The sequence below is a fragment of the Neovison vison genome, chromosome 11 (genome assembly GCF_020171115.1).
Source record: "Neovison vison isolate M4711 chromosome 11, ASM_NN_V1, whole genome shotgun sequence".
Taxonomy (NCBI): Eukaryota; Metazoa; Chordata; class Mammalia; order Carnivora; family Mustelidae; genus Neogale; species Neogale vison.
This window is the reverse complement of record NC_058101.1, coordinates 109,631,738-110,208,453: the sequence shown is the minus strand read 5'-3', so window position 1 is coordinate 110,208,453 and position 576,716 is coordinate 109,631,738. Positions and strand designations below refer to the sequence as shown.

Here is a 576,716-nt window from a genome sequence, read left to right as displayed (position 1 = left end):
CACTGAGGATGGTATTTTAAAACAAGCATAGGTCTTTAAGACCAAAGTCTCAGTGAAATCACACTCAGTGCAAAATAATCAGGTTTTAGGTCAAAATCAAAAATGTATCTGAACAGGATCTCCCTAAGGTACACATGAAGTATAACTAATAAGTGTTATGAAGATATACAGTTATAATTAAGTGAACTACAAATCTGTTTTGTTGCAGTATAGAACACTTTCAGAGATGAAAACCTTATTGGAGTGTGCATGACTGTAAATCATGGACTTAGTAAATCTATAAGGCTGTATTATTATAAGTAGTTATGGATATTACAAGCAAGTCATTTTTCCTTCTGGTTTTTCAGATTTAGGACCTTGTATTCAGAATTGTATACCCATTTGGGACACAGCATTCTGGAATTTTTAACAAGATATAAAATTTCATTTTCACAGAAAGACAGACTCTTTGTAAAGACCACATATCAAGTAAATGAGAAAAGACACATACATGTGTTTGTGGGTGCTTAGAGGGGGGAAAGCAGAAAAGGGAATTGAAAGAAGAAACAACTGGAAAATAATCACCCCATAAAAAGTCAACCACTGTCTCTAGAGTAGTAAATTATAAGTTGAGGGAGCAATTTGAAACAGGAAGTTAGGACAGAATGCATAGTTTTTAGAGTAAAAATATTGTAAAGTTGGAGTAAGGAATTTGAAAGTAATTTTACTGTACGAAGAAATTTTGGAACTATGCTGTACTGTTTTTTTCACATACTTCTAAAAAATGTACTGTAATACTGAGTATAAAATTCCCTATGTATTTAGCCTATAATTATATATCAGAAAAATAGTTTCTTTCCCTTATGGAAGCAAACTTTACACATACATATAATATTGTACATATATATATATATATATATACACAAAATTTTTGTTGAAATCAAACTTTTTTTTAAAGATTTTATTTATTTATTTGATAGAGAGAGATCACAAGTAGACAGAGAGGCAGGCAGAGAGAGAGAGGGAAGCAGGCTCCCTGCTGAGCAGAGAGCCCAATGTGGGACTCGATCCCAGGACCCTGAGATCATGACCTGAGCCGAAGGCAGTGGCTTAACCCACTGAGCCACCCAGGCGCCCCTGAAATCAAACTTTAAAACTTATATTGAGTATTTCTTTTACCTTATTCTGATACTGTAATATTGTATTTTCAGCCTGATTAAAGAAATTGTTTTAAGAAGTCACTGTATTTTTAACTACTTAGTGGAAACAATGAACACATGAAGATGGAATGAAGACTGGGGGAAAGAAAGAAAACATAACTGAAGCAAGTTATCTTTCTTCCCAGCACTGTCCCCAAGTGCAGGCTGGGAAATTTCATAGCTCTTTAGGATCTCCCTGATATTCCCTCTTGCTTGTCACTCACAACGGAATAAAATACATGAGCTATGAATCTGCTTATTTCTGAGCTGAGCTCATTCTCCTCTGAAAAAAAGTATTTCTGGATTCATTCAAAATAGCAATCTATTTGCAGTCACTTTTGTGTGGTGAACTTGGACCTGAATCACAGTCACAAATTTTAGGGTTAAATGGAAACTTTCAAATATTCTAATCAATCTCATTTGTTTTATGTGAAAATTTGGATGGCAGTTCCAATGTAGTATACCATACTACACTGTTTGTTCCCCTTCACCACCAATGTGAGAATGGAGCAAGTTTTAGGAAATCTGAGGCATATGGCCATCTTACTTTGATTATCCTTTGTGCCATTCTTATGACACTTGTAAAAAAAAATTCTTCATATTAAAATTGTATGGTTTGGGCCTTGCAAGAGCACACAATCTTTGTATAACAGTATCAATCAGACTCTGAATTTGTGCTACATATTGGGCTTTGTCCTGGAAACCACAGTGATATGGGCAAGAGGGATGGCCCCTGTTCTAAAGGAGTTTCCTAAGAGAGGGACAGACTTGGCCCAAACAACAATAGAGTGCTTCAAGGATCTCTGACTGCTGTGTAGAGAACAATACAAGTACATTTGTACCTAAAAACTTGACATAAATTATACCAGCTCATTTAGTCTTGGAACACTGTAAACACTTAGTTTCAAAATATACTTTTTCAGTTTTGAAAACCAACACATAACTATATTTATATTTGTTACATCATTTCTCATAAATTTCTATTTGTATCACTTTTCAGATTTCTCTTCTACTCTTCTAGGTGTCAAAAAGCTATTAGTTTGACAAACCACATTACCACATCCATTTCCATTAAGCACAAAACAGTAACTTACAAGATCCAACCCATGATTAAACTACAGTATAAATGTTAACAGCTGAATTAATTTTAACACGCTGCTTTTCCTATTGAACTTTTCTATTGCTACTTCAACAAAAAAGAACATCAACAATGTAGTCTTTATACATTGTTCTGTTATTCAAATAGCTATTACTCATTTATTAAAAATAAAGTGAAAAGTAGAACAAGGCTTTCTGAAACTATATATCAAGGAGCAAGTTTTATAGCTTCAGTATTGCTTACAAATCAATTTCTTAGAGTTGGTCTGCCATTAGTAGCTTTTAAGACTGCCTCGAGCTGTGTCATTCACTGTATTTTGACATATTAATGCACTAATGGTATGTGCAAGCTGACATAACTTCTCTCAAGTTCTATTACAATAATTATCAAGACCTTTCTGTGAGACATGTGAAGTTAAGCAAGGTGACAAAGAGTATGTAAATACTCAAGTATTCCTGGAGCATTCATTTAAAAATGACAGTGAATAATTAAGAAACCATAAAACACCAAGATAAGAACTGTCTGCTGAGAACCTCATCAGAGGAAACAAACCATGAATAAAAGAGAGAGTCACTTAGAAATGGTAGCAGGTACATTTAAGTATTCATTTTCTTTTTATAAAACAAGGTTAAAAGTTACTACATGATAACACAAATCACATTAAAACCCTATGAGTTTATTGGTAGTTTTACTAAATGAGTATACATTTAAGGAGCATGTAATATAGTAAAAATGCAATTGTCTTCAAAAATCATTCACTTTTAGTGGGAAAGTAGACAACATTCTTTCATGGAAAAAAAAGCATTAATATAAATTAGTAAATATGATACACTCAAGAAGAAAAACTTGACTATAGTCAATAAAGTACCTAATAATCGGCCTTTTGTAGTCTCCCTCCTCCCTTTTATCAAATCCCAGGCTAAAAGAACAAAATTCCTCCATATAACCCTCCTGTTATATTACCTCTGTCAAAAATATTAAATGTCTTCCTATTTGTCTTATCACAATAAAACAAAATTTTCACTATCCTGGCTCCTTACCAGTTCTTTCCTGGCAACATTATTTTTTACCTCCAATATGATGCTAATGTTAGGGAATGACATCAAAATCTACTAGAATTGCTTTTCATCCTCACTTTCTTCTTATACTGTGAACGGCCCAGCTATTTGAAGAAATTTGATGCTCCAAGGGATAGCAGAATCAAAACTCAAGACATCAAGTTCTTGACTTTTAAACATTAAAACCAACAAGTAAATAAAAATGATGATTCAGGCTTTAGACAGCAGGACTAAAAATCATGAAGTTCAGAGCTGCTAACACAGAAGAGATGAAATTACAAGTTTGAGATGGAGATATGAAAGAGTTACAACAAGATCTAGAATAGAGGACATGTTGCTCTCCTTCTCTCCTTGTCCTGAAGGTACTAGGTCCAGAAAGTTCCCCGGAAACTCATGTCAGAGTTAAATAGAATTGAAATGGCTCTGTAAAGAGATTGGTGTAGAAAATCCCCACTGATACTCCCAGAATGCCATAAGGTATAAAAGGGCCATCAAATTTCCCCTATTGAGAGAAGAATTTTAAAAAGTAATGATAAAAGAAACCAGCATACCAGTATACACTGCTGGGTCCTTGTGGTCATAATGAAGGATGATGCATGAAAAGTGGGATCAAATGGAGATGCTAACAGCTCCACAAATGCCAGCATATAGAGGTGATCCCAGGCATGGCTATGCTAACTCAGAAGATGATAGCTTAAAACAGAAGGCATCATTAAAGCAAATTTCACTTTGCATCTCTAGCCAGGACTCTACACAGAGTTCTTTTTTTTATGTTGTTTAGCCACTGTATAGTGTATTGTAAGTTTTGGATGGAGTGTTCAATGATTGATTAGTTGCATGTAACACCAAGTGCTCATCATAACACGCACCCTCCTTAGCACCCATCACCCTGTTTCCCCAACCCCCAAACACTCCCCTCAAAACTCTCAGTTTGTTTCCGAAGGCCCATAGCCTCTCATGATTTGTCTCCCTCTCTGACTTCTCCCCTTCCTCTATGGTCCTCCATGCAAGAATATCAGTTCTATCCAGTTCTATCTTACTTTCCATATAACCTTGAGAAGTCACCTAATTTTTCTGTGTCACAGTGTCCTTACCTATAAAATAGAGGTAACAATAGTACTTACATCTCATAGAAATGGTATAAAATTAAATGAATCAATTAATAAATTATATAAGAAGAGCTTAAAATGGTAAAGTGTTTAAGCAATTCTAGCAAAAAAACAAAACAAACAAACAAACAAACAAAAAACAATAGAATCATTATGACATGTCCAGGTAATAAGTAAAAGATAGTTGGATAAAGTAGAATAATTGCATAGAAAGGAAAAGAACCTGAGTATGGAGTATACCAGGTAGGAACTAAGTATAAAAGGACAGAACAATGACATGAGTCTAGATCCCGTGTTCCACATGCAAAAGGGTCTAGTATAAGTAGGTATGTGATCAACATATAAACAAATGGATAGTGGAGACTCAATGAAGGCCTTTTAAAAGATGGATTTATGTATTAGGCTTTAGATTTTGGAAGAGTAATCTTACAAAGTTAGATTGAGGATAAGTGATAAGTTTGAAAGAAGGAAGTATAATAGAATATGCACATATTTTCAAATAAGTTGCCAAGAACATTGAAAAGAATAGTGACACTGAAAATTAAAAGGAATTTATCTTTAGAAATATAAATCACAAAAAAATAAATACAGTAAAAAGATAGTGCTATGAAAATCATTTACCCCCAAATGCTGTAACTTCCATAAACTAAAAAGAAAATGAAAAATGAGAGGAATCTCTTGAACAGCACTTAAGATATTTTTCAATTTTTCTATTTATAGAAGGATTTAAAATAAAATAATAAATTTTACACAATGGACTAGCTTTTTTAAGTTTTTTAATTTTTTTTAAGATTTTATTTATTTATTTGACAGACAGAGATCACAAGTAGGCAGAGAAGTAGGCAGATAGAGAGGAAGGGAAGCAGGCCCCCTGCTGAGCAGAGAGCCTGATGTGGGACTCGATCCCAGGACCCTGAGATCATGACCTGAGCCAAAGGCAGCTGCTTAACCCACTGAGCCACCCAGGCGCCCCACAATGGACTAGCTTTGACCAGTTTCAAAGTTAATAGTAAAATTCCTTATTCTAATCTCTATTTGTGAACTCTGTATGAGTAAGTGTTGAAAGTCAGAAAAATTCAATTCTAAGCATGCATTAATTATCTTACAGGAATTTTAAAAAATGTTGAGATTTTACATTAACATTTAGTTACATGTTATTAAGTTAGACTCCCAAAAATTTCCTGTGTATATATTGGTTACAGAATATTTTCAAGTTCTTGGTTTAGCATTTTAAAGACTGCTACCTAACTCTCCAATACAGTTTTAGCTTTGTGCTCTGGAGAAGAGAGTATTTCAGAAAAAGTGATTACATTTCTACTTCATAGATCTATCATAAATTGTAATTAATCTTTATGGCTACTTATGAGAAATACAAAATTGTTACTTTTTCTTCTAAGAATTTATCTTATACAGAGATTAAAATACAAATAATAAATCAGCCATATTTAAATTTAAAGGGTAAACTTTTATTTGAAATGACAGTTTTTAAAAAAGTTTTTAAGAGTATGTACAAATATGGAATAATAGAAGTAATGAAATTGGTCTTGGTCTGAATAGACAAATAAATGTGGGTCAAATTTTGATTTGTAACAAAGAACATTAGGATTTCTAAAAATTAATTACAGAATTTTGAGATTTATGTTGTCAGAATTTTTTAAACAATATTTCATATGTCATACTTCAATATTTATATTTTGATAAACATATAATTGGTCCACTCTTTGTTACTACTGTGCATTATTAAACAGCATATTGAAAAGAATGAGAATAAATATATCATTCCTCCAGTATTTCCTAACCACTGGGGAGTCTGAAATTGTCTTTTTCATCTCTAAATGATCATTAATTTTTATTTAAAGAAATAATGAATGATTCACCGCAGGACCAACAAATCAACAGGCATGTCAAAGAATTTTAGGGATTAAAAAAACCTGAGAAGTTGGCTAGGCCAATCTACAAATTTAGTTGATTAGAAACCAGCCACATATTTTAGTAACTTGTCCAGTTTCGTTCCGTTACAGACAAAAGTAGGGTTAAAAAAAAGTTTCCAATGCTGTTATGTTACACCACTCAGGATTATTATCCAGAACTGACAAATGAGAAATCAATATTGTGAAATGCACTTTGGACACAAGACACAGGATGAACATGACAGTGAAACTGGCATTAACAATAGCAAGGACCTATTATTTTATATTATTTCAATATCTTTGGAAGGGCTCTTGAAAAATTAAAATTTTATCTTCATCAGAAATATACATATGATCTACTTTGTTCATAAATAATGTATACCAAAGATTGTATTTAAAAATTGAATATTAGCATGCATGCATAACTCGGCTAAAAAGAAATCCATGAGAATGAATTGATGTTCACTTTTTAAAATTTTCCATGTTCAGATTTAATTGGTTATTTTTTTTAAAGTGAGTTAAAATAGAATATTTAATTTAAGAATATCTTATTAAAAATGTTTTTTGGAATACCTACCAATAGTATAAACATGGGAGTTAATTACTTTCTAATGCCTGAACTTTGCTATTTCCTGTAATAAAAAAATATGATTTTGTACATGTTTGGGTCGCTCTGTCAGTTGAGTGTTTGACTTTTGATTTCATCTGGGGGTGTGGTCTTGGGGTTGTAAGGCCTCAAGCATGGAAACTGCTTATATATGTTTTATATATATAAACATATATATATATGTATATATATAAACTTTTTTTTTAATTATTTTTTTTAAAGATTCTATTTATTTATTTGACAGACAGAAGTCACAAGTAGGCGGCAAGGCAGGCAGAGAGAGAGAGGAGGAAGCAGGCTCCCCGCTGAGCAGAGAGCCCGATGCGGGGCTCGATCCCAGAACCCTGGGATCATGACCTGAGCGGAAGGCAGAGGCTTTAACCCACTGAGCCACCCAGGTGTCCCTATATAAACTTTTTTTTAAAAACCTGACACTTCCTACATCTATGGGGGGGTAAAATAGTAAAACCCAGTAATTATGGATACCTAATTAACTGCATAGTGTTTACACAATTAGTTTGATACATTGGACCTATTAAATAATTTGATATTACCACTTAAAGAGGAAGAGTATCAGTGTTAAAACATGTATAGAATAGCTAGTACTATAATTACATTTCCATGTTTTTCTTGCATTGAAAAAAAGAAAATGCTGCTATTTTGGCATGAACATTTTTATTTTGTTTAGTATATAATTATTTTTTTAGGAAATTTCTTTTAAAAGTTTTTCAAACTTTTATAATTGCAAGTAGCTAAACATTTTTCCTAGCCTCCAGTTTTACAATGGAATCTGGTGGGAAATCAAACAGTTGTATAAAAAACTTTGTTAGAATTAATTTTTTCTCTGTGCAGATAGTATTATTTAGTTATTTGAATTCAATATGTTACCATAAAAGCTACTAATATATACTTACTTAAGGGTCACTACTGAGACTTGAATCATTTATAATAATATAAATTTTAATGGGGAAACCTGACAAACCATCCTGCAGATGATATGCAGTCTCTGTCTTCCCTTAAGTAGTATTAGCTCAGAGAAGAGGGATGATTGAAACACACATGGAGATGCTGGTTACTTCTACTACAAAGGATAAAAAAAGATTTAGATTAAAGATTTAAATTTAAATTAGACCACGAGAAATTTTGGTTGTACAGTTGAAGAATAAATGAAATACTGGTCTGGCCTGTAAGAATTTTAAGTTTAAGGATAGCTGTTGACCCATCTCTACTGAATAATTAAAACAATTTTACAATGCAAGACAGAAGTTTGGAAAGAGTAATCATTCATATGTTATTTCAGCTATGATATTACAATGTCAATTTCTTGAAATACCATATCTTCTAATACCACCTAAGATGTTTGTCACATGTGAGTGGAAGAGTTTCCTCCACTATAGTGAAGTAGCTCCTTAAAGAAGCCAGCTAGTCAAACAATTTAAAATGTCATGCCGCTTTAAAGTTACAATCTTAATGTAATGCAAAGCATTTTTATCCACTGTATAAATAGCACATGGTATTTGACATTTACCTATTATTTTATGGCTTCAGATACATAATCTTAAATTTTTAGAAGAAAAAATTTAGCTCAACATTCTAGAAGAGCGAAAAGAATATGCAGGAGCTTTGGTATAAGATAGATTTGGATTGTAGTATAGACTCTACTACTTGCTAGCTGGATAAATGTTTTAAACACTTAGTCTCATGTTCATTATCCATGAAAACAGAGGCCATATCTATTTACTGCCTAGGGTAATTATAAAGATTAAGTAAAATAATAATTATTATACAAAAGCCTAGGAAGTACATGATTGATACTCAATAAATATTTCTCTTAATATACTTCCCATATCTTTCAAGAAGGTGTTACGTAAAATGTAATTGATTATAAGCAAATTAGTAATAGTAAATGGTGAATGGACATCCAAAAAATTATTTATTAGACTTGACAGTCTTCATAGGAATGATTATTTATTAGACAAATGTATAATATTAGGTAACAATATAGTTTACTATGCAATTATTTGATTTTGCACAAGATTCCATTATAAAACTGGAGAGATTGAGAAAATATTGTTTGACATAAGAGAAAAAAAAACTATTGGCCAGCGAGTGTGTCCTTTCCTAGCTAAGGTAATTCTCTTATTTCATCTACCAAGAAATTATGATCATTCATTCAGCACTAGTGACTAGATGTTGACATTACAGTGAAAAACAAATACAGATACAGATCCTGAGGGTATGGAACTTATAATAAAATGAGGGAGACAAACAAGATTAAAAAAATCACATAATAGGTATATAATTAAACTCAGGTAAGACATCTCAGTCTCCAGAGGAAGAATCAACCTGGGTTCAGGGGACAGGGAAGATTTCTGAATGAAGAGGTCTTTGCTGATCCTGCATCCAACAAATTTACAAAGTTTTGGTGGACAGGAGTAGACAGTGGAGATTCCAGGTAAATAGCACAGCACACTAGAAAAGCTGAATATAGTAAAACATGTAAATCTATTTACTTTATGCTGTAAAAGCTAGCAAAATGTGAAACAAAGAAAATTAAGATAAACTTGGCTACAAACTTGAATGTGTCAATTATACCTAGTATCATTTCTCCCTAGTAAAATTATTTCAGTAAATCCCCAAATTTATCACTACCGTTGTGGGATTTTTTGCTTTTTGGTTGCTGGTCTTAATTTTAGAACACTGAGTAAACAGACGTTCACCTTTGTGTAGTGTTATCCAATTTTCTTGAGAGCAAATTTCAAAATTTCTTTGCTGAGTGAGATCCATTTGGTGTTCTGTTGGTGTAATTCTTTTTCCCTGTTTACAGCCGGCTTCTTGTTTAATCTTCATTACTTTATTTTTGTCTTATGTTCACATTAATGATACCTTGCTTCTCACTCACTGTTTTGTTGAAACTCAAAAGATCATTCATTTTTTTTTCCTAAGCATCTTATTTTAATGGGATTCAAAAAAGCCAGTCCATTATCACTTTTTTTTTTTTTTTTTTTTAATGGGAGGACCAACATGTCCCTCATCCAACAGCACCCTTTCTTTGGAGCACTATCTTCTGAGATTCTTCCTAGTAAAGGTAATCTTGTTTCCACTTCTGAGTTTCTTTCTGGAAAAATTTTGTACAACCAATCACTGATCATCTGAACTGAGGCAAGCCAACATCCTGAGAATCAGGAACAGAATCTTCAAACTGAGAATGTTTTTGTTCTTCTTAACTAGAGGCCTGTGTTCATGTCTTCCTTTCTAAGAATTAAACTTCAGTCACTAAAAAGCTGAGTGGAACAGCAAGTTGGCTTTTATATTATAGAGCTGTCTTTATATAGAACATGCACATTATATAAAAATTAACTACAAAAACTTAAAACAAACTATATTTCATCAAGGATCTTTTTATATTTTGTAAAACAACATTTTTGAAATGGTCCATTTCTCCTTAAATTACTAGAGTGGTTTTTTTGAAGATATTATTTATAAAAGGATGAACATTTGAACCGTTGTGCCACTTTGCACTAATTGTACTGTGATATGCTTTAGAAAACCCAACCATAAATATTAACTTCATTTATGTATGTGAAGTATTTATTATCTAATATAATTTACTGCCACTTAAAAACATCTATTTTCACTGTTTTTTTCAAAAATTCCATTTGCAACGAAATTTAAACATTTGAAGTATTCTACGTCAAACGATTATCACTTATATCTACTGGAAGAGTTATAATAGGCATTTAAAAGATGGCAGTTTTCAACAGCCAACTTCTCTATAATTATTTTCTCTTGCAATAGAGTGGGTATTTTTAAGCACAGTTGTCCTAAAAACAATGTATAAATTTTAGTGAGATTAATTATGATTGAAACAAAAATTAATTATAAACCTGATATTTGATTTATGAAAAATATATACAAAACAATAAAACTTCGAAATTTTTGTATGAACATACTTCAATAAAAATAAAATGAATAGCTACCAACTGGTAAGAGACTAGTTCTACTGAAGTAAAGAACCAAAAAAATACCAAACTACTGTTTGCATACATTGGGAAATAGCCAAAATAGTATTTTGATACTTGAGAGATGGCAAAAAAACAAATGTAACCTTCTGAGTGCCTGGCTTTCGATCTCCAGGCATATACTGAACTACAGCATAGGGAAGAAAAATCCAGTTAGAACTTGGCAATGTAGTTAGAGTCTGAGGCAGCTAGAATTTTAGAGTCAGAGAGTTCGAGAGGAGAAAGCTGTGGAGAGTAAAAGCTCCAAAATTCTGCAAAGGGGTTCTCTTGAGTCTTTGTCTAAATAGTAATCTGTGCATAAATGTAGTAGAACTCCATAAACATGGACAAAGAAGAAAAGAAGAATTACTGGGGTGCTATAGCCTGAATAGTTCCCAAAGGTCACAGAGGACTAAGAGAAATTTAAGTTCAGACACAACAGAGTGTAGAGACTTTGTTGAACACCTGGACATTTGGTAGAACATGTGTTGTGCCTCAGTAGTAGGAATAGAAACTTTATTTTTTTTCTTTTATTAACATGTAATGTATTATTTGTTTCAGGGGTACAGGTCTGCAATTCAACAGTCTTATACAATTCACGGAGCTCACCATAGCACATACCCTCCCAATGTCCATCACCCAGCCACCCCATTTCTTCGACCCACCTTCACTCCAGCAAACCTCAGTTATTTCCTGAGATTAAGATTCTCTTATGGTTTGTCTCCCTCTCTGGTTTTGTCTTGTTTCTTTTTTCCTTCCCTTTTCCTATGATCCTCTGTCTTGTTTCTTAAATTCCTCATATCAGTGAGATCATATGATAATTGTCTTTCTCTGATTAACTTATTTTGCTTAGCATAATACCCTCTAGTTCCATCCAGGTCACTGCAAATGGCAAGATACCATTTTTTGGATGGCCGCACAATATTCCACTGTATATATACACCACCTCTTCTTTATCCATTCATCGGTTCATGGACATCTAGGCTCTTTCCATAGTTTGGCTATTGTGGACATTGCTGCTATAAACATCCAAGTGCACAGGCCCCTTCAGATCACTACATTTGTATCTTTAGGGTAAATATCCAGTAGTGCAATTGCTGGGTCATAGGGTAGCTCTATTTTCAACTTTTGGAGGAACCTCCATACAGTTGTCCAGAGTGGCTGCACCAGCTTGCATTCCTGCCAGCAGTGTAGGAGGGTTCCTCTTTCTTCACATCCTCACCAACATCTGTCATTTCCCGACTTGTTAATTTTAGTTTTTCTGACTGGTGTCAGGTGGAATCTCATTGAAGTTTTGATTTGTATTTCTCTGATGCCGGGTGATGTTGAACACTTTTTCATGTGTCTATTGGCCATTTGGATGACTTCTTTGGAGAAATGTCTGTTCATGTCTTTTGCCTATTTCTTGATTGGATTATTTGTTCTTAGGGTGTTGAGTTTGATAAGTTCTTTATAGATTTTGGACACTAGTCCTTTATCTGATATGTCATTTGCAAATATCTTCTACCATTCTGCCAATTGCCTTGTGGTTCTGTTGACTGTTTCCTTTGCTATGTAAGGAATAGTAACTTTAAAGGCTATTCTAACCTAAAAAGGGTTTTAAACAGTCTCAAAAAACAAACAAACAAACAAACAAAAAACCTACCTGATCCACAACTGAATTAACTGCTTGCCAGAATAAACCTCAACAATTCTTTGAAGAAAAACAATAATATCAAGGTATTAAACAACATAAAAGTCAGGATGTTCAATATCCAAACAAAAATTACTATACATGTGAATAAGCAAGAAAATGTGGTCCATCACATAGGGGAAGAAAACAGCCAATAGAAATGGACCTAGAAATGTCTAAGCTGATGAATTTGGCACACAAAGGACATTTATAAAGCTATTATAAGTATGTTGAAGGATTTAAAGAAAATGTAAAGATAATGAGGAGTCCAAAAGAAAGAAAAGTATGACAACATTTAAATAATAAATAGTCAATAGTCAATATTAATAGTCAATGTTCCCATAATTTTATATTAAAATTATAAAATATAAATTGTCAGGTAAAAGAGCTCTAGAAATTATAAGCAATTTCAATGCAAAAATTACTGCAAAAGAAGAGACTGGTGACATTGAAGACAGGGCAATAAAAATTATTCAAATAAAGCCTAAAGAGAAGAAAAAAAAAAAAGAAAAAAAAAGGTCCGGTGACATCTAGAGCAATATCTAGTAGTCTCACATATGGATAAATGTAATCTCAAGTGGAAAAGTAGAGAGGAACATAAAAATATTTGAAAAACAGAAGCTAAAATGTTCCAGTTGTCACAAAATATACATGTTAAGACCTAAAAAGCTCAACAAATCTAAAACAAGATAAACATCAAACATCACCAAAATTCATAGTAGTAATTGTAAACAATATAAGAAAAAATTGAGATCAGATTTTAAAAAGGCATATTGAACACATCAGAACAAAGATAACTGTTAACGTCAAAAAGAAACAATACAGGTTAGAGATCATGAAACTGCATCTTTACGATGTCAGCTACCATAGGTTTCATATCCTTGGGGCAAGCAAGGGGAAAAGACTCCAGAGGAACATAAAGAATGCTTTGGCATGGAGGAAATGCTTTGTATCTTGATTAGAATGGTGGTTACATGTCTACCTATGTCTAATTTATCACACTGTATATTTAAAATGCTTTTCATTATATATAAATTATACCCCAACAAAATTAATTTAAAAATAATAGAGATAACACAGAAATATGTAATTTGGTAAATAGGAAATATATTTCCATTCACAAAAAATTGATATTCTAAGATAATAATAAGCTGAAAAATTAGCTTGTCCTCCCACTAATTATTTTATTTATTCTCTCTATGAATAGTGTTTTGAGTCCCTAACATGCACTTTTCTGACTCTCTATATGATTATCTGTATTGCTAAATTCTATAAGAAAACATGCTCAGTAAGATGGGTAGTTATAAAAAATTCAAACATTTCTTGAACTCTGTCCTACATTTGTTTTCACAATTATAATGTATACCTAAATGTATATCTTTCTTGTGAAAAATGAATTTATTTTCTTATCCATTGTTTAAGTAACAAGCATATCCAATCAAAGCTAATCTAGTATAAAGCACACTTTCTGTATAACAAATAATTTCTATCACTCCTTTAAGGTGTGTTTCATTTCCTCCTACACTAAAATGAGTTCAATTAATCTATACTATATTACAGTATATCTTTTAAGAAGCTTTCTTTCCACTTAGTTTTTTTAATTTGAGGAAAGCACACTTTTATTTTGGTTATGTGCCTGTTTGAAAACAAAGCAGTTTATTTCATTTTCATTTGAATACTGGTTTAAATCATCAAATGGAGAAAAAAATTCTGCTTTGTCTTTTGAAAGAAATAGTAATGATATTAAAATATATAAGAAAAAAAATCTTTAAACTAAAAGGAATACAATGCTGATTTAGTTGGTAGTAAAATAAATAAAATTAGTGCATTTCAAATTCTTTTATAGGCTATATAAAAATTTTAACAATAACTATAGATATGATGAAAATTTAAGAAATCTGACAATACTTAAAAAAATATATCTTTGAGCCATGTCATCATTTTGGCCCACTAAAATCACTGAATATATTTACTTGAGTATATTTCTAGTAGATAAAGTGATTGCAATATTACTATTGGATTAAAATAATACAAAAGCCTATTTAACTACAATGCTAGAATTTTCAGGTCAAAGGTTACATACAGAATTGTTAGAAAATACCTAAATAATATTTCCTAATAAAACTGAATTCTTAATTGTTAGAAAATACCTAAATAATATTTCCTAATAAAACTGAATTCTTAATTTTTTAAAAATTTTTATAAATTCTTTCCTATCCACATATTGAAGGAGTAAAGAATTCATTGAAACAGTTCAATGACTGACTCATTTTCTCCATCCATCAATTAGGGTTCTACATAGAAAATATTCTACACTCCCTATTTGTCTATCTATCTGTCTAACAAAACAAACACACACACACACAGAAAATATTTTCTACATAGAAAATATTCTGCACTCCCTATCTATCTACCAAGACACACACACACACAACACACATGTGCATGTGTATATGTATATATATATATATATATATATATATATATATACACACACACACACACACAAATATAAACTCAAATTGGTGGAAGGAGAAAGTGACTCACTCACTGAACTGTATACTATAAAAATACATATTAAATATATATGTATATGTAATATATATATAATATATACTTGTTCTCATAAATCTTAAGCACTGGTAGAGTGAGAAAGAAAATAAATAAATTAATTAATAAAGTAAATAGGTGAAATAATTATTATAGTAACTAAAGCCAAGAATAAAATATTATAGGGTGACACAATAGAAACTACCTTAGACTGAGTTCAAAGGAGAAGTCTCTCTGAAGAATTCAGAGGTGAGAAGAAACATTAAAGACATGAAAGAGATCAGTATTTAAAGATGGTGATGTAAGGAGTTCCTGAACTTCCCTTCTCCATGGGCATTCTAAATGAATAGCTATACCTAAAGAATTACCTCTGAAAGAAATCCAGAAACTAGATGAATAACTCCTACAGATCAGGTGAATGAGAAAATATGACATTGAAATGGGTAGGAAAGGCTGAGACACATTCTCGCCATAAACCCAATCCACAGTGTAGCACCATACAATTAGGAGGGAACTCCCAACTCCCAGTTTCTGAAGAGTGAAGGGTTTGGACTTCACATCTAGCATCCTAACTTTAAAGATTTTCATTTGAAGAATAGGCCCCTGGGTACCTGGGTGGCTCAGTGGGTTAAGCCTCTGCCTTCGGCTCAGGTCATGATCTCAGGGTCCTGGGATCGAGTCCCACATCGGGCTCCCTGCTCAGTGGGGAGCCTGCTTCCCCCCTTTCTCTGCCTGCCTCTCTGCCTACTTGTGATCACTGTCTGTCAAATAAATAAATCAAATTAAAAAAAAAAAAAGGAAGAATGGACTGAGAGAAAACCAGAGCTATGCTTATTGACAAGGTTTATTTCCTACACAAAATCACTCTCTCAAGAATGGGAGAATTGGTTGTCTCATTTAATACACAGAAACGAACACACAAAAAAATCAAGGACAATGAAGAAACAGAAGAACATATTCCAAACAAAAGAACAAAATAAAACTTCACAAACAGACCTTACTGAAATAGATTCATAGAGAATCAAAATAATCGTCACAAAGATGCTCACCAAGGTCAGAAGAAGACTGCATGAACAAAGTGAGAATTCCAACAAAGAGATATAAAATATTAAAAAGCATCAACAGAAATCATGGAACAAAAGAATTCAATAAGCAAACCTAAAAATTCAATAAAGGGGTTCAAAAGCAGACTAGATGAAGCAGAAAAAAGTATGAACAAACTCAAAAACAGAGCAGGAAAATTCATCCAATCAGAGGAGCAAAAACTAAAAAGAATGAAAAAGAGTGATGGCCTAAGGTACTTCTAGGACACCATCATTATATGTATGATAGGGGTCCCAGAATGAGAAAAGAAAGCAATGGGGAAAAAAGCTTACTCAGAGAAATAATGGCTGAAAACATCCCTAACATGGCGAAAGAAACAGACACCCAGATATTTTTGTATAAACCACAGAAGATTTCTATATGTACATGTATATATATATATATATATATATATATATATATACACACATATATATATATAATTCTCCCAAGAAAATATATGAATGGCTAACATGTACATGAAAAGGTGCTCAAAATCATTAGGGAAATGCAAATCAAAACGACAGTGTGATATTATCTCACACTGGTTAAGATGGCTATCATCAAAAAGATAAAAGCTAAGAAATACTTGTAAGAACGTTGAGAAAAGGGAACACTTGTACACTGTTGATGGAATTATAAATTGGTACAGTCACTACGGAACAGTACGGAGTTTCCTCAAAAAATTAAAAATAGAATTGCCAAATGATCCAGCAATTTCACTTCTGGGAATATACCTAAAGGAAATAAAAATACTATGTGGATGAGATATTTGCACCTCCCTGTTCATAGCAGCATTATTTACAATAGCCAAGACATGGAAACAACCTAAGTAGCCTTCAATGGATGAAAGGATAAAGAAAATGTAGTGTGTATACAAAATGGAATGTTATTCAGCCATGAGAAAGGACGCCATCCTGCCACTCATGAAAACAAAGCTGGACCTTGAGGGCCTGATGCTACGTGAAATAAGACAAATGGAGAAAGACAAATACTGTATGATATCATTTAAACATGGAATCTAAAACAGCTAAACTCCTAGGAACAGGGACTAGAATGGTAGTTACTAAGAGGTAAGGGTGAAGGCAATGGGGATTGACTGAAGAGTACAATCTTACAGTTGTGAGGTGAGTAAATTCTAGGTATTTAATGTGTAGCAGGGTGATTATAGTAATACTGTATTACATACTTGAAAGTTGCTAAGAGAGTAAATCGTAAATGTTTTCACCACAAAAAAGACATCGTAATTATGTGGCATGATGGAGGTGTTAGCTACTGCTACGGTGGTAGTCACTTTGCAATATATAAATGTATCTAATCAATACATTTTACACCTTTCACTCACACAGTGCTTTATGTCAATTGTGTCTCCATAAAATAAGGGGTGGGGAGTGGAGAAAAGTAGGAAAGTTTAAAAAAAAAAAAACATAAAGGAGCCAATGTGCAAAGCTCCTAGTTTAGCATATGGGGGATCAGTAATAGCTAGAAGAAAGCTATTCCAGAGTCATTGTGGCTGAAACAGTAAGTGCAAAAGAGAGTAGCTCAAAATTAGGTAGGAACCAGATTATGTAAAGCCTTGCTAGACATGTTGAGAAGATTGGTGGTTGGTTCAGTGGTAGGACTTGCATATTTACATGATTAGCAGTACTCTTGACACATGTGATCTATTGTCTACATATTAGTTTATGAGAAATACTTCCAAAAGAGACAAAAACTAAAAAATCTTATTTTCCCAATCTCAACAAAATTTGATCTAACAAGCACTCTGCTAAAGAGGTCACCGGAAGTTCAACTTAAAATTAAACATATTTGTAAAATAACTTCCTAAGAAATCTAACTAAGCAAACATACTTCACCGGAAAATAAATTAACAAACAGAACATTATGCATATAAAATTACAAAGATATAATTCCAATGAATTACATTATGAGTATCTCGGAATATGTGATCTCAAAGTTAATGGAATCTACAGAGATATCTATAAAAAGCATACAACTCAGATTCAGATAAACAGTACCACTGAGTAGTAGAGCTTTTCAGATTGTATCTATCTATATATTATGGGATTCACAGATTGAAAGATCAGGATAGGCAGGATAAATAGATTAAGTAATTTTAAAAAGGACAGTAGGAATGCTAGAGTTAATTACCTTCAAACATTCAAAGGACATTCATAAATGTGGAAACACAGCAGCCAGATAAACCACTTAAGAGAACTAGAAAAATTGAGGAGTGAATAGAGACAGCCCGCAGCAAGTAGAGCCATCCAGTAAAATACTAGGAATTAAACAGAGCGGTGAAGTACAACTATCAGGACAGGGGTTGCTGACCTAGACTGATGCTATATTTCATAACCCTCATTTTCCCTTTTGAATCCATGAGTTCATGATGATTTTCATCCAATAAAATAAAAGAATATAGCAAAAATAGAGCAGTATTCCTTGCAAAGTAGCAATATAAAAATAATAGACAACTCTTTAGACTAAAGGAGAACTGAATTTTATGGGCATATTTTTAAAAATTTACATGGCCAAAACCCACATGGGGTTACAGAAAGAAGAATATCTAGTTAAGGAAGGCCCATGTACCCACAAATATATGTCTTAAAACAGAACTCAACACATCCTCACATCTCCAAAATGCAAATCTTCTCTACAAAGCATTAAGAGGCAATGATGCAGTTTTTACTGAATATTTTCATAGAGTTACAAAAGAAAAGGTACACTACCTAGTACAGAGCAATTTAATGATAATTAATGAGATTTCTCCTCTCCTCCAGAAAATCCCTCTTTACTCTCGGCTTCCATCCTCTTTCATTCCACCCTTCTCAGCAGTTTCTAAAAGTTCCTCAGGCTTCAGTCTCTCCTCCCATCTATTTATAGCTCTGTATGTTTTTGGATTTAAGTGATGAACTACTTATCAAAATCCTAATTCTCTTGATGTTGCATCCTCCAAATTATTTTTTAGTATCATTATGATGTGTATGAAAAACTATTGAACACAGAATAACTCTATACTCAAAAATCCTCAGAGTAACTTGTAATTTAGCAAACACCTTATCCTGCTTCATTTTATTTTTTTTTCATTTACAAGCCTAATTATGATATGTATTAATTGTAAGTTCACTTTTTAAAAATATTTAATTATTTTTCATATCAACACATCTCTAGTTAAGTATAGGCATCCACTTAAATTTTTGGTATTAAGTTAAAAGCCACATATTCATTTGGGTTGGTACTATAGGGAAGCAAAATTTGTGACCCCAAAATTATTTTAGGCTGATTATTGCTAAGAAACAGAAGGCAAGGAAAAGCTTTGACATTCCCACTAACTGCCTAAAAAAATTAGACAAAGGACCTGTTTCAGGAAGGAGGATTTACCATAGATAAGTATAGCATAACATAAACTAGCACTGGTGTACAGGGAGGAATTTAGCAAAATCTGTTTGTTAAAATTCTTCTCTATGTTCCACTGTTTCTGTATGGCCCAGCAAACATTTGTTTACCAAACATTTAGTCTTTTTCATTTACACCTTCCTGTGAATTGCTTTCCTTTCTTTTGAAATCCCAGCCTACTACTCACTCCTCCTTGTTCAGGATGAAAATATGCCTCATTTTTTCCTATCTTTAGAATCTCATGTTTATGTGGATTCCCTGTGTGTAGGTAATTAATTTTCTTCTGTTAATGTGTCTCATGTCAATTTAATTCTTAGACCAGTGAAAAGAACTACTGAAGGTAAAGTAAAATACTTCTTCCCCAATAGAACTTTTGAGATAGACAATAAACTACAATATAAGTAGGAATTGTTAATAAATTTACTAACTAAAATGTATGATACATGATTAAAAACACTATGTACATATATTATTTTTACAGAGGGGAAAATGGTCATATATTGTGGAATCATAATCTCAATTTAAAAATTTGTTAATTATAAAGATAATACTTTAAATCTGAGTTTTTCCACAATAAAGGTTAAAACTAAGCTGTTCTAAAAACAAAAACAAACCAAAAAGACCTAAACTGGGGACGCCTGGGTGGCTCAGTTGGTTGAGCAGCTGCCTTCGGCTCGGGTCATGGTCCCGGCGTCCTGGGATCGAGTCCCGCATCGCGCTCCTTGCTCGGCAGGGAGCCTGCTTCTCCCTCTGCCTCTGCCTGCCTCTTTGTCTGCCTGTGCTCGCTCGCTCTCGCTCTCTCTCTCTCTGTCTCTGACCAATAAATAAATAAAATCTTTAAAAAAAAAAAAAAAGACCTAAACTGTTCTAAAAAATATTTATAAGAAAAATAAAGACCAGGGAATTTCCAAGAAGTCAGATTATGAAAACAGGAAATTAGCATGGTTTTTAAAACCCCCAAACATATTAAAGGCTATAAAACACATATACGTGCAACATCTGTCAAAGACTCCTTCCTTAGCCAAAGTTGGGTCAGGTTCCTCTGAGTCACCTTTTTGACCTAGCCCCAACCTTAGGCTCTGTCCTTAGCACTAAGTTCAGTGTTAGCGAGAAAGCTGCTGAGTCATTTTAGTTAAACACCCTACCTTAGTATATTATCACTCTGAAGGCTGATCAAATTCCTCATCCACCACCTTCAATATCTTATCTCTGTACCCTGCTTTCAGCAAGAATCTTCCTGAGTTGGGCTAGGAAACATTTCCCTAGCTATATTTCCTCCTAGTCATTTTCCAACCACTGACCCTTTTCCTTTTCCTTGGCTGTAAATCTCTACTTGTCCTTGATCTGTTGTTCTGTGTGTAACTGAGCTCAATATTTCTCCCCATAAAACCCTTCTGCAATAGTCCCCCTTCAATAAAGTCTTCTTTACCACCTTTAACAATAGTAGTGAATAGTATTTTTTTCTTTAAGACTCTAGAATACAGGAGACATATCTAATCTTAAATCTTTCTAAAAACTATAATGAGAAGTTAAACATAATGCCCTGGATAGCAAATTCTGGCAAGAATCATTTATACAGCATTATAGTTTAGTATCCAGTTAAAAACAAAAACAAAAACAAAAACAGATCACCATAGATATTGCAAGGCCTAGATTGAGGCAAACTGGTAAATACTAGAGAGAAGGGGATTGAGGAGGAAATGAAATCTAAAGCTGGTACTATAAATGACATGTGATTGTTTTCTTATACTGCAGTGTTTCTCAAACTGTGGTCTATAGCATGCTTCTCAAATTTTAATGGGCAAATAACATCTAGAGTTAAAACTTTAGATTTGAACAAAAACACTAATTCAAAAAGCAAAATGCAGCTCTATGTTTTTTGCAGCATTATTAACAATAGCCAAGCCATGGAAGCAACTTAAATGTCTATCAATAGACTAAGCATTCTTAAGCAAGGTGGTCTTTAGCTTCCAGGTGTTTGAGTTCCTTCTGAACTTTTCCTTCTGATTGAGCTCCAGTTTCAATAGATTAATGCATAAGGAAAACATGGTATGTATACACAGTGGAATATTGTGCGGCCAAATACCAAAAACCATGAGATCATGCCATGTGAGACCATACGGATGGACCTAGAAGGTATTATGCTAAATGAAATAAGTCAGACTGAGAAAGACAAATACTATATGATTTCACTCATAAGTAGACTATAAAAGAAAACAAAAAAATGAATAAGCAAACAAAAAGTAGAATTAAACCTGTAAATCACAGGAAACAAACTGATGGCTGTCAGATGAGAGAAAGACGCGGTTTGGGCAAAATGGGTAAAAGGGAGTGAGAGATACTGGCTTCCAGTTATGGAATGAACAAGCCACAGGAATAAAAGGCACAGCATAAGGAATATAGTCAGTGATATTGCAATAGGGATGCATGGGAACAGATAGTAGCTACACTTGAAGTGAACACAGCATAATGTAAAAGCTTGTTCAATCACTATGTTGCACACCTGAAACTAATGTAACATTGAATGCTAACTATATTCCAGAAAAACAAATTTCAGATTCAGATTCAATCTCCTGGGAAAAGATTTTAAAGATTTTATTTATTTATTTATTTATTTATTTATTTATTTATTTATTATTTGAGAGAGAGAGAGAGAGGGCATGCTTGAGCACGAGACCTGCAGAGGGAAAGGGACAAGAGTGGAGTCTAATGGTGGGCTCCATCTCACAGCCCTGGGATTATGACCTGAGCTGAAATCAAGAGGCAGAGGCTCAACTGACTGAGCCACCCAGACACCCCAAATCTGCAGTTCTAACAAATTCTCAGGTGATGCTGATTCTTCTAATTCTTGTATAAGACTTTGAGAAGCAAAGCATAGACACCTGGGAGTCATCCAGTTGTTTTTGTTTGTTTGTTTGTTTGTTTTCTTAAGAGGGTAGTTACCAAACCATGCCAGATTCTGATCAGCAGATCCAAAGGGAGTCATAGAAATCTACATTTTTAATAATACCCCCCAAGTGATTCTCTATGAATTCTAAAATTTGAGAGGCACAAAAAGAGCTGGAAGAGGATTTGGAAATGGGTCTGCTACATATAAACCATAGCTTTCTTTACACTTAGCTCTGAGGTGCTTTACACTTTAAGGATGTCCTTGATGTTAACTTTCACAGGATTATCTTAAGAATAAAAATGTTAAGCAATGATATTGCAAAATGATTTGCTCAGGGCCCTCTAGCCCCCTGGGGATGGCCCTAAGCCATTAAAAACAAGTTAAGTGGTAGAAATTGAGTGGAAATCAGTTCTCCACCCTCAGGAAGCAAAGAGGTTAATTAGCAGGGGTAGTCTTGGATCCAGAGCTGTGTCTCTATTCAATACTTTTGTTAATGATCTGGAAAAGAAGGTGAAGTTTTAAAATTTGCAGAAAAAATTTATTTTAATTTTCTTGAGATTAAGGCAATTGGTTGAATTCCAAATGACCTAACAATAGAAGGTAATTAAGAAACACAAAGGTTGGTAAAATCCATTTAAAATATGTAAAGGCAAAGCACATTTAAAAAATAAATTCAAATTACTCATACACATTGATGAGCTCTGAACTAAATGTAATTTTCTCGGGAATAAGATTTATGTATCTCTTTGTGCAATTCAATGAAGACATTTGTTCACTACCTAGAGGCAATAAAAATGGAATGAGGTATTAAACCATATTAAAAGAGGCCAGAAATAGGACACACATATTATAATACTTCAATTTATGAATCAATAATATCTCTTTATCTTAACTATAGTGCCATAGTAGTCATCTCAGTCACATCATCTTTAGAAGGCTATATGAAAAAAAAAAAAGAAAAGAAAAAACAGAAAGCAATAAGAAACTATTATACTTATAAGGAAAATGAGGTACTCTTTATCATAAAAGATTAAAGGATACATTTAGTTGAGAAAGGGAAAATTAAAAGGATATGTAATAGTATATAAAATAATGAATACTAATGGCAAAACCAATTAAGCACTCTAATTTATCTGTGTTTCCAAAGACCATTTGCTACTAATAGAAAAAATATAATCTAATTATATTAAAAGGTAGACAAATATTATCAATAAAGGGTATATTGGTTCTTAACAATGTCTTTCTATGAAAAATCCATTGTAAAGGGTATTGTATTATCTAGGTAAATAAGATGACAGAAAAATATTAGGACGCATTGTTTAAAAATAATGGATTTTAACTATATCTGCAAGTGATATGCAGTATACTCAATAACATATTTCGTTAAAAGTAGAAAGGTAATTTTTTTTCAACTATTCCTATACTTTGCAGTATAGAAAAGGAAAAAATAATAAAGTGTAAAAAAGACTCCTGTTTCAACCAACAAGCAAGGTGGGTCTAATTATTTGCATTTAGTGATTCTAAAAAACCACTTTTAAAAATTCATGTATTTTAAACTTTAAAACTTTAAAAAATTTTTTAAAAACTTTAAAAAATTCATGTATTAATTCTTAAAATATATTTAAAATTAAATAGATGCCATTGAAAAAAAAAGACCTAAGAGATTATCATCACCCATTCATTAAATAATACCTACTATGTGCCAGGAATTGTGCTATATAAACTGATGAACATGAAGGACTGTCTCTGATTTTTATCAAGAAAACCCTGCAGGCAGTTATACTTCAGTGAGAGAAGTGGTACAAGAGAGGAAGTATATGACTAAATGATGATATAGGAACATACAGAATAGACACATAATCCAAATTTGGGTATCAAATAAAGCTTTCTAGAATACCCGATCTCCAATACGGGGGGCAGAAAGATGTTATTCAAGTGAAAGGCAGCAGGGTTAGCTTGATCAATATTATCAGGTACGTGATAAATTTTTGCAAATGAAAAAAGTTCAATATATCCAAGCTAAAAATGAGGTGGGAAGAGGTTAGTTAGATAAACGAAGGCCTGGTCATGCATGCCATGGTAAGGGTCTGCACTTTATCCTGAGAGAGATGAGAAACTGTTGAGTGTTTTTAAAGCGGTGGAAATACATAATTAAAATTTCACTTTAGAAAATGCTCTAACTGCAGTGTGGAGCACAGATTGGGGGTCAGAGAAGGGGAGAAAGACTGAAACCTCAGAGTTTATACAATTTCTATGGAGTAGATGATTATGGGTAAAGTATTGATACTGAGAAAGAACAGAAGACAAATTAGAGAAATGGTTAGCGGGTAGAGCCAACAAGTGTCTAAGTGACTGAAAGGGGGATGATAGTAGCGAAACTCTTACAAGAGAAAATGATGTATGCGTTTGTTTAGAATTTGAAGACAGTTTTCTTTTCTAAATAGGAAAAACATAGTTCACAGATTTGACAATATCAAAGAAACACAAGATATGTTAGATATTATCTCACCATTCTTTATTTATAATATCTGAGGTTATGCTGTACATAAATATCGACAATTTTCTTGGAAAATAATCATATATTAAAATTTCTTTACTATGGCAGATTATAAAAAGTATTTCAATTTAAAACTTCTCTTTTTGATTGTGAGATTTTACTGCAGTTATAATACATCCACCACTATAATGTTGAATGAGGTACTAGTATAGTATTCTACTTCAGTGCCATATTCTGAAAAACCTCTACTTTTCCTAGAAACAGCATACAAAAGAGTCAGGTTGCTGAATAAGCATATTGAAAAGGGCCATGGCAAGAGGGAATGTAATGTGTTTAAAGAAACTGACAGAGAGTTTGTGTAGATGGAGCATAGATAACATGAGGCTGGAGAAAAGAAAGGCAAGCTGGGAACCACTAGAAGACATTGACTTGGTTAAAAGAGAATTATCACTCTGGACAAATGGGATTTGTGAGCTTATTAGACATCTAGCATACGACTATACTCAGTATATGAATTAGAATGAGATGAGTTCTGATATGGTATTAGGAATAACTTTTGTAAAGATTAGATCAGAACAGATCATCACTGTTTACCAATTTGTGGCCCTGGCATATTAGTTAGCCTGGCTAAGTAATGTCTCTATAAAGTTAGAAAAAGGCACGCATTGCACCATTGTTGTAGGAATTAAATTAAATATATTATTTTATATATTATAAACACCTAAACCTAGTAAAAACTAAAAGTTGAGAATGATGATGTAATTTTTATCTGGCTTGCTCAAATTTAATTTCACTGTGTCTAAGTGGATGAAAGTCACTTTAAAACATCCTGATTTGGGGCACCTGGATGGCTCAGTTGTTAAGCATCTGCCTTGAGCTCAGGTCATGATTCTGGGGTTCTGGGATCAAGTTCTGCATCAGGCTACCTGCTCAGAAGGAAGCCTGCTTCTCCTCTCTCACTCCCCCTGCTTTTGTTCCCTCTTTCACTGTCTCTCTCTCTCTGTGTCAAATAAATAAAGCCTCAAAAATTTTTTTAAATAAATAAATTAAATATCTTGAGTTATTTTTTTCATAAATAGCTTCTGAGCTTGCATTTGGAGTGTGAATATCTAGGTTCAAGTTCTAGCATGTCTCTTATTAGTATATGTAGACATAGTGGGTTGAATTGTGCTCCCTATCCCCTCAAAAAATATATGACCACCCAGAACCTGTGAATGTGACCTCATTTGGGAAAAAGATCTTTCCTGCTATGATTAAATTAAGGGTATTGAGATGAGACCATCCTGGATTAGGGTGAGCACTAAATCCAATGATAAGAGCCCCTACTAGACAAGTCCACATAGAAGCTAGAGGGTTGTGTGAAGAGGAAGACAGACAATGAATTTACACTTTCTGAAGCTACCAGAAGTGAGAAGAGGCCTGGAAGGATTCTGATATTGGGTTCTCAGAGAAAGGATAGCCCTACTGACATCTTGATTTCAGATTTTTGGTCTCTAGAACTATGAAAAGGTAAGTTTCTGTTGTTTTAAGACACCACTATGTGGTGGGTATTATAGAGGGCACGGCTTGCATGGAGCACTGGGTGTGGTGAAAAAATAATGTATAATGTTTTTCTGAAAATAAATAAATTGGAAAAAAAAAAGACACCACTATGTGGCAGTTTATTACAGCAGCTCTTAAGAACTAATAAAGTGCATTTCTGGCTTTGAACAAATGATATAACCTCTATGAACTTCTATTTTCTTCTCAATAAAACAGTAAAATTAGATAAGGTTGTTATGTTGATTAAATTGAAGATGTAAACATAAAAGTATTTTTATTTATTTATTTTTTATTTATTTTTTATTTTTTTATTTTTTTTTCCAATTTATTTATTTTCAGAAAAACAGTATTCATTATTTTTTCACCACACCCAGTGCTCCATGCAAGCTGTGCCCTCTATAATACCCACCACCTGGTACCCCAACCTCCCACCTCCCCGCCACTTCAAACCCCTCAGATTGTTTTTCAGAGTCCATAGTCTCTCATGGTTCATGTGGGTTGCTGGGGGTAGGGGGGTTGGGAGAAGGGGGGTAGGGTTATGGACATTGGGGAGGGTATGTGCTTTTGGGTAAATTAAAAGTATTTTTAAATTATGAAGTACTACTGAGGTTAAAATGCTTATTTTGTTTTCTAATGCGTTGCTGAGGTTTTTAAATAAAGGTTTTATTTTGAAGGATGTTTAAAAAAAGAAGAAGAAAGGAAAAAGAATGGTATATTTAATGTTTATCATCTGGTGGGGGAATGATATCATATGCCTAAGAAATAAGTAAAGAAAAAGAAGAAAGAAACATGAAAAGTTTAATCTTGTAAATAAAACCAGTAGCGTAAGTGGACCAAAAAAGGATACAGAGCAATCAAGATGTCCTTCGATAGGTGAATCCATGAATAAACTGTGGTATCCAGAATAAAGTATCATTCAACACTAAAGAAATGAGCTATTAAGATATGAAAAAAAACATGGAGAAAACTTTAATGCATATTAATGCATAAAAGAATCCAATTTGAAAAGGCTACATACTGTATGATTCCAACTATATGACATTCTGGGAAAGGCAAAACTATGGAGACAACAAAACAATCAGTGGTTGCCAGGGATTAGAGGAAAGAGAGAAATGAATAGTAGAGTACAGAAGATTTTTAGGGCAGTGAAACCACTTATTTTGATATTATAATGATGGATCCTTGCCATTACAAATTAATCCAAGCCTACAGAATGTACAATACCAAGAGTATACCATAAACCCGTAATATAAACTGTGGACTTTGGATCATTATGTTTTGTCAATGTAGGTTCATCCTTGGTAACAAATGTGCCACCCTGGTAGGGATATAGATAATGGGAGAGGCTATGTATGTGTGAGGGCAGGGAACTATATGGGAAATCTCTGTACCTTCTGCCACGTAGTGCTATGAAACTAAAACTTCTCTAAAAAAAATAAAATGTATTAAAAACAGAATGAGCCAAAAAACCTTAAAAAATCATTATAAATTAAAAGAAAAAAAGGCTACAGAGGAGAGTGGCTTATAATATGGAAAAGCCTAGTTTAGGAAAATCTTAATGCTAGTTCTATATTTATTTACCACCACATATGAAATATTATAACACTAACAATTAAATTGCCTATGTTGTTAATGCTACTCACTGTAATGAATAGAGAGAAGAATAATGTATACCTTATGATTTCTAGAATGGAAGTCAGTTCACTTTAAAATTAATAAAAGCTAAATGTTCTATAATTATAGAGTAAAAATAGTGAATGAAGTTATTTTTAAATAGAATCCATTCTGCTGAGCTCTATCTCTTTATGTAACTGGGCTTTCAATTTGCTCACACCATCCACACAACTAAATACAACACTGCCATTTCTGAGAATTTTTCACTTATAATTTCTTTTTAGAATGTGGTTTGATAATCACTTTTGATCAACATCTGTTGTTGATTTTTTCAGTTTGCATTAGAACAAAGCAAATTTCAATCTCTATTGAATATCTCCATAGGAGATCTAAATTCTAGTCTCTGCTCTCTCATTAGTAGCTGTATGACTATAGTTATTAATATGTAAATTATAATTTCAAAATGAGGAGCTCCTACTCATGTACCTAGATAAAATAACACTTATTATTACTACAAAGATTATTTTTCTAGCTATCTTTGACAGCTGTCAAATATGTAGATAATAAGCTCAGGGAAGCATTCAAGCTGTTACAAAGTTTGTTGGGTCCCTCATAGTTACTTGCTTATGGATACTTTCACCACCAATCAGAGACTGAGGTAACTCTTTTCGTGCCCAGTAAATGAATTTAAGAGATGACTAAAACCTTAAAGTCCTAATCAATGTTATATGATATTATCTAGATTCTTAGGATCTCTTAATAACTGGGATGATGAGAGGTTATAAACAATGTAAAATTCAATGCGGATAAATATAAAGAAACATTTTTAAAGAATACAAATAGAACATAATAAATATACAAATTAGTTTAATGTGTGTCAAAAAGATTTGGAGACTGTCTACAAGCTCCATTGGTGCCAAGAATGTAACGGAACTATAAGAAAGAAAATCTAAACTTAGCCCATATTTATAAAAGAAACATATTGTACAGCTAGTATTCAAATCAAAACCAATATCAATTCCATTCTATTTGCATAGTTCAGATATATCAAGGTAAACTGGGGCAAATTACTTCACCTCTTTTGGTTTCAGTTTCTTTATCTATATAATACCCATAATAAAAGCACTTAACACACATAATTATTACAAGAAGTGAACAAATACATAAGAAGCACTTAGATTAATTCTTGCATAGAATTTGAACTAAAAAGTATTTATAAGATAAGGAAACATAATAGCAATTAAAATCATGATGGTTCTAGAAACTGATGAGCCAGTAATTTTCCTAAATCAACTGGTGTTATATACTGTCCCTTCCTTGTTCAGTTTTGGCCAGCTCTGATTTTTACTTCCTGCCTTTCTGTAGACCTATCTTTCTGTGACTGGGTGTCATAACAAAGGAAAAACGACTTCTTAAGTTATCAAAATGTGATTTTTCTGTGACTGAGTTCTTTTTAAAAGAAGCAACCCTATAAAATAAATTTAAGATATAAACTAGAAAACAAAAAATATCTGTTAATATTTGGAATACTCTTACATTTAAAATCCATTTTAAAATCCATGAAAACTATATAAAGAAGCATTGTGCTTTGAGAGATAAACTGTAATATAAAGAAGAAAAATGAAATATATTGAGTTTCAGATATTAATACAAACATTGGTGCATATATGAGAACACACTTTTTTCAAGATCTTAAAAGCATGTTAGCAGTTGCTTTCCATGAAAGTGAAATCATTTTTATTCACTATAACTAATATCTGGACCCTGAGTCTTGTAAAAGGTCAAGCCATGCTATGAGTAATGTTTTAAAGCAAATCAAACCAGACTGATACTCTTAACTCTTAATCACTTTCCATTAGAGTAATAACTTGCAATCATAAGCCTCTTTTCCTTGGAGCCTTTTTCTGAATAATCTACCTCCATTATAGAAGTAGATGACAATGCTCCTCTTTATAGTTCTCAAGTACGTCTCTAATTTTCCCCCATTGTGGAAGCAGTTAATGACTTATTTTCACTTTCTTTATGACATGAATGTTAATAGCAAGGATCTGTGAGATCAGTGAACTAAATCCTAAATGAGTGATTTTGTTGGAAACATTCCAAATCATGGCAGAAAATGAAATTGTTTTTGTTTTTATGACTTTCTGTTGTATTAGGGTATCATGGCCATTTCATTTTTTGTTACTAAATAATATATTGATGCAAATACTTCAGAAAACAATCACCAGAGAAAACAATCACCAGATTAATGTAGATGGAATGATTTGTCCAAGTTATCCCTTTCTCATCATTATCAAATATTACTAAATTTCTTCAGGCGATACTGAGATATAAGATATACAGTTTTATAAATGTAGGTTGTAAACTACTCAAATTGTTAATTCATCCTAGGAGCCCTTTTATTTAAACACCATTGCTACATCACCTCTTTCAATTACAAATCCTCGGTATTTACTTATATTTTGGTAAAAAGGATTCTGGGTATAATTGAAAGAACATTGGACCAAGTATCAGATAGCTGGTTTCATCTCTAATCTGCTGCTCAGGTTCTGTGGTATCTTTGGAAAATCTCTTCAACTCTCTTGAATCTCTCATCTCTATGAGAGGATTTGGTCTCAGCCCAAGTTGCCTTGATCAACAGCAGGCCCCTCTCTGATCAACTGTGGGCCTACACTCCCTCTATTGAATCTGGCCAATTCTCTCTTTGAGTTAGTCCATTTAACACCATTTGCAAACCAAGCCTTATGACATAATATATCATTTTTCTCAGTACTAGCTCCATCTCATCATCCCAATTTTAGGGCTTAGATAATTGAGAACCTGGGGCACGAGACAGTTCATACATTTAAGTCAAACCTCAACTCTGTACTTCCCAATAGTTCTAAGCCTGTATTTAATTTCTTACCCTAGAACAGGTAGTACGGTCCTAGAAATGGGTGGGTGAGATAGAAACCTAACATTAAAGATGGAAGACAACCAAGATAAACTTTTACTCTAAGTAAGTCATTCTTACGTGCCTGGGTCACTCCATCCGCTGTGTCTGTTATCATTCCACAAAGGTCTTTATGGTTCCATATTTTTAAACATAACACACATCTTTTCCTGGGCATTATAAAGCATGATAGAGTCTTATCTTGCTTCAGATTTCAGTATGATTTTTAAAAAGCCCTAAAATTCTTAGGTGCCTCTGAAAAATAGCTACTTTGACTGATTAAAATATATTTATGGCAGCTGGTAGCATCTGCATACATCTGCAGAAATACAGAGATTTTATTTCACAACTATTAGACAAAGCACTCTTCATCTACTAAAAGATAAGCAAGAAAGTGGTCATTAGAGTAAATGGTGAAGTTACTTAGGTTCACATCAGTAATGCATGGAATTAACCATATTTAATGTTATTGGAGAGGAATAAGCCATCTCCCTAATCATAATCATCTTGATCCAATTCCATCCTTCAGAAATTTTAATTTATCTAACTTATAAGAAAATGTGTTAAACAAAGGCACTTCACAATATTAGTGCAATTTGCATCAAATGCACTAGAGAAAATTACCTAATACAATTTTCTAAGCCATTTAGTATCATGAACTTGGCACTAAAAGGAGAAAATTACATTTTATGATTTGTAGGCTGTTGAAAACATCACACACCTGAATTCACACAATCTACATATTTTGTGCAGTTCTCTCAACAAAATACCAAACATTTAATAACCCAGAACACTAACTTGAAGATTTTGCTGTGTTAAACTAAAACAGAAAGATAAGACATCTATCCCTATTTGAGAAACAAACAGTAACTACAAAAACACTGTAGTCATGTCTCTCTTGCTTTTGGAATAAAATTATAGTTCTCTTCTAACTCTAGTTCTCTTCTAACTCTCTCTACAGTTATTTATTTATTTATTTATTTATTTTGCAAAACTAAAAGAAAAAACGTTAAAACAGGAACTGAAAAAATATGTGTGTATATATTTTATTAATGTTCACACTCTATTGAATCAAAGGTTACTGAATAAAAGAACAAAAGAGATAAGATCTTTATATCAATAGAATACATTAAATTCCTTTTTGAAAATACACTCATACTTTAATAGGTTTGTGCCAGTATAAAACAAAATTATATAAACTGGATAAAGTTATTAATTTAAAAAACTAATTTTAAAAAACTAATCTTATAAGGAAGGCCTCCTGATTTGTAATTCCCTAGTCAGCTATTAGAGAGAGGGGTGGGGGGATCAAAATAAATGAAGCACTTGATATTTGGAATTATGATAAACAACATGAGTTTTCAGAACTTATCAAATGAGATGAACAGAGTGGTTATCATTTCTATCTTTTCATCATCTGATGTGGCACATAAAACAGTGACAATAAAACTCAGTAAAGATGATTACTCCTGAGATTCTTCTGATGTCACGGTACTGCAAACAGCAGGATCACATTTCAACTTAGACACACAAAACCTGACTCATCTTGCCAAAGGGAATAGAATATAAAACATCACCTTAACCTCAGCATTAGAAAGAGAAATAAGATGGCAGAGAAGACACAAGGGCAGACACAGATTTCTCAGGCAAGCGAAAGAGCTGCAGGGCCAAACAAATACACACAAGTCATTCCTGAGGTTAACAACGAACATAGGCAGGAAGTATTTTGCAGGGCATTTTGGAGCAAAGGAAGTAAAGACTCTGTAGAAATCAATTTATAAAGACTGTATGTACCTAAAGTGACCTTCGAGCAATTGCATTAGCAAGGACTGAGAATTTCTTGCAAATAGAATAAAGATTCTGAAATAAGAGATATCAACACCAAGGAAGAAAGGCATAGAAACAAGAACAAAGTGACATACACCAAAGAACACTCTAGACTAAAGCAGAATACAGATTACTGCCTAAGTCAAACTAAACCTTTCTTATGTTTTCTTAGCAATGAACAATTGTCACTTTATATTAGAACTTCACAGTATAATTTAGACTGGATATGTATATTTGTGCCTGAGGTTGTCATATGACAAAATCCATACTGTGTCATATGCACTGTCATTCCCTGGTATGAGTACAGGTGACCTCAACAAATATTTATATTCTATTAATTAATAAAGTTGAGAATCATCAACTGATACTAAATTCAAGAGAAAGGATGATGAAAAAAAGAATATTTATGTAGTCTCAAAATATCTCCCTATAAATTACTTATTAATTACAAAAAATAGTATCTATATACTGAAGAAAATAGACAAAACTATAACCAAATGACCTTACTGAGAACAAATAGTCACTCTGTGCCTCTCAGTGTGATGCCCTGAAAAACACACATATCACATACGTAGAATTCTGACTATAAATGCATAATCTGATCTTAATCATGAGGAAATGCTAGAAAAGCCCAAATTGAGAAAAATTCCTCAATTTCTTCAAAAATTTAACTTCTTCAAAAAATCTATTCAAAAAATCGACCACCATGAAACACAAAGCCTATTCCAAATTAAAGACAAGATACACACGACAACTAAATGTCAAACATGATCCTGTATTGGATTCCATATCTCCCAAAAATGTTACAAAGGATATTACTGGGATAGCAGACAAAAATAAGATGTGGGGGCACCTGAGTGTCTCAGTTGGTTAAGCAACTGCCTTTGGCTCAGGTCATGGTTCTGGAGTCCTGGGATCAAGTCCTGCATCAAGCTCCCAACTCCATGGGGAGCTTCTCCTTCTGACCTTCTTTGCTCTCACTCTCTCTCTCTCTAAAATAAATAAATAAAATCTTTAAAAAAAAAAAAAGATGTGGACACAAAACAGATAATCATATCAAAAAATGGGCAGAACACATGAACAGACACTTCTCCAAAGAAGACATACAAATGGCTAACAGACATGTAAAAAAATGTTCATCATCATTAGCCATCAGGGAGATTCAAATCAAAACCACATTGAGATACCATCTTACACCAGTTAAAATGTCCAAAATCAACAAGACAGTAAACAACAGTGCTGGAGAGGATGTAGAGAAAGGGTTGGTGGTGGGGATGCAAGTTGGTGCAGCCACTTTGGAAAACAGTGTGGAGATTCCTTAAGAAATTAAAAATAGAGCTACCCTATAATCCTGCAATTACACTACTGGGTATTTACCCCAAAGATACAGATGTAGTGAAAAGAAGGGCCATCTGAACCCCAATGTCCATAGCAGCAATGGCCACAATCAACAAACTATGGAAAGAACCAAGACGCCCTTCAAATGACAAATGGATAAAGAAGATATGGTCCATATAGACTATGGAGTATTGTGCCTCCATCAGAAAGGATGAATACGCAACTTTTGTATCAACATGGATGGGACTGGAGGAGATTATACTGAGTGAAGTCAAGCAGAGAGAGTCAATTATCATATGGTTTCACTTACTTATGGCGCATAAGGAATAACAAGGAGGACATTAGGAGATGGAGAGGAGAAGTGAGTTGGGGGAAATCAGAGGGGGAGACAAACCATGAGAGACTGTGGACTCTGAGAAACAAATTTAGGGTTTTGGAGGGGTGGGGGTTTTCGGTGAACCTGGTGGTGGGTATTAAGGAGGCCATGTATTGCATGGAACACTGAGTAAGTTGCATAAACAATGAATTTTGGAACACACACATACAAAATTAAATTAAATTAAAAAAATAAGATGTGGGTTATTAACTAGGTAAAGTTATTGTATCTAATTTCTGAATTTGTATTTATCAAAATGTTTAAACTTGATCCTATACTGAGTTCTATAAATAATATCCTTATGCTTTGGAAATTTATACTAAAATTTTAAGGACTAAGGGGAGGCATTATTTACAACTTTGTACTTACAATAGAAAATCCTGTACTACAAAAAAAAAAAAGAAAGAAAATCCTGTACTATTGTTGTAATTTTACTGTAAGTATAGAAATACTTCAAGATAAAATGTTGAAAAATTCATTATGACATTAAAATTATAGAAGAAGCCAAAATCACATACCGACAACATATAATGTACATCTACAGTGGTAGGCTATATTTGAAATGTTATTAAAGCAAATTGAACTATTTTATAATTTTGTTACCAACAGTAATAGTATTACTTATTAAAAGTTTGACATAATAGTACAGGGACAATAATTCCTTACTAATATCAGCTCTGTGTTTTGTTACTACACATATATAAAACAATAAAGGACAGCTTTCACTTGAAGCTGGTGGAGGTGGAAGTATCTTTTGTTTCATTCTACAAGTATATGTATGAGGTTGTCATTAAGTTCTTACATGATTAGTAACTGGCCAAGGTGTACACCCTTCTCAATTCCTGAATTTGACAACCGCTCCACAGTGGTAAGGCAAATTAAGTGGAATAATTCCTTAGGCTGAAGTTTTGTGCACAGGTTGAATACAATCCTTCCTAAATATTTTCAAGATTATTGTCAGATTGTTGTCTTCAATTATTTATTTCTAATACATTTGAATTTACTTCTTTTTTGTACAATCACCTGTCCTCACTTTAGTTTTCACTGCATGCACATTTTCAGTATGACATTTGAATCTATTAGCAGGAGGTTTGTAGAAGGTGTATCATGTAACAAACACCTGCCCTCTTTTTGGTGGGGGAAAAAGAGAAAGGGAAAGCGAGTACACGTGTGCACTGTGGAGGGAGAGCAGTGCTGAGCAGAGGGATGGAACATAGAGACTTCTAAGCAGCCTCCATACCCAGTGTGGAGCCCCACATGGGGCTCAATCTCACAACCCTGAGATCATGACCTGAGACAAAATCAAGAGTTGGACACTTAACCAACTGAGCCACCCACACACCCCAAAATACCTGCCCTCTTAACTCACCAAAGGTAACCCATTTGGTTACATCTTACATGGTTCCCATCAAACTATATTTTCTGCTTGTAACCACTGCTTTTTAGTCATTCCTGTTATTCTTGGTTTGGTAAGATTTTTTTTTCCAAGCTCAGCAAATTTTTTTTGTTTGGTCTGGTTTGGTTTTGTTTTACATGCAACAGCTGTTATATCATGGTCAAACATCTCACATGAGAACAGTTTCCAAAATCTTTTAAATCAAGCCAGGATTTCAAAATATGAGAAGTATTCTAAATTATGTCTTATATGTCTATCTTTATTTTAAAATGGATCTTTGGATATTAACATGAAGAAATGTCACATGTGTGCTAATGATAGTGTCCTTTGGAAGACTGCATGATCCTATGACTATCACAGACAAGTTCAATGATGTCAGAAATTATTTTGAAATAAATATTTGCCCATTTTGTCTTCCAAACAAGTTTGAGACATGGAGTTGAAGCATATTTTGGCTCAATTCCAAAACAGAATCCAAACTTCATTTCTAGAGTATATGGATATGAAAGTTTTGAGAAACTTTTGTTTCTCAAATCAACGTGACAAATGGGAAAACATGGCTAGTGTTAGGGATAGTAATTGTTCATAAATTTTAACTATTATTAATCAGATTCATATGTCAATGAATTTGAAATGAATTTGAAATGAATTCAATCAAATTTTAACAAGTTTTATCCTACTTAGAAGGACGTATCTTTATCACTATAAAATCCTCAGGGTCATTTGTAGTTGTTAAAACAGGAGTCTAGTTTGTTATCTCCCCTCTGCAATGATTCAATAAAAATGCTCCAGACATTTACTAAGCCTAAACACAATGTCAAATCTCAGTCTTCCATGTGGGTGAATTTTAATTTCATTCTTTACTTTTTGAGTTTTTTAATTTCTTATATTTCTGTAAGTCTTCCTAATTTTCACAACAAATTGCTTTTATATTTGGAACAAACCTATACATATTATATAAAATTATTTTGACAAAATACAAACTGTTCTATGTATTTGGAAATAAAAACAATAGCTAATATAATTTTCAAAATATTCTCTACAACTCAATACCATATTCGTTTATCCAGACTACACAAGTATGGTGGCGTAGTCTATTAAGCAGCAGCCTTCAGCTCATGTCATGATCTCAGGGTCCTGAGATCAAGTCCAACATCAGGCTCCCTGCTAAGAGGAAGTCTTTTACCTCTCCCTCTGCTGCTCCCCCTTCTGTCCTCTCGCTTGCACTTGCACACACACACTTGCTTTCTCAAATAAATAAATAAATAAATAAATAAAACTTAAAAAAAAAACTACACAAGTAATCATTAGACCAATATTGGTAATTATATCAGATGCCTGATATCAAATAAAAAATGAGACAGCTTTAAATCCAGGTGTAGGAAATCAGAAGAGGAAAGGAGGAAAAAGGTGCTAATTTTGAAGGCTATTAGGCAGAAACAAGACTTTATTATGGATTTATTAAAGGCACCATAATTACTTTAAAATGTAATTATAAGAAGAAGATTTAAATCAAACAAAACTAAAAGTTCTGAACTTAAAATTGATTGAAATTTTTGTACACTCTATAAAAAAGGCAAAGCAATTTAAAACTTAATGATACTCAGAACTTGAATAAACAATTTTTAAAAGGTACTCAATATTCCCTATGCCCGTACATACTCTTTATTACTTTTTTCATCTACCAAAGGATGAGCTTGGAAGAAATTGTATAGTATTATGAGCTAAATAAACTGTGTTTTAGTTTTAACTCTAACAAGTAAAAAGTAGCAGAATGAGCTGCTCCAGATATGCCAGCAGTATTATTTTGAGCTAAAGGCACTTGGAAAACAACAGGTTCAAGGAGGGCACTCTACCCTCTTCTATTATTCCTAAAAGCAGGAAATAAATCTTCCATGTGAAAGATGTCTTACCAGGAGAAGAAGAACATTCTTATCACCAAAGATGGTGAGTTGAGGCCAAGAGAAAACTGTACAAACTTTGTTAAAATAACCCTTCTCTTGCTTTAGCCTCCCCATATATTTTAGTTAATTTTTCACAATTACTACTCCATGTTCAACTTAAGCACCTAGACCTAACTGCTTTTGGGGTCTTAATTTTTCTGTGATGATTCCCATGTACATGTAAAAAATTTTAAATAAAATTTGTACGTGTTTCTCCTGTTAATCTGTTTTACATCAATCTAATATTTAGGTCTAGATGATGGCCCTAAGAGGATAAAGAAAAAATTTTGCCTCCCCAGTAAAAGTACAGGAAGAAGGTCCCTAACTTACAATGGTTCAACTTAGGACTTTACAGCTTCATGATGAAGCAAAAGTCATATACATTCTGAATTCTGAAAACTAAACTTTGATTTTTATATTCTGCTCATTTCCTGGGCTAGTAATATGTGGTATGATACTTTCTTGTGATGCTGGGCAGTGTCAGAGAACCACAGATCCCATCGGCCATGTGATCATGAGGGTAAAAAACCAACGCACTCACAATCATTCTGTTTTTCACTTTCAGTGTAGTATTCAATAAATTACATGAAATACTCAACATTTTATTATAAAATTAGATTTTGCCCAACTGTGAGCTACTGAAAGTGTTCCAAGCACATTTAACCTAGGCTAGGCTTAAGCTATGATGTTCAGTAGGTTAGGTGTATTTAATGAATTTTTTTAGGTTTATTTATTTATTTGACAGACAGAGATCACAAATAGGCAGAGAGGCAGGCAGGGAGAGAGAAAGGGAAGCAGGCTCCCTGCTGAGCAGAGAGCCCGATGTGGGGCTCGATCCCAGGACCCTGAGATCATGACCTGAGTCGAAGGCAGAGGCTTTAACCCACTGAGCCACCCGGGTGCCCCTTAAATGAATTTTTGACATGATATTTTGACCATGCAGTGGGTTTACTGGGATGTAAACCTATCATAAACTGAAGAATATCCATAAATATTTTTGAGCTTGTCAAACCTTTAAAATCACTAGGCCTCATTTTTTTTCATAAATAAAAGAAGTTAGTATCGAACCATCATTCCCAAATTACTACAAATTTAGTCTCAGTAAACAAAACAATTTATCTTACAGTTCTGTAGGTCCAAAGTCCAACATAGGTCTCACTGGGCTAAAAATAAGGTGTCAGCATGCATATGTTCATTTCTGGAGGCTTTATGGGAAAAACTGTTTCTTTGTATTCTCTAGGTCCTAGAGACTGCCTGTAACCCTTGGCTTGTGACCCCTGCCTCCATCTTCAAAGCCATTAATGTTAAATTTCTCTTTTTCCTTTTCATATAGCTATAGCTGACCAAATCTGGGAAAGTATTTCTGTTTTTAAGAAACCATGTGATTATTGTGGATCCACCCAAATAATTCAGAATAATCTCTCCAGCTCAAGACATTCAACTTTAATTATTTTGCCCTGTAAAGTAATATATTCACAATTTGGGGAGATTAGGACATGGACACTTATGAGGGACCATTATTTTGCCAATCACATGGTATTTCATGGAACTTTGGTTTAGGACCATAATTATTAATCTCTAAGAATGAAGGATTACATGGTCAATAAGCTTCCAAAATTTTCTATTAAAAGTATCAAAGTATGGGTGCCTGGGTAGCTCAGTTGGTGAAGCATCTGCCTTCGGCTCAGGTCATAATCTTGGGGTCCTAGGATGAGCCCCGCATTGGGCTCCCCAGCTTCTCCTTCTCCCTCTCCTGCTTACCCTGCTTGTGCTCTCTCTCCCTGTCAAATAAATATATAAACAAAATCTTGAAAAAAAATTAAAGTATACATTGCTATTTTTAAAATTTTAAAAAGTCTTCAAAGTATTTAATAATTTTTGCTTAATGGTCTTTATATGTATTTTCACACTAATTTGGGAAGATTTTTCTGTATACACCAATAGTGAAGTGCTTACTACAATATCTTAATTGTTTCAGCAAAAATAGTCTATGATATCAGAACTCAACAATAATTATGAATATTCAAAATCATGATGAAAAAAGTGTTAAAAACCCTCAAAAAATGATATGTGTACAACTATAGATACGTGTCAGCTTTGTAGTAATTCATTAGAATTATTAAGATTGTCATAAATATCATGGGTATATCACATCTCCTGTTGATTAGATTAATCCCTCAAATTAGTGTGTCAAAGAAAGAGAGTTTAAAGCAAGCAAGATGACTATATGGGAGCAACAGATCCAGCGTACCTTGGTAGGGCATTCCCTAAGTCTCAACTCTCTTAGGCTCATAGTTGCTTAGTGACCCTGTCTGCAAAGATAAAAACCTGAAAGACAAAAATCTAGCCTAAATCTCATTCCCTCAAAAGTATTTTCTATAAGCAAAACCTCAGACTCTTCTAAAATGTGAATCAAATTCATCATCAGAAAAGCCACATCCTCATCTATGCACCCATATCTCAGCTTCCAGTTTCTCCACATAATAGAAAGCCACATTTCCTTTCATTATCAACAAAGGCTGAAAAAAAAAACAGAACAAGAACCACCCCCCCCAAAAAAAAGAAGAGTTTCTAGTAAGTATTTACTTAACCAGAAAGTCTAATAATGAAAGCAGCCCTTTTTCATACAGCAATGCAAAAATGGAACATATCTATATTGAGCACCTAACTACTGAGGTACAAGATTCCTAGCTATGACATAGTTATGGCCTCCACTAGCTAGGAACTAAACATGAAAAACTTAAGGAAATAGAAGTTGTCAAGATTTAAGGATTTAGAAGTTTCCTACTCATTTAGCATCAAATGAACAGTATCTGTGTCACCAAAGAAATAATATATCCATCTGTTTTAGCCAAGTACTCAGGATTAAGGGAGAAAATGAGAGAATATCTACAATAAATAATTACTATATAATCTTCAAACTGCATCTGTCCTCTAGACAAAAAAGTTATCTACTTCTGCAAAGAACTTTCATGCATTTTTAATAAGTTGATAGTAATGATTGCAAATTATAGGTTTTAAATGGTATTTGATGTGTCCAACATTGCTTTCCTATTGATAGTAAAGTACATTCTAAGATATTCAAGAGTTACATATTACATACATAAATACATACACATGTATACACACTCGGAAAATACAAAATACTACCTATCTGAGTTAAAACACCATTTTTACTAACTATCCTATTTAGGAAAAAAGAAAGAAACAAAACCAACCAAAATATTTTTTTTTCTTTTAGGTACTAAGATATGGCTCTTGGAAATTCAAAATAAAATATTATAATTAAGGTAAAAAAGGTTCAATCCTAGCATGTTAGGACATTTTAGAAAAGCTTGAATCCCAGAATTTGAAATATGTCCAAATAGGAGTTTGAGGGTAAATAAAATGTTTATCTTTCTCTTTTCTTTGAAAGATTTCTGTGCTGCTAAGTAAATTACTTCATTTTATAAGTTCCACTTTTATTTAAACTCCATTTTAAAGTAATTACAAGTTTAAGAAAGGATTAAAGTTGAGTATTTCTGGAAAAACTCAAAATTATGGCCTTTCGTCTACTAAGTAGGAAGTTGGGGCTTAACCGCTGCTGCCTTTATAAAAGAAATAAACTTTTAATTTACTTTAGCTTATCTATTTACTTATATAGATCACTCTTTGGCTATGCTTTCAAGTGTATCACACTAAGGAGATCTATAGTCATTAAACTCGTGCTTTGGTCTTCAATAATGGAGCTTGATTTCCTCCCATTTAATCAGATTTACACAATTTTGTAGACTAATTGGGGTAAACTGCCTAATTAAAAAACCAATTATATTTTATAATTGACCAAGTTTTTTATTGAAACCATTATTCCCTATAATCGTTGTAGATTTACACTTAATGCAGTCATCAGAACTGAGTATTACATATGAATGCTTTATTTATCTACCATCTATTATAAATGTCCAGTCAGTTAGATTGAGCAAATAGATACAGTAAAAAAAGTTTGGATAGACTGCATATTCATGACTTTTATCACTGTAGTAAGCACATTAACTTTTCAGTGGGTGTTTAGTTCACTGGGGTATAACATACTACATGAATAACTGAAGTTAAAATAATACTGTTACACATAGCAAATTATTACCCCATAAAATAATATAAGAATTGTGCAGCAGCTATCAAATGAAGATACTTATTATCTATATCTGGTCTGCAATAAAGTCACAAGACAATATTTACTCATTCATTTTAGAAGTCACATTAGTAGAATCCTTAGGAGACACACAAATGTATTCTATATAGTATAAGCTATAATGATTATCTAATATGATCAATATATATAATTAATGTAATCACTACTGCAGAACAAGCTACAAAGATTACTTGTAGGCCATTACTTAGAATAGATATGTGTACTTATCACTAAAGGAATTTTACAGTATTCTACTTATTTAGTTGGCAGTTTAAGGACAGTCACTGATTCCTTACATAGATAATTAGAAGCCATGAAAAAAAATTTCTGTCTCTTTTCAGTATGTGTTCCTCTGTGCGTCTCTCTGTTTCTGTCTCCCTTTCTCTCACACACATAAACACAGAGTCATTTAAATTCCTTAAGAAGTTCTATTTTAATTACTCATAAATATAAGTGCTTCCAACTTCCAGATAACTACAAACATCCTTAGAGGAAAAACAAAGTTTATGAATGTAACCTTAATCCATATGAGGTGTGAGTTGGGCCAGTTAATACTTTCTTCTCACTTCTTCTTTAGATACACTAGTGGAGAGTCCAATTCATTATGTGAATTATAATTGGATTTTCATGGAGATGTGGTAGTTTTAAATAAGCATCAGAAGATCATTTTCATGCCTACATTGTAAAGTTGCACTTTCCTTAGCATTTTCCTAGGAGAAAATATCATTGTTGTTTTTCAAATCAGAAAAAATAAAATTATAAGCAGTTTTGATTAAAAACTTAATGATTGAAAGTTAAACTTTTCTCATTCTTCATTTTATTTGTTTATTTAGGGCATGATTGCCATGGTGTTTAATTTTTTACTTTTATGTTTCCAGAGCTGTGCCTTCCAACAGTGTAAACATTAGCCACATGTAGCAATTCAAATTTAAATTTAATAAAATTAAAAATTAATTTTCTCAGTCATACTAACTACACTTTGACTGATCAATTAACAGATGACATGGAATATTTCCATTATCTCAGAGAGTTTTTTGTGCAGTGCTGCTCTAGAAGTACCACTAAGAATGAAAGATCATGAGTGTGGGTGATTAACTATCTCTTCTTTTCCTTTTTCTTTTTTTTTTTTCCCATCAGCGCTCTGAAGTGATATAACCAACATTCAAACCAAACCCAGACCTATCTCAGAGTCTTTGTTTTTCCCACTGCATAAGGCATTTGGCAACCAAAGATTCTCTGGTCACCAATACAGTTTCAGCACAATTTTTAAATGTATAGTAGTGACAGACAGTTATATAAAAATTATATTTGGCCCAACTCCCTAGTTATAGAGAACACTGCAGACATTTTTTAAAAAGCCAATCAGGTAACATAAACATAGATTAATTTACACTTAACTAATAAAAATGATAGCTTCATCTGAGTCTGGACTCAGCCTACTTTCAAAAATAATATGGGGGCGCCTGAGTGGCTCAGTGCTTTAAGCCGCTGCCTTTGGCTCAGGTCATGATCTCAGGGTCCTGGAATCGAGTCCCGCATCGGGCTCTCTGCTCAGCAGGGAGCCTGCTTCCCTCTCTCTCTCTCTGCCTGCCTCTCCGTCTACTTGTGATTTCTCTCTGTCAAATAAATAAATAAAATCTTTAAAAAATAATAATAATATGGAATTAATTATGTTATAAAGTCTAAATATCTTGGACTTTACTAAAACACTGTAATTTAACTCATGGATTGGCTAATTAATTTCACTCTTCAGTTGACTGAGTGGAAAATGACAGTTGTAAAACTATGGTCAAAGACAAATTGAAAATGTCTCAGTCAGTTTGGGATGCTGTAACAGAAATACCATAGATTGGGTGCCTTAAACAACAACATGTATTTCTCATAGTTCTGGGGGTTAAGAAGTGTAAGATCAAGGTGTCAGTCTTTTGCTTCATATTGAGAGTCCTTCTCCTGGTTTGCAGAGGAAATACCTTCCTGCTGTATCCCCTGCTTTTAAAAGGGCACTTTTAAAAGGGCACTAACCCCATCATAAGGGGTCTACCCTCATGTCCTAATTACCTTCCAAAGGCCCCATCTCCAAATACCATCAAACTGGGGACTAGGGTTTGAACATATGAATTATGTGAGGGTACACCACATTGTGTATTGCAGGAAACGACAACAGTATGCCCTGTAGGCAGATTTTTGTAATTTTTTTTTTAAAAATCGCTCTAATGTGTTAAAAAAAATTTTCAGAAAATAGGACTATTTTCTAAAATAAGCATATTTGGAGAAAGCCAAAGTGCCAAGGAATTATAAGTGTAATGTGGTTGATCTAATCTGGAATTCTTCACGTTATTTTTCCAATCTAGCCAGGAGTGCCCACTCCCCAGATCTAGGAGACTTTCCATTATCATAATGGGAAGATAACTGCACCATTTATGATTATTTCTTTTTTGGCCTTATTATTGGCCAAAACTACCTGTTTCTGAGTAGAACTTTATACCATAAAGTAATTTGCCTAGGATCTGTATCTACAATCATCACTGACTCCTGAAACCATAACCTCTGCCCCAACCCCGTCTCATATTTCTGCCCCAAGGCTGTCCATTGTGTAGGAAGTCAGACACTGACTTTAGAACCAACACTTTTCCAAATGTTGCCTGAACCAGAAGTTACTAAGGTCTATAGAATGCACATGCACCTACTCAGTACACTTTTCAAATTGTGAGTTGAATCAGTTTAGTGGATTAGAAAATCAATTTAGTGTATAGATAAGCTTGAAAAGTAGTAAATCTCAGAATGTGACGCACAACAATTTTGTTTCAGTTACAGATTTCATGGCAAGTGACATGGAATGAAGACAAAAGTGAACCAATCCAGTAATAGAGATATTGTTTACTATTACAATAAAAATTCTCTTGCTTATACCATTTAACGTTTATCTGCTATTATACTTATCATTGTTTTTTCTCTGTCATTAATTTATGTTCTCATCAACCATCAATAAATTTATTCTGTTAACAAAAATTAAATCTGATTTCTCAAAAAGGAATGTTTTTGATATATTTCAAGAAAGAGTATTCATAGTTGAGTAAAAGATATATCTTAGGATGATAAATTGATTGATAGCACAATTATAATTTTAACTGCTGTACTTACTGAATGCATCCAAATGCCAGTAATAATCCAAAAAGCTGTCCAAATACAAATTCTAGGTTAACTGGATCACTAAGAAACTCTGTAGTATTTACACTGCAGCACAGAGATAAATGAGGTCAGCGCTATGCAACTGCTGTCAGAAACTGGGAGAAAAGGTCTACAAAAGTGACAAATATTATCAAGAATGTGACAATCTCCTGATGCTTATAGACACTATAGTACATTTATCAGTGAAACATCCCTGGGGATATATTTTTTTTGCATAAACATACAATTCTTGACATTACTGATGAAAATTCCCTTGTGTTCTTACTGTGATAATACTTTATTAAGCCTTTATCATTTTCCAATTTATAAGCAAATATAGATTTGATGATCTATGCTATCATGGTTTCTTGCCAAGACTCCAAACAGAGTTACAGGGAATTTCTTCCACGAAAAGAAGAAATTCAGTGTCCTGAATACCAGTTTCATAGTGGCCAGCTATCTGCTCCACCCTATAATCAGTTACACAGTTTTTAAAACAGCAATAGAAGTCTATTAAGGGTCACTCAGAATAAGCTGAAGGAATAATAACTAATATATTATTGGTCAGTTGGCAGGCCCTTTATAATGCTAAAGTACAGTACTAGTCTAGTCATAATGCAAGTATTAACAGAGATTAAGTTGATAATGCTGCTTGTTAAAAAAAAGTAACCCTTCATTTTACAAATTTGCACAATGTTTTGTTTAAGCAAAACAAGCACACCAATTCAAAAAAATGACAACATTTAGCTAAAATGCTCTAAGGCTAGAAAAAGAAATAAATGCCATCCATAATGGAAAGTAATAAATAAAACTTTCTTTATTCACAGAAGGCATTATCATGTACATAGAAAATCTTGTGCAATCCATAAGAAAAGCTACTAGAAATAATAAGTGAGTTTAGTAAAATTGCAGGATACAAGATCAATATACAAAAATCAATTGCCTTTCTACATGTAATGAATAATCAGCAATTAATTTTTTAAATGCCATTCACAAAACCCATGAAATAATTAGGGAAAACTATGACAAAAATGTGCAATATCTGTAAACTATAATGCTTTATAAAGCACTCTTGAGAGAAATTAGAGAAGGCATAAAAATAGTCATATCATGCTCATCAGTTGAAAGAACCAAAATTGTTAAGATGGTAATTCTTCCCAAATAGAACTATAGACTCAATACCACCTGAATCAAAATGGAAGCAGGAATTTAAAAAAAACAAAAACAGAATTGAAAGCTGATTTTAAAATTTACATGGGGTGGAAAATATTTAAAGTAGTGAAAAAATATGGAGAAGTACCTAATTTCAAAATTTATCATAAAGCTACAATAGTTAGGATAGTGTTGCACCAACTACACATAGTCAAATACATCAGAAGAAAAGAATAATGCATAGAATTGTTCAATCACTACATTGTACACTTGAAACTAATATAACACTGTATGTTAATTTTACAGGAACTTAAAACAAAAAGAATTGCTACAGTGAGTCTAGAAACAAACTCACAACTGATTTTGTCAAAGATGAAAAGGCAGTTCCGTGGAGAAAAGAGTCTTTGATACATGGTGCTGGAACAATTGAATAACCATATAAAATGCAATGAACTTCGACTCAAAGCTCACAGCATATTAAAAAAATTAAGTTAAAAAGTGTCTTAAAATAAATGTAAAACCTAAAACCATAAAAGTTCTAGAAGACAACATAGAAGAACATTTTTGTGTACTTGGGTTAAACAAACATTTCTTAGACATGACATCAAAAGTATTGTCTATTAAAAAAATGGGCAAATTAGACTTCAACATAATTAACTTCTTTTTGAATGATATTATTAAGAAATTAAAAAGATAGGACATAGACTGTTAAAAAAAAAACTCACAAAACAGATCTGATAAACTACTTTTATCCAGAATATGTAAGAAACTCTCAAAACTCAATAGTAAAAGTCTTTTTTTCCCTGTGGGCCTGACCTCTCCTCTCCCACCCACTGACACCAGAGTGGTCAGGTAGAACCAGCTAGAATGAACCAACCATGACACATAGACCAGACTGGTTCAGGTCAGACCAGGAAGCCCCTTTGCTGCTGTTGGCCTGAAACTCTTCGCCTTCTGAGACACAGAGGGTAGTGAACATCACTGAGAAGATCAGTTAAGAGCCCCACTAATATTAAGCAACCAGAGGAAGGGTCCTCCTTCACCACCAGACATGAGATACATCTCAGCTAGAGAAAAATACCACAGTAGCTGGAATAGTACCTGTAAGAGAGATTAGCCACTACAAGCAGCCCACCACAGAAAGCCTCTTTGACCCTGTGAGCCTGAGGCTCCCCTTCCTGGCACAACAACTCCACTCTGCCTTTGCACTGCAAACGTACAATACACAACGTACATAAAAAATTACTATGGTTGTGTTTTAATAAAACTTCATTTACAAAAACATGACCAGATTGGCCCATAGACTATAGTTTGCCAACTTCTGCTCTCGGTGATTATATTTAGTCTATCTGGGTGTCTTTAGCTTACAAATACCATAAACATGTTTACTTATAATAAATACACATCCACGTAATTCTTATATGCCTAATATACACATACACACATACACAGTGAAGGAACCCACAAAGAGGTTATGCCTGATTCAACTATAAGATGCAGATGTAATATCACAGAATGATGGAAAAATTGAGAATATTAACGATTATATACCTGAGTGATACAAAACATGCTACTAAAAGATAAGAATTTAGAGGAAAAAACATGATGCTGCTTTATTCTCAGATTTTGAATAAAGAAAGCAGAGAATGAACTGAAAAGCAAATTAATTGCTATCTGGATTTACATTAATGCTCATTAAAAAATAAGCCATTACTATTTTGGGATGAATACAAGACATAACTTATGAAAACTAGGAGGTAAATTTCTTCATTACACAAGTACACTGAATTTGTATCTAGAATATATATTTTAGTTGCATACTTCAGTATCAGAAACATACAGAATAACCCTACAAGCTGTTCACAGAACAGCATTAAAAATAGCTCAAAGATGAAGAAACTGATTTCAATTGAGGAAATGATAAATATGCAACTAACAATTTTATGACAATGAAGAAACTTAAAACTAGAAAGAGAGCTGACCCATTTATTAGAACATTTTAAAAGAATTTAAATGAAATTATAACTTTCATATTTTACAAATCAAATTTCACTGACAAACCTGGGAATTTGGAATTAGGCCAGAAATGCAGAACAGAAGGGGATGCAGAGGATGAAGAGTTGCTACTCCACTTTCTCCAATGTTAATCAGTTTACATAATAATGAAACACAAGTTATATAATCTTATCCCCATGTGAGTCAGCCCATAGGTTGACCTGCTCAATTTTTAAAATAAAAGGAAGGAAAGTTTTAGCAGCTTGGAAAAATTTTGTAGTTATAAATAAATGGAACACTTTTTGGATAACCTGATTCTTCCACAGATCATCACACTTGAAGATGAAAAATGATATGAAATAAGAGATAAGGGGATAAAATTCTGAACAATGTACCTTTTATTTCTTTCAAGCACATGTTGTACCCCAGACTGCCATGGTTCACTGCAACCAAATTGGTTTTCTCTTTTTGTATCAATATCCAAATCATGATTCTCTCAGAAGGCATAAACTAACCTTCCCATTAATCCTGTGAATGTCATCAGTCAGAATGTTGATAGCTAATCCATGTTGCCTTCTCATAAGATGTACACTAATATTTCCAGAGTATAATTTAAGAAATGCTCTAAAATTTGTTTTAGCTAGATGATATATACTTTTACTTTTCAGTAATTCCTTAAATATAGTATTCCTCTGATGAAAAATTTAGACAACGACCAGTGTCTTTAAATTATTTTTTTGTGATTAAATAAAATCTCTAAAACTCAAACATGTGACTTGTATAGAAAGGAAATAACTTAAAATAATTCTTCTAATAAATAAATTGTATTGACAAACTTCAGAAGAAATAATAATCAGAAAGGGCAATAGGAAAAAAATAATCATTCTAATAAGTATAATTAATATTTAAATGATAGCAAAAAATGGATAAAAATTTTAAATTACCATATTGGAACCTGAGAATACAAATTAATTTCAGTAGTTCTTTTTGATTTATTAACTAGGAGAATATATTTATCTACTTCTAAAATCTAACAAATGAAAAAAAAATATTAGAATGCTTGTTTAGAAGATTTGTTTTATTAAAGTTAATTACTTAATAGAATACATGCCAAAATATTTTTATGAGGTTTCAATTCATCAAGCTTGAGCAATTAATTCACACATATAAAGTTTGCTAATTTTATTTTATTTATTTTATTTTTTAAAGATTTTTTTAAAATTTTTTAAAAGATTTTATTTATTCATTTGACAGACAGAGATCACAAGTAGGCAGAGAAGCAGGCAGAGAGAGAGGAGGAAGCAGGCTCCCTGCTGAGCAGAGAGCCTGATGCAGGGCTCGATCCCAGGACCCTGAGATCATTACCTGAGCTGAAAGCAGAGGCTTTAACCCACTGAGCCACCCAGGCGCCCCTATTTTTTAAAGATTTTATTTATTTATTTGATAGAGCACAAGCTGGGGAAGCAGCAGGCAGAGGGAGAGGGAGAAGCAGGCTCCTCACTGAGCAGAGAGCCCGTTGTGGGACTCTATCCCAGGACCCTAAAATCATGACCTAAGCTCAAGGCAGATGCTTAACTGACTGAGCCACCCAGGCACCCCTAAATTTTACTTTTATTGTGAACATAATTGGGAATTTTTAATCAGACCTTTCTCTTTTTGATATCAAAAGTGTATACTAATTGAACAAAGTTAAGAATTAAGTTCAAACAACATAAATTTATTAAATGCTCCCTATCTGCAAGGCACATGCTAGATGTTAGAATATGAACAGGTATAAAATGAAGTCCTTTCTTTAAAAGGCTTATTATAAAATACTATAAGATCAGCATTTGTATGCTGATAGTTACAAGGTAAACTAAAAAAAGCAAATATTTTGAAATTGTTCACATAAATATGGATCTTTAGTAAGATAAATGCCTATTTCACATTTGTGGAGGGGTAAAATAGGATTCATAAAGGAGGTAGCATTTGAATTGGGTTTTGTAGGCTGGACTGCATTTCTATAGAAGGAGATTTATAGCAAGGACACTATGTGAATGAAACAGTATGAGCAAATGACAAACTGATGAAGCAGTGACTAGAAGATATATTCATGCATATAGACACACACACAAGCATGGGGTGTGCATATGCATAGTGGGGGAAAATTCAAAAATTAAGATTGTAGAATTTTCATACCTATCGTTAAAACCCGAGATGAGGAATCTGGACTTAGCTTAAGGAGATTAGAAACTAGGAAGTAATTTTAAACACAATTAACTTGAATATCTGGGTGCATAGATTAGAATGCAGAGATATTTTAGTATATGTGCTGCCGAAGCGAGCACAAGAATGCAGAGATATTTTAAACAAAGATTAATTCGGAGGTTATTAAAATAACCTTAAATAATCAGGATAATGACCTGAACTACATGGTAACAGAAGAAATGTAAAGAATGATGTGAGAAATACGGTTAAATTAGAATCTAGAACACTTAGCAGTCGATTTAGTTGGGGATGGACATGGAGCTGATGAGATGAAGGCAAAATTGTCTAAAGATTTTTGGTGGTATCATTATTCTGTTGTTCTGGGAATTTCAAAAGAGTATGTCTTTGTTTCTTAGCGTGTTTGTTTTTATTTGCTTTTCCTTTCATTGTATGAGGACGTTAGTATGCCTTTTCAATCTGGAGATTCATGTCTTTAAATCAGGGAGAAATTTTCATATTTAGGTAAATTTCTTACCTTATTTTGCTCTGTTCTCGCTTTCTGAAATTCTTGTTAATTACATATTTGGTCTCCCAGATTTCCTTATACTATGTGCTTTTTGTGAATTATTTAAAAGTAAAATTCTTACAAAGATAACTTCTGCGTTTTCTTCTAAAAGCTTTTAAATTGCACTTTTCGAAACAAATAATCTACCTGAAATTAAGTTTCGCACCAGTGTACTGTAAAGATCAATTTCTTCCCTATATAGATGATTAATTTTTCCTGCAACGGTTCTCAAAAAATCCATCTTTCCTCTAATGGTCATCAAGCTACCTCTGTCCTGTATCAAGTTTCATAAGTCCAGAAGTGTATCTTGAGCTATTCTATTCTAATCTATTGATTTGTGCATTCATCCCTACACTGATACTACATTGATTTAATTATTATTGTACTATAAAATCTTATGTGGTATAGAAATTTTCCTGCAATGTTCTTTCTTAGGAGTGTCTTATATATTCTATTCTATATATATGTTATACATATTACATATATTAATAATATATAATATATTCTATTTCACATAATATATATTATATATTCTATTTCAGATACATTTTAAAGAATCTTGTCAAGTTCCTTGAGACATATTTTTTAAAAAGTCATTAAATTTAAAGATCAAGTTGGGAAAATTCAGACTTGAGAAGGTTCCTATTCATGAATATAGTACATTTCTCCATTTATTTAGGTTACTGTAATGACTTTCCATATATTTTTATTTCTACTTCTTTTGTTAGATTGATCTCTACATGTCTCATATTTTATTGCTATTTATGTAGTAACTTATACACAATTTTACTTTTTTTTAAGGTTTTATTTATCTATTTGTCAGAGAGAGAGAGAGAAAGAGCACAAGCAGGCAGAGTGGCAGGCAGAGGCAGAAAGAGAGGCATCCTCCCCCCTGAGCAAGGAGCCCGATGTGGGACTCGATCCCAGGACCCTGGGATCATGACCTGAGTGGAAGGCAGCAGCTTAACTGACTGATCCACCCAGGCATCCCCAATTTTACATTTGGCATATAGAAATGTAATCACTTTTTATATAATGATTTTACAACTGGAGGTAGTCAAAATTTGTTATAAATTTTATTGTTTGCCTATATGTTTTTTGTTATGTTAACATCATTATCAAATAATGCCAGTCATTGACCTTTCTTTTCATTTTATTAATTTTCTATGTATCGATCACTGTTTCCCACATGTTCCATCAAATCCAATACCTAATGACATCAGTTTTCACATTTAAAAATACACCTGATAGCTTTATCATCATAGTTTTTATTCTTTAAAATTCCATCCATCCTCCTGCTCCAACCATTATGAATTATTCCATTACCTATATTTTTTTTTCCTTTTGCAACCATTATGCCCTTAAATAAGAGTGGAAATATGAGACATCCTTGTCTTTTCCCTGAATTTGAATGAAGTGCTTCTAAGATTATAACAGTGAATGTAATGTTTATCTTATGTTTTGAGTAAATACTCTTAATTAGATTAATGAAATTTCCACTATTGTTAGGTTCCTAGCAATTTTTATTGATGGGTAAGACTCTGCACCCAATTCCAATTTGTGGGTTTTTTCCCTAAGCATCCAAGCAATTCTCCAATACCAGCTTTATGCACAAAGGTGTTCAATGCAGTGTTATTATAAGTATCAAATACTGGTAAAAATTTAAATGTTTAACATTAATAGAGGGTAAACTGTAGGTAACAAATCAAATATAATATTGAACAGTATGGCTTGTTTAATAATGTTTAAGCCTATTCAATTGAAAGATAAAAAAAATTTCCTTACATCATGTAGCCATTAAATATGCAGTAGAATATATATTTTTAACATCTATCTCTCCACACACACAAAAATTTTTAAATTTAAAACAGCTGGAAATTTTAATAAGCAATATGCTAACTTTGTTAAAAATGTGAAAAAAGGAAGAGAAGAATATACACTGAAATATTGCACTCCCTGTCTCTGAGTGATAATTTGTTCTTTTTTTCCTGTATTTTTGTCTTCCTGAAAAAATCCATAAGAAGTGAATATTATTTTCTAATTATAAAATAAACTTTTAAAAAAACCAAGTCTTACAGAGTAGTAAGCAAGCCCATTTTATATTTCAGGGTGAAAAGCGGACACATTTTAAGTTCTTATGTGAATCAACATAATTTAATATGTAAATGTTAACTATCATATGTTTCAAATGACCATATTAGTGCCTGGGAAGACATTTTATTAGAAAGCATCTGAAAAAGCTAGCCATTTAAAAGGGTTGATGAGATGACCCTTATCTTTAACACTGTTAAATAAAAAAAGTGAGTTAGTCCACTCTAACAACCACTAATGATGACTGATATGTTATTACAGCATTATTAGATAGAAAAAAAATCATAATTTTATACTGGACTATCCATAACCTATTAAACTTACCATATATTAAAAATGAATCAACTCTTCACAGTGAAATGGCAAATATTTCTTCTGTTATATGTATAACATAGAAAAAACTGGCTTCTAAGAATGCTTAACAAAACTTCAAATATCTTAGCAATGACTTTGAAATTCCATAAATTATCTGACCACAAGAGTGAAAATAAAGTAAAAGAAAATTATTTTTTTTGGTGAATTTTGATTTAGATGTTGGTCAAGAATTTTAGAAAATAGAAAAAATACAAATCTGAAAATAAAGATGAAGAAACTCTGAAAATAAAGACAAAGGAAATTCGAAAACAAAGTACAGGCAATGGGTCTTAAGAAAGCTTACGTTTTTTTGTACGATGAAATAATCATTCCCATTTAATTCTCAGGATAGGAGGTTTACTGTGTTACATTGATCAAAGCAGAACCAAAGTTTTGTTCTATAACCTGGAAAAATTTAAAGCCAGCCATGTGGTTTGCTGTAATGTTTAAAAAGTCTAGAAAGAAGGGATGCTTCTTGACTATTAAAGAATAAGAATTCTAACCTAAGGACATTAGAATGGCTGATTTAAATATCAAAACTTGAATACCAAAACAAACTTCCATGCTCAATATATAAAATATATAGCAGCAGCCAAGTTATTTAAGTGTGACTATAGTATCCATAAATCTCTTTATAGGAGTCCTAGTTACAGATGCTACATAAAAAGTTCTTACACAGCAGATAAATTGGATATCAAGACTTGAAATTTTCATTTTTTAACAGGAATTACTCTACACGAGAGACAAAGAAACAAAATTGACACATAAATGAACAAGCAAGGGACAAATGGGGAAAAAAAGCAACAGGGTCTTGGAATTTTTTTTTTCATTAAACTTCCCCAAAACTCGCACTTCATATTCCCTGAGGTGTTTGAAAAGAAGAATGACATGTGTTTACTCTTTTTATGAGGGCATATACTACATGATCTGAAAAACCAGAGGATAAGTTAGGGAAGATAAGTTGGAGTTTTTCTTCCCTCTTCTTTGTGTGTGTGTGTGTGTGTGTGTGTTTTCCTTCCCTCCTTCTTTACACGTTTTGAATAAGGGAAGGTTAAAATTATAATCTATTCTTTTTGAGCAAGGTTAAAGTTTGATAGCATCTCTACTCAAAAAAAAAAAATGCAAAGTTGAGTAATAGAGGAGTAGATTTGAATGAACTTTGACATAGATACAGAAATAACCTGGTAACACAAAATAGATCCAGAAATTGGTTAATTTAAATATAATAATTATATAATAAGAAAAATGGGGGTGGCTGTTTAACAATGTTTTTGGCATGAGTGTCTACGTATCCCAAAGGTAAAATATATTTATCCCCAACTAAACACACAAAAAATTATCTTCCTATAAAACAAAGATATAACAACTATTTATTCATTTAAAAAATAGGAAAATATTTGTATACCTTTTAAATGAAAGGGCCTTTTTAACAAATATATATGGTATGATTCTGCTTATATAAGGTTAACAAACTGATGAAATTAAACTATATTATTAGGTGATGCATACATATGTTAATTGACTGTAAGGCAAGGAGGTGGGGATGATAAAGGCAGATTGTGGTTAACTCTGGAGGAAGGGGTGTAGGGCTGGGAAGCAGTGCTTGAGTTATGTTCAGGAAAGGCACGTGGGGACTTCTGGGGTCCTTACTGTTGGTTACAGGAGTGTTTCCTTTATAATTATTTGTCAAACTGGACATTTGTATTTTATACCCTTCTGTTGGTGTGCATATTTCACAATAAAATGTTGGAAGGAAGGAAGGAAGGAAGGAGGGAAAGGAGGGAGGGAGGAAGGAAGGGAGGAAGGGAAAGAATAATTATGAGTCTTATGGGACCCAGGGCCCCTCTTCTATGCTCTGCCCCACTGTTTTCAGCTAAGAGCTGCCACAGAGCCTCGAACAGTGGAAGAATGAGTGGGCCAGTTTCTGCGCTGGGCTCCCTGGCAACGTGTAGCTGCCTGGCCATTCTGCACACCCTGCCCTGAGTCTGGGGTGAGGTTCTAAGTCCCTAGTGATGGTGTGCTTTCAGCTATGGGCTTGGATTCCCTTAGCCCCCACCCCCGGGGTCAGTCCCCTGGGGCAGGCCTAATGTGACAGCATCAGACCTCCACTGATAGCTCCCAGATAGGGATTAGCCTGATTCCCCATATCATTCAGTCTCTGCCAACCATCAGTGGCTCCAGAGGCTTGGCTCTCAGCCCAAGCCTAGACAGAGGGGCCGCTGGTCCCATGGTGAGGTGGGGAACTCACACAGAGACCCTTCCTCCCCCTGCCACGTTCCCTGTTGTGGCAGGGGATGCAGAGAGTAAATAACCTCCTAATTCAGAAGCACAGGATCCTGTCCTTAGGGCTCATTGTGGGGACCTCAACTTCTCCATGCAATGTGGGCAAGTCTCAGCCTGGGTCTGGCCACAGCCTATATCCCTGTGTCTTCCCATCAGCCCTTTCCTATGCAAATGTGGATGGGTTGCAGATTATATGGAATAAGCAGGAGTGGGGTGTGCGTGAGGACTAATGAGGGGCTGGAGTATGTGTATAGATGGGGGCTTGCCCTACACAGGAAGCAAGGTGAAGGATAGGGACGTATCCTTGTTACTTGGTTGTGGAAAATCAGACAACTTTGAGGACTTTCTCTGCAAGAAGCGTGATTGGAGGGGCACTGGGTGACTTGGGTGGATTGACAAACAGATTTGAGTGCCTCTCTTGGTGGAAACCTAAAGAGAAACATGAGGCCAGTGAGTGGTGAAAGGGGTCTTCTTAAACAAAAAAGCCCAGGAACTATGAGATAATAGATAACTAGATCCAAATATATAAAATTACAAAATTTATGAATGCAAAGACACCATAAAGAAACAAGGAAGAGTTACTCAAAATGCTGTCTGTTCTGTATCTCTACCATATAATAAGCTTCTTATCATTTGCGTAGTCAAAAACAAAGAATGAAAAAGGGACAAAGATTTCATGTAACTTTGTAGAAGAAGAAATACAAATAGGAAACAAAAAAATACAATACTTCAGAAAAGTGGAAATTAAAGCAAAGAGTTTCCTCTTCTTATTTGATAGGACAAAATTTAAAAATTGATAATATCTAATGCTGGCGTTATTGTAGGAAAACGGGCATTTTCATATATTTTTGGTGGATATATAAATTCACACCACTTGAATGGAAAGTGACTAGCCATTTCTATTGAAATTAAAAATGTGCATACACTCAGCCAATGGCCCCACTTTCAGACACTAATCCATTAAGATTAAACTCTAGCATGCAAATTGGGTGTTCTTGGCACAACCAAAGTCTTTGTTATCATTACCAATAACAAAAATATAAAGGCAATCTGAATGACCCTAAATAAGGAAATGACTGAATATATTGAGACTTATCTATTCTCACATATCTATAGAATACATATATGTTACTAGTATGCAGTTATGAAATATTAAGGGAAAATGTTTGACATATTGTTAGTGAAAAGGTTACAAACTGCATGATTTCAATTACATGAAATTCTGTATAAAAGGCAAAACTATGGAGATCATGGTTGCCAGGGTAACAGGAGGGGAAAGGATGAATAGAGCACAAAGGATTTTTTAGGGCAGTGAAAATACTCTGTATGACATTATAATGATGAATATATGTCGTTATTCATCTATCTAAACCCAGAGAATGAACACCAACATGAGAGAACCCTAATGTAAACTATGGACTTTGGGTGATACGTGTCAGCATAGTGTATCATTGTTAACAAATGTATCACCCTGATTGGGGATGTTGGTAATGAGAAAGAGTGGGGCAGAGGATATATATGAAACCTCTGTATCTTCTGCTCAATATTTCTGTGAACTTAAAACAGCTCTAAAAATTAAATTTTCAAAATTAAATTTTCATAAGCTACATATGGGATGGAAGAAAATATTTTCAAATCATATATCTGATAAGAGATTAATATCTAAACCATATAAAGAATTTCAATAACTCAACAAGAAAAAAAAATGGATTTTTTTTTCAAACCAATGAACTTGAATTTCTCCAAAGACAATATACAAAGACCAACAGGCATATGAAAAGATATTTAGCATTGCTAATCATTAGGGAAATGCACATCAAAACTGAATGACACATGTCATATCCAAAAGGATAGCTATTATTGGGGCACCTGGGTGGCTCAGTTGGTTGAGCAGCTGCCTTCAGCTCAGGTCATGATCCTGGAGTCCCAAGATCGAGTCCCACATCAGGCTCCCAGCTCCAGGGGGAGTCTGCTTCTCTCTCTCTGAACTCCTCACTCATACTCTCTCTCACTGCCTCTCTCTCAAATAAGTAAATAAAATATTTAAAAAAAGAAAGGTGGATAGCTATTATTTTTTTTCCAATTTATTTATTTTCAGAAAAACAGTATTCATTATTTTTTCACCACACCCAGTGCTCCATGCAAGCTGTGCCCTCTATAATACCCACCACCTGGTACCCCAACCTTCCACCACCCCCCCGCCACTTCAAACCCCTCAGATTGTTTTTCAGAGTCCATAGTCTCTCATGGTTCACCTCCCCTTCCAATTTACCCAAAAGCACATACCCTCCCCAATGTCCATAACCCTACCTCCCTTCTCCCAACCGCCCTCCCCCCAGCAACCCACAGTTTGTTTCGTGAGATTAAGAGTCACTTATGGTTTGTCTCCCTCCCTATCCCATCTTGTTTCATGGATTCTTCTCCTACCCACTTAAGCCCCCATGTTGCATCACCACTTCCTCATATTAGGGAGATCATATGATAGTTGTCTTTCTCCGCTTGACTTATTTCGCTAAGCTTGATACGCTCTAGTTCCATCCATGTTGTCGCAAATGGCAAGATTTCATTTCTTTTGATGGCTGCATAGTATTCCATTGTGTATATATACCACCTCTTCTTGATCCATTCATCTGTTGATGGACATCTAGGTTCTTTCCATAGTTTGGCTATTGTGGACATTGCTGCTATAAACATTCGGGTGCACGTGCCCCTTTGGATCACTATGTTTGTATCTTTAGGGTAAATTCCCAGTAGTGCAATTGCTGGGTCATAGGGTAGCTCTATTTTCAACATTTTGAGGAACCTCCATGCTGTTTTCCAGAGTGGTTGCACCAGCTTGCATTCCCACCAACAGTGTAGGAGGGTTCCCCTTTCTCCGCATCCTCGCCAGCATCTGTCATTTCCTGACTTGTTGATTTTAGCCATTCTGACTGGTGTGAGGTGATATCTCATTGTGGTTTTGATTTGTATTTCCCTGATGCCAAGTGATATGGAGCACTTTTTCATGTGTCTGTTGGCCATCTGGATGTCTTCTTTGCAGAAATGTCTGTTCATGTCCTCTGCCCATTTCTTGATTGGATTATTTGTTCTTTGGGTGTTGAGTTTGCTAAGTTCTTTATAGATTTTGGACACTAGTCCTTTATCTGATATGTCGTTTGCAAATATCTTCTCCCATTCTGTCAGTCGTCTTTTGATTTTGTTAACTGTTTCCTTTGCTGTGCAAAAGCTTTTGATCTTGATGAAATCCGAAAAGTTCATTTTTGCCTTTGCTTCCCTTGCCTTTGGCGATGTTCCTAGGAAGATGTTGCTGTGGCTGAGGTCGAAGAGGTTGCTGCCACATAGATCAATGGAACAGAATAGAGAGCCCAGAAATAGACCCTCAACTCTATGGTCAACTAATCTTTGACAAAGCAGGAAAGAATGTCCAATGGAAAAAAGACAGCCTCTTTAATAAATGGTGTTGGGAAAATTGGACAGCCACGTGCAGAAAAATGAAATTGGACCATTTCCTTACACCACACACAAAAATAGACTCAAAATGGATTAAGGACCTCAATGTGAGAAAGGAATTTTCCATCAAAATCCTTGAGGAGAACACAGGATATCTATTATTTAAAAATAGAAAATAACAAGGGTTGATAAGGATATGAAAAATTGGAATATGATGGTATAATCACTATGGAAAACGGTATGATGGTTCCTTAAAAAATTAAAAGCAGAATTACTATATGATCCACTAATTCCACTTCTGGGTATATACCCAAAAGAACTGAAAGCAGGGTCTTGCAGAGACTCATGATTATAGCATACTCGCAATAACCAAAAGGTGTAGGCAACCCAATAGTCCATTAAAGGATAAATGGATAAATAAAATGTGTTATATGTATTCAATGGATTATTATTCAGCCTTAAAAAGGAAACTGTGACACATCCTATAATACAATTACATTTTGAGGATATTATGTAAGTGAATAAACTGATCACACACACAAAAAAAAATTCCATATGAATCCACTTATATGAGGTGCTTAGACTAGTCGAGTCCATAAAGATAGAATATACAATGGTGACTGCCAGGGGCTGAGGTGGGGGGAAATTCTGAGCTGTTTACTGAGTTTTACAAGATGGAAAGAGTTCTGGAGATTGGTTCCACAACAATGTGAATATACTTAATACTAAGGAATTATACACATAAAAATGGCTAAGATGATAAATTTTATGTTGTGTACATATTTTACCACACTAAAAACTTTAAAACTTGATCTTAAAAGATACTATTGATTTCTGAATGCTTTATGTGGGAAAATCTTTGTCATAATAGAAAAGATCCAGTGCTGAAGCTGAGAATCTGGTTATGTTCTTACATTAATTTTTAGACTCAATTTTACACTAATAGTAGCTTCATTTTAAATGGTAATCTAGTAATCCATATTCTGAAAAGATAACTCTATATTTTGCAAGTCCTCTGAGTTTGTGGGAGAAATCTCATCAGAGGAAAATAACGTATCAAAAATCTTTTACAGAACATTCACACTGAACTGATTCGAGGACTCAACAATTAGCATTTAAGAGAATATATGTCTGAACAGATATTTAAATATGTATGATGTACGCACTGGTGATTTACTTAGTTCAACAATTACACTCATTTGCTTCCTATCTTTCATGACACACACAGATATAAATCATCCAGCTCCAACCTATAATATTTCATTACCTTTTTGGATTCTGCTACTGAAAGGACACAGGGATATGAACTTCTACATCAGACACACTTTTTTTAACATAAAAAATCTCCAAAATCACAAAAGTCAACCCAGTGAAATCCAGTATAGTCCTCTGATACACACTTTGCCTGATATTGCTGAAAGCGTTTCAAATAGAACTTAGAATATATATTTGATACACACACTCTCCTTCAATGCAGGTATGTCCATGAAACATTTTAAGAAGTAAATATCAGAACCCCAAAGAGTTTATGTTATGCTAGTTCTGCAAAGCTGCAAAAATACTAATAAGTGGACCTGGGACTAAGACTCAGTTCATGATTCCAAAACCTACATTTTTGTATTGCATAAAATATATTGTCACTTATTGTTAACAATTAAATTAATATTTTGGAACTGAGTTAAGATTCAGAAATATTGTATAGTGGTACTGTTTTTTTCCAGTAAGTTTCTGATGATAATATGAAAATTGAACAACCACATTGTGTGTACGTATAATAGAATCATCAAGATTCTATACTATGGGGCGCCTGGGTGGCTCAGTGGGTTAACGCCTCTGCCTTCAGCTCAGGTCATGATCCCAGGGTCCTGGGATCGAGCCCTGCATCGGGAATCTCTGCTCAGCGGGGAGCCTGCTTCCCCCTCTCTCTCTGCCTGCCTCTCTGCCTACTTGTGATCTCTGTCTGTCAAATAAATAAATAAAATCTTATTTAAAAAAAGATTCTATACTATAATCAGGTATAATATTAATACAAAAACAAAATGAAAGTTCTTTTTTTTTCCAATTTATTTATTTTCAGAAAAACAGTATTAATTATTTTAAAAGAAAGAAAAAAGAAAGACTCCAGTGTAAATTCTTCAATCTCATCTCAAAACATTCCAGTCACTTAAAAAACAACTTCAAAGCTGTGGCAGTTTCATTGCTGTGTTTTATATGTGTCATAAAGCCCTGTGCTATGGAATTTTTAGATCTAATTTTCATTCCTAGATAAGAACTGAAAGACCAATTACTTTCAAGCAGCAGTTCAGCTCTATTCACCTTCTTCAAAATGACTCAAAATGGTCTGAGACGTTCCAGAAGACAGGATGTTCAGGATGTTGATGTCTATTGTAAGATGTTTGCTCATTCCATCGCATGAGGCATTAGGGCATTCTGTGGTTGTGATTTTAGTGCATGACCTTTGACCACATCATGGTATGTGTTCTTTAGAATAGCACTGCTTTCAAGATGGACACTATTCTCTCAATATTGTTAAATACCCTTATTTTCAAGTTAGTTTTGTTTATTTTAGTTCTTAACTGATACCCTTACTGAATATATATGAATGGAAAATGTTAGCACTTAGGATCCCTGCTCTCTATGCTGCATATTTTCTGCAAATCCCAAAATGGGACTCTCTATCAGGGAACTTCTCTGTGCCCCACATAGGGCAAGTATAAAAATATCTTATTGGAAAAAGGTAGAACTCATGATGATATATAGGTCAAGTTCAGAAATTACATACAAATTCTTTGGTTATTTTCTCTTGTAGATGTGCTTCAACAAGAGAGTTGATTAAATGTAATATATGTTTGACTTATCCACTAGCTGATTTTATTTGTAGCAGAGCAATTTTTCTGAAATTTACTCTTTTTGTGAAATATATTCTTGAAATCACCATCTACTATTGTATTATTTATAATATAATATTGAATTCAAATTAATGATTAAATATTGTGACACTTTAAAAATCCTTATACTGCCTTTCACTTCTGAAAATGTTTTTAAGAATTTGCATTTTATTGGATGGTTCCATCCTTTTTTTAATGCTTATAATTCCAGAAATAAAGTTTATAAAGATAGTTTTAAGAGAAATATAACTGTTACACAACTTTCAAAATAAAATGTCAAAAGTAATGACACTTATGGCTAAAGCGAATATTCCAAATAATAATGCAGAACTGCAATTATCTTTCTTCCATATGATAAAATAATAACAACAAAACAAAGGACTAATTATAGCAACAAAAAAGTTAGGGACATCAGTTTTGCTTCCAATTAAAAGGAATTTTCACTGAATAACTTGAGATTTTCAAGGTATTGATTTTGCCCACAATTTGATACACATATTTTTTTTTATTTTTTTAAAGATTTATTTATTTATTTGAGAGAGTGCAGGAGAGCACACTCATGAGCAGGGGGAGAAGCAAAGGGAGAGGGAGAGAGAGAAGAAGACTCCATGCTGAGCACAGAGCCTGATGCAGGGCTCAATCCCATGATCCCAAGATCACAACCTGAACTGAAATCAAGAGTCAGATGCTTAACCCACTGAGCCACCCAGGTGCCCTGATATACATATTTTAAAAATGTGTATCAGCTACTGTGATAGTATCAACACCATCAACAGCATCAAGTAAGATCAGCTATTGTTGCTGCTGCTCCGAAATCCATTACCTCAAAACACTTTACCCTAGCATGTTCCATTCTTTCTTTCTCCCTTCTTTCCTTCCCTGTCTCTACTCTCTCTCTCCTCCTCTCCCTAGCAGTCCAGATGATATAAGGAGGGGCTCTTCCTGACACTATGTTGTAGAAGAATTTGCAAAAATTTGCAAAAATTGATGAAGGATTTGTTCCATGACTCTTAGACTCACCACCCAAATCAAGAAGGTATCACAGAGGGAAAACAGATGGCAAGAGTTGTCACTGTGCTGTGAATTTCTCACGCCACCCATTTGGGAGTGTGTGGGTGGTTAGGGCACATTCCTTTAACAAGTCTAGAAAGGGGGCAGTTAAAAAAAAAAAAAACAAAAACACTCAGGAGGCACCTGGGTGGCTCAGTGTGTTAAGTATCTGTCTTCGGTTCAGGTCATGATCTCAGGGTCCTGGTATTGAGCCCCGCATCAGGCTCCCTACTCAGCTGGGCGTCTACTTCTCCCTCTTTCTCTCCCCATGCCCTGTGCTTACTCTCTCTCTCTCTCTCCAATAAATAAATAAGATCTTTAAGACAAAAAAACTCGGAAATTTTTGAAATGTATTCCCTGAACTAGTTCAACATCTTCTTATGGATATCAGGATTAACTAGACTTTGGGATTGCTAGACTTTGAAGAGATTAGATATACATGAATTTTTATCATAAATCAAGTTTGTGTTAGGGGGAGGAAAACCAGATTGAAGCTGTGTTGAGTCTTGTCCAATAAAGCCAAGAGGACTTCAGCAGAGAGAATCTAAAATGTTACCCAGTGGCTGCAGAAGGAGAGTCAGTGGACTGCCTGGAATAGATAAGTATCTTCCAAGATCAAGAAAATAGAGAGAGCCATCCAGGAGAGAGCTCCTAGATCCCATAGAAATATAAATAAGATTCAGCTTTATCTGTCAGCTTAGAGGGTTTGAAGCCAACTTTCCAGTTCAGGTAAGAATTTTCTAATTTAACCTGTTCTTCTCCATATTTCTATCCCTGGAAAGTTCAAAACCACAACTAGAAGGTAGGGAGAGAAGAAGGAAAGAGAAGCTCAAATCAAAGGAAAACAGATGTCAACCACACAATTACCTCTTTCACAATGTAGGTTCTAGTTGGAGAAATGAAGGAAAAACTGTTGTAACTATGTGAACTTCACAGTTTGGGAATCATAAACAGTATGGGGACACTAATTTCTAATTTGAGAATTGTTTCAGGATAAAGTGACTATAATACAGCATTCTGTCTTTTTTCTAAAGGTAAGCAGAAAAGTCATGAGGCTGCTTCAGTTTTTAACCCAAAGGTAAGGGAATACTGACCCTGACTGAAGTTTAAAGGGATGGTAAAAAGCAAAATCCACACATTGTGCTTACTCAGCATATCAGTTACATGTACATCTTACTTTACCTACTGTCCAGTAAAAATAGGTAGTATTCCTTAATATCATAGATAGAAAATCCCTAGGGTAGTACCTGTTGGGCCTTTCTGAGTCATTTTGGTCATCCCTTAATCAATCACCCTAGCCAAGGTAGTACTCTGACCAGGCATGGTTCAATTTCCCATTTATTCAGGGGGAAAAAAAAAAAAAAAAAAAAAAACTCTGTTGCCATAAGAAAGGTGGAAGAAGTGAAAGACAACAAAAACAGCAAATGTCAATGAGAATAAGTATCATCATAATATCAGGAGTGTGTCAGTGAGTAACTAGATGTTCAAAAGTCCTTTTATAAGCACATGAAAGAAAAGACATTGCTCCTGTGGTCTTCTACATGGCATCTTTCTACTGAAATGTTTCAAATGATTTATAAAAAGGACATTTAATAGAAATACTTATAATCCCCTGCGGTGCATGGGTGGCTCAGTTGATTAAGCATCTGACTCCTGATTTTGGCTCAGGTCGTGATTTTAGGATTATGAGATCAAGCCCCAGGCGGTGCTCTGCACTGAGTGTAGAGGCTCCTTGAGATTCTCTCTTTCCCTCTCCCTTTGCCTACCTTTCACTTGCATGCTCTCCCTTCATCTCTCTAAAAAAAATAAAATAAAGAATTACTTATAATTTCTGTATTTTCTGAAATTAAAATATTCTCAACTATCAGGGGATATCAGAATTTAGGAGATCAAAATTATAATTCAGATTATATCATGTTAGAATTTATATATGAATTAGTCTTATGTATACCCTGAATTAATTTCATAATCAAATGTTTGCCCTTGTCCCTAAGTGAATTTACATTAAAATTCATAAGTAATTTTTTCCCATCTTGATTCATCACTGGAAAATGTCTATGCAATATATATATACACAGTAGGACTTCTTAGAGATCACCAAGAAAATTTCCTTCAAGTGAGAAAAATGATTTCCTGATGACATTCAGGTTAAAAAGTTGGCTAGCTAGGAGATCCTTATTTTTATTTCCTAATTTTCCCACAGAAAGATACTCAAAGTAAGAAAGAAAACAAAGCCACCAAAGCTGTGAGAATCAGGATAAATGGCCAGGCATCTGTCTGAATTCAGAGGGAATTTCTGATAAGTAAAGTTTAGATGGAGCCATTAAGCAAAATTATTTAGGACAAGGTAATGTCCATCAAAACTTAATTCCTATTCTTACCTCAGAGACATGGTACCATCAATGAGTAAAGCAAAAAAAAAAAAAAAATTAGTTTACTGAGTAAGAACAGTTTTCGAAGCAACCCAAAGCCATTCTGTATTGCCTTCCAATACCACACCCAAGACTACAAATCTAATAATCAGATCCCAAGACAAAATTGGACTGGAAATAACAAATCACACCCCAGAAAGAAGTCAGTAACAGAGGGAGATGAAAGCAAGAATAACCATGGGAAAATACATACTCCCTGGGCTACATAGTCTTTATGAGTACTTCAAATGATCCTAAAAGTAATTCTTATAATGACAAAGCTGACCACGCAGTGAAAGTAGGAGTTCCAGTTCAGCATAGCTTACTAAATTAATGACTAAATAGCAACGAGTCTTTGAATTGTAGACCTGGCAGAAAGATTCTAAGGCCAGGTATTAGTGAAGTAGAGCAAGACGGATCAATATATTTGCTGATCTTCAAGTATGGCTCTTTACATTAAATGTTGAACACAAGAACAGTAACATGTCAATTGTACAAAAAAAGGGGAATAATGTAGCTGAGTTGAAGGAATAAAAATGTTCTTCTTAAATACTATGGACTATAGTAAATAAAGGTAAATTTCAGAGATCAGGTGAAATTTTTCTACATTTATAAGATATTATTTATAAATCTATATTAATACATTTTAAAATTTGAATTAAATAGAATATTGTCTAGGGGAAGTTATCAAATTACTAGACAAAATTTTAAAATTCGTGAAGGAATTTTTAAAGCAGTGGGCAAGAAAATCATGGTCCCTGTCCTCTTGGAGTTTGCCATTATGTGTAGAGAGACCATAGATTCAGAGCACAGAAAAAAACAGGAAACTTCAAATTTCTTCACTTATATAACCATGGTATGAAAACCTGATGATAACACACACATACACACAAACACACAGATAAAACTCATCTATAAACTCAGATGCTAAATTAAGAAAGAAAATGTTAGTAAACAATATCTAGGCTTTTATACTAAAAGAATATGCAATAAGCAAATTTGGCTTACTCCAATATTAAAATTTTGATATAACATTTAAAAATATATTAAATAATTAGGTCAAAAGTGGAAAATCATACATTTAGTTAGTCAAGTTACATTAGCAAAATTAAATACCCAAAGCCATATAATTTCTAAATTTCTCTGGAATTTTTAGTAAATAAGGTGTCAAAAAAGTAATAAGGTAAAAACTGAGCATTTCAAACAATAGAGTAGTTCTAACACAGTATACAGTAAAGATTTTCCATCAGGGAGGAAAGAATTTGGCAATAATTAATTATGAAAATATTACTGAGCTATTTATTATCAAAGAGAAAGTTAAATCTACCTCACAACAGAAAGCAAAATAAATTTCAGATGGATTACATTTAAATGTAAAAAATGAATAATAAAAATGGAGGAAAACATAAAAGACTACATATTGAATTTTAGTTTATGTTCTTTGTAAGAACAATAATAGAATGGATGTATAAATACATGTATGAAATAAATACATCATATGTACATCATATACTATAAATCAATGTAAGATATAAATATCAGGTTATGATGAAATTTTTGCAAAATATATGACAGGAAATGGTGTAACATGCTTAATATACTTGAAGGTCCTTAAAAACAAGAAAAGAATAACCATAAGATACCAATTTTAAAACGGTATTAATTCATATCTACACAGTTTACACACAAAAATAAAATTGGCTAATAAATATTTAAGAATATAATCATAATTGTTTATCAAATTTGATAGGCTATAACAGAGGCATTTTTTTTCCTATAAAAATGACAAAGAAAAAGCAAAGTGGAAAACAAAGTGTTCAACTTGAGAATTCTGTGAAATGGAGCAATTCATTCAGTGCTGGATGGAACGTAATTGGTATAACCATTCTAGAAAATAATTTAGAAAATAATAATCTAGAAAATAACTTAAATATTTATAATTTAAAACAATAGTAAATTACTTTGTAAATGTTCAGACTGTTAGCACTATAATTCTCAAATTAAGCCATAATGAGGAAGCAAACAGTTCTGATTCTTTGGTGCCCTCTCTCTTCAGCCAGTGGGTGGGCAAAGACTGAGGGCACAGGTAAGGAAGTTTTTATTGTGTAGTCTAAAAGCAGCATTCCATTGCCTCCTACCTCCTACTGTATTACATTGACCAGATGTCAGTCATGTGGCCACACCTATCTAAAAGGCAGGTTGTGATGTGCCCAGGTGAAGGAGACAAAAATCTAATGGGTTTCAGTTAACACAAATGAATATCTGCCACACCGTCTTTCCCAATTACAGCTAGTCAGAAATAGATGCAACGAGATCTAAATAGATAAAAAACAAATAGTGAGGAAGAAAAACCATGAATTATTAATGGTCAATTGTTTTGTGATACTTATAAGTATATATATTTTTCATGTCCTCAACAGTTTGAAAAATACTGGTTATGTACTTCGTAGACTGTCCTTGAGTATGTGATTGTGTGATGTCGTTCTGATGATTACGCTGAGTTATTGGTTTGGGAGAAAAATAACAAAAAGGTGAAATGACCCGTCTTATCACACCACGTCAGAAAGTACAAGATATTAACTAATAAAACTTACCACTGGAAATACTAACTTTGGTCACTTGGTTAAGCCATACTTTCCATACTATAAAGTTACTGTTTTTTCTCTTTCTATACTTTATTCTTTAAAAGTGAGTCACCAAGTCCAGCCAATATTCAAGTAAGTGTGTGTGTCTTGGGGAGCAGGAGGATAAGGGAATTATATTCCACTTCTTGTGTGTGTGTGTGTGTGTGTGTGTGTAATAATTACATAGATTATTTGAAATTTTTTCTTTAGGGGGTGTCTGGGTGGTTCAGTTGGTTAAGCAACTATCTTCAGCTCAGGTCATGATCTTGGTGTCCTAGAATCGAGTACCCCATCGGGCTCCCTGCTTAGCAGAGAGTCTGCTTCTCCCTCTGACCAACTGCCCTCTCATGCTCTCTCTCTCACTTTCTCTCTCTCAAGTAAATAAATAAAATCTTTAAAATTTTTTAAAAATTTTTCTTTAGGGAATATTTGTCTTTTCTTCCTCCTTTATTCAATCATTAATTTATGTCAGTCTGGATTCATGCATATTAATTTTATACTTTGAGTCATAACCAAATACTATATTATTTATTTTATTGCTCAAATTATTCCAACTTTGGGATACTCCCACCTTTTTGTAATTTCAGCAATTTCTTACTTTCTGGTACTGGTACATAAGGTGTTCTAGACTCACATTGTATTTTCATTGGCCATTAGTAGAATCACTTGCTTTTCTAAGGAGCTCTGGTTTATTTATTGAAAAATGATATTTAGAAACCAAGATCTGGGCCCTGGCCTGACCCCATTTACTACTATAATTAATAAATGCTTAGTGCTGGCAATTATAATGATATCAAATGCAACATCAAAGAGTGAATTAGTGTAAAATGAATGTGTGGGTGTGTATTTATATATGTAAAGGATTAATCTTTGATTTGACAACATGTTGGCAATTCTTTTGGTATAATAAAACTGTCTTATTTACTATTCCTTCTTGCTCATTGCTTTAATCATTGTATCTTTCAAATCCATAACCTTACAATGGTACACAATGTGGAAGATAAAATATTTACTGATATCTCAGTTGCTGTGGCTGGATATTAAGGAAATGTTGGAATAGCTAGTGAGTTATATAATGACACACTTTGTACCATTGAGGTAGCCTCCCCCAAAGATATTTAGCGTCCCTCAGTAGTAACATAAATTCAGCCCATTTTATATGTAGTTTTGCCAGAAGATGATATAAAGATGAGAACTTTTGGAAAACCATAGAGAAATATAAAGGTACCTTAAAAACTCATGCTGATTAAAATACTTATTCAAAAATTCCATATTATTTCCTATATCCTTTTAGTGAAAACAAAAAGAAAAAATAAATTGAGCAATGTAAACTCAATTAGTAAGGAAAGGAAAAGAATCAATACTTTCCTGTCTAACTTTTTATTTCCTCTTCTTACTAAGGTTCTGGGTTTTTTGAAGGTTTTGTTGTTGTTGTTGTTGTTGTTTTAATTCCAGTTAGATAATATACAGTGTAATGTTAGTTTCAGGTGTACAATATAGTGACTCAACAATTCCACACATCACCCTGTGCCCATCACAAGTGCACTGCTTAATCCCCATCACCTATTTTTATAATCCTCTCTTCACAAGGCAAACTAGCGATAGAACTCTAAATATCCATAAAAAATTTTTAGAAATAACGTGATTTTCCCCCTATCTAGCAAAAGTCCTTAGAACCATACTTTTAAATTTTCTTTCCATTATTTGTAACATTTTCTTAGAGACTGGAAAATCATTTTATTTTATTATTGCTTTTGTCTTTTTCTGTATGGTATTATTGATTTGTTTCTACTCCATTTACTCCCGAGCACAGCTGCATAAGGACTGATTGCTTAATTTGTTGTTTGTCAAAAACATCACTAGTGGTGCTATCAGCAAGGCTTGGGGAATAGCATTTGCTAACAGGCTCAACTGTGTGTTACCACTCAATTCCCTTTAAAAAAAAAAAAAAGACTTTTTAAATTTGTAAGATAACAGAAGTTATTTTTTAGAGAATTATTACATAGCAAAAGGTTGACCAGTTTATGTCAATTCATATACCCTCTAAAGACTTATTAAATTATAAAATGAGCAAGAGGTAAGAGTGACTTGTTTGCAGGGAAGAAAGGGTATACTAATTTAAGTGTATGAAGCTTGAAAATGTTATAAAATCAGTTTAAAAATCCTACCAAATTTCCTCAGATTTACCAAAAAACTTTAAATATTATATTAATTTAATATTTTGGTTTATAAAGCTTACTAGACAAATTATTTCATATTCACATTGTAACAGAATGTGAAGGATAGAGAGATTATTTAGATAAAATGTATGCACTATATATGTGTATGTGTGAGTGTACGTAGATACATATATATATTTAACTTAAAAACCATAGAGAAATATTAAGGTATCTTAAAAAGTCATGATAATTAAAATGTCCACTTAGTATTTTACTTTTGGAAAAATTCCAAACATATTCCTTATATCCTTTTTGTGAGATGGATCCCATTCCTTTCTTTACTAAGTGAGGTTGCATTTAACTTAATATATATATATATATTATATGCACAAACATGATATATATACTATATGCACAAACATGATATATATACAATAATACATAATATAATTAGCTTAAACTTAACTCTTCCTTTAGAATGTAAGATTCATTAAGGCAAAATTTTTTGTCCATTTTGTTCAAAGGTGAATTCCCAATACCTGGCATTAAATTGGTATACAAATGTAGAAAGAAGTATTAGTACCCCCACCTCAAAACAAAAATAAAATGCATACTTATTATTAATTGGTTTATGATTTAAGTTCCTGATTTCTGATCTCATATGAAAAACATGAGTTCAGACTGATAATTATTCTTTTTTTTTTAAGATTTTATTTATTCATTTCTCAGAAAGAAAGAGCACAAGATGGGGGAGAGGCAGGCAGAGGGAAAGCAGGCTCCTGCTGAGCAAGGAGCCTGATGTGGGACTCATTCCCGGGACACTGGCATCATTACCTGAGCTGAAGGCAGATGCTTAAGGACTGAGCCACCCAGGGGCCCCAAGAATGATTTATTCTTGTGGCCAAGTACAAGATGAGGAATTAGAATCTGTGATAACTCCATGATACATAAAAGGGATTAGTGTTTGACAGAAATTGCAAGGGTACTTTTCTGGAAGATTCATTTGCATTGCAAACTTTTTATTACATGATGTTTAAGATAATTGGCTTTAATAGGTCAGATGGAGATTATTTAGGGGTAAACAGAGATAATCCTCCCCACCCTAACCAAAATCTCTTTTGCACTTTCTCTCTTTTTCTTTAACTGGAGAACCAGAGGAGATGATGGAGATATGCCCTATTGGTGGGAATAACAAAATACACAGACTGTTCTCTTGCATTCCATGGAAATCCCTTTAAGCTTTAAAGAAAGTGATACACTAGCAAGTTGGCCTGGCAAAGGGGAGTGTGAATTAGATACCAACAGTCGATATAGTAAGGTAGTATTAAGAAAGAGTGCCAGACTAGCAATGAGAGACATGCATTCTGGCAATTGTGAAAATCTGAATTAGACTATGATGATACCAAATCATAGTTGACAAGAATGGTGGTTAGATAGGTCTTTATTATTATTCAGTTTTGTCTAATTAGTATTGCTAAAGTAATTTTTAGTATGAAAATCCAGCCTTGCTTACCAAGCCCAAAGCCCAGATAAGTAAACCCTCTAAGGAACTATAGTAGAAAATATTTTCCGAAGCCTATCTAACACACTCTTCTGCACTGTAATCTTGGTATGCCTCCATCAAGCGTTCAAGTCTAGTTACCCTGGCCCTTGAACCTACACTGGGGTTTGTGATTTACCTTACCAAGAGAATGTGGCAGAAGGGATATTTGGGGATTTCCAAACTAAGGTCATGTGTTTATGGCTTCTCCCTGTATCTCTTGGAACGCTTCTTTTTGGGAGGCTCGCTCTGGAAACCCAACTGCCACCGGGAGAAGCCAGCAACAACTTCCAGTCAGGAGAGTGATCCCTCCTGGGCATACAGTGCAGTCAAGCCCTTAGATGATGCCAGCTCCTTTTCACGTCTTGTTTCATCTCAGTGAGAGACCCCACCTGAGAACGACCTAGCCAAACCCAGCCAACCCACAAAATCATTAGAGATTAAAAAAAAATTTGTTTTAAGCCATTAAACATTTGGGTCCTTCAATAAATAGCAATAGGTAAGACACACAGGAACAGAGTGCTTTTAAGTCATTAAGAATGTAAAATACTTCAGGGTACGAGAAACCTTGAATAAATGAGTGCTTCCAGGGTACCAGCTCGTTCAGAGAACAGCTCAGCCATAAAATTTTAATATCATCCAAATGGGTGACCTGAGTATAAACACATGATTACAGGATGCACTGTGTTTTTCAATAAAATGCTATTTTCTTGTTAATCAAGTGGTTTGCATTCACTACAAGGAGCGTTCTCGCTAAAATCAATTTGAGGACTCGTGCTGTGGTGGCTGTTTTACGTGTATTTCACATTCCCATTTGTTGTTCGGTAAGTGGAAGAGCAGCCATGGCACTCATTACTGGTAAGCTTTTCATTATTGTGAGTTCTTATATGCCATCCACCCACAGAGTGCTGTTATATATATATGTAGCAGTGGGGCCGAAATTTCTACCTTCATATATGAGAGGTAGAGAACATAGCATAATCATTCATTACTAAGTTATTTACAATAATCATTTGAAAAGTGGCATGTAACTTGACACAGGACATAACTAGGGAGCTACCTGTCCTTATTTTCCTATTTCCTCCCTTGATCACAGATGATCCTTCTCACCTGCCCCAAATTGCACATATTCCTTATAGTCGGGATAAAAAAAAGTACTGATTACCTCACTGCTATAACCTTCAAATAGTAATTAATGATGGGATAAGGAAAAAAATGAAAGTGTGTGTGTGTGTGTGTGTGTGCGCCTTTTTTACATGTGTACTTGACCTAAGGATCAAATAGCATCTGATAGTCTCAAAATTCAAATTGGAAAACCATCTCGTTTTGTCTGAGAGGAAATACAGAGAAGCAGGACCTGGATGCCATTCTGAAACCCTATCTAGAGGCTTTAACATTATGGTAACCTGCCAAAGTTCATAAAGTTATACAACCTTAGATATGAGGAAGCCTGCTTATTCGCACATGCCAAGATATATAAAAAGATAATACCAAAAGATATTAGGTAATTAGCAGTACAGGAAAGCAAAAGAGAAATTTGTTATTCATTATAATGCATAGATTGAGGTAAGGTGCTTCTGGTTAAAAGCCACTTTTTCCACATAGGTTCAGAAAAATATTTTCCCTAAGAATTTATTCCTTGTTTACTATTATCCCTAAACATGTAAAAGCTAAAAACTATTCATCCCAAAGGCATGTTATCTTCAATTATCTGTAAAGACCTTGGTAAGTAGCATCTATTTATGAACATTATAAAAGATGCTGTGAAATACTAAAGAAAAAGTAGGACATGTCTCTGACCTCACTAAGATCACATAGCAAATCAAAAGACAAAGCTAGGTTGGCCTAAATGCTAAGGATATAAATGTAAAAAGTTATAGTGCTATGTCCAACTATAGTCTTTTAGATGGGAAATAAGGCTAGTTCCAGTTGCAGGCTTCTGAACGTTGAGGGAGACAATCTGCCGTGGGCCCTGAGGGTTCCTACACACTCTAGGGAAGTGACCCTGTAACCCGATACATCGCATGTGCAGGTCTCACCTGGTCTTCTTCATTTTCTTCATACCAACCTAAAGGGATTAGGTCTTGGGGAAATAATGCAAGGTAGATGATGCTGAGTAGACAAAGAATGCAAGGCCTTGATTACTCTCTACCCAGTCCATTTTCCAAGTTTGTTTGGTTTGGTTTGGTTTTTTACAAGGAGCAATGTTAAGGAGTGACACAGTATCTCTTCCTGAAGAACAGCCTTGCTTCCATTCACTATGAAAGCAAACCAGTGATCTCCCAAGCTCTGGTTTTCTCTCTTGTAACACAGCCCCTGGAGATAAAGACGTCCATCATGGGCCTGCTCTGGCTCCCAAGTATAACTGCCAGATAAAATAGAATGTCCAGTTAAATTTGAATTAAACGATGGATATTTTGTTTCATGTAAGTGTGACTCAAATATTGCATGACACATATGTACAATGAGAAACATATTTAACTAAAATTCAGATTTAATTGGGTATTTTATATTTTTTATTTGCTAAATGTAGCAAGCCTATCTCCACGCTATATGGGGAACATGAAAACCAATGAAAATGAATATGAAGCCCTGGCTACTGCTTTTGCTTTTGCTGGGAGTAATAAAGTCCTTTGTCACTGATACAGGAGTCTCCTGTGTTTTTCCTGCATCCACAGAAGAGTAACAGGCTAACACTGTACTCTGCAAGTCCAGCTCCTGACACAGAGAAGGAGAACTTTGTTTGGATCTGTTTGTTCTATTAGTTTATAGCTAAGCAGAGGAAAGCAGGGGGTGTTCTAGGCAGAGAAATTGCACCAAAACAGAACACTTTTGGAAGAATAAAAATAAAATAAAGTTACATGTTAAAAAATAAAATGACAATTCTCTATAGGTCCCTTGCATTTCTCACATGTTTTTAACAAACTTTTCAAGAATGTTTGTAGAGTTAACAGCTATAAACCAGACTGTATATCCTTCCAGAGCAAAGAGCAAGGCTGTTTATTGTTCAGTGAACTAAAGATAATGTTTCCTTCCTGTGCAAAGTTCAGGCAGGCTTACTACACCTTATATTCAAATTCCCTAAATTTCATATTCCTCTCATGTAATCCTATACACTGTGTGTGCTGGTCTCACCTGGTCGTCTTCATACCAACCTAAAGGAATTGGGTCTTGGGGAAATGATGCAAAAGCTGATTCTCTTGCTACTGCTGTTGCGAGTCAAGAAAAGGTCAATGTCTCAGATGCAGGTGTTTCCTGTCTTCTGCCAGCATCCGTGAACATTAGAAGGCTAACTTGTTAGCTTACAATAGAATAAAATACCAAACCGTTCACAGTTCTTAAGATTACAGAAAATTTTTAAGTTTTGAAGAATTTATACATGATGTGGTATTCACTAGAGGGCAATTCCATGTTTTGGCTTGAGGGCTGACGGGAAGACGATATTTTGATATGATTTCCATCCTCCCTCTCACTCCCAGACCCCTCCCATACACTGTTGCTCTGGGTGGACCAGTGTTACCACACCATTTTCTTCCCAACACACAAAATGCAACCTCCTACACATGCATTTCTTAATTTCTGGGCTAACTATTTCTCCTTCAGAAGCTGATAACCATTCCAAGAAGCCTTTCATGACCCCCTCAAGTTCCCCTCTTTTTTCTTTCTAAGTACTCCAAAAGTGCCTTGTGCTTTTTATATCAGTTTTTATCACAAGATTGTTATTTCCTGTTCACATTCCATTTCACTCACTAGACTTCAAGCTCTGTAAAGGCAGGTTGTAAAGTTGTATTGACAATACTTAGGATGTTAATTGCCATACCAAAAAGTCTTAATAAATATTTATTGAAAGGTATGTTGTAGAAGTTGCAGGAAAATTCCCTTCTTTGTGATATGTGTGGCTGAATTTTCAAAGGAATTGTTTTTGAGCACGAATCTATAATTATGCAGGCTATAAAAACTTATTGAGTGAGAAAAGACAATGCCCCAATGTGTTGGTTTCTCATTTTATTTCCAGAAAGCTTCTCTTTATTTAGTTGGTTCATCATAAGACTTAAAAGATGTCCTTGCTATTCTCAAGAAATACTTGAGAATTCAAATGCAGATATTTTTCCCACTAAAGATGGGGTATAAAATACAGTTATTAGAGTAGTTATGGAGAAATAGGGAAAGGAGTACATTCTAGATCAGCGAAGACAATGAAACATAGTTTCTATGGACTGGACTGTGCCCTCTTCCAATTCATATTTTAAAGCCCTAACACCTAAGACAACTTTATTTGGATATGGAGTCCTTAGGCAGTAACTAAAATTACATGGACATAAGGGTAGGGCCCTAAATCATAGGATTAACATATTTATAAGAGGAAGAAGAGAGATCACTCCCTTTATCCGCATGTGCACATGTGAGGAAAGTGAATGTGAGGACACAGTAAGAAGGTGGCCACCTTCAAAGCAGGAAGACAGCTCTCACCAGAATCTGAATTGGTTGGAACTCTGATTTTGGACTTCTACCACCTAGGACTGTGAGAAATAATTTTCTGTTATAAGTCATGCAATTTGTGGTATTTTGTTATTGTAGCCTGAGCAAACTAATACAATAAGACACCTTAGAAAATGCAGCTCCCTAGCTTTTACTAGGGAAAATGATAGGGACGCCTGGGTGGCTCAGTTGGTTAAGCGGCTGCTTTTGGCTTGGGTCGTGATCCCAGCATCCTAGGATCGAGTCCCACGTTGGGCTCCAGCAGGGAGCCTGCTTCTCCCTCTGCCTCTGCCTACCACTCTGTCTGCCTGTGCTCATTCTCTCTGACAAACGAATAAATAAAATCTTTTTTAAAAAATGATAATATTAGCAGGTGTACTTAAGTGAATTTGGCTATACTAAGTAGGGGTTTTAGGATTAAGATAAAATGATTCCAACTGAGAAGTTCTGTCATTGCATCATTTAGAGGTGAATGCATGCAAGCTATCCAGCCAGATGTGTTTGTTTTTGAGCACAAAACTGTGACTGCCTTTCTAGTCCATCTTGTAGCTAAATGTGGTCCACGTGTTATACTCTCTCAAATGAAAGGTAAGTGGTCAAGATGTGTGCAAAAAGGAGTCTCTGGCTCTGGATTCCTGCTCCCTTCCATCTAGCTGGAATGAAGATGACTAGAGTAATGACCCTCTGTGGCTTCATGGAGCAAGCCTGCAGACTTGCTGACTCTCGATACCCTGCTCCAAAATGTTTCCCACAGATATTCCTGATCCTGGCTGAAAGGGTGATTTTTTTTTCCAATTTATTTATTTTCAGAAAAACAGTATTCATTATTTTTTCACCACACCGAGTGCTCCATGCAAGCTGTGCCCTCTATAATACCCACCACCTGGTACCCCAACCTCCCACCCCCCCGCCACTGCAAACCCCTCAGATTGTTTTTCAGAGTCCATAGTCTCTCATGAAACAAGATGGGATAGGGAGGGAGACAAACCATAAGTGACTCTTAATCTCACGAAACAAACTGTGGGTTGCTGGGGGGAGGGGGGTTGGGAGAAGAGGGGTAGGGTTATGGACATTGGGGAGGGTATGTGCTTTTGGGTAAATTGGAAGGGGAGATGAACCATGAAAGGGTGATTTTTATGATACTTGGAAAGGGACTTCTTTTTTTAAAAGATTTTATTTATTTATTTAAGACAGAGAGAGAGAGAGAGAGAGAGAGAGAGAGCGCACAAGCGCGGGGGCGGGGGTTGCAGAAAGAAAGAGAGAAGCAGACTCCCTGCTGAGCAGGGAGCCCAATGCAGGGCTCCATCCCAGGACCCTGAGATCATGACCTCAGCCAAAGGCAGATGTCCAACCGACTGAGCACTCAGGTGTCCCAAAAACTGACTTCTTATCACCCACATTTACATTCTGAAAGTCTGATGGCAAAGTATCCATAACTGCCGAGAAAAGTTCAACTTCACTTGCAGGGTCTGAGATTAATCATAGGAGCACAGTGGTCATTCTCAAATGCACAATGTATTTGAAATCTCATAAATGCTCTTCTCCCCACTCCATGATGTTTGTCTAGACATGAAATAATGTTTTCAGTTACTATCAGAAAAATTAATAAAAACTTTTTTTCCCAAAAATCTAAGTAAAACGGACCCAGATATGCCATAATGACCCTGGCCCTATCTAGCCCTTTTATTAAACAACAACATGCGCCATGCTCTGTCACACTTTATGCTTGCTATTCCTATCTGAAATATACTCTCTTTATCTATCAGTATCACAAATTCCTACTTATCCTTCAAGGTTCAGAAACGATTACCTCCACCTTGTAGGGAATCTTCCTTAACTCATGTTGCTCTCAGCAAAACAGAATTGGTATCTTCCAAATCTGGGCACTTATCACTGCTTTGTACACACCTCTACCATGTCATAATTTATGCTAGTGAATATAGGCAGGACACGGATGACTCTTTAAAGTTTCATCCCCTTGAGATTCAGTGCACAGCCCTGTTCAATATAGAATTCTAAAAATATGAAAAAATATTTTAGTAAGGCATCTAGTGTGCCAGAATTATTTTTTTAAATGGAATTGGAAAGTAATTTTTCTATGCTAACACATTTATTTATTTATTTATTTTAAAGATTTTTATTTATTATTTGACAGAGAGAGCAAGAAAGCACAAGCAGGGGAAACAGTAGAGGGAGAGGGAAAAGCAGGCTCCCATGATCCCACGATGCTGGGATCATGACCTGAGCCAAAGGCAGATGCTTAGCCATCTGAGCCACCCAGGGGCCCCCATGCTAACCCATTTATTTAAACCATGACACTTAAACTACTTAAGCTAAATTAGAAAGAAAAGTATTGCTATGAGAAGACTTGTGCATTTCTGAAACTCTTAGGTAAGATAGAGTATAGAACATAATCTAAAGTATCTTGAAATATTTTCAGTACAGACATACTGACAGACATTCTGTGATTAGCCAAATATTTACAAAAATAGGTTTCCTCCCTCTTTTATGTTACACAGTAAAATGTTTAAAGGACAGAATTATTTATACATATATCAGTTTTGTTTTCCACAGTGTCTAGTATAGTCAGAGAAACACCATTCTTTGAGAACTCTTCTCTAAGAGATATTGCTCCAGATTTTAGCAGGATTATCAATATGAACCTAGTGAGGTTCAATAAGACATTTAAAAATCTCCTCTTTAAGCTGGATGGTAAATTGCATGCATGGGTCTATTTTTCACCAACCATTTTAGCAACCCTAAAATGAAGCTGTGCCAGGATGAATAACTTAAACTATATAATTCTGGTTGACAAGTCTAGATTTTTGCATTCTCAGTAAGTATTACCAAAACTAAATTTAGTTTATAACAAGGAAAGTCAGATATACACTGAATTTGTGTTTCCTGTTTTTCAATACTAAGACTCTAGTGTTTTATTAAATGTTGGTCCAGGCACTGTGCTCAGCACTTCATATGCATTACTGTATTTCATCTATTCCAAGAAATGTATTCTTCACATTTTAAGATCTCTGAAATACAGATTTATCTTACAACCACTGTTAGACAAACAGGTATCAGGATCCAGTTATGACCGTATGTGCATATGTAAACTTGGCTGTTATTCTCAGTGGCATGTCTGGATAATTAAAATCTCTCAGTCAACAAATCATCAAAGCACCAAAATGAAACTGGTAGTATATTTTGTGTTCCTAGTACATAAAATATTAGTGCATTGTATAGTATTTTCACTAATAGCCAAGTTGCCTCTACATTAAATTTTTGCTGGGGGGGCACCTGGGTTGCTCAGTCAGTAAGCAACCAACTCTTGATTTTTGGCTCAGGTCATGATCGCAGGGGCATGGAATCAAGCCCTGTGTTGGGCTCTGTGCTCAGTGGGAAGTCTGCTCAAGACTCTGTCTCGCTCTCTCTTCCTCTTCCTTTGCCTCTCCCTCTCTCTGTCTCTCTAAACTAAACTTAAAAAAAAAATTTAAATCTTAAAAAAAGAATTTTTTTTTTGCTGAATACCAGAATCTATACTGTATCCTGATAGATACAGTAATCCTAACTGCTCTTCCAAAGTAAAGACTTTGGAAATATTTTGTCTCTAACTAGACATTTATATCTTCAAGTATCATGATATTATCTGATCTTGTTCTCCCACATTTATGCAGGAACATTAATTAAGTACATTAACCATGTATAGCATAGAGTGCAAAGAGATTAAAAAAATAAAATTAGAGTTAGAAGACCATAGCAATAATAGTAATAACAACAATAATAAGCTTCGAAAGCCATCAATAACATGTGCTATTGAAAGAGCCAGATATTTAAAATCCAAATTTTATATAAGAAAGCAAACTACTTTATGAAGGTAGCATCAGTAATAAATCTGAGCAAAGGGCACACACAATCAATGACTCTCATTAATAATGTAAAAAGGAAAGTGTTGGGAGTTGTTTGTTTTGTTTTATCATTTTTGCTATTTGAATATATTGCTGTCAATTGTTGAGATTAAAAAACTCGGTTAAGGGGCACCTGGGTGGCTCAATGGGTTAAAGCCTCTGCCTTCGGCTCAGGTCATAGTCCCAGGGTCCTGGGATCGAGTCCCAAGTCGGGCTCTCTGCTCAGCGGGCAGCCTGCCTCCCCCTCTCTCTCTGCCTGCCTCTCTGCCTACTTGTGATCTCTGTCTGTCAAATAAATAAATAAAATCTTTAAAAAAAATTAAAAAAAAACTGGGTTAAAAAAAAACCCCACATGCTATGGGAAGTTCAACAGATTCCTTGAGAAGAAAAACAAAAATAATAGGAAAAAGTAGCTTTGTTCCAGCACTTAATTGTAAATCTTGAACAAACACATATTCAAGATTTACAATTATGTTATGTTATGAATTTTTACAAGTTTTACAATTATGTTATGTTATGTACATAACATAAGAATGTTAACAACAGAAAAAATTTCCTGAATGACTTAAGCCAATACAGTGAATTCATGAGCACACTAATTTGTACCAAATAGATATTCCATAAATCTTGGTTGAAAGAATGTCTGAAAAAGTAGAACTAAGGTTACAAGAAGCAGTAATCTTGAAAAGAATACAGATACATTTGGATACAAATTCGTCTGTGAGATCTGAGAGTGGTGTCAACATTTTGAAATATGACAGGAGGAACAGAATGAAAGGAATCAGGAGTGCCACATAAACAAGATGGGAATAACCATTAACGTGGCCAAAACGAAAGGAAATTTTGTAAGTGAAATAGAATTTGTAAAAGCACAGAAACTTTGAAAAGCTCTCTGTGGAGCTGATGTACCTATTAATCCACAGGCAATATCAAACTGTTAATCAGACAATGAATCAATCTTTCCTGACATTAACTGTGCTGTTATGAAATGTTAATAATTCTCTACATGTTAAGCACCAGTTGTTAGTCTATAATCCCATATAAATATGCAAACATTTTCCAGACAAAACTAATTCCATTTATCAACCCAAAATAATAATGAAATTCATTGGTTAAGTCCAAAAACAAAAAATGATGGTGCAGCAAGACATGCAAATTTTGCTGCAGAACTACAAAATAATGCTTGGATTCACCAAAGACAGAAAAAGCCCAGAAGAAGCTCTATTTGACCTGATTCATCTTAGAGTTCCTGTTAATCCTGAAATAAAATAATTGGGGTTATTTTACTGTACAACTGTCTGTCTCAAGAGGATATCCGAAGCAGTATTAGTAACCCCATACAACTCCCATTGTGTTAAAGCACGATTAGCTACAGTTTAGTAAGTACAAAGCCATTTCAATTTTTTTAACACCATAAATTACCATACTAGATTTGAAAACTGAATCTACAGCTTAATCCAATGTTGTATTCTGATTTTTCATTGTTAATTATAGAAAATAACTTATCTAGCATCTCTTATTTATGTATGCATATAAATCAGAGTTATATCTTGCTCACACATTTTATTAGAACAGTAATTTGAAATTCAGGTATAAATAACAAACAATTGTCCCTCAGAAAAGGTAAATATTAGCTTTCTTTGTAAAAATAATGGGTTTAAAGTAAAAATATAAAATATAACATTTTTATAAAAATATAAAAATAGTTAAGTGTAAAATAGTTAATAGTTAAGTGTAAAAATGTCACAGTTATGAGAGAATGCTCTATCAGAGGTCTTACTCAAAATCAGAGAGCTAATGATTTCTACTTTATTAATCCTAAAAAATCTTACAAAACAAAATACAAAAATAAACATTATGAAATTGATTTTAAGAAAATCTGGTTTTCGGAGTTAACAGACTACATGATCAGTATGAAAAATTAAACAAGAAAACTTATAAAATTGACTATATTAAAAAAATGAAGGCAGAATATGACAAGCATTTTTTTGTGTGTGTGATCAGGTAAGAGACTGACACTTTGGACTACATTCTCAATTTATTTAAAAAATGTAAAAACTACTCTGAAAATGACAGCAAGATATACACACACATATCTATGTATATATTGTTCTTAAAACCACAGGATTGTTTGCCTTTTTTTAAAAATTGATTTTCTATTACAGGCAGCAAAATAAATCTTATTAAAACATAGCAATCAAAACTAAAGCAGCATTACAGAGTAGTTATTTAATATGATTATTACATTGACATAGAAGGTAGGATAGGATATTATTCAATATAAAATTCATAACAAAGAAATAGGTTTAGAAATATTCAGGTGTCATAAATTGTTTAAATTTCTGATAGAAATTTGATAACACAATGAGGATCCTCAAAGATACTCAAATTTATTTATCAAGTGACCTGGGCAATGCTTATAAGACCTCCTATCAATCCTGATGTTAAATTTAGCTTTTTAGCATTAAAAAACAATGGATTTTATGCAATCAAAAAGTTAGAAAATTGAAAATATACTCTGTGGGGTTTTTTTTACAGCTTTCAAATGATAAAAATTTTAAAAATCTCTATAGTTTGCAGATAATCTTCAGATTAGTTGAAAGTAAGAGAACTCTATATTTGAAAAATTATTTTTAAATTCTAAAAATTCTTATCTATTGAAAATACTGAAGTGATGTAAAGCTAAAAGTTTTTGTACAAAGTTATTGCACACTAACTGCTCTCACGGCCACCATATTAAAGGAACAAAGGCTGAGAATGTCACCTGGTCTAAGAAGAATGTTTTTGCTAGATTGTGCTAGGTTGGTTGAGTTGTCAGCATAAGATAAATGGAGCTGAGCTGTACCATTAACCTGTGACATTTCTGACAGTGCAAGGCTATGTGCTATGAGAAAAGTAGACTATTTTTTCTTTGCTGTTCCTCAATTTATAACAGAAATAAGAAAAGATAGATGAAATGTTTTAATGAAAGACAGAAACATCAGAAAAAGCTTATCTTAAATAGATACTTTCCATTATACGTAAAACCATGTCCCCAAATCAAAATATATTAATAAATATATCACATAAATATATCACATTGTCCAACGAGATAAACATTAGAATAATCCTTATTTTAATCTAGCCACTTAGGAACAACAAAACCCATCTCTCCTTATTGACACCTGAACCTGTACTCCTATCAAAAAAAGTTAATTAAAACAAGTCACCATTTTTATGATAATAAATCCCATTCCATTGTTAAAATCACTATTAAGTCTAAAATGTGCAAGTAATAACAGCATATTTTGTTCTTTAGGTTTACTAAATTTTCACAGCAAGTTTGATATCTTTATTGTTTTGTTTTTTTTTTTAATTTCTGAGCTTCCCATTGGCATGGGGAAAGTAAAATAGATAGATGATGGCCACACTGGAAAGATGAACTACCAAGATATAATAAAGGCTAAATACCAATTAATGTTCATAATAAGAGTAAAAAAATATAATAAAATAATGAATTAGTATTGATATTTACTCATATTTTAAGGGTAAAATAAAATTACCTAATATAACTCAATGCCTTACTTACATGTGTCAATAAAATGACATTTTTATGATCCTGACTCCTTTCTCTGAAATGCAATGCATACACAAAAAATTCAGTTTTCAAGGACAGAATGTTACACATTTATTGACTCATAGAAACCAATCTTTTATAAAGTCATATCATAACTAATAGAAGCCAACAAAAAATGCTGTACTAGTCACCATGCTAAAGAACGACAATATAAAGATGCAGAGATACAGAGCTTATGCACAGTGTGCCCAAGTCTAGGAAGGAAGGTGGAAATAGGATCAATGCCTGTATCAATAATATAGTACTAAAATGCCAGCGTGGTAAGAAGGAATTATCAATTATTCATTCAACAACACTTTATTGGACGTTTACTATACACCAACCACTGCTTTAATTATACCTAAAAGCATATAGATAGATGATAGATAATAGATAGATGATAGATAGGTAGATGGATAAGGCAGATAGAAATACACATACAAATATTTATTCCAAATATTTAAGAAAATATTACTAATGATGTCATAACTTTACAAAGACATAACTCACAATCTTTAAATTATATTGCATACATACAGATTTGTCATATGAAGTGAGGAATTTTTTCTAACAAGTATAGATTTTATTATATTCCTACCTACTAGTAAGTAATTTCTGTGCTCTCTCAGTTCTCAAGACCCAAAACTACTTTTTTTTTATTATAACTTTGAAATTTCAGTTAGAATTTGAAGTGGCAAATTCACCTCCTTAGTCTTTTTATATTACAAACTATTCAGTGATCTCACCCTTTTATATTTCAAGGTTTGTGCTACTATTACTTTTCTAGATTTACCTAGTTATCGCACTGAGAATTTTAATTATGTAATGTCAATGTATGATTTTTTTTTAAGATTTTATTTATTTATTTGACAGATGGAGATCACAAGTAGGCAGAGAGGCAGGCAGAGAGAGATGAGGAAGTAGGCTCCCTGCTGAGCAGAGAGCCCGATACAGGGATCGATCCCAAGGCGGGGTTCCATCCCAGGATCCTGGGATCATGACCTGAGCGGAAGGCAGAGGCTTTAACCCACTGAGCCACCCAGGTGCCCCATCAATGTATGATTTTAAGAATCATCATCAATGTTAAAATTTAGAGACTGCTTATACTCCAACATAGCTATTTCACTTTCTAATTTATATCTGAGGAAAATCATGCTGCTTTTTCCCTATAGGTTCCTCACAATGTGTGATGATATCTGTTTCTTAAAACTTTCTTTTTTTTCCCTTTATTCCCCACCTCCAGTTAACTGAGGCATAAATGGCAAACAAAAATTGTACTTATTTATGGTGCACAACGTGGTGATCAGACACATGAACATTGTGAAATCATTAGCACAAAAAAGCTAATTAACACATCCATTGCCTCACATAGCTTAACTTTTTGTGTGGGTGATAAGTACACTTAAGTTCTACTCTCAGCAAATCGTTAAGTACACAATGCACTATTTCTAACTATAGTCACCATGCTGTACATTAGATCCCCAGAACTTATTCATCTTTGTTTTATTATGATATGTGAGTCACCATTCAGTCCATCATTAGTATTTGATGATACATGGTTTGCGTATAACACTCAGTGCTCCATGCAATCTGTGCCCTCCTTAACACCAAGCACCAAACTCACCCATCTCCCCATACTTCTCCTTTCTAAAACTCTCCATTTGGGGGCGACTGGGTGGCTCAGTGGGTTAAGACTCTGCCTTTGGCTCAGGTCATGATCCCAGGGTCCTGGAATGGAGCCCTGCATAGTCAGGCTCCCTGCTCAGCGGGGTGCCTGCTTCCCCCTTTCTCTCTGCCTGTCTCTCTGCCTACTGTGATCTCTGTCTGTCAAATAAATAAATAAAATCTTTTAAAAATTAAAAAAAAAAAAAACTCTCCATTTGTTTCCCAGTACACTTTGATCAACCTCTCATTTTCTCCACCCTCCAATTCCTGGCAACCACTATTCTACTCTCTGCTTCTGTGAGTCTGACTTTCTTACATTCCACATGTAAGTGAGATTGTTATTTTGTGTTTGACTTATTTTTGCATCATGTTCTCCAGGCTCACCCATGTGGAAAATGGCAGGATTTACTTTTTAAGGCTGAAAATACTCCTCTGTGTGTGTGTGTGTGTGTGTGTGTGTGTGACTTCTTTTTATCTGTTCATTTGTTGACAGACATTTTAGGCTGTTGCCATATCTTACATATTGTGAAAAATGCTGCAATGAACTCAGTGAATGCTACATGAGTATAGAGGTGCCTTTTCAAAATCCTTTTCATTTTCTTTCAATAAGTATCCAGATTGCTGGATCTGTAGTAGTTCTATATTTATTATTACATAATGGCTATACCAATTTACATTCCCACCAAAAATGTACAAGAGTTCTCTTTTCTCTGCATTCTTGCCAGCACTTCTTATATCTTGTCCTTTGATAAAAGCCATCTAACAGATTGTGCGGTGTTATCTTTTTGTGGTTTTCCATCTATCTCTCTGGTGACTGGTGATAATAAGTATGTTAGCCATTTATATGCCTTCTTTGGAAAAATGTCTAATCAAGTCCTTTGCCAATTTTAACTTGGTTTATTTGGTTTTCTGCTATTGCATGGTGAGAATTCCTCATATATTTTGAATATTAACCTCTCATCAGATATTTGGTCCACAAATATTTCTTCCATTCCGTAGGTTACCTTTTCTTTTTGTTGATTGTTTCCTTTGTTGCGTAGAAGCTTCTTAGTTTGATGTAGTCACACTTAATTATTTTTGCTCTTGTTGCTGATGTTTTCAGTGTCATATTGAAAAACTCATGGCTAAGACCAGTGTTAAGAAGCTTTATCCCTGTTTTCTTCCAGGAGTTCTAGTTTCAGCTTTTATATTTAATTCTTTAACTCATTTGAGTTAACTTTTGTTAATGGTATAACATAAGCGTTCAATTTTATTATTTTGCATGTGAATATTGCATTCCCCCAAAAGCATTTATTGAAGAGCCTATCCTATCCTTATTGTGTACTCTTGACCCCTTTGTCAAAGATCAGTTGACTTATGAGGGAGTTTATTTCTGGGATGTCAAATCTGTTCCATTAATCTACGTATCTTTTTCTATGCCAGTACCACTCTGTTTGGTTACTATAGTTTTTTAGTATATTTTGAATTCAGGTAATATGATGCCTGAAGCTTTGCTCCTCTTACTCAAGATTGCTTTGTCTATTTGGAGTCTTTTGTAGCTCCAAACAAATTTTAAGATTGTTTTCTCTGTTTCTATGACAAATGCTATTAGGATTTTGATAGGGAATGCTTTGAATCTGTAGGTCACTTTGGGTCTTATGGGCATTTTAATGATGTTAACTCTTCTGACCCATAAATACATAAATAAATACAAAATACAAAATATCATAAATACAAAAATACAAAATATCTTTCCATCTATATGTGACTTCTTCAATTTCTTTCACCAGTATCTTACAGTTTTCAGTGTACAGATCTTTCACTTCCTTGGTTAAATTTATTACTGAGTGTTTTATTCTTCCTGATGCTACTGCAATGGGATTATTTTCTTAATTTCCTTTTGAAGAGTAAATTGTGAGTGTATAGAAATGCACCTGATTTTTGAATGTTAAGTTTGTATCCTACAACTTTAGCGAATTTATTAGTTCTACAGTTTTTGTGGAGTCTTTTGGGTTCTCTCTGTATAATATCACATCATCTGCAAAGAGAGTCATAGAGTTAAAGCATTTAGCTTTTCAACTGAGTATGATGTTCACTGAAGGCTTGTCATATATGTTCTTTATTATGCTGAGGAGCATTCCTTCTATATCCAGTTTGTGAAGAGTTTTATCATGAAAGTTTGTTGAATTTCATCAAATGTTTTTCCCGTATCGGTTAAGATGATCAAATATAGATCAAATAACGGGGAGAATAAGCAGTAAAAGTTGGGCAGAAATATAGCCAAAAGAATAGTTTAAAAACAAAGTTAAGATTAAATATCAGATTAAGTAGCATGCAGTGCAAGAAGCATTATGAGGTACAAAGGAGCTCGGTTTTATAAAAGAGGTAATCCTATAATAAACATATAAGATGTATATGAAACCTACATCTGTGAACACCTACATCATAAAGAAAATGAAATGCATAAAGTGAATCAACATATTCCCTCTAAAATAGGGAAAGGCAAGAATGTTAGCTCTCACAATTCTATTTAATATTGTGCTGGAGGTGATAGTTAATGTAATAATGGAAGAAAAAAGAAATAAAAGGCATAGTTATGGATTCAAAGTGAGAAGTAATACTTCTTAAGCAAACATTATTATCAATATATAAAAACCTCAGGAATATACACAGCGACTGCTAGAACCAATAAGTTAATTTAGTAAGATTTCTATGTTACCAGAAAGGAATTAAAAATAAAATACTACTACTTCTAATTGACATTAATTATATGGATCAATTTTTCAATATTCACAATGTATCATAGCATGGGTGTTTGTATATACACACGGACATACATGAATACTCATATAGGTTCATTTTCTGTCCATTCTATTGTAGTATTTCTATTATGTATCTAGAAGACAGCATCTTAGAACTAATATGAAGAAAAGACATAGGAAATAAGTTCATCTGATTTTCTAATTCATTATAACTTTTACTACTATCCATTTCATATTATCATGACCATGACTGCAGAATGGGTATATAAGGGGTTTTTTTAAAATCTTGGAACTCGCTTCTTTCTTTTGTATGTTCAAATAAAAAAAAGGGAAAGATTTTGAACACATATATATATCCTACAGTACCATAATAACAAAAGAAACTCACTGACATCAAAATAATTCATCACATTTCCTTATTTCTTATTTTCCTCATAAATCAGCAATGTTTGTTAAATGATGAAATGATGACTAGTACATATTTTTCCCTTTAAATCTTTGGTTATAATTCATTTTCATCATAGTAGGAGTTAATATGACACAGGAAAGTTATAGGTATAGTCTTTTAAAACAAAGCATGATTATGTTCATAAAATAGAAATACATATTCTTCTTTCTGTTTGATATTATTTAGTATTTAACTTAAAGAGATTTTATTTAGTATTTAACTTATTTATGCTATTATCAATAAGCCATAATCCTTTCCAAATTCTTTCCAAATTTCTTTCCAAATTATTTTATTGGCAATACTGATAAATGAACATGATGTGCTTGTGACTTTTACTCAACATAACTCAACATAATTCAACATAAATAGATCCATTGATTTTAAATTGGTATCTGCTTGTAGAATATTTTTAGAAAAATGCAAACTGCAATTTATATAAAAATAAGGATGGGATGCTCTAATCTGATACAATAATTCCTGGTAATTCATACATTGAAAATCTAGAATGCAATATCAAAGTTATAAAAATTAAAAATATATGTAAAAATTAAAAATATATTAATATCTTTAATACCACATATTTTGTGATAAATATATGAATATGTTTATTATTAAGGAAATATTGATAGAATTTATGAAAATAGCATTTGGCAAAGTATATAAGATATAAAATATAATTTTGATATTATTTTGATATTTTGATATACCTGTGATAATTTTTGATCCATAAACAGTATTGTAGCAAAAGACAGAGAAATACTAAATTATTTTGTCGATTTCTCATATCAGAATTGAGGATGTGAAAAATATTTTATGCACATTTTAATGTTAAAATATTCCCTAGAAAAATAAAAAAATATGTAACTGGTTTTCATGGAGATCATTGCAAATCTGAATTGATTTACTGAATGGGATGAAATTATTTTACTTGTGGTCTGTTAATAACAAGGAATATAACCATAGCATTAATTCTCTATTTCTGACCTGCTTAAGTTAAAAATGGAAAAATCAGACAATAAATAAAACATAAGAAAATTAATGTTATGTATGAATCTTTCTTTTTATGATATATATTTGTATCCTGGGTCATACTGTAATAACTTAATTGAAATTTTAGAAAAGAACAGAGTAATCAAAACAAGGGAAGAAGAAATTAAACCTCTGAAAATAGTTCTCAAATAAAATCAAAAGGGCTGAATAACAACAGAACTTTTCAGAATCAAGGCAATATTATCACTACTTTGAAAAATGTCTAGACCAGTGTAGTGATGCATATTTAATGAATGACTCAGTCAAATCATTCATTATGCAACAAAGTTTACTGAATGCTTGTTATATTCCAAAAATACTAGAATGTGATGTCATAGAACTTACAGTCTAGTAGAAATTTTAATGACATAATTTTAAAAGAGGAAGTTTGATTTTAATACATAACCTTTTTTTTTCTTTTTCTTTTTCTTTTTTTTTTTAAGATTTTATTTATTTGACAGAGAGAGATCACAAGTAGGCAGAGAAGAAGGCAGGGGTGGGGGGAAGCAGGCTCCCTGCTGAGCAGAGAGCCCAACGCAGGGCTCCATCCCAGGACCCCGGGATCACAACCCAAGCCAAAGGCAGAGGCTTAACCCACTGAGCCACCCAGGCGCCCCAATACATAACCTTTTAAAAACACTGGAAAACTTATCTCAATTCTCTATTGAGGTTATTTAAATTATTAATAGATAATTTCTTTGGTTCTGCTCTCACATTTTATGAAATAGTTTTATTAAAACTCTTTACATGCATTTTAGACATTAATAGCTTTCTCATGGCATAGCCACATTTTTTAGTCACATACAGTTTCCTGCAGCATATTATCCTCACTTCCACCTAAGTCATTTAAAATAGAGCAATTTTTGAAATAAATTTTGATACTGTCATGGCAATTTTTATCTGAAACCACAAGTACTTATCTGTATAACATAGCATAATAGTAGTGTTGTTATTGATTCTGCATTTTACAAAAGTAATTTCAAAAATATAACCATTTAGCTGTTTTTTTCTTTAATTTACTTTAATGGCTTCTTTGCAAGAACTTTATACATAGTTGTATGGCCACATAACCAGGTATATTTATTAAGTAAACATATAGTTTCTTTGCCTCTTTTCTCTTATGGAACTCTTTCAGTCGACTTCTATGAGTTCACATATCTAGCAGTGATTAAAGTATTAGATTAATGTGTCTTTTCTAAAGGGACTTTATTTCAAGAGTGTTAAAAGTATAAGGGAATCTGAGAAGAATTTCTCCATTTCAAAGATAATTTTGGTAAATTTGATAAAACTCACCTTATTTTCAGACGTATTTGCTTTTCTCACAATACTTGTAGGCTGAAAACTGGGGCACACTAACTGGGAATCTCCAGGAAATGAGATATATTGAATTAACTACAAACATTGTAGAGGAATATCTTTAAAGAGTGTTTTTTGATCTTTTGCAAAGAATTTTAAAATCTGAATATCTAGACTCAAACAAGTATGCCAAAGTTCATGTCCCGTCATCCTATAACTTAAGAGAATGAAATTTAAAGAAGACATAATGTTTATTTGATGTGACCTCTGATCTTTTGCCTTTTTAAAACCTTTGAAATACAACTTTAGTAAAATCTTTCATTTTAATATGGCATGTATATGTATATATTATTTAAGAAAACTACTTGCCTTATATTTTTCTTGACAATAAAATGAGAAAATGTTTTTAATGCTTCTAGAACACACAGAGGGTCAGGATATATTAGTTCCTTCCCCTTTCAAACAAAATAAAACACATATTGTCACAAGAACTCATGAATAAGCATTCTAGCTGTCCTGCATCACTGCTTTTGACAAAAGAATTACCTTTGCTTAGTCCCTAGCCAAGCAAATAAGCACCTTTAAAGAACAAATGGACATTCTGCAAATAATCTTCTCTAATGAACTGTCTGGATGCTCTGCTGCAGGAATGTGTATGATTTTATATGATCTACCTTTTAAAATCCAATTGAGAGAATCAGAAAGAAAGCCAACATCAAATGGTTCTCATCATGAGACATTCTAGGTTAAATGTGACACTTAGGAGGTTAGGGACCACAGGTATAATATGATCTATTTTTCAATTAAGCAGATCTCACTTGGAGGAGGGCACTGATGTACAATATTCTATCACTTGAAGAGCCACCAAAGTGATTTACCAGAACACAATTAACAGATCAGTAATACATTTTTCAGTATTCTAGTTTTCTAAAGCCTCTTCATTTTGAACCTTTGGTCAAGATAGGTAAATTTACTTTGCTTCCATCTTCTCAAGCAGAGATTTATATGTATCAAAGCTTTTTGTCCATGACAACACTAGATTTTGGATGAACTGCTGTCTTTTTTTGTTCCCCACATGTCATGTTCAAAATCAGATAAAGTGTACAAAGTGCATGGCTCAACAGGGTCAGGAAAATTACAAGGAACTGTACTGGTGCTTTTTCTCATATCCTAAAGGTACAATTATGCAACTTCTCCAATAACTTTAAAAACAAGCATTCATCAAATATTATTTTGAGTATAATATGGGGCTTATAAATAAACCGTTGCCTCTTTGAACAATCCAGAAGGACATAAAAGACAGATGGAGAACTGAATGTGGCCTATTGTTTTATATAGCTACGGTTTAAAAAAAAAATCCCCACTCAGAAGAAAAAGCCTCTGCTAGATGGCAGCTGTTGAATAGAGTGAGCAGAAAGCATCTTGCTAGAAAAACAAAGAAACTCGTACAAAAATGTAAATAGCTCAGTTCTATAGTCTTCTTCAGACGAAGGATGTGAAACTCGGGTTTTGAAGACAGAGTTTATGAAATAATGTAAAAAAAACTTCTTATTTTGCTATTGATTTCCAACCAGGCTGCAGCTATCCAAGTTTCAAATACTCTGGAATCCTTAGGCTTCACTAGCTGCATTTTAACCTCTGCCATGTGGCATGTGAATGTGGCTTGTTTAGTTAGTTTTAAGACATAATTAATAGGCATTGTCAGAGACTCTCATTTCTGATCATGGGGGGTTGGCAACACTTTGTTGCTTTCATTCCAGGCTCTGAGAAACTGGCCAGATGCTATGTCCTACTACCAAACTGTTACGTAGAAGACATCCTTTTTAGGACACTTTCAAATCCTTTTTGGCCAACTTCATGACTCCTGCAGAAGTTCAATTAGTTATAGTTTTACTTAATTTACTAGAGGTACATAGAATGCTTAATTTACTAGAGGTACATAGAAGTTTCGTCTAAAACTTCACTGAGGTAAAAAAAAAAAATCTATTACTATAAGTAATTTCCTTTTTTTTTTCTGTTATATTTAGCTTAGTTAGGAGGCAACATGGGATACTGGAAAAAGTGTTTCCATTATAAATAAATCCCCGTCCAAGCCCTGCCACAAACAATTCTTGAGCGCAGGGGTTTATTTCACTCTCCCTGGGTCTCAGTTGCTTCATCTTTGTAATAAGACACTGGGCTGAATGACCTGATCCTTTCTCACTGGAAAATCCATGGTTCTATGGGTCTTCCTATATGTAATCAATCACGAACTTTATGCTGCTTGAAACAGACACTTGCTTGGTCTTCACAAATTAAAATTCATGGTTTGAAGATTTGTGAGAGTCCTTGGAGTTCTATGACAAGTAGCAATTTTTAATTTTGCTGAGAAACAAATTTTATTTGCACACACTGCAAGGCTATATGCAAGAAGGAGTCAGATTTATTATAACAAAATTTAGCCCTCTACCTATCATTTGTATCTCAATAAAGTCTAATGTTATCTTCTTGTTAGCAGTCTAAGTGTGGTTCCAAAAGGATCACTTTGATATATTTTGTCTTGTTCGGTGGCAGGAATTGATAATGTAATAAATTTTATTAGCTTGAAAGAGTAGTCTTCTATATCAAACTCTAATTATACATCAAAATCAACTAAACATAGCTCCATAATGGAAACCAGAACCATAAGGACCTGTGGAAATGTCCTATATACCTCCATAATTTCAATTTATATGAGCATTTCCTAAATTTTCCACCCTAAGCACTCACAGATTCCAAAAGCCTGGATGCTTCATGTAAACCAATATATGCATATAGTGTTAAAAATATATTAATACCAATATATGCATATAGTGTTTAAAATATATTAATTTTTATTCTCTAAATTAACAGAATTATGTACATTATAAAACTGTTTGATAAGTGATAGATAGTATATATGACTAATAAATTCAAAATTATTTGTTGAATTTTAAAAATGTTTGGTGCAATCTTGTTTGATAGTACTATCACTAAGTAATGCTTCTATCTAATGATTCGGTATAGAGAACTACACTAAAAACTTTTCTAATGATTTCTTCCATTTAATTGACAGTTATTAGGTATCTCAAGAATTAGAGAATTTCTCCTCAGACCTATATTGTTTATAGTGCTAATTCTTCCCACAGTTTCTGTTAAATTAGTAGTAAATGTATTTAATTACCTTCTATGCCACGTCTGAGACAATTATAGATTTTTTTCTATTATCAACTAACACATGACAACAATAAATCTGATTCTCATATTTAACAAGATTAAACTGATCTTTCAAGTCAAATGAGAGGTGCCATAAAGTGGTGGTTAAGAGCACAGGCATGTTGCCAGGCTGCTCAAGTTAAAATCTAGCAATGCTGTTTACATTTTTTAATTTTTTTTCAGTGTTCCAAAATGCATTGTTTATGCACCACACCAAATGCTCCATGCCATATATGCTCTCCACAATACCCACCACCAGGCTCACTCAACTCCCACCCTCCAAAACCCTCAGTTTGTCTCTCAGAGTCCACAGTCTCTCATGGTTTGTCTCCCCCTCCAATTTCCCCCAACTCACTTCCTCTCTCCATCTCCAAATGTCCTCTGTGTTATTCCTTATGCGCCACAAGTAAGTGAAACCATATGATAATTGACTCTCTCTGCTTGACTTATTTCACTCAGCATAATCTCCCCCAGTCCCATTCATGTAGATACAAAAGTTGGGTATTCATCTCTTCTGATGGAGGCATAATACTCTATTGTATATATGGACCATATCTTCTTTATCCATTCAACTGTTGAAGGGCATCTTGGTTCTTTCCACAGTTTGGTGACTGTGGCCATTGCTGCCTTGAACATTGGGGTACAGATGGTCCTTCTTTTCACTACATCATATCTTTGGGGTAAATACCCAGTAGTACATGCTGTTTACATTTTTAAAAAGCTCTTAGTGCCTCAGTTTCCTTGCCTATTGAATGAGAAAGACTCAATTATGTTGCCATGGTGTCTGGCCCTAATTTATTGTTAATACTGATAATAATGTGGGGCGCCTGGGTGGCTCAGTGGATTGAGCCGCTGCCTTCGGCTCAGGTCATGATCTCAGGGTCCTGGGATCGAGTCCCGCATCGGGCTCTCTGCTCGGTGGGGAGCCTGCTTCCCTCTCTCTCTCTCTACCTGCCTCTCTGCCTACTTGTGATCTCTATCTGTCAAATAAATAAATAAAATCTTAAAAAAAATACTGATAATAATGCTTATGACTAGCTCTCCTGAAGTGAATTAACTGAGAAGGCTGAACACAAGGATTTGCACTCCTAGCAAATCATATGACGTCCACAGGCTCTGTCCATCTTCTGCTTCATCCTCCTTTGCAAAAATCCCCACTCTGCTAGAGGAGTCAGCAGCCCCTGGTATTTGCCTGAGGCTGGCCCCAATTACTCAGTACTTACCAGCTCTCTCAGTCTCTGTCTTCTTTCTTAAAGTCTTACGGAGTCTAGTCTACTGAAGCACTCTTTGACAATGGCTGGGGTAGGACCCAATGGAGACAGACGGACTTTAAGCATTTGTCCTTCAATATGTTAGCACTGCCTCTAAGGATGCCACCTTTACTTTTTAGTATTTGGTATTTCTGGGCAGAAGGAAACAGGAATAGGTGGGCCAGTTCAAGAACTGCAATAAGTGAAGTGAGTCACCTGGCAGTCTAGCACACTGTCTGGGGCCAGGGTGGTGCTAAATTTTGCATACCTTGTGGTCCTCGTAGCATGGGACATAGGATGGACATGGGATAAAAGTAGACCCTTGGCATGACTAGGTGGGGAACCCGTATTGTTGCTGAAGGGCTGATCTGGTAGTTTGGCCACTGACTAATCACAATAGTTGTGAATCTTAGAGAAGAAGCAACGTCCTAAAGGCTCCTCCCTGTTAAAACTGGCCTGAATTGTTTAGTTTCTGGGGAGTTCTGAAATGGTCCAAAGAGAGAGCTAGAACAGCTGGATGGCAAATGCCCTGGGACAGGGAGGAGTTTGAGATAAAGGTTTTTTATCAACAGATATAGACATATGTCAACGACAGGTTGGGATATAGACATATGTTAACAACAATTGGGAAGGTAAAGGCTTCCCAACGTGTGTAGGTTAAAAATTAGCCCAAGGAAGGAAGGTTAGTTTCTAGCTAGTGGGAGCTGGAAGCAGCAGAGGGAGTCATAGGACTTTGTGTACAGATAAATGGGCTACCAATGTGAGGGGAAGAAGCTTAATGCAGGTATTTCAGTACCTAATTTGAAAGACACTTTTAGTTCTTATCATGAGATGTTAAGGTAACCATTTGAAATTACAAATGATTGTAAAAGCACAGTTCAGTTATATCCCAATGTCATTTGCTTTTTCCAGAGAACCAAGGAAAATAAAATAAACCATGTGTGGTATGTGTATATAAAAGACTTAAAAAGCATGAAATATTCATGTAATTTCCTCCTGAAAATGAAAGTAAAGTTCCAGAGCCCTTAAAACCATTCCAATTTTTAAATTCTGCATATGTGAATAACTTTCTTGTATATGTGTGATTCTTGTTGAACAAGTATAGTTTCCCAATACAGAGCAGAAATTATCATTTAAGTCTCCTTATTTATAAAACAAAATTTTTCTAAATCTAAAAATGTGAAGAAAACTCAATGAAAAAGAATGCATTATTATAAGTGTTCATCATCAGAGTATTAACATGTTAAATTACTATTATAAAATCAATCTTGTGTATAAAAGAGCTCCAAACAATCATGAGGAAAATTTTCATAAATTATGTTGCTATAATTTATATCATTAGGCTACCTGGAACACTTACAGTCATCAATGTAAAATTTGAATTGGATATAGATTCCTAATGATGTACAAAAATGTATGAAAAGAAACATTTAAACATTAGAATGATAATGCATTTTGATCAGATAAATTATATTTTAAATTATGTGGTGAGTTCCTTATTTTCTTACAAACAAAACGAGCACAATTTCCTCCCTTTTATTATTTTATAGCTTAATGCTTGAAAGCAAAGATGATAGGTGATAAAACAGTGAGATATAATTAGAAGAAAATGATAATGCTGCATGAACTAAGAAAGAGTAGCCTGAATTTGAAAAGTAAATAAAGAAATTAAAAACAGGTTGAAGTTACTGAAGGTAATTTTCTGCATTTTGAAAAACATTGGCCATTACATAATATGAAATACATTTGAAGTTTCTTCACTAACTCTTAGTAAGTTCATAGGAAATTATTATTGCCATATCAAAGGACTCACATTTTATGAGTATAGTTATACTAAAAATATCGAACAAAATTTTTGATAAGGCTTATTAATATGAATTGCATTGCCTGATGTGTAATAAAAACAAGCATATAATCTTGAACAGATAAATGGATACTCTGATGGTAATTACTATCACAAATTTACACAAGCTCAAATGAGTTTTTATCTGAAGGCCTTGATATATCATTTATGATAAAAGTTTTATGGGGTTTATGACAAATATTTCCATTTACACATTGTAATGAAGAAAGTGAAGCATAGAAAAGACTTAAAATTGCCAGCATGTCCTTTACCATGTCCCATAAACACATGGATTTATCAGTCTCTTACTGATAGAATTACAGTTAAATAGAAAGAAGAAGAAGATGTAGAGCTTTCCTACTATTCTTTCTTGTAATTATTCTCTAACTTGTAAGGAGAAAAATAAAAATTTGATAAAATTAGAAACAAAATAATGCATGCCTTTTTCCTTACTGAGTTAACTTTGGCATCACCTTTACCTGTCTGACCACTGAAAGATTTAAAAAAAAATAAAGAGAAAAGTACTGGAAATTGGTAATACAGGTTCTTATAGGAAAAAAAAAATTCTATAGTTTCATACTTCTCCATAAGCTAATTATATTAGAATGCATGAAATTTTGTAAATGCTTTCAAATCTCTTAAATTTACATCTTCTATCCAAAAAATCAGATAAATTTCTCTGCCTCATTCTCAGCTGTGTACATTGGGGAGATAATCAGAAATAAAATTAAATTTATGCCTTAGGATAGTAGAAGACTATGGAGAGATAATGCATGTACATACAAAATAATTAAATATAACAGTAGGTATTATTCTATCATTAAAACCTTAATGAATTTATAGACAATAAACAAAGTTTCATAAGAGCATGAGAACTTTAAAAGCAAAAGAAAATTATCAAAGATGTCATCAGCCATAACTAAGTAGAATATTCAACAACTCATTTTATTGATGTTCCTAAGGCTGCCCTTAAACCAAGGGGGACCAAAATCATCATCATCTGCTATAATTTATTGGGTGTTAAGGGAGGACCCAAATGTATTACATTTTTGTCCAAATGTAATACAATGTTACCTCATATACCTTTAGTAGAAGAGCAAAATTTTTCACAGTAAGACTTAAATTTAAATATATAAACAAAAGTGGTGACCTTGATAATATAGTACCTTAAAGTCACAGTGTGTGTGTGTGTGTGTGTGTGTGTGTGTTTTAAAAGCAGATTCACTCCTAAATGGAAGTTTGACTCAAGCATTAGGGAACCACACTCAAGCATAGAATGGGAAAAGAAAACAAAGTGTAAGGATTTAATATTGCTATTTAACAGCATAGCTAAAGGCAAGTTTTGATTTCAAATAATGTAATGTCCCAATGACCAGTACTGGAAGAGGAATTATACATGATCATTATACATGATATGAAAAAAAAAGAAAAAAAAGAAAACTTTGAATGTCCACCTCTCTCATCTTCCATAAAAATTTCAAGTGAGAAACAAAACATTAAGTAATTAAGAGTGCTAAAAAAGCATCGAGTTTGGGTTGGGTTGTTTGTTTTACACTTTGGAGTTAGGTTAAAAAAAAAAAAAAAAAAAGGAAACATAGCTCTAAAGCCAGAGATAACAAAGGAAACAGTTGGATACATCTCATCTCATCTAACAAAAATACAAAACTTCTGAGAAAACACTATTAAAAACCTACAAACTAGGGACCCCTGGGTGGCTCAGTGGGTTAAGCTTCTGACTTCAGCTCAGGTCTTAATCTCAGGGTCCTGGATGGAACCCTGCATTGGGCTCTCTGCTCAGCAGGGAGCCTGCTTCCCTTTCTCTAGAGAGAAAGGGATGCCTCTCTCCCTATTTATGATCTCTCTCTGTCAAATAAATAAATAAAATTTTAAAACCCCACTACAAACTAGAAAAAACCATCTAGAAGCTATGTAACTGACAAAGGCTTATATTAATAATTAAAAAGTCTGTGGCTATTAAGGATAAGTAGAACAACTTTTGTCTGAGAAGAGTGTTCAGTTTATCCCAAGCTGATCTTAAGCATAGAAGCCACGTGTGAGTAAGTTACGTGGGAAGTGCTGGATGCAATGGCACAGGACAGGGAAAGGGAGATAGGGAAGAGAAGACAGTTAGAAAAAGGAACATTATCATAGCAGCTACCACTATGTCTGACTACTGTTTAAAACTACAGGGAAACATGGGGAAACAGTGTAGGACACAGGCTTCACAATTATAAACAGAAGAGGTGAAGGAGGTGGGTTATTTACCAAGAACTCCTACCAGCCATTGATGCAAAGCTGTGTTAAAGAGTGTTAATTCTTTGGCACTCGTAGTTGAGATACTGGAGGTCAGAGTGGCCTCTGTGACTTCGCAGAACTCCCAGAAGGAAGCAGATGCAGATACTGGCAGCTGGGAGTTGGCTGGCACTCACTGAAATGGTTAGTCTCAAGAGAAATAGCAGAGACTATATGGCCTCTGCTACAAGAAGCAAATAGTAGTGACTATATCAGTAAAATGAACTGGTAGTTTACATTAAAAATGCATAAATGTTTGATAGCCATGAGAAAGATCAATTGCATTAGAAATCATGTAATGCAAATTTTAAAATATTTGGGTTTTGTATATTAAAAGTATAGTTTTATGTAAGTCATGTATATAATTTAAATTTATACTATGCTGTATGTCAATTATATCTCAATAAAAATGGAACAAATGTAAAAAAACTAATCTTTTTATTTATTTTTTTAAAGACTTTATTTATTTATTTATTTATTTGAAAGAGAGAGAGAGAGCACAGGCAGGGAGAGAAGCAGGCTGAAGAGGGAGAAGCCAAGGAGGGAGCCTGACATGGGGCTTGATCCCAGGACCCTGAGATCATGACCTGAACAGCCACTTAATTGACTGAGCCACCCAGGTGCCCCCCAAAAATTAATCTTTTTAAAAAATTGATTTTTTTTAAATAATGTGAGAAAAATACTTTCTCATATGTTGGTGGGAAAGCAATTGACAAAAGTTCTATGGAAAATAATTAGCCAATATGTTTGATGTACACTGATCCAGGAGTTCACATCCTGACCATTCTATTTATAAGTGCAAGTCTATCTTCGACACATCAACACATCCTTGCTTTCTTTTTCTCAATAGTACATTATCAGCATCTCATAACTACTTTTTTTTTTACTTATTAATTTATAATTTGTTACCTTCACTAGACTATATGACTCATGAGGGCAGGAGCTTTCATCTGCCTTACTCGTTGTCATCTAGACTTGAGAAGAATGGCTGGCACTTAAGAGATAGCCAATAAAATTTGTTGAATGAATGATTTTCCATAAATATATTATTAGACAACAATAAAAACACTGATCACAAGCACTTTCAAGTGGAGTTTATCTCCATTTTTTTTTTAAAGATTTTTACTTATTTATTTGAGAGAAAGCACAAATGGAGGAGGGAGAGAAGGGCAAAGTGGGAAGGAGAAGCAGACTCCCTGCTAAGCAGGGAACCCAGGGTCATGACCTAAGCCTAAGGCAGATGTTTAACTGACTGAGCCACCCAGGTATGCCCTCAATGTTGTTTTATAATAGTGAAAAAACAGAAATAATATAATGACCATAAGAAGATACTTTTTATGTAATATACACATATAAGGATTAAATATGATAATATGCATCATAAATTTTTAACATGAAAAAATTGGCATTAAACATCATTAAGTTAACAAAGCAGTTTATGAAACAGCATATTTGCAATGACTCAATTTTGGCTAAATATATATATATGTATAGTATAAATCTAATGTAGAGTAATATACAGGAAAGTATCAACTCTGGTTATCTCTGGCTGATAGAATTCAAAAGTTGATTGACTATTTACAGGTGATTTTCAATATTTTCTACCATGCATTTTATATAGTGTGTACTTATAATGAATTATTTGTATGTTTATATAATGAGTTATTATAATGAATCTATTTTTATTGTGAAACATACTGAACCTAGTATACAAAGTCTATAGTGGCTACAGGGTTGCCTCTAATTTTTTCAATGTCATGAATTGACCAAACATCAAACAAACAAATATTTAAAAATGATCAAAACCTTTGTGCATATTATTTTATAATACTAACATGTGAATTCTTTATGTAACCTAGACTTGTATTGTAGAGTTGCAGAGCTGAATGTGAGGACTAAACTAATTTTCTAAGTAAAGCTCTCTAATTGGATATATTTATGTGTATTTTGTAGAAAAAAACACTAAATTAAAGTTTTTTTTTACCTTTTCGAGGATCTGATAGAACAATTAAACCAAAATACAACTTTTTACTTAAGTTAGCGTCTTGATTTTAATGTCAACTTCTTACATTAATATCTTGTTTGCAATATAGAAAATAACATCTCAAGTGAAGAAATTTCCATTTTTGTCTACCAAGATCAAAAATGTGTAAAACCCCTTATAACTATATTTTAATGACACCTAGAGCAACAAACAAGAGATTTAAGGTATTCATTTGAAACAGCTGGCAGAATTATTTATTTCCTACTTCGGTTTTAACAGCGTATCAATCACTGATGTTGCTGTAATACTACAAACTGGTTTTTTAAAAAAGAATAGAAATTATGCTATTTTTCATGTCATGTAGTCTCTTAATATCTCGTCATTTGGGCTTTTTTAAGATTTTATTTATTATTTGAGAGAGAGAGAGATGGTGAGAAAGAGCACAAGTGGGAGGAGAGGGGAAAGAGGGAGAAGCAGGTCCCTGCTCAGCAGGAAGCCCGACTTTGGGCTAGATCCCAGGACCCTGCGATCATGACCTGAGTCAAAGGCACACACTTAACTGACTGAGCCACACAGGTGCCCCTTGTCATGTATTTAAAAAAAATAAGTTAAAAAATATACTTTTAAGCCCAAGTATAGATACAAAGCTAGAACTTAATTTAAGGTACAGACTTTTCTCTAGTTATTAAGTAACAACATTGCTATTTTATATTTTTTAAGTTGACTCACTTGCAGGCAATCACAAAAGATAGATAGATTTATGTCTTAAAATATATTACAAGATCACCTGTCTTTAGGTGGCGGTTGCAGTAACCGTGTATTATAAGTCCTCAGGATAATAGTCTTCTTATCTACAGAACCAGCAAGAAGGGCCTCTCCCTGAAGCCCTGTGTCTTGAAACCCTGTCTATCACAAACCCACAAGATAAATGCATTGAAGAATGGAATGGATGTCCTGGTCACTTGCGATGCAGTGCTCACCACAGGCACACTATAACCCATAATATTACAAATCCACTTTTATGACCAACACCATTTACCCCAGAGAAATATTTCATATCTCTTTTTCTATGTCCTCAAAAATAAAAAGTGACTCCATCCAAACATCATGAAGGTTTGTGGTATGTGCCCCTGTCAACACTGGCCATAGACTCAAGAAAAGGAGCAAACACAGAATGAGATGAAGCTGAAGGGGATTTACCACCTGGGACCATCCTCAAGGTGGATCTAGGGCAATACTACAATTGGAAGCCCACATTTCTTATTCCCAAATATTTTAAAGTTATACATCAGGCTAATAAACTTTTAAATACAATATGTTCTATTATCCTGCTTTAAAAGATATACCTTTATACCATAAAATTAAGAAAAGTATGTGTAAAGCTTATGGTGTTTTATTTTGGAGTTGGCATATGTCAAAGATGGCTGAACTTAATTACTCTGCCTATCAGCATGAAATTATTTCTTCATATTGGCAACTAGGTGGACACTGAATGCTAGAATTGTATAGCTTGATTTTTTTAAGATTTTATTCACGTAGTTATTTATATAGAGAGTGTGCATGCCAGTGGAGAGGGAGGGACAGAATGAGAGAGTGAATCTCAAGCTAACTCTGGGTTGTGCATGGAGCCTGATGTAGGGCTCAGTCTCACGACCTGAGATCATGACCTGAGCCAAAAATCAAGATTCAGAAGTTCAACTGAGTGAGTCACCCAGGCACCCCTCTAGTTTCATTTTAATAAAAATATTTTAAAATGCTTATTTGGACTTCTAAATCATCACATAAAAATTTTAGCTCTATATATCAAGTTTAAAATTTCAACATTTGCTAGTTATGTTGTACTTGCCCTTTAATTTTATTTTTTATTTTATTTATTTTTAAAGATTTTATTTATTTACTTAATTGACAGAAAGAGAGAGAGAGAGAGACAGTGAGAGAGGGACAAGCAGGGGGTGTGGAAGGGGGAGAAGCAGGGAATCCAATGTGGGCTGGATCCCAGGACTCGGGGATTATGACCTGAGCTGAAGACAGACACTTAACAACTGAGCCACCCAGGCACCCCCATGTACTTGTCCATTAATTTAATTTAATTTAATTTTGTTTTTTGCAAAATACATTTTCTTATTGATATAATGCATGTTTATGCTAATGAGTTTTTTAAATTAACATATGATGTATTATTTGTTTCAGGGGTATAGTTCTATGAATAATCAGTCTTACACAATCCACAGCACTCGCCATAGCACACACCCTCCCCAGTGTCCACCACCTAGACACCCTATCCCTCCCACCCCCTTCCCTCCAGCAACCCTCAGTTTGTTTGCTGAGATTAAGAATTTCTTATGGTTTGTCTCCCTCCCTATTCCCATCTTGTTTCATTTTACCCTCCCTTCCCCTCATGCTCCCCCTGCCCTGCCTCTCAAATTCCTCATATCAGAGAGATCATATGACAATTCTTTCTCTGATTGATTTATTTCACTTAGCATAATACCCACTAGTTTCATCCACATTGTTGCAAATGGCAAGATTTCGGGTTTTGATGGCTGCATCGTATTCCATTGTGTGTGTGTGTGTGTGTGTGTGTGTGTGTGTGTATCACATCTTTTTTTTTAAGATTTTTTTTTTATTTATTTGACAGACAGAAATCACAAGTAGGCAGAGAAGCAGGCAGAGAGAGAGAGAGAAAGGAGGAAGCAGGCTCCCTGCTGAGCAGAGAGCCCAATGTGGGGCTCGATCCCAGGACCCTGGGATCATGACCTGAGCCGAAGGCAGAGGCTTAACCCACTGAGCCACCCAGATACCCCTATATCACATCTTCTTGATCTATTCATCAGTCGATGGACATCTAGGCTCTTTCCATAGTTTTTCCCCTTAATTTTAATAAATACTTTAAATATTTATAAGAAAGACAATTATTTGTTAATTTTAATAACTTAAAAATTTTAGGAGAGAAACAGCTTTTTTGAAAATGTAAAAAATAGGGGCACCTGGGTGGCTCAGTGGGTTAAGCCTCTGCCTTCAGCTCAGGTCATGATCCCAGAGTCCTGGGATCAAGACCCACATCGGGCTCTCTGCTCAGCAGGGAGCCTGCTTCCTCCTCTCTCTGCCTGCCTCTGCCTGCTTGTGATTTCTGTCTGTCAAATAAATAAATAAAATCTTAAAAAAAAATGTTAAAAAAAAAGAAAATGTAAAAAATAATTTTAATCATTTTACACTTAAAATTTTGAAAAATTTTTGGTATGCTTTTAATGCAGTTACTATTTATTTTATAATCCTAATTTAAATCATTACTGTCAATAGAACAAAATTATGTAAAAGATATTGACTATAACAACCTAATTAGTAATCCTGCTGAAATGAAAACAAAAAAAATTAGTTTAATGGAATAGGGGTGTAATGATTTTGAATTACATATGTAGTTTATTAGTCATGCGAATTCTATGGGCCAATCATCAGTTCATTCAGATAGGCACAGCAATGAAATGAAGTTCAGTCATCTTTGACATATGCCAACTCCAAAATATAACACCATAAGCTTTATACATTCTTGTCTTAATTTTTCATTTTTATAAAGGTACATCTTTTAAGGCAGGATAATAGGACATATTATATTTAAAAGTTTATTAGCCTGATGTATAACTTTAAAATATTTGGAAATAAGTAATGTGGGCTTCCATTTGTAGTATTACCCTAGGTCCACCTTGAGGATGGTCCTAGGTGGTCCTAGGCTTCATCTCGTTCTGTGTTTGCTCAGAAAGTCAACCTAATTGCTCAGTCACCAACAGATACATTATTTGAGTGGCTTACCCATGGATTTTAGCTTTACCACATTGTTTTATGTAACTGAAAATGGTATTATTCAGTAACAATATCACTTTTTTGTGATATTCCATGAGAACTGAGCTCTAGAAAACTTATAAGGGGATTATTATCTAAAGACACCACTTCAAAAGCAAACTAACTAAAATAATGGAAACCCCATCTATGAACATCAGTTTGTGTTTGTGTACCAGAGCAGAGGCACCGTGTAAACTGCTGCATATCATGGGAGAGATGTGGTTACATCTGCTTATTCATCAGATGTGATTTGCACAAAATGATGAAATTCCATAGGAAGAATATAAATAGTTGATTTTTCCCACTCCGAGATGAATAACTCTATGATGAGGAACAATTCATTCTAAAACGTCCAGATTTTATCACATTTCTCAAACATGCTTTTCAACCATTAAAATGCCAATATTTTGATATGCTGCTGATAAACAACAGAAAATATCTGCTTATAATGTGCTTTGATTGTTGTATAAATACTAAATATGATCTATGCCTGCAACAGTTAAATTTGAGATTTTTTTGGTAAGGAAAAATTTGTATTTCACCCGTTGTTTTCAAGTATATGAATCATTAACAACTTTACAACACTAGCTCCATATATATTAATTTGAACTGAAAAGTACTGTGAGAAGCAAGTTCAAGCAGAATCAGCCATGCGTGTGCCAATATGCCAAAAATAGTATATCATATGTTAGTAAAGACACAGCATGGCCTGGTAAACTGCAGAGAAATAGGGCATAGGTAGAAGGACAAGTACCTGGAAATAGACTCCTAAACCACCTTTCATGGCAGAGTAATTTGTAGAATAATTGTACCAGCTGTTTCATTAAAAGAAAGTTTAGTCTTTTTATAGGGATATGAAATAGTAAAGGTTATCTCAGCAGTGGTTTTATTTCCTGGACAAGGAGAGGGATCCCAACAGAGACTGGGTACCAAGCAAGACTGAGAGAATATAGACATTAACGGGACATGCAGACTGTGTAGAGAACGCTTTTCCTAAGAAATTAAATGTTTTTTAAAAAATCCTAAGACCAGATATTATTGAATAAACATACATCTGTATGGAAATATGTACTACATTTAAATTTTAAAATAACAGGGACTATTGTAGCCAATGGAAGTATTAAGGAATATATACAAGCATACACAAATAAATACATATGCTGCAGAAATTAACATTTAAAAAATATAAATCCTAGAGTTTTCTGCCCCTACTATCCTCTTTTGTTCCATGTGGTCTTCTCCTACTAGACATTCTGTGTCTCTTGGAGAGGAATGAGTCAGTGAAAACACAATGAACTAATAAACACTGGAAAAGATTATGTTTCAATTTCAACTTCAAATATTGATAGATATATCTCTCTGAAGTCCTCAATAACTTTGAAGAGCATGTAAAGTGGTTCTGTGAGCAAAATGTTTGAGAATCATAGCAAGGAACCAGGTTGGTTCCACATCTCCTCTTAGGTAGATCTGAAAAGGGCCTATTAGAGACCTTCCTTCAAAAAATGTAAATTCACTAACCATTTGTCTATGTGTAAGAAACAACAAAATAACATTGATATATGTGTGACATTTAATTATTATTTAGTTTGGACTGAACATCTGCAGGCTTGGAGCTAACCATTCAAGGACAGAATTACAGCTTAATACAAGGATTTTATTATTTCATTTACAAAGGTAGACTTTAGATCCCAATAGAACCAGAGAGGGATCACTACATAAAAAGCAGCGAAGTTGCCTTTTATATGATGACTCTCACATGGCAGTGAGTTCTTATACATTCTCAGGCTTTATGTCAGCTCATGAAGCTTGCTGGAAAGCTTGGGAATGAATGACCTTTTTATTTTTGAAGTAGCAATTTGCGACAATGCTTCATCTGCACAGCAAGAAGAGAAAAAGAAAAGTGCTTTGGCCTACTACCTGTGCCTCACGGGTTTCATGCCAGTTCAGCAATATAGTAATGACTCTCTGGGGCTTCTGAACAGTTTACCTACTGTACTAGACATGCCTCCTTTTTGTTACATAATAAATAGTAAGTCAGGGAAAACCGCCCAAGCTTATCGAAGTTAGTGGCATACCTAAAACAATTGGAAAAGTAAGCTGTAATACACCCATGAATGTTCTGTTAACTCGAGACAGAACATATCTATCATATTCCGACAACAATTCATCATAATATGGTTCTTTTAGGGCTCTGGCCAGTGATTTGGACAGGATCCTCCTATGGGAGAGGAACATTTGTAGATGAGGCTTCATATTATATTGATGGATCTGTTAAATTAGGTTTTGCCTTGTAGCTATTGAGCAATTGAGCTACTGAGATTCCATCCCCTATCCTAACAAGAACTTATGTGTACACCCTAACAAGAACTTATGTGTACTTCATCACATACAACTACCAGAACTAGAATATTGCAACAGTCCTATCGGGTGAAAGAGGATTGTGACACATGGTGTTAGGGATTTCTTAAACACCTCCCAGCATGAATGAAAAACTATATGCTTTATTCATACTTCTCTCATGAAATATATCTACTAAATAATGGCAACATTCCCAGATCTGGGGATATTGCTCTGCAGACAGGACAAGTAATATCTGGTTAAAAGATTTATTGTCTACTTAATCAAGGTCTGGCCTGGTGCCAAGTGTTTTACATGCATTTTCTCATGTGGTCCCCAGAAAAACCTTGTAAGGGGGTTACTGTCAGCACCCCAATTTTATAGAGAGGAAATGGGAGGTTCAAAAAATTAAATAAATTCCCTAAATTACAAAGTTTGTAAAGGGAAGAAGCTGGATTAATTTTTTGGAATTATAATCATTTTGTAGATTTACCAATATACATAATAATTTGTTAGCTATATTCCAACTAATGAGATTTGTTTGGATTAGGGAGCTCACATTTCTGATAAGATCTATGAAGCACATTTGGCCAAGCTACTTAAGATAAAAACATGCATTTGGATGGTTAAGATTGTGCCCTGAAAGTGATATTTATAAAATATCACAAAATATTTCCACTAAGGCAAAAATGACTAAGATGCCAAAATATAGGTAAAATGATAAAAGACGCTGCCTTCGGCTCAGGTCATGATCTCAGGGTCCTGGTATCGAGTCCCGCATCCGGCTCTCTGCTCAGCAGGGAGCCTGCTTCCCTCTCTCTCTCTCTGCCTGCCTCTCTGTCTACTTGTAATCTCTCTCTGTCAAGTAAATAAATAAAATCTTTAAAAAAAAAAAGTTGTAAAATTATAAAAGAAATCCTAGATGAATCCTAGCTAGCACAAATACAGCAATGATTCCATGGTTAATATGGACTTATCCTTGACAGATTAGAAAAACAATTTTTAATAATAGATGGGAGTTTAATGTAGTGAAAGCAAAACAAAACAAAGAGAAATATTGGCTTTAGATTAGATATACCTGGCTTTGCTGCTTATGACCTGTGTAAATTTGGGAAAGTTACCTAACCTCTCTGAGCTAGTTTCCTCATCAATAAAATGAGATCCCAGTAACTGAATGGTATGGTTGCTATTAGGATCAGTGGTTGTATATAAAGGCCACTGTAACATGGTGAGTCTTCCATCATATAATTTTTCTAGAGTGAATTATATAAAAATAATGCATTTGCTCTCTGGAATGGAAAGTTTGTATGCAAGGAAAATTAAAAGCCAGGATTTCAATAATTTGAGAACACTGAATTAGAAGACACAGGGTACCTGCTATCAAATGTTCTTTAAAATGGAGATGAAAGGAGTGAAGGCTACGTTTTCTGCATCACTTACAATCTTAAAAACCTAAAGAGGAAGTGTTATGTATAATATGTACTTTTAAAAAATATATATATATTTTAGTGGGAAAAAAGTTATATATATATATTTTTTAATTTTTTATAAACATATAATATATTTTTATCCCCCGGGGTACAGGTATGTGAATCACCAGGTTTACACACTTCATAGCACTCACCATAGCACATACCCTCCCCAGTGTCCATAACCCCACCCCCCTTCCCCCAACCCCCCTCCCCTCAGCAACCCTCAGTTTGTTTTGTGAGATTAAGAGTCACTTATGGTTTGTCTGCCTCCCAATCCCACCTTGTTTCATTTATTCTTCTCCTACCCCCTTAACCCCCCCTGTTGCATCTCCACTTCCTCATATCAGGGAGATCATATGATAGTTGTCTTTCTCCACTTGACTTATTTCGCCAAGCATGATGCCCTCTAGTTCCATCCACGTTGGCACAAATGGCAAGATTTTATTTCTTTTGATGGCTGCATAGTATTCCATTGTATATATATACCACATCTTCTTGATTCATTCATCTGTTGATGGACATCTAGGTTCTTTCCATAGTTTGGCTATTGTGGACATTGCTGCTATAAACATTTGGGTGCACGTGCCCCTTCGGATCACTACGTTTGTATCTTTAGGGTAAATACCCAGTAGTGTTATTGCTGGGTTATAGGGTAGCTCTATTTTCAACATTTTGAGGAACCTCCATGCTGTTTTCCAGAGTGGTTGCACCAGCTTGCATTCCCACCAACAGTGTAGGAGGGTTCCCCTTTCTCCACATCCTCACCAGCATCTGTCATTTCCTGACTTGTTAATTTTAGCTATTCTGACTGGTGTGAGGTGATATCTCATTGTGGTTTTAATTTGTATTTCCCTGATGCCGAGCGATATGGAGCACTTTTTCATGTGTCTGTTGGCCATCTGGATGTCTTCTTTGCAGAAATGTCTGTTCATGTCCTCTGCCCATTTCTTGATTGGATTATTTGTTCTTTGGGTGTTGAGTTTGCTAAGCTCTTTATAGATTTTGGACACTAGCCCTTTATCTGATATGTTGTTTGCAAATATCTTCTCCCATTCTGTCAGTTGTCTTTTGGTTTTGTTAACTGTTTCCTTTGCTGTGCAAAAGCTTTTGATCTTGATAAAATCCCAATAGTTCATTTTTGCCCTTGCTTCCCTTGCCTTTGGTGATGTTCCTAGGAAGATGTTGCTGCGGCTGAGGTCGAAGAGGTTGCTCCCTGTGTTCTCCTCAAGGATTTTGATGGATTCCTTTCTCACATTGAGGTCCTTCATCCATTTTGAGTCTATTTTCATGTGTGGTGTAAGGAAATGGTCCAATTTCGTTTTTCTGCATGTGGCTGTCCAATTTTCCCAACACCATTTATTGAAGAGGCTGTCTTTTTTCCATTGGACATTCTTTCCTGCTTTGTCAAAGATTAGTTGACCATAGAGTTGAGGGTCTATTTCTGGGCTCTCTATTCTGTTCCATTGATCTATGTGTCTGTTTTTGTGCCAGTACTATGCTGTCTTGATAGTACTTTGTAATAGAGCTTGAAGTCTGGAATTGTGATGCCACCAACTTTGGCTTTCTTTTTCAATATTCCTTTGGCTATTCGAGGTCTTTTCTGGTTCCATATAAATTTTAGGATTATTTGTTCCATTTCTTTGAAAAAGATGGATGGTACTTTGATAGGAATTGCATTAAATGTGTAGATTGCTTTAGGTAGCATAGACGTTTTCACAATATTTATTCTTCCAATACAGGAGCATGGAACATTTTTCCATTTCTTTCTGTCTTCCTCAATTTCTTTAATGAGTACTTTATAGTTTTCTGAGTATAGATTCTGTGCCTCTTTGGTTAGGTTTATTCCTAGGTATCTTATGGTTTTGGGTACAATTGTAAATGGGATTGACTCCTTAATTTCTCTTTCTTCTGTCTTGTTGGTGTAGAGAAATGCAACTGATTTCTGTGCATTGATTTTATATCCTGACACTTTACTGAATTCCTGTACAAGTTCTAGCAGTTTTGGAGTGGAGCCTTTCGGGTTTTCCACATATAGTATCATATCATCTGCGAAGAGTGATAGTTTGACTTCTTCTTTGCCAATTTGGATGCCTTTAATTTCCTTTTGTTGTCTGATTGCTGAGGCTAGGACTTCTAGTACTATGTTGAATAGCAGTGGTGATAATGGACATCCCTGCCTTGTTCCTGACCTTAGCGAAAAGCTTTCAGTTTTTCTCCATTGAGAATGATATTTGCGGTGGGTTTTTCATAGAGGGAAAAGGTTATATTAATGGGGGGTAAAAAAGATCATGGATAAGAAAGGGAACAAAACGAAGTTCTGAATTCTAGACTTATGCTCCAGACTTCATTTTACTAAATCCTACTTTTTTTTTTTTTTGCCATGCTCTACCTAGAAAGAGTTTTGGAAGCAGTGTCCCAGAGTAGGGGAGTAAAAAACCTTGAATTCAAGGTTGATTAAAGAGGTTTCATTCCTGATTAGTTCTGTAATCCCAGATAAATCAATGGATTTTGAGATGATTCTTCTTTAATGAGTGTTTGGACTATTCGCACTAATTCTACAGTCTCTACCAGAAATCAGATCCCAAAACTGTTTACTTCAAATTTAGTAAGTGTCACAAAACAAGCTTCAGTAGGAATTAAGTAAAAGGTGGTTTCTGAAATATCTGAAGGGAATTCCAAAATGTGCTCCACAAACAAATCTTTCATTTAGCATATAGAAGTCAAACCCTCTTATTCATAATAATTTTTAGGTAATTTTAAAATAAAATACAATAAACTATATTAGATTCAAGATAAAATATAAGACAAAACTATTATTGTTAGATCACCTATACAAGTATAAAGTGTGATAAACCAATGAAACTGGAATTTGAATTTATACTATATCTTATAGAATCAGCTTCGTCAGTTTATGTTCATATGCTTAATGCATTTTGGTATAAACAACTAAGTTTCATTAATTTAATTAAAAAATTTTACAGGGCGCCTGGGTGGATCAGTGGATTAAGACCTCTGCCTTTGGCTCAGGTCATGATCTCGGGGTCCTGGGATCAAGCCCCACATGGAGCTCTCTGCTCAGTGGGGACCCTGCTTCCCTCTCTCTCTCTGCCTGCCTCTCTGCCTACTTGTAATCTCTCTCTCTCTGTCAAATAAATAAATAAAATGTTAAAAAAAATAAAAAATAAAAAATAAATAAAAATTTTTACAACTATTTGCTGAGTACCTAAATATACCAGGCACTAAGCTAGCTATAAGAAGGCTATCAGTGAAAAAAAAATGCTATCAAGGATTAAATATTTCATACTTCATGGGGATAGCTATTAATTATACAAACTATGATAAGTACTGCAGAGGAAAATTAAAGCTTCAATGTAAAAAAATAAACATAAAATCTGATTTAGATTGTAAATTTAGGAAGGCTTTTTTTGAGGAAAGGACTTATATTTAATTTGAGAACTATGAATGAGAAGTTGCCAAAAAAAAACCAAAAACAACCTATAGGGAACGTGAAAAGGCTACATACCATTTGATTCCAACCATTTGACATGCTGGAAAAAGCCAAACTCTAGAAACAATAAAAAGATCAATAGTTGACAGGAGTTAGGAGGGAAGGAAGAATCAATAGAGAGACCACAGAGGATTTTTATGGCAGTGAACTACTCTGTACAATACTATAATGGTGGGTACCTGTGATTATAAACTTGTATAAACCTATAGAATGTACAGCACCAGGAGTGAACCCTAATGCAAATTATGGACCCAGGTGATAATGATGTGAACTTAAGTACATCAATTATTAAAAAATGTTCCACTTTGGTGGGGTATGTTGATAATTGGTGAGGCTATACATGTGTGGGGACAGGAGATCTATTGAAAATATACCAAATTTCTGCTCATTTGCTGTGAACCTAAAACTGCTTTAAAAAATAAGGCTTTTAAAAATAGAGGGAAGTGGGCCACCTGTGTGGCTCAGTTGGTTAAGCATCCAACTCTTGATTTGGGCTCAGGTCAGGATTTCAGGGCAGTGAGATGGAGACCCACATCAGGCTCCCTGTTGGACACAGAGCCTGCTTGAGATTCTCTCCCTTTCTCTCCCTTAGACCCTCTTTCCACTCTTTCAAAAAAAAAAAAAAAAAAAGTAACAAGTAGGGGGAGAAGATTCAAGACGTGAAGGACTTTAAAAAAAAAAAAAACACGAAAATTTTAGCAATTTGAAACAGAAGGCCTACATGGTTTCTTCGTCATTCTAAGACATTCTTACCATCGAAGGTAGATATTTCTTAAAAGCTGGTAAAGATGAGTCATGAATAAAACCTAAACTGAATACATAAATAAAAACAAAGTCTAATGCATTAAATGCTCACGTAAAAGCATTATGTTAAAATGTTCTCTATATAGCCATACATGTTGATTCCATAGTACCCTCTACCTAATACTGTTTCAAATTAAATATAATATATATTCATACTGTATATTTTTAAATATGTAAATTATAAGTACTCTCTCTAAAACTCACTCAAACTTTAGCTCAAAAGTTAGGCCCAATGCAATTTAACATCTACTCCAGTTTCTAATACTATGTAACAAATTAATCCCAAATTTGGGGATTTTAAAATAACGTATATTCAATCCCTATATTCAATGGATCCAAAATACAGGTCAGGAATGATTTGTCTCTATTATATCTTAACTAGTTAAATTTGAAGCTGGGGTTCATTTGCACAGTATCATCTAAAATATTTCATTTGCATATCTGGTGCCTGGACAGGAATAACTCAGAAATTAGGACTGTCTACCAGAACACCAATATATTATTCCTCCCTGTGGCTTGACTTCCTCCTACAATGTTGACCTCAAGGTAGTTAAACTTCTTGCACAGAATCTTTGCATTCCAAACACAAATATTCCAGAAAACAAAGTAGAAACTGGATCCCCTTTGACAATTTGACCTCTTTGAAGTAATGCACTGTTGTTTCTGCCATGTTATAATGGCCATAAATGATGTATAAATCCATCAAATTGGGAAAAGCACATAGATGCCACTGTCCAACTGAGTAAATGTCAAAAAATTTGTGGCAATTCTTAGTTTCCTCAACATCTAAAGCACTACTACAATCTTGAAAAAAGTAACCATTACTTCCAGATGTGCTGGTTTTCTTTTTCTCAGGAAACTATTATTTTTCCTGAGGTAATTTAAGCATTTTCACCTCATTTTTCTGTCATCTTTATATGTTCTCTACCTTGATTGGCCTTGGTACCTCTGCTAACTTCCACTACATTCTCACCTAGGGAACTATTGAGTACTTTGATCACTATCCCATCATTTTATAAGTACTAATCTCCTCAACAATCCATTAATACATTTTAATATAATAGTTATTATTTAAGTTATATTTAATAAAGAATATTTAAGTAATATTCTTTAAAGATTTTATTTATTTATTTGACATACAGAGATCACAAGTAGGCAGAGAGGCAGGCAGAGAGAGAGAGGAAGGGAAGCAGGCTCCCTGCCGGGCAGAGAGCCCGATGCAGGGATCAATTCCAGGACCCTGAGATCATGACCTGAGCCAAAGGCAAAGGCTTTAACCCACTGAGTCACCCAGGTGCCCCTAAATAATACTTTAATTATTCTATTGAATTTCTGAATTTCCCACCTGCCCTTTTAACTTCCCCCATCCTTACTCTAGTGGACTTGATAAGATCTGAACCAAGACTGAACTGTCATCTCTCCTTTCCTTCTCTTATGTTCTCATTCACTCTCAGAAAACCAACTACCCCCTTCAAGTCACAATTCTATCTTTCTATAAAGTGCTTCATAGAAATTAAGGTTCTTAATTTATATATATATATATATGCTATTTATATATATACATATGTATGTGTATATATATATATATATATATGAATGAGAAAAATGAATAAATATTTTCCTTTTCAAATATTGGCAATTTAATAGCCACCTAAATTTTCCTAGCAAAACATTGCAATGATTCAAAATATGTGAGAAAATGTAAAACACCATCCCTATTGTGCACATTGCTGTTATGAACACTGGGTATATATGGCCCTTATTTTCACTCATCTGTATCTTTGGGGTAAATGCCCAGTAGTGTAATTGCCAGGTCGTAAGGTAGCTCTATTTTTAATTTTTTGAGGAATCTTCACACTGTTTTCCAAAGTGGCTACACCAACTTGCATTCCCACCAACACTCTACGAGGGTTCCCCCTTTGTCCATATCCTCTGCAACATTTGTTGTTTCCTGCTTTGTTAATCTTTGCCATTCTAACTGGTGTAAGAAGGTATCTCAATGTGGTTTTGATTTGAATTTCCCTGATGGCTAATCAGATAATGAATATTTTTTCCATGTGTTTCCTAGCCATTTGTATGTCTTCATTGGAGAAGAGTCTGTCCATGTCTTCTACTCATTTTTGACTTATCTGTTTTTTAAGTTGAGTTTGAGAAGTTCTCTATAGATCTTGGATATCAGCCCTTTGTCTGTAGTGTCATTTGCAAATATCTTCTCCCATTCCATTTGTTGCCTCTTTGTTTTGGGGACTGTTTCTTTTGCTGTGCAGAAGCTTTTGATCTTGATGAAGTCCCAAAAGTTCATTTTCACTTTTGTTTCCCTTGCCTTTAGAGATGTGTTTTGAAAGAAGTGGCTGTGGCTGATGTCAAAGAGGTTACTGCCTATATTCTCCTCTAGGATTTTGATGGATTCCTGTCTCACATTGAGGTCTTTCATCCATTTTGAGTTTATCTTTGTGTATGGTGTAAGAGAATGGTCAAGTTTCATTCTTCTGTATATAGCTGTCCAATTTCTCCAACACCATTTATTGAAGAGGCTGTATTTTTTTTCCATTGGATATTTTTTCCTGCTTTGTTGAAGATTAGTTGACTATAGAGTTGAGGGTCCATATTTGCACTCTCCACTCTGTATCATTGGTCTAAGAGTCTGTTTTTGTTCCAGTACCATATGATCTTGATGATCACAGCTTTGTAATAAAGCTTGATTGAAATCAGGTAATGTGATGCCCCCAGTTTTGTTTTGTTTTGTTTTGTTTTTTCCCAACATTTCCTTAGCAATTTGGGTTCTTTTCTAGTTTCATAGAAATTATAGGATGGTTTGTTCCAGCACTCTGAAAAATGTTGATGGTATTTTGATCAGGATGGCATTGAAAGTATAGATTCCTCTAGGGCAGCATAAACATTTTAACAATGTTTATTTTAGTAACAATGTCTTATTCAATGTTATTCATGGAATCCATGATCATGAAATGCTTTCCATCATTTTCTGTGGTTTCTTTGAGCATATATATATATATAGAGAGAGAGAGAGAGAGAAAGAGAGAGAGTATATATAACCTCTTTGGTTAGGTTTATTCCAAGGTATCTGATGGTTTTGGGGGCTATTGTAAATGGAATCAATTCTCTAATTTCCCTTTCTACAGTTTCATTGTTAGTGTATAAGAAAGCAACTGGTTTCTGTACATTGATTTTGTATCCTGCCACATTACTGAATTTCTGTAGGAGTTCTAGTCGTTTGGGGTGGAGTCTTTGGGTTTTCCATATAAAGTATCATGTCATCTGTGAAGAGAGAGAGAGTTTGACTTCTTCTTTGCCAATTTGAATACCTTTTATTATTTTTTGGCCATCTGATTGCTGTTGCTAGGACTTCTAGTACTATGTTGAATAATTGTGGTGAGAGTGGGCATCCTTGTCATGTTCCTGATCTCAATGGGAAGGCTCTCAGCTCTTCCCCATGGAGAATGATATCCGCTGTGGGTTTTTGATAGATGATTTTGTGAAGTTGAGGAATGTTCCCTCCATCCCTACACTCTGAAGAATTTTAATCAGGAAAGGATGCTATATTTTGTCAAGTGCTTTTTCTGCATCAATTGAGAGGACCATGTGGTTCTTTTCCTCTTCTCTCATTGATTTGTTCTATCAAATTTGTAAATGCTGAACCACCCCTTGCATCCCAAGGATAAATCCCACCTGGTCATGGTGGATACTCTTTTTAATGTACTGTTGGATCCTATTAGCTAGGATCTTGTTGAGAATCTTGACATCCATATTCCTCAGAGGTATTGGTCTGAAATTCTCTTTTTTGATGGGGTCTTTGCCTGGTTTCGGAATCAGGGTAATGCTGGCTTCATAGAATCTGGAATTTTACCTTCTGTTTCTAATTTTTGAAACAGCTTCAGGAAAACAGGTATTATTTCTTCCTTGAATGTTTGGTAGAATCCCCCAGGGAATCCCTCAGGTCCTGGGCTCTTGTTTTTGGGGAGGTTTTTGATCATTGCTTCAATTTCGTTACTAGATTTTGGTCTATTCAGGTTGTCAATTTCTTCCTGCTTCAGTCTCAGGAGTTTATAGGTTTCCAGGATTGTATCCAGTTCTTCTATGTTGATTAACTTACTGGCATATAGCTGTTGATAATTTATGATGATTATTTCTATTTCCTTGGTGTAGTCATGATTTCTCACCTTTCATTCATACTTTTATTAATTTGGGTCCTTTCTCTTTTCTTTTGGATTAGTCTGGCCAATGGTTTATTAATCTTATTAGTTCTTTCAAAGAACCAGCTTCTAGTTTCATTGATGTGTTCTACTATATTTCTGGTTTCTACCTCATTGATCTCTGCTCTAATCTTAATTATTTCCCTTCTCATGCATGGGGAGGCTTAATTTGTTGTTGATTCTCCAGTTCTTTAAGGTGTAAACAGAGTTTGTGTATTCAGGATTTTTCTATTGTTTTTTGAGTGAGACTTGGATGGCATTTCCCACTTAGGACCACCTTTGTCATATCCCATAGGTTTTGGACTGATGTGTCTTCATTCTCATTGCTTTCCATGAATTGTTTAAGTTCTTTGATTTCCTGGTTGACCCAAACATTCTTGAGCAGGATAGTCTTTAACTTCCAAGTGTTTGAATTCCTTCCAAACTTTTTCTTGTGGTTGAGTTCCAGTTTCAAATCATTGTGGTCTGAGAATATGCAGGGAATAATCTCAGTCTTTTGGTACTGGTTGAGACCTGATTTGTGACCCAGTACATGGGCTATGCTGGAGATTCCATGTGCACTCTATTGCTTTAAGGTAGAATGTTCTGTATATATCTATGAGGTCCATCTGGTCCAATGTGTCATTCAAAGATCTTGTTTCTTTGTTGATTTTCTGTTTAGATGATCTGTCTATTGCTGAGAGTAGCATGCTAAGATCCTCTACAATTAATGTATTCTTATAACTATGCCTCTTTATTTTGATTAGCATTTGGCTGCTTCCATGTTGGGGCCATAAATATTTATAATTGTTAATTCTTGTTGGATAGACCCTTTAAGAATGATGTAATGTCTTGCTATATCTCTGATTACAGTCTTTAGCTTAAAATCTAATTTGTCTGATATGAGAATCACTACCCCAGCTTTCTTTTGAGGCCTGTGGAAAGAGCTGAGATGCCCTTCAATAGACGAATGGATAAAGAAGATGTGGTCCATATATACAATGGAATATTACTCAGCCATCAGAAAGGATGAATACCCAACTTTTGCATCAACATGGATGGGAGTGTAGGAAATTATGCTGAATGAAATAAGTCAAGCAGAGAAAGCCAATTATCATATGGTTTCACTTACTTGTGGAACATAAGGAATAGCATGGAGGACATAAGGAAAAGTGAAGGGGGGGGAATCAAAGGGGGATATGAACCATGAGAGACTATGGACTCCAAGAAACAAACTGAGGGTTTTAGGAGGGGGTGGGGGGATGGGTGAGCCTGGTGGTGGATATTAAGGAGGGCACATATTGCATGGAGCACTGGGTGTTGTATATAAATAATGAATCTTGGAACACTATATTAAAAAACTAATGATGTATTGTGTGGTGACTAACATAACATAATAAAAAAAATTTTTAATCATCCTTAATTTCATAAAGTTAAATCTAAAAATTCTGGAAGAAAATTATGATTCCTCATCTGTTCTATTAATTGCTATAACTGGACAAATGAAGCTTGTGAACCAAGAAGTCTATACCACTTTCCTCAAATAATCAGTGGTTGAAGAAATGTGTTTTAAAATTCCCAGTCCATTTTGCAGACTAAAACCTTACAAAATAATGAAGTGAATTAATAGAAAAGTGATCATGTCCTTGGATTTCAAAGCAATGTCAAATTACTATCAAATTACTATTAAACTTTCTAAACAATTGCTCTCCAATTCTGTTCCCATCTAGTCATGGTCTAGTAATAAGGTTAGTTCACATACCAATATGATTCCTCACACCATGCTTTCAAAACTCGAGTTCTATACAGTCCTATTGTAGAGACTTGTCTAACTGTTGAGCATTCCTTCACAAATAGGTCTTAATACTTGGTACCCAGAATTTCACATCCTAGTTTTTTTTTTAGAAAGTAACCATTTAAAACATGAAAATAATTATCCAGGAATAAATAAATAGCTATCCCACATTCAAATTTCTAAGTATAACTTCAGAAGGCAGTATAACTGAGGAGAAAGTAAATAACGAACAATAAAAGAAAAAAAATTTTAAATTATTACACCTGTAAAAATGAATGAAAGTGCTCTTACAGGATAAGCAATAAGAATAAACTGACAGTAATATTGGAATAATGGATTTTCTTCATTTTCATTTCACAAAATAACTGCTCTGAGGAAAATAGTTTTACTGATTACTTCAATAACATCTAACAATTTTGAGTCCATATGTTTATTTTAGAGACTGATAAAAGCTAATTACAAATTCAAATATATAACATCTTATGTTTAATTTCTTGAACTCCTAAAAGTTCACAGATTACTGATTAAGAATTCCTGATGAATTTTCACATAAATATTTTCTTTGTATAAGTTCAAAAATGATTTAACACTTAAATTCTGAATTATTACTTTGCTTTTAGTAGAATGGTATTTAGATTTTAAATACAAAAAAAAAAAACCACTAATGTGCAAATCTTCAGAAAAGTGAACCTATTATGGTTTACTAACTTTTCATGGTCATATTTTTAGAATGCATTCATATAAATGTACTGTTATTGTAAATAACAGCAAATGTATCATAAATGCATCTCTCTCATAGTACTATGGGGAGGATAAATTGAGTAGGTAGGTAAAGCCTTTACCTTAATACCTACGAATATTTAATACTCAATATATGTTACTCACTATCATAATCATTACTATTACCATGAGTTTGTGCTTGAAGTATAGATCCAGGACTTAAAATCTGAGATAGCATACCAGAGAAAGAAAAAGAAAATCAACAAAAGTTAAGTAAACAAATTTTAAAAATAGAAATCATTACAGATATCAATAAACTATTGTACTTTAAACCATTTGAATCATTAATTCAATTAACAAATGTATCCTTAAATTTTTCATAAAAAGTAGTGTCAAACAATGGTGTCACTATTTTAAATATTAAATTTTATGAGAAAAGTAAACTTTTTCTTACATAGAATGGCTTTCTTTCTCCAACCATTAGAAGTGAATTTTTATAGCTGAATAAAAACTCCAGAAAAGTATATTGAAAAGCTTAAGATGTCTTTAGCTCTAATATAAAAAATAATCACCATTAAGAAAATGTAAATCCTGTCAATGCCAAACAGTTCTGTATTATTGGCCCTTTTCTGGAAGCTATTCATTATATCTGAGTGGTGGTAGTCTTCTTACCCAGGAACCTGCTGATTTCTGGAATGTATCATTTGATACTATTCCAAACAGCAGCCCAAAGAGAAAAACTGAAACAGTAAGAAAATATTTGAAATATGGTAAATTTGTGCTCTTAAAATTTGCCAGTAGGTCCAAAGTTGATAATCAAATCATTATGTTATTACTTAATTTAAATTACCAACAATGTATCTTGCATGTAAAATTTCCTGATGTTATTAAAATAGTATATAAGATACTATAAATAAGTGTAAGTATACTTGATGTGAAGGTAACTAAGTATACATATGGCTTAATATATTTAGGTGAGAAAATAGAAAACAATTGTGTGTATATATATATATAATATATGTATATATAGATATATAACTTACTAAGCATTAGTTTCTAGGAGTTATTTTTCCAACTGTTTTTCATCCTTTATCTCACTAACTCCTCATAAAAACCCTAAAATGTAGCTAAAATTACTATTCCATTTCACAAATAAGAAACCTGCATGTAGCAATCCTAAGTATTGTTTAAAGTCGCTCAGCTACAGCAGTAGAACTAGAATTTAAGCCTGAAGTCTGATTCCAAAACTCATATGCTTTTAAATACTATGTCACCTTCCACAAGGAGAATGAAATTAATGACAATCCAATATGAGCCAGGCATTGTGTATATTTTTTCATTGTTACATATGAAGAAATTCGCAGAGATTAAGTTACTTTTAAGTGTTAAAGTACCAAAATTTTTTCCCTACATTCCAGTGTTTCTCAAAGTATGTTCTATGGACCACCCATATAGAAGTTACCAAATGCTGTTTTAAGATGCTATTTAAAAGTTAGATTCTGGAGCTTTAGCTCCAGAGATAAAGATATGATACATCTGTAGAAAGGCATCTTTAACAAGTTCCCCTGTGAATTGCTCTAGAATTTGTGTTTAAGTATGTATATGTGTGTGTGTTTCTGAGAGTGTTCTAGTTTTTACACTTGGTATCTCCTATGAGAAAATGAGATGTTCACAGAATGGAAAAAAAAAATTAGTCTACAAAACATGCAATGTTAACATGTGACTCTTTTATTGATTCTCATTCAGGACAAAAAATAGATACTTAAATTATATCTCCTGAGGAAATGCCTTTTGACTTCTCTGATGTTAAAATGTCATTAAGCAATATTTACAGAAATGAGAATAACAGGATATCCGAATATTCCTTGGCTTTTTGTTTATAAATCTGAGATCTTGAATTTTAGATATATTTCTGTTCTTCCATTGAAAATCTACCCTTACAATGTTGTTTACAAAAATCAGAAAAGAAGGAAAGCCACTTTATGAATATACAACACTTGGCATTTATTATGTACTTATTACAGGCTTGTAATAAGCCTTGTGAATTAGGTAAATTATTATTTATTTTGTTTTGTTTCTCTCTAAGTTTTATTTAAATTCTAGTTAGTTAACATACAGTATAGTAACAGCACCAAGTGGTAAATTAGGTAAATTATTATCTCCGTTTTATAGATGAGAACCCTAAGGTTCAGAGAGGTTAACTACTATCATCTTGTGATAGAAATAGTAAGTATTAGAGCTGGGATTCAAGTGGAGGGCAATTGATTCCAAAAGCCATGCCCGCTCCATTCTATCATCCCCAGCACAACCACCACCTCCAACATCATGACCATCACTATCTACTACTACCATCCCACTGCCATCACCATAACCACCACCACCGAATCTTTTGCCTCAATCCGTGTTTCTAAGAAAGTCAATTTCCAGAGGACATGTGGAGTGGTGGTATTTGTGATAAGGACAGAGAGTTAAAATTCAAAATACATAGCCCAAATCTACTGAATCAGAATTTTCTATAGTGGAAACTAAAAATTTATACTAACACTTTCCCAGGCAATTCTTATACAAAGTAAAATGAATGACCACTATAATATGCAACAGTGCTTCCATTTATAAAGAAGTATTACAATTATTAAAATAGTTCTACAAACATTTAAAGGCTATAAAAATATAAACAGAAGGGTAAATGAGATGATATTTTAAGTATAGACACAGTTGCTCACCCTTTTGTGTTTTGTGGCATTTGGAATAGTACACAATGACCTAGGACAATTTTCAGGCAAGTACACAGTAAGAATCCAGTATAAAAAACAATTAGGCTTATAAGGAATAAATGATTGCCAAAGTACTGACAGGTTTCCACAATTTAGGAAAATGAAATTAATGCAATATAAATTTACTTTCAAAATTTTGTTATTTGCACCTACAATTAAGGCCTGTTATGAGAGAGTACACTTTGACATGGCACAGAAAAATACTTGTATTAATAGATTTTTAAAAAAAACAACCTTCCATTCCTTACATTTATTTGCATCAATATAACTACATGCCAAACCAAGCATAACATGGGAATTTTGACACTATCATACTTCATACAAGGACATTTCAAGTGAAGAAAATTTGGAAAATGATGGCAGATGTCTACATTTCACCATCCTCTCATTACTCTCCACAGGTCCCCAGATTAGCCACTTGAAACTAATTCATTAATTACTTAATGAATTGTGCACATATGCTCAAAGATACAATGGCAAGACAGTTCACTGTAGCATTTTTTTAAACAAAGGGGAAAAATACGTAAAAACAACCCACTTGTCCCTTACTAAAAGGATAGAATACAGTGGCTTATTCACACAACAGAATGTTATCAGCAATTAGAAGTCATAAACAAAATCTACATACTTTGACATTAATACATCTCAAAAATTTTTGACTTAAAAAAGTCAGCTGCAAACATTTATACATAGTATGAGTCAATTTCTGTACAAAATTAAATATATAAAAGAGCACTATATAATGGATATTTGCGAACTGAATTTAAGAATAAGGAAGAGAGTATCAAGAGAGAAAAGTGAGTAAGGCATTCAAGACAGCGTTTAAAACCAAAGTAAGTAAGAGAGACACAAGATACATGCCATCTTCTGGGAATAGACAGCAATCCTCCATAAAAAATCACCAGGAAATGAGGCTAGAAAGATATACAGTGGCCAAACTATGAAACATTCTTATGGCTTTGCTAAGGAATTTGGACTTTGCCACGTTAGAAATGGAGAGCCAGAAAAGTGAGTTAATAGAAGGATGAAATGATCAGACCTACACTTTAGGAAGATAACTGTGGCTATTAGGTGAAGAGACTGGTAACAGAATTAGGATCCTGTTACAATAATGTAGATGAAAGATAATAAGTGACTCTGAGAAGAGAGAGAATGGCATGAATGTAAGGGTGGTTGTGGAGATCAAATTCACAGGCTGACAAGTTCACAGAACTGAAGAATGAGAAAGGGAGAAAGAAGATTAAAGATAACATCAATATTTCTACTTTGAAATAATGGGTGGGATTTGATGGGGGAAGCAGGGTTTGCATTATCAGAAGATCTTTCAGGAGCCAGTTTCAGTAGAAGACTAGAAATGTATCCAATGTTCACAGGAATTAAAGAATTATAAAAATTAGATTAATGATATAAATTTGAAAATGAAGTTATGCACCTGAGAAGAAAACAGGATAGGACAGAACTTTGGCAAACATCTGTAGATTGACATTTTAGCAACAAGCAAAGGAAGAAAAAACAACATGGAGGACAGAAAGCAAGATCACCTAGACGAAAGGAAACCAGGAGGATGTCTTGATTCAGAAACAAAGGTTAGAAAATGTGTGCTTGCTAAATATAGAAGAGACTTGCTAAATGTCTCTTAAGGATCTCTCTGGACACTTGGATGGCTATCTAAGTAGATTTTTCTTTAAGAAAATATCTCACAAATTCTGATCTAATTAGTCAACAAAATATATATATATGTATGTTGATTCATGAACTCTTAAAGGTCATGAAGATGTCATAGGCTATGGTCTCATATGCAATGTATTCAAAGTTAGGACAAATAATGCTTTATTAAAGATATTGTCTTATAGAATCGGACATTAGAGTATAGTTTGGAGAATAATAAGGAAACCGGAAATGTACTGGCAAAATGGTTTTCTTTCATCACTGATGTTCTAATTTTTACTGTAACTTTTCCTTTAAAAGCTTGTCATTATAATGTTAATGAGGTAATGCACATTACAATGGTTATAGTAAAGCAACTCTACATATGCAGTAGCCAAATTTAATATGAAAAATTTGATTTATTTCCAGTGTGGAGTGCTACTCACTATAGATGATTACTATGAAAAGTACTTTTTTTTTTTTTAAAGATTTTATTTATTTATTTATTTGACAGACAGAGATCACAAATAGTCAGGGAGGCAGGCAGAGAGAGAAGAGGAAGCAGGCTTCCTGCTGTGAGCAGGGAGCCCCATGCTTCATCCCAGGACCCTGGGATCATGACCTGAGCTGAAGACAGAGGCTTTAACCCATTGAGCCACACAGGTGCTCAAAAAGTACATTTTTTAATATTGTTATATTCCTAAAAATTAGAGGGAAAAGGTATCTTTCATAATATTAAAAAACAAACCGTAACCAAGAAAAACAACCTTCATTAAATTGTCAGTAACATTTTTGATGAATAATAAAGTTCTAATCTTAAGGATTCTTCATTTTAGAAAACTTTTAAAATGTATTTATTACAATGACACATATGTTACACCCTTGTGGTTTTCTTACAGGATTTTGTCAATAAATTCCCAGATGGACAATACTGATTAATTAATAACTAATTATAAAATACATCTAAATACATGATTAAAATAAAATCTATTTCCCAGCAGTTCCTGATTCAGTATTTTTCAAACAATTATTAAAAAAAAATCAAGATGATTAGTCATGATTTGTATATTGTTATTTTGTTCAAATATTTAGTTTAAAGACTTCATTCAAATGATCTGTAGAATGTAGTATTTCTTGAAACGGAACTTTGAAACTCTTTCTTAATCTAAAAAGTGCAACCAGAGAAAGTGTGTCAGTAAAACAATGAGCTTTGGACCACAAGGCACTCTTCTGCAACAGATTGAGAGCTCACATTATGCTATTTTCTCTTACTCTGATAAATTTATTCTTGACCTTGCCTATTATTACATAAGAAACCACTGCTGAGAATTGCAGTTAACACAGCTATGAAACTTTAATATCATCTTCCCTTGTTACAAGTGGTGTGATTTTCTGTCATTACCAAGATGGCTTAGATTGAGATATAAAGGCAGATGCACTGACACATTAGATAACCATATACTGTTTAAAGGAGACAGAAGTAGTTTCAAAGGAGGGGAAAGAAGCTTCACAACAGGTCCCATGTCATGTCATCAATTATCGACCTGTCACACTAATGACTAAGGAAATGCAGGGAGCAGTGACAATGGGAACATTCATCTTGTTTTTCCCTGGAAGAGGTGCACCTGTATCCCACTGCACTCTGTCTTCTGCTACCTCCTGCCTCCCCGACTTTTGTTCTCCATGACAGTGAATGTGGTCGTGAGAGTGCTGACTATCTATCATCCTTTCTCCCTGAAAGGCACCTTGACTGCGGTTAATGACTGTAATAAGACCAAACAATAGACACCATACCCCCAAGCTCTTATTTTCAGCTTCTCTGAAAATGGGCTCAAGTGAGACAAAGAAGGATCGAAAAGATTGCTCTGGAAAGGCGACTATTTCTATACCATCTCACTTAATTTAATATCTACCAGGAAATGTGACTAAAAAGCCATGAGACTGAATTTCTTGTGTGCATTATACAAACAGTAGTATATGGTAACTATACACTTTATATACTTACAGATGTAGATATGCAGGCCTTGTATTTATCAGTAACACTTTTTATTCTGAACTGCAGCTTCCCAATACGTCCCAACATTAAAGCAATAATGTTTTTAAACAACAACAGAAATGAAAAAGAGAATCTTCATGACATGGAAAAAGAAAAGCTCTCTCCAGCAGTTAATGCTGCTCCTCCTCCTACCTCTCATTGCCACTTACTTCTACAGCGACCCTCATGCACTGAAAGGTCCTCTCGAATACTTTGTCGCAAAAAACAGTAGGTTGTTGTTATCACCTATAGTGTGGGGTAAGAACCTGAGTCTCAAAGAAGTGAAATTTTTTGCACAACTAGTAATTCTCGTCTCTTTAGATCAGTATTAGGAACAGTAGGGTACATACATAAAAATTAATACAACCTGTTTCTAACAAGTAGGAACATTATATATAATATGGTAAAGGGAGTAAGCAATATAAATGATGTCTACAAATAGCTATGACACAAAGCAGTACTTTAATCAAAGGTTCAAGAGGGGTATAAAGATATATAGAGTAAAAAGAAAAGAATTTTAGTGGTGGATCTCATGAGAACAAAGCTGAGTTTATCTCTTGGAGGCCAGTATGTACTTATATCAACTGGAGCATGAAGAAAGTCGCCTTCTGCATCAGACATAATGGTGTCAGACGTCAAAAAGCTGTAAAATTCATGTTAAAATCCACTGGTGGGGATGGGAAGGAAACTTGTTACAGGGTTCTGTGTGCTGGCGTTTGAATCCAGGAAATCACTGCCTTTTTGAATTTCACTAATTACCTGTATATTTGCAGCAGACTGTGAATGTGAACCTGAGCAAAACCCTATACTATGCACAAATACATCTGAATGTCTGAGAAAAAACTCACACTTGTGATGCTTTTCAGAAATGAGTGGATTAGACTCATTAGGCTTACTGTAAGTGAGCCTGTAGGGGGGAAAAACCCTGGTGCATTCTATCTAAGGAGCACACTCAAGTCATTTACATAGGAAAGTTAGAGGGGAAAAAGCAATTTCACAGTTGATTTTACAAGTGTGGTTGGGTAAAATCAGCTTCCAATGAACAACAGAATTTACGATTTTAAATGAAAAGGCTGGTATTTCAGCATAAACATTTTAACATGTAGTCTTCTATAATGAAAATATATAACTTCACAGTCATAAGTCAACAGCCCTTTAGGACTTTAGAAATAAATGATTCACTATTCCTAGAAAGATTTTTGGCCTTCACAACCAATAGATTTAAAGAAAAATTCAAATTTATGGTAACTAGAAAAAATAAACATATTTAATTTGAATATTTTCGTAGCTGATATATAAATATTCACTAATCTTTTTTTATTTTTTGGTCTACATAGATGTAATGACTTTCTCAGGGCTTGTCTTAAAGTAACCAGAGTATCCCATTCTTTCAAAAGTCTTCATTAAACTGTCAACTGAGGCTTGTAGCCTCCAGCTTCAGTTATATTTTCTATCAGGATTCAGTTAAAGAATATGAGGCTTTATATTGTTTTCTTTTCACATTGGCAGGTCTCGTAACTAAGTATGAAAAGAATTAAAGTGCAAGAACATACATGATTTGTCTATCATATTCTATCTCTTTGTTATAGTGTATAAAACATTTCTGTCATTTTGTAATAAACACACACACACATATGTAGGTGTATATTTTTGCAATTAGTTTATCATCTGAATGAAATTTCTCATTTTGTGTTTGAAATTTAAATTTGCTTGGGATCATAAACTAAAAATGTCAAGTCATTTATCTCAAATTTACTTAATGTCCATCAGAATCTAACATTGGCCCAAAGGGTTAGCATAATTTATGCATATTGTAATATATACTGATTAAATCTTTAAAGTCTAGGTGAAAATAGATCTTTCTGTCTGAAGTTTCTGTTAATTGAGTTAGTCATGGACTTTGATCTCTCCCTTCCAAATTCTTTAATATTTGTCATTTATTACTTTTTCCTTTTGAATGTGAACTAGTCTTTGCAGAAAAGGTCCTATTCCTCTAACCAGACTATAAGTTCTTTGAGGGCAAAGGTGCCATACTTTTTCATACCCCCACTTGCAGATAGGTCATTCATATAACAGAGATAAAGAAATGTTATTTTTAAGAAATGATGATAATGAAAAAAAGAAAAGAAGAGGAACAGAAGGGAAGGGGCAGAAGCAGAAATTTAGGGACTGTACTTTTATTGGGATTTGAAAATTCAAAATGTGATTCATAATATTTAGAAAATGAGAAACTAGAACTCTAGTTGGTTATTTCAGAGAGCTGGTATAATATAGCTGCAAATTGGTCAAAATAGCTCAAACTGCTAAAGCAGTAGTCATATTTTACTTGGGTATGTTTATTCTACATACAATTTTCCAGAGCCCAACTGAGATTTTCACACTTTAAACAGAGTAGCATAATGAAAAGGATGGTGCTGAATCCTCTGCAATTAAACCCTTAAACATGTCCAGAATTTTAGAAGAAGTGAACATTCAATTTCCCCTAACTTTAATTGATCATTTCTCTCTTTTTAATACAGCCCACTTTAAACTACAAACGACTACACTGCTATTAATAACATTATTGCCAGTTTTTTAAAATTAGTTTAAAAGTAGAATTTACTGATTCATCAGTTGCATATAACACCCAGTGCTTATAACATCAAGTGCCCTCCTTAATGCCCATCACCCAGTTGCCCCATCCCCCAACCCACCTTTCTCCAGCAACCCTGTTTGTTTCCCAGAGTTAAGAGTCTCCTATGATTTGCCTTCATCTGTTTTCATCTTATTTTTTTTCCTTCCCTTCCCCTATCCTTCATCTGTATTGTTTCTTAAATTCCACCTATGAGAGAAATCATATGGTATTTGTCTTTCTCTAACTGACTCACTTGGCTTCGCATAATACCCTCTCGTTCCATCCATGTCATTGCAAATGGCAAGATTTCATTCTTTTTGATGGCTGAATCATATTCCATTGTATTATATATACCACATCTCTTTTTAAAATTTATCTATTTATTTTTTCCTCACTATAGTACATACCTTCCCCAATGTCCATCACCCAACCACTCCATTCTTCCCAATCCCCTCCCCTCCAGCAACCTAGTTTGTTTCCTTGAGATTAAGAGTCTCTTCTGGTTTGTCTCCCTCTGGTTTCATCTTGTTTCATTTTTCCCTCCCTTCTCCTATGATCCTCTGTCTTATTTCCCAAATTCCTCATATCAGTGAGATCATATTGATCATATGATAGTTGTCTTCTCTGATTGACTTATTTCACTTAGCATAATATCCTCTAGTTCCATCCATGTCATTGCAAATGGCAAGATTTCGTTTTTTGATGGCTGCATATTATTCCATTGTATATATACACCACATCTTCTTTATCCATTCACCTGTTGAAGGACATTTAGGCTTCTTCCATAGTTTGGCTGTTGTAGACTTTGTTGCTATTAACATTTGGGTGCACATGCCCCTTCAGTTCACTACATTTGTATCTTTAGATATACCACATTTTCTTTATCCATTTATCTGTCAATGCACATCTGGGCTTTTTCCCCTATTTGGGCTATTATATACATTGCTGCTATAAACATTGGGGTGCATTTGGAGAGATTAGCCAAAGCAGGTATCCATTCACTCTTGGATTTAAAACACATATATTTTTCTAATAATTTTAACCTAAATCCTGAAATTAAAATATTACTTAATATAAAATTTTTGAGATATTAATAGTAATAACACATTTAGGAGAAACAGGGTGCAACAGAAGAAATTTTAATTTTACTCTCAGCACTGGCACTAACCATCTAGGGCTCTACTGGTCTGGTACAATCAAAGAAAAGTTTAAAAACTCTGTACTCCTTACCATTAAGAAAGATACACTTCATGGTGGGCCTCTTTGAACTTTGGAGCAACATATAGTACATTTGAATGTGCTTCCCCATATGGCTTATAAGGCTATCTCTTTGAAAGCGCCACGAATAAGAGAAGGCTGTCCAGCTGACACCACAGCAGGAGTTTCTTCTTTGTTTTGTTTAGGTTTGTGTGTATATATATGTATATCCCCTCCTGTTTCCTTCTAAGTACTCCCTCTGGGGTATCTTCTTTAGACTATGGAGGTTGCTAATGTAAAAGACAACATTGAGGGGCACCTGGGTGGCTCAGTGGGTTAAAGCCTCTGCCTTCAGCTCAGGTCATGATCCCAGGACCCTGGGATCTGGTACTCTTCTCAGCAGAGAGCCTGCTTCCTCCTCTCTCTTTGCCTGCCTCTCTGCCTACTTGTGATCTCTGTCTGTCAAATAAATAAATAAAATCTTTAAAAATTTTTAAAAAACTAAAAACTAAAGAAAAAAAAAGATAACATTGATCAGACTTCTTTACAGTGGGGCTCTGGATATAAATTGGGTCCTAGCAATTAGAAGCACACATGTGAGATGGTAGGTATATTGAAGTGGAGGCCATTATTTTGTCCTTAGCTCTGCTTGCAAACACAGTTAATATATGAAGTTTCCTGCTGCAATATTCCAAGGTCCACTCAGTAGCTTTATGTATGTTAGGTGGCAGTTATGGAGTTAGTGCAGCTTACCTACCAACATTCCATATCCTGGTCATTAGTTTTATGGATGTGGAGAGAAATGTATGGAAGCAGTCTCAGCATCTCTGGTGGACCATACCATGGTGGTCTGCAATTACTTCTGGAAACCCAGACTGGAGTTCCCACTGTCAACTTTTCCAAAACATTATTAGCACCTTATTTTCTGTATCAAATTATCTTTTGCCAAAACAAATTTATTTCCTTTTCTACATCTGAACCTGGTATGGTATACAAATATTTTAATGCTAAAACTAATAAAATAAAGAAAATAGACGAAGGAAGGAAGTAAAGAAAAGAAGGAGGGAGGGGCGAGGGGGAAGATAAAATGCACTAGATTAAAAGGCAGTAAAACCCTAGTCCTGGTTTCAGCGCTTAGACTAGCTCATTAGTGTGGCCTTAGACATTCTAAGACCTTAGTGCCTCAACTATAAAATAACAGCATTGAAAGATGTATTCTCAAAAGGTTTCCACAAATTCTAAAATCCCATGCCTTGATAAATTATTAAAGTCTAGTCAGTTGTTGTGTTGCCATAGGATCTTGAATCTTAAAGCAAATGACTTGCTTCCCTTATAACCAGGACAGACAAAAACCTGATTTTTTTAAATTCTCTGATGATTTTTCTCATATCTTAGTAGTTTCATCAGAAAGCAAGAACAGGCAATGTTACTTCGAACAGAGATAATGACTCATATGAACAACTTTCTGATTAGATAGCTATTTCAATTTTAAATTCTTAAATTTAGATTAGTAGTTTTCTAATTTCTAATTTCAAAATTTAAAAGTGTGAAGTAAATTTTTTTCCCTAGAAGTCAATTACTGAAGCATTTTAGTCAATACAAATATTGTCCTAAAGCAATACGCCTCACAGTCTAGCACTATCTGTTCATAAACCATAAAATGTACTTTGCAACTGAAGATTGTTACCTACTTAGTAAAAATGCTTTAAAGGAACTCTAAATGGTTTGATTTATTGAAGAGTTGAGTAGTCTGACGTGACATTTACTGTTTTTTAATATCTCTACCATTTCCTTGCAGATGATGCAGAACCAATTGTAGCTATTATAACAATTTAACTATGAAAAACAAATGATGATTGGGTTGTAATAGCCTGACCAATTTTCTAGAGTTTACAAAGCCAGATTTAATGGTTGTCTTTAATATTTTTGAGTGTGTACCTATAGTCTTCAAAAGATAGTGTGGCAGAGACTGTTAATCGGTTTTAATATCCCAATTTTTAGCTGAGTCCCTCACTGGGGATGTGACCATGCATCTATAAGTATTGGCTATTAACAAATAAAGAGAACTGTTATCTGTAACTTTGCGTCAAATATGGGGGGGGGTACTGGATACTCTTTCCTTTTCCTCCTTCTGCTATCTGGACCTTAAGTATAATATCCTGAATATCTGTCTTGAACCAGAGAGTAAGGACCACATGGCCAAGGGTTGCTAAGTGTGAGTTGGCTGAAGTTTATATTCCTGGTGACTTCATGGAGCTTCTATCTCAGATCTAGATTGCCTATCTCTTACACGGATGAAAACTGTGTTTGCAAGCAGAGCTAAGGACAAAATAATGGCCTCCACTTCACTGTACCTACCATCTCACATGTGTACTTTTAATTGCTAGGACCCAATTTATATCCAGGACCTCACTATAAAGAAGTCTGATCAAGGATCTATGATCATTTTGAGTTACTCCTAACCAACATCGGTATTTTTAAGATTAGGAGGTTCTTTTAGTTCCCATGAAAATTGAACATAGATTTCTTAAAGAATCATGAAAATCAATGTACATATGCCATTATATACTGTTTCTTGGGAAAAACTGTTACTTTTAATTTTTTGTGGATATTATAATTTATGGGCAGATATAATAAGAGAAAAATAGTAAATGGAAATGCAAGATACTACAGAAAGTATATACTTCAACAAAAATATCCGATTCATTTTAATCATACATTTTTAACATATAATTTGGACCTCACACTTAGAGTGAATTACTTTTTCCAATTTTCTAACTGGAACCACTATGAAATCATGCCAATAATAAGCATATAGAGAAAAATTAACAACTGTACACTAAAGATCTGTCTGCTAACAACTATACACTAAAGATCTGTCTACTAACATGAAAAAACTAAAGAAAATCCCCTCGCAAGGAATAAAGTCAACACAGACATTTTAAAATGATTTATATGCAAGTAAAAAAGAATTCAAACTATTTATTTATCATTCAAAATATTTATTAAGAGATTAGGTCATATATTTGAAATGTATTGTTTTTTAATGGTACCTACTAATAATTTTTGTAAGTATAAATAATGAAATCAGCATTTACTGTGTACCAGACAGCATACATACTTTTTCATTACCCTTAAAATATTGTATCAAATAGATACCATTATTATCCACATTTTAAAGATCAATCTGTGGCTTGGTTCTCAAATTCTCTGGATATGAATGAAATAGGGAGAGGGTAGATGAGCCAGTGGGGATCTTGTGTCTGTCTTACCAGAAGGGTGAACTCCTAATGACTACCTACAAAGACCTTAACAATAACAAGATATATACAGTTTTCTGTTTATGCCTTCCTCACCTTCAAGATCATCTTGCACTTAGCAAATAAATAGTAACTGTAATCAAAACTATAAGAGAACATACATTTTATGTATGGCTTTAATGAATTTACCATATAAAATTCCAATTACTTTAAGAATTTGCAAAAATCTATGATTTGTGATTTTGCTTAAACATATAGTTGCATTATTCATTATTAGGATGTTGGCATCTGCATTTCAATTCAAACTGGTTACTCTCTATTTGCCTCTGCACATGCAGTAACATAGTAACTATTATAATTGTATTTCTTGGAGAAATATAGACTCCAAGAGAAACCCATGAATGCTGATGGAAGTAAAGTGACAATGTATAAAACATAATTATTTCTAGCTGAAAATATAATTTTAGATAATATACCAAATGTTGAATTGAGCAATGATTCTGACCTCTTATGTGAATAGGTTCATTTTATATTTTATAGAGAAACAAGAAAAGGAAATTTATTAAAATGTTTCAGGAAATATTCTAGTCAATGCAAAAATAACATTTATGGGAGAAATTATATGCTATGTTAGGAATTAGTGAAGCTTGATTTTATATCCATTTTAGCTGCCCAGAATACAGGAAATTCTGTTTTCTTGAATGAAACGACTGATATCACTAGTTTCTCTGGATATTCCTAAATTGGCATTCTATATTTAGCATTAAATTTTTAGTCTCTTTTCATGGAAAATGGTAGCACATATCCCTTTCTTCTGATTCTAGCGAATTGGAACTGACTGTGCAAGCAGTTCAGCACTTTACAAAAGGCATAACTTTTTTTTTTTTAAATCAAATCAGAAGCCAGACCTTTACTAGTTATCAACTTCATTTTAGAAAATCAATCTATATATTGAAACAGACTTATATGAGAATTATTCAAGAGAGTGTAGGTATGGTAGAGTTGCACTAATATTACTTATTGAATGTATTTGTTTTGTTTACATTCCTATTTAATTTCTTCTGTAATATAACAACACAACTTCATAGTAATCTTCAGCACCTTAATAATTTAGACCAATTTAGCATTTTCAGACAGTGTTTGTTGCACTAATATCATCAACTTTCTAATAGAACCAAGAAATTACTGAGTCAAGAACAAATTGAGTCAAATACTATTGTTCTAAATGACCACTGATAATAAAAGGCTAGTTCACACAATATTATAGAAAATGTTCAGGATCAAATCTACCATATCTTTATAATGTAAATATCTGTCTACTTAATGGGCCTTTTCCTATAGCTTAATGTTAAATGTAGAAAGTTCATTTTACTGCATTTCATAAATTATGTATGCTCTCTACCAGGCATCCAGAAAAGCTGCAACTTCAAAATCTATATCATTTATAAAAGTGGCCACAAGAGTCAAAATTACAATCTCAAAAACTGAATGATTAGTCTACCTCTATTATCACCATGAATTGATGGATGGAATCTATCTTGAGCATAATTTATTCATGAAGAAATATCAAACAATATTTAGATTTTTCTGTTTTGAACTCTGAATTGAATAACTTGAGCATTGGTACTGTTCTTATGCCATTTGATTTTCAATAGATGTTCTGATAATATTTAGAGATACTCTTATACAAAGAAAGCTTGGAAATTTTATAAGATGCTCCTTTCTCATTGTTGAGATTTTATCTAAGGTTCCTTTAAATTTCTTTCAGATTTAAAATTTTTAATACAAACTTCCACAGAACCTAAAAATATTTACAAAAATTAGATCACAAAGACAATTTTGCAATGTTATGTTCCCAGCTTCCTACAATATTCACCTAGAATATTACTAGACAATTGTCCAATACAGATACACTTTTCATAGGCACATAGAAAAATCCACAAATCATATCTTGTTCTCAATTTTTGATCCAAATATTTCCCCTTTACTTTCTCACCTTTAGTAAGGTAATGGTTTTTAATAGTAATACTAACAGTTACTATATACTCAGCATGATTGTAAGTACTTTAAGCATATTAACTCAGTGAATTACAGTTGTAGAATTTAGTAACTACATCAGCAAATCACAGCAAACATAGAGAAAGCATTATTATTATTTCTATCATCATTATCAAATGGGAAAACAGAGGCACAGAAACTTTAACTTGCCTAAAGCCATATAAATTTAGGTAGTGAAATATTCAGATTTGTATTCAGGAATCATAGTTTGAGTCCTTGGTGATAATCATGACTCTGTAAGGTCCTTTAAACTTACAATAAGAGAAAAAAAAAATTCACAAAGTGGCAACAGAAAGTGGCCACAGTAGTGGGGACTGTGGCAAAGTGAAGAAAACAAGATTCATTGACAGGGGCAGCCGCTCAGTAGCTCCAGCCAACTGTTGCCATAAAGAAATGTGTTGGATTAGGATTCCATCTTACCCGACTTACAGGCTAATAACTTAGTCAGTTACTATTTCACCATCCTAACAAAAACAATGAGATTTCAGGGTCAGAAATAAAGATCTTTGCTACTCAAGCATAACAACCAGCATAACCATTGGTATGTTTGTGTCAGTTCTCCTTCCTGGTCACATTTGAATGGGTTTTGGTCCAGATTTAACAGGTGTGGTTTCTAAATGATGCATACAAAACATTATTTACTCTAAAGGAAGCTATTCATTCACTAAAGATCTCTACTTTATACTCTTATAATTGCATAGATTAGTTGACATTTTCCGGAGAATTGTGTCTCATAAAACAATAAATTTCAGACTTATTTGCAATTAGCAACATCGACAGACAGGTTACATCCTGCTATAAAAGCATTCCAAAGATAAGGACTCGGCCACTGGTAAATACCACTAGTGTGACTGCAAGGATATCTATTATTAAAAGCTTATAAGGAGATTTGACTAGAAGGAAAATCTTACGATCATAATTAACAGATGCAGAAAAACCATTTACCAAATTTTAATAACCATTCATGAAAAAAAAACTCTCAACACACTAAGAATAAATAGGAAATTCCTCAACTTGATAAAGAATGTCTACAAAAAAAAAAAAAAAAAGAAAAGAAAAAAAACTACAGCCAACACCATACTTAATGGTGGGAAATTAGATGCTTTTTTCTTAAAATCAGGAATTAGAAATTCATAAATGTCCCCACTCACCACTCTTACTCATTATTGTACTGGAAGTCCTAGCTAATGCAATTTTAAAAAAAAAGAAAAGTAAGTAAAGGCACACTGATTCCCAAGGAAAAAATAACATTGTTTTTGTTAGAGCATAATATAACTGTCTATGTAGAAAATCCAAAAAAATCAACAAAAAATCTGAAAATAGTTAAGTGATTATAGCAAAGTTGCAAGACACAAAATTAGTATACAAAAGTCAATTGTTTTCCTATAAACAAAGGGTGAACAACTGGAATTAAAAATTAAGAACAGAATCCTTTTTATATAAACAGCCCAAAATATGAAATAGGTATTATATGTATAAGATCTGTACAAAGAAAACTATAAAATTCTGATGATAGAAATAAAAAATAATATAAATAAATAAGGAAATATTCCAAGTTAATGAACAGAAAGCCCTGATGTTAATAAAATGTCAATTCTTCCAAAATGATTTATAGATTCAATGCACTCTCAATCAAAATCTCAGAAAGTTATTCTGTGTATATCAAAAAACTGATAAAATTTATATGGAAAGGCAAAAGACAAATAGCATACTGAAGAACAGAATTGTAGGGCTAATACTACCTGACTTCAAGACTTAGTATAATGTTACAATAATCAAGACAATATGATATTGGCAAAAGAACAAATAGATCAATGGACCAGAATACAGAGCCCCCAGATAGACAAATAAAGTCTACTGATCGTTGGCAAGAGTAAAGACATTCCAAATCATAATGAAACAAATGGACAGCAACATGCAAAAAATATATAAATATTTATTATATGTATATAATAAATACATAGTATATAAATATATATCAAAATATATATGTGTATAGAGACAGACAGAGGACTTACAACTTGTACAAAGATTAAATCAAAGTGGATCCCACACTTCAATGAAAAACACAAAACTTAACAACTTCTAGAAGATAATACAGGAGAAAAATCTAAAGTTACCCTGTATTTGGTAATGATTTTAGATACATCAATAGTACAATTCATGAAAAAAACTGGTAAATTGGATTTCTAAAAATTTTAAAATTCTGCTTTGTGAAAGCTCCTGTTGGAGAATGAAAAGACAAGCCAAAGATGGGGGGGAAATATTTGTAAAACACATCTTATAAAAGACTTCTATCCAAAATGTCAAAGAAAACCAACAATTTTTAAAAATTACAAAATCGGCCAAAGATCTGGAGAGATACTTCACAAAGAGATACAGATGGGAAATAAGCATATAAATAAGTACTCAAAATCATGTCATTAGGAAATTGCAAATGCAAACAACAATGCGACACCACTACACACCTATTAGAATAGCTAAAATCCAAAACAATGACAAAACCAAATGCTGACAAGAATGTGGAGCAACAGGAATTCATTCATTGATCATGGGAATAAAAAATAGTACAGCCACTTTAGAAGTCGGTCTGGCAGTTTTTGACAAAGCTAAATATAGTCTTGCCTTATGATCCAGCAATCATACTTTTATTTACCCATATGAGTTGAAACATGTCCACCTAAAATCTACACACAAATGTTTATATCAACTTCATTAATACCTGTGAAAAGAAGCCAAAAAAAAAAGTAACCAATATATCCTTTAATAGGAGAATGGATATACTGTGGAATATCCATGCAATAAAGATGAATTATTATTCAGTGATGAAAATAAATGAGCTATCAAGCTATGGAAAGAAATGGAGAAATCTAACATGTATATTATTAAGAGAAAGAAGCCAGTCTGAAAAGCTACACACTGTGTGACTCCAACTATACAACATATCAAAAAGACAAAACTATGGAGAAAATAAAAAGATCAATGAATGTGAGAGAATCAAAGGAAGAGAGGGAGGGATGAATAGGTATAGCACAGGAATTTTATAAGGCAGTAAAACTATTCTGCACAATATCATAACGGTAGAAGAGGCTATTATGCATTTGCAAAAAAAAAAAAAAAAAAAAAAAACCACAGACATGTATGACATGGCACACTGATGTAAACTGTGGACTTTAGTTAATAATAACATAATCAGTATTGGTCCCTCAGTTATAACATATGTACCACATCTGCAAGATGTTAATAACAGCAAAAACAACAATGTGTGATAGGGGAGAATATATGGGAACTCTCTGAAATTTCAGCACAATTTTTGTGTAAACCTAAACCTGTCCTAAAAAAATAAATCTATTTTTTTAAGAAAAAGAACAACACTCTGGTTGATACCGTGCAAAACATACAAAACTTAAGTATTAGATCAAACCATATGAAATTACCAATATTTAACCATCATTGACTTACAAAATTTACAATTTTATATGGTTCAAACTGAATTATAGATGAAGTAAGATCATGAGGATATTTTGAGAAAAAGAATGGAAGAAAAAAGCATATTATTAATCTCAAGTAACAATAGTCAGTACCTAAGCACTCCTTATAAATACAAATCCACTGAGTGGTCTCATGCTGCAGATACAGTGTCTTTTCTGAAAATCATTAAACTGGATTATTTCAAGTTTTCTTCTCCTGTAATATTTGTGTGTCCTCAAAACAATCTTCTCCTTTATTTATTATCTTTTGCCTTTATCTTATAAAAAACACTGAACTCAAATATCATTGATTTTTGTGTCCTATTCATTTTTTTGCCCCACTCCATAGGATATTAAAAGTTGAGTAGAAGTTTCTCTGGGCAGAGCTGGGCTTATCAACCTAATCTTATGTCCAGGGTGATGTAGCTAGACATTTCAATAGGAAAACCTTGATGTCAGTATTTCTAAGTTGCATTTGTTTTTCATTTTTCTTCACAATTAATCCATTCTTCAGAGAAACATCTTACATTCTCTTGTCTGGAAGTTAGACACCTGGATGCCAACTAAGAATTAAGCTAGGAGAAGTCTGATAGTCTCAAGATGCAGCAAATAGTCACTGACTCCCACCCTCTTTTTTTGTACATAACTCCTCCACTTTTATTTTTGGTGTTGAATCCATTGTTTGCAAAAATATTTTTATTTCTTTGGTGAATTTTAAATCAGAATTTTAAATCACTTATTAGTTAATTAAGAATTGTTTTTCTCCATCAGATGAAACACATCAAGTGGTAAATGCATTGCACTTAGTTTTATAAGTTGATATTTACTTTTTCTCTGAAATTTTTATATGACTTATTTTTCAAATGGAAATTTTTATTTTCTCTCAAATTACAAACTTGACATTTTAATATGCTTTCTAAGTTAAGTCCAGAATAAAGAGAATAAATGAAAGCATATATGCAAAGTCTTAAGATCTGGCCTCTTACTTCTGTCTGCCTATGTGGAATGGGAGAGGAATTTGGGGATGAAACTGCTCTGAAAATATCAATAATGACAAACTCAGAATTGAAAAGGGATCTTCTGAATGATGGATGTTAACTAAACTTATTGTGGTAATGACTTCACAATATATGTAAATCAAACCATCACATTGTACAACTTAAACTTCCACACTGATGTATGTCAATTATTTCTCAATAAAACTGGAAAAGGGGAATTTTTTTTATTTTTCATTATGTTCAGTTAGCCAACATATAGTACATCATAAGTTTTTGTTGTAGTGTTCAATGATTCATTTGTTGCATATAACACCCAGGACTCATCCCAGCACATACCCTCCTGACCAGGTGATAAGAATTTTTGAATATTCTATAGCACATGTTCATCACACACACACAAAAATTTGGCTTATATTCTGAAATTATTTTTTACTAAATCATTGTCTTTTTAATTATACACTTGTATTTTTTAATCCTTCAATTCAATTGTCAACACCTAGAGACTAATCTACTCACGTATCCTTCATAATACCTAGCTTATTTGTACAATATAGATGTTCAATGAAAGAATAAAATTAGCATATTTAAGAATTAAATGAGGTAACATTATAGTACCCTTCAAGTCCCAAAATCTATAATCTAAAAGCAATCTTCATATGATATGCACATAACTATGAGGCTTTTCAAGTTAGTAGTCTACTATTTCTGGGTTTAACTTGTAATCTTTATTCAAATATTAGGATATAATTTGAACAAATATTCATTTAAGACCCAAAGGAAGAAACATTTTAATAAATTCCTAAATGCTACTTTAACTAAGTTATAATAATTATGAACTTTGAAAATCTGCTTGCTTATCTGCTACTTGTACCAAGTTATCAGTAGATTACATAAAATATATTTGGAATTATAAATAGTCATCAAAGATCTTAAATATAATTAAGTTCAATTAGGGCAAGTGCACATCAAAAAATAAATGGAGGAGGAGGAGTTAAGACAGTGGAAGAGTAGGGGGACTCTACGCTTGTTGAACACAGCCAGATAAATATCAACTCATTCTGAATACCCAAGAAATCAGTCTGAGGACTGAGAGAACAAACTGCATAGGTAGAGGGAGAAAAACAGCCAAATTTTGGAAGGTAGGAGCTGCAGAGAATTGATTTGGGAGAGAAAAGAACTGCAGGTGCTTTGGAGGAGAGGGAGCCCTGATCCCAGAGAAAGGAGAAAGACAAAGACAGAGAGAGAGAGGGAGGGAAGGAGTGAGGAAGGAAAGAAGGAAGGAAGGAGAAAGGAAAGGAAAGGAAAAGAAAGGCAGGGAAGGGAATGGAAAGGAGAAAGAAGGAAAGAAAGAAAGAAAGAGAGAGAGAGAGAGAAAGAATTGCATAAGAAAAACTCTTCCCCAAAACCATTATCTGGGAAAAGGAGAGGAGCTGGCTATTGCAAGTTTTTCTAAGCACCAGAGCTCAGAGTGTAAAATTTTAGAAGTCTTCACCATCTCTGGGGTTGTGTCTGGTGGACTTAGTGGTGCACCTGTGAGGAAAGAAAACAGAAGCCTGGGAGCAGACAGCATGGTCTGAGGATCTCCTGGGTTGCATGGTGAGAACTCTTGTTGGAGTACTTTTGGGAGAGGTGGCATGCCTCTTAGGGGGATAAAAGAAAAGACAGGCATCATTGAGTGACCCCATTAATTAGCATAGCTGCAGAGGCATCTGCTGAAGGCACCAACCTGGAAGTCAGCTTTTGGCTGCACCTTACTGTAAACTCTCCCAAGGTTGTGTGATTGCTTTTCTGTGGCAAGACAATAACAGCCACAGTGCAGCAAGACTCCCCTGGAGGATCAGTATTTGTCTGTGCCATGCCCAATCCTAAAATCTGGAGCTTTGAAACCCAGTTTATGCCTGACATAAAACACAGGAGTACTATGCCCCCAGATAGACAGATGGCTCAGACACAGACAAGGTGAAGATAGAGCTCTTACAGAAGACTGGGACACAAAAGAGGAGACTATTTGTTCTTCTGAGAGGGTTTTCTGAACAGTGGCAGATACAAACTCCCCTTGCCAGGGATGACAGTGCAGTGTGATGCCATTTTCCCATAGCTCATCAACATGGACAGACTTCAGTGGGAAACACAGTGCCTCCAGTGGAGGATGGTACTACTTACACTAAGCCCCATTCCACTCCATCCTGCAGGTGGCTCTTTACAAGGGCAAGTCTGTGTGAGAACCAGTGCAACATGCCCTTTTCCCAGAAGAACAGCACAAAGCCCCTACACAATGAAGTCTACTGATCACAGAATGCTGCAAAATTTCAGCTCTAAAAGAGATAGGATCTAGCCTTTTCTATCAAGGAGATCAAAACACACACACATAGATAAAATTTGCCACACACCAGGTCCAAATACTCCATACTGCAAGCAAGAAAATCTGCAGAGGACTGATCTGAGGGAAAGAGCAGCAAAACACAACAGCAGAGTACACACAGCATACACCAAAAAAAAAAAAAAAAAACCTTCCAGAAGCCCCAGTCCCTGGACAGTATATGACTTCTTCTTAATACAGGCATTATTATCAAGAGCAAGAAACATAACAGGTTTTCCTTAGACATAGAGAGAGGTCTGGCAAAAATGCCAAGATAGAGGATTCCACCCCAAAAGAAAGAACTGGAAGAGGTCACAGCCTGGGATCTAATTAAAACAAATACTAGTAATATGTCTGCACCAGAATGTAAAATAACTATCATCAGGATATTAGCAGGCTTGAAAAAAGCATAGAAGAAACCAGAAAAACCCTTGATGCAGAGTTAAAAAGCCTAAAATCTAATTGGGTTGAAATTAAAAAAAAAAAAAAAACTGATTAGATGTACTGACAACAAGGGTGATTGAAGGAGAGGAATGGATCAGTGACCAGGGATAATCAGATGATCATCAGTGATAACCAGAAGATAAAATTATGGAAAATAATGAAGCTGAAAAGAAGAAGGAAAGAAAACTACTAGATCATGAATGTAGACTTGGGGAACTCAGTGACTCCATAAAGCATAATAACATTCATATCATAGGAGTCCCAGAAGAAGAGAGGGGGGGAAAGGGGTAGAAGGTTTATTAGAGTAAATTATAGCTGAAAACTTCCCTAATCTGGGGGAGGAAACAGACATCAAAATCTAAGCGGCACAGAGAGCTCCCAACAAAATAAACAAAAGCCAGCCAACACCAAGACAAATCATAGTCAAATTCACAAAATACACATACAAGGAAAGAATCCTGAAAGCAGCAAGGGGAAAAAATGTCTTTAACTGACAAGGGAAGACAGATCAGGTTTGAGGCAGATCTGTCCACAAAACATTGGCAGGCTAAAGGATAGTGGCATGGTATATTTAACATGCTGAATGGGGAAAATATGCAGCAAAGAATATTTTATCCAGCAAGGTCATCATTCAGAATAGAAGGAGACATAAAGAGTTTCCCAACCAAAAACTAAAGGAGTTCGTGACCACTAAACCAGCCCTGTAAGAAATATTAAAGGGGACTCTTTGAGTGGGAAAGAAAGATCAAAGCAACAAAGACTAGGAAGGACCAAAGAACATCACCAGAAACACCAACCGTAAAGGTAGCCCAAAGACACTAAATTTACATCTATCAATAATCACTCTGAATGTAAAAGGACTAAATGCTCCAATTGAAAGACATAGGGTATCAGAAAGGATTAAAAAAAAAAAACCCATCTATATGCTGCCTTCAAGAGACTCAGTTAAGAAAAAAGGACACTTTCTGGTTGAAAGTGAGAGGATGGAGAACCATCTATCATGGTTCTAAAGGACATCAAAGGAAAGTGAGAGTAGTTATACTACTCATAGTTACACTACTCTCACTTAAATAATACATAAATAAGACACCTACATAAATAAGACAAACCATATTATATAAACCAGAGACTAGAACAAGAGATGAATAAGGCATTATATCAGAAAGAGGTCTATCCATCAAGAAGATTGAATGATTGTAAATATTTATGTCCCCAACTTGGAAGCACCCAAATATATATCTCAAATAAATAGCAAACATAAAGAAACTCATTGATAATAATACAATAACAGTAAGGGATTTTAACACCCAACTTACAACAATGGAGAGATCATCTAAGTAGAAGATCAGCAAGGAAACAATGGCTTTGAAAGACACACTGAACCAGATGGACTTAACAGACATATTCAGGACATTTCATTGTAAAGCAGCAGAAAACACATTCTTTTCGAGTACACATAGGACATTCTCTAAATAGATCACATAATGGGTCAAAATTGACTTCAACAAGGACAAAAGATTTAGCTGATGCAGTGCATATTTTCAGACCACAATACTTTGAAACTTAAAGTCAACTACTTTAACTTTTCTTCAACTACTTTTCTTGTGCATATCTATACACAAGAAAAAATTTGGAAAGACCACAAATACATGGAGGTTAAAGAACATTCTACTAAAGAATGAATGGGCTAACCAGGAAATCAATGAAGAAATTTTAAAAAATAGATGGAAGCAAATGAGAATGAAAGCAAGACAGTCTAGAACCTTTGGGATGCAGCAAAGGCGGTTATAATGGAACATAGACAACAACACAGGCCTACCCTAAGAAGCAAAGCCTAGAAAAGGAACAATATATAAAGCCTAAAGCCAGCAGAAGAACAGAAATAATAAAGGTTAGAGCAGAAATAAATTATACAGAAACAAACAAACAAACAACTCGAATAGACTATATTAACAAAACTAAGAGCTCATTCTTTAAAAGAAAAACCCCTAGCCAGACTGTTCAAAAAGAAAAGAGGAAAGATCCAAGTAAATCAAATCACAAATCAGAGAAAAGAAATAACAACCAACAGCACAGAAATACAATTATAGGAGAACATTATAAAAAACTATCAGCCAACAAATTGGACAACCTAGAAGAAATGGACACTTTTCTAGAAACATATAAAATGAAACTGAAAGAGGAAGAAATAGAAAATTTGAAAAGATCCATAACCAGCAAAGAATTTGAATCACTAATCAAAAAAATGGCTTGCATGGAGCACTGGGTGTGGTGAAAAAATAATGAATACTGTTTTTCTGAAAATAAAAAACTCCCAAAAACCAAAAAGTCAGGACCAGATTGCTTCATAGGTGAATTCTACCAAATATTTAAAGAAAAGTTAATACCTATTCTTCTCAATATATTTTTAAAAAGTAGAAAAGGATAGAAAACTTCCAAATTAATTCTATGAAACCAGCATTACTCTGATACCAAAACTAGATTAAAAACGCCACTAAAAAGGAGAACTACAGGTCAATATCCCTGAGAGACATGGATGCAAAAATTCTCAATAAGATACTAGCAAACCAAATCCAACAGTATATTAAAAGAATTATCCACCATGATCAAGTGGGATTTATTCCTGGGCTGCAGTTCAATATTCACAAATCAATCAACATGTTATAGCACATTAAAAAAAGAAAGGATGGAAACCATATGATCTTCTCAACAGATGAGAAAAAGCATTTGACAAAATACAGTATCCATTCTTGAAAATCCTCAATGAAGTAGGGATGGGGGAACATATCTCAGCATAATAAAGGCCATGTATGAAAGCTAATACTGGGCACCTGGGTGGTTCAATGGGTTAAAGCCTCTGCCTTCAGCTCAGGTCATGATCCCAGGGTCCTGGGATTGAGCCCCACATCAGGCTCTCTGCTCGTTGGGGAGCCTGCTTCCCCCCTCCCTCTCTGTGCCTGCCTCTCAGCCTACTTGTGATCTCTGTCTGTCAAATCAATACCTAGAATCTTTAAAAAAAAAAAAAGAAAGAAAGAAAGCTAATATCATCCTTAATGAGGAAAAACAGAGAGCTTTTCCTCTACAGTCAGGAAGAAGACAGGGATGTCTATTCTGACTATTGTTAATTAGCATAGCACTGGAAGTCCTTGCCTCAGCAATCAGACAACAAAAAGAAGTAAAAGGCATCCAAACTGGCAATAAAGAAGTTAAACTTTTGCTATTTGCGAACTACATAATACTCTATGTAGAAAACCTGAAAGACCCAACCAAAAAAACAGCTAGAAGTAGTTTTTTTTCAGAAAACTCACAGGATATAAAATCAATGTACAGAAATTGGTTGCATATCTATATACCAATAATGAAGCAGCAGAAAAATAAATCAAGGAATCAAACCCATTTACGACTACACCAAACACTGTAAGATACTTAGGAATAAAACTAACGTAGGAGGTAAGAGATCTGTACTCTAAAAACTATAGAATATGTATGAAAGAAATTGAAGAGGACAAAAAGACGTGGAAAAACATTCCATGCTCATGGATTGAAGAACATTGTTAAAATGCCTATACTACCAAAGCTATCTGCATATTTAATGCAATCTCTATCAAAATACCACCAGCCTTTTTCACAGACCTAGAATAAACTATCCTAAAAATTTATATGGAACAACAAAAGACCCCATGTAGCCAAAGCAATCCTGAAAAAGAAAACCAAAGCTGGAAGCTTCATGGTTCAGGACATCAAGACATATTACAAAAACATAGGCATGAAGACAGCATGATATTAGCACAAAAACAGACACACAGATCAATGGAACATTATAGAAAACCTAGAAATGGACCCACAACTATATGGTCAACAATCTTTGACAAAGAAAGAAAAAATATTCAATGGAAAAAAATGTCTCTTCAACAAGTGGATGTTGGGAAAACTGGACAGTGACATATAGAAGAATGAAACTGAATCCACTTTCTTATACCATAGATAAAAATAAATTCAAAATGGATGAAAGACCTGTCAGACAGGAGGAATCCATCAAAATCCTAGAGAACACAAGCAACAACCTCTCTGACCTCAGTCACAGCTACTCCTTACTAGATAAGTCTCTAGAAGTAAGGGAAACAAAAGCAAAAATGAAATACTGTGACTTCATCAAGATAAAAAGGTTCTGCACAGCAAAGGAAATAACTGACAATACTAAAAGGCAATCAATGGAATGGCAGAAGATATCTGCAAATGTCATATCTGATAAAGGGTTAGTATTCAATATCTATAAAGAACCTATCAAACTCAACATGCCAAAAATAAATAATTCAGTTAAGAAATGGGCAGAAGACATGAACAGACATTTCTCCAAAGAGGACATACAGATGGCTAACAGACACATGAAAAGATGCTCAACATCACTCATGACCAGGGAAATACAAATCAAAACTACAATGAGATACAACCTCACACCCGTCAGAAAGGCTAAAATTAACAACACAGGAAACAACAGATGTTGGTGAGGGTGGGTAGAAAAGGGAACCCTCTTATACTGTTGGTGGGAATGCAAACTGGTGCAGCTATTCTGGATAACAGTATGGAGATTCCTCAAAGATTTAAAAAGAGAACTACCCTATGAATCAGCAATTGTACTACTAGGTATTTAGCCAAGGAATGTAAAAATACAGATTCAAAGGAGCACATGCACCCTGATATTTATATCAACATATTAACCACAGCCAAACTATGGAAAAAGCACAAGTGTCCAACAACTGATGAATGGATAAAGAAGATATTGTATAGATAAACAACAGAGTATTACTCAGCCATCAAAAAGAATGAAATCTTGCCATTTGCAAGGACATGGATAGAGCTACAGTATATTATGCTAAATGAAATAAGTGAAATAACTCAGAGAAAGACAAATATCATATGATTTCATTCATATGTGGAATTTAAGAAGCAAAATAGATGAATAAAGAAGAAGGGGGGGGAAAGAGAGAAAAGCAAACCATAAGAGACTCTTAACTATAGAGAACAAACTGATCTTTGATAGAGGGAGGTGAGTGGGGGATGGGCTAAATGGGTGATGGGGATTAAGGGGTACACTTGTGATGAGCACTAGGTGTTATATATAAGTGACGAATCACTAAATTCTACTCCTGAAACTAGTATTACACTGTATGTTAATTAACTAGAATTTAAATAAAAACTTGGAAAAGAGGAGCTACTCTAGGCAAAAATGCATTTTCACTAATTATTTTTAAGGTCATTTACAGATAAAAAGAAGTACTCAATTGGTCAATCAGCAGATATTTTTGAGAGTTTTAAATGTGCAAGTAAAAGAGATAGCTAAAATCACTGGTAATAAAGCTCTGGATTGCATTTAAAAAAAAAAGAAAAGAAACATAAACAGAAAAATGCTATATTTCTAAAATAAAATAATTCAGAGTTCCTTGAAAATGACAATGATGCCAAGGTTTTTAATAAGACAAAATAAAATCTTATGTATGTCTAATGGGTATCAGATTATCTAAAAAAAGCAGACTACATATCTCCCCGATCTTTTGGCAGTTAACTGAAATTATTAAATATATTGAAATGAAGGTAGTAATACTCTTACAAATAAGTGAAAATAGTAAGGACTTAATATTACAGGATAAATTGGAACCACATTTACTAATTTAACAAATAATTATTAAGTATTATACACTAGGAAATCTAATCTAAAATCTTCCATCTCTATTCCACTGAATAGAGATCAAATATCAGATACATATGAATTGTAGAGATTGATGAAAATGAATTTATCAATCTTATCAACTCATCTATTTTCTGCTATGGAAATAAAACATTATTTTAAAGGTTGACTGTTTATTTATCCAGCACTGGAGAATATACTCACAAAAGGAGCTAAATAAATAGCTTTCACATGCAACTGAATAGACTATCTGATGTTGGTTTTACTTTCCTAGTCAACCTTTTAGCCACCCCAAAGGATATAATACAAGATTGAGAGCATAGCATCTGAGGATTTAAAATAAGTGACATGGAATTTTTGTATTCATAAAAAGCTACATTCCCATCTTCCTTCCTCTCATCAAGAAACATAAATATTTTGATCAAATATAAAGCAGTGTGTGTCTCACATAGAAAAAGATGCTATTTAAAACTATCATTTATAGGGGCACCTGGGTGGTTCATTCGGTTAAAGCCTCTGCCTTCGGCTCAGGTCATGATCCCAGGGTCCTGGGATTGAGCCCCGCATTGGGCTCTCTGCTCAGCGGGGAGCCTGCTTTCTCCTCTCTCTCTGCCTGCTTCTCTGCCTACTTGCGATCTTTGTCTGTCAAATAAATAAATAAAATCTTTCAAAAAAAACCTATCATTTATATATGAAAACATACACATTAGAGATTTATTTTTTCTCCCCTCTCATATGTAAATGTTTATTTATTATTGCATGAGAAAATGTTGCAATTATTGAAGGTGGTTTTGATACTTGTGATTTTATATACAAAAACAATTAGTAACTTCCAAACACAAAAGTAAATAGTTTATATGAATAATAAACAGTGCACTTGGTAGAAAAGTTTAGGAAGACTTTTTTTTTTTCCTTTTTAGAACAAAAACTGAAAATCTAGTAATACAAGGCACAGTAACAGACAAGAAAAATTGAAAATTTCTTCTGGTATTATTTTAAGCAAAAAAAAAAAAAATTGTGGGGAGAGAAGACATACATAGTACTGGAATTTTCTCTCCATATGAAATTTTATAGTATTGAAGTTTACAATCTGGATTCTCTTTTTTATTTAGGAATTCTTCGGTTTTAATGAAAATAAGTTAAAATAATATCCGGAAGAAATTTTCAATTTTTCTGTTGTCTTACAATTGGAAATATTTTCTCTAAAACCCTCATTAACATACCAGGGTTTGAGGGGGCTTAAAACTAATTTTACATTTCAAGAACATTTAAATCAATAAAGCAGTTTCTTAAGCAATAGTACTGAATAGCAATTTTTAAATATAGCTTCCAATAATAAAGAATACAAAAAAACATTTTACTTTTACAAGGTGAATACTATCATCCCCCTTTTCCCTTGTAAATTAGAGTGATTGATTTTTTTTTACATTTTACTGACAACAGCCTTTCAGAATGAAATATATTTCAGACTGATGATAATTAAGTTTGAGCTACCATATCAGATTCAACTATAAAGAAATTAATGCTTTCCAGGACACAAAGTGGACTATCTTGTAAGATTTTAAGAGCATTGTTACAGAAAATAGCCAGGAAGTGGCCTGTTCTAGTCCTCAAGGCAAAAATATGAATCTATTTGGGCAAGTCAGAACTATCTAAGATGCACCAAGAATAGTCAATAGGTGGTCCTACTTATATAAAAATCAGAGACTATTCTTGATCCCTGATGTGTAATTAATATACAAATATATGAATGGTCTGTTCCAATGTTCTTAATCAATGTGAGGAAACCAATCATTTAACATCTCTCTCTGTAAAATGTCTGATGAGCAAAGACCTAACACTGAAGGAAGAGATTTTAGGGTACCATAGCTTGTATAAGCAACCCTGGTTAAAAATAGCTGGCACTAGCTTATAAATGTGACTATTAATTTATATGATTCCTTTGATATTTCTTTCTTCCAACTTCTTCTAGAACTAAGAAAAAAAGGTGCTAAGAAAGAAAAAAGAAACATCAAAGAAAATAATTTAACTTGGGACTCTAAAAAACTGTGAGTAGAAGATATATATTTTTGTAGTACCCTCTGTTTTTCAAAAGTAGAGCCATTGAACACCAGCATAAACAAGTCAATATCAGTAGCCTCAGGAATGACTAGGTCAACATCAATGACAGAATGAGTGAAGATAAAACATTACTGCACCAAATGCCAATATCCAGTCAGACTCTAATTAGTGCAGCAAGTCCAAGGGAAGGAACACACTGAGCCTTGAGGGGCATCATCCTTGGAACTAGGTGCTATTAGGAGAAAAAGAGGGCCAGAGGGTGTATTTTTTGGCATTTGTCAATAAATTATTTTTTTGACTGTCAAAGAGAATATGAGACTTATCTCTTTCTTTCTTAAAGAAGAAAATAGTTGATATCTCTAGTGATTTTATTGTTGAGAATTCAAAACAAAGTCTACTTTCCTTCCTAATTTACTGATTCTCCTCTAACAATGATTCTATTCTAATCCACAATTAAACCTCAACTTACAAACAAGATGTTATGGCCTGGTAAACTAATGTTTATATTTTAGGAAAAGATGAAAATAAAAATATTATTTATTATGATAACTAGAGATAAAAACTTGGTAACTATTTATAAAATACCCTTTCCTTGGTTATAAACATTGTTAATTATAAAGAAGTTAAAACTGAAATACTATTTTGAATAAATAAAACTTCTACGTTGCAATCAGAGCAGAGTAGAAAAATACATAACTTTCATTTTGGTAAGAATTTTTCCTGCTTTCATAGATCAAACTCAAATTATGTCTTAAGTAAAAGTACTTTTTGGTAATAAAAATAGTGATGGCTTAGATAATTTTTAGTATATTGAGACATCAAATAATTAAATATATTTCAGAGTAACCCATTAAAATAACACTATTTCAAGTTAAAAATAGATTAAATGGATATGAAACTGGTTTCTTTCCACTCTGTTTTTTATATTGTTGCATTCAAATCATCACCCAATGCCATTGCAAAAATCATGTATTTCACTCATCTTTTAAACTATTGTACTCCATTCTCTACATAAAATATCACATATAACTTTCCCAATTTTATAAACACTTTAGATAGATAATTCTACAAATAATTTGTTTGTAAATCAAATATACATACACAGGAAATTAATGACTTAGTACCTAAAGAGGTTTGCAGTTATGGCAATTAGCATGGCCAGAGGTTGATTCTTTTTTTGACAGCATCACCTCATGTGGAAATGATTCTCTGTTCTTTCTCTGAATTATTAATAGTTAAAGGTATTCTTTTGGTAAAAAGAAGTGATTCTTAAACTTTTTATTTTTGGTGGTGACGGAGGGGAGTTAGTTACCTTTGAGAGTATTAGAGAAACCATCCACAGAAAATTACACAAGTGTATGAGCACACAATATTCTACTTCTTTTAAAGGGTTTATGGACGCCATGAAAAGGATTCATAATATATAATCAGCAAGACAACTTTCTAGGCTGAAACCAATCTTTAAAGTCCAAAGATTTCATCCTTATTCCAATGCAATAACTAGTAACATGATTAACCTGGAATCCTCTCAGGATATCATTAGAATAGACCATACCTCTGACAGGCATCTCAAGGCCTAATATGATAAGCTGAAAATAGATTTCCCAGGAAAGACTTTAACAAGTCTCCTCAAATTTACTAACTTAGGAAGTTCCAAGGAATATCGAGAGCTGTGTAAGCAGAAATGAAAGGAGAAAATCAAACTAAGGATGAAGTCCATGGAGAGTCAGAGAAGTTTTATAGGGAATGACAAATGACAGGTATCTTTTAAGCATTCATTTTGGGGTTTTAAGTAATGTGCCATGACTTTCAGAATTGAAGTGCAAAACTGACTTCTAAAAGCAAAAATTTAAATCACATTTCTGAAGGATATGAAATATTATCCCACAAACTTTGAAACTGAAGTATAAAAGGGTTTTTTTTTAAAGTAGAAGTTTAAAATAAATATAATTTAGAACTACAACCAAATATTTTCTGCAAAGATAATAGGAGCATTTGGAAATAAGCTTAGGAGCTATCTTTCATTCAAATAACTATATAATTTCAGTCAACCCTTAGCATCCTTTATTAGCAATTTATCCAGAAAAAAAGGCAAAAAATAATATTTTAAAATACTAAAAAATTAAAAAATGGGTTTTGCTTAATTTATATCAATATGCTATAGTATAACTCTACTCAGAATCTTTAGTGTCTACACCATAGTTGAAAGAACAAAAACTCTGCATATTGATTAATGTATTTTGTGATCTAACATTTTCTACATGTCTAATGCCATGCCATTCATTTTATATTATAGCAGTTCAGACTTAATAAAATCTTGCCAAGGATATTTTATTCTCTAGTGTCTCTTGGAGTTTGAATATATTGTTCCTTTGGCCTAGAATACGTTCCCTTGGCTTGTCCAAGCAGAAAATTCCCATTATTCTCATATTTCAAATAAAATGCCTTGTGAAGATTGCCTGATTCGGTTGACTTATAGATTCCTACTCCACATTTTGGTACATTTTACTTAATATAATAATTATTTTATTGTAATTAAAATAGTTACATATTTTTCTCTTTAACAGATTGCTACATATTTGAGAACAAAGATTTTTCTTTCTTAATTTTTGGATTCTCAGAGACTACACCAGACTGGGTTCATATCTGTATACTAAAAATAGATGAGGGTAGCCATAAAACAAAAGTAATAATAACAGTAATTACATGTATGGATCCAACTGTTAGTATTGCAAAAAGGAAAATAATAATAAAGTAAAACAAAACACTTTTTGGCACATTTTTTGTACTGTATTTGTAGTAGATTTTTATCCTTCTATCTGAGTTATTAAATGACTGAAGTGAGATTTAGAACAAATTTTCTCTTAATGCAATGAACCTACCTTTTCTCTATAGCTGTGACTTTTTAAAAATTTTATTTATTTGAGAGAGAAAGAATGAGAGAGAGCATGAGAGGGAAGAAGGTCAGAGGGAGAAGCAGACTCCCCATGGAGCTGGGAGCCCGATGCGGGACTCTGTCCCAGGAATCCAGAATTATGACCTGAGCAGAAGGCAGTCGCTTAACCAACTGAGCCACCCAGGCACCCTACAACTGCGACTTTAAATTTTATTTTTAACTTTAGGTCATGGAACTCTTTCTCTAATGTAATTTTATGCAAATGTATAATTTATGATGCATAAAAAATGGAGTCATTCCAGTTGAAGCAGAAAACAGAAGTCTAAGTACTTATATATTTGGAATCCTTTTATCTGTTGTAAAGTGGACTTTTGGAACAAATATAGACACTCCTACACTCTAGAAAATTTTTGATATTTCTGATCTTATACTGCCTATTCCATTTTAGTTACTGTCAAGATTATGTGTAGATAATTTTCTATATTAAAAAATAATTTGGACCATCATATCAAAAGCAGTTATTCTCAACTCTCTTCTATAATATCTACACAGTCTAACCAAAACTTAAGAAATTTCTCATAATAATAAAAGCTTCATTTGTCAGGATCTGAGACAAGTATATATTAATATCAAGCTGAATGGAGCTCATCTGAGATTAATATTGATATCTAACATACATTTTGTCAAGTAATAATGAACAAAATCTAGTGACGTGGAGATATCTTCTCTCCGCAAATCTCATACCTCCTAGTTGAACTTGCAATTATGAGGCTCAAATGGTAAATTCTGAATCTCCCTTCCATTGTACTTATGCTCCTTTTGAGAAGTCCAAAGAACTGTTCTTTATTACATTAGTAAATAAAAATAAAACACCAAAACAAAACAAAACAAAAAATGCACTAAAATATAAGAAGCCTAGGAGTTAGTGAAAACAAAGACAACATTTAATCTAGAACACAACTAATTGTCAGAACCTCTCTTCCCAGCTCAGTGCAGAGCAAGCAGGCTAAAAACCTCAGATCCCAATTTATCCCTGAGGAAGGAAAGAGTTAGTACATCTAATGATTCAGCTTCTCTGGGGACTGCCTGAGGAACTTGCATCTGCCTCATTTATCTCCACACACTGATAGAATCCAGCATACTCTAGATGTCTGTAGGCTGCTAAGAAGAAAGGAAGCACGTTGAACTAGCACAAAGGTTGAGAGGTGTCTTCACAATCTCTGGTTGCACTTATTGGTAAGGGTCTTGCCCTATATGAGGTCAGTAGTAAAGACTGGGAGAGGTAGCTGTTATATTTAACGTACAGGCACCAAAACAGAGAATCAAGGAAAACGAAGAAACAGAAAAACATGTTCCAAGTAAAGGAACAAGATAAACCTCCTTTCCTAATGAAATGGAGATATATGATTTGCCTGTCAGACTATTCAAAATAACCAATGTAAAGATGCTCATCAAGGTTAGAAGAACGCAAGAACGACGTGAGAATTTCAACAAAGAGAAAAATATCAAAAAGTAACAAACAGAAATCATACAGTTAAAGGTAAAATTGAACAGAAAAAATGCATTAGAGGATTTCAATATCATACTAGATCAAGCAGAAGATAGGAATACAAATGCAAAGACAAGTCATTCACAATTATTCAGTCAGAGGAGCAAAAAGAAAAGGGAAAAATAATGAATAAAGCTTAAGGGCCCATGAAATATCTGCAAATGAATCAATAAAGGTCTTATAGGAGTTCCACAAGAAGAAAACAGAGAAGGGACCAGATAAATTTTTCAAAGAAAAAGTGACTAAAAAATAAAAAAAAATTAAAAAAAAAAAGAAAATGGAAATTTCCCAGGAAAAAAAAAAAGTGACTAAAAATGTCCCAATTCTGGGGAAGGAAATGGAGATCAGATTAAGGAAGCCTAAAAGATCTCTCTGAAAAATGGATACAAACATCTGCAAGATATATTATAATCAACTCGCCAGAAGTCAAACACAAAGAGAGAATTTTGAAAGCACTACGAGAAAGGTGACTTGTCACACCTACAAGTGAATCCTCACAAAACTGTCAATGGATTTTTCAGCAGAAACCTTGGAGGACAGAAGGGAGTGGGATGATAAATTCAAAGTGCTGGGAGAAAAAATTACTGGTATTTCAGTGGGGAAAAAAATGGTGATGTAGGAGAACACAGATTCCCTGTTTTCTCACAGAAATCAATGACTGGACAGCTATCCATGAACAAAAACAGCTCTGGGAGACATTTAGAGTCCACCTGGGAAATTTTAACAACACATTATAACCAAAAAAAATGAGAATAATAGCACAAGAAGAGAAAGAAGACAACTCAATTTTGCCTGCTTTTTTCTTCCTCCAAGTGGCATTTTTTAATGCCAAGAAGCAACTTCCCAGCATGAAAGAGTTTCATTCACCAACAAGATAAGAATAGAGTGAGTGATCATCTTCTCCAGCCTGTTAGGGGTACTGTGGGAAAGTCCTGCTTTGGTTTCACCCTACCCAGACCAACAAAACTAAGACATCTAGAGCTGGCTAGAAACAAGAAAGAAAAAGTCTATTAGTAGCATACACACATCATAAGCAATTGCAGTTCACAGAGACCTACTCTGCAGACAAATTCAGCAGATTTCACCACTGATGACAAAGCCTAAGTCCAGCACACCTGCTGCAGACCCCAGTAGATTTCATTAGCTTTCCCCTTAACAGGTATTTGAATTCACTGATGCCAGCCACATGAGCCACTTCCTTCAGTCCCCCAACCATCCCTGCCAGAATCTGGGACAAACTAGTATTCATCCAAGGTATCTGTGACTGGACAAGTGTAAGATACCAGCCACTTGAGTTCCTCTCTGCCTATGTCAGACCCTAGGGGCCATGACCATAGCCAGCTTTGGCTTCTGCAGCTATACAAGATAAAACAGCTAAAATAATTAATAAAGTGGCATTAGTTAAGTCCTTACCTATCATAGACATAGAGTAGCTAGATGGATTAAAAAAAAAAAAAACCACAACTGTATGGGTATTTCAGGTTTAAGAATACACATAGATTGAAAGTAAAGGGACAGAAAAAGATATTCTATGCAAGTAGGAAATAAGAGAGCAAGGATAAATATACTTATATCATAAAAAAAATAGACTTAAAGTCAAAAATTGTAAAAGCATACAAAGGAAGTCATTATATAATCACAATGTGGCAAATTCGTCAAGAGGATATAACAATTGTAAATATATATGCACCCAAAAACAGAGTACCTAAATGTATTAAACAAACCCTAACAGACCTACAGGGAGAAACAGACAATATGGTAAGAGTAGAGAATTTCAATCATCACTTTCAAAATTGGATAGATTATCCAGATACAAAATTAATAAGAAAACATTGGATTTGAACTACGCCTTGGACCAGAAGGACCTAATGGACACATATGGAATAGTCTATGCAATAGCAAAAAAATACATTCTTCTCAAGTTCACAAGAAGTAGTTTCCAAGATAGATTGTGTTAGGTCACAAAACAAGCCTTAGCAAATGTAAGGAGATTGAAATATAACAAATATATTTTCCAACCCCAATGGTATGAAATTAGAAATCAATAAAAGGGAAAAAACAATAAATTCACAAATATGTAGAAATTAAACAACACACTCTTGAACAACAAATGGATCAAAGAAGAAATCAAATGAGAAGCCAAAAATATTTTGAAACAAATGAAAATGGAAACAAAACATACCAAAATTTATGAGAGGTAGTAAAAGCAGTTCTGAGAGGAAAGTTTATAGCATTAAATGCTTACATTAAGAAAAAACAAAAAAGGGGGTGCTTGGGTGGCTCAGTAGTTAAGTGTTTGCCTTCAGCTCAGGTGATGATTCCAGGGTCCAGAGATCAAGCCCCACCTCAAGCCCCACATCAGGCTCCCTGCTCGGAGGGTAGCCTGCTTCTCCTTCTCCCACTACCCCTGCTTGTGTTCCTTCTCTCACCGTGTCTCTCTCTGTCAAATAAATAAACAAAATCTTTAAAAAAAAATCACAAATTAAAAAAAAAAAAACAATTTTACATCTTATGGAACTAGAAAAAGAACAAATTAAGTCCAAAGTTAGCAGAAAGAAGGAGACAAAGATCAGGACATAAATACATGAAATACAGACCAGAAAAAAATACAAAAGATGAATGAAACAAAAAATCTGCCTTTTTTTTTTTTTAAAGATAAAGGAAGAAATAAAATTGACAGACCAGGGACACCTGGGTGGCTCAGTTAAGCATTTGCCTTCAACTAAGTCATGATCTTGGAGTTCCAGGATCACCTGCATCAGTCTTCTCAGTAGGGAGTCTGTTTCTCCTTCTGCCCCTTCCCTGTTCATGCTCTTTCTCTCACTCTCTCTTTCAAATAAATAGATAAAATATTTTAAAAAAGAAAGAAAGAAAGAAAGAAAATTGACAGGCTTTAGCTAGACTAACGAAAAAAGAGAAGACAAATTCATCATCAAAGAGGAGCCATTACAACTGACACCACAGAAACAGAAAGGATCATAAGAAATTACTATGAACAATTATACACCAAGAAATTGAATGACCTAGAAGAAATAGATAAATTCCTAAAACATACAACCTACCAACACTAAATTATGAAAAAAAAAACAGAAAATCTGAACAGACCCACAACTAGAAAGAAGATTAAATCAGTAATCAAAAACATCCCAACAAAGAAAAGCCCAGGACCAGATAGATGGTTTCACTGGTAGATTCTACTTATATTTTAAAGAATCAGTGCCAGTCATTCTCAAATTCTCCCAAACATTTGATGAGCAGATAATACTCTCAAGCTCATTTTATAAGGCCAGCATTTCCCTGATAGCAAAGCTAGATCAGGATACTACAAGAATAGAAAATTATAGGCCATTAATACCTGATGATGCAAATTTCTCAACAAAATACTACCACACTGAATTCAAAAGCACCTTGAAAGGATCTTATATCATGATCAAGTGAGATTTATTTCTGGGATGCAAGGATGGTTCAACATATACAAATCAATAAATGTGATATAACACATTAACAGAATAAAAGATAAAAATCATATGATTATCTCAATATATGCAAAAAAATTTAACAAAATCCAGCATCATTTTATGATAAAAACCCTCAGCAAATTGGATATAGAATGAACATAACTCAGTATAATAAAGATCATATATGACAAGCTCACAGCTAAAACCATATTCAGTAGTGAAAAGCTAAAAGATTTTTTGCTAAAACAAGATGAAGATAAAAAGTGCTAACTCTACCCATGCCTATTTAATGTGGCACTAGAAGTCCTATTAAGAGCAGTTAGGCAAGAAAAAGGAATAAATATCATCCAGATTAGAAAAAAAGAAGTGAAATTATCTGCTTGCAGATGACATAATCTTATATATAGATAATCCTAAAGGTACCACAAGTTGTTAGAAATAATAAATGAATTCAGTGAAGTTACAGGATACAAAATGAACACAAAAAAATTAGTTACATTATATACACTAACAACAAACTATCCAAAAATATTTTTTAAATGATCCCATTTTTAATAGCATCCAAAACAAACAAACAAAAAAAATACTTAGGGACATGTAACCAAGGAAGTTAAAGATCTGTACACTGAAAATTATAAGACAATGATGAGAAAACTTGAAGACACAAAAAAAAATAGCAAGATATCCTATGTTTGTGAGCTAGAAAAATCAATAATTTTAAAATGTGCATACTGCCTAAATTGATATTCAATGCAATCCCTATCGAAATCCCAAAGGCATTTTTCACAGAAATAAAAAAAGTCAAAATTTGTATGGAACCACAAAAGACCTGAAGCAGCCAAAGCAATCCTGAGAAAGAACAATAAAGCTACAGGTATCACACTTTCTAATCTCAAAATATATTACAAGGCTATAGTAATCAAAACAGTATGGTACTAGCCTAAAAAGAGACATATATACAAAGACAACAGAATTGAGAGCCCAGAAATTAACTTTTGCAATGTATGATCAACTAATCCTTGATAAGGATACTAAGAATGAACAATAGGTAAAGGATAGTCTCTTCTAATAAATGGTTTTAGGAAAACTGGATAGCCACCTGCAAAAGAATAAAATTGCAGCCTTAATATAATACTCACCAAAAAAACTGAATTAAAGACTTAAATCTAACAACTAAAACCATGAAATTCCTAAAACATAGGAAAGAAGTTCTTTGACATTAGTCTTTGCAATGATTCTTTTAGATATGACACCAAGTATAACTAAAATAAACCAGCAGGACTACATCAAACTGAAGAGCACAGTAAAAGGAAAATAAAAAGAAAAGTCGACCAATAAAAAGGACGAAAATAAGTGCAAACCATCTATCTGATAAGGGGTAATATGAAAAATATATGAGGAACTCATACAACTCAGCAGAAGAAAAAAAACTAAAAAAAAAAAAATGGGCAGAGGACCTGAATAAATATTTTTCCAAAGAAGATATACAAACGGTCAACAGGTACATGAAAAAGTGCTTAACATCATTCATCGTCAGGGAAATCAAGTCAAAAACACAATGAGATGTCACATCATATCTGTTAGAATGGATAACATCAAAAAAACAAGAGATAACAAATGTTGGTAAGGATGTAGATAAAAGGTAACTATTGTCCACTGTTGGTGGGAATATAAATTGGTACAGTCACTATAAAAAACAGTACAGAAATTCCTCAAAAATTAAAAATATAACTACCATAATCAGCAATTCCCAGAATATATTCTGGGAATATATCTGAAGGAAAGGAGTTATTGTCTTGAAGAGACATCTGCACTTTCCTGTCACTCTACCATTATTCACGGTAGAAAAGATAGAGGACAACCTAAGTATCCATCAATGGACGAATGGATAAAGAAGTTGTGGTGTGTGTGCATAACAATGGAACATTATCCCACCATTTAAAAAAAAAAAAAAGAAGGCTATCTTGCCATTTGTGACAACATAGATGGATCTTGAAAGCATTAAACTAAGTGAAATAGATTAGACAGAGAAAAATAAATACTGTATGTTTATACTTGTATGTAAAAGCTGTACTGGTTAGGATATAGTAAAATGGTGCTTGCCAGGGATTAAGAAATAGAAGAAGTTGAAAGAAGTTAGGTAAAAGGTATATACCTTCTATTAGAAAATGAATAAATTCTGGAGATCTTATATACTGCATGGTGACTATAGTTAACAATACTAAATATTATTACTTCAACAGGTCTTACTTAACCTTTAAGAGTAGGTATTAACTGTTAACACCATACACACAAAAAATGGTAACTATGCAAGGTGATGGTATCATTTATTACCACCTCATTGTGGCAATAATTTATAATACATATACATATGTCAGTTATATCTCAAAGAGTAGAAAAAATTATATTCAAAAAAAACTTGTATTATTAAACTTCAATTAATTTCAGTAGAATTTGCTTTTTTAAAAAGATGTGTATTTAAATTTTTCTGTATATTTAAATGAGGATTTTTAAAAGTTAAATTCATTGAAATTTCTTCTATCTAGTTTTTAAAATATTCTTATACAATAACTGTCAATTTTAAATTCCAGAAAATAATGTAGTGCCTCATGTTTAAACCTTAAAAAGCTGGCATTTAGTGAGAAGACTTACTCAACAAGAGAATGTGAATAAGTCAGTAAAACCTGCTGTTATTTTAAAAGGACATATACATATTCTTCTCACTGTGAACTAAGTAAGTAAATGTTTATTCATAGGTAAAGATTAGTGACTTAATCCTGGGATGAAAGTCCTACCACTAACGATTGTGTTGATTTATACTATAAGCATTTATTAATATGTTACTATATGCCAGATTCTGTGGTTGAAGACCTAGTAATATAAAAGTAAATAAGTCTTGCTCTCATGTAGCTCAGAAACCACTACTGGGAGTTCTTGACTGAAGCCATAGGTGAGCTTTTGTAGATAAATAAACTATCTAAAATTGTATACACGAGGTTTTGTTATGAGCATACATGCAATGTTTTCTTCCTAAGTAAAGAGTCTCTAGGTTTCATTGTATCTTCAAAAGGGTCAGCAATAGTTAACCAATAAATATCAACAACTAGAAGGAGCAAAAGAGACAAACAGATTAGCCTGTAATTGAAAGATTGTGTGAATAACAATCCAATGGCAAGTCTGACCCCTCCCCCCTACACACACACACCGAAAAAGAAAAAAAAAGGAAAACACTAATTCTGCCTGGGAAACTCAAAAGATTATTCACACAAGAATAAAAATGGCAAGTAAAATTTGCATATGTGGCTGTATAACTTGAAAGAGCTATTGTTACAGATATTATTATAAGTACCACCCACATTAAATAAGCTGGATCCAGTATGAATATGTGACACTGAAAGCCTGTAACAAATAATGGCACAAGTCCTACACATTTAACCACTTTTTAAATAGAACATAATATTGTAGTCTTAAAACAATGTTCTAAATTTCTAGAATCATCTTTTTCTGGAAAAAAAAAGTATAATATTTAAGGCAAATATGTTCTCAAGAGTTACCAACTTAAATTAAACTTACTAAAGTCAATAGAGAAAAAAAAGTATTGAATTAAAAAATAAGAGCAAGTTACAATAAAAAGACCTAGTGATTTATTGGCCTATCAGATTAAAAATAACTTTTTCCTATAAAAAGGAAAATCTTTCAGGAAAATTACCTGTTCAAAAAAGTTTTCAAATATTAAAGAAAACATAGTGTTGGAAGGCAAAAAATATTACTCACTTCTAAACAGGAAAGTTACCTTGCAGTGCAGTACATATATAGGACATAATGGTTTGAAATTTCAGGCACTATCTGAATAAACATCATTATCAACCCTTATTGTTTTCCTTTGACATAGAAAATAATTTGCTGTAGTAAATGACTATGAGGAAGTATAAATATAATTCATAAAATCTTATGAAGGAAAAAGAATGTCTTTAAATATTAGAAAAACTAGAAAATATACCTTCTATGATAAATATATAACAAAATAAAAGGATAACATTAGATTTACTGATATTATTATTTTTAAATACCATTAAAATTGGGTTTTTAAAAATATTTTATTTATTTATTTGACAGAGAGAGAGAGATCAAAAGTAGCAGAGAGGCAGGCAGAGAGAGAGGGGGAAGCAGGCTCCCTGCTGACCAGAGAGCCCAATGCAGGTCTCCATCCCAGGACCCTGAGATCATGACCTGAGCTGAAGGCAGAGGCTTAACCCACTGAGCCACCCAGGTGCCCCATAAAATTAGTTTTAAAAAAGTATGGGAGAAGGGTTCAGCTAATGATTTAATATGATAATTTGATCAGACTATGAACAGCCATACCACCAACTTATGAAGACTAATAGCTTACTGATCAAGACTTGCTTCAAGATACTCCCCCACTGTGCCCAGTGACTCAAAGTAAACAAGTCACAGACTTTGCCCAATCCCAACCAATTCCCCATTTGTAAGACCTGTTTTACATCACACACCCCAGTTCCTAAAACATCATAAGTCCTTTGACTTGCACCTTCTGAAATACTATTAAGACTATATAGCAGATTCTCCCTTTCTGAAGTAAATAAAATTTGCATTGCTTAATCAGTAGGAATTAGCAGTGCTCTTTTCGGGGAATCAACAGCCCACAAGTAAAATAACAACTCTTTCATCATTCATTTTATTTTCTTTTTCTTTTTTTCCTGATGTTATATTATGAATTTGCATTGACAGAATGCCAAATAAGTTTTTAGGTTATGACATTTTAAATAAGCAGAAAACCATACATTCAAGAAAAATGAACTTGTCATTAGCTAACCCAAAAAACTATATTCACTGTGATTTGCACTGAGTATTAATTCTTAAATTACTTATAATGCTATGAGTCATTATAAAATATTATAATGGGAATTATACAGTAGAGTGGGAATGTGAGACCTATTCATTCTAGATGAGGAATAAAAGGCCAATTGTGAACACAATTTTTAAAACCTGCAGATTAACTTAAGCCTCCTTATAATCAGAAGGCCAGAGCTTAAAAGAGTCCTTTATTTATTATGAATCTAAACTACAGCATCTATACTTATTAAAAGAATAAAAGATCAATACGTGATTTCACTAGACCAACACACTATCTTCTGAGCCTTGCATTAAATCCATGATTGCAATAATACTTAAAAAATTTCCATTTGTGTATCTAAACAACAAAGTTTTTAAAGTTGCAAGGATGTAAAATACATATATACATATAGATATGTGTGTATATATATATATATATATAAATGCTGTTGTGGACATTTATAGATAAAGTAATAAATTAAATAATTCAAAAATCAATCTTTTTAAAAAATGTCAGAATGTATCCAAAAATGCCTTTTTGGGGAACTTGGGTGGCTCAGTCAGTTAAGTGTTCAGACACTTGATTTTGGCCCAGGTCATGATCTCAGGATCATTAGATCAAGCCCCACTTCATGCTCATACAGCGTATGGAGCCTGCTTAAGATTCTCTCTCTCTCCCTCTCCCTCTGCCCCTCCTCCCAGCTCATGCTATCTCTTACTAAATAAGTAAATAAATAAATATTTTTTTAAAAATGACTTCCACAGCCAAAAGAGTTTGATTAGTCAAATATGAATAAAACATATGAAAAGGACTTTAATGTAAACATTTTCAGTACTTTCTGGATATTATTCTATTCTTTTGCTACTGATAAAAGAGATATTAGTAACAAACCTCGTATGTCGCTGGACCAGGAGTTATCTCTTTGGAATCTTTAAAACGCTTTGATGCTTTAACAAATAAGGGTATGGAGCAAGATTTCCTTAAAACGGGATCATATGTTGCAGGCCCTAAAAGAAAACAAATGTAGAAAATAATAAATTATGTTAAAGTTATTGATTTGGGTCACATTATTGTTCTTAGATCTGTGCTCTTAATGTATAATTTTCGCATCAAACAATCTTGGACCCATTTTTTTTTGAATGCTTAAAATCATTCAGGTTAAGGCTTTGAAATATAATAAGCACAAAAGTGACATTTGCCCATCTAATAATTAAATGTAATATAGAAGTATTTTTCCAAAAAAAAAAGTACCTCCCCCAAGATACATATACATCATGAGAAAAGACACCAAGTCTTTTATTTCCTAAAAAGGCTTTCATATATTCAACAAAGATGTAGTACTTGAAATGTATCTGTAAATATAAATAAGACTTAAAGAAGCAAAAAAGTAGTTTAGCAGCATTCTAGGTGTTAAACATGATAAAAGCCAAGGTAAAAAGATGGAATTCATGGAATGATTGGATTTAATGAACATACGGGTTGAATGGAATAGGGCCTAATCCTAAATAAGGTTTTTGTATTAGAGGCAGTAGGTTTCAAATTGTCTTCTAAAGTGTCCCAGAATTCTGCAGAAGAGCCCAGGGAACAAAGTAAAGGAAAAGCCCTAGACGTAGAAGGAGCCTGAATTATTTTCATTCAAAACGGCTTTAGATTTACTCTTCTTTGTTTGGGACCTATATACACTTTTTTTAAACTAAATTTGTCTAATAATTTTTTTTAAAGCTTTTGGAGGGGCATCTGGGTGGCTCAGTCAGTTAAGATCCAACTCTTGGTTTCGGCTCAGGTTATGATCTCATGGGTCTGGGATGGAATCCAGCAAGGGCAGCTAGTCTGCTTGAGATTCTCTCCCTCTGCCCCTCCCTGACTCTTCACACCTGTGAGCTCTCTCTCTCTCAAATAAATAAATCTTTAAAAATAAATAAAAAACAAAAAAAGCTTTTGGAAACTACTTCCACAGGTAGTGGGTAGCTCCTGAAGGTTTTAGACTAAAGGAGATTCACGAAGGAAGAGGTAGTTTATGAAATAAACTTTGGCAGTACATTATAGGATGGGATGACTTGATCATTTATTTTAGGGACACTATAAGGAGTTTACTAACATTGGCAAGGAAAAAGAAGAGCAACTCAGAATATTTTCTAAGAGATGCAGTAAATATTTAATATGTATAGTGACTGGAAGAAGATAAAAATGAATAATGGCCACTAAAAGGGCAATACTGTGACAAAAATAAGAAAATATATAAGAGATATCATTGAAGAGGAACATAATGTGTTTGATTTTGAACCAGTTATGTCTGAAAAGATGGCAGAATACCCAAATAGAAATGTTCAGAAGACAAGTGGAAATACATAAATGAAGCTCATGAGAAAGCTGTCCTAGAGAAAAGGAAAGGAGTTGTTCACATAGGAGTAATAGCTGAGGTTTCTTTAAGCCAAAGAGTGTGGACAGAGAAAATTGAATAACTGATGACTGAAACTTGGAGGAGCTGCATATAGGAAGGGAGGGGAACAGTCAAAGAAGGAAATTATCTAGTGAGTAGAATATGGAGTAATACATCATAGAGAGAAAATAGGGAGAGGGTTTTTTTTTTTCTCCATTCACTTGTTAACCAATACTTATCGAATATCTGTCACTTGCCCAGGCTGTATTTCCAGAGAATGCTTAGAGGTCTTACTATATGTTGTTGCAAGAAGAGACTTCACAGACAAGTCACTCTGGAGCATGTGGAACAGTGATGATGAATGAAACTAAATTAGAGGGCATCAAAGAGACAGTGTGGGGAGAGGAAGGAATAACATGAGCACAGAATATTGACAATGGACATAAACAGTGAAATTAGTAGATATAAAGATGTTAGCAGAATACAAAAGTAATGCCTCCATCTCCCTATTATACATGCAATTAAAAACTACCACTTTGAAGAACAGATCCTTGCAGATGTTTTCAAAACTAAAATATATTAGAATTGATAAATTCACATGAAACATTTTTTAGACTTTAACTTCATTAACATCAGACACTTCAAAATTTACAATAAAAGATGACATTTGGCTCTAGTTCAATCCTTCTAACATCAAATCAATTAAGAAGATAGATATCCAAAATTATAAAGCCTTTGTGAGAAGCTGCTACGAACTGAACTTCAGTTTGTGCTCCCCCCACCAAATTCATATATTAAAACCCTAATCACCAATGTGATAGTATTTCAAGATGAGGCCTTTAGACAGTAATTAGGGGTGGGGGCACCTGGGTGGCTCAGTCCATTAAGACAGCTGCCTTTGTCTCACACCATGATTCCAGGGTCCTGGGACCGACTCTGCATCAGGCTCCCTGCTCAGTGGGGAGCCTGCTTCTCCCTCTGTCCCTCCCCTCTCTCTTCTCTCTCTGGTTCTCTCTCAAATAAATAAATAAAATCTTTAAAAAAAAAAAAAGGTATTTAGGTCATAAGAATAGAGCTCCTCATGATGGGATTACTGCCCTTACAAAAAGAGACACGAGAGAATTTATTTCCATTCTCTGTCTCTGCTGTGTATACAGATGTCTATCGGCAAGCCGGGAGGAAGACCCTCACTAAATCAAATTTCACTTTGGGCATCTTGACTTTGGATTTCCCAGACTCCCAGACTGTGAGAAATAAACTTATACTATTTAAGCTATCCAGTCTATAGCATTTTTGTTATAGCAGTCAGAATGGACTAAGAAGCTCAGTGTTTTAATCTTCAAAAAGGAATCTTGTAGCAGATGCCATCTTGCATGAATGACTTTGGAATAATGTAATTCCTATTCATAATGCAGAGAAACAATGTACATATACAACATAATATCTTTACAAATATATATACAAACTAAACTACACATCGGAAAATATATCAGTTACTTCAGTATGCAGAAAGAACACAAACTTATCAACAGGAAATAGGTACAATTAAAATTGTAACTTTAACCATAAAGATGTATAAAGGTTAATGCAACAAATAAGACTATTAACCAAACACTATTGTATCAGTAAACTTCATTTTCAACCCTAAAATGAAATACAGGAAATACAGTCTATTTCCTGTCCTTACTATGATGCTACAGCAATTGATAAATATTTACCTTCATGATTATAACTCATTAAAAGAAAAGAAAATATTCAAGTGTAGTTTTAGTAGCTTTCTTTCTGTTGGAATTCCTTTGAGGAGTATTAAGTAAAGCAAAACTCTCAGTATGCATCTTGTTGCATTTTAGCTCTTAGTTTGCTTTAAGCTACAGAGAATTAAAAAAAAAAGTCTATTGTACTTGATCTTAAAATATATTTCCAATTACCTGTGTTACTGCTTTATATAATACAGGTCAAAGATTTACATTGCTTCACCAGTTGTGATTCACAGATAGATTATACAGAAATTATCTTCTATTTATTTACTAAAACCCTACATTTTAATCACAGGTCATAGAAGAAGAAAACTTCTCATTCCAAACCAAACACCTATGGAAAATTCTGCCTGAATCATGACTATTATATAATGGAATTCAAGAGCAGGTAATCTTATAGTTACATATTTTCCAGCCTTATGCCAACCAACTCTCTATGAAATGTCAACTGATGCTCTAGGGCAAATATGGAAGAAAACAGGAACAATTTTTAATTTAAAATAAAAATCATTTTGGTACATTAGAGGGGACTCAAAAATAATACCTCTATAAATAAAGTTACAAAATCTCAGATTAAAAAATGTCTATCTTCATAACAAGTCTAAATTTATAAATTATGTGAAATCATGTGAAAAAGAATGAAAACTACTGAAAAGTATCTCCTGTGTAAGCATATCTCTAGGAATTAAAAGGCATCTAGAAAATTGTTCACTAAAATGGACCACATGGCTTTAAAATGTCATTTAGAGAGTTGAGTTTTTATGGAACACATTTTGTCATGCTGATTTTATATATCCTTCAGCTCTAAAATGAAATAATAGCTAAGACAAAAGATTAGTACACAAGGAACTATTATCATCAATGTCAAAACCACATTTTGGTTTAATGCTCTTTTCCTGCTTCTAAGATGTGAGGTAATGAAATGGCATTTCAGATTATGACCAAACAACTCTTGTCTATTAAATTGAGATGTTAGATGATGAGAAAAAACAGACAAGAGTCTCAATGATGCATAAACTTTTAACCAAAATTCCACATATGTTTTACCATCCTGTTAAACTTTCTGTTCAAAAACAAAATGGGGATTACATGTTTTAAGAACTAAGGTCTTAAATACTTGAGACTGACATCTTAAAATTCTATAGAGTATCTAAGAATTATTGTCCACACAGTCCCTAAGACATGGTCTATTATAATGTACTCCAACCTAAGCAGACTGAGAACTGCATCAATTGAAGTCTGCCTAAATCATCCACCAGTTAAAACATGTGTTCCAAGCATTGGGTAAGGAATAGGGCCTGCATTATTGTGATGTGGAAATACAAAATCAAATAGATTTCGTTTGACTATAATATATATCTTCAGACAGCAATGTCTGCTTATCCATGTACTTCTAAATACATTCTTACGAAATTCTTACCAAAATGTGCATCCATAAGCCCTATCAAATGAAGTCTTTGAACTGATCCTGCTCTGATAAGTACATTATACAAATTTAAATGACTTTCATTAATCTTGTAAATTGAGGTATAATATACTTTGTGTATGAATTTCAGAACCAACTAGAAGGAAAGATGACCAGCTTTCACCTACTACTACTTTAAGTAGGTAGTATATAAATATCTAACACATGAGTGAGTTTTATTGATGAATGAACAAAGTTATCAAAGTTATCATATAACCAATGAAATATGAAGTTGTTTTCAAGGTAAATAAAATACCGCACAACTGGCCTGGCAGAGTAGTAAATTTTCCTTTCATAACTGAATTTTGATGTTTTCTTTAAAGATTTTGAGAGAGAGACAGTGAGAGAGAGCATGAGTGAGAAGGTCAGAGAGAGAAGCAGACTCCCCGTGGAGCTGGGAGCCCAATGTGGGACTCAATCCCAGGACTCCAGGATCATGACCTGAGCCGAAGGCAGTCGTCCAAACAACTGAGCCACCCAGGCGTCCCTGAATTTTGATTTTTATATCCTGCTGTTCCTACTTAAACATTTGGAGCTAGAATGCCAAGAAAATTAGCTAAGCAAAAAACTAGAGTAAGTCTCAGCATATATTCCAAGTCCTCTTATATCCCCATCATTATTTTAACATTTAATTAAAGGTGAATTAGTAAGGTATTCCCTCTAAGACTAGCACATCTCTTTGAATATTATATGTAAAAATCGTGGTAATGCTGTATCTTTGTAAAGTACATCAGGTCATAGATTAAGTGATTAGAGTTCTTTAAATATAAACACCAAATTTACTTTGAACATCTGATTAATATTAAGGAAGCTAAACTTTTTTTTTTTTTCAGCAAAATTTTTAAAAATTTTTTTCAGTGTTTTAAAATTCATTGTTTATGGACCACACCAGTGCTCATGCAATACATGCCCTCCTTAATACCCACCACCAGGCTCACCAAACACCCTACCCCCTACCCCTCCAAAACCCTCAGTTTTTTTCTCAGAGTCCACAGTCTCTCATGGTTTGTCTCCCCCTTCAATTTCCCCCAACTCACTTATCCTCTCCATCTCCCAATGTCCTCCATGTTATTCCTTATGTGCTACAAGTAAGTGAAACCATATGATAATTGACTCTCTCTTCTTGACTTATTTCACTCAGCATAATATCTCTTCCAGTCCCATCCATGTTGATACAAAAGTTGGGTATTCATCCTTTCTGATGGAGGCATAGTACTCCATTGTATATATGGACCATATCTTCTTTATCCATTCATCTGTTGAAGGGTATCTTGGTTCTTTCCACAGTTTGGCGACTGTGGCCATAGCAGCTATGAACATTGGGGTACAGATGGTCCTTCTTTTCACTACATCTGTATCTTTGGGATAAATACCTAGTAGTGTAATTGCAGGGTCATAGGGTAGCTGTATTTTTAATTTCTTTTTTTTTTTAATTTATTTGACAGATAGAGATCACAAGCAGGCAGAGAGACAGGCGGTGGGGGGGGGGGCAGGCTCTCCGCTGAGCAGAGAGCCCGACGTGGGGCTCGATCCCAAGATCCTGGGATCATGAGCCGAGCCAAAGGCAGAAGCTTTAACCCAATGAGCCACCCAGGCGCCCCTGTATTTTTAATTTTTTAAGGAATCTCCACACTGTTATCCAAAGTGGCTGCACCAATTTGCATTCCCACCAACACTATAAGAGAGTTCCCCTTTCTCACATCTTCTCCAACACTTGTTGTTTACTGTCTTATTGATTTGGGTCATTATAACTGGTATAAGATAGTGTCTCAATGTGGTTTTGATTTGAATCTCCTTGATGGCTAATGATGATGAACATTTTTTCATGTGTCTGTTAGCCATTTTTATGTCTTCTTTGGACAAGTGTCTGCTCATGTCTTCTGCCCATTTCTTGACATGATTATCTGTTTTTTGTGTGTTGAGTTTGTGAATTGCTAAGGAAATGTTGAAAAAGAAAAACAAAACTGGGGACATCACATTGCCTGATTTCAAGCTTTACTACAAAGCTGTGATCACCAGGACAGCATAGTACTGGCACAAAAACAGACACATAGACCAGTGGAACAGAGTAGAAAGCCCAGACATGGACCCTCAATTCTGGTCAAATAATCTTCGACAAAGCAGGAAAAAATATACAGTGGAAAAAAGACAGTCTATTCAATAAATGGTGCTGGGAAAATTGGACAGCCATATATAGAAAAATGAAACTCAACCATTTTCTTACACAATACACAAAGATAAACTCAAAATGGATAAAAGACCTCAACATGAGGCAGGAATCTATCAAAATCCTAGAGGAGAACATAGGCAGTAACCTCTTCAACATCAGCCACAGCAACTTATTTCAAGACATGTCCCCAAAGGCAAAGGAAACAAAAGCGAAAATAAACTTTGGGGACTTCATCAAGATTAAAACTTTCTGCACAGCAAAGGAAATAGTCAACAAAACAAAGAGGCAACCCACGGAATGGAAGAAGATACTCACAAATGACACCACAGACAAGGGGCTGATATCCAAGATCTATAAAGAACTCCTCAAACTAAAAAAAAAAACAAAAAAAAAGAACTCCTCAAACTCAACACATGCAAGCTAAATTCTTTAAGAAAGATATAGAAAATAAATGATTTTTTTAAAATGTTGAAATGGCTAATTTTACCACTTTAAAATGTAACTATTTGCCTTTTTTTTTTAATTTACTAAAAATTGTTAGGCTCCTAAGTGTGTTTGGATTGGAATTTTTCTCCAACTAGCTCTGCTATAATAAAGCTAGACTCACAGAGTTTAGAGTTTTCTGGAAGAAGAGCCTACATGATCAATATAGTGATGAGCCAATTAAACAAAGGTTAAGGTGTTTATTTGCAACTTAAATGAATAAATTTCTGTATCTTAAAACAAACATTTTATAGATTAAGAAAAGATAAAATGGTTTTCATGCTTTGGTGTGCAAATGCTTTATCTACATTCATCAGAGATTAAGCGAAAGTGAGGTTAACCATTGAACATCTTAGAAAGCTTCTTGCTCCTCTTCAGTAAACTTAAATCTACTTCTAGATTTAAATCTAGACAAGAATTTTTTCCTTCACCTTATAGGTTCTCTGCTCACTCTGCTCCTGTGATCTTGTAATATAAATATTCTCTAACTCTGTTGCCATAGCTTTATGGAATAATAGCAGACTACTAGGAGAATTCAGCAGAATTCTTTCCTCGCAAGCCTTCCAGTCAACTACTACTAGTTAATTTTAACCAAGACAAATATAACTGTTTATATTAACAATGTGTATTTCCAAATAGTAAATGGTTTCCTCATCCAGCTTTAATACTCAGGATAAGCAAGGCCTATTCACTGCCCTTCCATAACTGCAGACATGTTTCTCTTCTGGCCTCTGGCTGAACTTGTTTTATGGCTTGAAACATCAAGACTAAAAAACAAAGAAGGTCATATTCAGCACCATATAATTTAAATTAATCTTTCCCAAAGTGTAGTGCATGGACTATAGCCATCAGAATCACCCAGATTAGTGTCGATTATAGATTCCTTGGATTCATGCCAAAATAATAAATAATATTATCTGAAAGTGGAACCGAGAAAACAAAATTTTAACAAATCCCATTGCTTTAGACCCCTAAACTACAATTTAATATGTAGCAATTAGCGAATGTATCTAAACATCAATTTTTTTCCTCACATGATCTTAAGAATTAGTTATCCAAAGGAGAAAACCTGAAATTATGGATGAGACTATCATTTCTCCAAAATATATCTGAATCTCTTATGTCTCAGAAACTGCTTATGGTAGAGCTTCCATCAATGCCTACTTGAGCTGAACTGAGCCAAACTAAAGAAAGAAGCATCTGTTTTTGAGTCAACTAGAATCTACTCCTGTGACCTTAAATATTTTAATTCTTTTCTTTTCATTTTACTTTCTTCCCAGTAATTGTCTATGCAAAAATGGATACCTTAAGGTCTTTTTTCTATTTACAATGTGAAAATCATGTTTAGATGCTATATCACATAAATGTCTGTCAATACATTTAGAATAATTGTTGCCTATGCAATTAGTAGAAGACTGGCAGTGTTAAGATAGGAAAGAGACTTACTTTTGAATGTATATCTTTTAACACATTATGAATTCTGTTATGGCCATGTCACACTATTTCAATTTTAGGCCAAATGTGCAAAACTTATTTCATGATCATGGAAGATGAAATTTTGTGAAGTATAAGTATATCCACATCTCTATTTTATTTCTATTATTTTCCAGAATAAATAGTTTTTTAAAGATTTTATTTACATATTTATTTGAGAGAGAATGAAAGTGAGAGAGAGAGAGATTGAAAGAATGAGTAGGGGGAGAGGCAGAGAGAGAAGCAGACTCCCTGCAGAGCAGGGGGCCAAACATGGGACTTGTTCCAAGGACCCTGGGATCATGACCAAAGCCAAAACCAAGAGCTGGATGCTTAATCTACTGAGCCACCCAGGCACCCCCAAGAAAAAACTTGAACCAAATTTAAATTCAAGATTTCTGTATACTAGCCATGTGACTTCCATAAATTCTCTAAAACTTAAGTTTTCGTTTCCTCCTATGTAAAAGAAATCTTCCTCAAAGCCACACAATGAGTACGGACACATCATTCAACCGCTTTAAACCCTTGGAACCTCTCTCAAAAAAGGAAAATAAAACCATTTAAATTTTACGAGAAACTGAGCTAATAGATAAGCTGTGACTGACTCTATGATTTTAACAACTCTTTCTACTTCATACTGTCTTCTTAATCTTTAGTTCTCTCAAGCATTTTCCAAAAATGTCAAATTTGCCAAACAAATATCATCGTAGTTAAATGAGAATGTTATGCTTTCACCTGAATATAACTTCTCTCTAAAAGGTGAATAAAGTCTAGAAGATGGGATAAATTGAGGTCCATATGATAAATTTAGGGATTTTGTTCCTTGATTATTAATTCATTAGCATATCATAAGGATATAATTTTGATTTTACACCTATACTTTTAAATTTGTAAGTACACATTTAAGGAAAACAAAAATACAGTAATTCTAAAAATCAAATTGTCTTCAAATCTCCATACTGTCACATCACTAGCTGTCAAGGATGCCACATCCTGCTACTTTTTAAACCTTTTATAAATAAAATTTTTTTTAAAAAATCAAGAGTTAAATGCTGTTTTCCTAGAAACCAAACAACCCTAAGTCCCATCTTTTGGTGAAGGCTGCCTCTCTGTGGCAGAATATAATGTGTCATATTCTCTGAAGCACTTGTTCTCTTATTTTTTTTAAACTGGTAGAAAAGACCTGTATAATATTTTTAAAGATATAGATTTAAATACAGTATCTTTACTATTTCTTTCAGAATATCATTGGCTTCAGGTTTGGAAAGGTCATGGATCCTGAGGAACTGCCTCACTTACGTAGGCAAGCTATAATAAGGGATGAAAATAGGATTTAGGCAAGTAATAGAAATCAAGTAAAAGAAAATTGCTCAAGTAGAATGGTCATGTTTACTGTCTTTTTTGAAAGCTTAAGTCATTATTCACTTTACACTGAGTGACCTCTGCCGGTCAGAAAGACACAATTATTAATAGATATTGAACCTACCAGAAAGCAGTTGTTATCTTAATTTCCTGAAGGAATTACTTAAAAATACCAAGTGTACCATAAGATGATGCCTCTTACTCACTTAAAGAACCATGATACAGAAACATATGCTATTTCAAACACTGGAAGTCAAGAAGCTAAATATCAAGTGGATATCTTTTAAAAGCACTGATTTAATTGTTCTTTCTTTACTAATGTCTACATGAGTTGTAATGAAAGTAGGCTTAAAAGGCCTTCCTATTATATTTAGGAAGGACATTCGTTCCATAATGATTTTTTTTTGAGGACTTGGTACTTTTAACCAAATGATAACTGAAAAATTAGCATCTGTACATTTTTTGATTGAAAGGAGCAAAATACCTCTCAATCACAAGCATGCAACTTGTTATATTTCAAAAACAAAGGATTTATTTAATTAAGCAATATTGTCACAGAAGTGGCATTTACCTTATCTAGAATGGAACATACTCCCTCATCAGAAACAGTAAAAATTAATTAGAAGATACCCAGAGGGCCACAGTAAACATTTCAATAACCAATATCAAGCTGCTTTATTGTTTTCATTTGAGCCATAGGTATACCAAAAAGCATCACTGAGAAAACTGCAGATTCTTTTTTTATTGTTTTTACTAGAGGTCTAAACCTTTGAAATGAAGTATACCAATAAAAATACCAAAGAAAGTTGCCTGCAAAAATTTTTGGTCAAGAAAATTATTATAATTCCTCATTGCTAATTATTGCAATATCCTCTTCCCCTCGTCTTCTTTTTTAATCTGTTTAACAACGTCCAGAGGGAGAAAAAGAAACATATTTGGTCTCTGCTTCTGCAAATACTGAAATCTATTTATATGCAAATAAGCTATCCATTATTAGTATGAGAAGAGACTTGTGCATAAAGGGAGAAATAAATTATCACTAGAAACCATTAATGAAATCTATTTCAAAACATAACATTTTATAAGAGCCCTCATTCATGTAATATTTGTTTAAGCCTTGAGGGGAAATATTGAGTTCTACACTTAGATGAAACCTGATACTACATTATTTCCCATGCCAATTTGTTTTGTAAAATGCGTTTATTCTTTCCTTAGAAATGACTTGATAATTGTAACTCCAATGAGTCTTTTTAAGAGAACTTTATCATTGAATTCAGAGTCCTATGTTTTTGTCATATAATTATCAGAATTTGTAGGGAAGTTTATTTTTGCTCTGTTACAATAATTGTTATTCCCTGAGGTTTAAAAACATTAACATTCATTTTTATAATCTTATAGTAGTAACATAAAAATAAATGAGTTTTAAGAAGAAGGAATATGAGTCTTTCTGGAATAAGTTGAATTTCTATAGAGAAGAATAAAATAAGCAATAATCAATGCAGACCACAAAATAATTTCATATGCTTTGACCATTTTCTCTTTGGGTTTCTTGTTTTGTTTATTTTTTACATAAACTTCCGTGTGTTTATCAATTTCTTCAAAAACTCCCAACTGGAATGTTAAGTGGTATTACATTGATCGATTAAAATAGGGAAAACTGGTAATCTTCTTACATAAAACCATCCCATTCAAGAGCCTAGAATTAGTTCCTCGTTTATTCAGACCATTATCTCTGTCCGTTATTAGAATTCAAAAATTCTCTTTATGGAAAACTTTTGTCTTCTTACTTAATTCCTAGGAACTCTACTCCTTTTGGGAGTTGAACTTATTTTTATTATTTTTTATATATGATCACTGCTAGTATAGAGAAACATTACAGATTTTGTATATCATTATTATATCTAAGAAGTATGCTAAAATTTCTTAATAGTTTTAGTAGATCCTGGATTTTCCAAAAGTTATTTTGCTATATGATGCTATAATCTAAAATTAAAGATAATTTTATCTCTTTTAATTAAAAATCTTTGTATTTCTTTTATCTTCTCAGTTATTCTGTCCTTAGGTATTGGTATAAACCATCTACTTTGTTAGGAAAGCACAGTAGTAGTGGGTATCCTTGTCTTCCTTCCTTTAAAAATAACATTTACTGTGGGTTTTAAGTGTATAAGCTTTATCAAGTTATAGAACTTACTTGTTTTGATGGTTTTCTGAGTTTTTGTTTTTTAAGCACAAATAAGTAAATTTAACTAAGGTATTATTTCTATAGTTCTTTATTGAAGTACTTTATTAGTTTTTTTAAAAAGATTTTATTTACTTATTTATTTGAGAGAGAGAGAGAGAGAGAACACAAGCAGGGGGAAGGCCAGAGGGAGAGGGAGAAGAAGAAGACTCCCCATTGAGCAGGGAGCCCAATGTGGGGCTTGATCCCCAACCCAGAATCATGACCTGAGCCAAAGGCGGACACTTAACTCACTGAGCTACCCAGGCACCCCATAAAGTATTTTTTTAAATGGCACAGTACAGAAAAATGGAAACCGCCTAGAATGTACTGCTACCAAAACTCTTCTTATCTCTGGCCTTTCTGATTTACCCTTGCTATTAGATAACTAAGCAGTTTAAGATGCAGTGTTCAGCCCATCTCCCTCTACCATGTCTCATGCTTGCATTTAATAGAAAAGAGCACATGGAAGGTCCTCTTGAGAAAGGGAAGTAAGCTGTTCTATTTATTCAACATAAAAGTAAAGCCCACTATTCAACATATCGTTGCCTTCAACAAGGAAGACAAAAATTTCATCAGAAATGTTGTTAAAAGAGAGAAGAGTACTACTTATGTTGGTGCATCCAAAGACTACTCAAAATAGTCTTTTTATTTTTTTTTAAATGTATGGACAGCAAGTTCACCTGGCTTATGACAGGAGCTAGCAGCATGAAAGACAAAGACCAAAATAAATTTTAAAACTGACCCTAGAGAAGAAAGAGATTCTTTAGGGAAAAAATATAACTTTAAAAACTAAATAAGTAGTATAAAATACATTTATAATAATTATGGCATCTATAAAAACAAAAATCAATCAGAGAAACAAATGTATTCTAAGAGCACATAACTGTTAGTATAGAAAACTTATTGAGATGAGAAAAATAGCCAAAGGGGGGAAAAAAACAGCCAAATATAGAGCAAAAGAGAAAGAGAGAATATGATAGAAAAGTAAAGAAACATTTTAAAAAAATCTGGTAGGTCTAAATCCAGAGTTTCCAGAAAGAGAAAATAGAAAATATCAGAGATTTAAAAAAAAAAAAAAACCTAAATGTTTCAACAGAAAGGAAGACAGAAGGCAAGTCCTCCTACAAAAGAAAAAAAAAAATTCAAAATTCTAGCTTACTTTATTTGCATCAGCAAAACAAGATATTAGGAGACAATGAAGCAAAATAGGACAATGTATGAAAAAATTAAAGGTGTTTTGAAATATAGAGTCCTGCATGAATGTCCAGGACTAATATGCACCAGTTTTATAAGAAAACAAATGCATGCATAAAGGAGATCAACAGAGCTAAAACAAAGAGGGCCACAGATTTAAAAAAAAAAAAGTGTGATTGCCACTTTGGATAAAATAATAACTAACACAAGAAAAAGGAAAGATAATTTATATGATTCCACTTGTATGAGGTACCTACAGTAGTCAAGTTTCATAGAGAAAGAAAGTAAAATGATGGTTGCCTGGAGCTGGAAGGGAAGCCGTTGTTTCATGCAGGGAGCTTTAAGTGTTGCAAGATGGAAAGAGTTGTGTGGATGGATGGTGGTGACGGCTGCACAACAGTATAAATGCACTTAATACCACTGAACTGTATACTTAAAAATGGTGACAACTGTAAACTTATGTTATGTGTATTTCACCACGATGTTTAAAAAGATAATTTCAGACAACTATATAAGGAAGCTACAGTATCAATATAAAGCTAATCAAAATGTGGAAAAATTTAAACAACTAATAGAATGTAAGAGACTCCATGTGACTTTTATGAGAAGAATATGCTAGTTTGAGAAGCCTAAAGATCATGGCATTGGAACCACAGAAAGAAAATTAATCCTTGCATTTCACTTGTTTCACCATTGAGTAATTTAAAAAGTAGAGAGAGATGGGCAGAACACTGCAAAGATAAATGAACAGGGAACAGACAAGAAGAGTTTGGGAAGCAGGGCATTCTAAGGTGTTTTCACTTTTGTGTACTGTAGTGTTTAAAAAGTACTTTAATAGAGAGCTGAAGAATTAATATCTTAATTAAATTTTTCTATTTGTGCTTAGAAAACAAAACTTAGAAGACTATCAGTACAAGTAAATTCTTTAACTTGATAGAGATTATAAACCTAAAAGTTTGTCTCTGGTAAAGGGAAAGAATGAGTCAAAAGTCCATTTGCTTTTCTCTAAGCTTTTCTATATAACTTTGCTACCATGTGCATGTATTATACATATCAAGTGTGTATACACATACACATACTTTCTGCAGCTTTTGTTTCTAGAACTATGTTTTTCAGAGTAGAAACAAAATTCTGAAAATAAGGAAAATACATTTCAGACTGAAATGTCTGAGCCTTTATATTTAAAATTCACCAAGTCATCAGAAGGAAAAGATACATATGAAAAATACATAATTGCCTACATCTTGGTTTCTACAGTAAAAAAAAAAAAAAAAAACAATTAAAGGTCAAATTTTATAAATAAAGACATTAGGCAGATATTATGTATATGTGTTTATATCTTCACATAATAATGATGTGTCTATCTCATGGTTCTATATTAGCTTTCTTTTTACCCTTTTAAAATATTTGTGTTCCTTATTAAGTCATTTAGAAATCTAAATAAAATGTCTCCTATATGTGTGATTGTCTGTAACTAATTTTCAAGCATGGGTTTTATTATGTTTCAATGAAAAACTGATATGTTTGCTAAATGAACAGGCTAAAGTCAGGCAAAGATGACAATGCTTATTGTATCTTTCATTAGACTTGCAAAGAACTAAAACTCTTTTCTAAGTATCAGGAAAATATTCTCCAGGTTTTTTCTGCAGAATTAAAGTTTTCACAGAATTTACTTGTTATCACACATATAAAGTATTCCTTGGTCAAATAAGTTTGAAGTACGTTGGACTGAACAAAGTTAAAACACTTTTTTTATTGCAGGTCATGACAGAGCTTGTAATATTCTAATTCATGCATAATAAAAGATCAACACATTGTATTTTCCATCATATATGTTTGCTCAGGCCCTCCATTTTCTTTTCACAATTTTCTTATAGAGCTAATGTTTGCAAAACATACTTAGAAAAATTTTAATTTCTAGGATGCCACCTTGGTTACCCAATTTCTAGCATCATTTTCAATGTACTAATTCTGAAATTGTAATTTAAATCTTAGCTATAGTGTTGGTTAAAAGCACAAATGAAAAAAGAGACAAAATTATAGTAAAGACATTTTTCTATTTTCATTAAAAATTCAAAGTAAATTATAGTTAAATATCTCACATTTAAAAGCCATTTATATCTCTTTAGTTTTAGATATTATGGAACTGTGTTCCTCAGTTTGCATAATCAGTCATCTTCAACAATGCATAGTATTATCCAGCCAGACAATAACTTCATCAATTTCAGAATGAAGTATCTTCAGATAACCACAGAGTATGAACCAAAGAATTCTATCAATAGTGAATGGTATTCTCTGTAATTGGCAACAGCTGTAAGAAACTTATTCATTTATATTCTCTTCAATCTCTCTAATAAGAAAAAAATCTAAGAAAGATAGTAGCTGCAGTCTATTTGAAATTTGTACCCTGGAATTATTATATGGAATAGCAAAGTCAAATATCAATACTGAGAAAAATGAGCTACTTTGAGGTCAAGAAATTAATTTATTTATAAGTATTATATAAATATATAAATATAATATAAATATATTATTTATATAAATAAAAATCAATATAAATGTAATAAATATAAATAAATATTGGTTTAAAAATGGCCTTCCAGTCCATCAATAATATTTTTAACTTTAATTAGTATTTTTTAAATATCATAGGAAGAAAAAAAACAACTCACTGAAATAGGAGGTCAAAATTATTTGCTTTAGGTTCAAGAAATCTATGTGTAGAAGTAATCTTCCAAGTTGTTATTATCTTCACAATTTATTTATGCTATTATCTTGACAATTTCCTCTCATATATAGCCAGAATAATTTATTCATGATCCTCTCAGAGCAAAATTCAGGATCTAATATTGGTGAAAGGCTTACCTGGCTCAGGAAACGGAATCACTTTAAAAGCTGAGCATACCTGTTGAAGCAGCCACCCAAAACTGAGGGGGGGGGGAGTTGGGGGGGGACGCTGCATGAGAGAAAAGCTCAGTTGGAGTTAAAGAATCTGTTTGACCAAATTAAGCAAATCTCTCAGCAGACCCTATGGAAAGCAATTAGTTGGGCTACAGAAAAATATCCAAAATACAACCAAGCAAAGAAAAAATATCTTATCCCCATAAATATCTTCTGGAGAACTTATTAAAGAAACCTGTTGAGGGTGTGAGTGTGTGTTTGTGTGTCTGTGTGAGGGAAAAAGAAAAAAAGAAGACAGAATACAGAATTCTTAGGCCCAACTGAGGAAAGAGAAAACAGTGCATAACTTTAGATCTTAAAATCCTCATCTCATTTCTAAGGACCTGTGCCTTTAACTAATTTCTGGAAAGAAAGCACCTGTTATCAAGAGTCAGAGGAAGATCTGATGGATGCTGGTAGACAATGGGGAAGAATATATGACTTGGATTACTTTTCAAAGTTGGAAAATAGAATATAACTTGTGTCACTATAGTTCCTTTTATTTTGATGAAGCTACCAGGATGGGTGATTCAGCTGGAACTTTAGTATTAGATTAATTTTGGCAACAATTACTGAAATAGAAATGTGTCAGAAACTGATATTAGATATGTTCTGTGTGATAATAATGTAAATTTACAAACTATGACTTTGGGCGGGGTGGGGGAGGAGGGGAATCCTTTTCTGGCTTATATAACCAGGAGCTTGAAACACTGAACAAGGTGTGTGGATGAACTGGAACTAGCTCACAGATGCAAGACTCAAAACCAGACTGCATCCAACATCATAAACCCTCTTAAGGAGTAGAGCAGAGAAGAAATTTAGGTAAATAGGAAAATATACTAAAGAATGCAAAAAAAATACTAAAAATAATAAAGAAACCAGACAAGTCTGATAAGATTTATCACAAATGTCCAGAAACATATCCTTCATACAGTCAATTTGTTTTAAAGTAGCTTTTTGTTTCAGACATGAAACTGAAAAAGAAATAGTAAGAAAAGCTATCCTTTTTTTTTTTTTTTTGGTAAAAGTAGAGGATTGCTTTGTTTCTTTTTAAGGTATCCATTACAGAGAATCAAGAGCTAAAAACTAGGGGCGCCTGGGTGGCTCAGTGGGTTAAGCCACTGCCTTCGGCTCAGGTCATGATCTCAGGGTCCTGGGATCGAGTCCTGCATCGGGCTCTCTGCTCAGCAGGGAGCCTGCTTCCCTCTCTCTCTCTGCCTGCCTCTCCTACTACTTGTGATTTCTCTCTGTCAAATAAATAAATAAAATCTAAAAAAAAAAAAAAAAGAGCTAAAAACTACATTTCGGTTGCATTATGAACAATAATGTTCTTTTAGATTGATGTTGCCCAAATGTTATTTATTATCCTCTACTTAGAATTGTGCAATTACACAAAGTGGTTATTTTTGAGATCAGATGAAATACATCAAATTCCAAGCTTTAGAGAAATTTTACGTCTTAAACATTGTCTTCTTTACACTGACTTCATCTTATTTACACAACCAAGGAAATCTACATTTTAAACTATTATTTTGAGAGACTATGATAAACTAAAGATACGATCATTTGTTTCCAAACTACTCAGAGCTTGAATCACCTACTAAAAGTTGATCTTTCATTTTATATTGCGGAACACAAATCTGTAGAAACCAAAGTTAAGGAAGATTCTCGTTATCTTAAATCTTCTGTTCAATAAAGTCCTAATTCATTTAGCATTTTGGTGTTACATGAGATACAAAGAGGAAAAATAAAAAGTCCTCCCTCAAGGAAATACCAGTAGAGTGGAAAAAGGAAATGGGACAAATGCACATATGCCTATACCATAAGATAGAATAAGATTAGTACTATTAGTTCTACGGGGCTCTAAAAGAGAGAAATTTCATCTGGTTGGCAGAATCAGAAAAGATTTTGTAAAAGAGGACATTTGAGATAGGCCTAGAGAATGAGTAGAATTTTGTTGAACAGGTAAAAACTATTTCCAGGTGAAGAAAACAATATACGCAACTTCTTTATATAGCAGATGATGAGACACAGTTTGGAAACTGAATAGTGTAATTCCAATAGATGATACATAGAAGAACACAAGGAGGGGGAGGGGGGAATGGAGAAGATTAGAATGGAAAGTTTGCAGCCATAATATGTAAGTTGAAGTCTCTGCACTTATATAACAGTCAACAGTTAGCCATGAAATATTGGTGAGCTTGGTTATGATAGGACCAGGACTGTGTTTCAGAAGACCCTTGAACCACTCATCTTCCCATATATATAAGAATGATGAAAATTACTTCTTAAATAGTATTCTTTTTTTTTCTACAACATTATTTCCTATACAGTATACTAAACAACTTATCTATTCTACTCAGAATATATAACAGGTACTATTCCAAACAGTTTAGAATAAGCCCCTAGGTAATTACCGTGTAGCCTTATCTTGATATCAAATAGCTCCTTAATTGTTGGAGGATAGGGGAGTGGAGTAGAGAAAAGCAATATTATCTCCTTATTCATATATATTAAATTTCCACAAATATTTTTAATTTTATTGGACATTTACCAAAATAGTTCATTTTTAAATTTTAATAATAGTTTTGCTTGTTTCAGCTGATTATTACTATATTCAGAAAATTAAATAAAATTTTAAGGTTCAAATGGAAGACTCGTAAATTTCTTTTGCTACTTTACCATCTGTTTTTCACATAAAAGAGCAACATAATGCTTTTAAAAGTGTTACTCCAATTACCAATGAAATTTCTATTTTTCTTAATGCCAAGTTGATACTTCCAGAAATAGTTCCTTATAAAGTCACCTATTTACTTAATCTAAAACAAGCTACCAAGCAATGGTTTAAGAACAGGTTTAAGAAATGTACCTACAATATGGTATAATTTATACACTTAATATTGACACTTCAAAACTAGGGCCTATGCCAGAACTGCTTTCAGTCAAATTTAAATCATCCTTACCTGATCTTTCAGAGCCCTCTGCATAAAAATAAGAATAGAATTGTATACAAAAGTGTCCTCAATTGGTCCAATACACCAAATTCACATCAATAAAGAACAATTATGGTATATTTAATTTTATTCCTTTTTAAATCTATCTATAAAATTATGTGTTAATCTCCGTACAAAAGATATTTTTAAAAACTAAAGATATTTTTTTCTTCTTAGTTTTCCCTTTAGTCAATTTATTTCATGAAATCATCTCATATATTCCCAAAGCCAATAAACTATGCTACAATTATGAATATCATAGCTTGATATATCTCATTAAACACTTTTACCATGAAAAATTTTTAGTAAAATTTACATCATCATAAATAAAATGTCAGAAAAGCTGTTACCTTTACAGTCATGGGAAAACAATGAATTCTATTAGAACTTAGCAAAAACTTGAATGAATAAAATGTTTTATGCAGGTTTATATGGAACCATATTGTTCAGTGAACCTAGATTAAAAGCAGCTATGAAAACTTGGGAAAACTTCATACCATATGCACATATGATTTTATCTTTACAAAATATTTCTGAGTCAATTAAATAGCAGCTAGAGTAACATAATGAAGGTTCTCAAAATTACATTGCAATTCAATACTTGTTTGAAAAATAAAGAGTTAATCTTAACATCTGGATTTCTAATCCTCTATAGAAAATGTAGTATGAGAAGATGATAGTCATTTGATATAATTTAACTTTTGGGTTTCTGTACCTCATCTTTTTCTCTAGAAGTTCTTGGATATTCCAGTTGTCCATATCTACATAATGTTTTAACCTTTACATCAGGTTTAGTTTTCTTTATAAAGATGGTCATATGATAATGACTAATGAAGTGTGACTAAACAAAAAGCTTTGAAACAGATATACTCATGAGAATTTCAGACCGGACCAAAAATTTATTGTTGAGCTTTCAATATATTGTTACAATGTATACACATAAAACCATACCAATTTGTATCTTTGGCTCACTAAATTAAGGGCCACCATAAAATAAGTTTGAAAGCAATGCTATAATAACTTGTTTGAAATGATATTCATACTTTAATCCATAGATTTTAAAGCTAAAAGTACTAAAAAATTATTTGTTTCAGGCTTTACCTAAAGGAATTCCTTCTGAAATATACTTGCAGTGTGATTATCCAACTTCTCCAGCAAGTTCTCATTGGTAGAAACAGAAGGAACAAAACTTTATCCACAAAGAAAACTACTGGGAAATGTCTTCTCCCATTCTGTTGGTTGCTGGGGGAGTGGGAACGGCAGGGGGTGGGGGTTGGGTAGGGTGGCTGGCTAATGGACAATGGGGAGGGTATGTGCTATGGTGAGTGCTGTGAATTGTATAAGACTGATGAATCACAGACCTGTACCCTTGAAGCAAATAATATACCATATGTTAATTTAAAAATAATAATAATGAAAAGAAAACTACTGGGAAGTAGCTTTATTTCAGCCTATAGCACATACAAAAGACCAAAGTCCTGGTTCATGTTTGTGCCAGGTTTTAGCAGATAGTGGATAACAAGTAAGATAAAATCACACCCAAATCTAGTCAGCTAAATTATAAAGATATCAATGACTAGTAGAGGGATAAAAGAAAGGTTTTAAAGAGCTTAAACAAATTATACTTACAGCATTAGTCTCATCCTTTTTTAACTACTGTTTACCTAGTATGGCACAGGGCACAGTAGACTCAACCCTTTGCAACCTTCTAAGATATCTCACAAATTATCACAGTAATAGAGAACTCATAAGCTCCGAAAATACCCTATTTCATTTTCTGTTTACTGTGTCTACTGGAAAGTTTTATCACTGTTATTTCTAAACATCTGCTTACCTCTAACTATATGAGATTGCCTGATCCTGAGACACCCATAAAACTGTATTTACCAACATGCTTTGGGCACTTGTGTATGCCAACCATTACACTAAGAACCTTTGTCAATTAGGAATGATTTTGTCCACAAGTAACAGAAAAACTCATCTAGTGGCTTAAACAAATGTGTAATTACTTCTTTCACATAATAAGGAGTCTTAAGGCAAATGGCTTCTAGGAATGGTTCAACTGCTCAACAAGAGCAGAGTAGGTGTGCAAATGATTCAATCAGCTGTTCTCTCACGCTGGTGAGAGACCTGCCACAACTTAGTTCTCACATCTGTCTCTAATTTCATCCCTCCCTTCTCTTCCCCTCACTCATTTCAGTCATAACTGACTTCTTTATTTGGCACATTCCCAGGCCAGGGTCTCCACACTGGCTGCTCCCTCTACTGGAATGCATACTCTTTGTTTATATATATATATTTTTTTTTTAATTTTTAATTTAAAAGCTACTTTAATGTCTTCACCATTATATGTTTATTAAAAAGTTAAAAAAAACTTTTAAAGAAAAAAGCTACTTTAAAACAAATTGAGTGTATGAAGGATATGTCTCTGGACATTTGTGATAAATCTTATGAGTCTTGTATGGTGTCTTTAGTATTTTTCCTGTGGCCTTTTACCTAAATTCCTTCTCTGCTCTACTCTTTAAGAGGGTTTATGATGTTTTTAATTTTTATTTTTTTTTATGTTTCTCTTCCCAGCAAGTTCCATGAAATAAGTGCTTCTTATATGTTTTATACACTGATATGTCCCCTGTACCTAGAACAGTGTCTGTCTCACAGTAGACAGTCAACAAATATATGTTAAATACATGAATAAATTTATTTTTAAGTTGGTAAAAATGGGGGAAAGATAGGATGGACAACCTCTCCGTCTTTGTATAAAAGCCAAAAACTTTTACAGAAATACCCTCAAAAAACAGGTTTTGTTGTCCAAACAGGATTACATAATCAACCATAGCTGAAAGAAAGGTTGGAAAAGAGAGTGGTTAGCTTTCCCAGACTTCAGAGTGGACAGAGAAAAAGATAAGGGCGGTGGGGGTGGGAGCGGGAATGAAGTGGGATGTTAGCCAACCAACAGTCTCTCATGCACTGTAATACACTCAAGCTAAGCTTTAAACTTCATAGTAGGTACTTTTATTATATCCATTTACTGAATGAGTAAATCAAAAGATTATTAAGCAACTTGCTCGAGGTCCCACAGCTATGAAGAGTGGCAATACGGTGTTCTAATCCATGCTGCCAAATCCTCACCCCCGTGTTATTTCAAGTTTTTATTTAAATTCTGATTAGTTAACATAATAGTGTAATACAGTTGCAGGAGTAGAATTCAGTGATTTATCACTTACATATAATATCCATTGCTTATCACAAGTGCCTTCTTAATACCCATTACCCATTTAGTCCACCATCCGCCCACCTCCCCTCTAGCAACCCTGTTTGTTCTCTATAGTTAAAAGTCTTTTATGGTTTGCCTTAAAATCTTTTTTCCTCCTTTCCCCTGTGTTTCATCTGTTTTGTTTCTTAAATTCCACTTATGAGTGAAATCACATGGTAATTTTTTTCCTCTTACTTTTATCACTTAGTATAATATACTCTAACTCCATCCATGCTGTTGTAAATGGCAATATTGCACTCTTTTGATGGCTGAATAATAGTCCATTGTGAATATATGCCACATCTTTTTTAAAAAATTATTTATTTATTTATTTGACAGAGAGAGGTCACAAGTAGGCAGAGAGGCCGGCAGAGAGAGAGAAGAGGAAGCAGGCTCCCCGCGGAGAGAGAGCCTGATGCAGGGCTCAGATCCCAAGACCCTGGGATCATGACCTGAGCTGAAGGCAGAGGCTTAACCAGCTGAGCCACTCAGGTGCCCTATACCATATCTTTTTTATCCATTCATCAGTCGATGTATACTTGGGCTCTTTCTACAGTTCAGCTATTGTTGATAATGCTGAATCACTCAATATAAACATCAGGGTGCATGTATCCCTTCGTCAGTATTTTTTTTTATCCTCTTGGTAAATAGTGTAACTGCTGGGTCACAGGGTAGTTTTATTTTTAACTTTCTGAGGAATTTCCATACTGTTTTCCAGAGTACCTGCACCAGTTTCCCTATCTACCAAGTGTTAAGAGGGTTTCCCCTTCTCCTGCATCCTCGTAGGAAAACATTTGTGGTTTCCTGAATTGTTAGTTTTAGCCATTCTTTAAAAAAAAAAAAAAATTTTTTTTTTTTATTTAGTTAGTTGACAGAGAGAGAGATCACAAGTAGGCAGAGATCAGGCAGAGAGAGAGGGGGAAGCAGGCGCCCTGGGACCCTGATGTGGGGCTGGATCCCAGGACCCCAAGATCATGACCTGAACCTAAGGCAGACACTTAACCATCTGAGCCATCCAGGCACCCCAGTTTTAGCCATCCTGACAGGTGTGAGATGAGATCTCATTGAAGTCTTAATTTGCTTTTCCCTGACAATAAGTGATGTTGAGCATATTTTCATGTGTCTGTTGACCATCTGGATTGGATTTCTTCTTTGGAAAAACATCTATTCATGTCTTTTGCCCATTTCTTAACTGGACTACCTGTTTTTTGGGTGTTGAGCTGGATACATTCTTTATGGATTTTGGATACTAACTCTTTATCAGATATGACATTTGCAAATATCTTCTACCATTCCATTCGTTGCCTTTTAGTTTTGTTGATTGTTTACTTTGTTGTGCAGAAGTTTTTATCTTGATGAAGTCCCAATAGTTCATTTTTGTTTCTGTTTCCCTCGCCTCTGGAGACATGTCCAGTAATAAGTTGCTATGGCCAATGTTTTCAAAGAGGTTGCTGCTTGTGTTCTCCTCTAGAATTTCAATGGTTTACCATTTCACATTTATGTCTTTAATTCCCACATTTGTTCAATGTCATATAAGGGCATGACGTTTGGAGCTGCCACAGCTTCTTGCTACCATGAAGTACAAGATTTTTGAGATTCCTAGATCGGAAAGAAGGGAAGCACCTGCATCCTTGATTCTTGTTGTTTAATTATCTGAAACTGGAAGCACAAACCTAGAGTATTACTATTATGGGGGGAAGATAAATTCTCAATAAATATGAAATGTTAAAATAAATCTCATAGCTTTAATGTGAATGCTATTATTTGGCCATTGTTCATACAATTCAATGAGAAGGAAAGTTATAAAAGTGCACTAAGGAGATCAGATATTAGAGTTATATGTTAGAAAGAACAGAAAGGTTGGTGCATTGAAAGAAAATTGAATTGCTTAGTGATTTATAATTCTAACAGAAGCTTTCCTAATTTGTGAAAATTCTCATTATAAAAATCAGAGAACAAAAAGAAGGGATGGGGAAGGACATATTGTTTTCCTGATCACATAGATCAAGGGTCAACAAGCTTTTTTTTGTAAAGGGCTTGAGATTAATTAATGATCTCTGTTGCAGCTGGTCAACTCAGCCATTGCAACACAAAAGCAGCCATAGACAATTTGTAAACAAATGAGCATGACTGTGTTCCAAAAATACTTTTATTTATGTAAACTGAGATTTCAATTTCATATAATTTGGCACTAAATGGTGTTCTTCTTTTGACTTTTTTTATCTTTTTCAAATATCTAAAAATGCAAAATAACTTTAAGCTCATGGCCATACAAAAATAGCTAGATTTCATTTGTAGACCTTAATTTGCCAAGCCTGAAATAAGAAAAAAGAATTCTTGTAGTCTAACTTGTTTCTACTCCCACACTAACACAAAGCAAGTCTAATTCCATATATCCCCTATTTAGTTCTCCATGGAAGTATTTTATATTAAGGAGGGCATGTGATGTGATGTGATGCACACTGAGTGTCATATACAACTGATAAATTATTGCACACTATCTGAAACTAATGATGAACTATATGTTGGCTAATTGAATTTAAATTAAAAAAAGGAAGAAGAAGTAGTTCCCAGTCAGCTGCCAGAAGGTTGCTTCCAAGGAACTTCAAATCAATTTGTACATCAAACAATATCTATGAATAGAAAAGTAAAATGATTCATATAATCACATTAAAAAATCAAGGATGTTCCATAATGCTTACCACTACTAATTTTTTCCTGCTTTACTCAAACCTAAAAATTTGGAAGGTTTAGGCCATAATAAAACTGAAGAGATAAGCACTTTGCCCTTAATGAATTTATTTATTATATTTGTTACAGAATACAAATCCCACTATTTCTTCTTATTCAATAACACTACATAACTGGCTCCTATTCACCCATTATTCATCATTTTATTATGTGTCTTTTGCAAACTAACTTATTAGTAGAAATACCTATGTCAAAGGAGTAATAGCAATATCATAAGACTTTACCCCTTAAATTTATATAAATGTATTTTATTATTTCACTAATGTAAAGGTAAGCCAATGTAAAAAACCTTTAGGGTTTTTTTAGGGTGATTTATTTTAGGGTGATTTATTTTAAATAGCATGACCATACATCTCAGCCTAGAACAGGGTCAGATTAGCACAGTGCCAGATTAGTACCTATGTCCTTTGTGTAATTATTCACAGTGCCCTATTTCATTAGGAAAAGTATATCCATGTGGAAAATAAATTATATGGTTTCTACAACTTTAGGAAACACACAAGCCTATTTTTGTAGTCTATATTTGATAATTCTATTTTCAAAAGTTCTCGGAAGAGGTCTAATTCTGATGTTTATTCCTGCTCCAAAAGTGATATTTATTTGTATTTCCCTACAAATCAAAACCACAATGAGATATCACCTCACACCAGTCAGAATGGCTAAAATCAACAAGTCAGGAAATGACAGATGCTGGCGAGGATGCGGAGAAAGGGGAACCCTCCTACACTGTTGGTGGGAATGCAAGCTGGTGCAACCACTCTGGAAAACAGCATGGAGGTTCCTCAAAATGTTGAAAATAGAACTGCCCTATGACCCAGCAATTGCACTACTGGGAATTTACCCTAAAGATACAAACGTAGTGATCCAAAGGGGCACGTGCACCCGAATGTTTATAGCAGCAATGTCCACAGTAGCCAAACTATGGAAAGAACCTAGATGTCCATCAACAGATGAATGGATCAAGAAGATGTGGTATATATACACAATGGAATACTATGCAGCCATCAAAAGAAACAAAATCTTGCCATTTGCGACAACATGGATGGAACTAGAGCGTATCATGCTTAGCGAAATAAGTCAAGCAGAGAAAGACAACTATCATATGATCTCCCTGATATGAGGGAGTGGTGATGCAACATGGGGGCTTAAGTGGGTAGGAGAAGAATCCATGAAACAAGATGGGATAGGGAGGGAGACAAACCATAAGTGACTCTTAATCTCACGAAACAAACTGTGGGTTGCTGGGGGGAGGGGGGTTGGGAGAAGGGGGGTAGGGTTATGGACATTGGGGAGGGTATGTGCTTTTGGGTAAATTGGAAGGGGAGATGAACCATGAGAGACTATGGACTCTGAAAAACAATCTGAGGGGTTTGAAGTGGCGGGGGGGTGGGAGGTTGGGGTACCAGGTGGTGGGTATTATAGAGGGCACAGCTTGCATGGAGCACTGGGTGTGGTGAAAAAATAATGAATACTGTTTTTCTGAAAATAAATAAATTGGAAAAAAAAAAAAGTGATATTTATTTGTGCAATTTTTAATTATGGATTGTGAACTCTTGTTCACCAGGGTTTATTTCTGAGAATCTTGTGAAGACTAGGATGGAGATTTTTTGCTTCTCGCAACCACTCTATGGATGGTACCACCGTAAGACTACTTTTTATGTGTTACTATCTCAGGTTAAAATCTTCCAAAATCATGAAAGTAGTGGAATGCAATTGCTAAACTTGAGTTCAGATTTATGATTATGAATTCTCAAGGAAAAACTTTTTAAATTCAGGCCAAAGTAAAATGTTTTCTTTTTTAATATTTTATTTATTTATTTATTAGAGAAAGAGAGCATAAGCCAGAGGGGAGGGGCAGACAGAGAGGAAGAAGCAGAATCCCCTCTGAGCAGGAAGCCCCAGGATCATGACCTGAGCCAAAGACAGACCCTTAATCAACTGAGCCACCCATGTGTCCCAACAAAATGCTTTCTTACAGGTTTTTTGTTTGTTTTGCTGATGTATTCAATATTTTTTTCCTAGTCCATCCTTCAGCTGATACTGTAGCCCTTAGAAAATTCTGGCTTTTGGGCACCTGGGTGGCTCAGTCCATTAAGCATCTGCCTTTGGCTCAGGTCGAGATCTTAGAGTTCTGGGATTGAGCCCTGCATTGTTCTCTGCTCAGTGGGGAGAGGGCTTCCCCCTTTCCTTCTGCCCTTCTCCCCATCTTGTTCTCTCACTCTCTTCTCTCAAATAAATAAAATCTTTTAAAAAGAAGAAAGAAAAATCCTGGCTTTGTTAATAGGTGTAAGTTTCTACTCACTAGTTCTGAACCTAAATCCTTTCTTTATGTGGTTATCAAAATGCTAACTCCCCACCTTCTACAAGGCAGTCAAAGCATTAATAATAACTGCTTACTACTCAAGAGATGCTATCTCTTGAAATCTCTTGAGTTCTTGAAGCTCAGAACTACATTTTAAATCATGTTTGCAATATCTTAGCCAGTATTTTACAGTGTGAGGATTTTTAAAACATCTAATTTTCCATATTCCCAGAAATCAAACAGAATGGCAAGTGGGGAATAATAAAACTAGCAAAGGATAAGTTGAAGATATTGTAAGAAAATTAAAAAGTAAACACAGTAAATGGGGGAGAGATTTTCAAGAAAGACCTGATCAGTCAAATGAGCAACACGAGAAAGATTAATATAAGAAAAAGAACATCAGCTTTATATAAAAGATTGCTAGAAACTTAAAATTGTAAGTTCAGAGCAGTATTTCAGGAGGTGACACCTGAAAAATATAAACCTTATTATTTGAAGAAATTAGCTGAAAATAGAGACACAGAGTAGCCTAAGTTAGGAGATCCTTCATTACTGAAATTATTATACAGATTAAATAATTTTTGTAAATTCTAAGCATGGTGTTCTATAGACACCAAATAATAACTGTTACTTTCTCTAGTCCTTTCCCTTCTTCCATGAGAAAATTATACTGATACTGCAAGATGCTGTAAGGCAAGAACTTTATATACTATACAAGAACTTTATATACTAAAAGATAGAATTCTTGGATATAAACTACCATGCAGGAAAGGGTTAACTCAGCAGGCCTTAGTTGCTTAAACCTGCACATTTCCAAGAAACACCTGTCTTATGTGAATCACCCCAAATAAAAACTCTGGACACCAACACTCAGGTGAGTTTCCTTGGCTGGCCATGTTTTTTCACATGCTGTCACACCCGATTGGGGGGGAAATTAGGTGATTCCATGCAATTCCACTGGGGTAGGATACCTGAAACCTTGTGCTTAGTTTCTCCTGGGTTCCATCTCATGTACCTTTGCCTTTGCTGACTTTATTCTGTATCATTTCATTGTGAAAAAGAGCAATTGTGTGTATAAAGTTTTTCTGATTCTTGGGAGTTCTTCTAGTGAGTCATCAACACTCTGAATGATCTCAAGGATCTTGAACAAAATTACAAAATAGTTTCATATGTTTCCTAAAGTTATGATGACCATGCAGCTCATTTTCCAAATGGATATACTTTTCAGAGTGAAACAAGGCACTATTAACAATTACATACAATGCAAGATGAAGGATGAGGGTCAAATCAAGCACACTTTTAAAAAGATTTTATTTATTATTTGTGAGAGAGAGAGAGTATGTATACAGGAGCAGGGGGAGGGGCAGACAGAGAGGAAAAAGCAAACTTCCCACTGAGCAGGGAGCGCCACCAGATCTTGATCCCAGGATCCTAGGATCATGACCTGAGCCTAAGGCAGACGCCTAAGTGACTGAACTACCTAGGTGCCCCAAGCACATTTCCATTAAGAACTTTTTAACATAGTGAAAACATAGAAAAAAATTCAGTAGGGAATTAGATATCTTGTGGGAAGGGTCAAAACTTTGAATAGCTACTGTGAGGAGTATTTATTGAGTCATATAAACTCAACTGAAATGCCTAATAGCAGTCAAGACTTAATTGTATTTATGAGCATCAGTTTGGAGAGGGTTACACATGCCCAGTAAAAGGGAAATTTATTCCAGAGATCCTCTTTGGTTTAAAAAAAAAAGAAAAGAAAAGAAAACATCACAATTACTAAATGCTGACAATTGCCCTCAGATTTTCTTTCAGATATCTATGTGTGCATTTTGCATCTTCCCATGCTAGGTCCCTAACACCTTACCAATAATACTTCAGTACTCCAGAAGTCCAAAAATTCTAATCTAAAATCAAAACTCTTTTATTATTTGTTTTTAATTTAAAAAGTAGGGCATGCTCTCACTATATTTACAAAGTAAAAACTACATAAAATAATGGATAAATCACTTCTTATACACAACCCCTTTTTATTTTGTTGCATTTATTTCCATTCTTTTTAAAGTAAATAATATTCATCAACATACATTGTTCTGTTTTTTTAATAAGATCATATTCTACAGAAATTTTTATATACACTTTTTCTTTAATAATATTTTACTAAAAGCATCTTATCAGCAGATCCTATATGCTTTAAAAGTATATCCTTTAAATGACTTTATCATATTCCATCATAATGGAATCATCAATCCCTTCATTTTACAGATGAGAAATCCGAAGCTTTGAGAGGTTAAATGACTTCTCCAAAGTCACAAAGGTAGTTGCATTAGATTTAGGATGAAAAAAATAATTTCTCCAGATTTGTTTAATATTTTCTGACTTCACTTTAATCTGTCCAACACAGTGTTGCTCATTTAATCTTCCTGAAATATCGACTTGAGTCATATCAATCCCTGCTTTACAGCATTGGCTCCCAACTCCATAGGCAAAAACATCAAAACTCTCACCCTAGTTTCAAGACCATTTAAAATCTAGCTTTATACTACCTTCCATACTATCCCAAACCACTTTATCTTAATCATGTGCTCAAATTTAGCGTATAATTTCACCCTAGAATATAGCATGCCAGTCACAGAATCCAAGACTTATGAACCCTTTTTCCCTCACCAAGAATTAATTTTCTTTTTTTGCATATATCCAAATACTAAAATCCTTAAAGACTCTATTCAAATCCTGTATCCTTCACAAAATCTTTTAAAACCACTCTAATTTACTCTAATTTTTTAGTCCTCTAAATTATTTTTATTTGAATAGTAGAGTGTCTTCCTATTAGATGTAAATTATCTCAATTATTCATTGGGATGTCAATCACCCTGGAAATGCTGAAGAAAAATACTCAACGATACTGACTGGACTCATTTTAAATTCATGAATGCAAACTTCAGATGGATTCCTTTTTTCAAAAAGTTGTATTGTAGTAAAGTATAGATAGCATAATATTAATAATTTTAACCATTCAGAAGCACAATTCAGTATCACTAAATACATTCACAATTTTGTATAACCACCACCACTATATATGCCCAGAACTTTTCAACATTCCCAACAAAACTCTGTATCCATTAATCATTTTCCTCTCCCCTATTCCCCCAACTCTAGTAATCTCTATTCTATTTTTTATGAACTTGGATATTCTAAGTACCTCACATAAGTGAAATTGTATAGTATTTGTCTCTCTGTGTCTGGCAAATTTTTTATAAAGCATAGTGTTTTCAAGGTCCATTCATGTTGTTCCACACATCAAAATTTCAGTCCATTTTGTGGCTGAATAGTATTTCATTGTATATTGTAACACATTCCGTTTATTCATCTGTTGATGGACACTTGAGTTGTTTCTACACTTTTGGTTGTGAACATTGGTGTACAAATATCTGTTCATATCTCTATATTCAATTCTTCTGGATATACACCTAAGAGTGAAATTGCTGAGTCATACATTAGTTTTATGTTTAATCATTTGAAAACCACCAGACCAACCTGTTTTCCATAGCCACTGCACCATTTTATATTCTTACCATTTGATACACAGGGTTTTAATTTCTGTACATCTTTGTCAACACTTGTTATTTGATGTTTTTTAGATTATATCCATGCTAGAAAGTATGAAGTGGTATTTCATCATGATTTTGATTTTCATTTCCCTAGAACAAATGATGTTGAGCATCTTTTCCTATGCTTATTGGCCATTTATATGTCTATATTGGAAAAATATCTATTTAAGAACTTTGCCCATTTTTAAAAAGATTTTATTTATTTTTGGAAAGAGAGACAGAGTTGGGGAGGGGGTGGTAGGGGGTGGAGGCAGGGACAGGAGAATGAGAATCCCAAACAGACTCTGCACTGAGCGCTGAGCCTGACACAGGGCTCAATCTCACAACCTTGAGATCATGACCTGAGCTGAAATCAAGAGTTGGATGCTCAGTTGACTGCACCATCCAGGCACCCCAAGAACTTTGCCATTTTTAAAACTGGCTTATTTACTTTTTGTTATGGTTGAGTCTTAAAATTATATATAAAAATAAATGATTTGCAAATTTATATATATATATATGATTTGCAAATATTTTTATGATTTGCATATATATATGATTTGCAAATATTTTCTTCCATTCAGTAGGCTTTCTTTTATTATATTAATAATATCCTTTGATGTGCAAAAGTTTTCATGTTTTTAAAAGATATTATTTATTTATTTATTTATTTGAGAGAGAGACAGCGAGAGAGAGAGAGAGCATGAGTGAGTAGGGAGCAGAAGGTGAGGAAGAAGGAGAAACTGACTTTCCACTGAGCAGGGAGGCCAACACAGAGCTCAATCCCAGGACCCTGAGATCATGATCTGAGCCAAAGGCAGACCCCTAACCGACTGAGCCACCAGGTACCCCCAAATTTCTTAATTTTTAATGAAGTCCATCTATCTTTTTGTTGTTGTTATCTGTGCGTTTGGTGCCATATCCATGACATTATCAAATCTTATATTGTGAAGATTTTTCTTAATATTTTCTTCTAAAAGTTGTGTAAAGCTTTAGCTCTTCTTTAATCTATTGTGAATTTTGTATATAGCATAAGGTAAGGTTCCAGCTTCATTCCTTTGCATGTGGATGTAATGTCCAGTTTTCCTAGCACTGTTTCTTGCAAACACTGTCTTTCTCCCATTGAATGGTCTAGGCACTATTGTTGAAAATTAGTCAATATGGGGAGAATTTATTTGTGGGCTCTCTGTTTTGCTGGTCTAAGTGTCTGTCCACATGCCGGGACCATACTACTTTAAAACTGTAGCTTTGTTATAAGTTTTAAAATGAAGATATTAATCTTTCAATATTATTCTTTTTCAAGGTTGTTTTGGCTATTTGGGTCCCCTTGCAATTCCTTCTGAATTGGGAAGTGACTTTACCTTTTCTGCAAAAGAAGCCGTTAGGATTTTGATACAGATTGTGATAAGTCTGTGGATCATTTTTAGTAGCACTGACATCTTAACAGTGTTAAACCTTCCTATTCATAAACACAGGTGAAAGTTTAAGGTTTTCTCAGGTTTCTTCTGAGCCAGAATCTTTCCCCAGGAATGACCAGTGACCTACTAAATCCCCTATATGGGTGGCTATTTTTGACTATCCAAAAGATAACCAGGTACTGTCCTTTTAAATATCCTGGAAGCTGCTCTAGCCAACAGAGATTAAAACAACTGTGACTTGCCTTTTGAACCAAAATGATCAGAAACACCAATATGCAATCAGAACACAGAGCCCAATATTGGAAATACAAGGTCCTTATTGCCCACCCTGGCTCCAGTAAGCCAAACCAGAAATATGGGTTGTCATTTCCACAGCTGCCTGCCATGGAGCAAAGCAGAGGTTTGGGTAGTCATTACGTGGGAGGCTGAAATGGGCAGATAATAACAACTCACCAGCTAAACTTTCCATTAGGTGGTGCAATGTTCAAATAGACTCCAGAGCTCCAAAAAATGCACTTTCGTTTGTGCCAGTACAATTGTTTTCCAGGCGGAGAGACGAACTCCTGGCACTTTCTACTCCACTATCTTCCCTGACTACACTCCCCATCAGATGGGTTCTTAATCCCCAAGTTTATGTACCTACTCCAACCTCTTTCCCAATCCCCAGACTCAGGTATACAATTCCTACTCCAAGCGACTTTTAATACTGCACTCAGTCATACTATTTCTATCTGATCTATGTGTAGTCTCCCACTCCTAAATGACTGTTTCACAACTTCTCTCTTTTCAGTCACTCAATAAATCTTTGCTGTCTGCCATTTACAGTACTTTCTATATCCCACTGGGAAAATAAGGCAATCAGAAATTTCCACTGACCCCCATTACTATCTGCCCAATTACCAGCATCCTGTATATACATCCTATTTTCCTCTGTTATCATAGATCCAAACTGTTAGGGAGGTCAAATTTAAAAATATTTTAAAAAAGGAGGGGAGGTTAAAGGTTTCTGCTTATCTTCAAACTTCAACAATGTTTTTTTTTGTGGCAAATTCTGGGAAAAGGGTATACTCTTTTACTTCTATTATTTATATTTATCTAATAAATACTTAACAAATATGAGTCTTTACTCCATATAACAATTTTTAAATTTTTTGAAGATTTGTTTTAGAGAAAGAGAGAGCATGTGCACTCAAATTGGGGGAGAGGCAGAGGGAGAGAATCTTCAAGAAGACCCCCCCACTGAGCACAGAGTCCCATGAGGGGCTTGATCCCACAACCCATGAGATCATGAACTGGGCCAAAACCAGGTGCTTAAATGACGAGCCACCCAGGTGCTCCTATAAATATTTAAAATTTAATAGAGAATGGTACACCATGTCTATCAGTAATTCAAGAATGCCCTCTAATAATATACTTCTAACTGCAATCAGTTTAATGTATAAAACCCTATAATACATCCTATCTGAATTACTGGTTTATGGAAAGCAGCATAATATTTCAAAGGGAGAAAATTGTGCTCATACTGCATACTCTAGTATTCTTTTCTATTGTAAAAATTTATCAACTCTACAAATCTACAAACTTCACAAATCTACAAATCAAGCTCTACAATCGAGTCATCTTTCTTACTCTGACATAAGCCTACTTTCCATAAATATACTGCCTTTTCTTTTCCCTAGTATTATAAACTGTGTACTTCCTTAAAAAAATAAATATACTTTATATTCCCTTTCTTTCTCATCATCTTTATTGTGTATGTTTACAAAATATTTGGCTTTTAAGAGTAAACTGGTACTGCATATGTACCTAAATTTGACCAATACTTTCTCAAACAATGACATCAGCTAAAACTTTATATTAATTCACACTTACTGGGCTCCCTGAGTATACTGCAGACTGGTCAAAAGCTCTAAGTTTGTATTCTTAGAAAACGATTCTCCATGAAAGATGTCTGAAATCCATCTGTTTTTATAGGTTCCTATCCCTATTGCAGGACATGTTCTTTGGCTTTAAATGTTATAAAGTCCTTAGATAAAAGGCTTAGGAAACAGAGTCTGGTGAGAGATGCTCTACAGATGTAAAATAAATATTCATGACACCTGGTGTAGAATTCACAGGACCAGTAAAAGACTTTGACCATGACAAGAGTTTGTCCTTCAAACTTGTGGTTCCTACTGGACAAACCAACATTGCCTGACTATATTTATGATTTTTCTAATCATATTTTTTTTCTCTCTCTCCTCTTCACTTTCTCCTCTCTCTGTTTTTTTTTTTAATTAAAAAAACTCTCTCTCCTCCTCTTTCCCCACAAGAATTATTTCAAATCTTCCCACTTGTTGAAAGACTTGAATGAATTACATGATGTCATGTTCTGCTTTGGCATACTGTGATGTTTTAAATTAAGAAATCATTAGATAAACAAAATTATAAAAAGTGCAAGAGAAGTATTCCCTTCTGCATTCTTTATAGATTGTTCCAGTTCCCTGCACCTTTCAGAAAATGATTTTGCCTTATATTTTGAGGAGAAATTCTTTCTTAGAAAGAATTCCTGAAATTCCTTGTGCCCTCCACTCAGTCCAAGAAGCATAGGAGCATTTCCACTATTTCTGTTTTCTTCCTGTTAATTTCAGTACAATAAAACTGATAGACCATCATAAAAAAGTTAAAAACATGTTTTTAAATTTACACATATATGGTTACATTTTGATGTGCTTATCATATTGCCCCTCAGTTCTAATATCCTCTTTAGGTAGATGCACTCCTCTTTGTTCTTGTCGGGGGCTAGAAAATAATAAAAACATCAATTATAACCCAAACCAGTAATCTGTAAGAGCTACTATAAAAACGTACCCTACCATTTCAAAGCCACTGGACTTTCCTCTAAGAAGTGAAAACAAATGAAAGATGTGAGAACATGACTTTATAGATATTCCCTTATTTACACTGACTACAGCCATTTCACATGTAGTATCCATAAAGTTGAATACTTGATACAGGCTATTTTATTTATAATTCAAATCCATCTCTTCATTATCTCATACTTTCATCTTTTCTTCATTAAAAAAAAAAAAACCTTTGAAAACTCCCTGACCTCCCCCTAAAATGAAGTTAATTATATCACAAGCAGCTCTTCTCCTAATTAAGCTTACTCGAACCACAAATGCATTTTCCTATTATCACTAACACTAGGATAAGGTCCTCTGGTTGACACTTGGGTGAATGTTCTGCTCCATAAGATTGACTCCCAAGTATAATATGGGTTTAACTTAGGTTTGTGGTTACAAGAAAGTTAACCCTTTGCAAAGTAAGTTCTTCTGGAAATATTCTTTGTGATAGTCAACACCTTCCAGAAGTCAGTGAATTAACACTTTCTATTTTTACTCCTCAACTTGATAGATTGATGATAGAGAGATAAATAGATAGATAGGTCCCTAACACAAAACAATAGATGTCCTTCTGATTAGTATTAATAATACATACACTGAGAATAAACCTTCCATTAGCTCAAAAATATCAAATTTCCAAACTAATGTATTCATGCATTATTAGTGGTCAGTGAGTTAGTTCATCCTGTCTCACTGGAGTGTGCTTTTCTTGCCATTTTCTTGTACGTATTTAACAGGGGTGTAGATAGAGGTTAATATGTTTAATAAGTTATGAGATTAACTGCTACATCATTGGTTTTATACCAGCTCAATATACCATATAAAATTAAGAGCAAGAAACTTAGTTTCTCTGGTAACTTCAATGAAGAAAAAAAAAAAGTACAAGTTGTGGTAAATGTTGCTAAATGAGATAAATGATAAATATTTAAATAATTTTAATTAAAGTTATTACAGTCATTATTTCCATATGTTACTTGTTGGTATCAATTTGGACTTCAGGGTTTTGGAATTACTGGTCTTCCATCTTTTTAATGAGAAGTAAAATGATTTATTAAAATGTATAGCATATATTTCAGGGAAGAATGGTTTTAGTTTATCAAAGCATCTTAGAAAGCCATTTGTGTGAGAATAGGTGGCACTGGAGGGCAACCTGCAAGGAGAGCAAAAAAAAAAGGAGGGGGGGATAAAAGACTATGAGAAAATGAAAGGTATTTGGTTTTATTTTGCTCTGGCATTCTAGACAGGCAACAGATGAAGAACCCAATAAATTAAGGAGAAAAGGAAATCACAGATAGAAAAACAGAATTTAGCAAGATGGCAGAAAATTGGGAACAATATACCTACAAAGAACATTGTAAAAGATTTAGGAAAAATGGATGTTATATTTACACTTAAACTATTTGTTGATGAGAAACACAAAATACACTGGACATTGAAAGAGATATTTTATTAAGGCTATTGCAAAGAGGATGTCATAATGAAAAATGTCACAAAGAAAAGGAAGGGGGCCTGTAATTTTATGGCTTAGCCATAGGTAAACTAGAGTCATTTAAGTCATTTACTAGTCCTCAGAGAGTCATGAGAAAGGATGGAGATTAATCTTTTATCAGAGGATATGAGGGTGGGGTGGTCCTTTGCCATTAGCCTTTACCCAGAACACAAAAGCATGGAGGATTTCTTAATCTTCACTGCTTTCTCAAAATAATAGGGCCAAGAAAGAAAGAGGAAAAAAGTTCAAAATTGTCACTATTCTCTGAAATAGTCATCCATTTTTACCATCTACCTTTAGTAAAGTCTACTGTATATTGTGCTTTTCTTTCAAGGAACGAAAGAGTTGAATTTTATTTTAGATTAATGGAATAGAGGTATGAAAAGAAGAATACAGATAGTGAGATGTAAAGTGGTGGGCAATGATTAAGTGGAAAAAGGAAATTAAAACGAGGTGGTGAAAAGGAAGTCATCAAGAATCTTCAGCACTACTACATGGTCAGGGAGTAAGAGTTGTATTTTTAATGCATATAAATAAGATTGGAGGATTTACTGATTCCCCAGTAGTTAATATCTGGGCTATTCAAATAAAACCAGAAAGATCAGGTGCCCATAATGAAATATAAAAATATTTAATATTGCTGCAAAATGCTTTTTTACTGAAGTGTCAGGAACTTGTTTTCTGGAGTTTCAGATAAGATCTAAAGATGTACCACAAGAAGGGATGCTGTATTCCTCTATCTATCCAAGTAATAAGCCAGAGAGTTTTGGGAGATGCCAGATATTCCAGGGATTATAGATATTTGAACTATTGCAAGAGCCTCCTAACTTGTCAGTTGGCTTCCACTGTTCTTTTCAATCCATTCTCAACACTCAAGTATGAATCTGATGTATTATTTCCCTATTTAACAGCTTCTGATGGCATACCAAGATTGTTAATGATTTAACTCAACATAGTTCTATTCTCAAGTTCTGCCAATCTTACCATCACCAGCCGCATTATATTACTTTCTTTCATGTTCATCTATTGGTTGTCATATATCTAAACATAACTGATTATTTCTAAGTCTTTGTTTCCAATGTATTCTATTAGAGAACTTAACATGATAAAAGTTTTAGCTACTAAAGTCCAGACCATAATAAAAGTTCAAGGATGGAACTAAGGTTTGGGTGTTATGTACCCACACCATACTCTATATCCTGCCCAGACATTAACTCTATATGGGTGTTCAATAAATGTTTTTTAAATTAATGACCAAGGTGCTATAAATTTCTCTACTCTGGTAAGTAAATCAGCCAAGCAAGTCCATGTCTAAATATATGTCTTATTTTGGAGGTGGTGAATTTTAAGTGGTACACATGGCAAAATATAATGACGTTTCAAGGATGATAGAGAGAGGACATAAGCTTGAAACAGTGGGTTGAACTTATACAGTCTTCAAGTTTTCTTACCACCTGTAAGTCAACAATTTTATGGTTAATAAGTTAAGAGTAAAAGTAAAAGAGATTCAGAAAGAAAATACAGTGCTAAATAAGTAAAGATGGTCATATTGGAAGAGAAAATACTCAGACCCAGGCCCTCACTGTCTCTGTATATGCCTCATTTGCAAGAGTCAGTGTATTAGTTTCCTATTACTATTATAACAAACTATCACAAATATAGTGGTTTAAAATAATACAAATTTATTATCTTAAAGCTCTGGAGATCAGAAACTAAACTGGGTCTCACTGGTCTAAAACAAAGGTGTGTGCAAAGTTAGCTGCATTCCTTTCTGGAGGCAGAAGGAGAGAACACATTCTTTTGCCTTTTCTATCTTCTTGAGGTCATCCACATTCCTTGGCCCACCACCTCTTCAATCTTCAAAGTTAGCAGTGGCAGGTTAAGTCTTTCTCATAAAATATCATTCTGACTCTGTTTTCTTCTTTCACTTCTAAGGACGCTTCTGATTACACTGAAAAATCCACAATAATCTCCTTATCTCAAAATCAGTTGGTTCGCAACCTTTATCTTAATTATTCTTGCCATATATTATGGGTTGGATTGTGTCCCCCAAAAGATGTGCTGAGGTTTCAACTCCTAATACCTCACAACATGACCTTATTTGGAAATAGGGTTGTTGCAGATTACTTAAAATGAGCTTGTTTTGGAGCACTGTGGGTTCTTAATCCAATATGACTGGTGTTCTTATAAATAAAAGAAGACACACACAGGAGGAAAATGGCCATGTGATGATACAGGCAGAGATCAGAGTGATGCATCCACAAACAAAGGAATGCTAAGTACTGCCAGCAAAAAAGAAAGAAGCTAGAAGAGGCAATGAAGGATTCACTTCTACAGGTTTCAAATGGAGCATGGCCCCCTGCTGACACCTTCAGAGGAACATCTTGTCTCCAACGCTGTGGAACAATTTCTATTGTCTTAAGCTATCCAGTTTGGGGTGATTTGTTATGGAAGCCCTAGCTAACTAATACACAATGTAACAGAATATATACATAGGTTCTGAGAATTAGAACATGGATATATTCATGGGGCCATTATTCTGCCTACCACAATCAAAGAGGAAATGATTTTTTAAAAGAAGAGGAAATATCTGTCCTCTAATTGAGAAGAAATAAGATAAATCTCTTTTGGGAAGAATGGAAATGGTCATCCTTTTTTTCCTATTTTACACAGTATCCTGAAGGCTTTTATCTACTTGGAACTTCTATTAAGAATTACAGATGACTAAATTATTTAAAAAAAAAAGAATTACAGATCACTTAGCAGCAATTTTCACCACTGCTTTTTCTACAGATTTTAATACTAAGTGAATTAAGTGCTTACCAAATATATATGGCTACTTTAAGTTCAGTGTAGGAAAACATACTATTTAAATAAAAAATGAGTAGCCCAAATATAGACTGGTCAATATGACAGAGCCTAAACAGACTGGGGGGAAAAATCTGTACCTTTCAGTGTCCTTCAGTTTTATAAAAAGGATAAAAAGTTTCTGCTGTACATTTTTAGAGGTTATTTTTTTTAACTTTACTATATAGTGGTAAGAACAATTAACATGATATTAACTCTATTAACAATTTTTTTAAGTGTTTATTATTGTTGAATCCAAGAACAATGTTGTATAGCAGATCCCTACAATTTATTCATCTTACGCAACTGAAATTTTATGCCACTGATTAGTATTTTCCCATTTTCCCTCCCCCTCCCCCGTCCCTGGAAACCACCATTCCATGCTGATCCTATGAATTTGGCTATTTGAGACACTTACATAAATGAGAACATTCAGTACCTGTCTTTCTGTGATGGCTTATTTCACTTTGTATAATGCCATCAAGTTTCATCCACATTCTCCTACATTGCAGAATTTATTTCTTAAGGCTATTTAAGAAATAGCATTTCCATTGTATGCATGACCACATTTTCATTACCTATTCCTCTGTCATTGGACATTTAGTTTGATTCCACATCTTGGTTATTTTGAATAGTTATGCAATAAGCTTGGAAGGGCTAATATCCCTTCAAGATTCTGATTTCAAATTTTTTAGATAATTACTTAGAAGTGGAATTACTGGATCAGAGGGTAGTTCTATTTTTAATTACTTAAGGAATCTTCATATTATTTTCAACAGCAGTTGCACCATTTTGTGTTTCCACCAACAGTGTACAAGAGTTCTAATTTTGCCACATCCTCACCAACATTTGATGTCTTTGTTTTTTTCAATAATAGCCATCCTGACAGGTGTGAGTTGGTACCTCATTATGGTTTTGATTTGCATTTCTTTGATGATTTGATATGCTAAACACTTTTTCATATTCCAGTTGGCCATTTACATGTCTTCTGTGAGGCAATATCTATTCAAGTCCTTAGCTCATTTTTAATCAGGCCATTTATTCATTTATCTATTTACGCTATTGAGTTGTAAGAACTCCTTATATATTATAGACTAATATCTTATTAGATACATGCTTTGCAAATATTTCCCCCTATTCTGTAGGTTGACTTTTCACTCTTTGCTATGCAGAAGCTTTGGAGATTTTAAAGACATTTAAATCTCTATTCAGTATGGCCAGTATCTAACAACCCTTTTTAGGGTTACAAGATTTCATTCTTTTTTAAAATCTTTAAATATATAAATACATATTTATATTGGAAATTTATATATTTCCAAAGATCTTTTAAGCTTACAAAAGCAAAATGACTCATCTTGCATTTTTCCATTCAGTCAGATTTATCTTTCTACTTAGTAGAGTAGGACTAACACATTTGCCTTTTGGGATAAGGAACATTCTCTGCTGTTTCTTAGTGACCAATCTTTTTAGGAACATCAGGTTCAGACCTATTCTGCCCATATAACTGGAGGCTGATATCAGGGGGGACAGGAGCATGTGAATGGGGACAGGTAAAAGAATGAGAGCTTTTGGCCTGATAGGAAACTTTCTCCTTAGAAAAGGAATTTCTTTTGCCTTACAGATCTGCACACCATTAACAGATATGAACACTTAATTCAATCGCGAGGCACATGTAACTAAAATGACTGAGTGGGGGGGAAGTATGGGGAGAAAACCTTATATTACAATAGCAATGAAAAGAAAATCAAAGGTACTCTCTCTTATTTGAAAAATATTTTACATTAAATATAAGACCAAATAGGGGCGCCTGGGTGGCTCAGTGGGTTAAGCCGCTGCCTTCGGCTCAGGTCATGATCTCAGGATCCTGGGATCGAGTCCCGCATCGGGCTCTCTGCTCAGCAGGGAGCCTGCTTCCTCCTCTCTCTCTCTGCCTGCCTCTCTGTCTACTTGTGATCTCTCTCTGTCAAATAAATAAATAAAATCTTTAAAAAAAAAATATAAGACCAAATATATATATTTGAAGTATTCCAAAGTGAAAACAAAAAGTACCCCAAGACAAAAAATCAAAAAACAAAAACAAAAACAGAGCAAGTCATTCAAGATCTCTTCAATTTCTTGTGTAATATTTTCATTTCCTTAGCTAACATTGTTAGATTTGAAAAGATATTATTCCTAAAATCATATGGCTAAAGAGAATAATGCATTCTAGCTTTTGCATGAATGTTAATAATTTCTTTTCTCTCATATTCAAAGCATCCTGATTAAATCTTTCTAATGTTCTCTCAATCCTGATTCTCAGAGGACCTAACTATAAATATAATAATCTATGTAATATTTTCAAAAAGAAAAACTGGAAAAAAACTTAATACTAAAAATTATTAGAGCCCTCTATCCCAAGAATGAAATAAAGACTGGCATGTAGTTTCCTATATACTGTTAGTTACTTGTATAGCATATAGGTGGTAAGTGGTAAATTTAAACATGTTGCTTTAAATTACCTGAATCTTGGATTTTAAAAAGCAAGATACTAATACTAGACTACAATTATTTTTTTATTTTACTTTATTTATTTTTTTTCAGAGTTCCCAAGAGTCATTGTTTATGTACTGCAGGCTACAATTCTTTAAAACAAAGAATGATTGAAATCCAAAGGCAAGGATTTTAAGATAAAGTTTTCAAGTATATTTAAATGTCAATTAATTCTACATATTCCTATTTCTGGGTATCAGGCAAAAGCTTAATGAGATGGCATGTAACTAAGGACAAATAGGGAACCTATAAATAGGCTGACCAAATGTCCCAGTTTGACTAGGGCAGTCTTACCTTATGGCTATTGTCTGAACTTTTTAAATTAAACCCCTTAAATCACAGGATATAAAATCAATGTACAGAAATCTGTTCCATTTTTATACACTAATAATGAACTGGCAGAAAAAGAAATCAAGAAAAAAATCCCATTTATAATTGCACCAAAAATAGTAAAATACCTAGGAATAAAATTAAAGATATGAAAGACTTGTAGTCTAAAAACTATAAAACACTGATGAAAGAAATTGAAGATGACTCAAATGGAAAGATATTCTATGCTTATAGATTGTAAGAACAAATTTTGTTAAAATGCCTATACGATCCAAAGCAATCTACACATTTAATGCAATCTTTATCAAAATACCATCAGCATTCTTCACAGAATTAGAAAAAACAATCCTAAAATTTGTATGGAACCACAAAGACCCAGAATAGCCAAAGAAATCTTGAAAAAGAAAAACAAAACTGGAAGTATCTCAATGCCAGACTTCAAGATACATTACAAAGCTGTAGGAATAAAAATAGTAAGGTACTGGCATAAAAGATCAATGGAATAGGGTAGAAAGTCCATAAATAAACCCATAATTATATGGTTAATTAATCTTCAATAAAGAAGGCAGGAATATGCAATGGGAAAAACAGAGACTCTTCAACAGACAGAGTTGAGAAAACTGGACAGCTACATGCAAAAGAATGACACTGGAATACTTTCTTACACCATACTCAAAAATAAACTCAAAATAGATAAAGGACTGGGGCACCTGGGTTGCTTTTGTTCAGGTCCTGCCTTCAGTTCAGGTCATGATCCTGGGGTCCTGGGACGAGCCCTGAATTGGGCTCCCTGCTCAGAAGGGAATCTGCTTTTCCCTCTCTCTCTACCCTTCTCCTCCTGCTCAAGCTCTGTCTCTCACTTTCTCTCTTTCTCAAATAAATAAAATCTTTTAAAAATGGATTAAGGACCTAACTATAAGACCTGAAACCATAAATACCCTAGAAAAGAACACTGGCGGGAATGTCTCTGGCATCACCACAGCAATGTTTTTCTAGATATATATCTTAAGGGAAACAAAAGCAAAAATCAACTATTGGGACTATATCAAAATAAGAAGCTTCTGCATAGCAAAGGAAACAAACAACAAAACTAAAAGACAATCTACTAAATGTGAAAAGACATTTGCAAATGGCATATTTGATTAAGTGTTAGTGCCCAAAGTATATAAGGAACTTGCTGCCTCCTGATGGTGCACAGGAGAAGAATGAGGCACAAACAAGTCAGCAGTAAGAGAATGGGAGCAGGGGGTGACTACTGCTCCAGTTCTCTTGCAGCTGACTTGTTTGTGCCTCATTCTTCTCCCACGCACCAACAGGAGGTGGCAAGTGGCGCCTGAACAGGGACACGAGAGATGAGAAATGAAATAGGAGAAGAAGCCCCAACATGAGTTTTGCATGGCCCTGCCTTTTTCCCTCTGGTGAGCTGTGGGTGCTTATCACAAGGTATGGTGATCTAAAGCGCACAGTCGAATATCGCTCTTGGGTATGTATATTTGTTGAGATGGCTCCTAAGGCGGGAGGAGCAAGAGTCAGCAAGGGCCAACTTTTGGAGCTTTTAAAAGTAATATATGTTTATAAAAAATTAAAAAAAAGAAACCATACACATCATGATGACTCTGATATCTATAATTTTTGTTATTTCTAGACAGATTCTTATTTTAAGTCTTCTGTCTAATCAATATCCTAATAAAGCCTTTTTGACATATCAAAAAAAAAAAGTAATTAAAGAACATTGCTCCTGGTTCCCTACATTAGGGACTTCAGATTTACAGACATGGGAAAGAGTAGGTCATGATTTAAAACTCTTGCATGCTAAAGGAAAGTTAATTCCGATTACAATATGGCCTACTTGGAGCCTTATTCTCTCCATTTTGGAGCCTTTACAAACCCCTGATTCAGACTAATGAATGTTCAGGAGAAACGAAAGAGGAGGAACCTGAATATGCTATTCTGGAGGGAAAAGAAATTACTAAAGTGGTTGTAAAGGAATATATAAAGGAGGAATCTCTGCCCCATCTCTCCTCCAATAACAAAGCAAAAGGTGAGAACAATTGTTGCTGCACCATCACCATCAGCTCCACCATCCTGTAAGAATGTAATAAAAAGGATGAAAAATCTATGCTATCAGCCATTCAAAAAGGCTTCATTGAAGCAAAGCAAGCAGGAGACCCAGATGCCTTACATTTTAATTTCCCAGTCACTATTAGAGAACATGTTGCTCCAGAATGAGATTCTAACAACCCTAATGGTATCTATGAGGCCATACATGAGCCATTTCCCTTCAAATTACTGAAGGAGTTAAAATAAGCAGTGCAAAATTATGGAGTTAATTCTCCATTTACAATAGGAATCATTCAAGGTATCGCAGAAGGCAATCAACTTATTCCGATTGATTGGTCATTATTAGCAAAAACAGTTCTATCTTCGAATGAGTTTTTACGATTTAAAGCATGGTGGCAAGATCATACAGAAACAGCAGCTGCCCATAACAGAGCTAATAATGGTCCTATTCCCATGGAGCTGCTCATGGGCATTGAGCCATGGGCCCTAGTGCAAGATCAGGTACAAATGGATGATCAAGCTATTGAGCAGCTCCAGCATTGTTGTTTGAGAGCCTGGGAAAGAATAAAATCCTAAGGAGAGAGCTGCTCTTCTTTCCAAAAGGTGGTACAGGGTCCAAAAGAACACTAATACTGATTTTATTGTGAGATTACAGGAGGCTACTAAAAGTTCAACCTAGAGATCCTTTTTTGTTGTTGTTGTTGTTGTTGTTGTTAATGCATTTTATTTTTTTTTATTTTTTATTTTTTATAAACATATATTTTTATCCCCAGGGGTACAGGTCTGTGAATCGCCAGGTTTACACACTTCACAGCACTCACCAAAGCACATACCCTCCCCAATGTCCATAACCCCACCCCCCTTCTCCCAACCCCCCTCCTCCAAGCAACCCTCAGTTTGTTTTGTGAGATTAAGAGTCACTTATGGTTTGGCTCCCTCCCAATCCCTTCTTGTTTCATTTATTCTTAAGCCCCCATGTTGCATCAACCTAGAGATCCTTTATATAGTTCCAGCAAAGAAGATACTAAAAGATCTATATGATCACTCTCTGTTCTTGTTGAATTTATGCAAATAATTAGGTCAAGTTTGTTAAAACTGGACTTGTTTTTCAAATAAATTAGTCCTGACTTGGCTATCTTTGGAAAGGGGGCTATTTTAGAGAGAAAAATTATTTAAACAACACCCACCTTTGTGGATGTTAGATTCTAGATCTGATTGTCTTTAAATGTTTGTAGTTTACCTAAGCTAGACAACTTAAGGTAAATGTCAAAGAAATTACCACACACAGAGACACTTCTTTACTGTCATCATCAGATTCAGTTGCCTCCATCTTTTGTAACTCCCCTATACACTACCCAACTGACCTATGTTGACCCTAATAGGTAGGGACAATTCTACACCCCTGTTCAGCAGGAAGAAGTTACAGAAGATGAGACCTTCCACCTTCAACAACCTTAAAGTTTGAAGAGTCAAAAATTGTTCAGGAGGAATAATAAGGGAACAAAAGACAAAGCCTGTTATTATAGTGCTACCTCAAAAATCTACTACAGGTCTATCTACTACAGGCCTCTCAGTACAGAAATCAAAACTAATGACAGCTATTACATTATTTCAAGATGTTTCTTTCGCATTTAATCTGTTATCTGATTCTCTATATACAGTGTATGTTTTACAGCATATCAAAACTGCTATTTCCACATCTGATATCTCCCTCCACTCATTATTTCATCATTTACAATCCCTCATTCATCAGCATTCTATTGGCATCCCATATAATCCCCAAGGACAAAAAACAGTAGAGCAGGCTAATCAAATATTAAAACTACAGCTTAATAAATAAAAAGGGGGGAATACAAGGTCCTCCTCAAGAAATATTAGCACTTTTACTTGCTCTTAATTTTTTGAATCATGATGATAAAAACACTGTAGCAGTAGAAAGACATTTCACTACACATAAACAGGACAAAGTATACCCTCCAATCTGGTGGAGAAATTTCACTTCTAATCAACGGCTCCCTGGTAGTTTGGTTACCTGGGGAAAAGGATATGCCTGTGTATTGCCCGATGAGGCCACCGAGCACTCTGGGTACCCTCTCGTTTTACAAAGGTCTGTAATGAGCAAGAGGAAAAGATTTAGATTTGAACCAGTTGCACCAATCATCAGCTTCGAGGGTCTCACATTGAAGAGCACCTGAGTCACGATGTCTGGGACAGACCAAGCAAAGATTCCAATTTGGGACCAGATAAAGAAGCTGACCAAGAAAGCAGAGGAAGTTCTGGAGAATAAACAGTTCCTTTCACCCCTACAAACATGGTGGTAACTATGATGGCCCTCATCACGGTAGCCGTAAGTCTTCTGGGATGTTATGCACAAATAACTTTACTAATCCTTCTCTGCTCCATCCAGTAGAATGGGGAGAAGATGTAATACCAATTTATTTTAATGCCCCAAAATGGGTACCTGGAATAATGGATCACAGATTGCCATTATTGCCTCAAGAGGAAGGCACAAATATTAATTCTACATTAGGATATCAAAAGGATATTAGGATATGTATCAGCAATCATTCCAGTTGTCTTATCCCTAATGATCAAAGATGGTTAGTGGACTTTCCTACTAATAGAAGTCTGACTAAAATTCAGTTATGTTTACTTTCCACTAAAGGATTCTAAGCCAATGAATATTGGGGTCCTAGCTATAGCACAGCAGCACCCCCTATTCCCAAATGCAAAATGACACAGATATGGTCCAATGAGGGAATTCACCCTTTACAGGAGGATTGTCGAGATTCTTACCCCAATGTCTTATTAATGATTTCTATGGAATTGTATGGAACTGGTCCCCTAAGGGGATGGCAGCCACCAATTGCACTGGGAGACCCTGATCCTCTCATCGAAATTTAAAATGGCAAGTTTTTGGCCACCTCATCATACCACAGACCTTAGCTTGGGGAAATTCACTTCTGGTCTGGCATGGGCAAGGACTTTCGGTGCCATACCCTTTTGCTGATTTTCATAAGAGACAAAAGAATTTATGGAAAGTCACTGCCGCTTTAGCACCTTTGAATTTGGAGTGGCTCGTACATTTATCAGTCCAACTATTATGCATTCTCCTTTTTCCTGATGAGAGAAAAATGGGTAAGAGTGTGTGTTAGAGATTCCTATGTCTTTATTATTGGAAAAACAACTGCACAAACTATACAATTTGTCCAAAAGTGGCATGAGAATGCTAGCAAAGCTAGGAATCAACAAACAATCATAGATCAAAAATTAAATGAGGGAATCTCTGATTTAGAATCAGTCATAATATATGTAGAAGATGATCTCCAAAATATAAAACTTAGGCTTCATTTTTTATGTGATTGGAATGTTTCTTCCTTCTGTGTTACTCCCTATGCCTATAATGAATCAAAAATATCATGGAACAAAATTCACTGACATATTACCAATCACTATGGCAATAATCTAACTTTAGATATTAAACAGCTTCAAGATACTATTCAAAGCATTACTCACTCATCACTACAATTAGTTCCAGGAGTGAGTTTTGCACAAAAGATTAATGATATTCTGTCTAATCCAAAGTTCTTTACTTGGATCAAACAAACTGGTCCTGGCATTATAGGTGGAATGATACTTCTTTTTATTATTATAATCTTTTTATGCTTAGTCCTCAAATGCATGCAAAAATCCTTCCGACGACTGGTGGATCAAGAAATTGTGAAATCGATTTTCCTGCTTCTGCACAAACAAAAAAGGGGGAAATGTAACCATCCCTCAGAACAACACACTGCTTAAAATATAACCTATGAGAAATTATACTAGTTACCAAGCATGCTTAGATATAGCTTTAAGAAAAACATGTACTGGCAACAGGCCTCTGGGGGAGAGGACAATAGACATTCTTAAAGCTGAGCAGCTGGGAATGCCTGGCCCACTCAGGGCAAAACATGGCCTGCTTCATTTTTCTGTTATCTCCCCTTACCCAGAGGGCATCAGCAGTTAGTCAGACAATCTTTTCGTTTGAGCTTGCTCACTGTAGGTCACGTACTACGTGACCAGACATGTTTTGCCTTTCTTCTTACTTATGCACAAGGTTCATGGTCAATGTGTAATCTACTCCTGCTTTGTTGATTATTACTCACTTTCTAATAAATATGAGACTGAGGAGTTGTTTGGGGTGATAGTCTTTTCTACTGCCGCATCCTGCCCCCATTCTTCTGCAGCTGACTTATTTGTGCCTCATTCTTCTCCCGTGTGCCATCAGGAGGCAGCAGAACTGATTCAACTCAACAGCCAATTAACAAATATCCAAGTAAAAAATGGGCAGAATCTATGAATAGATATTTTCCAAAGAAGACATACATATGGCCAACAGGCACATGAAAAGACACTCAACATCACTCATCATCAGGGAAATACATTTCAAAACTACAATGAGATTATCATCTCACACCTATCAGAATGGCTAAAGTAAAAAACCCAAGACAAAAGTGTTGGCAAGGATGTGGAGAAAAAGGAAACCTCATGTACTGTTTGTTGGTGGGAATGCAAACTGGTACAGGCACTATAAAAAGCAGTATGAAGGCTTTTCAAAAACTTAAAACCAAAATTACCATGTAATTGAGTAATTCCACTATTGGGTATTTACCCAAAGAAGACAAAAACACTAATTTACAAAGATATATGTACCCCTATGTTTACTGCAGCATTATTTACAATAGCCAAACTATGACAGCAAACTGAGTGTCTATCAATAGATGAATGGATAAAGAAGATGTGGTGTATATATACAATGGAACATTATTTAGCCATAAAAAAGGATGTAATCCTGCCATTTACAATGACTTGGATAGATATATAGAGTATATGCCAAGCAAAATAAGCCAGAGAAAGACAAATACTATATGATTTAACTCATATGTAGAATTTGAGAAAGAAAACAAATGAGGAAAGGGAAAAATAGAGAGACAAACCAAAAAAATGAATCTTAACTATAGAGAACAGAGTTACCAGAGGAGACGCGAGTAGGTGGATGGATGAAATAGGTGATGAGGATAAAACAGTGCTCTTGTTAGGATGAGCACCAAGTAATATACAGAATTGTTGAATTGCTGTATTATACACCTGAAACTAATATAACAAATATTATGTATATGTTAATTACATTAGAATTAAAATTTTAAAACTACAAAATAAAAATAAAGTATTCCATGTAGATACATACCCAAAAAAAAAAGGAAGAAAGAAAGAAAGAAAAAAAGAGAGCCCCTTTCACTCTCAAAGGACTTTCACATAGTCACTCTATCTGAAAGAATTATATCAAAATAGCTAAGCCTGAAGTTACTTTCTAAAGTTATGCCTTCTAAAAATGTTTAAGTTACATTTATAATTTAAAAAATAAAAAATATGTACATTAGATGAGCACATTATTTACATCACGTAACTTATTGATAATATATCAGAAGTAAGGGGTAGTAGAGCCTTCCCTGATAAGTTGGCTCCAACTCTAAGCTATCTTTCTTATCTCTGCTTGGGATATTTCAGTTAATTGGAAATGACAAGAAAAGGTTAAAAATAAGAGGAATAAAAATCCAAATTGTAGGGGAGCCTGAGTGACACATCCCACTCTTGGTTTTGGCTCAGGTTGTGATCTCAAGGTCGTGAGATCAAGTCCCAAGCCAGGCTCTACATTCAGTGTGGAGAATGCTTTAAACTCATTCTCCTTCTTCGTCTGCCCTTATTCTCCACTTTCTTTCTCTAGAACAAATAAATAAGTAAATTTAAAAAGATAAAAAAGAACCCCAAACAGTAATGCACCTAAATGTTTGGAAATCCAAATTTGAGAAATTCAAGTCTGCTCGTTTGAATGTAGTATAGCACAAGAAAGTGAGGCAACTTGAAATGTAGATTATGGGAACATTACTGGATTTATGAGGAAATATAAAGAATGAGAGAGTTGGAGGAGGAAATGGTTTAAAGTGATTCCATTTTTTTTTCTAATTGGAAGAGGGCAAATTTGATAAACAATAATTAGAGCTCTTCAGTTTGCTAACCTGTGGAACAGTGAGCCACAAATACAGCCTATCTAGGCTTTATTAAGGTATTTAAATAATGTCTTTCATTGAATCAACACACAAAAAGATTTTTTTTAATCTGAATATATTTACTTCACATTTGGCTACTCAATATACTATACTATACCTCTCATAAAAATCAACCCAGACAAAAGCATATTATTCCAGCCAATTACGTAGACAACATCAGGTTACATTTAACATTCAGCCCTCACTCTGACCTCAGTTACTGTTGTTTGTTTGTTTGTATATTTTTAATGCCCTTAGGAATGAATATTTCTTTAGGATCATTTGATCTTTGCATTTATGGTTTATTGAATTCGGCCTCAAAATTCATTTCAGGGTCTTATTTCCCCTAACAGATATTTCTAGCATTCTAGAGAGAGGCACTCCCTCTTCAACCTCCAGGCCCATGGAGTGAATCAAGATCAACCCAACCAGGACGGGGAATGTGCTCCACAGGATATTATGCAAATGTCACTGGTCAAGTATCAATATCAATCAGTGTGGCTATTTCTGTTGATTTTTCTTGAAACTGTGTTCAGTTTCAACATGTTGAACAGTTGCAAGAAAAATCAACAGAAATATCTTTATCTTAGATAATGATATGGAAGTCACATTTTTCATTGCATAGTAATTCCCTACTCTCCCTTTCAGCCACACTTCCTTTTCAGTTTTGTTTTTTTTTTTTAAGATTTTATTTATTTATTTGTCAGAGAGAGAGCAAGCATGTGCAAGCACAAGCAAGGGGAGAGGCAGGCAGAGAGAGAAGCAGGCTCCCTGATGAGCAAGGAGTCCAATACAGGACTCAATCCCAGGACCTTGGGATCATGACCTGAGCCAAAGGCAGACGCTTCATCGATTGAGTCACTCAGGCATCCCCCCCCCCTTTTTTTTTCAGTTCTTTGTATGTGCTATGCTCAGAGTCATTCACAGAACATAGTGATATGTTATGTAGACAACAGATTACCCTGGAATATCTGCCTGGAATAACCTTCAAACTCAACTTCCACAACATATTGCAAACATACACCCAGAGTAAATTTTATAGACCTCAGCTCAATAGGCACTTCCCTGGCAGCGGCCCTAATCTGAACACTGGAACAGACCTGCTCTTTATATACCCTCACAGTACCCTTCACTTTGTATTATTTACTTTGGTTTGCAATTATAAAATATTTGTATAATAGCTGATGACTTCCCCCATCCAGGCTATTAGACACACTAGGCTGTATGAATTTTGCATACTACTACATCTGCCATATTCAGCACAGTAGCCTAGTACAGAGCAAATACACTCTATATGATTGGGTTTTTCATAGATTAAAGGATACAAAGCTGGAAAGATAGAGAATATGTTAGAGGAGAGAATTGGTGCCCAAAATAATCTTGGCAAACTTGAAAGGTAAGCTACAGCCAGACCAAGAGGTGCTAGACGATAAGAGATAAATGATAAATTTAAATATATCACCTATCCTCCAATACTAAGACTATGCAGGGCCTAGTCACAGTCTCCAAATTAGTTTTGTTATTTTAAGTGCTGATACTCTGTTGTTATCATTCTCAGATTTCATCCTATGCTTGTGTTGAATTGAATTAGCACAGAGAATAGAGCTGACATGTAATTACATGGTACATAGCCCAGGATTTTTTTAGAATAGTCATGAGGACTAGCCATGATCAATAAATAACAGAAATCTATTCAATATGATTGCTAAATAGATGTTACAATTATTTGTACTGAATTAACAACATAAAATCTGAACAAGAACACTAAGACTATTCATACCTGCTCAGAACACTCCTGGTATACCATCTAATCTTGGGAACTTCACTTTAAATAACATAGTGAGAAAGACAGGACATGTTGACACTGTTCAGGATTGTATTATTGCTCTTTTTTAAATTTTATTAACATACAATGTATTATTTGCTTCAGGGGTACAGGTCTGTGAATCATCAGTCTTACACAATCCACAGCACTCACCATAGCACCATACCCTCCCCAATGTCCATATATATAATCCCTCCTCTCCGCTCCCAACACTGCTGGTGGTAATGCTAGCTGGTGCAGCCACTCTGGAAAACAGTATGGAAGGAGGTTCCTCAAAAAGTTGAAAACAGAGGTACCCTACGGCCCAGTAATCACTCTATTGAGTGTATTATTGTTCTTAATTGTTTGCTGTCTTTCCTGTAAGAGGCTTGTAGATCACTACCCTTCACTATGTGACTTAGAGTACATCCCAGTGAAAGATTTAAATTTTCCTATCCCACTTGAATTACATTTGGATGTGTGACTCACTTTAGCTTAAAAAAAAAAAACTCAAAGTAAACTATTTCTGTAAAATATGAATAAAAGCAAATTTTACACCTTTTCCTCTGTTAAAAGATTGACATAACTTAGAGGCTGCTCCTTCCTCCAAAGTTCTAAAATAAAGATATATGAAGAACTCCAGCAAATTCACAGTTGACCTATTTATTATATGAGCAAGTAATAAACATTTATTGTTGTAACCACTAAAATTATAATAGAGTTGTCTGTAACCACAGCAAAGCCTAGAGAAAGTTAACTAATAGTATCAGGCAATTTGAATAATTAAAAAATTTGAGACCATTTCATATTAGACATAGTTGAAGTCCAGATGAATGGATAAGGAAGATGTGGTCCATATACACTATGGAGTATTATGCCTCCATCAGAAAGGATGAATACCCAACTTTTGTAGCAACATGGACAGGACTGGAAGAGATTATGCTGAGGGAAATAAGTCAAGCAGAGAGAGTCAATTATCATATGGTTTCACTTATTTGTGGAACATAACAAATAGCATGGAGGACAAGGGGTGTTAGAGAGGAGAAGGGAGTTGGGGTAAATTGGAAGGGGAGGTGAACCACGAGAGACTATGGACTCTGAAAAACAATCTGAGGGGTTTGAAGTGGCGGGGCAGGTGGGAAGTTGGGGTACCAGGTGGTGGGTATTATAGAGGGCACGGTTTGCATGGAGCACTGGGTGTGGTGAAAAAATAATGAATACTGTTTTTCTAAAAATAAATAAATTGGAAAAAAAAAAGAAATAGTTGAAGTCAGTGAGATGTTCCATTTATTGAAGAAAACAAATATAGAGGGACCCTGTAGCCCTCTAGATATTTAATGGGTGGTCAAATATGAGAGTAGCAGAACTGGCCTAAGTACTCTTACTGGGTGAAATTAGGACCAAAAACTGGGAGCTTTACAGAAATCCATTTCAGCTCGGTACTATAATTTGCTACTTGCATAGGTGGTTAAAAATGAAATTTGCAGTTTTAGAATGCTTGTAAAGTTCCCCAATATTGGCAAGTTCAAGTAGCTCAATACATTTCATTGGGATATTTTAAAAGGATTCAAATACTGTTGGCTTCATAGATTATATAGCCTCTTTATAAAATGAAATCCAAAATTTATAACAAAATACAGCAAACTTGAACCCCCTTTTTTCTCCAAAGACTCATTGTCCATTATATGTTGGCTTTCTTCTCATTCTGTTCTTGTTTAATCATTATAAACACTAATTGGTAAAGAAAGAACGATTTCTTTTAAATAAGTCATATGCTTCCAAAATTAACAGTCTAAGATAGGGTATAGCAGTCAAATATGAGAAAGTAATACCATTCACAAAGATTTAGATTAAATACTTAAAATAAAGTAATCAAATTTTAAATTAAAATAGGAAATCACAAATACAAAATTGCTTGTGTTCTGTTCCTAAATATTATTCAAAAATAAAAGTCTTAGTAATGAATACACAGAAATTTGTAAAATGTTGTCCACTTTCTCTATGTAGAATATGATTTCTACTTCATTTATGAGTCTATGGTGTATTTATAAGCATTGCTATGACAACTAATAGGACATTTGATGATTTTAATTTTCCCACCAAATATAGAATTTGTTGAATTAAAAAATTTAACATCAAAATGAACCAACAGTTATTTAAAAAATTAATGAATTACATCTTCAGAAGATTGTTCATGCTTACTTTTATAAGAAAAATAATTATCAAATAAGTTCTCTTTTAGTACTTATTTTTGTCATACAAATAAAGTCAATGCCATCTTAAATAATTAACATGTTAAATTATGGCTGCCAACATCTGTTTCTTCTATCTCTTCTAATTAGTTCTTACATATTTAATTTTAGTTATCATAGGCCGATGTTCAAATTTATCACACATTGTAATTTTTTCAAATAGGTACTACACAGTCACTTAATATTGATTAAATTTCAATAATAAATTCAAAATAACTATAAAATCAGTATCTTAACAATATGAAAAATATCTCACTATCACATCTGAAAATTCAAAATATTCAACATGAGTAACTGTAACACATTTTAGACACAAAATTTTCTTTTGGCCTCAGATTTAGAAGCTCAGTGATTTTTAAGGCTTAGAGGGCAAATGAAACTGAGCTGTTGATAATTTGAGACAGAGACTTTAAAATGTTTAGTCCATTACCTATTATGTTTGTCTTTTTCTTCTATTAAAATTTTAACTAAAGGGGCACCTGGGAAGCTCAGCTGTTACACATCTGCCTTTGGCTCAGGTCATGGTCCCAGGGTACTGGGGTGGAGCCCACATCAGGCTCCCTGCTCTACCAAGAGCCTGCTTCTCCCTTTCCCACTCTCCCTACTTGTGTTCCCTCTCTTGCGGTCTCTCTCACTCTCTGTCTCTGTCAAATAAATAAATAAATAAATAGATAGATCTTTTAAAAAATAATAATAAAATAAAATAACATTTTGACTAAAAACCAAGTACAATGCATTCCTTTCATCAGTTTGTCCATTTTCTAACCTATAAAAAAAATACACAAAGGAGGCAATGAACCAGGCAAAATTTGGTTTCATTTTCCCTTTTTCTAGTTATTTAAGTTTTATCTATTCTCAATGATTCATTTGGAAGAAAAAACATTTTAGAAGATTCTGACTGTCTCTGACAAACATGACATCATGTTTCAATAATAAAGTATAACTTCTATTAGAGTTTGAATTTCACAGTACTTGCTATACTTAATTACAAAAGGAAATAAATCTTAGAGAATTTGTTTCCTTGTACTTTGTTATTCACATTTAACATTTATAAAATTGCAATTTTTGAAGCACTTTTCCCAAAGAAAAAAAATCTCCTTTGTTTATAAAATTAGGAGCTTGAGGGGCACCTGGATGGCTCAGTGTGTTAAGCCTCTGCCTTCAGCTCAGGTCACTATCTCAGGGTCCTAGGATTGAGCCCTGCATCAGGCTCTCTGCTCAGCAGGCAGGGAGCCTGCCTACCCCTCTCTCTCTGCCTGCTTCTATGCCTGCCTCTCTGCCTACTTGTGATCTTTCTCTCTCTCTCTGTCAAATAAATAAATAAAATCTTTAAAAAAATAAAATTAGGATCTGGCTTTATATAATATGTAATTTTTTCATATTATAATATATCTTGATTTGGCCTTTTCCTCGAAAACTGGCATTATAGAGAAAACAAAAAATGATTGAAACTTAAGAGGTTAAGAAAGAGTCAGGTAGTAAGAGAAAATCAGAAATAATGAAGGGAAAAAAACAGAAGCAACCTTTTGATTCCAGGCACATACAAATGACTTGCTAAAACAATGACAATTTTAAAGACACAATGCAAACAATGGCTTGAAATAGGTGGGTATGCACAGTGCATGCATGGAAATTATGCATAGGTTTTGATTACAAATAAGCTTGAATTAAAATCCTGTCTCCACCATTTAGTACTATTTGTTTATTATTATTACTATCATTATTATCATTATTATTAAGCTGTTTATTATTAGGGGAAAATAATTTAATTTTTTTGTGCTCCAGCTTTCTTCTGTAAAGTGGATTTGCTACTATACCATAAAATTAATACTGAGGCTTGAATAAACTATTATAGGAAACCAATCTATTCATTAATTATTTCATTGGTTCACTTGTTCAGCAAATAGTTACTGAACATCTACTACATGCCAGCCACCATTTTAGATGGTAGGGTATGGCAGTGAACTAACTAGATAAATTGTTGCCATTACAGAGTTGATGTTCTGAGGTAGCAAATTGATAATAAGCAATGAATATGTAAACATTAAATTTGTGACATGAAAAAAGTATCACAGATGAAATAAGATGAGGTAAAAGGAACTGTGAGTACTGAGCATAGGGTTGTCAAAGAAGACTTTATTTGTAAGTTGAGATCTGAACAGAGACTAGAAGGAGGTGAAGAAGTGAGCCATGTGAATGTTGGGAGGAAGAACATTATAGAATGAAGCTCACTTGGTAAGTTTAAAAAAAAAAAAAAACAACAACTTGCTATGTGCCTAGACCACAAGTGAGCAAGGGAGAAAGAAGATGAGTTCAGAGAGGCACAGGGGAGCTAGACTCCAAAGGTCCTCAGGGCCATGATAAGGACTTTTTTTGTTTTTTAAAGATTTGTTTATTCATTTGAGAGAGAGAGAGAGAACACAAGCAGGAGTGGCAGAGGAAGAGGGAGACAGAATTTCAAGCAGACACTGTGCTGAACGCAGAGCCCAACACAGGCTCGATTGCACCACCATGAGACCAAAGCCAAAACCAAGAGTCAGATGCTCAAGAGACTGTCTTCTGGTACCCCAAGGACTTTGCTTTTTATTCTAATTAACACTGGAAGCTATTAGAGATTATTAACAGAGGAGTAATAAGAGAGTAGACTGCATGGGCAAGAGAAGAAGCAAGAAGACTAGTTAGGAAATTCCTGCAAATGTTAGTTCCATCAATTCCTGGCCCAAAATAGCTGCTTGGACCAAAGTGTTAGCATTAAAGATGAAAAGGTGTTGGAATCTGGATATATTTTGAAGATGGAGCCTATAAAATTTGCTGATGGACTGGATTTGGAATTGAGAACATGAGAAGAATCAAAGTTCTAATCTAAGAAACATGAAAATAGAACTGTCATTCTTGAGATTGGGAGGGCAGTTAAAAATCAGGGTGCAGGAGATAAGGGTTGGGATGGATCAGGCATTTGGTTTGGGGCAACATTATTTTTTTGTTGTGTTTTAATTTGTTTTTGAGGGGGTCTGTTAACCATCCATGTAGAAATGTTTCATAGGCACTTAGATATATAAGTTTAGATGTAGTTCAGGAGAGAAATGTTGAATGTTAACAGTAGGAGTGCCCTAAAATTTGGCTTTAGGTTTTGGTTTAGAGTTAAATTCTGTTATTCAACTTTGGAAAGAAGTGAATATATTGCATGTGGGCATTATTTGTGGTACTTGTGATCATGGCTATTACCATCAGATCCTGCTAGTATCATAGCTATTATGGAAACAAAATATGTTGTACTGATGTCAGACTGTTTGGGAGTGATTGAAAGCTCACAGTGGTTTAAACAGAGAAAGTTTAATATAAAGAATTATTAACTATGATAAAAGAGTTATAAGTAGGATATAAGAAAACTCTGTATTTTGCCCTAGGGCTAAATGAGAATGCCCAAGGAAGGACAAATATGGAAAGGGGGCCCTCCTTCCTCAGGTTGAGTTTCAAACTTTTTTGAAACCTACTGGGTGACAAACAAGTTTTCCGGTTTTTGCAGCCCAGAGCTGGTCTGCAGTTGGTGAGAAATCAAGAAGCATCCCTCTGAAGAGAAGGAGGGGACAGCAAAAAAGGTACAGGTGGGATAAAAGTGAATATAGCAGGCATGTGTGCATGCAGAGGGAATCAGGTTTCTGAAGCAGCTGAAGGCTTGAAGCACACAGTGTGTATGTGAGCCATGTCAGGCAGCAGGCAGACATGCAGAAGTAGAGATGGGTGCAGACTAACCACAGCCAAAGGACTGAGCACATGGATACGCAAGAGAACAGGAGCCCTGGTACAGCAGGAGGCCTGGAGCACACCGTGTCCATATAAGGGAGTCCATGGCACAAGGACCATGGGAAACAAACCTTGGGCATTATAGCAAGTAGGAAGAAGGGTGACAGTGTGAGCAAGAGAACTTAAGAGTGTGGTATGCACGCTGAGAGGGTTACAGAAAAGTAATCACCAGGGCAAGGGCTGCAAGGTTGCAGTAGGTCTGTGCATTCTAGATAGATGCCTATATAATTCTAGATGCACCATATAATCATATGGCTTTCCTCCCATACTGCTGACTCAGCATACAGTGGCCAGAAAGAGCCAGAGAGCCCCTCTGCCCTTTAGTGTCCCTTCAGGACCCTCCACTGAGGATGTTCAGCATCATATTCAATGAAAAGGAGACATGTCTAAAGGAATTAGAGTCTATCCATTTGCCACACCATGTGTTACAGAGTGAGTTTGAGGCTGAGGCAATAAATTGATACATGTTATTAAGATTTATTATTAATATCTGAATAGTCACTCTCAAATATAGGCAAGCATTCCAAAAATAACTTTAAGTAAAATTCCCTATATGTATTAAATGTTCAAATTCTATCATTCTGTTGTAATTGTATGTTTATTGCTGCAAGAGGAAATGATTGTTCAATTTGTAATGTTATATATAAAACAACTGTTAATAATTCTCAACTATTTAAATAAATAGTGAATAGACAGAGCCAACATCCCTCTTACCGAGAGCTTGCCAGGCACATAACTTTAGGAAAAATATCTTCCTATTTAACAGTAAATACTTATAGAAATTTAAATAAATCATCAAAAAAGAGCACTTGAATATTAACATAAAGTTAATTTTTTGTCAATTTTTGGATATATTGGCTCCACACATTAAATAAAACAAACCTTTCAGCATATATTTATTTTACAGTCATTTAATTTTACTTAGGACATAAACTGAAAGAAAAAATTCTACTTGGGAATTCTCAAATTCACTGAAAACCCAGAAGAAATATGAATTTTATCTCTTTCCACAAAAAAAGAATCAGCAAGACTATCATTAGAGTGTTGACTCAACACTAGTGAGTAACTCAGCTCCTTCCCATCTTCATCTCCCACCAGACATGGAACCTATCTTTTCACCTCAAAGTCACATATTGTTCTGGGGGGAAAAAATGGCCACCAGAGCTCTGAGGGGAGAAGATAAAATGGAAGAGGTAAAGAGCATCATCTGTCTGTCTCCACTTGAAGCCGTCTTCCCACATGTTCCACACAATGATGTCCAAACTTAGACAATGGTTATACCTAGCTGGAATGGACTACTAGGTTTGTAGTCTTTTATCTAGATACATTAGAGCTCTGGATTGAATTAGATTCCAAGCAATACTGACATGTAACTAATCTATCCTATTTACCATCTTATAATAGAAAGGTTGATAAATAGAAAGAATATAAAGCATATGACAGAGAGAAAAAATGGAAGAATTATTCAGAACAAAAAGAGAAAAATAAATACAGTCCTTGGAGAACAGCACTTTGGTATAAAGAGACATTGACAGAGATGAAAGGAAGAAGACAGGATAAAAACAAAAGGCAATCATTTATTTGCTTGTTATTAATATCCACTATTTTAATAAAATTAAATAGATCAATCAAATATAAAAAGATGATCTCTGAAAATCTCCAAAAGATAATAAGCATTCTTTGTTATTGCTGTTATTTTTCAGTCTAGTGGGATTTGGAGAGGCAACAAAGTGAGACTAAAAAAGCCCTGGAGTACCGGCCAAAAAATCCTAGAATATGGTGCTGGTTCTCCAATTTATTAATTTTCAGAATAGTAAGAGAATAATGTCCAATCTATGCTGCCCACCTCACAAGTTTATTTTAAGAATTAAAAGGGCTTTTTTTCCAGAGCTTTGAAAACTATTAAGTACTGTTACAAATAAAAGGTTAGCTCATTATACTTAATCACCATCATTATCCAAGAACTCAGTAAATGGAGGCTAGAGAATCATCACAATGCACTTCACACTGGAGAACTGATCCAGGAACATCTTCACAGAAGTGCAGAAATAAATGTTGCCATTTAGTCGAAGAGCAAGTACTGTTGACCCTTCAGTTTACAGTTAAATTGCAACTGCCTATACAGGTTTGTCAGTTTTCTCCCTGTTAATGTTTAGCCAAAATTATACTACAAAATAGTCTCTTCTTTTAAATCAAACTGAAAGGTCCCAGTTGGATCCTACTTAAAAAAAAAAAAACCCACGAGCAATTTAATCATGTCTGTTGGTAGCAAAAAATGGAGTAAAAAAATCCCAGTTCCTATCAGGGATCTCCCACATGGACCCTGCTGTTAGCCAAACAGTGCTTTTCCTGGTCCTGCACAAGGTTTTCCCACCCATGTTGCTACACCAGGTGATATAAATTCTAGGGACCACAGAAAGGATTATAAAATCAATAAAGTTTTCAGTTTTTACTTTCCACATGTAAAAGCTACTCCTTGACTGGTTTTACAATCAAATGTAAAATGTATTGTTAACCCCTATTTTCTTCTTTAACTTGTTAAAAAGATGTTAGTTAACTTCTCTACCTACCTTTCATTATTTTAGACTAAATACTACTGACCCTAACACTTGCTTTAATTAGAATAGAAATGATCTCTCTTCAGTTGTTATTCATAGTGGATTAATATTCTCCTTTATTTCTCATATTGTGCCTCTGATATTCAACCTCAATCTATTGATTTTCTGCCTTTAGAAGTTATCAGCCAAATAGGAGGATTATGGCCTCTCTATGGCCTATCCTTATTTGTAAAATGAAAATTTAATTGCATAAAATAGCTTGGGTAATTTTCTGTGTCAGAAATTCCATTTTTTACTAAAGGACTATCTGCTACTTTTCTGAACAAAATTTTCTTGATTCACTATTAAAGTGTCTCTACCAATTATGTACAATAATAACATTTCAATACTGGGAGATTTAAATAATGATGTTTATGTTGCTATAGGAATGTTGTAATATTGATTAGAAAAAATCATTAGAGAAATTAAGACATCTAAATGCTTGCCAATAAAGTTTTAATTCATCATCACTGAATATTTTTCTGTCCCATATAAGCCAACTATAAATAATTTAATATATTGAATCAGTAGGAATATAGCAGAATCTTGTCTCTGCACTTTCTTCTTGTCTTATGATTCAATGAGTTATGTTACTTAACATTTATTATGATGTTATAAAGAAAAAAATCTAAAAAATAACATAGGAAATAATGTTTTCTATAGTTCAAGTAATTTGGACTTACATAATCAATTGGCAGTTATTAAAGAGAACTAAACAATGAGTTAACACATAATCTATAAATGTACCCTTCTTGGTTACTTCATGAATATACTTATTTAACTATATTTCCTTAAAGAAAAAATTGATTATATATCTTTTATATTAATTATATCTATATCCATAATATAGCTGCTGAGAAAAACAAAATATGTATATACTAACATATACATACATATATATATATATATATATTTTTTTTTTCCCTCCAGAAGTCCATAGTGGAGAGACATGTCATTAGACTAAATATTAAGAAACCTAGATTTCAGTCTTGCCTCTGTCTCTCATCAGCTATATAATGGTTGAACATCTCTTAACTCTTGTGTTTTCACATTCCTGATTCATAAACAGAGATTGCATCAGATGATATACAAAGTCCTGTCTACCTTAAAGATTCTACAATTCCATGAAATATAATTTTAGGATATGTCCAAAGCCTTTACCCTGCATAGATAAATTTCACAAGAATCAGCTCTCTTTTTCTTTCACTTGGATCAAAGGTGACTAAAACTGATAAAAGCAATTTGTTCAATTCTTCATGACAAGGCATTCCATCAACTCTGACCTAGTTGGCTATCAAATACAACTACAGATTTAAGAGTTCACCAGTTACATTCTTAACTATCGTGAAGTGCACATGAATGAAAATTTTGCTATAGTTCATTCCACCACATCTCTGTTTACCATTTTAATCCTAATAATATATGAGCCATAAATATTATCCTATAGTATATGAACTAATTTTATAAATATTTCTAATAACACATTTGAAGGAAAGCATTCAGCCAACTTTTCTATCACTCATTCCAAAATATGAATGATTAACTTTCTTCTCCTTAGATGCTCATAGTTGACTTTGCTCTGTACCACAGAAAACAACAAAGATAGCTCGATGATGATATTTATAATGTTAATCTTTATAAATAGCAAAGAGAGAGATATACAGGGAAATTGTGTTCTTTATTATGTCATTTCATGCAATCAGTGACAAAAACTACTAAAATAGAAGATAACATTATGATGGAGAATAATGTTATTTTTTAAAACATAAATATCACTGTTAAACAACAAAGGGGAAATGAATAAACCTTATGTGAATTACATCTATAAAATCTGACAAAATTATTCTAATGTGATCTTTTGTATTGCTTCAAAAGGACAATCTTCTATAAAAATGTTTTCCAATGAACTCTGCCTGAGATGTTTTTGAATTTTCTGATCAAAGATTAAAAAAATATTTTGCATGTGAAAAAATAAAGGCACTACAAAGATCTTACATTCTTCTGTAACTGCTCTAGATGACAAAAATGTATATCTTTTCTTTCTTACTTTCTTTTTTGTGTGTGCTGAAACCTGGGACTGAAAAAATATCTATCTTTTAAAATAAATAAGATCAGCATAATTCTACTAGTCTTTAAAGGAGAATTATAATTATTGTGTTAAATCATGTGTTTTTCCAAGAGGTTTTTTTTTACCAATGATAGTTAGATTAAAAACAAAGCTTAACATATATTTGAAAATTGTTCATCTAGAAGTATATAGTACCCTAAACAGAAGGTATTGTGAAAGGCAATTCCAAGTCATTTATTAGAGTATAAAAATTTAACACAGCAGAGTACCATGTAAGTCTATTTCTATGAGAGTTTCTCAAAGTGTACTACTATATAGTACTCTTGCCACCATTAAAAGATTGATGTTAGGTCACTGTGTAAGTTTTTCCAAGCATTTTCCATTTGAAGTTATATCATAATTTCTAATAAATATTCTTTTTTTATGGGTTTGTGGTCATTCAAATGGATTACTGATAACTATAATAAGAAAATGGACCTCTTTTTAAAAGTCTGTGTTCAGATATTATGGTGGTTAAGATATATATGAAGGAGAAAATGGGAGAAAGGCCAAAGTAAAATATATACATCGGGTTTAAGAAAAAATAAAACCCAAGAGCAAGACAAACAACAAAAAGTATTGTCCCCCACAGGGCACCAGACTTCACTTAGGAAGAGAAATGTTTTAGATTAGAAAACTATCTTGACTAACTGCTTGGAGTTGAAAAGATAAAACTCAAGGGACATAACTTTATGAAGAGAGTAAAACACACAGCAAAATCCAATTCAATAAAATTTTCTTAAAGATTTGTCTGTATTCATTAGGGATACTAATGGGTAGTTTTCTTATATCGAAATATATCTAAATGAGTTTGTTATCCAAGATATGCAGACTTCATTGAAAAGATAAATATTACTCACATCTTTTCCATTTTCTAGAACAGTTTCTATGGATCCCTATTTTTTGTTCCTTAAATGTTTGTGCCTGATATTTTCTCATCAGAAGGTTTTTAATTAAGAAATCAATTTCTTTAGTAAACACCAAACTAAACTATTCAGACTTTATCTTTCTTCTTGAGACAATTTTGGCAATTTATGTTTTTAAAAAATTTGTCCCTTTATATTGTCAAATATTCTTAAATATAGTCCCCACACTGTACGTTAGAGTCCCAGAACTTAATCATCTTTTAACTAAAAGTTTATACCCTTTGACCAACTTCTCCCATTTTGCCCACCCCAGGCCCTAACAACCATAATTCTATAATCTGGTTATATTAGTTTGACTTTTTAGGACTTCACATGTAAGTGACATCATATAGTATTTGTCTTCCACTATCTGGCTTATTTCACTTAGCATAATGTCCTCAAGTTTCATCCATGTTGTTGCAAATATCAGGATTTACTTCTTTTTATAGCTGAATAATATTCCATTATATATGTATACCACATTTCCTTTATCCATTCACCTGCCAAAAGACCCTTAGATTGCTTCCATATGTTGGCTATTGTGAATAATGCTGCAATGACATGGAAGTATAAATACCTCTTTGAGACACTAATACCGTATCCTTTAGATTCATATGCAGCAATGAGATTGCCAGATGAAATTTCTTTAGAGACCTCTATACTATTTTTCCATAATGGCTAAATTTATAGTCTGACAAACAGTGAACAGGGCTCTCTTTTCTCTACACCCTTGCCAACATTTGTTACTTCTTGTCATTTTGATAAAACCATCCTAGCAGGTGTGAGGTAGTATCTTGTTAATTTGATTTGCATTTCCCTGTAATTAGTAATGTTGAGCATGTTTTCATGTACCTGTTAGCCATATGTATATCCCCTTTGTAAAAATATCTATTCAGTTTCTTTGCCCATTTTTAAATTGGGTTATTGGGTTTTTGCTATTGAATTGTTCAAGAAAAGTTCCTTATGTGCTTTAATCATTAATCCCTTATCATATATATTGTTCACAAATATTTTCTCCCATTCTGTAGGCTGCCTTTTCATTTTTTTAATTAGTTTTGCTGTGGTGAATGAAGCATTTTAGTTTCACACAGTCCCAACTTATTTTTAGTTTTGTTACCGGTGATTTTGGTGCAAATCCAAAAACTCATCGCCAAGATGAATGTCAAGGAAATTTTTACCTATGTTTTCTTTTAGGATTTTGTAGTTTTAAGTTTTACAATCAAGTCTTTAATCCATTCTGAGTTAATTTTTGTGTATGGTGTAATACAGTGATCCAGATTCATTCTTTGGCACGCAGACATCCAGTTTTCCCAACACCATCTACTGAAGAGAATGTTTTCTCCATTGTGTATTCTTGGCACCCTTGTCATGTGTTAGGCAACTATTTATGTGTGGGCTTATTTCTGGGCCCTCTATTCTGTTCCATTTGGCACTATTGTCTGTTTTTATGCCAGTACCATACACTTTTAATTACTATAGCTTTGTAAGAGCTTGAGACCAGGAAGTGTGATGTTCCAGTTTTGTTCTTTCTCATTTTATTATTTTATTTTATTTTAAAGGGAGAGAGACACAGAGAGAGAGGGAACACAGCAGAGAGAGTGAGAGAGGAAGAAGCAGGGTCCTTGTCAAGCAGGGAGTTCAATGTGGGATTCGAACCCAGAACCCTGGGTTCCTGACCTGAGCCAAAGGCAGATTCTTAACCACTGGGCCACCCAGGGGCCCCTTGTTCTTTCTCAAGATTGCTTTAGCTATTCAGGTTCTTTTGGGGGGGAGGGCAGTTCCAAATGAATTTTAAAATTGTTTTTCTCTATTTCTGTGAAAATGCCATTGAACTTTTTTTTTATTACGTTCAATTAGCCAACATTAATACATCATTAGTTTTTGATGTAGTGGTCAACGGCCATTGAACTTTTGATAGGGGTTGCAATGAATTATAGATCATACTATAATTATATTATCTCCATATTACCCTTGAGTACTATGGACATTTTTACAATATTAATTCTTTGAATCCAGGAGCACATTATATCTTTCCACTTATTTGTGTTCTCTTCAATTTCTTTCATCAATGTCTCCTAGATTTCAGTGTACACATTTTTCATCTCTTAGTTAAATTAATTCCCAAGTATTTTTTTATTATCTATCCTACTATAAATGAGACTGTTTTCTTTATTTCTTCTTTGGATAATCCTTAGTTTAATTTTTTAAAATAGAGTTTTCAGTACTTAGAAGTTCACCACACATCCAACTGTGCACCTCTTCCCACCACAGTCATTGTTTTAAGAAAGGAAGAAAAAGTTACAAACATAACAAATGTAAAGAAATATAAAGGGATGCGGGGATAAAATTCAGGGATAAAAGAGTAAGATTATTTTTCCATATCATTTCAATTTATGTAATATGATGAGATTTTATTTTAAAGTAAAGATTTGCCAATTGTATTAGTTCTCTATTACTGAACAATTTACCACAAATTTGGTGGCTTAAAATAATACAAAAATATTATTTCAGAGTTCTTTAGATCAGAAGTCTGGTGGGCTTGGATTACTTCTTCACTTCTATCTCACAAGGCCAAAATGAAAGTGTCTGCAGAGACGCATTCCTTTCTGAAGCCTTTAGAGGAGAATGTGTTTCAAAAAACGTTCAGATTTTTGCCAGAAATCAGTTGCATAAAGATGCAAGAACACCCATTTCTTGCTGGCTGGTGCGTAGGGGTCATTATCGGCTTCCTGAGCCTGCGTGCATTGCTTCACTCCAAGCCCCCATCCTCCATCTTCAGTGGGAATCCTCAAATTTTAACTTTCCCCTCTTCCTCTTCCATCTGCTGCATCTCTCACTAACTCTTCTGGATTCTTTTTCTGATGTTAAGGCCCAATGTGGCTAGATCAGGCCCATCAGAATTAATAATACAAGATCATCTCCCTAATTTAAGGTCACCTGATGAGCAGCATTTAATTCCATCTATAAAATCCCTTTGACATGTAACATTAACAATATTCACAGGCTTTAGAGATTAAGGCACAGGCATCTTGAAGAGGAGGCAGGGTGGGAAGACATTATTCTGCCTACCAAACCTATAACTTATGAAAATTAGTTGCTCATCATTCATAATATTCTTTAAATATAACAGTCATCCAAATCCTACCAAACTTTTGCATAATCTCTAAGTAATCTGAAGTACAATTTATGCTTATACTCTGAAAAAAGCAAAAAGGACCATTGAAAGTGTGTTTTCATTATTTCTTACTGACATAAGTTCACTTCAATTTGTATTTAATAAAACCTTGTGGTCGAGATATGAGAACCATTCTGAAAAAGTGCAGTGAGATGGAAAACTGTCTTTCTGAACTTTCTCCTACACTTAAAAAAAAAATTCACAGTATAGTTCAAACAGATAGGAATTGTTACAATCTCTGAAAGCATGTACCCTGCAATGAATTTAATTTAATCTTTACAAAATAACTTGACTGGAAAACACAGTTCAGAAGGCCATGCTGAACAATGAATTTCATTTATAGCACAATAAAATGGCAAAGAGTACAACTATTATCTCTACTTCATACACTACACTGATGTTATGATTTTATGTAACTCCGTTTTTCTGCCCAGTACTGAATGCAATTTTGCAGTTGTCAGAGTCAAAAATACTTTAGAATACAAATAATCTCTATGAAATATAGCTTATATCACATTAAATCTCAAATTGATAGTTTTCCTTCTAATTTATGAATATGCAATCTTATTTTTTCTTATTATAGTCAATGAAAAAAGATTAGTTGAACTTCAATGCCTCTATAATTATCAGGATTATGAATCACATAAATAGAACTGTTGTGACATTATCAAGAGAGTAATCATATAAAAAAGTACTTTTGCAAGATGACTTCAATATAGAGCAACCTATACATATTATGGCAAATATACATATTATGATGCACCTTATAAATACTTGTGTGAATTTCTTTTTAAAATATAGACATGTATATCAAATCTACAACTTTGTTTATCAATACTAATCTTTAAAAATGAAACTAAATTCATACTGCATATTTCTAGAAAGATTACTTTGAAATGCATATATCATAAAATTCAACTAGTCTAGAAACATTATAGCAGTAATGAGTAGCTCACAATATAGTAGTCCCTCCTCTCATCTGTGGGGGGTACGTTCCAAGACCCTCAATGGATGCTTGAAACCACAAATAGTACCAAGCCTTAAATAAATCACGTTTTTCCTACACATACATACATATTATAAAGTTTAATTTACAAATCAGGCACAATAAGAGGTTAACAATAATAACTAATAGCAAAATTTAAAAATATACTAAATAAAAGTTAATGTAATCTCTCTCTCTCCCACTCTTTCTTCTCAGAATAAATTAAAGAGAGAGGAAAAATCAATAAACAGACTTTTAACTATAGAGAAAAAAACTGGCAATTACCAGAGGGGAGATTTGTGAGGGGATAGGTTAACTAGATGATGGGGATTAAGGAGGGTACTAGTCTTGATGAGCACCAGGTGATGTGTTTAAGTGCTGAACCACTAAAATATACACCTGAAACTGATATTACATTGTATGCTAACTGGAATTTAAATAAAAACATATATCTGTAATTGTACTGTACTCACCCTAATTCTTCTTGTGATGATGTAAGATGATAAATGTGATGAGATAAAGTAAGGTGAATGATGTGCATCATGACATAACATTAGGTTACTATTGACCTTCTGACTCTATGTCAGAAGGAGGACCATCTGTTTCCTCACGCTCATTGACAGATGGTAACTGAAATCATGGAAAGGGAAAAACCACAGATAGGAGGTGGGGACTACTTTACTATCATAGGAAATAAGAATAGAGTATCAACTCTAAAAATGGTAGGGTTACTAAGTAGCTGGGAATATCTCCTAAACAACAGTAACAATGAATTTAGTGACTGTCAGGTTTAATACGCAAACTTCAGAAATGAGAAGTATATATACAGATCTTCCTTTACTTACCATGTGTTTATATCTTGATCAATCCATCTAAGTTGAAAATATTGTTTAATTTGCAAATGCTTTTTTTTTAAGATTTTATTTATTTATTTGACAGAGAAAAAGATCACAAGCAGGCAGAGAGAGAGGGGGAAGCAGGTCCCCTGCCGAGCAGAGAGCCCGATGTAGGGCTCGATCCCAGGACCCTGAGATCATGACCTGAGCCAAAGGCAGAGGCTTAACTCACTGAGCCACCCAGGCGCCCCACAAATGCTTTTGATAAACCTAGCCCGTGAACATCAAAGCTTAGCCTCACCTCACTGAGCACACCTTAAATGTGCTCAGAACACTTTCATTAGCCTACAGTTGATAAAATCATCTCACACAAAGCTTATTTTATAAAAGTGTTAATTATCTCATGTAATTAATTGAATACTGTAATGAAAGTGAAAAACAGAATGGCCGCATGGGAACAAAATGGTTGTGAGTATATCAGTTGTTTACCCTTGTGATCACATAGCTGACTAGGGTCTGCGGCTGCTACCACTGCCTGGCATCAGGAGAGAGTTTCCTAAGGCATATCCTTAGCTCAGGAAAAGATCAAAATTCAAAATTCAAAATACAGCTTCTATCAAATGTGTGTCATTTTTATACATTGTAAAGTCAAAAACCTTAAGTCTGGCCATCATAAGTGAGGGTTCATCTCTATATACTTTTATGAACATGAAAAATTTCTGAGAGAATGAAAGTAGGTAAGATTGAATACAACTTCAGTCCAGGGTATGCACAGGAAGAGTAATAAGTATGCAGGATAGAACTGGGCGGGGGTGGGGGGCAGGGGCTGACACAAATTGTTATCTGAGGTACCTGAGCAAGAACAATTAAGCACTACCACTCACCTCTCCCAAGAAGCCACATAAGCCTCTGTCTTATGTTCAGCCAGGGACAGATATGGAAAGGTGACTGGAACAGAGAGAATAAGTGGAAAACAGAGACAGAGACATAAGAGAAGTGTCTCAGATGGCTAGTGAAACACAGGACATAAAGAGCAAACATTAAAGTACCCCCATTCATTGTTACATTTTAGTCATATTTTCTTCTTACTGAAAATAGTTCAGAGAGCAAGTCCTAATAAAGCAGCTTTTTCCCCTGACCCTAGTAAAGTATACCAACACAGACTTTCTAGAGTCCAAAAATTGTGTACATGCATTCTGGTTTTCCTAGGAAAGTCTATGCCTATAATTCTCGTGTCCCATTCAATTTAGCATTTATTTTGAAAACAGCAGCCGAATTTGCATGGTGCTTCTTATAAACTCTCTTACAAGGAATCTCAGTTACAAAGATGAGCACAAAAATAAGTACTGACACATATTTAAGGAAAGACAACTCAATTAAAGGGATTTTTTAAATCTCCTAACCCAGGAAACAAAATAAAGGATCATTCAGAATCATAGTTTTAAATCAGAATATTTAATGTCCTAAAACAAGTAAGCTAATACACATAAAATGCTAGAAAATGTGGGATATAATAAAAATAGACATTTATGAAAAATGAAGTAGATATAGAAATCACTTCTCAGATCATAGAACAAAAATATAAATACAAGGTTTGAATAGCAGAATGAAAGCTTTTGCAGATGGGTGAGTTGGAAAATGGGTCAAATTAAACTCCGAGAACTCACAACAAAGACATAAAGAGAAGATACTAAAATAAAAAGTGATCCAGAGGCTAGAAGTTCTAACGCAAGCTAGCAAAAAAAGTAAGTAAAATATAAAGAAGGCTGGAGACAATATGAGAAGAAATGTTACTGGGAGTACCTGAGAATGAGAGTAAAGCATATGAGCTCAGACTGAGAGGGTTTAGATAGATCCAAGCAGAACAAATAAAACAAGCAAGCAAGCAAATAAAACTCTCATATCTATCCAAGCTAATGAAAATTAAAGACAAAAAAAAATCCTGAATGACTGCAACAAAAGGGAAAAAATTACATTGACAAAAGAATGCTCGGTACCAGTATGAGTGAGATACAAGAAGACTAAATATCATGAAAAACAAGATCTCAGAAACACGTAGAGAAGACAGATTACCTAAAAAGACTTGACAATCTGAGGACTGAATCATGAGCAGTGACCATGAAGTCAGTAATATGACTAAAGTGCTAAGGAAATTAGATACCAGATAGAATGATACAGACAGCAAAGCAGTATTACAAGAATAGGGATGACATTAAGACATTTTTATATTTTTTTAAGTTAATTTGTTCAAAATTAAGCCCCTGATGATTTCTCAAAAATCATCACCTCTTAGATTTGTCTCCATCTAAGTTACTGGAAAATCTCCTGTGATAGCTGCTTGGACCTAAACCTCTAAGCCATCTTAGCTTCTCTGTGTTTCACAGCCTACATTAGAACCAATGGCATATCCAATCAGCTTTGCCTTCAAAAAATACCTGGACTGTGACACTTATCACCACTCTGACAGCCAGCACTCTATTCCAAGCCACCATCATCTCTCACTGATACAGCAATAGTTTATTAACTGCTCTTCTCTTGTTCCCCTCCAGTCTATAATGTACAGAGTAAACTTGTTAAAAATCTTATCAATAGTCCATTCAAAACTTTCTAACAGCCTTTATCTCACCATGAAGCATAACCTACCAAGTCATGTATCATATGGATATACATTACGTCTCTGGGCACATCTACTAATCTCCAAATAATTCGTTCGGCAATAGCCTACTTGGCCTACTTGCTGTATCTTGGACCTTGCCAGGCCCTCTTGTAGAATCTGTTCCCTTTGTCTACAGTGCTTTTTCATTAGATAACTTCATGTTCCCTCAGTTCTTTCTGGTCTTGATTCAAAAGTTACCTTCTCAGTAAGACTTCACTTATCCTATCTAAAATTTTATATCACATTATTCTGCTTTATTTTTTCTGTTATAGAATATAGCTATATATTTTATGTTTTATCATGCTTATTGCCTGTTTTCCTCCCTAGAATTTTAGTTCCATGGGAGCAGGGATTTTTGTATACATTATTTTATGCCCAGTAAATAATAGGTATTGACTTGAATGAATAAATGAAAGTATCTATCACTAAAGTTTGTAACTAAAGGAATTTCTAAAAGATACACTTCAAAAAAAAAATGATCCTAGAAGGAATGTCTGAGCTTTAGAAAGGAAATTTTAAAAAATGATAGATATAGGTGAATTTGAATAGCAATTTATTGCAGAAGACAATCTGTAAGGTTAAAGAAAACAAAGCTAAAACATTGTTCAGGAAAACAATGATCTTGATGAAATATAAACATTATTAAGTGCGCATGTAGCAGGGTGCCTGGGTGGCTCAGTGGGTTAAAGCCTCTGCCTTCAGCTCAGGTCATGATCCCAGGGTCCTGAGATCGAGCCTCACATCAGGCTTTCTGCTCAGCAGAGAGCTTCTCTTTCTCTCTCTCTGCCTGCCTCTCTGCCTGTCAAATAAATAAATAAAATCTTAAAAAAAAAGTATGCATATAGCAACACCAAGGTATTTACTATAAAAGCAAAACTAAGAGTATATAGGTTCCATATCAGTTGAGTCATTAAAAAAAAAAGGCAAGAAATACACAAATACAGAAAAGTAGAAAACAACAGAAAATAGAGATTTTGTAACCTGGTTATAAAAACAAAATCCACCTATTCCCAAATATGTTAGTAACAAAGGGGACCCACTAAAACATATAGTCAGAGAATGGTTGAAAGAAAAAGAATAAAGAATGACATGTGAGACAGATTCTAACAACCAAAAGGCTGATGTAGCTAAAACATATTAGTAGAGATAAAGAGGAGCATTATAATATGACAGAACATTCAGTTCAACAGAAGTCTATAGTATGTAGTCACCTATAATGGTATTGATTCAAAAATTTTTAAGTTAAAGTTAAACAGACCATGAGGAGTAATTGTAAAATACATCATTATAGTGGGTTTTTATGACATACCACTCAAAATAATTAATACATTAAACAAGATAGAGAAGAAATGAAAAACTCAATTAATAAATAACCTTGGTCTAGCTGACATCTATAGCATTACATGCAAATATTGACAAATACACATTTATAAGTATAAGAGAAATATTTACTAAAATACTATGTATTAGGCTATAAAACAAGTTTAAAGAGATTTCAAAAACTGGGTAGTATGTAAATAACATTTCTTGACTTACAAAATTTAAAACTTAGTTAATAACTATAAAAATTATATTTTTAATAGTTATAAACTATTTGAAACATTTAGTTATAAACATTTGAAAAATTTAAATATAGTTTTAAATAACATAGGTCAAAGTACATATTATAATGTAAATTAGGATAAGTGTAGAACTGAATGATACCAAAAATACTAAAAGCAAAAGGAAGAGGCAAAAAATAAATAAATGCTATTGCTATAAACCAGTGAGATTTTGAAACTACCTACTTACAAATACAGGAATAATTAATTAAAAACTTTCCAAAACCCTTTTTCTTAAAACCAGAAGGAACAAACAAAATCTGACAACAATGACTGACAAGGAAAATTCAAGAAAGGAATATTGCAGGCTAAGCTCATTCATAAATACATGTGATGTAGAACAATCCTTGAGATAATATTATAGATCTAATTGTGAAAAACAAAGCAACAAAATGTATATGAAATTATTTAAGAACGATGATACAGAAATAATTCTTTTTTTTTAAGATTTTATTTATTTATTTGACAGAGAGAAATCACAAGTAGATGGAGAGGCAGACAGAGAGAGAGAGAGGGAAGCAGGCTCCCTGCTGAGCAGAGAGCCCGATGCGGGACTCGATCCCAGGACCCTGAGATCATGACCTGAGCCGAAGGCAGCGGCTTAACCCACTGAGCCACCCAGGTGCCCCGGAAATAATTCTTAAATGAGATATAAAAGCAGTGACTTTAAGGAAAAGATTAGTAAATTCAATATTAAAATTGAGAAGTTACATTTATTAATAGAAATCACTAAGAAACTGAAAAATGAATCAGAAAGAGATAGTATTTACAGAATGTATAACTACGAAATATAACCATAATATATTAAGAACTACTAATCAATAATAAAAATAACGTAATAGATGAATAGAAAAGAGACACGAAAAAGCACTCTCAATAAAAATCCAAATGACCAAGGAACATATGAAAAAACGTTAAACTTCATTAGTCATTGGGAAAATGGATAATAAGGCCTCAATGAAATGCTCCTAAATCTAAAATGGTTCAAATGAAAAAGACAGACACCACCACACATTAGTGAGATAGTGGAACAAGTGCAACTCTTATACATTACTGGTGGGAATATAAATCACTACATTTACTTAGAAAAACTGTTGGGTAAGATCTAATAAAATGGCACATCCACCAGACACTATGACCCAGAAACTCCAGTTAAGAGAAATGCATATTTATATTCACTATTAACTATTCAATACTCAATATTCAATATTAATAATACTCATGAGAGCACTAAACTGGAAATAACCCAAATTTTCATCCGTAAAGAGTAAGATGGATAAAGAAATTGTGATATCTTCTTTTTGAATATTTATTTTATTTTAGAGAGAAAGACAAGGAATGTGAGAGTCAGGGAGAGGCAGAGGGAGAAGGAAAGAATCTCAAGCACACCCTCTGCTGTGCACAGAGCCTGACTTTGGACTCTATCCCATGATATATGAGACTATGACCTGAGCTGAAACCAAGAGTCAGACACTTGGGGCGCCCGGGTGGCTCAGTGGGTTGAGCCTCTGCCTTCGGCTCGGGTCATGATCTCAGGGTCCTGGGATCGAGCCCTACATTGGGCTCTCTGCTCAGCGGGGAGCCTGCTTCCCTTCCTCTCTCTCTGCCTGCCTTTCTGCCTACTTGTGATCTGTGTCTGCCAATAAATAAATAAATAAAATCTTAAAAAAAAAAAAAGAGTCAGACACTTAACTGACTGAGTCAGCCAGGTGCTCCTGTGACACATTCTTATGTTGAGAATGATTGCCACCTGAAACAACGTTGTTTATAGGCCACAAATTATAAGGTTGAGTGAAAGAAGCCATAAACAAAATACACCTCATTATTCAATTAACGCAAGTTGAAGATAGTGAAAATAAAGCAATGATGATAGAAGCCAGAATAATGGTTAGTGACTAGGACAGAGTTACGGGAGGGGTTAAGGATGCTTATAGTGTTCTGTTTTTTCATCTGATAATAGTTACATGGACAGTTCAATTTATGAAAATGCACTGACATATGAACTAATAATTTATGTACTCTTCTATAATATTTTTAATGTAACAGTTTTTTTATTAGTAGGTAAAGCCACGAGGTTTCACTGGAAATATAAATTTGTTATTTCCATTATTGCTTTGTAATACATTTATAATAAAAATTACATGATATCCAAAATGGGTAGAGATGGACACATTGAAACTATGTTGGTATAATTTAGCTTTATGTATAAAAAATAGACTTTTAAAATATATATTTAATATTGTATCATTTCTTAGAATTCTACATTTCATTACATTTCCTCAAAATGAAAATCACTCTGTGTGAAGAAAAAACTGCACATATAATCTTAAGCTCAGAAATGAAAACTTTTAACAACATGGGAATAATGTTTTAAAGGAATTGTAATATATTCAGGTAACCAATGCTGACTTTTCAAAGTAAGGTACCAAAAAAATCAATTTTTATCACTTGATATCTATTGCAATTGGAGAGCAATGTCAACTCACTGACACACTAATGGGTTTCAAAATATTTCAAAAAGAACAAGGAAATTGTTAAGTGTTTTAATTGAAATGCAGTTGTAGGTATAACAAATTGGATAATATAATCTTTTTGTAAGGCTACCATATAAAAGTCTCATAACATAATAAATTCATAGAATTGTCTACATTTTATGTAACTTTATATAATAATCCTACATTAAACTATTTTAAAACTTTTATTATATTTTCTACTATAAAAAGAGCTGTTTTTCTGTGTTCCAAGTGTCTGAATTCTAATTTAATTTTAGAACAGTTTTGTAGCATTTCCAAAGAGGATTGGCTCTACAAAAGTAGACATAGCTTGCTTGAAAAGAATATTATAGGGGCTTCCATGCCTCAGATCTGATCTCAGGATCCTGGGATCGAGACCTACACCTTGAGTTCCCTGCTCGGTGGGAAGCCTGCTTCTCCTTCTCCCAATCCCCCTGCTTGTGCTCCCTCTCTCACTATGTCTCTTTCTGTCAAATAAATAAACAAAATCTTTTTTAAAAAGAGAGAGAGAAAGGACATTATATCTAACTGAAATATATTTTCATGTGTTCAACTGTAACATTATCCTACATGGAAACAATTAAACCTAAAGTAAGATACTAGGTTTTCTAATTCATGTGTATAAAATTAACAGTTGTAAAATCATAATTTCTGACTACAAAGATTATAGTAATCACATATAAAAAGTAGAACTACTTCAAGACTATAACAATCTTCAGTTTTGCTATCTCCTTCTACTTCCTTAATTTTCCCTTCTTGTTGTTTAGTTAGTAACAGTTTATGCTTTGATTTTCCTAATTTCTATGATTATATTCCCTGTGCTTAGAAGAAACATCCTCTCTCCAACAAACACACACATTTCTACACTTTACACTTTACTACCATTCAACCAGGTCAAGAAAATCTATCTTCCTCCTTCCCATCCCATCTTTCCTTCCTTTCCCCCTAATCCTCTCCCCTTATCCTAATATTAATATCACATTATTTTCAATAAAACTCTTCCATGTTGGAGTGATATATCAAACTAGCACAACCTGTGCCTGGCACATTTAGATTCTTTTCCAACCAACAGTACAGAAACTATGGTGAATATGTAACCAGACCTGAATCTAGAGTAGTAGTTTGGCCAGTGACACAGCTGGGTGTTATTCAGAATTAAAATTACAACAGAATAAAAATAATATTAGCCCTTCCCCCCAATTTCTTTTTTCTTTCTCTCTTAAGATTCACTTCCTCATAGTATATACTGGGGAAGGAAGTATGAAGATTGCCTTATCATTTTTTACATTCTCCACAGCATGGTGGGTCCTTCATCCATCCCAGGCTAATACTATGGGCTGGGGACAGGGAGAGGTAACATGGAGTTACTGTTTGATTATAGAGTTTCAATTATACAAGATGAAATGAATTCTGAGTATGGATTGTGGCAATGGTTGCAGAACACTATGAATGTATTTAATACCACAGAACCATACATTTAACAATGGTTAAGACAATTGGGGTGCCTGGGCAGCACAGTTGGTTAATCCTCAGACTCTTGGTTTCAACTCAGGTCATGATCTCAGGGTTGTGGGATCAAGCCCCACATCTGACTCAGTGCTCCTCATGGAATCTGCTTGAAATTCTCTCTCCCGTCCCATTCTCTCTCCCACGCATGCTCTTTCTCTCTCTCAAATAAATAAATATATATGTTTTAAAAAGGGTTAATGAAGCACCTGGGTGCATCAGTTGGTTAAGCATCAGACTTAGATTAGATTAGATTGAATTCAATCAGATTAGATTGGTTTAGATTCAGGTCATGATCTCAGGTTCCTGAGATTGTGCCCTGGGTCAGGCTCCACACTCAGCACAGAGTCTGCTTCTCTCCTGCTGGCCCTCCCCCTGCTCAGGTGCTCTCTCCCTTTAAAATTAATAAATAAAATCTTAAAAATAAATAAATAAAATTGTTAAAATGGTTAATATGATCAGTTTTATGTTATATGTATTTTACCACACACAAAAAGGAACTTAGAAACCTGTGCATTGACAGAGTTCTGAGCCTTTGGCTCAGGTCATGATCCAGGGTCCTGGAACTGAGTCCCTCAGGCTCGCTGCCCAGTAAGAAGTCTGCTTCTCCCTCTCCTTCTGCTTATGCTCTCTCTCACTCTGCTCTCTGTCTTTCAAATAAACAAATAAAATATTTAAAAAATAAAAAAGTGGAGTTAAATCTCCACTTGGCATCAGTGTCATCCCATTCTTTGCAGCCTTTAACTCTAGAGATTATGCTTCTTTCTCAAGGACTAGGTTCTTGAGGGCATTCTCTCCTAATAAAACAAGTTTCATCAGTAACAAAAATTCAAATAATAATAAAAATCTGACCTGAGGTGAAGACTTCGTGAGTCAAGGATTTTTGTTGTGAGGTTTTGTTTTGTTTTGTTTTGAGGTGTTTTGTTTTGTTTTATGAGGGTGTTGTGGTTGGTTTGATTTTTTAATACAAAGAGAACTGTCTTTGCAACCTCTTTATCTGTTCTTTCCGCTTGCTCAAAATCTTAACATGGTGAAAAGTGTAACAGATTAGTAACAATCAGTACTAAAAGGCACAATTATGTACTTTCTGGCTTATTTTCCCTAAGTTCTTCATATATCGTTAAGTCTTTCTCTTTAATCATAAGAAAGTTTGATACTTGTTGCCTCAAAACATAACTGCATTTGAACCAAGACAATTTCTGAGTTTTATTGATTTCTTTGGCACATTCTTAAATAACATAGTATATGAGCTAATTCACATTAAAGAAACATGCACTGTATGGGGCGACTCAGTGGGTTACTGGGTGACTCAGTGGGTTAAAGCCTCTGCCTTCAGCTCAGGTCATGATCTCAGGATCTTGGGATCGAGCCCCACGTCAGGCTCTCTGCTCAGCGGGGGCCTACTTCCCCTTCCCCCTTTGCCTGCCTCTCTGCCTACCTGTGATCTCTGTCAAATAAATAAATAAAATCTTAAAAAAAAAAAAAAAGAAACATGCACTGTAGTAGAAAATGCTATGATTTTCATCATCAAATTATATTCCATTGACTTCTGTATATTATGTCAAATTGTCATTTGCAGTCATTTTATTTCCAATGTCTTTCTATAATATAGATATTACTGTACTTAGCTTTTTATTTCTTTCCATTGATTTAATTTGAAGAAAATAATGTAATTCAAATGTTTGCCAATCTTGGACTTTCACTCTCAAATAACATCAATTCATCCATTTACCAATAAATTTATATGTGATTTTGCAAACAATTATGACACAGGGGACACTAATAATTGATTTTTATTATAATTATCTGTGGACATTTTTTTCCCTTGCTAGATATAAGATATTTAAGGATAAGGATTGAGTAGTACTCCTTTATTCATAGTAATGCCTAAAACATAGGATGTGCTCAAAAAGTATTTTTTATAAAGAATGAATGAATGAACAAAAAAAATGAAACATTTCAGTCTTATTCCTGTTTACTATTTTCTATCTGTATTAATATAAGCAAATTTTTTCTTTTTAATTACCTGATTTTCTATTTTCTCCCTTTTATAGACAGTGATCATTACCTCATAAGATGGTTGTAATGATCCAGAAATATATGTAAAATGTTTTGAAAACTATAAACTTTCATTCAAATAAAACTCATCATTTTTAATCATTAATTTATCTAAATTGAGCAATTTTCCTCTGTGTGGCAATTATTTACCCAACTCTAATATTCTCTCTCACCTTCTTACATGATATCAGAACATGGATCATCTTATTACATTACTTTATCAAACATTTCTTAGTTTAATATTACTGTTAAAAGCCTTTCTAGTCCTGGACTTAACCTTACTCTTGATTCAACTTCAATTGTAGGCCTGAACACATCTCCAACTTAATAAATTGCATAGAATATCAACTTCTTATTCTTGGACCACATCACCTTTGAGACCTATACTGAAGCCTTGTCTTGCCCACCAGTCTAATTATTCCATATTTTTACTTAGCACTAACTTTATCTGCCTTCATTTGTCTTTCTCTGCTTAGAAATTGTTCTGATTATCTACTGCTACATAAAAATCTACCTCCAATACCAGTGGCTTCAAATAAAAATAATGATTTATTTTGCTCAAAAGTCTGTACTTTAGGCATGACTCAGAAGAGAAGGTTTATCTCAGCAGTACAGGGTGTCAGCTGGGGCAGCCTGACTAAGTACTAAAGGTTCTGCTTCCACTTCCACTTACTTACAAGGCTGGCTAGTCCTTGCAGGATGTTGGCTGGGAGCTAGGCCTGGGAGCCTCATTTCCTCTTCCCGGACCTCTCCCTGGCTGCTTGGTTTGTGCACTGGTAGGATGGCTAGTTTCAAAAGCAGGTATTCAGAGAGGACCATCCAGAAGTGCATGAAGTTTCTACAATTTAGCCTCAAAAGTCACATAGCAACTCTTTTGCCACACTCTACAGAAGCAATACCAAAGGGCCACCAGGGAATTAGAAATAAACTCTAGCACTCAAAAACAGCAGTGTCAATTCTGAACTGTGTGAAGAACATATAGCATGAAATATATAATGGCAAAAACTTTAGAAAACACAATCTTCTATAGTCCATTCTCTTGCCACATTTCATATCTCCCATACATAAAATACAAACCACCCTACTGTGAGAACTCCCAAATTTCACCCCATTGTGGCATTAATTTGAAGTTCAGAATCTTGTCATCGAATTCTGGTTCAGATGGTATCAGACTCCTCTGATTTAGTTCCTCTGTACAACTCTTTGAACACCATTCTTCTCAACCTAAAGGCCTTGAACTAAAGAGACAATTTACTGCCCCACAGATATTCTATAGACTAATGGTAGAACAGACTAAGATAAAGGCTAACAGCACAGCTATTCAAAAGGAGAAAGACAGGAAGAACAGAGCAGTCAGAGTCTCAGGGCATTTCAAATCCACCAGAGTACATGTTGCCAGTTCCGGGATTAGGATCCAGTCCTAATTCCTTGGGAGTTGATCTAATATGTTTCATGACTCCATTTTGTGTGTTTCTGGTTCTGTTCTCTTAAGTCATTTTTTTTTCCATGAAAAGTAGCCTGTGTTTGCAACTAGGTGGTTTTTCAGCCAATTTCCTACCTATAAAAATTTGAAAGTCCAAAGGCCTCCTTTTATTTTATATACTGCAACTAACCCTCTTAGTTCTAGGCTAATGTAATTATTTTTTAAATGTGTGGCCTCTTTGCTTTATCAATTTATAATTCACTCCATTACATAAAGTCATACCCACAAAATGTTTGAGATAAGCTCTCCTCTATATAATGTCTATATAAAATACATATATCATCAATTATTCTGTATACCTTTATAACATTTTCTACTTTCAGCCCATAACTCTACATCAAACATTGATTCTATTATCCTTTATGTTCTAAATACTGTGTACCAATTCTTTCCTACCCGTGCCCCTGCATACTTATTCTCTCCTTCTCAAATGAAGTTTTTCCCATAGTCTTCAAGATTCTTTAGTATTCAAAAAGTGACTAACTCCAAAAACTCAATGTACTATGCATAAGATAATTTTGCCTACAATATATATCTGTTAATAAATATGAAGGGCACTGGGCAGCTCCGTCAGCTAAACCTCTGCCTTCAGCTCAAGTCAGGATCTCAGGGTCCTGGGACTGAGCCCCAAGGCGGGCTCTCTGCTCAGCAATCTCTCTCACTCATAAATAAATAAATAAATAAGGTCACTTGCAAACTATGTATAAATAATAATTTATTTGAAATGTATATAAAGTGCCCAATGAAACAAAATTGAGATTGAAAATAATAAAATTAGTTCATTTTCAATAATAACATTTCCATCATTTTCTTGAGGCAGGGAGGGGCAGAGGGACAGGGAGAAAGAGAATCGCAAGCAGGCCCCATGCTCAGCATGGAACCCAACTCACGTTAGTCAACTGAATGAGCCACCCATCCAGTATTTTTAATAAAGATACAGAATCAACAAATCCTCAAAACTGATCTTTTATCTATTTTTGTGTATACTCAGAATTACCTTGCATTTTAACATCTCAAAAGCATTTCTGTAAGCTATAGAAAAGCAACAACAAAAATTATGTATTTACTGCACTAGATTAACAGTACCCAGCAAAAGGGATAAACTGCATTTTAATGAACTCTATAGCATTTCTGAGGCTATCATATTACAAGCCACTGAGAAAATAGAATAAATAATTAGTTTTTACACTACACTGACTTTTATGTCAAAGGTATTACTTATGTTTATTGAAAAGGTGAACAAAACTACCTGCATGGTATATGTTCAATTAACTTTCAAGATAAAATATATTTGTTTCCTGAAATAAATTCCTGTGGGAATGTGATGCAGAAATCACAATGTTATTTTCATGAAAAATGATCTATACTTTCAACATAAAGTAAGTCTCAATACCTCTTATGTTCGGCCTTCCAATATGGTCTTACATGCCACACACGGTGTGGAATCTTCCATTCATTTAAAAATAAAAATCATGCTTTAAGCTTCAATTGTTTTTCTTCATTTAAAAATCTTAAAATAAGTTTTATTTACTATAAAGCAATGTACATTCATTTAGAGGAAACAAACAAAAGCAAAACAAAATCTTTAACAAACTGAAGGAGGTTACTTATATATTATTTTTCAGTGAGGCCTCTCTGATAACATTCTTTGAAACTAGGGACATGTGGTGGCTCAGTGGATTAAGACTCTGCCTTCGGCTCAGGTCATGATCTCGGGGTCCTGGGATTGAGCGCCATATCGGGCTCTCTGCTCGGCAGGGAGCCTGCTTCCCCCCTCTCTGTGCCTGCCTCTCTGCCTACTTGTGATCTCTTGCTCTGTCAAATAAATAAATAAACAAAATCTTTAAAAAAAAAAAAATTCTTTGAAACTATACTCAACCCACTCTGAACTCCATCTTCCTTCTCTCTCTCATCTTTCTTCATAGCATTTATAACCACCTGGTATTCATTCTTTTTTCTTTCTTCTTTTCTCTCTTTGTTTATTTTTTCTTTGCTTTCATCTATAGATCTATTGATCTATTTCTTCTATTCTATTAAATGTCTCTTATACCTCAAATTAAGCTCTATGAAACAATAATGTTTATATTTTGTTCAAGGCCCTGGAATAGTGGTGAATACAAAAAAGACTCAATGCATATTTATTAAATGACCCTCAGTGCATATTTGTGAAATGATTAATCAAATAAATCTTATCTTATTACCAGGTTTAAATATATATACCATGTTTAAAATTTTCATAGGACTCCATCCATTTGATCTAGGAGAATTAACTAAACCCCATTTTTCTTTCATTTAGTACATTTTTAAACTTTCATTACTAGTGTTCTTTGGTGAACTTCCTTGATACTTAAATTTGGGGTATACCATTAATTATTTCCCTAGGGTAATCCCCAAAATTGGATTTTGGGGTTAAATGGCATATATATTTGAAACATTCTGTCAGCCTGCCCTTGAGAATCACTGATATCAACTTATACTTCCACCACATTGTATGAGACCCCCCAGTTCTCTATACTCGATATTTTCATTCATTTTCTTTTTAAATTTGCTGAGAATTTCCCTCCTCTAAATGTCCAAAAACAGGTCAATATAAGCAATGAAGAAATGTTTAAGACCTTTTCCACTTAGCTAAAATTTTACTTTACCTGAGCTGGATCAATCACAAAATCATTTACACACTTATGAATTAAAACTTGATGCAATAAGAGTAGATTGCTTTATAATGGGATGCACCTCATTTAATAATCTCTTCATTAAATTTTTCTAATGTGTTTTCATTGGTTATACAACATTTAATGGTCTAACCTATACTGATTGCAAATATACTATTTCCCTCTTTAATTTAGACTAATGAAAATGAATTTTATGTTTATATTTATACTATTCATTTATGAATAAAACAAAATTATTTCTATGATGTTAGTAAAAGTTCTAAAACAATTTGAAATAACTATATCAACATAAATGCTGAGTGACTGAATGAATGCTCCATAAATTGATAAATCCCATAAGACTATTACCCATTTACCAACCAAACTCGTAATTCATAATTTATCATTTGCAACCTCATTTCTTAACACTGTAACTACAAATGCAAAATATCCAGTAATCAATTTTAATTTGCCAATTATCCTATTTATGGGTAGAAAGATAACAATATAGATGTTAAGTTCTATAAGACAAAATACTGAATTTTTAGTAATATTATGACTCGAGTAATGAACATGCCTACCATGCTCTATAAATTGATTCCATTTTACAGTTTCATTTATGTGTATATATATATATATATATACACACACATAACAACACAAAATAATTTTATCTGATTTATAAAATATTTGATGTATAACTGAAAAAGGTCCTTCCCATTAGTATTAAGGTAAAATAAAATTACCAATGTTTAAATGACAATAGGATTAAAAATATTTTTTAAAAGTTTTTATTTAAATTCAAGTTATTAACATACAATGTAATACTAGTTTTAGGTGTACAATTTAGTGACTTAACCACACACATCCCCCGTGCTCGTCATGATAGGTGCACTCCTTAATCCTTATCACCTATTTAATCCATCCCCATGCAAACCTCATTTCTTAATTTTCTCTCTGGTAACCAACAATTTGTTTTCTATAGTTAAGAGTCTGTCTCTTGGTTTGCATGTGTCTTTTTTTGATAATTTGTTTCTTAAACTCCACATATGAGTGAAATCATATGGTATTTGCCTTTCTCTAACTGGCTCATTTCACTTTGCATAATACTGTCTATCTCCATACACATCCATTGCAAATGGCAAGATTTTGTTCTTTTTCATAGCTAATATTCCACTGTATGTAAGTATGTATATAGAAATAGGGATAGAGATGATAGATAGATGATAGAGACAGAGATAAGATAGAGATAGAGATAAAGATAGAGATATATCACAGCTTCTACATCCATTTATCAGTCAATGGACATTTGCGCTCTCTCCATAATTTGGCAATTGCAGATAACATTGCTATAAACATCGAGGTGTATGTATACCTTCAAATTAGCATTTTTGTATTCTTTGGGTAAATACCTGGTAATGCAATTGCTGGATTATAAGGTAGTTCTGTTTTTGACTTTTTGTAGAACTTCCGTACTATTTTCCAGAGTGGCTGCATCAGTCTGCATTCCCACTAATAATATAAGAGGGTTCCCCTTTCTCCACATCCTCATCAACATCTGTTGTTTCTTGAAAAAAACACTTCTCTCTTAATTTAATTCTAAGATATGATATGAAAGGCTATTATTCATAGGATAAAAATTGATACAAAGCATATAACCAACAGAACTACTATCCCTGTATCTTTTGATTATATGCCAATGATTTTTTTTTAAATCACAAGACTTATCATATTAAGATAGATGGTATTCCCAGCAAAAGTTAGATGGTATTAAGAATTATAAACAGAAATGGGCTATTCTCATTTTAGAACAGACCATATTACTATGCATAAACTAAAAAGAATCAAGAATTCTTTGTTATATTCATTAATAAAAAACCTAGTTTAAGTAAAAATCAATTAAAAATGAGGAATCTATTTAGAGAGTTGATAATACCACACTTGAATATCTTTTCCTTGATTGGATCAGTGTAAGAGAATTAGGACAAATGGAAGTTAATTTTCAATTACCAGAATGAAGCACGGATCTTAATTGAATTGGCCCTGGTCACCTACTAAATCTATATTCAAGACATGTTTTCAAGATGGTATATCTTAAATAGTAGATTAAATTTAAAAATATGAACAATTCTAATTACTACAATATCTGCATATGTCAGATGAAATCAAATTTTATACATCATAGTATCAGGTAGTACCTTCAAAAATCAATTTTTTTCTGATAAAATTTTATACTTCTAAGGAGCTTCAGAGCTTCTGAAAATGACTTTGAAATATGGTCTTATTAATCTTTAGTATTCTCAAGAGAGCCAAGTGGGTGGCAAATATTTTCTGAATTTTGTAAAATAGAAACTAATATAACCATTAGTGAATTTACTTGCCCTATGTCAAATCCTGAAACAATGAAAAGTCGCAGTGCCAATCCTGTCACCTAACTGAAACTCCTATACCTTCCAACTACAACAATTTTTATGGAACAGAGCAGTAAAGGTAGAGAGAAAAAAAATAATCTTCAGAAAATATGAAGTTCAACATAATTTATTTCAAGAGACCCTTAAGTGGATATTTATTTATTATTTGATTGTGCTTGGTGATGGTGACCATAGTAATATCAGAACTTGAAAGAATTAATTTCCCTGCACCACTTCTGCTTAACAAAGCTAAAACCTGACAAAATCAGCAATGGTACAGTAACTCAAGAGAAGAAAAAGAAAATTTTAAAAAGTTAAATTTTGATGTATAACAGAACTTTAACTGGGCAATATACTTGATTATTGAAAGATAATGAGAAACAAAGTAAGCCTCTATGGATCACAGGCTCTCTGAGTATTCTCATTTGCTGACATGTTTTTCATCAGAAACCCTTGGATGAGTTTCTCCATTTTGTTTCATTTTTTTCTTTTAATACTCTCATAAAGAGCCATTACAACAGTTTGGTTGTTTGGTGGAAATATATTTCAAAATTATTGTTGAAACTATTGTTCCTATTTTCTATCTAGTTTTCCTGTGTGAAATAATACAGTTAACTGATTTAACCTCATTACCAAGGAAAGTTAATGCATTCATTTTTAGTCTAAGAATAGTATTACTAGCAGCTGAACTAATCTCAATTTTAAAAATCAAAATTGTTTTTGGAATTTTATTTCCCCCAAAAAATGTTTATTTTTTTTTACATGGATGTTTTCTTGATTCTTGAGAAAAACTGAAATAATGCCATGAGAATAACATGGTATATGTCTTGAATATGACTTTACAAATCATAGGTTGATTGCCTTTCTCCTCTAACAATTCTAGCATATTAAGAATTTTGGGTTTTTCCCTAATAGAAAATGACTTTACTAACTTTAAGTTAAAACTCACAAGATGGTCTTTGGTAAAATTGAGAGTCCTAAAACTCCAAACAAATCTTATAGTTGAAAAAAAAATCTAAAATATTTCAGGGAATAAGCAGATATCTTTTTTTTATTTTTTATTTATTTTCAGCATAACAGTATTCATTATTTTTGCACCACACCCAGCGCTCCATGCAATCCGTGCCCTCTATAATACCCACCACCTGGTACCCCGACCTCCAAACCCCTGCCCCTTCAAAACCCTCAGATTGTTTTTCAAAGTCCATAGTCTCTCATGGTTCACCTTCCCTTTGGAAGCAGATATCTTTTTTATCCTATATATTTAAAAGAGGCATGGTAAATATAAAGTTATGTTTATGATTGTCTATTTTTACATGGAAACCTTAGTTTTGTTTTGTTTTTTTCTCAAAGCTTTAAAACAACAGTCTGTACTTACCTGGCCCATCAGTCTTTTTCGGCAGGCACCGTGGAGTTGTGCTAAGAAAGGAGGCATGTTTCAGTTTAGCCACAAAAGTACGAGGCGGCATGTATTTATGTTGAACTTGGGACATTTCATATGATTTTTGAACATCATAGCTGCCAGGTGCTGGAATATCCTGAAAAGAATTCCAATGGATGAGCATTAACATGTCTTACATGGAAAATACATAAAACCATGTAGCACAGATGTTCACACTAAGCAATGGCATAAATGGAAAAATATGAAAATTCTCTTAATCAATTAAAAAAAATTAAAAGACTATTCTTAAATTTATACCCTTCTTATAAGACTGTAAATTTGCTTGTCAAAACTTAAGGTAAAATAAACAGAATTATGAAATTTAGGACCATATTTTTAAAAAAAAAACCTTTCATATTATAGATCAAACTTTCATTTTCAAATGTTATAATGAAAATCAAATTTCATACAGGAATGAAAATGATTATTTTCATAAGAAGCAATACTATCACTACTATACTGTTCTATGTGAACACACTTTACTCATTCTAAAAATGAGACTGCTTATTTCATTTTTAATAGATTCCAATTAAGTTGAAAGCCTTTCCCTTTTATCATTTATGGTTGTTTATATGCTCTACAGTTATATTAACATTTTTAATCAACATAAGTCACATGGAAATTAATAACTATAATAATAATTCTAAACTCAATTAAATATAAAATATCATATATTTGTTGCAAAATTAATGCCTATAAACTATTAACTAATTATTTCAATGAAAAACTTTTTAACTCATTTTCCTTAAATTATTTTAAAATATGACATATTCTATGTAACGTATCTATTCATCTCTATTATGTATAAAAAAACAACTTCTCGGGGCGCCTGACTGGCTCAGTGGGTTGGGCCGCTGCCTTCGGCTCAGGTCATGGTCTCAGGGTCCTGGGATCAAGTCCCGCGTCGGGCTCTCTGCTCAGCAAGGAGCCTGCTTCCTCCTCTCTCTCTCTCTATGCCTGCCTCTCTGCCTACTTGTGATCTCTCTCTCTGTCAAATAAATAAATTTAAAAAAAAAAAACAAAAAAAAAAACAACTTCTCGAGTTTCAGTGTTTTTCCAGTAGGCAGGACACTTACATGGCTAATGGTGTAGACTCCAGCTCTAGACTCGGGTTTCAAATATCTGCTCCTTACTTTTTTAGGGACCCTAGGCAAGCCACTTAAACTGTGGGATTCTTACTTTCCTCATTTGTAAGTGGAGAAAATAATAGTATTTATATCATATGTCATAAGGGTTGTTATGAGAAATAAAGGAGTTAAAACAGTAAAATACTTACATTGGTACCTAATTCCATAAAAGCAATAGATAATCTTACTATTCTACAAAAGTTAATTTCAATAAAAAAAATAATAAACAATGAAATTCAGGGTTTGGGCTAATAGGGAAGTATTTTAATGTGTCAAGTAAGTCAAATTTGGATACTGAAAATTCATACTTTTAAAGTCCATCGAGGATCCATACTTTATAAAACATACTTTCTCTTTTTTATCATGTATTTATTTCCTTCAAGCATATGCCAACAACATTATCTTCTATTTCCAAAGAATCATTAAATATGGTATGTCTATTGGGGAGGAGATTCTTATATGAAAACCCACATTTCCGCTTTAAGTTCCATGTCAAAGAGCAAATACCACACTCTGTAAGTCAACTAAAATATGTCAGCAGTTGTTTGCTTGCCAGCATCAACAGAATATTTAGTAAGGCTAGGCTGAAGATAAACAATACCAGTACTAGCTCCAAAGATGACTTCTGGATCTTTTGGGGCTGCTTCTGTGGTGTGTGAAGGCAAAGTGGGAGAGAGTGCCAAAGCACAAAGAAATCTTATGTGCACACAATAGACTCAGAGTGTTTAGGGAAGCTTTGCAAAGCTCTTGATTGTACCTACTATATATTTTAATTTTCTCATCTGAAGCTATCATGGTTATGGCTTCTGTAACACCCTGCCTGGCATCACCACCCATTCCTTTTTCCAGTGTCTAGCCTGTATATGATTGATGGCTTTGGCTGCTGCCATATAGAAACCTCTTTATTATTTTTTTAATGCCTTGAAGCAAAGATAAGAAACTTCATGAGTGATCAGTTTTCTTAAAAAACAGTATGTTCCCACCAAGGAAAATTCATCGAACTGGTTATCATAAATTTCAATAGATTCAATGTGTCCTCTACCAAGTGTAGATATACTACATTTGTTCATGATTGTCTCTTCCTATAGCATATCCATTCTTCTCTGAAAACACATTCCCCACTTTTGTCCTTTTTCAATGCTTCTAAGCTCCTCTTACTCATATTCAATTCTCATTTTATCTAAGAGACTGATATTTCAAGTCAATTTCCTAGACAAATTGTTACTAAGACAAATCTGGAACACTGCTTAAGAGCAATAATTTAAAGAATACCTACAGATGGTACTCTAAACACCATTTCAGGAAAAAACAGTATGTAGGAAAAAAAAGTATGTAGAGATAAGATAATCAAATATCTGTGGGTGATCCTTTATATACATCACAGAAAATAAGAAAGGCACACAGGCACACGATGAGTGGATATGACAGACATTTCTCGTGCTTTTTTTTTTTTATTCTAGTTATTTGTATCCTTTGCCTTTGTTTAGAAAATTTCACATACTTCGCAGCAGATATGAGTCCTGGCACAAAAACTAAAAATGACTAATTCACATCCTCCTGGTTTAGTTTTTTAGCTAGAACATGAATCTAGGTCATAGGCTTAAATGAAGCCTTTGAACTGGTAGCCAGTTTTTCAAAGAAACACAGAGCATTAAAAATTCCATACTTTTGAGGGGCTGGCAGTGCTAGAAGCCATGTCCAGCTTCCAGGGGCAACAAGAGCAAGTAGAAACTGAGGGAAAATGTGATAAAATGCCTGATGAAATAAAAGCTATGCCTCAACGCAAATTAAAGGTAAATCTAAGGTAACCTGATTTCATCTGGAAAATCCAGGCCCTATCAAAAAATGACATAATCATAGAATTAAAATAACTGATATATGTAAAATATTAGAATGGTATCGACGCATAATAAGCACTAGTGTTTCCTTCTACTGACATCATTGTTGTCATTAGCATTATTAATTCTATTAGGTGTGAAACTATGTGTAATCCTCAGTGATATCTTCCTTGCCTGGAGAGATGTCAACTGGCTATTTAAAAGAAAAGCTTCTAGTATTTTAAGCCCTAAACAAACAACAATGAAAAGGAGTTAAGTTGTTGGGAATCACATGAAGACGGTATCTCAGGCAGTTTAAAAAAAAAAAATCACTGGTTTCAACCAACCTCAAAGGAAAACACGTCACCCCGTTTATGTTTTAGAAAAACCATTTCACATACTTTGTGATTTTATTCAATTCTGTCAACCAAGTTGAAGGCCCTACAAAATTTCCCATGCCCAAATACAAGCCTCTTCAAGAAACTTAAACTTGAACGGGGTAGGAAGATAAAGAGTAAAGCTGAATACTTTGAAGGGTGGAACTTGAAGGAAGAAATAAAACAGACCCTCAGGCCTTCAACCCCAAACTCAAAAGGGTGACTCAGAGCCACAAAGGCAGAGTAGAATCTTAAACTTGTGATACTTATCAGGTAAATTATCACTCGAAGGATGAGCCCACAGCAATACACAATGGATCTGACAGCATTTTATATAAGTAAAATGTTAGAAAGCATACTCTGAAAAACAATCTAAGGAGTATGAAGTGGCGGGGGGTTGGGAGGTTGGGGTACCAGGTGGTGGGTATTATAGAGGGCACGGATTGCATGGAGCACTGGGTGTGGTGAAAAAATAATGAATACTGTTTTTCTGAAATAAATAAATTGAAAAAATTTAAAAAAAAAAAAGAAAGTATAATATAATAAATACCACTAACTATGCTTTGGCTAAAATAAATTTTTATTACATTTTTTGCATAAATTGTTCTGGATGTTATTTCACGCCTAAGTATATTCCAGTCTAAAATTTCATTTTAAAATCCCAAATATGGGGCGCCTGGGTGGCTCAGTGGGTTAAGCCGCTGCCTTCGGCTCAGGTCATGATCTCAGGGTCCTGGGATTGAGTCCCGCATCAGGCTCTCTGCTCAGCAGGGAGCCTGCTTCCTCCTCTCTCTCTCTGCCTACTTGTGATCTTTCTCTGTCAAATAAATAAATAAAATCTTAAAAAAAAAATCCCAAATATATAATTATTAAAAAAAATCACTGGAATTTCTTTTATAGTGAAGCTTATCAATTAAGAAGACTTCAATGAAACTTTCAATCAAATATGTATATATATTTGACTAAAGATTTTGATATAGATATAGATAAATAGATATATATAGTAAAAAAAATTACAGGCCATAAGTGTAGTGAAATTTTTCTGAATGTGCTAAAAACTTTGATTAAAGGAATTTATACAATGGAATATTACTCAGGCATCAAAAAGAATGAAATCTTGCCACCCAACAATGTGGATAGAACTAGAGGATATTATGTAAGTGAAATAAGTCAGTCAAAGAAAGACAAATACCATATGATTTCACTCATATATGGAATTTAAGAAACAAAGAAAATAAACATTGGGAGGGGGTAAAAATAAAATAAGATGAAATTGAGAGGGAAGCAAACCATAAGAGATTGAACTATAGAAAACAAACTGAGGGTTGCTGGAGGGGAGATGGGTGGGGGGATGGGGTAACTGGGTGATGGGCTTTGAGGAGGGCACTTGATGTAAGGAGCACTTAGTATTATATGCAACTGATGAATCACTAAATTCTACCTCTAAAACTAATAAAAATAAGATAAAAAATAAAACTTTAACAAAAACAAAACAAGCAATTTACCAATATGCTTATCCAAGTTGCTTAATTTCAGATTTATAGAGAAGAAAGACATTTCAGATGATGATCAAATTATCTGCCTGTCACAAATTATAATTATGAATATGTAGAGTTACCCTTGCCATTTTTCAGCTTTCTTAACATTCATCATCTTGAACACATACACTTTTAAGTATTTAACTTAGGAAAGAATAAGTGTTATTTTAGAACAAAAATATTTTACTACAAATATAAAATTATACTGTTAATTGTAAGTGATAGGCAAAAATAGAAAATATTGATTTTATTGTCCATAATCTCCTGACACACTAGAAAAAACTTTTACCCTAACACTGTCTTATAAAAGGAACCCTAACACTGTCTTATAAAAAACTTTTACCCTAACACTGTCTTATAAAAGCAGGGAGAGGATTAATAGCTCTCTGATGTTTCCTCAGATAAAATTTTATTTGCCTTCTGTATTTGCCTTCTGTTATTTGCTGACATTTTCATTTCATTATCCTCAGACTGCCTTAAAATAAAACCCCTTTATCTTTCCTTCCCCAACTACCTCACCTACCTACAATAATTCCTTATTTAACCAGCTCTGAAAATAGAAAGCTGCATTCACTTTTCTTCACCTTCCTCTCCCATATCTAAAAATCATTAGTTATATCTATTGTAACTTCTCTCACTTTATCCCTTTCTTGTCTTAACTACCAAAACAATCCTGCTATGGGCCCTAAAATATGCCTGACAACTGTACTATCTCTTTAAACTTGAGGTCTTCAATCTTAAACCATCAGCATCACAGTAGCAAAGAAGTTATACTAAAGCACGACCAGCTTCTGCTGGAAAAGTATATTGGTTCCTGAGTGCTATGGAAAAAATTTTCAGAACATTCTCTTTAGCACTAAAATCCTTTTTAAATTTGGAAGTAAGGGCACCTAGGTGGCTCAGTTGGTTAAGCAACAGTCTTCAACTCAGGTCATGATCCTGGAGTCCCAGATCAAGTCCCACATCAGGCTCCCAGCTCCATGGGGAGTCTCCTTCTCCCTCTGACCTTCTCCCCTCTCATGCTCTCTCTCACTCTCTCTCTCAAATGGATAAATAAAATATTTTAAAAGATAAAATAAAATAAATAAATTTGGAGGCAAACTTAACAATTATAAAACCCAGTTCAAGCAGAGCCTCTTCTTCCATTCTAGATCACCGTAGCTACAAATGATATACTTCACTTTTCAATTCTTCTGTTACCTATTGTATAAATACAATTACTTGTATAAATACATAGACATATGTATACGTATATTTATTTGTACAGACACATAAACATATAAATAGTTCATTAAACAAATATATTTATTTGAATATTTATTTCTTTCTTCATCAATATAAGAGCAGGGAGAGGATTAATAGCTCTCTGATGTTTCCTCAGATAAAATTTTATTTGCCTTCTGTATTTGCAGGCAAATTTTTCTTTTATTCCCTCAGTGAAAGAAAGTGGACATTAAGAGTCCAGGAGCATAGGAGCTCCACAATAGCATTGGACATGTAGGCCCTTCCATGCTTTCTCTTGCACCGTTCTTATATTGTAGCCCCCATTCTTATGTTCCCAAGATATGCACCATAGCTCTAGCCATAACATTCTCATTTCAGAAATGGAGGGAAAGAACAAAAGGCCAAAAAAAAAAAAGTGTATAACAAATGAACAACCTTCTCTGAAGAACTTTCCCAATCTGATATCTTTTACTTCCTTTTCATTAATTAAAACTATTCAAATAACTACCCTAAACTATAAAGCAACCTGAAAAAAATTAGTCATTTTAGCTGGGTACATTGTTCTTCAAATAAAATTGGGTTCTGTTAGTAAAGAAGAAAAAGAGACTAGATAGGGCATTGGTAACTAATCATCTCAGTCATAACTTTTCTCTGCCTTTGAGGGTTATAAAATTGTAAAATAATTAACTCACTTCTAGTATATTATCCCGGATATTAGACTATCTCTCTCAAAAGTTATTTTGACCGAAGATTTATGGGCTTTGTTCTCTAACTCTTGCTGAACCTCTGGGTCTCAATTTTCCCTCAATCCATTAGTTCTATCAGGTTTCCAGTGATACACTTTCAGAACATACCACTCTCGGTTTTGCAGTCGTAGTTATACTTGCAATTAAATAAGTCTTCATTTATTGTTTAATATCATCATCCCCATAGGTATGTGCAGTTCTTGAAGGCTAAGAAAGTATTATTTCACTGATCACTGACCTTCAGTGATGACAAGTGCATTCCACACAGTAAGTGATCAATGAATATTTTTTTAAAGATTTTATTTATTTGAGAGAGAGAGAGAGCATAAGCAGAGGGGAGGGGCATAAAGAGAGGAGAAGCAGACTCTCCACTAAGCAGGGAGCCCAATGTAGGGCTTGATTCCTAGACCCTGGAATCATGACCTGAATTGAAGGCACATGCTTAGCCAACTAAGCCACCCAAGAGCCCCATCAATGAATATTTCTTAATCAAAGAGTAAATATATGAGCTAATGAAAGAGTGAATAAATCTATCACTATCTGTCTGCCTTGAAGCCTCCCCTCCCATATTTGGTCTTATGACTGAGCTGCCCCATAACAGTAGGGCTGACACAATGACTTGGAAGTATTTTCAACACCCTTAGTGCTTAAATTTATCTCACATATAAGCAGTTCTGTATTAAATGTGTGCTGGGTAAAGACCGTTCAAGTACTGTTTTCCCTAAAGATGTTCCATTTCTTATAAAAATAGGTGTAATCCCAGCAATGATGTAGAAGTATGGATATGTCCATTCATACTGATCAAGGACTAAGTTTCATAAAATCGTTAGGTAGTTAAATTTGATTAATATTTTATGATGCATTTCCTTCTCTTTGCTATAAAAAAAAGAAGACTTTTACTTTTGATGCTTGAGCTTTTCATGACTACCTTTGACATTGGTTTTATGGAAAAAAATGTATATCTCCGCAGATTAGAGTAAAACCCATGAACAGAAATGGTCTGGGTAACCTTTCTTTTCCTGTAAATGCTAATTATACTAAGGTAGAAGAAAAAAAAACCATGAGATTATTGCCAGTTATAAAAGCTCTAATTGATATGATATCATTTCTTTAGAGTTTTATCAACTCAATACAAATCCAGAAGTTAATTCTGTAAGTTGAATGTGAAAAGAAAGAAAATTAATTTAAGTGATTTTTTAAAAAGAACACAATTATTCCTGGACCCAGCTGAACATATTTGGATAAGGCACTAAAAATTATCTTGATAAGCTTAGAAAACTTAAAAGATGTAAATTTTGAATGTGATTTTTGAGGGATGTGTGAACATGAACAGCAGTGTTGCAAAATTTTTGTTAGCCCTAGAGAAATGTCTACAAGTAAAATTCTAATCAATTTGTTATGTTCAAACTTTAGGAAATCAAATGACCCCTAGTGTCATCTATTATATTCAGTATGGCAAAAATTATCCCTTACATAAAAAGAAGGATCATCTTAAGGTAGTACTCCTGAAATACCACAAAACTCGAAGTCAGAATTGCTGGGTTATATTCACAGCCTTGTTTTTAGTCTCAAGTAGGCCTTGGAGAACCTTACTCACTCATCTAACTCCCTCTCAAAATGATGTATGCTGAAGGTCATGTTCAGAAATATTTAGTGGGTCTCTATGCAGGAGACATGTTTCTCCCTATGAGATTGACAGTGAGATGAATCATAGAACTATTCATATTTGGAATTGGCATCTCCAACAGTAAGTTTTAAGAGAAGGAAGAATGATCCAGGCTTTCTTTCTGTAAGCTATGAACATCCTAGCATCCCATTACCTACATTAAAAAGTAATTACAATTTAAAAAAATCTGTAAGAAATTTAAGGTTCTAATATGAAGCAATAAAAAAAGTGGTACAATTTTAAATAATTGGTAGAGTATGAGAAAATAAATTATTTGATTTAAAAACGTAATTATGATTATATGTAGACAGAGAAGAGTAGAGGAGACGACAGAGAGAAATAAACTACGAAAAGGAGAGGCGAGAAAGCAAGATAATTATGACAAAGGAGGTATGCAATGACAGAAACTGAACATTGTCTACACAGAGAGATAAAGAACTCTGGTAATGTCATCCATACACAAAAATAACTGTTTTCTTTGTTATAGCACATAGTTTATAGATCTCAATAGCAAAAGGTAAATTGTATATTCCAAATGAAGGAAACCAAATTATTCTCCCCTGATGTTCATATAAATACCTTTTCTGATGAATGAAATATATTCTAAGGACACCATCTCATTCCATATTTATAAAGAATTGTTCAAGTTAGTTTATACTTCTTGTCAAATTTAATAGCACATTCTTTAGTGACACTAAATGTTTCTTGATTGAAAAGATAAAGAAACAAAACAAGCAGAATAAAATATTAGATGAAAAGCTTCAATGATCCTATCACTGTTTCCAAAGGTCATATATACATAAATGGTTATAGCCATCTAAAAACATCTAAAATATCTTAAACTTCATGGGGAATCAAGAAAATAATCATCTAAAATAATGCTAATATATCCTTACATTTTCCTTTCTTTTCTTTTGAAAAATTTGGTATATTGTTTCCCTATACTATAAACAAAATGCTACTTACATAATACTGCTTTTAAATGCTACCCTCTTTTAATTTTGGTCTAACAAAAATGTACTGAGTCTTTACTAAACATTGGCACTAGTGTCCATCCTTAGTGAAGATTATAGACTCTACAGCTATGTTGCCTGGGTTCAAGCCCTGGCTCAGCATTTTGCTAATCATATGACCATGGGTAAATCTTATGTCTCAATTTTCTTCATCTGTAAAATAGGAATAATAATAATTCTTACCGGGGCACTGGGTGGCTCAGTGGGTTAAAGCCTCTGCCTTTGGCTCAGGTCATGAGTCCAGGGTCCTGGGATTGAGCCCCACATAGGGCTCTCTGCTCAGTGTGGAGCCTGCTTCCCCCTCCCCCTGCCTGCCTCTCTGCCGACTTGTGATCTCTGTCTATCAAATAAGTAAATAAAATCTTAATAATAATAATAATAATAATTCTTAACTCCTAGGCTTGCTGTTAGGATTAAATGAGTTAATATATGTGCAACACATAGTGCTAGGTACACAGGTGCATGCTATGTAAATTTTAGTTATTATTATACTTCATTATAAATATTGAGTTCCTAATATATCAGATATTTGGAGGATACTCGGTTTTTCCCCAAAGAACTTCTACAAGAACTATTTGAAATTAATATATTTTTCAATGTCAGAAATAAATTAATCTTAGAACATGCAGCTTAAAAAATATCAGTATATCTGTTTCAAATGAAAAAAAGCACAACAACTAACATAAAATTATAACGTGGTCATGGGCTAAATATAATTTAACAAATATCTTTATTAGACATGAAAATAACAAAACTCAGAATAGAGTCCTCTATCATTTACTGAATTTTTAAAGTAAGGTCATGCTTAAAAAAAAAAAAATTCTTTCCCCTCATGCATTTCAGGGAGATGAATCAATTCTTTTTTAAAAAGTATTATTTACTGAACAATTTTAAATGTCTTCATTAGAGTTTGGGAAATTTACATTTCAATATATTAAAGAAAATATAAATTTTCTGGTCCCAGTTTCTGTTTTTGTATACCACGATACTTTCAATACCTTAAAGATACAACCACCCTGAGTAAAGTAAATTTCTGACTTATAAAGATAGTCCATATTAATGCCTGTACAGTAAAAGAGAAAGTCAGTTAAACATACACAAAGGCATGTGAAAAGAAAAAGACAAATGTAAGAGAAGGAAAAAAGAAAGTTCATGGTTTCAGTTTAGAAAAGCACCTAATTCATATCTCTCAAGAAGACACTCCAAATTTGCCAAAGAACTCATAAGAAAAATTTAAAAGGAACACACACACACACACACACACACACGCACACAGAGCAAAATGAAATGAACGAAAAAAGCTAACAAACCCAAAGGGCCAGTATGGATCATCTTAGATGTAATCAGGTATTGTTCTATTTTCTCTTCCCATCACTACACTACATTCTCATTGTAAAAAGTTGAAATACAAAGTAAAAAAGAGGGGCACTTGGGTGGCTCAGTAGTTAAGCATTTGCCTTTGGCTCAGGTCCTAATTCCAAGGTCTTGGGATCAAGCCCTGCATCTGGCTCCCTGCTCTGTGGCATACCTGCTTCTCCCCCTCCCATTCCCCCTGTGTTGCCTCTCTTGCTGTGTCTCTCTCTGTCAAATAAATAAAATCTTCAAAAAAAAAAAAAAAGAGTCTATTATTCTACTCTACTACTTTAATCAGCCTTCACCAGTGAACATTTAAGTCATTTCTACTCTTTCATTGTTATAAACAATGACATAATAAAGGAAAACATATAAATAATATATGGTTATGCACTTTTGGGCAAATACCAAGATAAATTCCTTAAAAACTGAAATGTTAAGGCAAGGGTATATGCAAATTAACTTTTGGTTGAAATTATCAAATAACCTTAGAAAGATTTTAGCAATGTAAACTCCCCCAATATTACACTGGTCCTTGAAAAACATGAGTTGAACAACCCGGGTCCACTTACATACAGAATTTTTTCAATTCAGTATATTGGAAAATGGTAATTTGTAACAATTCAAAAAAAAAACTCACAGATGAATCGCATAGCTTAGAAATATAGAAAAATTTAAGAAAAAGCTAGATGTCATGAATGCATAAAGTACGTGTAGATTTTACCATTTAGTACAATAAAATATATACAAATCTACTATGAAAAGTTAAAATGTATCCAAACATAAAGATAGTACACAGCACCATTTGCAGATGAAAGAAATGAAAGCAAATGTAAAGATGCAGTATTAAATCAAAGTCACATAAAATTAAATGTAGCACATACTGTACTACTGTAGTAATTTCATAGCCACCTTCTGTTCCTATTGCAGTGAGCTCAAGTGTTGTGAATATCCGCCTAAAACATTGTGTGACACTAATTCCTCCACATGAACAGTTTCTCTCTCCAGTAAAATTCATGTCACAGCAAAATGTGATCTCTTGTGGTTCTCACATATTTTTCATGTTTTTTTTTTAAAGATTTTATTTATTTATTTGACAGAGAGAAATCACAAGTAGGCAGAGAGGCAGAGAGAGAGAGAGGAGGAAGCAGGCTCCCTGCCGAGCAGAGGGCCCGATACAGGACTCGATCCCAGGACCCCGAGATCATGACTTGAGCCGAAGGCAGCAGCTTAACCCACTGAGCCACCCAGGCGCCCCTATTTTTCATGTTTAATGTAATACCGTAAACCCTAACCCCAGGGAACCTACACAAAGTGCCTCCAGTAATGCTGGAAGTGCTGCTAAGAAGCAGAGAAAAGCCATTGCATTACAAGACAAAGTTGAATTGCCTGACGTCTACCACAGAATGAGTCTGCAGCCCACCATTTCAAGATAAATGCATCCAAAGTTAAGGGCCAATGTAAACAACAACAAAAAAAGACAGTTTGTGAAGCCACCACTTCAGCTACACCAGCAGATGTAAAAACCTTGTACTTTTTATGAAACGGCTTTTATCTAGTCTTGAAAATGCTGCTTTTATTGTGGATGCAGGATTGCTATAAGAAAGGCATACCTATAGACTCTAATATGATTCAAAGAAAAGTCATTATATGACAACCTAAGCCAAAAGGAAGGTAAAGGAACTAAAGCTGGAGAACTTAATGCCAGCAAAGGAATAGTTCGATGATTTTAGAAAGAGGTTTGGCTTAGAAAATGTCAAGATAACAGGAGAAGCAGCTTCTGCCAACGGAGAGGCAGAGGATGAGTTCCCAGACACCATTAAGAAAATCACTGAATGGAAAGGATATCTGCCTGAATAGGTTTTTAATACAAATGGAAGTGACCTGTTCTGAAAACAAAATGCCAAAGGACATTATTGGTAAGTGAAGCAAGCACCAGGATTTAAGGCAGGAAGAGATAGGCTAACTCTCCTATTTTGTGCCACTGCAGTCAGGTTTATGATCAGGATGGCCCTTATCTATAAAGCTCTTACCCCCAAGCCCTGAAAGAAAGTAAACACCAGCTGCCAGTCTTGTGGTTGTACAACAAGAAAGCTTGGACAAGAGCCCTTTTTCTGGATTGGCTTTATTGATGCTTTATCTCTAAAGTCAGGAAGTACCTTGCTGGTAAGGCATTGCCTTTTTTTCTCCCCTCAAGGTACTTAGGAATTCTTTAATTAGAAAAGAAAGGCAATAGGATTACCTATCAAGTTCTTAAAAGCACCTGAGTTAAATCACTCATATCCCTCTCTTAAAAAGCAAAACAAAACCTTAAATCACATTGCTATTAAAGTTTCAGGAATAAGACCAAGCTATACTAGAGTACAAAAAGCTGAAATTCTGTGCATGAAAATAATTTATTAGACATCTGGTTTATTCAAACATCAGGCCTACTGAAGGTAGAATTAACAGAGCTCATGGGGTAGGGAGGGAGAAAAAATCCATCCAGCACCTGCTTCACTGCAAATTTCCTGGGGACAGAATTCATGAATTCTGCACTACAGTCTCATCCTAAAGCATCCACAGGTGCTTGATATTGATTAACATGAATAGGAGATGAGAAACTTTCTGTACAATTGACTTGGCAAGTAGCATTAGTGATACAACTTGCAGTAATATTCTTAGGCACAAGCAATAGCACTGCCTGCAGTGAGAGTCTTTGATAATCAAAGAAAAGACTGTCACTGAATAGAATCTAACAAATAAGAAGGAAGGAAAATTACATGCACTTTTGCCAATGGACTGCTTTACCTCTCAAGAAAAACGTCACAGTGAGGTCTATGAAATTAAAGCATTAGTTGTTACACTTAACTAGTAATACGTTCTGAAATTATTTTGTGGTATTAAAAATCAGAGAAAAAGAAAACCAATTTAATATAAGTGGAATTTAGGGAAGAAATGCAAGCTTAATATGGAATAGTAGCTGCATTTCTTTGGCTAACTCATTAAAAAATGACAAACATTTCCAGTCAAATTTTATTTAAAAAAAATAAAAAGGCAGCAGATCACCATTACAGTTCAAGAACCTAAGCTAAATATGCACTTGACAATAAAGCACATCTGACTATGGAGTGAAAAAAACCATCAAATGTATCATCTCCAAATAATAAATCATTTCAGCAGGCCTTTGGTTGAATGGGATCATAATGAACCAAAGATTTTATTGCTCTGAAAAAAAGTCTGTATTACAGTAGTATGAATCTTGGGCATTACGTACAAACAGCTGACTTAAGAAGTTCAAAATCTGGTACCAGTGGCTCAGTTGGTTAAGTGTCTGCCTTTGGCTCAGGTCATGATTCCAGGGTCCTGGGATCAAGTCCCACATCAGAGTCCTTGCTCAGCGAGGAGTCTGCTTCTCCCTCTCCCTCTGCCCCCATGCTTTCTCTCTCTCTGTCTCTCACTCACTTGCTCTCCTTCAATAAATAAATGACATCTTTCAAAAAAAAAGAAGTTCAAAATCTAATAAGAAATTTGTGTGTGTATATATCTATATAACTATATATATTATATATATAGTTATATTTGTGTATATATATCTACAAATCTATATGTATATTTTTTATAGATATATATGTGTATGTGTATATATATATATATATATATATATATAAAACAGTGACCCAAGAGCAACTGAGCTATCTCACCTGTTCAGTGAGACATTATTTTAAATCTTCATTCTTTGAAGACAACTAAAAATTACAATTACAATTCCAAGGGCCCACAAACCAAATTTAAAAAACTGTAGAAAGCAGGGATGTCTGGGTGCCTCAATCAGTTAAATGTCTACCTTCGGCTCAGGTCATAACCCAAAAGTCCTGGAATTGAGTCCCATATTGGGTTCCTTGCTCAACAGGAAGCTTGCTTCTCCCTCTGCCTATTTCCCCCTGCTTGTGTGCTCACTCACTCACTCTCTCACTCTTTCTGTGACAAATAAATGAAATCTTTTTTAAAAATGTAGAAAACAATCAAAACTACATTCAAAGACCCCCCCCCTTTTTTAGCTAGATTTAAGCACCCCAAGGGGAAAACAAACACAACCTTTTTTGATATCGGACAATGCCCCATCCAGCCCATGAGGTCTACTTGCTTCCAAACACATTTCTAATTCAGCCTCTACCTTAGGAAGAAGACACAAAAGAAGCAGTGCCAGCAAACAAACTGACATTAGACAATGTGGCAGAAGGGTTCTGATTATTGAAGACTGCTTTTTAATTCACTTATGACATGGACCCTTCTATGATACCAGCACTTAAACTAAAGCAAATGGTGGAAGAAGGACTGATTGCTACCATATAGCAACATTTTTAGAGAAATGAAAAAAGCAAAAAATTCAGACAGAAATTATGGGTATTTCAATAAAGTCACACCAGGAGTGCCTACCTCTCCTTCCACCTCTTCCATTTCTTCTACCTCTGCCACTCCTAAGACAGCAAGGCCAACATGCCTACTTCTTCCTCCTCCTCAACATGAAAATGGTGAGGATTAAGACTTTTATGATGATCTACTTCCACTTAGTGAATAGTAAATAATCATTATGCTGTACAGTCAACAAACTTAGCTGTTGTGCATGTGTGTGTCCTTGTGTGAAAATTGATTAACTGTATAAGAACTGGGTGAAATAAATGTTTTTGTGTCATTATCAGTGGCTAAGTGTTCATCATGTAGAACACCATATACAGGACCTGTATGGAAGTAGATCATTTATCCTTACATAGGCAAAAAGTGAGTGATAGTTAATATACAATTAGTAACATATTAGTTTACTTACTATCTTATAACTTTGCTTTCAAAGAATTATATTACTGTACAGTACGCCTCTCTCATCATTGGAGAAACTGCATTATCAGCCAAACATCACAGGTTAAGTGGCTTTTTAAAAAAGTAACTATGTGGCCAATACTGTATTATGAAAATTATTGTAATACTATATGCCACGAAAATTTTATAATCATTCATTGGTGGCTGTCTGTTTTTGTTTGTATACTTCATAAATCTTAGGGCCCATTTGGGTTGGGACTTCTCTTTTATTTTATCTTTCTTTTTTTCCCTGTCTCTCTCTCTCTCTCTCTCTTTTTTTTCTTTCTTTTTTCTTTCTCTTGGGTAGGGACTCTTGATTGCTCAGAAGTGTTCCAGGGTGCACCTTGCCTGCACCATGGTCGATACATTCAGCTACATCTGTTCAGCCATCTCTCACCAAAATGACTAGGAGGAGGAATGCCCAACAGAAGAAAAATTCAGAGGCTGGGCCTTCTGCAACAGAGCTAATGGCTATGGACATAGACATTTGTCAGAAAGGGAATACAGGCTAACAATTATCCAGGCAATGGCCAGGTGGGAGAAAGCCATGGATGACAAAATGGAATTGATTAGGGCAGAAGTGAAAGCCACCAGAAATGATGTTCACAATGTTCTCAATGAGTTCCAATTTAATCCAAATTCTCTAAAAGCTAGGGTAACTGAGATAAAAAATAGAATTAGTGATCTGGAGGACAAATAGATAGAGAGAAAGGATCAGGAGGAAACCTGGAACAAACAGCTTAGAAGCCAAGAAAACAGTATTAGGGAAATAAATGACACCATGAAACATTCCAACATCAGAATTATTGGAATCCCTGAGGAAGAGGAGAAAGAAAGAAGACTAGAAGATATAGTTGAACAAATTCTCCATGAAAATTTTCCCAATCTTGCGAATGAAACCAGCATTCATGTCCTGAGGCAGAAGGGTCTCCCCCCAAGACTATAGAAACTAGAAAGCCCTCAAGACACCCGATAGTGAGAATGATGAATCATAATTGTAGACAGGACCTCTTGAAAGCAGCTAGGACAAAGAAGCTCCTTACATACTGAGGAAAGCCCATCAGAGTAAAGTCAGACCTGTCCACAGAAACCTGGCAAACCAGAAAGGGCTGGCAAAACATATTCAGGGCACTAAATGAGAAGAACACGCAGCCACGAATACTTTATCCGGCAAGACTGACATTCAAAATGCATGGATAGATAAAGAGTTTCTAAGACCAGCAAGGTTTAAAAGAGTATGTGACCACCAAGCAGACACTGCAGGAAATATTAAGGGGGGGTTCTATAAAAGAGGAAAAAATCCTAAGAATGTCATTGAACAGAAGTATATGGAGACAATCTACAGAAATAAAAGACTTCAAAGGTAACATGATGTCAATAAAAATGTATCTCTCAAAATCATTCTCAATGTGAATGGCCTAAATGCACCCATAAAATGACACAGGGTTGCAGACTGCATAAAACGACGGGACCCATCCATATGTTGTCTATAAGACACCCATTTTGAACCTAAGGATACACCCAGAATGAAAGTGAAGGGATGGAGAAGCATCTTTGATGCCAATGGGCCTCAAAAGAAAGCTGGGATAGTGATTCTCATATCAGATAAATCAGATTTCAAACTAAAGACTGCAGTCAGAGATATAGAAGGACACTATATAATTCTTAAGGAGACTATCCACCAAGAAGATCTAACAATTGTAAATATTTATGCCTCCAATATGGGAGCAGCCAATTACTTAAGAAAACATTAATCAAGATAAAGAGTCATATTGATATGAATACATTAATAGTAGGAGATCTTAACATGTCACTCTCAGTAATAGATAGATCATCCAAGCAGAAAATCAATAAAGAAACAAGAGCAATGAATGACACATTGGACCAGACGGACCTCAAGATATATACAGAACATTCTACGCTAAAACAACAGAACACTCATTCTTCTCAAGTACACATGGAACCTTCTCCAGAATAGACCACATACTGGGTCACAAATCAAGGCTCAACGGATACCAAAAGATTGAGATTATTCCCTGAATATTCTCAGATCACAGTGCTTTTAAACGGGAGCTCAAGCACAAGGAAAAGTTTGGAAGGAACTCAAACCACTGGAAGCTAAAGACCACCTTGCTTAAGAATGCTTGGATCAACCAGGAGATCAAAGAAGAACTTAAACAATTCATGGAAACCAATGAGAATGAAGACACTTCAGCCCAAAACCTATGGGATACAGCAAAGGCGGTCCTAAGGGGGAAATACATAGCCATTCAAGCCTCCCTCAAAAAAATTGACAAATCCAGAATACACCAGCTGTCTCTACACCTTAAAGAACTGGAGAATCAACAACAAATTAAACCATTCCACATACAAGAAGGGAAATAATCAAGATTAGAGCAGAGATCAATGAGATAGAAACTAGAGATACAGTAGAACGTATCAATGAAACTAGAAGCTGGTTTTTTGAAAGAATCAATAAGATCGATAAACCATTGGCCACACTAATCCAAAAGAAAAGAGAGAGGACCCAAATTAATAAAACTATGATGAAATGGGAGAGATCATGACTAACACCAAGGAAACAGAAACAATCATCAGAAATTATTATCAACAGTTATATGCCAATAAGTTAAGCAACCTAGATGAAATGGATGCATTCCTGGAAAACTATAAACTTCCAAAATTGAACCAGGAAGAAACTGACAACCTGAATAGACCGATATCTAGTAACGAGATTGAAGCAGTGATAAAAAAACCTCCCAAAAAACAAGAGCCCAGGACCTGATGGATTCCCTGGGGAATTCTACCAAACTTTCAAAGAAGAAATAACACCCATTCTTCTGAAGCTGTTTCAAAAATTAAGCAGAAGGAAAACTTCCAGACGCTTTTAATGAAGCCAGCATTACCCTGATACCCAAACCAGGCAAAGACCACACCAAAAAGGAGAATTTCAGACCAGTATCACTGATGAATATGAATGCTAAGATTCTCAACAAGATCCTAGCAAACAGGATCCAACAGCACATTAAAAAGATTACCCACCATGACCAGGTGGGATTCATCCCTGGGTTGCAGGGATGGTTCAACATTCGTGAATCAATCAATGTGATAGAACAAATCAATAAGAGAAGAGAGAAGAACCACATGGTACTGTCAATTGATGCAGAAAAAGCATATGACAAAATCCAGCATCTGTTCCTGATTAAAATGTTTCAACGTGTAGGGATAGAGAGAACATTCCTGAACTTCACAAAATCTATCTATGAAAAACCCACAGCAAATATCATCCTCAACAGGAAAAAGCTCACAGCCTTCCTGTTGAAATCAGGAACATGACAAGGATACCCACTCTCATCACTCTTGTTCAACATAATATTAGAAGTCCTAGAAACAGCAATCAGACAACAAAGAGAAATAAAAGGTATCCAAATTGGCAATGAAGAAGTCAAATTCTCTCTCTTCACAGATGATGTGGTACTTTATATGGAAAACCCAAAAGACTCTACCCCAAACTAACTAGAACTCATACAGCAATTCAGTAATGTGGCAGGATACAAAGTCAATGTACAGAAACCAGTTACTTTCTTCTACACTAACAATGAAAACACAGAAAGGGAAAATAGAGAATTGATTCCATTTACTATAGCACCAAGAACCATAAGATACCTGGGAATAAACCTAACCAAAGAGGTAAAGGATCTGTACTCAAGGAACTACAGAACACTCATGAAAGAAATTGAAGAAGACACAAAAAGATGAAACACCATTCCATGCTCATGGATCAGAAGAATAAACATTGTTAAAATGTCTATACTATCTAGAGCAATCTATACTTTCAATGCCATTCCGATCAAAATTCCACCGGTATTTTTCAAAGAGCTGGAGCAAATAATCCTAAAATGTGTATGGAATCAGAAGAGACCCTGAATTGCTAAGGAAATGTTGAAAAAGAAAAACAAAACTGGCGGCATCACGTTACCTGATTCAAGCTTTACTACAAAGCTGTGATCACCAGGACAGCACAGTACTGGCATAAAAACAGACATATAGACCGGTGGAACAGAGTAGAGAGCCCAGATATAGACCCTCAACTCTCTGGTCAAATAATCTTCGACAAAGCAGGAAAAAATATACATTGGAAAAAAGACAGTATATTCAATAAATGTTGCTGGGAAAATTGGACAGCTATATGTAGAATGAAACTCGACCATTCTCTTACATCGTACACAAAGATAAACTCAAAATAGATAAAAGACCTCAACGTGAGACAGGAATCCATCAGAATCATAGAGGAGAACATAGGCAGTAACCTCTTTGACATCAGCCACAGCAACTTCTTTCAAGATCTGTCTCCAAAGTAAAGGAAACAAAAGCACAAATGAACTTTGGGGACTTCATCAAGATCAAAAGCAAACAGTAAACAAAACAAAGAGGCAACCCACAGAATGGGAGAAGATATTTGCAAATCACAGTACAGACAAAAGGCTGATATCCAGGATCTATAAAGAACTTCTCAAACTCAACACACACAAAACAGATAATCATGTCAAAAAATGGGCAGAAGACATGAACAGACACTTCTCCAATGAAGACATACAAATGGCTATCAGACACATGAAAAAATGTTCATCACTAGCCATCAGGGAGATTCAAATCAAAACCATATTGAGATACCACCTTAAACCAGTTAGAATGGCCAAAAGTAGCAAGACAGGAAACAACGTGTGTTGGAGAGGATGAGGAGAAAGGGGAACCCTCTTATCCTGTTGGTGGGAATGCAAGTTGGTGCAGCCACTTTGGAGAACAGTGTGGAGATTCCTTAAGAAATTAAAAATAGAGCTTCCCTATGACCCTGCAATTGCACTACTGGGTATTTACCCCAAAGATACAGATGTAGTGAAAAGAAGGGCCATCTGTACCCCAATGTTCACAGCAGCAATGGCCATGGTCGCCAAACTGTGGAAAGAATCAAGATGCCCTTCAACAGACAAATGGATAAGGAAGATGCGGTCCATATACACTATGGAGTATTATGCCTCCATCAGAAAGGATGAATACCCAACTTTTGTATCAACATGGATGGGACTGGAAGAGATTATGCTGAGTGAAATAAGTCAAGCAGAGAGAGTCAATTATCATATGGTTTCACTTACTTGTGGAGCATAACAAATAACATGGAGGACATGGGGAGATGGAGAAAAGGGAGGTGAGGGAAATTGGGAGGGGGAGATGAACCACGAGAGAGTATGGACTCAGAAAAACAATCTGAGGGCTTTGAAGGGATGGGGGGTGGGAGGTTGGGGGAGCCAGGTGGTGGGTATTATGGAGGGCAGGTATTGCATGGAGCACTGGGTGTGGTGCATAAACAATGAATTCTGTTACACTGAAAAGAAATTAAATTAAAAAAAAAAAAAGAACAACTTTTCACTGTCAGAGTATAAAGGTTACCAGTAGAGAATAGGAGAACTAGTCACAGAACATAGCATTGTATAAAGACCCATCATAAAAGCAAAACATTATAGTCAGGGATAGAGAGAAAATACTCTATTACTCCATTAGTAGTACTTAGTACTATACTTTTCCATTTACTCCAAGGTTCAAAGTACTGAAAAATAAACTTAGGGGGTGGAGGACAATGGCAGGATTTAATCCAGCAGAACTGCCCTAGGTGAAGGCCTACCAGATATTGAAAACTGACCAAAGATATATACAAATGAACTTCAACAGCAGCTGTAGATAAGATGATAAACTATCACTCAACTCAATCGCGAGTAGGGTTAAAAAGCCACAAATAATAAATGTTGACATATATTGGGCATATACTAGGTTTAGATAGTTTTATTGTGATTTGAGCATGTTTAAAATGTATGGCAGCATGTGAATGATAGAACAGGATGACAAATGTGAAAATCTTTGTTGTGCTATCCTCTGTCATTTTCCATATGTTTGAAATATTTTGTAAACCAAAAATTAAAATGGTATATTAAATAAATAACAAGAACTAATATAAATTTCTTTATTTAGCTAGTTTCAAGATGATAAGGGCCTTAAAATCAAAGAGCAAAAACAAAACAACAGAATAAACTGAAAAGAAAAGATCAATAAAAGTGTAAAAAAAATTAAGACTTTTCCATGTAAAGATTATTGCAAAATATTTTAAAGAAAATAATAAATTCCAATTAGTAATTAACTAGTAGTAGTAGTAGTATAGTTCTTATGTGGGTTCTTGTCTGTAATACATGAATATCTCAGAAAGTAGTAAGAAAAGCATACATTTTACAACACAAAATGGAAAAAAGACATGATTGGTTAATTTTCAAATTAAATAAAATTTGCCAATAAATAAAAATCAAGAAATAATTAATAATCAAAATAATAAAAACAGAATATTTACTGAGAATCAGCCAGCAGGGCAACATGGAAAGATCCTGAGCTCTCCTCCTCCCACAAATGCACTAGACATACAGCTATATATGGAGCAATTCCCTCTCATCCTTTAACAAGTTCAGGAAACTAGCTGAGCAACTCCTACACACTGGATGAATGAGAAAATACTCACATCTAAATGGTTAGGAAAGGCTGAAGCACACTCTTCCCATGAACCCCACTCCAAAACAGCACCAATCAGGAGGAAACTCCCAACTCCTAGCTATTTCCTGAGGAATAGGAAGATTTGGAACTCCACATGTAGCAGCCCAAATGTTAAACTCTCACCAGAGCAAAGAGCTCCCAAAACACATAGCTCTAAAATCCAGCAGGCTTGTGCGCACAAGGCCCATAAGACTATACCAAAGAAATTCTTAATGGTGGTTCACTCACCACACCTAACCACCAAAGAGGGAGCAGGCAAAATTGCCCATCTCCCAGTCTTTTCATGAAAGAAGTTTATTGGACTAAGCTTCTAATTAAGTAGGCATTAGGGGCTGGCAGTGATTTTCCCCCAAAAAACAGGGAAGCCAGTGAGTACTGCTCCTGCCTTCTCCCTCCAACCCACTCCCAAGCTGCTAGTATAAATATACTCCCTATGAATGTAAGGGTACAAAACATTATTTTGCATGCTATATTTTGTGATATAACACTAAAAATTGGTGAATTGCTTTTTTAAATTATTGTTTAATATCTCTTCAAAATAGAAATTATATATTCTGAAACTCCTGGCCATTTTATTATCAGATTTCATTATTAAAAATAAAATATGAACTTTAAAAATCTTTGAATATAAGTCTGACTCGAACTAGTATTTAATTGAACTAAAATATTTATAAACCACACATTGGATTTACAGAATATGTTTTCAAAACATTTCTAAAGCCTTCATTTTGGTATACTAATGTGATTTCTTTTCAGAATGAAAGGAAGGTGCTCAATTTTTAATACTCTTAATATCTGCATTCCTCCTTTACTCTTCTCTCCCTTTCTTCCAAGTCAGTAAAAACTATCTTTGTCTTTCCCTTTTAAAGGCAACATATTTAATCTAATAATAAAAAACATATTGTGCTCTGAAAGGCTTTTAGGCCAAACAATATAATATTATCTAAGATCTACAGAAATTTGATTATTTGAGGCAAATTAAATAATGTTTTCATACTAATCATTTTTAATGTATACCATTAAAACATAGACAGTACAAATTCAAGTTGATGTACAGTACTACTTAAAAATGCAAGAAAGCTCTAACTTTCTACCAAACAATAACACAATGTGACATTCTTAAATAGTACCTACAGTGTTGTTAAAAAAAATCTATTAATACACAATATTTCCTACTCTTGATTTTATGAATGTGCTTTAGTCTCTATTTAATTAAGTATGAAAAACTGTCCCTGCTTTGATTTTTTTAAATCAATAAAATTAATACATTTTCTTCTCAGTATCTGCATTTCATTATCACTTCTGCATTTTCAGCACTCTTCTATTGCAAATGGTGTTGGCACATTAATCAGTGATTACATCATCATTTAATAATGTTCCTAAGTATCAAAAATTCTCATCATATAAATGTACAGTGTTTCTACTCATATACGAAATGCAGAAGAAAATCAAATTACATTTTAGACAATCAGAGAAGTATTAAGCATGAATTGGAATCAAAATACATGCTCCTCGTTTTCTCTTTTAAATTTAAAACATTTATTAATTTCAACAGATTAAGTCAAATTATTTCTTAGGGACATCAAGTAAATTTAGTATGAGAAAAGTAAGGGTCTTTTTGTGGACTAATGTATTTATTTTCTAATGCCACAAACTGCCACAAGCCTAGTGGCTTAAAACAATACATTCTTATTAGCTTACAGTTCTGTAGGTCAGGAGTCTGGAGCAGATATGGCTGGATTCTATTCTCAGGGTATCACAAGCCCAACACCAAGCTGTCAGCCAAGCTGAACTCTTAACCTGAAAGGTCAGGGGAAGTATCTAGTACCAAGATGATGCAGTTTGTTAGCAAATTCCAGTGCCTTAGCAAATTCTGAAGTTCCTATTTTCATTCAGGCTATTAGCTGGGAGCTTCTCTCCGTTCCTAAAGACTTCCACTTTCTTTTCATGTGGCTGTGGCTATGTTCAAGCAGCAATGATCTATTCAGTCTTTCTCCAATTCTAATTCCTCAGGCTTCTCCTTCTGCTCCCAGATGGACAGAGTTCTCCACACTTAAGGGCTAATGTGATTACACTGGGTCCACCTAGATAATTCAGAAGAATCTCCCTATTTTAAGGTCAGCTGTGTCATATATCCTAATTTAATCATGGGAGTGATAATTCATCATATTCACAAATTCTAGGGAGCTTTGTGGAGCCCAAGTAAACTAATTATTTAGTGATCCAAAGATAAACACTTTGATGCATTTTTAAACAGATAAGTTTTAGATCTTATAAGTCATTTAAATCGGTATTTTTAAAGCATTTAGATATTATTAAAGATTTATTTAGATTAGGGCTTGAACACAGTGTATGAGATGAATAGAACAGGCAACTCTTGATTAGCAGTTCAGCCCTTTTTTTCATCCAGAATGTCTTATCTATGGCTCTAAATTTATAAAACTCCACTTAGAGGCCAAATTCTTATATTTAATCAGTCCCTGCCACATCAGAAAGCAATTTTGTCATCATCTATAGTAGAAGCATAAACAACGAGAAGTATTGACCTGCTTTCCAACACTAAAAAGATAATTAATGAACATTCAGTAATTTCTTCAGAGGATTTCAGATGAATATCGTTTTTAATTTCTTTTCATATCTAATAATAGTTCAAAACCCTGGAATATTTATCTCTAAGTTGTAGGTCACCCTGCCCACAAACAAGATGACTTTGTTTCACATTAAGGCTCATCACTAACAGAGTCAGGACAAGAATCCAATCTCTCACTTACAGTTCAGTGCTCTATAAACTACATATTCCTTAATAATTTAAAAACCTTCCTCAATCCTTTAAAAGTTCTCTCGTCCAACCAGAAAAAATAATTTCTCCTTATTGTGCAAACTTACATTATCATAGTGATCTATCATCAAATATAAGATCCTCTGTCACATGTTCTCTTATCATTCTGTCATATCCTAGAGGATTAAAACAACTTTCCCCAGAAAACTGACTACTATGTGTGTTCCTGATTAAATGTCTATAGATTAAGGGATATCTAAGTCAAAAGGTATGAAACCATACAATATATATATATATGTTGTGGTTTAGTGTGTGTGTGTATATATATACACGCTCAGTCTACATCTCTAAAAGGAGAAGAGAAAAACACCAAAATTCTAAATGCTGCACCTGCCAAACATACACACACACACACACACACACACATACACACCAGAAGAAAGCTGTAACACAAAATTATAAACCAAATTAAATTTCTACAATAAAGCTTTTGGGGATTAAAAAAAATTCTTGAATACAGTTTAAAAATAACAGAAATTAAGAAAAAATAAAAGTTAATTTGACTTACAGTAAAAAAATTTACATATGTATGTGTATATGTATGTTATGGTCTATGTTATATGATTTATATATGTGTTATGATTTATGTTATATATATGATTTATGGTCTATGTTATATATATATAAAACATATATATGTTATATGGTCTATGTTATATATATATGTGTGTGTGTGTGTGTGTGTGTGTGTGTATATAAAACATATATATGTTATATGGGGCCATCTAAGATATAAGACCAAGCTACAAGGTAACCAGGGAAGAAAAAGTTCACATAAAAATTTCATAAGAAGTATTGGCAAAAATCAAGGAAAATAAAGAATAAGAATATAAGATAAAGAAGTGAAGGGTCAGAGAAAAAGTGGTTTGAAATGGAAGACAGGTAGAGGAGATCCAATGTATGTATAAATCATGTCCCTAAAGATTAAAAAAAAAAATGGAACTACCAAAAATCCAGAAACAGGAAAATTAAAACCACTATATCAAGGAATAGTATTAGTAAGAGTTTAAGACATATAAAAACTGTTGCAAACTGGATGTCTCCAACCATAAAAACTGATAAAAGGCTGAGAGGCATAATGTTATAGGATGCTCATAAACTGACTATGAGGAAGCTGTTTACCTTTACAATGATTGGTATTACAATGTGGATTTCTAGAAGGCTGGAATTGGTTAAAAGTGATCATCTCATACCACTTTTAGGAATATTACTTGTTTCTTTTGATTGTCAGACACATTTACAAGAAATAACCTAAATTAAGTTTTATTTATATTCATAAAATGAGATAGATTTAATTTATTTACATGGCTTAAATGATTTTTTCTACTCAGGGAATTCTTTTTTTTTTTTTTTTAGAATGTGGGTTTGTTTTTATTTTTTAATAAACATATAACATATTTTTATCCCCAGGGGTACAGGTCTGTGAATCACCAGGTTTACACACTTCACAGCACTCACCATAACACATACCCTCCCTAATGTTCATAACTCCACCCTTCTCTCCCAACCCACCTCCCCCCAGCAACCCTCAGTTTGTTTTGTGAGATTAAGAGTCACTTATTGTTTGTCTCCCTCCCGATTCCATCTTGTTTCATTTCTTCTTCCCCTTAACCCCCACATGCTGCATTTCCACTTCCTCATATCAGGGAGATCATATGATAGTTGTCTTTCTCCGATCTACTTACTTCGCTAAGCATGATACTCTCTAGTTCCATCCACGTCGTTGCAAATGGCAAGATTTCATTTCTTTTGATGGCTGCATAGTATTCCATTGTGTATATATACCACCTCTTCTTGATCCATTCATCTGTTGATGGACATCTAGGTTCTTTCCATAGTTTGGCTATTGTAGACATTGCTGCTATAAACATTCGGGTGCACGTGCCCCTTCAGATCACTACATTTGTATCTTTAGAGTAACTACCCAGTGGTGCAATTGCTGGGTCATAGGGTAGTTCTATTTTCAACATTTTGAGGAACCTTCATGCTGTGTTCCAGAGTGGCTGCACCAACTTGCATTCCTACCAACAGTGTAGGAGAGTTCTACTCGGGGAATTCTTAAATACAATCCCTATTCTGCATTTAACAGAACAAACTAATATTTAAGGCAATAATGAAGGACAAAATTTTGTAAGTTAAAAAATCTGTGGCTCAGTTGGTTGGGCAGCTGCCTTCGGCTCAGGTCATGATCCCGGTGTCCTGGGATCGAGTCCCACGTCAGGCTCCTTGCTCTGCAGGGAGCCTGCTTCTCCCTCTCCCTCTCCCTCTGACTCTGCCTGCCACTCTGTCTGCCTGTGCTCACTCTCGCTCTCTCTGACAAATAAGTAAATAAAATCTTTAAAAAAAAAAATCTGTTTGAATATACATATTGAAAGGAACCAATTTCTATGTAAGGAAAACTGAAACTGAAATATTCAATTCCGGAAATGTGCCAATAAATACACTGGAATACAATTTTTTCTAAAATCCTCAAGACCTCTAAGCAAAACAAAACAAAAAACTTACAAAAGCAATAAAATTAGACAGGCTTCAGACTTTTCAAAAATATAACAAGACTTATTTTTTAATTTAAAATAGTACATTATTGGTTTCAGGGGTAGAATTTAGTGATTTATTAGTTGGATATAATACTGCTCATTACATCAAATGCCCTCCTTAATGCCCACTACCCAATTACCCCATCCCTCGCCCATCACTCCTCCAGCAATCCTCTGTTCCCTATTGTCAAGAGTTTCTTATGGTTTGCCTCTATGTTATTATCTTATTTTATTTTTACTTCCCTTTCCCTATGTTCATCCGTTTTGTTTCTTAAATCTACATATAAGTGAAATCATGGTTATTTCATGGTATTTATGGAATTTGTCTTTCTCTGACTGACTTATTTCACTTAACATAATACACTTTGGTTCCATCTATGTCATTATAAATGGCAAGATTTTAATTTTGATGGCTGAGTAATATTCCACTGTGTATCTATATACACAATGGAATACAATGTATGTATATACAAGATGTGGTATGTATGTATGTGTTTACACACCACATCTTTATCCATTCACTCATCTATAGACATCTGCACTCTTTCCATAGTTTGGCTACTGTGGACATTGCTGCTATAAACATTATGGTGCAGGTGTCCCTTCAAATCACTATGTTTGTAACTTTTAGATAAATACCTAGCAGTGCAATTGCTGGATTGGAAAGTAGTTCTATTTTTAACTTTCTGAGGAAACTGCATGATGTTTTCCATAGTGGCTGCACCAGTTTGCATTCCCACCAACAGTATAAGAAGGTACCCCTTTCTTCACATCCTTGCCAACTTCTGTTGTTTCCTGAATTATTACTTTTAGCCATTCTGAGCAGTGTGAGGTAGTATCTTGTGGTTTTGATTTATATATCCCTGATGATGAGTGATGTTGAGCATTTTTACATGTACAGAACTATTATTTTTAATAAACACACATACAAAGAAAATATCAACCAGGAACAATAAACATAGCCAAACCAGCCTTAAAAGTATCAAGACTTTAGGAAAAAGAATTCAAACGCACAGGGATTAAGTTAATACTATACTTATGAGAAACTGATAAGAGTATCATCTAACCAAGATATGACAGGTAAAACTTCAACAAAATGACTTACAAACATACTTCGTATATGTCCTAATAGATTTAAGACTAAAACAAAATAGAAGTAATGTAATTGAATAATGGCAGAAGAAGAGAGAGGAACAAGAAAAAATTTAAAAGTTCTTGATTTTATGTAAGTTATATATCGTAATCAAGGGATGCCATTAAAAACTAACAAACCAGAAAGTAAAAAGACAAATAAGGAAATGGGATTAAGGGAATTTTCAAAAAGCCTAAGTACAAAAGTAACAACTATAGCAAAAATGCAAATATTCCCAAATAAATAAATTGACATCATTAAAGACTAAATGAAAAAAATGTGAAGAAATATGATAAAATGTAATATAATATGTAGTAAAACAAAATATGGTACAGTAGAGACCACATATATTACTCAAAGCAATACTTAATTCACTTACCAAAATAAAATGAGTTTCAAATTGGGTAATAATAACAACCAACCAACAACTATATGCTTTGTACAAACACAAAATATAGTAATTTGTAAAGTCTAAAAAAAATAACAGGATGAATAAAAATAAAGGTATGACAGGCAAAGGTAAATAACAGAAGAGGTTATGATCATAATATCAGATAAATCAGAATTCCAGCCAAAAATATTAAATGTAATGAAGAACACTTTCAATGCCAAAAGACACATTCACTTTGAAGATATAAAATTTATGACTATTCATGCACCAAATAAAATAGCAACTACAATTATAAAACAAAAACTACAAGAGACATGAGAATAAATAGATAAAAGCACACTAATGATAAAAGGCAGTAATACCATGGTCAGTTCAATTCAGTTCAAACATGTTAATTAATTCCCATTTTATTCTATGGGTTATAATTCATTATCATTATTATTTATTTTGATGCTCAAATTTTGCCAGATTTACCCAGTGGGAGCACCTTCAATCTGGCTCCTGTGTCCTCTTGACAGGCTCTAATCACTTTTTTGGTGCATTAACTTTTAACACAGCAAGATATTCCTGCTTCTGCACTGGAATCAGCCATTTCTCTAGGGATCTCTGGAACCTTTAAGTGAGGAATGGTTCTTAGAAACCAAGATCTGAGAACAAAGTGTGACCATTGCTATACGAGCCTATTTAGCAGACAGAGATACATATACGTATACAAATACCTCTAAGTTTATGTCTATAAATGCACAAAAATGATTGGCTCATAATGACACCTTCAATTCCAACTTAAATCTACAGTGTGCATTCTGGTCTCTGTTCCACATTTATAACAATTCTCGAACAGTAAAAAACATAGTTCTCATTATCCTCAATATATTTATTCATTTACTCCTAGATCACATAGAAAGTTTTAAAATTGTTAACCTACACTTCTGTGAAAACCATACCTATTAAATTACAGTTCAGATATTGTATATAGTTGTTTTTGCCTTTAGTCTGAAAGTTTTGCATTCAAAAATTACATGGATTACTAATAATATCTTTTAAATAGCAAGGAAATTAACAACAACAAAAACGCTATTGAACATGAAAGACTTCTTTCATATGTATTCTTTTTAAGGAGTAAAGTTATACAATACAAAGATATCATACTACATAAAAGGAACAGTGTGTCATGTCTCTTCTTTCATTTCAATCAGCTCAAAATTACCTTACTACCAAGATTCTTATATTCTATATCCTTATATCCAATTACCCTACTACAAAGATTCTTATATTCTTATATCCTTATATCCAATTTCTTCTCCCAATGACAAAAATAGAAACAATATGATTCCATTCTAGCACCATGTTTGAATTAGAGACATTTTCAGCTCTAACAAAATTAAACTGCCGGTTACTAACTTAACACATTAATTCTATTACACACATTGAGCCTCTAAGTCTAAAAACAGCCTCGAGCTCTACTAAGTTCACGGTGCCTATGAAAGTTTCTATCACTACAGTATGCCAACAAAATCACAGTAGTAATAATAAGAATAATAATAAACAATTTTTTATAAATTATTTTTCCCTAATTGTACATTTAAAATGAAAAAATGGATGATCAGAAATGTAGATAGTAAAAGGTTTAAATATTAAATAGTCAACCTCTTTCACAGCAAAAAATTTACATCATAAGCAGTAAAAGCAGATATTAAAAGTAAACTCTATTCTCTCATGAATCAAAATGAAAGGATCATCCTAAAACTTTGAACATTAAAATGAAAATTAGTTATTTAAAACTATTGGAAACACTTTACGAAATCCATTATTCCCTGGCGCTACCAATTCATGCAATGATCATCTTAATGACTTCTTTTTATTTGTCATTAATGTGCTGTATATTGTGCTCTATATTATTATGACATATATATAAGTTCATCTTATTCCAAGTAACTTTTTGAAATTTTGTTAATATATACTAGACACACAGTAAACTTCACATATTTAAAGTATACAATTTGATGTTTTGATATGTCGGCTACATGAAACCATCATAACAATCAAGATAATAAATATTTTTTCACTCCTCCAAATTTTTTTGTGTTCTTTTTAAGCCATCCCATTTCCTACCCACTTTTACACATAAACACTGATCTTCTTTCTGCAGCAACACACTAGTTGCCACTTCTAAAGTTTTACATAAAAGAAATCATGTATTATGCAGTATGTTGTTTCTAGCCTTGTTCACTCGACAAAATGATTTTGAGATTCACCATATTTAGTATATCTGTATATCATTTAATTGCTGAGTAATATTCTATTGTATTAGGATAGTTTGTTGTTTACTTACTGGGTGATGAACATTTGGGTTGCTTCCAGTTTGGGGTTAATAACAATGGTTCTGATTAAAAATACTATCATAAAAAAAAATACTATCATAAACATTCACATATCTGCCTTCATTTCTCTTGGTAAACACCTAGGAGTGCAATGTCTGGGCCAAAGGTTCATTTTAAACTTTTGAACTCCTGACGAAACCATCAAACCATGTTCCAAAGTGGTTGTACATGATTCTCTCTTTACATAATAACTGATATTGCAACTACCTCAATCTTTCAATTCTTTGTTTAGATTCTATGTAGTTAACATATACTATACTATTAGTTTCAGGGGCAGAATTTAGTGATTCATCAGTTATATATAACACTCAGTTCTCATTACATCAAGTGCCCTCCTTAATGCCCATCACCCAATTACCCCATCCCCCCACCACCTCCCCTCTAGCAACTCCGTTTGTTCCCTATTGTCAAGTGTTTCTTAGGTTTGTCTCCCTATTTTCATCTTATTTTATTCTTTCTTCCCTTCCCCTATGTTCACCTGTTTTGTTTCTTAAATTCCACATATGAGTGAAATCATATGGTGTTTGTCTTTGACTTACTTCACTTAGCATAATACCCTCTAGTTCCATCCACATCAATGAAAATGTTAAGTATTTATCCTTTCTGATGGCTAATATTCCATTGTATATTTAATCCATTCATTCATTTATAGACATATGGGCTCTTTCCACAGTTTGGCTATGCTGGACATAGCTGCTCTATGTGCCCCTTCAAGTCACTATGTTTGTATCCTTTGGATAAATACCTTTGGATAAATTGCTGGGCTGTAAGGAAGTTCTATTTTTAACTTTTTTGAAGAGCCTCCATACTGTTTTCCAGAGTGGCTGCACCAGCTTGCATTTCCAACAACAGTATAAGAGCTTTCCCCTTCCTCCACATCCTGGCCAACATCTGTCATTTCCTGACTTGCTAGTTTTAACCATTCTGACTGGTATAAGATGGTATCTCACTGTAGTTTTAAAATGTATTTCCCTGATGCTGAGTGATGTTGAAAATTTTTTCATGTGTCTGTTGGCCATCTGGATGTCTTCTTTGGAGAAATTCTATTCATGTCTTCTGCCCATTTCTTGACTGGAGTTTCTGGTTTTGGGGTGTTGAGTTTGATAAGTTCTTTATAGATTTTGGCTGCTAGACCTTTATCTGATAAGACATTTGTAAATTTCTTCTCCCATTCCATAGGCTACCTTTCAGTTTTGTGACTGTTTCCTTTGCTGTGCTAGAGCTTTTTATCTTGAAGTCTTAATCATTTATTTTTGTTTTTGTTTCTTCTGCCTTTAGAGACATGCCTAGCAATAACTTGCTGTAGCCAAGGCCAAAAGGATGCTTGTGTTGTTCTCTAAAATTTTGATGGATTCCCACCTCAAATTTAGCTCTTTCATTCATTATGAGTTTACTTTTATGTATCGTGAAAGAAAGTAGTCCAATTTCATTCTTCTGCATGTGGTATCCAATTTTCCCAACACCATTAGTGGAAAGACTTTTTTCCATTAGCTATTTTTCCCTGCTTTGTCAAAGATTAGTTGACCACAGAGTTGAAGGTCCATTTATGGATTCTCTATTCTGTTCCATTGATCAATAGATCCGGTTTTTGTGCTAGTACCATACTCTCTTGATGATTACAGCTTTGTAATAGAGCTTGAAGTCCAGAATTATGATGCCACAAGCTTTGGTTTTCTTTTTCAACATTACTTTAGCTATTCAGGGTCTTTTTGGTTCCATACAAATTTAAGGATTCTTTGTTCCAGCTCTGTGAAAAATGCTCATGGTATTTTGATAAGGATTGCACTGAATGGATAGGTTGCTTTGGGTAGCATAGACATATTAGTGATATTTGGTCTTCCAGTCTTTGAGCATGAAATGTTTTCCCATTTCTTTGTGTCTTCCTCAATTTCTTCCACAAGTGTTCTATAGTTTATAGAGGACAGATCCTTTACCTCTCTGGTTAGGTTTATCCCTAGGTATCTTATAGTTTGCAGTGCAATTTTAAGTGGGATCTACTCCTTGATTTCTCTTTCTTCTGTCTCATTGTTAGTGTATAGAAATGCAACTAACTTCTGTGCATTGATTTTATATTCTGTCATTTTTCTGAATTCCTGTATCTGTTCTAGCAGTTTTGGGGTAGAGTCTTTGGGTTTTCTACAGAGTATCATGTCATTTGCAGAGTGAAAGTTTGACTTTTTGCCAATTTGGATGCCTTTTATTTCTTTTTGCGTTCTGATTGCTGAAGCTAGGACTTCCAGTACTATGTTGAAAAACAGTAGTGAGAGTGGACAACCCTGTCATCTTCCTGACCTTGAGGGAAAACCTCTGCTTTTCCCTGATGACTATGATATTTGTTATGGGTTTTTCATATATGGCTTTTATGATATTGAGGTACATTCCCTCCATCTATACATGACAGAGAGTTTTTATCAAGAAAGGAAGCTATATTTTTATCAAATGCTTTTATTGATCTACTGAGATCATATGTTCTTATCCTTTCTTTTATTAATGTGTCATAACATTGATTTGAAGATGTTGAACCACCCTTCAAGCCCAGGAAAAAATCCCACATAGTCGTGGTGGATAATCCTACTAATGTACTGTTGAATCCTATTGGCTAGAGTTTTTGCATCCATGTTAATCAGGAATATTGGTCTGTAATTCTTTTTAGTGGGGTCTTTTTTTGGCTTGGGGATCAAGGTAATGCTGGCCTCATAAAATGAGTTTGAAGATTCCTTTCTATTCCTATTTTTTTAAACAGTATCAGAAAAATAGATATTAATTCTTTCAATGTTTGGTAGAATTCTGCTGGGAGGCTATCTGGCCCTGGACTCTTGTTTTTGGGGAGACTTTTTGATTACTGACTCAATTTCTTTGCTGGTTAGGATCTGTCCATGTATCTATTTCTTCCTCTTTCAGTTTTCATAGTCTGTATGTTTCTAGGAATGCATCCATTTATTCCAGATTGCCTAATTTGTTGGCATATAGTTACTCATAATATGTTCTTAAAATTGAATTTCTTTGGTGTTGGTAGTGATATCTCCTTTCATTCATAATTTTATTTATTTGAGTCCTCCTCGCTCGCTCTCTCTCTCGCGTGCGTGCGCTCTCTTTGATAAGTCTGGCCAGGGGTTTATCAATCATTATTTATTTCAAAAAACTAGCTCCGAGTTTCATTGATCTGTTCTACTTTTTTTTTAATTTCTGTATCATTGGTTTCTGCTCTATTCTTTACTTCTCTTCTCTTCTCTTCTCTTTCTGGGTTTAAGTTTTATTTGCTGTCCTTTCTCCAGCTCCTTTAGGTGTAAGGTTAGGTTGTGTATTTGAGACATTCCTTGTTTCTTGAGAAAGGCTGGTATTACTATATACTTCCCTCTTAGGACTGCCTTTGCTGCATCTGAAAGGTTCTGAACTATTCTGTTTTCATTTTCATTTGCTTCTGTGTATTTTTTTAAATTCTTCTTTAATTTTCTGGTTGACCCATTCATTTTTTAATACAATGCTCTTTAACCTCCATGTATTTGTGGTCCTTCCAAATGTTTTCTTGTTATTGACATCAAGTTTTAAACTATTGTGGTCTGAAAATATGCATGGTATAATCTCAGCCTTTTGGTACTGATTGAGACCTGATTTGTGACTCAGTATGTGATCTGTTTGGAGAATGTTCCATGTGCACTTGAGAAGAATGTGTATTTTGCTGCTTTAGGATGAAATTCTATGAATATATCTGCGAAGTCCATCTGGTCCAGTGTGTTTTTCAAAGTCCTTGCTTTCTTGTTGATCTTCTACTTAGATGTCTTGTCTCTTGCTGTGAGTGGGGTGTTAAAGTCTCTTACTATTATTTTATTATTCATTTATTATATTTATTATTATTTTATTTAATTATAATATATTATAATATAATAATATATTATTTATTATTACTATTATTCAAGAGTTTCAGAGTGCCTGGGTGGCTCAGTGGGTTAAGCCTCTGCCTTTGACTCAAGTCATGATCTCAGAGTCCTGGGATCGAGCCCCCCATTGGGCTCTCTGCTCAGCAGGGAGACTGCTTCCCCCACTTTCTCTCCCTGCCTCTCTGCCTACTTGATCTCTCTCTCCCTGTCAAATAAATTTTAAAAGAAAATCTTTAAAAATTTGATAAAAATAATAATCAATGAGTTTCATTAATTTTGTTATTAGTTGGTTTATATATTTGGCTGCTCCCAAGTTAGGGGCATAAATATTTATAATTATTAGATCTTCTAGTTGGATAGACCCTTTTATTATGATATAGTATCCTTCTTCAACTCTTATTACAGTTTTTGGGTTAAAGTCTAGTTTGTCTGGGGCACCTGGGTGGCTCCATAAGTCAAGTGTCTGCCTTTGGCTCAGGTCATTATCACAAGGTCCTGGGATTTAGTCCCACATTGGGCTCCCTGCTCACTGGAGAGCCTGCTTCTCCCTCTTCCTCTGTGATCTCTCTTATTCTCATTTTCTCTCAAATAAATAAATAAGTATATTTTTTAAAAAAATAAAATCAATTTTGTCTGATATAAGGATTCTTACACCAGCTTTCTTTTGATGTCTACTGGCATGATAAATGGTTCTCCCCTCCCTCACTTTCAATCTGGAGGTGTCTTTGTCTCTAAAACTAGTCTTTTGTAAACAGCATACTGATGGGCCTTGTTTTTTAATCCATTATGTTACCCTATGTCTTTTGATTGGAGCATTTAGTCCATTTACAGAGTAATTATTGAAAGATATGAATTTAGTGCCGTTGTATCACCTGTAAAGTTGCTATTCCTGTAGATTGTTTCTGTTCTTCTCTGGTCTTTGCTACTTTTGAGCTCTCTCTCCACCCAAAGTTTCCCCTTTAAAATTTCTTGTGGGGCTGGTTTAGTGCTCACAAATACCTTTAGTTTTAGTTTGTCCTGGAAACTCTTTATCTCTCCTTCTATTCTGAATGACAGCCTTGCTGGATAAAGTATTCTTGGCTTCATATTTTTCCCATTTAACATGTTGAATATATCATGCCAGTCTTTTCTGCCCTGCCAGGTCTATGTCCACAGGTCCACTGCCCCCTTATGTTTCTACTCTTGTAGGTTAAGGACCTCTTGTCCCAAGCTGCTTTCCAGATTTTCTCTTTATCTTTAGAATTTGCAAGCTTTACTATTATATTGCAAGGTGTTGACCTATTTTTGTTGATTTTGAGGGGGGTTCTATGTGCCTCTTGGACTTGAATGCCTGTTTCTCTCTCCAGATTAGGAAAATCCTCAGTTATAATTTGTTCAAGTAAACCTTTTGACCTTCTCTCCTGCTCTTCATCTTCTGGACCCCTATTATCAGGATATTATTTTGCTTTATGGATTCACTGATTTCTCTAACTCTTCTTTCATGGTCCGTAGTTTTCTCTCTCTCCTCTTCAGCTTACTTATTTTTCCATCATTTTATCTTCTATGTCACTGACTTTTCTGCCTCATTCATCCTTGTTTTTATAGCCTCCATTTGGGACTGCATCTCTCTAATAGCATTTTTAATTTTGGCCTGGCTAGATTTTAGTCCTTTTATTTCTATATTTAGAGATTCTCTAATGTTCTCTATGCTTTCTTCAAGCTGAGCCAACTTTATAATCATCTTAAATTCTAGTTCAGACACTTACTTATATCCATATTGATTAAATTCCTAGCAGTGAGTACTACCTCCTGCTCTTTCTTTTGGGGTGAATTTCTCCATCTCATCATTTTGTCCAGAAAAGAAAGGCAGAAAAAAGAAAAACAACAAAAATAAAAACTGCAGTTAGTGTTTCTGGTGAATGCTGTGTACTCTCTGCTATTGGGTTTTGGCTGCTCTTTCCCACTGGTCCTTCCTCTACAAAGTTTGTCCTTGTTTGTAATGGGGAGTGTTTGGATTTTAAGAAAGTGTGCTTTCATTTGTTTGTCAAAATACACCTGTAAGAGAAAAAAGAGAACAAAAACAAACAAAAAACCCTGATCCAAGATAAAAGGAAAAGGAATAAAACTGCAAACAGACAAAAATCTATAAGCCTGATCCAAAAAAAGAAAGAGAGAGAGAGAAAGAAAAAAAGAAAATATATATATATAAAACAAAAAATAGGGGCACCTGGGTGGCTCAGTCAGCTAAGTGTCTGCCTTCAGCTCTGCCCATGATCCCACGGTCCTGAGATCAAGACCTGCATTGGACTCCCTGCTCATCAGGGAGATGGCTTCTACCTCTCCTGCTACCCCCTTCTTGTGGTCTCTGTTCAAATTAAAAAAATTTTTTAAATAAATAAAATAAAAATATAAAGAATAAAGAATAAAAAATAAAAAATAGAAAAAGAACACTAATTTTTTTTTAAAATTAAGAGGAGGTTAAAAAAAAGAAGAAAGAAGGCTGCTCCTATTTCCACTGGAACCTAATGTTTTGGAGCATTCTTTAATCAGTAGAGTTGATAGATGTAGGTGACCTCTGTTGGTTTCTGAAGGAGAGGCCTGCTGGACTGGCTCACAAGCCAAGTTCCCCTTGTAAAGATGTCCATACAAAGCACAGGGGGGCAGGTTTAGTGTAGGGGACTCCAGCCTCCCCTGGAGGTGCTATATTTCTCTCTGAAATCCAGCTGACGGAGAAGGAAGAATATGGATTTACCCTACCGGCTTGTTGCTGGGGAGGGGAACTTCTGGCCACTACTCTTCAGGAAGCCCTCTTAGAAAAGTGAACAATCTCCTGTGTCCCTGGCATTCATCAGTTCCCTGCCCTAACCTATCTGTGCCTGGGCCATTGGCTCACCATGCAGAACCACAGATCTCCTATATTTGAACTCTGGCTAGCGCCTGGGATTCAAAAAACTCCAAGTTTTAAAGGTCCTGGTAAGGTATAGGCCCACTCCTGTCCACCGAGGAGGCTCGCCCACCACCATCCTGTCCCTAAAAAGCAGTCTTACAATGCACAGGCAGAGCCGAGAGTTTATTGTAACACTCCATGAAAAGCTGGAACCAGGTTATCTGCCATTATGGGTAACTCAGTCCTCTACTTCATTCTGTCCTAGAAAAGCAGTCACAGAGGTTTGAATCTATTGCAGCAGATAGCAAAAAGCAGCAGCCAGGTTATCCACAGTCTGCCCATGTCTCTGCTCTCTGCCCAGCTCTGTCTCAGAAAAGCAGCCACAAGGGGTGCATACAGAGGTTTAAGTATATTGTGGCTAACAGCCTAAAGTTAAGAGGTTTTCTGCCCTCTGCACTCACCTCTGACCCTGCTATTGAACACCACTCAGGGGCTCCCAGCTGGCCTTTTGTCCTTGGAGAGTCAAAATGCACTCTCGGAAGGGGAGCCATGGCTCCCTGGGCAGTGCAAGGGAATTCCACACTGGAGCTTATTGTGTGATCCTTATTCACTATATTCCCTATCTCACACTCTCTCCCTCTCCCTGACTTTGCTCAGTGAAACGGTTCGCTCACATTTGCAGTCCCCCAGCTTTCCTCTCCCCCAATTCATAGCTCCCAACCTCACATCTACTACGCTCTCTCCCTCCAACTGTGCAGATGGTTTTCTTAATCCTCAGATCATATTTCTAGTTGTTCAAAATAGTTCAATGTTGATCTAGCTGTGCTTGAAGGATGAGGTAAATTCAGGGACCCCTACTATTCCGCCATCTTAACTCCACCCCTATATATCTTTTTACATACTTTTCTCTAAATGCAAAAAAAATCTCTAAAATACCTGTTTAAGAAAAAAAGATAAGAACCTAGTAATTTCTAAGGAAAAAAATGAAAAAATATGGGACATTCATCATGACATTAAATTATAGGTTTAATGTACATATAAATGGAAAAAAGAACCATCCCAAAAAGTGTATTAAAAACCCGGGGCGCCTGAGTGGTTCAGTGGGCTAAAGTCTCTGCCTTTGGCTCAGGTCATGATCCCAGGGTCCTGGGATCAAGCCCTGCATCGGGCTCTCTGCTCAGCAGGGAGCCTGCTTCCCCCTCTCTCCCTCTGCCTGCCTCTCTGCCTACTGTGATCTCTGTCAAATAAATAAATAAAATCTTAAAAAAAAAAAAAAAAAAAAAAAACCTGTGTGCCTCAGAACTCTTCTGTAAAGTCATTAATTCTACTTTTGGATGAAATTCTTCTAGAGGAAAGTCACAGTTCTCTTTGTATCCCAAATGCTATCACAGTGGTTGGAACATAGCAAGGTCATAATAGTGGTTTATTAGAATAAGAACCATGAACTTAGATGATCTAATATAGGAAAAAATGAGCAGAAATTATAATAGTATGTGAAATATTAAGAACTTAAGGTAAAATATTTCATGTCACAAATGGGCTCTAATATATAATTTTTCATACTACTATTCCCCTGCATTAGGTTTTCTTTTTTTTTTTTTTTTTAAGATTTTATTTGACAGAGAGAGAGAAATCACAAGTAGGCAGAGAGAGAGGGAAGGAAGCAGGATCCCTGCAGAGCAGAGAGCCTGATGCGGGGCTCGATCCCAGGACCTGAGATCATGACCTGAGCCGAAGGCAGAGGCCTTTACCCACTGAGCCACCCAGGCGCCCCTGCATTCGGTTTTCAAATCAACATTGTTTTGCCTCTTTCATTTTACAGTCTTGTAAATATCCAAAAAAAGTTATTAAAATATTCAAGATGTGGCATATCAGAGAGTGACAAATGAAAAAAATAAATAAAACAAAAGACACTTAGAGAAATTACCCTGTATACAAAATAAAGAGAGAAATTACATAAGAATCAAAGTAAAAGTTAACTTCATTAAAAATTTAGCTGGTACACAGTTCATCTATTTCACTGTGGCAAGCCATCAAAATAATTATGATTCCGTGAATGCAATCTAATCTCAGGCGAATGCTAAAAAGTCTGTCTCCCAATTAGCACATTAGTGAGACTTGGCTAATTAAATCAATTGAATTCCAGTAGAAGAAAAGCCCCCTAAGTGTGCACTATGAGACTCATATGAAGAAACAGATGTAATCATGTATTTACAATGCACATTAGGAAATTGTTGGCAAATGTTTAATATGTAATTTTTTTCCTTACACACAGCAAATCAAAGGTCTAGGAAAGGTCTTAAACCCTAGTGAAATGCTCAGATGTGCAAATTCTGATTTTAAAAATCTACTCTGTTAATGCTTCTTTTATCATTTAAGCAATAATTTCTTAAAAGCATATTTCTATAATTGGATGTGGGACCATTAAAAATAGGCAAATTAATTTTCTAAATATAAATGCCATATTAGAAAGTAATTAGAAAGTCCTCAGAGATATTTATCACTAAATTACATGCTGCTTCCTTGGTTTTCCACTGTGTAGGGAAATGTTTTACTTTTCTTTGAACATCTTTTCCATACTAAACATTACATATATTTAAAAATTAATGATACCTTACTGTATGAAAGTCATTTTTAACTTACATGTAATTATTTTCTAAGTTTTAAAAGATTTTTAAGAAAACATAAAATAAAAAATTGTATAAAATCTCATTTTTCTTTTCAATTATTACTAATTAAATAGTATTTCATAAAAATTTTCATTTTATATACATGGGAATTATGAATGTATTTGCTTCCTGCAAAGAGATTCCTATGCTCTCTTAGTCTGGAAATAAACAAGAGAGAGCAGAAAAACTGTGGAGTAGAACACAGCAGCATTTAAATAAAATGTTTCCATAAAAGATCTTCTACATTTTGTAGCAATGGCATCAGATTCATTGAAAACCTTCTATTTCTGTAGCTATGGTTAAAAAGAGAAGGAAAGAAAGAAAAGATGGCAAATGAGAAACTAGTAAGACAGAGAAAGTATGCCCAAACAAATAGCAAATAGCAAAGATGAAAGAGATTCTCTTGAAATATCAGCAAAACTGGCAAGATTTATTTCATCTGTGAGGAGAACAGTATAGGAAATAAAGCCTTTAGAAAAGAATCAGGATTCCTGATTTCTAGTTCAAGGTCTGTTACAATATAACTGGAACATTAAACTCTCCCAATACATCTCTCTCTCTTTTAAAAGTTCAAGAAAATAATTTGATATTGATATTAATAAATGACCAAGAAAAAAATAATAGAAACCTACATGCAAACACACATGCATGCGCAGAAACCTTACACAAAGATATAAAAGAAAAGAAGATGTAGAAAACCATCCTGCAGATAATATGACACTCTCAGAAAGACATGGGTATAAAATAATTAAAAACTGTAACCTAAAAAAAAAAAAAAAAAAAAAAAAAAAAACTGTAACCTAGTATATATTTACCTGGGTAGCTCAAGAAAACAGAGCTATGATAACAATTACAGAAATACAAAGTTTAATGAGAAAATTGGGCCTTATATCGATGTGGGAGCTCTAGTCAGAGAGTTGGAAGGCTCTAGTCAGAGAACTGAGGATATAGTCACTATGGTAGCCCAGAACAGTGGAGTTGGCAAAGAAATCAGCACTCACAGAAAAGTCTGAGAAATCACTGAATCCAGTAACCACAACTATAAAATAGGAATCTGTGGAAAGATCAAAACTACTGCAACTGAGAATCATGACATGACCAAAATAATGACTTCTATTTTATTCTACATTCCAAGTATCATGTGAGATTCTCTATTGTCAAACTCTAATCTGGAGCCATACAGAGAATAGAAAGTATTGGTGGTACTCAGTTGACCACACACAATCCAGAATACCCACAATTTCAAAACAAGCTAAAAATTAAGGAAATGTTAAGATAGTAAATAATGATATGAATTGCATAAATAAAGCAAAAGACCTCAGGAAAGCATAGAAATTAATCAAAAGCTATTTCAGAATTAAAGAATAAATTTGAAGGAATAGGAGAATAAACACCATATATAATGCCTCAAGATGAAAATAAGGTTTATTTTTAAAAAATTAAGCAATGAAGAAAGAAAAGTATCCAAGGAAAAATGACAAAAATATAGAATAGTCAAACATCAATGTACTTATATGAAGAAACAACCAAAGAAGTAGAGGAGAATACACATCAGTGTCTACAATTCAAGAAAATCTTCTAGGAAAAAAATTAAAACTACATATATGAAAAATACAGTACTTATCTGGGGAAACATTTCCAGAGTGGACAAAATCAAAGTGTATTCAAGTAAAATTATGAAATTTTATTTTTTCTTTTTTAAGGTTTAATGTCATTTTAATTTTTTTGTATTATTTTTTTCAGGAGACAGGTCTGTGATTCATCAGTCTTAGTAACACACAGCCCTCACAACATATCCCTCCCCAAATCCATCATACACACACACTCATTCTCTCTCTTTCTCTCTCTCTCACACACACAAACACACACACACACACACACACACACACACACACATATACTTATATCTTAGGTACCCAGGTAAAAAACCAAAGCCCTTTAAGGGAAATGAAAATAAACTTTTATCAGACCTTTCAACAGTTGTGCTTTATGTCAAGAGAAAACAGTAACATATTTAAGACAGTCAAGGAAACAACCTGTGAGTCAAAGATTTTAAATGAAGCCAAAGCAATTGTCAGTATAAAGGTAACATAAAATTTGTTATCAACATGCAAAAACTGAGGGCATAATGCTCCCATGAGCACTTCCTAATGTATCTACTAAAAAATGAGCTTCAAAAAGCCAAAATGATTGGAGAGACATTGACATATGGACAGGTAGGGACTTGTAAATGCGTACTCTTGGAAGAAGGAAGACTAAAAGATAATTTTAGTGGAGCGTTATGCTTCCTTCTTTATTCTCCACATCTAACTACTTAATAAATCTTATTGATCTGATTCTTGGGTCTAATTACTTTTCTCTTCCTTCACTGCCAAGAATGTGGTTTAGGTCACAATCCTCATTTTCTTGGATTAGAGCAATGACCTCTTAGTGTCAGCAGAATTGCTTCCCAAAGATATCCAGGCCCTAATTTGTGCTTCAAAGATACCTAGAATTTGTGAGTATATCACGTTACATAGCAAAAAAAGACTCTGCAGATTTAATTAAGGTTATGTACCTTAAAATAGGGAGATTATCTTGAATTATTGAGTGGGCTCATCTAATAACATTAGAGAACCTTCTCTAGGTAGTGTCAGAAGTCAAAGAGATTTGGAATGCTAGATCTGTTTATGCTGTTTAAATCTGCAACAGCATGCAATATGCTGTTGCAGATATCAAGATGGAGTAGGATACATGAGAAGGAATGTAGCTGGTCTTAAGTAGCTTTGAGAGCCTCTCCTGGCTGATAGTCAGCAAGGAAACAGGGACCTCACCCTACACACCTTCTTGTTGAATTCTCTCAACAACCTGAATGGGCTTGAAACAGATTCTTCCCTAGAACCTCCTTAAAAAAACATGACTCTGCCAACATCCTGATTTGGGCCTTATAAGACTCTAAGCAAAGAACCAGCTGAGATAACCTGCCACTGGACTCTAACCCACAGAAACAGTGCGATCACAAATGGATGCTTGTTCTAAGCTGCAAAATCTGAGGTAGTTTGTTATAGCAGTTAATAGAAAGCTAATACATTTCTTTGTGGGTCATGTTGATTCCTGTGTATCCCACTCCAATTCATTCTCTATGACTGCCAGTGTAATCTTTCTAAAATTTGAATCTATTTTTATCATGCTTCTGCTTAAAACCAACACTTCAACCTCACTGCCTTCTAAATAAAGTTCTAATTCCTGTGCATGGCCATATAAGAACCTTGTTTGATATAGTATCTCTTTACTCTTCCAGCCTATTCACTCACCAGAATCTCTTCACACTCTGCTTTAAATACTCTAAGTTATTTTTGTTCCTAAAAATTGCAAAGCAAAAGAGCCTCAGTACATACTGAACACTACACATAGAAGACCCTCTTTTCATTCAGCTCCCTTAGACTTCAGGACTCAGATTAATATTACTGAACCTCCTCAGTAATATCCAACCCCTCAGGCTGGGTTAAGTAGTCTGCCTATATTTGCTCCTATCAGAGTTCCATCACTATTTATCACAAAATTGCCTATATTTTTCAGTTTTCCTCACTAACCTCCAAGATATGGAGTAGGAGATTTGGTATTTTACTTTTCAAAGTAATTCACATAACGTTTGTCATGGAAAAAAAAAATGGAAGGTAGAATTTTAAAGAATCTACTGATTTGAAATAGATTAGAAGAAGAAATAGATTAGAAATAGATTAGATTAGAAGTTAAAGTAATAAGCAACTATTAAATGGAATCTTAATTTTCCTAGATTAGTGGTATAATTTCTTCTGCCTTTACAAAATTTAAGACTACTGTATTTTTAGTCATTTGAAATTACTTTGAATTTACTCTAAATTTGAATTTACTTCAAAATGCTTTCCCTTAGGAGTATCTCTGAGAAAATATGTACTATTTTTTGGTTAGGCTTTATTGTCTAAGTACAAAAATACCAAATTTGTGATCTACTTCAGTTTTCTCAAAAGAGTAGTCTGCTTCTAGCTAACGTTTTTTCTAAAGCCTTTCAACCCAAAAACCTGTCACAGTGCTCCCAGTGAGTGACCATGGTAACTCCAAATGTTTCCCACCATGACATAGATAAGGTCCACCATGACTGCTATGACAAGACCACTGGAGAGTGATTAATGGGTGAAGGCACTGCAAAAGGGTCTGTAAAAAATGACATCATATTTGAAATCTAGAGTACAATATAGAGTGTTAGCATTCACAAGATTAGTCACACTAAATTTTAAAAATATATATCATTTTCTATAAAAGAAAAGTTATGTTAGCAAGAGATCAAGTTCTTGTGACTCTCTTGAAAGCCAAGACTTTTCAAACACTGTGCTAGTAAAAATATTTGACTCTACATATCATAAAGAAATCCAAAACAGGAATGATAAAAATTAGTTTCAAATTTATATATCATATAAATACCAGATAACAAAATAATATTGCTCTTCCATTCATTGTATTCATGGAGATCAATGAATAAAGACATTGGTATAGGCATATCTCTTTCACGGATTCATTACAGAAAGCCGCAAGTCAAATCATGGAGTTCTGCCTTGAATCTCTCGGAATAATACCATACACTAATATTCACTGAATTGAATATACTGAATTGGGAAGAATGTTACTAAACTGTTAGCTGGCAATTCTAATCCAATATACTGTCACAGAAACAGAAAACAAAGTCACCTTCAAAGGAGAGAACTTTTACTGAAGGCCCATGCCAGTTTCTGATTCACATAAGGAATGTGATATAGATAAGACTAGCTTGTTAGTTGCTATTTGAATTTCTGTCATTTTAGTACTTGTGAAGATAATAGCAGAATTCAAACACTAACTGCTAATTATCATGCTGATTTTCATTAAATTTGGCAAAAGGGTACCCAGCATGGAAACATTAGACTACTTTCAAACCATATGACTGAAAAGATTCTTCTATTTATAGTCATTATATTTAATTTTTATTTTTTAATACTGGCACTAACCAAAGTCTAGATATTTAAAGTCATCCAATGATCCCAGTACAAAATATTTCTTTTCAAATGTTCATGCCTAAACTATAAAAAGATCCTTTCATTAAAAATACTTGAACTTCAAGGTATTACATAAAAAAGAAAATTATAGCTTCATAATATTACAAATAAAAGCTATTTTTAAAGTGCATTAATCACATAAACAAAAGATTATATTGATAACTCAAAAATAATGTCTATAGAAGTGAAATTTCTTAATCTGTATTATACAATAGATCCAAACATCTTCCAAACTACCAAATTCCCATAATTTTCTAATTTATAAGGAATATTGTTTCATCTTTGCTAAGTTTACATATATTGAACTGGTTGAGAGGACTCAGGCAGCAAAACTTAAAAACTACTTGGAAAAAGTTTCCATTAATGCCATTAAACTTAATTCAGATATGAGTTGACATCTGTTAAAACTATTATTCATCTTTCAATTTGTGAGACATTTCATTCTTATGAATAGTCCTAAAAGATTTTCTAAATAAATGTGGAGATTAGTTACCTGATATCCACACTGGTTCCAATAATAGAAAAAACTGACACATAATGTAGACAACCTAAGTTCAAAAAGAGAAAACTGTACTTTATAATCTAAATTATTTAGTTGTAAGTTTACAAAATTATACTTGTAGGATTTGCAAACTTAGCCTCTACCAAGAAAGTAATAAACAGAAGACAGTCATCTAAATAAAAACTTGACCAATTTAAGTAAATGATGATGCCATTTGGCCTGGGAAACATTTCAGTTCCCATCAAGTGCATATCACAGCATCTTGTCTGACATTCTAGCCTGAGAGGTTGTGGGTTCATGGGTAAATTAATAATCTACTTCCCCCACAGACTTTACACAATCCTAACTCAAGTCCTCAGTTCCTAGCTGCAGCACTGGCTCTGGGTCCAAGGCAATGATGGCAAATGTATTTTGACTTTGTTTGGAATTCTTGGACTATATTTTCTCCAAACAAGAGAGCCTAACTGCTAGACAAGATGTTTATGGTTTGTATGTGAATGGTAATCCAGGTCAATCAATGAATTTCAAAGCTATTTCAATTAGTTTGCTGTTACCTTCTTCAACATAGATAGTTTTGTTATTGTCAAAACTAATCTCTAGCTTTAGGGAGAAAGACATCCTTCCCCATGCAATGCCAGCTCTTTTGACCCCTGCAAATATCCTACTTCTGAAACTATAGCCCAAAAGAGATCAAATGCTCCCCTTGGAAATTATAATTATATGACATTGAGGATTCCTTTGCAGCCTTTGTGACATTACTATGAGAGAGGTTGGCATCTACTCAGTACCTGTAATATATGAGATAGACTCAAAAGCTTAGTTTGAACGAAGGCAAATAAAGCTACAAAACCAGGTGATAATAGTGGAAGTCATTCTCGAGAAATATTCAGAACGGAGTTTTTCACTTATTTAATACTGCATACATCTAACTAATATAATCAACAAAACAGCAACACTTCAAAAGACCTAAGGCCACCTGAGGCAGCCAATGAAAGGAGTGGTAGCAACTATGACTGTGTGTTACTGAAAACAATACATTAACTCAAGAAGGTTCTATACAAGTTGCTGCAAATAACAGTAATAATAATAACAATAACAACACAGTATCTTTTTTTGCAGGCTACATTACTTTTAATATAGTATAAGTGTTGTCAATTTCACAATGTTTGTTATTATTACTATTATCATTATTGGCATGGTATCATATTTAAATAACATGACAGATTATCAGATAAAAGTAAGAAAAATCCAGTTTCCAAATTTCTCATTTCAAAAACTCAGATTATATATACTGTGTTCCTTTTCTTGTGGCATGCCTGTAATTTTGCTTTAGGAACAAAACTCAACTAGCAAAACACATACTTTGCTGATCATGATTTGAACATTACAAGATTACAATAGCTAAATAAGTTAGCTAAATAAGTTACACAAGATCACAAATTTCAAAATCCAAGATTCCCAAGATTTGTCATTGTATTATACTGACTATTTTCTTGTCTGTGTCTGTGGACTGATAAAATATGTGAGTCTTCAAGGCTCCTCTGGATCCTAATACAAAGTAACTATAGCTGTTAAAAAGGTAATTGTCTTACATTATAACTATGTGAAAACACAGTCCTTTGGAAGCAGTAAATTTTGCTACATTTTATATTGGTCAGCTTAAAAGAGAGGAATTAAGCTAATCAGGATAACAAGAACTCAGTTCAGAATGCTTTCACACTTTAAATTAAAGAGTAAGTGTAAAAAAAAAAATCTAAGTTAACATTCAATTTCATGAATGTACCCTACCACCTAGAATACAGTATGTATCCTGTTATATATTGTTTTAAATATATAAAATGGTGGAACAATCCATAAAGAGTAGTTTTACACTGTACAGAAAATAGTGCAGTACAATTAGATTTCAAATTACAAATTTTTTCACAATATCTTTTATTCAATTGATTTATATTTCATACAACTTTTACTGCAACTTCTTTCAGCCATAAAACTCGTTTTTTGTGTATTGTCTTTCTTTCCAATATGAAAGGAATATCCAAATATTATAAATGGTAACAAATTAAAACTTTATACTCACTATTATATAATTTCTGTATGGGAAACTGACTTAATATAATAGAACTACTACCACCATAAGTTTTGCTAAAATGAATGAATGAGTGAATGAATGAATATGTTATTAACATGTATTTTAAGGAAACTGGGTCAAATCTTTAAAAATTCTGATTAAAAGCCTTAGCTGCTTAAATTAATAATAATTTGATGAGCATTTTTAACATCAAAATATCCTTTTACTAAGAATATTATAGAAAAAGTACAGAACAGGGGCATAAAATAAAAGATGGATCTTGCTGGAGGAACTTAGAAAAAAGTTACTCAACAGAAGTGAGTGGTAGAAGGAAACAGAATCTTGGGTCAGGGTACTGAAGAAATTCACTGGGAATGTATTTTTTCATGGAGTAAAAAGAATGGAATCACAAAAGTAGAGCTGGTGTTCCAGGTACTAAAACATTCCAATAACTAGTCCTTGACCAAATCAGACTTCTTTCTTCAAAAATAACAATAGGGTACACTGTGAAAAGTCATCATCAAAATGGACAAACAAGACCTTGACCTTGGTGGTTGCAACATTAAGTGTCTTGACAATAAACAGGCTATTTCAGATCCTCAGCTGGGGTATAGGAAAGATGTGACTGGAGTAGCAACATCCTGCAACAGGTGGGGCAGCACTGATAGCAACAGTTCATGTATTTTTTTTAAAACAGACCAGTGCATGCAACCTCTAGGATATTTTGTGAAGCACTGAGAGAGTTATAGCATCAATTGGGGGGAAGGATAGCAATCCCAAAATTTCCCCTCTTTCAATCCTGAGAAATTAGAAAGCCTGTGACTAGTTTATATCTCAAGTCTATCCTAAACTAAGGGCCTACTATAAGATTAATAGGCAAAATTAATTTTTATTTCTAAAGAACATCTTAAAATTATCTAAAACCCAAGTATTGTTTTAAAAAACTCAAATAATTCTCTCATCTCCCTCTGCCCCTCCCCCCACTTGTGCGTGCGCGCGCTCTCTCTCTCAAAAAAAAAATAAAATAAAAAGTAAAAAGCTAAAATAAGATAATTTTGCATCTTCCCACTCTACTCAGTTTTTTTTAAATGATCTCACACAACTCAACTATATTGAAAAAACCGTCAATAATATGTATATTTTCCTGTAAAGTGAGGCAATATTAAAGAAATATAAATTTCTCATTTTAAACAGAGTAGTTTTTAGAGGAACTTGAGTTTTTAAAAAGAATATAATAATAATAAAAATAAAATAAAATAAATATATAAAATAACTTTTAGACACCAGTAATTTTTTAAAATATTTTATTTATTTATTTGATACAGAGAGATCACAAGTAGGCAGAGGCAGGCAGAGAGAGATGGAGAAGCAGACTCCCCTCTGTGCAGAGAGCCTGATGGGCTCGATCCCAGGACCCTGAGACTATGATCTGAGCCAAAGGCATAGGCTTAACTCACTGAGCCACCTAGGCACCCCAACACCAGTAATTTTTTTAATAGCTTGCCTCTATATAGTACAACTCTGATACTTTACACAATTAAGAAAAAACTGAGGAATCAACAAAAAAATATAAAAGGGGATAAAAAAGATTAAAGTAAATTAAATATATTAACCTTAAACACACATAAAACCTGGAGCTAGGCTTAAAATTAGATAGCATAATCTCTTTTTCTTTTTAGAAGAGGATTGAGTCTCCATGGAAGGAAGTATCTGAAACATTTTGAGAAAAACAGGTCTCCCATAGGTAATCAGATAGAGTAAAACAAGGTGGTAAAACAGACATGACTTCAGGGATAGTTTTAGAAAAAGTAAAGAAACCTCATTTACAGGCATTATTCTTTTCTGCTTTCATAATTGCACTGAGGAATAATTGACATATAACTGCACATATTTAAAAAATATAACTTGATAACTTGGACATATGTATACACTCATGAAACCATCATAATAATCAAGATAACAAATATAACCACCACTTGCACAAGTTGTGTTGTGTCCTTTGTAATCCCTGCCTCCTGTCCTTCCTCACGGTCTTCATCTATGGGCAACTACTGATCTACTTTCTGCCATTATAGATTAATTTGCATTTTCTGGAATTTTATATAATGGAATCAAATGATATAAAGAGTACAATACACACTATTTTTTTGTCTGGCTTATTTCACTCAGCATATTATTTTACTCAGCATAAATATTGTACTCACCCATTTTGTTTTATGAATCAATTCATTCCTTCCTACTGCTGAGAAATATTAGATCTGTATTTCTATTTCCACTGTATAAATATACCACAATGTTTTTATCCACTTAAAATTGATAAACATTTGGTTTGCTTACAAGTTTTGATTATTTTAAGTAACAATGATATAAACATTCATGTACAAGTCTTTGTATGGATATATGCTTTCTTTTTTTCTTGGGTAAATATTCAGATAGTAGGCCCTTGGGTGATATGGCAGCTATATGTTAAAATTTTTAATAAACTCCAAAACTTTTTTCCAAAATGGTTTTACAGTTTTGCATTCTGACCATCAGCATATGGATTTCCAGTTTCTCACATCCCCAACACTTGGCATAGTCAATATTTTTTATTTTAGCCAATTTAATAGATGGATAGTCATATCTCACTATGATTTCTCCAGTTAACTCTAATAGTTTTTCAGACACTTAAGCTACCTGATAATAAACCCATTTTTGCTTAAAATAGTTAAAATAGTTAAAGTAGTTTCTTACTGTCAGCAACTGAAGTCTATATAATATATTTTAGATATCAAAAGCATTTATTTGGAGCGTAAGAATAAAAAAGTTAAAGATAGGGGAAACAATGATTTCAAGAGGACAAGAGTCTTTCCTAAAGTAAAAGTAAAAGTGAAGAAGCAAAGATCTAGAAATAAAATCCCAAAGGTCCAAAATATTAGGACCATGAAAGGGAAGTTAAGGATATGAGATAGCCAATGAAAATTTCATTGGGAAATATGTCATCTCTGAAAAGCTAAAGAGGGAAAGTAATGAGAAGGCAAGGATTATAAGTTTATCTCCAACAAAAGAGAAGTGTCTGAAGACAAAGGCGAACACAATCCCAGTGTAAGGTTATAGCAGCAAGACTATCACTAGAGTGGAAATTAGATAAAATAGAAATGATTTATACAATTGGATAAAATGTGGGTAATCTAAATAAATATGAGTAAAATAGATCAGTACAGACAACTGAGAATTCCTGAAAGTTCTGCCTATGTAATTATAAAAGATGAATTACATATTAGGTTTATATTATAAATAAATCCAGTTCTAAATATTATTTGATTTTTAAATTTCCTTTTCATATATCTTGTCTGTAATATATATGATTCACAAATTACCTGCTATAATATTTATGTCATCTTGTCTCAAAAAGGAATGTAAGGTGGGGTAAATTCCTTCATTAAAGTATTATATTATCTTTTTCTCTCAGAACATTCATCCATATACAGTTAATAGAATGTAAAATAAAATGTAGTACAATTGTTCATTGTACGTACATTGTACTACTCTGAAAACAGGCCATTCGAATCAAAGCAACTGCTTCTGGTTCCTAGTTTCAAAAATGGAATAAAATTTATTTTCTAAAATAATTTACTTCCTAAGGTAAGAATTACCTCCTATCTAATTTGGCTATAACTTTGCCTTCTAGGACCTCTTTTCTTATGATCATCAGCAAAGGGTTCAGCATTTCTCTCCTGACTTCATTTACCATAGGACCCCCAGTTAACTGTTCTACCCAAAGTCTTAATCGTACTTTTCAGCTGCCAGCTTACATTAAGTAAGGCTCAGTGTGATCCTCAGTCATCTCTATGCCTACCAGTTTACATTTCTTAATTGAAGTCTTCCTTGATCAGGAAACCAGTTCAGGAAACATGCATAGATTTTCCAGTGTTGGTATTCGCGTTCAGAGGCCTGCGTCACGACAGTACCCATCATCAGCCTGGGGCTAATGAACAAAGGTAGCTCAGAGAAAGAGTAAGAAATAGGGTGCCTGGATGATTCAGTGGGTTAAGCCTCTGCCTTTGGCTCAGGTCATTTTCTCAGGGTCTTGGGATTGAGCCCCACATGGGGCTCTCTGCTTAGCAAGGAACCTGCTTCCCCTCTCTCCCTGCCTGCCTCTCTGCCTACTTGTGATCTCTCTACAAATAAATAAATAAAATCTTTAAAAAAAAAAAAAAAGAGTGAGAAATAGATCTCCAAATTGCCAAATAGAGAAACAAATTAATTTTAAAAAATTATTGCAGTTCAGTCACCAAGAAAAAATTCCAAAAAGTGATAAGAATATTTGATGCCATTTGCACTCCTAATCTTGTTTCTCAATTTTGCCTTTTTTAGTCATCTTGTGAATTTTTTAAAATAAATATAACCATTCTAAAATAAATGTAACCCACTGAGCCTGCGTGTCTCAGTGGGTTAAAGCCTCTGCCTTCGGCTCAGGTCATGATCCCAGGGTCCTGGGATTGAGCCCCACATCGGGTTCTCTGCTCAGTGGGGAGCCTGCTTCCTCCTCTCTCTCTGCCTGCTTCTCTGCCTACTTGTGATCTCCATCTGTCAAGTAAATAAATAAAATCTTAAAAAAAAAAAAGTAACCAAATGCTAAATAAGGAAATCCTACAACTCAAACAGAAAAATAAGAATATACTATTTATTTCAAAAACAGATTAATATTAGACTCAAGGTATAATCCCAAAAGAAAATGCAGTTTTAATATATGGTGAAGCAACTAAAATAAGCCTGATGGTGATGACCCAATAACACCTAAGATGTTGTGCCATTTTGCCAGTAAAATGTGAACGAGGGTTTGTTACTAAAATATCTTTTTGAAAGCAGCTAATTTATGCTTAAAATATGCCAAAGGAAATACAAAAGCAATGTTTATAATGTAGAAAGGAAACATAAAAATTGAGCCTAAGATTACATAATCTTTCAAGAGGGATAGTTACCTTTAAGATAGAATATCCCTCCCTATCAAGTGAAAAGATCTTGGAGCACGTATGTCTGGTTCTGTATTATACTCTATTAACTATCCAAAATGAAACAGGATGTTTTTATAAAGCCATAATTAAATATCTTCTTAGTATGGCTTAGCATATTCTTATCTCATTGCAATGGTTTGCACCATTCCCTTTTTTTCCAATTTTCCTAATAGAATGAACTTAATAGTTGTTAGATTTCTTTAGTAAGTGCTACGCCTAGACTCTGGACATGCTGGGATAGAAGTTCTGTACAGAAGCTTATCATGCTAAGTTTCCTTCCTAAACTTTCTAATGAAATCTCCTTGTCTTGTATATCAGTGAGGTTGTTTTTGTTGCATATAATAGAAAGACAAATAAGCTTAAATATTAGAGCAAATTACTGGCTCATATTACTGAAAAGTCTAGAGCAATGGTTCTCAACCATGTCTGTACTTTAGAATCACCTAGTGAGGCTTTTAAAGAAATATTCTTGCCCAGATCCCAATATTCCCTCTCTCCAGCGATGAGGCTTCAAGTGGTCTTGGGTACTTCATGAGTATATATACATATTTTAACAGGTTCTCAGATAACTCCCAAAGTATGCACACAGTTAACTGTCACTGTTTTAGAAGAAGGGTGGGTTTCAGATGTCATTTAAATAAGATTTCAATTCTATTGCTCTTTGATTCTCTTAGCCCTGTTCTCCTCCATGTGTCAATTCCTTCTGTAACCAGGGTTTCTTCATGATAGAATAATCCAGAAAAAGAGAAAGCTTTTTTCTTCAACCATAGAACATAATTCTAGGCTATTCTCTTGTCCTTCTTAGTGCCTATTGCCACCTGAATCAATCACTGTGGTAATAGTATTACAGGGCACCTGGGTGGCTCAGTGGGTGAAGCCTCTGCCTTTGGCTCAGGTCATGATCTCAGGGTCCTGGGATGGAGTCCCGCATCAGGCTCTCTGCTCAGCAGGGAATCTGCTTCCCTCTTTCTCTCTGCCTGCCTCTCTATCTACTTGTGATTGTTCTCTGTTAAATAAATAAATAAATCTTAAAAAAAGAGAGAGAGAATTATACAAATTATCATAATTAACTCAAGAAACATAAAATTAATACAAAATTTTATGTCTGGAACTAATGAAACCTATAACATTCTAACTGAAGCTAAAGTGTTGATATCCCCCTGTAAATGCCTATGTAACTCAGAACACACATGGAAAACAAGAAAAACCACAAGTAAATAATGTCAAAAATAAACAAGAACAAATGCTGCAGATGCTTGATTTGCAAAAATAATTACAAAACTAGGTAGGGATAATGGAAAGTTTGAAACAAACAAACAAAAACCACCTCTGTGTGATATAGCTATAAAATCAGGACCCGTAATCTGTTCTTAAGTTACAATGGATGGTCACTGAATAGGTACATTTAACTTTATATTTATTCCTATGAAAAAGTCATTAATTTGAGACTTGAATTATAGGACATCTTTAGTAATGCATTCCTCACAATAACTGAATGATTCTATGTTTTCTATTCATGAAAAAATGAGAGTCAAATGCTTTAAATCATAAAATATTTATAGTCTTGAATAAAAATACAAAAAACTATTTTTACTATTATAAAAATCAAAGAAAAATTCACCAAACTATTAACAGCTGTTATTTTATTTTAGATGGTAGACTGTATAAACTTCATTTGTTCTTTCTCTTTTTGTCTTCAAAAATTTCAATTATGTATTACTTTTATAAATAAAAAACAAAAATTTTAACAGACCAATAAATTGTCTCAATTACAGAATTAGTAGAAATACTAAGAGAGAAAAAAAAACTTTTTAAAAATCCTCCACTTCATTCTAAAACTTAAGTATCTAGATTTTTCTTTTCCAAAAATTGAATCACTAAATCATTGTGAATGTTCTGGGTAAATGTCAATGGTAATGGTATTCTAAAGCTTACAATATATGCAAAATGCCAATAACTAATATGCTTTCATATAAGGTAACACTACCACATATGTTTGATTTGCAAAAAGAATTACATAACTAGCTAGGGATAAAAAACCATCATTTATCCCTTGCTGAAAATAATCCCCATGGCAAGGCATTTAGTTTTTCAAGAGATTACCCACTCTGTTATTTAAATTCTTCAATTACTAAGTTGCAAACAACCCAAATGCAATGATAGGATCATTTATTTAACAAAATGCAGAGAAATGGAAATTTTCGAGTTCAGGAAAGTTATGGAGCAAGAGATAGTGAACAAAAGCTGACATTTTTATAATTGAATTGCATTTTTACACATTATTTGTCTAATGGGAAATAAGAGGAAAGGAGAGAATTATTTTTAAATAGATAAGAGTTGAAAATAATCTTAATCAAACTTAATTTTATTTTGATTTTGCAAAAACAGATAACATTAAAAGGAAAACTAAATAAATCCACATTGCAAGTTAAAGATTTTAGAACACCTGTCTTTGTTTTAAACAAGCAGGTATAGAACAAGTAGGTAAAATTTAAGAATATGGAAGAGCTGGCTAACACAATTACAAATTTGAGATGACTGATAAATTTAGATCACTGGACCTAATAACTGCAGAATACACTTTTTTTTGCTCAAGTATATATGCTATATGATAGTCTATAAAACAAATCTCAGTAAATGTCTGCAGGATTTTAATAATATAGATTATATCTCTGACTACAGTGAAAAATTCATAAGTGTTTAGAAATTAAACATTACACTGCTAATACTACACTGGGTATGTGAAAAACTGACATGACTGGAGCCATTTTAAAATGTAGCCAGAGCGCACCTACTGCAGAGAAACTGCCTTACCTTTCTCTGTTGGAACTGGGCCAAAACAACGGGGCAAAACATCAATTGTTATAAGCAACTGCCTGAGAAGTCAGCAGGAGAATGGACATCCTGATTACAGTCCTAATAGTTGTGGACTACATGCAATAGAACGAGCAGGCAGTCCATGTATAATCCAAAGCAGTTTAGCTTCTACAGGTATTAGCTTTAACACCCATTGAAAAATTTTTTTTCATGCTTTCAAATTATGTAATTGCCCCTTTCCTTTTTCTCATAAAAACCACTTGCTTTCACCCTACAAGCCAGAATACTATTTGGGTTTTTTACTGAATTGGTGCTCCCAAAATTCCAATCCCTTAATCCTAAATAAACATCCCTTTGCCTCTCTTTGTGTCTCATTATTTTCAAGTTGACAGGTCAAAGAACAAATTATAATGGAAGTAATAAAATATTTTAAAGTAAATGATAATGAAAATATGATGTATCAAAATGTGTGGAATGTAGCTAACACAGGGCTTAGAGGAAAGTTTATGGAGAAGAATAACCAAAATCAAGTATCTAAGCATCCAATTAAAAATCTAGAAAAACAGTGAATTAAACCTAAATAAAGTGGAAAGGTTTTTTTAAATTAACATATCATGTATTATTTGTTTCAGGGGTACAGGTCTGTGATTCATCAGTCTTATACAATTCACAGCACTCACCATAAAACATACCTTTCCCAATGTCCGTCACCCAGTCACCCCATCCCTTCTACCCCTGCTTCACTCCAGCAACCTTAAGTTGGTTTCCTGAGATTAAGAGTCTCTTATGGTTTGTCTCCCTCTCTGGTTTCATCTTGTTTCATTTTTCCCCTCCCTTTCCCTATGATCCTCTGTCTTGTTTCTCAAATTCCTCGTATCAGGGAGATCATATGATAATTGTCTTTCTCTGATTGACTTATTTCACTCAGCATAATACCCTCTAGTTCCATCCATGTCATTGCAAATAGCAAGATTTCAATTTTTGATGGCTGCATAATATTCTTGTGTGTGTGTGTGTGTGTGTGTGTGTGTGCATGCGCACGCATCACATCTTCTTTATCCATTCATCTGTTGATGGACATCTAGGCTCTTTCCATAGTTTGGCTATTGTGAATATTGCTGCTATAAACATTGGGGTGTACATACTCCTTTGGATCACTACATTTGTATCTTTGGGATAAATACCCAGTAGTGCAATTTCTGGGTCATAGGGTTTGTTTGTTTGTTTGTTTGTTTTTAGACAGAAAGAACAATAAATAGAAAATAGAAAATCAACAAAACCACAAAATGATTATTTGAAAAGATCTATAATACTGATTTTTAAAATCTAGCAAAACCAACCAACAAATATAATAGGAATAAAACTGGCACAAGAAAAAAGATGAAAATTTATCCCTAAATCTACTACAGGAATTTAATCTTTTATTAAAAGTACCCCCAAAACTCTAGTCTCAGATGGTTTCACCAGTGAATTCTAAGAAGCATTTAAGGAAAGATACCAATTCTACACAATTTTCTCCAGAAAAGAAGAAGAGAGGCAACAGTTACCAACTTAATTTATGAGGTAACCATAACCATGATATCAAAGCCTGACAATGAAATTGCTAAAAAGAAAAATTAAAGAACAATCTATCTCATGAATACAGAAGCATAAGTACTAAATAAAATATTAACAAGTGAAGTGCTGTAACATATAAAAAGGAGTTTACACCATGAACAGTTGGGGTTATTCAATATATGCAAAAAATGAATTCATATTCAAAAAAATCAGTCAATGTAACTTAATAAATAAGAGAATGAAGAAGAAAAATCTTAACTATACCCAATAGATGTAAAAAAGTTAATGTTTAATACATATTCTCAAAATAAACTCTTAGTAAAATTGAAATAGAAGAGGACTTCTTTTAATGATAAATATTATTTTTTAATGACTGTTCATATAATGTAATATAGTGAAATATTGAAATGTTCTCCCAGAAACTAAATAAAGATGTTCATTCTCACCAGTTTTATTCAATATTCTGTTGGTGCCAGTGCCAGTACACTGAGATATGATAATCATCTTCATTATCATCGTTATAAAATGCATAGGGATTGCAAAGTCATTCTCCATAGATTAAATGGCTTTGTATGCAAATAATCTAAGTACACCAATATAAACTATTAGAATAAATAAGTAAATTTCTCAAGATCAGTGAATATAAGGTCATATGTAGTATATATTTATAACTAAAACAAATTTTAGAAAATAATTTTTTTAAAAGATACTTACATTTTAGCACTTAAAAAAAATCAAACACAGGAATTTTAGCTCCAATTAAAATGGAGTAAACATAATTCATCTTGCCTCTCCCACTGAATCCATCTAAAAACCCCAGATGGAATGCTTAGAGCAACTAACTAAAAGCTTGAAAATTAAATATGGGGCTTTCAGTTCTAAACAAAATAGAATAAGCATACCCCACCCTAATCCTGCAAATTACAACTAAAATCCTGGATCAAATATAGCTATCAGAAGTCCCTGAAGAGCAGAGAAAATAAAGTAGACGAAGATGCTCAGGATTCAAGGGAAGAGCTGACAGTTAATTCGTTAACCTAAATGGTTTGGTTGGTTTTTTTTGTTTTTTGTTTTCCTTCCTATACATCCTAGGTTAGACACAAAAGTAGCCCACAACCTGGAAATGTCAAATGACACCGTGGGGCGGAGGGGTGTATTGTAGAGAAAAAGAAAGTAAGAAACATCTCAAGAACTTAAGCCTGTTCTGTCTAGCCAAAGAACCAGTTAGAAGAAATTTGTGTAGGACTTTTGACTATACTCTCTTTCTCCACAGAAAACTGCTAAAAAGTCTGCATCCAGCCCCTCCACCAGGTGCCAAGGAGACTGTGGTGCCAAGTCCTAGTAACCATTTCTGTGCTGCACTAATGAAGTGCATTCTCCTGCTCCCCACCTGATGATGCAGACACTGCAGGGCAGACTCTTATCACCCAACTCCACTCTGTACTAAGTGTGACAACAAAAAGGCAGCACCTTACCTCCTTCAAGCTAGAGAGTGGCAGGAGAGAAGTAGATTATAGAAAAGAGGAAGCTGAAGAAAGGAATTATTTAAATATATATATGAAGTACTTGCTATACCCCCAAGTGGCTCATGAATGAAACCAGAATCAAATCAACAAAGTGAAAGCTCTAAGAACTGAAATGTCTTGTGAAATACTGTCCAAGTCTCAAAGTGGCCACTGGGTAGGATACAAACAAGATAGAACAAAATAGTACTGCAAAGATTTTAAATACTAAACTGACATCTAAACTACAGCTCACAAAATGGTCCAGGAGGTGTGCCCTAAACCCAAATAAACTGACTATCTGCCAGAAGTGATTTAAGTAGGAAACAGAATTTCTTCACATAGTACTGAAAATGTCCAGGACACAATCCAACATTACTCATCACATGAAGGAAGGGAAAATCTCAACTCAAATGAGAAAAATAATCAAAAGATGACACCGCCAAAATGAAACAGATGCCGGAATTATCTGACAAGGATCTTAAAGCAGATATCATACAAAAGTACCAATGAGCAATTATAACAATCTTGAAACAAATGGAAAATTAAAAACTCTTAGTAAGAATCTAGCATATACAAAGAAAAACTAAATGACAATTTTAGAAAGGAAAATACAATTAACAATTTTTTAAAATCTCACTGGATGAGCCAAGTGGCCAAATGGAGATACAAAGGAAAGAATCAATCAACTTAAAAATAGATCAATAGAAATTATCCAAATCAGAACAACGAAGAGAAAGTAGATTTCTAAATAAATTTTAAAGAATTAACAGGGCCTTAAGGATCTGTGGGAAAATACCAAAAGGTCTATCATTTGTGTCAGAGACTCAAAAGGAGAGAAGAAAGAGTGCAGGGATATAATATCTATCTATATCTATATCTATATTTATATCTATATATATTTATATTTATATAATTACATATATTTATATTTAAATGAATAATGGCTAAAAATTCCTAAATTTGACAAAGGATATAAACCTGCAGATTCAAGATTAACTCAAACAAGATTAACCTAAGTAAATCTATATCCATATGCATCATAATCAAATTTCTCAAAACCAAAGACAAAAGGAAAAAAAGAAATCCCAAAATCAATCAGAGAAAAATGATAAATTACCTTTGGGGGAACATCAATTCAAATAACTGATTTTTCTCATCTGCAAGGCATCCATCTAATTTTCCTTCTGTTCCTCAAAGATGTCAAGGTTTTTCTGCCACTGGGACTCGTGCTATAAGCTCCTTCTGTCTGGAACAATTTTCCTTAGTCTCTTCTCACCACTGGCTTCTTTTCATTTAGATCTTAACTCAATGCTATTTTATCAGACAAAACTTCTGGGAGTATCAACCTGTCCCATATGTCTGACATTTCTCTCTTTCACAGAACCCTCTATATTTTCAACCTGACTCAACACCAACAGAAAAAAGTCACGTCTTTTTAATTTTTTTTTTTACTTATGGCCTCCTTCCCCCCTCTGCACTGAAATATTATTTCCACGAAGGTAAAGATCTTGTATATCTTGTCCACTTCTATGTTCCTAATACCTAGAACTGCTCATACTAAATCCTCAATAAGTATATGATGAATGAATGAATGAATGAATGAACTGGATAGGGGCTTAAAATTAAACTAATTAGAAAGTAAGGAAGAGCTAACATTGAGTAAATTTTAGTATAAGTTATAGTATATTCTTTTTTTTAAGATTTTATTTATTTATTTGAAAAAGAGAGAGTAAGCCAGAGAGAGCACAACAGGGGAAGTGGCAGAGGGAGAAGCAGCAGCAGGCTCCCCACTAAGAAGGGAGCCCCATAGAGGGCACAATCCCAGGACCTTGAGATCATGATCTGAGCCAAAGGCAGACACTTAACTGAATGAGCCACCTAGGTACCCCAATTACAGTATATTCTAACTCAGTTTTCAACATGCCCTTGTCTCAGAGCTTCAAAAAACATAGATACTTAGGCCCCACCTCACAATAATTAATTCATAATATCTAGGGGTAAGGACTTGACCCTGGAATTTTTTTTTTAAGATTTTATTTATCTATTTGAGAGAGAGACAGTGAGAGAGAGCATGAGCAAGGAGAAGGTCAGAGAGCGAAACAGACTCCCCATGGAGCTGGGAGCCTGATGCGGGACTCGATCCCGGAACTCCGGGATCATGACCTGAGCCAAAGGCAGTCGTCCAACCAACTGAGCCATCCAGGTGTCCCGACACTGGAATTTTTAAAGTTCTCTAGCTGATTCTAAGCTTTCTAAGCCAGGGCTGAGAAACACTGACATTACCTGCTGGCATATAATTCTGGATCTACTAGCAAATGGTGAAAACTAATTATAATAATGATCCAATGATGCAGTTCCAAAGAGGAAAGGGATACCTTTATGATGAAGCTTGAAGGAAATCTTTTAGCAAAATAAACTCACACTAATGTGTGCCTTCTAAGAATATTGACAACACAACAGATATTTTACAATAATGTTAAAAATAACCTCCATCCTAAAGGGAATTTGAGCAATTTAAGCTTCAAAGAACATCCAGATAGGGGCTCCTGGGTGGCTCAGTCGATTAAGATCCGAGTCTTGATTTCAGCTCAAGTCATGATCTCAGGGTCTTGAGATGGAGCCCCAAGTGAGGCTCACGCTGATCCTGGAACCTGCTTAACATTCTCTCGCCCTCCCCCAGACCCCTGCTTACAAGCTTGCAGGTATGCACTCTTTCTCTGTCTGAAAGAAAAAGAAAGAAAGAAAGAAGGAAGGAAGGAAGGAAGGAAGGAAGGAAGGAAATCCAGGTAGTCATGACAAAAACAGGAAATGAAGGAGAATAAATAGCTGCCCTAAGTCTTTTTTTTTTTTCCATCTTTCTCAGTTGACTAAATTAACGTTAAGAGCCAGCTGAAAGTTCACTTCCTTCAAAAACTATCTGCCTAACTTTATCACTTGAGTTGTATTTTATAATACTTACATGCTATTTGTCTGGAATTAGAGCAAATGAAGAAGTTACAAAAATCAATTGGATTTGGCTGCATTAAAATGAAAAATACCAACTAGAAATCCAAGTAGAAACATCACAGAGGCAACTGCACATTTATTTAAGGCCAAAGGAAGGATGGGCTATAGCTATAAGTGACCCACTGTGTCCTTGAATTATAGAACAGCTTCTACTACTTGATGGTATAATAATGGGAGTATAATTTTAAACTCTCAATTAAGATTACAGTGGATGATAATAGGTAATTCCAAGTGTTTACTATACCCAAGCAACATTAACATTGCACCATATACCTACACATGATGGATTAAATAATAAAATCCTCATTCAACATAGGGGCATCATCATATTTCTAAATGTAACAAATATCTCACAGAATCAACGGGTTTCAAATTTTAAAATTTCTAATGCATACATAAAACCCAAATTTTATATACAATTTCATGCTAACTTTGAAATTTCAGAGTTAATATTTTAAATGTAATAGGCAAATTTAAATGAATAAGTTCAAAACAAATTTTAACATTTATAATAATATAATTTTTAGGTTTGGTTATCCTGATTGGTAGTGTTTTTTTAATCAAAAATAACAAAATTATCACAAATCCTGAGAATACTGAAGCTCAAATCAACTATACTTTAGAACAGGTACTAAAAATAAAACCTCCATAATTTATAACAGTATAAGATCTAGATCTATACATGAAAGATAATTCTTTGAAATGATTTATCTAAACTGGATATATATAGTACTTGATATCAATAAGCAAGAAAACCTCCCTCTACAGTTATTTTCACAGTAATAGCTAGCTGAGGGCAAATCCTTATCTCAAGTTAGATGGATAATTTAAAGAAAATAAAAAGGGCATCTGCTAAGAGAAAGAGTTTGACTTCCTCATTGCCAATTTGAATACATTCTATTTCTCTTTGTTGTCTGATTGCTGTTGCTAGGACTTCTAGTACTATGTTGAACAGGAGTGGTGAGTGTGGGCATCCTTGTCATGTTCCTGATTTCAAAGGGAAGGCTATCAGCTTTTCCCCACTGAAAATGATATTTGCTGTGGGTTTTTCATAGACAGATTTTATGAAGTTGAGGAATGTTCTCTCTATCCCCATACTTTGAACCATTACAATCAGGAACAGATGCTATATTTTGTCAAACATTTTTCTGCATCTATTGAGAGGACCATGTGATTCTTCCCTCTTCTCTCATTTATTTGTTCTATCATATTGATTGATTTGTGAATGTTGAACCACCCTTGCAAACCCAGGGATAAATCCCACCTGGTCATGGTAGATAATCTTTTTAATATACTGTTGGATCCTATTAGTTAGGATCTTGTTGAGAATCTTAGCATCCATATTCATCAGGGATATTGGTCTTAAATTCTCCTTTTTAATGGGGTCTTCACCTGGTTTGGGAATCAGGGTAATGCTGGCTTCGTAAAAAGAGTCTGGGAGTTTTCCTTCTGCTTCAATTTTTTGAAACACCTTCAGGAGAATGGGTGTTATTTCTTCTTTGAATGTTTGGTAGAATTCTCCAGGGAATCCATCAGGTCCTGGGAGGTTTTTGATCACTGCCTCAATCTTGTTACTAGACATTGGTCTATTCAGATAGTCAATTTCTTCCTGATTCAGTTTTGGAAGTATATAGGTTTCCAGGACTGCATCCATTTCATCTAGGTTGCTTAACTTATTGGCATATAACTGTTGATAATAATTTCCAATGATTGCTTCTATTTCCTTGGTGTTAGTCATGATCTCTCCCATTTCATTCATAGTTTTATTAATTTGGGTCCTCTCTCTTTTCTTTTGGATTAGTTTGGCCAATGGTTCATCGATCTTATTGATTCTTTCAAAAAACCAGCTCCTAGTTTCATTGATGTGTTCTACTGTATCTCTAGTTTCTATCTCACTGATCTCTGTTCTAATCTTGATTATTTCCCTTCTTGTGTGTGGGGCTGGCTTAATTTGCTGCTGACTCTCCAGTTCTTTAAGGTGTAAAGAAAGCTGGTGTATTCCGGATTTTTCAATTTTTTTTGAGGGAGGCTTGGATGGCTACGTATTTCCCCCTTAGAATCACCTTTGCTGTATCCCGTAGGTGTGTAGAAGAAGGAAACGCGACCATTCTCTTACACCATACACAAAGATAAACTCAAAATGGACAAAAGACCTCAACATGGGAAGGAATCTATCAAAATCCTAAAGGAGAACCAGGCAGAAACCTCTTTGACATCAGCCACTGCAACTTCTTTCAAGATATGTCTCCAAAGGCAAAGGAAACAAAAGTGAAAATGAACTTTTGGGACTTCGTCAAGATCAAAAGCTTCTGCACAGCAAAGGAAATAGTCAACAAAACAAAGAGGCAACCCATGGAATGAGAGAAGATATTTGCAAATGACACTACAGACAAAGCTGATATCTAAGATCTACAAAGAACTCCTCAAACTCAACACCCAAAAGGCAGATAATCACATTAAAAAATGGGCAGAAGACATGAAAAAACACTTCTCCAGTGAAGACATACAGACATGAAAAATGTTCATCACATGAAAAAATGTTCATCATCATTAGCCATTAGGGAGATTCAAATCACAACCACATTGAGATACCATCTTACACCAATTAGAATGACCAAAATTAACAAGACAGTAAACAAGTGTTGAAGAGGATGTGGAGAAAGGGGAACCCTCTTACACTGTTGGTGGGAATTCATTTTGGTGCAGCCACTTTGGAAAACAGTGTGGAGATTCCTTAAGAAATTAAAAATACAGCTATCCTATGACCCTGCAATTGCATTACTAGGTATTTAACCCCAAAAATACAGATGTAGTGAAAAGAAGGACCATCTGTACCCCAATGCTCATAGCAGCAATGGCCACAGTTGCCAAACTGCGGAAAGGATCAAGATGCCCTTCAACAGACAAATGGATAAAGAAGATATGGTCCATATATACTATGGAGTATTATGCCTCCATCAGAAAGGATGAATACCCAACTTTTTTATCAACATGGACAGGACTGGAGAAGATTATGCTGGGTGAAATAAGTCAAGCAGAGAGAGTCCAGTATCATATGGTTTCACTTACTTGTGGAGCATAAGGAATAACACAGAGGACATGGGGAGATGGAGAGAAGTGAGTTGGGGGAAATCAGAGAGGGAGACAAACCATGAGAAACTGTGGACTCTGAGAAACAAACTGAGGGTTTTGGAGGGGAGGGAGGTGGGGTTTGGGTGAGCCTGATGGTGGGTATTATGGAGGGCACATATTGCATGGAACCCTGGGTGTGGTCCACAAACAACGAATTATGGAACATTGAAAAGAAATAAAATAAAATAAAATGGAAAGAAAAAAAAAGAAAGTATAAGTGGGATAAGTTACCAAGAAAATAAAGTGCAAGGTCAGGAATGGATTTTGGAAATAGAATAAATTGAGAAAATCTGAACACACAAAGAACACTGACAAATAAATGACTTTCATATTTTTTTTATTTTTATACAAGCTTGACTTATCATCATGTGGAAATGTTGGGGTTCAGAGTGAATGATCAAAAAATAATTATTGTGGGACGCCTGGGTGGCTCAGTTGGTTAAGCAGCTGCCTTCGGCTCAGGTCATGATCCCAGCGTCCTGGGATCGAGTCCCACATCGGGCTCCTTGCTCAGCAGGGAGCCTGCTTCTCCCTCTGCCTCTGCCTGCCATTCTGTCTGCCTGTGCTCACTCTCTCTCCCTCTCTCTCTCTGACAAATAAATAAAATCTTTAAAAAATAATAATAATAATAATTCTTGAGATATCTTCTGTGCAGAAGGGTAGTTTTATTAAAAGCATGGAGATAGGACCATAGGCATAAAGAGCTGCACTGGGGTTGTCAAGGGGGACTGATTATATATTTTCAGGTTGGGATGGGGTTAGAGATAGCTTCAGTCTCTAAGGAATTTGGAAGCAACGTTTTCAGGATCTTGAGGGAGCTAGCTATTGTTAGGATAAATGTCATTTATTAGTGTCTAATAAAAACTTAGTCATGAGATCTTTCAGTTGTCTATCAGTGGGCCATATGCTTGGAGGATGACTGTCAATAGGTATCTTTTGGGAGGTGGGGAGGGTAGAGATAAAGAAAGATCCCAAAAAAGTTTCTATATGTTAAAGAAAACTTAGAGGATCCTGGAGGTTGGGATAATGTTGAGCTAAGATTGCCTTCTGCCTTTAGCAAAGTAGTAATATCAAGACAGGTAAATTTCTCCAGGAAGGTCACTCTGCCTATCTCAAGGGCTTGTCAATGGGCTCTAAGTTATAAGGACATTTATTTTCTTTTGCCTTTGTTTCCGACATCAATCTTACCCAGCTAAGGAAAATTCAAAACATAACAAAAAAAAGTTTAGATACATGGTAGCATTTGAAAATTATTAAAATAAATTTAATATTTAAAAAGTATGTTCAGGGGAAGCTGGCTGGCTCAGCTGTTAAGGCATGAGACTCTTGGTCTAAGTGTTGTGAGAATTCAAGTCCCATGTTGGGCATGAACCCTACTTTAAAAAAATTTTTTTAAATAATGAAACTTTAAAAATAAAGTAAAAAGTATATTCATATCATGTAAAGATATATCCAACAAGCTATATTGATATAGAGGATAAAAATTACCTCAAACAGCCTTGGATTTCAGAAAATGTAGGCACCAAAACACCACAACTAGACTACATGCAAGTTACAACATAAAAGAAAAATATACTTTCTCAACTTTTTTTTTCAAATTTTATGTAGATAATACCAAGTGTTTCTTTTAGACTATATATCAATCTGACAAGGATTTCATCTCCTTTTTAGGCTCATTAACTATTTCATAATTACATTATTTTTCCTTTGAGGTAAGTACTGCTTATAAGAAAAAAGAGAATCTTCTGTTTTATATTCTTCCTTACATATCAAACTATATGCTGAGAACTTAGTATGTCCCTATATGATACAAAACCAGAAATGATAACAATGAAAACAGAATACCTATTTTCAATAAATAATCTGTGTAAAGTTAAGACAAATAAAAATCAACTTCAAAGCAATGGTCTTAAATGTGTGACAGCAGTCCAAAGTAAAATTAAGATTTTAAAAAGGCGTTCTTGTATAATGATATTCATAAAAGGCTATTGGAAGATTGAGAAAAAATTACAGACCTCTCATTTATTGCCTATCTTTTCTGTCAAAAGTAACTTTCCCACTGACACTAAAAATTCATTTATTGGTTCATAAAAATACATTTCAAAGGACCTGAATGTAATTGTTGGAGATAATCAGGATGTTCCCAATAAAGCTAAATCAGCAACTTCTGATAAATTCTATCTCCCGATATTGAAAGACACTACAGATAAAATAGTGTGCATTATTAAGAACATTTTAATGCATTAAGGAAAACTACACATATCACGAAGTGATGAGGAGTCAATCCTTCCACATACACACACAAAAAGTTGATCACATGCTGATCCACAAAAAAAGTCTTTAAATTTTCAATATATTGAAATACTTGAATATATTCCATTTTTTACATTAGAAGCAAGCTTGAACGAATAGTAATTAGAAAAAAAAGCCAACTTTATAAAAATTAAATAGTACTCTTATAAATAGGTCAAATAAAAAACACAAATAACACTTTAAGCTAAGTGAAAATTTAAAACAATATAAAATGTCAGGAATACAGCTAAGCAGTATATGAAGAAAATTTATTTATCTTAAAAATATATATAATCAAAAAATAGTTAAAAATCACTGAACTACTATTTCAAGACACTAAAAAAAGAAGAATCAAACTGAAGAAAAGCACGAAGAAAAATTATAATCAATGAAATAGAAAATATAAAACAGAGAAAATCAACAAAGTCAAAAGTTTTCTTTAAAAAAGATCATAAATACTGATAAATTTCTAGTAAGACTGATTACAGAGAAAAGGAAGTAAAGAAGGAGGGGTAGGGAAAACACAAATTATCGCTACGCAGGAAAGGAAGGGACCTCACAATAAATTATAGACAAAAAAGACAGGAATATTATGATTAAACAAATGTATTTGCCAATTTGGAAGAAATGGATATATTTCTCTAAAAGTTGAATAAAAGCAGACAAAAGAAGAAATACAAATAGTCTAATACATATTAAAATGTATAAAAATCAGTTTTATTATTATTTAGGCATGTCAGGGTGAACAGATTGAGAGATGACTGCCATTGAAAAAAAAGTTTGTTTAAAATTTATTATACTCACCAATCACAGTGTCATGGAGGGTCACACAGAGAAGTACCAAGATTGGTGGGGAGACAGAAAGGAAAAAATATGGATGAGAGCCTTCACTGTAGTTTCCACAGGAAGAAACAGTGAAGCAGGGTATGCAAGGTCAGGATTGGCTAATTTGAGTACTTTCAGCAGGCTCTACAACACAGTGGGCTGTTCCTTATCTGGTTACCTGTCCTTGGGATGCTTAAAGCTGGAGAACAATGGCCCCTTAGTATGAGAATGCCACAGATTAGGTGGCTGAGGGTGAGCTCTGGATTGGTTCATTTGCATAAGAAAGGCACAGTTGCAGAAGAATCACTTTCTATCTCCAGTAATTGGCTGATTGTGGAAGGGGCAGTCTCTTCAAAGTCAACAAGACCCCAGATGCCAAATAATCAGAAACACATGTTTAATAGATAAGGAAATTGAATCCTTTCTTTAAAACCCTCCCACAAGTAAAATCTCAGGGCTAGAAGGCTTTAACAATGAATCTTTACAAACATTTAAGGAAGAATAAATCAATCTTGCAAAAAATAAATAAACACTTTGAGAGAATAGGAGGAAAAAGAACACTTTACTCTCTTTTAAGGACACAATATAACCTTGACTTCAAAACCTTAAAAAAGTCATTACAAGGAAGGACCCATCATCTGTCTTCCCTGCCAATAATTCTATCACCAATACTGCCCTCCTTGGACTTAGAGAATGGCTTATTTCCTATTACAGTATTCGAGACATTACTACTGATCAAGAAATTTACTTCACAGTAAAAGAAATGTAGCATTGGGCTTGTGCTCACAGAATTCACTAGGTCTAACATACCCTCATCACTTCAAAGCAGCTGATCTAAAAGAACAATAGAAGGGCTTGCTGAAAACTCAATTAAGGTGCCCATTCAAAATGCAGGCTACTAGAATCTGGTTTATCCCAACGTATCTAGCTCAGGAGTTGCCTTCACTATTCTTTGCTCTGATGAAGATGACATCCAACAGCACCTATTGTTGCTGCTTGCATATCAAACCCATTTTCTGAACTAATGAAGTTAAACAATTATATGAAAATGTGTCAACTCACTCTCCAGTGTGCCAGAAATCATTTGCCTAAAATCCTTCATTTTGCATTAATGGGTCTATATTCAGAAAATTTATTTTAATGTGCTCTCCTTCACCAATAGTTGGGTGAATGATATGATACCAACAAGCAAACTAACCAACAAACAAAATAAACTCTAAAAACTATGCAAAAATCAAAACACTTTCTATATATATTCCAGCGAGCAATTATTTTAAAAGATTGAAGGTAATATAGTTTTTAGTCAGAATAACTTTGATTCTTGTGAAATAATTCAGCTGAAACCCATTCCTAATATATTTTTACTAACTTCAGGATCCCAAGGGTTTGATTTGTCTTTTGAGCTCCTGAGACACTAGCACCAATTGAATTATGCCTCCTCTTTAGAGGGCTGAATCCCAGCAACAAAATGTCTCTCCAACCTTACAAACTTCAATAATTCCACCTATTCCCTTTATTCCTCAAGGTCTAAATATGGTGGCACTGACTGCCTGTGTTACTATTTCTAAGATACTTTAGTGTTCCCTCTTTGCCTTTTCAGTTCTCTAATGCACATAATTCCTTATATTATCTGTCTCAAAATAACTAGTGTGGTTCTATGTCCTGGTTAGAGTCTGACTGATATAGGCCCTCTCTACCATTATACCTTTCTCTCTTTTTTTTTCAAGATTTTATTTATTTGAGAGACAGAAAGAGCATGGGGGTCGGGGCAGAGCAGAGAGAGAAGGGAAAGGCAGACTAGCCACGGAGCAGGGAGCCCGACATAGGACTTTACCTCAGGACCCCGAGATCATGACCTGAGCCAAAGGCAGACACTTAACTGAGTCACCCAGGTGCCCCAACCATTGTAACTTTCTATTTGCAGAGGCCACCCAATATGCGGAAGGATAGTGTTACTCTAGCACCCTCCCAGGATCTCAGATATTAAGAGGAATTCATACTTATCATCTCTGGAATTTTTTAACTTCGGTCTCCATTTATCCACCACTACTACCCAGCCCCCAAGCTTACCAGAGTTCACGCACAACATGGGAGAGCATGACACAAGCTTTACACTCAAATATCAATTCTCTTGCTCTGCTAACTTTCTCTGTTCTTATATAAACTTCCAATCCAGGAGAGGTTCTCTCTTCCAGTATAGCAGGAAATTTCTCTTACTCTTCAATTTTCCTATCCTTGTTCCTCTAGTAAGATCCTTATATTTCAGCCATCACCATGAGGAAAACATGCCCCAGCTATCCTGCCGATTCCAAGAGCCACCTCAGCCAAATGGCAGCATAAGGCAGACTTTCCCAAGCAAACTTGCTGTCTGAGGTAAACTTCTCTACCTGAGTTGCAAACCTGCAAGTAATAAATACTTTCTGTTTGACAATACTAAGTTTTGAGTTTATCATTCAGAAATACCTAATTAATACAGAATTTGGATGTTAGTCAACCTCTACTTCTAGAATACTTAAAAGAAAGTGGAAATTAGAAAACACTGTTCATGCTTTTCAAGACTCTATTATAAAGCTATGGACCTCACAATTATTATCTCTGAAATGAGCTTCAAGAAATGTTACCCAAGTCAAAAATTGAATATTTATTCTTTCTGTGTCTTTGCATTCCTGACATAGCATACCACGCAAGAGAGACGGTGCCTCTGGTTGAAGAAGGTGAGTGTCACTTACAAAAAAGTGTTAAAAAGAAAAAGACATTACCATATTTCAATACATGCTCCTCATTAATATTATGAAATGATGAAAAGAGAGTACAGGCTTTGGAATGGAACTGACTTAACTTTGAACAATGATCTTGCCATTTACAATTTTTGTAATTAACTTACTCATAGCTTACTAATAAAATGAATTAAGTGTTATAAATAATAATATACTTATTTCTTACTATGGTCCTATCAGGTTATCCATATTTAATTTACCATTCTTACTTAATATTTGAGGAAACAGATTTAAAGAAGTTGCCTAAACTCAGGCATCTAGGAGGTGGAGTAGAATTTAAAAATCCATTTATTTACGAATCAAAAAGACAATGAGAAAGGCTAAAATCAACAACACAAGAAAAATCAGGTGTTGGAGATATGGAGAAAGAAGATATGGAGAAAAGGGAACCCTCTTACACTGTTGGAGGGAATGCAAACTGGAGCACTCTGGAGAACAGTATGGAGTTTCCTCAGAAAGTTAAAAATAGAACTACCCTATAATCCAGCAATTGTACTACTAGATATTTACCCAATGATTATAAAAATACTAATTCCAAGGGGTACATGCACCCCGTTGTTCATAGCAGCATTATCAATAATAGCCAAATTATGGAAAGAACCCGAATGTCCATCGACTGATCTATGAATAAAGATGAGTATTTATATACAAGGGAATATTACTCAGCCATCAAATAGAATGAAATCTTGCTATTTTCATCAATGTGGATGGAGCTAAAGAGTATTATGCTATGTGAAATAAATCAGTCAGAGAAAGACAAATACCATATGATTTCACTCATATGCAGAATTTAAGAAACAAACACATGAACTATAGGGGTAAAAGAAGGGGGCAAACCAATAAACAAACTCTTAACTATAGGGAACAAAATGACGGTTACTGGAGGGGAGGTGGAAGTGGGGGTAAAAACAGGTTAAACAAATGATGGGGATTAAGGAGAACCCTCATGATCAGCACCAGATATTGTATGTAAGTATTAAATCACTAACTTCTATGCCTGAAATTAATACTGTACTACTGTATATTAACTAGCTGGAATTTAAATAAAAACTTGGGGGAAAAAAAGAAAACAATATTTCTCTGATTCCAAAGCTTTTGCTATTAAACTTAAACCTATTCAGGGATGATATTCAAAATATTTAGCAACACAAATTAATACAAATTAAAATATAAATAAATATGTGTCAATATTTATTTTTAAAATTCCCTTCATTCTCAACTCTCTGTATTATAAGCCTGTTTATCAAGTAATAGGTGTTGTATGCGAACTATTCAATAAATAAGCCTAATAAATTCAAGTCATTTCTTAACTTTTAGAAAATGTTCTTCTAATTTTTTTTATTTTTTTAATGCCAACTGTAATTAAGCAAATGATGCCCCTTTCTGAGCCGTGAAGTGACCTAAAAAAGTATATCAAATTCTTCCAGTTACTTTCTCACTTAATTGATAGTCATTAATTTTTAGTCTCTCAGTAACTAGAGGAATGTTATTAACTTCAATATTGTCCATAATGCAGAATCTTTTATCAGTTTCTGCTAAACAGAAATTGCATTTTAAAAAGGTTCTATTCCTTGCAATAATGTCTGAGATACTCACAGTCTTATCTCTTTTGTTTTAAATCATAAAAATCATTTATTATACTGTCATAGTTATTTTTTGTAACCCTAATTCTTCACTCCAGAGGAAAATAACACAAAAAGGATAAATTCGATTGCTAGACGGCCTCAGTTTGAATTCTGACTTTGTCACTGAAACTTTAAATTCTGTGCCTTGATTTCCTCATTTTTTAAAGATTTATTTATTTATTTATTTACTTGAGAGAGAGAGATACAGACAACATGCACACAAATGGGGGAAGGGGCAGAGAGAGAGAGGGAGAGGGATAATCCTCAAACAGACTCCCTGCTGAGAGCAGAGCCCCATCATGGGGTTCCATCCCAAGACCCTGAGATCATGACCCCAGGCAAAAGAAAAAGCTGGTCACTTAACTTAACCAAATGAGCCACCCAGGTGTTCTCCAGTTTCCTCATTTTTAAAAATGACCATAACTGTAGTATTCAAATGAGCTACTATGCATTTGGAATGGAGCCTGGTACAGAATAAGCACCATATAAGCATTAGCTCTTATTTCTATTAATAAAATTAATTTTGTTAATATGTGTGACAGATGTTTTATGATTTTTAACAATTCACATCATTAAATGAAAATAAAATGTAACAGATTTTCAGGAGTGATTCCCCTAATATACATTCAAAACCAAAGTGTCCAATACCAATAACTTCTCTCAAATCCTCTGGTGGGTAAGAAAGTTAGATTTAGATGCATTTCACTTTTAACCTGCACAGCTTGCCCTTTGGAGTTTTAACTGTATTAATGAATCTTCTTTGAGACTACCCACTGTGGGAGAGCCTGAGGCTTTGTTTTATTCCCTGGAGGCCTTGGAGGCTATAAAAATTAAAATTCAATGTCATTTGGTTCAGCAAAGTTCTTCAGGGTAAAACTGAACTTCAGTGCTCTGCTTGCCACTCTGGGCCTCTCCTTAATTTAGCCTTTAGCCTGTCTTCTCCTAACTTCCTCCTAATTCTTGGAAGCACTCATGAATACATTTGTTTCGATCTAAAATTTTGGTTGTTTGCAGAGAATGGGTCAGTCCAGGTACCAGTAGATCATGCCATTCCAAAAATATACTCATCATTAACTCTTGAGTACTATTTTTATTTTTATTTTAAAATAATATATTCATAGTATAAATAAAAATCAAATCATATATGAGTCTAAAATGAACAGTAGGGGCGCCTGGGTGGCTCAGTGGGTTAAGCCGCTGCCTTCGGCTCAGGTCGTGATCTCAGGGTCCTGGGATCGAGTCCCGCATCAGGCTCTCTGCTCAGCAGGGAGCCTGCTTCCCTCTCTCTCTCTCTCTGTTTGCCTCTCCGTCTACTTGTGATTTCTCTCTGTCAAATAAATAAATAAAATCTTAAAAAATAAAATAAAATAAAATAAAATGAACAGTAAAATTGTCCTCTTTGACCTCTCTCTAGTTCTATTCCCAGAAATAATTTAACATTAATTGGATTTCTTAGAGGGCTTTTTCTTTGTATTTACCATTGCAAACTTAATATAAGGACTTATACTGTGATTTGTCAATATTTGACATCTCTTGACTCAGTGTACTATAAGAAATTTGGCACATTTTACTGCATCCTAACCTATCACTTCTTGTTTTTATTGTTTTACTGATATTAAGTTTTCTAAGATTTATATTTTTATATTATAAATAAGCTCTCTGCAATTTGTATAGCTTGATCTAAAACGATTCAGTATTAAAACAGAAATTCAAATATCATGGTTATTCCTTATCAAATCAAATCGTGTGGCCAGACACATACAGAAGTAAATGAAATTCTGCCACCAAATCCATGACTCCTCAAGAATGACCCATAAATGAGCTAAAAATGGCTTCTTTATTAATTTGTTCTCATTTTACTTCATCCATGAAATGCTCAGTTCCTATTCTTCTCTAGGGGTATATCATCAGTCTCTCATTTCTCTTTTTATATTTTCCTGGAGCATCTTTACATATGGAAATGTAGAAGTACAAAACTTTCTGAGCTCTTGTATGCTAGAAAATTATTCTCTTGACTCATTTAATTGGATTTATATTGGATAAAGGCAGAATTCTATATCCAAATTTATTTCCTCTTGGAAATTCAAGAAAGTGTTATTCCATCATCTCCTAGTTCTGAAATGTTGCTAATGCTTCTGGGAAAGTGTTGGATATCAGTATGTTTCTCATTCCTTTGTAGGTGAACCAGTTGCTTTTCTCTGTGGAAGCTTCAAGGGTATTTTAATTCTAGTCTTCTGAAAATGCAAAACAATGTGAAAGGGATGTATGTCTTTTAAAATTCATCCTCCTTGGTATGTTGTTGAGTTCTTCTAACTAAAGACTTCTGTCTTTATTTAGTTCATGATAATTTAACATTTTTTATATCAAATACTCCTAACTACTATCTTAGCATTCCATTTATGGATGCCTAATAAATAGATGTTTGGCTTGTTTCTAGCCTCCATTTATCATATTTTTAATCTCTTTGTTCTTTTATATTAAACTAATGCTATTCTGTAGCTAAAAAAAAAAATAATTTCATTGGGACCATGTAAAAGGAAGAGAGATGTATGAATATGTCCCATATGAAACCAGATGCCTGAGTTTTTAAATATTTTTATATGAAACATATAAATGTTGAAAATCAAACTATATACCCTTAAAATATAGGAGGTAAATTTTCTAATATTTTTATTTTATGTGAAAATTATAAAATTAATTCCATTATTTCAAAAGTTTGAGATTAATTTTGATCTGGGATCAATAATTTGGTTTTCTCATGCTATATATATTATACACCTATACGTTTGAAGAGTATCTTTTGTGCAGAAGAGTTTCTAAAACCAAAGTATTCTATGTGATTAAACTATTTTGCTTCTTGGGTAAGCAAAGTCCCATCCAATACTTTAAATTGCACGTATTTCATGTCAAAAAAACAATACTAAGAAAGGAGTTTCCAGATCCAGTGAGAGACCAAGTTAAAAAAGAAAAATGTAAATTAAGTAAAAGCAATTGGTAAAATAACTCATCTTTCTTTAGGGCACATCACCATCTTGTTTCACTACAAACATTAAGCACATACATATGCATTCCTATGGGCATCTTCAGAGTCTTGCATTTTTTTTCTAGTAGCTACAATATTACAATAGAAACAACTATAACTCCACTAGATATTCTTTTTTTTTTTTTTTTAAAGATTTTATTTATTTATTTATTTGACAGAGAGAAATCACAAGTAGGCAGAGAGGCAGGCAGAGAGAGAGAGAGGGAAGCAGGCTCCCTGCTGAGCAGAGAGCCCGATGCGGGACTCGATCCCAGGACCCTGAGATCATGACCTGAGCCGAAGGCAGCGGCTTAACCCACTGAGCCACCCAGGCGCCCCCTTCCACTAGATATTCTTATGTTTAAAACCTTTATACTAGTAATAAATTACTTCTGACATACTTCAGAGTGGATCCTAATTTGTACACTGACTCACTTGAGAAACACAACACAACCATAAAATTCCTCAAGATAAGAAAATATCTATTAAAACAATGCATTTTTTTTAAAAAACCACAGTTATTTAACAATTATGAGAATCTCTTACATGTCAAGAACACTGCTGGATGATTTTAACTATCTTTGAATTTATAGCTACAAAAAAAAAAAATCATAGAACCTGGTGCTAATTCTGACCCCATCAAACAATGTCTTAGAAAAAAATAAGATTCAATAAACTGATATGTCAGAAAAAAAAAAAGCCCATTTCTGATGGCTCTCACCAAATTAATTCCTATGATTTCTGAGACATTCACAGCTATATTAATTTCACTAACATTGTATTTATCCTTACTTTAAATTAGTTCTTCCTAATTTTATACCAGTTACTTCACCATGAAAACATCATAAATCAACTCTTGGCATTGTGCATCTATTAAAATTTTATTTCAGCAACCAATGCTACTACTCAAGTTAATGGCTACACTGTAAAACCTGGTTTATGAGCCTGTTTTGATGTTATTAATAATATCTTATTAATTTCTTATTATTAATTTCAGCCCAGTTTCTATAAAAATTCATTCTAACAATACCTACCTGTACATGGAAGTCTAACTTTTTAAGTGTAAATTTCAAATTGATCTTTTAGTAAATTTATTCTTAGTGAATTAAGTGTTCACTTTTAAATGTCATCTTCTTTACTTATCTCAACTTATTCAATATTAGGTATTTATAAAAAATAGAAATTTAGTTAGAAAAATTCATATCAATAGCTTAAAATACAGATTAACGTGAATTAAAGAAAGGCACTCAATGAAGAAACTTAGGTTGCAAGACAGATTCAAACTGAAAAGAAAAAATTTACACTTATGAATAAACTGAGCTGAACATAAAGTAAATCTTTCACTTTATATTCAAAATGATTATGGTTTCCTATATGTCCTAAAAACAAAGATTCTCTAACCCCACAGAAGATCTTCCATATAATAATCTATCACAGAGCAATGCTGGACTTCTTCTTAGCTTCAAGAATCTTATTGAACTTTAAAAACATGGAAGTATTATGCTAGTCAAAGATCTTACAACAGCCCACCAGGTACCTCTCTCAGATCCTAATATACTGTTCATGTTATACAGTCTCCTCTATGATTTCTAGATTTCAAATAAATTTGGCTATAGAGGATTCTTCTTACCATATCTGACAGTTTAGTAGATCTTTGTGTTCTTGACAAGAAAGCAGCATAGCAGTTAGTCAAGTTAGGTAGTTCATCAGAAATTCCACCAATCTGTGAATTCCAAAAAGCATAGGGAAAGAAGGGATAAAAAGAGTATATCATTTATCAATTCAAGTGGCATAGTAAGTGACAAATTTTCAAGAAAGTACATCAATGTTGCTCTATCATTAAATAGAGATAGACATATCCATTAAAAATTTTAAATATAGAAGTAAAAGACTTTAATAGATAATTTCTTTATCTTGACAGATATAGAAGTAAAAAACTTTAAGTCAGTGAGATGTAAAAATGAAAAAAGAGTTAATTATATGGAACTCTAGAAAAGTAGGATGAATCTACATACATTATTAAACACATTAAGAGTGAGTTATTACCTATACTGTGATGTCAGATTCAGACATCAATTTTTGTTGTTTTATAACATATATGAATATAAGATATTTAGCCAATCATACAGTATTATTATATATTATATAGTATTATTTGTTAGTATTCAATTACTAATACATAAAATAAAAACATATTAACAGTAATTATTTAAATTGATTATGTGGAAATCCTTTCATTAATAAATTTTCTAAGCAGAATGATCCACACTCTCTTGAATATTGTAATTCCTTACACACACTGAAGATGTAAATTAATAGGCTACATGAAGCTGGTAATCTAAAATTTTAATTAGCAATTAATTAATCCTTGTGATATACTCTTTCTGATTCATCATATAATTTGGTCATCTGCATTCATTTAATATTTTAAACTCTATAACTAGTAGTAACATTCTTTATGTATACAAAAGAAATAAGAATTTATTTTTCCATTTTTATACACTTCACTCTTTTTATTTCAGAATTTGACATTCATATTTAATAATTCAGAATTCGATACCTAGTAAAATAGATATCTATTTTTCACTTTATGAAGAAAATTAATCTACTAAAATATCCATCCTTCACATACTGTATCTTTGAAACTATATTCCTCTCTATCCTAAATGCTGAAGCTGGTGCTTTTCCACTCTTCTAATATTATTCCTACCTAGTCACTCAAAAAAAAAAAAAAAAAAACCAACCATGTTTTAGCACTTTCAAAAACAGAAAACTCAATCACATCTTGTGAAAGCCTTCAAATATAGAACATCTGAGTCAGCATTATTATTTTGTATGGTTTTATATTTATTGATGCTGCAAAAATAATTTACTTTTCTAATAATTTTATTATCATGTACATGATATTAAAAATTATAACATAGATAAATTCAAAAGCATTTTGCAATTTTTTTTAAAGATTTTATTTATTTATTTGAGAGAGAGAGGGAGGGAGTATAACCACAAGTAGGGGGAAAAGGCAGGGGGAGAGATAGAAACAGACTCTCTGCCTAGCAGGGAGCTGGATGCAGGACCCTTAAATTATGACCTGAGCCAAAGGCAGACACTTAACCATTTGGGCCATCCAGGTACCCATGTCTTGCAATTTTACTGTTTATGGGTAAAAGTTCAGAAAATGAATCAGTCATTGGATGACTTTGGCTTTAGAGGGAATAAGTTTGCAGAAGATCACATTTTTTACCAAAAATAATTTAATTCAGATAAAATATAAGAAAATCTTTTTTTAAAGGCCCCATTCAGTTGTGAATGCTTTTAATGTTGATTAGTCAGTATAGACAAGAGGGGTTATGATTCTAAAGAGGGTAGAACCTCTGAAAGATAAGCTATCACTCTGTAGGTGCTTTCTCCCAGTGGCATTTACTCATAACAGGTAACAGAGAAAGACTTTTGGGTTTTGATCTGGCAGACGTTGCTGTTAAAGAACTGATAAAAAGCTCATTGTGGTCTTATTAAGCCAGAATAGCAAAATCACAGGTTTGAGGAGCCTCAAAACACACGATCTGTTTCCCCATGAAGCTCTTTCCCAGGGTATAAGGGATGGGGTGATGCTAAAAATCTAAGCCAAGGGGCATCTGGGTGGCTCAGTGGGTGAAGCTTCTACCTTCGGTTCAGGTCATGATCCCGGGGTCCTGGAATAGAATCCCACAAAGGGGTACCTGCTTCTCCCTCTCCCTCTGCCTGCAGCTCCCCCAGCTTGTGTGCTTTCTCTCACTCTTTCTCTCTCTCAGCCAAAAAAGAAGTCTAAGCCAAATCACAGGGGCAATAAATACTGAAGTTCAGAATCTGACAGAGACGGTTCTTGAACACATCGGGCTTTGAGCTGAAATCCCTAGAGGACTACACTTAAGAAAATGAACAAATCAGAGGTAAACTATACCTAGAAAAAAATATAATTACTGTAATTCATGATTGGATTAAGGTGATCTCTGACTTTTATCTGCCTTGCAAAGGAAAGTATAAAATCTCTCTAGTAGATCGTGACACCATTTAAGTCTATATTGCGTGCAATATCTGGGATTTTATTAAAAATTATTGGGCATGTTGAAGGATAGACATGCTTGATCAAAACTCAAGAAAAAAAAATAACAGAAAATAACAAACAAACTCATAGGTGATCCAGATATTGGAGTTAGTACATAGAATTTTAAACTAAGTATAATTAATGTGTTCAAGAAAACAGAAGAAAAAAATGAAAAAGGAGAATTAAGAACATGGAGAATTTCTCCTAAGAAGTGAAATTCTTGGAAAGAGTTAAATAGAATTCATTCTAGAACTAAAAAACAGAATATCTGAAATTGAAAACTTGGATCAATGTAATGGTATTTGAAACCCAGTTTAAAAAAAAAAAAAAAAGGATTAGTTAATTGAAAGATATCTTTGAAGGAAATAGCTAAACTGAAGCACAGAGAAAATCCAAGATGGCAGAAGAATAGGAGACCTTAGTATCACCTTGTCTCAGGAATTAAGCTAGATAGCTTAATCATTCAAAACACCTGTGATCAAACAGGGATCTAAGAAAAAAACAGCTGCAACTCTACAAATAGAAAAGCAACCACTTTCTGCAAGGTGGGAGGTGTGGAGAAGTGAATCTGAGGCTATATATGGGAAGATAAACTGTGAGGAAAGGGAGCCTATGGGAGCCAGCTACAGGAAAGTGATATAGCAGTGGAGTGTAAAAATCAGAGTTTTTAGAAGTCTGCTCCACTGAGGAGTGTCCCTGCATGACAGATGGTCAGGTGGCAAAGAGGGGCAGAATCCTAGGTGGGATATTGTGGTCTCAGGATGCTCGGGATCACTGGAAAACCAGGGGTGCCTGAGTATGGTAGGCATCAGAGTAGGGAAGCTGGCTATAATCAATGGTCCCAGGAGGGGGCTCTCAGCTCGGTGTTGCATAAGAACCATGCTATAGTAGGGCAACTGCCTTCTAAGCAGGAGCCCAACAAGCCATAGAACTGGCAAGATGCTTCTTCCTCCTTCAAGAGGAGCAGCTCAGATGCACACTTTGAGCTTGGAGACTCAAAGCAGGGTCACACGCCTGTGATACGAACACTCAGTCACAGGCTGAGTGAGCACAGAGAGCAGATGGAGATGAGGAAGACTAACTGCTTTTTCTTGAGGGTGCCCTGAGGAATGAGACCCAGAGCTTTTGGCTCTGGGGCTGGAGATGGGAAGCCGCCATTTTCATTCTTATCTTCTAAAGCAGCACAGAAAGCCTGCAAAGAACAAAAGCCACATAGAGTAATCCCAAGCTGATTACTTAGCCTGGCTCCTGGCAAGGGCAGTACAATTCCAACCAGGGCAAAGACACTAGAGAATCAGTGCAACAGGCACCTCCCCAGAATATTAGCACAAACATCCAGCCAAGACCAAGTTTATCAATCACTAGAATTGTAAAACTTCAGCACCACAGAAATATAACATAGAGAATTCATAGTTTATTTCCTACAATTCTATAGTCTTTCAATTTTAATTTTTATCTCTTTCCTTTTTCAATTTCTTCTTTTAGCAACTTTTTTAAAATCTTTCTTAACTTTCATTTTTACAGTTACACTGTCTCCTTTCATTTTATTTTTGTATATATATGAGTTTTTCTTTCTTTATGATTTTGGGATGCAGACCAAAATACACCCAGAATGTAGAGTATGACTCTATTTTCTTCACCTTTCTCATCATATTCTCTTATTTTTGTTCAAAGATTTTATTTATTTGACAGAGATCACAAGTAGGCGAAGAGGCAGGTAGAGGGTGAGGGGGAAGCAGGCTTCCTGCCAAGTAGAGAGCCCTATGTGGGGCTCGATCCCAGGACCCTGGGATCATGACTGAGCCGAAGGCAGAGGCTTTAACCCACTGAGCCACCCAGGCGCCCCTTTTAAAATCTTTTTTAATTTTTATCTTTATAGTTACAATCTATCCTTTCAATGTATTTAATTTTATTTCTGCACATATACAAGTTTTTCTTTCCTTACAATTTTGAGATGTAGTTTCTTTTAACAAACCAACGAAAATATACTCAGGCTATAGTGTATTGCTCTGTTCTGTCTACCTGTCAGTTTATACTCCTTTTTTTTTTTTTTTTTGGTCTTTTAATTTTCATTTTTACACTTATATCCCATCCTTTTATTATATTTCATTTTATTTTTGTACATACATAAGTCTTTCTTTCTTTACAATATTGGGATCTAGTTTTCTAACAAACAGACCAAAATACACACAGGATCTAGTGTACTGCTCTATTCCATTCACCTCTCTGATTATAATCTCTCTCTCTCTCTCTTTTTTTTTTTTCTTTAAATTTTGTTGTTGGTGGTGGTGGCGGTTTTTTCCTGGTTTTGGTCCCTTCTGATTTGTTAGTGTATATTTTTCTGGAGTCATGGTTGTCATTTTAGTATTTTGTTCTCTTGTTCATCTACTCTTCTCTGGACACAATGACAAGACATAAAAAGTCACCTCAAAGAAGAATAAGAGGTAGTACTGATTGCCAGGGATATAATCAGTATGGACATAAGTAAGATGTCAGAACTAGAGTTCAGAACAACGATTATAAAGATACTAGCTAGGCTTGAAGAAAACAAAGAGGACACTAGAGAATTCCTTTCTGGAGAAATAAAAGAACTAAAATCTAACCAAGCTGATATCAAAAAGGCTATTAATGAGAGACAATTAAAAAATGGAGACTCTAGCTCCTAGGATAAATGAAGCAGAAGAATTAGTGATATAAAAGACAAAATAATGGAGAATAAAGAGGCTGAGAAAATGAGGGATAAACAAACTGGTTCACAAGGGGAGAATCTGAGAGATAAGTGATACTATAAAGTGAAACAATATTAAAATAATTTGGATCCCTAAAGAAGAGAAAGGGGAAGGGGGAAGGCAGAAGGTATCTAGAAGCAAATTATAGAAGAGAACTGCCCTAATCTGGGAGGGGGAAAATGCATTCAAGTCCAGGAGGCACAGAGAACCCCCCTCAAAATCAATAAAAGTAGGTCAACAGTTCAACATATAATAGTGAAACTAGTAGATCTCAGACACAAAGAGAAAACACTGAAATCGGCTTGGGATGAGAGGTCCCTAAACTACAAGGGTAGAAACATTAGACTGGCAAGAGACCTATCCACAGAGACCTGGCAGGCCAGAGAGATTTGGCATGATATATTCAGAATACTAAGTGAAAAAAATATATACAGTCAAGAATACTTTATTAGGCTAGGATGTCATTAAAATAGAAGGAGAGAAAAAGCTTCCAGGACAAACAGAAACTAAAAGAATTTGTGATCACCAAACCAGCCCTACAAGAAATATTATAAGAGATCCTTTAAGTAAGAGAGAGTCTAAAAGTAATACAGACTAGAAAGGAACAGAGACAATATACAGTAACAGTCACTTTACAGACAAAAAAATGGCACTAAATTCATATCTTTCAGTAGTTACTCTGAATGTAACTGTGTTAAATACCCCAATCAAAAGACACAGGATATCAGATTGGATAAAAAAAGGAAGACCCATAGATATGCTGTCAAGAGATTCATTATAGACCCAAAGACAACTCCAGATTGAAACTGAGGGAGTGGAAAACCATTTATAATCCTAATGGACATCAAAAGAGCTGGGATGGCAATCCTTATATCAGTCAAAATAGATTTTAAACTAAAGACTGTAATAAGAGATGAGGAAGGATACTGTATCATAATTAGCATGGGAGCCACCAATTATATAAGCCAATTAACAACAAAATTAAAGAAACACATTGATAATAATACAATAATGGCAGGGGATTCTAACACCCCACTCACTACAATGGAGAGATCATCTAAGCAGAAGATCAAGGAAACAAGGGCTTTGAATGACACACTAGACCAGATAGACTTTAAAGATTTATTCAGAATAGTCTGTCTTAAAGTAACAGAATACACATTCTTATCGAGTGCACATGGAACATTCTCCAAATAGATCACATACTGGGTCACAAATTGGGTCTCAACCAGTACCAAAAGACTGAGAACATTCCCTGCATATTTTCAGGCCACAGTGTTTTAAAATTAGAACTCAATCACAAGAGGATATTTGGAAAGAACTCAAATACATGGAGGCTAAAGAGCATCCCACTAAAGAATGAATGGGTTAACCAGGAAAATAAAGAATTTTAAAAATCCATGGAAACAAGTGAAAATGAAGCACTAACTGTTCAAAACTTTTGAGATGAGTAAAAGTGGCCATAAGAGGGAAGTATACAGTAATAAAAGTCTCTCTTAAGAAACAAGAAATGTCTCTTTAAAAAAAAAAAAAAAGAAACAAGAAATGTCTCAAATATACAGCCTAACCTTACACCTGAAGGAGCTGGAAAAAAGACAGCAAATAAAGCCTAAACTCAACAAAAGAAGAGAAATAATAAATATTAGAGCAGAAATCAATGAAATAGAAACCAAAAGAACAGTATAACAGATCAACAAAACTAGAAGCTAGCTCTTTGAAAGAATTAATAAGATTCTTTAATCTTATTAAACCCCTTGCCAGACTTATCAACAAGAAAAGAGAAAGGACTCAAATAAACAAAATCATGAATGAAAGAAGAGACATCACAACCAACACCAAAGAAACACAATTTTAAGAATATATTAACCAACAGGACACCTGAGTGGCTCAGTCGGTTAAGCCACTGCTTTCGGCTCAGGCCATGATCTCAGGGTCCTGGGATCGAGTACCGCATCGGGCTCCTTGTTCCACAGGGAGCCTGCTTCTCTCTATGCCTCTGCCGGCCACTCTGCCTGCTTGTGTGCTCCCTCGCTCACGCACTCTCTCTCTCCCTCTGACAAATAAATAAATAAAATCTTTAAAAAATAAAAAATATATATATAATCTATATATATATATATCGATATATATATATATCTCAAAGACACAAAGGATCTATACTCTGAAAACTATAAAACACTCATGAAAGAAATTGTGGAACACAAAAAGAAACGGAAAAGTGTTCCATGCTCATGGATTGGAAGAATAAATATTGCTAAGATGTCTATGCTACCTACAGCAATCTATACATTCAGTGCAGTCCCTATCAAAGTACCATCAATTTTTTTCACAGAGCTGGAACAAATCATCCTAAAATTTGTATAGAACCAGAAAAAAAAACCAAATAGCCAAAGGAATGTTGAAAAAGAAAACCAAAGCTGGTAGCATCACAATTCTAGACTTTGAGCTCTATTACAAAGCTGTAATCATCAAGATAGTATGGCACAAAACAGACACATAGATCAATGGAACAGAATAGAGAATCCATAAATGTACCCTCAACTCTATGGTCAACTAATCTTTGACTAAGCAGGAAAAAATATCCAATGGAAAAAAAGAACAATCTCTTCAATAAGCGGTTTGGGAACAATTGGACAGCCACACACAGAAAAATAAAATTGGGCCACTTTCTCACATCATACATAAAAATGGATGGACTCAAAATGGATGAAAGACCAAATGTGAGACAGGAATCCATCAAAATCCTAGAGGCAGCAACCTCTGTGGCCGCAATTGTAGCAACTTCTTGCTAGACAAAGCTCTAAACTCAAAGGAAACAAAGGTGAAAATAAACTATTGGGACTTCATCAAGATAAAAAGCTTTTGTACGGCAAAGGATTTAGTCAACAAAGCTAAAAGACATCTACAGAATGAGAGATTTTTGCAAATATAATAGCAGATAAAGAGCTAATATCCAAAATCCTTAAAGAACTTATCAAACTCAATACCCAAAAACCAAAAAAATCCAATCAAGAAAGGAATGGGCAGAAGAACAGACATTTCTCCAAGAAGACATCCAAATGGCCAAAAGACACATGAAAAAAATGTTTGACATCAGGGAAATACAAAACAAAACCACAATGAGATACCACCTCACACCAGTAAGAATGCCTAAAATTAACAAATCAGGAAATTATAGATATTAGTGAGGCTGTGGCAAAAGGGAAACCCTCTTACACTGTTGGTGGGAATGCAAGTTGGTACATCCACTCTGGAAAACTGTACAGAGGTTCCTCAAAAAGTTGAAATAGAACTCCTTGCAGCCCAGCAACTGCACTACTACTTATTTATCCACAGGATACAAACATATTGATTTGAAGGTGTACATGCCCTCCAATGTTTATAGCAGCAATGTCCACAATAGCCAAATTATGAAAAGAACCCAGATGTCCACCAAGAGATGAATGGATAAAGAAGATCAGGTGTATATATACAATGGAATATTATCAAGCCATCAGAAAGGATGAATACTTATCATTTACATTGATGTGAATGGAACTAGAGGGTATTATGTTAAGCAAAATAAGTCACAAAGAAAGACAAATACAATATGATTTCACTCATAAGTAGAATTTAAGAAACAAAACAGATGAACACAGAGAGAGGGAAGGAAAACTAAAATAAGATGAAAATAGAAAGGGAAGCAAACCATAAGAAACTCTTGATAATAGAGAATAAACAAATGGTTGCTGGAGGGGAAGAGGGTGGTTGGATGAAATAATTGGATGACAGACATTAAGAAGGGCACATGATGTAATGAGCATTGTGTATTATATAAGACTGCTAAATCACTGACCTCTACTTCTGAAACCAATAATAAATTATCTGTAAATTGAATATAAATAAAAAATAAAATAAACTGAAGCACAAAGAAAAAAAGAGAACATGATACATAGGGATTATAAGAGATGTTTGAGGCATAGTAAATAGATGTAACATATCTATTTATTAGAGTCCCCAAAAGATTAGGAAAGAATGGGACAGAAGAAATATATGAATACATAATAGTAAAAATTATTTAAATCTGGTGAAAGATATCAACCCAGAGGCTCTAAAAACCACAGGCAAATAAATAGAATCACAGAGAACCACAGTTTTGACACATTGAAGAAAAAGACAAAAAAAAAAAAAAAAGTTGCCTTTAGAGGAGAAACAATAACTTAAAAATGTACTTCTCAATGGAAATAACAAAAGGCCTAAAATGATAAAATAACATCCTTGAAGTGCTGAAAAAAAATAACTACGAACCTACAAATCCAATCCCCCAAATTAAAAATGACAAAGACATTTTCGGACAAAACTACAATAATTCATCATCAACAGGCCTTAACCAAAAGAAGAACTACAGGGAGTTTTTAGGCAGAAGAAAAATGATTTGATACAGAAACCCAGAAATGCAAAAAGAAACAAAATACAAAAGAGAAGGTAAATGTTTTGGTAAATATAAAGAAATATTGACTGTAAAAACAATAATATTCAAAGGCTTCATAATATACATAAACTTAAGCTGTATAACAAATATTAACAAAATAGGAGGTACCAAAATGGAACTAAAATATTTTAAGTTCACATACTGAGAAAGTAGTAAAAGGAATCCTTTTTATTAAACTACAAAAACTACAGGATACATATTGTAATTTTGGTGGCCACCACTAAAACACTATAAAACAATACATAACTAAAAATTTTATAGAAATAGATGAAATAGAGTATAAAATACCTTACTAATTCAAAGAATAAGGTGTGGTAAAAAAATGCTAAAACAAAGAAGTCAATAAAATATATGAAATAATATGGTTTCTGTACACACGAATGTATCAGTAATCACACTAAATATAAATGGATTAATACTGCAATTCAACACAGTTTATCAGACTGGATTTTTAAAACTTAGGCATGTTTATTGTATCTCTCACTCTTGATTACAGTTTATTAAATTTTACATAAACTAAGAGTGTGGGTTAAACCTATGGGTAATTTTTAATTATCAACAATAATAACAAAAGTTGTTAAGTTTTTACTATGTACCAGAAGCTATTTAAAGTATTTTACACATATTGACTCATTTAGTGTTCAGAATAATGCTTCAAAGTATGTACTATTATGATCTCCATCTTACCAAGGCACAAAGAGTTTAAATAACTTACACAAAGTCAGTGACAGAGCAAGAAAATATACTCAAGTACTCTGACATCAGAGATCATTCTCATAATCACTATGCTACGCTGTCTCATTATCTTCAGTGGAAAATAAAGATTATAATGAGGGCTTTGTAAAAATTGCTCTCAGGTTATAATTCTAATAATTCTTTTAAATTTAAATGTCTGGTTACTTAGAATAATAAACTTCTTGTACATATTAAACAAAATACAACAAAAAATACTAAAAAGCACTAACGTTCATGATGCATTTCAAATATACTTGTATCATCACTTAAAATGGTGAAGATGGTAAATTTAGTGTTACACTTTTTTTTACTACTTTAGAATATACATACAAATAAAATTAAATTTTGTAAGAATTCATAAAAATCTCACTGTGAAATTTTAATGTTTGTTTAAATAAGGAAAACCTGTATTTATTCCATTTTTCTTTTATGACTACAAATCTTGAGCAACTCCTGGGGATTACAGATAATGATTTACAGCTGTTCTTTCATTACAATGAGATCTATTTCAGCTATATCTGAAGTTTTTAACTAATTTAAAGCACTTGAGTGATAACTTTGGCAGCACATATGCTAAAACTGGAACAACACTGAGAAGATTAGCAGCCTGTGCAAAATTTGCACAAGAGTATTCTTACAGTACCACCATACACATCTTAGGATTTAATTTCCTATAAATCATGTGTGTTCCACCTTTGGGTTGAAAATAATTTTCTCTGATAGGAAGGATAAATCCAATTCAGCATTTCAGTGGCTCTACTATCCCCATTTCATCTACCCCACCCTTACAGAGTTCTTTTTAGCTACTTTTTTTTTTTTTGCCAAACAAAAATTATACAAACTAATTTTAATTTTCTGTAGTATTTTTTACAATAAGTTGTCCTTCACTTTAAGCTTCCTGGAGTACAGTTCTTTGCTTCTCTTTCATATTCATTTATTCACTTACAATTTCCTGAGTGTCTACAATAAGACAGATACTATGTTTCCACTGTTTTGTACATGTTCTTTTATGATTTGACAACTATGTTCAAACTTCCCCAATGTTTAACTTCTATTTATATTCTGCCTATAAAATATCTATCTGGTCTATCTATATTTTTACCCTTACTGTTAGCTACTTTTACTTTTCCATATGTACATTCTTCAAACTTTCTCAAATTCTTTAGGAGTGAGAAAGAATAAATAATAAATATATACACATATATTTCAATGTTCTTTTAAAAATGTCCTCTAAAAAGTTTAATGTGTAGCAAAACTTCATTGTCAAAATTTTACTCATGATTTTATCTTCCTGTCAACCCTTTTAGGCTAGTTTTATTGTTAGAGTCTCTGATCTTAAGAACATTTCTTATTTTCTGCTGATCATTTTGAAATAGGGATTATCTAAGTTCCTTGTATATATCTAGTAATGTCCATAAACTCTTCTTTGACAATTCTAAACTGTAAAATAACATGATCACTATTTACAAAAGATTCTTCCCTTCTATTTCATTAGTTCTCTTTAATCAAAATTAAGCTAAGACCTGAGTTCCTTCCATACCTTTCTCTACCTTTTGTGAAAGTAAACTATCAGTAAATCAAAAACATGTACAACATTCTGCTTTCAATAAACTGAGAAATCCAACAAAATATTTTACTATCTACTCCTATAATTATCATCTTTGATACTCTGTTTTGAGATGCAGAAGTCTAGGAAAACAAAAAAATATATAAAAGATCAACCACTAGGGAAAAGATATAAACTGTCATTCACAGGTGGCATAATTGTGCTTAAGGAAACTTTTTTCAAACTAATTATAAATTAGTAAGAATTAATGATTTAATTTAGCAAGAAGTATGGATTATTGGTAAAGCAAATCTTTAATAAAGTCTATTATATTTCTTTATACCAATAGAAGAAAGCTAAACAATGAAACATTTAAAAGATACCATTAGAACTAAAAAACATGAAAAGACTAAATACCAAGGAATAAATTAATAAAGATGGGTAAGACTTCTACACAAAAACTATAAAACCACAAAAATCATTTAAAGGGATCCTAAATTAACCTCAGAAAATAGTGGAGTAATTTTATTCTATTTTTTTTTTTAGTGGAGTAATTTTTAAAGAAGGTAAATATTTAAAGAAATACATATGAGATTCTCAAAGAAATAAACAAGATTCGCCTTTGAAAAGAAATTACAAACATAGTTATGAACCAAATTAATGTTTATTCTTATGCCATAAATTACCACATACAAATAGTTTCAGTAACAGTATGGCTTGGAGTGCCTGGGTGGCTCAGTCAGTTAAGCATCTGACTCTTAGTTTCAGCTCAGGTCCTGACCTCAGCGTCATGAGACTGAGCCCCATGTTGCGCTCCGCACTCAGTACAGAGTCTGCTTGTCCCTTTCCCTGTGCTCCTTCCTGTGCACCCCCCTCTCTGGGTGTCTCTCTCAAATAAATAAGTAAAATCTTTAAAAATAATAATAATAATAATAATAGTATGGCTTAAAGTAATGAGGTATATACGTCACATGTGATTTTTTTAAGCCCTAAGTCTTGTTATTAGATATAAGGAATATTATATTAATATTAATTGAATTTAAATTTATTTATTTAAATTTATTTAAATTAATATGAATTTAATATTTTATTAAATTACCTGATAATCAGCAGGACCAGGAGAAGTAAAAGCTTCTTCCTGAACCAGGAAGAGAGTCCGAGGAACAGAAGATCCAAATGCACTTTTCTTTTGTTTCATCAAGCAGGTATCGGTAAAGTTGTTGATTATAGTATTGTTTAGGATATTATAAAATCCAGGACCTAAAGCCATGAGGAATATCATAGGTAAGAATAAAGATGCTTTTAATTTTTTTAAACTGAGCAACCTTAAATTGAGTAATTTTTTTAGAAAGAACTCTCATATATTGCTGGCAGGAACATAAAATTGTATATGACATTTGAGAAACAATTTGTCAAATTCTTATGAAGTTAAATACGTACTTAGAATATGACCCAGAAATTCGACTCCTAGGTATTTTCCCAAGAAAAAGGAAAAGCAAAATAAGTCAATCGGAGAAAGACAACTATCATATGCTCTCCCTGATATGAGGAAGTGGAGATGCAACGTGGGGGGTGTGGGGGGTAGGAAAAGAATAAATGAAACAAGATGGGATGAGGAGGGAGACAAACCATAAGAGACTCTTAATCTCACAAAACAAACTGAGGGTTGCTGGAGGGGGAAGGGGATAGGGAGAGGGTGATTGGGTTATGAACACTAGGGAGGGTATGTGCTATGATGAGTGCTGTGAAGTGTGTAAACCTGGTGATTTTCAGACTTGTACCCCTGGGGCTAATAATACATTATATGTTAATAAAAAAGAAAAAAATTATTTATTTATTTATTTATAAAAAAAAGAAAAATGAAAACAATCCAAATGTCCATCAGCTGGTAAATTTTAAAAAAAAAATGCACTATACCCAAGCAATAGAATACTACTCAGCAATAAATAGGAAATATAAATGCAACAATAGGAATCAACCTCAATTTCTTTCATGAGTACTTTATAGTTTTCTGAGTATAGATTCTTAGCCTCTTTGGTTAGGTTTATTCCTAGGTATCTTATGGTTTGGGGTGCAATTGTAAATGGGATTGACTCCTTAATTTCTCTTTCTTCTGTCTTGTTGTTGGTGTAGAGAAATGCAACTGATTTCTGTGCATTGATCTTATATCCTGACACTTTACTGAATTCCTGTATAAGTTCTAGCAGTTTTGGAGTGGAGTCTTTTGGGTTTTCCACATAGAGTATCATATCATCTGCGAAGAGTGATAATTTGACTTCTTCTTTGCCGATTTGGATGCCTTTAATTTCCTTTTGTTGTCTGATTGCTGAGGCTAGGACTTCTAGTACTATGTTGAATAGCAGTGGTGATAATGGACATCCCTGCCGTGTTCCTGACCTTAGTGGAAAAGCTTTCAGTTTTTCTCCATTGAGAATGATATTTGCAGTGGGTTTTTCATAGATGGCTTTGATGATATTGAGGTATGTGCCCTCTATCCCTACACTTTGAAGGGTTTTGATCAGGAAGGGATGCTGTACTTTGTCAAATGCTTTTTCAGCATCTATTGAGAGTATCATATGGTTCTTGTTCTTTCTTTTATTGATGTGTTGTATCACATTGACTGATTTGCGGATGTTGAACCAACCTTGCAGCCCTGGGATAAATCCCACTTGGTCGTGGTGAATAATCCTTTTAATGTACTGTTGAATCCTATTGGCTAGTATTTTGGTGAGAATTTTTGCATCTGTGTTCATCAAGGATATTGGTCTATAGCTCTCTTTTTTGATGGGATCCTTGTCTGGTTTTGGGATCAAGGTGATGCTGGCCTCATAAAATGAGTTTGGGAGTTTTCCTTCCATTTCTATTTTTTGGAACAGTTTCAGGAGAATAGGAATTAGTTCTTCTTTAAATGTTTGGTAGAATTCCCCCGGGAAGCCGTCTGGCCCTGGGCTTTTGTTTGTTTGGAGATTTTTAATGACTGTTTCAATCTCCTTACTGGTTATGGGTCTGTTCAGGCTTTCTATTTCTTCCTGGTTCAATTTTGGTAGTTTATATGTTTCTAGGAATGCATCCATTTCTTCCAGATTGTCAAATTTGTTGGCGTAGAGTTGCTCATAGTATGTTCTTATAATAGTTTGTATTTCTTTGGTGTTAGTTGTGATCTCTCCTCTTTCATTCATGATTTTATTTATTTGGGTCCTTTCTCTTTTCTTTTTGATAAGTCTGGCCAAGGGTTTATCAATTTTATTAATTCTTTCAAAGAACCAGCTCCTAGTTTGGTTGATTTGTTCTATTGTTTTTTTGGTTTCTATTTCATTGATTTCTGCTCTGATCTTTATGATTTCTCTTCTCCTGCTGGGCTTAGGGTTTCTTTCTTGTTCTTTCTCCAGCTCCTTTAGGTGTAGGGTTAGGTTGTGTACCTGAGACCTTTCTTGTTTCTTGAGAAAAGCTTGTACCGCTATATATTTTCCTCTCAGGACTGCCTTTGTTGTGTCCCACAGATTTTGAACCGTTGTATTTTCATTATCATTTGTTTCCATGATTTTTTTCAATTCTTCTTTAATTTCCCGGTTGACCCATTCATTCTTTAGAAGGATGCTCAAAATCAATAAGAATAGGCCCACACCCCGTCACCTAATAGTAAAATTTACAAGCCTTAGTGACAAAGAGAAAATCCTGAAAGCAGCCCGGGAAAAGAAGTCTGTAACATACAATGGTAAAAGTATTAGATTGGCAGCTGACTTATCCACAGAGACCTGGCAGGCCAGAAAGAGCTGGCATGACATTTTCAGAGCACTAAACGAGAAAAACATGCAGCCAAGAATACTATATCCAGCTAGGCTATCATTGAAAATAGAAGGAGAGATTAAAAGCTTCCAGGACAAACAAAAACTGAAAGAATTTGCAAACACCAAACCAGCTCTACAGGAAATACTGAAAGGGGTCCTCTAAGCAAAGAGAGAGCCTAAAAGTGGTAGATCAGAAAGGAACAGAGACAATATACAGTAACCATCACCTTACAGGCAATACAGTGGCATTAAAATCATATCTCTCAATAGTTACCCTGAATGTTAATGGGCTAAATGTCCCAATCAAAAGACACAGGGTATCAGAATGGATAAAAAAACAAAACCCATCTATATGTTGCCTCCAAGAAACTCATTTTAAACCCGAAGACACCTCCAGACTTAAAGTGAGGGGGTGGAAAAGAATTTACCATGCTAATGGACATCAGAAAAAAGCAGGAGTGGCAATCCTTATATCAGATCAATTAGATTTTAAGCCAAAGACTATAATAAGAGATGAGGAAGGACACTATATCATACTCAAAGGGTCTGTCCAACAAGAAGATCTAACAATTTTAAATATCTATGCCCCCAACGTGGGCGCAGCAAACTATATAAACCAATTAATAACAAAATCAAAGAAACACATCAACAATAATACAATAATAGTAGGGGACTTTAACACTCCCCTCACTGAAATGGACAGATCATCCAAGCAAAAGATCAACAGGGAAATAAAGGCCTTAAATGATACACTGGATGAGATGGACATCACAGATATATTCAGAACATTTCATCCCAAAGCAACAGAATACACATTCTTCTCTAGTGCACATGGAACATTCTCCAGAATAGATCACATCCTCGGTCCTAAATCAGGACTCAACCGGTATCAAAAGATTGGGATCATTCCCTGCATATTTTCAGACCACAATGCTCTGAAGCTAGAACTCAACCACAAGAGGAAGTTTGGAAAGAACATAAATACATGGAGACTATAACCTGGAATATTTTCTACAGTGGTAATCTGAATGAATAACAGGTTTTTTTTATTCAAAATCATAAAAACTTTCTACGCCTTTGAAAAAAGTTTTATCAAAACATTAAAATATTTGAAACAAATATTTAGATTTTTGTATCTTTGTATATTTGTACATATGTTTTACAATTCAGTAATATTAAAAAATCAGTTTCAGTGACCAGCAATATCCATAAAATGCAATATATACTTGAAAGAACACTTAATTTAGTTGTACTCATGTTATCAACTAATTCTACTAAATTAGCTCTACACCTAAATAATTATAAAACATAACTTTAATCTCATTTGTTTTTCTGGGCTGCAAGTTCCTTGTCTGAAGATACAGAAATTGAATATATCAGTGTTACTCAAAATGTGGTCTGTGGGCTGTTGCTTGTCCAAGAACAACCCACAAGAAAAAGAGCTTATAATTAAATGTAAATTGACTATTTAGCTAAGCATTTTGTTCCTAGTCTTTCTCCATAAAGGAAGGATTGTGTAGATTTACATTTTGGTACAATCTTCTTTCTCATTGTAGACAGGAAACAAACAGTTGACAAATGGGCACTTTGGTATGGGGCTAAAGGTACTTTAGGTGCTTTCTGGACAAAAGGGATCAAATCATCATACACAATCAAATAGAAGGTTTTTCTATTAAGAAAGAGCTAAGAGCTACCCATTAACTCTTCCCAATTTTCAAATATTCCAGTTCTAATATCTATTTCTCAAAAATCTCTACCAAAAATTATCTTGTGCCAACTCTCCGAAACCTAAATGCTAATATCTTTTTTCTGCAATCTTCAAACATTCCTCCACTTGCAATGTTTAGAAGAGAAGGTAAATAGAAAGTGCAATGAAAACTATTTGGACCACCATTTAAGGTATTTAAAAGACAAGTATCTGAGTTCTGTCTCTCTTCTGGCAGGAGAAGACAACAGAAGACATTACAGCTTAAGTGTTTAAATATAGGGACCTCACTCAAAGTATATACATCACAAGTAGTACCTTGTTAAGCCTCTGATGTGAAAAGCCATCCTAATCATTAATTCACTCACATTAGAGCTTTTTCACATTCATTTTTCTAGTCAGCAACTATAGAAATGCCCAGGAACCCCAGAACTAGAGAGTTTAAGGTCACCTTCTAAAAGTAACCTATAAGTATGTTCTAAAACTGATTGATGGGCCCAATCTATTACTGTACACTAATATCTACACAGAAAAAAAATTGAAGTTCCATTAGGCCATTCTCACTAATTCTTAAATTATGTAAGATTCAGGATTAGCATGGAAGCGTCATCATAATTTAACTGTATCCTTTACAAATAAACTAACCTTTAGGGAATTTGTAATGCTTTATTCATAATACAGTGGACCACAAAACTGAAAACAAGACCCAATTCTAAGGCAACTGGACCAGTCAGTATTCATATTTAGAAATACTTTGGATTTTAGATTCATGAATCTCCAATTCATATTTAGAAATATTTTGGATTTCAGATTCATAGGCTTAGCTGGTGTAGTGCCAGCCACCTACACATGACCTCTTCAGAACTGCAGTCTTAGAATACTCAGACTGCAAAGAGACTCAGGACTCCAAGACCAGCTGTTTCAACAGGCCCAGTTATATACTGTAAAGCTCATGATTTTGCCTAAGAAGTGCTAAAATATCACTTCCACTGCATGTTATTGGTCAGAAAAGACACCAGACTAACCAAGATTGGAATGGAGAAAAACAAGACTCAACTTCTCAATGGCATGAGTGGTAAGTAATTTTGTACCAGTAGAGACTTACCATAACAAATTACCATAACAAAATCTATAGCAATGGTTTGAGATCAGGCAATGGGTCAGAAGCTGGAACAACTCAAGACTTAGAGAAAGAGACATGACAGGACAGTTAGTGATGGCTTAAGGGACAGGAAGAAAATGCTAGTGGAAGCTAGAGAAAAGACAACTTGAATAATGTAATGGCAGAGATTTTAACAAAACTTAATGCTTTAGATCATGAAGAAAATATTGAACAAATAACTAGTTTCTAGCTAAGGAAGTTTTCAGGTTGAATATCCAAAGGGCCAACTGGTTCTTTTTAGCCATGTGTGACAAGGTATGGAAAGAAAAAGATGAGTTCAAACTGTTGTTTTCAAGAATTCATAAGAAATGCAAGAAATCAAAATTTATGGGTTTGAAAGTAAAATTCTTTTTTATCCCATCTCTACAATAGCAAAAAGCTCTCAAGAAATGGCCTGAGATCAAAGACCAAATTCAGGGTATGACTGCAAGACCCTTTGTTAAGACCTCAGAAAGATTTAAGATATCCATGTATAGAATTTTTCAGTTAAAGGAAAGGCTTCCAAGAATTTTAAGGTCATATGTTATAGACCCTCTTGGCTAAAATAATAATGTTCAGAAGAATCTAAGAGTATCAAAACACAGCAGCACCAAAGGTGACCCAAAGGAGACAAGGGTTTCCCCACGAAGTGTATGTGAATGTGGCTTTTGTCCAGTGTATTTGATTTTAAGTCAATATAATAAGGTACTTACAAAGTTTTTAAAAGGGAATTATACGAACTTGGAAAGAAAGAGACAACAACTGCAAAATGAAAAGTGGCTGTAGACGCTCATTTTCTATATGAGAAAGTTCCAACTACAAACACAGCCTACTTCTTAGAGATTTTTTTTCTTGCTTCTTGAGGTAAACCTTTTTTGGTATGTACATCCCTTAGGACCACTCTTGCTATTGGACCACTGTGATTTCATTTTCATTTGTTTCTATGTCTTTTTTTTACTTCTTCTTTGATTTCTTGGTTGACCCATTCAACATTTAGTAGCACGTTGTTTAATCTCTGTGTATTTGTGGTCTTTCCAAATTTTTTCTTGTGGTTAACTTCTAGTTTCATAGTGTTGTGGTCAGAAAATGATTTCAATCTTTTTGTATTTGTTGAGGCCTGTTTTGTGACCTAATATGTGCTCTATTCTGGAGAACCTTCCATGTACACTTGAAAACAATATGTATTCTGCCGTTTTAGGATAGAATGTTCTGAATATATGTTAAGTCACCATCCGGTCCAGAGTAGCATTGAAAGCCACTGTGTCCTTGTTAGTTTCTATTTAGATGACCCATCCATTGATGTCAGTGGGGTATAAAAGTCCCCTAATGTTATTATGTTATTGTCAATTAGTTCCCTTATGTTTGTTATCATTTTATATATTTGGGTGCTCCCATGTTGAGTGCATAAATATTTACAATTATTATATCTTATTGTATCAACTCCTTTATGGTTATATAATGCCCTTCTCTGTCTCTTTCTCAAAGTCTTTATTTTAAAGTCTAGTTTGGGGGCACCTGGGTGGCACATTCAGTTAAGCAACCAACTCCTGGCTTTGGCTTAGGTCATGATCTCAGGGTCGTGAGATCGAGCCCCATGTCGGGCTTCGCAATCAGCGTGGAATCTCCTTGAATTTTTTCTCTCTCCCTCTCCCTTTGCTCCTCCTTTCCATGCTCTTACATTCTCTCTCTCTCAAATGAATAAATAAATATTTAAAGTAAATAAATAAAATAAAGTATAGTTTATCCAACATAAATATTGCTACTCTGGCTTCCTTTTGACATCCATTTGCATGATAGATATTTCTCCAACCCCTCACTTTCAATCTGCCGGTGTCTTTGCTCTAAAGTGAGTTTTTTGTAGGCAGCATATAGATGGATCTTGTTTGTGTCTTGTTTGTTTATTGATTCTGACACCCTGTGGCTTTGACTGGAGCATTTAGTCCATTTATAGTCACAAAGTAATTATTGGTAGATTTGTATTTATTGACATTTTATTACCTGTTTTGTCATTGTTTCTGGATATTTTCTCTTATCATTTATTATCTTTGTCACTTTTGGTTTTCCCTTTGTACCCTTTAATATTTCTTGGTGTAGTGGCCATGATCTCCTTTAGTTTTTGTTTGTTTGGCAAACTCTTTATTTCTCCTATTATGAATGATAGCCTTGCTGGATAAAGTACTATTGGCTGCAAATTTTTCATATTTAGCACTTTGAATATATCACACCACTTCCTTCTGGCTTGACAAGGTTCTATTGAGAAATCTCCAGCTAGCCTTAAAGGTCTTCCCTTGTAAATTAAGAATTTCCTTTGCCTTGCTGCTCTTAAGATTATTTAGCACTATATTTTACAACTGTAATTACCATATGTCTTGGTGTGGACCTGCTTTTGTTGATTTTGATGGGAGTTCTCTGTGCCTCCTGGATCTAGATATCTGTTTTGTTTTTTCAGATTAGGAAAATTTTCTGCTACTATTTCCTAAAATAAATTTTCTACTCCCTTTTCTCTCTCTTCTTCTTCTTCTGGGACTTCTGTAATATAAATGTTATTACATCTGTTGGAGTCACGAACTCCCTAAGCCTACTCTCATGTCCCATAATTCTTACTCTCCTTTTTGTTCAGCTTCATTATTTCCCATTATTTTGTCTTCTAAGTCACTAATTCATTCCTCTGATTCTTCTGGCCTGCTGTTAATTGCATCAACCCATGTCCAGTCTCGTTTTTTGTATTCTTCATCTCTTGATTGATTCTTTCTTAACTCTTTTATCTCTGTGGTAAGGGTCTCCCTAATGTCTTCTATTCTTTTATCAAGCCCTGTGAGTATCATTAGGATTGTTGCTTTAAATTCTCCATCAGGCATGTTACTTCTATCTGTTTTTGCTTAGATCTCTGACCATAGCCTTATCTTGTTCTTTCATTTGGAATAAATTCTTCTGTCTTGGAATTTTGTATAAGTCTCTGCCTTCTTCTCTGTTAGAAAAGCCAGTTATGTCGCCTGCTCCTGAGAGTAATAGCCTAATAAAAAAAGAGGTCATATAGTGCTCAGGGTGTACCACTTCATGAAATGTCTCCAGTTGTGCTGCGTGCACTCTGCTATTGTATTTTGGCTGCTCTAAACTTCAGGCCAGTTGTCTGTAGAGGCTCTCCTTGCCTGCTGTGTTTAGTGTTTGGTCCCTGGACTGAATGTGGTGAGTTTTTAACTAGGTGCACTCTGATCTGCTTGTGAAATGAGATCTGACACCAACTCTGCCAGAATTGAAGCCCTGCAAAACTCTCTGATTAGGAGATATGGTATGGACAGGGGTTTCTGGGGCAAGGGACCTTATCTTCTGTGACTGTGGCAGTCTTGACTGAGAAGGGCAGTCCTGTCAGAACACAGTGGGTGGAACTTGGTGTAAGCAAGTTAGGCAGCCAGAAACATAGTCTATTTCTTACAGAAAGGAAGGATGATTCAAAACATGGAATCAAGATCCCAAAAGGTAGAACAAAGGACCTTGGAAAATCATTCCCAGGGAGCCCACCTGGGCCCTAATCAAGGAAACTACAAAATGTGCCTGGTTAGATTTCATAGTTGTTATAGGATTATGACTATTAAGGACTTCTAGTTTTCTCTTTTCTGAATAGGAGCATTTAGTATGAACATCCTGTAATTCTTCCATTGTTGTGTTTTGGGATGTGTGAGGCAGATAATGTATGTCTTTAGTTCACAACTTGTCTAACAGATAGAAGTCATACTCAAGAAGCTTCCCTAAAGTATCACATCCCAAAATTCTGACCTATAGCAATACAATTCTTAGGTAACAAAATCCTGGACTTCAAGATCACACCATAATTACATGAGACTTTGGAGGTCTGGAGAAAACATGGAGGACAACTGTAAATGTTTTGTGGGCAGAGGGTAGCCTAGAGTAAATTAAAGATGGCCAAAATTCTTTGTTACTCATGTCATTAAGAGATAAAGTGTTATGCTCTTCTGTTCAATATGTAGTGCCCTTAGTAACCTGATTAACAAATGGAATGTGGGATTTCTGACATTAGGAAATAAGGCTTGTAGCATCCTGCCATGTCCTGTAGAGTCCTGAGGTACCAAATTAAAAGATCAGCTACCCTGGGGCAGCAATGCTGAAGCTATGCATGCACACTGAATGACAGCCTTATCTAAGCTCTGCCTTCCAGCCATCCCACAAAATAGTAATATACGAAAGAAAACCTTGTGTTTTTATGCCACTGAGATTGTTATGCAGTAACACATAACTATATGTTAACATTTACATAAGTTATTTTTGTGCTAGATTCTTAATTCTATATACTAAAATATCCAGTGAGAACACTAGAATGTTTTAAAATATCCCCAAAATAAAATTTTAGCAGAAGTGAATTTCATAAGTTAAAATACTGGCAGTGACCACATAGTTGATAAATAAGTTCACTCATAAAAAGAAATTGGGAAATTTATTGGATGAAGGAAAATAATAGAAAATTACCAATAAGATATGTGACATGTTAAATTGAAATCTTTTTTTAAAGTTATACATTATTTTTAATGTATCTGTGTTTAGTGTATGGTCAATACTTTTAAAATGTGACTTAAAATGACAACACAAACCACAGAACAAAAAATATGTACTTTTCGGTAATCCGCCTTAAATATTAAGTTATAAAACTACATGGATTAATTACTAACCTGGCATTTCCTCTGTCCTGGAGTCCTGTGTGAATCGAGCAGCACTTTGACCAAATGGAGTACTTTTCAGTGCTGGTGTTTTCTTCAAGGAATTGAAAGCAGTTCGAGGTTCATTATATGTGCCAGGAGCTGGAGTGATTGACTTGATAGGTACAAATCTCTGGTAAAGAACAGGAAAATATGCCAATGAAAAAGGTACTATATAGTACATTTTGATATTTCATGAGTTAAAAGCTGCTTTCTTAGTTAATAAAACATATGAGGGGTTTTTTTTTGATAGTATATATTTCTTAAAATCATTTTTTTCCAATTTATTTATTTTCAGAAAAACAGTATTCCTTATTTTTTCACCACACCCAGTACTCCATGCAACCCGTGCCCTCTATAATACCCACCACCTGGTACCCCAACCTCCCACACCCCCACCACTTCAAACCCCTCAGATTGTTTTACAGAGTCCATAGTCTCTCATGGTTCACCTCCCCTTCCAATTTACCCAAAAGCACATACCCTCCCCAATGTCCATAACCCTACCCCCCTTCTCCCAACCCCCCTCCCCCCAGCAACCCACAGTTTGTTTCGTGAGATTATGAGTCACTTATGGTTTGTCTCCCTCCCTATCCCATTTGTTTCATGGATTCTTCTCCTACCCACTTATGGAGTTTAATTTATTTCTTAACAGAGTGAAAAATACAGATGAATTAAGATCTTATACCTATCAAAACATAAAATATATAACTTTTAGTAAAATCATATATATATATATATATAAACAGAAATGCATTATGTACTTTACCATGCTAAATAGACATTTTAAAGGGAATTATCTCAAGATGAGATTCTAGATGATAATATATGGACAATCTTCACATTTAAATTATTCTATAAGTTAAGATAATAAATAAAAAACCTATATGATCTAACATGGTTTCTATTTTCTTTTAATTTTTTTAGTTTTATTTTTTCAATGTTCTGTAATTCATTGTTTATGCACCACACCCAGTGTTCCATGCAATATGTGCCCTCCCTAATACCCACCACCAGGCTCACCCATGGTTTCTTTTATGTAATAAAATTAATACAAATTGACAAAGTTCCTTGATATACATATTCAATTAATTCAACAATATCATTAAATATCTTAAGAAAAAAATCTTAGATTCAAGAGATATATAAATCTGGTTAGCTTATAATATTCAATTTATAAACATAATAAATTTATTATAAACTTGTAATATTTAACTTAATGTTAAACATACATATAATAACTCATGAAGTATAGCACTATAATTTTTAATTTTTATTTGGAGTTAATTTCAAATTTACCCAAAAAACTACATGAATAAAAATAATTAAGAAAATATGTATAATATTTACCCAGATTCACCCATTGTTAACATTATGCCATTTGTTTTTTTCATTTGCCCATACTCTCTTTCTCTTTCTTTCAGTATATCCATTCCTTCCTCTCTGTATCTCCCTGTGTGTGTCTCTGGAGACACACACACACACACACACACACACACACAGAAACATGCAGCATATAGATAGAACTATTTAATGAAAAGTTACATATGTCATGGCCCTTTACCTCTTAATACTTTGGTATGTGTTTACTAAAAATATGGATTTTTTTTAACATATCTGAAGCACAGTTATCAACTTCAGTAAATGTATCAACGATATATTTTTATCTAATCAACTATTCATATTCCGAAGTTGCCAGTTGATCTAATAATGCCTCTGTTGCATTTTTCCCCTGCAAGTATATAATTTAGACTCGGTTCAAATATTGCTTTTAGCCTCCTTAATATAGGAACATTTCTACAACCTTTCTTTGTGTTCTGGGACTTTGGAAGAATATAGTACCCCACTTTTGTATAATAAAGCCGTCATTAGTTGGGACTTCTCTCACGATTATATTCAGGTTATGCATTTCTGAGCAGCATACTAAACAGGTGATGTAGCTTTCTTCCTCAAAATTTCATTTCTAGGGATACATGACGTTCTTGAACCTCAGTGGTCATTTTAATTTTATAAAATTGAATATTCCCTCTGCATTTATCAGTAAGCACTCAACATTCTACTGTAAGCGAGAGCCCTCTTCCCCCCCAATTATTCATTTCATCATTTATCTACTTATTTATCCACTTATTTATGTATTTATAGTCCATATGGAAATATGAATACCAGTTTTAACTATTTATAATACCTGTGTTTCTTTTTACCAGTAGGCAGCCCTTTAAGTTGGTTCATATGTCCCTATGATATGCCGTCATCTTTTTTTTTTGTTTGTTCAGGTTCATCTTCCACCTACCATGCTCAGTCCCTGCTTCTTAACATACTTAGCAAGCTGGGATACATATCTATATATCTATATTACCTACACCTATATCTATACACACACACATACATATACATATATATGTATGTATATGCATGTGTATATATGTATTTGTATGTGTATATATATATATATATATATTAGGAATCATGAGTTCACATCAAACCTTCAATTCAAATCTAGACCTTTTCCACCTCCCCCAAGCCATATTTGTATGTACCTTCTTCCAAGTGAAAATGCTGATTCGCAATATTGACTTTTTCTCAGTGTTATACATCTAACATAGTTTCATTATTGCCTCACCCATGCCACTATAATAAGCCAACCCCCAAAAGAGAATTCAGAATTTGTTTGTAATTCTTGCACTCACTATCCCTTCCAACTTCATCCTATTCAAGAATGATGTGTAGTCCAACACTGCGGTTACATGGATTATTCTTTTTCCCCCTTCAATGTGGTTATAAGTATTCACTTGGAATACAATGGTACATTTGTTTCCATTCACTTTCAGTTTTAGGGGTTTTTTAAGCCTTCCCATTCTTATCTATTTATTTTTATTTTTGACTATATGGAACACTGACATGATTCTAAAAGACAAATATGTATTTCAAAAAGTATACTCAAAGACATGACCCTCCCTTCATTTTCCTTCTACACCATGGATGCTGCACCACTAGAGGAAAACAGTCCAAACTTATAACATTTGCTTATTTTCATGGTATGGAAATTATTAGTCACACCACCACGTGTCTAATCTCACACTACCATTATAACATCAACCAACATGCAAAACCATAAAAATTAACAGTTGGTTCCTGCAAGCCAACAGAAATTAACTCCTGCAATATACCAGCACTTCCACTCCATCTCTTTATCATCCCTTGTAGGTAACCAACTTCATTGTTTTCTGGTTTATACTTTATGTGTTTATATAAAAATAAGCAGATATGTGTATGTCTCAGGTATACAATATAAGGGTTGTATAATTCTATATATTACTCAGTGCTCATCATGATAAGTACATTCTTAATCTCCTTTACTTCATCCATCCTCCCACCTATCTCCCCTTTAACAACCACAAGTTTATTCTCTATATGTAAGAGTCTGGGAGGTGGGTGGTAATTGTTTGTCTCTTTTTTTTCCTTATTAGTTCATTTGTTTTGTTTCTTAAATTCGACATACAAATGAACTCATATGGTATTTGTCTTTCTCTGTCTGACTTATTTATCTTAGCATTATAACCTCTATGTCCATTCATGTCATTGCAAATGGCAAGATCTCATTCTTTTTTACAGCTAATATTCCAGTGTAGTGTGCACGCACGTGTGTGTGTGTGCACGTCACTAACTTATCCATTCATCTATTAATGAACACTTGGGTAACCTCCATATCGTGGCTATTGCAAATAGTATTGCAATAGAAACTTCCAAACAGACATTTTCCAAAGACATATAAATGCCCAACAGACACAGGAAAAGATGTTCATCACTAATCATCAGGGAAATGCAAATCAAGATCACAAACTTAAACCTGTCAATTGCTAGAATCAAAAAGACAAGAAATAACATATTGGTGAGGATGTGAAGAAAAAGGAATCCTCATGCACTATTGGTGAGAATGTAAATTGATGAAGCCACTGTGGAAAACAGCATGGAGTTTCCTTGAAAAATTAAAAATAAAATTAGCAATATGATCTAGCAATTCTACTACTGGGTACTTACCTAGGAAAAACAAAACACTAACTTGAAAAGATATATGCACCTTTCTACTTATTGCAGCATCATATGTATGTTTCTGAATTTCTTTTCTTTCTTATACAAAAGAAGTACTGATGCCTAGGCTTGATTCTGGATGAATCTAATCAGTCTCTGGAAAAGAGGAAATAAGGCAACTGAGTATCAAAATGTGTTAAAATTTCAAGGAGTCAAGATGACAGAGGAGTAGCAGACTGAGATGACATCAGGTCGCAAGAGCTCAGCTAGATAGTTATCAAACCATTCCAAACAACTACAAACCCAACAGGAGATCGATGAGAAGAGGAGTAATTCTAGAAACAGAAAATCAACCACTTTCTGAAAGATAGAATGTACAGAGAAGTGAATCCAAAGTGACAGGAAGATAGACCACGGGTGGAGGGACCGGCTCCTAGCAAAAAGTGGAGCAATGGAGCACAAAATTCGAACTTTTCAAAGTCTGCTCCACTGAGGGACATCGCTCCAGAGGCTAAGCAGGGGTGGAGCCCTCGTAGGGACAGTGTGGTCTCAGGTCCCACAGGGTCACTGAAAGATCTGGGGTGTCTGAGTGTAGCAGAGCTCACAGGTATCAGCCGGGAAACCGGCTACAGAGACAGAGCCGAAGAGTGAGTTCTCAGCTAGGGGTTACCTTAAAATGTAATCCGCAGCACAGTCAGACCACTGCTCTTTGAGCAAAGACCCCACAAGCGGCAGATCTGGGGAGACCCACCTCTATCTGCTGGAAGAGCAGAGTGGCTGGATCTGCCAGGTTTGGAGACTCCTAATAGGACTGTGTACCAGAGACAGATATGCTTGGACACAGGCCGGGTTAGCTCGGAGCTTGGCTGGAGACCAGGGAAACAGGAGTCACTGAGAGCTTTTCTCAGAGGGCATACTGAGGAGTGGGGTCCCAAGCTCCCGGCTCCTCTGGGCTGGAGATTGGGAGGCTTCAATTTTCATTCTCATCCTTTAGAGAGCTTCGGAAAGCATTCAAAAAACAAAAGCTCTAAGAGCCAACAAACCTAAGGAGATTACTTAGCCCAGCCCCTGGCAAGGGCAGTGCAATTCCGCCTCGGGCAAAGACATTTGAGAAGCACTACAACAGGCCCCTCCCCCAGAAGATCAGCAAGAACATCCAGCCAAGACCAAGCTCACTGATCAAGGAGAACAGCAGAATTCCAAGGAGGGAAAAGCAAAGCATAGAATTCATGGCTTTATCCCCATGATTCTTTAGTCTTACAAAGTTAATTAAATTTTTTATTTTTTTCTTATTCTAATTTTTTTAACTTTTCCTCTTTCCTCTTTTAACATTTCTTAACTAGTTTATCTTAACAATACCTTGCTTAAAAAAAATCTTTTTAAACCTTCATTATTATAGTCATATGTTATCCTTCATTATATCTAACTTTATTTTTTGTATACATATAGGGTTTTTTCTTCTAGAAACTTTTGGGATACAATTTATTCTAATAGATCAAATTACACCTTAAATCTAGCACAGGGCTTTGTTCTAGTCTCCACCTTGAGCAAATTCTCTCCACTTTCTTTTTCTTTCTTTTTCCAACCACCATACCTTATTAATTCCTTTTTTAGAATTTTTTTTTAATTTTCATCTTTAAAGTCATATTCTATCCATTCATCTTGTTTACCCTTATTTTTGTGTATATATAAATTTTTCTTTCTTTAAAATTTTAGGAGGAAAGAACAAGAGGCAGTACCAAAGGCTAGAGACCTAATCAATATGGACATATGCAATATGTCAAATCTAAAGTTCAGAATGACGATTCCAAAGGTGCTAGCTGGGCTCAAAAAAGGCATGGAAGATATTAGAGAAACCTGTCTGGAGAAATAAAAGCCCTTTCTGGAGAAATGAAAGAACTAAAATCTAACAAAGCTGAAATCAAAAAAGCTATTAATGAGATACAATCAAAAATAGAGACTCTTACTGCTAGGATAAATGAGACAGAAGAGAGAATTAGTGATATAGAAGACCAAATCGTGGAGAATAAAGAAGCTAAGCAAAAGGGAGACAAAGAACTACTTGACCACAAGGGGATAATTCGAAAGATAAGTGGTACCATAAGATGAAACAATATTAGAATAATTGGTATTCCAGAAGAAGAAATAAGAGAGAGGGGGGCAGAAGGTATATTAGAGAGAATTATTGTAGAGAATTTCCCTAATATGGCAAAGGGAACAAGCATCAAAATCCAGGAGGTGCAGAGAACCCTCCTTGAAATCAATAAAAATAGGTCCACACCCTGTCGTCTAATAGTAAAATTTACAAGTCTTAGCGACAAAGAGAAAATCCTGAAAGCAGCCTGGGTCAAGAAGTCTGTAACATACAATGGTAAAATATTAGATTGGCAGCAGATTTATCCACAGAGACCTGGCAGGTCAGAAAGAACTGGCATGATATATTCAGAGCCCTAAATGAGAAAAACATGCAGCCAAGAATACTATATTCAGCTAGGCTATCACTGAAAATAGAAAGAGAGATAAAAATCTTCCAGGACAAAGAAAAACTAAAAGAATTTGTAAACACCAAACCAGCCCTACCAGAAATATTGAAAGGGGTCCTCTAAGCAAAGAGAAAGCCTAAAACTAGTAGACCAGAAAGGAAGAGAGACAATATATGGTAACAGTCACCTTATAGGCAATACAATGGCACTGAATTCATACCTTTCAATAGTTACCCTGACTGTAAATGGCCTAAATGCCACAATCAAAAGACACAGAGTATCAGAATGGATAAAAAAACAAAACCTGTCTACAAGAAAGTCATTTTAGACTCAAAGACACCTCCAGATTTAAAGTGAGGGGGTGGAAAGCAATTTACCATGCTAATGGACATCAAAAGAAAGCTGGGGTTACAATTCTTATATCAGATCAATTAGATTTTAAGCCAAAGGCTATAATAAAAGATATCATACTCAAAGGGTCTGTCCAACAAGAATATCTAACAATTTTCAATATCTATGCGCCTAACATGGGAGCAGCCAACTATATAAACCAATTAATAACAAAATCAAAGAAACACATCAACAATAATACAATAACAGTAGGGGACTTTAACACCCCCTCACTGAAATGGACAGATCATCCAAGCAAAACATCAACAAGAAAATAAAGTCCTTTAATGACACACTGGACCAAATGGACATCACAGATATATTCAGAACACTGCATCCCAAAGCAACAGAATACACATTCTTCTCTAGTGCACATAGAACATTCTCCAGAATAGATCACATCCTGGGTCACAAATCAGGTCTCAACTAGTACCAAAAGATTGGGATCATTCCCTGCATATTATCAAACTACAATGCTCTGAAGCTAGAACTCAATCACAAGAGGAAAGCTGGAAAGAACCCAAATACATGGAGGCTAAAGAGCATCCTACTAAAGAATGAATGGGTCAACCATGAAATTACAGAAGAACTGAAAAAAATCGTGGAAACAAATGATAATGAAAACACAACCATTCGAATCTGTGGGACACAGCAAAGGCAATCCTGAGAGGAAAATATATAGCGATACAAGTCTTTCTCAAGAAACAAGAAAGGTCTCAAATACACAATTTAACCCTACATCTAAAGGATCTGGACAAAGAACAGCAAAGAAAGCCTAAACCCAGCAGGAGAAGAGAAATAATAAATATCAGAGCAGAAATCAATGAAATAGAAATCAAAAAAACAGTAGAACAAATCAATGAAACTAGGAGCTGATTCTTTGAAAGAATAAGATTGATAAACCCCTGGCCAGACTTATCAAAAAGAAAAGAGAAAGGACCCAAATAAATAAAATCATGAATGAAAGAGGAGAGATCACAACCAACACCAAAGAAATACAAGCAATTATAAGAACATATTATGAGCAACTATACGCCAGCAAATTTGACAATCTGGAAGAAATGGATGTATTCCTAGAGACATATAAACTACCAAAACTGAACCAGGAAGATATAGAAAGCCTGAACAGACCTATAACCAGCAAGGAGATTGAAACAGTCATCAAAAATCACCAAACAAACAAGAGCCCATTTAAAGAAGAATTAATTCTTATTTTCCTGAAACTGTGCCAAAAAATAGAAATGGAAGTAAAACTTCCAAACTCATTTTATGAGGCCAGCATCACCTTGATCTCAAAACCAGACAGGGATCCCATCAAAAAAGAGAATTACAGACCAATATCCTTGATGAACACAGATGCGAAAATTCTCACCAAAATACTAGCCAATAGGGTTCAACAGTACATTAAAAGGATTATCCACCATGACCAAGTGGGATTTATTCCAGGGCTGCAAGTTTGGTTCAACATCTGCAAATCAATCAATGTGATACAATACACTAATAAAAGAAAGGAGAAGAACCATATGATACTCTCAACAGATGCTGAAAAAGCATTTGACAAAGTACAGCATCATTTCTTGATCGAAACTCTTCAATATATATATAGAGAATGTAGATACCTCAGTATCATCAAAGCCATCTATGAAAACCCCACAATGAATATCATTCTCAATGGAGAGAAACTGAGAGCTTTTCCATTAAGGTCAGGAGCATGACAGGGATGTCCATTATCACCATTGCTATTCCACATAGTACTAGAAGTCCTAGCCTCAGCAATCAGCCAACAAAAAGAAATTAAAGGCATCCATTTTGGCAAAGAAGAAGTCAAACTATCACTCTTTGCAGATGATATGATACTTTATGTGGAAAACCCAAAAGACTCCATTCCAAATCTGCTAGAACTTGTACAGGAATTCAGTAAAGTGTCGGGATATAAAATCAATGCACAGAAATCAGTTGCATTTCTTTACACCAACAAGACAAAAGAAAGAGAAATTAAGGAGTCAATCTCATTTATAGTTGCACCCAAAACCACAAGATACCTAGGAATAAATGTAACCAAAGAGGCAAAGAATCTATACTCAGAGAACTATAAAGTACTCCTGAAAGAAATTGAGAAAGACACAAAGAAATGGAAAAACGTTCCATGCTCATGGATTGGAAGAACAAATGTTGCGACAATGTCTATGCTACCTAAAGCAATCTACAGATTTAATGCAATCCCAATCAAAATCCCACCCATTTTTTTCAAAGAAATGGAACAAATAATCCTGAAATTTATATGGAACTCGAAAAGACTTTGAATAGCCAGAGAAATGTTGAAAAAGAAAGCCAAAGTTGGTGGCATCAGAATTCCAGACTTCAAGCTCTATTACAAAGCTGTCATCATCAAAACAGTATGGTACTGGCACAAAGACAGACATATAGATCAATGGAACAGAAGAGAGAGCCCGGAAATAGACCCTCAACTCTGTGATCAACTAATCTTCGACAAAGCAGGAAAGAATGTCCAATGGAAAAAAGTCTCTTCAACAAATGGTTCTGGGAAAATTGGACAGCCACATGCAGGAAAATGGGACATTTCCTTATACCACACATGAAAATAGACTCAAAATGGATGAAGGACCTCAATGTGAGAAAGGAATCCATCAAAATCCTTGAGGAGAACACAGGCAGCAACCTCTTTGACCTCAGCCACAGTAATGTCTTCCTAGGAACATCACCAACAGCAAGGGAAGCAAGGGCAAAAATGATTTATTGGGACTTCATCAAGATCTAAAGCTTTTGCACAGCAAAGGAAACAGTCAACAAAACCAAAAGACAACTGACAGAATGGGAGAAGATATTTCCAAATGACATATCAGATAAAGGGCTAGTATCCAAAATCTATAAAGAGCTTAGCAAACTCAACACCCAAAGAACAGATAATCCAATCAAGAAATGGGCAGAGGACATGAACAGACATTTCTGCAAAGAAGACATCCAGATGGCCAACAGACACATGAAAAAGTGCTCCACATCACTTGGCATCAAGGAAATACAAACCAAAACCACAATGAGATACCACCTCACACCAGTCAGAATGGCTAAAATCAGGAAACAACAGATGCTGGCGAGTAGTATGTGGAGAAAGGGGAATCCTCCTGCGCTGTTGGTGGGAATGCAAGCTGGTGCAGCCACTCTGAAAAACATGGGGGCTCCTCAAAAAGTTGAAAGTAGAGCTACCCTATGACCCCGCAACTGCACTACTGGGTATTAACCCTAAAGATATAAATGTAGTGATCTGAAGGGGCACGTGCACCCTAATGTTTATATAGCAGCAATGTCCACAATAGCCAAACTATGGAAAGAACTTAGATGTCCATCAACAGATGAATGGATAAAGCAGATGTGGTATATATGTGTGTGTGTGTGTGTGTGTGTGTGCGTGTATAAATATATATACACGCACACACACACACACACATACACACACAATGGAATTCTATGCAGCCATCAAAAGAAATGAAATCTTGCCATTTGCAACGATGTGGATGGAACTAGAGGGTATTATGCTGAGCGAAATAAGTAATTCAGAGAAAGACAATTATCATATTAACTCCCTGATATGAGGAATTTGAGATAGACATGGGGAGGTTGGGGGTAGGGAAGGAAAAAAGAAACAAGATGGGATTGGGAGGGAGACAAACTGTAAGAGACTCTTAATCTCACAAAACAAACTGAGGGTTGCCAGGGAGGGGGTATGGAGAGGATGGTTGGGTTATGGACATTGGGGAGAGTATGTGCTATGGTGAGTACTGTGAAGTGTGTAAGCCTGATGATTCACAGACCTGTACCCCAGGGACTAATAACACATTATATATTAATTTTAAAAATTTCAATTCCCAAAAAAAATGTGTTAAAATTCCCCAGGTGTTCTTAATACACAGTAAGACTAAGCGCCATTGTTATAAAAGAAATCTTATGTTTTAAAAACTAATAGTTGAAGACCTAAGAAATTCAATGCATTTAGATAAAAAACAAAGGAACTCCTTAACTAAAGTAAATATTTAGAAAAATGTCTATTTCTAGAAATAGAAAATTCTATTCTATTCTAGAAACCAAAAATTATGTTTTCTTCATCATCCCCTTAAACAAAGTTTATATCATATTTTGCATTTCTGAAAATATATTCAAAATTTTGTAACTGATGCCAAATGATATCAAATAAGGTCCATATATTAGAGGAATAGAAACAGCATAAGAACTGAGGGCTCTAGTTATGAAAGTGATATTTTTAAAAAATCAAGGACACACATACACACACACTCAAAATATTCTATTCTCACACATCTGTTTTATAAAATACCTTAAATACTATCAAGTCGCTCAAGGCAGACACCTGGTATTCATTCTTGATTCTTCCCAGTCCCTCAGCACAATGTCTAACCCATTAAAAAGTCATATTAATTATGTCTCCAAAAATATACCTGCAATTCATCTCCTTGTCTCCAAGGAGGTGCCTCTTAAGCACAATGAAACTACAGTAACCTGTAGGCATGTGAAAGTCTATAACCTTCCTGATAACCTAAGATAAATTAAATAACCTAATACCTAAGATAAATTAAACTAATAACCTAAGATAAATTAAAATAATCAGAGCTGAATGTAGTACAGTTGAATAAATACTGCAACTACTTTGATCTAGAGGCTGCCACATTATAAAAGTTTGCTGGTATTAAATTGCCATGGAAATATCTTAGATACCTTCAAGTTGCCTTGGTATATACCCTGGAAAATGTGATACAATTACTGTGAAATATACTCTTGTATCACAAATAAAGACCCTAGTTGCAGTTGTAGATTTGTAGATATGTTCTATCCCCACCCTCCACAGAAAGCCTTCAGAACCTTCTCTGAAAAATATGGATGTCTTTAAAGATTACATGTTAATACTCTACTTATTCATTGGCAGAGTACATTTTAAAACTCAGACTAAATCTCTTATAAGCTAAACTGAATGTTCACATATACAAATGTAAAATGTTTATTAGATGGTTTCAATTCAAATATTCACCTTTGCATGTTACTGTTAATATTATAATCTTATTTCATTTCATTTTACCCATATATTCTGGCAGTATGATTTGCCCCATTCATGTCTGTTTCCAATTTGCTTAAATATCACTTTTCTTTTTATGATCTCCCTAAACACCAGATTTGTTGCTGGCTTCACATTGTTTCTATTATGTTCTATGTATGAAAATGACTATAGAACATTACCTGGGATTGAGAAAGAAAAGCAGGTGATGCATCATTTACACTTGGTATCATACTTTCGGCCTTCTGAAATTGACTTTTAATGTCATATTTTCCAGGCCCTGGTACTCCCTAAATTACAGAAAGAAAAAATACATGTTCTCATTAAGAAAGCATCTATAGTACCTAAGGGAACAGTTCGCTAAATATGTGAACCAAAGCTACAGGGTTTTTAAGCAAATTCCTATATGATATTACCAAAGTACTTCATTAAAAGGAAAGCCAGAACAAACTTCTTAAGAGAAACAAGGAAAAAATTTCTCTTAGCGAAGCTCCCTAGGAACCTGAAAAACACACTACTTGAAACTTTGCTGCCCTCTACTGATAGAGCGCAGACAAGATGGTCTATTTCACATAATGAAACATTACAATGAATAAAAGTGGCTTCTATATTTCTTCTATTTAAATATATACAACCAAATCTTCTCTAAGAAAATATTTCACTGTCTTTTCGAATTTCTCTTAACCAATAGGCTACTTCTTTTCCAACAAAGAAGCTTCAGGATATATTTTATTTCAAATACAAATGTAAAAAAATGGAAAAAAGTAAGACATTAAGTTTTGACCAGATGCTTTACAAGAGATAAAAATTAATTCAGTAAATTCCGAGGTTGACTTTTTTATTATCTTAATTAAACATACCTAACTTTATATGTATAAATATGTATCAAGAATTTAAACACATATATATATTTATCAAACATATACAAGAAGTGCTATTTTAAAATATAACAGAAAGTGTTATATATTAATCATCGAATACTTTAATTACCTTGACAGAGTTCCTTTCATAGTATAAAAAGGTTTCAAATCTTCTGTTTGATATATACCTCCTCTACTTTTCTATAGTTAAAAGAATTATTTCTGAATTTATGAATTACATACTTGGATGTATAATAAAATTCCCTCAGCAAATCCTGTCATCTCTATCATTATTATATGTCCAAAACCAACATTTTCTCTCCACTTTCACAGACACCATGATCTAAGCCTCCATCTTTCACCAGGATCTTTCTGACTGCACCCCACTTCCACCCCTGCCCTCCTTCAGTCCACTGTCAACATGGCAGCTAGTGATGGGTCTGGTTAGACTGCACCACTTGCTTTCTCAAATCCATCCAATGCCTCATAATCTCACTCTGAACAAAATTCAAGGTCCTTAATATGATATGAATTTCACCCCAGACACACTATCACCACTCTAACTAATCTATTACTCTCAGATTTCCACTCACTCTGTTTATCACAAAGATCAGGCATATATCAACCTGAGGACTTTTGCACTCTTTGTCTGGGATGTTCTCCTAAATAGCTCCATAGCTCACTCCTTCTTTTCAGTCATGTCACTACTCAATGTTACCTTCTTAATGAGTCACTTCCAGGCCACCCAATCTAAAATTTAACTGCATCCTCCAAAAACTTCCCACCCTCGTTCCCACCTATTTTTTAACCTTTTCATTTTTTACTATCCAAAATACAATTTTCTGCTATGTTGTAAGGCCCAACAGGCCAGTTATTATTTGTTTTGTTTGCTACTGTTTCTTTAGAGTACAGAGGAATACGTGGAGCATAGTAGGCGTTCAGTAAATATTTGCCCCAAAAAATGGATGAGTGCATGTATGCATGCATTGAATCCTAGATTTTCACTGATCATCTAATGAATTTGGAGATATGTTCCTCTGGGAAATAATGCAGCTCCAAATAAGAACATTAACCACTTGAATAATGGTAAAATATCTTAAAGCCCACATATTTAATTTATATTTAATAATAATAATACTTGGGAAATTTCTGTTTAGGATAAATTTTCATATGTAAGTTTTCATATTAATAGGTTTGATTCTAAAAAGTTATGCAAAGGTCTGTGTTAACTTGTCTCAGATGAGCAAATCTATGCCATTATTTTGTCCCTGGTAGAATATATGCCCTTTGGCTATGGCATGTAAGATTGTTTCTAAATCTATGAACTTACAGTGACTTAGGTTTAGAATTAAAGAAATGTCTACAGAACTCTCTGTTTATAAAAACCTATGAGTTATGAATCAAACACAGAAATATAGAAAGCATAACTTCAAATACATAATATTAATCTATTTTCTTTACAGACATGCTCTATCCATCTTCCCCATATAGACAGGCTTAGTAAAAAATATTCAGCTACTGACAAACCAGGATAACTTTCTACTGTTATAATCAGTAGTATAAGTGGCCATTACTATAGATCACAAGGAAAAGACTGCAAATAATTAGATAAGTGAATCTAGTCTTGGGAAATATTTTGCATTAAAGCAGAAATGAAACCTTAACCTCTTCAATGAGTACTTATTTTTCTTTTTTTACCATTTTTTCAAAAAGTTTCTAATGTTACTGAAGTTTTTTTCACTAAAATAAGATACATCAATACAATTAGTCTTTTGCTTCTAAAAAGTTAAGCTTAGGATTTAATAGCCAGTTAAAATATTTTTTAAAAATAGAAGATAATGACCACTCATGACAAGTCGCCATTTATGACAGCATAAAGTGGGAAGATTTGGAGAAGACCAAACCCTAGGTACAGGCTGAAAATGCTATAACGTTTATCCTGCTTTTTCAAATTGTTATCAACAGACCACCTACATTAGTATCAACCTATTAAAAACACAGCCCCTTCCCCCACAGTGTCTCATTTGAGATCTAGTGGATCAGAATCTTGTTGGGTAGAGGAATCTACACTTTTAACAAGCTTCACAGATGATCCTCATGCATAATAAAGAACAGCTCAGTCCAAAAGAGGTCACTATTACAGCATCTTCTGCTAAACACATGCATACATCCCAAAGAAGAAGGCCTCTGCACTGGAACAGAGGTTAAAGATTACTGGGGAAGGCTGTTTATCTTTTTCATGTGTAACCTAATAAAAATGGGCCACTTGCTTCAAATAAAAACCAGGGTATGGCATTACAGGGGTTAGGGGAACTAGGAGAAGTCACACAGTTTTACCTTCACTCCTCTACCTTGGAGTCAACATCAATGATGATTTTCTTTTTTTTCATTAAAAATATTAAAAGTTTACTATGTGCAAAGCACTGATATATAGTAATAAACATAGGGTCTGCTTTTGAGAAGCTGACACTTTAGTTGTTCTAAACCCAGGCTACACATGATAATCATCTGAAGAACTTACAAAAATAATAATGACTCATTCCAGCCTATTCAAATTAAAGCCAATGGAAATGAGACCCAGATGTCTTGTTGTTGTTGTTGTTGTTGTTGTTGTTGTTGTTGTTTAATCTAATGCTTTTTGGTTGATTCTAAAGTGCAGTCAGGATGGAGACCTAAATCGTTTTAAAAATCACATTGCAAGGCCTCATCCAGATGCAATCACTCCAAAGGTTCTGTAACCACCATTGTTTCCTAGAGTTTCTAAGTCCCCTTCACATAAATAAGGACCATAGTGAGACCAGGTTACCAGGTATTTCTTTCAACTCACATTCTATAATTTTAACTTCTGCAATCATATTTTTAATTTTCCAATTCTCTAAATCTTTATTCATACTTGTATTATGTTCTTGCTTTCCAAGGATATTAATTATAATTTTATTGATAATTCTGTTCTCTTTATTGTCTTTTTTCTTAAAGTTTTATTGATTAGGGGTTTTTTGTTTGTCTTTCTCTGTGTTTCACATTGGAGGATTCCTCAAATGTCTGGTGATCTCTTGCTCCCCATTCAGATTTAAGAGTGATCCACTAAAGGAGTTGGTTGAAAAATCCACATATGGATAGATTCTACTTAAAACGTATTGGACTTCATTATGCTGTGATGGAATCATAACTCAGCCTTTGCATTAGTGGGCCCCAAAACATCAGTTTTTTCTCAAGTCTGGATGACAAATTAGGAAAGTGGGAAAAGTACCTGGAACTCTCTTCTATATATAAACTTTCACTTACACCCTGATTTTTTTCTTGTCTTACTTTTAATTATGAAAAATTAAAAGCATGCAAAAAATAGAGAGAGAATAGGTTAAGAAATTTCCTTATACCCATTACCCAGGGCCAATAATTCTCAACTCATGTCCAAATTTGTTTCCTAATCCTCCCAATTTCCCCAATCCTCACTCCAATGATGTAGAAGCAAATCCAAAATATCATAATTTTATCAATACATACCTCAATCAGCATATATTTCTGAAAAATAAGAGACTCTTTAACATAAACAAAAAAACATTTTTATTATCTTAAAAATCAACAATGATTTGATTCCTTAACTTAGTCAGTTCCAGTTTCTGTGACTACCTCATAAATTTATGTGTACAATAAATATATGTATATATTTTTTATATGTTTATCTGAATCAGAACCCAGTTAAAGCCCATACTTAGCAGGAATCAAGACTCTTATAATCTATAGTTTTCTTCTCCACCACTTTATTTTTTTTATTTCACTTTATTTGATGAAAAAGCTAAGTTATGTACAATTTTTAAGCATTTTCACATCTTGTATTTTCTTGACTAAGTATCTATGTGTCTCCTATCCCTCATACTTCAGTAAGCCAGCTGTTTATATAAGGGCTTGATCAGATTCTAATTCTATTTTTTTCAAGATTACTTCATAGATGGTGCTGTATACTTCCATCAGGAGGCACTTTTAACAGCTGGTTCTTTCTATTCTGCACCATTAGCAGCCATAAATGATTTCTGACTAGGTGCAGCAATTTAGTAGGGGTTCCAAAATGATAACATATTTCTATAATTCCTCCTTATTTATTGCCTGAAATAGTTCTATAATTGAAATGCTTCTATAAAGAGAGACTTCTCTCAATAATTATTTAGTTACCCTAAGGTATAGTTCATATAGGAAAAGGAAGATAAATGCTTGGGTTTTTTTTTTTTCCTTTTATTTATCAGTTTCAAAATACCAAGCAGATTCTTGCATATTCCAATACCAATCAACAGGTCTTCAAAATTCTAATTTTAAACTCATGGATTAAATACACTTGTATTGCTCTTTGATACTGAAATCATCCCATCTTCAGCTAGTGGGAACTTAAGTCTTTTTGACATAATCCCAGTAGTCTTTCATGGTTCCCTTGATTTCTGGTATGACAAGGTGCTTCAGATTCTTCAGATATAATTTCTGCCCCAGACCTGGAATTAGCCATTTATCCAAGGAGCTCTTTTTATCTGGAGTCTAGGAATACCCTCCATTTTTGTTACATTGTCTCATCCCTTTCCTTTCTTATATCAGTGTTCCTAAGTACAGAGACTATCTCATTTGATTTCTCCACCAACAGACCTCACATCTTCTCCAGGAGTGGCAATGAGGAAGTCACCTAGCTATAAGAGATTGTGCTTCCTATCAGGATTATCACCAACCCTGCTGTTTTCAGTCTCACCTGCCACCTCCAAAGTCATTGATATTCTTGGGCTTTTTAAAGGTACTGTAAGGTGACTAGCTTTCTTGTTGGCATCCTTCTCTGAAGGTAGTTACATAACAGCTTTCTCTATTCTACTATTTCACATTTACCCATCAGTTTTCCATATTTGAAAACTGAAGACATCTTTTATCTATGATCATCTCCTCTCCCATTCATTTTGTGTTTGGAGTATTGCACCTTCTTTATCCTTTTACTTACTAGTTTGGTGGGGCTTTGGGAGTGTTATGGTCCTAAGTGTAACTCTCCCAAATTCATATTTTGAAGTCTTAAGCCCCAGTACTTCAGAATATAACTGTATTTGAAGATAAGGTTTTTAAAGATATAATTAAGGTAAAATGAGGTTTTTAGGGTGGTCCATAATTCTGTATGCCTGGTGTCTTCCTAAGAGAAGGAATTTTGAACATAGACATGGGTACGCACAGAGGAAAGGCCATGTAAAGACACAAAATGAAGACAGCCATTTATAAGTCAAGGACAGAGGTCTCAGAAGAAATCACTGCCAACACCTTGATCCCAGACTCCTAGATTCCAGAACAGTGAGAAAATAAATTTCTTCTGTTTATGCCTCTCAGGCTATGGCACTCAGTTGTGACATTCCTAGCAAACTAAGGAGGGAGGAACCTAAGATATAAGCATGGATTCAATCTACCTTGTTCAACAGAAGTCCATCTATCCCATTCAACAAAACCAAAAAATATAAAGTATTTCATGAAGATAGAAATATAGCAGAAAATATAACAATGATACCCACCAGGTCTAAGAGTTATGCTGATGGTAATTTTGAGAAGGAAAAAGCCAGCTTTATACTTCTGACAAATAATAGTTCAATAACACTAACTGAATAGATGGGACTATAAAGATAGACTGATGAATACTACCTATAACTCGTGGCATTTCTACATCTCTCTTTGAAATACAGATGATAGTTTTTGCAAGATCTCTCATATTTGCACAGAACATAAGAGTATGCATATAGTACCTGAAACTATGCCATGGACTTAAACTTATTATTCCAATATAGAACTCAAAACAAAAAATACCAAAACTGACAAAATTATAATAGTTATCAAACAAGGTTTGGTGTAATAAAATCTACAGAGAAGTCTAACATTAAGATTTTGAGATTTTCATTTTCTTCTATACACTTTAGTTTCACATCTAATTTAATTGTTGCTTGTTCTGCCAGTATAATTTTGGAAGTGGCCTCGTTCTAAAGTTTATCCATATATATCCATGCTATAATATTAAGACATTGCACAAAGGGTACATGGGGGGATACAGAGGTACTTAGGTCTTTTTACTAGCATACATCTAGGTATCACAGAAAGATTTTCTTGCAGGTAAGAGGTTTTTCTTAGTCTATAAAGCTCTCACTTCTGCAATCAATACTTTCTTAGGTAGTGCTTTTTGTTCACCCTATCTTTGATCCTTCTCACAAATAAAATGAAAAAACATTAATTCCCTATATTTACTGAGCAACACTATGTGGCAGGCGCTATACTTGATATATTCCTATGTTATCTTTAATCCTTAAAAATCCTGTTAGAAATTATGCTGAGTGAAATAAGTCAAGCAGAGAGAGTCAATTATCATATGGTTTCACTTATTTGTGGAGCATAACAAATAGCATGGAGGACAAGGGGCATTAGAGAGGAGTAGGGAATTTGGGTAAATTGGAAGGGGAGGTGAACCATGAGAGACTATGGACTCTGAAAAACAATCTGAGGGGTTTGAAGTGGCGGGGGGGTGGGAGGTTGGGGTACCAGGTGGTGGGTATTATAGAGGGCACAGCTTGCATGGAGCACTGGGTGTGGTGAAAAAATAATGAATAATGTTTTTCTGAAAATAAATAAATTGGAAAAAAAAAAATCCTGTAAGATGGACGTTATTCAAGTTTGCCCAATAGGGAAAATAAGATCCACAGAGATTCAATAACTTAGCTTTAAACACAACTAGTAGGGGCGCCTGGGTGGCTCAGTGGGTTAAAGCCTCTGCCTTCGGCTCAGGTCATGATTCCAGGATCCTGGGATTGAGCCCCCATCGGGCTCTCTGCTCAGCAGGGAGCCTGCTTCTTCCTCTCTCTCTCTCTGCCTGCTTCTCTGCCTACTTGTGATCTCTGTCTGTCAAATAAATAAATAAAATCTTTAAAAATAATAATAATAATAAAAAATAAACACTATTAGTAGGGGCACAAACTAAACTAAGGTCTGAGAAACTACAAAACTCCTCTTCCCTCCCCCTATCCCAGAAGTATTACAAAAGGTCAATATTGCAGATATTGTGACAAAAATTATTGAAAAAATGTATTAGGCTATTATGGGAACATGCCCTATTTTATATATTTTGGAATGCAGCCAGACTCGTGATTCCAGCTGATATCATATGGATTAGAGAAACTAGGCAACTGAGTCCAGCAAAACCAGAGAATCATTGTACTTGTGAAGACTAATTCCAGTAGGCCTAGAATTAGTATAAGTTGTTTTACTAAAGTATCTACCAGGCACTGATCCCCAGTCAAGGTATGAAACTACTGACTAATAACCTTGCTTTGCAATTATCGCTCCCATGAATTTCAGAATGGTTTGTATTAGCTTATTAGCATCGTGCACTGATAACAAGGACATGGATAATCTGCACCTGGTCTTGGTGAGACTTCTGCAGGGCTTTACTGTTAGTACTGGTTATGTAGCAAAATATCCTATGTGGCCAGCAAAGTAGAAGAAACTGTGGAAAGACTCCATTTGTGCTCCCCGATTCTGAGCTGTTCATGCATTTGTCTGAATTTCCTGATCAAGACATAATGTATAACTAATGCCCTGGGGTGGCCTTAGAGAAGGAATACAATTAGAACTCACTCCTGATCTCTGTGGAACCCATGTAGCCTTTAACTATAAAGGATATTCTTTCTTTAAAGTTTTTGCTATTTGTTGTTGTTATTGTTGTTTTTCTGCAATAAACTTACTTTTAGGAATTTCCTTTTTGATCTGTACTTGAGGAACTACAGAACACTCATGAAAGAAGTTGAAGAAGACACAAAAAGATGAAAGACCATTCCATGCTCATAGATCGGAAGAATAAACACTGTTAAAATGTCTATACTGCCTAGAGCAATCTATACTTTCAATGCCATTCCGATCAAAATTCCACCAGCATTTTTCAAAGGGCTGGAGCAAATAATCCTAAAATTTGTATGGAATCAGAAGAGACCCCGAATAGCTAAGCAAATGTTGAAAAAGAAGAACAAAAGGGGGTATCACGTTGCCTGATTTCAAGCTTTACTACAAAGCTGTGATCACCAAGACGGCATGGTACTGGCAAAAAAAAAAAAAACAGACACATAGACCAGTGGAACAGAGTAGAGAGTCCAGATATGAACCCTCAACTCTCTGGTCAAATAATCTATGACAAAGCAGGAAAAAATATACAGTGGAAAAATAAGTCTCTTTAATAAATGGTGCTGGGAAAATTGGACAGCTATATGTAGAAGAATGAAACTCGACCATTCTCTTACACCATAAACAAAGATAAACACAAAATGGATAAAAGACCTAAATGTGAGACAGGAATCTATCAAAATCCTAGAGGAGAACATAGGCAGTAATCTCTTCGACATCAGCCACAACAACTTCTTTCAAGATATGTCTCCAAAGGCAAAGGAAACAAAAGTGAAAATGAACTTTGGGGACTTCATCAAGATCAAAAGCTTCTGCACAGCAAAGGAAACAGTCGACAAAACAAAGAGGCAACCCATGGAATGGGAGAAGATATTCACAAATGACCCTACAGACAAAGGGCTAATATCCAGGATCTATAAAGAACCCCTCAAACTCAACACACACAAAACAGATAATCATGTCAAAAAATGGGCAGAAGACATGAACAGACACTTCTCCAATGAGGACATACAAATGGCCAACAGACACATGAAAAAATGTTCATCATCACTAGCCATCAGGGAGATTAAAATCAAAACCACATTGAGATACCACCTCACACCAGTTAGAATGGCCAAAATTAACAAGACAGTAAACAACGTTTGTCGGAAAGGATGTAGAGAAAGGGGAACGCTCTTAACCTGTTGGTGGGAATGCACATTGGTAGAGCCGCTTTGGAAAACAGTGTGGAGATTCCTTAAGAAATTAAAAATAGTCTACGGCCATACCACCCTGAACGTGCCCGATCTCGTCTGATCTCGGAAGCTAAGTAGGGTCAGGCCTGGTTAGTACTTGGATGGGAGAAATTAAAAATAGAGCTTCCCTATGACCCTGCAATTGCACTAGTTGGTATTTACCCCAAAGATACAGATGTAGTGAAAAGAAGAGCCATCTGTACCCCAATGTTCATAGCAGCAATGGCCATAGTCGCCAAACTATGGAAAGAACCAAGATGCCCTTCAATGAATGAATGGATAAGGAAGATTTGATCCATATATACTACGGAGTATGATGCCTTCATCAGAAAGGATGAATACCCAACTTTTGTATCAACAAGGATGGGACTGGAGGAGATTTTGCTGAGTGAAAGCGAAGAGAGTCAATTATCATTTGGTTTTGCTTATTTGTGGAGCATAAGGAATAACACGGAGGACATGGGGAGATGGAGACGAGAAGGGAGTTGGGGGAAATTGGAGGGGGAGATGAACCATGAGAGACTGTGGACTCAAAAACAATCTAAGGGTTTTCAAGGGGCAGGGGATGAGAGGTTGTGTGAGCCTGGTGGTGAGTATTATGGAGGAAATGTATTGCATGGGGCCTGGGTGTGGTACATAAACAATGAATTCTGGAACACTGAAAAGAAATTTAAAAAATAAATAAATAAAAATTTAAAAAAAAAAAAGAATTGTCCTTTTGGGCCCTGAGTCGTCTTTGTCAATCCAGCCCTATGTGCCACTTTTAGTGCAATCATGAAAAATAACAAATTGGTTTTTTGGTGTTATATTGTTGCTTTAAGACATTACATTTTAGGGTGATTGGTTATGCAACAAAAGATGACAGAAACAACAACTGAGAATTACTAAGCACCTACTATTTGTCAGGTATTACTTCAATTCAAGACAAAAAAAAAAAAAAAAAACTGTGCCACAAATTACTTCCAAAAGCAACAGAGTTTGAAAGCATATGAGACAGATATTACTGGTTGCTACCACATCCCAATTTCCAATCTCCCTTTCCACCACCTTCTGCCAGAGAAGGGTGCATGTGACAATATCCTGGCTAATGAATATAAGCACTTGTCTGAGAGAGAAAATAGAAGCGAGAGCAGGACTGACAGAAAGACAAGTTCAATTCTGAAATATTAGTTCTGTAGTTGTTATAAAATGTGAAGGTAGAGATGTCATATGGACAGTAATTCATAGAAAACTGGAGTTCAGGGAGTTCAGGGTATAAATACATACTGGAAGCAATCTGTATATTTGAAAATTATCAGTACAAATAGGTGGTACCTAAAGCCATGAAACTAAATGTGGTTTCTGGGAAAATTATATAAAGAAAAATTATATAAAGAAAGGTCTTAGAATATTATGCAAGATTTATGTGATTCTTTTATATATTTTATTATATTATTTTAATTTGATCATATTCTTAATATCATTCATCTTTTTAATGGCCTATATGAATTAATGAATCATTCTAGCCCTAGACTTTATTCTAACAATTTTTCAGTCATATACCATATTCTTCAGCTAATATCTAGACTGAATATTTTGGCAAGACTGGTAGTTATTCTATTTTCCAGAGCTGAATTAATATCTATTCTAATTCCTAAAAAAAAAGATGATACTCAGAATCCTTTTTATAATATAATATAATGTATTAGGAGAAACAATTTATATAATATAAACATAATGAGAAGAATTTATAAGCAACTTAAAGGGAAAGTTTGCGGGGCACCTGGGTGGCTCAGTGGGTTACAGCCTCTGCCTTCAGCTCAGGTCATGATCTCAGGGTCCTGGGATCGAGCCCCGCATCAGGCTCTCTGCTCAGCGGGGGCCTGCTTCCTCCTCTCTCTGCCTGCCTCTCTGCCTACTTGTGATCTCTGTCTCTCAAATGGATGAAATCTTAAAAAAAAAAAAAAAGAAAGAAAGAAAGTTTGCAACTTAAAATATTTTCAGCATGCTTCTATCAACATAATTTTTGCTATTTTTTTATACTTAGCACTGTGTTCTTAATAAAAGGAAAGTGCCTTTTCATTTAAAATTAAAAATAAGTATGCCCTGGATTTAGTTAAATTTTTTTTATTTAGTTAAATTTTTAAGTGACTCATCATAATGACTGATCAGCCAAAGAAATATATATCTTTTACTTGAGAGTGTAGAAAATAACATGTGTCTCTTATGTTCATTTTCATAATTGCAAGACAAATTTTGGTTCATTTAGAAAGTGTAATTCATTCTTTCTGATCTCAGGAAACAAATACCCTGTATAAAGAACTAATTTTAAAGAACTAATTAAATTTAAACAGAACCCAATCAAATTAACATAGCATGGAAAACTCCAACTGAACAAAACAGATTTGAAAAGTAACTCCATGTTAATAAGAGAACTACAAGTGTCATTGGGTCTCAGACACAACAATTCCGTTATATACCACCAAAATTAGAAAATTAAATGACAGGATATGCTTTGTAGGATAAATCATAAACTAGTTAGCTAACCATATGTTCAGTAACAGAAATAGAAAATAAAAGTAGTTTTCCCATGTAAATCTAAACAAGTATATCAGGAGAGGCAGAATTCAAGCCACTAGGTTTGACTGTATATTGTTGCTTTGGAGTAGAGGGTTATTTTATGCAGTCCCAACCATTCCAACATGCAATGATGTAAGGTTGATGAAAAGCTACTTAAATTCCTTAGTATATCTGCTGAAATAACAGTTCATATCAACACTGGTGTTAGCAATGCAGTTCAGTCAAAATACAGTAAATCTGAAGTTACCCTGCCAAGTTCTGAACTAGAATAAATAGGACTAAGTGTGACTATCCTGAAAAATCTTACCACAATGATCAAGAATTATGTAAGAGTTTTGTGCTCAAATATTTTTCGCCAAGAGAAAATATATACAAGTAGTTTATATAGTTTCCCCATAATTACTGTATCTTATATGGTGGATTATCTAGTAGCAGCCAAGATTTATAATATCTGTTTCGGTAAATTAGTGCCAAGTAAATGTTCAGAGTTCATTAACATTTATTACTGTGCAATGCAACATGAACTTCTGAATAGTTACTTAATATGTTTGTATTCTTCCTGTTCTTTGCAAACGCAAATTCTCTTTTTAAAGGAAAAAGAAACAGTAACACTTAATAATACAAAGACAACTGAACACATACAGATAAAATAATGTTAAAAGTTATAAATCTTAAATGAAGCTAAAGGACCCACATAAGATTAACTGATATTACACTGACATGGATGAAGAATTCAAATGTCTACTGGAGCTGGAGTTCCATGGAAAATGGTACACTGGAAATCATTCACCCTTACTCCTGGGGGTAGAATTTAATTAGTTCCAGTTGATTGTTGTTAGGATGCGGTGTTGGTTTCTCGTTTTTGGTTGCTGGGGATCTCTTTTTTGTTTTTTGTTTGTTTGTTTGTTTGTTTGATTTGAGAAAGGCTGAAAATCCTGATTTGTATATGAAATGCTACATGTTACAAATGCTGGCAATTAATTCCATTTTTTATAACTACAAATTGGCCATAATCCACTTGTGGATTAAATTCAACCTACTGACTGCTAGATTCCACACTCTGCTTAGTCTATCTTAATCTAAATATATTAAGAACATATCCCTTTATATGAATTCCTGCATATAACTTGAAATCTCACAAAATCAAAGGTCTAATAAATGAGATGGGGTTTTCCATGCCTTGTGGCAGTATCAGGATAAAATAATAGTGTTCATAATTACAAGTGATTAGCAGAGACTCTATCTTTACACACACGGATGGTTCTGAAACTAAGATTACCTACATCTGAAGTATTATCTCTGAAATGCTGTATAGGAAAGGGCTCAATTACTCATACTTATTTTTGCTGGATTACTTTCATGTGATCAGACCACTGAATCACATCAAAGGCATGGCCTAACACCATGAAGAGACTGTTTTGTCTTCACAATTCTCATTGTTATGAGAGATGATCTAACTTCCTGTTACATTCCCAAACTAGTGAATACAATAAATTAGGAGTTTCCCTTCTTCTGCTCTTCCACTTCTCTAAGAAGTGTATGGATAGATGTTGGTGGCAACCAAAAAATGAAGTGTGAAAAAGTAAGCTCAGTTGAACAGAGTTATAAACCCCCTGACAGAGAAGTTTGTAGATCAAGTCATCAAGTAATGAAAGTACCAGGATAAGAACTTTCTCTGACTCTGTGTGGTGGAATGTCAATATAGATTTCATAGGGATATAAAGGTCAAGATGATGATGGGGAAATTCTAATTCCCTAAATTGAGGATACTTGTGATTATCTCAGAGCACTGAAACAAGGCATTTAATACCCAAGGTGAAGGAGATTCTTTGCCTGTTTATAAAGTTTAATACCGCTTAATGGGTAATCAGTGCACATGAAGATCATCAATTTGGGGTAATTTTTTAAAAATATGTTTCTTAGTCTTCTTGATAACAAGAAACTAACCATAATATTTTTAAATAAAATGTTTTATTTCAATGAGAAGGATAATATTGTTTGCAGTCTTTTACCAAGGCAACATTATAGAACTCAATGGTGGATAGCTTAATTTATCATTTAGGTTACATTTGCCATTGATTTCTCATGCTAGCTTCTACTAAATTAGAAATTTTAAATTCACAATCATAGATCATTGTAAATGTCACCAAGTGTTTAATGGCTGCCAGAAAGTCTGGATATTCATATCAAACACAAATGGCCCAGAAATTATGGAGAGACGGCTCACTGCAGACTACTTTCACCACTCTAATAGATGATAAATTCCAACATTTTACAGCCAAAAGCTGGAAGGTTGGATGTTTCAACTTGGAAGACAACAGTAAATGTATTTCTAATCCACTCTTGTTTTCAGTTCTGGAAATTATTTCTTCATGCTCTGTTGCAGCATTTGGATGTGCTTTATATATTAGTTAAATAATATATCATCAGATTCTTTCTCCAAAAACTAAAAAAGACATTGAGCTGGGAAAAAGTCCAAATGTCAAACTCAAGCTATTTGTATTGCAGTTTCATTGGCTTTAAAATTCAGGAGAAAATATCCTCAATGTTTAAAAGCACAGTATTTTGGTTTGGAAGTGAAGGGCTCGGATCACTCAAGGTACAAAGATATGTTCCTTGAAAAGACCACATGAAACTATAATGGTCTTTACTGGCATTAAATTTATATTTTATTTCAACAATTTATATAATCATCTGTCTCCTCACCAACACTCTTAATTTTAGTGTGATCCAACACACTATTGTGTGTTGTATCCATTACTCATTTTTTCTTTATGCATATTTAAAATACATAGATTCACTGAATGCAATTTGAATATATTCATACTTTTCACTATTTATTTCAAATTTAAAATCAGAAAGCATACTCTTGATTATCAACTCTTTTCTATAAACAAAGCAGAGTATGGAATGCCACTCAGGTGGAATCTCTTAATTTACATAACACTCTTCCATACTGCCAATATGATTGGTGCTATCTACGGCTGATTCCAATGCAAGTTTTCAAGTCCATGTGTGCCATAATATTAAATCATAGAAACATTACTCCCTTTGCTGTCTTTGCTTTCCAAAGACAGATAGAACTAAAATTGTCAAATTCTTTCCCAAATATATATGTAGCACAAATAAGCAAGGATTGATTCATATTCCGCAAATCAGTGGTTTAACACAAGTATGAACCAAAATAACTATCCAAGGTGCTGGCAGGGTTGTCCTGCTTCTGGAAATTCTAGGGAAAGTTTTGTTTGCATCCTTTTCTAGTTTTTAGAGGTTTGTTCATGGCCCCGTATTACTCTAACCTTTGCTTCTGTCATCACATTGCCTTCTCTGACTCTCCTGCATCCCTCTTATAAGGACCCTTGTAATCACATCTGGACTGTCCAGATAATCCAAGATAAACACCTCATCTAAAAATACTGAACAATTATATCTGCAAAGATCTTATACATGTAAGGTAATATATTCACAGGTTCCAGGATTTAGGCATCTTTGGGGGATTAGTTTTTGCCTACCACATACAGCTCATCTATTTGGGCCTCTTTTCTCCCTCAATTATATTTTGCTCAGTAAATTTTGCCTGCCTTTTTAATAATTCAATATATTCAAGCCAGTTTTTTAAATTCACTTTTCTAATTGCCCTTAACTACAGGTTTCACCTAGTCTTAGTGTATTTTCTTAGTAAGATGTATTTTCAGAGCCTTGTACAGATAATTTTAATACTTAAAGATTCCAGTCATTAGAAACATTTTACCTGATTCAGATTTTAAATTTTATAATATTAATTTTATTTAATTTAGCTTGTGCTTCTAAATTTTAATTCTACGGTGTTAAAATCTTTGTATATTTTCATTCCTTCTCAATCATTATGACCTTAAAACTTATTATCCCCCATGTTACAAATGAAAAACCTAAGAAATAGGTTGAATAACTTGCTCCTGCTCACAGCTAGTAAGAAGAGGGGAGTGGGAGGAGTTAAGGCATATTAAACTTTTCAAAGATAAACTTTCAAAAGATATTAATAAATTTATCTTATTTTTATACAAGATATTTTGAACCTTAGGAGTTCCTTATTTCCTTGTAGAGAATAGATGTTACAGAACTGTATTTAACCTATGTCCACTCACTTTTATTTTCTCTCCTTGTTTTGAGTTTAATCTGCTCTTTTTTCTATTTCCTAAAAATGAAGCTGATTTCATTTATTTTACACATTTCCTCTTTCCTAATATAAACATTAATTCTATGTATTACTCACTAAGTACTGTTAGCTCCATCTTACACATCTTGATAAGCTGTGTTTTCATTTTTATTCAGCTCAAAATATTTCCTAATTCCCTCATGATTTCTTGTTTTACCCACAATTTATTTAAAAGTATGTTGTTGGAGCATATGGGTGGCTCAGTGGACCTCTGCCTTCGGCTCAGGTCATGATCTCAGGGTCCTGAGATTGAGCCCCTCATCAGGCTCTCTACTCAGCAGGGAGCCTGCTTCCCCCACTCTCTCTGCCTCCCTGTCTGCCTACTTGTGATCTCTGTCTGTCAAATAAATAAATAAAATCTCTAAAAATAATAATAAATGTATGTTGTTTCCAAATATATGTGAATTTTCCATGTATTTTTTGTGATTCATTTTTTGTTAAATCTGTTGCAATTGAAGAGTATATTTTCTATGATTTCAATTCTTTTAAATATATAAAAACTTGTTCTATTGTCCAGAATATGGTCTGTGTAGATGAATGCACTATGTGCACTTGAAGATATGTGTATTTCTACTGTTTTTAGGTAGTGTGTTCTACAAATCTCTAAGAAATCAAGACAGCTTATAGTGTTGTTCAAGTCTTCTATAAACTCACTAATGTTTTGTTCCCTTATTCTATCAATTATTGAGACCAGAGAAGTATAATATCTAGCTTTAATTATGAGTTATTCTATTTCTCCAGTCTATTCTGCCAGTTTTGGCTTCATGTATTCTGAAACTATTTACACATACATACACATTTAGGATTTATTTTGTGTCCTTGATGACTTTTTTCTTTTTTATTATGAATTGTCCCTCTCTATCTCTGGTAATATTCCTTGTCCTCCAATCCACTTTGTCTGATATAACCATTTTCTATTGGTGTTTGCATAGTATGTCATTTTCCATTCTTCTACTTTTAACCTGTTTATCTATACATTCTAAGTGTGTTTCCTTAGAGATAGCATGGTTGTCTCTTGCTTTTACAACCCATATGACAATCTCTGTATTCTAGCTGAAGTGATTAGACAATTTGGATTTAAAATAATTATTGCTATGTTAGCATTTTGTTGTTAGATGCATAGTTTTTCTAAATTCTCCATTTGTAGCATCTGTCCTTTGGTATTTTTTTCTTATTTCTTGCCTTCTTTTGAATTAATTGAATATTTTTAATGATTGTTTTATCTCCACCACTATATTATTAGCAATTTCCCTTTAACTTCTTTTTAGTGGCTCTCCGAGACATCTTTAACATCACAGTCTAGCTTCAAATCACAGTATGCTATCATAAGTATAGTGAAAGAATTTTCCATCATATTCTTCAATTTTCTTCATTCCTTACTTTGATTTATTGTTATCTCATATTTTCCTTCTATCTATTCATAAACACACAAACATTATTACTAGTTATTCTTTAGACAACCAATTATCTTTTAAAAAGAAAAAAATTTTAGGGGCACCTGGGTGGCTCAGTGGTTAAGCCTCTGCCTTCGACTCAGGTCATAATCTCAGGGTCCTGGGATTGAGCCCCGCATCGGGCTCTCTGCTCAGCAGAGAGCCTGCTTCCCCCCCCCTCTCTCTCTGCCTGCCTCTCTGCCTACTTGTGATCTCTGTCAAGTAAGTAAATAAAATATTTTTTAAAAAAATTTTAAAACATCATTCATATTGATTTATATATTTGCATTTCTGGCACCATAGGTGTCAGTGTCTAAGGAGTTTGGGTGCTTTATTACTTGTATCTTCTGGACAAGCCTGGGTATGGTTGCTTATATGCCATTTGCACTTTATTATACAATATTGCTGCACACTCCAAACCTTTTAGGCCAGTTCATTAGAAAACGCCCAGTTCATGATGGCAAGCTTAGGCTACAGGGTCATCTGATGTGCCATGGTTAGGTATTCACTTTCTATCAAGGCCCAATAGCAAGCCAGAGCTGTTTTTTATAAAGAAAATAGTTATCTGCAGAAGAGGACATAGAAGTGCTCCAAAATCCTAGAGGTATATATATACTCTTATTTTCATATTAGTACTTGCCAGAAGTTTTCTACAGCATTCAAATTTGCAACAGATATTTCAAGTATGAAATATCTGATTCTGAAGCATAAGGCCCAAGTGAAATTCTGAAGCATAAGGCCCAAGTGAAAGAGTGCTTGAAATGCAGCCTGGACTTGATGTAGAACCCTTTCTTGCTCTGGTTAAAACTGGCAGACTTATCCAATCTCGGTAGTTGGACCAAAGTAACACACACAAATGCAATATACATTTCCCTCTAAAATCATAAAGGTGTGCCAAGAGTTGTGCTTCTTTTTCATGGTAGAGATGTGGAAGAAATAGCAATTTGCCCTTCACCTTGGAGGGAATATCTTGACATAATCCAAACCACTAGACCTCCCAGAAAAATCACTGAGAAAGGAGGTCCCTGAAATTTTATGGGGTTTATTTTCTACTGTCTGATATGTATATGTCTTCCTAAGGTATGTCAAGTTCCTGTTAATTCCTGTTCATCAAATCTAGTCAAGCTAATTCTATCAATATAGCAGGCCATGTTGTTTTACTCTAATACAGAAACTATATCTGGGACAGCAGCTGCAATCTGCATCACAACCTGATTAATTTTATGATGATACACAATCATTCCCTAAAATTCATCTGACTTATCCACAAATCAAATTGGATAGTTAACAGAAATGTAATAGATATCATCACTACTCAATCTTTCAAATCCTTTGATGGTGGCTCTAAAGTCTGTAATTCCCTAAGAATTCAATATGGCATCAAGCTTAATACCTCAGCATGGTATAGAAGTTTCAAAGGCTTCCACTTAGCTCTTTCTACTGTAATGGCCCACATTCCATATGTCAGAGAGCCACTATGGGGATATTACCAGTCTCTAAGTGTATCTATTCCAATTATACTTTCAGAAACTGGAGTTATAAACTGGAGTCTTAACTTCAGTTAAGACTTCATCTATCAACTGACCCCCATATTCCCCAGTTTGACTACTAGACCACAGTGGTATTTTAAGCCCCTAAGAATTAGCATCAACTCAAAGCCAGCAACCAGTCTTCCTGACAACTTCCTTTCTCCTAGAACACTCAGGTAACTAGACCCAGATCCCATTCTACAAGGATTGAAGAAGAATTTATAGGATATACATATGGCAAAACTGCTGTGTCCTCAAAAGGAGCTCTAAAGGCACCTACTTCAATTGGCACTGCACCATAATCTTCCACAATTAATAGCTCAATTAACTGTAATGCCACTTTAGAACATGAATTATTAGTACACCACTTCCCACTACAAGGAAATCAACACTGCTCAAGCCTCACAGTATGGCCAAACCAATCTCAAATCTATCTTTGATAGTTATCTTTTGGGACCCCTCCCCTTTGTATCAATTCTGGATTGGTCAGAGGCCAGGTGAGAGAAGCCAAGTTAGTAATTAAACAGGGAATACTTAATATAAAAAATTATTAACAGATAAAAGGTAGTCATCCACTAAATGTAATAAAAGAATACTCTAATTGAAATACAGTAATTGCTAATGTAAGAAGCATTTACAACCTCTAGAACTGAGGGAGGACAAACATGGAAGAAACTAAGACTTTGTAAGAAGGCAACTCTCACAAACTAAGGCTGGATTCTAACCAATTAGACAGGATGTTGCTACAGCAAACTGCAGCGGGTAGGAGAAGTATGCTGCTGTATCAAAGGGCTTGAATAGTTCACAAGAAGTTGCCTACTGGGGCACTGATAGGCCAGCATTTGTCCTCCAGAAAGCATTCCCTGGGGCATGGTGGCCTAAAGCTGATCTTCAGGAAGCTGTCTTTGGGGCAATAGTCTGGCTCTCAGCCTCCTGGGTGCCTGAGAAGCTAGCTGAAATTGAGCACTAGTCCTGAACTGCTGGTAACCATGCCACAGAAGGAAGAAAATGCATATCAGAACCAGGACAACAAGCCTATTCCTCTGCTACTCCTATCTCTATCCCTCCAATACCATGTATTGACAAAATCTAACATTATACCAGCTGGCAAAAGAGAAATGTTTACATGTCCAACTCTAGCATCACAGTGTGGGGCAGAGAAAGGTAGATGTAGAGCTGTGGGACAATAAATAAATAATTGGCACATGGAGACAAGATGGGAAGCCTGACGAATATCGATTATTTTGGAGCTAAACTACTGGGATACAAAGACAAATCATAACACAGTAAGATAATTTCATTCACCATCCTCCTTTCAAGAAATGAAACAGCTTTTTTTTTTCTTAAAGAATTTATTTATTTATTCATTTGACAGAGAGAGAAGTCACAAGTAGGCAGAGAAGCAAACAGAGGGGGAGGGGGGACGCAAGCTCCCTGCAAAGGAGAGAACCCAATGTGGGGCTCAATCCCAGGACCCTGAGATCATGACCTGAGCCAAAGGCAGAGGCTTAACCCACTGAGCCACCCAGGTGCCCCTGCAACAGCTTTTGTCAGAGCCTATGGTACATAGCTAAGCCAAATTAGAAGAAAATGCATAGACTTAAGAACTCATATTAATAAATAGGACACATAATTACAGGTGCAATGTAGGACTGTACAAAATAAAATTTGTAGCCATCTTAGAAATAAACCAAAAATGTACAATAATTTACTATATGATAAAAATAGCATCTAAAAATAGTGAGTAAAAATATATTGATAAATGCTGTTTTGGGGGGTACCTGGGTGGCTCAGTCAGGATTTTATCTGATTTTGGCTCAGGTCATGATCTCAAGGTCCTGGGTTTGAGTCACACCTAGGCTCCATACTCAGTAGGGAGTCTGTTTGTCCCTCTGCCTCTACCCCAACTCACTCATTCTCTCTCTCTCTCTCCCTCCCTCCCTTCCTCTCTCTATTTCATATAAATAAATAAAATCTTTTTAAAAACGTCTGTTGGTCACTCTGGAAAAAGCATGGAGGTTCCTCAAAATGTTGAAAATAGAACTACCCTATGACCCAGCAATTGCACTACTGGGTATTTACCCTAAAGATACAAACGTAGTGATCCAAAGGGGCACGTGCACCCGAGTGTTTATAGCAGCAATGTCCACAACAGCCAAACTATGGAAAGAACCTAGATGTCCAACAACAGATGAATGGATAAAGAAGATGTGGTATATATACACAATGGAATACTATGCAGCCATCAAAAGAAACGAAATCTTGCCATTTGCGACAACATGGATGGAACTAGAGCGTATCATGCTTAGCGAAATAAGTCAAGCGGAGAAAGACAACTATCATATGATCTCCCTGATATGAGGAAGTGGTGATGCAACATGGGGGCTTAAGTGGGTAGGAGAAGAATCCATGAAACAAGATGGGATAGGGAGGGAGACAAACCATAAGTGACTCTTAATCTCACGAAACAAACTGTGGGTTGCTGGGGGGAGGGGGGTTGGGAGAAGGGGGGTAGGGTTATGGACATTGGGGCGGGTATGTGCTTTTGGGTAAATTGGAAGGGGAGGTGAACCATGAGAGACTATGGACTCTGAAAAACAATCTGAGGGGTTTGAAGTGGCGGGGGGGGGGTGGCAGGTTGGGGTACCAGGTGGTGGGTATTATAGAGGGCACGGGTTGCATGGAGCACTGGGTGTGGTGAAAAAATAAGGAATACTGTTTTTCTGAAAATAAATAAATTGGAAAAAAAAAAGTCTGTTGGTATAATCAATGGCCTTTTAGGAAAAAGGTGGATCTTTCCTGTAAATAAATCAAAATGTATTTTTAATAAAACCATAAACGTACTGAAGGAAACCATGCAAAATGTATTTTAGAACAGGAACGTATAGAAGGCATTTTAAATTATGATATAAAACTCAAAAGCCATAAAAAGAAAGAGGGATAAACTTGGCCACAAAAATATCCAAAACTTTTGTACTACAGAAATTATCATAACCAAAGTCTAAAATCAAATAACAAACTGGGAGGTAATATTTATAACTCAATCACAAAAGGGTAAACTTTAGTATATACAAAGTTCCTATAAAACTGTAAAAAAAAAACACCTAATTTTAAATAAACAATACAAAAAATATACAAACAAATCTTAACCCTATGAAAAGCTGCATAATTTTTCATAAGAAAAATGAACTGAGATGCCATTTTCATGTATAAGATTTTAAAAGATCCCAAAATTTAGATACAGACCACTTTACTGGCAACAAGAGAAATAGGATCAATCATATATTTATGGTGAGAGGGTAAACTGGAAATATCTAGCACCATTACAAATGCACATATCCTTTTAAACACCAATTCTAAAGTTAGTAATCATCCTATGGATAGAATTACATAAAAATAGCAAAAGCCTGAAAACAACATGATTTTGTATCAGTATGGAACTGTCAAAGTAAATCATGATACATAAGTATGATGCAATGCTTTATACCTTTTTTAAAGATTTTATTTATTTGACAGAGATCACAAGTAGGCAGAGAGGCAGGCAGAGAGAGAGAGGAAGGGAAGCAGCCTCCCCGCTGAGCAGAGAGCCCAATGTGGGGCTCCATCCCAGGACCTTAAGATCATGACCCAAGCTGAAGGCAGAGGCTTTAATCCACTGAGCCATCCAGGCACCTCTACCTTTTTTAAAAAGGATGTTCTTTAATAAACAGATATGAACATATTTACTTCTGTTAAATTTTTAAGAAAAGCTTCAGAAGAATACCTAGAATCTGCTAGTTCTAATTAGAATAAGCTAATTTCACCTAGAAAATCTGCTAATTTCACCTAGAAAATCTACCATTTTCTGTGAAAACACAAAGTAAAAATGTGTATGTATATTACTAGTATGTGCATAAAATTTTTCGAGAGGTAATGTCAACTAGGGTCACCTGTGTGGCTCAGTCGGCTAAGCCACTGCCTTCAGCTCAGGTCACGATCTCAGGGTCCAGGGATCAAGCCCTGACTTGGGCTCCCAGCTCATCTGGGAGTCTGCTTCTCCCTCTCCCTCTGCTGCTTTTCCTGCTTGTGTTCTCTCTCAAAGGAATAAATAAAACTTATTAAAAAGAAAAAGAAAGAAATAGAGAACGAAAGAGAAAGAAAGAAAGAAAGAAAGAAAGAGACTCTTATGTAATACTAACTTCTAAGTTAGGTATTTTGCAAATAAGGAAATGGAAAAATAAAATATTTTGATTAACCTGTCTCATGTCACATGATCAAGAAAAGGTAGAGATGGAATTTGAACCAGGTCTGTTTGATTTCAAAGTCTACATCCCTTTCATTGCAGTACCCTGCCTCATCTCAACCTGTTTCTTAACCCCTCATCTCACCTCCACTATGACACTGTATGAGAAAGAAACACCTATGTTATATTTTACCTACTTCTCTACTTTGGCAAAGTTACCTGTCTGGTTTAGATTTAGCTAGGAATAATTTTCTTTCCAGAGTTAACTGAAACTGATTTAGTAATCTATGCCAAAGGTTTATAATCATAATTTCCTCTTGCAAAACATATGTAAGCATTTTGAGAGTAGCCTTTTAAATAAAATAAAGTAATTCAAAAGAGTTTTTATTAGATCATCCTTCTTCCTTCATATACCCATATGTAGCTTAAATCACCAGTGATTGCCCATTTTCTCTACTTGGGATTTTTCCAAATCTTCTCAGAGTCTCCATCATTTCCTTCTCAGGGATCCTCTTTTAGCTACTTTAAAATTCATCTAAAGACTTCCTTAAGGAGAAATATCCTAATTTAATCTCACCCAACCATGATTAAGCAATTCTTAGGTTTATAAAGCTTCTATAATAAAAACTGGCTCATTCAGACTTTGGAATAGAAAAGCTTCATTAAAAAGCAGTCTATTGGGATGCCTAGGTGGCTCAGTAGGTTAGCGTCTTCCTTGGGCTCAGGTTGTGATCCCAGGGTCCTAGGATGGAGCAGGGAGCCTGCTTCTCTCTCTCCCACTCCCCCTGCTTGTGTGCTTCCTCTCTCTATCAAATAAATAAATAAATAAATAAATAAAATCTTTTAAAAAAAAAAGTAATGTCAACTAATATAAATGACTTATTTATGGGATGGATGTTGAGAAATAGAAAGAGAAAAGTAGTAGAAAGCAGAACTTTCCCTATGTGAATTTTTAAATATGTACTGATTTTTACCATGTGAAAGGTGTCACTAATTCAAAAATTTTTAAATTTCAATTATTTTTATTAAAAAGTCAGAAGGAAAATGAATAACCTAATGAAACCAAAGTTTGAAAGAAAGGAAATTAGCATCAAGGAAAATATTTGAGATGTTCAAAAATCCAAAAACTGATTCTTTGGAAAATTAATAAAACTGATTTTCAACAAGCTTTTTTTTTTTTAAGATTTTATTAATTCATTTGACAAACAGAGATCACAAGTAGGCAGAAAGGCAGGCAGAGAGAGAGGAAGGGAAGCAGCTCCCTGCTGAGCAGAGAGCCCAATGCGGGGCTCGATCCCAGGACCCGGAGATCATGACCTGAGTCGAAGACAGAGGCTTTAACCCACTGAGCCACCCAGGCGCCCCTTTTAAGAAAAAAGAGTAAGAATAGAAATAAACAACTTTAAGAAGTGTATTTTTTTTTAGCCATAAAAGAATATAGCAAAATTCAAGGCAAAATTTTTACACTTAGCTAAAATGGACAATTTTCTGTAAACTAGCATTAGAAATAATTAACCCAACAATAGAAAGCCTGAATAAATATTCATTAAAGAAATTTGATAAACATACAAAAATCTCCCCTACAAAGAAATCCCTAAGCTCAGATAATTTTATAAATTATTTCTACTAAGATCAAGGAAGAAAAAATTTCCTTTTTCCATGTGTTTTCAATGAGTAGAAAAAAAGGAAAACTTGTAAATCTATCATACCAAAACCAAAATAGGAGAGCACAAGGAAAGCATACAACAATCCCACTATGACACAGAAGTAAACATATCAGTAAAATTTAAAACTAATAATATACAATAAATGCAAGATGTTTTAACATCAGAAAAATCTATCCACATAATCCATGACATTGACTGATTAAAAGAGAAAATTCTTTTGATAATTTTAACACACATAAAAAATCCATGAACTTCAACACTCATTCATAGTCTTTTTTAAAGCTAGCAAAATAAGAGTGCCTGGGTAGCTCAATCAGATATGCAACTGGGATCCTGGGTCCTGGGATCGGGTCTCACACTGAGCTCCCTGCTCAGTGGGGAGTCTGCTTCTCCCTCTCACTCTTCCTCTGTGTGCTCTCTCTCTCAAATAAATAACATCTTTAAAAATAAATAAATTAGAGGTGCCTGGGTGGCTCAGTGGGCAAAAGCCTCTGCCTTCAGCTCAGGTCATGATCCCAGGGTCCTGGGATCGAGCCCTGCATCGGGCTCTCTGCTCAGCGGGGAGGCTGCTTCCCTTCCTCTCTCTCTCTGCCTGCCTCTCTGCCTATTTGTGATCTCTGTCTGTCAAATGAATAAATAAAAAATCTTAAAATAAATAAATAAATTAGTAAAAATAGAGTCTCATGGTTTGTCTCCCTCTCTGATTTCGTCTTATTCTTTCCTCCCTTACCCTATGATCCTGTTTTGTTTTCTAAATTCCACATATGAGTGAAACCATATGATAATTGTCTTTCTCTGATTGACTTATTTTTAAGAATAACCAAAGCCAAATTCCCCATTTTAAATACATAAGTATTTATTAAATTATTCTTTATATTTTGTTTATCACAACCTTGTCTAAAATGTATTGAGACTTTAAAATGTTAATGAAGTGCAAATTAAGCCTGAACTTAAAGGTAAATGTACATGTGATACATAAATAGGACGGATAATGTTTTTCCTCTTGATGAGAAAACTCTGACAGAGATGGTGGAGCCCCTAGAACAGCAGTACTCAATTAAATGTAGCATCAGAATCACCAGAAAAAAGTCTCCAAAAATACACTAGGTAGCCCTCTCCCAACCTCATTAACTCAGAAGCTGGAAATAAAGATTTTTTTTTAATATGGAATTCTAATGAACAGCCCACAATAAGAACTGCACTGGGGAAATGCACAGGGCAAGGAGGCAGAAGGAGTTAAGTCTCAAGGTTGGAAAGGATGAAGCAATGTATTATAATCTGGCCTGATTTCTCTTGGCTTTCTCTTTTAACTCACAGGATAAAAGAAGATAAAATAGGTATAAGATTGTACAGAGGAACTCTAGATTCTTGAAAATAATAAGACTCTATCTTGGATAAGAGTTCATATAATTAAAGATAGCAGTAAAGCAATTAATCCTGACTAAAGAACAAATTTTCTCTTAAACTTGAAAAGAGCAAGTAAAGTTATATGTAGGTTTTTTGATATACGAAGCACAAGAAACAACACACAAATGTTTTGGGTTCTTTTTTCTCTTAAAGAAGAATTCCTGGAAATTTATCTTTGTTAAACAATACTAAATAAGAATTTAATTCATAGAGTAGAAGAATCTCCAATGGACACTGGATTTAAAGTTTTAGAATAGAATGGTCCTAGGTCAAAATATCAGACACTTCATTTACTAGCTATAAAACATTGGCCAAACTTCAGTTTTTCTGGCTTTGAAATAAGGATAATATTAAAAGGAACCAGGGCTCCATTAGGAAATGACTGGATACATATCTTTTAAGGATGAGCTAGGAACATTTTATTATACTAGAAAACAAGAAAGTGATCAAAGACTGCCAGGTTTAAATAAAAAGAGCTCAGGAGCTAACATAAATTAGGTTCCCAACTGCCAAAACTGGAAGATGTAGGACAGTAATAAGAATATCGGTGGAAACACAAATATGTGTAACTCCATGAATTCATAGTGATATTTTCAAAAGATCACTGATCACCACTGGAGAATGCTAATCAACAATGCATTACTTTGAAAAGTGGTAAATAAGAGGAATGAATCAAGGATTTGTCTTGACTTATTTTTTAAAAATCATATTTATTTATTTGTCAGAGAAAGAGAGAGATAGCACAAGCAGGGTGAGCATCAGATAGAGGAAGAAGCAGGCTTCCTGCTGAGTAAGGAGCGCAGTCCAGAACTCAATCCCAGGACCCTGGGATCATGACCTGAGCTGAAGGCAGACATTCAACTGATTGAGCTACCAAGGCATCCCTATCTTGACTTTGTATATGAACTGTAGAAATGTACCAGAGTGTAACCAAATAGTTGTATGTACTTTGACTAAAAAACAAGGTGGAAAATTGTAGAATATAACCATTTTACAACCCCCAATAAATACTCTAGGTCTAGATTATGACCATCAATGGCCACCAATACCACAAAAGGACAGAGAACAGACAACTTCCTGATATCCTCCTGAGGGAAGTACACAATCCCCCCATGAAGTATTCTTGCTGAAAAGATGTAACATTAATCTGATTAAGCCTCTAGATCTAATACTAATTTGCAGAAAGTAAAAAAAACAAAGGAACATATTAAAAGACATCATTGGGAAATACTCAGCAAAGCCAAACTGTGGGAGATTTAAGAGAAAAATAACCTGTTTATTTCAATAAATATAAATATAAAGAGATGGAGAGAAAGCCTATATATTAAAAGAAAGCTAAGAGCCATATCAACCAATTACAAATTTATGAATCTTAGTTGGATTCTTACCCAAAAAAATTTAAAAACATGAGACAACTGGGAAACTTTGAACAAGTGTCAGGTTGAGGATATTAAACTACTTTCATTTTGTAAATATAATGCTTGTGTTTTAGGTAGATTAAAATATATAATATCTAGGATTTACAACACAATAGTTTGAGAGGGAGAATAGAGAGATAAACATGACTATGCCCAGTAAATTACTGAAGCTGGGTGATGAGCACACAGTAACTCATTATCGTAGTCTGTCCACTTTTGAGTATGTTTTAAATTGTTCATATTGCTCTGAGCCAGTTCATAAATTGTTCATATTAAGTCTTTTTAAACTAAAAAATAGATTTATGCCCCCTCCCTCCTTGGCAAGCCTTCCTTACATTTACCAGGCTGCTTGCCAATAGGGAAGTATCCTTCCGCTGAGCTCACTGCAGCCTCCAGCATCCTTGGAGGAGTTAAAGGACAGTGAGTCCAAGGCAGAGCCTGGGTTACTGAAGAAGCTCATCTACAAGCTTTCCATCTTGGGCCAAATCTCCTAAAGGACAGTCATCAAAAAAGTGCTGCTAACGAAACAGAAAAATCCATACTAACATTTTAAAAATGGGGTGGAACATACTTTAAGCCTTGGAAACTAGTATTGTACTATTAAAAAACTGCAAAGGCAACAGTTTCTGATGAGATGAATCTGACAGATGCTCATGTGGTTGAATCCAACACCATATAGAAAGCTCATTTTATGTACAGATAACAGAAAAGAAGAAATGGGAGACTAGACTGAAAGATCAAAAAAACATTCAAAATGGGGAATATTTTGAGCCCATGCAGTACCAAATATATCACTTCTCAGTGATATATAATTGGTATTCTTGTTCACATACTAGGTCAATGTAGTGTAATTTGTGTCAAAATGTTTAATCCATGGTCACATCCCACAGATCAGTAGTTGGCAAAATTTTTCTGTGAAGGGCCAGAGGGATTATATTAGGCATTGTAGACCATATATATAGTCTCTGTTGCATATTCTTTTTTATTTTACAACTTCATAAAAAATATAAAGCCCATTATTAGCCCAAGGGCCCATATAAAAAGAATAGTCCCATAGGCCATGGTTATGTCCATAGACCATAATTCACCAACCCATAAGGATTGTCTTATGAAGTATGTAAGTTTAAAGCCCAAAGTTCAAGCAACCAATAACTGCAAATGGACCACACAGGCACTGACTGGGACAAAGTGCATTAAGAATAAAGATAAAAGGGGCGCCTGGGTGGCTCAGTGGGTTGGGCCACTGCCTCGGCTCGGGTCACAATCTCAGGGTCCTGGGATCGAGTCCCACATCGGGTTCTCTGCTCAGCGGGGGGCCTGCTTCCCTTCCTCTCTCTCTGCCTGCCTCTCTGCCTACTTGTGATCTCTCTCTCTCTCTCTCTCTGTCAAATAAATAAATAAATAATCTTAAAAAAAAATGAAGATAAGATAGCCATGCCTCACCAGTGGCTAGAACAAAACTTCCCTGTAAGTGCCAAGTGTACAATAAGTTGTATAGCATCCTGTAAGGAATGTAGGGGCGCCTGGATGGCTCAGTCAGCTAAGCATCCAACTCTTAAGTTTCAGCTCAGGTCATGATCTCAGGGTTGTGAGATCAAGCCCCACGCTGGGCTCCATGCTCAGTGGACAGTTTGCTGCCCCTCTCCCTCTTCCCCCAACTGCACTCTCTCTAAAATAAAATAAATAAACCTTTTTAAAAAATCATGTAAAGAATCATTACTGACCAAGAATCTCTTGGTCTGTGTGAAGTGTTGGCACCATGTCCTCCTCTTTGCAAAGCCCAATGTAGGTCTTTACCAATTCAAAGAGAAGGACATAAAGGTATTAAATTACTTAGAAGCTTTAAATAACTGATGAACCCTTTTAGGGTCTCTGCCTAATCAACAAAATTCACCACCAAAGGCACCTGGCTAGTCATGTGGAGGAAGTTCGCTAAACTGCCAAAGTTAAAGTTGATTCAATCAAAACTGGAGCACCTGTTGGGGCTACTTTATCATTCCTTGGGAAAAAAATTTTCTGGCACAGAAGAAAACCACCTCTAGATAAAGTGTCTTGGAAGTTACATAGATTGTCATGGAAAAGAAGAAAGGATAGGAGGCTTGATAGTATCAGAGAGGGAGAGAAATTCAAGCTATTATGTATAAATGGGAAACAAATTCACATTTAACCAGCAAAATGGTCTATAAAATCATTCTTTCCCAGAAATTCCTTAAGTAGCAGAGGAAAATCTGATAGAGATTGAGATCCTCTATCCCCCAGGAGTTCTTTTTGGATAGGCATGGAACTTATTGCTTGATATCTCACAATATCTCATGGTAAGAACCTTCTTATTGTCCCTATTTCTTTATCTCTTAATGGGAAAGGAGTTTAAACATAATTGAACTTGTTGGGTCAAAGACTGGGCCACTGATTTTTGTCTTTTGTCCTTTTTTTTTAAATTTTAAAAAATATTATGTATCCATGAATTCTCACACCTCCTTTCTAGCCCCAGTAATAACTAACCACTGTTAACATTTTGATGAAAATTCTTTAGGACCTCAAGCATATACTATTCATAATACAATTTTAAATTAAACGGGTTTTGCTGTTTTAGTAATGCATTTTAAAAATCAGTAATATGTTCTTGACATCAAGCATTCCATTTTAATATATATAGATCTCTATATGTAGTACAATGAAATAAGGCTAACAATTTATACTAATACAGTTATTAGGAGAATTAATAGAGATCAATATTTGGTAACTAGAAAAACTAAATAAGATCACAAATTTAAAATATCTAATGCAGTGACTATCACTTAGCAGACAATGAATTGATGGACACATTATGGAGAAGAATATTCATATCATAAATAAGCATCACCTATTAAAAGAAAGCTAGTAAATTTAGTGACTAAATCCAATCTTTTTCCTTCCTAACCTCAATGAGGGAGAGAACATAGTCTTATTCTCAGAAAAAGATTACTCTAACATATACCTAACCTTTCAAAGCTCCAGAAATACACAAGGACTAATGAAACATCAGTTCTCAAGTTAGTTAGTTGGTGAGTTTTCCTGACAAAAGATGAGGCCAACTTACACTAAACAGTCTCAATTTCTTGTAACAAACTGATAAAAAAGAACTGGGAAAAAAATAATATAGTATGAAAATGCTGGTACATTAGTAGAATTAAAGGACTTATTCTCTGTTAACCTGAAATACATCATCAGGATAGCTGCCAAAAACGTCATTGATTTTGAAGAGAAACAAATGAAAATATTCAACTGGAAACCAGTTCTTAACCGTTCATGAGAATCCATCTGCTTAGTCACACTTCAAGTATCCCCTCTTTAGAGTATAGAAACACAGCATCTCATAACCATTAATATTCTGGTTTCTTTTTTTTTTTTAAGAGATTTTATTTATTTATTTGACAGAAAGTCAGCAAAAGAGGAACACAAGCAGGGGTGTTGGGAAAGGGAAAAGCAGGCTTCCCACTGAGCAGGGAGCCCAACGTGAGGCTCGATCCCAGGACCCTGGGATCATGACCTGAGCCGAAGAAAGACACTTAACAACTGAGCCATGCAGGCACCCCGATATTCTGGTTTTTATGGACCTTTCTAGCAGGAACTTGACTCTACATGAGCCATTAACTAGAGCTACATAAAACTTCTAAGAATCAATCCCTAAGATATTTACAAAAGCAAATACTACAAAATCTAAATTAGCGTAAAATTATAACAAGTCCTCAGTGACTTTTGACTTCTATTGGATATCTGTGTTATAATATACTTTCTCCTCTCATTTCCTTCTACACATCAGTTGAGACAACCAATAATTTCATCTTTGTCCTTCACACAAATTTTATGGATTGTCTCAAGACATAATCATGGAAGTACTGATTGGTTTCTTTAGGCAACATTTTGTGAAAAATACACTGTTCACTTCCCTGGAAGTAAAGATATATAAATCTAAGGTATATGTTTTAGTTTACAAAGTGAGCAGGGTAGGGGCACCTGGGTGGCTCAGTGGGTTAAGCCTCTGCCTTCAGCTCAGGTCATGATCTCAGGGTCCTGGGATCGAACCCCGCATCAGGCTTTCTGCTCAGCGGGGAGCCTGCTTTCCCCCTCCCCCTCTGCCTACCTCTCTTTCTCTCTTTCTCTCTCTGTGCTCTTTCTCTCTCTGTCAAATAAATAAATAAAATCTTTTTTTAAAAAAGTGAGCAAGGGTAGTTATATATATGATTTTTTATGTTTTTAATCTGAAAATTTGTTTGTTGAATGATATGATTTCAACACATAAACTACTGAAGACTTTTTAAGCAGTCCTAAATTTCGTAGTTCAATTTTGAACACTGATCATGATTGTGCACATTTATTTTTGTGATTTAAAATCTCACTATAATTTAATTTCAGACAAAATGTATTATCTACTTGGTTAGTTTATCCTGAAGCCTCTAACTTGTAGCTAAGTACTTTCTCTGATCTCTTTGGGAAATATTCCTTATAAATATACTCCTTATTAAAAAACTAAAGATCACAGTTACAGAATATATTTTTTTTAAAGAGTCTATTTATTTATTTGAGAGAGAGAGAGCAAGGGTGGGGAGGGGGTTGTGGAAAGAGGGAGAAGTAGGCTCTCCACTGTGTAGGGAACCCAACTTGGGGCTCGATCTCAGGACCCTGTGATCATGATGAGCCAAAGGCAGAAGCTTAACTGAGTGAGCCACCTAGGTCCCCCCAAAACATAAATTTTTTAAGATGAAAATAGCTTAGGTTATGTTCCTATTTTTACTTCTTACCATTCCTTCATGATCATTATGTTTTCATAAATTTCATGTAAAACAGCTGATATTCAGCAAGAAATTAAATCAAAATGCATACTCCCATTTGATGGGGTATAAAAAGCACAGGCAGGGGTAACTGGGTGGCTCAGTTGCTTAAGCAGCATACTCTTGATTTTGGCTCAGGTCATGATCTCAGGGTCATGAGATCAAGCTCTGCCTCAGGCTCTATGCTCAGTGCAGAATCTGCTTGAGATTCGTACTCTTCTTCTTCCTTTGCCCCTCCCCCTGATTGCTCACAATCTCTCTCTTACTCTCTCTCTCTCTAAAATAAATAAATAAATTATCTTTTTTTTTAAAGCACAGGTATCACTCATGTAATATTTAATTTTGCACTTCACATTTTAATACAATTTACTCTAAAGAACCAAAATACAAATGAGAAAAGTTGTTCTTCAAAAGGAATACCCTAAACAACCATGAATACAAAAAAAAAAAAAAAAAAGAAGCCTTTGCATTACTACAGTTTGGATTACAATGCTGAGCAAAATTAACCAGCATAAGGGTTTATTTTATTAAAGATCATTAAATGTGATATTCCTAGATGCTTAGAGCCCAAATTCTTTGGTATAATAATTTTGCTAAAATTTTTCACTAATCTTAATAAATCTTACATTAACTATAAGACGAAATTCTTAAAACTAAGATCCACTTTGGAGTCTGTCCAGAAGCTCTTAATTATTGAAAATTTTACCAAAACTATTAACTCTGAAAAGAATTAAAATAATGACAGTTTTGTGTACACCATTAGGTGATTCTCTTGCAATTTCCCTTTGGTGGCATTTTCACAAGGTTTCAATAATGCCATAAATTTAGACATAAGTTTAATAAATATTTTATATAATAACTATGCACAAAATTTCTTATAATAAAAAAAATCCTGGCATCTAGGGCTAGGACAAGGCTAACTAGAGTCTTGTTCCTGGGAGCTATGCTAGGGCAGAGGAAGCTGGGACTGGTCTGGGTCACAATGGGTCTGGGAGAAAACTGTATTATGGAAACCTGAAACAGCCAATGGGAGAACCCTGGAGCCAAGATCAGAGTCTGAAAACACTGTCCAGCTCAGAGTTCATTACATGCAACAAGTTAGGTTAAGTAGTACAGGACTAAGTCTATGAAGGACAAGAGTACAGAGATCATCAAGTGAGAGCTGCAGGCCTACAGTCATGTGGTAACATTTAATGTAGCAAGGGTTATCTGCTATGGCTCTACTTTAGAATATCTAATAGGATCCAGTCATATTCCTCTGGGATGTAAATTTACATGAATGCCCTTATAATCATAACTCCTCTCACCAGATTATTTGGTAAAATTAGTTTCTATAGCACAAAGATTCCAAGGCATCTTGTAGAATATCTCAACTCCCTATCTTTGATCACTCTTTGATTCTTTTAACAAATGTTTACTGTTGATCTACTATATGCCAGGCACCTTCTAAGTGCTGCAGATAAACTTAATAAAATAAAGTGTCTTCTAAACTCCTCCTGGAGTTTAAAATTTAACCAAATATGTAAATATGTAATGCATAATATCATATTTAATGTTGAAAAATGAAAACTGCTACATGGAGGTAGATGATTAGATTGAGTAGTCAAGAGAAGACCTCATTAAAGAAGTGATATTGAAGCAGAAATGTGAATGAAATGAGGGGTAAGCCTGTCAATAGCAAAGGCATTCTAGACAAAAGAAATAATGAATGCAAAAGAACCGAAAACAGTAACCAGCTTGGCATGTTTTAGGAAACTGAGAAAGAATAATAGCATATATAAGAGTAAGTAAGGAGAAAAGTGGCAGAAAATAAAATTGAAGCAGTAGGCTGGGTCTCTATCATTAAAGACCTTATACACTATGATTGAATGTATGAATTTTATTCTTAAATTGGTAGAAATCAATGGAGGGTTTTGAGCAAGGGAAGTACTGAATCTGACTTTATAAAGACATCTCTGAATGATATATATGTAGTATAGATCATGAAAAGAGGTTAAAACTCTTAATTAAGTTTTTTGGTAAAAGAAACTGGCACTATTTAGTGACCGGCTAGATGGACTGAATGGGAAAGACAAGTGGGGCAAATCAAAAATCTTGTTTTGCACATGGGTGATTTGAGATGCCTACCAACCATCCAAGGAGAGATGCTGAATATGAAATTAAATAAAAACATCTACAATATGAAGGGCTTGATATAAAAATTTGCAAATAATCAGCACATAAATGGTATCTAAGGCCATGAAACCAAATGAGATCTTTGCTAAGAAATGTAGAGGTACAGAGGAAGGGCACAATCTAAGCATGCTAAGCATAGAAAGGGAAGAATAGGTATGAATGGATAAAAGAGCTGAAGAAATGGTGATGTGATATACAATCATTACTGTGATCCAGAATGAGCCAGGAAATCTTCTTTAAATTTAAAGTTTGGGGTGCCTGGGTGGCTCAGTGGATTAAAACCTCTGCCTTCGTCTTAGGTCATGATCCCAGGGTCCTGGGATCGAGCCCCGCATTAGGCTCTCTGCTCATCAGGGATCCTGCTTCCCTTCCTCTCTCTCTGCCTGCCTCTCTGCCTACTTGTGATCTGTGTCTGTCAAATAAATAAATAAAATATTTTCAAAAAATAAAAATAATAAATTTAAAGTTTATTTTTAAGTTACAAGGCTGTAAAGTACAACACAGGGAATAAAGTCATATTGTAATGACCTTGAATGGTGGCAAATGGTAACTAGACACCATGGTGATTATTTCATAATGTACATAAATGTTGAATTACTATGTTGTACACCTGAAACTAATTAATATTTTACATCAACTATACTTCAATAAAAATTGTTTTAAATAAGCAAAGCTTATTTTAATTCTGTACCAAAAAAAGAACTTAATTTATGACTGGTAGTGTAACAGGTTCTAGAATATAAAAACAAATTAACTATACCATAGGGTTGTCAGTGGGTACAAATACGTCAGAAGCCAAGCTCTACTCCTCTCGTAACATGATAAGGGTAGACCAACTTTCTTGCAGGCTACATTCCTTGGGTTAAAAAAGACACCTTATTGTACACTGTATCAGGAATGAGAGAACTCTAAATACCTAATGGTCATACCATTGCTTCCAGCTTCCCCAGAATAAGATGACTCTTGTAACTGGTATATTTCTTGCAAAGACTCTAGAAGCCATGGCTATGAAGTTGTTACAAAAGATATTAACTCCAGTGGGGAGGCAAGAGGCTTTTAAGCCACGGAGGATCTTACACCTACATGATGTAATTTTCCTGCACCTGTACAGCTTCTTCAGAAGGCAAATGCTTGATGCTGCCCTGCTACTAAGCTAAGGTTTCTGGCATATATTCTTCTGAGTAGACTGATTTAAAGCATGAAAGTATAGGCTAGACCTCCAGATCTTTGATCCAAGTGTGTCCAAAGAACTATAAGAGAAAAAGGATTGGAAGGTAGAAGAGATGATAGATAAATAGATAGATGATAGATAGATCCATCGATAGATAGAATGAATGGAGAAGAAGCAGGAGATTTTAATGAGATACTGATGCCTGGATAGGGATCTTATTTACCTTCAGTCTTAAAGAAAATTTCTAAACATGTAATAGAAGATGTCTTCTTGTGGGAGCAAATAAAAGTTTGAGGGAATCCAGGTTTGTGCTAAGAGGAAAAACCACTCACTCCCATAGTGGTCCATTAATTACCAGTCAGAAACCCAGCCACCATTGTGCAGTAAGTAATGATGGCTGTTGAACAAATTAAACTCTGGCTAGGAAGTAAAGATGGGCATGTAAGCCTACCACTCTGATGAAGAAAGAAGACATTTCTTTCTGATCAAGAAATGTCAGTGTGTGTTAGCCAGCAAAAACAAGCAGGACTACAGGGTGTCATTACCTGACCAACATAACCTGCTTTGTTATGACTACCAATAAAAATAAAGAAACTTTATAAAGTAACTTCTATAATAACTGAGTATTTTAAAAGCCCAAGCCCAGAGACTAAAGTAAAATCTGCATTTGAGGGGCACCTGGGTGGCTCAGTGGGTTAAGCCTCTGCCTTCGGCTCAGGTCATGATCTCAGAGTCCTGGGATTGAGCCCTGCATCAGGCTCTCTGCTCAGCAGGGAGCCTCCTCCCCCTCCCCCCTTCTGCCTGCCTCTCTGCCTACTTGTGATCTCTCTCTGTCAAATAAATAAATAAAATCTTTTTTTTTTAAAATCTGCATTTAACAGTGATTTCAGACTACATTGATCCCCTGATTTACCAATGGTATTTTTTTAAATATACCATCAAAAATGAAAGAGACATATTTGATAAAAAGGATATTTAAAAAACACTGTACTGTTCAGTTTACTAAACACTGTCATGTCTTTCCCTATTGTAAATGTCCCTGTGATTTACAGCATTAAAAGATATGGTGGGCCCTATAAAACTAATAGGCCAAAATTCTATTCCAATCAATTAATAGATAGTAAACATTAATGTCCCATTCATTGAATAATGAAAATACTGTGGTCATAAAACATGCTGTTTGTCTTTTTCTATGTGACTGTTGTTAACCAAAGGATAGGGAGTAAACATGGGCAAAGGATTAATAAAGTATTTGGCCTTTGCTAGCTGTGTTCCCCTGACAACCTGAAAAGAGAATATGTCTACTGGGTTGCTAGGCAACATTACTTAAAGTAAAATGCCCCCTGATTGGTAAGATACATCTGTACCTGGAGAACTATAAATACCTGACGGGGCACCATAGCTTTGTTTATCACTTTCAGCTGGCATGTTCCTTGTGAGGCTCCTGGAAGCTGTATCTATGAAATAGTTACCACAGATACTGATTCCTGTAGGGTATGAGACTTTCAATCCTGGGAAAATACCATACTCTCCAGACAATGTATCAAATCTTCTTGCATGTGAGCCATAATTCTGTTTAATTACTAAAAGGACTCCTATAGAAGAATTCCTGATGCTTTTTGGTAGAGAAGCTGTGGTTCCTATCACATATCCCTTTAAAAAAGACTGTTCCAAATATGGCTTATACAGTTTTAGGAGTCTGAATGCGTAGTTGAATTAAAGATGTTGAATCAAAGCCCAAGATAGTACCCTGACTGGCCATCAATCTTCAAGAGGTATACAAATAATAGATTTCTACCAGAAAGGTCGAAAAGAGAATTCTCCAAAACTAGGATACAACATAAGGACCTTTGATCTGCTATGTTTGGAGAGGCAATGGAAGGAAATAATAGGCAGTAAAGGCTAAGGCTAAATTTGGCTGAGATAGTGAAGTAAATAAATAATCTTTATTAGGTCACATACTAAAGTACAAGAATAAAATCATAACTCTAATGGAAAAGAAATCTAAGAAAATTCTAATATTATAAATTCTAAGTCTGTTTGATTAGTAACACATCCCATATATGTCTTTATATTTCAAGACATGGCAGAGATACAGCACTACCAAAAGTCTCAGCTTATCACAGTCAGTATTTCAAGAGATTCAGATGAGCTACTGTGGAAGTGCCATGGTATAGCTGAATAGACACCAGCTCCGATTTCACCCACTAAGGACCACAAGTGGCTAGGTTAAACAGTATATGCCACCACCACCACCTCACCTTCACCCCTTTGTTTGCTGAAGACATAGGATAGACTGTGGGGCCACAAAGCTCTCCATAAAGAAGAAATCCCAAATGGAAATGGCTTTGGAAGATATACAATAAAGATCCTTAACTCATCAGATGTGGAATGACTAAAAAGTATACAATATTTAAATGATGGAAAAAACAAACCGTTTATATAACACAGGCTTACTTTCTATCACAGCTGCTACAAGGCATATTCTTCAGAGGCAACTCCAGACTTTAAGCAATACTTTCCCAATAAAGAGCCTAAATCCATATGGAATATTTTATTTAATAGGGAACAGTTCATGAGAAAATTTTATATATGGGAAATTATTATTGGTAATCCTCTATGAAGGACTCTTCCTTAATAAAAAAAAAAAGTTAAATATATCTGCTTTTCTTTTGAATGAATGAAATAAAACTAACGAGCAGAGGTGAATGGGTCTTTTGTTCATGTCTTGAGTAACCAGAATTAAGGTAGAACCTTGCTCCTTCCTTAAAAACTGAGTTAGTCAGTATAAAAATATCCACAGGCATTTAATTTTGATATTTTAAGCAGAGACTTCATATAGGAAAAAAGTTGTCTACTAGTCCTAACAAAGTTACCAATAACATTATAATAAAATACTTCTGAAGGCAGATTTTAAAAAGAAGATAAAGAAAGGAAAAACAAAATCATCATGAAGAAGGATTCAGGGCACCTGGGTGGCTCAGTCATTAAGTGTCTGCCTTCAGCTCAGATCATGATCCTGGGGTTCTGGGATCGAGCCCCACATTGGGCTCCCTGCTCAATGGGGAGCTTGCTTCTCCCTCTCTCACTCCCCCTGCTTGTGTTCCCTTTCTCACTGTCCCTCTCTGTCAAATAAATAAATAAAATCTTTTTTAAAAAAATGGGATTTACATGAGACAGGAAACCATTAAAATCTTAGAGGAGAACATAGGCAGTAACCTCTTTGACATCACAGCAACTTCTAACAAGACGTGTCTCCTGAGGCTAGGGATACAAAAGCACAAATAATCTATTGCGACTTCATCAAAATAAAAAGCTGCTGCACAGCAAAGGAAACAATCAACCAAACTAAAAAGCAACCTATGGAATGGGACAGGATATTTGCAAATGGCGTATCTGATAAAGGGTTAGTATCCTAAATATTTGAAGAACTTATCAAACTCAACACCCAAAAAACAAATAATACAATTAAAAAATGGGCAGAAGATATGAATAGACATTTTTCCAAAGAGATACAGATGGTGAACAGACACATAAAAAGATAATGAACATCACTCATCATCAGGGAAATACAAAGCAAAACTACAATGAGATTATTACCTCACACCTGTCAGAATGGCTAAAATTAACAACACCAGATGGAACACCAGATGTTGCCGAAGATGTGGACAAAGGGAGCCATCTTACACTGTTGGTGGGAATGCAAACTGTTGCAATCACTGTGGAAAATAGTACGGAGGTTCCTCAAAAAGTTAAAAATAGACCCATTCTATGATCCAGCAAATGCACTACTAGGTATTTACCCCAAAAATACAAAGGTACTAATTCAGAGGGATATATTCACCCCAATATTTATAGTATCATCTACAGCAGTTAAATTATGGAAACAGCCCAAATGTACACAAATGATGAATGAATAAAGATGTGGTAGATATATGTATAAACATATATGCATATACACACATACATACACACACACACACACACACACACACAGGAATATTACTCAGCCATAAAAAGAATTAAATCGTGTTATTTGCAACAATGTGGATGGAGCTAGAGAGTATTATACTAAGTGAAATAAGTCAGTAAGAGAAAGACAAATACCATATGATTTCACTCTTATGTGAAATTTAAGAAACAAAACAAATGATCATGAGGGAAAAAAAGAGAAGCAAACCAAGAAACGGACTCTTAACTATAAAGAACTGATGAGGGGAGGTAAGTGGGAGGATGGTTTAAATACGTGATGGGGATTAAGGAGTTCATTTGTGGTGATGAACACTGGGTATTGTATGTAAGTGAAGAATCACTAAATTGTACAGCTGAGACTAATATTACACTGTATGTTAACTAACAGGAATTAAAGGCAAGACACAACATATTTACTAATAATAGCCAAAATGTTAATAATTAGAGGCAAGACACAACATATTTACTAATAATAGCCAAAATAGTTAAAAAGGGGCGGGGGGAGCCTGGGTGACTCAGTCAGTTAAACATCTGCTTTCCACTCAGGTCATGATCCCACAGTCCTGAGATCAAGCCCCCCATGGAACTCCCTGTTCAATGGGGAGTCTGCTTCTCCCTCTCCCACTCACCCTGCTTGTGCTCTCTCTCTGTCAAATAAAATCTTAGGAAATAAATAAACAAATAAATATTAAATTTAACTTAACCTAATTTAATTTAAAAAAATTTTTAAAGTAAGATTCAGAGAAAATATATAATTAGAATCTATAAGGAATTTCCACACGCTGCAAGGCACAGATACAGAACAAACCCAAAAGAAATAAGAGGATGACTTCAATACTTCCCTATTATATCTTCCTTGCAAAAAAAATCACGAGCCAAAAATGTAGGTATCAATTCTACTGAGTCTGTTACTTTTTGAGGAACCTAGAGCAATATTCCATCTCATTTCTTTCCACTTAATTACACATCTCTTTTCCTGTGCATTGAGAGACAAATATCAAAGAATGTAAATTACAGGGATACAGAACGCTATATCCTAAGATGTAAAGGTCCTTCAAGTAAAGATGTTTTAAACTTCATCTCAAATATAGGTGTTAGAAATTGCTATTTGACATGAACTCCATACATTTGTATTGCCAAGAAAACTCTCTTCTTCAGTGTGTAAACCTGGCAATTCACAGATCTGTACCCCTGGGGCTAATTATACATTATATGTTAATAAAAAAATAATAAATTATAAAAAATAAACAAATATAAATAAATAAATAAAAACTCTTCTTCATTCATGGGTAGAATAAAAAGATGCCACTTTACAACTTAAATTTGATAATCAGAGAAATGATTCCAATTTTTTTAAAAACCTGAAATTATTAAGAGATTTAAAAATAACAAATGTATATATCTGTCTAATAAAAAGGCTTATTCTTTCTCTTCACCTATAGGATATACCTAATTGATTCCTTCTAACTTTCCACCAAGTTAACTGATTATAAACCAAACACCAAAAGAGATATGTTTCAATATGGGGGGAAAAATTTTTGCTAGCCATAGAGATGTAGTTTTATCTTCTCCTGCAAATACAATCTCAAATCTCTATAATTGGTGGCACTCCCTGCTGTTGATTCAGCCAGTGAGAAATGTATCTGCTTCAATACAACCTTGAATATTTTTGTCTTGAATTTTACTTTGCAGGAAAAGAATTTTGTTATTCACATTGTATTTTCTACTTCCATTTGTCTGACATATCCTTCTTCATCCTTTCCCTTTTAATCATTATATATATTTGTATATAGGTGTGCCTCTTATAAATAGAATTTTATTTTTCATTATAATCCAGTCTTTGCCTTTCATAGGAGGGCTTAAACCATATAAATGTATTTCCATAATAGAACAAATTTACTGTTATCTATTTCCCATTTGTAATCAATTCAAGTTTGTATCATTTTTTTACTATTTTCACTATTTTATTTATTTATTTATTTATTTATTTATTTGACAGAGAGAGATCACAAGCAGGCAGAGAGGCAGGCAGAGAGAGAGGAGGAAGCAGGCTCCCTGCTGAGCAGAGAGCCTGATGTGGGACTCTATCCCAGGGCTCTGAGATCATGACCTGAGCTGAAGGCAGTGGCTTAATCCACTGAGCCACCCAGGCGCCCCCTATTTTCACTACTTTAAATAAAATCTTTTGACTATACCAGTTATAGTTCTTTAAAAAAATAGAATCAAAAACTACATTATATATGTTTGTTATATACCAAGAAGGCAAAACTTACAAATATCATTATTACATGTGCTTATAAACATTTCTCTAATAATATTACAAAAGTGCTATCATATCCATTCTCTAAAATAACTCTCTTCTCAAAGTTAGCTCTAATAATAATAGAAAGAATATTTATTCTACAATATCTCTGCCCTATATTACCTGTATGAACAATCTACATAGCCCAGAAACTGATCATAAATGTATATAAGAATTTACTATATGATAAATAAACATTGTAAACAATAGATCATTCCAAATGGACTTTTGTTTCAGTTATCCAGCAGCAGAATACTCTTTTCTCCTTATACTTAAACAAGAGACTGTGAAGCTATTTAGTGAAATAGCTATCTTGCCGCTATTGTTTTATCTGTAAACAAAATAAGTATGAAAGAGGTTCTCAGAAGTGAAAGAAAGAAACCAGGTCCTGGTGACATTACTGGAGCCTAAAATAGTACCTGAGACAGATCTACTGTAAAATGTACCAGTGAATTCCCTTGCTATTTAAGTTAAGACAAACTGAGTTCCATTCACTGTGACCTGATAATACCTACCAAGAAAAGTATATATCTACCTGTAAGGAGTATGCAAAACAAACAAATATATATTTGAATAACCCATCCATCAATATAGATAAGACCAAGACTCCTTCATCACCAATCTTTCATTTTGACAACACTCAGCTACTTTGCCTAAATGACTGCCCCAATATCTAGGCAATTATTTGCCTAGATATTGCTACTGAATTACAGTAAGATGCACTCAAAAACATAAATAAATAAATAAATACAGATGCACTCAGAAAACCACTGCTATGACATTGACTTATCGAGCATGTTTAAGTTGTACATTTTTTTATCAGTATGAGTGAATTTACAAATACATGTAACAATGTTTTAATGTGGCTATCTATCTGCAGTTTATAAAGTATTGTACTACAGTATATTTTGTGAGCATATTTTGTGAGAAGTTGATATCTTTCATTATATTTCATGTTTCTACTGGATTATGCTATGACTAAAACATAACTCAACAATTTGATGCCTCAGAGTCTTCAGCTACTTAGATGTAAAACAGTATGCAGTTGAATATATCTACCAAAGCAGGGAAAAGTCTGTTCTATATATCAAAAACAGAGTGTTCATAATAAAATCAAACATCATCTATGTAAATATGTAAATAACTTTAGTGGCTAAAGTGGCTAATTAAGTTCTTCAAAATTACGCAGTTTGGGGGGAAATGTAATCCAACCTGATTCTCACAAAAGGCAAATTGAGTATGAATATATGTATGTCTTAATATGGAAATTATTTGTCAAAATCTAAAGAGAAAGCCATACTTTAAGATTTACTCCCCCTGAAAAAGAGCTTATGTCACATTCCTTTACTTACACTTAAAAAGAAAATATATTTTCGTCTGTAGGAACATTGATAAAATACAGTAGAAATGGCAGGAGATAGATCCCTTTTCTACTGGACCAACTATTAGTGTTACCATTCATGAGTCAGGAAGATGTAATATCATTAGTCACCGTCACGATTAAGTGAATAACAGGGACTCAAAGTGCCTAATTCACTCTCTGCTACCTATAACTATACAAGCAACTGTTTTATTTATTTAGAAGTTTATTATTTCTGACAATATCAGTTATGGTTCTTTTTATTAAATATATAATATATATTCAGAAACATGAAGAAATTACATTCTTCTTTTAACAGTTTAGCATTTACAAGATGTCAGAGGGCTCAAAATTCAAACATGGCCTCATCAATTATAGCAACACATTGAGCAAATGTTTCTTTCTCACCTCTTCTAATTTTAGGACTCTAAAAATCAGTCTAGTTCATGGAGTCAAACATTCTCCTCATACAAAAATACCTAGACAATAGAATAAAATTGTTTATTTGATTATCATACAAAAAGGGATGAGTTGTTTTGTTTTGTTTTGTTTTCAGAAAGCAATTTGAAACTATAGCTCAGACAAGTGCTTCATAAAGCCTGAATTCCACAATGAAAACACTAAAGAAATTACTTTGATCTGTAGTAAACTTATAGCTGAATTATCAGTGCAGCTGCTATATATCTAATTTTAAAGAATTTTTAATCCAATGAGTAACTGAATTAAACACAGTAATTTAGCTATTAAACTTTGAATAGTGTTGTTTTGGAGCAAGAAAGGAAGACAATTTAAAACTGGAGGACAATATCAATATATAAAATAAAATACATTCAAGAACTTATTTTATACCTTGAAAGCACCCATATCCAGATAATGTATTATTTGTACTACATTATTTAGGCACAAAGCTAGAAGAGATGAGGGATAAGGCTCATATATTTTTTAAAGGTTTTCAACAATAAGCACTGAAGCAAAAGAGGTTTCTTGATAAACCCGTATCTTTCAACTTAGTTTTTTAGGTTGAAGCCTCACTAATATTATGCTTTATTGGGTAAGCAGCTGCCTTCGGCTCAGGTCATGATCCCAGGGTCCTGGGATCGAGTCCCACATCGGGCTCCTTGCTCGGCAGGGAGCCTGCTTCTCCCTCTGCCTCTGCCTGCCTCTTTGTCTGCCTGTGTTCGCTCGCTTTCTCTCCCTCTGTCTCTGACAAATAATAAATAAAAAAAAAAAAAAGAAAAAAAAAAAAAAAAAGAATCCTTCTGTTCCTAAGGCCATAATATATATTTTTCTATCAACATCCAAAATCCCCATCTGCCTTTTATTATTGATGTTAGAAGAAAACAAAAGCAGTTTTACAACTTTCACTTCTCTTGACAAAAGTTTTCCTGATTGGGGCATCTGGGTGGCTCATTTGGTTAAGCATCTGCCTTCAGCTCAGGTCATGATCCCAGGGTCCTTGGATCAAGTCCCATATAAGGCTCCTTGCTCAGCTGGGAGCCTGCCTCTCCCTCTCCCTCTGTCTGCCATTCCCCCTGCATGGCTCTCTTTCTCTGTCAAATAAATTCAAAAATTTTAATAAAAAAAAGTGTCTTCCTGATGGTGTGCTCTAAAAGACCTGGATAGTCTAAACTTAATCTTAATTCTACAATAACATGATGATTTTACAAAGTAATTCATAATTTTTTGTACATTTCATTGCATGTATGTATGTCAAGAAACATCTAGGCTGCGCTCCTTTGACTAGTCTCTCTCTGCCCTTGCCACTACAGGGCCTTCGATACTCCTTTTGCCTAGAATGTACTTCCCTCACCCCTCCTAATTTATGCTCTCCCTCAGATCTCACCTCAAACCTTGTTTCTAAAAGGAAGATTTTCTTTCCTGATCCCCATGACTAGGTCAAATTCCTTTATTTATTTAAACTCTGAAAATCCTGAATACTGCTCCTCCCTAGCATTTGTTTCTGTGATGCATTTTGCTACATTGACTCTAAAATCCCTAAGGAGATCTTTTATCCATTTGGATAAAAGACCTCAATGTGAGACAGGAATCTATCAGAATCTTAGAGGAGAACATAGGCAGTAATCTCTTTGATATCAGCCACAGCAACTTCTTTCAAGATACGTCTCCAAAGGCAAAGGAAACAAAAGCGAAAATAAACTTCTGGGACTTCATCAAAATCAAAAGCTTCTGCACAGCAAAGGAAACAGTCAAAAAAACAAAGAGGCAACCCACGGAATGGGAGAAGATATTTGCAAATGACAGTACAGACAAAAGGTTGATATCCAGGATTTATAATGAACTCCTCAAACTCAACCCACACGAAACAGACAAACACACCAAAAAATGGGCAGAAGATATGAACAGACACTTCTCCAATCAAGAAATACAAATGGCTATCAGACACATGAAAAAATGCTCATCATCATTAGCCCTCAGGGAGATTCAAATTAAAACCACATTGAGATATCACCTTACACCAGTTAGAATGGCCAAAATTAACAAAACAGGAAACAACATGTGTTGGAGAGGATGTGGAGAAAGGGGAACCCTCTTACACTGTTGGTGGGAATGCAAGTTGGTGCAGCCTCTTTGGAGAACAGTGTGGAGATTCCTCAAGAAATTAAAAATAGAGCTTCCCTACGACCCTGCAATTGCACTCCTGGGTATTTACCCCAAAGATACAGATGTCGTGAAAAGAAGGGCCATCTGTACCCCAATGTTTATAGCAGCAATGGCCACAGTCGCCAAACTATGGAAAGAACCAAGATGCCCTTCAACGGATGAATGGATAAGGAAGATGTGGTCCATATACACTATGGAGTATTATGCCTCCATCAGAAAGGAAGAATATCCAACTTTTGTAGCAACATGGACGGGACTGGAAGAGATTATGCTGAGTGAAATCAGTCAAGCAGAGAGAGTCAATTATCATATGGTTTCACTCATTTGTGGAGCATAACCAATAGCATGGAGGACAAGGGGCGTTAGAGAGGAGTAGGGAATTTGGGTAAATTGGAAGGGGAGGTGAACCATGAGAGACTATGGACTCTGAAAAACAGTCTGAGGGGTTTGAAGTGGCGGGGGGGGTGGGAGGTTGGGGTACCAGGTGGTGGGTATTATAGAGGGCACAGCTTGCATGGAGCACTGGGTGTGGTGAAAAAATAATGAATACTGTTTTTCTGAAAATAAATAAATTGGGAAAAAAATAAAAGAAAAGAAAAAAAATAAAATAAAATCCCTAAGGAGAGAGACTACACATGCTTTTTTTTTTTAATTTTTACCACAGTTATCTCCAGAGGTTAGCAAAGTACATAGCATATGATAGAAGCTTATTAAATACATATTTAATAAGTTATTAAATGAAGCACAAGATTTGGAAATGGCCATTGATCTGAATGGCTCCTAAGTTTCATGGTAGTATTAAGATGAACCAAAGTCAAGTCATTTTTCCCTTAAATAATGTGTATGTGTTTTCTGGATCCAGACTCCAACAACAACTTCCGAAAATTGTGTGTGGGAGTGTTTAAGTACAGTGACAACCTCTATAGAATATTACATTTCAGAATATGAGCAGGGAGCAAACAGTTGAAAAAAATGTTTTTAAATATTAAAATATATTTATAAAGATTTGAATATTTTTTCATTCTACTGTAATTGGTCATCTATATAAGTGTATCAATCACCATTTTTTAAATACTTGTATTATAATACTTAATAGAATTTAATGTTCTACACATATAAATTTTCTAGATAACTGAAAAGTAATCTTTAAATAATTTTTTTTAAATTTAAGTATTTTTAGTTATTGAATAATTCAGAAACTGATATTTCAATGTTTCTGTCACAACAAATAGCTCTATGAAGTTATAATTCTTGTGTATGTTATTTATAAAGTTTTGCCTTCTCTTTATCTGTCATCATGACCTGCTTCTGTTAGTTTTCCCCTAACCAGTTCTTTTAATTTGCTGGGCTGGGATAAAACAATAAAAGTTTTATGGGTAGATACCTAAACTGAGAACAATACGTTCTAAGGGTCTCTCTTAGCCAAAAACAAACAAACAAACAACCAAAAAAAAAAAAAAAAAACAATGAATTTAGTGGCTACAAACTTGGTGTTTATCAGAACAGAGTCTGTGTTTTAGCTATTGGGAGAATCTCCGTAAATCTCTCACATTTCCACACAAGGAGCTATTAACAATCAGTTGCTCAAATTACCTTTTCAAGATCTGCATAAACAGATAGCTCTGGAAAGATGACTTATGGAGCAAATTTATTTACATTCCCAGATAGTGAACATAGAGACATCCCTCTTCCTAAAGACAGTGAAGGTAATAAAGACAAAAAATGTCTACCTCCCCTTTTTGGGGTAGAATTGCTACATTCCAGGTTAATGAAGATAATCTCTCTCTGAAAGTAAGGAAGGGGCAGTTTTTCCAGCAACTCTCATATAAGATCAAGTCTCCAAGTCAGGGTTTCTCTTCAGACGTTTGGAGGGTAAAGCATCCCCACTAATTGTGTAGGCAGTACTTAGTCCTATTAACTTTACTCTATGAGGACAGATCTGGACCAGAGCCAAGATGTCACCATTGCTAGTACTACAAGTATTAAACTGTCTAAATCCATTTACTTCTTGTCTCCTTGGAAGCCAAATCTATGAAGGAGTACGAAGGCAACCTAGGAGCTTCCACCACACTACTGCTTAGAAACTGCTTGATCACATGACATCAGTTCCACCACTTACTAGTACTGTGATACTGGATAAGCTACTTAATCTCTGTCTCATGTGATCTCATTTTTAAAATGTACATAATAATAATTACTGCAGGAGACTTTTGTGAAGGGAATGCTATATGAAAAGCAGGTAGTTACCATGCCTAAAAAAAATATGGTTACTACTGATATTATTATTAACATTTATTTATTCATTCATTCACTTATTTATATTATGTAAAAAACATTTTATACTTACTTCCAGATTTCTTACTCTGTTCCACAGTTCATACAATTGGGTACAAGGAGTAATAGCATTTTTTCCACTTGAGCTTTCTTATACATTAAAAATAGAACACATTTTAAAATCATTTCTCAAAGGGGAACCCTCCTACACTGTTGATGGGAATGCAAGCTGGTGCAGCCACTCTGGAAAACAGCATGGAGGTTCCTCAGAAAGTAGAAAATAGAGCCATCCTACAACCCAGCAATTGCACTACTGGGTCTTTACCCTAAAGATACAAATGTAGTGATCCAAAGGGGCACGTGTACCCCAATGTTTATAGCAGCAATGTCCATAATAGCCAAACTATGGAAAGAACCTAGATGTCCATCAACAGATGAATGGATAAAGAAGATGAGATATATATATATGATATATATATATATATTTATATATGATATATATAATATTATATATAAAAATAATAAAAATAAAATAAAATATATATATTTATGTATATATATAAAAATATACAATGGAATACTATGCAGCCATCAAAAGAAATGAAATCTTACCATTTGCAACGATGTGGATGGAACTAGAGGGTATTATGCTTAGCGAAATAAGTCAATCAGAGAAAGGCAATTATCATATGATCTCCCTGATATGAGGAAGTTGAGAGGCAGAGTGGGAGGTTTAGGGGGTAGGGAAGGAAAAAATGAGACAAGATGGGATCAGGAGGGAAACAAATCATAAGAAACTCTTAATCTCACAAAACAAACTGCGGGTTGTCAGGGGACGGAGAGGTAGGGAGAGGGTGGTTGGGTTACGGACATGGGGGAAGATATGTGCTATGGTGAGTGCTATGAAGTGTGTAAACCTGGAGATTCTCAGACCTGTACCCCTGGGGCTAATAATATATTATATGTTAATAAAAAAAATTATTTCTCATACCTCTTTGTAGTTCACTCATAGAATCTAAATATGCAGATTCTAATTCAACTTATATTCAACATACATACATGATAGTCACTATGCTAGATTTTTCTTATAGTATCAGTGTATATTTAGTATTCATTCAAAATACTCTAGCAATGTTCCTAACACAGATAACCTTAAAAACAATTTGGATGATACAAAAATAACAACGAAATTAAGAATTAAAAACAAACGTGACAATGCGTAGCTTAAAGTATTCTTCCACTGTTAAAAGCATATCACAAATATATTACAAATATAATTTGGAAGCAGACCAAATAAATCACTGCCTAAAACCGAGAATATCAATTTCTAGAATAGAGGCAAGGAAAGGACTATCAGAATCAATGACAAAGCTCCTCCAAACAACATAAATCCCCTCTCCTCAGGTATATATTCCTTTAGAGGTTTTATTTATTTATTTATTTGACAGACAGAGATTACAAGTAGGCAGAGAGGCAGGCAGAGAGAGAGGAGGAAGCAGGCTCCCTGCTGAGCAGAGAGGCCGATGAAGGGCTCAATCCCAGGACCCTGAGATCATGACCTGAGCTGAAGGCAGAGGCTTTAACCCACTGAGCCACACAGGCACCCCAGGTATATATTCCTTGACACAATTTTGATTTTTATTTTCCAGGTGCTGGGAGATGTGTAGGTATATTCTGATATGCTCTTTTCTCCTACCTCCCACGGAAAATCACTGACCTAAAAGGTAACCTAGAACTGATGCTACTTTGCCTGCTACAACTTTTTAGATTATTTTATTAAAATGTAATTGATGGGAGGAGGGGCAAGATGGCAGAGAAGTAGGAAACACTGTTTCAACCAGTCCCCTTAAATGGGCTAAATATCTTGAGATCGCTCTGAACACCCATAAAATCAGCCTGAGATGTAAGATTATACACTTCTGGATCTCTACAAGGGCAGAAGACGTCAGTGGAAAGGTAACGTGGAGTGGGAATGCTTGGATGGTTATCTGAAGATAAATGGAAAGGAGAGGGAGCGACCAGAAGCAACCCATTGGTTGCTGACATTGGTTGCCAAAGTAATCCCCAATACTAGACTGCCCTGTGATTGGGGACAAGCATTAACTTGGAGACTAGTTAAAAGCACTCAAAAAGAGCAAAAGATCTTAAGGGGAATCAGGCGGTTATGGACACGGGCCTAACCCCACAGTCCCAGGATGGTTACTACCCAAGACCATACATGCCAGAGAGAGCCCAGCGGGGGTCCACTCCGAGGTCCTTGAGCCCGAGGCTTTCCGCTGCTTGCACCACTGCTCCGGCGGGACACACTTCCACCCATGCCTCAGAGAGCCTGATGTGGGCACCCACCTGTGGTCTCTGGGCCTGTAGTCTTCCATGACCTGCGCTGTGGTGGAGTCTGAGTGCACCCAGACCACATCTGAGAGAACCCAGTGCAGTCTCAGTTCAGGATCCCTTGGCCTGCAGTCTTCTGTGACCTGTGCCTCTGCAGGGTACGAGCACACTGGGCATGGGCGTGGACCACAGACAGCAGTCCCAGCAATGGCAGCTACTGCTCGCCCAGACCAGTATCACACGTGATTTTAGCGGCTCAGGTTTGCAGAGACAAGCAGGGGCTTCAGGAGACCACTGAGAAGGTGGCTGGGGGTGCGCACCACATCTGGGAGGCTACAGTGTTCAGCAGAGTTTTTAGAGGGGGAGTCTGTGTATTCTAGACCACCCAGAGGGGAGCAGAGCTTATCTCTGAGGCAGAAGCCTGGGTGCAGACAGTTTGCTTTCCACTTTGCTTCAAAAAGCCACTGAAGAACAAAAAACCTCCAGAGAACAAAAGCTTGAAAAACCACAAATAAGTGGTTGCATAACAAAAAGCATGGAGGACATGGGGAGTTAGAGAGAAGGGGGTTGGGGTAAATTGGAAGGGGAGGTGAAACATGAGAGACTATGGACTCTGAAAAACAATCTGAGGTGTTTGAAGTGGCGGGGGTGGGGGGGTATTATAGAGGGCACGGATTGCATGGAGCACTGGGTGTGGTGAAAAAATAATGATACTATTATGCTGAAAATAAATAAATTTTTAAAAAATTTAAAAATATATATATAAATCTGTTTGAGTAAACTTAAAAAAAAAAAAAAAAAGGCTTGAAAACCCAGTTTCCACAGAGCCAAGCCCCTTGATCAGGACAAGGATGACTCAGCCTGAGCAGGACTGACTGCAAAACAATGCAGCAGGCCCCTCTCCCAGAAGACAAGCCTAAAGAACAAGAGTACAATCACCACAGGGTCCCCATAAAAATGTAAAATCCCAACATCAGAGGAAAACAATATATTAAGCTCCCAGTATTGCCCCCAAAGTTGTATATTTCATAGATATAAGTTTTCCTTATTTTTTTCTTTTTTTTTTAAATTTGTTCTCAGGATTCTTGTTCTTTTAATTTTTTTTAAGCTACTTACCATTAAAACCAGAGGTTCAATACAACATACTGCATAGTAACTGTTTACCTTGAACTTTTTTTATACATAGTCCTGTGTTTCTTTCTCTTTTTTTTTTTTAATACAATCTTCAAGGTAACTCTTTTTCCGTATTCAATACTACCCCTATATCTAAAACAGTTTTAATTTCCCTGTGTCTCTGGAAAGTTGAGTCCTTTAACAAAGATAACAAGATTCACCCAGGAAGATCTGAAATAAACTTCCTCATCCACATAAGGGTTTATTTTTCTGTTCATGTTTCTGTGTATTTGTTCTTGTTTTTATACTATATAAACCTTATTCTTGGGGTTCATTTTGGCTGTGTTTTTCTTTTTTTTTTCTTGTCTTTTACTTTTGTCAGTCTTTTTATTTATTTGTTTTTGTTTATGTACCTTATAAATCTTACTTTTGGGAATCATTTTGGCTGGGTTTTCTTTTTTTTCTTTTTTTCCTCTCTCTTTTTTCTTTTTTCTTTCTTTTTGGTGGTGATTTCTGATTGCTCCAAAACTTCCCAGGGTGCACCTTGTCTAGATCATGGTTGATATATTCAGCTTTATATGCCCTCAACTATCTCTCACCAAAAAGACTAGGAGGAGGAACATCCAAAGGAAAAAAACATTCAGAGACTGTGCCCTCTGCCACAGAACTACTGGATATGGACAGAAACAGTATGTTGGAAAGGGAATTCAGGGTAACAATTACCCAGGCAATGGCTAGGTTGGAGAAGACCATTAGTGGCAACATAGAAACTCTAAGGGTAGAAGTGAGGGCTCATCTGGCAGTACAAAAAATGTTATCAGTGAGATCCAATCTAATCAAAATACTCTAACAGCTAGGGTAAGTGAGGCAGAAGATCGAATTAATGATCTAGAATACAGACTGATAGAAAAGAAGGATCAGGAGGATGCCTGGAACAAACAGCTTAGAAGCCATGAAAACAGAATTAGGGAAGTAAATGACATCTTGAAATGTTCCAACATCAGAATTATTGGGATCCCTGAGGGGGTGGAGAAAGAGAGAAGACTAGAAGATAAAATTGAACAAATTCTGGATGAAAATTTCCCTAGTCTGGGGAAAGAAACAAGTGTTCATGTCCTAGATGCAGAAAGGATACCCCCAAGATGAATAAATCTAGAAAGACCTCCAGACACTTAATAGTGAAATTCACGAATCATAATTTTAGACAAGAGTTCCTAAGGGCAGCTAGGGGAAGAGAATCCTTACATACAGAAGAAGATCCATCAGAATAACGTCAGACCAGTCCACAGAAACCTGGAAAGCCAGAAAGGGCTGGCAAGATATATTCAGAACACAAAATGAGAATAACATGCAGCCAAGAATACTTTATCCAGCAAGGCTGACATTCAAAATGGATAGAGAGATAAAGAGCTTCCAAGACTGGCAAGGTTTGAGTATGTGACCACCTACCTAGCTGGCACTATAAGAAATATTAAGGGGGAGGGGGTGTTTCTATAAGAGAAGGAAGAACCCAAGAGTGACACAGAACAGAAATTTACAGAAACAAGGAAATCTCAGGCAACATGATGTCAATAAAAACTTATCTTTCAATAATCTCTCACAATGTGAATGGCATAAATGCTCCCATAAACTGGCACAGGGTTGCAGACTGGATAAAATGACAGGACCCGTCCATATGTTGCCTACAAGATACCCATTTGGAACCTAAGGATACATCCAGACTGAAAGTGAAGGGATGGAGAACCATCTTTCATGCCAAGAGGCCTCAAAAGAAAGCTGGGGTAGTGATTCTCATATCAGATAAATGAGATTTTAAGCTAAAGACTGTAGTCAGAGATAAAGATGGACACTACATCATTCTTAAAGGGTCTATCCACCAAGAAGATCTAACAATTGTAAATATTTATGTCCCCAATATGTGAGAAGCCAACTACATAAGCCAACTGTTAATCAAAATGAAGAGTCAAATTGATATGAATACATTAATTACAGGGGATCTTAACATGCCACTCTTAGCAACAGACAGATCATCTAAGCAGAAAATCAATAAAGAAACTTTGAATGACACATTTGAATGACATCAATAAAGAGCTTTGAATGACACATTGGACCAGATGGACCTCATAGATATATACAGAACATTCCACCCTAAAACAACAGAATACCCATTCTTCTTGAGCGCACATGAAACCTTCTCCAAAATAGACCACATACTGGGTCACAAATCAGGGCTCAGCCAATACCAAAACACTGAGATTATTCCCTACATATTCTCAGACCACAATGCTTTGAACTGGAACTTAACCACAAGAAAAAGTTTGGAAGGAATACAAACACTTGGAAGCTAAAGACCATCCTACTCAAGAATGTTTGGATCAATCAGGAAATCAAAGAAGAACTTAAACAATTCATGGAAACCGATGAGAATGAAGACACATTGGTCCAAAACCTATGGGATACCACAAAGACAGTCATAAGGGGGAAATACGTAGCCATCCAAGCCTCACCCAAAAGAACTGAAAAACCCCAAATATACCAACTATCTTTACACCTTAAGGAACTGGAAAATCAACAACAAATTAGGCCAACCCCATGCATGAGAAGGGAAATAATTAAGATTAGAGCAGAAATCAATGAGTTAGAAACTAGAGATACAGTAGAACACATCAATGAAACTAGAAGCTGTTCTTTGAAAGTATTAATAAGATCAGTAAACCACTGGCCAGACCTATCCAAAAGAAAAGAGAAAGGACCCAAATTAATAAAATTATGAATGAAAAGGGAGAGATCATGACGAACATCAAGGAAACAATCAGAAATTATTACCAAGAGCTATATGCCTATAAATTAAGCAACCTAGAAGAAATGGATGCATTCCTGGAAAACCTATCAACTTCCAAGACTGAAACAGGAAGAAACTGACAACCTGAATAGACCAACAATGAGACTGCTGAATAACCAGCAACGAGATTGAAGCAGTGATGAAAAACCTCCCAAAAAACAAGAGCCCAGGACCTGAGAGTCTCCTTGGAGAATTCTACCAAATATTCAAAGAAGAAATAACATCTATTCTCCTGAAGCTGTTTCAAAAAGTAGAAACAGAAGGAAAACTTCCAGACTCTTTGTATGAAGAAAGCATTACCCTGATCCCCAAACCAGGCAAAGACTCCACAAAAAGGAGAATTTCAGACCAATATCCCTAATGAATATGAATGCCAAGATTCTCAACAAGATCCTAGCTAATAGGATCCAACAGTACATTAAAAAGATTATCTACCATGACCAGACAGGATGTATCCCTGAGATGCAAGGGTGGTTCAACATTTGCAAGTCAATCAATGTGACAGAACAAATCAATAAGAGAAGAGAAAAGAAACACATGGTCTTCTCAATTGATGCAGAAAAAGCATTTGACAAAATACAGCATCCTTTCATGATTAAAACTCTTCAAACTCTTAAAAGTATAGAGATAGAGGGAACATTCCTCAACTTCATAAAATCCATCTATGAACAAACCCACAATAAATATCATTCTCAATTGGGGAAAAGCTGACAGCCTTCCCTTTGAGATCAGGAACATGACAAGGATGCCTACTCTCACCACTGTTGTTCAACATAGTACTAGAAGTCCTAGCAACAGCAATCAGATGACCAAAAAGTAATAAAAGTTATTCAAATTGGCAAAGAAGAAGTCAAACTCTCTCTCTTTGCAGATGACATGATATTTTATATGGAAAACCCAAAAGACTCCACCCCCAAACTACTAGAACTCATACAGAAATTCAGTAATGTGGCAGGATACAAAATACATAAATCAATTGCTTTCTTATACACTAAACAATGAAAATATAGAAAGGGAAATTAGAGGATCGATTCCATTTACTATAGCATCAAGAACCACAAGATACCTGGGAATAAACCTAACCAAAGAGGTAAAGGATCTATATTCAAGGAACTAGAGAACACTCATGAAAGAAATTGAAGAAGACACAAAAAGATGAAAAAGCATTCCATGCTCATGGATTAGAAGAATAAACATTGTTAAATTATCTGTACCACCCAGAGCAATCTACAATCTCAATGCCATCCCAATCAAAACTCCACTGGCATCTTTCAGAGAGCTGGAACAAACAATCCTAAAATTTGCATGGAGCCAGAAAAAAACCTGAATTGCTAAGGGAATGTTGAAAAAGAAAAACAAAGCTGGGGGCATCACGTTGCCTGATTTCAAGCTTTACTGTAAAACTGTGATCACCAAGACAGCATAGTATCGGCACAAAAACAGACACATAGATAAGTGGAACAAAGTAGAAAGTCCAGATGTGGAACTGCAATTCTATGGTCAAATAATCTTCAACAAAGCAGGAAAAGAATGTTCAGTGGAAAAAGGACAGTCAGTAAATGGTGCTGAGAAAATTGGACAGCTATGTATAGAAGAATGAAACTCAACCACTCTCTTACACCATACACAAAGATAAATTCGAAATGGATAAAAGACCTCAATGTGAGGCAGGAATCTATCAAAATCCTAGAGAAGAACATAGACAGTAACCTCTTCAGCATCGGGCACAGCAACTTCTTTCAAGATATGTCTCCAAAGGCAAAGGAAACAAAAGCAAAAATGAACTTTGGGGACTTCATCAAGATCGAAAGCTTCTGCACAGCAAAGGAAACAGTCAACAAAACAAAGAGGCAACCCACGGAATGGGAGAAGATATTCGCAAATGACACTACAGACAAAGGGCTGATATCCAGGATCTATAAAGAACTCCTCAAACTCAACACCCAAAAGACAGATAATCACGTCAAAAAATGGGCAGAAGTCATGAACAGGCACTTCTCCAATGAAGACATACAAATGGCTAACAGACACATGCAAAAAAGTTCATCATCATTAGCAATCAGGGAAATTCAAATCAAAACCACACCACTACTTACACCAGTTTGGCCAAATTAACAGGACAAGAAACAAGTGTTAGAGAAGATGTGGAAAAAGGGGAACACGCTTACACTGTTGGTGGGAATGCAAGTTGGTGCAGTCACTTTGGAAAAACAGTTTGGATATTCCTTAAGAAATTAAAAATAGAGCTACTCTATGACCCTGCAACTGCACTACTGGGTATTTATCCCGAAGACAGAGATGCAGTCAAAAGAAGAGCCATACGTACCCCAATGTTCATAGCAGCAATGGCCACAACTGCCAAACTGTGAAAAGAGTCAAGATGCCCTTCAAGAGACGAATGGATAAAGAAGATATGGTTCATATATGCAATGGAGTATTATGCCTCCATCAGGAAGGATGAATACCCAACTTCTGTATCAACATGGATGGGACTAGAAGAGATTATACTGAGTGAAATAAGTCAAGGAGAGAAAGTCAATTATCATATGGTTTCACTTGTGGAGCATAAGGAATAACATGGAGACATTGGGAGAAGGAAAGGAAAAGTGAATTGGGGGAAATCAGAGGGGAGAGATGAACCATGAGAGATTGTGGACTCTTAGAAACAAACAGGGTTTTGGCACGTTGCGGGGGATGCGTGAGCCTGGTGGTGGATGGGTACTGTGGACACGTATTGCATGGAGCACTGCGCGTGGTACATAAACAATGAATCTTGGAACACTGAAGAAATAAAATAAAATCTTTTGAAAAATGTAATTGATGATAAGGGTACCTGGGTTGCACAGTCGGTTAAGCCACCAGCTCTTGATTTTCACTCAGGTCATGATCTCAGGGTTGTGAGATCAAGCCCAGCATCAGGATCTGGGCTGGGTATGGAGCCTGCTTAAGACCCTTTCTCTCCCCTCTGCCAGTCCACCCCCCAACACACACACACACACACACACACACACTCTCTCTCTTTCTCTCTCTGTAAAACTTTTTTAAAAATGTAACTGATGATGAAAATATCTTTACTTCACCTTCATTTTTTGTAGGATAATTTCTGTGGTTATAAAATGCTAAGTTGGCAGCTATTTTCCTTTGTAATTTTAAAAATATCATTTCACTATCTCTAACTTCCCATCATCCCTGTAATAATAATCTACAGATTATTCTTGGTCCTTTGAAAGTCCTGTGTCTTTTTCTATGATTCTTTTAAGAACTTCTCTTTTGTATTCAGTTTCCAGCAATTTTAATACAGTGTCTTGATGTGGTTTACTCTGTGTTTATTCTCCCTGAAGTTTGTAGAGATTCTTTAATCCGTAAATTGATGCCTTTTGTCTCTTTAGGAAAACTCTCCTCCAATACCCTTCATGTAAAATAGCTGTCCGTTCTTTTTTTTTCTCTCCTGGGACTCTAATTACACATATGTTTTATATGTCTCTTGCACTCTTTTCTGCATCTTCTATCCTTTATTCCGTTTTTCAGTTTGAATATTTCTACTCAACTGGCCAAGTTTACTAATCCTCTCTTCTGCTCAGGATTAGTAAAACAACAAAAGGGTCTCTTAGTTCTGTTAAACCTACTGATTGAGTTCTTAATTTCATGCATTTTATGTTCAGTACTAAAAATCAAATCTCCATTTGATTTTTTAAATAAATCTGGTTCTCTATTAAATCTCCAGCTCATTCCTTATTCTTGAGCATAATAACCATAACTACTCTGAAGGCTGAAAAGTCAAATATCTTTATCAACTAAAGGGTCTGCTGTCCTCTTAAATTGTTATTGAATGCTTATCATTGTTTACAGGAAAATTTATAAACTGAATGATGTTATCTTCCACTAGAGAGGATTTACTATTCTTGGGTCTCACAGTTAAATAGAGTCAGATCATCTTGGGCCAATCAGGGATTGAGAGATTTTTGATGCTGAGTTTAAATCTTTGGGGAAGCCAATCTATTTCCTATTTGCCCTTATTCTTGAAAATCTGGAGTGTTTACCAGGGCTCTCTTACTACTCCTCCTGAGTATACCTCATCGCTATTTTCTGTCTCCCTTGCACATGAAAATGCCAAAGCTAGGCTACATTTTTAGCTGCCATTTCCTATGTAGATTCTTGGCTTCCTGAATGCACATGTTAGAAACCAACAAATGCCTCAGAAAAAAAAAGCAGCACAGAATGTCAGGATTGCTAAGCTGCAGTTCTCTTTACTCAGTACTCTAGGCTTCTCAAGCCTTGACTACCTTGGTATTCCTAAATTTCAGTTTTTCATTTCCCCAAACTTTGAGACTGTAGAAAGATTTATACCAGCCATTTCTGCTTAGTATCTCAGCCTTTCTTCCTATGCCAGTTACAAATCAAAAGATGCCTTGATGGAAGAAGTTCCAGAAAATGTCAGGTTAACCTCAATGCATTTCTCTTTCTTTCTGTAATCTTTATCCCTTAAGTCCCATCTCCTTTGGTTGTTCTCTGCTGCCTACAGCTATTTAGCAATCATATAATTCATCTAGTCTATAATTGTTCTCAGCAGGATATTTGGGCTGATAACAAGCTACTCCAATATAGCTAGAAACAGAAATCTTCACTGTGCTTTTTAACATACTGAAGTATGTAACTGAATAATATTAAATGAGAAGGAAAAAATGAGTCATGTAATAATAAAATCCAACCTCTATAGTAGGAATATAGTCTGTAGATTATGAAAAGAAGCCCCTTTATTCTTCAGACCATCACATAAAGTTTTATATTTTTCTTGAGAGTTTAACTATAAAGTTTGAAACCCTTGAGAGTACCTGTAAAATCTTCCAGCAAGAAAGACAATACAATTTTAAAAGGTATTAAAGAAGCAAATGAAAGGTAAAGTGTCCAAATAATCCATCATGATAAACTAAAAGAAGAAAAAACTCAAAAAAGAATTTAATCTGTAAGACAGAAGTCTTTTAAATTTTTCTTAAAACTTATACAACCTTAATCTCATAGTTCCTGTTTTCTGGCTCATCTTCTATCACAATTGAAAATATCAATATGTTCATTTCCATATGAACATTTGAGGCAAATTCAAGTGAGAAGATGCTTCTCAAATGTAATTTTTAAAATCTGTAGAGATTTTAGAACCACTGAAACAAATGTTGACATTGACTATGTGTGGTTTTTGACATTAAAAGCAGTTATGGGTATTTCAAAGTTTATGTCTTTGCCTAAGCCTGCCATTTCAAACTAACCAATCCTCATATTTACTGCTGACAATGTAAGGTTCAAAGACATTTGATGTAAAAGTTGCAAATGCCAGTATTATCTCAAAAGGTCACTAAAATTTTAACAGGTATAGTTAAAAAATCTATTCCCATTCCCAATTACAATGTCACTGTGTTTAAAAAAAGGATACAATTGTATTTTATTAACTAAAAATATTTCTATTAAAATCTACATTTACATTAAAACATACAACTTTGTAATATATGTGGTTTAGAATTTTCGCTACTAACCATTTACCAACATGTTAAAGACTCTTTGACCTAGGTATGTATGTATTCATTTATTTATTTATTTATTATTTTTTTTAAAGATTTTATTTATTTATTTGACAGAGAGAAATCACAAGTAGATGGAGAGGCAGGCAGAGAGAGAGAGGGAAGCAGGCTCCCTGCCGAGCAGAGAGCCCGATGCGGGACTCGATCCCAGAACCCTGAGATCATGACCTGAGCCGAAGGCAGCAGCTTAACCCACTGAGCCACCCAGGCGCCCCGACCTAGGTATTTAATCAAGAAACAAAATAATGCTATTTATAACATCAAAGACCCTACAGTTAAGGTTCTTAGTTTGTTCCTGTGACTCCTGGAAAGTCCATGCGCTTTCAGGGAATCCTCAAGATCAAAATTATTTTCATAGTAATCTGTTTTAGTCTCTTGGGCAGTATAGGAAATTACCATAAACTGAGGAAAGCTTAAACAACAGAAATGTATTTCTCACAGTATGGTGTCTGAAGTCCAAGATTTTGTGTATGGCAAAGGTTCACTTCCTAGTTCATAGAAGACTATTTTCTTACTGTGTTTACACTTAGTAGAAGGGATAAAGGAGCTGTCTGTGGTCTCTTTCATAAGGGCATTACATAGGCATAATCCTATGCATGAAGTCTCTACCTTTATATCCTCATCACCTTCTAAAGGTCTCATGTACTATTGCTGAGCATGAATATTGGGGCACCACTGTGAAAAACAGAGGTTCCTTGAAAAATTAAAAACAGAAATACCATACAGTATAGTAATTCTACTGCTGGGTATTTACCCAATAAATAAATAAATAAAATTAAATAAAATACCAATTCAAAAAGATATATGTACCCCTATGTTTATTGCAGCATTATTTACAATAGCCAAGCTATGGAAGAAATCCAAGTATCCATCAATAGATAAGTGGATGAAGAAAATGTGGTGTATGTATATATAAATACACACACACACACACACACACACACACAATGGCATATTACCCAACCATAAAAAAAAATAATAATAATGAAACCTTACCATTTACAACATGGATAGACCTAAAGGGTATTATGCTAAGTGAAATAAGTCAGATAGACAAAGACAAATACCAAATTATTTCACTTATATGTGGACTCTAAAAAACAAAACAAACAAGCAAACAAACACACACATATACATACATACCCACTTGCAAACAAAAACTGTTACACAAATATAGAGTACAAACTGCTGGTTACTAGAAGAGAGGACGGGAGAGTGAACAAATTAGGTAAAGGAGATTACCTTCCAGTTTGTAACTTCTAGCCACAGGGATAAAAAGTACAGCACATGGAATATAGTCAACAATAATTTTGTAATAACTCTATATGGTGACAGATGGTAACAACACTTAGCATGGTAAGCACCAAATAATGTATAGAATTATCAAATCACTATGTATACCTAAAACTAATAATAATATTGTATATCAACTCGACTCCAATATTTTTATATATAAAATATAAGATTATTTATATATATGTATAAGATACTTTATATATTTATATATATGTGCGTATATATATATAGTTGAATATATATATATTTGAAATATATATATATTTCTTTAGAGTTCTCAATCATGTTAAGAGTATAAAGAAGTCCTAAGGCCAAGAAGCTTGAGAACCAGAGCCCCACAATCTAAATGATAAATTAAGAGAGCAAATAATCAAATAAAAAAAGTGTTGCTTTATCTACAGAACTATTTTTTAAAACATCACACAAGACAAAAATAAAAAAAATAATTTTGTATGTTATATTGATAAATCCTCAATGTTGAAGAGTATCAATAAAATACAATAAAACCTAAATCAAAAAGCAAAATTCACCAATATCAAATATTCCTATTCACACAGGATGTTATGGAATGAACTATATCCTGCCAAATCTCATTTGTTGAAAGCCTAATACCCAGTGTGACTATATTCAAAGACAGGGCCTTTAAAGAGGTAATTAAGGTCATAAGAATAGGACCCTGATCCAAGAGGACTGGTGTCCTTATTATAAGAGGAAGAGATACCAGGGATGCACATACACAAAGAAAAGATTCTGTGAGGACACAGCAAGAAGATGAACATCTGTAAGCTAAGCATAGAGCTCTCAGAAGACACCAAACCTGCTAATTCTTGATTTTGGACTTCTAGCCTCTAAAACTATAAAAAAATAAACTTCTGTTGTTTAAGCCATCCATTCTACTTTTTTGTTATGGCACCTCCTGCGAACTAATACACAAGACTAAAACTTTTCATACTATTCTAGTGACCTTCCGGAACTTTTAACTATTTCAATGAGAATCACAATGGCAGAAGAAAGACATTGCCTGAATATACCACAACAGATTCCTAATTCTTTTATTCTCTTTGTTCCCTTCAACACTTGAAACTTAAAATGACAGTTTTCTTGAAATAAATTCTATCTCAGATGCAGAGCTTAAAGGTCATCTCAAATATGACCCTTAAAAATCTTTGTTTCTCTCCCCAGTTATAAAGCAAGTTAATCAATGTGAAGAAGAAAAAAAACCTCATGAAGAAAACACATATTTCTTAACAAAAAGTGGAGCACTGTGTTTCTAAGTATATCCTCATTTGATTCACTAGGCAAAGAATATCTTCTAAGAATTTCCTTCTAAAGGGAGAACTAGCCCACAATTATTATTATTACTATCATTTAGGAGCCCTCATAATAAAAGTCTTTTAGAGACTTACATAAAAGAAACCAAATTCCTCACTAGCTGGCTGTTCAGATTTAGGGAAGAAATTATTTACTAGAATAACTAAGTATTCCAAATCCCCAGCTTCCAGATTTCTAAATAAAGAACACCAGATTTGGGGCACCTGGGTAGCTCAGTGGGTTAAAGCCTCTGCCTTCAGCTCAGGTCATGATCCCAGGGTCCTGGGATCGAGCCCCGCATCGGGCTCTCTGCTCAGCAGGGAGCCTGCTTCCTCCTCTCTCTCTGCCTGTCTCTGCCTGCTTGTGATCTCTGTCTGTCAAATAAATAAATAAAATTAAAAAAAAAAAAAAAAAGAACACCAGATTTAAAATACTGCTTCAGGGGCACCTGGGTGGCTCAGTGGGCTAAAGCCTCTGCCTTCAGCTCAGGTCATGATCCCAGGGTCCTGGGATCGAGCCCCGCATCGGGCTCTGCTCAGCAGGGAGTCTGCTTCCCCCTCTTGCTCTTTGCCTGCCTCTCTGCCTACTTGTGATCTCTGTTAAATAAATAAATAAAATCTTTAAAAGACTGCTTCACAGGATTCTATGGAGAGTAACCATTTCATAAAATAGTTTTCCTGATTCAGTGTTCTAAGTATATACATGTAGCCTGCATTTGCAGTGACCCTGAATGCTCATGAACAAAGGCATCTCAGTAGATAAAAAGAGAATCAGGAGTGCAGAAATAAATGTGCACAGTCAATATCTTTCCATCATTTACACCCAGGATATTACAACAGATGTAATTAATCTCCCCTTACAAAGGTGCTTGCTTCCACTGAAGAAAATACTCTCTTTTAAGATACATTAAGTGCTAAAACTGCATATTTTAAGACTATGAAATTATTTTCCTATTATTTAAATCAGGTAGATCGATTAAATACAAAGATCTTTAAGCTTTTAATACCTTAACTTTGGAATTTAATATCATATGTTATCAAGTATAATTTTATTTGAACTCTATCAGATAAATGGATAGAAATCTTCATGATATAAAAGCATCAATCAATAATAACTATATATATTACATATTATGTTTCTACTGAAGTCTTTCATATACTATTAGTTTCATATAATCTGAATGAAAATTTATCAAGGTATGCCTAATTTACAATTCAACCATACCCTAGCTTTTAAAGATACTCACAATAGATACATTTAAAAATACATTTAAATAATTTCCCTCTCCTCCAAAATAATATTTTTGCATAAACTAGTTACAAATATGAACCAATATGGACAGGTTTTTGGTTAAAAATATCTTACTATATCGCCATTACTCAAAATACTTGGCTCACACCCTATTACGTAAATATGGATATGTGTCCTGTATAGGATGACTTTGCATGTCCTCCAGTTAGGCCCAGAGGGCAATGTTGGCAATAATGACCCATCTGTTCACTACTGGCAACTAGAAAACTTCTAATGAAGACAGATGTGGGTCACCCTGAACAAGCAGGCTGCAGGGTGTTAATGAATCCACCTAATGGTCACTACCTGCCACTCTTCACTGACTGATGACCCAGAAGGGTTAGTTTAAAAATCAAAGATGAGTATTTCACATACTCATTAGTCTTACCAGGTCATTACTTTTACTTCTCTTACATACTCACCCTTTACTACTTTCCTTCATCAGTTCTTAGAAAATACTATTATCTATTGGACCACTTTTTAAAAATAACCTTGCTAGCACTTTCGAGAAATTAATTCTTCCTAAATTTCTCTACTGAATAAATCACAAGATATCAATTTCATATTGTGATACTGCAATGCTATATATGTGAAACAAAAAGTTAGTATTTTCCTATGCCATGAAACTCTTTAGGTAAGTTTATATATAACTTAATCATCAATGTCAATCTTTCTAAAATGTTACTTTGAAAAATATTACTGTCATTGTCTGCTCTGAAATAGAATTATTTCACTCAGATCCCAAAAAGAATATTCACTTATAGAGACCAATCCTGAAATATTTATATACCCATAAAAAATGTATAGAGATGGCATTTCACTTTCTGAAAGGTGCTGTGGGTGAAATTCAAAAATAATAATTTATTCAATTGTTTTTCAAAATAAAATATGTCTTATATTATATCTAAACTCGCAAATAAAATTTAAGACAGCCATTCTATGAAGCCAGTTTACCCTGATACCAAGACCAGATATAGACACCACAAAAAAAGAGAATTACAGGCTAATATCCCTGATGAACACAAATGCAAAAATCCTCAACAAAATACTAGCAACTAAATCCAACAATACATTAAAAAAAATCATTCACCACAATCAAGTAGGATTTACTCCTGGTTGCAAGAGTGGTTCAATATTCAGAAATCAATCAACATGATACCTCACATCAATAAGAGAAAGAATTAAAAACATATGATCAATTCAGTAGATCCAGAAAAACCACTTGACAAAGTACAACATCCATTCATGATAAAAACCTTCAACAAAGTAGGTCTAGAGGGAACTTACCTCGACATTAACAAAGAACTTATAGGAAAAAATCCACAACTAACATCATACTCAATGGGGAAAAATTGAGAGCTTTTCCTCCACAGCCAGGAACAAAACATGAATGTCCACTCTCACCACTTTTATTCAACATAGCACTGGAAATCCTAGCCATAGCAATCAGACAACAAAATGAAATAAAAGGCATTCAAATCAGTAGAGAAGTAAAACTTTCACAATTTGGATGAAAAAATACTTTATATAGAAAACTCTAGGGTGCCTGGGTGGCTCAGTGGGTTAAAGCCTCTGCCTTCAGCTCAGGTCAAGATCCCCTCTGCCTTCGGCTCAGGTAATTATCTCAAGGTCCTGGGATTGAGCCCCATATCAGGCTCTCTGCTCAGCAGGGAGCCTGCTTCCTCCTCTCTCTCTGCCTGCCTCTCTGCCTACTTGTGATCTCTGTCTGTCAAAAAAATAAATAAAATGTTTAAAAAAAAAAAACAATCCCAGGGTCCTGGGATTGAGCCCCATATCAGGCTCTCTGCTCAGCGGGGGGGCCTGCTTCCCTTCTTTCTCTCTCTCTGCCTGCCTCTCTGCCTACTTATGATCTCTGTCTGTCAAATAAATATTTTTTAAAAAAAAGAAAGAAAACTCTAAAAACTCCACCAAAAAATTACTAGACCTAATCAATGAATTCAGTAAAGTTGCAAGATATAAAATCAATATAAATAAATATATAATTTATATAAAATATTATATAAAATATATAAGACAAATATAAAGTTTGTTGTATTTCTATATACTAATGATGAAGCAGCAGAGAAATTAAGAAATAGTCCCATTTACAATTACATCAAAAAATAAGATATCTAGAAAAATTAATCAAAGAGGTAAAAGACTTGTACTCTGAAAAGTATACTGACAAAAGCAATTGAAGATGACACAAAGAAATGTGGATAGGAAGAACAAATATTGTTAAAATGTCTATACTACCCAAAGCAACCTACAGATTTAATGCAATCCCAATCAAAATACAAACGGCATTTTTCACAGAACTAGAATGAACAACCCTAATGTTCCTATGGAAAAGATCACAAAGACCCCAAATAACCAAAGCAACCATGAAAAAAAGACAAAAACAAAAACAATTGGTAGTTTGTATCACAATCCAACTACCAGTTGTAATAAAAAGCTGTAGTAATCAAAACAGTATAGTACTGCGATAAAAGCAGACACAAAGATAAATGAAATAGAAGAGAAACCCCAGAAATAAACCCAAAATTATATGGTCAATTGATCTCTGACAAAGCAGAATAGAATATAAAACGGGAAAAAGTCTCTTCAAAAATGATGTTGGAAAAACTAGACAGCTATTTGCAAAAGAATGAAACTGGACCACTTTCTTACGTCATACACAAAAACAATCTCAAAATGGATGAAAGACCTAAATGTTAGACCTGAAACCATAAAAATCCTACAAGACAACACAGGTAGTAATTGCTCTGACATCAGCCATAGCAACATTTTTCTATATATGTTTCCTGTGGCAAGGGAAACTAAAGCAAAAATAAACTTTGGGGGCTAGATAAAAATAAAAATCTTCCACACAGAGAAGGAAACAATCAACAAAACTAAAAGGAAACCCATGAAATGGGAGAAGATATTTGCAAATGGCATATCTGATAAGGGGTTCATATCCAAAATATATAAAGAACTGATATTCAGGGGCACCTGGGTGGCTCAGTGAGTTATGCCTCTGCCTTTGGCTCAGGTCATGATCTCAGGGTCCTGGGATCAAGCCCCACACCGGGCTCTCTGCTCAGCAGGGAGCCTGCTTCCCCTTCTCTTGCTGCCTACTTGTGATCTCTCTCTCTCTCTCTCTCTCTGTCAAATAAATAAATAAATAAAAGAACTGATATTCAACACCCAAAAACACAAATAATACAATTTTTAAAATGGTCAGAAGACATGAACAGACATTTCTGGAAAGAAGAAATATAGATGGCCAAAAGACATATGAAAAGATGCTCAACATCATATCAGCAGGAAAATGCAAATCAAAACTGCAATGAGATACCCCATCCCACCTATCAGAATGGCTAAAATCAACAGCACAAGAAAGAACAGGTGTTGGTGAGGATGTGGAGATAAAAGAACCCTCATGTACTATTGGTAGGAATACAAACTGGTGCAGCCACCCTGGTAAATAATATGGAGGTTCTCAGAAAGTTAAAAATAGAATCACCCTGTGCTCCACTAATTGCATTACTGGGTATTTACCCAAAAAAAATACGAAAACACTGATTCAAAGGGATACATGCAACTCTACATCTAATCAGCATTATTAACAATAGCTAAATTGTGAAAACAGCCCAAATGTCCATCAACAGATGAATGCATAAAGATGTAGTTTGTGTATATATACATACACAATGGAATACCACTCAGCCATAAAAAAGAATGAAATCTTGCCATTTGCAATGACATGGTTGGAGCTAGAGAGTAAAATACTAAGCAAAATCAGTGAGAGAAAGACAAATTCCATATTATTTCACTCTAATGGGAATTTAAGAAATGAAACAAATAAGGGGAAAAAGAGAGGAAGACAAACCAAGAAACAGACTGTTAACTATAAAGAAGAAACTGATGATTACCAGAGGGAAGATGGATAGAGGGATGGGTGAAATAGGTGAAGGGGATTAAGAGTACACTTATTATGATGAGCACTGAGTAATGTACAGAATAATTATTGAATACCTACATTGTATACCTGAAACTAACATAACTCTGTAGGTTAACTATACTGGAATTAAAATAAAACATATAATTTTTTTAAAAGATTTTATTTATTTATTTGACAGACGGAGATCACAAGTAGGCAAAGAAGCAGGCAGAGAGAGAGAGGAGGAAGCAGGCTCCCCACTGAGCAGAGAGCCCAATGCGGGGCTCGATCCCAGGATCCTGGGATCAGGACCTGCGCCAAAGGCAGAGGCTTTAACCCACTGAGCCACCCAGGCGCCCCAAACATATAATTTTTTTAAAAGGATAAAAGAAAATGACTGTTAAAGATGATCCTCTGATACAAATTCTGAAAATGAACTACAGAAAGAATCAAAAGTGTATGTTCTGGAAACACCATAGGAATGTGAGGTGAAACTGGGTAAAGGAAACTACTATTCTTGCAGCTCTTTTTTAATCTATTTCTATTCTAAAACAAATAAACAATTTTTTAAAAATCTAACACATCCATAACTTGATTCTTAGAAAAATTCTTACATATAAAAAGTAAAGATGTACAAATGAAAAGTGAAAGCATATAACTTTTTTAAATGTACATTTTTATGTAAATAAAACTATGAGAAATATTACTTAATGTAATTGTTAATACTTAAGTTTGAAGGAGTTTACCATTTATAAACATTATTACTATAAGTTTCACTTTCTATATAGATGTTTAAAACAATCTATTGTTGTTTAAGTCACAAATGGACTACTTACTCTTAAAGCAAATGAGTTTACTAGAGTCAGAATCTTTTAGCATGAAAAGGTGTTCATTTTAGGCTGACAAATCTAAAATATTCAGTAAAAAATTAATATAAATTTTTTAAGAAAAAGAATAGGACTATTTAAATAATTTAAAATTGGGCAAAGTCAAAGTATAATTCTAAATATAGCAACAGCATAATCACATTATGAAATACAGCATTTTTATTCATATAAAGGTGGTGATATAGCTATCACAATTACTATGTTTAAAAACAGTATACAAAGATGAATTATACATGGCTGCCTTCTTAACTTACAGAATCTTAGAGTGTTACATCAGAAAAGAAAATACGGATTTCTTCAAAAAGCAACAAGATATGTAACATCTTAAATGCAGCAAGATAATGTTTTCACATGCATTATCTCATTTCTTATATAATCCTGTGAAGTAGGAATTATCATAACTCCCATTTTATAAACAAAAAGGTTCAGAGAAATTAAGTTAAACATCCACACCTAATAACAGATGGAATATAATTTCACATTCATATTTTCTGATTCATAATCCCCAAGGTCTTTTTTTCCCCACACTTCAAAGCTGAAAGCATGGCCTACTTGATTTATACCACAACATGTTTCTTGCTTTACAATAACACATCATTTACCAAGGGTAATGTCTCCAACTAGAACGGATATATGAAACAAAGTCTAAACATCAGACAAAAGCAAAAGATACCTACAAGTAAGCATAAGAAATATCCCACAAGCAAAAAATTCAGATTGTTGGTTTTTGTCACAGCCAAGTACTTGATATCTTCATTCATCTTCTGTTTGTTTATATTTTATTTCCTAACCTAACAATGTTTTAGTGATCTAAACCACATATAATCCTTCAAAAAAGAAAAAGAAAAACGGGAAATTGTAGGCTCTCTACTAACAACCCTTAACAATCACAAATTTAATGGCAGGTTTAGTGTGTGATCTAACTGACATTGTTAAGAGTGTTGTAGGGGCAGAAAGTGTAGTGAGGCATGGTATCAGAAACATTCAAGGCACTTGAAGACCAGAACAAAGGAATAGATCCAAAAGCAATCTCATCTTGCCAAAAGTCTCTTTCTGGTAGAAAATGGTTTTGAATGGCCCACTTAGACTTGTCTTGGCTGTTGCTCTGGATCACCTAGAAGATACCTCCTAATACGAGACACCACAGCCCAATCTCTGCCTTCTTCTCTAACTAGGGTGAGACGTGATGGAATGTGCCCACAATGTCAAAAGTGTACCAGGAATGAAGGTCTATCCTGATGTACGTGGGATTCCTGTTTAACTACAAGTAGGTATTTTGGTTTGTTTCTGCCCTAATATATTTAATGTAATAAACTATTTGATGGATTTACAGATCAGGGAAGTATACTTTCTTGGAGCTGGCAATAGAAAGCTGTTTAATGACAGAGAAGAGTTGCAGAAATTTTCATTTCACTTCTATAATGTCAAAAAAAATTAAAACCTTTTGTTTTCCTAGAATAATGTTCTATTGATGCACAGAAATCCCAAGTCATTATAAACTACATTATTTCTAGATAAATTGGTGAATCTGCAAATTTAGGACTATCTGCAATCTCAAAAGACCCAGGGGATCTTAAATATCTTCCAATTACTGACTGAAGAGGGTAGGATATATCCTGGCCCAGAGATTTTACACACAAGAGTATACACAGATAACAGTGCATGTATAGCAGGCTATCAACACAGGAGGCCCTTTCCAAATGATAAACAAGAGTTGGAAACATTGCATAATACCCTAGTGTTCATGCTTTTTAAAAAGGAGGAGATGAAGTGCAAGTTCAATGGAATGATACATAGTCTAACTTGAAAGAGTGCTACCTAGTCCAGCCCATCTTTAAAACATACAGCCACCAGTGCATAAAAATGGGCCTCAACATGTTCACACTATTCATGATTTCTGTTCTGACGCTGCCTCAACTGCCTCTTACTATGTTTACCAACTTAATATTGACCTTACCAGATTCTGAACTGTTTCCCCTCTTTCCTACTTATAATCTAACCCCACTCTTCAGCCCTGATAATCAGCTAGCTTTGGACTTTCCCTGCCCTCCTTATCTACATTTCAGATGTTGCCTTGGCCACTTTTATGCCTTTACCCTGGTTGTCAAGGCAGCTTTGAGAGCAGGACCATATAAGTGGTTCAAAGTCCTCAGAGCCAGAATATGTATGGAAGTGAATGGTGATCAGCTCAGCATCCTGGCTGCGGAGATAAGATGCTGACATGGAATTAGGGGTTCCAAATTTAAAAACTAAAGGCACTAAAATAAAAACAAAAGAACTACCATACTGATCAAATTCTAAGCACCATGATACTTTTATCTGTGGGGTCAGTTTTTGTTTGTTTGTTTGTTTGTTTTTTGTTTTTTGTTTTTAATATATTTGACAGACAGAGATCATAAGCAGGCAGAGAGAGAGAGAGAGAGGAGGAAGCAGGCTCCCCACAGAGCAGAGAGCCTGATGTGGGGCCCGATCCCAGGATGCTGGGATCATGACCTGAGCCGAAGGCAGAGGCTTTAACCCACTGAGCCACCCAGGCGCCCCTGTGGGGTCAGTTTTGAGTATCAGTATATGCTGAACCTTTCTCTAATAGTGATCCCAGGATTATAACTTCCTCAAAGCCAGAGCATACAGCCTTCTTTGTAGTAGATCATTATCATCCACTGAGTTTCCTTTCCTTGAGATATGCACGCAGCAAGGGAAAATAAGAGATATAAGGTAATAAGTTCTCTTATGAAAACTTGATCAATCTTTCTTCAATAAGAAAAATCTAAAGGAAGACTATCATTTATGAAAATCCCAGAATAAAGCTCTGGAAATAACCATGAGAATTTCTGCAGAGTCTTGACTTAGTTTCACAGGATCTATTATTCTGGCAAGGTATCACATTTTACTAAAAGCTAAAGCTAAATATGTAGCAAAACACTTAATCTTGTCTAGGGGTACAACGTGTGCTCATGGGACATGCCTTGTATTCCCTACATCTTTCCAGCAGAATCAGATTCCTTGTCTGGAAGTCAATGTTTTCAATTCTTGAAAATATTTCAATCTTGAGGATAGCTAGAAATCTGAAAGCTCTTCTAATGCATAACATTAAAATAAGGGAGGTTGACTAGGGATCAAAACTTAGGCTTTATACAGAATCAGAGAATAAACTGATGATGGTCAGATGCAGGAGGATGGGCAAAATGTTTGAAGGGGAGAGGGAGAAACAGGCTTCCAGTATGGAATGAATAAGCCACAGGAATAAAAGGCACAGCATAGGGAATAGTCAGTGAGACTGTATTAGCACTGTTTGGGGATAGATGGTAGCTACAGTTGAGGTGAGTATAGTATAATGCATAAATTTGTGGAATCACTATGCCACACACCTGAAACTCATATAACACCGTATGTCAACTACACTCAAATTTTTAAAAGATATATATATGCATTGGGCTTTATTAACTTAGAACAGGAAGCAAAAAGAAGTTATTCGTTAATTCAGTTCAAGATCTGACAAGCTAGGTCACAGCAAATAGCTTAGTTCAACAGGGGCCATGGTAAGGGTTTAAGTAGCATAGGTACTAAAAGCCACTACCCAGGGAGAAACTCAAGCATTAAGAATTGAGAGGTACTGTCAAATAGGAGGAAAAAGATTATGAGAAAATTATAAAGGCAATTCAGCTATCCTTAACACCATACTTCCCACCCACCAAGGAGGCCACTGGAGCTTAAGGTAAAACCCCTGCAAATACCTTGTACTCTAGTGCCTCAGGAAATTTCTCCAGGTTCTACTTCCTACCCTCCAATTTGAACCCACTTTCTATATTAATGTACACCCACCCCATCACAAGCAATCAAGACAGATTAGTCTCAATTTAGTCTTGCCCTATCTTGTAACTCCTGTAAAGATGGAGTGCCTCCAGATCTCATTTACCTTAGAGGGAAAGTCAGAAAACTGCTACCATAGACCCAGAGCTCCAGCATTTCTAACCTGGAATATTAAAGAAATTTGTACCTGGTCTCCCTTCTGCCCCTCTACCCACTATGAAGGTCCACCCTTACCACTGCCAAACATTTTAAATAACTAATCGAATCATGGATTTATTTTTGCCTATACCATAAAGTGCATAGTCCATAGATCGGCATTACAAAGCCATTCTTCTATCTTCTAATCATACCCTGAATAAATCTACTCCATCTCTACTGCCACAATTACCATAATCTTCCATTCTCGCCCCCTCCATTCTAGAAATGGAGAAATATCCACTCAGTAGAAATATCATGTTACCCACCCCATGTAAACCCTTTATTGCCCTAAACAAAAATCTGAACTTCCTGCCAAGGCTTATAAAGCCCACCTCTCCCTACCTCCCAAATATCATCTTGGTACCATTCATTCTCCTTTCACACTGAACTCCAGCAGCTCCAGCGGCCTTCTTTGAACACTCTCTCATTCTCATCTCAGAAAACCCACACATGAAATAATGATTCCTGAACACTGAAAATTGAAAAATAACAAATCTCTAAAATTTAAATCCTGGTGGAAAGAGAATTTAGAATTAACTGTTACAAAATATTTAAGGATATCAGAATTGCTCCTTTCCAAATCATTGATATAAATATTACATTGATAAAAATTTTCCTTTACTTTAAACAGGCCAAGCAGATCTTTAGTGGGGTTTAATCCTTTTATTCATAGAAATTCTTAGAAAATGTGAAATAAAACCCTATTATAATAAGAAAAATATCCAACATTGACAAATCAAAAAAAATGGTGGGAAAATAATACTGAGAAGAAAATGTTTATAGTATATTTAATTGAAATACCTATCGGATTTTTCAATCATTCATCAAACATTGTGTTACTAAGGACTGTTCCAAGAAGTGGAGATACCATAGTGAACAATAAAAACAAAAATCTTTGCCCTCTCACAGTTTATATTCCGGTAAGGTATATAACATCCAGTTTACATATACTATAATGTAATTTACAAACAATATACCTATTTTAAATATACATTCCAAAGAGTTTTGACAGATTCATTAATTCCATAACCACTAAGCCATAAAGCCATAATCAAGACATAGAAAGTGTTTCTATCACTCTTCCAAAATATCCTTGTACCATTCCCCAAATATCTTTCCATCCTAGGCTATAGACAACATCTAACTTGCCTTCTATTATTATAGACTGGATTTGTTTTTTCTAGAGTTTTATATGAATGGAACTATATAGTATTTTTTTTTAATATCTGGTTTCTTGTGGTCAGAAGAATGTTTCTGAGATTTACCATGAGGTTTTGTGAATGAGTCATTCAATGGGTAGTTCTTCCTGTTGCTAAGTAGCATTACATCACATGAATATCCACCTATTTTCCATTCATTTATTGATAAACATTTGAGTTGTTTCCACCTTGGGGAATATTCATAATAGTGAATAAATCTGCCATAAAAATAAGCGTGTAATTATCTGAACATGTATGTTCAGTTATATTACGTAAATATCTAGACATGAAGTTGCTAAATTTTTTATTTTTTATGTGCTAGGGTATTGAAAAGCAATATATTTTTGTATATTGACCCTGTATTGTGTGCTCTTGCTACACTCACTAGTTCTAGTAGCTTTATTGTAGGCACTCATGATATATAATTTCATTAGATTAAAGAAAAATGGGAAAACAAGAGAATGATTCTGTCCTTGGGTTCATCATGGGTGTTAAAATTACCAAATCAATACAAATGGATCAATCATAATCAATGGTTATCACAATTCTCATATTCCTTTTAAATATATTTTGTTTCAGTATAAAAATGAAAAAAAATACAAAATCATACTGGGGCAAGGGTAAGCAATGTCTTAAGTGAACATAGAAATAAACTCAAAAAATGTCAGAAGTATGTCAATTTGACTGAGTTAAGTTAAATGAATATATATTAGTCAGATACAATCCAAAAGAAAAATTTTACACATACTGTGATTTTAAACTTGTTATATTTTTAGTGTTCTATAAAATAATAAATTATTTATTGAATATTATGTATTTATCACTATAAGGAACACCATAGTAAGCACATCTCCTGTAGTCTTGAAATTAATTCTCATAACAAACTATGAGATAATCCTCATTTTAAAGAAGAGTCTTGAAACAAATAATTTTTTTATAAGCCTACAACTAGCAAATGTTGGAGCAGAACTCAACCTAGGTCTGACTTTCATAAAGTCCATGCTATAGTTTTTCAGTATTTGTCCCTTTAAACCAACAAGAGGCAGAAAAGGCACGTTTTAAAAATACACAATATCAAGGAAAAATTCTGCTTTATATAATATTAAGAAGAAGAATTTAACAAATAAAAAAACTTTTAAAGTCCACAATAAAAGTAATATATTTCAATTCATTTTTAAAAGAACATAATTAAATATAGATCTGCACCACTATCCAAGCTCTCACTTCTTGAATCCAAATATTTAAATAATGACTTGCCAAACACCTTACCCAAAATTCAATATTTAAATAGAAACTTGCTGTATGCAGTCTGCAGGTGCATAGAAGCAAAAACTATGCCCTCACAAATCTGGGCAGAACATTTAGCATGCACCACAGTCTTAGCAGTTGTGCTGATGAGATCACTCCTGGTTTTGTTTCAAGTGCAGTGCATTTCTGCAATGACCTTATCTTCCCACCTCCTCCCACGTCTCCCTTGCTCTCCAGGCTTAGTACTCCACATGACTGAGGATATAATCAACCCAGACAATTTAGATATTTTTGGTATTTATAACACATTATTTTACTGTTTATTGACATTACAGAATAGTTTTTTGTAAAATAAAAAGTTATATGTGATATAGAGTAGAAGCATTATTGACTACACACAAACATACTAATTAAAAATAAATATTTTTTCAGATACAGTCTGAGGGGTCTGAAGTGGCGGGGGGGTGGGAGGTTGGGGTACCAGGTGGTGGGTATTATAGAGGGCACAGCTTGCATGGAGCACTGGGTGTGGTGAAAAAATAATGAATACTGTTTTTCTGAAAATAAATAAATTGGGAAAAAAAAAAAATAAAATAAAAATAAAAATAAATATTTTTAAATTAAGTAACAGGTGTTTTAAATGCTTGCAAAAATCCTTGTGAAATTGGTATATAGATGTTTAAGTGTGTTTTATTTGGGAAACTGATGAAGGATTTTGCATGAACCAGATGTATTATCTTTTGTCCTTAACAGAATGTAAGTTCCTGTCACCTAAAATTTGCTGTTCAGTATGTTTTCAGGAATGGATTAGGTTGATTGATTGATTGGTTGGTTGACAGATTGATTTTACAATTTCAGGTGTTATTTGGTTTTTGGGGTTGGGGGGGATGTGATTTTTTTTAAAGTTTTTATTTAAATTCTAGTTAGTTAACAGAGTTATATTGGTTTCAGGGGTAGAATTTAGTGAATCATCACTTACATATAATACCCACTGCTCATCATAAGTGCCTTTCTTAATACCCATCACCCACTGAGCCCATCCAACACCCAACCACCCTCCAGCAACCCTGTTTGTTCTTTACAGTTGAGTCTTTTATGGTTTGCCTCCCTTTCTTCTTTTCCCCTTTCTCTATGTTTGTATTTTGTTTCTTAAATTCCACATATGAGTGAAATCATAATGTATTTGTTTTTCTCTGACTTATTTCTTAGCATAATACACTCTAGCCCCATCCACATTGTTGCAAATGACAAGATTTCATTCTTTTCTATGGCTGAGTAGTGTTCCATTGTGTGTGTGTATATATAAATATATATATCACCTCTTCTTTATCTATTCATCTGTTGATGGACATTTAGAAATGGATTAGATTTAAACAAAGCAGTTCTATAAAATGAACAACTATCAAAATAAACAACTTGAAAATTTTTCTACATCTTTCTGCTTAATAATGACTACTACAATTTATATGGAATCTGGACATTTCCAGCTTGCATTAAAAGCCTTCCATTACTTCCATCTTCAGGGTTCTCTCAGTACTCACTAAAACAATCTCTCTGGCCACCTAGATTACTCTGCCAGCTACTCAAATGTTATGTTTTCGACTTCAACCCAAAATGTCATTTGCTACCCTCCATCAATCTGCTGCCCAATATTTCCTTTAAGAGCTATCTCAGTGTAATTTTATTCCTTAGTTCAATAATTCTTTTAACCGACCATGTGCTAGGGATTTAAAATCAATAAAACATAATCCCTGACCTCAAGAATGGCATGGTCTGGTGGCAGAAACAAGTAATGCTAATACAGCAATGATAAATGCCATGATTGAGGTATGTGTAAGGTACCAGGAATTGAAACTCAAAGAATGAGTGGAAGTCAGCCACATGAGAAAAAAAAGGGGGGGAATCCCAGGGTAGAGACTAGCTTATGCAGAGGGAGAAAGGCGGGGAATGAGGGGGAAGAATGGTAAGCTCAAGAAACTAAAGATAGTTCATTATGACTAAATTACAGGAAACATCTGTGAAATGTGCATTTGGAGAAGTAGTTTAGGGTCAGATTGTAACAGCTTTGTATGTCATAAGAAGTATTAAAGCCCATTTCATTCAGCATATCCCTCTATTTCACATATACTCTATTTTTTAACCCTCATAGAATTACATCATTCATTCATTCATTCATCAAATGTTAGGGAAGACACCATGTATTTTCTCTAATTGTTTCATATATGTGATTTGTGTCTCCAATTAGAAGGCAAATGAGTTTTTTTTTAAATATCTGAAGTCCTAAGGCAACTAATGTAATGCTAACCATAACTACCCCAAGAAATGCTTCTTAAATTGAATATTAATAACTTAATTATCAGGTTACTTAAAATTATTAACCTAGCTTTTATTTTGGCAATAATCCTAAATTAGCAAAAGATAAATAACAATAATACATGCAGAGAATTACAGTGGCAAGAACTATAAAGTCTGTCCTTTAGAAAAACACAAAACAAAATCTCTAGTTATTCAATAAGAGCTTATCTCTTGCATTTGTTGTAGGTAAGCTTCCTGAAAGACTGAGCAGCCTATACTCACAAAATCCTCTTCTTCACCATCCACCCATTCTTAAATCCACTGTCATCTACTGTCTGCAACCTGCGCCATCAGAGTGTTTTGCTAAAATAACCATTGGTTTCAAAATTCTGCCAGGTTCAGTGGATCCTTTTCGGCTCTTTTCTGTATTTACCTATCCAAAGTATGTAACACAGGTGGCAACTATCCTCCTCTCACTCCTTTGAGATCACTCCTTCCCCATTCTACTCATACGCGGGTTTTTTTATTAATGATTTTTCCTTTTTTTATTTAAATTCAATTAGACAACATATAGTACATCATTAGTTTCAGATGTAGAGTTCAATAATTCATCAGTTGCATATAATACCCAGTGCTCATCCCATCACGTGCCTGCCTTAATGCTCATCACCCAATTACCCCATTCCCCCACCATCCTTGCCTCCAACAACCCTGTTTGTTTATTATAGTTAAGAGTCTCTCATTGGTTTTTCTCCCTCTCTGATGACCTATTAATCATTTTAAATTCTCCATCTTTGTTTCTTAGATTCCCCTTCCTCCACTTATTCATTACATGTTGTCAATCTTCAGGTTCAATCCTCACCCCTTATGGATTATATAACTTAAACCAAAGACTAACTGCTTAAATCTTTAGTTCAGATTTTGCTCAATTTTTTGATTACCTTCATGACATTTCCACCTATATAATAAATAGATAAAATAATGTGATTTCCCAGTACTACACATTACAAACATGTGTGTACAAGCACACGCACTATGGCATGTTTTCTATATTCTCTCCAACTCTCTCTACTATTCATATAGTACTCAAAGTAAGAAATCCAGCAGTCATCCTCAATACTTCTTTCCCACTCATCCTCCCACATCAAACTAACCACCAGATAAAATCAATGTTAACATACAAATATTTGTCATTTTCCCCTCATTTCTACGCTCATTTCACTAGCTTAAAACAGGTATCTACTATGTGAATCACTGTGCATCACTTACGACTTCTTCTCTCCCTTTCCCCACATCCCATACATTTGAATCATAGCTGTCTTATTTTTCTAAAATCACACAGCTGTTTTCTGATTAAAATATTAGTTCATCATCACCTACAGATAAAAATAAAAACTGCTTTCCTCAGATTTTCATGGCTTTGCACATTCTCTTTGCCTACAATGTTCTATTCCATCCAAATAACTACCCAACCTTCAAAACACAGCCCAAACATAATTTGAAATCCTTTCCTTACTTCTGCCATCTTCTAAGAGGAAACAATGAGTTTCTCTTCTGAAGTCCACTGTACCTGATTAGAACATTATTGTGTAATTTTTTACATATTTGTGTTTTCCATCAAAGTGTGAACTCCTTAAAAACCTCTGTAGTGGGGCACCTGGATGGCTCAGTAGGATAAGCCTCTGCCTTCAGCTCAGATCATGATCTCAGGGTCCTGGGATCAAGTCCCGCATAGGGCCCACTCTGCTCGCCAGCTTTCCCCCTCTCTCTGCCTACCTCTCTGCCTACTTGTGATCCCTCTCTCTGTCAAATAAATAAATTAAATGTTTTTAAAAAAAAACCTCTGTAGTATTCGTCATCTTTCTATCCACAACAGGGAGTAAGTATTCAATAAATACCCATTAAATGAACAATAGTAATATGTATCACTTACTGAGTATTAACCAATGTCAGATACTGTGTTAAGCTATATGTATGTGTATATATAATTATACCTCGTTGAATTATCACAATAAACTTTTTGTAGATATTATTCATATTTTGGAAATCTAGAAGAAAAAACATTTAAGCTTAAAGTGGCAAAATAACTTGTCCAAGGTATAAAACTACTATATGATGGAGCAAAAAACTGCGGTGTGATTCTAAAGCCTGAACTTTTCACCACTAAATCATCAATAAATCAAAGAATGCTTTTTTTATTTTATATAGTTCTTAAAATTTTACCACAAATGTGTATGACTTCAGTATATAAAAGTCATTAATATACAAACTATTTTACAATAAGACTTGGAAATATCAAATGCTCTTGTAAACATAATCACTGAGCAATAAATAAATATTTCCAAACCTCTACCTTATCCTTTTCTCACACATAATTTTGTCTGTTTTAATAATTCAACCCTTTCTTCCCATTTTGACACATTTTCTTTTCTCTTTGAAACTCATAATTTAAAAATGTTGAAAGTTTTCTTGGTAAATAAGAAAAGTGAAAAAAAAATTTAAAAAGTGAGCATTCCAACTTTTAGGTACATGATCCATTACAAAAACAACTAATTTGTGTTTGGGGAAGAAAAACACATTTAATTGTGTGCAAGTCTTCCTAAATCTTCGTTTATCCTCAAACTCGAGTTTTTTGAGGCCACCACTAACTGCAATAAATTGCCACGTACTTGTTATAATGGCAACCAATTAGGCAACTTAATAAATATTAAAAACTAGCAATAATAAGTGAAAAGGTAAAATTTTTACATCATAAATAAGGGAACAATCCACCCATAAGAAAAAACCATTAGTAATAATATATTGACAGGCTTCAAAAAAATAATCACAAAAAGCTATGTATTACTTCTACTTCTTATATCCTTCTTATTAATATTTATAAGCATATTTTTACTTACTTGAAACTACACCTTTCTACTCAAGTACTAAAACTACTTGCAATCTACTTACAATTAATAAATTATTTTTAGGCAATCTACTAATCCAGAGAAAAACCTAGCTTATAAGTTACACCTTTAAAATGTAACCTTTAAAATTCTAAAAGTTTTCATAAATCTATATAAATAAATGAAGAGAAATGACAGCTCTATAACTTATTTTGCAACCAGAATTCGAATACATTTTAATATAGCTATTGCTAAGTTATTTCCATTTAGCAGAACTTACAAAAATTAAAATTTCCAATTTAGGTTTGCTCAGAACAAGGCAAATTTTCATATCTTGCCACATAATTTTTTAACATTTCTTATAATGAATAAGGGAAATAAGTAGTTGTTTATGTCCATAAAAATCCAAAATACTGGCGCCACCTAGTGAAATTTTACTCAGTTTTTTAACTGATAAGAAGCTATTATATAGCAACTCCATAAATTTGAACTACCAAATCAAAAAATTTCAACAGGAACTATTGTTAAATGTCTTTGCATATTAAAGACTTCATTAATGTTAAGGAAGATACTAAAAAGAATTTCATTGCCAAAAGCAAGAAAAATTCCTGTGGAAAATACTGAGGTTGAATAAAAGTTAATTTTGTGGTTCTTTAACAGAAGTTCTCAGTAGAGCACCATAATACATTTAAAAGGTGTACTGAAGCAACACTACATATACAACAGAATTAGACATATCTCAAGAATATGATAAATTTTTTAACACTTTCAATTGTTCATTAAAATATTATCTTCATATTATATTTTTTTTGTATCATCAGAAAATGCTTAAATCCAAAGACACTAGAGTGCTTATTTATTTTCCTGCTTAAAATATTCTTCTAAGGCAGTAGGATAAACGTGAGGAAGAAAAAAAACCTAAGAGTTCTTTCTCTAAATTCAAATTTTAAAATAAAACTGCCCATTTTTCAGATCTGTAATCAATTTATTCAAAAAGCATTAATAAATATTATCCTCACTCCACAAACTATAGGTATCAAAAAATAAGCAGAATGAAAGATTCCTATCCTTGAGAAACAATGGTTCATTGGGTATGTAAGATAAACATTTTTTTAAAGATTCCATATATAAGAAATGTTATTCAAATTAACCATAAATCAAAAAAAAGCAAAGCAAATTTGCAGAACTCTTATAAGTCAATAATAAAAAAGATAATCCATTTTTAAAAGGGCAAAGATTCTACCTAGACATTTCTTTGAAGAAAATATGCAAATGGCCAACAAGTATATGAAAAGATAGTCAACATCAGTAGTCTTTAGGGAAATGCAAAGCAAAACCACAATGATATACCACTTCTCACCAGCTAGGATGGCTACAATCAGAAAGATGAACAAGAGCAAGCATTGCAAAGATGTGGAGAAAATGAAACCTCCAATTTTACACCAATGTAAAATAGTGTGGCGGCTTGTAAATAGTTCCACAAAAAGTTAAAACATAAGAACTATGATATTATCCAACAATTCCACTCTCAGGTATACACTCCTGAAAAATGAAAATATACCCACACAAAGACTTCATATTAATGTTCATAGCAGAATTATTTTTATGCTCATTCTTATGCTTTTGTTTAGCATAGTATTAAACTTACTTTTATTCTTAACCAAAAAATATAACTGACCCAAATGTCCATCAACTGATAAAATGGATAAATAAAATGTGGTATATCCATGTAAGAGAATGTTTAGCTATAAAAAATGAAATACTGATACATGCTATATCATGGAAAATATTATGCCAAGTAAAAGAAGCCAATCACAAAAGGACAAATATTGGCAGGATTCCATTTACATCAAATGTCTAGATAGGTAAGTCTAAGAGACAGAAATAGATTAATGATTGCCTACAATTGGGAGGACTAGATTACAATAAGAGTGACTGCTAGTTGGGGTGAGTTAAATACTCTAAAACTGATTGTGGTGATGGTTGTACAACTCTGTGAATACTCTAAACCATTCGATTATGTACTTTAAATGGATGAATTAAGATAGGTGAATTGTATCTCAAAAGAGCTGTTTTTCAAAAATAAACTCCTAAATTCAAAAAGAAATGCATTTCAAAATAAACTCTCAATGACAAGAAAAAAAGTACATGTTGAGAAACAAATCTGACAAAACTACACCCTCTCTTCTGGCACATGTTAATTTCCTGTTAAGCCAGACCTAGAGGGTTCAGAGTAAGAATTTTGTAAAGATATGAAAACATAAAAACCATACAGGGAAGCCAAAGTCTAATATACCAAAAAAAGAAGTAGGAATGTGTAAATACAAGCCAGAAATCTGAGTGAGATCCAGGAAAACAAGAGAAGCAGCAATGGGCTCCATATAAGTAAAGAGCAATTTAGAGAGTTTTAAGAAATCACTACTTATAACTAATCTTTATGTATCATCTATTGTAGGAGTCAGTGCATCAGCGGAATAAAACCATAGAAACAAAAAATTGAATAAAGATAGCCTATCCCACACTAAATTTACCAACAGTCCCAAGTCAAACTTCACGCAACTGCTCTTAAGGTGTGGGAGAGGCACTACAAAACATTATTTTCTGAATCCAGTCTAATAATCATTAAGAAATTATAATTTACCATTTTGTAAGACAAAAAAGCTAGATTATAAAAAATGGAAAAAAGTCCATCTCTTTTGTTACCTCAAAATGTAAATTAAAAATTTCTACATATTAGAAGCAAATATTTGAAGAGACAAAAAAAAATTGAGAAATGCCATGTACAATTAAGAGTCTATTTTAAAACAATTCATTCATCTTTCTTTTTAAGATTTTTATTTATTTATTTGACAGAGAGAGAGTTAACAAGTAGGCAGAGAAGCAGGCAGAGAGAGGGGGAAGAAGGCTCCCTGCTGAGCAGAGAGCCCGATGTGGGGCTCGATCCCAGGACCCTGAGATACTGACCCGAGCTGAAGGCAGAGGCTTAACCCACTGAGCCTCTCAGGTGCCCCAACAATTCATTCATCGTAAGTTGTTATTCCTTTTACTATTTATAGGATAAAGAAATGAAAAATTATTCTTATTCTATTATTATTATGAAGGTCAGGATAGTGTCATGGAAAAAGCTTGGGAAAAAAATCATTTTGAACAAAACATTTATTAGTTTTATATTGTTGGTGCCCGAGCGGCTTGTGGCACATGCGCGGCGGGTTGGGCTGTGTGCAGGGCCAGCGCGGAGCCGGAGCAGCCGCGGTGAAGCTTCTGGGCTCCACTGAGACCGCCATGCCCGCTCATTGCCTCGGCCGCCACTGCCTCAAGCCGTCGCCGCCGCCGGGTGAGCAGCTGCCTATTGTCCTTCTTGGTGGCGACAGTGCAGTGATGCTCCAGCTGGGCCCGCGGGGGAGCCCCGGGTGCCGCACGACTTTGCCGTGCCTGAAAGTAAACACGCCATTAAGATGGCGGCTGGATGCGAGCCAGTAAGCGGAACTGAGGATTAAGTAGTCCAAAATGCCTCTTGTATCTATGTGGCTGCAAGTGATTGGTTGTACAACTTTGGTATATATACACATGCGCGGGCGGTGGAGGGGGAGATCCCAACAGCTACCCAGAAATAAAGCTTGCTTCGCTGAGGTCTCCTGGTCGTTCTTGCTGGCGAAGCAACAAGTGGTGCTGAAACCCGGGAGCCCTCGGAAACCGAGGAGTTCTCAGTGAACGCAACGATCCGGTAAGTGCACACAAGATTTCAGATAAGAAAGTTCCTAAGTATAGGACAAGAAGTAAAAGGGTTCCTAGGCATAGGACGAGAAATAATGGGATCAAAGTTTACTAAGATGGAAGGATTACTGACGGAAGTGCTTAAGGCTAGGCACTCCGCTAGACTCTAACCATAAAACGGTTAAAAATGTTATTGAGGTGATGGAGCAGGTCAGAGAAGCCTCTAAGGCAGGATCTAGCAGAGGGGGAGGAAGTTCAGAGGAGAGCTCCTCTGAAGATGAGCTTGGGGAAGCCATGACGCACTTAAAATTAAAAGAGGAAGTCCCTAACGAACCTTTAAAGGGAAGGACATACAAAGAAGCCGGGAAAAAATATGACTCCCTAGTGCCCTCTGTCAGAAGGTCAAGAATTCCTACCCCTGAATGTAGGCCTATAGCGCCACCTGCAGAATGGCTGCCACCATATAACACTTCATGCTCCCGAGGGGCATGCGGTTGTCCAGAATGTAGAAATGCACGATGGAGGGACATTACGGACTTTACTAAACCCTCCCCTCTTGCATACCCAGTGTTAGAAGATCACAATCAACAGAGGTTTCATCAACCACTAGACTTCAAACTTATTAAACAGTTTAAGGAAGCAGTCACTACTTATGGGCCACAGGCTGCTTAAACACTTTCACTTTTGGAAGCAGTCGGTAGCATGAACCTTACCCCAGACGATTGGACTAACATGGCAAAAGCAACTCTGTCTGGTGGACAATAGTTGATATGGAAAACTCTTGGCAAGAGTGTAGCTCAGAAACTGCCTGGCGTAACGCCGCGTCGGGGAATCCCCACTGGAATATTGACATGCTCATGGGAGGAGGTCAATTTGTGGGACAAAACAATCAGATTGGATACCCCTCAGGGGTATATGTACAGATAGCAGCTGCAGCCACTAGGGCTTGGAAGACCATACAGGGTTCTGGCAATTTGCAGGGACAACTTTCCAAGGTGTTGCAGGGGCCTAATGAACCCTATGCTGACTTTGTAGATCGTCTGCTCCAAGTAGCAAGGCACATATTTGGGGATGTGGACCAAGCAATGCCCCTTGTTAAACAATTAGCCTATGAACAAGCAAATAAATGGTGTAGAGAGGCTATCCGCCCTTGGAAGTCTAAGGACCTGACTACATATATCAAAGTGTGTCGAGACATCACTGATACAGTTGTTCAGGGCCAAGTTATGGCAGCAGCAGTAGCCCAAGGGATAAGAAGTTTCAATGGAGGAACCAGGAGTTCTTCCAAGGCTTGTTTCCTTTGTGGAAGGGACGGCCATCTTAAGAGGGATTGTCCAGAGGGTAAAGGATCTCCTAGACCAGTCAAGCCCACACCTGGGTTGTGCCCTCATTGCCGTAAAGGGAATCATTGGGCTAATGAATGTAGGTCCCAGAAAGATATTCAAGGAAATCCCCTGCCACCGAATAACTGGATTCAATCCAATGACTCAAAAAAACGGGAAGCAGGGCCCCGCGGCCCGGGGCCCAACACAAATTTATGGGGCGCTAACGCAAATGCCCAGGACATGGTATCCTCCCTTGGAGAAAGGCGCGCAACCTCTGGATCAGCAGGGCTCGATATCAGAGCAGCCGCCCGAATGGTCCTAACACCGGAGATGGGCATTCAAGCATTGGCCTCTGATGTAAGAGGGGGCCCCCCTCATGGTACTGTAGGTTTATTACTTGGCCGAAGCTCCACTTATCCCAAAGGTCTGATAATTCACCCTGGAGTAATAGATTCAGATTATGAGGGAGAGATCAAGATACTGGTGTCTTCCCCAAGGGGAGTTACTGCAATTAGCCCAGGAGATCGGATAGCTCAACTTCTCATACTCCCTAGCCATCATGAAGCCTTTCCCAGTAAAGGAGAAGAAAAAGGTATGGGAGGTTTGGGGTCTACGGGAGTTGACCTAACATGCCTGACCCTGGATATAACTGATAGGTCCATAATTACCCTCAAGGTGCAAGGAAGAAAATTTTTAGGGTTACTGGATACGGGCGCTGATAAGAGCATCATCAGCCAACAAGAGTGGCCTCCGAGATGGCCCCTAACACAAGCAAAACAAACACTCAGGGGTTTAAGAATCGCTCAAAGTCCTGATCAAAGCACAGCTACCCTTGAGAGGGAGGATGACGAAGGCCATAGGGGAACTTTTCAGCCCTATGTCTGCAATATTCCTATTTCCCTCTGGGGACGAGACGTTTTGGAACAGATGAGCGTCGGCCTGACAACTGAAACTATATACAGCCCCTGATCAATAGCTATGATGCAAAAAATGGGATACACACCAGGAAAAGGGTTAGGGAAACAGGAGCAAGGTAAAATAGACACCATCCCTTTCACCTCAGAATATAAGGGGCAAGGCCTGGGTTTTCGGTAAGGGCCACTGAGGCAATGAAAATAACATGGAAGACATATACGCCCTGCTGGGTGCCTCAGTGGCCCCTTACTAACGAAAAACTATCAGCTGCTAAAGCCCTGGTACAGGAACAGTTAGAGGCGGGCCATATGAAACCTTCTACCTCACCTTGGAATACACCTATCTTTGTTATTAAAAAGAAATCTGGTAAATGGAGACTTTTACATGATCTTAGAGAAATTAATAAGCAAATGCAGAACATGGGACCAATACAGCTGGGATTACCCATGACAACCGCCTTACCGAGAAACTGGCCATCAATAGTGGTTGACATAAAAGATTGCTTTTTCTCTATTCCTCTGCATCCTGAGGATACAATTAAATTTGCCTTTACCCTACCTTCTATTAATCATGCAGCACCTGACCAAAGATATGAGTGGACTGTCCTCCCTCAGGGCATGGCTAATAGCCCCACTATGTGTCAATTATATGTTTCTAAAGCCATACAGCCCATTAGAGAGACTTACCCTGATTTAATGTGTTACCATTACATGGATGACATATTGTTGTGTGGATCTGACTCTACTACAGTTTCGGAAGCCTTAGTAATGTTACAAAAAGAGCTAAATTCATGGGGGTTAATTATAGCCCCCGAAAAGATACAGGCTTCCAACATCAAAGACTATTTAGGCATGAAACTATACAATACCATGGTAAAACCTTCAAAGGCCTCCATTAGAACTGACAAATTACAAACACTCAATGATTTCCAAAAATTATTGGGGGACATAAATTGGATCTGACCCTACCTGAAAATAACTACAGGAGAATTACAACCATTGTTTGATATTCTGAAGGGTGATGCCCGTCTAGACTCTCCTAGGAGCCTTACTCTGGAGGCGAAACAGGCTTTGAAAATCGTGGAGGACAGACTTGCCTTGACTTCAGCAGATAGATGTGATCCTAGCCAGATAGTCCAAGCCATAGTGATTCCATCCCCTTCTTCACCTACTGGAGTGCTATGGCAAGGTGGGCCCTTACAATGGCTGTACCTCCCAAACACTCTTCCTCGGATAATCACAACATATCCAGTTGCAGTAGCCATGCTAGCTAACAAATTGATCACTGTTTGTATTTCTACTCTTGGAATCATACCTGACAATTGCATCGTGCCGTATACTAAGGAACAGATTCACCTACTATGTGCTACCCTAGATGATTGGGCGATACTGATCACCTCTTACTCAATAGAATTTGATAATCATTATCCTTCACACCCACTTATAGAATTCACAAAGGGTATTGAATTCATACTACCGAAAATTAGTAGATCGACACCACTAAAAGAAGCCTCTACTGTCTTTACAGATGGAAGTAAAGAGGGCACAGGAGCTTATATCATAAATGGAATCGTGAACCCAGTCAGTTCCTGCCAGGTCAGCTCAACAAGTAGAGCTACTAATAGTGCTCCTAGTGCTCCAAAGATTTTCAGACACTCCCCTAAATATTATTTCTGATAGTCAATACGTGGTAAATGTAACAAAAAATATTGAAACAGCCATCCTCTCCTTAAGTGATTCACCTATTCCATGGATCTTAAGGCAACTACAAGAGGTTGTGCAACTGTGCACTGCACCATTTTTTATAGATCACATCAGAGCCCATATGAGCCTACCAGGACCATTATCCGAGGGCAATGCTCTAGCAGACCACAATAGCCATTTCCAACTTATTTGCCCTACCTTAGAACAGGCGAAGCTATTCCATAGCAAATGGCATGTGAATTCTAATACCTTAATATATAGATTCCATATCACCAAAGAACAGGCAAGAGATATAGTAAGGACCTGTGGGAATTGTGCCACATTACTCCCTCAGCCTTCCTTGGGGGTAAATCCCAAAGGCCTTCAAGCTAATCACCTGTGGCAAATGGATGTCACACATATACCTGAATTCGGGCAACAAAAGTACGTACATATATCAGTGGACACTTATTCAGGTATCATAATGGCTACTCCCCTCACAGGGGAGAATTCAAAACAAGTCATCACACACTGCCTACGAAGCTTCACAGATTGGGGTATCCCAAAACAAATAAAGACAGATAATGGACCTGCATATACATCAAAATCTATCCATCAATTGCTGAGTCAATTTGGTATAGTCCATACTACAGGTATACCCTACAATCCACAAGGTCAAGGAATAATTGAATGCGCCAATGGCACCTTCAAACGACGCTTACAAAAAATAAGAAAAGGGGGAATAGGGGATGACTACAAGTCACCCCGTGATCTTACATCTCTCACCCTTTACATTTTAAATTTTTTGTCCTTGGACCATAATGGTACATCTGCAGCGGACAGGCATGCGGCGGTTACCGAACGCACTCTAGCCCAGGCAAAGTGGAAGGATATACTCACGGGCCAATGGAGAGGCCCTGACCCGGTCCTAAGATGGCACCGAGGTTCTGTTTGTCTTTTTCCACAGGATGCCCAAGTGCCTATCTGGGTCCTGGAGCGACTGATTGGAAGAATCGATCAACATGGCCCGCCCCGTCCTGATGCTCGGCCTGATAGCGATCCTGGCGACACCAGCATCCCTTCAACAGATGCACCAATGGGCAATAGTGAAAGCCTGGCCGTTCCCCATGCCACTGACGAATGAGTCCGCCATCCTCCCTCCTGTATACCTACTTTCATTCCCATGCCCGTTTCTGTAAATCCTAACAATTTGCCTGTATTGCTCTCAAGACATAAAAGAGACTTTGGGATCACTGCAGCCATTATTGCGGCTGTAGCGGCCTCCGCAGCTGCAGAACTGCAGCGGCTGTAGCTCTCACCACGTCTGTACAGACTGCCTCCACTCTTAATAACCTAACTACCGGAGTTGCAGAAGCCCTCGCCACACAAGAACTAATTAATGGCCACCTTCAAGCCGGTATTATGATCGCCAATCAGCGAGTAGATCTAATCCAGGAACAAGTGGACATTCTCCAGAAACTATTGACGACCGGATGCATCCAATCATTTTCTGGACTTTGCATAACCTCCGTGGCCTATAATGACCTTTCTATTGCCGCTAATCTGTCGAAAAAGTTAAGCAGACAAGATTGACATAGCTCCATTATGGGATTGGGTATCTGTTGTAAACCAACCACTGTCGTTTGCTAAAGAGTGGGCCGGTATGGGTGTACTATTAATTGGACTACTCCTGAGCTTGATCCTTATGTTCCGCTGTTTTGCATCATTAACAGTTGGTGCTAGTACAAGCTTGCATGGCACTGGAAGCTGGTACATTTCCCCAAATCTGGCTGGCAGCGCTAGATCGGTAGTCAATGATGGGTAAGATTGGCTGCATGCACATAGCAACCTAAGCCAGGAGTTCTCCAACCAGGGGGAATTATCCAATGATGGGTAAGCATGTTCATGGCAGCTGACAACCTAAGACAGGCACGATCTCCTGCCTTGCATGCCTAATATAAAAGAAAAGGGGGAGATGTCGGTGCCCGAGCGACTTGTGGCGCATGCGCGGCGGGTTGGGCTGTGTGGCCAGCGCGGAGCCAGAGCAGCCGCGGTAAAGCTTCTGGGCTCCGCTGAGACCGCCGTGCCCGCTCGTTGCCTCGGCCGCCACTGCCTCAAGCTGTCGCCGCCGCCGGGTGAGCGGCTACCTATTGTCCTTCTCGGTGGAGACGGTACAGAGCTGCTCCGGCTGGGCCCACGGGGGAGCCCCGGGCGCCGCACAACTTTGTCAGTGCCTGAAAGTAAACACGCCATTAAGATGGTGGCTGGATGCGAGCCAGTAGGTGGAATTGAGGATTAAGGAAGTAGTCCAAAATGCCTCTTGTATCTATGTGGCTGCAAGTGATTGGTTGTACAACTTTGGTATATATACACATGTGCGGGCGGTGGAGGGGGGGATCCCAACAGCTACCCAGAAATAAAGCTTGCTTCGCTGAGGTCTCCTGGTCGTTCTTGCTGGCGAGAGCGACATTATATTATAATAACTATGAAGAAAATATCAATACATTCATATTATTGACTCTCATAAATATTATCAATATTCTTACTTTATCAAAATTGTTTTCACAGAGTTGATTTTTAAAGGAAAAAGAGGCAAACTACATAGAGTTAGACCCACTCTTGCACCCCTGGAATAAATCACACTTGGCATGGTGTATGATTCTTTAAGTGCAGTGTTAAAAAGAAGATGTGGTACACACACACACACACACACACACACACACAGGAATACTATGCAGCCATCAAAAAAACTCTTTCCATTTCCAATGACATAGCTGGAACTAAACGATGTTATGCTAAGCGAAATAAGTCAATCAAAGAAAGACAATTATCATATGATCTCTCTGATATGAGGAATTTGAGAGGCAGGGCAGGGGGTCATGGGGGGTAGGGAGGGAAAAAATGAAACAAGATGCAACCCAGGAAGGAGAAAAACTTTAAGACTCTTAGTCTCAGGAAACAAACTGAGGGTTGCTGTAGTGGGGGTGGAGGTGGGGGTAGTGGTGGGGGAAGTAGGGGTAGGATTATGGACATTGAGGAGAGTATTGCTATGGTGAGTGTTGTGAACTGTGTAAGACTGATGATTCACAGACCTGTGTAATTGTGTAAGACTGATGATTCACAGATCCTGAAGCAAAAAATACATGTTAATTTTAAAAATGCACTGTTAAAGTTTTTGATAGTTAAATTTTTAACTATATTTTAACTAAAATTTTAACTTTAATAAACTTTTAATAATTGTTTTAATTTTTAAAATTAATAAATTATAAGTTAGTGAATTATTCTATATAATAAATAACTAATTAATAAATAATGAATAACATATAATTAATAATTAATTATAATTTTTATAATTTTAAAAAATAATTTTTAATTTTAACTATATTTTAATTTCATCTAGTTATATTTTCAAATAGTTAAATATTTCAATAGTTAACATTTTATTAAGGATTTTTACAACAATGTTATCCAGGAATATTGGCTTATAATTTTCTTGGAGTATCTGCCTTGTTATGGTATCAGGGTGATGCTAGTCTCATAAACTGAGTTTGGAAGCATTCCCTCTTCTATTTTCTAGAAGAATTTAAGGATTGTTAATAATACTTCTTTGAATGTTTGGTAAAATTCATCCTTGAAGATACTAGGTCCTGGGCTTTTCTTTGTTGGGAGATTTTTTATTATTGGGTTAGTTCCATGTTACTGATCTGTTCAGGCTTTCTATTTCTTCCTGATTCAGTTTTGCTAGGTTGCTTGTTTCCAGGAATTTATTCATTTCTTGTAGGCTGTCCAGTTTGTTGGTATATAGTTTTTCCTAACTGTCCCTTAAAACTCTGTTTTTTCTTCCTGAGGCATCCATTGAAATGTTTACTCTTTCATCTGATTTTATGTGTCTTTTCTCTCTTTTTCTTAGTCTAATAGTTTGTCAATTTTATCTTTTCAAACACCAATTCAAAAGCTTCATTCTGGGTGGCTCAGTGGGTTAAAGCCTCTGCCTTCAGCTCAGGTCGTGATCCCAGGGTCCTGGAATCAAGCCCCACATCAGGCTCTCTGCTCAGCAGGGAGCCTGCTTCCTCCTCTCTCTCTGCCTGCCTCTCTGCCTACTTGTGATCTCTGTCTGTCAAATAAATAAATAAATAAAAATCTTTAAATTTAAAAAAAAAAGCTTCATTATTTTTTTGATATCCTCCATTTGACTTACATCTGCTCTAATTTTTATTATTTCCTTCCTTTGGCTAATTTGGGCTTTGTTTGTTCTTGTTTTTTTAGTTCCTTGTGGTATAAAGTTAGTTTGTTTGATATCTTTCTTCTGTTCTAATGTAAGCATAATTCACTAAAACTTCCCTCTTAGCTTTTGCTGCAGTCCATAGATTTGATATGTTGTTTTTGTTTTGAAATATTTTTTAAACTTTTTTTATTTTCTCTTTGACCCAATAATTTTTCCCTTTTTTGTTTCTTTCTCATTTTTTTAAAGGACTTTTTTCATTTAAGTATAATTAACATACAGTGTTATATTACTTTCAGGTGTATGATGTAATTCAACAATTCCACACATTTCTCAGCACTCATCAAGTATACTCTTAATCCTTTTTTACCTATTTCACCCATCCCCCCACCAACCTCCACTCTGGCAACCTCCACCAGTTTGTTCTCTGTCTGTAAGAGTCTATGTTTTTATTTCTTTTTATTATTATTATTTGTTTCTTAAATTTCACATATGAATGAAATCATATGGTATTTGTCTTTCTCTGACTGATTACTTTCACTTAGAATTTAACTCTCTAGGTCCATCTGTTGTTACAAATGGCAAGATTTCATTCTTTTTTATGGCTTAGTGATATTTCTGTGTGTGTGTGTGTGTGTGTATGTGGACCTCTTCTCTTTCCCTTCATCTATTGATAGACATTTGTTAGACCCAAAGTTTCTAAAGACAAAATTATTTAGTTTCAACACATTTGTAAATTTTCCCATTTTCTTGCTATGGTTGATGTTTATTTTTATTCCATTTTGGTCAAAAAAGATACTTGGAGTGTTTGTGATGTTCTTAAATGTGTTAAGATTCGTTTCATGACCTTTCATGAGATCTATCTGGAATATTCAGTATGTCTTTGAGTAGAATATGTATTCTGATCTTGGGTAGAAATTTCTGCATAAGTCAGTTAGATCCATTTGGTCTATAATGTTGTTCAAGTCAGCTATTTTTGTATTGATTTTCTGTCTGGATGGTCTATCTATTATTGAAAGTGGAGTATTATAAACTGTATTATTTTGTATTTCTGTCAATTTCTGTCTTAAGTCTGTCAATATTTGTTTTATATATTTAGGTATACTGGTATTGAGCACATTTATAATTGTTCTATCTTTCTGTTGAAGTGATGCTTTGATCATTATGTATTGACCTTAAGAGAAAATTTTAAACTTAAATTTCATTTTTTCTGACACACATATAGCCAATCCTCCTTTCTTTTGATCATCATCTGCATGGAACATCTTTTTTTCATCCCTTCACTTTTGGCCTATGTGTGTCTTTTTTTTTTTTTTAAGATTTTACTTATTTATTTGACAGAGAGAGGTCACAAGTAGGTGGAGAGGAAGGCAGAGAGAAAGAGAGAGGAGGAACAGGCTCCCCACTGAGCAGAGAGCCTGATACAGGGCTCAATCCCAAGACCCTGGGATCATGACCCTAGCTGAAGGCAGAGGCTTTAACCCACTGAGCCACCCAGGTGCCCCTATGTGTGTCTTTAATACTAAAGTGTGTCTCTTATAGACAGAATATCACTGGATCTTGGTTTTTTTTTTTTTTCAATACATTCAGGCTCTACAAGCCTTTTGATTGTTAAATTTAATGCATTTACATTTAAGGTAATTATTGTTAAGTACGAAATTTACTGTTGCTATTTTTAAAATTGTTTTGTTTTTATAATTGTTTTGTTTTTCTCTTCTTCTCTTGTGTTACTTTGTTACCTGATAATTTTTTGAAGTGATTTTTTTGTGTATTTTTCCCTTTATCTTTTGTGTGCCTATTATAGTTCTTCTTTTTTCCATGATTAGCTCAAGAGTTGCAAAAAATCTTGTAACTATGACCTTCCATTTTATTTTGGTAACAATTTCAACCATGTATAAAAACACTATTCTTTTATTATCTCCACATATACATACAGTTTGTGCTCTTATAGTATTTTACCTATTGACTCTCACATTAAGTTAAAGCAATTTACAAATCATCTTTACTATTATACTAACCTATGTATGTTTATTTTTTTCCATTACTTATGAGATTTCATACTACTGTTCAGCATGTTTTCATTTCAATTTGGAGAAATCCCTTAAGCATATCTTTTAATGCAGGTCTAAGAGTAACAAATTCTCAGTTATTGTTTGTCTGTGAAAGACATTATCTCTCCATTTTATCTCCATTGATATTTCTGAGTATAGTATTCTTATTTGGCAGTGTTGTTGTTTGTTTGTTTTTCTTCCAGTGCTCTATATATATCTTCCCACCCTCTACTGGGTGCAAGGTTTCTACTGAGAAATCGACTTATGCTCTTGGGGATCAGTTTGGAGAGGGAAAGTCTTATATGTGATGAATCACTTTTCTCTTACTGCATTAAAAATTCTCTTTGTCATTAACTCTTAACAATTTAACTATAATGTGTCAGTGTAATCACTGAGTTGAGCCTATTTCAGGACCTATGAGCTACATGAATAGTGATGACCACTTCCCTACAAAGATTTGGAAAGTTTTCAGCCATTATTTCTTTCTGTTCCTTTCTCTCTCTTCTCCTTCTGAGACTCCCAAAGTGCACACACTGATTCTCCATTCTGTCCTATAAATCGTGTAAGATTTCCTCACTCTTTTTTATTCTTTTATCTTTTTTCTCCTCTGACTGGATTATTTCAAATGAACTTTCTCTGAGTTGACAGATTCTTTCTTCTACTTGAGTGAGTCTACTATTGAAGCACTCTATTGCATTTTTCATTTCATTCATTGTACTCTTTAACTCTATAATTTGTTTAGTTCTTTTTTTGTGATTTCTATCTCTGTTAAACTCACATCTTATTCAACTATTACTATTTTAATTTCATTAAGTTGTCTAACTCTGTTCTCTTATAGCTCACTGAGCTTCCTTAAAACAATAATTTTGGTGCCTGGGTGGCTCAGTTGTTAGGCATCTGCCTTTGGCTAGGTCATGATCCCAGGGTCCTGGGATGGAGCCCCATATTGGGCTCCCTGCTCAACGGAGAGCCTGTTTCTCCCTCTCCCACTCCCCCTGCTTGTGTTTCCTCCCTTGCTGTCTCCCTCTCTGTCAAATAAATAAATAAAATCTTAAAAAAAAAAAAACAATAATTTGAATTTACTGACCGATCTCCCTTTCTTTGCAGCAGTTACTAAACAATTATTATGCTCTTTTGCTGGAGTCATGTTTCCTTGACTTTTTGTGTTTCTTATAGGCTTGCAGTGATGTCTGCACATTTGAAGAAGCAGTCACCTCTTCCAGATTTTATGGACTACCTCCAGTGGGGAAAGAACTATGGGTGGTTGTCAGGACACTAGCTGAGTAGAACAGTGGCTCTACCTCTGAAGGGAGGGGGAACCACAGAGAAGGTTCTGGCTTCAGGAAAGTTGCAGCAGTATATGAGTATGAAGCTCATATACATGAGGTCAACATCATAAAAAAACTACAAGATTCTGTGGCATAACTAGGGTATAGGTTCTACAGCAGCAACAAGGGCTATTGGCTCTTCAATGTCAAAATCTACTGCAGTTTCCTTGTTTTTTTTTTCCCCACAGGGGGAAGTCATTGTATCCTCCTGGGGCTTGCTCTAGTACAGGAGTATACTTGCTGCAGTGTTGGTGCTGGTCTCTAAAATGGGTACACATATAGCTGCCACAGAGCCAAGGTCACAGGTATGTACACAGTTATGATGATGAGTGGCAGCTGCAGCCTCAGAAGAATGTAGGAACTGTGATGCCTCCTTCTCCAGGGGGAGGCATAGTGGTATGAACTCCAGGCAGCTCCTCTGCTGGGTTAAACATCAGTAAAGACTGCACGTATCCTCAGTAGCATCAGTTTCAGATGTCCAGAAGGTGACAAGAGCTGTTATTGTCTTCCTCCTCTCCTTTCATGCACAGGGGGAAATAACACATTGGGATCTTTCTTGGCATCAAACTATGATGGACTGAATGGTGTGAAGCAAGTAAAATGCCTCTTAAACTTTTCTATGTGACTACCTTGAGTTTTAAGCTCCTAAATGTGTCTGTAGCTTCTTAATTGTACTCTAAGTTCTCCCAGAGCTATTTTCATCAGTATGTAGGTACTTATAATTTGTTGTTTTTTTAATGGGGGGAAATGAGTGTTGGGACTCCTAGTTCACCATTTTGTTGATGTGAATCCAGAAAATACTTTACGTTTAAAAGATTCATTTCCGGGTGCCTCGGTGGCTCAGTGGGTTAAGCCTCTGCCTTCGGCTCAGGTCATGATCTCAGGGTCCTGGGATCGAGTCCCACATTGGGCTCTCTGCTCAGCAGGGAGCCTGCTTCCTCCTTTCTCTCTGCCTGCCTCTCTGCCTACTTGTGATTTCTGTCTGTCAAATAAATAAATAATCTTAAAAAAAAAAAAAGATTCATTTCCACTCTTTCGTCTCAATCATAGAAAAAAGGTAACAAAGTGGACATCACCCTTTGGAAAGCATCATAATAAGAAGCACACGTTGTGCCACTACTATGGCCCTCAGCCCTACCACATCTTCATGTCAAAAGTTGACTTGTGGCAAATATGGCTACCCTGCCAAGCAGAAGAGAGAAAATAACTGGAGTGTTAAGGCTAAAAGATGAAATACCACTAGGACTGGTCAAATGAGGCTCCTAAAAATTGTATACCACAGATGCAGGCATAGATTTTGTGAAAAAACAGCACCTGCACCCAAGAAGGCAGCTGTTGCACCATCTTAAGGTGCACCTTAAGTTCATCTTAAGGATTTCAATGATTAGTCACATACTAAATGTTCTGGTTTAAAAAAATAACAATTTCCTAAATTCCAGTTTCCAGTTCCACACATAAGGAACTTGGATATTGCCACTCCTCCCTAACAGCAAGTAGAAACCTGAATAGAACGTAAATCAAACTCTTTTTAGATCCACGAGAGAGCAAAAAATACAAGACAAACCACTGCCCAAAGACTGGAGAAACAGACTAGTAAATACAGAGTGTCACAGCTTAACGTAGCAGAGATTTAAAGGTAGAAAATACTGTGGAAAACAATGCCAGTATAGGAATACCAAAACTATAATTGAAGAACTGCTGGAGGCTCCATTCTTCTGAGAGTTAAAGGCTGAGTTAAAACTCCATGGGCCGTATCATAGGGGAGGACCCAATAATTCTAATTTACTTCCGGGAGCTCAACTAGGTTCTCATAGTAAATAGTGGAGAAAAACCCTTTCGTGCATCTGGGAGGGGAAGAGAGAAAGGAAGCATTTTGAAATATATGGGAGCAAGCTCTCATGAAAATCAAACTAAGCCAACCTACTAGAGCATTATCGGCACATAATAGACATAGGGAAGGGAAATGCCTAATTCCAGTCACCTTTAGCCTTCCATATAAAATAAAGGAAATACCTAATTCCAACCCACACCAGCCAGCCATTCTGACCCAGCTAAGAGAGAGGAAAAAACTGAGAAACACTTGTGAAGTTCACAGACCAGTTCAGAGGCACAGACTCCCTAAAAAGACTGAGAGCTAATCATAGAACTATAGCACTTTTCCCCTTCCCCATACCTTACTACCACATTACTAAAGGCATATTTACAAAAGTTCCTTTACCTAACACATCATGTCAAGTTACATAGATTGAATGTTTGTATGCCCCAAAACTCATGTTAAACTAATCCTAATGTGATGGTTTTTGGAGGTGGCAGCTTTGGGAAGTGATTAACTCATGAGCACAGAGCTCTGATAAATGGGATTAGTGTCCTTATTTTAAAAAAAAAAAAAAAAAAAAAAAAAAAGGCAGCCAAGATAGTTTCCTGCCCCTTCCACCATGTAAAGACACAGCAAAAAAATGACCTATGAAACAGGAAGTGAGTCCTCAATAGAACTAAATCTGATAGCACCTTCATCTTGAACTTCCCAGACTCCCAGAGGTAAAAGGAATAAAATTCTCTTATTTCAAACCCATCCAATATGCTATTTTATTATAGCAACCTGAGCAGAATAAGACATCCAGTTACTAAGAGAAAATTACAACAAATATTAAAAAGCAAGAAATTAGAAGAAACAGGCCAAGCACCAGAGCCACACATGGCAGGGAGAGTGCCCTCATCAGATAGGGAACTTAAAACCAGTAGGATTAATATCCTAAATGCTCTAATGAATAAAAAAATAGAAGGCAAAAACAGGCGAGAATCACACAAAAGGCAGAAAAAGAATGCCTGATAAAAATAGGACCAAAAAAAGGGGGGCATTAAATAGAAAATAGTAACAAATGAGGTAGATATTAATCCAATTATATCGATAATCCTTGAATGTCAATGATCTAAATTCACCAATTAAAAGACAGAGATAGGGACGGGTAGCTCAGTCAGTTAAGATGTTGCCTTCGACTCAGGTCATGATCCCAGGGTCCTGAGATGGAGTCCCACATCAGGCTCCTTGCTCAGCAGGGAGCCTGCTTCTCTCTCTGCCTCTGTCTGTCACTCTGCCAGCTTGTGCTCTCTCTGACAAATAAATAAATAAAATCTTAAAAAAAAAAAAAAAAAAAAAGAGATTGTCAAAGTGGATCAACAAGTAAGGCCCACTATATAAGACTTGTATAGTAGTCTTGCTGTCAATAAAAGTCCCACTTTAAATATAAAGACAAATATAAATTAAAAGTAAATGGAGTGGTGAAAGTGGGCATCCTTGTCTTGTTCCTGATCCCGAAGGCTGCAAGCTTTTTCCCATTGAGGATGATATTTGCTGTGGGTCTTTCATAGATAGATTTGATGAAGTTCAGGAATGTTCCTTCTATCCCTATACTTTGAAGCATTTTAATCAGGAACAGATGCTGGATTTTGTCAAATGCTTTTTCTGCATCAATTGAGAGGACCATGTGGTTCTTCTCTCTTCTCATATTAATTTGTTGTATCACATTGATTGATTTGCAAATGTTGAACCATCCTTGTAGTCCAGGGATGAATCCCACCTGATCATGGTGGATAATCTTTTTAATGTGCTGCTGGATCTTGTTGGCTAGGATCTTGTTGAGAATCTTAGCATCCATATTCATCAGTGATATTGGTCTAAAATTCTCCTTTTTGGTAGGGTCTTTGCCTGGTTTGGGGAAAAAGAGGAACCCTCTTACACTGTTGGTGGGAATGCAAGTTGGTGCAGCCTCTTTGGAGAACAGTGTGGAGATTCCTCAAGAAATTAAAAATAGAACTTCCCTATGACCCTGCAATTGCACTCCTGGGTATTTACCCCAAAGATACAGATGTCGTGAAAAGAAGGGCCATCTGTACCCCAATGTTTATAGCAGCAATGGCCACGGTCGCCAAACTATGGAAAGAACCAAGATGCCCTTCAATGGACGAATGGATAAGGAAGATGTGGTCCATATACACTATGGAGTATTATGCCTCCATCAGAAAGGATGAATACCCAACTTTTGTAACAACATGGACGGGACTGGAAGAGATTTTGCTGAGTGAAATAAGTCAAGCAGAGAGAGTCAATTATCATATGGTTTCACTTATTTGTGGAGCATAACAAATATCATGGAGGACAAGGGGTGTTAGAGAGGAGAAGGGAGTCGGGGTATATTGGAAGGGGAGGTGAATCATGAGAGACTATGGACTCTGAAAAACAATCTGAGGGGTTTGAAGTGGCGGGGGTGTGGGAGGTTGGGGTACCAGGTGGTGGGTATTATAGAGGGCACGGAGAAAAACATACCATGCTAACAGTAATCAAAAAAAAGCAAGAGTAGATATATTAATTTTAGACAGTACAGACTTCAAAGCAAGGAAGATTATCAGGGCTAAAGAAGATCATTATATAATGATAAAGAGGCCAGTTCTCCAAGAAGACATAACAATTCTTAACATGTATGTTCCTAACAACAAAGCAGCACTATATGAGGCAAAACTGATAGGACTGCAAGTAAAAATAAATGAGTCCACTATCAAAGTTGAAGACTTCAATACCCTTTCTCAGAAATGGACAGAGTAGCAGGCTTAAATCAGTAAAGACATAGTTGGAATCAATAACACCATTATCAAAAATAGATATAATTGACATCATTTATAGCAATGAAAGCACATAGGAAAATCTAAGTTTCCACCTTTGGAAAATAAAAAAGAAGACCAAATTAAATTAGAAGTAGTCAAAAGAAAAATGAGTAGAATTGGAGCAGAAATCAATAAAATTGAGAAATAAATAGAGAAAATCAATGAAACCAAAAGTTGGGTCTTTGAAAAGATCAAATCTGTAAGTCTCTAGCATGGTAAACTAAGAAAAAAAGAGAAGACATTTACTAATATCAGAGTGAATGAGGGGACATCACTCCAGATCCCATAAACATAAAAGAATAATAAAGGAATACTATGGGGGCGCCTGGGTGGCTCAGTGGGTTAAAGCCTCTGCCTTTGGCTCAGCTCATGATCCCAGGGTCCTGGGATCAAGCCCTGCATTGGGCTCTTTGCTCAGCGGGGAGCCTGCTTCCTCCTCTCTCTGCCTGCCTCTCTGCCTGCTTGTGATCTCTGTCTGTCAAATAAATAAATAAAATCTTTAAAAAAAAAAAAAAAAAAAAGGAATACTCTGAACTCTATGCCCATACATTTGGTAAGCCAGATAAATTGGACCAATTCCTTGAAAGACTCAATCTTCCCAAACTCACACCAGAAAAAACAGATGATCCAAATACACCTGTATCTATTTTAAAAATTGAATCAGTAATTAATAACCTTCCAGAAAAAGTAATCACCAAGCCCAAGTGGGTTCACCAGTAAATTTTACCAAACATTTAAAGAACACATTACATCAATTCTCTACAAACTCAGAGAACAGAAGCAGAAAGAATATTCCTTAACTCATTCTATGAAGCCAGCATAACCCTAACACCAAAACAAGGACAGTACAAGAATAGAAAACTACAGACTATAATCACTCATGATTCTACACGAACTCTTTTTATACTGTTTGAGATCTGTAATTATAATTCTATAAAATCAATCATATTGTGTTATTATGTTACTGTATCTTTTCATTTCCAGAAACAATATTTCTCATTGCTGATTGATATTCAGGGGAAGACCAAGGAAATCAAATGCAAAGAAAAATTGTATTGAAATAGTTATTGATTTTTCAGCTGAGAATCATTTATCCTTATTCTAAATGATCCAATTTAAAATTTTTATTCTATAATCCTCAAGGTTTTTTATTTACTTGAATATAGTTAATATACAATGTTGTATTAGTTTCAGATGTACACATAGTAATTCAACTTCTCTATACATTATGCTATGCTCTCCACAAGTATAGCTACTGTCTGTAACCATAAAACATTACATTATCATTAACTATACTCCCCATGCTGCCCCTTTTATTTTCCTAATTTATTATTCCATAACTGTAAACCTTTATCTCCCACTCTTCTTCTCTTATTTTTCCCAACCCCCCCCACACCCCTTTCCTCTGGTAACCATCAATTTGTTCTATTTATTTACAAGTCTGATTCTGCTTTTTGCTTGTCTATTCATAAGTTCTGCTTTTTAGATTTCACCTATGAGTAAAATCACAAGGTATTTATCTTTCTCTGATTTAATTCACTCAGCATAATACCCTGAGTCCAACCATGTTATTGCAAATGGCAAGATCGCATCCTTTTTATAGCTGTATACTATTACATTGTTCAAGGTTTTATGTTCAAATATAGTAATATAGTAAAGGGGGGAAAAAAAGTCTATGGTTTTATTTGCCTACAAGTTCCAAAAGAATAAACTGAAACATAGCTATAAAAAAAAAAAGTACTGAAATCTTGGGTTTTATGTTAATAAATATACACTATCCAGAAGAAGGAAGATGAAAATCCTACTATGTGCAAATCAGAATACACCAAGAATATTACACTTAGTTCCAGTATCATATTAAAAAGAGAAAGCAAGAAAGAGAAAGGAGACCCACAAACCAAAGAAGAGCCCTAGATAACTTCAAAGGAAAATAAATTATCATGAATTTAAATAACAAGAATAGTCAAAAATATTTGGAACATTTATCCTTACTAGAAAAAGACTGAGAAGGAGATTGAAAAGAAGTCACAAGGAAATGGAGAAAAAGTAGGCAGCAGGCAGGCAAATTTAGATCAGTTTAAGAAGGAAATTGCAAGGAATGGAGTTGTCCACTATTGAAACAATAAACCTTAGAGCTAGTGAGTTCTTTATCACAAGAGTTGTTCAAGCAGAGATGGTGGTTACTTCATAGAGATTAAAGTATAATTCCTTCAATAATATTCATTGAGTAACAACTAGCTAGCTAAGAGGCACAGTAAATCTAAGAGTACTCTAACCTTGTAATGATAATAGTCAATGATCCTAAAATATAGAAAGTAGATGAAATAGCTACATTTCAACTTACCTTTTTTTCCTCCTGTAATATTATTACTTCATAAAATCGTGGGAGATTTAAGCAATAATTTTGTTGTTGATCTTTCTTGATGTTAATATTTTCATAATGAGGTGTCTTTTTCCTTTAGAAAAGTCAGAAAAATTGAGGAGCTCTCAGTTTCAAATATATTATTGTTCATATAAGCAAAGACAGTGTTTTACACAAACATTGTCTGCCTAAAAAGTATGCAGTAATATGATCAGCTGGGTGTGTTAGGCCAATATACACTAAATTTTGTAAAATGTATTAATCTCTGTTGGTTAGTTGTACATTTTCTAATTCAGAGCATTATAATAAACTTATAATGACCCCAGGGAAAAAAAAAAAAAAAAACAGGATGTAGGATATATATTAAGAGTTTAAATAAAAAGCTACCCAGAAAAGTTTCCTGAGTATTTTGTTTAACATAAAACATTCTTAAAATTTCAAATCCCTTGTTATTTCAACTATTTATAAAACAAAACAAAAAAGGGACATAAAGTTCTTTAAAAATAAAAGAGAAGCTTATTTTTACTGAAATTTACACAACCTCAAGAAAGAATAAGAAAATAAAAGTGATTAACAGCCCAAGCTTTAGAGTCAGACAGCCTGTTGTGAATCCTAGCACCTACTAGCTGTAGAGTGACCTTACACAAATCATCTTACTTCTCTAAACTTCAGAATAGATTCTTTACCTGACTGGAAATAGGAACAACCAATTATTAAGATTGTAATGATTAAAGTAAGTAATACAGGTAAAGTATTTAATGCCATGCATGGCCCATACGTACACAATATGCTTACTACAAGAATTTTTTAAGATTTATTTATTTATTTTAGAGAGAAAGAACATAAGAGGAGGGGCAGAGGGAGAAGGAAAAAGAATCTCAAGCAAACTCTCCACTGAGCACAGAGCCTGATGCGTGGCTCAGTCTCAATGACCCTAGATCATGACTTGCTCTAAAACCAAGAGTCACACTCAACCAACTGTGCCACCCAGGTGCTCTTGCAAGAATTATTTTTAAATAGGCTATACTGACTATACTATTTCTTCTACTTCTTAAACAGAATTTTAAAAAAAACTCATATTAAACATTTCCAATGAACTATATTGAACATAAACATTTTTAAAACAGGTAAAAGAAAAACATAAAAACAAATGTTTAAGTTATATAATTGCAAATAATCTGTTTGACATTGCTATGATTTAAATACCCATTTAACATCTCGGTTCACTGGTGAATGCTGACTTCACTGATTTTTTTCACACAAAATTCAACAAATGAACTTGTTTTCAAAACCTCAAATACTTTTGTGGATAACAAATTTATATTTGAGAGATCAGAAGGGTCACATATCATTTTGGTCTGTATCTTTCCCAAAAAGAGACCTAGATGCTTATCTTTCCATTTACAGTAACCAAGTACCTCCACTTTTATACTATATCAAATATCCCAGAATCATTCTGACTTAATCAGTAAGCAAAAGATTAAGAAAAATGAAAAATAAAAAGGTACAAAATGTCAACTACCAGAGAGAACCAAGACAACTCCAAATAAAAGGTAGGGTGAAGGCAGCAAAATCAAAGAGCAAACAAATTATGGAAATGGTGGCATATATGAAGCAGTCTAGAATCCCCCTATATGGATACATTTCAAAGCAAAAGTGAAAATGTGAATAGAAAAACACAGGATATAAAAAAATTCAAAGAGAAGTAACGTTAAAAAAACGAGGAATTAGAATGGGAGTAGAACAGGGTTGGAGAAACAAGAGACTGTTGGGAAAAACTGCCAAGCAAAATCAGAGCAATAAGGTTAAATAGAGTCTCAGATATGCCTGCAGTATTTAGTTAGAAGTGTAGTGGAATGGAAGGAAAGCAATCTTCAAAGAACTACATAACTTTTTTTTTTTTAAAGATTTTATTTATTTATTTGACAGAGAGAGATCACAAGTAGGCAGAGAAGCAGGCAGAGAGAGAGAGAGAGAGAGGAAAGCAGGCTCTCCGCCCAGCGGAGAGCCCGACGTGGGACTCGATCCCAGGACCCTGGGATCATGACCTGAGCCGAAGGCAGCGGCTTAACCCACTGAGCCACCCAGGCGCCCCAGAACTACATAACTTTAATAAAAGTTACTTTTGCCTTATATTTCTTAAACCTCATAAGACTGATAAGCACGTAGGCAGGCAAGCAGGCAGACAGACAGAAAGATAGACAGATAAGCAAACCAGCCAAACTGAAAAAAAAAAAGATAAAATTAGAATACTGAATAACTAAAACATATGTCAAGAGGATGAACAGAGCTAATCAGAACATTTCATAGACTGTTTTGTTTGGAATAATGACAAAGACATTAAGTTAGACCCCATTAAGCTAAATAGACATATTAAAGTTCTAGTGTACTATTGAAAGAATAAAAATACAAGGTGTACCTCTCATATTAGGAGAGCTTAGCAAAATGAAGAAGAAAAGAAAATAGGGTATAAATTCCAAAAAATAAGAACCACGTTTTATTCTTTTTATTCCCAGTTACTATGTGTAGTACTACCACACAGAAAGAATTCAAACAATGTTCAGTAAATGAACATTAGCAAGGGTGTCTAAGAAAGTCTCAGCTACAGCCACCACTGGTATATAGATATGTTTGAATCTGTCTAGGAAACTAATTAAATAGGTAATTATGGGGGGACTTCCTATAAAAAAAAACTCATAGTATAAGAGAAAATGAATCAGGCAGATAAGCTGGATCTTGTTTAAAAATTACAATGATGAAAACAGGTGATAGATTCTGAGAACCACATGTAATTTGTCATTGAATTTTGTCTTCCGTGGACCCATGTCTAAGGCCTAATGGGAGTATGAGTAGGAGAAAATAAAGTAGGAATGGGAGTAGAAGAAAATAAAGACAGAATGAGTTATTTTACCAGAAATTTATTTCCTAGTTAAACTTCATAAATATAACCTCCAAACTAATGCCATGGCTCTGAACCCACACTGAGAATGGCTTCTAAATCTATCATTTAGTCAGAAGAAAGGACACCAGAGCCAGGCACAAATGAATATATTAGAATACTTTCCAGTCAAGAACTACATTAGAGGTATACTACAGTTACATATGTATGTATGTATTTTTTACTTACTGGACTATATTATACTGTCCAGGACCAGGCCCTGACTTTGTAGGTAACTCGAGTCTTCCCAAAGAGTTGCCAAAATGTATCCCCTTGTATTTCAAAGTTGTATTGGAAAAATCCTTAAAAAAAAAAAAAAAAAAAGGCAAAGATGAGACATAGTTTAAATAAGCCATAAAACAATGTTTAACTTCATTTAAGTCTAAATCTAAAGGAAGGACAGCCTTAGTCAAGGAGGTTCTGCTAACAATTGCAAAAGTCTTCTCTCTCAACCTAAATTAAAACTGCTGTGCCCCATCCCACTTCTGAGTCAGCCAGGATTCCTAGAGAGGTATCTCTAGTTATCCTCAACCAATATGAACAGCTCTCTTGGCAGTAGACTTAGCAATCTAAAACCTTAAGGGCAATAAACATGAGTACCTCATCATTTTAAAAAGGGAGGGTAGGGCAGAACTATATGATTTAGGGAATAGAGAGTCTGTTAAAAATGATCTTAACTAAATAGAAATTAAATTAATTTCCAGAAATCAAATTCAAATTCAAGTATCACCAACAGATAGTAGATAATTTCTAATTACCTAGCATTTAAACTATAACAAATTCATGCAGTTTTCAAATAGAACAAATATATGACAAATGAATTAAATACTATCCCCAGTTTATTCTATTAATGCTTGAGGTCCAGACTCAACCTTTAATGCCAAAGAAATTATTTGTGACAAGAGATATCAACAATCATGTTTCCTTTGCATCCACTAAAGTAAATGTCAAAATTTAAGCATGACCCTAAAAAGTTCACTTTAGGGAAGTTAAAGGACATGGTTTCATCAGAAATTAATAAAATAATGAAATATAAGAACAGTAACTTCTCTTATAGAAATTCTCTTTTGTTCACCTACTAGATTCTAAATTGAGCAGTCATTCAAAAATTTCTTTAAAAATCATTTTTTAACTAGGGTAAAAAGGTAAACTCTGGCCTGTTTACCTTATTTTTTAATTCATATTTGTAAAAATATAGTTTTAAAATAAGCTTGGATTAATAATCCGATTTATATATATAGAAAAAATAAAATCCCCATAACAAACTTGTAGCTTAACAGCATAAAACAGGGTCACTTGTCCCAGGTAAGTATTACTCTTCTAAAACAGTGGTACCAACCTCTCTCAATTATCATTATAAATAACAATTAATAAAATAAACAGCAATATTTGTGAATAAAGTATAAGTCCAATTCAAAATGGTGAATCAAACCCATATCTGCCGAGCTCCTACCAAAATTTCAAAAAATTTTTTATAAAATAGACACAAATCAGCAGTACTAGAATCTAAGAGATAGTATCAATCATGTTCCAAATCTTCAAAGAATTTCTGGAAAATATAACATAGCAGAGACTACAACCAAAATAGAACTCACCACATGTGATAGGAACCTCCTCTGAAGCCTACTAATGAACCCAATGAGACAGAAACCAGAGATTAGGATGGGCTCTGTAGTGGAAAGTAGGGAGGAATTCTCAAAACTACTAATACCCTCATAGATTGGTGCCACAGCCATTACATAAAGAGTTGAAAGACAATGTTCACCCACTCTATTCTTGGCATGCATGGTTGGAAATAAATTGGAAGCTCTGCCACTGGCCCCTAGTGAGGACAAACTCTATTTAGAGTGGTACCATTCCAGAAAGCTCTGGGATGCCACAACAAAATCCAAAAAGCATCTGGTACAGCACTACAATTCCCTACTATATGAAAATGCCTTTTACTTCCTAGAACTTACCATTAACTATCCCTCAGATGTTACAGAATACAACACAATAAAACTAAACTTTCCCTTCTACACCCACCTGTCGTAAAGAATTAAATAGGGGCCAATAAAATCTCTAACAGAACTTTGATGTTTCCATGAAGTGAAATAGAACCTTTGTCGATTCTTTTTACAGATGTAATCCCACAGAGAAATTGAACTGCAGTTTTTCTACAGGTTTCCCCTGCTTTGATTTCCCCTGTTTATTCCTTGCTTGGGGTGGTAGGGGATGTTGGAGCTGAGGGTAGAGAAACAGGGAGTTATTAATTAAGTCTAAGTAAGATTCAGACATGTTTTTAAATGTCTAGTGAACTAACAGGGCAAATCAACCAGAAGGTGAATGTGAAAACTAATCCTATGGGAAGCAGCTAATCATAAGGACCTTCATCCAGTAAGAAAATCTTACTGCCCAAAAAGTGGCAAATGTTAAATATTGAATATTTTCTGTGGACTGAATTAGCCCTCTAACAGTTCCCACTGGATTTTTGCCTGTTCCTGGAGGGTACAAAAAGGCTATGATAAAAATCTAAAAGATTTCTTTCATTAAACACTGGTAAAACTCAGTGCTACCTTTATACCTCTATAATACAATGTAAAACAAAAAGAGAAAGACATTATTCCCCAACTTCACCCCAGATCATCATGCAGCTTTAGCTGTGATCAAGTACATTGGTAGAAATTCCCAGCAGAGAGCACCATCTGGTAAGACACTGAAGTGCCTAGTGGAACGGCAGCTGTCTCAGTGGAAACAGACTTATTCAGGAGTATGGTCAAGACAGCCCCTGAGGACTCCCGGCAACGCCCAAAAAGAAGTTGCAGAAGGCTAGAAGACCTCTAAATCAATAGGAGGAGATACTTACATTAGAGTTATTAACAAAATTGTGACTTTAGTACCCACAATCTAATGAAGCCTGGGAAAACTTGTTTCATAAATAAAAAGGATTAATTCTTATTTCCACTAGGAATATTTCCAGCACTATAAGTGGCCTCAATGTACTTAGATTATTAATATGTAGACTCCTTCTAATGAATTATAACACAAAGAGCAGAGAGGTATTTTCCTATCTTCACTATAGACATTCAGCTTTAACACACTTATGAAGCTATAACACTATGAAGCACTATATCAAAGTAAGGTGATATTATTTCCATTATTATCATAAGTAGGTAGTCTAGTTGATACATGATTCTCAAGCCCAGATCTTTGTCAGTACTAGAAGGAACAGAGCTATGAAGAAAAATTGAAAGAGCCATCTCACCAATCTCTATAGCACTTAGAGTATACATTGCTTTGGCACTCCTGAGCATAACACAAAAGGAAATAAGGCAGTCAGATCACCCAAAGGCTTTGGATCTGGAGTGCAGAGACAAATTTAACACCTAGCATGAGAGTATAGAAAAATGGGACACCCTGACATGTCCAACAGAGCTACAGATGGTAGCAGATGAATACTGGAAGAAACTGTGGCATCCACTAGAGTAGCTGAAAAGCAGCCTGTTCCTTTGGGTCAGTGGCAACTCCAAAGACTGCTGCACCCTACAGAGCTTTAGGAAAAGAAAGAATGTCAAGCCACACAAGACTTCTTTTTTCTAAAGTAAGTGTTGTAGATCATCTTTCAAATGGATTTATCTAACATAGCCATGAATTTCAAAATAACATAGTTTTGTGTACAGAAAGATCAAAATATCTTCATTGTGCTATACTTTATTTTCTAATTAGAAATTAACAGAAATTCCATAATTGTGCAGATTTTAGGTGTAATAAGTAAAGTACACAAATGTAGAACTCTTTTAATATAACATAACCATGGTAGATATATAAGATATTTTATATATTTCAGGCAGAAGCATATCTACTATGTTTATTTACTATAGCCTATAGATTTTTTTTAAATCAGCATTTTAAGACAGCATTTTGGTAAATCATCTCTTACATCACATTTTTATAGCCTAAAAAATACATATTAAAGTTTTATATTAATTCTTTCAACACAGCATTTCAAGACCTGGAGTAGAATTAGGTCTAGGAAATTCTTCAGGTTAATTTATACTTTTGTGATTTTGTGGTTCAACTGTTTAATAATTCTTAAAGTAATCCAGCAGAAGGAAAGATCATGTATAAATATACATACACACCATTCAAGACATTAGCAAAATCCTTTTTCTGTACCTACACTAAAATTCATTTCACTCAAATCATATGAATTTTTTCACTGAACTCTTGACTACAGAGGTTACTCAGGTAAATGTTCAACCTTAAATTTAATTTAGAAGCCTCTTAAAAATGGAGGACAGAAAATGAAAAATAAACTAATGCACTCTTACTTAACTCTAAATCATACTCTCTTTATGTCAAGAAGTGTTGACAATACCAACTTCAAGGTCATTGTCAACTTGGAAAATCATTAGCAAATAAAATATGACTTAACTGAAGCAAACTCAGCAGGGAGCTGCATTATTTTAAGTAAATGCTGTAATATAACTTGAAGAAGAATTACTAACTGCCACTCCCATTGACAATAAAATGTATGAAGAAGCGGCTATGCAACTTTTCCACCATGTCTTTTCCATAATTAAGTATGGAAATAGAATTTTTGAAGAATTAAAAGTCCCAAAGTGCATCAATTCAAACACTAATGGACTGTTCTCCAGCGTGGCAGCACACGGGTAGCTCCCAGCATGTTATCATTAGCAAATGTCCGTGCCACAATTCCACCACAAACTTTGCTTGTGAAGTCCACCTCTAAAAAGTAGGCTTCTAATGGTTACCTGGGTTCTTCTTAAAAAAGAAAGAGAGAGGGTGTGTGGGTGGCTCCATGGGTTAAGCCGCTGCCTTCAGCTCAGGTCATGATCTTAGGGTCCTGGGATCGAGCCCCGCATCGGGCTCTCTGCTCAGAGGGAGCCTGCTTCCCTCTCTCTCTCTCTGCCTGCCTCTCTGCCTACTTGTGATCTCTCTCTGTCAAGTAAATAAATAAAATCTTTAAAAAAAGAGAGAGAGAACACAAGAGACACTAAATTTTATAACTCAAATGTTATACAAAGTAATTTATGTATAGACTTTTCCCTTACAGATTGAATAAGCTAAAACTCATCATTTGTTGGCTCGAGTCTTATACAACTCTTAATTTCAGAGCATGTTTTCTATTTAAACTATGTAAAATATCTCCAGCATATATTATTCACAAGTTCAGGGAAGAACCACAACTATTTCACACCTCTTGGATTATTTTCTTAATCTTCTATTAAAATTCACTCATCTAGAAACTGAGCCCATATATGAGATTATCTCACAAAGCAACTAAAGAGATACACAGAATTATCAGAAATTGGGTAAAACCTAAATGAACATTACTACAGTATCAATTTCACAATTCCTATACAGTCTATAGGAATCTGTATTTTTTTTTTTTTTGGCTGAAGGAAAAATCAAATAAATTTTATATGTCAAAGTAATGTTTATTCATTAGGTCTAGGAAACTCTTCAAGTTAATTTACACTGTTGTGATTTTGTGGTTCAACTGTTTAACAATTCTTTTTTTTTTTTTTTTTTTTTTTTCCCCCAATTTATTTATTTTCAGAAAAACAGTATTCATTATTTTTTCACCACACCCAGTGCTCCATGCAAGCTGTGCCCTCTATAATACCCACCACCTGGTACCCCAACCTCCCACCCCCCCCGCCACTTCAGACCCCTCAGACTGTTTTTCAGAGTCCATAGTCTCTCATGGTTCACCTCCCCTTCCAATTTACCCAAATTCCCTACTACTCTCTAACGCCCCTTGTCCTCCATGCTATTGGTTATGCTCCACAAATGAGTGAAACCATATGATAATTGACTCTCTCTGCTTGACTGATTTCACTCAGAATAATCTCTTCCAGTCCCGTCCATGTTGCTACAAAAGTTGGATATTCGTCCTTTCTGATGGAGGCATAATACTCCATAGTGTATATGGACCACATCTTCCTTATCCATTCATCCGTTGAAGGGCATCTTGGTTCTTTCCATAGTTTGGCGACTGTGGCCATTGCTGCTATAAACATTGGGGTACAGATGGCCCTTCTTTTCACGACATCTGTATCTTTGGGGTAAATACCCAGGAGTGCAATTGCAGGGTCATAGGGAAGCTCTATTTTTAATTTCTTGAGGAATCTCCACACTGTTCTCCAAAGAGGCTGCACCAACTTGCATTCCTAGGAACTATAGAACACTCATGAAAGAAATTGAAGAAGACACAAAAAGATGGAAGACCATTCCATGCTCTTGGATCGGAAGAATAAACATCGTTAAAATGTCTATACTGCCTAGAGCAATCTATACTTTTAATGCCATTCCGATCAAAATTCCACCGGCATTCTTCAAAGAGCTGGAGCAAATAATCCAAAAATTTGTATGGAATCAGAAGAGACCCCGAATCGCTAAGGAAACGTTGAAAAACAAAAATAAAGCTGGCGGCATCACCTTACCTGATTTCAAGCTTTATTACAAAGCTGTGATCACCAAGACAGCATGGTACTGGCATAAAAACAGACACATAGACCAGTGGAACAGAGTAGAGAGCCCTGATATGGACCCTCAACTCTATGGTCAATTAATCTTCGACAAAACAGGAAAAAATATACAGTGGAAAAAAGACAGTCTCTTCAATAAATGGTGCTGGGAAAGCTGGACAGCTATATGTAGAAGAATGAAACTCGACCATTCTCTTACACCGTACACAAAGATCAACTCAAAATGGATAAAAGACCTCAACGTGAGACAGGAATCTATCAGAATCTTAGAGGAGAACATAGGCAGTAATCTCTTCGATATCAGCCACAGCAACTTCTTTCAAGATACGTCTCCAAAGGCAAAGGAAACAAAAGCGAAAATAGACTTCTGGGACTTCATCAAAATCAAAAGCTTCTGTTTAACAATTCTTAAGGTAATCCAGGTTTTGTAATCCAAGGTAAGCTTGGAGGCAAGGTTCTATCCCTTGAATAGATGATAGACTATTCCAAAACAAAGAAATAGTGTATATGAAAAGTTTAATTTTAAACAAAGAATAACCATTTTGAGATTTATGGTAAAGTATTCAGAGAATTGCTTAAGTTAAGGCCAAAGATCCAGGACTATTGTAAAAAAGAGCTTATGCAAGGACAAATAACTATTAAGTGGTGAAGCCAAGAAACAAACCCAGGTGGTATACTCCATTCAACTACATCTCCTAACTTTTCCTCACCTTGAACAGAATATACTGCTATTAAACCATAGGACTTCTCTAATTTCACTGCAATTTTTACATAATTTGTCTCTACTGTTCTTCTAAGCATCTTACTCAAATATCTAAAATACAGGCACTGTCTGCTGAAGAAGACTAATTATTTTGAGATTATTTACAGGATGGTAGGATAGTCAAGGCCTGGAAAACCAGGTACGGCATAGAAAAAGAAGGCAAGATACTCATGTGACAAAAGACCCCAGAGTCAGAAGAAATGACCCCAGTCAGAAGAAGTCTCTGAGAACAGGAGACACATCTATAAATTACAATGTCCTTCCTATCCATATTTCCAGAGATAACCTGGTTCTTTGCAACTTTTATAGCATAAAACAGTCCAAACCATGAGAGACTCTGGACTCTGGGGAAAAAACTGAGGGTTACAGAATAGAGGGGGGCGGCGGGATGGGGTAACTGGGTGATGGGTGTCAAGGAGAGCACATGTTGGGATGAGCACTGGGCTATATGCAACTAATGAATTGTTGAACACTATAACAAAACCTTATGATGCGCATATGTTGACTGAATGAACATAATGAAAACAAACAACTGTACTTGAACAAAAAAAGTATCATTTCTACTGTATTCCATAATCAATAGAAATCAAATAGGGGAGTTACAAGCTAAAAATAAAATAATACTGGCTTATGTATTTGCCATTATCATTGTTCTTTAATTCTTTGTATAGATTTGAGTTACTACCTAATGACCTTTCATTTCAGCCTGAAGGACTGCCTCTAGCATTTCTTTAGAGGAAGTACTAGAGATAAATTCTTTCAGTTTCTGTTTACTTAGGAATGTTTTATTTCACCTTCATTTTCAAAGAACAGAATTCTCAATTGGCCGTCTTTTTTTCTTTTTCCCAGCGCTTTGAAAATATCATCCCATTGCCTTCTGGCCTCCTTCGTTTCTGGTAATCAACTGTTAATCTTACTGGAGAATTCCTTGTCACTTCTCCTGCTTTTTTAACACCTCTCTGTCTTTGGCTTTCAACGGTTTGACTATAATGGATCTAGGTATGCATCCCTTTATATTTTATCCTGCTTAGAATTCACTGAGCTCCTTTTATGTATATATCAATGTTTTTTCAACAAATTTGGGGTGTTTTAGCCATTATTTCTTTAAATATTCTCTCTGACCCTTTTTTTTCTTCTTTCCTTCCTGGACTTCCATTATCCATATATTGGTCTGCACGATGGTGTCCCACAAGTCTCTCAAGCTATGTTTATTTTTCTTCATTCCTTTTTCCTTTGTCAGACTATATAGTATCAATTGATTTGTCCTTAAATTTCCTGATTCCTTCTTCTGCCAGTTCAAATCCATTACTGAATCCCTCTAGTAAATTTTCAAGACCATAACTATTACTTTTCAATTCCAGAATTTCTATTTGAATTCTTTCTAAAATTTCTAACTTTTTATTGATACATTCTATTCGGTGAGACACTGTTCTTACATTTTCCTTTAGTTCTTTAGACATAGCTTCCTTTACTTCTTTGAATTTATTTAAAATAGCTGATTTAACAACTTGGTCTAATAAGTCCAACATACTGGCTTCCTCAAGAACAGTTTCTATTGATTGCTATTCCTACATATGGACCATATTTTTTTGTTCTTTGCATTTCTCATTTTTTGAAAATTGCACATTTTAGATAATATAATATGGCAACTCTGGAAATCAGAATCTCCCCCTACCACTGAAGTGTTTGTTGGTGCTTGTTTGGTTAGTGATGTCCCTGGACTATCTCTAGATTCTGCATTCTTTGTCATATGTGTCTACTGAAGTTTCAGCCTGGTTAGCTAAGTGGTCAGGTAAAGATTGGACAATCGTTGGACAAGTCATTTCCTTAAATGCCTTGAACTAATAAGTCTCCAACCTTTGCAGTGGTGCTCTGTGTCAGCACATGTGGTGCATGTGTCAGCACACACCTTCAATGTTCATATAGGCGTCTATAAGTCTACCTTCCAGTGCAGTGCCCTTACCTACAGATAAGAGCTTTCTATTTTGTCAAGTCTGTTTTTTGCAGGGATGGGTTAGCAATGAAATTTCTTTCAGTGTTTTACAGGACTAAGCAAGTAAGTAAATATATTGAGAATAATAGAATAAAAGGTTTCTCACTGAAAAGCAAAAACTAGAACAAACTTGTGGTACTGGATTGGAATTTCTTAAGAACAAGATACTGTCTTTTATAACCACAACATAATTATCAAAATCAGGTATCAGCATAAACTCAAAGTTTTTAATAGATAGATAAGAAATAAATATGGATTTCTAATCCTGTCCATTGACAGTCTGAAGCACCGCAGGAACAATGCATGTACATAGTATAATGATCTTGTTTTGAAATACAATTCTCCACTAAATGGAAATAGGGCTCCTTAAAGAAATGTCTGATTCCAAGGCTGGAGTAGGGGAAAAAAAAACTGGTGAACCCTGAATATCTTACTGCACCAGAAGGTAAAGAAATGCTCAAGGAATGATGAGGACATGTCAAAAAGACAAGAGATGCTAGCTTAAAAGGGCTCCCAAGGATCAATTCTGGGGTAATTTAAACCTCAGAATAAATAATGAGTAATAAATGATAAATTTTTTAGTAAAAGAGGAATTCATGAATCCGTGATGATATAAATGGGAAAAAAGATAAGGAAAGCTCTCCTTTAAAGTGCCAACAAACACATGTTAAAGGAAAGATGGAGTCATAAAACCACCCCTTGATAAATATCACAGCAAAATTGAATCAGGCATCATGAAAGGATATTTAACTAGTGAGTTTGATGACGAAAACTATATCTACTTATTCTTAAAGTAACTCCCACAAAATATTTATAAATTTTTTAAAAACAGTAATTTACACTAGAACTAGAAGATACCACCTCAAATTAACATCACCAATCATGAGATAAGCAAATATCCTGTGCTTCTTTATGTGATGCACTGAGGATACTCATTTCTGGAGTATTCCTGCCAAAATATATAAACTTACACTAATCATGATAAAATATACATAAAGCCAAAATTAAGAAATACTCTACAAAGTAAATAGGTTATACTCTTCAAAAAGTCAAGGTTACAAAAGACAAAGACTAAAGAACCATTCCAAATTAAAGGATTTTTTTTTAAGATTTTATTTATTTATTTGACAGAGACAGAGTACACAAACAGGAGGAGTGGCAGGCTCCCCACTGAGCAGGGAGCCTGATACAGGACTCGATCCCAGAACCCTGGGATCATCACCTGAGCTGAACACAGATGCTTACCAACTGAGCCACCCCGACAGTGGCTGCACTAGTTTACATTCATGGGTATCTGTTATGTTTGTACTGTTCTACATGTAATTATATAAATTACAGTAAATATATATTTTTTAAAACTTTTAACAATTCAAAGGATCTAAAATGCAAAAATGTCCCAGTATAGCCACAAACCAAATGATTTCTAAAGATATTTGGGTCTAAGCCCAAAGATGGAGACCTGTACAAACAAAACTTATAGAGTACTAAAATTGAAGGTCAAGCCAAATCTGAGAATACCTATTCTTTGCCCAAGGTTTGTCACTCTTCAGCCTCTCCTTAAGTCTATGCTTAATTCTGGCCATCTTCCTCATGGGGATTACTTCTTCCAGATCTCATAAAAGTATAAAAATGTTAAGTTCAAAAGCACTACGTACTTCAGTCTTGTAACTAAGTAAAACCAGACAAATCATTTATACTCATGGATAATTCATAAATTTTAATTGGCTAAATGAAATTTTGGCTCAGTTTTGGCCAGATTTGAACCCAAAAACCTGCATGAGATGGACGTGCTATAATACGCTTGATATTTTAATTAAAGAAAAGCTCCTTAACTTTTTTTAAAAATTTTGTGAAATAAATAATCCTTATACTATCAGATTCAAATTCCTTTATTTAAAAAATCCCTTTTCCCTTCCAAATTCAGGAAAGGAATATCTATGTATTGCATAAGATTATACATTGTAGCAGACACTTTTGTAAGTGAAACCCATTTCCTCTTCTTCCTAGATGTAGTTAGACTATATTTACCAGCCTTCTTGGCCTTAAGTGTGCCTCTGTGATTGAGTTTTAATACCCAGATTTGGCTACAAAATCCTCCCACTAGCAGTCTCCATTCTCTTTCCCCTTTGCCAGCTGGATACAGATGAACTGAAGTCCTTCGATGATGATAGTGACATGAATGGAATAAGCCTGTTCCCCTGGATCTCTACATAGAGGAAAGTCTCTTATCAACAAGGAATACCCATATGAATGAGGAGAAAAAGAACTTCTGTTGTATTAAGCCACTGAGATTTGGGGGTCTATTTATCACTGAAGTTGGCATTACATTAATTAAAACATTCATAATTACAAACAATCTTCCAAATGTCAACAGAAAACACATTTTACTTACAAATTGAGGTTTGTAGTATGCTGGACCTAGTGTACTGTCACTAGCAGGTGGAGAATGTTTTTTAATACTGCCATCCTCATTAATATCATAACCATATGACCATCCACAAGAAGGAATTGAAGGAACATCAACACTTCTGTAAACTGTAGGTGGTACTCTTGAAATTTTCTATAAGAAAACATTTTACATTATTTACTTAGAGGTAAGAAAAGGAATAAAGAACCAAATATTAAAATTTACTAAGAGGCAAATATAAATATTGACTTAATGACTTTCATAATATAAACCAGAAATGTTGATTCTATAAAAGTAATTTAAAGGAGTAAATTCAAGTCTCACCTAATCATATAAATTAAGATAATATACAGTATTACCATTAAAGCCACCTTAAGAGGAAGAGTCTCCCTCACTTGGCTCAGTTATTTATTTTAATTAGTAAATAAATAATACTGATGCTAAAAGCAGGCATTCACTCCTACTCTCATCATCAATCACCTGTTCAAAGTGGTTACTTGTGCTATACTATCATAGTATCTCCCCGGCAAAAATGAACTTTATGTTTTTCTGTAACATTTCCCAGCTTCATTCTTTCAGCTAAATCAGCTCCTAATTTACCTCCATATTACTGGTGCTCTATATAAATATCCTAATTATGCTCACTGGTGCTCTATATAAATATCCTAATTATGCTCAGATAGCAAGAAAAATGTCTATGACATAATCCTAAATGGAAACAGAAAAATAGAATGTATGTATAGGTAAGACACATGCAATTATACACAAGTATATATAGTAATATATATGATTTAATGATGAACTTTTAAAAGCTATGCAAAAATTAACAGAATTATCCAAGTTATAGTCAGAAGTTTTAGGGTGATTATCATTTTTTTTAATTTCCTTTAGCATGAAATATTTTATAATTTAAACAAAAAGAGAAAGCAACATATAGTAGGAATACTAGTATAAAATTTAGCAAATAAAATGCTGGCATTTAAATGATTTAGTTAAAAAAAATTTTAAATTTAAAAAATAAACAATTTAGTTATCTGGGAAACTACTTAAGAATATATTGATCCTCTGTTGTTTCTGAATAAATAAATGCTATAGTTTAGTGTATGCATGCCTGCATGCCCAATAGACAACTACGTTTTAAATATACTATCACTGGCAGAATTTTACTTTTTTTATCATTAGAGACCATATACTGATTACCAAATTATAACAGGAAATATTGAATAGCTTCTCCCACTACTTTCAAAAATTATTTCCATGATATCAAGACTTTCCAAAATATGTTCCCTATCTCCTTCTCTACCCTCTATTCCTACCTTAGATCTTATACTCCAAATATTCTAAAGAACTCTGTTCTTCCCCAGACATACCAACCCACTAAAAACTGCAATGTCTTTATTCACATGGTTTTCTCTTCCTGGAGTGTTTTTATCCCATTATTTTTAACACTTAGTGAGTCCTTCTTTAAGATCCAGTTTGATTGTGATATCACTATTCCCTCCAAAAACTCTCTACTTTGGGCTACTAGCAGACATTTTATTATGATATATGTTTATTAAAATAGCATTGCATCAAATATTTAATAATGAATTACATAATTTCCCTATTAAAATTATAGATCCAGGTCACCTGTGTGGTTCAGTGGGTTAATCCTCTGCCTTCAGCTCAGGTCATGATCTCAGGGTCCTAGGATTGAGCCCTGCATCGGGCTCTCTGCACAGTGGGGAGTCTGCTTCCCACCCCCACCCCCACAACTGCCTGTCTCTCTGCCTACTTCTGATCTCTCTCTCTCTCTGCCAAATAAATAAATAAAATCTTAAAAAAATAAAAATAAAAAATAAAATTATAGATCCTAGGAAGCAATGATTTGTCTTCTATGTGTTGCCAGTGTCTAGAATTATGTCAATTATACACAGTCTCTGGAAAAAAATGTCTGATACTAGTTTCAAATGCACACCATAGTAACTAAACAATTCTATTCATTACACAATGCTCACCACAAGTGCAGTTACCATCTGTCACCATACATATGGTGACATATGTATGGTGACATATGACACACATGCAAAGTCATATAATGTTACAGACTATATTCCCTATGCTGTATTTTCCTCTCCATGACTTATTTATTTTAAACTGGAAGGAAGGAAGGGGATGAAGGGGAGGAAGAAATTCCTAATTTGTCCATTAAAAAGCATTCACAAGTCTTGAAAAAAAATAACTTACTACTTTTCAGAAGAAAATATCACAGTGTTATTAAGAAAATGCAAAAGATTACTTTAAAGTCAAATAAAATAAGTGTTTCCTTCTTTAAAAAGGTCTGATAAATCCTTGCATAAGCAAATGAACACTTACTTTGTCCCCACTTACAAAATAGCAGATATTTAAATATACTTATAAACCTTAACTTCATTGTCATTGTACTGACATTATTCAACTGAGCACTTAGCTCTAAAATATGTCCCCTAAACAAAGCTGATTAAAATGTAATTAAAATGGGGGCGCCTGGGTGGCTCAGTGGGTTAATCCTCTGCCTTCAGCTCAGGTCATGATTCCAGGGTCTTGGGATCGAGTCCCACATCAGGCTCTCTGCTCAGCAGGGAGCCTGCTTCCCTTCTCTCTCTCTCTCTGCCTGCCTCTCTGCCTACTTGTGATCTCTGTCTGTCAAATAAATAAATAAAATCTTTAAAAAAAATGTAATTAAAATGAGCTATGTGAAGGAGTTATGGAAAAAAAAAAAGAGAACCACTCTAAATAAACTGACCAAAAAACCAAGATTATTTATTTCAAAGGGCTGGGCCTTTGGTATAAAAATTATTCATTATATATCACCAATGTACTTTTCCAAACATGTCATCTGCTAGTCTCCTACATGAATTTTTTATTTGGGTCAGTACAATCTTGGGTCTTCTATGAACCCTACTATACTACCTTCATCTCTATAGCTCTCCATGCCTGGAATGTATAGTCCAACCCTATTCTTCAAGGCCAAACTTCTCTATAAATCCTCTACAAAGTATACTTTGTCATGATGTAGTAGTCTTCCTTTAAATTCCTATGGCATTGGGGGGCCTGGGGGGCTGAGTTTGTTAAGCATCCAACTCTTGATTTTGGCTAAGATCATGATCTCAGGGTCATAAGATGGAGCCCTGACTTGGGTTTTATGCTAGGCATGGAGCCTGCTTCAGATTCTCCCTCTTCCTCTATCCTCCAGCCCCATTTGCTCTCTCTAAAAAAAAAAAAAAAATTAATGTAATTTTAAAATTCCTATGGCATTCAATTACACAGTTATTCATTTAGCACCTATCATATTTCATCTTGCATTAGTAACAATCTATATAGCTCTCTCTCATCTAAATTTTAAGTTTTTTCTATTTCAGGAATCATGCTTTCAATTTCACTGTATTATTAACAGTACTTATTACAGAGTTTTCTCTCTATATATAGGTAGACCACTCGGGTGGTTTTTTAAATCTCCTTTACTTTCCATTTACCATAGAAATTGGAAGTGACAATAGATTTATTAAAAGCAAAAACGAAGTCAGTTGTTAATACAATAAAAAACTAGTTTATACACATTGAATATTAATTAAATTATAAACTACAATATGGATACTAATAAAAATAATTTTTATACTAAAGTTTTTCTTAATGTACTTACCACATAAAATATTAAACCTTTTCTATTTTAACTAAAAGAAATGTCAGAGTATAATTTAAAATAGCAACGTACTGATTGAAGATGCTCTTTAACCTGTAGTGCTTTTCTGTTCATGATATCTAATGTTCCAGGATAAAACTGATCATAGCTTGCTGGTCCTGGACTATCTGAAACAAACTTCTTAAACCGCTTCTCCCGGTTTTGTAGACTATGACCTCCTTTTATATTATACTAAATTGGAGAGGGGGAAAAAATGAAATAATTAAAAGAAGCACTTTATAATTAATACTATTTGGTAAGTATTACATATTAATATGAACAAACAGTTTTAAAACCCAAGGCTCTTGACTAAAGACATCATTCTAGTAAAGAGATAATAAGAGAGGACAACAACTATAGTCATCAGTTTTAACTATGAACTCAGACTAAAATTTACTATACTTAGGACACTCCAAGAGAATGCAAAATTCAGTTTTAAAACAGGAATCAAAACAAAGGAATCCTGAAAGTTGTAGAGCAAGAACGAAGAGCATACACTAGCAGGCCTCAAAAGAATACGTATCTCTGAAATCAGCTAAAAATATTGGTACTCACACTGCAAGGAAAAAGCAACCTTTCCAAGCTTGTTTAGGATTAATTATTTTCATGAACTTCTTTTTGGTCATTTCCAGGGATGCTTATATAGGCTTAGTGGCAACTGCATGGGTTTTTATTTGGTTGGCTGGTTTATTCCTTGTTTTTTTAACAGCACATTATTCTTTTTCTTTAATTAACATATAATGTATTATTTGTTTCAGGGGTACGTGATTCAACAGTCTTACACAATTCACAGCGCTCACCATAGCACATACCCTCCACAATGTGCATCAACCAGCCCCCATCCCTCCCAAACCCCTCCACTCCAGCAACCCTCAGTTAGTTTCCTGAGATGGAGTCTCTTATGGTTTGTTTCTCTCTCTGTTTTCATCTTGTTTCATTTATTCCTCTTCTCCCGTGATCCTCTGTCTTCTTTCTCAAATTCCACATCTCAGTGAGATCATATAATTGCCTTTCTCTGACTGACTTATTTCACTTAGCATAATACCCTCTAGTTCCAGCCACATCACCGCAAATGGCAAGATTTCAACTTTTGATGGCTGCATAGTACTCCACTGTATACATACAGCATATCATCTTTATCCATTCATCGGTTGATGGACATCTAGGCTCTTTCCATAGTTTGGCTATTGTGGACATTGCTTCTATAAACATTGGGGTGCACATGCCCCTTTGAATCACTACATTTCTATCTTTGGTGTATATACCCAATAGTGCAATTGCTGGGTCATAGGGTAGCTCTATTTCCAACTTTTTGAGGAACCTCCGAACTGTTTTCCATCCTGCACCAACAGTTTGCATTCCCAGCAACAGTGTAGGATGATTCCCCTTTCTGTGCATCCTCACCAAAATCTATCATTTCCTGACTTGTTAATTTTAGCCATTCTGACTGGTGTGAGGTTATATCTCATCGTGGTTTTGATTTGTATTTTCCTGAGGCCAAGTGATGTTGAGCATTTTTTCATGTGTCTGTTGGCCACTTGGATGTCTTCTTTGCGAAATGTCTGCTCATGTCTTCGGCCCATTTCTTGACTGGATTATTTGTTCTTTGAGTGTTGAGTCTGGAAAGTTCTTTATAGATTTTGGATACTAGCCCTTTATCTGATATGTCATTTGCAAATATCTTCTCCCATGCTGCCATTCGTCTTTTGGTTTTGTTGACTATTTCTTTTGCTGTGCAAAAGCTTTTTATCTTGATTAAGTCCCAATAGTTCTGTTTTTTTTTAAATTAACATATAATGTATTGTATCAAGGGTACAGGACTGTGATTCATCAGTCTTACACAATTCACAGTGCTCACCATAGCACATACCCTCCCCAATGTCCATCAACCACTCCATCCCCCCACAACCTCGTCCACTCCAGCAACCCTTAATTCGTTTCCTGAGATTGAGTCTTTTATGGTTTGTCTCCCTTTTTGGTTTTGTCTTGTTTCATTTTTCCCTCTCTTCTCCTACAATACTCTTGTCTTGTTTCTCAAATTCCTCCTATCAGGGAGATCATATGATAATTGTTGACTTATCTCACTTAGCATAATACCCTCTAGTTCCATCCACATCATTGCAAATGGTAAGATTTACTTTTTTGATGGCTACATAACATTCTATTGTGTGTATGTATGTATTATGTACGTGTGTGTGTGATACATATACACATATGTGTGTATATGTGTGGGGTGTGTGTGTGTGTGTGTGTGTGTGTATATATATATATATATATATATATATATATAAAACATCGGGGTGCATATGCTCCTTCAGATCACTATATTTATATCTTTGGGGTAAATACCCAGTAGCACAATTGCTGGATTGTAGGGTATCTCTATTTCCAACTTTTTGAAGAGCCTCAATACTGTTTTCCAGAGTGGCTGCACCAGCTTGCATTCCCACCAACAGTGTAGAAGGGCTCCCCCTTCTCTGCATCCTCACCAACACCTGTTGTTTCCTGACTAGTTAATTTTAGCCATTCTGACTGGAGTGAGGTGGTATCTCATTGTGGTTTTTATTTGTATTTCCCTGATGCCAAATGATGGTGAGCATTTTTTCATGTCTATTGACCATCTGGATGTCTTCCTTGCAGAAATATCTGTTCATGTCTTCTGCCCATTTCTTGATTGGATTATTTGTTCTTTGGGTGTTGAGTTTGATAAGTTCTTTATAGATTGTGGATACTAGCCCTTTATCCAATATGTCATGTGCCATATCTTTTCCTATCCTGTCAGTTGTCTGTTGGCTTTGCTGACTCTTTCTTTTGCCTTACAAATCTTTTTATCTTGATGAAGTCCCAATAGTTCATTCTTTCCCTTTCTTCCCTTGCCTTTAGTGATGTTTCTAGGAAGAAGTAGCTGCGGCTAAGACCAAAGCAGTTGTTGCCTGTATTCCCTGTATTCTCCTAAAGGATTTTGATGGATTCCTGTCTCACATCGAGCTCTTTCATCCATTTTGAGTTTATCTTTGTGTTTGGTATAAGAAAATGTTCCAATTTCACTCTTCTGCATGTGACTGTCCAATTTTCCCAACACATTTGTTGAAAGACTGGTTTTTTTCTTTTTTTCCATTGGACATTCTTTCCTGCTTTGTCGAAGATTAGTTGACCATAGAGCTGAGGGTCCATTTCTGGGCTCTCTATTCCATTCCATTGATCTATGTGTCTGTTTCTGTGCCGGTACCATACTGTCTTTTTTTTTTTTTTTTTTTATCTATTTGACAGAGAGGGAGACAGCAAGAGAAGGAACACAAGCAGGGACAGTGGAAGAGGGAGAAACAGGCTTCCCACTGAGCAGGGAGCCATATGAGGGGCTCAATCCCAGGACTCTGGAATTGGATCATGACCCAAGCTGAATATAGATGCTTAATGACTGAGCAACCCAGGCACTCCCATACTGTCTTGATGATTACAGTTTTGTAATAGAGCTTGAAGTCTGGAATTGTGACACCACCAGCTTTGGTTTTCTTTTTCAACATTCCTCTGGCTATTCAGTGTCTTTTCTGGTTCCATACAAATTTTAGGATGATTTGTTCTAACTCAAGGTAAAAAGCTGATGGTATTTTGATAGAGATTACATTAAATGTGTAGATTGTTTTCCTTTATGGTATCACTTATCTCTTGAATTCTCCCCTCGTGATCCAGTAATTGTTAATCCCTCTTTTTCGCAGCTTCTCTATTTTTCATCATTTGGTCTTCTGTATCACTAATTCTCTTCTGCCTCATTTATCCTAGCAGTAAGAGCATCCATTTCTTATTGCACCTCATTAAAAGCCTTTTTATTTCAACTTGGCTAGATTTTACTTCTCCAGAAAGGGATTTTATAGTATCTTCTATGCTTTTTTCAAACCCAGCTAGCATCTTCATAATCATTCTGAACTCTGGTTTTAACATTTTACTAATGCCCATATTGATTAGGTCCTTGGCAGTCAGTATTGTCTCTTATTCTTTTTCTTTTCTTTCTTCTTTTTTTTTTAAGATTTTATTTAGTTATTTGATAGAGAGAGATCACAAGCAGATGGAGAGGCAGGCAGAGAGGGAAGCAGGCTCCCCGCCGAGCAGAGAGCCTGATGCATGACTCAATCCCAGGACCCCGAGATCATGACCCGAGCCGAAGGCAGCAGCTTAACCACTGAGCCACCCAGGCACCCCTCTTGTTCTTCTTCTTGAGATGAGTTTTTTTTCATTTTGTCATTTTGTCCAGAGAATAGATGAATGAGGGAAAAAAATGCTAAAAGGGTAACAACAACCCCAGAAAAATATGCAAATCAGAAGATTTGCAAATCTTCTGAACAAATCAGAAGAAACCTAAACCCAGAGGGGGAAAAAAAAAAAGAGGAGAAAAAATATGATCAGGACCATGAAGAGAACAGAGCCACACAATGGATTTGGGGTGTATTTTGGCCTGTTAGAAGAAACTGCCTCCCAAAATCTTAAAGAAAGAAAAACTATATATCTACATACATGAAAATAATGGTAAATACAATGAAGGGATGGAAGCGACTATAAAAATGAAAAATTTTAAATATTTTTTAAAAAGGTATTGGAAAGATCAGAAGTTGGTTGAAAAAGAAAGAAGAAACAATTTTTTAAAAAGGTGAGAATGTTATCAGGTGGGTGAACAGACCAAAGCTATAAACTAAGTGATTTACAGTATATTTTGGTCTGTTAGAAGAAACTGTATCCCAAAATATTAAAGAAAGAAAAACATATATGTATATAAAAAATAAGGTTAAATACAGTAAAGGGATGACTATAAAAATGAAAATTAAAAAAGACTTTAAAAAGGGAATTGAAAAAAAATGAAAAAAAAAGGGAATTGATAAGAAGTTGGTTGAAAAGGAAAGAAGAATTCAAAAAAAAAGAAAGAAAGAAATATAGAAAACTTTAAAAATTGACTTCAAAAGAATAAAGAATTATGGGGGAAAAGCCATGAATTCTATGTGCTGTACTCCCCTAGCACTGGAGTTTTGCAGTTCTCATTAATCAGTAAACTTGGTCTTGGCTGGATGTTCTTATTGATCTTTTTTTTATTTTTATTTTTTTATTTATTTCTTTATTTTTTCAATTTATTTATTTTCAGAAAAACGGTATTCATTATTTTTTCACCACACCCAGTGCTCCATGCAATCTGTGCCCTCTATAATACCCACCACCTGGTACCCCAACCTCCCACATCCCTGCCACTTCAAACCCCTCAGATTGTTTTTCAGAGTCCATAGTCTCTCATGATTCACCTCCCCTTCCAATTTACCCCAACTCCCTTCTCCTCTGTAACATCCCTTGTCCTCCATGATATTTGTTATGCTCCACAAATAAGTGAAACTATAAGATAATTGACTCTCTCTGCTTGACTTATTTCACTCATCTTATTGATCTTCTGGGGGAGGGGCCTGTTGCAGTGATTCTCAAATGTGTTTGCCCCAGAAGGAATTGCACCACCCTTGCCAGGGGCCATGCTATGTAATCTGCTCGGGATTGTTCTCCATAGGTTTTGTTCCCTGAAGGCTTTCCACACGGCTTTAGAGGACAAGAATAAAAATGTCAGCCTCCCAATCTCTAGCCCTGGAGGAGAAGAGAGATCAGGCCCCCACTCCTCAGTGCTCTCTCAGAGAAAAGCAGTAAATCACTCCTGTCTCCTTGGTCTCTGGCCACACTCTGAGCTTACCCAGTCTGTGACCAAGCATTTCTATCTCTGGCACACAGCACTATTTGGAGTTTTCAAACCTAGCAGATTCCTGTAGCATGTTCCCACACCACTCCTCTGTGGAAGGAACAAGAGTCTCCCAGGATCTGCCCCTTGTTGGGACTCTGCTCAAAGAGCAGTGGCCCAACTGTGCCATGGATCACAGTTTATGGCAATCCCAAGTTGAGAGCCCACTTCTTGGTTCACTCTTTGCAGCCCCCTTCCTGACTCCAATACCTGGGTGTTCTGCTGCACTCGGGTACCCTCAGTCTTTCTGTGACCCCCAAGAGTCCTGAGACCCCACTATCCCAGCAAGGGTTCCACCCCTCGCTTAACCACTGGAATGACGTCCCTCACTGGAGCAGACTTCTAACTAAAAGTTCCAATTTTGTGCTCTGCTGATTTATTGCTTGCCAGTAACCGGCTGACAGAAACTCCATCCCACCACAGTCTATCTTCCCAAATATCACCTCAAATTCACTTCTCCAAATGTCCTACCTTCCAGAAAGTAGTTGCTTTTCTATTCAAAGATTTGCTGTTATTCTTTTCTTTAATCTCCTGTTGAGTTCATGGGTATTCAGAATAGTTTGATAAATAGCTAGCTGAATTCCTGGGACCAGACAGAATTTAGGTCTCCTACTCTTCTGCCATCTTGCTAGCCCTCCCCTAATAGCTTGGTTTTATACTCAGATTAATTTTAAACCTTTTTTAATGCAGAGGAGGGACTGGGAAGAATCTCCCATAGCTCTCCATTCCCCATATCTGGATTATCTAGAATCAAAAAATTATCAACTGGGTAATAGCTGGTGAATTCAGAAAAAGAATCCATCTTATTAGTTTCAATTTAAAGTCACCATATAATCATTTCAAAGACGATTCATAGTAATAATGGTTGGCATTTGATAGATCCAATAAGATCTTTTTTTAAAAGATTTTATTTATTTGAGAGAGAGGAAATGATGAGAGAGAGAGAGAAAGGGAACATAGGGAAGGTGAAGAAGAAGCAGACTCACCACTGAGCAGGGAGCCCAACCTGGGACTCAGTCCCAAGACTCCAGTCTCCAGGATCATGACCTGAGCTGAAGGCAGATGCTTAATCTAGGCTGAGCCCCCAGATGAGATTTTTTAAGTCACTTATTTACCAACAGACCTTTTCTCATGGTATACACACCAGATGTTCATAATCACTATTAACTGAGCCCATCTCTAGTTTGAATCTTAATCAGCTGCTTTCAGCTTTTAAGAAATACACAAAAGAGGTCTTCTTTTAAAAACTGAGTCAAGGGGCGCCTGGGTGGTTCAGTGGGTTAAGCCACTCCCTTCAGCTCAGGTCATGATCTCAGGGTCCTGGGATCGAGTCCCACATCGGGCTCTCTGCTCAGCAGGGAGCCTGCTTCCCTCTCTCTCTGCCTGCCTCTCCATCTACTTGTGATTTCTCTCTGTCAAATAAATAAATAAAATCTTTAAAAAAAAAAAAAAACTGAGTCAAAATTATATTCTTAGGTAGCCAATCCACTACCTGATAACTATTTTAATAAGACCATAATTCCTGTTTAAAAAGAGTTTGGATCAAAAAAAAAAAAAGAGTTTGGATCTATAACAAAATTTAATGATTTTGCAAAAACATTAGCATTTCAAGTTAGATAAAAAGTAAAAGCATGGGAAAAGAGAAAATCTCCTCAAATCTTGATTCTTTGAAAGCCATTACTGTAGTCTCTATGATCTTACATTTCACACAGTAATTTGAATTTATATTGAACTTCAACAGAAGATAGCAAAATTAATCTGATTTTTTAAAACTGGTAGAAATTAACCAGCACTTTTCTAATTACTCATATTTCCTAATTATCAATTCTACTGATTTTACCAGTGGTTATAAAAGGAACTACAATGTATCAGATAAAGGACCCAAAAATTATATTATGAGGTAATTATACATTTTATATGAGAACTATGAGACAACAGCCTTCCTACTTCTTGATTCCTATGCTTTTGTCTATATGGTGTGGTTATTTGATGAATTACTACATTGCCACCAACTGCCCAACAATACAGAATGCAGTCTCATCGGAAGGGTGAGGCCATCTACTGAATCGATCTGATATCCCATCATACAGCTCTAGTGAAATGTATCTCTCAGATCAAAAATCAAACCTAATTTCGACATCTATTAGTAGGTCCTGATAGTGAGAAATATGAAAGAAACTATTTATCTGGATCCAGGGAAGAGATCTCCACATCTAAGTCTTATATAGCAAGGAAAAAGATGGTATCAGCCATGCATAAACAGGTCACAAACTAGAAAAGAATTAGAGCCAGAAAACATAAATGAAATTTGAACTGACTCTTTGGGGTGGAATTCATTTTAGGAAAAAGTATAGGAACAAAATAAGGTATGTGACTTAATAAGCTAATTATCTATCAAATAATCAGAAACTTGTACTTTGTAAACTTCATTCTTCCATGTCTTTTATTTTCTTAATTCCCCTTAAACTGTTTTCTAAAAAAACTTACTTTTGAAAAAAATTAGCACACTTCAGATATGCTAGAGGAGACAAAGAAAGAAGTGAATTTGCCCATAACAAGTCAAGAGCTGAAGAGGCAAAAAGAATACTCCTATCCTCACTCCCAACTTTGGCATACTGGTGACAACCATAATCAAAGTGAAATAACCATAACAGAGACAGAGAAATAAAGAAGACTAAATTGGGGCACACAGTTTCAACTCCCAAATGTTTTCCTTTTATAAGAACTTCAAGTATTACATACAGTGGAGGCAGGCCTTCACAACTACAACCACATTTTCAGTCTTCTCAAATTTCATTTGAAGTTTCCAAATATTTACTAGGTAATTGCTAATAGAAACATTTCAACCTATTCTCAAAAAAAAAGGTATAAAAATAAATGGTTAAATACTGGCATTAATTTCCAATAGGATTATCCCTTTAATTATTATCAAGCATATTAATTATTTATATAATTAGTATGCTAACTATTGTCACATGACAAACATTTTCTAATTCAGTCATTTAAAATAATAATGGACTTTCTTTTTTAAATAGCGTGATAAACTTACACTTCTTGGAACTCTAAAAGTTCTGCAAGAAGATATGGTCCACATATACAATGGAATATTACACCTCCATCAGAAAGGATGAATACCCAACTTTTTAATCAACATGGATGGGACTGGAGGAGATTATGCTGAGTGAAATAAGTAAAGCAGAGAAAGTCAATTATTATATGGTTTCACTTACTTGTAGAGGATAAGGAATAACACAGAGGAAACTGGGAGTTGAAAAGGAGAAGAGAGTTTGGGGTAATCAGAGGGGGAGACAAACCATGAGAGACTGTGGACTCTGAGAAACAAACAGGGTTTAGGAAGGGAGGGTGTAGGGGGATGGGTGAGGCTGGTGATGGGTAATAAGGAGGCCATGTATTGCATAGAGACTGGGTGTGGTACATAAACAATAAATCTTGGAACACTGAAAAAACAAAATTAAATTTTTAAAATAGGATCATAATAAGCTTAAAGGAAGAACTTAAAGGAAGAAAATATAATTCTGATTCTAAAAAACAAACAAAAAAAGAATGTAGCCTAAAACAACCCCAAAAAATCAACAGCAACTGAGTAAATAAGGCACAGTCGTTTTTGAAACCAAGGAAATCAGTCTTCACCTGGCATTGGCCTATAGTTTTAAGAAGAAACAGAAGGGCGCCTGGGTGGCTCAGTGATTTAAAGCCTCTGCCTTCAGCTCAGGTCATGACTCCAGCGTCCTGGGATTGAGCCCTGCATCGGGCTCTCTGCTTATCAGGGAGCCTGCTTCCTCCTCCTCTCTCTCTCTGCCTGTCTCTCTGCCTACTTGTGATCTCTGTCAAATAAATAAATAATTTTTAAAAAAAAGAAAAAGAAGAAACAGAGAATACTAGAACTCTTTTTCTTAGATTGTCCATTGTATTAAAAATGTACATTTCGTAGTTCCTTATTCTTGAAATCCAAGAAATGTACCCCAATTTGGAACAAAATAAAACCTGGTCTAAGTTGTACTTTACATTATTTTATATGTGGAATTGACTAAAATCACTATTATTATAATATTCCAACATCCTGATATTTGTCATACTTAACAAGTTTGAAATCTGCCTATTGTGTATTTTATTCCATTCCCCTCTTGGAATAGTGGAGTTACAGCAAGCCCATATACCCATAATATGCTGGCCATGGGCCACAGAGTGGAAGCAGGAGTGACACTTCTAATGATGACATCTAATGACCCATTACTATTTTTTGCTTTTTGTCCTCTAGGTGCTAGTATTCTGTAAGTTTTAAGAACCCAGGAAAGAGACATAAACGTTCCACTGAATTGGAAGTTGAGACCATCAACTGGCCATTCCAGGTTCTGTGTGCTAGAAAGCAAAATAAGGAATGTATTGGGTGAGGTGATTAACCCTGACCAGGACTGAGAAACAGGACTAAGGAAAGCATGCACTGCGGTAGGATGGAACACAGAGAAACCCTGCAGAGCTTCCTCAAACTATAATGCCCACTGAAAATGGTAAGAGCAAGTTTATTTAAAGGTTTGAGAAGGAAGCCTGTGAATCAAGAGCTCAGACCCCTTAGAACTAAAGATTCTGGTTACCACATCAGGCTGAAAACTCCACCAGATAAAGTCCCTCTAAAGAGACAGGAACACAGAATGAGTAATGAAAAAATCTTAAACTATCTATAGCTTCAGATCAATTACATAAACTAACAAGTCCCCATCTGCATTTCCTTGTTTCCTACATCACTTTCTTTCATTTCCCCTCTTTTTTTCCCTCTTCTATTGTAAAATGGCAACACTAATAATGGATAAAAGTTATAAGATGCTACCTATAATTAACCACTATTCTAAAATGCTTACTGATGAATGTAACTCTTAGAAAAGGTCCACAGGGGCGCCTGGGTGGCTCGGGGGATTAAGCCGCTGCCTTCGGCTCAGGTCATGATCTCAGTGTCCTGGGATCAAGCCCTGCATCGGGCTCTTTGCTCAGCAGGGAACCTGCTTCTCTCTCTCTCTGCCTGACTCTCTGCCTACTTGTGATCTCTTTCTCTGTCAAATAAATAAATAAAATCTTTTAAAAAAAGAAAGAAAAGGAAAAAAAAAAAAAGGTCCACAAACTTAGTATCCCTAGTATCCCTAAAGCTCAAAGAGATTAAGTAGTTAAGATTAAGTCTACCTATTTGGAAATCTGTCTGAACTAGTATGTAGCAGAGACAGATTTCAAATACAGGTTGTCTACTTTAGGAGCTCACACTACTAACCATTTCTTTATAGTATCTCATGTTATACTTACTTACCATTTAATCTATAGGTTGCAGAATAATGGAACAGGAATGTGAAAAAAACAAAAGTAGAAATGGCCTTAATCTAAAGATCCATTTGGTAGTGACAATGTAATATCACCTCTCAATGCAATAGCCAGACCTTAGTTTAGCTCCTTCGGGGAAGTTATATTTGAAAATTAAACATAAAATAATTGTGTTTTTTAAATAGGATATGTGGGAAGAAGAATTATATGCATAAGTAGTACACATGAGAGAGAAGAGAACTGGGCAGTTAAGGGATAAACTGTAATGGTAATCTATTGCTTTTTATCTGTCCAGCATCCCATCCATTATCTTCCCATAACAGAAACCACATTCACCATTGTTGGGGCAATCAAACCTCCCCTATACTTCGTGGTTTTAGAGAAGCTTCCAAACACAGGATTCCCTAACCCAGGAATGACTGGACCAAACAGATTCTCCCTACTAAGAATTTTAATCCTAAATGGAGTCACACATAAAAAAATGGAAGGGCGTTATAGAATTAAGTTATCTAATGGCAGTTCCTGATTGCAGCTCTTACTATTGAAATACCTGGAATTGTCTTAGTCCTGTCCTTCCTTAAGACTTAACTATACAGGGGCCTGGGTGGCCCAGTGGGTTAAACCTCTGTCTTTGGCTCAGGTCATGATCTCAGGGTCCTGGGTTTGAGTCCTGTATCAGCATCTGGCTCTCTGCTCAGCAGGGAGCCTGCTTCCCTCCCACTCCCCACCTGTCTCTCTGCATACCTGTGATCGTCCTCTGTCAAATAAATAAATAAAATCTTTTTTAAAAAAGGACTTAACTATACAATTAATCCTTCAAGCCCATAAGCCACCCAAATACCTTTCCTATAAATACTACTGTAAATCTAGTATCACTCTTAAAAATCTATTGTTTCTAAGCAAAATCTCCTGATAGAATGGTTGCTATTACCAACTCAGGAAGTCTAACGCAACAATTAAGGCATCAATGATAGCACCTGGGCTTCCAACAAAGGAAATAAAGATCTGCTAAGCTCAATTAGGAGTCATTATGTATGAAGGCAAAATGAATGTGAAAATGGTAAAAGATGATATTCACAATTATGAAGATATTGGAGTTACATCCACTGTTTCTGAACATGAATGGATCATCAAAGATATTCTGGTCATAGACTCTCAAGACTGTTTAGGAGCCAGATGAGGCAATGACAGTAGCTATACCTTAAGAATATGCACACAAACTATTTTTAATTCTACTGCCATCCTCCATCTACATATCTTGATCATCTGCACAGCTCTCATGCACCATAATTCATTCAATAGTCCTATTCTCCCATTCAAGAATCTCAAGAACCATGAAGAACGTAACAGTGTTTTATGTCTTATAGAATACACAGAACAATAGAGAACATCCAGGCAATCAACAATAAACACTTTTAATTTTCTCATATTCTAATAACAAAATATAGATTAAAAGGAGAAAGAAGAGGATATGAAGGGAAAAGAAAATATGACAAATGACATATTAGTCTAGGAGAGGAGAAAAGTATAATTCTTATTAACTCTAACAACTATAACTGTTATAAATTTACCTGTGCTTCTGAAACATTATAGTGTCCTGGCCCTGGAACAGCTTTCTCAGTGTTAGAGGCAACAGTAAAAGTACTTTCTCTGGCAGCCAAAGAAAGGAATGGTGCATAGCCACCTATAAAAGTAAAATCATATCACTGGAAGATAAGATAAGGTCCCAGTGATTTCAGAGAAAAAGCATTCAAAATATATAAAATCATTTAGTAACCTCAACTGTGGAGACTATATTATCAGAACACTATATTATCAGAATACAGCCACAGAAGTTGCTGTATTTTTTAAAATTCTGATTAACAGCAGAACATTTATTAACATATATTAAATAAAAGAACTTACAGAACTGAAAGTCCCAAACAGAAAAAATAGTTAAAGAAATAAAAGGCAAAAGCCTTTTTTTCTTCTAAGAATATTTGGCTAAGATGAAAACAACAGTTATGCTTAGCTAATAAAATATTTTCATCCTCAGAAGACCAGCATTTTACATTTTGGAGCAACATCTATTATTTATAGAGAATAGCATATATAAAGTTGTGGCAACAACTTAGATTGAAATAATTTAAAGTGACTTTACAGCAAGTAATTAATAATGTCTCTTTGCTTTGGTACATAGTTGGTACTCGGTAAGTATTTCTTGACTGCCTGACCCCAAAGGTTTACAAATCTAAGATACAAATTTCTTTGGAACAAATAATCACAAAATTAGACAAACTTGATAAACTTAGTAGACAGACTTAGTCTTCTGAAAGACTGATAAAAAAAAAAAAAAAAAACAAGAACTGTATCAAGAAAATGAGTATAATTTAAGCAACACAAATATCACAAAAGATATGGGAGAGAGCAGAGCAGTTATCTTTAATGGGTAATAAAAAGAATGAAAGTGAGGGAACAAAGTTTGTGAGACTCTTATACACTAAAGGAAAATGTACACTACTGTCAGAATATATGGCAATAATTACTACAATTTAAAATTTACTAACCTGGGCTAATAATAAAAAAACAATCTTTCTGAAGCAGGAAATAATGTGTTTCTTTTGAAGATCACATTCACTAAAACGCAATTGAAATCAAGAATTATTTCTTTGTTATATCACTAAAAACCAGCAAACTATGAAAGAGAAAAAGACAAGAATGGATCAGAGAAAATCTTCAGAAACAACCACAAAACAAAAAAAAAGATGGCAATAAATATATATCTATTAGTAATTACTTTGAATATAAATGGACTAAAAACACTTCAGTCAAAAGACATAAGGTGACTGACTGAATAGATAAAAAACAAGACCCATGTATATGCTGCCTGGAAAAGACTCACTGCAGACCTAAAGACACCTACAGATTGAAAGGGAGGGGATGGAAAACATTTATCATGTAAATGGATATCAAAAGAAGGCCAGGGTAGCAATAGCTATATTGTACAAAATAAGCCTATAACAAAGACTGTAACAAGAGACAAAGAAGGACACTATCTAATAATAAAATGGACAATCCAACAAGAAAATATAACAAATATGTATGCACCCAACATAGGAGCACCCTAATACATAAAACAGTTAACAACAAGCATAAAAGAAATAATGCATAGTAATATAATAATAGTAAGGGACTTTAACAGCCCACTTACACTGATGGACATACCATCCAAACAGAAAAACAATAAAAAAACAGTGACTTGAATGACACACTGGACCAGATGGATTTAACAGCTATATTCAGAACATTCACCCCAAAACAGCAGAATACACATTTCTTTTAAGTGCACATGGAACATTTTCCAGAATAGATCATATATGAGGCCACAAAACCAGTCTCAACATATTTTTTAAAAAAAACCAAAGTCATACTATGCTTTTTTTCCTGACCACAATGTTATGAAATTAGAAACCAACCATAAGAAAAAAATCTAGAAATAGCACAAATACAGGGAGGTTAAATAACATGCTATTAAACAATGAATGGGTCTACCAAGAAATGAGAGAAGAAATCAAAAATTACATGAAAATGAAATGGTCCAAAATCTTTGGGATGCAGAAAAAGTGGTTCTAAGAAGGAACGTCATAGCAACACAGGCTCACCTCAAGAAGCAAAAAAAATCTCAAGGAACCTAACCTTACACCTAGAGGAGCTAGAAAAAGAAGAATAATCAAAATCAAAACCCAACAAAAGGATGGAAATAATAAAGATTAGAGTAGAAATAAATGCTATAGAAACTAAAAAACCAAAAGAATAGGTCAATGAAAACTGGTTTGAGGCTGGTTTCTTTGAGAAGAAAAAAAAAATCAATAAAATTGATAAACCTCTAGCCAGAATTATCAAGGAAAAAAAAGAGAAAGGACTAAAAAAAAAAAAATCACAAATGAAGAGAAATAACAACCAATACCACAGAAATAAAAACAATTATAAGAGAATATTATGAAAAACTATATGTCAACAAATTAGACAACCTAGAAGAAAAGAATAAATTCCTAGAAACATAAATACAAAAACTGAAACAGGAAGAAACAGAGAATTTGAGCAGACCCATAACCAGTAAAGAAATTGAGTCAGTATTCAAAAACTCCAAACAAACGAAAGTCCAAACCAGATGGCTTCAGAGGGGAATTCTACCAAATTTTTAAGGAAGAGTTAATACCTATTCTTCTCAAACTATTCCAGTAGGACAACTTCCGAATTCATTCTATGAAGCCAGCATTACCCTGATATCAAAATCACCACAAAAAAAAAAAAAAAGAGAGAGAGAGAGAGAGAGAGACAACTAAAGGTCAATATCTCTAATGAACATAGATATAAAAATCCTTAAAATACTAGCAAACTGAATCCAACAAAAAAACCATTCACCACAATCAAGTGGGATTTATTCCTGAGTTGCTAGGGTAGTTCAGTATTCAGAAACCATTCAATGTGATACATTATACCAATAAGAGAAAGGATGGAAGCATATGATCATTTCAATAAATGCAGGAAAGAGCATTTGACAAAGTACAATATCCATTTGTAATAGAAGTCCTTAACACAGTGGGTTGAGAGGGAACATATCTCAGTCTAATAAAGGCCATATATGAAAAATTCACAGCTAACATCATCCTTAATCATGACAAATTCACATCTCTCCCCCTAAGGTCAGAAACAAAACAAGGATGTGTACTCTCACCACTTTTATTCAATATATACTGTAATCTTAGCCACAGCAATCAGACAATACAAAGAAATAAAAGGCATCCAAATTGGTAAGGCAGACATAAAACTATTTGCAAATGACATGATACAATATATAAAAAATCCTGAAGACTCCACAAAAAAACTGGTAAAACTGATAAATGATATTCAGTCAAGTTGTAGGATACAAAATCAATCTATAGAAATCTATTGCATTTCTATACACCACTAATGAAGCAACAGAAAGAGAAATCAAGAAAACAATTCCATTTGCAACTGCACCAAAAATAAGATACCTAGAAATAAACTTAACAAAAGCAGTGGAAGACCTATACTCCAAAAACTATAAAACATTGATTTAAAAAAATTGAAAATGACACAAAGAAATGGAAAGACATTCCATGTTCATAACTGGGAGAAAAAATATTGTTAAAAAGTCTATGCTACCTAGAGCAATCTATACATTCAATGAAATCCCTATCAAAATGCCATCAACTTTTTTCAAAGAGCTGGAACAAATTATCTTAAAATTTGTATGGAAGTGGAAAGATCCTGAAAAGCCAAAGGAAAGTTGAAAAATTAAACCAAAGCTGGTGGTATCAAAATTTGACTTCAAGTTCTATTACAAAGCTGAAGTGGGGCACCTGGGTGGCTCAGTGGGTTAAGCCGCTGCCTTCGGCTCAGGTCATGATCCCAGAGTCCTGGGATCGAGTCCCGCATCGGGCTCTCTGCTCAGCGGGGAGCCTGCTTCCCTCTCTCTCTCTGCCTGCCTCTCCATCTACTTGTGATTTCTCTCTGTCAAATAAATAAATAAAATCTTTAAAAAAAAAAAAAAAAGCTGAAGTCATTAAGACAGTATATTGGCACAAAAACAGACAAATGGATCAATGGAACAGAATAGAAAACCCAGAAATGGACCCTCAACTCTATGGTCAATTAGTCTTTGACAAAGCAGTTAGGAATGTCCAATGGAAAAAAGACAGTCTCTTCAACAAATGGTGTTGGGAAAACTGGACAGCCACATGCAGGAGAATGAAACTGGACCATTTCCTTACACGACACACAAAAATAGACTCAAAATGGATGAAAGACCTCGATATGAGACAGGAACCCCTCCAAACCCTTGAGAACACACGCAGCAATGTCTTTGACCTTGGCCGCAGCAACTTCTTGCTAGGCATGTCTCTGAAGGTAAGGGAAACAAAAGCAAAAATGGATTATTGGGATTTCATCAAGATAAAAAGCTTTTGTACAGCAAAGGAAACATTCAACAAAACCAAAAAACAACAAACAGAATGGGAGAAAATATTTGCAAATGACATATCATATAAAGGGCTAATATCCAAAATCTATAAAGAACTGATCAAACTCAACATCCAAAAAAAAAAAAAATTCCAATCAAGAAATGGGCAGAAGACATGAAAAGACATTTCGGCAAAGAAGATATCCAAATAGCCAACAGACACATGAAAAAAATGCTCAACATCACTTGGCATCAGGGAAATGCAAATCAAAACCAGTGAGATATGACCTCACACCAGTCATAATGGCTAAAATTAACAAGTCAGGAAATGACAGATGTTGGTTGGCAAGGATGCAGAGAAAGGAGAACACTCCTGCACTGTTGGTGGGAATGCAAGCTGGAGCAACCACACTGGAAAACAGTATGGAGGTTCCTCAAAATGTTGAAAACATAGCTACCCTATAACCCAAAATTGCACTACTGGATATTTACCCAAAGATATAAATGTAGTGATTCGAAGGAGCATGTGCACCCCAATGTTTACAGCAGCAATGTCCACAATAGTCAAACTGTGGAAAGAGCCCAGGTGTTCATCTACAGAAAAATGGATAAAGAAGATGTGGTATCTATATACAATGGAATACTGCCCAGCCATCAAAAAAAAAAAAAAAAGTAAAGAAAGAAAAAGAAAAAAAGAACTCTTGTCATTTGCAATAACATGGTTGGAACTAGAGAGTATTATGCTAGGGGAAAGAAGTCAATCAGGAAAAGACAGTGATCATATGATCTCACTGATATTTGGAAATTAAAAAACAACACAGAGGATTATAGGGGAAGAGAGATAAAAATAAAAGAAGATGAAATCAGAGAGAGAGAGACAAATCATGAGACTCTTAAGCATAGGAAACAAACAGGAATGCTGGAGGGGAGGAAGATGGAGAGGATGGGATAACTGGGTGATGGACATTAAGGAGGACACATGATGTAATGAGCACTGGGTATTATATAAAACTGATGAATCACTGACCTCTACCCCTGAAACCAATAATACATTAAATATTGATTGAATTTAAATAAAAATTATTTTTAAAAGAACACTAAAATATCTTTATAAATATTCTCCATGTGTTCAACAAAGTAGAAGAAAGATGAACAGGATGAGGAAATAAAGGGAAGATATAAAAATACTGAAATCAAACTTCTGTAATGAAAAGTACACTGATATGGGGCACCTGGTTGGCTCAGTCAGAAGGGTGTGCAACTCTTGATCCAGGGTCATGAGTTCAAGCCCCACATTGGGTATAGAGATTACTTAAATAGAAACCTTAAAAAAAAAAAGAAGTACACTGATAGGGTTAATGACAAATTTATATGAATTAATAACAGACTTTTTTCTCAATTCTTAATCTCTTTAAAAATAACTACAGCAAATAATGAATAATGTTTTTCTGAAAATAAATAAATTGAAAAATATATATATATAAAAAAATAACTACAGCAAAAATAATTTCAAATTATTGTGACATTATAGCATATATAGAAGTAGAATATATGACTACAATAGCACAAAAGATGAGATGGGATAAATGGAAGAACGTTCTTGTAAGGTTCATATACTAATGTGAAATGGTACACTGTGATAGGTTAGAGATGTATATTGTAAACCTCAGAGCAACCACTAAAAAATAAAGCAGTATAGCTAGTAAAGCAATAGTCAAGGTGAAAACAAAATCATTAAAAAAATTAAAAAACAACTAAACTCATTCAACAAGGTAGGGATAAAAAAAGAAACAAAGAGATAAGATAAAAACAAATATCAAGAGATTAAATTTAAACACAACGATACTGATAATTAAATTAAATAGAAAAGTTCTAAGTACCCCAATATAAACAGCAGAGTTGTCAACTGGATAATAAAATAAGACCTAACTTTATGTTGTCTACAGATAACCCTCATAACACATAAAGACATGAAGTTAAAAATAAAAGGATGGAAAAGATTCACCATGCATCCATGAATCAAAGGAAGCTGGAGTGACTATATTAAAATCAGACAAAGCAGATTTTAGAACAGTGAATACTAGGGATAAGAGAGACGTTGCATTATGATAAAGGGGCCATTTCATCAACAGGATTTAGTAATTCATAAAGATCAGCAAAAAAACGATTGCCATAAAAATCAGAACAGGGCTCACCTGTAGGGAAGTGAAAGAAGGATAATTAAAAGGGAAATTGGGCAATGTTATGTTTCTTGGGTATTTACTTTTGATGTTATAATTTTTATGAAATTTTCTACATAAGTGTTTAATCTTTCAAGTAAAGGGTTTTGGGTTTTTTTTTTTAATTTAGGTTCATACAACATGAGGTAATGTGAGATAGATATGAAAACTAAGAAAACTAAGTTCAGACTAGCTCTTAGGCAGCTGTCCTAATACCATGGCAGAGAATCTAACTGAATCTACCTAAACAAGTGTGAAATTAATTGCAAAATACTGAAATTCATAGAAAAATAGAAAAGAAACAACAAACACTCAATAGCCCCATCTATTCAAGGAAGCCAGTACTCAAAAAATCTTCAGTGAAGCTTTCCAAAATTAATTATATAGAATCTTTCATCAATAGGCTGAAAGTGTACATGAAATACTGACCTCAAGTAAAACCACAAGAAAAACAAAGTGTTTATACTGATTAGCTCCATGAAAGAAGGGACTTGTCTGTTTTATTCACAATTGTATACATAGTGTTTACATTTAGAGTGGCACACTGGGGACGCCTGGGTGGCGCAGTTGGTTAAACGACTGCCTCCGGCTCAGGGCGTGATCCTGGAGTCCCGGGATCGAGTCCCACATCGGCCTCCCAGCTCCATGGGGAGTCTGCTTCTCCCTCTGACCTTCTCCTCGCTCATGCTCTCTCTCACTGTCTCTCTCTCTCAAATAAATAAAATAAAATCTTAAAAAAAAAAAAAATAGAGTGGCACACTGTTCTAGCATGCTCAGGACATAGAACTTTCAGTGCTAAAACCACATTCCCATATAAATCAAGATGTTTGGCCACCCTATCGTAGTGCCCTGCATACTAATCAATAAATACAGAATTCATAGGTGATATTCTAAACTACACCTTTAGTCGTTCATTTTATAATAGTGAATGCTTTATTGTGTGTGGAGAGATGCAGTGAGGGTATAATAATGAATAAGCTAAAACTCTGGCTTCTAATAATGAGAAAACCAGAATAACAAATAATACTACTACAAACAGTGCTGCCAATAATTAAGGTATAAAATATAGGAGAAGATGGTTCTGGGGATTAGGGTTAGTGGAGTGTGAGATAAAAGGTTTGATTTGGGACATATGGATATACTGGCATGTGAAGTGCCAACTACAAATGATAAATCAAACTGTCAGTCAGAAAGAAGAAATTAGGAATACAGGAGAAAGAAAGATTTGAAAAGAAAGAAATAAGTTCAGTCTGGGAAATATTGAGTTTGAGGCACCAACAGCAGAAGATAAATCAAACTGGCATGAAGCAATAAAAGTTAGTCCATTCTGAGAAAGAAGGTGGGCAGCATGTGATTAAAGGGCAAGTTCCATAGCCACAGCTACTGCCTCAAAACAAAAGGGTCATTCTTCATATAAAAGCAATAACTAGACCTCTAAAACATACTCATCTTCAGGGATATCAACATATACAGCAATCACATATATATAGTTTATTTAAAGACAGATTGCGTTCCCTGAGGTGGTCTCCCTAAATTCTGACTGGCTAATAAGATAAATAATTATTGGTGGCATACGCTCATGGGCATGAGTGCAGACCATGGACAGTTCATGCCTCTATAGCAGGTAAAGCTAACCACTCCACCATCAAAGAAGAAATCTGGGAAAGAATATATTTAGGAGCTAGTGTTACCCAGCTTAGATAACTAATATAGAACCAATATAGATAATAATATACAGCTGATGTGGGTGCCATTTATTATGTAAGTCAAGTTCAAAAAGCAATTAAATTCTCCTTAGCATAATATGCCAGGAGACGTCAGATTACTAAAAAGACTATATTTTTATCATATTTTACTAGGCTGATTGCATCTGGAGAAAATTTGCTTTGATAAGAAAAAATATCCTTCCTTCTTAGATAAATGTGAGAAAATCAGGAATAGCTCTCAATAATCTGGAATTGGAACATCCAGTCTCTCTCCTACTTGTGAAATCGAAGCAGCTCAGTGTGTTCTTTGTAGGCTGCAAATCCTGGGTTGAAAAGAGTCTCTCTGATTAAATGGCTAAGGCTGAGGCAATGAAGTTTACAGATTGGGGTGAAAAGAATTTCCTGAGGAAAATGTGAAGATAATAAACTGGAAGATTGACCAAGAAGGCTACAGTAATATGAGAGTGGTAATTAGGAAGGAGAAAAGTTACAAATAACAAGTATTTGCATCTTTCTTATGAAGATCTAAGATTATAAATTCCTTTGCTCTACTGTGGTTCAAGGTAACAAGTTATAGAAAGTCCTAACATCTATTCTACCTACATCATTCTCTATAAAAATCTACCTGACCCTTAATTGAATTAACTGTGTATATTTCTCCATAGACCAGTGTGTCACTGATCTTAAAGAAGGGTAAAACAAAATGAACCTAGGAAAGATATAATAGCTACTTTTAAATTATCCAGTAGAGAAATAATACCTGTACCTTCTATTAATTATTACCATGTTGTCACTAAGTATTGCTAAAATAGGGCTCAACAGGATGCAGTTGCTTTTCTTTGCTAAGCATAGAATCTCCTAGTTTCTTTCACAAGTCAGCAAGGCAAAATTCTATAAAACAGTAAAAGCAGGGTCTTGCAACACTCCACTTACTGCTTTCTAAGCAGAGTTCACATAAGTCATGTAGTGAGTTTTTAATTCTGCTATGTGTAGCCCATTAGACATTTTTTTTTATTTTATTCCAAGAATTACTGTTTGTTATTTTTTAAAAATTTAAAAGCTGATGAGGCACCTACGTGGCTCAGTGGATTAGGCTTCTGCCTTCAGTTCAGGTCCTGGTCTCGGGGTCCTGCAATGGAGCCCTGCATAGGGCTCCCTGTTCAGCGGGAAACCTGCTTCTCCCTCTCTCTGCCTGCCTCTCTGTCTACTTGTGATTTCTCTCTCTGTCAAATAAATAAATAAAATCTTTAAAAAAAAAATTTTAAAGCTGAGAGTAACAATAAAGATCATGACTATTACCCCCAAGAGAATCACATTTAGTGTGGCAGCCAGATAAGTTAACAGATAATTAAGATATAATATCAAAGTCCTATGAAAGAGTCATTAAGGAGTCAAAGAAAGACTTGAGAAATAGTAGAGTCAAAGAACAATTTCACTTTACCTGAGTCTAAAAGAGTAAGTAGGACTCAGTGAGGTTAGGAAGGAAGGAACAGCATACTGGGCAAAGTATCAGCAGCTACTAAAGCATGGAGGTGAGTGAGCATGAATTTCTAGAAAATGCGAAGTTGAAACTACTGAAATGTATGTGGGGTGAATGTTGGGTATAGGTGAGAGAGAATGTGAGAGGCTTACTACCATCCAAATTATAGTTTTTCCATTGTTAATCTGCATTTCCTCTGTTGTTACACTGTTGTTTTTTTTTTTAATGACATTAGGGTAGTAGGTTGATTTAGGTTTCTCTGGAGTGCAGAGTTGTCATTGTTTTAATTTTTTAATTTTGCTGCTTTTCAGCATCGATATCAATATCAATGTTCTTGGAGCCTATGTCTATTTTAATACAATTGAGTTGTTATAAACATTAACCTCCCTAACAATGTATTCACCACCAACCATAACCCAAAATCCTGATACCTGTGATGCTTTTCAATCCTTATTTTATTTTGACACCGCTGAACACTGTCTTTAATTTGTTACACTTACTAAGGTACCATTGTGTTTAACAAGTACACAGAAGCGAGCCTGGCTGAAAGTGAGGTGTCCGTCACGGGAGGCTTGCCTTTGCCTACCTCTTACCTGTTGCCTGTGGCTTCAGGAAAGGTACCTGGTAGGATCCAGGACCCACATGCTCCTCAGTGCTGCCACCTTCAGCCAATCTGAACAAGCGGGGAGCTCGATCATACATAATTCTGGGAAGGAGGGGCGGAGCGGGAGAAGCCGCCGCTGCAAAAAGGGTAAAAACAAAGCGACTAGAGGCGTGGAGCAAAAGGAAGCTGACGACGGTCTGAAGAGGGTCGAACAGAACTTGAATAAATGGACGAGCTAACCACAGAGGCTATCTCCCTACCCGCTCACTGGGGTCAGATTTTTCTCTAGGTCAGTTTAGAGCCCCGTGGTACAGTAAAAGGGAGGGCGACCAGGAATAAGATATCCCTCACAACCGTCTAACTGTTCATCAGGCACAAACTGATGTACTCCGCTAGGAAAGGAGATTAAAAAGTAGGCGCCAGACTCTGTACTTCCGGTCTTCCCTCCGCCCATTTCTCTCCGCCCCGGAAGTCTCTAGGAGCGAGGGGTCGTAGTACTCCTCCCCCGCCAAGCTCTCGGAGCACGCGCACTGAGCGGCGGACGGCCCGCCTTGCTCTGCCCTTCGCTCACCTAGTACTCAAAAGTAGAGCCCGGGTAATGGGGCAGGTCCTCTTGCGGCGCCAACGGCTTTAAGGTTTGTGCATGTCGGAAGAGCTCTAGAAAATACGTTAGAAGGGGTTAGAGCTCGCTTGACCATGATCTCTTTCTTCTAGGAGCGGCAGGAAAGACAACAGCCAAAACTGTGAAAGAAAAACTATTCTCTCCGCAGAGCCTGGGTTCCGCAAACTCAGCCCCCCCAGCTACTACACCTACATTCGCACCCACAGAGGGGAAACACCTCTGGCTCTATCGTACAGAGAATCCCAAACCACGAAGAGAATCTCAGGAAGTGGTGGTGACAAGAAACAGGGAACCGGAGGAAAGAGAGGAAAAGCTCACCAACAGAAGCAATGCAAAGGCCAGGTGACAGAAAGCTCTGTTTGTTGTCACATGCCAGGCAACGGCAACATCAACTCCTCACTGTTTATAACCAAGGGCTTGAAAAGGCCCAGTCCACCCACCCCACCCCCCATCCCAACCAATGAGACTCTTAACCTCAGGTAAAAGGAACCTGGCTTGTGCAATGGTCTCGAGTCTGTGTCAGAATCCACCTTAAAATGTCCTCTGGCTGTTTTGTTTTGTTTTTTTCAAAGACTTGATTTATTTATTTGACAGAGACCACAAGTAGGCAGAGAGGCAGGCAGAGAGAGAGGAAGGGAAGCAGGCTCCCTGCTGAGCAGAGAGCCGGATGCGGGATTCAATTCTAGGACCCTGGGATCATGACCTGAGCCGAAGGCAGCCACTCAACCCACTGAGCCACCCAGGCGCCCTGTTTTGTTTTGTTTTGTTTTGTTTTGTTTTGTTTTGTTTTGTTTTTTGTTTCCCCAGCAAGAAGCCCTTCCACATTCTAATTATCTTTAAAGGCTTAAATAGATACTGTCTTGACCACGCCTCACCCCCAAATGAGCTACAGTACTTTAACTTGTATCTACTACAAAGTTTTTTGTTTTGTTTTGTTTTTAAGATTTTTATTTATTTATTTGACAGAAGTAGGCAGAGAGGCAGGCAGAGAGAGAGGAGGAAACAAGCTCCCCACTGAGCAGAGAGCCGGATGTGGGGCTCGATCCCTGGACCCTGGGATCATGACCTGAGCCGAAGGCAGAGACTTTAACCCACTGAGCCACCAAGGTGCCCCTCTGCTACAAAGTTTTATAGTATTAATGCTCTGCAGGACACGATTTGATACCCAGTTCTGTGGGTCATTTGTTATGACAGTCGTTCCATAAAAGTGAGATGTTTTCCATACAAAGCTGTATGCTTCTACAGGATATATCTGTAGCACGTTTTTCTTTTTCCTACTCAGTATCTAGCTGAATAATCATTTACTTGAAAAACACATTGGCAGGGGCGCCTGGGTGGCTCAGTGGGTTAAGCCTCTGCCTTCCGCTCAGGTCATGATCTCAGGGTCCTGAGACTGAGACCCGCATCTGGCTCTCTGCTCGGCAGGGAGCCTGCTTCCCCCTCTCTCTCTCTCTCTCTGCCTGCTTCTGATCTCTCTCTGTGTCAAATAAATAAAATCTTAAAACACACACACACATTGACAAATGCATAGAGATAGAGATATATAGGCATATACTATAGACTGCTGCTTGGCTATGGGGATACAAAAATAGGACAAGTTCAGCCTCAGGCATTCTGTAAGGAATGGAGAAAGAGATGTGTATCAGCGGTAATATGAGGTGACAAGAGAGATGTATAAAATTAAAAAATATATATTGCAGGACTTTAGAAACTGCCTCTCCCTCCTAAGAAACTAGATGTTGATCCATAATTCTTTCTCGTGGACTTATTTCTCCTTGCATGCTTGCAGAAAGCCTCATAATTTCCTCAAAGTTATTTAAACCTTATTTTCCCAATCTTCCACAGATAACCCATTGAGATCTAGAACCCATTTACTACCGCATTTTACGATATAGTATGAAAAGAGAAAAATCTGTATGCTTTGGAGGATGAGCCAGTGGTGCTGTAAATTAGCTTTCTATTGGTGGACATTCCTCAGGGACTTCATTTTCCCTTAACCCAAACAAGAATAGAAACCCAGACTGCAATTTCAAGTCTAGGCCATCTTTGTAGTAAACACTGGTGCAGACTGACAACCTCCTTCTGGCTGTTCAAGTCTGTTTTGGCCTTGATTATTCTTTCCTTGGATATATTTGGGTTTGAGATTGGGAATGGAAGTGATAAAGGTTTATCTGCTTTTTGTCTGATCTGATTTTTGGCCAGTGATCCTAACCTAATTTAGGCAGAAGGAGTTCTTCATACGGTTTATCCTAGCTCATTTGCAGATCTCTAAACAGGACTTAGTGACCTTAAAACCTTTGTACCAGGTACAAATACAGTGTTTTTCTATCTTGCCTGTTTCCTCAGTGCATGTTCTTTTGTCAAGGGCCTCATAGAAGGGTAACAAGCTGGGTCTTGTGGCCAGACCTATCTAAATAACACAGCTCTGGGGGCTCCTGGGTGCCTCAGTTGTTAAGCATCTGCCTTCTGCTCAGGTCAAGATCCTGGGGTCCTGAGATTGAGCCCCACCTTGGGCTCCCCATTCAGTGGGAAGTCTGCTTCTCCCTTGTCACTCCCCCTACTTGTGTTCCCTCTCTCTCTCTCTATCAAATAAACAAATAAAATATTTTAATTAATAAATAATATCCTTTAATAAATAAATAACACACCTCTGTATTTAAATAAAGATACACCTTCAACACTCTTTATAATTTTGTAATACTTGGTGTCTCTCAGAATCTCTATTCTTAACACAGAGTCTGTCTTTAAAAGTTTTTAAAGAAAAAGAAGTTTTTAAAAGTTTTTTTTTTCTTCAAAGATTTTATTTATTTATTTGACAGACAGAGATCACAAGTAGGCAAAGAGGCAGGCAGAGAGAGAGGAGGAAGCAGGCTCCCCACTGAGCAGAGAGCCTGATGCGGGGCTTGATCCCAGGACCCCGGGATCATGACCTGAGCCGAAGGCAGAGGCTTTAACCCACTGAGCCACCCAGGTGCCCCTTTTAAAAGTTTTTAAGGAAAATCCTTCCTCTATTTCCTTAATCACTGTAGCTGTTCTACCTTTCCCGGCTATTATTTCTTTCTTACGATTCAGTAACAAGAATGATACACCATATTTTGGGATTGGAAAATCTTTTTAAAGGAGAACAGTAAATCTTTTTCATTATCTCTCATTGTAGTAAATATTTCCTGAATAGTTTTAAATGAGTGTGCTGCAGAAAAAAATAAATACATTAATATAGAATTATAATTACACATAAAGACGAAATAAAGAATTTGACTCAGCACTTCTCAGTTCCTGAAAAATAGTCTTAATGCTGATTAACCACCCTATACAGTTATTTCCATGGTATTATTAAGAAATGGAATCCATATTTGAACTAAGATTTATTTGACTACAAAATTTGGATTCTTCCCATTCCTCCATGTTGGCTACCACTAGAATAAATCAGATTGATTCTTTATCAAATACATTTCCTGCAATGAAGAACTCCATAGTCACCAATTTTTCCATACAATATTCTGAGGATTAAGTAGATTGCAGGTGATATCTGGAGTCTTGCATGAGATGCGGGAATTCTTCCTTCAATAGCTTTCAATACCTTATAAATATTATAAAACTGAATTGGTTTTGAAAACTAATTTCTTCAATCCATTATGATCTGGTTTCCATTGTTTTGCTTTTTTTCTTAAAGAAAAATTAAATAATGGTGATACATCACTTGGCATATATTATACAACAGAATATACTTTGTCAATGTTATTAGTAGTCACATTGTAAAGTGATATGTATTCAAGTTAAAATGGTGAAAATATTTATGTAATCATTTGAAGCTCATAAAGTATATTTTATGTTCAGTATTTTGTTTAATATAAATTTCTTTCTCTAAACTGCAGACATATTATGATTCTGAAATACGAAAATATCATGAAATGTGTTTTGAAAATTATACCATATTATCAGTGACCACCTGATTTTTTTTCACTTACATTCATTGAACATTTATTATATGCTAGCACTGTGAAGCACCTTATACCAATAATCTAAATCTTTTCTCATATAACTCATGAAGTAGGTTCTATTACTGTCTTTATTAGTATGCTGAAAGCCACTAAATTTGTCATCCACTATCACATAGTTAATGAATAATGGAGCTGCATTTCAGACAAGTTAATTTGACTCTAGACCAATTTTCTTTCTTTTTTTTTTTTTTTTTTAAGTATGTTCCAGTGTGGGGCTTGAATTCATAACCCTAAGCTCGAGACCTGAGCTGATATCAAGAGTTGGGCACTTAACTTACTGAGTCACCCAGGCCCCCCTCTAGACCTGTTTTCATAACCATTATAAGGGACATGTCCCCAGCTATGCTTTACTTTCACACCCAGTAATTTTTTCCTCAGTTCTTATTTGAGATTGGCTGTATGTTTGTTAATTCATCTGAAAAGGAAAGTCTGGAGGTAGTCTTTCAGGGGCAATACGGTGGCTCCTTCATGGCAGGGAACCACGATGCTCTATTATGCTGCTCCACATCTTGATGTATGCCTCCCAGTCTAAGCTGAGTTCATGGTCTAAAAATTACCTACTAGAATTCCAGGCATTATAAGCAGCAGGAAGAGAAAACAAAAGTATAGCCCCCCTTCTTTTCAAAGAGACTTCCAAGAAGTAACACATACAAAATACATGCTTACATTTCATTGGCTCAAACTATGTCAGCAGGTACGTATAGCTATAAAAGAGGCGGGAAAACATAGCCCATCTCTGGGTATCAGGTTCTATTATTAAGGAACAGGGAGTCTGTGTAAAAGAGAAACACCCTCAGTTTTTTCCACAATTGCCTATTTGGGAAAGCTTCCTTTCTCTTGGTGTCCAAGGTACTGTAATTTCCAGGTTCTCATTATACTGTCCCTTAACAGCATCTACTGTCTCCTCTAATTTTTGTTTTTCTCTCATTTTTCTTTCTCTCCCATCCTCTCTCTTTCCCCATATGCAATCGTTCATTGTCAAACCATGTATCTCCTTTGAGATTCAGGCATTTCCAAGTATCTGCTAAACATTTAAATGTAAGTGATCCACCATCACTTCAAGTTAAATATTCCCAAACCTTAATTCATTTTTTTCTCTGATGACCTCATCATACTCCTAGTCTCCTATTTCTGTTCAGAAGAGCAATATCTTCCCATACCTCAGGCTTAAAACCTCTTAGACAACTACTTTTTTTTTCTCCCACATCTAAACAGCTGCTAGTTCCATTGTTTCCGCCTGTGATCTTTCTGAAATCTACCCCTCACTGCATTCTTGCTGTCATTTTGATGATGTTCTCAACCCTACTGATTTGGTGTATTCTAACATCGCAACTGGAATCCCTTTGGTAACTTGTCCCTTACAAGTTATCCCACATACTGTAGTTAGGTTAATCTTCCTAAGTGCCATTTTGAAAATATCTCTCCCATACTCAGAAATTTATTGCTACTGTGTAAGTTTGGCACTGGGTGTTTCAAACAAGCCAATCCACTTTTCCATTTCTGTCTCTTCCTGCATGCCCCATTCACATAAGTTACATAACATTCACACAAACCTTGCCCTTTTCATTTCTGTACTTTTGTTCAAGATTTTATCTCTGCCTAGAAATGCCCTTCCTTCGTCTTATCTATGAATGTTAAACTTTAGGGAACATCATTTTTTAATTACAGATTTTTTTTTTTTTTTTTTTTTATTAAAGAGAGAGATCAGAAGTAGGCAGAGAGAGAGGAGGAAGCAGGCTCCCCGCCAAGCAGAGAGCCCGATGCGGGGCTCGATCCCAGGATCCTGGGATCATGACCTGAGCCGAAGGCAGAGGCTTTAACCCACTGAGCCACCCAGGAGCCCCTAATTACAGCATTTAGATAGCACATTTTATATATTTTTTTAAAGATTTTATTTATTTATTTGACAGAGAGAAATCACAAGTAGATGGAGAGGCAGGCAGAGAGAGAGAGGGAAGCAGGCTCCCTGTGAGCAGAGAGCCCGATGCGGGGACTCATTCATCCTATTCATTCCCCCTATGGAATGAGTGATGCCTGAGATCATGACCTGAGCCGAAGGCAGCGGCTTAACCCACTGAGCCACCCAGGCGCCCCATTAGATAGCACATTTTAAAGAGTACATTTTTAATGTTTGTTGAATACTTTTTAAAAGATAGTAAAATATAAAATGAAACACCAACAAAGTAATATTACTTTTGATACCAGGTTAGTACTTTAAATTTAATGAGAAAACCAAAATTTGTAAATGTTCTGAAACAACACAGGAGTACTGGCTTCTTGAGAAAAAAAAATGAACCATGCTTTTATTAATTATTTCTCTCCTAAATGTGGCCACAGACATCCACATTTGCTGATAGTTTTTGTTGCTTTTTTTTTAAGTTAATACTATTATTTTTTTAAATATTTTATTTATTTATTTGACAGAGATCACAAGTAGGCAGAGAGGCAGGCAGAGAGAGAGGAGGAAGCAGGCTCCCTGCGGAGCAGAGAGACTGATGCGGGGCTCCATCCCAGGACCCTGGGATCATGACCTGAGCTGAAGGCAGAGGCTTTAACCCACTGAACCACCCAGGCGCCCCTTTTTGTTGCTTTTTAAAGAAGTATTGTTCTGTGGTGCCTGGCTGGCTGTCAGTGGAGAGTGGAGCATGCAACTCTTGATCTCATGGTTGTGGGTTCGAGCCTTACCCAGCCTTACTTAAAAAATAAAGTCTTTTTAAAAAGTATTGTTCTGAATAGCTCAGCAGTTAAGTGTCTGCCATCTGCTAAGCTCTTGATCCCAGGGCTTTAGGATCAAGTCCCGCATTGGTCTTCTTGCTCAAAGAGCCTGCTTCTCCCTCTGCCTGCCACTCCTCCTGTTTGTGCACTTTCTCTCTCTCTCTCTCTCCGACAAAAATAAATAATTAAAAAAAATTTTTTTGAAATATTGTTCTGAGGGTCACCTGGGTGTCTCAGTTAAGTATCTGCCTTCAGCTCAGGTCATGATCCCAGCATTATGGGATCAAGCCCCACATCTGGCTCACTGCTTCTCTCTCTTCCTCTGCTGATTCCCCTGCCTCTGCTCTCTCACTGTCAAGTAAATAAATAAAAATGTTACCAAAAAAAAAAAAAAAAAGAAGTATTGTTCTATCAGATAGAAGGAGACCAAGAGGAAAAGTTTGAAAATTAAAGGAGCCCGCTTTTCAGATGTAATACCATGAATCAGAGTTTTCCACTTGTTAGAGTACATTAAACATATCCATACTAGTAAGCACATCTATACTAAAGTACCAATTACTAATATGAAGACGTATAAGATCATATGTCTAAGTGAAAACATATTGGGTCAAGAGAAGTAGAAGATAAGCCACAGACTGGGAGAAAATATTTGTGAAAGACACATCTGATAAAGCACTATTACTCAAAATATGCAAAGACTCTTAAAACTTAACAGTAAAAAACAAGCAACCCAATTTAAAAAAAAGGACCAGAGACCTAAATACCTCATCAAAGAAGATCTATAGGTGACTAGTAAGCATATGGCAAGATGTTCAACATCATATATCATCAGGGAAACGCAAAGACAAAACAAAAAGATACTATTTATGTTGGTTTCTTCAGAGAAACAAAACCAATGAGATATATATATATATATATATATATATATATAGAGAGAGAGAGAGAGAGAGAGAGAAGAAATTATTGCAGGAATTGGCCCATACAGTTATGGAGGCTGAGAAGTACCAATTCTCCAATCTGCAAGTTAGAGAACCAAGAAATCTGATGATATAGTTCAGTACATGTCCAAAGGCCTGAGAACCAAGGAAGTCAATGGTATAACTCCCAGTCCAAGGGTAGAGGCCTGAGAATTGGGGGCCACTGGTGTAAGTCCCAGAGTCTGGAGGCCCATTAAATAAGGGGTTCAGATGTCCAAGGGCAGGAAAAGATGGCTGTCTCAGCTCAAGAGAGAAAATTTACTCTTCCTTTGCTTTTTGTTCCATTCATTCATCCTATTCATTCCCCCTATGGAATGAGTGATGCCTGCCCACATTGATGAGGGCAGTCTACTGAATCAAATGCTAATGTCTTCTAGAAACACACCACAGACAAACCCAGAAACAATGCTTTACCAGCTTTCTAAACATTCTATGGGCCTGTCAAGTTGGCACATAAAATTAACCATCATATCACTACACACCTATTAGAATGGCCAAAATCCAGGGAACTGACAATACCAAATGCTGACAAGGGTGTAGAGTAATAGGACCATTGCTAGAGAGAATCCAAAATGATACAGCCCCTTGAAAGACAGTTTGGCAGTTTTCTTACAAAATTAAACATACTCACCATACAGTCCAGCAATCATGCTCCTTGGTATTTCCCCAAAGGAGTTGAAAATTAATGTCGACATAAAATCCTACACACTGGGGCGCCTGGGTGGCTCAGTGGGTTAAAGCCTCTGCCTTCGGCTCAGGTCATGATCCCGGGGTCCTGGGATCGAGCCCCGCGTCGGGCTCTCTGCTCTGCGGGGAGCCTGCTTCCCCTCCTTCTCTCTCTGCCTGCCTCTCTGCCTACTTGTGATCTCTGTCTGTCGAAATAAATAAATAAAAATCTTTAAAAAAAAAAAAATCCTACACACTGATTTTACAGCAGCTTTATTTTTTGGTGGGGGAAGGGGTAGCAGGAAGTCCTTTTTAACTGTTTAATGTGATGTGAAAGGAACGGTGTGCTGATGCTCCATCATCTCAATAGAGAGTTCCCAGGAAGGGAAAAGGCTGGTGTTTTTTAAAAATTTAAAAAAAAAAAAAAACTGTAAAGAATTTAACAGGAAATTCTTTAAATTGCAGAAATGTTATTATTCTGTTTCATGACATGTTAGAAGCTAAACCTTAGAGCTTTGTTGCCCCCACTGCATACAGGTCTGATCATTTCTGGCTAAAAATGGGGATTTACTGGCATATTTCAGCCAGCTTTTTCAGTTCTGTCCCAGTGGGCTGGTCCGGAAGTCAAATTAAAAGCTCCAGAATAGACTAACAGCTGCCAGCCCCTCTATGTAGATTTGCACAAGCTCTACAAAGCAGTGTCATAGCAGATGCCAATGCCTACTCGGCAGTAAGGAGCATCAATTGTGGAAAAACTATCACCAGGACTCAATGTTTTAGATTCTGGTAATGTAATTTTCCCAGAAACATCGATGTCAAACAGATGAAGCTTTCTGTGCTCTACCTATAAAGTTCCATCAGGTCTAAACACAGCAGAGGCGTTAAATAATCTCCCAGCATCCTCTTCAAGAATGGAAACTCCAATGAGATATATGCTGCACTCCTTTGCTACTTCAGAAAGCTTCTGTGTGGATTCACCAAGTATTTTCTCTGCATATTCAGGAAAATATTTCATACCAAATTTAAGAATTAAAGCATTCTGGCTCTTGAGTCACCCCCGCGCGGTCTTGTTGCGGGGTCGTCGCTGGACGCAGCCCCTTCCCACTGTGGTCTGTAGTGCTTGCAGCTCTTCTCTTTTAAGATGCCTGAGGAAGTGCACCATGGAGAGGAGGAGGTGGAGACTTTTGCCTTCCAGGCAGAAATTGCCCAACTTATGTCCCTCATCATCAATACTTTCTATTCTAACGAGGAAATTTTCCTTCGGGAGTTGATCAGTAACGCGTCTGATGCCTTGGACAAGATTCGCTATGAGAGCCTGACAGATCCTTCCAAGTTGGACAGTGGTAAAGAGCTGAAAATTGACATCATCCCCAACCCCCAGGAACGCACCCTGACTCTAGTGGACACAGGCATTGGCATGACCAAAGCCGATCTCATAAATAATTTGGGAACAATTGCCAAGTCCGGAACTAAAGCATTCATAGAGGCTCTTCAGGCTGGTGCAGACATCTCCATGATTGGACAATTTGGCATTGGCTTTTATTCTGCCTACCTGGTGGCAGAGAAGGTGGTGGTTATCACAAAGCACAATGATGATTGTATGCCTGGGAGTCTTCTGCTGGGGTCTCCTTCACTGTGCGTGCAGACCATGGTGAGCCCATTGGCCGGGGTGCCAAAGCGATTCTCCATCTTAAAGAATACCAGACAGAGTATTTAGAGGAGAGACGGGTCAAAGAAGTGATGAAGAAGCACTCGCAGTTCATAGGTTACCCCATTACCCTTTATTTGGAAAAGGAACGAGAGAAAGAAATCAGTGATGATGAGGCAGAGGAGGAGAAAGGGGAGAAGAAGGAAGAAGATAAAGACGATGAGGAGAAGCCGAAGATTGAAGATGTGGGATCAGATGAGGAGGATGATAGTGGGAAAGACAAGAAAAAGAAAACAAAGAAGATTAAAGAGAAATACATTGATCAGGAAGAACTGAACAAGACTAAACCCATTTGGACCAGAAACCCTGATGACATTACTCAGGAAGAATATGGAGAGTTTTACAAGAGCCTTACTAATGACTGGGAAGACCATTTGGCAGTCAAGCACTTCTCTGTAGAAGGTCAGCTGGAATTCAGGGCATTGCTTTTCATCCCCCGTCGGGCTCCTTTTGACCTCTTTGAGAACAAGAAGAAAAAGAACAACATCAAACTCTACGTTCGCTGTGCGTTTATCATGGACAGCTGTGATGAATTGATACCAGAGTATCTCAACTTCATCCGTGGTGTGGTTGACTCTGAGGATCTGCCCCCTGAACATCTCCCGAGAAATGCTTCAGCAGAGCAAAATCTTGAAGGTCATTCGCAAAAATATTGTGAAGTGCCTTGAGCTCTTCTCTGAACTGGCAGAAGACAAGGAGAACTATAAGAAATTCTATGAGGCGTTCTCTAAAAACCTAAAGCTTGGAATCCATGAGGACTCAACTAACCGGCGCCGCCTTTCTGAGCTGCTGCATTGCCATACCTCCCAGTCTGGGGATGAGATGACTTCTCTTTCAGAGTATGTGTCCCGCATGAAGGAGACCCAGAAGTCCATCTATTACATCACCGATGAGAGCAAAGAGCAGGTTGCCAACTCCGCTTTTGTGGAGCGAGTGCGAAAGCGGGGCTTCCAGGTAGCATATATGGCAGAGCCTATTGACGAGTACTCCTTGACGTGCAGCAACTCAAGGAGTTTGATGGGAAGAGTCTAGTCTCCGTTACCAAGGAGGGCCTGGAGCTGCCTGAGGATGAAGAGGAGAAGAAGAAAATGGAGGAGAGCAAGGCCAAGTTCGAGAACCTCTGCAAACTCATGAAAGAAATCTTGGATAAGAAGGTTGAGAAGGTGACCATCTCTAACAGGCTAGTGTCTTCACCCTGCTGCATTGTGACTAGCACCTATGGCTGGACAGCCAACATGGAGCGGATCATGAAAGCCCAGGCCAACTGGGACAACTCCACAATGGGCTATATGATGGCCAAGAAGCACCTGGAGATCAATCCTGACCACCCCATTGTGGAGACACTGCGGCAGAAGGCAGAGGCGGACAAGAACGACAAGGCTGTCAAGGACCTGGTGGTGCTGCTGTTTGAAACAGCTCTGCTCTCTTCTGGCTTCTCACTGGAGGCTCCCCAGACTCACTCCAACCGCATCTACCGCATGATCAAGCTAGGCCTGGGCATTGATGAAGATGAAGTGAGAGCAGAGGAACCCAGTGCTGCTGTTCCTGATGAGATCTCCCCCCTTGAGGGTGATGAGGATGCCTCTCGCATGGAAGAAGAAGATTAGTTCTACCTGCAGACCTTGAGCCCTCTGTATAGTGTCCCCATGGCTCCCCAGCAGCCGGGAGTGGCCCTGTTCACCTGGTTCCCTCTGCTGATGTCTAGTGGTTTTTGTGTTGTTTTTTTTTTCTTCCTCCTGTCTTTGAGGCAGGAAAGAAGGCCCTAAAGCCCTATCCCTTCTGATTATTTGACAAGGGGTTTGGATGTGTATTGTGTTTTTTTTGTTTGTTTGTTTGTTTATTTTGTTCTGAGATTAAAGTATGCAAAATAAAGAAGATACAGTTTTATACAAAAAAAAAAAAAAAAAAAAAGAATTAAAGCATTCTGGAAGAGCAACCATTTTGGCTCCTCCTCTTGCTGCCTCCCAGACAAGGCCACAGGCTTGAGTGAGGTTATCTGATTTGATGAAAGAAACCTGAAGTTGGATGAGGACCAAATGAAAAGAGGCCATGACTCTCCAAGGTAACACCATGGGTGGTGCAACAGAGCAGAGGTCTCTGGGTGGAGACCCTATAGTAGCTTTATTCTTAATTGTCAAATCTTGGAAGCAAGCAAGACATCTTTCAGTAGGTGAGTAGATATTTTGCAGTACATGCAGGCATGTTGGAATGTTATCCAGCACTAAAAAGACATGAGCTATCAAGCCATGAGAAACATAAAAGAAACCTAAATGCATATGGCCATTCTGAATGGCCATTCTTAAAAAGGCCACATACTGTATGATTCTGGAAAAGGCAAACTATGGAGACAAAAGATCAGCTACTACCAGTTGTGGAGTAGGAAGAAGAGATGAACAGGTGGAGCACAGGATTTTTAGCACAATAAATATACTCTGTATAATATTATAATGATAGCTGTATTTCATTTTACTTTTGTCCAGATACATAGTACATGCAACACCAAGAATGAACCCTAATGTAAACTATGGACTTTGGGCAATTATAATGTGTCGATGTAGATTCATCCTCAGTTAAAAAAAAAAAAGTAATATTCTGGTGAGTGATGTTAATAATTGGAGAGGTTATGCATGTATGGGGGAAGGGGGCATATGGAAAATCTCTATACCTTCATTGCAGATTTGTTGTAAAACTAAAAACACTCTTAAAAAAATAAATCTTTTTTTAAAAAGGAATATGAGGAAGAAAATGGATAATCAGCTGAAGATATCCTTTTACCCCACTGTACTCTCATTATGATTCTTACATATGTAAAAAGATGCTCAATAAATGTTTATTAAATTATTTTGAATTTTCAGGAATTTCAATGAAATAAGTGGTTTTTAAGAAGTTAATTGAAAGAATGCATCTTACACAGGGAATCTAGGACTATAGGAACTTAAAGGTGACCTTTTTCCCCTCAACTACCAACTTTAATATATCTTACTCTCCTAAGTAAACCCTTTCTGAGGTCTCTGGGCAGCCAGGTACAGGTAAAGGCTTGGGTTCTATGAATGTTCCAGTAGGGAAAATAGGATGAGGGCTTCCTTCCACATGAGATAGTCATCACCTTCCATGACTTCCAAGATTTCTATCATTGAAGGCACCAGTGGGGTGCCACCTGACCCCAATAAGCTAACAAATAAAGATATAATATAAAATAGATTTAATACATCTAGGTAATCATGTAAGATGATGTTCAGTGAGAGGAAGGTCTTTCAAAATAAATAGAATTCAGACCACTTTCTGTAGGTGCTAGCAGAGACAGATGACAGCTAGTAAAATAAGAGCACTTGAGATGGTTAAGTACAGCACAGGAAAGAGATTCTGAAGCTAAACATATGACTTCCCAGCTGAACAATTGCATAGATTAATTGAAAGAAAGGCTAGTAATTGTTGCAACCCAAATGAGCTTGAGACCAAATGGAAGAAATATGTCAAAACAGAGAACAAAAAAATATAAAAACACAGAAATGTACAGGAACAGATAAGAGACCTACAGATAGATCCAGAAGAATGAATATACAAATAATAAAAATAATAATAATTCTTACTTTTTTTAATAATAGACATTCTAAAAGCAGAAAAGACAATTGGGGCATTGGAGGAAGTTAAGAAAGAAAGGAAAAGGAATCCTCAGAATAAGACCTGAGTCTTCAGATTAAAAGGACGAAGATTGAGTTGCTATTAATGAGAAATGGCATATATCTGGACATATCCGAAAAATTCTTATGGAAGAGACAGAATAAGTTGCTTATAAAGGGAAAGGATCAGAATGAAATTAGAATTCTCATTTTCAACACTGCAACATCATAGACAAAGGAAAACATACACAGACTAAGGGGAAAAAAGTGGATGGAAACCAAAGGAGCCTATGCCCAATAATAATTTTATGCATGTGTCAGCACATAAGTAAGATGTGTGGATATGTGAGAATTTAGGAAGTACTGTTTATTATTCATAGATAGCAAATGAAGAGACTCATGATTTGGCTCTAACCAAAAAAGAAATTATCTATATAAAACTATATGAAAAACCTCAAGGTAATGTGTTTTCTTATACAATAAAGAAGAGAGGAAATAGTGTTGGTCAATAAACTTTCTGTAAATATATCATATTATATTTAAATATTAATACACAATAACTGACCAAATATAACTGTTTATGTATGTTCTAAGTAAGGACTCTAGAAACTAAGATGACATGGCTGATGAAAAACTAATTTGCAGTCTGACAAATTATATAGAAAAAACTAGGAACTGGAGGATCTAGAGGAAGAAGTAACACAAAGTGTTGTGGAAATCATGGCTGATGAGAAAGAGAAGAAAAGAATAAAGAAAATGAAAATATTCTAGAGGCTTCATCTTACCGTGGAGAGTGACCAAGAGAAAAACAGAATGTTTTAGTAAAAAAAATTAAAAATAAATAAATGACTATCTTATTTTCAAGTAATAGTGAGGAAATGTGTCTGATTTGGAGCACAGGAAAGGAGAGGTAACCAATAATAGAATGAAAATCTTGTAATAGAGTATCCACATTAAAAAAAAATGGAATGAGTAATCACTATATCAAGCCAGTATAAATTCATAAAAAAGTAACATAAATAATAAAATTAAATGAAAGAAAATCAAGCATATGATCATTGCACTAAGTGTAAAGCATTAAATTCTCCCACTAAAGATAGAGATAATCAGATTAATTTTAAAAATCTCAGATAGAAACTACTATCTATAAGAATCACTAAAATACATTGACAATAAAGGAATGGGAAAATGATACCAAGGAAATTCAGACCAAATTAAGACGACATAACCAACTATGGGAGATTTAAGGTTAAAAGTACCAAACTAGACTGAGAGATACCAGCTACTGATAAAAACCAAGTTTATGTATATTGTACACTTGAAACTTATACAGTGCTGCATGTCAATTGCATCTCAATAAAACTGGGGGAAAAACAAGTTTATGAAGATGATACAACAGTAGCAAAACCATATGCATCAAATATTGCAGCTGATACGTAAAGCAAAAGCTCTTAGAATGCAAAGAGAACTTGATCAAAATACAGTAGTAGTGGACATATCAATGCACCTCTTTCAGAATTGGATAGATGAAAAATAAGTTGTGAAAAATAAAATTGGACTTGATACACAAAATCTTCTGTTTGACTGCAAAGGAACCTTAATAAATTTTGAAATACAAAGTTATCATGAAATACCAAGTATTTTATGTAGATACTCCCTCCCTAAAGGAGAAGAAATATTCCTCAAATGTTGAAGTTAACACACCAACTTCTCTCAAAGAAAAATGAAGAAAAAAAGAAATAAGGGAAGTCTTGAAACAAACAAAAAAAGAACAACTACTGTGGAAAAACCCAGAAAATGCTACCACAGCCAGGTGATCAAAATTAACATCAACAGTCATAAGTTGTGTTGACAGTATGTAACTTTGATGTGATGAAAATAGCACTGTACCCTTATGATCTTCCCCTGAAACTCATAACCACAGTCTAATTATGAGGAAAACAGACAAATGCCAATTGAGGGAAATTCCTCAAAATACCTAACCAGTACTCCTCAAAACTGTCATTGTCATCAAAAACAAGGGAAGTCTGAGAAACTGTCAGAGCCAAAAAGAGCCTAAGAAGACAAAATAACTAAGTGCAATGTAGTATCCTAAATGAGATTCTGGAATAGATAAAGGATACTAGGTAAAAATTAAGGAAATCCAAATAAAGTATGGATTGGTACATATCAATATATCAATATTGGCTCATTATTATAGCAAATAAATCACGAAAATGAAAGATGTCAATAAAGGACATTGGGTATGGGTTATAAAGAAAGTATCTCTGTACTTCACATCTTTTCTGGACATCTAAAACCATTCAAAAATAAAAAGTTTATTTAAAATCAGGCATAAGGAATGCCTCGGTGGCTCAGTCAGTTGAGCGCCCTACTCTTGATTTTAGCTCAGGTCATGATCCATGGTTGTGTGATTCAACCCCACATAGGGCACCTTGGTCACCGGAGAGTCAGTTTGAAATTCTCTCTTTCCTTTCTGTCTCCCTCTGCCCCTCCCCCCACTCATGTGTGTGAGCATCTGCTCTTTCTTTCTCTTAAATAAATAAATCCTTAAAGAAAAAAGCATGAAAACCTGGTGAAAATCATAGCTAAGTCTTTTTTTTTTCTTTTCTTTTTTTTTTTTTTTTTTAGATTTTATTTATTTATTTGACAGAGAGAAATCACAAGTAGGCAGAGAGGCAGGCAGAGAGAGAGAGAGAGGGAAGCAGGCTCCCTGCTGAGCAGAGAGCCCGATGCGGGGCTCGATGCGGGACTCGATCCCAGGACTCTGAGATCATGACCTGAGCCGAAGACAGCGGCTTAACCCACTGAGCCACCCAGGCGCCCCATAGCTAAGTCTTATTTAACCTTAAAAAAAAAGATAATTCCAATATTATTTCATATACTCCATATTATAAAGCTAAAATCTCATTTTCATTCATGAAACTAGTATAATTTTAATACCAAAAGATGTTCCAAGATTCTACCAAATTCCACCAGTTAATCTCTATAATAAATATGTATGCAAAAATTTTAAAGAAATGATAGCATGTAGAATCTAGCAATGTTTTTAAAAGATAATTCAATAAGACCAAATAGGTAAAATCTATGATTGCATGAATGATTCAACTTCAGAAACATAATTCTTCACATTAACACATTATCAGCAAAATTAATATATGTTCGTATCAATAGACGCAGGAAAGACATTTGATGAAATCAAAGTTCCTTAAAAATGGGGAGAAAATGCGGGTGAAGGAGAAGAGTGAGGAAGGAATAGATAAACATCACATTTATTCATTGTTTACAAAATGAGGGAAATGCTTTAGGATTATTTAATAAAATTTAATGTGTGAAACTTTGGTTGAAAGAGACAAAACAGGGAAAGAAAACAGGCAGAGCTGTGAAATGTTTGTGCTTTAATGCCACGAGTGAAGTAAAGCAAGAGCATGGTGAGAGGTAAATCAGGAAGTGTTTGCAATAAAGATTGCAGCACACCTGCATACATAGTTTGGGGTCCTTTGGGAAATATGTACCATCCCACCTGAATCAAATGACAGTGATGAGAAAAATCCAATGCCAAATGAGGTAAACACTGATTGGATGCAGAGCCATATGTGATTTAGTGAGGTCCATCATGGGACATGTGGAGAGGCAGTTGGAGAGGTTATACAGCAAAAATGTAGAGTCATGAAGGAAAATAAGTTATGTAAAAATGGGTCAAATGAAGTTTTCACACTGAGGAATTTCTCAGGAATGGACAGATAACATGTTTCTCTTACTAACTTTAACCAAAATCAATCTGCATAATAAATCACCTGTCAGAAAGCAGTGGCAACTATTCATTCTTCTGATACTCTGAAAAGTGGGTTTGAGATCAAGGCAGATGCTGTTGGCTGAGCCTTAGTAAGTTGCTCTCCCTATTTTTGTGGTGAATTGCTCTGGGTTGAGTCCTCCTAGAATGGATAGTTTCAGTTAACAGTTGACTGATAATATCTTTTAATGGTATGAAAATAAGGCAAATGATACCAAATGCAGTATTTTTTCTTTAAAAAGTATGAGTGAAATGGTAAGGTATTTAACTTTTTCTTCTAAGAAAGTTTAAAAAAGACTAAATGAAGAATTTTTAAATATGATGTATGATTTTTAAAGATTGAAAATCAGTAAATTTTGACACATCATTTAAAATCAGTACATTGGGACGCCTGGGCGGCGCAGTTGGTTGGACGACTGCCTCCGGCTCAGGGCGTGATCCTGGAGTCCCGGGATCGAGTCCCGCATCAGGCTCCCAGCTCCATGGGGAGTCTGCTTCGCTCTCTGACCTTCTCCTCGCTCATGCTCTCTCTCACTGTCTCTCTCTCTCAAAAAATAAATAAAATAAAATCTTTAAAAAAAAAAATAAAAAAAAAATAAAATCAGTACATTAAGGGGCGCCTGGGTGGCTCAGTGGGTTAAAACCTCTTCCTTCGGCTCAGGTCATGATCCCAGGGTCCTGGGATTGAGCCCCGCATGGGGCTCTCTGCTCAGCGGGGAGCCTGCTTGCCTTCCTCTCTCTCTCTGCCTGCCTGTCTATCTACTTGTGATCTCTGTCAAATAAATAAATAAAATCTTTAAAAAAATAAAATAAAATCAGTATATTAAAAATGGAAACTACATGATACTGAGGTAGAAATCTCACATGGCTCAACTTACAAATTAATAAAAAATTTAAGAATATGTTTACATGGCATTTTTAAAAACCTGCTGTCTTGCATAATGGTCCCAAAGGAGCATATTATAGTTTTAGAAGATTCTCCATTGTTAGAATTCTATCTTAGCACTGTATAGTGTTTTACTAAATATATGTAGCTATATTCTTCTATTATATAGACAGACCATGTTAAAATGATTTGTAGTTCTCATTCATTAAGTAAATCTCATTAAAATCTCAGTACTTCAGAAATAATTACCTTTTAAGGCTGAATATTACTCAGCCTTAAAAAGAAAGGAAGTCCTGCCACATGCTATAGCATGGATGATCCTGGAGGACATTATGCTGCATGAAATAAGCCAGTCACAAAAAGACAAACACTACATGATGCCATTTTTATGAGGTATCTGAAGTAGTCAAATATATAGAAACAGAAAGAAGAGTGGTGGCTGCCAGGGGCTGGCAGAGGAGGAGATGAAGAATTGTTTATGGATATGGAGATCTGTTTTCAAACATGAAAAGGTTTTGGAGATCCTTTGCACAACAACATGAATATACATAACACTACTGGGCTATACACTTAAAAAATGGTTAGGATGGTCAATTTTATGGTTTTTTTTTCACCACAACAAAATATAAAAAGTAAGGTAATGATCTTAAATGAGTGCTTATGAAATCTCAAATGTGTTTGGTGAAATATACTTTCTTCTCATGGTTGTAATATAAAGGATTTGTTGACAACATGTCTTTACCTGGGTGAAGGAAAATTCTACTCACGCCCAGCAAATAAGGCAAGTATTTATTAATCCTCTATTATGAATAAGATATTGAGAGGTATGCAACACATTTTTGTAGATATGGATACAGCTGTTGATGCAAATCCTAAAAACATTAATAAAGTGGCAATTCAAGATACAAAAAATGTCAAGAAAATAATAGAAGTCACAAGATGGTGCATGATCAGTATTACATGAAGGTTACTAGATAAAAGAAATCTTTAGCCTAACTGAATAGGCAAAATAACTAACACAAGTGATCTGCGTATCTCCCATGTACGGGAGACATACAGGTGGGTAGTTGAAGAAATTTTTCCTAACATACTTGTGATTAAAAGAAATTGATATTCATCATGTCATTATGTTTCTATACAGCTATTTTATAAGGTTCCTGAATTTATCCTTCTTTGCTTCTACCCCTACCTTTCTTTAGCATGTGAAAATTCTCTAAAAGTCGTCAGGTAATTCCAAACTCACACAAACGCAAACCCAGATAAACATGACTCCTCCAAAGGCTTCTGTCATTTAATTTCAGCTACACACTAAAATAAAATCTTTCATTCTTTCTACCTTCTCCCTCATCTCTCCCCGTTTATTGTAATGACAACACTTTTCCCCTTTCATTAAAACACGCACCATCGCACAACTCTGTCTTCCCCCAGCTCTCAGGATAGGGCCTGAGGTGGCCATATATCAGACAGGGAGAAGAATCTTTCAGCCTCATTCTTTAAGATTGTCCCTTTCACCACCACCAACTAAGAATCTCCTTCTTTGTACTGTCTCTTCTTAGTCCTACTCTCCACTAATACACACACTCCACAGAGAATGTTATACTAGGTGCAGTAAACAAATCTGAGGAAATACTTGGAATGACCACGCCAGATTCACTAGAATTCTTTCCTGTGCCTGGAATACAGTCTCCCAGTAACAAGTGTCCTAAATTTATTTTCATTTTTGTACTCATATTTTTATCTCTAGTATTTAGGGGTTGGAAAAATAGATTTCTAGACTCATTTTTAATTAGTATATTTCAGATTCAGTTTCCAGAATCTGTCTATATTTAAAATCCTGGGAAAGTTTTTCCAATAAAGGCACTAGATGGCACAATTTCACCAATTTATGCTAATACTCATTCATCCTCTCATTAATTCACAAATAAAAATAATTCAGCTTTATAAATAGTTACAGCTAAATAATTTAACAGAAAACCTATATATCAATAAAAAGTTTCTGACAATATAATGTTTCCAATATACCATGTTTTATGGCCTTATTCATGAACACAATAGCCAGAATTCCTGCATTGGATAATTAATTTAAGAAACCCAGAGAAAAGAGTCATCTCTCTATAGTGAAATACATCAAAAAATCTATGGATGTTAAATATTGACATCTACCAAATGTACGTTTTTATACTAGTATATAATAAAACACTATAATAAAGTGGACTAATGATTCCACTGACATTGAATACTTTAAGTCAGGTGTTAGTGAATTTTTCTTACTTCACTGCTTGCCTTAAGCTAATTATATCCAGTTAAGACCCTTGTTTCCTCATACTTAAAAATGAACAAATTCATCCAGAAACAGTAGAAAATGACTAAGGCCTACCTAATTTAGCAGGCAGTTGACCTTTTGTTGGCTGAAAGTACCATATTTACAGCAAAAGTCCCAGGTCTAACTATGTTTTCACTACCACTTCATTTCCTGAAATAATTTATATTTGACAAAGTTTATCAGTTCTTGAACTATATCTTGACATGCAAGACACATATCAGTCAAATAAGCAGAACGTATCCCTCACCTAGACTATCTCCCGACCCTGGTTCGAGCTCTTGAGAAATCTTCCCTAATTACATAGTGAATACCTCTGCCGGATGGTACAATCAACTGTGGTAAATCCTCATGAAAGGGACTCTAATAGGGAAATGTCTCTACTTACTCTTGCATAATGAGAAGGTTTCCTCTTTGGAGGAAAGTCATCATCATGGGCAAAGGAAACAGCCTCTGGAGGAGCATGTATGAAAAGGGAGGTAAGGAAAATGACATCTACATTGTTAGCTAGATTTTCCTAGGCTACAGTAAGCATTAACAAAATAAATATAGCCAGATCGCCCTTACATTTCAACAAACTAGGCAGAGCAGTGTGGTGCATAGACTGAGGGAGTGAGAAAACAAGAAGTTAGATAATTATTAGAGAGGAGCTCTCAAAGCAATACTGGAGATCCTTGAAAGTTAATGATTCCATAAATAGTTCATCAACAGTAATGCTAAGTGGACAGTGATTTCTTACAGAAAGTTTTTCCCAGACATCAATGTTTACTCACCTATAACAGCTGAACAAATACCAGCACCATATCTGCCAAATTCTACTACATGTTTTACATAAAGACATGAAAGAAATTCCAAATCTGTACCCATAACATTGTTGCCATCCATCAACCCAACAGGTTAATAAGCTATCTTTTTTAAAAATACCATGATAGAATAAGAAAGACAGACTTTGTTCTTTTTTTCCTAAATGCTAGGCTTCGCTTCAAAAACTTTTTTCTCCTCCCCTAAAATAATGTATAACTGATATCTTAACCAATGTGTACTATGCATTATGAGAAATAAGGAGGAAAATAGAGTACTAACAGGATATATTATTTTTTGTAAGAAAAATATGTACATTGTAGAGAGAATATATGAGCCCATTTGTCACTTCTCAAGAGAAGCACTATAATATGAGCACTGAGTGGAGAACTTTGTGGTTTTTCCCCCAACATATCCATTCCACCCCAGAAAACAATCTGAGCAAATTATGGTAATTCATTCCCCTTGGCAATGATTGGTTCAGAAAAGGGTGTGTGACCCAACTGTGGCTACTATAGGCATAATTCGAAAATTGGCCCTTAAAGATGCCTTAACCTGATCCCTGAAATCTGTGAATAAAGAGAGATGTCACTCTCATGTTTATGTCCTATTATTTGGCACAGTTGTCTCAAGATAAGGAAATTATTCCGGGTAGGCCTAAAATCTAATCATACAAGCCCTAAAAAGCAGAAGGAAGAGAGATTTCAAGTACAAGAATGGTTGAAGGGAACCACTTGTGAGGAATGCAGACAGCCCCAAATTGCTCAGATCAACCCCTCACTAATAGCTAGCAAGGAAATGAGGACCTCCGTCTTCTAACCACAGGGAACTCAATCTTGTGAAAAATTTGAATGAACCTGAAAGTGAATTTTTTCCTCAAATCCTCCAGAAAGAAGCCCAGCCCAGCCTACAACTGGACATTAGCTTGTGAGGTTCTAAACAGAGAGCCCAATAGAGTCTACCCAGACTTCTGTCCTACAGAAGTATGAGATAGTAAATGAGTGTCGCTATAGGCTACTAAGTTTGTGGTAATTTGTAATGACAGCAATAGAAAAAAATCCAGTGTCCAAAGGGTTGTGAAATATAGTCTGCTAGTGGTTCTGAGGAAGTTGTATTTCTATGAAAGAGCCATAGGACAAAATAATGGTCTCTTCTTTTTTCAAATGTTAGTGTGTCTGGACCTAGCGGCTGGAACTAACTTGTGGATGTATAGAAATATTTTGTTGAAAACCTAAAGCTAAATCACCCTTACTGTCACAGGATAAACTTACTTGGTAATAATGTGTAGGACATAAGCATATTAGAAAGTGGAGTAAACCTAAGTCCTCAAGTGACTGAAGAGACTAAACTTGGAACCCACTCTACCTCTAGAATAACTGATATGTGAGATTATTTCTTTGTTGTTGAAGCCACTTTGAGGGAGGGTGTCTGTTACGGACAAAATATTCTGATCGACCTATTAATATAAAACTAGTACAGTTACTTTAGAGACCCAGTGTTAGGTAAAACAAACCTGAAATTTGAAATGAGAAACTTAAGATAACATATATCCAACTGTAGTTGTGTACTTATTTAATTTCTCAAAAATTTAATAAAGTATTTAACTCTCTCCCCTTTTTAATCCATCTATCTAATGAACTAGAAAACATCCAAAAGATTATATGGAAGACATTTCTGTAATGACACGAAAAATTTATACCTAATATCTATACATATTGTTGAGTAACTTAAAGTTTGGTCAACAAAAGTGATGCTTTATTATCATGTTGTGAAATACCAAAACATTGCCAATACTCAGGAATTTTTAACTAGTTAGTTATCTAAGTATGAAAGGAAAGAACAGGATTGACACAGAGATTTGAATGTCAGCATATGAGAGAGAATTAAAACCTTGTTAATGGCCACCCAACATAAGAAGACAAAAAGAGATAAACAATGCCTGAAGATAGATGAACCCTCAGAAACAACCAAGAGTAAAGATCTGTAGGCAAAGAGGATCCTGTGAAGGAAAAAGAAAAAAATTGGTTAGACATACGTGATTAAAATCAGAATAATGTCAGGAAAGCCAAGAACATAGAGGATAAAGTTTTGAGAACTGTTTGTCCAACAATCACAAGTAAGAGAGATTCAGTAAGATAAAGACTGAAGTGGATCCACTGAATTTGGCATTTTTAATGCATTATTTATATCAGTAAAGATAATCTCAGTCATGGAGTGAAGAAGGTAGAGGATAAGCAGAAGCCAGATTGCTGTGAGTTGAGCAATGGGGGGGACACTTCATCTCCTGAAACAGGAAGGAAGGAAATAAGGATGAATGCAGATGTTTATCACAATGGAAATATGCAAATGCAGGCACATGGAAATAATACAACAGCAGGGTACCTAAACTCAAGTGAAATAATTTCAAGGAGGAACAATGCTCAAGAGATTTCCTAAACACCATCTTACACAATCAGAATATTGATGTCCAGAACATGACGCCAACCTCAATGCAGGTATAAGTAAAACATTAATTTACTTTCTGCAAATGTCAGTACAGAGTGCCCCTGGGGGTGGTCTCTAAAGAATATGGATATTGGGTAAATAAGATGGTCCTCAAAGAATGAAACTATGTACTTACATGCAATTCATTTATAGGCAAAGTCACCTGTAAGACAGAACTCTTGTCAAGTTTACAAGATTTCATGTAACTTATTGAGTATATTAGCATGGCAAATGAAAGAATATATCCATAAAAAAGGGAAGGAAGTATTGATAGGGTATGGAAGTAAAGAAAAAGGGAATCACCCAGGCAAAGTCACCCGAATACAGGGATGAATATGTTTGTCCTGCTGGCAGGGCTATCCCTGGTGAGAAAACCACTAGAGGAAATATATGCACAATAATTATAATCCAGCCTGTTGATGGAGTATCATGGGAATTAAAAGGAAAAGGAGATTACTTCTAATTGATCAATGACATCTGAGCATTGAGGCAGGGAGGAATGAAATAAATGTTGTCAGGTATATGGAAGATTTGCCTCTGTCCCATAATTTTTTCATTTCTGAGTGTTTTGTTTTCTCAACCAAGTTACCAAGTTCTTTCTGGTCAGAGACTCAGACTAAGATTGTAATTAAAACAAACAAAAAAACTCTCAACATCACTTGCTCTGGAACAGGATTATAATTAAACTCTAACAGGTTTACCAGGAAATAGGTAAAATTAAAATAGGTAAAATATCCTCTTTCCCATGACCTCCATGGGAATTTTTGTCAACTTGGCCTTCATGTGAAATAGTATCAAAGCTCTTCCTTCTGGGGTTACCTGGTTGGCTCAGTGGGTAGAGCATGCAATTCTTGATCTCAGGCTCATGAGCTTGAGTCCCACGTTGAACATAGAGATTACTTTAAAAAACAACAGCAAAAAAAGCTCTTACTTCTGATTTCCACAGCAGACTTACAAAGGAGGCACAGCTCGTGTCATTACTGTTAAAGTTGAGATCTTGTGGCTATGGAAAGAAGTAGCAAACGATTAGGTCAAAGTTATGTGACCTGTGAAACCAAAGACCCAGCACAAAGGTAGGACAGGACAATCTTCATTTACAAGTCAAATATTTGTTGAAAACCTCCTGAATGGTAAGTCTTGTTTGGGGCACTAGAGAAGCAGAGACATAAGAACACACCATCCTTAATGTCAAGGACATACCAGTCTAGTGCAGAGATAAATGAACTACAGCCCACAAGCCATACTCAGTCCACAGTTCATCTGATGATTAGATTTAGGGTATGCATTTTTTACTGGAATACTATAAATGTGAAACTGTGTTTTTATCATTATTTCACATCACAAAGCATATGGCATTGACTTTTCCCACTATTGGTGATGTTAACTTTGATTGCTCACTTAAGGTGATGTTTGACAAGTTTTTCCATTATAAAATCATTAGTTTTCCTTTTGTAATTAATTAGTAATTGTGATTAGATACTTTGAGACCATGTAGATACTCAATTCTTTATCAATGGGATAGTTTTAGTACCCATTGGTGATACATACCTGAATCAATTGTCACCTAATAAAAAACTTTTGACTTTCCATTGGATACAATTAAGTCAAAAAGGCAATGGGCAGAGACTCCTTAAAGTATTATCTGCCTCTGAAAGACAGTTGAGCTAAGAAGTTCAGGTACCTTTCAGACCAAAAATGAAAATTAACAAATGTTAGCACATTCTGCTATTATAGCTATATGGCCATTTATAAGAAAAGGCCCACTAGTTTAGAATAATCATTAAATAGTTAATCTCTACCTAAAAGATAAATTTACATATACATCCCTGGCTAGTGGGTATTTCTCAGGCCAATCAAAGAAAACAGACAGGAATGTTTGGTTCCACACTCAACTTAAGGTATTCTTAGCCTTAAGCTTTATCAAAGAGAAAAAAATAAAGTGGCACAGGTACAGGGCCAGCATGAATTCAACCCAGATTGAAAAGCAACCCAACCATGGTTGGTGCACAGAAAGAAAAAGAGGATGTTGTAGGTAAGGGAAAATCTTTTCATCTACCCATCTTAGTTTCTCCAGCTGGGGTCCTATAAATTAGACCGGCTAAAGACAAATTAACAAGAGAAAAACTGACAGGAGGCCATTAACATGTGCCCTGTGCATAAAAACATGGGAGTATTCAGTGATGAATAACCCAAATAATTGGTTGGAACTTGAGTTTAAATATCAACAAAGAAAAAGGGCTTGAAGTTTTTAAGAAGGGGAGGCAAATTATGTGGAATTGACTAAGAAAATTATGGTAAACAGGGATTGTTTGGTGAGATTTGTTACGCAGATTTAAGTTAGTGCCTTCTGGATTCATCAGTTGTTAAGGGTCCTTCTCTAAGTGGTAGGAGAGACTTAAGGACATCTCCAGAAGTGAAAATTTCCTTTATATAACAGTGATGTTAGCCAACTGTAATTAAAATAAAAACTTAATAAAGGGGCACCTGGAGGACTCAACAGGTTTAGGTCTGCCTTCAGCTCAGGTCTTGATCCCAGAGACCCAGAGACCTTCTTGCTCAGCGGGGAGCCTGCTTCTCCCTCTCCCTCTGCCTGCTGCTTTCCCTGCTTGTGCTCTCTCTCTCTGTCAAATAAATAAATAAAAACTTAAAAAGAAAACAAAAAAAGAAAATTTCCTTTGTAAATGTAATTTCCTTTAAAATAAGAAAACGTGTGTCCTATTTTTAGGGTTTTTTCTGCATCTGCTAGTGTTCAATGTCCTCTACTTCAAAATAATCCATATGCCAAAGAGGTATATTTTATGGTGGCATATTTGGGTATCCCTCAATATCTATAAGGAACCAGGAATTCTGCTGGTTCTTGCAGTAGTGGAAACCAGAACCCATTTTAAGCTGCCAGAACTTAGTTTTGCAAATAAGTTTGGATGTTCTTTATTCTTTCCCTCCATGAGATGGGGGACAAAGAACACACCTACAAGGTTCTTCAGGTCATACCCAGTATATTAGGCAAAGCATGGTATTGAAAACTGTAAAGGATGGACATAAATGAAAAGAGATGGAGAAAAGTTAGGGATAATTATTACTCAAACTTTTTTCAATTTGTTTTTATTTGGTAAAATACATATGACATAAAATGTACTGTATTAATCAATTTTAAGTGTACAGTTCAGTGTTATTGGGTACATTACATTTATAATGTTGCACAACCATCACCACTATCTATCTCTAGAACTCTTTTTATCTTGTCAATAAAATTTTATACCCGTTGAAAAATAAATCTCCATTGCTCTTTACATTAGCTCCTGGAAATCACCATTTTACTTTCTATCTCTATGGTTTTGGCTACTCTGAGTACGTCATGTAAGTAAAACCAAATATTACTGTCTTTTTGTGACTGGCTTATTTTATTTACCTTAATGTCCTCCAGGTTAACCCATGTTGTAGCATGTGTCAGAATTTCCTTCCTTTTTAAGGTTGAATAGTATTTAATTGTATAGTTTATGACATTTTGCTTATCCCTTCATCAGTTGATGGACATGTGGGTTGCTTCCATATTGTAGCTACTGTGAATTATGTTGCTGTGAACATGGGAATACAACTACCTCTTCAAGATTCTACTTCCAGTTCTTTTGGGTATATTCCTAGAAGTAAAATTGCTAGATCATATAATAATTCTATTGTTAACTCTTTGAGGACCATCATACTCTTTCCACAGCAGTTGTCCCATGTTGCACATCTACTAATAATGTACCAGGGTTCCAGTTTCTTCAAATCTTTTTGTTTGTTTGTTTAAAGTAGGCTCCATGCCCAGTGTGGAGTCTAACGCAAGGATTGAACTCACAACTCTGAGACCAAGAACTGAGCTGAGATTAAGAGCCAGACACTTAACCAACTGAGCCAACCAGGCACCATCCAGTTTCTTCAAATCTTAATAGCAATCATAGTGGATTTGAGAAGTCTCATTGTAGTTTTGATTTGCATTTCTCTAATGATTGGAGATGTTGAGCATCTTTTCATGTGCTTATTGTCCATTTGTAATCTTCCTTGGAGAGATGTCTATTCAATTCTTCGCTCACTTTTTAATTGGGTTCTTTGCTTTTTTATTATTGTGTTCTAGGAGTTCTCTATGTGGTCTGGATATTAATCCCTTATCAGATACACCGATTTCTTAATATTTTCTTCCATTCTGTGGGTTTCCTTTTTTTTTTTTTTAAAGATTTTTATTTAATTTATTGGACAGAGAGAGAGATCACAAGTAGGCAGAGAGGCAGGCAGAGAGAGAGGAGGAAGCAGGCTCCTCACTGAGCAGAGGGTCCAATGTGGGGCTCGATCCCAGCACCCTGGGATCATGACCTGAGCCGAAGGCAGAGGCTTAACCCACTGAGCCACCCAGGCGCCCCCTGTGGGTTTCCTTTTTATTCTACTAATATTGCCTCTTGATGCACAATTTTAAAAAATTTTACGAAGTTCAATTTGTCTATTTTTTCATTTGTTTCCTGTGATTTTGGTGACATGTCCAAAAAATCATTGCCAAATCCAATACTGTGAAGCTTTTGCCCTATGTTTTCTTCTAAGGGTTTTTTAGTTTTCAATTTTACATTCAGATCTTCGATCCATTTTAAGTTAAATGTTGTGTATGATGTTAGGTAAGGATCCAACTTTATTCTTTTGCATGTAGATAACCAGTTTTACCAGCACCATTTGTTGGAAAGACTGTCCTTCCATTAAATGGTCTTGGCACCCTTGTCAAGAATCACTGAACCATATATAAGAAGTTTTATTTCTGGGCTCTCTATTCTATTTCATTGATAATTATGTCTGTCTTCATGCCAGTACCACAATGCTTAGATTATTGTTGTTTTATAATAAGTTTTGAAATCAAGAAATGTGACTCCTCCAGCTTAATTCTCCTTTTTCTTTTTTCTTCTTCTTTTTTTTTTAATATTTATTTATTTATTTGAGATAGAGAGAGAGAGTATGAGCAGGAGGGCCAGAGGAAGCCTGACATGGGGCTTGGTCTCACAACCCTGAAATCACAACCTGAGCTGATACCAAGAGTCAGGTGCTTAACAAACTGCACGAACCAGGTGCCCCTTTGTTCTCCTTTTACAAGATTGTTTTGGCTACTTGGGGTCCCCTGATTCCATATGAATTTTGAGATTGGTTTTTCTATTTCTACAAAAAACATTGCTGGGGTTTTGATAAGGATTGCATTGAATCTGTAGATTTCTTTGGGTGGTATTGACAGCTTAACAATATAAGTCTTCCAATACATAAACATGGGATGTGTTTCCATTTATGTCTCTTTAATTTCTTTAACAATGTTTTATAGTTGTGATTGTTCAAATCTTTCTTATATTTGGTTAAGTTAATTTCTAAGCATTTTATTCTTTTTGTTGTTATTATATGTGGAATTGTTTTTCAAAATTTCCTTTTCAGATTATTTATTGTCAATGTATAGAAATGTAGCTTATTTTTGTGTATTGATATTATATCTTGATATTTTGTTGAATTAATTAATTCTAACCGTTTTTTTTGGAATCTTTAGTTTTCTACATGTAAGATTATCTCATCTGCAGATAGAGATAATTTTATTTCTTCCTTTTAAATTTAGAGGTCTTTTGAGAGGGTGGTGGGGTTATGGACATTGGGGAGGGTATGTGCTATGGTGAGTGCTGTGAAGTATGTAAACCTGGTGATTCACAGACCTGTACCCCTGGGGCTAATAATACATTATATGTTTATAAAATTTTTTTTTAATTTAATTAAAAAAATTTAGATGACTTTTAGTACTTTTTCTTCCCTAGTGTCTCCGGGTAAAACTTTTGATCAATTACTCATAGTTTTAAATAAGTTTTGTAATTTCATACAATTACAAATTTCATAAATTCTTCATTGATTGTTATAAGCCTTAAGTTGTTTTGTTTCATTTTTCAGACTTTGTAGTTAATCAAGCAATCTTAAGAACGGAGGCAGTGCTGGGGGTAAAAAAGGTAAAGGTATTTATATATAGCCATCAATCAAAGGACACATGTGCCCAGGAAAGCTCAAATAAGCAGGTTTTCTGCATTGACCTTCTTGACCATACCCATAAAGTCAACTCATAATCCAGAAAAAGGGAGCATTATATTTCAAAATAACTTGTAGGATGAGAATTAACAGTCACAGAGTGTATAATCTATGACCATCTAATCTTTAGAAGAATCACGTAATGTTTTTATTTATAGAAGAGGAAACTAAAGTGCAAAAAGATTGATGATAATTGTGTGACTTTTAAGTTACAGGGCCAAGATAAAAGTTCTGAATCTAGAATCCTTTTTACAATGTTACGGTACTTATGTATTACTTATATACTAGCAAATATTCATTTGAGAACAACAGAAGATAAGAAATAATTAAAGTCAAAATAATTTACAAAGTGATTTTTAAATACTTTTTGCACATTTTTCAAATTTGAGTTATGATTGTCAGAATTTATGGTTCATGAAGAGAAATTGTTCCATACACCACTGCAATAGTGCTAATAGCTATTAGATCCTAATAATAGTTATTTCTAGTTATTGCCATAGAAAACCCCATTGCTTCTCTAGAGTAAAGGTATTTAACAGAGAAGAAATTCACTTGACGGAATTCTCAAACAATATAGAGATATCGGACTCACAGCAGCTACACAGATATAAAACTAAAGAATAAGAAAATCTAAAATGACACATATGCTATGGTGATGATATTGTGTATGATTTCACCTTCTTTTAACAAAAGTCATTTGTTACTATTATTGTGTTTATTTTACAATAAATAAACATCAGGGAGAAAAATACTTCAATGGAGTTTGCTTCTTCTAGCTTCATCAAAAAAAATTATTTTCCTAAGCCTTGGAACTGATTGAATACTGAGTGAACTTTCTCTGTTTCTTAGAATTAATTTTTGAACTCTTTTTACAATGCAAATCTTTTGGTCTATGTTGAGTCAGTAAATTCTGTCTCCTAGGAAACTTTGTGTAAATTAAAACTGAAGGTCAGACCAAAATTAATGCATTACATTAAAGTAAAATAGGATTTCTTTGCATTTCAACTGGCACTATTTGGTTTTGTATGTTTAAATGTCCCTATTACAGCTGCTATTTAATTCTAGGTAGTTTGAATCTCTTGTATATTTTAGGTCTAAAACCTTTTATGATAGAAAAATTAAATTTTAAAAATTAAACAATAGTTAAACAAAAGAGCTAATCCAGTGATAAATTTTCATCTTCATTAGTAATGAAAGTCATTTAAATCTAACCAACAATGAAATAATTTTGTTCACCTAGAAAATGAGCAGATTTAGAAAATAATACCCAGTATCAGTAACTTTACAGAGAAATGCCTCCTATTTTGACTTCACATCTCTACAGCCTCCTAATTCAGGTCTTCTTTATCTGGATGATCTCAATAGCTCCCTTTTAACTTGTCTACCTGATCCTAGACTGGCATTTCTTAAGTCCAGTCTCCATACAATAAGCTAAGAAATCTACTTAAAGTATGATTCCAGGGGCATCTGGGTGGCTCAATGGATTAAAGACTCTGCTTTCAGCTCAGGTCATGATCTCAGGGTCCTGGGATCGAGCCCCACATCGAGCTCTCTGCTCTGCAGGGAGCCTGCTTCCCTTCCTCTCTCTCTGCCTGACTCTCTGGCTATTTGTGATCTCTGTCTGTCAAATAAATAAATAAAATCTTAAAAAAAAAGATATATATCAAACTTAAATAAATAAATTAAATGTAATTCGAACCATATTATTGCCTGTGTTTCTCAGCTTCTCACTTTCCAAGGTGGAATAGCTAATGATGTACAGTATCTGTAAAGAAATTATTAAATATTCAGTTGCAGTTCAATTTTGCCATGGATAGTACAATAATAAAAAATTTACTCTGAGATTTGTTCCTCTGAAAGCCACAGGAAACCAAGTTAGAATTACTATGTTTGCCTCATAAGCATGGAATTAGAATGGGGACCTGAGTTGTACTATTCAAATAGTTAAAGGAAATCAGGTTTAAGAACTTGGAGCTCTTACCTCCCCAGCGATTTTCATCAGTAGGAGAATTCTCTGCCTAGAGAGTGCTTCCTACGAATATTAGTGCCTTTTCATTTTGTGATTCCAAATTCTGTACTCCAAAAAGAACTTACCTCTTTATGCAGGGCAGGCAAAACTTTTTCTCTATCCTCTTAGGGTCTCCAACGGGAACTGACATAAATTGAGAGAAGTCAAACTAATAGAATTTGAAAAGCATACAAATTTAATTTTCATATGTACATGGTAGTTAGCCTTCACTGGAAAATTAAAACCCTAAAAGCTGTTAGGCTTAAGTGCTTACATACTAGGTTAAACAAAGTGAAATAATGTGGAAAAGTATCTAAAATATATGGGGAGACTAAAGGAAGATGAGGGTTATTTTTAACAAGATTTGTTTGTAGAGATTCTTCTCAGCTTTGAACCCCATCTCTGGTGGTAAGAATTCTTTTCCTCCAGGTGCAGGAAAAGGCATCTTTTATATGGGATTTTTCTCTCCTGTTTTCAAAGAGAAAAGTGGAAGTCATAATGCCACTTGCACCTATTGTTTTTCAAGTATCTTTACCTCAAAATAGTTAATATACCAAGTCGGCGTATTTGGGGAAGGCATGTTCTGAGCACCTTCATTTACATCATCTCTCTAAATAAGGCATAATACCACTGCTTAGGGTTTTACTTATTAAACTTTATTCACATTCCAGACTTGCTTCTCAAGATTGCACCTAGGTTATTTTTAAAAATTTTTATTATTTGAGAGAGAAAGAAAGAGAAGCACCAGAAAGGGGGTGAGGAACAGAGCAAGAAGGAGAAGCAGACTACCTGTTGAACAGGGAGCCACACATGGGGTTTGATCCCAATACCTCAAATTCATGACATGACCTGAAGGCAGACACTTAACCAACTGAGCCACCCAGATGGCCTACACCTGAGTTATTTATATCAGAATTGGAAGCATCCAAACTCTTTAGTCCTATAGTTTGATACAGTCTCCAGGTTTATTACCACAAATTCACAAATTTAAGCAAATATTTGAATATTTATTCTATGCCAAGCACTTTTTGATGTTCTGGGAATAACCTATGACCTAAACAGACACTATTCCTATTTTTTTGAAAAATGCCATAAGAGTAGTTTTCCCAGGAGGCACTCTTACTATTCTTATTGCTAAGTTCTTGGGTGACCTCTCACTGTTATGACTATTCCCAAAAATAGATCATTGGGAAGTTTATTAAAACTTCAAATAATCATTTTGCATCATAAATAAACACCCCCCAATTATCTATCATATATTAGCTTTTCTTCAAATGTAGCACTGAAAATGATACTAAGTTTTCCATTACCTGTGAACCCATCAGTAGATAATTTTAGATAACATGTAGAGTAAAAGGCTTTGCCTTTAATTCATGTTAAAGAGTTTGAATTAGGGACATAGCGTTTAAAAGTTGTCATTAAATTATTTGCTACATTCACATTCTTCTCTCATTCTTCCCTCACCTGACAGTGTTGAACTTTTACCTGAGCCTGTGTTTTGAGCTGCAATGGATAAGAAATCTTTGTACCCATTTTTGTTCCTGAAAATGACTATCTTCAAAGCATACCCTGGCCTCACATCATCCAGGATGTCTTCATTCTTCCTCATATGTCCCATATTGCAGATGACTTACTTGTTTACCTGCATCTGTAAAACCCAGGTCCCTCCTTTTCCTTTGAGATGTTCCTCATTACTACCTTTTCTCTCTAGTAGAATTGTCCATATGCAATAATCCCTTGAATTGTCCAGTGCACTTTGTCTTTTACACAACAAGTCATCATGCTCAGTGCTACCTTGAGACAAAGTTCAGAGTTTTTATGAGAATTAAGTGTTTTAATATTCATGTAGCATTTTAAACAGTCAGAAATCTCATGTGTTCAACAGTGTATTATCTGTAATACCTATATTATCTATTGCTATTATAGGTATGCAGTTGTTGTTAACTACTAATCAGTGTTAGAGAAAACATATTATTCAAATTGTTAAAGAAAAAAATTATTCTTGACACTTGTTTAAGATAGTAAGGCAGACCTTATTCAAAGTGGACCATTGCAGTGGCATAGGGACAATGCAATGGGTCTTGCAACAACTGAGAATTTTTAGCCAAGCAGGAGGGTGGGGCTCATTACTAAGAGGAAAATTAGGTGCAAGAGGGAGTAGTAGGATGGGATTCAGGCTAAACCGACCTTGTAGGATTCTTGGCGAAGGCAGGCCAAGATGATCAGATATCACCTGGGGGGATGGTGGCAGATGAGGGAACCTATTGGATACTGAGGATGATCAGATATGGAAGACAGATGATTCTAGGTTATCAATTCTGACTTATCAAGGTTCTCCCTAAAATTGGACAATGCTGAGAGTCAATGAAGCCTAAAAGTCAGGCCTGGTTGAAAAAGAGTTCAAGAGAACCTGAGGTTGATCAAGGAAAAAATCTTTATCATCAGGAAAGGAGTCTGGGAAAAAAATCTCATCTAAAATTTTATTGTAAGGGGGTGCCTGGGTGGCTCAGTGGGTTAAGCCACTGCCTTCGGCTCAGGTCATGATCTCAGGGTCCTGGGATCAAGTCCCACATTGGGCTCTCTGCTCGGCGGGGAGCCTGCTTCCCTCTCTCTCTCTGTCTGCCTCCCTGTCTATTTGTGATCTCTCTCTGTAAAATAAATAAATTTAAAAAAATTTTTAAATTTTATTGTAGGGCTGCAATCTGAACTAAAGTGCCCAGAAGAAGAGCAGGATAGTCAAGAGGGGAGGTGCAGGGGGAATAGCTAAGCTGAGAAAATTGGTATTCTCCTAGATTCCCAATCCTAATTCTAAGCAATAAAGTAAGTAATTCCCTTCCAGTCTCATCACTTAAATATATAGCCTCAGACTAAATCCCCTTCCCCTACCGCATAGCATCACAGCTCTCATCCAGCAGAGACCTCTTCCTTCTTCTACATCTTCGGCCTACAACAGTCAACCTTCCTCTCTATACCAATCTCCTTTACATCCTAAGGTAATATAAACTCAGTTCCTTTAGTCCATATTTCTTTTTTTCCTTGACTCTTTACACCTCCTATCTCTATTCCATCAGCCAGGAACTTAAAGAAACTTTACTTTGATATTCTCACCACAAAATCTGAGAACCCTCAGATTCCTTAAATCAGGAGTACCTCTCTTGTAACAGAATTTATTTTTTGCATGTTACATTTCTATTTTCATGTTATAGAGGTTAACTTGCTTTTTACCTTCATCATGAAAAGGCCCTCCTTGCTTCCCAAGACTCTCTTCAAACTCTAGTGTGTCAGAGACATGTTCAGCTTTAGGGAACAGAAAGTGCAACTAAAAGTGGCTTGAATCAGATTTCTTTGAGAGCTATAAATGTTTAAAAGTAAACTGAAACAGTGATCATTTAATCTTTGGAGTGGGCACTAAAGATGTGAAACATTTTTTCCTATTCTTGTCCATCTACCTTCATGTAGCATATGGATATTATTTCCTTATGTGCCAAGACATGGAAAAAGATGGGAAGCACTAGGTTAAAAGAATGAAGGTTTACTGTCTTATTGACACAAGTGCTGGGGAAGGCAGTTCCACATTCCTACTATGGTCCTACAAAGCCACTGGACACTGAGTCTCTTTCTACTTTCATGGTCTACCAACCTTACCATGCTATCATTTTTCCTCTTACTTGTTGCCTCACAGTACCAAATGGTATCAGGCCTCAAACGACAAAGCAGACTTAAAAAAAAAAAAAAGAGGACAAGTAGTGATACCAGATCACATCTGCTTATACTCCACTGGCCAGAACCAATTCATATGGCCACGTTAGTGTTGATAAAGGCTGGAGAATTTTGAGTTTTTAGGTTTTGCAGCTGCTGTAATAGAGTCAGATAAGAAAAAGACAGGGAGGTGGATGGAATGGGTGTTATGTGAGCCAATCAATCTATAATATCTGACACATCAAGTTTCTAAGATGACAATATTTAATATTGCCATCCCTATCAGAAGTTCAATACTGTAGATTTTCATAATCATGCAGTGGACCTATGGTTTCTCACCCAACCCTGAATCTTCCCCAATGTTTGCTTCTAGTCTCTCGTTGAACATCAGAGTGATGCTGAAGGAAGAATGAGGCCAATACAGTTATTCCTACTCTCTAGTTGAAATATGACCCTTGTTGCAGCTCAGATTTTCTAACACAATCCCACCTGTGGTTATTGTGGATCTTTATATTTAATGCCCATCCCTTTTCTTCATAAGAATGAAAATAATACCAGGGCGTCTGTGTGGCTCAGTGGGTTAACCCTCTGCCTTCAGCTCAGGTCATGATCTCAGGATCCTGGGATTGAGCCCCACATTGGGCTCTCTGCTCAGCGGGGAGCCTGCTTCCTCCTCTCTCTCTCTGCCTGCTTGTGATTTCTCTCTGTCAAAAAAATAAATAAAATCTTTAAAAAAAAAAGAATGAAAACAATACCAAATCTGTCTTGTGTCATATCTCAAAACATATATAGGTGAAAATTCTTCTGATGTTATTAATAATGAATAGAGAAAATGTGACACACACAGACACTAGAATATTACTCAGCCATCAAAAATGAAATCTCGGGGTACCTGGGTGGTTCAGTCAGTTAAGTTGCTGCCTTTGGCTCAGGTCGTGATCCCAGGGTCCTGGGATCGAGTCCCACATCGGGCTCCTTGCTCAGCAGGGAGCCTGCTTCTCTCTCTGCCTACCACTCTGCCTGCTTGTATGCTTTCTCTCTGTGTCTCTGTCAAATAAGTAAATAAATAAAATCTATAAAAAAAATAAAATCTTACCATTTGCAGTGATGTGGATGGAAGTAGAGGGTATTATGCTAAGTGAAACAAGTCAATCAGAGAAAGACAACTATCATATGCTTTCACGATTTTACCCATGTGTAGAACTTAAGAAACAACACAGAGGATCATAGGGGAAGGAAGGGAAAAATAAAATAAGACAAAATCAGAGAGGGAGACAAAGGATAAGAGACTGAACTATAAGAAAAAACTGAGGGCTGCTGGAGGGGAAGTGGGTGAGGGGATGGGGTAATTGTGTGATGGGCATGAAGGAGGGCACATGATGTAATGAGCATTGGGTGTTCTATGCAACCGATGAATCACTAAACTCTGCCTCTGAAACTATTAATACACTGTATGTTAATTAATTGAATTTAATTTTTTTAAAAAAAGGAGAGGGGAAAGATGCTATTAATATGAACACCGAAAGTAGAAAGAAGAGTAGGGCTCCAGTCAGGAACCTAGTCAAGTGACAAAAACTTCAAGACTGCAGAGTGGGCTAGTGTGAAAATTTAAGCTGAAAGGAACTGATCAAGACTGCAGCTATTTGGCAACAAGGTAAAGAGGCACAACACCCAAACAGAACTATGAGGACTGCGTTATGTTCTAAACTATATTACACTTTAACCTGGTCTCTTTTAAAGGCTTCCTTTCCGGCCCCCAAGAATATGTCACAGCACTCTGATCCCACTACATGACACAGTAATTCAACCAAGTACCTCCACTGTAGTTTCTCCTAAATTTATACTTCCTTCCCTTGGCATTTCACTTTATTTCAGTCCTACATTTCTAACTATTCACAGAACAGCCCTACCCAGATGTGTATAATGTGCACAAGAACATTAAAGTGATATCTGAAGCCAAATGGAAAATAAAGTCACCTGCACTACTATCCATCCCTATGGGCTGAATTCCAACTTGTAGGTCATAAGCTGTGAAAAGTTTCTTGGACAGATTGCCAAGAAAAAGAAAGGCACAGGGCAACTTGAGCTAGAACTCTGACAGAATCTTGACACCTTGGTTTGGAAGACTAGGAGCTAAAAAAAAACAAAAAAAAACCTGCCTTTTCAAAGCTGTGAATAGTTTTTTGTTTCACAGGAACAAGATAACATATTTGGGATAAACAACCCCTTTGTTCTGATTAAATCTCTTGAATTTTTTGTTATTTAAATATGCAGCAAAGACTACAAGTTAAAAGAAGAAGAAGAAGGGTTTTGTTTAATTATGTAAAAGATTGTTCACTTGGTGGACAAGAGTTGAATTTCCAGATTTGGTTCCCTTGAGTAACTGTCTCCCCTGAGATTAAGACTTCTTTATACCTGAAAAGGGTTGCTTTTCTTAAGAGATGTGAGTTGAGGACACTATTGGTAGAAGAAAAGGACCTGGGGGCCAGAGGTTGAAGGAACTGTTTATATAAGACCCATTCTGAGCCCTGGGCAGGCACTGCTTTCAGCTCCAGATGGTGAAATGTGATACAGCCTCCTCTGCCCAGAATCTTTCATCAGCTAACACCAAGGAATGTCAGCTTTTAGAACCTCAGACCTGGAAACAGCATTCACTACTTCCCGGTCTCTCTCTGTCTCTCTGTCTCTCTTTCTGTCTCTTTCTAGGTCTCTCTCTCTCTCTGCATCTCTAACTCTGCTATTTCTCCAGTGGTTTCATTATCTCCTACTGCAAACAGGCATTCTCCACAAGACAAGAAAAAGGATCTCTGGCATATGTTTTCACAAACTTCTAACTCTAGTATTCAAAGGTAAGGCTTTCTGTGCTATCTCCATCTGGAACAATCCTGGTGTAATACTGTGACTTGGATCATATGACTTACCTCACCAGAGAGAGAAATATTCTGACTGACCTGGTTTTAGCCACATGCCTAGAGACAGAAGCTTTGCCACTAGAAGAAGGTATGATGGGAGTTGGCCAGTAATCCGACTGGTGTACTCGGCAGCTAAAAACAGTAGCTAGCTCTTGCATTATGTGAAAAGCTGAGTAAGATTTATTTCCCAACTCTGGGCGTATATCCACTGCTTCAAAGGCCCATCTGTGCTGCCTTATACTCTCAAGCAAACCCTTAAGGAAAGAGACAACAGACATATTATCCAAAGGTTGGAACACTAGCATGAAGATGGGGACCCAAATATTTGTGAATGAAGGAATGAATGAAAATCCTGAATGCATTATTTCTCACAACTTTCCTATCATCCACTTTGTTCACCCTGCTTCTTTTCTTCTCGTAGTCAGGTCAGGAGAAATAGGTAAGAGGTCTTGTCTGCCCTGATTCTTGACTGGACATTAAGGGAAAAGTTTGAGAGATCCAGTTCATCTTCAACATGAACTTGAACCATTTAATCCCAATCAGTCTATGAAGCAGAAATCCAAGATCGTGGATTTTTAAGTGTGCAAATCAGTCAGGATAAATGTGATACAATTTAAACCGCTATAGGATTAGAATAGATTTTAACATCTATTATTTTTATTTTAAAATCAAGAAAATTAATTTTTAAAAAGGGAAAAGTTTGGCTGTGTAACTAATATAATCATACTCATTAAAAGAATTGTTTAAGGAATATTCCTAATTATCATTCAGAGCAATAACAATTGTGCATTATCATTATTATTCAAATTTACTTTGCAAGTTTTTTCCAGTTTTATTGAGACATAATTGCACATAACATTGTATACATTTAAGGTGTACAATATAGTGATTTGATATATGTATATACAGTTGACCCTTGAACAACATGAATTTGAACTACAGGAGTCCACTTATATACAAATATTTTTTCAGCAAATGACAGTACAGTACTGTAAATATATTTTCCCTTTCTTGTGATTTTCTTAATGACGTTTTCTTTTTTCGAGCTTACTTTATTATAAGAACACGGTATATAATGCTTACACAAGATAGGTATTAATCAGCTGTTATCAATATTTATGTTATCAATAAGGCTTCCAGTCAAAAATGGGCTATTGGCAGCTAAGTTCAGGGGGAGTCAAAATTTACAGGTAGATTTCTGACTTTGCAAGGGTTTTGGCACCACATTATTCAAGACTCAACAGTACTGTGAAATGATCACAAAAATAATTTAGTTACCATTGATCACCACACACAGTTATAAATCATTTTTCAACTTTCAAATACACATTACAATATTGCTAACTATAGTCACCAAGCTGTATATTACTTCCCCAGGATTTATGTGTTATATTCATCTTATAACTGGAAGTTTGTACCTTTTAACTACCTTCATCCACTTTCTCCATCACTCAAGGAGGATATAGGCCTGTAATTTTCCTTTCCTGTGCCATTCTTGTCTGGTTTTTGTATAAGGTAATACTGGCCTCAAAAAAATGAGCTGAGAGGGACGCCTGGGTGGCGCAGTTGGTTGGACGACTGCCTTCGGCGCAGGGTGTGATCCTGGAGTCCCGGGATCGAGTCCCACATCAGGCTCCCAGCTCCATGGGGAGTCTGCTTCGCTCTCTGACCTTCTCCTCGCTCATGCTCTCTCTCACTGTCTCTCTCTCTCAAATAAATAAATAAAATCTTTAAAAAAAAAAATGAGCTGAGAAGTGTGTCCTCCTCTTACATTTTTTGGAAGAGTTTGAGAAGACTGATATTAATTATTCTTCCAGTGTTTGGTAGAACTCATCAGTGAAGCCATCTGGTTCTGGACTTTTCTTTTTTGGAAGGTGTTTGATTACTGATTCAGTCTCTTTACAAGTAATTGGTCCATTCAGATTTTCTATTGCTTCACAGTTCGGTCCTTGTAGGTTACATGTTCCTAGGAATTTATCCATTCCTTCCTGGTTATCCAATTTGTTGGGATACAATTGTTCACAGGAGTCTCACGTCCATTTCATTAAGAACTGTTTCTGGAGTTTTATCTTGTTCTTTTGTTTGGAACATACTTTTTTTTTTTTCTTCATTTTCCTGGACTCTCTGCATTGGCTTCTGTGGATTACATAAAACAGCCACCTCTCCCAGTCTTCATGGAGTATTCTCTTGTAAATGATGAACATATTTGTTCAGCTTGGCCTGAACTCTTGGTTGTCTCTCAAACTGTTGTGATTGTACAAGTCATCTTTGCTCTTAATGACGCCTAGCAGCTAAGCATATGCCAAGATCTGTTGGTGTCCTAAAGGGAAGGATCTCAGTCAGCAACTAAACACTGGCTTCGGAAGCCAAACCCTCCGGCAGCATCCTTTAAAGTATTTTATACATCTCTTCCTGGGAAAAACTGGGAGATGGGTATTTTTGTCTACTCTCTCTGTGCCGGGCCCTGGGAGGATAGCCAGTTAAGAACTTTTTCTTTGATTGCTACAGTCCTATGGGGATCCACTAATGTAAGTTCCATCAGCCACCAGAACCAGGTAGTCAAGGGATGTGTCCCCTGGATGGCATCCACAAAAACCAGGGTACCACATGGGTGCACAAGCTTCTTCCAGTTAGACACCAATCACATAGAACAGGTCAGAGGGAGACTAAATGATAGTACCCTTAGGCCTCCATGGTCTCAGGAGAGAATCACAGTCAACCCTAGATGTATGCTAAATTAGAAGACTGATCCTCAGACAACAGTGTTTAAAGTATACAAAAAGTCCTCTTTTAGGGACAGGGAAAGACTGGGAGATAGGTATTTCTGTCTGCTCCTCTATACTGAACTCTAGGTGGATAGCCATAGAGAGTCCTTGTGAGGAAACCAAGAGCTCTTTTTTTGCTCTAGTCCCATGGGTCTCACAGATACCAGACCCACTAGCTTTCAGAGTGAAGTATTTTGGGGGATGATAACCAACATGGAAGTTTTAAAAGTTGGGTCACTAGATATTGGGTCTAAACCCTTCACTCCCCAGGGAGAAGCTGGGGGTTGTGAGTTCCCTCCTACTTGTGTTGCTATTCCAGGGGTGAGGTTAATACCAAGCTTTTCCTACCCATTTCCATTAGGGTATTTTCTTCTTCACCCACTGTGTAGGAGTCACTTAGCCAATTTCTGGATTTTTTCTAGAGGGAATTGCTCTGTGTGGATCAGTAGATTCAGTGTGTCTAGAGGTGAAATGTCACTGTCTTGGACTGGACCCTTTTGCAAATTCTATATGCTTGTGATGCTTAGTTCTGAAATCTCGGTTGTCAGCTTTGTTGTTCATCTTGCATGGTCACCTGCCCACATATTTAGAACAAAACCAAAGAAAACATTGGTCAGTATCTCATCACAAGTGCCTGACTATTCTCAAATGTTCCATTTCTTTTACTTCCCCAAACAGATTGGATATTTCTTAAGAAGTCTTACATCTGAAAAAAAAAAAAAAAAGTCTTACATCTGTGATAAGGTAATCCTAGCTTGAAAACTGACACTATGACTATTGAGAACTCTTGATGGAGACAAGAAAAACAGTCCTTCAAACCAGTAGTTTTAATGCCTATCAGACTCAACACTCTCTTAAGAACAAATACTTTGAAATGACCACTATATAATCTCAAATGTAATTATTTGGTGGCATAACCAACAAACAAATACTTTTGGCCCAAAAAGGCTGTATAGTGCCCTCTCTATAAAACAGAAGAGAAATAAAGTGAATTTTATTTAAAACAAAATTACATATATATTGTTGTTATAAATGTATGAACACAACTAAACAAAAAGACATATAAAGTTCTCTGTAGCCCTTCTTACTTCATAATATATGATATAACTTACTTGCCATATAATTTATTTATTTAATGAGGCTCTCCCTTTGAAAGTCAGCTCTATGAATGCAAAAAAAAAACTGTTTTCAGTGCATAAGGTAGTGGCTGACATATGGAAGGAGCACAATAAATATTTCTTGAATAAGTGTGACATTTTGGAATGCTTTTGCTTACAAATAAAACAATTAATGGCATAAAGACATTTTGTTTATGTTATAGGAAGACCTCGTTAGTGTCAGAGATTCTTTGCATTGTTGTTCTCAAAGTGCCAGTGATATCTCCCCTTGTTTTAGGAAGATGGTTACTGTAGCTGCAGACATTATGTCTTCATACAAAAGAATCTCAAGTAGAAAAATTATAACAGAAGAAAAAAAACCTCACTTGTATCTTTTCAGGATGATAAATCTTTCCCAAATGTCTGCAGTAGACTTCTTCTGAGGTCTCATTGTCCAGAATGACTTCACATTGTCATTTATACACAAATTACTAGCAAAGGGGGATTAATAACATAATAAGCATATACACCAATCGGGTTTTATGTCAGGGACTGGACACAATGCTGTGTAAACAAAATTGGAAGCAAACCATTAGTAGACATCGTATCTCCCTATATGATATATAGCTAAATAAATACTTTATTATGAATTTATAATACACAATAAGGTTACCTTTTATCATTATAATAAAAGTACCTTTCTATAGTAAGCATTATAATAAAGTTATAATAGGTTATCTTTTTAAAAATTTTAATTCCAGCATAATTAACATACAGTGTATATTAATTTCAAGTCTACAATACAGTGATTCAGCAGTTCTATACATTTCTGTGCTCATCATGGTTATTATACCCTTAATCCTCTTGAACAATTCCATACATTACCAATGCTGGTCATGACAAGTACTCTCCTTAGTCTCCATCACCAATTTCATCCATTCCCCCACCCATCTCCCCTTTGGTAACTACTAGTTCTCTCCATTTAAGCTTTTGTTTGCTTGTCTCTTCTTTCTTCATTTGTTTTGTTTCTTAAATTCCACATATGAGTGAAATCATATGGTATTTGTCTTTCTCTGATTGACTTACTACACTTACTATTCACTTATTATTATACTGTCTAGATCCATCTATGTTGTTGCAAATGTCAAGATTTCATTCTTTTTATGACTAAGTAATCTTCCCCTCTGTGTGTGTGTGCATGCGTGTGTGTGTATACCACTTCTTTATCCATTCAAATATTGGTGGACACTTGGGCTGCCTCCATATCTTGACTATTGTAAATAATGCTGCAATAAACATAGAAGTGCATATATCTCTTCAAATTATTGTTTGTAAATACCCAGTATTTAGTAATTACTGGATCATATGGTAGTTTCGTTTTTAACTTTTTAAGGAACCTCCATATTGTTTTCCACATTGGCTGCACCAGTTTGCATTCCTACCAATAGTGCATGAAGGTTCCTTTTTCTCCAGATCCTTTCTAACACTTGTTGTTTCTTGAGTTTTTGATTATATCCATTTTGACAAGTAAAGTGATATCTTATTGTGCTTTTTGATTTGCATTTCCCTGATGATGAGTAATGTTGAGCATCTTTGTATGTGTCTGTTGTCTTCTTTGGAGAAATGTCTGTTCATGTCTTATGCTCATTTTAAAATTTTTTGGTGTTATCTAAATTCTTTAAGTATTTTGGATACTAACCTCTAATCAGCTACGTCATTTGCAAATATTTTCTCCCATTCGGTAGGCTGTCTTTTAGTTCTGTTGGTTGTTTCCTTTGCTGTGCAGAAGTTCTTATTTTGATGTAGTCCCCGTGGTTTATTTTGCTTTTATTTCCTTGCCTCAGGAGACATATGTAGAAAAATGTTCTATGACTGATGTCAGAGAAATGCATCATACTGTCTTCCAAGATTCCTATAGTTTTGGGTCACACATATAGTTCTTTAATCAATTTTGAGTTTATTTTGTGTATGGTGTAAGAAAGTGGCCCAGTTTCATTCTTTTGCCTGTAGATGTCCAGTTTCCCAAACACCATTTGTTGAAGAGACTCCTTCCCATTGGATATTCTTGCCTCTTTAATAAATTTTGAGTTTATTTTTTTGCTTATGGTGTAAGAAAGTGGCCCAGTTTCATTCTTTTGCCTGTAGATGTCCAGTTTCCCCAGCACCATTTGTTGAAGAGATTTCTTCCCATTGGATATTCTTGCTTCTTTTGTCAAAGAGTAATCAAACATATAATTATGGGTTTAATTTTTGGCTTTGTATTCTCCTCTGATGAGCTATGTGTCCTTTTTTTTTTTTTTCCAGTACCGTATGATTTAATTACTACAACTTTGCGATACAACTTGTTTTCTGGAATTTTCATAACACCAGTTTCATTTTCTTTTCCTTTTCTTTTTTAGATTTATTTATTTATTTGAGAGAGAAAGATGATAGAGAGAAGGGCAGAAGGAGAGAATCTTCAAGGAGACTCTCCATTGAGTGTGGAACCTGACTAGGGGCTTGATCTCACAGCCCTGAGATCATGACCTGAGCTGAAACCAAGAGGTGGACACTTAACTGACAGAGCCACACAGGTGTTCTTGTTTTTCATTTTCAAGATTGTTTTGACTCTTTGGGGTCTTTCCATACAAATTTTAAGTTTGTTTTTTCCAGCTCTATAAAAAATGATATTGATATTTTGATAGGGATTGCATTATATGAGTAGGTTGCTTTGGGTACAATAGGCATTTTAACAATATTAGTTCTTCTGATTCATGAGCATGGACTATCTTTCCATTCATTTGTGTTTTCTTCTGTTTCTTTCATCAGTGTTTTATGTATGACAGGTCTTTCATCTCTTTGGTTAAGTTTAGTCCTAGGTATGTTATTATTTTTGATGTAGTTAAATGCAATTGTTTTCATAATTTCTCTTTTTGCAGCTTTATTATTAGTGTATAGAAATCCTATGGATTTCTGTATATTGATTTTGTATCTTGTATTTTAATGGATTCATTTATCGGTTCTAGTAGTTTTTGGTGGAGTCTTTAGAGTTTTCTCTATATACTATCCTGTCATCTGTAAATTAATAGGTTACCTTTTAAAATTTAATATAATTGAATAGGAAAAAATATCTAGAATGAAAGTGTGTCACTTAGTGTTGCATTTAGCTGAATGTAACAGAAACAGGATGAAAATGGATCACAAAAAGTTTTTTTTTCTTTTTTAAAGATTTGTTTGTTTATTTATTTACTTGAGAGAGAGAAAAATGAGTGGGAGGGCAGAAGTAAAGAGAGAGAGAATCCCAAGCAGGCTGCCTAATGTAGGACTCAATCTCACAACCCTGTGATCATGGCCTGAACCAAAACCAAGAGTTGGATGCTCAACCAACCGTGCCACCCAGGGGCTCCAGGTTGTTTTGTTGTTGCTGTTGTTGTTGTTTTCTTACAACAAGAATTCCCCCAATAGGCAGTTTCAAAAACTGGTACATAGGCTTCGTGATGTTACCAAGAACTCAAGCTTCATTCTGCATACAACTTCCTTTCTTTGGACCATAAAATGTTTGTTGTACTCCTAGCATGTTTGCAGCCCATGAGGAAAAAGAGAGAAGACGGGAAAGGACGGAAGATGATTACCAGGCAGTTGGCCACCTTTCAAACAGTGTCTACGCAGTGATTTCTGCTTGTATCTTCTTGGCTGGAACTGGTTCACAAGTCCACCACTCTCAGGGGAAATGAGTATTTTCATTTCATCCAAACAAAAATGTGGGTCTGTTATTAAGAAATGAGAAGAACAGATATTTTTCAGACAACTAGTAGTGTCTTCTATTTGGGTCACAAAATATTTTAACAGTGGCTACCTATGAAATTATGGGTGAGGCCTATACCTATACCTTTTTGTATTGTCTGAACTGTTTTCAACACCTTTTTTTTTTAAATTGGAAAAAAGCATAAGGAAACTATATATTAATTTTGAAGGGAAAAACAGAAAGTTTGAAGATATTATTTTATAATTTGTACCAAAATACCCCTGACATTAACATGTCTGCTTCAAATGATCATGTCAAAATAGTCTTACTTGACCTTCTCTTGTTATTTACTGCAAATAAAGTCACTTTGCATGACAAATAAAATAAAATAGTCAATTAAGTTAAAAACAAAATACCCTTACTTAACATGTAACTTTAGTTATATACTCTTTGAATCTTAGCTAACTTATCCATAAAATAAAGACATTATAGTGAACTGTCCAAAATTATTGTAAACATAAATAAAATAATGTATACAATATATTTAGCACAGTTGTCAACAAATGGTAACTTTTATTTATTAGTGCTTAAATACATGGTAGATAATATAAGATAGCCCTTTTAATTAACTTATAATTTATTGATTTTACTTAGCTATATCTTTTATATTTGCTCATTTTCACTGGGCATGTAGTAGGTAACAGGAACCATGCTAAATGTCTTATCTATATTAAGTCATTTAAACCTCAAAATAACTCATGAAGTATGTAGTGTTACTATTGCATTTTAAAGTGAAAAAAACTGAAGCTTAGAGAATTTTAGGAAATTGTCCAAGATTATATACCTAGGATATGACAAAGCCTACATTTTGACACAGGCAGTTTGACCTAAATTTTTCAGCCTTAAATAGTCTACTAAACAAAAATCTAAAATGCCTCAATTTTAAAATTATGAAAACATCATTAGCCTGATTACAAATCAATTTCCCTAAGATATTAGTCTCATTATTTTAATTTCTGAATCTAGCAAAAGAACCATAGAATCAGCTGAATACATTTTTGAATAGCATTCAAAAGTTACAAACTTGTCATTGCAACTTTTCCTCATTATATCACCCTGGTTGATAGTGCTGCACTAAATAATTTCTGAAAATTCAATTCAAATTCTCAGAAGAGTATGGATTCATAGTTTTTATAAATATTTAAAATGCAAGTTAACTCATGTACTGATTACAATTTTTCTAGGTCAGTCTAAAGACTAACGATGTTATGAAAAAGAATCAAGCAATCTGCAACAGAAAAGCAAGAAAAATAGATATTCTTTTTCAGATATTTTACTGACGTAACTAGTAGTATTAACTGCTCACATGATTCCATTCATAATTATGAAATTAGTAAAGTGTCAAGAGAATAATGAATTTTTATTTTTCAAAAATACGAGGTGAAATCATTATATAAATAATTTATAAGTTATCTTAGCTGAATTGAAAAGAACTATGTTAATTAGCAAAATACATTGGTAAAAAATTCAGATAATTTTATAGTATTATCTCTGCAAGGCTTCTGCATTTACCAACACAAATAAATCAAGTCCAATAAAAGTTAACAAATACCTAATATCTTCCTGCTGGTTATCAGAAAAAGTTGAAGAGTATAAGAACTGATTTTTTTTTAAGTGTTTATGAGGCACAGAGGAGGGAAGGATTATATGTAGAGTTTGGTCAGAAAAGCTTTAGACTGGATAAAACAGAATGCATCTTTAAAAGATAAACAGCAAACTTTTTTGGAACATTTCCATGAAGAAAAGCCTTCCAGGCAGAGGAACTAATACAAGTAAAACACAGAAGGTATAAAACAGTAAGGTAGTTTTGAGGAATTCCATGCTTTTCAACACTCCTGAATGTGAATTTTGAGGAAAGAAACAACATAAGATGTTGATAATAAAGCAGGTAATTAATGGAGGATCTTACCTGCCATAATTGTAGTTTAAGCTTTATCCAAAGTCAGTGGGAAAACACTGAAAGATTTGTATCAGTGAGGTAATATGGTTATCTGGCATTTTAAATCAATCCACTTCCATCACTCTCATGGAAGATTCTTGTATCAAGAAATATCTCTCTTTGCTTCTAATACCACATTTTGCATTTAAACTGTTTTGATATTAATATAGCTCTATCAGTTTTATTTTGGTTAGAGTTTGCATGGTCCAGAATTTTTAATTATTTTAACTTTTCTGCATCTTTATATTTATAATGTGTCCTTTGAACATATGGATAGGAATTTTCCCCATCTGACAATAGTCTTTATTTAGAATATTTAGAATATTAATCCATTTATATGTAATATAGTTTTACTAATAAAACTATTTGCTTTCGGGACGCCTGGGTGGCTCAGTTGGTTAAGCAGCTGCCTTCGGCTCAGGTCATGATCCCAGCGTCCTGGGATCGAGTCCCACATCGGGCTCCTTGCTCAGCAGGGACCCTGCTTCTCCCTCTGCCTCTGCCTGCCATTCTGTCTGCCTGTGCTCTCTCTCTCTCCCTCTCTCTCTCTCTCTCTCTCTCTCTGATAAATAAATAAAAAAATCTTAAAAAAAAAAACCAAAACTATTTGCTTTCTCTCTCTCTCTCTGATAAATAAATAAAAAAATCTTAAAAAAAAAAAACCAAAACTATTTGCTTTCTAGTTGTCCCAGCCTTTTTTCTTTTACTCTTTTGAGTTAGTCAAATTTTTACTGCTCATTCTCCTTCTCCCCACCATTAGCTTATTAGTACACAATTTTTTAACTCTTATTTTAGGAGTTACTCTAGAGCAGGGTTCCTCCAACTAGTCATGATGAAAATTTAGATAGAATGATTCTTTATGGGATAGGTGGGCTGCTGTTTTGTGTATATTATAGGACATTTAGCAGCATGCATAACTTCTACCCACTACATACCAAAAATCCCACTGACCTCTTACAATCACGACAATCAAAAGTATTTTCTGACATTGTCAAATACCCACTGTGGGACAAAATCTTTCCTCATAACAACCAGTGCTGTAGAGCAAGGCTGCCCAGTGTGTTAGCTAGTAGCCTCGTGTGAGAATGTGAAATGCAGCTACTCAAAATTGAGATGTGCCATAAGGGTAAAATACTCACAAGATCTTACAAACTTAATATCATTTTTTAAAACATCATTAATGACTTTTTGTTGATTTAGAATATCTTAGGTTGGGTTAAAAAATATATTGTTAAAATTAATTTCACATATTCCTTTTTAATTTTTAAAAATGTAAAAATTAGAAATTTTTACTGATGCTAGAAATTATTACTGAGGTCCTCATTTGTGGCTTGCATTATATTTCAGTATACTAAATAACACGACTCTGGAGATTATCAGTCACTTATTAGAGTCTATTAGACTTATTAGATTCTAATACTTATTAGATTCACTTATTATTATATAAGTGGTTATTCTAATCACTTATTAGATTCTAATACTATTACAATCTACCAGACAATGCAAGGACTTTAGAACACTTTTTAAATAATTTTTAATTCCAGTGTTAACATACAGTGTGATACTAGATTCAAGTGTGCAGTAATGATTCAGCAGTTCTATATATTACTCAGTGCTCATGATGATTCTCAATCCCCTTCACCTATTTCACCTATCCCCCCACCAACCTCTTCTCTGGTAATCATCAATTTGTTATCTACAGCTAAGAGTCTGTTTTTTGGTTTGTTCCCCCACCCCTCTGTTTGCTGTTTTATTTCTTAAATTCCTCATAGGAGTGAAATAATATATTTGTCTTTCTCTGAATGGCTTACTTCACTTAGCACTATACTCTATATATCCATCCATGTTGTTACAAAAGACAATTTTACTCTTTTTTATGGTTGAATACTATTTCAGTGTGTGTGTATAGATCACATCTTCTTCGTCCATTGATCTAACTGATGGACACTTGGGTTTCCCCCCATATCTTGGCTATTATAAATAATGCTGCAACAAATATGGGGTGCATATATCTCTTCAAATTAGTGTTTTCAAATTTGAAGGGTAAATACCCAGTCATGAGATTACTGGATCACATGGTAGTTCTATTTTTAATTTTTTTATGTACAGTATCACATCATCTGCGAATAGTGAGTTTTACTTCTTCCTTACCAATTTAGATGTCTTCTATCTCTTTTTATTGTCTGATTGCCGTGGCTAGGACTAAGACTTCCAGTACTATGCTGAATGTAACTGGTAAGAGTGGACATCCTTGTCTTGTTCCTCACTTTAGAGGAAAAGCCCTCAGTTTTTCCTCATTGAGTATGCTGTTAACTGTGGGATTTCATAAAAAGGCTTTATTTTGTTGAGGTAAATTCTCTCTAAATCTGCTTGTTGAGGGTTTTTATCATGAATGGATGTTGTATTTTGTACTTTTATTCATCTAGTGAAATGATCATATGGTTGTTATTTTTTTTCTTATTGATGTGATCTATCACATTAGTTAATTTGTAAATATTGAACCACCTTGCACCCCAGGAATAAATCCCACTTGATCATGGTGAATGATTTTTTCAGTGTATTGTTGGATTCAGTTTGCAAAATTTTATTGAAGATTTTTGCATCTATGTTCATTAACAATATTGGCCTGTGGTTCTCTTCTTTTGGGGTGTCTTTATCTTTTTTTTTAAGGTAATGCTGGCCACATAGAATGAATTTGGGGGTTTTCCTTCCTCTTCTATTTTTGGAAAAGCTTGGGAAGAATAGTATTAACTCTTCCTTAAATGCTTGGTAGAATTTACCTGTGAAATTTGCATCTGGCCCTGGATTTTTATTTGTTGGGAGTTTTTTGATATCTGACTCAATTTCCTTGCTGGTAATCAGTCTGTTCAAGCTTTCTATTCCATCCTTCTTTGGTTTTGGTTGGTTATACTTTCCTGGGAATTTGCCGATCTCTTCTAGGTTGTACAGTTTGTTGGCATATATTTTTTCATAATATTCTCTTGCAATCTTTTGTATATCTGTGGTGTCACTTGTCACGTCTCCTCTGTCATTTGTGATTTTGGGGGGTTGTGTGTGTGTGTGTGTGTGTGTGTGTGCCATCCATTTTTTTTTAATGAGTTTGTCTAGAGGCTTATCAACTTTGTTGATTTTTTCAAAAAATCAGCTCCTCGTGTCATTTGTGTCATTGATCTGTTTTATTAATTTAAGTTTCTTTATCATTTATTTCTACTCTAATCTTATTATTTCTATCCTTCTGCTATTTGGGGGCTTTGTTTGTTATTTCTTTTTTTCTTTTCTCTTTTCTTTTCTTGTAACTCCTTTAGGTGTAAGGCTAGGTTGTTTATTTGAGGTTTTTCCTGCTTCTTGAGGTGCTTCTATTGCTATAGATTGCTTTTACAATCGCTTTTGCTGCATCGCAAAGATTTTGTACTGTCGTGTTTTCATTTTTCTCCATGTAATTTTTTATTTCTTCTTTGATTTTGTGGTTGACCAATTCACTGTTTAGTAGCATGTTATTTAACCTCCATGAATATGTGATCTTTCCAGATTTTTTTTCTTGTGATTTATCTCTAGTTTCATAGTGTTGTGATTAAAAAAAAAAAAGTGTGATTTACAATCTTTTTGAATTTGTTAAGATTTGTTTTATAGCCTAATATGTGATCTATTCTGGAGGATGTTTTATGAATGCATGAAAAAATGTATACTCTGCTCTTTTAGGGTGGAATACTCTGAATTTATGTGTTAGATTTATCTGGTCTAGGGTGTCATTCAAAGTCACTTGTTTTCTATGTTGATTTTCTCTTTGGAAGATCTGCCCATCAATGTAAGTGAGTAACAAAGTCCCCCACTATTATTGTATTACTATCAATTAGTTCTTTTAAGTTTGATATTAACTGTTTCAGGTATTCGAGTGCTCCCAAGTTGAATGCCTAGAAATTTACAAGTGTTATATATTACTGTTGAATTGTCCCCTTTATTATTATATAATATCCTTCTTTGTTCCTTATTACAGTCTTTGTCAGTCTATTTTGTCCAATATAAGTATTGCTACCTTGCCTTTCTTTTGACATCCATTTGCTTCATGATCAATTCTTCTCCATACTCTCACTTTCAACCTGCAGGTGTCTTTAGATCTGCAATGAGTCTTGCAAGTCAATGCAATGCTTGTAGGCAGCATATAGATGAGTATTGCTTTTTGTTTGTTTGTTTTAAATATTATTTATTTTTTTTATTTGAGAGAGAGAGAGAGTGAGTGTGTGAGCATGAGCCAGGGGGAGGAGCAAAGAAAGGGAGAAGCAGACACCTCACTGAGCAGGGAGCCTGAAGCAGGGCTCATTCTCAGAATCCTGAGATCATGACCTGAGCCAAAGGCAGACGCTTAACCGACTGAGCCACGCAAGTATTTACAAGTATTGTTTTCTTATCCATTCCATCACCCCATATCTTTTGATGGGAATATTTAGTCAGTTTACATTCAAACTAATTATGGATATGTGTTTATTGTCATTCTGTTACTTGTTTTGTGGTTGTTTTTCCATGATAATTTTTCTGCTTGCTCTCCTTTCTCATGGTTTGCTGGCTTTCTTTAGTCATATACTTGGATTCCTTTCTTTTTGTCTTTTTGCCTATTACTACTTTTTGATTTGTTGTTATCATTAAGTTCATATTTAATGTCTTCTGTGTATAGCAGTCAATATTAAGTTGATGGTCACTAAAGTTTGAGTCCATACTTTACTCCACTCCCCCACACATTTTAGGCATATGCTGTCATACTTTACGTCCTTTTATTTTTGTGAGTCCCTTGACTGATTTTTACAGACATACTTACTTCTACTGCATTTGTACTTGGTATTTTTCTTACTCTTACTTATGATCTTTCCTTTCCACTCAGAGTTCCCTTTAACATTTCTTGTAGGGCTGGTATCATGGTTATAAATTCCTTCAGCTTTTGTTGGTCTGGGAAACTCTTTGTCTCTCTTTCTATTTTGAATGATAACCTTGCTGGATAGAGTATTCTTGGCTGCAGAACTTTTTCCTTTCAGCATTTTGACTATATTATGCCACTTTCTTCTGGCCTGCCATGTTTCTGCTGAAAAACTGCTGATAGCCTTATGGAGTGTCCCTCATATGTAACTGTCTTCTTTTCTCTTGCTGCTTTTAAAATTTTCTCTTTATCACTACTTTTTGCCCTTTTAATTACTATGTGCCTTGGTGTGGATCTCCTTGGTTGATTTTGGGGGTTGGGGGGAAATCTCTGTTTCTTCTCAATCTGGATATATGTTTCCTTCCCCCAGATTTGGGAACTTTTCAGATACTATTTCTTCAAATGTATTTTCTGCCCCATTTTCTCTCTCTTCTTCTGGGATCCCTATAATGTAAATGTTATTACACTTGGTGGGGTGACTGAGTTTCCTCAGTCTATTCTCATTCTGCATAATTTTTTCCCTCAGTTGCTCAGCTTAATTAATTTCCATTACTCTGTTCTCCAAGTCACTATCTCATTCTTCTGCTTCCTCTAGGCTGGTATTATTCCATTAATTATTTTAAATTTCATTTATTTTGTTCTTCACTCTGATTTGTTCTTTTTTTATGTTTTCTATCTCTTTGTTAATGGTTTCACTGCTGTCCTCCACTGTTTTCTCAAGACCAGTGAGTGTCTTTATGATCATTACTTTAAATTTTCTACCAGACATATTATTTATATCTGTTTCACTTGGGTCTCTCGCTGTGGTTTTGTCCTGTTCTTTGATTTGGAACATAGTCCTCTATCTCCTCATTTTGTCTGCTTCTCTCTATTTCTTTATGTTAGGAGTTTAGCTATGTCTCCTGCTCTTAAAAGTAATGGCCTCATGAACAAAAGTTTCTACAGTGCCCTGCAGTGCAGTGTCCCCTGTTAACCAGTATCTGGCACTTATGGGATGTCTCCTATGTATGTTGTGTGTGCTCAGCAGTTGTGGGACTTTTCCTTCAGTCCCATTTTTTCACAGAGGCTCTTTGCTCATACTGTTTGGTCCCTGATCAGAGTGAGGCACACAGTTTTGACAAGGCGTGCACCGTTCTGTTTGGGAAATGAAACCTACCACCACCCACAGAGACTAAGGCCCCATAAAACATGCTGGCCAGGAGATAGAGATGCTATGTTGGGAAGGTTTTTATCAGTCTTCTGGGGGTGGGAACCCACAGTCCCCAGACTGGGGCAAATATGACTGGGAAGAGTGGATCCACCAAAGCACAGGAGAGTGGGGCTTTGTGTAAGCAAGTTTGGTAGTGAATGTGTGCTGGTTCCCACTGGTGGCCATGTGTTTATGCTGGGGGGCAGAGGAAGGAGATGGCACCTTCCAGTTTCTTTGTTCCTGGAGAAATCTTCTGAGAACACTGCCCATTCTTGGATATGCTCTAAGACACATAAATAACTCTCCCTCCCATGTTCCCTAGGAGTTTTTCAAATTGCAATTTCTATGCTGTACCTCTGTGGCCTGTTCATTGTGCTGTCTCTTTAAGGGCAGAAACTCAGCTTCCTAAAATGCTCCAGATTCTCCCAGAACTGAACTCTCTGATTTTTAAAATTCTAAGCTTTAAGTCTCACTGGTTATAAGAACTCACAAAATTCAGCTCCTCTAGTTTTCAAAGCCAAATATTCTGAGGATTGTCTTCCCCATGCAGGATCCCTAGTGTGATAGTCTGTTTCTTGCCTTTCACAATGCCCATGGCTCCCTCACACCCACCCGTCACACATGGCCATGGTTTCACTCCCCATACCCTCTTCAATGTGGCATCATCTCTACCTTTAGTAGTGGAGTTTGTTCTGCCAGTGTTCAGACCATTTTCTGAGTAAAAGAGGTGAAAGTTATCTAGTTTTATCTGTGGGATGAAGTGATCTTAGGGTCCTCTTATTCTGTCTTTTTGTGACTTTAGAAAACTTTCACACTATTAATTTTTCCTTTTCTCCTTTTGTGTTATTACTGTTGAATATTTCAATTCTAGATATTATGCAATTTAATATTACTATTATTGTTTTATACAGTTAATATTAATGCACATTTGACACTTTCAATTGTTATTTACTGCTTCCTGCATTTCCGTGCTTCTGTCTGGGATCATTTCTTTCTTTCTTTTTCTTTTTTTTTAAGATTTTATTTATTTACTTGACAGAGAGAGGCACAGCAAGGGAGGAAACACAGCAGAGGAGTGGGAGAGGGAGAAGCAGACTTCCCATGAGCAGGGAGCCTGATACGGGGCTCGATCCCAGGACCCCAGGATCATGACCTGAGCTGAAGACAGAGGCTTAATGACTGAGCCACCCAGGCGCCCCTGGGATCATTTCTTTCTAACTGAAGCAGTCCCTTTTTATTCTTTGAATGCACACCTACAATTGATTAATTCCTTCAATTATTTTTCTGGAAATGTTTTTCATTTCAGGTAAAAGAATTTTTATAGGTGTATACACTCATGTAACCACAACCCAGAACAAACACTCTAGAAGCATTCCCACCACCCTAGGAGTTCCATCAAGCCACTCCTAATCAATTTTCCCCAGAAGTAGTACTATCCTGAACTTTATAATAATAAATTAGTTTTCCTTGCTTTTGATCTTCATATAAATAGACTTATACGATATGTGTTGTTTTATGCCTGGCTATTGCACAATATTGTGTTTCTAAGATTCATCTATTTTGAAGCATGTAGCAATTTAATGAATGATATGCCATTGTATGACTATACCACAGTTCATTTATCCATTATAATATTGATGTAGATTTGGGCTGTTTTCAGATTATTGAGATTATGAATAAAGCTGCTGCAAACATCCATGTACATATATTTGGTGAACATAAGTACTCACTATACTAGGAACGAAATTGCTGAGTTATATGGAAGACTGTTTCCTAGATACAATTCATCTTTTATTCTTAGCCTTTCTGGAGGATAACCGTCTTTGAGCTTATAGAAGTCTCGTGAATATATTCTGAACTTTGGCTTCCCTTTTCGCCCCTTAAGGTGTCTTTTGATGAATATAAGTTTTTACTTTTAGTAAAGTCCAATTTTGTTCTCTATCATGGTTATTATGATTGATTTTAAAAACAGTTGCTTCCCCCATAACAATAAAAACAGTTTTTCATTTCTTAACTTACATTCAATTAATTAACATATAAATTATTAATTACAGAGGGAGAGGTCAGTGATTCATCAGTCTTATATAATACTCACTGCTCTCCTTAATGTCAATTACCAAGTCACCCATCCTCAAACCCCTCCCCTCCCCAAATCCTCAGTTTCCTATTATTAGGGTCTCTTGTTTTATTTTTCCCTCTCTTACCCTATGATTCTTTGTGTTGTTTTGTAATTTCCACATGTCAGTGAAATCATATAGTAATCCTCTCTCTGATTAACTTATTTTACTTACCATAATACCCTCAGTTCCATCCACATTTTTGCAAATGGCGATATTTCATTTTTTGATGGCAGAATAGTATTCCATTGAATATCAATACCACATCTTCTTTATCCATTCATATGTCAATGAACATTTGGGCTCTTTCCATAGTTTGACTATTGTGGATATTGCTGCTATAAACATTGGTGTGCAGGTGCCCCTTTGGATCACTACTTTTGTATTTTTGGGGTAAATACCCAGTAGTGCAATGCTGCATCATAGGGCAGCTCTATTTTCAATATTTTGAGGACCCTCCCTACTGTTATCTAGATGGCTATACCAACTTCAATTCCCACAAACACTGTAAGAGATTTCCCCTTTCTCCACATCCTCTCCAACACCTGTCATTTCCTGGCTTGCTAATTTTACCATTCTAACTGGAGTGAGGTGGTATCTCACTGTGGTTTTGATTTGTATTCCCCTGGTGCTGAGTGATGCTGATATTTTTTCATGTGTCTGTTGGCCATTTGGTTGTCTTCCTTGAAGAAATATCTGTTCATGTCTTCTGCTCATTGTTTCATTAGGTTACTTGTTCTTTGGGTGTTGAGTTTGATGAGTTCTTTATAAACTTTGAATGCTTGCCCTTTACCCAATATGTCACTTGCAAATATCTTCTCCCATTCTGTGAGTTGGCTTTTGATTTTGTTGACTATTTCCTTTGCTGTGCAAAAGCATTTTATCTTGATGAAGTCACAATAATTCATTTTTGCTTTTGTTTCCCTCACCTTTGGAGACGTGTCTAGCAAGAAGTTGCTGTGGCTGAGGTTGAATAGGTTGCTGCTTGTGTTCTCTTCTAGGATTTTGACGGATTCCTGTCTCACATTTAGGTCTTTCATCCATTTTGAGTCTATTTTAGTGTATGGTGTGAGGAAATGGTCCAATTTCATTCTTCTGCATGTGGCTGTCCAATTTTCCCAACACCATTTGCTGAAGAGACTTTATTTCCATTGGATATTCTTTCCTATTTTGTCAAAGATTAGTTGACCATAGAGTTAGAGGTCCATTTCTGAGTTCTCTATTCTAGTCCATTGATCCATGTGTCTGTTTTTGTGCCCGTACCATACTGTCTTGATGATTACAGCTTTGTAATAGAGCTTAAAGTCTGGGATTTTGATGCCACCAGCTTTGGTTTTCTTTTCCAACATTCCTTTGGCTATTCGGGATCTTTTCTGGTTCCATACAAATTTTAGGATGATTTGTTTCAGTTCTGTGAACAAAGCTGATGGTATTTTATTTTTTACAAGATTTTATTTATTTATTTGACAGACAGAGATCACAAGTAGGCAGAGAGACAGGCAGAAAGAGAGAAAGAAGCAGGCTCCCTGCTGAGCAGAGAGCCCGATGCGGGGCTTGATCCCAGGACCCTGAGATCCTGACCTGAGCTGAAGGCAGAGGCTTAACCCACTGAGCCACCCAGGCACCCCAAAGTTGATGGTATTTTAATAGGGATTGCACTGAATGTATAGATTGTTCTAGGTAGCATAGACATTTTCACAATATTTGTTCTTCCAATCCATGAGCATGGAACGTTTTTCCATTTCTTTGTGTTTCCTCAATTTCTTTCATGACCATTCTAAAGTTTTCAAAGTACAGATTCTTTGCCTCCTTGGTTAGGTTTATTCCTAGGTGTATTATGGTTTTTGGCACAACTGTAAATGGGATCCACTCCTTAATTTCTCTTTCTTCAGTCCCATTGTTTCTGTACAGAAATGCAAGTAATTCTATGCATTGATTTTATATTCTGCCACTTTGCTGAATTCCTGGATGAGTTCTAGTAATTTTGGGTTGGAGTCTTGGGTTTCCCACATAGAGTATCATGTCATCTTCAAAGAGTGAGAGTTTGACTTCTTCGCCAACTCAGATGCCTTTTTCTCTTATTTTTATTTATTTTTTTTTTTCTGATTGGTGAGGGTAGGACTTCTAGTACTATACTGAACAGCAATGGTGATAGTGAACATCCCTGCCATTTTCCTGACCTTAGGAGAAAAGCTCTCAGTTTTTCCCCATTGAGAATGATATTCGCTATGGGTTTTTCATAGATGGCTTTCATGATATTGAAGTGTGTACCCTCTATCCCTACATTGTGAAGAGTTTTGATCAAGAAAAGATGCTATAGTTTTGTCAAATGCTTTTTTTGCATCTATTGAGTGTATCATATGGTTCTTGTCCTTTCTTTTATTAATATATTTTGTCACATTGATTTGTAGATGTTGAACCAACCTTGCAGCCCAGCAATAAAACCCACTTGGCTGTTGTGAATAATTCTTTTAATGTACTGTTTGATCCTATTAGCTAGTATCTTAGTAAGAATTTTTGTATCCATCTTTATCAGGGATATTGGTCTGTAATTCTTCTTAGGTGGGGTCTTTGATTTTGGGATCAAGGTAATGCTGGCCTCATAGAACAAGTTTGAAAGATTTCTTTCCCATTCTATTTCTTGAAACAGCTTCAGAAGAGTAGGTATTAATTCTTCTTTAAATGTTTGGTAGGATTCCCCTGGGAAGCTATCTGGCCCTGGACTCTTGTTCATTGGGAGGTGTTTTTTTTTTTTTTTTTTTCTGCTTCAATTCCCTTGCTGGTTATGTGTCTGTTCAGCTTTTCTATTTCTTCCTGTTACAGGGTTGGTAATTTATAAGTTTCTTTTTTTAAGATTTTATTTATTTATTTGACAGACAGAGATCACAGGCAGGCAGAGAGAGAGGAAGGGAAGAAGGCTCCCCTCTGAGCAGAGAGCCCAAGGCAGGGATCCATCCCAGGACCCTGGGATCATGACCTGAGCCAAAGGCAGAGGCTTTAACCCACTGAACTCCCCAGGCACCCCAATTTATAAGTTTCTAGAAATGCATCCATTTCTTCCAGATTGCCTAATTTGTTAGCATATAGTTGCTCATAATATGCTCTTAAAACTACTTATATTTCGTCAGTATTGGTTTTGATCTCTCTTTCATTCATGATTTTATTTATTTGGGTCCTTTTTCTTTTCTTTTTGATAAGTCTGGCCAGGGGTTTACCAGTTTATTAATTCTTTCAAAGAACCAGCTTCTAGTTTTGTTGATCTGTTCTACTGTTCTTTTGGTTTTATTTCATTGATTTATGATCTAATCTTTATTATTTCTCTTCTCCTGCTGGGTTTAGGATTTATTCGCTGTCCTTTCTCCAACCCCTTTAGGTGTAAATGTAGGTTGTGTATTTGAGACCTTTCTTATTTCTTGAGAGAGGCTTGTATGCTATATAGTTCTCTCTTAGGACTACCTTTGTTGTATCCTAAAGTTTTTGTACAGTTGTGTTTTCATTTTCATTTGTTTCCATGGATTTTTAAAATTCCTCTTCAATTTCCTGATTGGCCCATTCATTCTTTAGTAGGATGCTTTTTAGCCTCCATGTATTTGAGTTCTTTCCAAATTTCCTCTTGTGATTGAGTTCTAGTTTTGAAACATCATGGCCGAAAAATATGCAGGAAATGATCCCAATATTTTGGTACCAGTTGAAACCTGATTTGTGATCCAGGATGTGATCTATTCTGGAGAATGTTCCATATGCACTCAGAAAGAATGTGTATTCTGTTGCTTTAGGGTTCATTTGGGATCTCAATTATTCTAATATTGTCTTGCTTTATGGTATCATTTATCTTTCAGATTCTCCTCTTGCGATCCAGTAGTTGTTTATCTTTTTCTCAGCTTCTCTATTCTCCATCATTTTGTCTTCTGTATCACTAATTCTCTCTTCTGCTTCATTTATCCTAGCAGTTAGAGCCTCCATTTTTTATTTCATCTCATTAATAATAATTTTTGATTTCTACTTGATTAGATATTAGTTCTTTTATTTCTCCAGAAAGGGATTCTTTAGTGTTTTCTATGCTTTTTTCAGGCCCACCTAGTATCTTTATAATCATTATTCTGAAGTCTAATTCCAACATCTTATTTATGTCCATACTGATTAGATCCCTGGCAGTCAGTACTGCCTCTTGTCCTCTAGTTTTCAGGTGACTTTTTCAGCCATGTCATTCCATCCAGAGGAGGATAGATTAAGGAGAAAACAAAATACTAAAATGGCAACAATGACCCCAGAGAAATATACACTAAACAAATCAGAAGAGACTGAAACAAACAAACAAAAATTTAATTAAAAGAAAAAAGAGAGAATATAATCAGACAGGTGAATAGAACAGAGCAACACACTGGATCCTGTGTGTATTTTGGTCTGTTAGAAAACTAGATCCTAAAATTGTAAAGAAAATATACATACAAAATAAAATTAAATATAATGAAAGGATAAAATGTAACTGTAAAAATGAAAGTAAAAGACCAAAACAAACAAACAAACAAAAACTCCAGGAGTATAACCATACAGGTGGACAGAACACAGCAATACACTATATCCTGGGTGTATTGGGGTCTGTTTGTTAGAAGAAACTATATCCCAAAATTGTAAAGAAAGAAAAACTTATATAGGAACAAAAATAAAATTAAATACAATGAAAGGATAGAATGTAACCATAAAAATGAAAATTAAAGAAGAGTTGATAAAATAAGAAAAAGAAGAGAAAAATTAAAATTTTTGGTTGAAAAAGGAGAGAAAAAATTAAAATTAAAAAAATAAAATTGAAAGATGAAAGAATCATGGGGGGGAAAAGATGAATTATATATGCTATATTCTCCTAGTGCTGGAGTTTTGCAATTCTCAGTAACTGGTTAATTTGTTCTTGGCTGGATGTTCTTGCTGATCTTCTGGGGAAGGGGTCTGTTGCATTGATTCTCAAGTGTCTTTGCCCTGGGCAGAATTGCACCACCCTTGTCCAGGGGCCAGGCTAAGTAATCTGCTCAGGATTGCTCTGTGTGGCTTTTGTTCCCTAAAGGCCTTCCGCGTAGCTTTAGAGGATGAGAATGAAAATGGCAGCTTCCCAATTCCCAGCCCTGGAGCTCAGTACACCCTCAGGTAAAAGCAGTCAATCACTCCTGTCTCCCCGGTCTCCAGCTGCGTTCCATGCTCCCCCAGCCTGTGACTGAGCAGTTCTACCTCAGGCACATGACTCCGCTTCAGACTTCCATAGAGCACACCCACGCCACTCATCCCCAGAGGAGTAAGGGAGGCCTTGCTTCGGTTCTGCTGCTTGCTAGGCCCTTGCTCAGACAGCAGTCACCTGACTGTGTGAGAGGTTCATGGTTTATGGCAACACTGAGCTGAGAGCCCACTCCTGGGCTAACTGATTGTAGCTGGCTTCCCCGCATTGAACCCTGGGAGCTCTGCCACAGTCAGACACCCCTAGTCTTCCTGTGACCCCATGGATCTTGAGACCATACTGTCCCAGCTAGGCTTCCACCCCCACTTAGCCACCTGAGCACCTTTTAGGCAGGGATGTTTCTGACCAGAACAGACTTCTAAATGCTCTGATTTTGTGCTCTGCTGCTATATCACTTTCCAGTGCTGGCTTACAGAGCCTCTCTCCCCCATGGCTTATATTCCCATATATCACCTCCGGTTCACTTCTCCACACCTCCTACCTTGTAGAGAGTGGTTGTTTTTGTATTTGTAGAGTTGTAGCTATTCTTTTCTTAGGTTTCTAGTTGAGTATGAAGTGTTCAGAATGATATGATAGCTATCTAGCTGAATCCAGATAAAACTAAGGGCTCCTACTCTTTTGCCATCTTTGACTTCTTTAAGACAGTTTCTTATTATTTAGTCCTGAAGTTTTATTATTTAACTTTCAGACTTAGTTCTATGAGTATAACTGTTAACAGCTTTTTTTTGTAATTATAAGGCTTTCGCTTCCAAATGATCACAGACACTATTCTATTGTTTGTTATTTCCGTCATTTGTTGAGAAGTCTCATTGTTACTTCTTTAAAGAGAAGTTTTGTTGATTTTTTTTTCTTCTGGCTGCTTATAAGATATTCTCTTTGTAATCACTTTTAGCAGTTTGACTAATAATATGCCAAATATGGTTTTCTTTTAATTATCCTGCTTGGAGTTCATAAACTTTTCAGATTCTGTGACTTGACATATTTCATAAGTTTTAGAAAACTCGGTCATTAACTCTTCAAATATTACTTCTGCTCATTCTGTCTCCTTTCCTTCCAGAGCTCAAACTACATGTACAATAGAAAATGTCATCATGCCCCCAAATTCTCTTGTGCATTTTTGCATAAAAGTACATAATGCACCTTCTTTGCATTTCTTCTTTTTTTCAATCAGTCTGGATAATGTTTTCTAATTTTTTTCCTAGTTTATTAGTCCTTTCTATACTCATGTCTAATGTGTTCTTAAGCTCATTAAGGTTTTATTTGTTACCACAATTTTCAGTTCTGTAATTTTCAAAGTATTGGTCAAATTTCTGTTGAAATTTTTTATCTTTTCATCCTTATCTTGAATATATTGACAGTTTTTTTTTTTAATGTCATGTGCAGTAAATACAGTAAATGGATCTCTATGGGTATCTTTCTTTCATCTGTTGGGTTTTTTTTTTCCCCCCTCTCATGTTATGGTCATGTCCTGGAATATCAATAATCTTGCACAAAATACTGAACATCCTGGACATAGTGTATGAAAATTTGTAGTATAACTTGAAACTCTGGATGATGCTTTCTTTCTCCAGAGAAGACTTTTTTTGTCCTTTGGTAAATAGTTAGAATAGGGATAAATCACCTGAACACACTCTAGGACTGACTTTCAGTCTTTATGATAGCTTTGTATTTTTTTATTTGTACTAGTTCTATGGTGTTTCTATTACAGGTCTCAACTGAAGTCTCAAATCTTTCCTTTAATGGTCTCTTAACTCCAAATTTTATCTCCCCAGCATCATGGGACTATGAAATCCCTGGGCAGTTAATCAGCTTCTTGACCACTGCTTCCCATTTGATTTCCAATCCCCTCATTCTACACCCATCACAGTCAACACATGCCTGGAGGGGATAAAGAGCACAGACTGTTGGGATCATCTCAATTTATAGACCTTTTCTCCAAAATCTTGGCACAAGGTTTCTATTTCCTGGTTGCTTCAATACCTTTTTTTAAAAATTTTATTGAGTTCTTTTAAAGCCGTTCTTGGCAGGAGGGCAATCTAGACAGAAATAAAAATCCTCTAGTTCTGTCTCTGTGGAGTTTGTCTGTGAAGAAGAAAAAAACAGAGAAGAAAGACTGGTAAGAAGATCATAATAACAATCTGAAGTACTGAACTTCTTTCATTTGAGATAAAGACAAAGAGACAAGGAAAATGTATATTGAAAAGGTAAAATTACTAGAATTTAGTGATCAGATATGTAAAAAAGATGAAGAAGAGAAAAGAAAGGAATCAAGGAAGCTTAGATGATTGATAGTAGTGCCACTAACTGAGCAGACCACATAAAATAAAACTGGATTAAGGGGGTCACAGTGGAAAGGGATGTGGTCAAGAGGAAGAAATAATAAATTTTGCTTTGTTTATGTTTAAGGTGTTTTTGGATGTTAAACAGAGATAACCACTAAGCAATTGGATATGGGAAAAGAGGTTTGGGCTATTGATAAAAATGTTTAAGTTATCTGAATATAAGTGGTGGTTAAAATTATGAGGTCAGATGCAATTATGCAGGTAGAGTTCTGTATACAGAATAAGTGAACAAGGCTTAAGACAATGCTGGAGGGGCACTTGACTGACTCAGTCAGTTAAGTGTCTCTCTTTGGCTGAGGTCATGACCTCAGGGTCCTGGGATCAGGCCCCATGTCCAGCTCCATGCTCAGTGAGGAGTCTGCTTGTCCCTCTCCCTCTGCCCCACCCACTTCCCCTTCTGATACTCACACACATCCTCTCTCTCTCTCAAATAAATCAATAAAATCTTAAAAAAAAATAAAGAAAGAAAGAAAAGAAATCACCCTGGAAGGCTGAGATATTTAAAATAAAGGAGGTAAACAAATAATCATTTAGAATCAGTATCAGTTAATTATATACAAGAACAATTCAGTCGTCCAAGCAAAGAAGCATCAATCATTTTTTTTCTTTTTAAGTTATTCAGTGAAAAATCTTCCCAATGTTATCTCCTCTGTAATCTTTCCTTGTATAGTTCTAAATTAATAGGACTAGCATTTTAGTAGGTCCATAGGAAAACTGTTATCACATATTTCCATAAAGATTTATGAATCTGGAACAACGTACAAACATCAGAAGGATGTAAATGAAATAAAGGTAGCATGTGTAAATTCAAGCTGGAGTAATCTGATATTACTGGTTTAGAGAACAGGCTCTGAAGACCACAGGTTATAAAATCGGATGGCCAAATCTGTATCCTGACTTTTCCAACTTACTAGTTGTGTGACATTGGGAAAGATGCTCAATTTCTCAAAGCCCCAGTTTTCTTAATGATAAAATGAAAATAATAGCAGTATCCATTCCATTCAGTTGCTATGGCAACAAAATGAAATAATATGTGTAAAGTACTTAGCACAGTGTCAGGTATATAATAAACTATACATGAATATGAAAATTTGTATAACTTCAGACCAATTAAATTACAGAGAGCCAAAACTGGTGGGAACATTGAAGCCACGGTGGGATTCAAGCTTAAAAGAACTTTTACCCATATCTAAATGCCAGGTGAGTCTCATTGCAATGTTTCTCACCCCTTTGATTATCAAAACTAATTCAGGTTTGAATATTTCCTTTTTCCCTATGTCACCCCCTAAAATGAAAATAAAGATGAGCTTCCCACATAGAATGACCATCTTTTTGTTGAAGCACACACATGACCATGTTCCTTGTTTTAGCTGCCTTTGGACATGTAATGGAGGTAATAGTAATATATGCCTTCCAACTAGAGGAAAGGGTTAATGACTCATGTAAAAGTATATGCTATAGGGGCGCCTGGGTGGGCTCAGTGGGTTAAAGCCTCTGCCTTCAGCTCGGGTCATGATCTCAGGATCCTGGGATAGAGTCCTGCATTGGGCTCTCTGCTCAGCAGGGAGCCTGCTTCCCCCTCTCTGTCTCTGCCTGTCTCTCTGCCTACTTGTGATCTCTGTCTGTCAAATAAATAAATAAAATCTTTTTAAAAAAAGTATATGCTATATTTATCAGGTGTTGGGCCTCAGTCAATCATTCTGTCAAAAGATCTAGATA

General features: G+C 34.9%; 1 protein-coding gene and 3 pseudogenes across 1 annotated transcript; 2 read left to right on the top strand and 2 right to left on the bottom strand.

Annotated features, from left to right (window-relative positions):
* Positions 1-164,746: 164,746 nt before the first annotated feature.
* STPG2 (sperm tail PG-rich repeat containing 2) lies at positions 164,747-510,454 on the bottom strand. The gene is made up of 10 exons (XM_044225962.1): positions 510,346-510,454; positions 499,954-500,066; positions 483,585-483,752; positions 472,132-472,244; positions 468,987-469,098; positions 353,661-353,820; positions 343,444-343,604; positions 330,413-330,523; positions 252,566-252,725; positions 164,747-164,874 (listed from the first exon to the last, which is right to left on the bottom strand). The coding sequence occupies exons 1-10, from the start codon at positions 510,452-510,454 to the stop codon at positions 164,747-164,749; spliced, it is 1,335 nt and encodes a 444-aa protein (XP_044081897.1).
* Positions 456,358-463,332, top strand: LOC122889652 (annotated as a pseudogene).
* Positions 510,455-519,917: 9,463 nt separating the features above from the next.
* Positions 519,918-523,096, bottom strand: LOC122890280 (annotated as a pseudogene).
* LOC122889368 lies at positions 520,428-522,716 on the top strand (annotated as a pseudogene).
* Positions 523,097-576,716: the final 53,620 nt, after the last annotated feature.

What these genes read in the sequence shown, in the direction of transcription:
- STPG2 (XM_044225962.1), bottom strand. Translation starts at nt 510,454, where the DNA reads ATGTATGATCGAGCTCCCCGCTTGTTCAGATTGGCTGAAGGTGGCAGC. An exon ending in CATACTACAAACCTCAATTT is followed by an intron (nt 472,245 to 483,584) that starts GTAAGTAAAATG and finishes TTTTTTTTTAAG; the next exon opens with GATTTTTCCAATACAACTTT. An exon ending in CTGGTCCTGCTGATTATCAG is followed by an intron (nt 330,524 to 343,443) that starts GTAATTTAATAA and finishes TTCTTTCCCTAT; the next exon opens with GCTTTTTGGAATTCACAGAT.